The 576716-nt window shown below is 48.2% G+C and overlaps 2 protein-coding genes and 1 pseudogene across 7 annotated transcripts; all 3 read right to left on the reverse strand.

Moving 5' to 3' along the window:
- Window positions 1-1006: 1006 nt before the first annotated feature.
- auh (AU RNA binding protein/enoyl-CoA hydratase) lies at window positions 1007-449744 on the reverse strand. Of its 5 annotated transcripts, none has more exons than XM_072516831.1 (10): window positions 449609-449744; window positions 348404-348471; window positions 332180-332267; window positions 254844-254930; window positions 165209-165301; window positions 161052-161108; window positions 53257-53444; window positions 41375-41425; window positions 18749-18796; window positions 1007-1490 (listed from the first exon to the last, which is right to left on the reverse strand). In XM_072516831.1, exons 2-10 carry the CDS (start codon window positions 348404-348406, stop codon window positions 1413-1415), a joined length of 693 nt encoding a protein of 230 aa, XP_072372932.1. In that variant the 5' UTR covers window positions 348407-348471; window positions 449609-449744; the 3' UTR covers window positions 1007-1412. The 5 variants fall into 5 exon arrangements, with proteins under 5 accessions (XP_072372932.1, XP_072372926.1, XP_072372930.1 ...); XM_072516825.1 differs by lacking the exon at window positions 449609-449744 and adding an exon at window positions 399251-399519; XM_072516829.1 differs by lacking the exons at window positions 254844-254930; window positions 449609-449744 and adding an exon at window positions 399251-399520.
- On the reverse strand, window positions 439933-449767 carry nfil3 (nuclear factor, interleukin 3 regulated). Of its 2 annotated transcripts, none has more exons than XM_072516823.1 (2): window positions 449609-449767; window positions 439933-442020 (listed from the first exon to the last, which is right to left on the reverse strand). In XM_072516823.1, exon 2 carries the CDS (start codon window positions 441747-441749, stop codon window positions 440244-440246), a length of 1506 nt encoding a protein of 501 aa, XP_072372924.1. In that variant the 5' UTR covers window positions 441750-442020; window positions 449609-449767; the 3' UTR covers window positions 439933-440243. The 2 variants fall into 2 exon arrangements, with proteins under 2 accessions (XP_072372924.1, XP_072372925.1); XM_072516824.1 differs by lacking the exon at window positions 449609-449767 and adding an exon at window positions 448187-448761.
- Window positions 449768-574078: 124311 nt separating this feature from the next.
- Window positions 574079-574948, reverse strand: LOC140430130 (elongation factor 1-alpha 1 pseudogene; annotated as a pseudogene).
- Window positions 574949-576716: the final 1768 nt, after the last annotated feature.

Raw genomic sequence — 576716 nt, forward strand, 5'->3', positions numbered from 1 at the left:
CCTTTTAACATCCAGAAGACTTACAAAAAACATAACCTTTAACAGAAGCACATCAGGTTAATGTCACTACTGAAAACGTTCATAATTCTGAATTCACCAAACGATCAAGAGATAGTCTTTTAATGGCAGAGAGAACAGCAGTACAGCTGCTTTGTCTGACTTCAGCAACAACACTGAAAACAAAACTAAAACACACCTGCAGCCTGCTCAAAAACAAAAGTAAAAAGCTGACAGACAGCCCAGCTCCACCCACTCTCTGACATCACTGCAGTAGCAAACACCCATTTCTTAAAGGTACTCTCACTACAGATATTTATATACACACCCATTTATAAACATCCATTTCTTAAAGGTACTCTCACATGACACATATGACTTCGATACTACCCTTTTAGTGCTGGCAGTAATACAGAACCACATCAGATTAATTTTAAATGATAATACATTACCAAGTAAGTTAACAGTTTTATACAATGTTACACAATCACTATTAGTGTGCTTTTTCAAGGCAATGTTGGCAAGTGATAAAGTTCTCCATATTTTTGAATTTGAAAATAATTTTGTCATTCCAACTTTAAACATTCCAAATTTAAAGTTTATGCACAACATTCAAGTTCATTCCACTTAAGGGAGAGAGAGGGCCCAAATGCTTATTTCGACTGGTTTGTGATGCAGAGCAAGGCCAGCAGTGCGGGTTCAATTCCCATACTGGCTCAGGTTATTCATGAAGGCCCGCATTCTCAACCTTGTCGCTTGCCTGAGGTGCGATGATCCTCAGGTTTAATCACTACCAGTCAGCTTTCCACCTCAAAGGGGAAAGCAGCCTATGGGCATCTGCGACTGGGGACTTTACTGCTTATATCAGGGTCAAAGGATATTTAATATACAATGATTAACATTTTTACAAAGCTACAAAATAAATCGCAGCGTGGTGATGAGGTATGGTGTAAGTTTCTGAAATTAATCCTCTATGCATTTCCATTCACAATAAATATGTCCCAGGCCATTTTAGCATAAACTTGTTTCAATTTATTCTGAATCAAGAAAGAAGGGATTGATACAAAGAAAACATATGAACATTTGTGAAAATATTAAATGCAGTTTCTTGGATAATTGTGGAGAATATGTACTCCAAGGAATACAGATGAAGGTTACAAGATTTACCTTACCCATTCACTGGTATGTTTTAAGAACAGAAATATGGATGCAAAATTATATAGTAGTAAATGTTCAATGTGCAGTAAAACACCGCAATGCTTCACATTTTTCTTACAGATACGATACTCAAAATCAGATACATTATGGCTCTTAGTATTTATTAAAGTCATTTCTGAACACAGAAGAGATAGAAACTACCATGAATTAGATGTTTTTTGTCCCATTTCAGACTCATTTTTCTCCAGGCACTGATATCATTCCCCCGTGTATCGGGGAAGTCGTTTTTCTTTAAAAGCATTAAGTCCTTCAATTCTATCTTTTGTCGGAATCACCTGAAATTTAAGGGAAAAAACACGATTTTAAATCCAGGTCCATTGGATTGCTAGGTAAAATGGCATGTGGAGGCAGACTCTGGAGAGTTGAAATAATGCTATCAGTCCTGAACATTGCACAGTTCATTTTATGATTTACAAACAATTGAAAAGGATGCTTTTGCTTATAGCCTAATATAACAGTGTTACGTACAATGTGTGCAATAATTATCTTGTGAAAAAGCTTAAATTCATTACTGTACACTGCTGTTGGAAATTGTGTTTCATCCTTTTCCTGCATTTTCATCTAGAGTCCTGAGTCAATGTTTGGCTTGCTGAACACCTCTTGGTACTTTCCACTAAATAATGGCCAAGAACAATTCCATTGTGATGTGGTCACTCCTGATGCAATTTCCTGCTGTATGTGATTTTCTAGGAAGGAATGTTTCACAAACACTATTGAACTACTGAACCAAACCCCCAAAATTGATCTGAATATATGCTGCTGCTCATACTTAATGCCTTGTTTGCTGTCTGCTTTGTCACTCTGTCAACTCCATATCAATGCAGAAGGACAGGAATTAAAAACCAAGTTGAAGGGACAGCATCAATATAATTTATTCAACAATGAATAATTGTCATGCTAAAATTCTGAAAGAAGGGATATATATTGTATTTTAAAAATTGGCTATGGGTCTTTCCAATCATACCGGGCAATTTTCTGACAGGTTAGGTTGGAGGGAAAGCCAAGATTTAGTATACCCCATTTTGAAACCAACTTTAAAAAAATGGTAGAAAACAATAATAAGGTAAGGCTTTTGCTTCACTGATCATGCATTGCGGTGGGCGCAATTCAATGCAACAATGTCAAAGTCGGGCTTTAGGCACGTTTCGTGGGGTGTTTCGCTACGGCCATGTTGACGAGATCGCGGCCTGTATTCAACTGCACTTAGTGCCGAAAATGAGCCCCCACGAGATTCTCGACATTGCTGGCTCCTTTGCCATCTGATTCGCCTGACTCACGGCTCAGCAGCTCGCCGCTAACAAGGGGGAGCTGCTTTAAAAAAATTTTTTGAAAAACATTTAAAATATATACATAATCAAAGAAATACAAAACCAAGTGCGGCAACAGGTAACAAAATTCCCCTCCCTTCATTCCTCCAACAACAGCCCCCACTCATCTTGCTGCCAACCCGGTACCCGTCTCTCTTTTTCAACTTGCCCAATCCTGCCCAAACAAAAAACAAAGCCACCCACGCCCCCACTGACAGCTCAATAGTCCTTTAAGTAGTCGATAAACAGCTTCCACCTCAAGGCAAACCCCTCCTCCACCCCCCGAATTTCAAACTTAATTTTATCCAACTGCAGGAACTGTGCCAAATCGCTCACCCATACCCCCACCGTTGGCGGTTCAACACAACAAAATCCATCTCTGGGCTATCAGGGAGGCAGAAGCCAAGACGTAGGCCTCTCACCCCACCTGTACTCCCGGATCCTCCAACACTTCAAATATCGCCACCTCCGGACTCGGAACTACCCCCACCCCAGAATCTTTGACATTACATCCAAAAATCCCTTTGAAAACCCCCTCAACCTCGGACATGCCCAAAACATATACACATAGTTCACCCCCACCCCCCCCACGGACCCCACTCCCAGAAAGACCCACTCATCCTGGACACCGTCATGTGTGGTCTATGCACCACCTTAAATTGATAACACTAGCACTCATTGAGGATGCATTCATCCTCCTCAGAGCTTCATTCCACACTCCGGCCCCCAACGCCCCCCCACCCCTCCCCGAACTCCTCCTCCCACTTGCGCATGATCGCCTCTTCATCAGCTCCCCATACATGTCCACAACACTGCCCGCCCCAATTTCATCCTCAGACAGAAGCTTATCCTGCAGCACCAGGGGTGGCAGCGTCGGAAACAACGCCACCTCCTTCCTAATAAAGTCCCTAACCTGCAGATACCTGAACCTATTCTCCTTTGGTAACTGGTACATGTCCTCGAGCTTTTCCAGGTCTGCAAAGTTTCCTTTCATAAGCAAATTCCTGAAGTACTCTATCTCCGCCTCCGTCACCTTGCATCCAACCCCGCCGGTGCAAACTAATGATTGTCGCAAATCGGGACCCACAGCAACATGCTTTCCTATCCAAAATGCTGTCAACACTCGTTCCAAACCCTCAGTGCTGTTACCACCACCGAGCTCATGGAGTACCGAACCAGTGATAACGGAAGGCTGACAACAAAGCCCTCAAACTGACCCACTAACATGAGCCCGCCTTCATCTGCCGCAAACCAATCACTCCTCCATTTCGTAGTCATTGCAATGTTTGCTGCTGACTAGTAATTCAAGAAGCTCGGCAATGCTAATCTCATCCCCCTCACCAAGCCCCCCCCCCCCCCCCCCCCCACACACACACACCCCAGTCAACCCCTCACCCGAGGAACCTTCCCTGCCCACACAAACCTCAAAATCATCTCATTCGCCTTCGTAAAAAAGGACTTTTGATCACATCTGATCTTCGTGTTTGCTGCTCAGAACCTCCTGGCACCCAGCAGCACAATCTCTTCATCTCCAAGTGCGGTGCCCACCCATAACCGCTGATATAGAACGCCTCCTGACTCATCAAGCATGCGGCTCACAATGCCCTCTCTTTGTTCCCGCAGAAGACCACCCATAATAAATGGGAAAGGGCCAATTTGGGGGCGGAGTCCCAGAGATGCAAGTCCTCATCCCCTATGAGGAATGAGTGCTGAAATCAGGGAGGGTTGCCTGAGGGAAGAGCAGTCACTGACAGCAAGGTTGGCCTGCGCCAGAGAGGTGAGGATCCATTGCCCCTTCACACAGATGATGTCTTAAGTGAGTTGTTCATGTCAGACAAAATGATCCTTCCCTCTCACTGACCACGTGCCTATTGTCTCGCAGGATTTCCATCTGATGAGGTCGGGCCATTCGGAATCGTTCACTCCCCCGCCACCCGAGAGACCACCTCAGAGGAGAGGTCTGAGGAGACTATCAGCGAGGTGTCACAGCTATCACCCACACCTTCCATCAATACACCCCTCGGTAGGTGATATTAGTGGACAGGCTTCTGGGGCACAATCTGGTGATGCAGATCAGCTGGAGACCAGAACATCCAAGGGAGATAGTAGTCAGAGGTCTGCTGGTTCCCAGGACACAGCTGGGTCCCAGACAGATACCAAGCATCTGGACAAAATTCTCCCAATGCTGATGCAAATGGTCAGACACAGACGTGAGATTCAGGGGTGGGGGGTCAGCGACATTCCAGCAATGCAAGGCCGATTGGAGGAGTCCTCAAGGCTGCAAGTGCAGGAGATGGTGAGTGACTCCAAGGCCAACACTGCTAAGGTGGCAAGCGCAGTGGAAAACCTGGATCACGACGTCAGCGTCTTTAGTGGTGACATCCGAGGCATGGCTCAGTCTGTGACGACCATGGCTGTGGGCCTCGGCATCATGTCCCATTCGCTGAGGGACATATCCCATATGCAGATAGACATTGCCGAGGCACTGCAGAGCACGGCACAGTTACAGAGGAGCATCGCTGAAGGCATCAACACCATGGTGAAGACAATGGGGAGCCTCCAGGACAGGCAGTGCCAGATGATTCAGAAGTTCTGCAGCTCACTCCAGTTGCTCCTCCGTCGCATGAAGTCCCCCCAGGACCCGACGGGCACCGTCAGGGAGGGGGAAATCCTGGAGGCGCATCCCAATGGCAGCGGGCAGAACAGGGTGGCAGGGTGGCAAGGTGATGCCTGTAAGTCAGCCGGGGCCCCGCGTTCCAGGCCCTCCAGAGGATATCCACCAACGGCATCAAAGGCCACATGGCATGGAAAGCAGCAGGCTGCCGTCACCTATGTGCATCCTGGGGACACACCCTAGATGTAGCAGTAGACCACGGAAAACCAGGAAGAGTGAGGAGCAGAGTGCGCAAAGGTCAGGTTACTATCTGTAACTAGGGAGAATAGAAATCTGTCACAGTAAAATGTTTACAGCGGACCTGCCCACACCCCCGCCCCCTGTTGCCCTCCGCTCCCCCACCCCCTGACCCCTCCGGGCACAGTGGTTTAAGATCAAAAGGCCTCGATGCCGACCCCATTCAGCGAATATGTCTGAGCGCGCTGTCAGCAGAAAAACAGGAGTCAGACTTCAGCAGAAACTGAGGAACACTAGGGCTTTCCTCACAGCGAGTTATCACTCCCCTGCCTTATTGTGACCTGCTAACAGTGGCAACACAGGCCCATCACCCTGAACTGAGAGGGGGACAGGGTGGTCGGGGAGGGGGTGGCATGATGGGGGTGGGGAATGGGAGGGAAAGAGGGGATTTGGGGAGGGGAATGGGGAGGAGGGATGGAAAAGGGGGGGTGGGGGATTGGGGGGAGGGAGGGAAAAGGGGGTGGTGGGGGAATTGGTGGGGAGGGAATGAGGAGGGAGGGTAAATGGGGCAGGGCAATTGAGGCAGAAATGAGAGGGGAGGGAGGGAAATGGAGGGGAGAGGGGCTTTGGAAGGGAGGGAACTGGGGAGGATGTGGGGAGGGTGGGAAATGCAGTGGGGGGGTGGGGGGGTGGGTGTGTGTGCGTGTTGAGCTGATGGACACAGCCTCGTCCTCGAAGAATCTGGAGGAGATGAGGACCTCCCTGATCCTCCTGGCATGTGGGACCCTTGTCGCCGCATGTCTTCCATCCTCCGGCTCATCCTCGGGTTCGTCTTCCATCCCATCCTGGACCACCTCCTCTTTAGACGAGGCCGCATGTCCGTCCGCCTCTTCCTGCTCCTCCTCCAGCATGTCACCCTGCTCCTATACCAGATTGTGGAGCGCACAGCAGACCACCAAAAAGCGAGAGAGCCTGTGGGGGTGTACTGCAAGGCACCACCAGAGCGGCCAAGGCATCGGAACCGTGTTTTCAGCAGCTGGATGCACCGCTCAATGACAGCATGAGTGGCAACATGGGCCTCATTATAACGAGTCTCTGCCTCAGGCTTCCGCACAAGCGTCATCAGGCATGACCTCAGCGGGTATCCCTTGTCCCCCACAAGCCAACCCATCATCCCAGGGTGGTCCTCAAAACACACTGGGGATCGCTGAGTGCCGCAGGATGTAGCAGTATTGTACGCTCCCAAGGTAGCGGGCACATACGTGGTCACACACAATCTGAACATTTCAGGAGTGTAACATCTTCCTGCTAATATAGGGCAATGTCTGATTCCCTGGTGCTCGCAGTGCGACATGTGTGCCATCAATCACCCCTGGATCTGGGGCATCCTGGCGATGACAGCAAATCCTGCAGCTCGGGCGTCTTGGTGGGCCTGGCTCGAAGGTGACATAGTTGGATGCCCGGGCATACAGATCATCCGTCGCCTCTCAAATGCACATGTGGGCGGAAGATTGTAATATGCCACAAGAGCCCCAGTGTCATAAAGGTTGAGGGCTGCAATGACATTCATGGCCACCGGGAACAGGTGTCCTCCTCCTCCTCCACGGGGTGCCATGTCCATAAGGACGTGCCCTTGATAGCACTGTCTCCTTGCTGAGACGCAGTCTTATGTAGCGCATGATGTCCGTAAGCTCACTGAATGACCAACGGCGCCTGTACACCCTGAACCATCGCTGGCCTCACCTTCTGGGTCCCTCCTCAGCCTGAGGGGCGGCCGGGTCTTCAGGGTGTGCAGTGGCCCCCTGCACATGTGGTGTCACCTCCAGCCTGTGTTGACGTTGCTGCCATTTCCGGCTTCTGCCCGCCTAGGCTGCCACAAGCAAGGCGTGGGTAGACTTTGCAAAATCGACTCCAGCAAAGATGGTTTATCAGGAAGGAATTGGAGAAAGCGAGAGATTGACAATCAGTTAGGGCTTCCACCCTGGGACCCTGAAATCCCCCAATCCTCCCCCACCCTTACCATGGCTGCCCAGCCTTCTCTCAGAGTGCCATCCAGTGAGCCAGTTGTGCTGGTAAACCTTGCTCTGCACACTCACCCCCCGGCACATTAGGAGCCCATAGTCTTCAGACACCAGACCTCTGCCGGGAACATTAGGGAGGCCATGCTCACCTGCTCTCCGCTCCTCTACACACTTGCCCTTTGGTCATGAGAAGATACCCTGTGGTGAAGCCCTGCTCTTAAGTATTTGATTGTAGCTGCCTCCCCGAACAGGTGCCGGAAAGTGGCAACTAGGGGCTTTTCACAGTAACTTCATTGAAGCCTACTTGTGACAATAAGCGATTTTCATTTCATTTCATGGTGCTGACCCTCCTAGAGTTCAGGCACACTGTTCAGGCATCAAAGTCTGCTGGGCATTCAATGCACTAATCATTCTCTGAAGCATGGCATGTGTGCCCTCGAAGAGGCATTTGAGAGTTGAAGAGCGTGAAATGCTATCACAACTAACACGGCTAATTCCTCATTTGAAATAGCCTTCAGCTGTGAAGCTGGAGGCTGCTCACAGACAAAGGAAGTGAAATTGAATTTCAAGAAAGAAGCTGCAGTAGGGCTCTGTCCTGGAAGGCTGCATTTGTGGTTGCCCCTGTTATGGATCTCCACAATATTTAAAGATGGCTTTAAATATTTAAAGAAGGCGGTCCAGGATGGGCCTCACAGACGTAAAGCCCCTCACCCACCGGCCCAGAGGCGACACTCAACCCGGAACACTTTAGCCCCCGTCCCAAATCCAACCCCCAAGCACTGGAGCAGCAGCACGGGTGCCCTTGAGTTGCATTCCACAAAATGGAAATGGCAACTTACATCCTCACTTCCCCTCAGTAGCCACTGCACCAGGTACTCATCTTTGAAAAGGAGTACTAAATGATGCCTGCATGACTTCCCGCTGGGGAGTCGGGTAATTACCGGGAGACCGCTGCATTCGACCTATATCTTGTTAATGAGGTTGAAATGAATGCAAATGAGGGTTAATGATATTCTCGCCATTTTTGAGCATGATCTGGAACTCGTCATTGGGAGCAGGCGGGGTGAATCGTAAGATGGTCCGTGCCCAGTGCGAACCTTGCTTTTGCCATCTTCCACTATTCACCCAGCGCGCCCGGATCCGCGCTGTGCTCAATGCGGTTGCTGAATCGCACCCAAAGTCTCTAATTAAAAATCCTATAAAGCAGTGTTTCCCAAACTGGGTTCTCTCGGCCTCCAGGGTTACCGCTGAAGCTCCCGTTCAGATTGAGGAGCCTGCAGAATGAGAAGCCTGCAGAACATGACTCTAACAACATGCGGTTTTAACATAAGGGGGGAGGAAAAAAGAGCTCTCTCTTCCCCCTTCTATCGTGTCTGCGTGGGATTCCTCCAGGTGCTCCGGTTTCCTCCCACAAGTCACAAAAGGCGTGCTGTTATGTAATTTCGACATTCTGCTTGCTCCCTCCCAAACAGGTGCCGAAATGTGGCGTCTCGGGGCTTTTCACAGTAACTTCATTGCAGTGTTAATGTCAGCCTACTTGTGACAATAAAGATTATTTATTCATGAGATAATCTGATTTTGATGCCAGGATCACCATCAAGGCATCGGAGAGCATCGAAGAGAAAACTATGAAGAGGATTAGCAGTAGCATGCAACCTCATTTAACTTCATTAATGATTGAGGGTGAACGAAAAGATTCATCATCTGCCAAGAAACAAACCATTGTGATGGATTTCTCAGGGTGTCCAAATTTCTCCATTACCTTCCAAAGGCTCTCACAGCTGACTGTGTACAAGGCCTCGGTCAGGTCAATAACCACGGTGTAGAGGTTCATGTTCTGTTCTTGGCACTTCTGCTGAATCTGTCTAACTACAAACACCTTATTAAAGTGGTTTCTCGATCTTTTCTGTAACCACACTGACTCCCTTGACAGCAGATTCTCGTTGAGATGTTACACGAAGCAGTTCCAAAGAATTCTGATGACGATTCTGCCTGCAATGGAACAGTGTGAGATTCCTCTATGATTTTTGCAAGGTTGGTGAGTTCCTTTCCACTTGTGCAAGTGCACAAAGGCAGCAGCTTTGCACTCTTGAAGGATGGTTCCTTGCTCCCCAGAGTTCAGTGAACCTCTTGACCTGGCATTGACCTTGTAGACCTCAGCTAGGATAGCATCAGCTCCGGGAGACTTGCCGCTAGAAAGGAATTTGTTGCATTTGTTGTTTCGAACAATGTGGGCATCAAAACAGTAATCTGTTGAATACTTTTTCATTGAAGGATTAAGGCTGATTGACAATGTGGTTGAATTGATCGGCACATCTTTCTAGAAAAGTGGCCTTTTCTGTGATCTGTGTTTACATTTACCTCTGGAAAGGCCAGACAAGATCGATACCAGCAACCATCAGCATAACAGAACACCAGCCATCTGCATACTAATGAGCAATCCCCGGGACCAATAAGCAACATTTAGACACACAAAGCAAAACCAGACTCTTCGGCACCAGCAGAAGCCTACACAAAAGGAGGTGAACGAGCACCACAAGACCGCGCATCGATCAGGGAACCGCTCCAGCATTGGAGAAAATCGAACCAAGCGATTGGGACAAAGTCCAATCACTTGGGACCAGGTACAGGGTCCGCCCCGAAAGGCGGGAAGCCCCTGGGGACTATAAGAATTGAGCCCCAAGTTCAAGTCGTTCTCTTCTCCACCGCTTCTCCAGCTCTTCACTCTTCAGCAGCTGGTCAGAACTGTAAGTCTTACTTCAACGCTTGCTACGAGATAGGCGCTCCTAGCTATCAATCTGTACCAACTTCGAATCCCGCAGGCTCAGAACCCGAACGAAAGGCCATTCGTTTCCCTGACCTGGTAGGCCAGTTCCAAGTTAAGTATAGGCCTGTTAGTTGTAAGAAGTAGCTTATGCATGAGTAGTGATTACTGTGTATAATAAATGTGCTTTGATTTAAATCTTACTAATCGGTGTATTGGATTATTGATCATTACTCGGACTTGAACCACGTGGCAATATCATAAAGGTACCTGGCGACTCAAGAGCAAAGGTGATAAAACAGAGCAATTAAACTAAGGCAAAGTTAGCAACATTATTTGGCGACATCCAAAGTGGAAAACCACTCCGGGAGAACCCAGAATTTGAATTAGAGATCCAATTGGAAACAGAAAACCACAAGTGTTCAAGCAGTTCTGATCAATACTCATAATTCGGAAGTGTGTGTATGCATGCGTAACTAACAGGGCGATAAGGTAAAACTGATAGATTTTTTGTTGCGACAAAACTGTCGGAAGTTTGTATATCGGAAAGTAGCGAAAGCCGTACCCGTATTTACAGCACCGCCTTAATACCCCTGTCCCAAATTTCAAGAGCAGCATTCGGATAGGAAAGATGGCCATGCAGACAATGCAGCGCCTAATGAATCCAGAGGAATTTGCGGTCGCAGCGACCAGCAGCAGTAGAGTGGGACAATGTCCCATTTGGGAGGATGAGATCAGGACATATCTCAAAGGGAGAGGATGGCCCCTTTGGAATGAATTCTGTGACAACGAGGAATCAGGTCCCGGTAGTATAGGACATACTTGGTGGGAGAACCTGAGCGAGATCCACAAAAAGAGCTTAGGGAAAGCTCGCAAGTCGATGGCAATCGTGTCCTGCTTGGCACAATTGCGAGGCACAGAGGAGGTTGTTAGGACGCTCCGGAAAGAAGTTGAGGGCCTACATCGAATGAGTACGGTCGATGTAAGCGAGGTAGAAAAGGAGAATTTAGAATTGAGGAGGAAGTTGGCGGCAAAAGATGGAGAGGTGGATGACGCCAAAAGGGCTCACGAGTCTTGTCTGGCGCACTTAAGCAGCTTCCAGTCTCAATACGAAAAGGCCTATCAGGACACGCAACGTGCAGTCCTGGTACGTGAGGAAACGGAAAAACAGGTAGAAGCATTACAGAGACAGTGTAATGATCTAAAGGCAGCATTAAGAGCACTCCATGCTGCCACACAGAACAAAGACAAAGCACGCTAGATCACGCAAAGTGCCGGAAGCAGATTGCAGAGCTGCAATCGCTGCTTTCTGTTCAGACAGGTTTCCAGGAAACCTTTGGAGAAAAATTAGATCAGGAAGACGGCCCTGATTGGGAAGAATTGAACGAAACAGCGCAGAGATATGTTTAGGGAACATGTGCGCAGGGAATGTCACAAAAGAGAAAAGGGTCCCAACCCCCTACACAGCAGATAGTTCAAGCTCCAATGAACCCAGTAACGACCCACCACACAGCCACATCGGACGATGCGGAATTTCTATACTCCACCCCCTTAACAGTGACCCAATTACGGGACGGGTGCGATACAATCACACCGTTCCTCCCCACCTCAGACCCCCACTATTTCTTTGCCACAGTCAAGCATCAGGCGACCATGTACGGCCTGGATGCGCGAGAGCATGTAAAACTCACAGTTTTAAGTTTAGACCCTTCAGTAGCAGCAGCCCTTCCCGACCCACAGAATGTAGGAGGAGGCACCCTTGCAGAAATGCATACCGCGATCCTGGATGCGATCGGGTATAACCGGGGTGACCCCGTAGATGGCCTCAACAAATGTAGGCAAAAGAAATCCGAGCACCCCACAGCGTTTGCTGGATGCCTGTGGATTCACTTTGCAGCAGTCTTTGGAGACTTAGACCGTGCCCATTTGTCCCCAGACAACATGGCCAAATGGACCCGCACCCTTATCTCCCATGCGACAGAAACGGGACAGAAAGCCTGCGCGAGTTATGATCCCTCAGAGGAGGCCCATAACGAGAAGTGGGTCGTGAAAAGATTGTCCCGCGCTTGGGAGCAATCTGTTCAAAGTAAACCCGCAGTCAAGAATACCGAGGAAAAGCAGGCCGGCGCAGATATGCAGGCAGTAAAAACCCACCAGAACCCCGCATGGGTGAATGAGGGAAAGAACAGCCCCCCACCCAAGTCACAGGAGTGTTACAACTGCCGACAGTTGGTACACTTCGCAAGAGAGTGCAATGCCCCTAAAAAGCCGCAGAGAGCCCAGCAGACGGGCACTCCGAGTAAGAAAAAGACAGAGCCCATTCATAGTGTTAGCGCCTGTCCAGATCAGACGGACTTGAGCGGAACGGACTGACTGTGTACGGGATCCCCCAGTTGGGTCTGTGACACCCTTTGGGATAGGTCCGGACGACCGGCAGTTGCAGCGAAGATTTGGGGACAGCCCATCGAGTTTCTATGGGACACAGAAGGGTCCCGCACCACAATAAATTCCTCCACCATGTTTCAAAAAGACACGTGGCCCACTACAGCCACCAGCACCCTCAGCGGCTTTACAGGCCACTCACAGCAGGGACACATCACAGCCCCTGTACCAATTCAAATCGGTACCATCACCACCAAGCACCCCGTAGATTTGGTTGGCCTGCCCCACACAGCAGAACACATTCTGGGAATCGATTTCATGAATTCCCATAATCTTTCATTCGATCCAGTCAACCAGTGTGTCTGGAAGATGGCAAAATCCGCAAGAGCCCCCGCAACGTTCAACATAGGAGAGTATGCGAACAAAATTAGCGCAGTAGGCGAATTTTGGTTCAACCCGACCACGCTTAGTACCCACAAGCAGGTTAGGGCGGTTCTGCAAAAGAACAGGGCAGCATTCGCGACCTACAAGCACGACTGTGGACGGATGACTGGCTCCGTACAAGTAACAGGACCTGACCCTAGACCCCATAAACAGTATGGATTTCCCCAAGAGGCAGAGGGAGAAATCTCCAAGGTAATAGAAAGCTTATTAGAGCAGGGCGTACTTAGATCAGTAGCCTCCACTAATAATGCCCCGATTTGGCCAGTGAGAAAGCCCGATGGATCATGGCGACTGACCATCGATTACCGGGAACTCAACAAAATCACCCCCGCAGCATAGAATCATAGAAGTTTACAGCATGGAAACAGGCCCTTCGGCCCAACCAGTCCATGCCGCCCAGTTTTTACCATTAAGCTAGTCCCAGTTGCCCGCACTTGGCCCATAACCCTCTATACCCATCTTACCCATGTAACTATCTAAAATAGAATCATAGATTCCAGCTGCCCCCACAGTAACAACTCACAATACTTTACGGTTTTGAATGTCAGTAATGGATTCTGGTCCATTCCATTGGCAAAAGCGTGACAATACAAATTTGCCTTCACCTTTAAAGCACAGCAGTACACGTGGACATGCCTTCCACAAGGCTTCCACAACTCCCCCTCCATTTTCCACCGACAGCTGGCAAATGGTTTAGCCAAATTCTCTCGTCCCGAATGTCTGGTTCAGTATGTAGACGACCTACTACTGCAGACAGACACCAAGGAAGAGCACATTGAGCTTCTGTCCAAACTCCTGGAACTATTACACTCAATCGGTTGTAAAGTCAACACAAAAAAGGCCCAGATTTTGGAAGATAAAGTGATATATTTGGGAACAATTATCACACATGGTAAATGCGAGATCGAGCATAAAAGGATTGACTCGATTGCTAAATTGCCCCTTCCCCAGAACGTTTCAGCCCTCCGGTCGTTTTTAGGACTGGTTGGCTACTGCCAAAACCACATTAACGGTTTCGCCAGCAAGGCAGCGCCCCTCTCAGACCTCCTAAAGAAAGGAGCCCCCTGGGAATGGCTTCCGCAGCATACGGATGCTGTGGACTCTTTAAAACAAGCACTCATAGCAGCCCCCGCACTACAAGTTCCAGACCCACTTTCCCCTTACGCCATAGAGGTAGCGACCACAGACCGCACCCTTTCGGCCGTGCTCCTGCAGGAACGGCACGACCAGTTAAGGCCCGCAGCTTACGCCTCCAGACTTTTAGATGCTGTGGAGCAGGGATTTTCAGCCTATGAGAGGCACCTGCTCGCAGTATTTTGGACAGTGCAGTATTTTTCATATATTACCGGACTGAACCTCATTACAATTCTCACTGAACACACCCCCACCCAACTTTTACTGGACGGACGACTCAAGGACAGTACAGTAAGCCAGATTAGAGCAGCGAGATGGACCTTTCTCTTGCAGGGACAGGACATCACTGTTAAAAGGACAAAGACGCACACCTATTTAGCCGACAACTTACAATACCCCAGAACCCCTCATGAATGCGAAATTATCTCTCCACACCACGACACAGGCCCCTTTATCGCTAAGACACCCCCCAGAAAGATAGGTAGTTCAACCCAGAGCCCCCAGCACACGGACACGCGTGAGCCCATAAAGATCTATGTGGATGAATCTTCCACAGTCCTGGATGGGAAGCGCATAACAGGTTGCGGTATATATGTTGAGGACGCGCAGGGTCGCGCCCTTGAGGAAATATCATTAAAACTTCCAGGCCACTTAGGCGCGCAGGCAGCAGAGCTCACGGCCATCGCGTATATAGTGGAACACCCAGATTCCTTCCCCAGCCCAACAGACATATACTCGGACAGCCTCTATGTCTCCAACAGACTTAGGGAATTTCTGCCCCTCAGGAAAGCAAGAGGATTTGTTTCCGCAGACGGAAAACCCCTCCCCTCAGCCCCATTGCTCCGTCATATTTTAGAGAGAGCCCAGAACAGGACTTTTGGGATAATCAAAGTCCGCAGTCACCATCGTTCCCCCCCTGGAAATGTGAAAGCCAACGCACTGGCTGAAGCAGGTTCCAGGCATGGATAATTTTGGACACCCCCCGAAAGCGCACCAGTGAGTGCAGTTCAGGTCTCACAGACAAAGATCAAGGATCTAGTGGAGGCCCAGAAGCAGGACAGCAATCTCAAGGAGATTGTAAAAGGAAAATATCCAGCTCCCTATGAGAGGTTCAAAAATGCACTGACCACATCTGACGGTGTGGTGTTAAAAGACACCCTTTATGTGGTTCCTGAACAGGACAGGAATCAACTGATTTGTTTGTTCCATGACAGTCATGGACATCAGGGAATCGATCCCACTACAGCCCATCTCAAGCAGCTTTGTTGGTGGCCGAATTTAAAGGAAGATGGAAACCATTACATCGAGAATTGTCTTATCTGTGCCCAGAATAATCTGGACAGATATGCCAAAAAGGCTCAACTCCGCCACACCCGACCCGTTAACAGCCCCTGGACTAACCTCCAGATTGATTTTATAGGCCCATTACCCCCTTGCAGGAATGGCTATAAATATATACTTGTGGTAATTGACACATTTACAAAATGGGTGGAAGCATTCCCAGCCCGCACAAACACGGCAAAAACCACAGCCAAGGTTTTGACCCACCACATCTTTACAAGATGGGGACTCCCCCGCAGCATTGATTCTGACCAAGGCTCCCATTTTACGGGATGTGTCATGAAGAACGTCCTCACGATATTTGGCATCATCCAAAAATTCCACATAGCATACCACCCACAGTCGAGTGGTATCGTGGAGCGTATGAATCGGACCCTAAAATCCCCCCTCAGAAATATGGTCCAGCAGAACAACACCACTTGGGACTCAGTCCTCCCTTTTGCGCTGATGTTTTTGCGTAATACAATTTCTACTTCCACAGGTTACACCCCACACACCCTCATGACCGGACGCCCCATGAAAGGCACAGAATATTTATTAGGTTTAGACTTGAACAGCCTCGAAGTGACGGCCCTCACACACGAGAAAGCAGTGGAGCAATTAGTTGAAAATGTTAAAACGGCTCAGCTAGCAGCCGCAGTAAAATTGGGCACAAGGAAGAAACAGAGCAAGGCTTGTTTCGACAAGACAGTGCATGCGACTGAGTACAGTATAGGACAGCAAGTCATGCTCTCCATATATAACCCCAGCACATTCCTGTCACCAAAATACTTCGGTCCGTACTCCATTGCGGACAAAGTAAGCCCTTCCGTATATAAAATAAAGTACCCCAACGGTAAGACTGCGTGGTTCCATATAAACCAGCTGAAGGCATATGGAACACAGTCAAGCCACGCACACCACGTCATGCTCGACGCAGCACACCACACCCCACCCACCGCCAACGTAACCCTACCATCCCCCAACATGTCCAGCCCAGCCTGTTAGTTGTAAGAAGTAGCTTAGACGTAGAATTTATGCACGAGTAGTGATTACTGTGTATAATAAATGTGCTTTGATTTAAATCTTACTAATCGGTGTATTGGATTATTGATCATTACTCGGACTTGAACCACGTGGCGGTATCATAAAGGTACCTGGCGACTCAAGAGCAAAGGTGATAAAACAGAGCAATTAAACTAAGGCAAAGTTAGCAACACATGGCTTGGTGGTTCACCACACTGACATTTCCACAAAGAGTGAACACAGCTCAAACCCACAATATCAATACAGTATGGTAAGCAGCAATGTCAACTGTACCTATTCTGACAAAGTGCTGAGCAAAGCCAAGTGATACCCAAATGAAGAGGGGCACTTCCGAACAACTAGTTACTAAGCAGCAATATCAACGGCCAAACAGCAGGTCCATGAACTGTGCTTTTAGCCAGGAATGATACATGACAAAAGAGTAACTGAGGGAAAAAAGTAAAAACGCAAAAAACTAATCGAGATTTTTGAAGGTGGGAACAGGGTCAGGGGCACACAAAGTCGAGCACTGGCGAGCCCAAGCTATTCATCTATTACAGTGGGTTGGTAAGGCATCAGGCAGCTGCACATCTGCTGCAATACTACATGCACCTGGAGAATATGGAACATGGATACATCGAAGATGTGAGCAGGAAGAGGCCTTTTGGCCCTTCGAGCCTACTCCGCCATTTATCACAATCATAGCTGATCATCCAACTCAATAGCCTAATCCTGCTTTCTCTCCACAGCCTTTTACCCCATTCTCCCCATGTGCTATATCTAGCCGCCTCTTGAATACATTCAATGTTTTAGCATCAACTACTTCCTATGGTAATGAATTCCACAGACTCACCACTCGTTGGGTGAAGAAATGTCTCCTCATCTCTGTCCGAAATGGTTTACCCTGAATCCTCAGACTGTGACCCCTGTTCTAGACACACCCACCATTGGTAACATCTTCCCTGCATCTACCCTGTCTAGCCCTGTTAGAATTTTATAAGTCTCTATGAGATCCCCCCTCATTCTTCTGAACTCCAGCAAGAACAATCCTAACCTAGACAATCTCTCCTCATATGACAGTCCCGCTATCCCTGGAATCAGTCTGGTAAACCTTCGCTGCACTCCCTTGAGAGCAAGACATCCTTCCTCAGAAAAGGAGACCAAAACTGCACACAATACTCCAGGTGTGGCCTCACCAAGGCAGTGTATAATTGCAGCAACACATCCCTGCTTCTATACTTGAAACCTCTCACAATGAAGGCCAACATACCATTAGCCTTCTTTACCGCCTGCAGCACCTGCATGCTTACCTTCAGCGACTGGTGCACAAGCACACCTAGGTCCCACTGCACATTCCCCTCTCCCAATTTGCAACCATTCAGGTAGTAATCTACCTTCCTATTTTTGCTTCCAAAGTGAATAAGCTCACGCTTATCCAAATTATACTGCATCTGCCACTAATTTGCCCACTCGCCCAACCTGTCCAGATCATGCTGTAGGATCCCTGCTTCCTTGTCACAGTTCACCCTCCCACCTAACTTGGAACAAAGGAGGTCAGCCTGCTAGGTTTGACAGCTCAGGTAAAAGGCAGGAAGGATGGGGGATACCTCCTTTGGGGGGCTGTATCCATCGGGGGCAATCCCCAAGTTCTTACCTCCCCTTTGTGCCTCCCCATTTTGCCTCCAGAACCCAACATCCCCCCACACTTTTCCTCCCCCTGCTTCTCGATTCCTCCAGAACCAAAAAGTCGGACTTATCAGTAAGTCCGGCATTCATATTCTTTTCAGAACTCGTTGTAATCCCAGCAGTAGTCACTACTCTCTTCCGGCGCTGCTCTGGTTCAGGCTTTATTGTACAAGCCACCCGCAACACTTCTAAAATGCAGGCGGAGGGCTGTAAAATTCTTCCTTTTACCTTTAAAGTGTGCAAATCCACATAGATTTAGAACCATTGTGTTTTTCATGATTATTTTTTTCATTCTTTTACTTCTTTCCCTCAGCTGCCAGCCATTCAGATTGGCCAGCAGCTCCTGAGGGATTGACTTCCTGCGCTCGAGGGAGGGGGGATGGAGGTTGGGAAGTCCCACTCTCAGTTTACTGGGGCCATCCCCAGTGTATCATCACTGCAGGGCAGCCCATTTTAAAGTCAGCAAGCTGCCAACCAACCTTTCTACCAGGAGGAGAAGAAACATGTAAAATTTGTAAAATGCTTTGTTTTCTCTTGATGCGTACACAGCTAAAATATGAGCGACACATATATGCACAAATACAGGTTAAACATATACCTGAGCGTAACAGGCCTCTTCTATTGCCAAGCCAGTTTTCAAATCGACCTGAAAAAGAAATAGCAGTTGGCAATTTTTTGTAAACTACACCAATAATCACATTTTCTATCTTTACAGTACACATTCATGAACAAAAGTATAAACACATGTCCTTAATGCACATCATCTGAGAAAGTCATTTTTTCATCAGTGCAAATTATTTTACAAAAATGTGGCTAAAAAAGACACCTTCAAGAAATGCCGTGCCTTCATACTAACTGTCACCAGTTTTGGAGTCTGGCTTCCACAGGGAGAATGATGAGAAGGTTGGCCCTTTCAGGGACAGTGTCTGTCATTTGGTTGATACAACACCTTGGGCTACATTTCTATGTAAAGGCACGATGCAAATTAAGTTAATGATGTAGCTAGCATATGTTCCTGGGAGATTTGGAAAGATCTGGAGGCCTCTGCTTGGCTTATTGCTCTGATTCAGAGATGCTGGTATTCCCATAAGTGATTCTGACATTTTACTTCCAGGAGAGTACCTGTAATGTTTGATTTCTAATTGTACAATAATGTAATTTGTGAGTGCAACAACAGTTCCTCCGTATGATCTGAAGTTGAGTTGTGCCTTTCACACATGTCTCACATGCACTTTTCAAATACTTCAGTCAATGGACTGAAAACACTTAATGGTTGTCTGTGGGAGGGGGAGTCTGCACGTTCTCCCCATGTCTGTGTGGGTTTCCTCCGGGTACTCCAGTTTCCTCCCACAGTCCAAAGGTGTGCAGGCTAGGCAGACTGGCCCTGCTAAATTGCCCCTTGGTGTCCAAAAGGTTAGGTACGGTTACGGGGATAGGGTGGAGACATGGGCTTTAGCAGGGTGCTCTTTCCATGGGCCGTTGCAGACTTGATGGGCCAAATAGCATCCTCCTGCACTGTAAATCTGGCCTAATTTCACTTAGCTGTTTTATTTCAAAAATAAGTGAAGGACAATAGTTAAGAGTTACAATCCAATGAGGGAAAATTAACATTTAAAGAGAAATCCCAGAAATCAACCAACAGAATACTCCACAAGATTTCACATTTTAAACAAAAACAAACTTTATTCTATATAAGAATCAACACATTATTAACAACACTTTATTTTATAATTGCATGTGTTGTGAACTTTTTACTTTTTGCTTTCCGCAAGACGTCCCTTACACATTGCAACAATTTTGAAGGTTCATTCACTTCTTTAGGGACCAATGCACAAGGTATGCCACAGCTTCCCTGAATTCACTTTAACTTTCCTCAGTGTTCCAGCTTTTCTCCAAGGTATTATTTTATGGGGGTCCTTCCATTAGCTATTTGGATAAGTGATCCTCCAATTTATATTTAATACCTTATGAAGGCTGATGCCTCAGCTTCTTGGTTTGGTTGCATACACAAATGCCTTCTCAGTTTCCAAGCTAGCTCTGCTAATTGCTTTCTGCCACAAGGCTCCTGTAGGGCCATTGTAGATTTCTTCTTCCAGTTGCAAACTAGGCAAATCTCCCACTTACGTATCGCTTCACAAAATCAAAACTGAATTTGAGCCACATTCCACGTGGTGAATGATCAAGTTAGAATGTTCTATGCTTAAGAACTGCAAGCCTAACTAACAATCATTTCCCGTGGGTTCTCTCAATTCAGTGCGATGCAGTTTATACCAAAGCAAAGCTACAACTGCCTACTTTCTGAGGACCCCCCCCCCCCAGATAACTTAATTAAAAGATCATTCTACCCCCACAGCCTACCTCTATGACAACATTTCATGTTTTGGGATGGCCTCAAAAAGAAATATAAACAAATAATTGTACCTTCAGCACAACTATTTGATTCTGTAACCTATGTGAATTTTTGATATTTCCAATGGATGTAATTATTCTCTCTCTTGACTCGCTGCTTCCTCAAAGCAACTCTCATGTTCATAAAGCTGTTTTCAACTTCTTTTTTTGAGACAAGACACCACGGTTCTACCGAGAACTCCAATTGAACTGTAATTATTTAAAATCCACTGACTTCAGCATTGCTTCTGGGTTTCTCAATCAGATGTTTCTAGTTAGTGTACATTTAATACTTTAACCTCCAACCTAAAAGTTATGTTTCTAAAACTTAGAAGTTATATTCTTAAACATATGAAACATGAACTAGATATTCGCCATAAGATATATTCAAACTCAGTAGGGGCTAAGATGGAAAGCTCAAAAGATTGTGAGTAGGTCGCAATGCATGATTCCTCATGCGCAAAGTGATGTAGGGAGCACACAAAGGTTGTGATGCTTGTTAATTATAGTGATTGCGGTATGCAGTCCATCTGTTGAGTGGCTACACACTTCAGTAGAGGATTCAGGTTAGTGAGAGGATAACACCAGTTGAAACCAGACTGAGTCTAACTGCAACAAGAGCTGGAACTGGTCAAAGAAGAGTTGAAGACTAGGAAGAACCTACACAATAGAACAACAGGTCAGACAGCATGCCCTAGGTTCTCTAATGACATGTTGGAAATGCTTTCGTATTTAGGAGGATACAGATCCTCTTCCCTCAGGGGCTAGGAAAGAGACAGACGCTGAGAATGCAATGGGAGCAGGCAGCTACTGCTGTCAATGCCAGAAGACTATCTCCAAAGTCTTATGCAATGCCAAAAGACATTTACTGACCTCTCATAAGTGGCTACAGTCAATGAATACATCCTCATATGCCATTTTTACCTAAAGCGCGTTAAGCCTCACACATTTATCCATTCACCGCAACCCCTTCACTCATCTACCAATGATCAGCCAGAACTTAAACGTCACTTTCATAACCTCATCTTACCCACCTCTCACACTTATTACTGCTGCAAGTCACACAAATGTCACAACTTCCACACAACCAGATATTCAAAGGTCACATGCATACCTCCAAAACATGTTGCTCTACAATTTTGCCTCTCCCTTGCAGGACAATGTGGCCCATACTAGATGGCAGCAGCAGCTAATTATCTGGGTGAGCTGCATATGCTCACCACAAGAAGAAGACGGTGAAGAAATTAATTGAAGGGGCCATCACTGAGGCAGTGGCCAGCAGCGGGAATGAAGTTATCACAGAACATGGTATGTTCCTGACTAATCCACCTTCTCACATCTCACTTCACCTTTATCCTGCAATGCGTTATTGTTATGTTTTACAAGTAGCCTATGGCCTAATCATGCACCACTTGCTTCCCCTCACTTCCTTCACCCCAATCATACCCTTGCACCTTTATGCTTTCAGACACCCAAGAATTGCTGCTTGACCACTGCTGCAATGGCGCAGAAGGCTGAAGACCTAGAAGACGATGAGACATATGAAGAATAAACACAATCATTTTGATCTGGCACTTGCACCACCAACTGAGATACAGGCATTGAACAAACTTTGAAGGATGGCATAGAGGCAGAATCTGCAAGTAGTGAGTCATTAGACACAAGTTGACTGCAGCCAGAAAAGAGGGAAAGAGCTGAATGGGTGCCAGTTTCCTGGAGGGTGAGATCACACAAGAGTTCTGCTGCAGGGAACTCAGATGAGCACTTCAAACGGCAGCATACAGAAAACAACTGAGGGGCAAGCACACAAACACCATGCACTGGCTAGCTTGCCAGTAGGCTGGCTGTCAGTCAAGAGGAACTCAAGAGGTTGGCTCCAATTTGATGCAGCGTTTTGTGCAGAGCTTGGTGAACATCCTTTCAAGTGAGGATATTGTGGCCAACTCCATGAGAACATTTTGAGGGCCAACCATCATGCAGCACCTGATGCCCAATGTCTCAGCTTCCAAGATTCCAAAGCAGCACGAGCAGTAGTCAACATCTGAATGTTACAGTGGAAGCTCAGGCTGAGGTCATGAAACCTCAGCTTGCTGTCTGGTGGGCTCAGTCTGCTGCTATCACTGCTGCAAATATAAGTGGTCAATTTGTCTTAAACAGTACTGAGTTCCACACCAGGGAGTGACACTGAATCTGTGGAGCATGAATTGGCTCACCTCTCTCATGAGAGCAACACTCATGGTCCCAACACTCTCACCCTGTCAGTGCTCTCGTTGCCCATCAGCCAGCCAGCCAGATGCTGCTATCTGTGCTGAGATTGTGCAAACCAAAAGCTGGGCATTCTAGGTAGGACTGCCAGAGCTCTCAGGCCATCTGTAGTATCGCTCACTGAAATTCAGCAGCTTTCCATGATTGTTGCAGGCATAGTAACACTGCATAGAAGCACTGGGCCAGACAAAGGCATTAAGGGAAAAACAAAGATGATTAGTTCAGTTTTATATTACTTATTTGCTGTTCTGTGGATAAAATTGGTCTTGAATGGTTGTCTTGTGGTGAGTTTTATTTCAAGAATATGTTCAAAAGGATACCGTAATGGTCCGTAACACAATGGTGGGGGGGCCAGTTGGACAATGTGTATTGTATAGTCCCGGAAATTGGAGTAAAATTAGCCCTCTCAGACAGCCCACCTGGAATGTGAATGTGCTGGCTACCTCCTCCCCAGCTTCTCACCCTCCTCCTGAAATGGTCACCGAACCGGTGGTAGCATGATGGTTAAATTGGGAGAAAGCAGCAGACCATCACGATTGGGGCACCTGTGCCAGTGAGTACTAGAGAAGTCCTCCAGAACAGCTGAGACAACAAGCCTTTGATTCAGCACTCCAATCATCTCAGTGATATTTCTTATGGCAGTATTTCTCAAATGATATGTGTGTGATTGGTTTGTGAAGATGAGTGATGGAAGTATCACGGCATGCATAAATTCTGGGCCACGATCATCTGCAGACGCCTCCTCACCCTGCTCTGAGCTGGAGGTCTGATTTCAAGAACTAGCAGAATTCTGAATCACAGAAAACATAGACTTGACTTCTGGCTTTGGCAGAGAAAAGAAAATGCTCCTGCAAAGTTGATAAGGCCTTCCACTGAGAGAGCCCTTCTCCTCTTCCTCCTCCTCCCAGAGCAGCTTGTCTTCTTCTTTGCTGCCTCTGCACAATTTTCTTCTGATGCTATAGCCCAAGGTGGACAGTTACTATGGCACCCATGACTGAGAAAGTGGTCTGCCCAGAGAACAGCGAAAGCCTTCCCAACACCAATTTGGTGCAGACTTCACCAACTGTAATCAATTCCTCAATCCCCACTTTTACAAACTCAAGCAGAGCCAATAGAAAGTGAGCAGCAACTAGCCTGAGAGCTGGTGATAATCCATTTAAATAGGATTGTTGAGGTAGGGGTTGTGGGGGGGTGTTTTGTGCATGTTTAAGAGAGAACTAGAACAGCAATATCCAAAATAGTAGGTTTATTTAATTCACAGGATGTGAGCGCTCCTTTGGTTGGGCCAGCATTTGTTGCCCATCCATAATTTCCCTTGAACTGAGTGACTTTTAGAGGGCATTTATAAGTCAGAATGTTACTGTGCATTTGAAGTCATATGTTGGTCAGACCAGGTAAGAACAGAAAACTTACTTCCCTAAAGGACGACCAAGTTGGCGTTAGGTGCAGGTTACACTAGAACATAGAAGCGCAGTACAAGCCCTTCGGCCCTCGATGTTGCGCCGACCTGTGAAACCACTCTAAAGCCCATCTACACTATTCCCTTATCGTCCAAATGTCTATCCAATGACCATTTGAATGCCCTTAGTGTTGGCGAGTCCACTACTGCTGCAGGCAGGGCATTCCACGCCCTTTCTACTCTCTGAGTAAAGAACCTACCTCTGACATCTGTCCTTTATCTATCTCCCCTCAATTTAAAGCTATGTCCCCTCGTGCTAGACTTCACCATCCGAGGGAAAAGGCTCTCACTGTCCACCCTATCCAATCCTCTGATCATCTTGTATGCCTCAATTAAGTCACCTCTTAACCTTCTTCTCTCTAACGAAAACAGCCTCAAGTCCCTCAGCCTTTCCTCATAAGATCTTCCCTCCATACCAGATCCTAGATCCTATTATCTTGTGGAATGTCCTGCCTCACGTGTCCAAAGATTTATGGGTCAAGGATCAGCCTGTTCAGTCACATGAGGACTCATGACAGAAACCTGCGAATCTGAGTAGAAATCATCCTTGATTTGGCAGCTGTCAATTGATAGACAGCTGCCATCAATGATCAGAAGCAGTATTGAGGACTTAATTTTGTACAAAAGTGGCACTCGGAGAGCATTGAAACTTCTGGGCTGTAGAGCCAAATTTTGGAGCCATTAACCTTTACTTAATTTCAACTCCTTCCCTCATATCCTGTCTTAAAATATATTGACCTCAGTACACAACCCTGAATGAACATGAACGTGGTATTATTCACGCCTTTTGATCCTTTGGAGCATAGGAAGTGGGTGGACTGTCCTCCAACCTCTCTGTTCACTGATTAACCAACAGGCTTTTCAATAATTTTTATACACTCCCTTTCACTCCTCCACCATAAAAGTGGATTCTTAGAAGGCACCCATGTTCGGAGCAAATGAGTAGGTCATTCTAACTGCGATATTTGTGGGATGCCTGAAATAACAAATTAACTACTGTCTCCGGGCAATGACTGACTCACTCACATAGAAGCTCCTCTTTGTTTCAGTGACTGAAACATATAAAAGTGTGGAGAACTTTTAACCCATGTTATTCCACTAATTTGAAATACACTACTTAAATGTAATCCATTATCTTTTTAGTGGTGAAAATAAATCCAGAAATTTAACGCTGTGGTCAATTTCCATTTCACAGAAGTAGCCATCCTCCTCGTTTCTGGCATTGTCACATTATACTATATAATAGGATCGGACAGGGTAGATGCAAGAAGGATGTTCCCGAAGGTGGGGTGTTCAGAACCAGGGGTCACAGTCTGCGGATACAGAGGAGACCATCGAAGACTGAGATCAGGAGAAATTTCTTCACCCAGAGAGTGGTGAGCACATGGAATCCGCTACCACACAAGGTAGTTGAGGACAGAATATTGTATATTTTCAAGAAGCAGTTAGATATAGCACTTGGGGCGAAGGGGATCAAAAATGGGGGGGGAGGGAAGGCAGGATCAAGCTACTGAGTTGGACAATCAGCCGTAATCATAATGAATGGTGAAGCCGGCTCGAAAGGCCGAATGGCCTCCTCCTGCTCCTGGTTTCTATATTTCGATGCAGCAGATGGTAGAAATGTGGTTTGTAAAAAGAGATACAATGAAGAATGGCCTCTTTTCACATGTCTAGGTATAGGTGGAGGAGTTTATAATTGCAGTTCCAAGGGTTATGACGGGTTCAGGCAGAACACCTTAGGTATTGTTACATCTGCATTGGTGGTTCCTAATGACTCTTCTTTCTTGTCTGAAGCATGTGATACATTTTCGACTAGGCAAACAATCCCTTCAGCACATTGTACAGTGCTATTTTAATGCAAAAAAGCAAGTACAAATACTGAAGGAAAGCATTAGCAACAAAAGCCCACAAAAATTCATAACTACCAGTGCCCAGTAAAATGGCAAAACCTCAAACAAAACACTAATGTATGAGGCAAAACTGTGCACCATTGAACATAAAGCACAAGACAAAACATTTCCCATAAACATATAGTTAAGAGGCCTGCTTAAGCAGGTTAGACTCCACAAAGGGTTTGCAGCACACAGTGGGTGGTCCCTTGCTCACAGCTGGGAATTCTGCTCATTACTTAATTTAAATCAAAATTGAATCCAAAATGAGGCTCATGCATTCTGCTAGCATAGTTTCATTTTCCCACAGGACATCAGCTTTTGGATTTAGGGTGCAGCCAAGACTGGGTCACGTGGTTACAGGCTCCCAGCAAAGATTTTAAAGCATTGGTGCTGCATCAGAAATTGGGGTTTTGGTGTTTACTTCCTTTTATACTGGTTCACAGGCTGTTTTTCAGAAACCTGAACTTTTTCGACCTGTTACATAAATATTTAAATTGGTTCTAATAATGGATCATCGATCTAAACCATTAAACACATGCTTTTCTCTCCATAGATCATGTGTGTTTTCAGGATTTGCTGTTTTCATTTAAAATGCCGATTTTATTTTAAACTTAATGTCACAGAGATCATTTATTAGTCTTATACAACAAAAATACATTCTTCAGGCTATAATAAGGTCCATTTATTGTGTCAGGATTCAGGCGTCAACGCATTTCTTCAATTTCTAAGGTAGTCACTACTACCAAGTAGCACTCTGCTTCAGTGCAAGCCAGCCCAAATACAAATTTTAAAATATGTCGGAAACAGTAATAAAAATGACTAATATTCACTGATATTTTCATGTTTTTTTTCCCAGGATTGGATATTGAAAATATTTCTATTCCTGACCTGAACGTTACTTCCATTATCAATTTGGATATGGACTGGAAAATTCCACTCACCAGAATAAATTATACCTTCACAGAATTGAAAAACAAATTACTTGACATTATCAAGTACCATTATCTGGTATTAACACATAGGTAGGTTTCCAATCTGTGGTGTGGGGTTGAGGGGAAAATCACATGAGTGAAACGCAGTAGAAAATTTAGCGGATCAGAACGTCCAATTTCAACTTGATTGCCTAATTAAATTCTTCTGTCCAGAATTTGTGTCTCCAATTGTGACAGTGGCCACATATGATCATAATCAACTTCCTCGGCCAGAAGCACCCGTTCACGCTGGAAAATGAGGTGTTTTGGGATTGAATTTCAGAATTTGAGTTTTACCTTCCCAGCCGCAACCAACCCACCCATCCTTGAGAGTTGAAATTCCGTCTTTTAAATCTCAACTTCGGCGGCACTGTTGCTTCACAGCTCCAGGGTCCCAGGTTCGATTCCTGGCTTGGGTCACTGTCTGTGCAGAATCTGCACGTTCTACCCGGGTCTGTATGGGTTTCCTCCGGGTGCTCCATTTCCTCCCACAGTCTAAAGATATGCAGGTTAGGTGGATTGGTCATGCAAAATTGCCCCTACGTGTCCAAAAAGGTTAGGTGAGGTCACTGGGTTATGGGGATAGAATGGAGATCTGGGATTAAGTAGGGTGCTCTTTCCAAGGGCCGGTGCAGGCTCGATGGGCCGAATGGTCTCCTAGTAGCCTATGTAATGTTGCATTCTGTAAATAAATATGGTACTAAGTAAAAAGATTGGTTCTGGTTTCCTAGTTCACCATCTAGCTTATAAATGAACTAACAGTTAACAGACTGGATATTGTAGTAAAATAACAGTAAGACTAACAGCATTCTACTAACTCGGAATTCAAATAAATTGAAAAGAGAAAGTTTCTGTACTTAATTCATAGATGCAGATAAAATTTACCAGAAAAAGTAAAGGCATATTTATGCCAGTCTAATTATTCCTTTAGGGTTTGGTAGGTCTTAATTATCTCCAAACAACTTCCCTGGCACTGAAATTTAATTACTATAGAATTGTTTGGTCTCATTCCTACAGATTTTAATGCTGTGAATAAAAAATATTTTTCTCACTTTTTCTCTTTCACTACTCAATCCATTTATTTCCCTCTCTTTATATCACTTCCTGTTCTGATTTGAAATTGTATTAAATATTACCAGAATTGAGAGGGGCGGCACGGTGGCGCACTATTCAGCATTGCTGCCTCGCAGCGCCAGGGACCCGGGTTCGATTCCGACCTTGGGAGTTTGTACGTTCTCCCCGTGTCTGCGTGGGTTTCCTCTGGGTGGTCCGGTTTCCTCCCAGTCCAAAGATATGCAAGTTAGGTGGATTAGCCATGCTAAATTGCCGCTTAGGCTGGGGCTGCAGGAATAGGGAGGGGAATTGGACCTAGGTAGGGTGGTCTTTTGAAGGGTCGGTGCAGAATCGATGGGCCAAATGGCCTCCTTCTGCACTGTAACAATTCTATGATACTCCTGTGAGAGTTTATACACAGCAGAAAATATCAAACAGTCTGGAATATATTCTGTTAGATGATCTGTTTGCGGTTATTAGGGTTATGAAAGGTTTGGGGTGTTTTCACTTGTGAGGGTGAAAAACTAGGGCCATGAATACAACAGTCAATTCTTTACCTTATCATAAGACCATAAGACATAGGAGCGGAAGTAAGGCCATTCGGCCCATCGAGTCCACTCCACCATTCAATCATGGCTGATTTCAATTCCATTTACCCGCTCTCTCTCCATAGCCCTTAATTCGTCGAGAAATCAAGAATTTATCAACTTCTGTCTTAAAGACACTCAACGTCCCGGCCTCCACCGCCCTCTGTGGCAATGAATTCCACAGACCCACCACTCTCTGGCTGAAGAAATTTCTCCTCATCTCTGTTATAAAGTGACTCCCTTTTATTCTAAGGCTGTGCCCCCGGGTCCTAGTCTCCCCTGCTAATGGAAACAACTTCCCTACGTTCACCCTATCTAAGCCATTCATTATCTTGTAAGTTTCTATTAGATCTCCCCTCAACCTCCTAAACTCCAATGAATATAATCCCAGGATCCTCAGACGTTCATCGTATGTTAGGCCTACCATTCCTGGGATCATCCGTGTGAATCTCCGCTGGACCCGCTCCAGTGCCAGTATGTCCTTCCTGAGGTGTGGGGCCCAAAATTGCTCACAGTATTCTAAATGGGGCCTAACTAGTGCTTTATAAAGCTTCAAAAGTACATCCCTGCTTTTATATTCCAAGCCTCTTTAGATAAATGACAACATTGCATTTGCTTTCTTAATTACGGACTCAACCTGCAAGTTTACCTTTAGAGAATCCTGGACTAGGACTCCCAAGTCCCTTTGCACTTCAGCATTATGAATTTTGTCACCGTTTAGAAAATAGTCCATGCCTCTATTCTTTTTTCCAAAGTGCAAGACCTCGCACTTGCCCATGTTGAATTTCATCAGCCATTTCTTGGACCACTCTCCTAAACTGTCTAAACCTTTCTGCAGCCTCCCCACCTCCTCCATACTACCTGCCCCTCCACCTAACTTTGTATCATCGGCAAACTTAGCCAGAATGCCCCAAGTCCCGTCATCTAGATCGTTAACATATAAAGAGAACAGCTGTGGCCCCAACACTGAACCCTGCGGGACACCACTCGTCACCGGTTGCCATTCCGAAAAAGAACCTTTTATCCCAACTCTCTGCCTTCTGCCTGACAGCCAATCGTCAATCCATGTTAGTACCTTGCCTCGAATACCATGGGCCCTTATTTTACTCAGCAGTCTCCCGTGAGGCACCTTATCAAAGGCCTTTTGGAAGTCAAGATAGATAACATCCATTGGCTCTCCTTGGTCTAACCTATTTGTTATCTCTTCAAAGAACTCTAACAGGTTTGTCACGCACGACCTCCCCTTACTAAATCCATGCTGACTTGTCCTAATCCGACCCTGCACTTCCAAGAATTTCGAAATCTCATCCTTAATGATGGATTCTAGAATCTTGCCAACAACGGAGGTTAGGCTAATTGGCCTATAATTTTCCATCTTTTTCCTTGTTCCCTTCTTGAACAGGGGGGTTACAACAGTGATTTTTCAATCCTCTGGGACTTTCCCTGACTCCAGTGACTTTTGAAAGATCATAACTAACGCCTCCACTATTTCTTCAGCTATCTCCTTTAGAACTCTAGGATGTAGCCCATCTGGGCCCGGAGATTTATCAATTTTTAGACCTCTTAGTTTCTCTAGCACTTTCTCCTTTGTGATGGCTACAATATTCAACTCTGCCCCCTGACTCTCCTGAATTGTTGGGATATTACCCATGTCTTCTACTGTGAAGACTGACACAAAGTACTTATTTAGTTCCTCAGCTATTTCCTTGTCTCCCATCACTAGATTACTAGCGTCATTTTGGAGCAGCCCAATGTCTACTTTTGCCACCCGTTTATTTTTAATGTATTTAAAGAAACTTTTACTATCATTCCTAATGTTACTGGCTAGCCTACCGTCATAATTGATCCTCTCTTTCCTTATTTCTCTCTTTGTTATCCTCTGTTTGTTTTTGTAGCCTTCCCAATCTTCTGACTTCCCACTACTCATTGCCACATTATAGGCTTTCTCTTTTGCTTTGATGCATTCCCTAACTTCCTTTGTCAGCCATGGCTGCCTAATCCCCCCTCTGATAACCTTTCTTTTCTTTGGGATGAACCTCTGTACTGTGTCCTCAATTACTCCCAGAAACTCCTGCCATTGCTGTTCTACTGTCTTTCCCACTAGGCTCTGCTCCCAGTCGATTTTCGTCAGCTCCTCCCTCATGCCCCTGCAGTTACCTTTATTTAACTGTAACACCTTTACATCTGATTCTACATTCTTTCTTTCAAATTAGAGACTGAATTCTACCATATTATGATCACTGCCTCCTAAGTGTTCCCTTACTTTAAGATCTTTTATCACGTCTGGCTCATTACATAACACTAAGTCCAGAATGGCCTGTTCCCTCGTAGGCTCCATCACAAGCTGTTCCAAAAAGCCCTCCTGTAAACATTCAATTAATTCCCTTTCCTTGGGTTCACTGGCAGCATTACTTACCCAGTCCACCTGCATATTGAAGTCCCCCATGATCACTGTGACCTTGCCTTTCTGACATGCACTTTCTATTTTGTGGTGCGTTTTGTGCCCCAGTCCTGACCACTGTTAGGAGGCCTGTACATAACTCCCATTATGGTTTTTTTGCCTTTGTGGTTCCTCAACTCTACCCACACAGACTCCACATCATCTGACCCTATGTCTTTTAGTGCTATTGATTTAATTTCATTCCTAATTAACAAGGCAACCTCACCCCCTCTGCCCACCTCTCTGTCTTTTCGATAGGTTGTGAATCCCTGGATGTTTAAATGCCAGTCCTGAACCCCCTGCAACCACGTCTCTGTGATGCCTACCACATCATACCTGCCAGTCACAATCTGGGCCACAAGCTCATCTACCTTGTTCCATACACTGCGTGCATTCAAATATAGCACCTTTAATTCTCTATTGACCGTTCCTTTTTGTTTTCTTAGTGTGGTGGACCTTGGTTTACTGAGCCTTTCCATACACTGTGTCAAATTTTGTGGGATGGGGACTATCGTAACCTCTCCTGAGTTCTGTCTTTTCGTGCTTTTTTGTATTCCTAAGCAGCTACGCTTCCCACTGATTACTTCACCTCTTGGTTCCCTGACTTTCCCTTCCCCCCAATCTCTAGTTTAAAGTCCGATTGACCACCCTATTTACTCTTTTCACCAGAACACTGGTCCCAGCTCGGTTCAGGTAGAGACCATCCAAACGGTATAGGTCCCCCCTGTCCCAAAACTGATGCCAGTGTCCCATGAAAAGGAACCCCTCTTTCCCACACCACTCTTTCAGCCACGTGTTAACTTCCCTTATTCTTGCCTCCCTATGCCAATTTGCACGTGGCTCGGGCAGTAATCCGGAGATTATGACCCTCGAGGACCTGTTTTTTAATTTGAATCCTAGCTCTTTATAATCTCTAAACAGGTCCTCTTTTCTAGACTTGCCTATGTTGTTGGTACCGACATGGACCACAAAAACTGGATCCTCCCCCTCCCTCTCCAGTATCCTTTCAAGCCGGTCAGAGATGTCCCGCACCCTAGCACCGGGCAGGCAACATACCATGCGGGACTCTTTATCCTGCTCACAAAGGATACTATCTATCCCCCTGATAATAAAATCCCCTACAACTACAACTTGCCTATTTACTCCCTCCCCTTGAATGGCCTGCTGAACCATGGTGCCTTGGTCAGCTGACTCATCCTTCCTACAGCCCTGTTCGCCATCCACACAGGGAGCAAGTGCCTCATACCTGTTGGACAGGGTCAAGGGCTGAGGCTCCTGAGTTCCTGACTGCTGGTTCCCTTTACCTGCCTGACTTGCAGTCACACCCTGCTGGCCCTGGCCACTGGCAGGATTTAAACTACTTACTCTGACAGGTGTGACTGCCTCCTGAAACACAGTGTCCAGGTAAGTCTCCCCCTCCCGGATGTGCCTCAGTGTTTGAAGCTCAGACTCCAGCTCATCAACTCTGAGCCGGAGCTCTTCGAGCAGCCAACACTTACTGCAGATGTGGTCGCTGCAGCTCGCAATGGGCTCTGCCAGCTCCCACATCAAGCAGCTCAAGCACATCACCTGACCAGCCATCACTAATTAATTAATTAGTTTAATTTAAGTTTACGAGTTTAGCTGTTTTTTTTTTTTAATTTGGGGCAGATTTGCTATCAACCAATCAGATCACAGCTTCCCTCTGATGTCACTTTTGGAAAAAAAACAAAAAACTGGAAAACAGGAAGTTACCGTGAGGTTTTTATACTCACAGAGACTGCTCCTCCTCCTCCGAACGGCTCCCGAAATTAGGCCCGAAGAAAGAGAGAGAACAAAACAGTCGGGAAAAAGCACCTTCTCGCACTCTTCACCGAATTACCTCACTGCACCAAATTACCAAATTCTCACTCTGTCTGTGTCTCAGTCACTCAGGCTGTGTCTCCTTGACCATGTCCAGTACAGGCATGATTATAATACAAACCCTAAAGTTATATTTTTAAAACGTGGATACCAAAAACTGTTTCCAGTGGCTGTAACATATCATGTGATTTGGCAGTATCCAACTCCAAACAGTCTTGAAACGTGAGCAAATATCGAATGAAGATATGGACAATCACAGCCAATCTCCAGACGCAATTCTGCAACTCATCCGCTTCATTCTGGATCACAACGTCTTCACCTTCGACAACAAGTTCTTCATCCAGACGCACGGAACAGCCATGGGGACCAAATTCGCACCCCAATATGCCAACATCTTCATGCACAAGTTTGAACAGGACCTACTCACCGCACAGGACCTTCAACCGATGCTATACACCAGATACATCGATGACATTTTTTTCCTTTGGACCCACGGCGAAGAATCACTGAAACGACTACACGATGACATTAATAAGTTCCATCCAACCATCAGACTCACCATGGACTACTCTCCAAAATCAGTTGCATTCTTGGACACACTCGTCTCCATCAAGGACGGTCACCTCAGCACTTCGCTTTACCGCAAACCTACGGATAACCTCATGATGCTCCACTTCTCCAGCTTCCACCCTAAACACATTAAAGAAGCCATCCCCTATGGACAAGCGCTCCGTATACACAGGATCTGCTCAGACAAGGAGGAGCGTAACAGACATCTACAGACGTTGAAAGATGCCCTCGTACGAACGGGATATGGCACTCGACTCATCGATCGACAGTTCCAACGCGCCACAGCGAAAAACCGGACCGACCTCCTCAGAAGACAAACATGGGACACAACCGACAGAATACCCTTCGTCGTCCAGTACTTCCCCGGAGCGGAGAAACTACGTCATCTTCTTCACAGCCTTCAACACGTCATTGATGACGATGAACATCTTGCCAAGGTCATCCCCACACCCCCACTACTTGCCTTCAAACAACCGCGCAACCTCAAACGAACCATTGTTTGCAGCAAACTACCCAGTCTTCAGAACAGTGACCACGACACCACACAACCCTGTCATGGCAATCTCTGCAAGACGTGCCAGATCATCGACATGGATACCACTATTACACGTGAGAACACCACCCACCAGGTACGCGGTACATACTCGTGCGACTCGGCCAACGTTGTCTACCTCATACGCTGCAGGAAAGGATGCCCCGAAGCGTGGTACATTGGCGAGACCATGCAGACGCTGCGACAACGAATGAACGGACTTCGCGCAACAATCACCAGGCAGGAATGTTCCCTTCCAGTCGGGGAACACTTCAGCAGTCAAGGGCATTCAGCCTCTGATCTCCGGGTAAGCGTTCTCCAAGGCGGCCTTCAGGACCCGCGACAACGCAGAATCGCCGAGCAGAAACTTATAGCCAAGTTCCGCACACATGAGTGTGGCCTCAACTGGGACCTGGGATTCATGTCGCATTACATTCATCCCCCACCATCTGGCCTGCGAAATCCTACCAACTGTCCTGGCTTGGTACAATTCACACCTCTTTAACCTGGGGTTACCCCATCTCTGGATCTGTAAAGATTTAATCACCTGCATTCCAAGCATTGTTTGGCATCTTTGAATTTGTCTGTATATGTGTTTCTGGAACAGACCTCTTCATTCACCTGAGGAAGGAGCAGCGCTCCGAAAGCTAGTGACATCGAAACAAACCTGTTGGACTTTAACCTGGTGTTGTAAGACTTCGTACTGTGCTCACCCCTGTCCAACGCCGGCATCTCCACATCATTAAAATCTCAAGAGTGTGAAGAACCATAACAAAATCTTTACCAGTACCACAAACTTGTATACAAATTAAATTATTATAGATTCAATATTGGCACCCCCTGGGTCAACCACTCTCTTGACTCCAAGGTTAACAAAGCTAACATTCACAAGACAGCATAATAGATGGGACTTGAATTGATAATCAAGCGTCAACCTTTTGTGCCCTGCAACTTCTGTCTGAAATATAATTACTGGAATATAATTGTACCATTCTGAAGAAATGTATGAAAAGATGACAGTTAGTTAATATAAATTGAGCTTTGAATTCCGGATACCTTTTAGTCAAAGTTATTCTTCTGTAAATGGTCACAAATGCTTGTTCTAATAAATCTCTGGTATCCTGCTTGAATAAGATGGTACATTGATAATACACTGTATGTAAGTCAGGCAGGCATAGTTTGTAGGCTTGTTTCAGTGAAGTTAAAATTATGCTTTTGTGAGAGTGTAATGATTTAAATGTTAAAGTTGCCCTAAGAAGCAGTAAGTTCATTCAAAAACAATTTTCCAGCAGTTGCCCTGGAGGGTTATTTTTTTCTATTCAGGATTGTTTATGATGCAGATTCCGGACAAATATTTAACTGGTTTGTTAACTATTAGGGGCTGGTTTAGCACAGGGCTAAAGAGCTGTCTTTTAAAGCAGACCAAGACAGGCCAGCAGCACGGTTCAATTCCTGTACCAGCCTCCCCGAACAGGCGCTGGAATGTGGCGACTAGGGGCTTTTCACAGTAACTTCATTTGAAGCCTACTTGTGACAATAAGCGATTTTCATTTTCATTTCATTTCACTATTATATCGTCATGAATTCAGAAACAGCAGGCACTAATCTAATAAAGACGTAGGGTGGGATTCTCCAGTTTCCAACTCCGAAATCACAATCGGCTGGAGAATCCACGTTGGCGTCGCAATCGGGGGCGGCGCCGCTTTTGCAATGCTCCGCACCCTCCAAAACGTTACCTGAGGTCCTCCCCCTGATACCCCGCCCCCAATGGGTCAAGTTCCCGACGGCGTCGGTCACACATGCTATTTATTTCCAGGGACTCGATGTGGCTGCTGCGGACTAAGTCCAGCGGCGCCACAGTCGGGGGAGGGGGGGGGGGGGGGAGCCGATCCGCGGGCAGGGGGGGCTTTGGCGGGGGCTGGGAGCACTGGTGGGGTGTGGCGAGCCTGCCCAAAGGGGGTCACTATTTGGCAGGCCGGATTCCACGCGCGGCCGGCACAATGTCGCACTGCACAGCCGCTGCAGGCCGCCGCCGTGCGCATGCGTGGCCATGGACCCGGCAATTCTCCTGCCCTCTCCGCAGCTAGAGCCGGGTGCTCTACGCTGTGTGCCTGCTGGCCTCCCACCACGGAGGATCGGTGGCCGTTTTGCGCTATTTTTCGATAATAAAACGCCACCGGTCCCATGCCAGCATCAGCACTTCGTCTTGGAGAATCCAGCCCATGGCTAGTTATCTAGTATCAACTGTGATATGATTACTGAACTCCTGTACTTGATATGCATCGAATACAAGCGTCTGTGAAAAAGACATGCACTGTATAATTTACCAAAGAAAATCTTTGCATATTATGATGAAATGTGGGTTACCCTTTGGGCCTAAGGGTTTTGCATCTAAGAATAAGATGCTTTATCTATGTCCCATTTTGTTGTATTAAATGTAATATGAAAATATGATGTTACAAGTGGTGAAAAATCTCCATGGACCACGTTTTGACAACAGAAAAATAGGACAGTGGACTTTGTAGCTGCCCGATTTGATCATGACAATTTGCGGTCTATTTGTGGGTCCTTGCTTATAACTCATTTAATATAATTTATATTTACAGAATGGTGTCCCAACGCAGTTCATAGGCATATAATCAGACAAAATTCCTGAGCCAAAGAAGGACATATGACTAAAAAAATAGATTTAGCAGTCTGGAGCTTTAAGCAGGGTCTTAAAAAGAAAACGTTGAGAGACATTGCAGTTCGAAGTTCAGGAAGGAACTTCAATTGCTTAGGGCAATCAATGGTGGGGTGAACAGAGTGAAAAATATACAAGAGCATTAAGGTTGGAGGGGCATAGTGGTCTCAGTGGGTTATAGGGGTGAAGAAAGTAATGGAGAACAAAAAAAGGGCAAGTCTATGAAGGGATTTGAATATGGAGGATAAGAAATTTAAATTGGAAGCATTGAGAACCAGGAGTCAATGGAACTCAGTAAACACTGACTGCTGTTCCAAGCAAAGTACTCACATTACCATATAGCTCTTGGAATGTTTACCATGCATGGTGTTGATATAGCAGGTCACAAATCATGTCTGCAACCCATTACTGAAAGTGTTTGCATGGTTTTAACCTCAAAATTTGATAAAACTTTGTTGATTGTCATTGGATAACATTTCAGCGGTGCTTTATCAATTTCAGTAAAGAGTGACATATAAACAGAGGGAGTTGACCATAACTAGGGGAGGGCTCCAGAACTTCAAACCCTTCAAGGTGTCTGCAGTAGAAATCTTCAAAATTGAGAAGATGGAATGTTAAAGCTGAGGCATACCACAATTTGAGAGCTATCATCATTCCTTGTGTTCTATTTTCTCCACCACCTTATTTACACATTAAATCACCCAGAATTAGAGGGTTCCAATTTTAACACATTTATGAACCATGATGGGCTATTCCAGCCATGTTGTACTACTGAGTATATTTTCGGTATACGCAGTGGTGTGCACAGCAACAAAGGTCAACTCCCTTGCAGGTAAACTTTCCAAATATTTATTTTATTGTCTTTTGTTTTAAGAAACTACTTCCTGAATGTGGCTGACCTTTAAATGCAAATGTTATGTGAATGAGGTGAAATGAAAATCGCTTATTGTCACAAGTAGGCTTCAAATGAAGTTACTGTGAAAAGCCCCTAGTCGCCGCATTCCGGCGCCTGTTCGGGGAGGCTGGTACGGGAATTGAACTGTGCTGCTGGCCTGCCTTGGTCTGCTTTAAAAGCCAGCGATTTAGCCCTGTGCTAAACCAGCCCCGTAATGGTGCTTTGTGAACCAGATGTTAGCAGTGCAACGTTACAGGTGTTAATTTACATCAGACTGAATTTGTAAACAAAACTCTGTAGCCACTTAAAATGGCCAACTCCCGATTTAAAATGGCGAATGGCTAAGGCTGATGGGGAAGTCAGCCAACAGGACAAAAACGAGCAGCTGCAGGTTGGCTGTGTATTTACCTCTGGAAAGGCCAGACAATATCGATACCAGCAACCATCAGCATAACAAAACACCAGCCATCTGCATACTAATGAGAAATCCCCGGGAACAATAAGCAACATTTAGACACACAAAGCTAAACCAGACTCTTCGGCGCCAGCAGAAGCTGACACAATAGGAGGTGAACGACCACCTCAAGACCGCCCATCGATCAAGGAACTGCTCCAGCATTGGAGAAAATTGAACCAAGCGATTGGGACAAAGTCCAATCACTTGAGACCAGGTACAGGGTCCGCCCCGAAAGGCGGGAAGCCCCTGTGGACTATAAGAATTGAGCCCCACGTTCAAGGCGCTCTCTCTTCCAGCTCTCGTCACTCTTCAGCAGCCAATCGAACCTGTAAGTCTTACTTCAACGCTCGCTACGAGATAGGCGCTCCTAGCTATCACTCTGTACCAACTTTGAATCCCGCAGGCTCAGAACCCGAACAAAAGGCCATTTGTTTCCCTGACCTGGTGGGCCAGTTCCAAGTTAAGTATAGGCCTGTTAGCTGTAGAAGTAGCTTAGACGTAGAATTTATGCATGAGTATCATAGAATTTACAGTGCAGAAGGAGGCCATTCGTCCCATCGATTCTGCACCGGCTCTTGGAAAGAGCACCCTCCCCAAGGTCAATATCTCCACCCAATCCCCATAACCCAGTAACCCCACCCAACACTAGGGCAATTTTGGACACTAAGGGCAATTTATCATGGCCAATCCACCTAACCTGCACATCTTTGGACTGTGGGAGGAAACTGGAGCACCCGGAGGAAACCCACGCACACACGGGGAGGATGTGCAGACTCCGCACAGACAGTGACCCAAGCCGGAATCGAACCTGGGACCCTGGAGCTGTGAAGCAATTGTGCTATCCACAATGCTACCATGCTGCCCCTCTGTAGTGATTACTGTGCATAATAAATGTGCTTTGATTTAAATCTTACTAATCGGTGTATTGGATTATTGATCATTACTCGGACTTGAACCACGTGGAGGTATCATAAAGGTACCTGGCGACGGACTCCCGGTGACGGCGGGCGGGAGGCGGCCGCACAATGGAGGGCTCCCGCTCGGGAAGGGCATTTTCGGGGCTTTAAGCCCGGTCCCAGGGTCCACGGAGGCGGCAGAAGCAGGGAGAAGGCACGGAGGAGGCACAGTGAAGACACAGGAGGGAAAAAAAAAACAAAGAAAAATGTCGAGGGTGAGCAAAAAAATGCCGAAAAAAAAAAACAGCTGAAGGTCTGTCGGGGAGTGGAAAGGTCACCGCGGGGTCACCGAGGAAAATGGAGGCTAGAGCACCAGGGAAGGCCGCACTGCTTACGGCTGAAGAAATAACTAAGGTGATGGCTGCGGAGTTCAAAAAAGCAGTTGGCGCAGATCGCGAAATGCATGGAGACGGTGAGGAAGGAGATGAGGGAGGCTTTGAGTGTGCTGGTGGAGGAGGCGGTTTCCCTGGTGAGGACGGAGGTGGCGAGCGCAGTGGCGGAGGTGCGAGAGCAAGGGGAGGCGCTGAAGGAAGTGGAGGAGACGTTATTGCAGCACGGTGATCAACTTGCCTCGATGTGGAAAGAGATGCGGAAGGTGATGGATACTAACAAGGATCTGCGAGGAAAAATGGAAGACCTGGAAAACAGATCCAGGCGACAGAATTTGAGGATTGTGGGGCTGCCCGAAGGAGTTGAAGGACTGAAGCCGACTGAGTATTTTGCCGCAATGCTGGCAAAACTATTGGGGGAGGGGGAGGATCCCTCCCGATATGAACTGGATCGGGCTCATTGGTCGTGGAGGCCTGTACCAAAGGCGAGTGAGCCGCCAAGGGCAGTGACTCTGTGCTTCCGTAGGTACAGTGTGAAGGAGAAGGTCCTGAGCTGGGCCAAGCAGAAGCGGGTGGTGCAGTGGGCTGGAGCTGGTATACGTGTATACCAGGACTTTACGGTGGAGCTGGCAAGGAGGAGGGCTGCCTTCAACCGGGTGAAGAGGGCACTGTACATTAGCAAGGTGCGGTGCGGCATTGTATATCCAGCGAAGCTGAGGGTGACTTACAAGCTCAGGGACTTTTATTTTGGAACGGCAGAAGCAGCGGAGGAGTTTGCGAAAGCAGAAGGACTGTGGCAGAACTGACAAATTGAGGAACGGCCATGTGTCGATGTAACCTCATGACTGTATTTTCTTCTTTTTTGTATCACTGCGCGCGGGTGTAGAGACTAAAGGAGCCAACGTGGTATATATTTGGACAAGGGAAGGGACGGGACTTTCACTCAAAATGAGGGTTCTTTGGGGTGTAGGTGGATATGCGGGGTTTGTGTGCTAAAAGGGGATCTCTGGGCTTTCCTAGGGCCGGGCAAGTGGGAAAGGGACCCGGGCGGGGGCCTCCACGCTGGCCGGTTTAAGCCGGCCAGTGAACGGGAGTGAGGTGGGGGGAGGGGCTGCGGCCATCGGAGCCTGGTAGAACAGGGTCCGAGTGGTCTATCCGGGGTGGAAAGTTGGGGGGAAGGAACCGAGGTTGGGAGGAGGAGTTTTACAAGAGGCAGTGGACGGGAGGAGCTGGAGACCTGGGGTGGGGGGGTGGGGGGGGAGGGGAGCTGTGTAAGATTAAGGGTGACTACGGGTAATCCCGGATTCCTTTTTGTCATTTGTTTACGTAAACATGCGGGTTGAGGTTTGGGGGTTGGTGGGCGGATGGGATTGTTGTTATTATGGGGACTGACATATCTTGCTGATTATTGTTTATTGTTGATGGGTGTAAATGTGGGAGAAAATGTGAAAAAGGAGGAGAATTTAAAAAAAAATTTTAAATAAAAAAATAAAGATACCTGGTGACTCAAGAACAAAGGTGATAAAACAGAGCAATTAAACTAAGGCAAAGTTAGCAACATCTCTCACACAAGGACTGCAGTGGTTGAAGAAGGCAGCTCACCAACACCTTCTCATGGGCAACTAAGGATGAGCAATAATTACTGGCCTAGCCAGCAACGCCCACATCCCATAAATAAATATTTTTTTAAATTGTACATTACACAAGTGAAATGACAAGGAACACTCCCAAAAGTCACGGTAGTTATTAAGCGGGTTGGTAAATCTAGCTCTAAATAGCAAGAATAGCATGTGTAGAGTGATTGAGAGTCTGAGAATGATTGATTTTAAATAACACCTGCTGTTGAATCAAATTACAAGCAACAGTTTAGCATACCAGGAATAGACAAAGTAAAACAAGATTTACCTCCATTCCTCGGTTGATGGCTAGTTTTGCTAATCTCACTGCAATAGGCCCCTGGTAGGAAATCATGAGACTGGTTAAATTATTTGAAGAGACGTAGAACACAGATATAGTATATTAGCACATTGCTAGGTATCAATAAATAAATAAAGTAATATATAATGATAACATACAGAATAAAGCTCAATCTTTAGCATTCCACCCTATATAACTAATGAAATTCATAAATTAGAAAGAGAACAGCTGTTTCCGTTTTCACATATATTTGTCAGTTTAAGGAGCAAGTGAATTGCACTTACAGAAATGAGTAGCAAACAAACAAAGAACAAAGAAATGTACAGCACAGGAACAGGCCCTTCGGCCCTCCAAGCCCGTGCCGACCATGCTGCCCGACTAAACTACAATCTTCTACACTTCCTGGGTCCGTATCCCTCTATTCCCATCCTATTCATGTATTTGTCAAGATGCCCCTTAAATGTCCCTATCGTCCCTGCTTCCACCACCTCCTCCGGTAGCGAGTTCCAGGCACCCACTACCCTCTGCGTAAAAAACTTGCCTCGTACATCTACTCTAAACCTTGCACCTCTCACCTTAAACCTATGCCCCCTAGTAATTGACCCCTCTACCCTGGGGAAAAGCCTCTGACTATCCACTCTGTCTATGCCCCTCATAATTTTGTAGACCTCTATCAGGTCTCCCCTCAACCTCCTTCGTTTCAGTGAGAACAAACCGAGTTTATTCAACTGCTCCTCATAGCTAATGCCCTCCATACCAGGCAACATTCTGGTAAATCTCTTCTGCACCCTCTCTAAAGCCTCCACATCCTTCTGGTAGTGTGGCGACCAGAATTGAACACTATACTCCAAGTGTGGCCTAACTAAGGTTCTATACAGCTGCAACATGACTTGCCAATTCTTATACTCAATGCCCCGGCCAATGAAGGCAAGCATGCTGTATGCCTTCTTGACTACCTTCTCCACCTGTGTTGCCCCTTTCAATGACCTGTGGACCTGTACTCCTAGATCTCTTTGACTTTCAATACTCTTGAGGGTTCTACCATTCACTGTATATTCCCTACCTGCATTAGACCTTCCAAAATGCATTACCTCACATTTGTCCGGATTAAACTCCATCCGCCATCTCTCCGCCCAAGTCTCCAAACAATCTAAATCCTGCTGTATCCTCCGACAGTCCTCATCGCTATCCGCAATTCCACCAACCTTTGTGTCGTCTGCAAACTTACTAATCAGACCAGTTACATTTTCCTCCAAATCATTTATATATACTACAAAGAGCAACGGTCCCAGCACTGATCTCTGTGGAACACCACTGGTCACAGCCCTCCAATTAGAAAAGCATCCTTCCATTGCTACTCTCTGCCTTCTATGGCCTAGCCAGTTCTGTATCCACCTTGCCAGCTCACCCCTGATCCCGTGTGACTTCACCTTTTGTACTAGTCTACCATGAGGGACCTTGTCAAAGGCCTTACTGAAGCCCATATAGACAACATCCACTGCCCTACCTGCATCAATCATCTTAGTGACCTCCTCGAAAAACTCTTTCAAGTTAGTGAGACACGACCTTCCCTTCACAAAACCGTGCTGCCTCTCACTAATACGTCCATTTGCTTCCAAATGGGAGTAGATCCTGTCTCGAAGAATTCTCTCCAGTAATTTCCCTACCACTGAAGTAAGGCTCACCGGCCTGTAGTTCCCGGGATTATCCTTGCTACCCTTCTTAAACAGAGGAACAACATTGGCTATTCTCCAGTCCTCCGGGGCATCCCCTGAAGACAGCGAGGATCCAAAGATTTCTGTCAAGGCCTCAGCAATTTCCTCTCCAGCCTCCTTCAGTATTCTGGGGTAGATCCCATCAGGCCCTGGGGACTTATCTACCTTAATATTTTTTAAGACACCCAACACCTCGTCTTTTTGGATCTCAATGTGACCCAGGCTATCTACACACCCTTCTCCAGACTCAACATCTACCAATTTCTTCTCTTTGGTGAATACTGATGCAAAGTATTCATTTAGTGCCTCGCCCATTTCCTCTGGCTCCACACATAGATTCCCTTGCCTATCCTTCAGTGGGCCAACCCTTTCCTTGGCTACCCTCTTGCTTTTTATGTACGTGTAAAAAGCCTTGGGATTTTCCTTAACCCTATTTGCCAATGACTTTTTGTGACCCCTTCTAGCCCTCCTGACTCCTTGCTTAAGTTCCTTCCTACTTTCCTTATATTCCACGCAGGCTTCGTCTGTTCCCAGCCTTTTAGCCCTGACAAATGCCTCCTTTTTCTTTTTGACGAGGCCTACAATATCTCTCGTCATCCAAGGTTCCCGAAAATTGCCGTATTTATCCTTCTTCCTCACAGGAACATGCCGGTCCTGAATTCCTTTCAACTGCCACTTGAAAGCCTCCCACATGTCAGATGTTGATTTGCCCTCAAACATCCGCCCCCAATCTATGTTCTTCAGTTCCCGCCTAATATTGTTATAATTAGCCTTCCCCCAATTTAGCACATTCATCCTAGGACCACTCTTATCCTTGTCCACCAGTACTTTAAAACTTACTGAATTGTGGTCACTGTTACCTAAATGCTCCCCTACTGAAACATCTACCACCTGGCCGGGCTCATTCCCCAATACCAGGTCCAGTACCGCCCCTTCCCTAGTTGGACTGTCTACATATTGTTTTAAGAAGCCTTCCTGGATGCTCCTTACAAACTCCGCCCCGTCTAAGCCCCTGGCACAAGTTCCTGATATTTAAACATTTAAGCTTTCCCAAATTCTAATTAATTATCTAACAACCTGCAATTCTAGGGCCTAATAGGATGCAATATGGCCCTATCAATTTTTTTACTCTTTGCCCTGTCGTTTAATGATGACACAGAACGTAAATAAGATATATATAGCATACGATAGATAAGAAACCTCAGTCTTTATCATTCCACACAAAATAACTAATGCAATGCAGCTATTTCTATTTGTACCATCTGTTTTGAAGTAAACTTTTTTTGAAATTAAGGGGCAGTTTAGCATGGCCAATCCATCTACCCATCACATCTTTTGGGTTGTGGGGGTGAGACCCACACAAACATGGGGAGAAGTATTGAAGTAAACCAACAGCAAAAGAGAAATGCAGGTAGTGAGTTACCTAGAGGCATGCCAATAACAAGGGCTTGTGTTTATATAGCACTTTTAACTTCGGGAAATGTCCCTAGGCGCTTCACAGGACTGTAGTCAGACAAAAATTGGCACAAGGTTAACAAGGGCAATGATTAGAAGTTGGGTCCCGCCTGTCCGTTTTAAGAAGGCCCATCATGTGGTTACATGAGCATGTGCCTGTGAGCTGCGGAAAGAAAGCACCAATATTTAAGGGCAGTTCAGGACAAAGCTGGTCAAAGAAACTGGCAAGGCCAGGGATGTGGAGAACTTCACAAACTTAAATGCATGACTTCATAAACAACCTGTAGCTCTACCTCCAACCAAACAACCTAGCCAGTGGACACAAGAGATCTCCAATGGCAAGAGGATGTAATTCGGGGCCCTTTGGGGACAATCCCCAGTAATTACATAGTTGAGGAAGCTTATGATTGGGACTGGGGAGGAAGGTCATGATCAGGAGGGGAGGAAGAGCAATACCAAAGGATTCCTTGAGGAGCATTCCCATCCACCAGGAATGCTAAAAGAGACACATGATAAATGGAACTAGTAGCAGAATGAATAATAAACTTATTACAAAACAGAAAACAGCAAGTTGGGGTTAAAGGTGGGAAATGGTGTTTCACAAGGATTGATTTTGGGACCCTTGTTATTCACAACTTACATAAATGATTTGGACTCGGGAATCAGAACTACAATTTGAAAGCAACACAGGTGGAGAAGGTAGTCAAGAAGGCATACGGCATGCTTGCCTTCATTGGCTGGGGCATTGAGTATAAGAATTGGCAAGTCATGTTGCAGCTGTATAGAACCTTAGTTAGGCCACACTTGGAGAATAGTGTTCAATTCTGGTCGCCACGTTACCAGAAGGATGTGGAGGCTTTAGAGAGGGTGCAGAAGAGATTTACCAGAATGTTGCCTGGTATGGAGGGCATTAGCTATGAGGAGCGGTTGAATAAACTCGGTTTGTTCTCACTGGAACGAATGAGGTTGAGGGGAGACCTGATAGAGGTCTACAAAATTATGAGGGGCATAGACAGAGTGGATAGTCAGAGGCTTTTCCCCAGGGTAGAGGGGTCAATTACTAGGGGGCATAGGTTTAAGGTGAGAGGGGCAAGGTTTAGAGTTGATGTACGAGGCAAGTTTTTTACGCAGAGGGTAGTGGGTGCCTGGAACTCGCTACCGGAGGAGGTGGTGGAATCAGGGACGATAGGGACATTTAAGGGGCATCTTGACAAATACATGAATAGGATGGGAATAGAAGGATACGGACCCAGGAAGAGTAGAAGATTGTAGTTTAGTCGGGCAGCATGGTCGGCGCGGGCTTGGAGGGCCGAAGGGCCTGTTCCTGTGCTGTACATTTCTTTGTTCTTTGTTTGAAAGGTTTTGGTGATATTACATTAGTTGATGTTGTAAATGCATGCTAATAGATCATTACCATGAACAAAATTAACGTGTTTTCTTACTGTTCATGATCAATGTGTTATGTGTTCGAGGTAGGTGTAATTTCTTATCCAGAGAGTAAATAATTCCAACAAAAAACATTTTGAGTGTTTCAAAATAAACAAGATTATTTATTAGCCCATGCTCACCCAGAATTTGAAACATGGGGCGAGATTCTCCCACCCCCCGCCAGGTCGGAGAATCGCCGCGGGGCGGCGCGAATCCCGCCCCCGGCAAATTCTCCGGCACCGAAAATTTGGCGGGGGCGCGAATTGCACCGCGCCGGTCGGCGGGCCCGCCCGGCGATTCTCCGGCCCGCGATGGATCAAAACACCTACCTTACTGGGCACGGGGCGATCTGGCCCCAGGGGGTGCCCCCACGGTGGCCTGGCCCGCGATCGGGGCCCACCGATCCGCGGGCGGGCCTGTGCCGTGGGGGCACTCTTTTCCCTCCGCCTCGGCCACAGTCTTCACCATGGCCGACGCGGAAGAGATATGCGCAGGGATGACGACTGCAGCCGCTGACGCTCCCGCGTAGGCGTGGACTTCCGCAGCCCGGCGAAGTCCTTTTGGCCCCGGCTGGCATGGCGCCAAAGTTCTTTCACGCCGGTCAATGGCGCGCCAATCACTCCGGCGCCCGCCTAGCCCCTCACGGTGAGGGCTTGGCCCCTAAATGTGCGATAAATCTGCACCTTTGGGGCGGCCCGATGCCGGAGTGGTTCACGCCACTCCATCCCACCGGGACCCCCCCGCCCCACCGGGTAGGGGAGAATCCCGCCCATGATGTCTCGCTTAATGATCTCACACTAGCAACCAGACACAGATTCAATACAGATGAAGAAAAATTAATACAATTACAAAGTATAATTTTCTCAGTCTCTTTTGTGGCAGGCCTGTAGTTTCTTAGATCAGTTAATGATTTTAGTTGAAGTAATAATCTTATAAGTAGACGATTCTTTGTAAACTGGGAGGGTTCTTTGTAATTGAATTTCCAGGAGGTTAGTTCTCAGGTGAGCATATCGTTTGAACATGTTGGGGAGAGTCCTTCTCACACTTTCAAGGTACGGTCATTTATTACCTTGGCTGCATAGTTGACTTGCAGCTCATTCATTGCTGTCCAATGGGCTATATCTCTGCAAGCAGCTTTTGTTGTTTTTAAAAGCAGACAGAAAACATAGCCGTGCCCATCATGTGCATTGTACACGTTCAAAGTATTTTGTCCAAAGAAAGGTGGCGTGTTGATTACACATCCTGTGTTGTCGTTTGACGGTTTGAAATTCATCATGTCTAGTTTGGATGAGGAGCCATTACATTATAATGAAAGGTTAATGGGATCCATTAACATTTAACACACATTGAGTTTTGGTGTTTCATTTATCCGTGATGAAACAAAATGATCAGTCAGTTCAAATGCTACAGTTCTTTTTGTTGATGGCCCATCCTTAGACAAAGGAATGTGTGAATTTTCCAGATTGCTGTGAATGTTGATATCTAATGAGGTATTTGAGACCTAGGACTGTATGACTCAGAATGTTCAAAGTTATATGTTTGCAGTGGCCATTTTAAGAGACTGCTTATGTTCAAAAGATTTAAGTATTGTCTAAAAGTTCAAAATATTCCGTAACAGGACATGTCTCCACTGCATGGGAAAAAATGGAATCTGTGAATACTTTTTTTACGTGGCTTCATTTTGAAGCAAGAGAAAAACGTACAGATTCACTTCCTCGTGCACACTTACACTTTCACACCAAGTAACCTGATATTGCTCTAATTCGTCACTATTAAGATCCATAAGCCGAGTGATAAAGTGAACATTGGTTTAATAAAGGTCACAAAAGATTTGCCTATGGCAGCACACCATTTACACGGTGCAGTCCCATTGGGACAGCAAACATGCCACTCCCTGTCTGGGCCAACCTTTATACTGGGTACTTATGAGCCTCAGCTGGACTGGCCTCCGCCCACTAGTGGCGAAGCTCATATTCCACAGGTCCCACAGAGAGATCAATCAGGGTATCCCCGTGGGTGGGCCTCATGCCTCTCTGTGTAAGTCTGAAAGTTCCCCCTCTGCCACAAACTGAGGAGGCCTTCTGCGCCACTTTGCACACGCTATGCTTCCGCTAATGGAGGGTCTGGATCCGGTTGCATATAATGGTTCGCAGACCGCCTTTTCCAAGATGATCTCCGGAGGGCTGTTGCGGGGGGTTCGGCCCGAAACACGGCATCGGCAGTAGGTGCAGACCCTTCGGTGTCCACTCCGGGCCTTTTCATCATCATCTTGATGGTCTGCGTTTTGGGCCACAGCAGGTTGCATGCCTTGGCTAAGGAGTGGTTCCCGGGGAGGTGGACGTACCAACGTCTCTGACCAGGCATCCTCTGAGGCGGGCTCTCATCTCTTAAGGTGGTGAATGTGTTTGCGCAAGGTTCTCCCTTGGGTCTTGATCTTGTCAGGTATGGGCTCTGTTCTCTCCAACACACTCCCTGGGGGCCAAGGAGCACCATCTCCTAAGTTCCGGATGTAAACAGCGGCCCCTGGTTGATAATTCCTCCATGGCGTCCTGTGGCCCTTATACTTTCGCTGCCCTGGTCATTCCCAAGGGTGAAGAAAGACGGAAGGAGGGAGTTTCTGGTGCTCTTGACACACCGGACATCTTCTCGTGACCTGTTCAATGTCACCATTGATCCTTAGCCATCAGACATACCTTTGTGCCAACATCTTTATTTTTGAAGCCCACATCCTCATTTTTGAAGCCCCTGGGTGGCCACTGTGCAAGTCCTGAAGGATCGATTCCTGGTCTGGATGCGGGATGACCACACCAGCTCCCTGAAGGAGGGTGCCATCCTCGCTGCTCAGTTCCTGTTATTTCAGGACATAAGGTTGCATGGTTAGTGGGGGGGTGGGGGGGATCTGTAATCTGCCATGCAGGAAAATGTGGCGAAGCTTCGCCAATGTGGAATCTATGTGCGTCCATGTGCGTATCTGTGTGGCTGTTACCGGTAGAGTGTCCATGAAGTTTAAAGTCGCCACGAATTTGTCTGCCACTACTGGAGATGGGGGGGCTCATAAGCAGCAGGAGACAGCTGAGGGCGTCGGTATGGGCTATCTGGACCCCTGGTCAATGCTGAGAAGTGTATTCATACGCCGGCAGCAATAGAGCCCAGAGCGGAATCTGAATGAGGCTATGGGGGGGAATTCCATTGTCTTCCTTAAAGAGACCCAGTAGTGGCTTATGGTTGGTGGTCATAAAAAAGTGTCGCCCATAGACACATTGATGGAATTTTTTTACGGTGAATATCACAGCTAAGCCTTCTTTATCAATCTGCAGTATTTCAGGATTTAACCCTACAATCTAGGCTGACATTTCAGTATAGTACGAGGGAGAACTCTTTTGTTGAAGGCGTTGTCCTTCAAATGAGATGTTACAAGATAAAGGACAGGATTTTCCGCAGTGTGATTTGGGGCTGTGGAGACAGCCCGCCTGTTGCCGGCAGCAGGATCTTACGGTCCTGCCGCTGTAAACGGGGATTCCTGTTGTTCGTACACTCTGCTGCCAGGGAACCAGCAGTGGGGGGGAGGGTCACCATCAGCAGGACGGGAAGATCCCACTGGCCAGAACGGCCAGAAAATCCCACCCAAACTGTCTGACTCTCCTGGTGGATGCAAAATATTCCCTCATCCCCTCAAACACAACAGACTAGTCATTTACCTAAGTGCTGGCTTTTGGACGTGTTGTTCCAACATTTGCCTACAAATTAACAGTGACTACACTCCAAAAAGAATAAATTGGCTTTGGAACATCCTGCAAATGAAGGGTGCTAAATAGATGCAAAACCCTTGGTATTCAATTGCCTCTCCATCCCACATGTCCCCGTAAGGGGTAGGAGAGATTCAAACAGTTAAATACACAGAATTTGACCCCCATCATGAATGTGCCTACCAGTTCTTTTAACATTAGTGGATAGCGGGTGTTCCATTTGGACAGGTGGGGCACTTGCATAGCATTAAAACACAGAAACTGGTCAGTTGAGTCAACAATCCATGCCACTGTTTATGCTCTACATGGGTGACTCCTTAAACACTCCAGTAGCTGGTTGTCTCAGCTACGCCTTGTGGTAGCAAGTTCCATATTCTCACGTAGTTTGGATAAAAGGTTTCTCCTGGATCCCTCATTGGATTTATTAGTGACTGCATTATATTCATTTTTTAAAATAAATTTAGAATACCCAATTCATTTTTTCCAATTAAGAGGCAATTTAGCATGGCCAATCCACCTAGCCTGCACATCTTTTGGGTTGTGGGCGTGAAACCCACGGAAACATGGGGAGAATGTGCAAACTCCACACGGACAGTGACCCAGAGCCGGGATCGAATCTGGGACCTCGGCGCCGTGAGGCAGCAGGGCTAACCCACTGTGCCACCGTGCTGCCCCTGACTGCATTATATTCATGGCTCCCAGCTCTTGCATGCACGTGGAAACATCGTCTTTACCGCTATTATAACAAAATTCAAGGCTGACACTCCAGTATAGTATCAATGGAATGCGGCACTGTTGGAGATGCTGGGCTGGATTCTCCACTCGCACGCCGAAGCGGCCGCGCCGTCGTGAACGCCGTTGAGGTTCACGACGGCGCGGAACGGCCCCGGTCCCGACCGATTCAGGCCCTGACAATGGGCCAGTATCGGGGCCGCGTCATCTACAGGCGCCAGACCTTGTCGCCCGCGTAAAAGCGGCGCCGCATAGATGACGCGGCCGGCGCCACATAACGGGCGTCATCCGCGCATGCGCGGATCTTGCGGGGCCGCGGAAGGAAGGAGGTCCTCCTTCAGAGAGGACGGCCCGACGATCGGTGGGCACTGATCGCGGGCCACCCCACATTCCAGGTGAAGCCCGGTGCAGGATCCCCCCTCGCCCCCCCACAGGCCGCCCCCCCAGCGTTCACGCACCACCCACAACTGTAGCGACCAGGTGTGGATGGCGCCGGGGGGGAACCCACCGTTTTGGCCTGGCCGCTCGGCCCATCCGGGCCTCAGAATAGCGGGGGTGCCGGAGAATCGCCATTTTGGGTGTCTTCGGCGATTCTCCGGCCTGCGAAACCCGACCAGGCCGTTCCCGCCGCTTGGGAGAATCGCGGGAGGGCGTCAGACCGGCATCCCCGGAAATTCTGGCGGCCCAGGCGATTCTCCCAACCGGCGTGGGAGTGGAGAATCGCGCCCGCTGTTTTTTGATGAGGTGTGTCTTTTAGGTCCTGTGGCGCTATTTTAAAGAAGAACAGGAAGGTCATCTCCAGTGACCTGGCCAATGTTTATCACTCAACCAACATCCAAAAACACATTTTCTGGTCATGATCACATTGCTGTTTGTGGGCGTTTTCTGTGTTTAAATTGGCTACATTGCAATATTATGGTGAGAACTACTGTTCACAGTACTCAACAGGTGTGGCCTAACCAAGGTGCAATACAAGTTTAATATAACTCTGCTTTCTAATTCTATCCCTCTAGAAATTAACCCTTTGCTTTGTTTGCTTTTTTATGCTTTGTGCTCAAGTATAGTATAAACCTTCAGACAATACTTTTTAAAATTGAAACACAGTCCATTAAAATGACCAATGCAAACTATGTTACCTTTCGCATTCTGAGCTAGATAGTCCTGAGTCTCAAGTAATTCCTAATTAAATATGGACATCACAGCTATCTGGAATATTCACGCATCCCTTTGTTTATAGATGAACCAGCAACAAAAAGAACTATGGCATTCCATTCGACTTATCTTGTTGTTTCACCAGAGTTCCCGCCGGCAGCGACCAGGGATGAACGGCGCCGGCGGGACTCTGTCGTATCGGCACGGCAGAAACATCAATACTCAATATGTGTTAGTTGCATGTGAAATGGATCCCATCGACCTTTCATTGTATTACCCAAATTAGACAGGATGAATTTCAAACTGTCAGGCAAAAACACAGGATATGTAATCAACACATCATCTTTCTTTGGATAAAGGACTTTGAACTTGTACAAGTCAAATAATACACACAGCTATGTTTTTGTCTGCCTTAAAAACATTAAAATCTGCTTGCAGAGATAAAGTTCCATCCAAATTGATCAGAAGGCCAGTCAACCAGCTGCAAGTCAACTATGCAGCCAAGATAATGATCAGCCATGCCTTGAAAATGTGAGATGGACTTCAACATCAAGTTCACCTGAAACCAACCTCCTGGAAATTCAACTACAAGACATCTTACAGCCGACTGAGAATCCTCTGCTTATAAGTCCAACTTTAACTAAGAGCATCAACTCATCTAAGAAATTACAGGCCTACCACAAAAGAGAGTGAGATAATTAACTTTCTAATCGTATTGTTTCTTCCTCCATCTGCGCCTAATCTTTGTGTTACTAATAATGTTTGTGAGAAAAGAGAGGGAAACGGCATGCTTTAAACCTCCTGGACAAGTATGGGATAATAGATAACCTTCTTTATTTCAAAAGTCACAAAAATCTTGCTGCTGGAATTATTTAAATTGGGACACTCACTCTGAGGGTAAGAAAATATGTCCACCTTGCGTACAAAACACATTGATCACGAACTGCAAGAAAACACACAAATCTTGTCCAATGACAAATTGTGTACCACTGTCCGGGACTCTAACCACTGCAAATAAGCCAAATCTGACTTTAAATGAATTGGAGGCAGAGGAGACATGTAGCCAAAATTGTCAACAAAATAAACAAAGAGATTACAACAGTAAGCTTTCTGAGCACTAACAATAGAAACTAAGATGGCTACTTTAAATGTGAAATCACTTCTGCAAAAGGAGGACTAAATGCAAAAATTAGCATTCAAAAACATTGAATATTTAAAGCCATAGTTAAACAGGTAGAACTTAAGATGTGCAATGAAGCATGGATATTTAAGACACTAAAGATGCTGTGCAGGATTCTCCGTCAGCTGACGCTGGAATCAGGAAAGGCGATTGGCAGAAGAATTGGTTTTGACACCAAAATTGTGGCCGCCGCCGGGTTCATGACCGGTGCCTCGGCAGTGGCATCAATGAATTCCACTCCGCACATCCAGTAAACTGAATCAATTACCTATCATGTGTAGGGTAAGCCATGTTCCCGGAATCATCGCACAGTATATACAAACGCAAAAATGTTTTTAAGATCACAATTTTGATAAGAATTGTATATTTTTCCAATGTTATTAATACATTTATAAAATGTACAAAACTGAAAAATCTTCTAAAATTTAATTCCTGAAATCAAATACTAAAAGATAGACGTACTTGAGGTATGAATTCTTTTGCCAGGGATAATCCCCTGTGATATGCTGCATCTCCTGCTTCATTCTGTTCCACAACATGACTAACCAGACCAATTGCCTTTGCTTCAGCGCCATCAAGCACTCGTCCAGAAAAAATAAGTTCCTTTGCTTGTGATACTCCAATAATACGAGGAAGACGCTGCGTGCCACCTATTTTGAAAATAGAACAAAACTGTTTCAATTAATTTTTGTCATGAACCAAACTTCTACCTGTCAACAACCCTCTAAGATGTAGGAACATACTGCCAGACACACTTTCTCAAAAGGTGAGCCACATAACCCATGTTGCAAAGAAAATATACTTAAACAAAAGAGACAAAAAATGTAATAACTCTTTGAAGTTACAAGTAAAATATTTTGTTATGTGCAAACTTGCTTTATATCTTTTGAGGAGAAATGTTTCTGGACAAGGCCTTTTTGTTTAAAGAAAACCTCTTTTTATGGAAGAAAATAATACCCATACCAGAAACCATGCAGTGTCTCCTGGGTCAGGTTGCACTGGAATGTCTATTAGGTCAGTTTTAAGTCAAGCCCATGTATCGAGCTTCCCTAGAATGAACTGGGTTGATCCTTTTCATTGATATCACCAAAGTGGCCTTGGATAAACAGGTGTCGGAGTGATACTTTGAATTATTTCTAACCTATATTGCTTTCCTGTTTTCCAGCAATTAGCTGAAAACATGGTTAAAAACTCAACAAGACAGAAAAGCCAAATTCGTCCTCCACCTTGCTCAACAAAATTGCGATTTGTTGATTGGTCATTATGATTGGTTAGAATGGGCAGCACGGTGGCGCAGTGTATCAATAGCACTGATGCCTCACGGTGCCGAGGTCCCAGGTTCGATCCCGGTTCTGGGTCACTGTCCGTGTGGAGTTTGCACATTCTCCCCGTGTTTGCGTGGGTTTCGCCCCCATAACCCATAAGATGTGCAGGGTAGGTGGATTGGCCACGCCAAATTGTCCCTTTAATGGAAAAATGAATTGGACACTCTAAATTTATTTTAAAAATGATTGGTTAGAATATCTTGACAATGACAGCATATGGATATTTTGATTGGTTCCTTTGACTTACATTGAAAGGTGCATTTCAACAGTCAATTATTGGACTGAATATTACTAGAATATTTGCTGGTACTTCTGACTATATTAAATATAAGGTCAAAAGAAATAGGATTCATGTAAGTCGCAGACTGTATACAATCTCGCCGAATATCGTGATAGACTTAAGGGCTAAATGGCCTGCTCATGCGCGTATATTTCATGAAGAGCAGGTATCGGTCTATAACACTTGAGCCTTCTGCACCATTCACTAAATCATATGAACATACAAATTAGGAGGAGGCCACTCGGCCCCTCGAGCCTGTTCCGCCATTCAAATAGATCATGGCTGATCTGATTGTAACTTCAACCCCACATTTTTCACCCTTTGTTAATCAAGAATCTATCTAGCTGCCTTAAAAATATTCAAGGATTCTGCTTCCACTAATCTTTGAGGAAGAGAGTTCCAGAGACTCACAACCCTCTGAGAAAAAACATTTCTCTTCATCTTTTTCTTAAATGAAAGACCCCATATTTTTAAAAAGTGACCCCTAATTTTAAACTAAAACAAAGAACCTTGATTGGATTGGATTGGATTTGTTTATTGTCACGTGTACCGAGGTACAGTGAAAAGTATTTTTCTGCGAGCAGCTCAACAGATCATTAAGTACATGAGAAGAAAAGGGAATAAAAGAAAATACATAATAGGGCAACATAACATATACAATGTAACTACATAAGCACTGGCATCGGATAAAGCATACAGGGTGTAGTGTTAACGAGGTCAGTCCATAAGAGGGTCATTTAGGAGTCTGGTGACAGTGGGGAAGAAGCTGTTTTTGAGTCTGTTCGTGCGTGTTCTCAGACTTCTGTATCTCCTGCCCGATGGAAGAAGTTGGAAGAGTGAGTAAGCTGGGTGGGAGGGATCTTTGATTATACTGCCCGCTTTCCCCAGGCAGCGGGAGGTGTAGATGGAGTCAATGGATGGGAGGCAGGTTTGTGTGATGGACTGGGCGGTGTTCACGACTCTCTGAAGTTTCTTGCGGTCCTGGGCCGAGCAGTTGCCATACCAGGCTGTGATGCAGCCCGATAGGATGCTTTCTATGGTGCATCTGTAAAAGTTGGTAAGAGTCAATGTGGACATGCCAAATTTCCTTAGTTTCCTGAGGAAGTATTGGCGCTGTTGTGCTTTCTTGGTGGTAGCGTCGACGTGGGTGGACCAGGACAGATTTTTGGAGATGTGCACCCCTAGGAATTTGAAACTGCTAACCATCTCCACCTCGGCCCCGTTGATGCTGACAGGGGTGTGTACAGTACTTTGCTTCCTGATGTCAATTACCAGCTCTTTAGTTTTGCTAGCATTGAGGGAGAGATTGTTGTCACTACACCACTCCACTAGGTTCTCTATCTCCCTCCTGTATTCAAACTCATCGTTATTCGAGACCCGGCCCACTATGGTCGTATCGTCAGCAAACTTGTAGATGGAGTTGGAACCAGGTTTTGCCACGCAGTCGTGTGTGTACAGGGAGTAGAGTAGGGGGCTAGATACGCAGCCTTGCGGGGTGCCGGTGTTGAGGACGATTGTGGAGGAGATGTTGTTGTTCATTCTTACTGATTGTGGTCTGTTGGTCAGAAAATCGAGGATCCAGTTGCAGAGTGGGGAGCCAAGTCCTAGGTTTTGGAGCTTTGATATGAGCTTGGCTGGGATTGTGGTGTTGAAGGCGGAGCTGTAGTCAATAAATAGGAGTCTAATGTAGGAGTCCTTGTTTTTGAGATGCTCTAGGGATGAGTGTAGGGCCAGGGAAATGGTGTCTGATGTAGACCGGTTGCAGCGGTATGCGAATTGTAGTGGATCAAGGCATTCTGGGAGTATGGAGGTGATGCGCTTCATGATCAACCTCTCGAAGCACTTCATTACGACTGAAGTCAGGGCCACTGGTCGGTAGTCATTGAGGCACGTTGCCTGGTTCTTCTTTGGTACCGGTATGATGGTGGTCTTCTTGAAGCAGGTGGGGACCTCGGAGTGGAGTAGGGACAGGTTAAAGATGTCCGTGAATACCTCTGCCAGCTGGTCCCGCAGGCTCTGAGTGCACGACCAGGGATCCCGTTTGGGCCCGTCGCCTTCAGAGGGTTCACTTTCAGGAAGGCCAATCTGACTTCGGAAGCTGTGATGGTGGGTATGGGTGAATTATGGGCTGCTGGGGCACTCGCCAGCGGATTGTTGGTTACCTGCTCGAACCGAGCATTGAATGCATTGAGTTCATCGGGGAGGGGTGCGCTGCTGCCAGAGATACTGTTCGGCTTCGCTTTGTAGCCCGTTATGTTGTTTAGTCCTTGCCACAACCGCCGAGTCTGTCTGTGACTCTAGCTTGGTTTGATATTCTCTCTTGGCATTCCGGATGGCTTTGCGGAGGTCATACCTGGATTTCCTGTATAGGTCAGGGTCGTTTACCTTGAACGCCTCAGATCTGTCCTTCAGTAGGGAGTCAATCTCGTGATTGAGCCAAGGTTTCTGGTTGGGGAACGCACGTACTGCTTTCTTTGGCACACATTTGCCGATGAAGTCTGTGACGGTGGTGGTGTGAAAGTGTACAAACTCAGCAATAGCATGATGGGAAAAATAGCCAACTTATGTAACCAAGTGTAAGACAGCTGTGTCAGCTAAGTGCCAAGATCAGACCCTGACAAACTAGACAAAGCTAAGAATCCACATAATTATGTGAATGGCAGGGAAGGGAGTGCAATGTTCCTCCTGCAGGATGTTTGAGGTGAGGGATGCAGTTAGTGTCCCTGCTGATTTTACCTGCAGGAAGTGCTGCCATCTCCAGCTCCTCCAAGACCGAGTTAGGGAACTGGAGCTGGAGTTGGAAGAACTTCGGATCATTCGGGAGGCAGAAGGGGTCATAGATAGCAGCTTCAGGGAATTAGTTACACCAAAGATTGGAGATAGGTGGGTAACTGTAAGAGGGACTGGGAAAAAACAGTCAGTGCAGGGATCCCCTGCGGTCGTTCCCCTGAGAAACAAGTATACCGCTTTGGATACTTGTGGGGGGGACGACTTACCAGGGGTAAGCCATGGGGTACGGGCCTCTGGCACGGAGTCTGTCCCTGTTGCTCAGAAGGGAAGGGGGGAGAGGAGCAGAGCATTAGTAATTGGGGACTCTATAGTCAGGGGCACAGATAGGAGATTTTGTGGGAGCGTGAGAGACTCACGTTTGGTATGTTGCCTCCCAGGTGCAAGGGTACATGATGTCTCGGATCGTGTTTTCCGGGTCCTTAGGGGGGAGGGCGAGCAGCCCCAAGTCGTGGTCCACATTGGCACCAACGACATAGGTAGGAAAGGGGACAAGGATGTCAGGCAGGCTTTCAGGGAGCTAGGATGGAAGCTCAGAACTAGAACAAACAGAGTTGTTATCTCTGGGTTGTTGCCCGTGCCACGTGATAGTGAGATGAGGAATAGGGAGAGAGAGCATTTAAACACGTGGCTACAGGGATGGTGCAGGCGGGAGGGTTTCAGATTTTTGGATAACTGGGGCTCTTTCTGGGGAAGGTGGGACCTCTACAGACAGGATGGTCTACATCTGAACCTGAGGGGCACAAATATCCTGGGGGGGAGATTTGTTAGTGCTCTTTGGGGGGGTTTAAACTAATGCAGCAGGGGCATGGGAACCTGGATTGTAGTTTTAGGGTAAGGGAGAATGAGAGTATAGAGGTCAGGAGCACAGATTTGACGTCGCAGGAGGGGGCCAGCGTTCAGGTAGGTGGTTTGAAGTGTGTCTACTTCAATGCCAGGAGTATACGAAACAAGGTAGGGGAACTGGCAGCGTGGGTTGGTACCTGGGACTTCGATGTTGTGGCCATTTCGGAGACATGGATAGAGCAGGGACAGGAATGGATGTTGCAGGTTCCGGGGTTTAGGTGTTTTAGTAAGCTCAGAGAAGGAGGCAAAAGAGGGGGAGGTGTGGCGCTGCTAGTCAAGAGCAGTATTACGGTGGCGGAGAGGATGCTAGATGGGGACTCTTCTTCCGAGGTAGTATTGGCTGAAGTTAGAAACAGGAAAGGAGAGGTCACCCTGTTGGGAGTTTTTTATAGGCCTCCTAATAGTTCTAGGGATGTAGAGGAAAGGATGGCGAAGATGATTCTGGATATGAGCGAAAGTAACAGGGTAGTTATTATGGGAGACTTTAACTTTCCAAATATTGACTGGAAAATATATAGTTCGAGTACAATAGATGGGTCGTTTTTTGTACAGTGTGTGCAGGAGGGTTTCCTGAAACAATATGTTGACAGGCCAACAAGAGGCGAGGCCACGTTGGATTTGGTTTTGGGTAATGAACCAGGCCAGGTGTTGGATTTGGAGGTAGGAGAGCACTTTGGGGACAGTGACCACAATTCGGTGACGTTTACGTTAATGATGGAAAGGGATAAGTATACACCGCAGGGCAAGAGTTATAGCTGGGGGAAGGGCAATTATGATGCCATTAGACGTGACTTGGGGGGGATAAGGTGGAGAAGTAGGCTGCAAGTGTTGGGCACACTGGATAAGTGGGGCTTGTTCAAGGATCAGCTACTGCGTGTTCTTGATAAGTATGTACCGGTCAGACAGGGAGGAAGGCGTCGAGCGAGGGAACCGTGGTTTACCAAGGAAGTGGAATCTCTTGTTAAGAGGAAGAAGAAGGCCTATGTGAAGATGAAGTGTGAAGTTTCGGTTGGGGCGATGGATAGTTACAAGGTAGCGAGGAAGGATCTAAAGAGAGAGCTAAGACGAGCAAGGAGGGGACATGAGAAGTATTTGGCAGGAAGGATCAAGGAAAACCCAAAAGCTTTCTATAGGTATGTCAGGAATAAGCGAATGACTAGGGAAAGAGTAGGACCAGTCAAGGACAGGGATGGGAAATTGTGTGTGGAGTCTGAAGAGATAGGCGAGATACTAAATGAATATTTTTCGTCAGTATTCACTCAGGAAAAAGATAATGTTGTGGAGGAGAATGCTGAGCCCCAGGCTAATAGAATAGATGGCATTGAGGTACGTAGGGAAGAGGTGTTGGCAATTCTGGACAGGCTGAAAATAGATAAGTCCCCGGGACCTGATGGGATTTATCCTAGGATTCTATGGGAGGCCAGGGAAGAGATTGCTGGACCTTTGGCTTTGATTTTTATGTCATCATTGGCTACAGGAATAGTGCCAGAGGACTGGAGGACAGCAAATGTGGTCCCTTTGTTCAAAAAGGGGAGCAGAGACAACCCCGGCAACTATAGACCGGTGAGCCTCACGTCTGTAGTGGGTAAAGTCTTGGAGGGGATTATAAGGGACAAGATTTATAATCATCTAGATAGGAATAATATGATCAGGGATAGTCAGCATGGCTTTGTGAAGGGTAGGTCATGCCTCACAAACCTTATTGAGTTCTTTGAGAAGGTGACTGAACAGGTAGACGAGGGTAGAGCAGTTGATGTGGTGTATATGGATTTCAGCAAAGCGTTTGATAAGGTTCCCCACGGTAGGCTATTGCAAAAAATACGGAGGCTGGGGATTGAGGGTGATTTAGAGATGTGGATCAGAAATTGGCTAGCTGAAAGAAGACAGAGGGTGGTGGTTGATGGGAAATGTTCAGAATGGAGTACAGTCACAAGTGGAGTACCACAAGGATCTGTTCTGGGGCCGTTGCTGTTTGTCATTTTTATCAATGACCTAGAGGAAGGCGCAGAAGGGTGGGTGAGTAAATTTGCAGACGATACTAAAGTCGGTGGTGTTGTCGATAGTGTGGAAGGATGTAGCAGGTTACAGAGGGATATAGATAAGCTGCAGAGCTGGGCTGAGAGGTGGCAAATGGAGTTTAATGTAGAGAAGTGTGAGGTGATTCACTTTGGAAGGAATAACAGGAATGCGGAATATTTGGCTAATGGTAAAGTTCTTGAAAGTGTGGCTGAGCAGAGGGATCTAGGTGTCCATGTACATAGATCCCTGAAAGTTGCCACCCAGGTTGATAGGGTTGTGAAGAAGGCCTATGGAGTGTTGGCCTTTATTGGTAGAGGGATTGAGTTCCGGAGTCGGGAGGTCATGTTGCAGCTGTACAGAACTCTGGTCCGGCCGCATTTGGAGTATTGCGTACAGTTCTGGTCACCGCATTATAGGAAGGACGTGGAGGCTTTGGAGCGGGTGCAGAGGAGATTTACCAGGATGTTGCCTGGTATGGAGGGAAAATCTTATGAGGAAAGGCTGACGGACTTGAGGTTGTTTTCGTTGGAGAGAAGAAGGTTAAGAGGAGACTTAATAGAGGCATACAAAATGATCAGGGGGTTGGATAGGGTGGACAGTGAGAGCCTTCTCCCGCGGATGGATATGGCTGGCACGAGGGGACATAACTTTAAACTGAGGGGTAATAGATATAGGACAGAGGTCAGAGGTAGGTTCTTTACGCAAAGAGTAGTGAGGCCGTGGAATGCCCTACCTGCTACAGTAGTGAACTCGCCAACATTGAGGGCATTTAAAAGTTTATTGGATAAACATATGGATGATAATGGCATAGTGTAGGTTAGATGGCTTTTGTTTCGGTGCAACATCGTGGGCCGAAGGGCCTGTACTGCGCTGTATTGTTCTATGTTCTATGTTCTATAATTGTATCATACAAGGCCAGAAGAGGGAAAATAGTGCTTGACCTCAGTAAAACCTGATAACAAAGCCACGATCTAGGAATGTCCTAATAACACAACCTCCTCATGACCTAGGTCCATCTGCGTCAAGGCATCATGAGGGCAGAGGTGAAAAACAAAATAGGACCACGTCTTAAATCCTCTAAAGACAAAATACTGCAAATAAGCCGAGTCAGGGTCTTTCCATGACAACATGTTTGATCAGAAGTTATGACTGTATTGACATTTTTGAACAAGGTCTGTTTTTGCAAAATGATACAGCTTTTGTATAAATATTGAACGTTTTCTCCATGTCTTTGCGAGCTTGAGAAAGAATGAGCAGGTTTACCTTAACACCTCTCTCTCTCTCTAACCTGTAGCCATCTGCATGCAGACTTTGGTCAATAAAGACTAAGTTAGTTTTATCGAAACCAAGGTGTAAAGTTGTTTTTTCTCACAGTCTTGAAGTAGGAAAGATTTTAAAAGACGACAGTGGCATACTCATTTAAGTTGGTCGCTGAGTTCTTAAATATGGACCAGTCCACTGTCTCTAAGCAGTCAGGTAAGAGCTCTTCTGTCTCCTCGGACCAGCACTGCACAACCTTCTCCCGCTTGAGTTTCTGTTTGTATGCCGGGAGAAGGAGCACCGTCTTATGGTCTGATTTCCCAAAGTGCGGTCGGGGGATGGAACGGTAGGCGCCCTTGATTTTAAAAATTTTTTTAATAAATATTTTATTGAAAATTTTTGGTCAACTAACACAGTACATTGTGCATCCTTTACACAATATTATAACAACACAAATAACAATGACCTATTTTATAAACAAAAAATGAATAAATAATAAATAACAAAAATGAAAACTAACCCTAATTGGCAACTGCCTTATCACAAGTAACACTCTCCAAAAATATAATTTAACAGTCCAATATATAATGACCTGTCGCAACGACCTATACATATTATACAGTATATATTAACAACCCTGAGAGTCCTTCTGGTTCCTCCTCCATCCCCCCCCCCCCACCCTCCCCCCCCCCCCCCCCCCCCCGCCCCTCCCTCCCGATCCTGGGCTGCTGCTGCTGCCTTCTTTTTTCCATTCCATCTATCTTTCTGCGAGGTATTCGACGAACGGTTGCCACCGCCTGGTGAACCCTTGAGCCGACCCCCTTAGAACAAACTTAATCCGCTCTAGCTTTATAAACCCTGCCATGTCATTTATCCAGGTCTCCACCCCCGGGGGCTTGGCTTCTTTCCACATTAACAATATCCTGCGCCGGGCTACTAGGGACGCAAAGGCCAAAACATCGGCCTCTCTCGCCTCCTGCACTCCCGGCTCTTGTGCAACCCCAAATATAGCCAACCCCCAGCTTGGTTCGACCCGGACCCCCACTACTTTTGAAAGCACCTTTGTCACCCCCATCCAAAACCCCTGTAGTGCCGGGCATGACCAAAACATATGGGTATGATTCGCTGGGCTTCTCGAGCACCTCGCACACCTATCCTCCACCCCAAAAAATTTACTGAGCCGTGCTCCAGTCATATGCGCCCTGTGTAATACCTTAACCTGAATCAGGCTTAGCCTGGCACACGAGGACGACGAGTTTACCCTGCTTAGGGCATCTGCCCACAGCCCCTCCTCGATCTCCTCCCCCAGCTCTTCTTCCCATTTCCCTTTTAGTTCATCTACCATAGTCTCCCCTTCGTCCCTCATTTCCCTATATATATCTGGCACCTTACCATCCCCCACCCATATCTTTGAGATCACTCTGTCCTGCACCTCTTGTGTCGGGAGCTGCGGGAATTCCCTCACCTGTTGCCTCGCAAAAGCCCTCAGTTGCATATACCTGAATGCATTCCCTTGGGGCAACCCATATTTCTCGGTCAGCGCTCCCAGACTCACGAACTTCCCATCCACAAACAGATCTTTCAGTTGCGTTATTCCTGCTCTTTGCCACATTCCATATCCCCCATCCATTCCCCCCGGGGCAAACCTATGGTTGTTTCTTATCGGGGACCCCCCCAAGGCTCCAGTCTTTCCCCTATGCCGTCTCCACTGTCCCCAAATCTTCAGTGTAGCCACCACCACCGGGCTTGTGGTGTAGTTCCTCGGTGAGAACGGCAATGGGGCTGTCACCATAGCCTGTAGGCTAGTCCCCCTACAGGACGCCCTCTCTAATCTCTTCCACGCCGCTCCCTCCTCCTCTCCCATCCACTTACTCACCATTGAAATATTAGCGGCCCAATAATACTCACTTAGGCTCGGTAGTGCCAGCACCCCCCTATCCCTGCTACGCTGTAAGAATCCCTTCCTCACTCTCGGGGTCTTCCCGGCCCACACAAAACCCATGATGCTCCTTTCAATCCTTTTAAAAAAAGCCTTTGTGATCGCCACCGGGAGGCACTGAAACACAAAGAGGAATCTCGGGAGGACCACCATCTTAACCGCCTGCACCCTCCCTGCCAGTGACAGGGATACCATATCCCATCTCTTGAAATCCTCCTCCATTTGTTCCACCAACCGCGTTAAATTTAACCTATGCAATGTGCCCCAATTCTTAGCTATCTGGATCCCCAGGTAACAAAAGTCCCTTGTTACCTTCCTCAACGGTAGGTCCTCTATTTCTCTACTCTGCTCCCTGGATGCACCACAAACAACTCACTTTTCCCCAAGTTCAATTTATACCCTGAAAAATCCCCAAACTCCCCAAGTATCCGCATTATTTCTGGCATCCCCTCCGCCGGGTCTGCCACGTATAGTAGCAAATCGTCCGCATACAAAGATACCCGGTGTTCTTCTCCTCCTCTAAGTACTCCCCTCCACTTCTTGGAACCCCTCAACGCTATCGCCAGGGGCTCAATTGCCAGTGCAAACAATAATGGGGACAGAGGGCATCCCTGCCTTGTCCCTCTATGGAGCCGAAAATATGCAGATCCCCGTCCATTCGTGACCACGCTCGCCATCGGGGCCCTATACAACAGCTGCACCCATCTAACATACCCCTCTCCAAAACCAAATCTCCTCAACACCTCCCACAAATAATCCCACTCCACTCTATCAAATGCTTTCTCGGCATCCATCGCCACTACTATCTCCGTTTCCCCCTCTGGTGGGGCCATCATCATTACCCCTAACAGCCTCCGTATATTCGTGTTCAGCTATCTCCCCTTCACAAACCCAGTTTGGTCCTCGTGGACCACCCCCGGGACACATTCCTCTATTCTCATTGCCATTACCTTGGCCAGGATCTTGGCATCTACATTTAGGAGGGAAATAGGTCTATAGGACCCGCATTGTAGCGGGTCCTTTTCCTTCTTTAAGAGAAGCGATATCGTTGCTTCAGACATAGTCGGGGGCAGTTGTCCCCTTTCCTTTGCCTCATTAAAGGTCCTCGTCAATACCGGGGCGAGCAAGTCCACATATTTTCTATAGAATTCGACTGGGAATCCATCCGGTCCCGGGGCCTTTCCCGCCTGCATGCTCCTAATTCCTTTCACCACTTCTTCTACCTCGATCTGTGCTCCCAGTCCCACCCTTTCCTGCTCTTCCACCTTGGGAAATTCCAGCCGATCCAAGAAGCCCATCATTCTCTCCCTCCCATCCGGGGGTTGAGCTTCATATAATTTTTTATAAAATGTCTTGATCACTCCATTCACTCTCTCCGCTCCCCGCTCCATCTCTCCTTCCTCATCCCTCACTCCCCCTATTTCCCTCGCTGCTCCCCTTTTCCTCAATTGGTGTGCCAGCAACCTGCTCGCCTTCTCCCCATATTCGTACTGTACACCCTGTGCCTCTGCAGTGCCCGTAGTCAGCAAGTCAAATTCTACATATAGCCTTTGCCTTTCCCTGTACAGTCCCTCCTCCGGTGCTTCCGCATATTGTCTGTCCACCCTCAAAAGTTCTTGCAGCAACCGCTCCCGTTCCTTACTCTCCTGCTTCCCTTTATGTGCCCTTATTGATATCAGCTCCCCTCTAACCACCGCCTTCAACGCCTCCCAGACCACTCCCACCTGGACCTCCCCATTATCATTGAGTTCCAAGTACTTTTCAATGCACCCCCTCACCCTTAGACACACCCCCTCATCTGCCATTAGTCCCATGTCCATTCTCCAGGGTGGGCGCCCTCCTGTTTCCTCCCCTATCTCCAAGTCTACCCAGTGTGGAGCGTGATCCGAAATGGCTATAGCCGTATACTCCGTTCCCCTCACCTTCGGGATCAACGCCCTTCCCAGCACAAAAAAGTCTATTCGCGAGTAGACTTTATGGACATAGGAGAAAAACGAGAACTCCTTACTCCTAGGTCTGCTAAATCTCCACGGGTCTACACCTCCCATCTGCTCCATAAAATCTTTAAGTACCTTGGCTGCTGCCGGCCTCCATCCAGTCCTGGAGTTCGACCTATCCAGCCCTGGTTCCAACACCGTATTAAAATCTCCCCCCATTATCAGCTTTCCCATCTCTAGGTCCGGAATGCATCCTAGCATCCGCCTCATAAAATTGGCATCATCCCAGTTCGGGGCATATACGTTTACCAAAACCACCGTCTCCCCCTGTAGTTTGCCACTCACCATCACGTATCTGCCCCCGTTATCCGCCACTATAGTCTTTGCCTCGAACATTACCCGCTTCCCCACTAATATAGCCAACCCCCTGTTTTTCGCATCTCGCCCCGAATGGAATACCTGCCGCACCCATCCTTTGCGGAGCCTAACCTGGTCTATCAGTTTCAGATGCGTTTCCTGTAACATAACCACATCTGCCTTAAGTTTCTTAAGGTGTGCGAGTACCCGTGCCCTCTTTATCGGCCCGTTCAGCCCTCTCACGTTCCACGTGATCAGCCGGGTTGGGGGGCTTCCTACCCCCCCCCTTGTCGATTAGCCATCCCCTTTTTCCAGCTCCTCACCCGGTTCCCACGCAGCTGTATCTCCCCCAGGCGGTGCCCCCCCGCCCATCCCCTCCCATACCAGCTCCCCCCTCTCCCCAGCAGCAGCAACCCAGTAATTCCCCCCTCCCACCCCCCCCCCAGATCCTATGCTAGATCCCCCACTAGCATAATTACTCCCCCCATGTTGCTCCCAGAAGTCAGCAAACTCTGGCCGACCTCGGCTTCCCCCGTGACCTCGGCTCGCACCGTGCGACGCCCCCTCCTTCCTGCTTCTCTATTCCCGCCATGATTATCATAGCGCGGGAACAAAGCCCGCGCTTCTCCCTTGGCCCCGCCCCCAATGGCCAGCGCCCCATCTCCTCCACCTCCCCCCATCACCACCTGTGGAAGAGAGAAAAGTTCCCACATCGCAGGATTAGTACATAAAACTCCTCTTTCCCCCCTTTTTAACCGCCCTCTTCGCCCCCCACATTCGCCCCACCACTTTGTTCAAACGTTCTTTTTAATAACCCGCTCATTCCAGTTTTTCTTCCACAATAAAAGTCCACGCTTCATCCGCCGTCTCAAAGTAGTGGAGCCTCCCTCGATATGTGACCCACAGTCTTGCCGGTTGCAGCATTCCAAATTTTATCTTCTATTTATGAAGCAGCGCCTTGGCCCGATTAAAGCTCGCCCTCCTTCTCGCCACCTCCGCACTCCAGTCTTGATAAACGCGGATCACCGCGTTCTCCCATTTACTGCTCCGAGTTTTCTTTGCCCATCTAAGGACCATTTCTCTATCCTTAAAACGGAGGAATCTCACCACTATGGCTCTGGGAATTTCTCCTGCTCTCGGTCCTCGCGCCATCACTCGGTATGCTCCCTCCACCTCCAATGGACCCGCCGGGGCCTCCGCTCCCATTAACGAGTGCAGCATCGTGCTCACGTACGACCCGACGTCCGCTCCCTCCGCACCTTCAGGAAGACCAAGAATCCTCAGGTTGTTCCTCCTTGCGTTGTTCTCCAGTGCCTCCAACCTTTCCACACATCGTTTCTGATGTGCCTCATGCGTCTCCGTCTTCACCACCAGGCCCTGTATGTCGTCCTCATTCTCGGCTGCCTTTGCCTTCACGACCCGAAGCTCCCGCTCCTGGGTCTTTTGTTCCTCCTTTAGCCCTTCGATCGCCTGTAGTATCGGGGCCAACAGCTCTTTCTTCATTTCCTTTTTGAGCTCTTCCACACAGCATTTCAAGAGCTCTTGTTGTTCAGGGCCCCATGTTAAACTGCCACCTTCCGACGCCATCTTGGTTTTTGTTTGCCTTCCTTGCCGCTGTTCTAAAGGATCCACTGCAATCCGGCCACTTTCTCCTCCTTTTTTCATCCGTATCCAGGGGGGATTCCCTTCTGGTTTACCGCACAGTGTTTTTAGCCGTCAAAATTGCCGTTGGGGCTCCTATCAAGAGCCCAAAAGTCCGTTTCACCGGGAGCTGCCGAAACGTGCGACTCAGCTGGTCATCGCCGCACCCGGAAGTCGCGCCCTTGATTTTTGAGTAGCAATCTCTGGATTGTTGCCTAAGCCACACGCCAATTCGGTCAAAGCATTTTAGAGAATTAGGCACAGGGTTCAAAGAGTGGTGCGAGAAGAAGGGGTTTTGATTCCTGGGGCACTGGCACCCGTACTCAAAAAAGAGAGAGCTATTCTGTTGGGGTAAATCCCACTTAAACCAAAATGGGATTCACTTCTGGCAAATCGTAAAACTAGTTTCATGTCTATGCATCACCCCAGAATGTTGGGGCAGCGGAGGGTTAACTTGAAGAGAAATTAAGATATTAAAAGACAAAAGTCGAGGCAACTGAGCAGTGCTGCAATTTGGGTAAAGACAAGCAGAGTGGGATGGAAAGGGACAGAAAGTTTAACGGTAATAGTCCATCAGCAAATTAGGTCCATACAAATTATCGTAGTAACAAATAAAAGGCTTTTTATCGAAATGTGTGAAACATTCTTAACAAGACAGAGGAACTAGTGGCACAAATCGAGATAAATGGTTTAGATCTAATTGCCATTGCAAAGACATGGCCGGGATTCTCCGAAATCCCGGCCAAGTATTGATGCAGGACGGGTGTACTCCGGCGTCAATGGGCCTCCTGGTCCAGCAATTCTACAGTTTTTAGGGGGCTAGCACGGCGCCGGAGTGCTGCGTGCTGCTCCGGTGCCGAAAGGCTGCCCTGTATGGCCGGCGCGGGTCCGCGCATGCACGTGGTTGCCGTCTCCGTGCCGGCTCATGCGCGCGGTTGCCATCACCGCGTCAGCGCGGAGCAACATGTCGGGGACCTAACAGCGGGCCCGCACGGAAGGAGAAAGACCCCCCGGCCGATCGCGGTTGCCCGCCAATTGGAAGCCCCTGATCGCGGGTCTGGATCCCATGGAGGCCCCCCCGGAGTCAGATCCCCCGCCCCCCCCCCCCCCACCAGGACGTCCATAGCGGCCGCGGATCCGAGCTCCCACCGGGTGGTACCAGGTTTGAACCACGCCGGCGGGACTTGGCGGGAGTTCGGCCAGTCGCCCGCGAAGAATCGGCGCAGGGGCCTATTTCAGAGGCCCCCAAATGGCGCCGCGGGGACTGCATGGGTGTGATTGGCGCCAATTCTCCGGTCGCCAGAGAATTGCCGGCACGGCGTCGGAGCAGCGTGGCGGGAATTTCCCACACCCCTGCCAATTCCCCGACCCGTAGCGGGCTCGGAGAATCCCAGCCATGGTTACAGAGTGATCAAGATTGGGAAGTTAATATCCCAGCAAACACAATATTTCAAAAGTCCAGGCAAAATGGAAAAGAAGGTGTAGCCCTGATAGTAAAGGATGATATCAGGACAGTCGTGAGAAAGGATTCTGGCTCAGAAGATCAGGAAGTAGAATCAGCCTGGTTGCAAATTAGGAATAATACAGGCAAGGTGACACTGGTCGGAATAGTTTATAGGCCGCTAATAGTAGTTACAGCATTGGACAGAGCATTAAATAATAAATATTTGAAGCTTGTAACAAAGGCAATTATGGGACCTTAATCTTCACATAGAGTGGACCATCAAATTGGCAAAGTGATCTGGACGATGAGATTGTAGATTGATTTTGTGATAATTTCTGGAAGCAATATGCTGTGGAAGATTACCATCATGCCGGTGCCAAAGAAGAACCAGGCAACGTGCCTCAATGACTACTGTCCGGTGGCCTTGACATTGATCATTATGAAGTGCTTCGAAAGGTTGGTCATGAGACACATCAGCTCCATACTCCCAGAATGCCGAGATCCACTGCAATTTGCATACCGCCACAACTGGTCCACAGCAGACGCCATCTCCCTGACCCTACACTCATCCTGGAGCATCTCGACAACAAGGACTCCTACATTAGACTCCTATTCATTGACTACAGCTCCGTCTTCAATACCATAATCCCAGCCAAGCTCATATCAAAGCTCCAAAACCTAGGACTTGGCTCCTCCCTTTTAACATAGACATAGAACATACAGTGCAAAAGGAGGCCATTCGGCCCATCGAGTCTGCAGCGACCCACTTAAGCCCTCACTTCCACCCTATCCCCGTAACCCAATTACTCCTCCTAATCTTTTTTTGGTCACTAAGGGCAATTTATCATGGCCAATTCATCTAACCTTTGGACTGTGGGAGGAAACTGGAGCACCCAGAGGAAACCCACGCAGACACAGGGACACGTGCAGACTTTGCACAGACAGTGACCTAGCGGGGAATCGAACCTGGGACCCTGGTGCTGTGAAGCAACAGTGCTATCCACTTGTGCTACTGTGCTGCCCTTTTCAACTGGATCCTTGACTCCCTTACCCATAGCCACAATCAGTAAGGATAAACAACAACACCTTCTCCATGGTAGTCCTCAATACTGGATCCCCACAAGACTGCACACTTAGCCCTCCACTATGCCACTATGACACGACCATAGAGGGTCGGATCTCGAACAACAATGAGTCAGAATACAGGAGTGAGATAGAGAACCTAGTGGAGTGGTGTAACGACAACAATCTCTCCCTCAATGTCAGCAAAACGAAAGAGCTGGTTATTGACTTCTGTCTGCATGTCGAGGTGGAGATGGTTGACAGCTTCAAATTCCTAGGTGTGCACATCACCAATAATCTGTCCTGGTCCACCCAAGTTGATGCTGTGACCAAGAAAGCACAACAGCGCCTATACTTTCTCAGAAAACTAAGGACATTCGGCATGTCCACATTGACTCTTACCAACTTTTACAGATGCACCATAAAAAGCATCCTATCTGACAGCAAAAAACGACAAAGAGTGGGGAACATCGCCCAGTCCATCACGTGAACCCGCCTCCCATCCACTGACTCTGTCTACAACTCCCACTGCCTTGGGAAAGCGGGCAGTCTGATCAAAGACCCCTCCCACCCGGGTTATTCACTCTTCCAACTTCTTCCATCGGGCAGGAGATATAAAAGTCTGAGAACACGCACTAACAATTTCAAAAACAGCTTCTTCCCTGCTGTTACCAGACTCCTGAATGATCCCCTTGTGGACTGATCTGATCTCATCACATAACTTCTCTACTGAATAATACTACACTCCATATGCTCACCCGATGCCTGTGTCTATGTATTTACAATGTGTAGTAATGTATGCCCTATTTTTTTTTCATGTATGGAATAATCCGTCTGGACTGTACGCACCACAATACTTTTCACTGTACCTCGGTACAGGTGACAAAACAAACAAACAAATTCAAAACATCCCATTGAAAAACAAAAAAACTCAGTGAGAAAGTTGCATCAGTGGCTTACTGAGATGGTTAATAATAGCACTGGATTAGAAGAAGTGGTTTAAATATGGCAAAGAATAGTAGTAAGCTTGAAGATTGGGAGTGTTTAGACACCAGCGAAGGACCATCAAAAGGTTAATGACAAGAGAAAAAATAGAATGAGAATAAAGTAACTCGGAATATAAAATCAGATTCCAAGGGTTTTTACAAGCATATGAAAGGGAGCAAAGTAGCTAAAAGCAGTGACAGGAAAAATGATTGTGGGGTATGAGGAAATAGCAGAGACTGAGCAAATATTTTGTCTTCACAGTAGAAGATGAAATGAAATGAAATGAAATGAAAATCGCTTATTGTCACAAGTAGGCTTCAAATAAAGTTACTGTGAAAAGCCCCTAGTCGCCACATTCCGGCGCCTGTTCGGGGAGGCTGTTACGGGAATCGAGCCGTGCTGCTGGCCTGCCTTGGTCTGCTTTCAAAGCCAGCGATTTAGCCCTGTGCTAAACAGCCCCTGAAATTAGAATACATTAGAAATTACAGATAGAAATTACATTCCAGAAATAAAGGGACATCAAGGGGATAAAAAGAGTACGGAACTTAAGCAGCAGAGAAAAAGTTCTGCAGTAAATGAAGGGGCAAAAATCAGGCAAATCCCCAGTACTTGATGGCCTACATCCTACAGTTCTAAAAGAGGTAGTTTCAGTTTTAGTGGATGTGTTTTTTATGATATTCCAAAATTCCCCACATTTGAGGACTATCCCAGCAGGTTGGAGGTCAGCAAATGTAACACCGCTATTCAAGCAAGGATGGTGAGAAAAAGAGCGAACTACAGGCCAATTAGAAGTCACCAATTGCCAAAGAAATGCTGGAAACCTTTATTAAGGAAGTCTTAGAAACGCACTTAGAAATTCATAATGGCCTGATCTTCTGAGCAGCGGCAATGATCAAGAGATTCCCACTGTGCTCAGAGTCAGAGCGGCGTACAGAAGGGTGATAGATAGGGCATGCCTCATTTTTAGGTGCCATGTGATAAGCTTAAAGCTCCAGGGCTGGATCGAACAGGCACTTGTGAGATCTGCAATGCTCTAACGAGACCTCGCAAGATGTTGCTACCTGGATCTTGCCCAGCGAGAGTGAGATCCAGATTAACATATTTAGGCTCATTTAAATATGTTGGTGCCCGATTCTCCCTAGACTCAGGAACGAACGCCCATGCCTGGGAGATCTCGGCAAGGCGCCATTTAGTACTGGTCCACACAAATGTGGACTAGGGTGGCACTGCCAAGGTGGCACTTACCTCAGTAAGCCACTGATGGAACTTTCTCACTGAGTTCTTTTGTTTTTCAATGGGATATTTTGAATTAGTTTGTTTTGTTTTTTTGTCACCTGTACCGAGGTACAGTGAAAAGTATTGTTGTGCGTACAGTCCAGGCGGATCATTCAATACATGAAAAAAAACATAGGTCATGCCCATATAAGGGTGGATGAAGAGGGCATGAATGATGAAGGTTGAAAGGTGGTATGAAGGGGCCTCCTAAAGGTTGGGGGGGGGGGTGAAGAGTGAGGGGTCCTGAAAGGGGGGATTCCAAAACAGGGGTGGGGGACCTGAAATGGAGTAGAACCCCCAGCAACCCCATAATGGGGTGTCTTCACTTGGGGGGGGGGGGTCTGTGGGGTAAAGCCCATGCGTGCGTGGGGGTGGGGGGGGGTGACATTGCCCATGGGTGGGGTGTGTGGGGCTCTTCGGCTCACTTAGGGATCGGGTACCCAATCAAAATGGAGGCCCAATCAGTGAGCAGCTGGTTTTGCCAGTGGGTTCAGCTCCCCATTGCTGAAAAGATTCCTCAGTGCAAAATTTAACGGCCGTGCCCGACCTGGGACACGACTGGGCCGGTAAATCACGCGAGAGGCTTCTCGCGAGATTTACCCGGCTCGCTACGCCTCACAAGATCTAATGGATCTCACAAGACTTTGCAATCTGGATCATGCCGACGATGGGTTGGACCTGGATTAGCCGGAGTTACCAAAAGCGCGGGATCTTACCCCACACCTCGGCGATTCCGAGCAAGCCACAGTTAGTACTGGTCTCCACCAACGTGGACCAGGCTTACCGGCACGTGCGGGGGTCTCCCAGGCAATTGGGAGCCCTGGATTGTTGTGCTCTGGACAGGGTGGTACCCTGGCAGCACCAATGCCACCCAGGCTCCCTGGCAGTGCGACCCGGTTGCTTGGGTGTCAGGCTGGCACTGCCAAAATGCCAGGGTGGCATTGTTTCTGCATCAGAGATCAGGCCTGGGGGTGCCCTGCCTTCATGAGGTGGCGTGTGAGGGGGAATGATGAGCCCCCTTATAGGTGAGTTGGGATTTGTGGGGTGGGGAGTGGGAATCTTGAGATTGGGACACATTAAAAAATTTCGGCCCGCTCTCCTCCTGTACTGTTGAGTGAAGCTCATTAGTGCAGGAAATGTGACTGAGTTCTCTGCCGAGGACCCGAAATGAAGCAGAGTCCCGTTCGATAGCGAGGTGGTTCCCGGCACTGCTAGTGCCGCCAAGCACCCGGCTAAACGTGCTCAACATGGGTCTCTGTTTCATTGCCGTTAAATTGCACCCTAAGTGTGGGCTAGACCAGGGAGAAACCCCAAAGGCTCAAACAAATGACTAATTGTGGGTAAATACCGGTGAGGATCTCACCAGGAAAAGCCAGCAAGAAACACTCCAAAGAACTCGCTGAAAATGTCACTTAAAGTTTTTCTGTTAAATCTTGCCTTCAGTATCTGAATATTAGCGAATGGATGACAGAATTGGTGAATGAGTAGGTGGGTGAGGGCAGATTGATAAGGTGGATAGATGGGTAGGCTGAGTGAGGTATATCGGTGGGTAGAGTTGGTGAGTGGATAGGTAGATGCATCACAAGGTGGATGAATGATGAGATGGATGAGTGGTGAGGTGGATGAGTGGGTAGGGTGGGTGAGTTGGTAGGATGGGTGAGTCAGTAAGTTGGTTGAGCAAGTAGGATGGATACGTGGGGGTGGATCAATTGGGTAGGGTGGATGAGCTGAGTGAGGTGGGGAGGGGAGGTGAGTAGGTTGGGTGGTTGGGTGGGTGAGATAGATGGGCAAGTGGGTAGTCATGCTGGGTCAAGGGGGAAGTTAGCTAGGGTCCAGAAGGTTGTCCGTTGGTCAGGAGTTATTGGATGATCTTGGGTGATCAGGTGGGTTGAGGGTGTAGTTGGGTCGGGGGGGAAAGTCAGTTCTGGTTGGCAGGGTAGCTGGACAGATTGGGGTGTAGTCAGATAGTCAGGGTGTAGTCTGGTAGGGAGAGGGGTGTAGTTGAGTCAGAGGGGTAGTCAGGTCTGGTTCAGAGGAGTTAGTTGACTTAAATTGGGGAATAATTGCGTGGTCAGGAAATGGTTGGGCCAGATCGAGGGTTAGTCATGTGGTCAGGGGATAGTTAGGTCAGGTTGGGGGAGGGGGCAATATTTGCAATGGGTTTGGGAGTAGTTGGGTGTTCAGAAGATGGTCAGCTGGGTGGGTGGGGGGTAGTAGACCAGATTTACAGAGTAGTCAGGTTGTTGCGGGGCAGTTGAGCCAGGTCAGTGGAGTGGTCAGGTCAGGGGGTAGTTGGGGTGGGTCGGGGGGTAGCCATCAGCCCTGGGAGAGGGGGGGGTTGAAGTAGTAAGGTGATCAGGGGCAGTTGGGGAGGCAGTCAGTCAGATCACAGGGCTAGTTGAATGATTGGCAGTTAAAGTTATCTTGTTTTGGGGATTGGGAAAACTCTGCAGAAACCGGGTGGTCAGAGAGTAGTCAGGGATTCAATTGTGGAGTTACCCAAGTGTTAGAATAGATTTTAATCTGTCTAAAATTTAGTAGCCAATTATGCAGATAAGAACTGCGGAATTGTCCAAAGTCTCTGACTCAAACTCAGAGCCAAATACTTTTGCAGAGAGGGTCGCAGGAGAAGGGGAATTGTCCAATGGAAGTTTAAAGTTCTGAGCAATTCCCAGGTAGGTCAGCACATCAGCGGTGCTATCATTTTGGAACAACGCCTCCTCAAGGTGGTCAGGCAACATAAAGCTTCAAAGCCAGCTTGGAGCGCTGCCCTACCTATCCTCAATTTCCCAACGTACACTTTCAGTCGTGCTTCTAGTTTCTGACGATCCGGAGATCAGAAGATTTGCCCTAATATGATCAAAGTCAATATCAAAGAACAAAGAAAAGTACAGCACAGGAACAGGCCCTTTGGCCCTCCAAGTCTGCACCGACCATGCTGCCCATCTAAACTAAAATCTTCTACACTTTGTCCGTATCCCTCTATTCCCATCCTATTCATGTATTTGTCAAGACGCCCCTTAAACGTCACTATCGTCCCTGTTTCCACCACCTCCACCGGCAGCGAGTTCCAGGCACCCACTACCCTCTGTGTAAAAAAACTTGCCTCGTATATCTCCTCTTAACCTTGCCCCATGCACCTTAAACCTATGCCCCCTAATAATTGACCCCTCTACCCTGGGAAAAAGTCTCTGACTATCCACTCTGGCTATGCCCCGCATAATCTTGTAAACCTCTATCAGGTCGCCCCTCAACCTCCTTCGTTCCAGTGAGAACAAACTAAGTTTATTCAACCTCTCCTCATAGCTAATGCCCTCCATACCAGGCAACATCCTGGTAAATCTCTTCTGCACCCACTCTAAAGCCTCCACATCCTTCTGGTAGTGTGGCAACCAGAATTGAACACTATTCTCCAAGTGTGGCCTAACTAAGGTTCTATACAGCTGCAACATGACTTGCCAATTTTTATACTCAATGCCCCGGCCAATGAAGGCAAGCATGCCGTATGCCTTCTTGACTACCTTCTCCACCTGTGTTGCCCCTTTCAGTGACCTGTGGACCTGTACACCTAAATCTCTCTGACTAACAATACTCTTGAGCGTTCTACCATTCACTGTATATTCCCTACCTGTATTAGACCTTCCAAAATGCATTACCTCACATTTGTCCGGATTAAACTCCATCTGCCACCTCGCCGCCCAAGTCTCCAAACGATCTAAATCCTGCTGTATCCTGTGACAGTCCTCATCTCTATCCACAATTCCACCAACCTTCGTCTGCAAACTTACTAATCAGACCAGTTACATTTTCCTACAAGTCATTTATATATACTCCGAACAGCAAAGGTCCCAGCACTGATCCCTGCGGAACACCACTAGTCACAGCCCTCCAATCAGAAAAGCACCCTTCTATTGCTACTCTCTGCCTTCTATGATCGAGCCATTTCTGTATCCATCTTGCCAGCTCACCTCTGATCCCGTGTGACTTCACCTTTTGTACCAGTCTGCCATGAGGGACCTTGTCAAAGGCCTTACTGAAGTCCATATAGACAACATCCACTGCCCTACCTGCGTCAATCCTGTTTGTGACCTCCTCGAAAAAGTTAGTGAGACACAACCTCCCCTTCACAAAATCGTGCTGCCTCTCGCTAATACGACCACTTGCTTCCAAATGGGAGTAGATCCTTTCTCGAAGAATTCTCTCCAGTAATTTCCCTACCACTGACGTAAGGCTCACCGGCCTGTAGTTCCTCGATTATCCTTGCTACCCTTCTTAAACAAAGGAACAACATTGACTATTCTCCAGTCCTCCGGGACACCACCTGAAGACAGTGAGGAGCCAAAGATTTTTGTCAAGGCCTCAGCAATTTCCTCTCTTGCCTCCTTCAGTATTCTGGGGTATATCCCATCAGGCCCTGGGGACTTATCCACCTTAATATATTTGAAGACGCCCAACACAAGGGGCGCGATTCTTCGCTCCCGCGCGGGTTAGGAGAATCGCCTGGGTCGCCAAATTTTCCCGCAACGCCAGTCCGACGCCCTCCCGCGATTCTCCCAAGCAGCGAAAACGGCCCCATCGAGTTCCGCGCGGCGCAGGCCGGAGAATCGCCCGAGACACCCAAAATGGCGATTCTCAGGCACTCCTGCTATTCTCAGGCCCGGACGGGCCGAGCGGCCAGCCCAAAACGGCAGGTTCCCCCCGGCGCCGTCCACACCTGGTCGCTGCCGGCGGGAACAGCGCGGGAACGCTGGGGGAGGCGGCCTGCAGGGGGGGGGATCCTGCACCGGGGGGGGCCTGAACTGGGGTGTGGCCCACGATCAGTGCCCACCGATCATCGGGCCGTCTTCTCTGAAGGAGGACCTCCTTTCTTCCGCAGCCCCGCAAGATCTGTCTGACATCTTCTTGCGGGCGGACTCAGAGAGGACGGCAACCACGCATGTGCGGGTTGGGGCCGGCCAACCCGCACATGCGCGGGTGATGCCAGTTATGCAGCGCCGGCCGCGTCATGTATGCGGCGCAGCCTTTACACGGCGCCAAGGCCTGGCGCATGTAAATAACGCGGCGCCGCTCCTGGCCCATTATCGGGCCCTGAATCGGTCGGGATAGGGGCCGTTTCGCGCCGTCGTGGACCTCGACGGCGTTCACGACGGCGCGAACACTCTGCCTCCATTTCGGAGAATCCCGCTCCTCGTCTTTTTGGATCTCAATGTGACCCAGGCTATCTGCACACCCTTCTCCAGACTCAACATCCACCAATTTTATGATAGGGAAATTAACAAATAGATCGAGAGATTCTTGATCAGCAAGGAAATTGAGGGTTATGGAGACAGGGCAGGAAAGTGGACGTGAGGCATGTCAGATCAACCATAATCCTAATGAGTGGCACAGCTATTTATAATCTATATTAATGAGCTAACAAGCAGTCCGGCGATATTGCATTTACGTTTGCTGACAAATCAAAGCTAGGTGGGAATATGAACTGTGAGTAGGACAAAAAGAAGCTGCAAAGAGATACAGACAGGTTAGGGGAGTGGGAAATAATGTGGCAGATGGAGTATAATGTGGGGAAATTTGCTTTGACAGTAAGTATAGAAAAAACAAATTATTTAAAGGCATGAAACTTGAAAATATTGATGTCTGGAGGAGCGTGGGTGTACTCATACAAGGGACACAAAGTTAACATGCAGGCACAGCAACAATTAGGAAGGCAAATTGTATGTTGACCTTTGTTGTAAGGGGACTGGAGAACAATAATAAGGTAATCTAGCTAAAATTGTATGGGACCTCAGTGGTTGACTTCAGCCCAGTTCCGATTCCGATCCATGCAGTATAATCTGGTATTGGTTTTCATGCCTAATTATCTTGAGCATTATCCTCTGACTGTGCTGTTTGTGCAGCAATTTATAACTTTAAAAAAAAAATTTGAATCTATCCTGCTAGAGCACATTTGATATCCAGAACCAATGATGTGATATTCAGTGCAGGATTTGGGTTTTTGGGTGGGAATCTGTCATCGGGTCAAATGGGAGTCATGACCCCCATACCATGTGGGGTACAATCAGCCAGGAGTTATTTTTCTGAAATTGGCTAATTTGTGGCCAGAGGGTGGGCACGTGAGGCTGGAAGGCTAATAGGAGGCTTTCCAGCACAAGTGTGAGAGAGGAGAGACCTCCATCTCGAAGCACCCTCTCTCCAACTTTGTTAAACTTTTGAAATAAAAAATGGAATTAGCAGCCGGGCTATCATTTTGGAAGAATGCCCCTCAGGGTGATCAGGCAGATGCGAAATGCCTCAAAGCCTGCCTACCTATCCCAGTTTGCCACTGGGAGGCCATCTCGCGGAAGCAGGCCTTTTCCCCAACACCTTCCAGGAGGCAGACTAGAAAATTCAAACTGGTCTCTGACAATAGGCTTTAAAAGCTGTTTAACTGCACTTGATTGGCTAGCTGTCACTTGTGAATCAAAAAATGGCCCAGTGGGGGAGAACATCAAAGCAACATCTGCTGACGGCACGAGTTTTCATGCACACCCGTGTCTTTGTGCAGAATGAAAACCCTGCCCTGGGTTTCAATTCTCTCATACCGTCAGCAACCTCCTTTCAATATCTGAGTAATGGATAAAACAGATTGGGGTGACCTGATTGTCCTAGTATTTCTGTATGCTCATTACCTTGAAGTGGCAGATTATGTAAAGTTTTACAGTAAGTAGAGCGGCAAGTTTTGAAAGTTACTATGGTAACATTCTGTATTTCTTGCAACTAATCATCAAAATTTTATTTTGTTTCACAATTTAAAAGTTCGATATCTCTGTTTTGAAGAAAATAGTGAATGAAAATGAAGGTGATGATACTGTAATAATTTCCACCTAATTTGAATTTGGAATAATACTTTGCAATGTCGCCTTAATCACATTCAAAGTATTAAGAAAATGAAGAGAATACAAGGTAGACTTTTGCCTAATTGCCCAGGCCTTAAGCATCGTTTAGGTGGAGCAGAGAAAAAAATTAAGCAAGGAGTATCTTACAAAAGTTAGATTTTACAACGATTCTACTTGCCTTGCTTTGCACAACATGATATTGAAGTCTTATTTACTTCAAAAAATATTTTTTCTTGGAATGGCAGTGTCAGAAAGTCTTCCACATTTGGGAAACTAAGCAACGATTCACCAAATAGGTTATTTGAGGTCAACTAGTTGAAAGGTTTGGGAGAATAATGGCAAGAAACAGTATCAAGGTAAAGAGCAGAAATTACCCTACTTTAACAAGGTTGTCAAGGACATAAATAGAACATGCTTTGAAGTTATGCTTTTTAGAGCAACAAATGAAAGAGAGCGAATGCTCAGTCACATTGATGAATGTATTGCCAGGTGGCTCTTGAGGACTGTCCTAATTAGATCACACGATGTTTAAAGGCCAAAATGCATTGAACAGGGACAGAAGTGGAACAGGTGGTAGTAGCCCTTCCAATAATAGGCATGAGCAATATCTGAACAGTCTATCTGCCAATTTACCAAGGAGTAAGTTCTGGCAGGTTCTGGCCAGATGGAAATTGAATGGCTGCACTACAACCATTAAACATTCGGCTGGATTCTCCGTTCCTGAGATTCGTGGACTCTCACGACAACACACTGGTGCCGCACCTGGACCGATTCATCAACTGTTAAGGGGCTAGCACCAGTGCCATGTGGAACACAATTGATTCCAATGAAAAATGGTGCAGGTTTCGCCAGATTCGTGATTGACACTCGGGAGGCTGACAAGCTGCAGCCACATATGCACACTTCACTCCCCACACACACTCATTCCAGCCAACAAATTGGCACTGATAGCGCTGGAGCGTGGCCATCCCACTGATGTGTCGATGGGACCAGAGGGCACCTAGGGGGGGGGGAGGGGGGGGGAGTGACCTGGGGGGGGGGGTGGCCTGGGGGGCACCCATACGAAGTGTGACCCTAGATTCACAGTGGGCAATCAGCAGCGTGTGCAGCGGCATTGCAGGCCGCGGCAATGGTATTCCATGCCCGTGCACCCCGACCCCACAGCCCCCGGCCTTTCACGAAAATAAACTGGTGCCGCACCTGGACCCCCGGCCCTGGCAGAAGCCCACCGGCCAGCGATACGACCGTCAGCAAAATATGATGATGTTGGACACTTTCCGTACCCCCTCTCTCTCCCGCAGCAGCCATGGCGACTGTTTCATGATTTTAAAACACAAGTGAACCTCCCCGTCGGGAATTGGCCCCAGTGGAGGTGGAGAATCGCAGAGGCCTCGGAGAATATCGGGTCGAGCCCACTAATAATATGCCAATAGCGTTTATGGTACGCGTGTTCTGGAACCCAATGACGCCACTGTCGAGGCAACGGAGAATTGCGATTTTGCGTGAAACCGGCCCCCGCCACAATTTCAGTGTTGGAACTGATTCTCCGCCCAGTCGGATTTCCTGATTCCGCGTTGGCCGATGGAGAATCCCATTCCGTATCATAGAACTTACAGTGCAGAAGGAGGTCATTTGGCCCATCGAGTCTGCACCGGCTCTTGGAAAGGGCACCCTACCCAAGGTCAACACCTCCACCCTATCCCCATAACCCAGTAACCCCACCCAACACCAAGGACAATCTTGGACACTAAAGGCAATTTATGATGGCCAATCCACCTAACCTGCACATCTTTGGACTGTGGGAGGAAACCGGACCACCCGGAGGAAACCCACGCAGACACGGAGAGGATGTGCAGACTCCGCACAGACAGTGACCCAAGCCGGAATCGAACTTGGGACCCTGGAGCTGTGAAGCAATTGTGCTATCCACAATGCTACCATGCTGCCCCCTTTATTACATCACATAATGTGACAGGGGGAGGCAGTGGCGTAGAGGTATTGTCACTGGGCTGGTAATCCAGAGACCCAGTGTAACGCTCGGAGAACGGCAGTTATGGAATTTGAATTTAAAAAAAGATAATCTGGGATTAAAAGTCTAATGATGACCATGAATTCATTGTCGATTGTCGTAAAAACCCAACTGGATCAGTAATGTCCTTTGGGGAAGGAAATCTGTCATTCTTCCCTGGTCTGGCTTGCATGTGACTCCAGACTCACAACAATGTGATTGACTTTTAAATACCCTCTGAACAAGGGCAATTAGGGTTATAAAATAAATATTGGACTCGGCAGCGCCGCCCACCTCTCTTAACCAAATTTTTAAAAAACTTTTATGGCCTGGAGTTTCTATTGGTGTAATTCTTCTGATATCAATGTGACCTGGGCAAAAAGATCACAAAATTCTAAGCAAATTGTGCTGGCACAATGTGGATTCCTGCAATTTTCCTAGCTGCCTTCAAAAACATCGTGCTCGAGGCAGGCTCGGCCTACAATACTGTCCACAACCTCAAAATGAATTGAACATAATTGAGAGTTTCCTTTATTTATACTCATTTGCTGGCCTTTGAAGGAGGCTCCAAAAATCTAACACAATATTTTGTAAGAACACTAATAGCTACATGTTACAGTTGGCCCTAGAATCCAGTCCCCTGGGGGCCATATTCGGGGTATCAGACTTGCCGGTGCTCCAGACAGGGTCGGAGGCAAATGCCTTTGCCGTGCTGGTGGCGAGGAGGCGGATCCTATTGGGGTGGAGGTCAGTTGCTCCACCCTGTGCCTCAGTATGGCTGGAAGATTTAATGGAGGTTCTGAGCCTGTGGAAGATTAAATTTACCTTAAGAGGGAATGAGGAGGGGTTTCGCAAGAGATGGCATCCGTTCATATCTCACTTTACCAAATTAGCCTCAGTCAGCAGCTAAAAGGGGGGCGGGCGGGTAGTAAATTAGTTGATTGGGTTGAGGATGGGATTGTTAATTGTTAGTTAAATGTGTGTCATGTACATTATGTAAAAAAGTTTGAAAAAATCTTTATAGACAAAAATACGAAGGGAACTGACTGCTTACAACAATCTAACCAGAAAATAATTTTGTAGATATTTTAGAAGTCATTTTGAGCAATTTAAAATCAGGTTACTCTCAGATGGTAGGTTCACACTAATTTAACACGCTTATTTTTTGTGATAAACCTATTTTTAGGTCAAATCAAATCCTAAAAAGATATCATTCTTAAATATGTGTTTAAAGCAATTTTTCAAAAATATCATTTTAAAACACTGCTAATTTAAAACACTATGATGATTCATTGACAGATTTTTTGCTCAGCGATATGCAAATATCTTTAAGCAGAAACTCGGGCGAAAAGAAAATTCAAAAAATTAAATTTTGGGTGCAATTTATGATAGAATGACTGATTGCCCAAAGCAGAAACTCTACCCTAACGTATTTTATTTACATAACATCTCTATTCACGCTAACTATGCATAAGTACTTCATATTTTATGTAATGAAAACACAATACCCAAATAGATAAGTATGCCTACATACTAATTATGTCCCATCTGTTCTTGTTACAGGGCGTGGAGAAGGGAGTGGGGTTTCTCAATTTTCCAACAATATTTATTACAGCACTATGCTTCATGATCTGTACTTCAGGTACACGCTGTCTGACCGTACACATTCCATCAACCGTAAATTTGAGTTCATCCAAAACTCTTCTTACTCTACACAAGTCCAAGTACAGTTCATATTGACGTTTAACCACCTTGTTGCGCCCAGCGAGGATCTGGGAGCGCTGATTAAACAGCGGGAAAGGACAAAAATCAAGATTTGCGCCAGGAGCAGATCACTTTGCCATCCAATCAGCCAGATCCTGATGGCGAGTTCCGATCTTGCCCAAATATGGCAAGCATATCATTGATCCCAATTTGCATTCATTTCCATCTCATTAGTGAGATTGAAGTCGAATGTAATGGCCCCCTGGGAATCAACCAGCTCCCCCGTGAGAAATCACGTAGGCGCTGTCTAGTACTCCTTTTTAAAAACATGAAGGTGGCACACTGGCTGCTGTGGGAACTGTGCAGGTGAGTGGCCGGCCATTTCCATTTTTGTTCAAGGGCACTGGAGCTGCTGCCCCAGTGCTTGGGCAGAATGGTGGAACCATCAGGGGGGTTAGGTTGGGTCATGAGGCGGAGGCATTCCAGGTTGGGGGTCATCCTAGCTGCCTGTTGTGTTTGCTGCTTGATCCTGCATGTGGGTGCAAATGCTAGGAGGCTGCTGCTGCTGTTTCCTTCCTTTTCTGTAGCTGGAAAGAAGTTTTTTCAAAGATACCTGGGTCCTGGAACATCGGGCTTTGGGGGACGTATGAGTCCAGAAGGCAATCCGGTTTGAAGCAAGAATACGTTGCGGGACCTGGTGCCGACATTGATCCGAATCGGCCACCTGATGACTCCGTTGAAGAAATGCTTTTGCAGATTGCTGATGCTTTTGTTGTTGGTATAGTGAGTGCTGCATGTAACTGGCATGTCACCGTGGGTTAAACATGCTGGAAGTCAGGGATGTTCAATTTCACCCTGCACGCCAATGGAATATGTGGATGCCAGGATTTGGTTTCAGTGAGATTGGGCCGTGTGGGTGGGTCTGCACTTGCAGTTGCGGCTCCTGGACGGAGAATGGCACTGATAAGTCGAACAAGTGACACATTGATGGATATACCATTTCTACAACAATGTTCTGTACATGATAACACATTCTCGGGCTTATCCTATTTCTGTTGAGGAACCTACGAGGGATGATACTGTGTGTTTGTTTTTTGTGTGAAAATGAGCTGATATAGCTTTGTATTGGTACCAATATGGAACGGTAATGTTTCCTTGTATGTTATGTAGTTGATTTTCAAATCTTTGTTACTGTTGACTGTTCAAAAGCCAAATATTCTCAAGTGGCGTCTCGTGGGTACATTTGCCATGTCTCAGACGATGATTATTGGCTGGCAATTCAATCAAACTTTGATGCCTGAACAGTTTGCCTGACCTCTAGAAGTGTCAGCACCACAGAGGCAGCAGCCAACAATCAAACACTCAAGAGCTGGGCTTCAGAACTGGTGATATCCTCGCGTCCAAAGGGTGAGTCTGTGGATCAGTGGAGGGCACCTGAGCACGGTCTCCCTAATGTTCCCGGCAGAGGTCTGAGGTGAGTGTGCAGAGCAAGGTTTTCCAGCGCAATCAATTCGGTGGATGGCACTCTGAGAAAAGGCGGGACATGTAAGGGTGGGGGAGGCTCGGGGGGATTTGAGGATCCCGGGTGAAAGCCCTAACTGATTGTCGGTCTCTTTCCTCCAATTCCTTGCTTGGGCTGACAAGTGGCAAGTTACATTCATAGAATCATACAATTCCCACAGTGCAGATGAAGCCATTCAGCCCATCGAGTCTGCACCAGCCCTGGAAGGAGCACCCTACTCAAGCCCACGCCTCCACCCTATCCCCGTAACCCGACCTAACCTTTTGGACACTAAGGAGCTCAGGAGCAATTTAGCACGACCAATTCACCTAACCTGCACATCTTTGGACTGTGGGAGGAAACCGGAGCACCAGGAGGAAACCCACGCAGACACAGGGAGAAAGTGCAAACCCCATACAGTCACCTTAGGCCTGAATTGAACCTGGGTCCCTGGAGCTGTAAGGCAGCAGTGCAAACCACTGTGCCACCATGCCATCCACACAAGTGCCAGGCAATGGCCATCTCCTACAAGAGAGAATCTAACTATCGCCCCTTGACATTCAATGGCATTACCATCGCTGAATCCCCCACAATCAACATCCTGGGGGTTACAATTGATCAGAAACTGAACTGGACTAGCCACATTAATACTGTGGCTACCAGGGCAGGTCAAAGGCCAGGAATCCTACAGCGAGTAACTCACCTCCTGACCCCCCAAAGCCTGTTTACCATCTACAAAGCACAAGTCAGGAGTGTAATGGAATACTCTCCACTTGCCTGGATGAGTGCAGCTCTCACAACACTCAAGAAGCTCAACACCATCCAGGACAAAGCAGCCTGCTTGATTGCTCCTGCTTCCACAAACATTCAAACCCTCCACTGACGAACAGTGGCAGCCTTGGGTACCATCAACAAGATGCATTGCAGTGAATCACTTAGACCAGTGTTTTTCAAACTTTTTTGCCCGGGACCCAGGCCGGCCATCCTTCGGGACCCAGGCCAGCCGACCTCCGCGACCCAGCATTTTCTCTTACCTTTAATGCAAGAGGTGAGCCTGGGCTTATATTCTATAGTCTAGAGTAGCGAAGAATGAGAAATGACCTCATTGAAACGGGCATTATTCTCTCAGGACTCTACAGTGCAGATGCAGAATGAAAGCTTTCCTCAGATGGGTGGTTTACAGCATGGGGATATAGTCTGCAAATTACAATGCAACGATTTTAGACATAGATGAGGAGGAATTACTTAACTCAAAGTATTGTGAATCTTTTTTTTATTAATTTAGAATACCCAATTATTATTTTTTTCCAATTAAGGGGCAATTTAGTGTGGCCAATCCACCTAACCTGCACATCTTTGGGTCGTGGGGGTGAAACCCATGCAGACACGGGGAAAATGTTGAAACTCCACACGGACAGTGACCCAGGGCCGGGATTCGAACCCGGGTCCTCAGTGCCGTAGTCCCAGTGCTAACCACTGCACCACGCGCCGCCCTGTAAATCTTTTTAATCTCTAACATTCACCATCAAAGAGAGTTTTGCAGGCTCAGCCAGGAGCATATTCAAGACAGATGTAGGGAGACGGAATTGAATTTAAAAAAAATCTTCTCCTGGGTCAGCTCGCTAACGTCAAGAGACGGTGGTTCTCGCTAGGCTCCGGGCATGCGCACTGATGAGTGGGCATGCATGCGCAGTGCATCCGCATTTTTAAAGCCGCCCGCAGCCGGCATTTTTAAAAGCCAGCTGCTGCAGCCGTTGCACCTGAATTCCCACGATTGGGAACGCCGCAATGGATGGCTCGCGACGTCCACTTTGAAAATGCCTGCCTTCCCCGTGTTTGTGTGGGTTTAACCTTCACAACCCAAAGATGTGCAGGCTAGGTGGATTGGCCACACTAAATTGCCCGTTAATTGGAAAAATGAATTGGGTACTCTAAATTTGTTAAAAAAAAAGAATGAAAAAACAAAACAAAAAAGTGCCTGCCTTAGACAGCATCTTCCAAACCCACAATCACAACCATCTAGAAGGACAAAGGCAGCAAATACCTGGGAACCCCACCACCTGGAGGTTCCCCTCCAAGTCACTCACCAACCTGACTTTGAAATATATCGCCGTTCCTTCACTTCGCTGAGGCAAACTCCTGAAACTCCCTCCCTAACAGCACAGTGGGTGTACCTACACATCAAGGACTGCAGTGGCTCAAGAAGGAAACTCACTACCACCTTCTGAAAGGCAACTCGGGACGGGCAATAAATGATGGCCTAACCAGCGACGCCCATATCCCGTAAATCAATAAAGTTACTAGAATGGGCGGTGGTATTGGTCCCGCAAACGATGCCCTCGCAGTGCTGGTGGCAGTCCAGTCAGCCAGACGCAGGAGAAGGTAGCAGAGTCAATGCAGACTGGAGGCAACACCCCATGTGCCACACATCCTGAAGACCTGGCCGCCCATCAGGCTGAGGAGGAATCCAGATGGGGATGCCGGCGACGGCCCAAGATGTACATGCGTCATTGGTCTTGGATCTCTGGTACCCCACCGCCCCCCCCCCCCCCCCCCCCCCCCCCCCGCCCCCCAACCTATCTTGGCCCTTTCCCGCTTATTATTGCCTATCTTGTCCTGCAGGGACAAAGAAAGGGCATTGTGAGCCGCACGCTTGATGGATCAGTGGGATCTATAGTAGGTTATATGTATGAGCATCGCAACTGGACATGAAGGGTTGTGCTGGTGGGTGCCAGGGGCTGCTGAGGAACAAGCACGAAAATTGGTTGTGTGGATCATGTGAGGTGTTAGCCAGTGATTTGTGGGGAGGGGGTGGGTTGTGAATTGAGGGGTGGCAGGCGGAACTAATGCTACGAGCGAGGGTAGTAACTTACCCTAGCAGCTCGGTGGAGCTTGTTGATTTTCTTCTGACACTGGATGCTGGTCCTCCTGGTCATGTTGTCCGCACTGACAGCTTCTGCCACTGCCTCCCAGCCGGTATTGGTGGAGAACCTCGGGAGAACAGAATGCTCAGTCTCTCATCCACAGCATCGAGAAGCCTGTCCAGGTCAGCATTCCCAGAGCGAGGAGCAGGTCTGCGCGCTGTTATTCTTGTGTGTTGACTGGAGTGAGTGGTGAGGTTTAAAAGCAGTTCCCCCTTAGCAGTGAGACGCTGAGTTGCGAGTCTGACAAATCAGCCGACACGACAGCCAGTAACGGCGAGACGCACATAGTGGCTCATTTCCGGCATTCAATGCCGTTTAATATGTTTAATTCTCGCCAACGTGGCCATCGAGAAACACCCCGGCAATCGCACCCAAAATGACACTTAAGAAATGTTTCCATTAAATTGGACCCATCTTGTTTCCTTCTCAATCTGTTTATTTGTCAATCCTTAAATCTCAATGGCTAAGGAGACAGACTTTTGGTCACATAGCTCATCAAGATCCTTAGATGACCTCATTATAACATTGCAAAATATTTTCCGGTACCTAAACAGCAATGGTAAACAGCAGCAAAAAGAAATCCAGATGAAGGGTGCAGGAAAAAAGCCTACTAATGCTTTCTGTAAGGTGCCCCAGCCCAGCAAAATCTGGGCCATTATGCTACCAGGAATATGTATTTTAATTCTTGGGAAAGAAACCATTTTTTCAATCTGAACCATGGAATCAATTGTGAACCACAACTAAACAAGCAAACCAACTAACAGATCCATCGTTGCAAACATGTCTAATATACAATTAATGTGCATTTCCAAAACTATGGGCGAAGTTTCTGCCTGATGTCTTCCCTCCGAACTGCAACAGCTCGTCTTCTGAAAAGTCCTGAATATCATTCTGCACTTTCTTCTTTAATCCATCTCACTTCTCCTCTTCCGATTGTCTTGGCTTGGCCAGGGTTTTCCAGTCCATTTGTAGATGGCCTTCGGAGATGGTGTGGGGAGAAGAAACATCCTGTGGAGTGATGTTGAAACTCCAGATTTTCTCAGCAGCAGACAGCAAATCAAGTGTGATCAGGATGCTATGGCTGGATGATCAACTGAAATACTAGTAACTTGCTGTGTTTAGTTATGCTGGATTGCAGCAAAGATCAGCACAATGATTGGCTCTTGTGTTTGGATGTTTGGGATACCTGAGCTTAAAACGTGAGAGTAATGATGAAGTTGGCCTGAGTAGGTGTTTGTCTGTCTTGCATATTATTGTGGCCCAACAAGCATAGCAGCTTAAGAGCTTACTTGCTAGCCTTTAGTCTCCTTGTAGACTGGTCACCCTAAAAGGTTCAGATGGCCGAGTCTTTTGTGAAAGACTCATTGCCTGGGATGCAAAAATCTGGAAGGACATCCAGAGAGGAGACAGAGAGCACTGAGTCTCACTCTATGCTGATGGCCTGCTCCTCTATGCCTCGAAGCCGCAGAAGGGACTGAAGGCAATACTGCAGATCCTGATAGAACATGGAACCTTTTTGAGCTACAAATTTAACTTGGGTGAAAGTGAAGCATTCCCAGTGAACCCAAATCGGGGCGGGGCAGAGCTGGAGGGGCTCCCGTTTAAAACGCCCAGAACAGATTCCGTTACCTGGGGATCCAGATAGCGAGAGACTGGTCACAGATCCACAAGTGGAACCTGACCAGCCTGGTGAAAAAGACCTACAGAGGTGGGGCTCACTCCCACTCTCCCTGGTGGGGAGGTTGCAGACGATTAAGATGAACGTACTGCCGAGGTGCCTCTTCCTGTTTAAATCCATACCGATCTTCATCCCCAAGGCCTTTTTCCAAAACGTAGACAGTCTAATCATGGCGTTTGTGTGTGTGGGGGTAAGAACCTGAGAATTACCAAACTGACGCTGCAAAGAAGGAAAATCAAAGGGGGCTTTGCCTTATCGAACCTACAATACTACCACTGGGCAGCAACGGCAGAAAGAGTGAGGGGATGGGTACACGAACCCGGCACAGATTGGGTACAAATGGAGGAGACCTCCTGTAAAGGAACGACCCTCCGGGCCCTGGCTACAGCAGCACTCCCATTCCGCTCAACAAGATACACAACAAGCCCAGTGGTAGCGGCCACACTGAAAACATGGGCCCAATTGAGACAACACTTCGGGCTAACTAAGGTGTGCCCCATGGCCCCCATCTGCGGCAATCACAAATTTTAGTGATGACTTAGCGGCTCTAAACAAGCTTTCCTTCTGTGGGCTAACTCTTAGAAATATATTTTGGCATGGTAGCAATACTCAGGTGAACAAATAAAGAAAACAATGTTAATGGGAACTCAACAAGTGCTCTCTACTCAGTAATTAAGTGCACCAAATGCAAAAAGCATAATATTTACAAGCAGCTATAATTACAAAACTATAGTTTCCCATCGTGGATAAATATTGAACCCTGTTCAACAAAACAGTTCTTCTTTCACTCTCACGGGTAGAATTGAAGACTGAAAATATATTAGACTCAGCTGATCTAATTATAGGTCAGAAGCAAGCTATCACACGCAACAAGAAAAGTCAAAGCTGATTTATTTTTCAGTTTCAATTGTTTGAAAAAGTGAACAATGAATCATTGTCCTAGCAACAAACGATCCTAATGCACGGTAACCTACTTTCATCGTTGAACAAGTGACATTTTGGCAGGAAATTCAATTGAAATCAACACCCATGAAATTCCCAGTTTTGCTGCAACTTTTGGTTTTGAAATAAGCATGTCCAGAAATGTTGATGTACAAATTGACTCAGCTGATGAAGATGTTGCAATGAGTCATGAGGCAACATTATTAAGCAACTTCTGAGAAGCAGCTAATTCTCAGTCCAGAAAGTTTTGAAACTATTTCGCTGCAAAGTAATGCCGGCTCATGATTACATTTCAATTTTGCAAAACATTTATTTGTTTTTCATCAATTATCTTTCCTATGTTGACAAAAAGTCCCATAGCCAACATTCCAATCCGTCCTCAACTTCTGTCAGAATAAACACACACCCAAACTTTTCAGTAGGGTGATTACTGTTGCTTTGGGTGACATAAGTTAACTCAATACAGACCAAAGTTCAAAGTTGGAAATTTATGATTTCTATGGGACAACATTTCATAACAAGCCCACTGAACCATCAGTGGAATCCCTTACATATCTTTTATCAGAAATTTAAATTATGACCATAATTTAGGGGATTTAAAAACCTGTGGTAGGTCGGTGGGTCATTTGTTTGGAGATTCGGAGGCATACTAGAGCATACAGTGTGTGAAATTATTATCAGGGCCACTATCTATCAGCCACATTGTTCAAATGGAAGTTGGTCAAGTTGGTCTTGCTTCAGTAGCGAGTAAAGGTCATATGATGTGCCAAAAGATCAGAAAGATTTTATAACATTTTGGAAAACACAGGAATTGGAACAGGCGATTATATATTTAAATTCCATTTACACATCTTTGCTCCTTATCCCTTGACAAACTGCACCAATTTCAGTCCTGAAAATTTCAGTTGTCCAGCATCCACGCATTTTGATGGAGCAAGTGCCAGATTTCCACTAGAAAAAGTATTGCCTGATAATTGCCCTAGCTCTACTTTTAAGATAATGGGCAGGCTTTACCGGCTGTTCACACAGGCGGGAAATTCCAGTCCTACGCCGATGCACAGGTTTCCCAGCGGCGAGGGGTGCTGTCAATGGGAAATCCATTGACAACACCGGGACCTGTAGATCCAGCTGGCGGGCCACCTCCCCTGCCGAAAAACACATGGTTGGGTGACCAGCAAATCCCACCCTGTGTCCTTTTGTTGTAATTCCCCCAACTGAGGAAATAGTTTCTTAGCATCTGCCCTATCAAATCACTTTGTACACCTCAGTTAATTAGTTCTTCAATCATTTAAACTCAAGGGAATACATGAGTAGTTTATGCAATCTCTCCTCACAACTTAAACCACTACTTGGGGCTGGTTTAGCATAGTGGGCTAAACAGCTGGCCTGTAAGGCAGAACAAGGCCAGCAGCGCGGGTTCAATTCCCGTACCGGCTTCCCCCGAACAGGCGCTGGAATGTGGCGACTAGGGGCTTTTCACAGTAACTTCATTGAAGCCTACTTGTGACAATAAGCGATTATTATTATTACTTTAAATAATATGAACCTCGCAAAAAAATAATTAAAGGAAGTTATACATGTCAGAAGGTTCTAACAACTTCAGAAGCAATTGAACATTTTTTTGATCGAACAAATAATGGAAGTAAAACTAACTTGGAGCAACCAAAAAGCAAGTGCTACTTGATTGACTAATTTACAGAAATTAAAAGAGATTGCAATTTCCACTGATTTTCTGGAGTCGTTGCAGTCCCTCCTCTCATCATATCAGTGGGCAAAATTCTCCGCCTCACTATGCTGCAAACACGAACCGTGATCGGATGGAGAATCGGGCGTCTGGCCAAAATCAAGGTTGGCTCCAGTGTCGATTCAGGCACCAAGCCCGTCCCTCACGGTGGCAATAAGAAGGTTTGTGCCCCGCGCCGGCGGCAACATGCCAAACCAGCATTTGCTGCATTTGGATGCGATTAGTGGGTTTGACCTACAATGCTCTGGCCTCCGCAATACTACACCCATCTCAGGCGGAATTCACACTGGTACAATTTACTACAGGTATTTACAATCAGGGACTGGGCACCATGGCTGCTGAAGGAGAGAGAGAAGGTAAACAAAGTTTGAAAAACTGTTAAAAATTGTAGCGCTTTCTGGGGGGGTGGCTGCCAGAGTCCGGGCGAGTAGCAGGTGGTGACTTGGTGATAGCTCCATGGATTCGGAGTGACCCCTCAGGATCAGGCTGGCCTGGCTCAGGCTACCATTGCTGCAGTATTTGTTTTAAATGCATGTTACAGGGCCCTATCTACTCACTCTGCTGTCTGCTCACTGTGTCCTGTAAATGTTCACAGAGCCTCTAGTGATTTGGGAGCCTACCCCGGCCACCCATCTGGAAACCCTCAGACCCCAGCTAACCCATCAATGGGGTGGGCGTGGCCAAGCTCAAAACAGTGGCTCACCAGGTGCTGCTACTCCTCAGTGCACCCATCAGCAGCACAGCCTCACTGCAGGGGAATAGCAGAGCTCACCCCAAACAAAGGACATATGCACCGTGGCTTTTGGCACCCTCCCTGGCACACTGCCCCTCTAGCCTACTCCGCATAACCAAGTGTCTCCAAGCCCTGCCTGCCCACTGCGCCCCTGCTCCCATCCATCCTGCCACCGGACAGGTTGTCACACCTCTGTGTCACACCCAGGACCCACATCTCATTTCAGCTATGCTCCCAGCAGACACACACTTCCCCACCTCACCCCAGCTGGAGGACCTGCCGACACACAGGACTCTAAGCATGGAGATGATTGGTGGCACACAATGACCCTCTCCACCGCTCAACCAGGTGCCACCCTGCTGGCGATATAACTCATGGCCCACCCAATGAGGACATCCACAGTTTACCCCACTGGGGAGACAGGACAGGGGCCATAAAGCCTATTGCTGACACGGCTTGCAGCAGCCACTGGTACCCCTGTTGACAGGCAGGGGTGGTGAGGTCGAGGCTCCCCGGTGCCACTCACTAATGGGGACAGGGGTGCAGTATGGAAGACAACATATGGGGAGGAATGGCTGAGGGGTGAGGGTAGGTTTTGGGCAGACATGTGGAGGGTGGAGCTGACGTGCAACTCAGGGTCACCATGTAGCCTTTTGTATTTGGATGGGCAAGGAAATACTTATCTTGCTAACTCATCTTTTCCCCTCCTGCAGAGAATGAATTTCGGAGTACAGCCAACAATGCTTGCGAGCTACCTGACTGCAGCGGCCATTGCAGACGCACGGAGGCTGGAGGCCCAAGCCCTGCCTGGGGAAGATCCTGCACAAGAGGAGCCTGCCCCAGAAGAGCAGGGCCAGGTGATGAGGCTCCAGTGCTGGCCATTCAATAGGCCGAGGATGATGTGAGAAGGATTAGGCCACATGTATATTGTCAGCGCCTGTCCTTCAAGGAGATGCCGAACCACCTGTACTATCAAAGACTTTGGCTAACCAGGGAGACCGTGTGGCACTTGTGTTAAATGGTGGCTCACCTGGCACCGCGAGAGGTTGGAGGAGGATACCCGCTCCTGATGGCCATCAAGGTGACAGTTGCCCTGAACTTTTATGCCTCTGGGTCTTTCTAGGGCCGTGCGGGGACTTGTCTGGGATCTCACAGACATCTGCGCACAGGTGCATCTGTGCTGTGAAGCCATATTTATCAAAGAGTATTTAATTCTGTCAGCCTTTTTGTGGCGATCAGAAACTTGCACATTTCTGCAGCATCTCACCACAACACTTCTACCAACTTGATCTGAGCACAAATAAATCAAAATGACCTCATCTGCAGCTTGTTGAGTGGCCCTTTAAATAACCATGGAACGGCCCATTTTGTTTGCTAACACATGTTGCTTCAGGAGAAAATAAGAAAGGAGTTTCCTGTTGATTTATTAGCCAATTTTTGTATTTGTGCATTGCATCAGTCCATCAAGAATTCAGCCTTTCTAGCTCTTTGGATGGAAGCATACGACACACCTTCCTAGCAGTGCTATGCAATTGAATTTTCTCACTCATAGACCTCTACAGCACACAAGCTATTCAACCAATTTTGTGTGGGCAGCCTCTCTTCATAAAAATTAAAATGAATCATTCCTACTGTGAAATGAATTGAATTACATACTCAATGCAACTTTTTAGTCAATATAATATTGTTTTCTTTTGAAATTTGTTCTGGTGTTAAGTTATATGCTCTTACTAATTATCATTTTCCACTAGACCAAGAGCTAATTTAGTTCAACAACCACTGCAAAAATGTTATGTTACCCCTAATTTCAGTCATTCTTTTACTTTTTAATATAGCTTATTCAGCAGCTAAAGTTAAAATCAAAGTTTGGGGAACATTTTCCTGTCACTTTCAGAAGTCAAGATGAATTAGATGAGAATGTGTGTTAAACCCATTAGGTGAATTTGGTTGAAGAGCGTTTCTTGTTTATTTGCTGGCACATGACAAATTTACCTAGACTCCTGTATGAGTGAAAACTGGTACAACGATATGCAGCCTAGTTTAGTGAGTGGGCCACATGGGTGGCACTCTTTCATTTCAATAGGCCTCAAGTTTGAAATCAGGTATGTGCACTAATGATGACTGCATCAATAAGATTAAATTCATTGAATACATGCTGAGTATTTCATAACGAGTTATAGACAATGATTAATCATTCATACATTAATAAAACTGTCATCAACTACAAATGGTAAAAGCACCTGACTTACATTATATTCAGTGTGCTTTGATTGGATGCAGAGGGAGTGCATGGCTCTCACCGTCAATGTTGTGTGCCATCGGCATGCACTTCACTTCATATTGCCCTTGCTTTATGTGTGAATCACCTCAGTGGTACCAGAAGGGGGGAACAATTGCACAGACGGAAACCATCGGACTCTGGCAGTGCTGCGCAACAATCAACAAATTATCTTACGAGCTACACTCTGAAACCCTGATGTGGCCCATGCAGTCTACCTGATGAAGGAGCTGCACTCTGAAAGCTAGTGATTCCAAACAAACCTGTTGGATTTTAACCTGGTGTTGTAAGACTTCTTACTGTGCCCACCCAGTCCAACTCATCTCCACATCATGGCAGTCTCAATGAATATTGATGAGTAGGGCTGCTGCCTGGACATTGCAATACGCTGGGAAAAGACAATCACCAGGCCATCACAGGGACAACAGAACTGCACTGTCAATCACACTTGTTTACCAGACACAGCGGTGCCTAAACGCTGCGCCTAAACTCCTAGGGCGAAAATCTCCCCCAACGGCGCGATGTCCGCCGACTGGCGTGAAAAACGGCGCCAATCAGACGGGCATCGCGCCGGCCCAAAGGTGCGGAATGCTCCGCATCTTTGGGGGCCGAGGCCCCAACATTGAGGGGCTAGGCCGGCGCCGGAGGGATTTCCGCCCCGCCAGCTGGCGGAAATGGCGTTTGTTGCCCCGCCAGCTGGCGGAAATGGCGTTTGTTGCCCCGCCAGCTGGCGCGGAAATGCGGCGCATGCGCGGGAGCGTCAGCAGCCGCCGACAGTTTCCCGCGCATGCGCAGTGGGGAGAGTCACTTCCTCCTCCGCCATGGTGGAGACCGTGGCAGAGGCGGAACAGAAAGAGTGCCCCCACGGCACAGGCCCGCCCGTGGATCAGTGGGTCCCGATCGCGGGCCAGGCCACCGTGGGGGCACCCCCTGGGGTCAGATCGCCCCGCGCCCCCCCCCAGGACCCCGGAGCCCGCCCACACCGCCTGGTCCCGCCGGTAAATACCAGCTTTGATTTACGCCGGCGGGACAGGCAATTTCTCGGCGGGACTTCGGCCCATCCGGGCCGGAGAATTGAGCGGGGGGTCCCGCCAACCAGCGCGGCCCGATTCCCGCCCCCGCCCAATCTCCGGTACCGGAGACTTCGGCGGGGGCGGTATTCACGGCGGCCAACGACCATTCTCCGACCCGGCGGGGGGTCGGAGAATGACGCCCCCTATTTGGAAAAACTATGTGCCCCCCACTCACCTGCAGCCATGGCTGTCGGGTACACACTCAAAATCGATTTGGCAGTCCCTGATTAGACTTAATCGATCAGGGTGATTGAACCCTGATCAACCCAGGATGATGACCCAGGGACCGCCCAAAGTTCCCCAAGTACCTTTGTGTTGCAGCTTTCTGCAGTTTTTCTCCACTTAAATAATACTCTGTTCTTTTGTTCTCCCTTCCAAAATAAACATTTACATTTACATTTTTCCACATTATATTCCATTTGCCAAATTTTTGCCCACTCATTTGACCTATCTCTTTGCAAACTGTTTGAATCCCTCTCGCAACTTGCCTTTCCACCTATTTTTGTGTCACATGTAAATTTGGCTACAGTACATTTGCTCGCTTCCTCCAAGTCATCATTATGTATTGTAAACAGCTACAGTTCCAGCGCTGATACCTGTGGGACCCCCACAGGTTGCCAACCTGAAAAAGAACACCTCGAATGGAAAAAAAACAGAGTCCTGTTTTGGGCGCAATTAGCGGGGTATTTCTCGGCGCCTGCAATGCCAAGAACAACCATGCTATTAAACGGGATTCTGGTTTTATATTTTGGTTTGGGGCGGAACGCCCGACGAGGCCGCACTTATATTCATTTCCTGCAGGAAGAAATCGAGACGCCATTTGTAAATATTGCCCTGAAATCTCAGCCCCCCCATCACGGCCTCCTAATCCCCAATTTACCAAATAGGGGATCCTCGAGCTCCCACCCACAATCCACCTCGTAAGGGCAGGGCATCGCCGGGTCTGAACCCTGCCATGGGCAACCAGGCACTGCCTCCTGGCACGTTGGCAGTGCCACCTGGGTACGCTGGTTAGAGGGGAACCAAGGTGGCACTGCCAGGGTGCCTGGTGGCACTACCAAGATGTCAGGCTGGCAGTGCCAAGGTGCCTGGGTGGCATCAGGGGTGTCAGGGCCCAGCACCCAACCACCCGGGGCCTCCAATTGCTTGGGAGACCCTCCAAATGTCGTTACGCCTGGTCCACGTTTGTGGAAATCAGTGCTAAATGACCCGGACATTCGATATTGGGCCCTGGGACACTCCGGCATAGACATATTTAAGTGAAGCTTAAGAGACCTCTCATGAGATTTAACGTTGTGTCACCAAGTTGGACGCGATAAGGCTGTATGATCTCGCACCTTATCCCCTGTCACTGTTTCCTGCCCATTATCCAATTCTCTTTCCATGCCATTATATTACATCCAACACCATAAACTCTTATCTTATAACTTAACCTTTTGTGTGCAACCTTGTCGAATGCATTCTGGAAGTCCAAATACAACACATCTACTGATTGCCCTCTAACCACTCTGGTTGAGACTTGCTTAAAAAACTCTAATATATTAGGTTGACATGATTTCTCTTTCATGAAGTCATGCTGACTCTGCTTGATTAGATTATGATTTTCCAAATGTGCTGAGATTACTTGCTTAATAATAGATGCTAGGCTAATCAGCCTAGAATTATCTGCTTTTTGCCTTCCCCCTTTTTGAATAGGGGTGTCACATTGGCAGTTTTCCAATCCTCCCATACTAGCCCAGAATCCAAAGAATTTTGGAAAATTACAACCACTGTATTTTAATACAGTCTGGGAATCAAGAGTTAAAGAAATTATGAGCACTTTATAAAGGAGTCAAGCAAAAAAGTCCTAAAGGGGTTGGTATAAAATTCTGGATTGAATTCGCTGTTAAAGGTGGAGCAAACGTAATGTCGAAGATCTTGGGAGTTGAGGTGGCGCCAAGCCCGAGGGTGGCAATATTTGGGATATCCTTGGAGGAGGCGGAAGCGACAGAGTTCCTCCACCTAGAAAAATCAAGTTTATCATAAGAGGGGCAGAGGAGGGATTCTCCACAAGGTGGAGGCAGTTCATTGACTTTTTTAAGGGACAGTAACAAGCCAGTGGGGGGGGGGGGCGCTTTGTGTTTGTTTTGGTGGGGGCTGGCTTTAAAAGGAGGGGGTGGAATGGGGGAGTAGTGGCAATTGTTCATGGTTAACTGTTTGCTGTTGTTTGCTTGTTCTGTGCATGATAGCACAGTGGTTAGCACTGTTGCTTCACAGTTCCAGGGACCGAGGTTCGATTCCCGCCATTGTCCGTGCAGAGTCGACACATTCTCCCCGTGTCTCCATAGGTTTCCTCTGGGTGCTCCGGTTTTCTCCCATAAATCCCGAAATATGGGCTTGTTTGGTGAATAGGACATTCTGAATTCTCCCTCAGTGTAGCCGAACAGGCGCCGGTGTGTGATGACTAGGGAATTTTCACAGTAACTTTATTGCAGTGTTAATGTAAGCCTACTTGTGACACTAATAAAGATTATTAATTATTATTATGTAGATTTTTGAAAATACCTCCAATAAAATATCTTTTTAAAAAGTGAAGCGGAAGCTTGGCTTAAAAGAGTCATTTGTAAAACCTAGACTGGATTTCGGAATACAAACTGCTAAGGTAAAGCATTATTAAGAGAGAAGATTTTAAAGCATGTTTTTGGGAGAGAAGTTTGGAAACTCTCATGTGATCATCAGTTGGAGAGATTCTGATGAGAAATCCATAGACATGAACTTGGGTTCAGAGCAGCCAATCTCTGTGCTTAAAAAGGGACTTTTCTGTTAATTGGACCATTGTAGTTTAAGATATGCTTTGTCGTCCGTGTTAATTTTAAAATCGGTGTGTGTATTTGTTAGGATAAGAGGGGAGTAAAGGCATACAGTGTGTTAATCCAATTTTTTCATGTTTAATATATGTTTTTTTCTTGTTGTTAAAACGAATTAGCGGTCTTGTGACTCTGTTCCTCCGCATTTTAGTTTTAAAAAGTAAAAGTTATAGGACGGGATTCTCCCCTACCCGGCGGGGCAGGCCATACCGGTGCCGAGGAGTGGTGTGAACCACTCCGGCGTCGGGCCGCCCGGAAGGTGCGGAATCCTCCGCACCTTCAGGGACTAGGCCGACGCCGAAGTGCTTGGCGCCGCACCAACCAGCAGCGAAGTGCGTCCGCCAGCCGGTGCGAGTTGGCGCATGCGCGGGAGCGCCAGCGTGTGCTGGCGTCATCCCAGCGCATGCGCAGCGGGATTCTTCATCACGCCGGCCATGGCGGATTGTTACACAGGCCGGCGCGGAGTGAAAGAGTGCCCCCACGGCACAAGCCCGTCCACGGATTGGTGGGCCCCGATCGCGGGCCAGGCCACCAGATCCGCCCGCACGCACCCCCCCCCCCCCCCCCCCGAGGACTCCGCAGGCCGCCCGCAGAGCCAGGTCCCGCCGGTACGGACCTGATGCATTTTACGCTGGCGGGACCCGCCGAAAACGGGCGGCTGCTCAGCCCATCGCGGGCCGGAGAATCGCCGGGGGGGGGGGGGGGGCGCTGCCAACGGCCCCAGACTGGCGCAGCCCGATTCCCGCCCCGTCGAAAAGCCGGTGCCGGATAATCCGGCAGCTGGGGGCGGGGTGGGATTCACGCCGCCCCCCGCCGATTCTCCGGCCCGGCGGGGGGGTCGGAGAATCCCGCCCATAGTCTTTTGAGCCAGGGTTCCAATCTGGGATGGTAACAGTAGTTGACTCTTATCTACATCTCTGCAATGCCTCAAAAGCCACTCAGGCGGGCCAAACCACTACTTTAGGTATACCTACATCTCATGGGCTGCAGCAGCCCAAGGCGGCGACTCACTACCACCCTCTCAAAGGCACTAGAGATGAACAATAAATGTTGGCCTTGTGTTTACAATTTTACTGACCTCTGAGCAGCCAGAACAGAAGTGGGTGGGGGTGAAATTTCAGAGGGCCAGGATAAGATGGATCCTTGAAGTACTTCTGCTACTGGGGAAGTTTCCCAGCAGCAGGCTGGCTACTGGAAGAAGGAAGACAGCTGCTTTACATAACTACAGGCCCTATTAAGCACAATTTTACAGGGATGCTGGAATTTTATTAACAGCAGGGCAGCCCCTTGCCACCAGACGATCAACTTCATGAGTGTAGTCTTCCTGCAGCAGTCCATGGACCATTGGCGCTTTGATGCCTCATGGGCATGAAAGACATCACCTGGAGCCCCAACAATCTCCCTGGAGGACCTTTCCCCTCGTACACCCTCAATTTTCAAATGTACTTTTCTCTGCGAGGATTCTCCCATCTCGAACAGTCACAGAGATCTCTGATCTGCCTCAGCAGTGCCTTGGTGGTGCTGCTGAGACTTCAGGAGCTGCTAGCTCTTTGATTGGGTCAATATCATAAGGAATCCCACCATACTTAATTGGGCAGCATGCCCACAAGCAGCCTCCTGTAAAAAAAGACAAGCCAGTCCTGCTGCATGCAATTGTAGGTTTGGAACTTGGGGCGAAATTCTCCGTTATCGGCGGAAAGTCCGCCGATCAGCGCAAAAAACGGCGCAAATCCCACTTGCGTCACGTCATAAAAATGGGACGATAGTCTCTGGCCCGAAATGGGCTAGCAGCGACGTAACGGGATCCGCGCTTGCGCAGTGGTTCACGCCATGCAGCGTCATACGCGCTGCACGGCGTGACGGCTCATAAGGCCGCGCAGCTCCCCCCCAACCGACCGGAACACCCGACCGCAACACCCGACTGGATGGCTGGCCGTCGCTCAGCCCCGAGGTTCGAGTCACGCGATGTGGAGGCGCTCCTGGACGCGGTGGAGCAGAGGAGGGACGCCCTGTATCCCGGGCACGGCGGCAGAGTTGCCCCACGCCACAGCCGGCGCCTGTGGAGGGAAGTGGCAGAAGCCGTCACCGCTGTGGCCCTGACACCACGGACAGGCACCCAGTGCCACAAGAAGGTGAACGACCTCGTCAGAGCAGGCAGGGTGAGCCTCCCCCATATCCCCCCCTCCCCATATCCCCCCTCCCCCATATCCCCCCCTCCCCCCCTCCCCCATATCCCCCCCTCCCCCATATCCCCCCTCCCCCATATCCCCCCTCTCCCATATCCCCCCTCCCCCATATCCCCCTCCCCATATCCCCCCTCCCCATATCCCCAATATCCTCCCTCCCCCATATCCCCCCTCCCCCATATCCCCCCTCCCCCATATCCCCCTCCCCCATATCCCCCCTCCCCCATATCCCCCCTCCCCCATATCCCCCCTCCCCCATATCCCCCCTCCCCCATATCCCCATATCCCCCCCTCCCCCATGTCCCCCATATCCCCAAGTGAATCCAGCCCTAATCTTAACCTCTGCAATGCACGCGCAACCGATGGCGTGCATTCATATACCTGCCTAACACTGTTGCCTTTTACCCCTGCCACCCCCCCCCCCCCCCCACAGGAGAAGCGCGCACACAACAATAGGGAGCATGTGAGGACTGGAGGAGGGCCCGCTGATGAGAGGCCACTGACCGAACACGAGGAAAGGGCCCTGGAACTGGCTGGCGGACCTGAGGACCGGGAGGTTGCTGATGCAGAGGTCGGGGGCCCACCAGCAAGTGAGCCACCGACAGCCCGTCCCCATATCCCCCCTCCCCTATATCCCCCTCCCCCCGTATCACCTGATCACTGCCTGATGTCTAACCATGCATGCTTCATTGTGTATCGCAGGACCAAACGTCCAGGCACCCATCCCCGCAGATGCACACCGCCCGCAGGATGCCCCTCGGAGACCACAGGAGACGGAGAGACCCGCACCCTCCAGCATGCGACGCCCGCAGGATGCCCCTCGGAGACCACGGGAGACGGAGAGACCCGGACCCTCCAGCATGCGACGCCCGCAGGATGCCCCTCGGAGACCACGGGAGACGGAGAGTCCCGGACCCTCCAGCATGCGACGCCCGCAGGATGCCCCTCGGAGACCACGGGAGACGGAGAGACCCGGACCCTCCAGCATGCGACGCCCGCAGGATGCCCCTCGCACACCACGGGAGACGGAGAGACCCGGACCCTCCAGCATGCGACGCCCGCAGGATGCCCCTCGCACACCACGGGAGACGGAGAGACCTGGAGCAACAGGGAGACGACACCCCCGTCACGTGCGGGAGCGACCACCCAGCGATGAGGGGGGCAGCCACAGGCCCCCGTCACATCCGAGCCAGGACACCCCTACCCGGCACAGCACTACCCGGGACAGCACTTCCCAGGACACCCCTACCCGGGAAGACAAAATACCGGACAGTGACTCAGAGTGGATGGGTGGAGACGAACACCCACCCCAAAGTGCCATGGAGTCAGAGTGGGACGAAGAGCACGACACAACGCCACTGCTGTCACCAACACCCTCCACCATCGCAGAAACACTCACCACGGTTGGGCACTTTAGTGATGAGGCGTCTGGTACACTCACTGGTGCGCACAACACAGCCGTCCCGGTACAGCTGGTGGAGGTAGGAGCAGCAGAGGGACCGGGCGGTCAGAGGGCAGCCCAGGCCAAGCGAACATCTGCCGCCCAGATGGATCCCGGGTTCCTGCAGTTACCACACCCACACATAGATCCGATGCAACCACCGACCCGGAGACGAGCGAAGAGGGTGACGGGTGGCTTGCGGCGGCTGCGGTCGCAGGTGGAGGAGTCCACCCGCGTACAGGAGCTGGGAGTGGTCCCGGTCATGCGTGCCACCCAGACTGACACCGCACGGGTGGCGTCCGCGGTGGAGGCAATGGGTGCGACGGTGTCAGACATGGGGAACGGTTTGCGAGGCCTGGGGCCTTCCGTGCAGTCGGCGTCTGTGGCCCAGGAAATGGCTGCCCTCTCACAGGAGGCCATGAGCCAGTGCCAGTGCCAGATGGCAGAGGCGCTCAACGCCATAGCCCAGTCTCAGCAGGCCATGGCCCAGTCTCAGCAGGCCATAGCCCAGTCTCTGCAGGCCATAGCCCAGTCTCTGCAGGCCATGGCCCAGTCTCTGCAGGCCATGGCCCAGTCTCAGCAGGCCATCGCTGAGGGCATCGGCGCCAGTGGCCATGTGCGAGCCGGCGTCGCACTGTCACAGACAGGGTTTGACAACACCCTGGGCTCCATGGCTGCAAACCTGCAGACCCCTGTCGATACCAGCACGGGTCTCCAGGACTGGCAGCGCCGGATGGCCAGTCCGTTCGCATCCCCCACCCATGTAGAGGCCTGGGGGCCATCGGGCACCCCGAGGGAGGAGGAGGTGGTGTGGTCCGTCCCGGCTCCCTCTGTAGGGGAGGTCCCGGTACACCGCGACACCTCGGACTCCCCCCCTTCCGTCCCAGGTGCATCGGGTGGGCAACGGGCAGGACAGGCTGGCACCTCGCCATCCCAGTCGCCCGGGCCGCAGCCTGGCCCATCTAGGCCAGGACGCCCCAGGAAACGGCCGCCAAAGGGATCCAGTGTCAGAGGGCAGGAATCACAGGAGTCCACCTCCAGTTCTGCTGTACCGTCTGGGGAACCACGTAGACGTAGTCAAAGGGCCCGTAAGGCCAAACAATTAGACACTGAGTAAGTTGGCACGGGTGCAGGGCACAGATGAGTTTTCGGGGCTAGGGCACGTGCATGAACTCCTTTGGTTATTAAAGTCAATGTTACACCTACCGAAGCTGCCTTTGTGCTCTGTCCAAAGTGTGCGGGCGTGTCATGTACGTTGAGCGCAAGTGTGTGTGTGAGGGGTGGTCTTACCTCAGCCCCAGGTGAGTCTGCCCCCTTCCCCCTGGGCCGCCATCAACATCCCCCGGGCAGAGGACGGGACCGTGCGCTGCAGTGTCACAGCCGCATGCAGGGATGGTCCGGGTGGATGGTGGTACTGTGGTCATGGGTCAGACATAGTCCAACGATGTAGAGCCAGGAGCTCATCGCAGGGCGGGTTGTCATCATCCTCCATGGCCTGCGATAGACACGCGTCCACCCGCAACTGTGTGAGCCCGGCCCGTTGTGCCGCCGGTGGATCGGCAATGGGGGGGCGGGGGGGGTGGTGTGCATGCGGGTGGGATGTGTGGGTTGGGGAGGGGGGTGAGGGTGCTGGGTGGGTGGATGGGTGGGGGGGTGTGGGTGGTCGGCTGTTGCCATGGTGTGCAGTCTGTGGCCATACTACCCGATTCCCACGCCCATCTAGTCAGTGAAGCGGGCGGCTATCAGTCTGTCCCGTGCCCGCTGGGCCAGCCGGTAACGGTGGACAGCCACCCGCCTGTGTCTACCCCGTCTGCCCTGACCATTGCCCCCATCCCCCTCATCTGGGGAGGACAGTGCCTCTTCCTGCTGCTCCTCCACTCCGCCCTCCTCTGCCTGTGGCACATCGCCCCTCTGCTGGGCTATGTTGTGCAGGACGCAGCACACCACAATGATGCGGCCGACCCTATCTGACCGATACTGGAGGGCGCCCCCAGAGAGGTCCAGGCACCTGAAACGCATCTTCAGCACGCCAAAGCACCTCTCGATCACTCCCCTTGTCGCTACATGGGCATCATTGTAGCGGTTCTCCGCCTCATTGCGTGGCCTCCGTATAGGCGTCATCAGCCACGATCGCAATGGGTAGCCACTGTCGCCCAGCAACCAGCCCCTCAGCCGGGGATGGCGTCCCTCGTACATGCCGGGGATGGATGACCGCGACAACACGAATGAGTCGTGTACACTGCCTGGGTGACGGGCGCAGACGTGCAGGATCATCATGCGGTGGTCGCAGACCACCTGTACGTTCATCGAATAGGTCCCCTTCCTGTTAGTGAACATGGCCCTGTTATCTGCAGGTGGCCGCACGGCGACGTGCATCCCATCGATCGCGCCCTGGACCATGGAGAACCCGGCCACGGCAGAGAAGCCCACGGCCCGGGCACCTTGGTTGGCCCGGTCCACGGGGAAGCGGATGTAGCGGTGCGCCATGGCATAAAGGGCATCTGTCACTGCCCGGATGCACCGGTGCACCGATGTCTGCGATATGCCGGACAGGTCCCCACTCGGTGCCTGGAATGACCCCGTTGCATAAAAGTTCAGGGCCACCGTAACCTTGACGGACACGGGGAGAGGGTGTCCCCCGCCAGTGCCACGCGGTGACAGGTGTGCCAGCAGGTGGCAGATGTGTGCCACGGTTTCCCGGCTCATCCGGAGTCTCCTCCTGCATTCCCGGTCCGTAAGGTCCTGGTATGACTGGCGGGGCCGGTACACACGGGGCGCCCTCGGGTGCCTCCGTTGCCGTGGGGCCGCGACGTCCTCCTCCCCCTCCTCGTCCTGTCGGTCAGGTGTCCCTCCAGCCTGGGCGGCTGCCGCCTGCCCCTCTGCGGCAGCCTGCGCCGCCTCTCTGGCACGCTCCTCCTCCTCCTCATCCAGGGCAACATAGACATGAGCGGCTGCCACCACGGCGGCCAACATCGCTGGATGATCTGAAAACATGACGGCCTGGTGGGGGGGAGGGGAAAGACGACATGTCATCATTGCCCATATCCCCTCCTCCCCCCAGCCAGGTGGCATGGACCGCATGGGTCCAACTGTTGGAGGCTGGCACCTGGCCAGGTGGACCAACTCATTTGCCCTCCCATCACCCTCCTCGGCACGGACCCCCTCCCCAACCTCCGCCCCGGCACGGACCCCCTCCAACCCCCAACCTCCACCCCAGCACGGACCCCCTCCCCAACCTCCACCCCAGCACGGACCCCCTCCAACCCCCAACCTCCACCCCAGCACGGACCCCCTCCAACCCCCAACCTCCACCCCAGCACGGACCCCCTCCCCAACCTCCACCCCAGCACGGACCCCCCCCCCCCCAACCTCCACCCCGGCACGGACCCCCTCCAACCCCCAACCTCCACCCCAGCACGGACCCCCTCCAACCCCCAACCTCCACCCCAGCACGGACCCCCTCCCCAACCTCCACCCCAGCACGGACCCCTCCCCCAACCTCCACCCCGGCACGGACCCCCTCCAACCCCCAACCTCCACCCCAGCACGGACCCCCTCCAACCCCCAACCTCCACCCCAGCACGGACCCCCTCCCCAACCTCCACCCCAGCACGGACCCCCCCCAACCTTCACCCCGGCACGGACCCCCTCCAACCCCCAACCTCCACCCCAGCACGGACCCCCTCCCGGCACTCCCCCGGAGCCCAGCCTACTCTAACCACCCCCCCCCCGCCGCACACACACACACACACAAGCCGAGACACACCTCTCCTCACGCAATCAGTCTGCGGCCACGCCATCGCCTGCCCAGAGCCAACCCCCCAGGCCGTCACTCACCTCCACGCTGGTCGGCGTGAACCTGGAGCACCGGGTCACGCCGATGGAAAGGAGGTTTGATTCACGTCGACGTGAACGGTCATCACGTCGACGGGACTTCGGCCCATCCGGAAGGGAGAATATCGGCAGGCCGAAAATCGGCTGCCTTGCGCAGACCCGTGACATTCTCCGCGGCAGCGGCGCCATTAACGCCCCGCCGACTTTTCTCCCTTCGGAAACTTCGCCGGGGGCGGGGGTGGGATTCACGGCGGCCAACGGCCATTCTCCGACCCGGCGGGGGGTCGGAGAATGACGCCCCTGTATTTAATCCAGACTTTGGGGTTTTGATGCCCCTGGTAAAATCCAGCCTGTTCTTTTCTGTCTTTCTCTCCATTGAGTTTGCTTGACCTGCTGTGTATTTCCAGCATTATCCTGCTTTTATTTCAGTTCTGAAACAGGTCATTTAATGGAGCATTAAGCAACAGAAAGTGTTCTACTTGAGAAGGGGTGGAGAGGACAAGGAGAAAACATGATTGAAGTGCATTTATGATTGGACAATTACTGAACAGCACTGAAGGAAGCCACAAAAACATTTGCAAGCACATCTTATGGCCTCTTAGGAAATGGCCTGCAGCAGAAGTAACAAAAAGACAAATAACAGGAAACAAAAGCGTTCCAGAAATCAAATAGGTCACAAGCCCCATAACATACATACATACAAATGAGCAGAAATAGGCCATTCAGCCCCTTGAGGCTGCTCCATTATTTGATAAGATCATGGTTCATCTGATAGCGATCTCTACTTTCCTGTCTGCCCCCTATACCCTTTGACTCTCTTGCTGGTAGGGTTGCCAACTGTTATAACCATCAGGGAGGTCAGAGTATCAGAACAATTAGATTCCAGGTGACCTCCTCTGAATATGAGTTCCCCCGGTAACGAGGGGGTGGGGTCTTCCCCTGAACTGTGGGAAATCAGGCTTCCAGTATAAAAACCCCGACCTGGGAGCAGGTCGGGAAGGGAGGCCCTTTGGGAAGAGTGTAATATCGTAAATAAATATGGCAGCACGGTAGCACAGTGGTTAGCACAGTTGCTTCACAGCTCCAGGGTCCAGGTTCCGTTCCCGGCTTGTGTCACTGTCTCTGCGGAATCTGCACGCTCTCCCAGTGTGTGCGTGGGTTTCCTCCGGGTGCTCCGGTATCCTCCCACAGTCCAAAGATGTGCGGATTAGGTGGATTGGCTATGATTGGCTATGCTAAATTACCCTTAGTGTCCAAAAAGGTTAAATGGGGTTACTGGGTTGCGGGGATAGGGTGGAGGTGTGGGCTTGAGTAGGGTGCTCTTTCCAAGAGCCGGTGCAGACTCGATGGGCCGAATGGCCTCCTTCTGCACTGATGATTCTATGATATAATCTTGATTTGTCGACCGGTCTGGTCAATGCGTCCTGTTTTAGCAGATTCGACACCGACCCTCCCAGAATGGTTAGGAGTCTCTTGGAATCGGCAGCAAACTCCGCAAGGCCAAAAGAAAGCGTGTAAGGAGATTTTTAAAGAATATTTAATTGATGCCATTAAATAAATTGGGCAAGATTTTCCACAGCATCATCAACCCCACATCCTCCTCCCACCAAAGCAGGAGGAGGGTCCCCTGGCGCTGGCTGGGAAATGTAGTCTCTCTATCCCTGCATGAAGCTGAAGGCCGACTTGGAGGACACTTACCCGAAGATCAGAGGCTGAATACCCTCGACTGCTGAAGTGTTCCTCGACTGGAAGGGAACATTCCTGCCTGGCGATGGTTACGCGACAATCACCAGGCAGGAATGTTCCCTTCCAGTCAGGGAACACTTCAGCAGTCAAGGGCATTCAGCCCCTGATCTCCGGATAAGCGTTCTCCAAGGCGGCCTTCAGGACGCGCGACAACGCGGAATCGCCGAGCAGAAACTTATAGCCAAGTTCCGCACACGAGTGCGGCCTCAACCGGGACCTGGGATTCATGTCGCATTACATTCACCCCCCACCATCTGGCCTGAGCATGCAAAATCCTACCAACTGTCCTGGCTTGAGACAATTCACACCTCTTTAACTGGGGTTACCCCTCTCTATGGCTCTGTAAAGACTTAATTACTCGCATTCAAAGTATTGTCTTGCATCTTTGACTTTGTCTCTATAAATGTTTCTGGAACCTATCTCTTCATTCACCTGAGGAAGGAGCAGTGCTCTGAAAGCTAGTGATTTGAAACAAACCTGTTGGACTTTAACCTGGTGTTGTAAGACTTCTTACTGTGCTCACCCCAGTCCAACGCCGGCATCTCCACATCATGCCAGCATGAAGGAGAGCAGGGAACTGTGTGGAGAGGAATCTACAACTCCCAGAGGGCACTGCAGCCGAGGGGTGGAGGAATCGGTTTCATGACTTGTCAAGTGCGCCAGTAGCTGAGGTAAAGGATAAGCATAGCGGCTTTGACAGAGGTTAAATTGCTGCTCAGTTGAGATTCAGATTTCCTTGCTGCTGATGTTTGCAGTATCTCTCAGACACTCAAGCCTATTCTACCGCTCAATTAAATCCTGTACCTCAGCTCTATTCACCCACCTTTCATTTATATCCCGTACCGAGCAAGAGCCTATTGATCTCAATCTTGAAAATTTTAAAATCTCAACTGGCCTAATAATTCTGTGTTCTGGAGTAAGCAAGTTCCAGATTTTCTGGTTTCACTGCTAAATGGTCAAGCTCTAACATTAAGATGTCCCCTCTTGTTCTGGATTCCACCACCAGAAAAAATAATTTCTCTGCATCAATCCTATCAAATTTCTAATCATTTTTAATACATCAATTAGATCAACCTTCTGCTTTCTAAATTCAGGATAATAGAAGCTAACTTTACTTAAACAATCCAAAGAATTTAATCGTATAACCTCCAATATTATTCAGATGAATCAGCATTGTGCCCTTTCTAAGGCCATTATTGTTCCTAGGTAATGGCCGGGATTCTCTGACGCTGGGGCGCGATTCTCTGGCGACCGGAGAATTGCCACCGCCCACATGCGTGGCGCCAGTCGGGGGCCGATGAAAGAGGCAATTCTCCGCAGTCAACCGTCCAAGTTCCCATCGGCGGGAGCTCGGACCAGGGGCCGCGGTGGCCGTCCTGGTGGCGGGGCGGGGGGAATCAGACTCCAGGGAGGGGCCTCCATGATGGCCAGGCCCGCGATCGGGAGCCACCGATCGGTGGGTGCGCGCAATCTGGGGGGGGGCCTACCTTCCTCCGTGCCGGCCCGCTGTGTGGCTCCGCCATGTTGCATGGCGGTGCGGCCGCATGCGCGGACCCACGGCGAGCAGTGCAGGGCCGCGTATGGCAGCTGGAGCAGTGCATGGCACTCCAGCGCCATGCTGGCCCCTTGTGGGCAACAGAATCGCTGGGCCAAGAGGCCCGTTGACGCCGGCGTGAAACACTCCGGTGTTTACGCCGGCGTCAACACTTAGCTGCGTTTTCAGAGAATCCCGGCCAAGAGGTCCCAAAATACATGATAATTTTAACATGTCACATCACATTAAATAGAAGAAACTATGGAAATGATTCCAATAAATTACCAATGACTTAGTGGTAGCACTCTTACTCCTGAGTGGAGCGGTTGTTCCAACAGACTTCAGCGCATAATGTAGCTTACACTACTGTGCAGTACTGAGGAATGTTACACTGTTGGAGGCGTCGCATTTTGGATGAGATGTTAAACCGAAGCTCTCTCAGAAGATGTCACTGCACTATTTTGAAGAGCAGCGGGGAATTGCGAGCAATAATAATGTTGTTGGCAATGTGGCACTGAAAATCAGGCAATTACCTCCCTAAGATAGTGATGAAGCGAGGGGCAATCGTGAAGGGAGTGAGCAGCTGTGGTAGGTGAGCAGTACGCACGTCCCAAGTGAAGGATCCTTTTGAAATATGCAGATCATGACCCAATGTCATCATTAGCATCAATCTGCTTTTTCAGTTTCTGGCAGGGAGAGTGATGATGGTTTCACCATCAGGCAGACCTGTTGGGAGATGGGACTGTGGGCCATAAAGACTCAGCCAGTGCTTTCAGGGACACTTTCGAAACACAAGCAGATTAAGGTCATAGTTTGGCACCGCGACAACAGTCAATTTTGCTCTTTCTTCTGCCGCTTTTCCATCGTGGAGCTGTTGAGCGTTTCATCCCAGAAGCTGACTTCCGGTGGCAGCCATGAGCTGAGCGGTCCACAAAAGGTGGCTCTAGTTCAGAAACATTGGTTAAGGTCCTTTAATCCCAACAAACGAGCACCAAAAGAACAAATAAATCCCCCAAATCAACATCCATCACCCACAATGGCACCCAAATCACCGAAAAACCAGCAACCCAGCCGAAAGGATTGTCAGAGGATACAGCAGGACATATGGGCAGTACTGTAGCACAATGGGTAGCACTGTTGCTTCACAGCTCCAGAGTCTCAGGTTCAAATCCTGGCTTGTGTCACTGTCTGTGCGGAGTCTGCACGCTCTCCCTGTGTCTGCATGGATTTCCTCCGGGTGCTCCGGTTTCCTCCCACAAGTCCCGAAAGACATGCTGTTAGGTAATTTCGACATTCTGAATTCTCCCTCTGTGGTCCCGAACACGTGCCTGAATGTGGCGACTAGGGGCTTATCACAGTGACTTCATTGTAGTGTTAAAGTAAGCCTACTTGTGACAATAAAGATTATTATTGGGTATTTTTGATAAACAATTTTATTCAGATATTTTGGCACAATAAACAACAATATAAAACAGTGTGCAAAAAACAATCATTCTAGTGCAAGACAACCCGTTCCCCTCCTACAAGGACCAGCCTAACTGCCCCCCTAATCTACGTTACCCTAACCCCCCCTCCCAAACCCCCCCCCCCGCTGCTGATTAATTTTCCGTGAAGAAGTCGATAAACGGTTGTTACCTTCGGGCGAACCCTGACAGTGACCTTCCCAAAGCGAACTTAATTTTCTCCAGACCTAGAAAGCTCGCCAGATCCGATAGCCAGGCCTCCGACTTCGGAGGTTTTGAGTTCCTCCATGCCAACAGAATTCGTCGCTGGGCTACCAGGGAAGCAAAGGCCAAAACGTCAGCCTCTATCTCCTCCTGGACTCCCGGGTCCTCCGAAACCCCAAAAATAGCCACCTCTGGACTCATCGCCACCCGTTTTCAGTACCCGGGACATAAGATCCGCGAATCCCTGCCAGTCCCCCCTGAGTTTTGGGCATGCTCTAAACATGTGGACATGGTTCGCCGGCCCTCCCGAACATCTGGCGCACCTGTCCTCCACTCTGAAAAATTTGCTCATCCAGGCCACTGTCATGTGTGCCCGGTGGACGATCTTGAATTGAATCAGGCTGAGCCTGGCGCATTTTGCGGTCGCGTTTACCCTATTCAATGCCTCCGCCCATAAGCCCTCTTCCATCTCACCCCCGAGCTTCTCTTCCCACTTAAGCTTCAGCTCCTCGGTCTGTGTCTCCTCTGCTCCCATAAGTTCCTTACATATATCCGACACCCTCCCCTCCCCCACCCATCCACTGGACACTACCCTGTCCTGGATCCCCCTAAGTGGCAGGCGTGGGAAGGATGAAATCTGTCTGCGTAGAAAGTCTTGCACCTGCAAGTACCTGACTCATTCCCTCTCGCCAGACCAAATTTCTCCTCTAACGCCCTCATGCTCGGGAAGCTCCCTTCCAAGAACAAATCCCCCATCCTCTCAATCCCAGCCCTCCTCCATGCTCGGAACCCACTGTCCATATTCCCCGGGGCAAACCGGTGATTGTCGCAAATTGGGGACCAAACCGATGCTCCCACTCCCCCCACGTGCCTTCTCCATTGGCCCCAGATTCGCAAAGTCGCCACCACTGTAGGGCTGGTGGAGTATCGTGCTGGCGGGAGCGGCAGGGGCGCCGTGACCAGGGCTGCCAAACTGGTGCCCCTGCACGAAGCGGCCTCCATTCGCCCCCACACCGACCCTGCATCCCCCATCCACTTCCTGATCATAGCTATGTTGGCCGCCCAGTAGTAGTTACTAAAGTTTGGCAGCGCCAGCCTCCCTTCCCCTCAGTTCCTCTCAAGCATCAATCTCCGCACCCGCGGGGACTTCCCCACCCATACAAATCCCATAATCATTTTATTGACCTTCTTGAAAAAAGACCGCGGAATGAAAATGGGGAGACACTGGAAGACGAACAGGAATCTCAGGGGGATTGTCATTTTAACGGTCAGCACTCTCCCCGCTAGTGTCAGTGGGAGAACTCAGCCCTCATTTACTCCACCAACCGAGATACCAGCCTCCTTCCCTCCTTCAGAGATGCCTTCCCGTACCAGCCTCCCCGAACAGGCGCCGGAATGGGGCGACTAGGGGCTTTTCACAGTAACTTCATTTGAAGCCTACTTGTGACAATAAGCGATTTTCATTTTCATTTCATTTCATAAGTCCAACTTGTGCAGTTGGACTTATGAAATCTTACGAAGAATCTAAAGCTGTCTCCTACTAGCCTGAACGGCAGCCCCCTCAACCTGCCCTCCTGGCCCCTCGCCTGGACTACAAACAACTCACTCTTTGCCATGTTCAGTTTGTACCCCGAGAACCGGCCGAATTCCTTCAGGATCCCAACCCCTTGAAGCTCTCAGGGCAATTGCCAGCGGCTCTATTGCTAACGCAAACGGCAGTTGGGAGAGGGGACACCCCTGGCTTGTCCCACGGTACAGTCTGAACTAGTCAGATGTCATCCTATTCATGCTCACACTCGCATCCGGAGCCTGGTACAGCAGTCTGACCCAGTCGAAAATACCTCCCCGAACCCAAATCGTCCCAGCACCTCCCATAGATAGTCCCACTCGACCCAGTCGAAAGCCTTCTCGGCATCCATTGCCACAACTACCTCTACCTCCCTACTCTCCGAGGGCATCATGATCACATTTAACAGCTTTCTTAGGTTGACCACCAGTAGGGGCGGGGGGGGGGGGGGGGGGGTTCCGAGGTGTAAAGCTTACTATAGAAGTCCCTAAACACCTTGTTCAGCCCTGCCGGATCTCCTACCAAGTCTCCCCCCCCCCCCCCCCCCCCCCCCCCGTCGACTACCTTCCCTATTTCCCTGGCCGCCTCCCTCTTCCTCAGTTGCTGTGCCAGCATTCTACTGGCTTTCTCCCCATGCTCGTAAATCGCACCCCTCGCCTTCCTAGGCTTCTCCACAGTCTTACCTGTGGACAACACCCCAAACTCAGTCTGTAGCCTTTGTCATTCCCTTAGTAGCTCTGCCCTCGGGGTCTCCGCATATCTCCTGCCTGTCGTAAGATCTCCCTTACCAGTCGGTCCATTTCTGCCCCGTCCGTCCTGTCCCTATGTGCTTGAATCAAGATCAGCTCCCCTCTCACCACTACCTTCAGCGCCTCCCAGAGCACCGCAGCTGAGATTTGCCCTGTGTCATTGGCCTGCAGGTAGTTTTGCATACATTTCCTCACCCTCTCACACACCGCCTCGTCCGCCAACAAACCGACCTCCAGCCTCCATTGAGAGCGCTGAAAACTTTCCTTGCAGACCTGCAGATCAACCCAGTGCGGGGCATGGTCCGAAATAGTGATCGCCGAATATTTTATATCTGTCACCCCCGCTCGCAAATCCCTGCTCATGATGAAAAAATCAATTCAGGAATACACCTTATGGACATGTGAATAGAACGAAAACTCATCCCAATTTGGGGCATATACATTGACCAAGACTACCCTCATCCCCATAAGCTTGCCACTCACCATGACAAATCTGCCTCCCCATCCGAGATTGTGCTGCCCGCCTCAAATTGCACCTGTGTGTTGACCAAAATCGCAACCCCCCCCTGGTTTTAGCATCCAACCCTGAGTGGAAGACCTAGCTAATCTAGCCCTTCCTGAATCTGACCTGGTCCACCACTTTCAGATGGGTCTCCTGAAGCATTATTACGTCCGCCTTCAGCGCCCTCAGATGCGCAAACACACGTGCCCTCTTTACCGTCACGTTTAACCCTCTGACGTTCCAGGTGATCAGCCTGGTTGAGGGGCACCGTGCCCCCCCCCCCCCCCCCCTGCCGATCAGCCATCTCCGTTCTTGGGGCCGCCCCCAGTCCCAGTGTCGCGCTTCCCCCGGCCTGCCTTCTGGCAGCCCCACCTCCGACCTCCTCCATGATCCCGCACCTAAGTCCCTCCCTCGTCAGCAGAACAAATACCCCCCTCACCCCCCCCCCCCCCCAGCAACAACACCCTGTAACCTAACCCCTGCCATAAACAAACTAAATACACCCCCCCAACCTGGCTTCCGTAGATCAGCTCACCCAGCTAGCCTAGTGACTCTCGACTCCGGCGCCAACAAGTCTCCCACCTATTGTTCCCTCTGACCCATCCCCCCCGCCCATCAACACCACTTCCTCAAACCAGCCATCCTCGAGCAATTGCTCTGAAAAGAAACAAACAAATCAAGAAACAAAGCGAACCCCAACGCTAGTGCAAATCGAATAAAACAGAAAAAGTAATAGGCACTTCCAACCACCCCAATCCGAACACAAAAAGCCCCCAGCACCAAATACCTTAATTACCCTCTTTTTCCAACAAAAACTCAAATACAGGAGAGAAAAAGAAAAACCAGGGAAAAAAAACAGCACCAGAAAAATGTGTAAACATCACTCAGTGTCTTTTTGACACAAGTCCAAAAGGGCCTCAGTTCGGCACCAGCCCGTCTCTCTTGGCGAAGTCCATCGCATCCTCGGGCTCCTCAAAGTGATGGTGCTGTCCCTCGTGTGTGACCCACAGGCTTGCCGGGTACAGCATCCCAAACTTCCCCTGCTTCTTAAACAGAATCTCTTGGACTTGCCTGTAGCCTTCCCTTCTTCTGGCCACCTCCACGCTCAGGTCCTGGTAGATGCGCAAGACACTGTTATTCCAATGGCAGCTCCGCGTGCGCTTGGCCCACTGTAGCACCCGCTCCTTGTCCAGAAACCTGTGAAACAGGACCACCATCGCTCGGGGGGGGGGGGGGGCGCTCGCGGCTGTCTCTGTCCACCTCCACCGGGCGAGGGAGGACATCATTCCCCAACAGCTTCTGGAACATGCCCGCCACATACCCTGCGGCATCCTCTCCCTCAGCCCCCTCCGGGAGACCACTCAAATTCTGCCGACGAGACCTATTTTCCAGGTCCTCCACCTTTTCCAGGAGCCTTTTTTGTTGATCCTTCAGCCTCTCCATCTCTGCCTTCACCACCGTTTGGTGATCCTCCTGCTCCTCCAGCGCCTTTTCCAGCTTCTGGATCATCCGATCCTGGGCATCCAGCCTATGCTCCAGGCGCTCGATAGATTTCTGAATCGGGTCTAAACTGACCCGTTTCAACGCAGTAAAGCCCTCTTGGATGACCTTCAACAGATGCTCCGTTGTTGGCTGGGCTGTCTGCACCGGGGTCTGGACATCCCTTCTTTAGCTGTTTGCGATTCTTTCTGCTTCTTAATTCCATATACCTATGTCTGGAGTCAGTGCCTGAGTGCCTATGCCTTCCGATCCAGCACTCAAAAGTACAAAAAAGTCGGGGAAATAGGTCCAAAAGTCCGACCGGATCGAGGGCCACCAAATGTGCAACTTACTCCTCCATAGCCACCACCGGAAGTCCAAGATTATTATTGTTAGATAGGTTGGAGACTTGGGCAGAGAAATGGCAAATGGAGTTTAATCCAGACAAATGTGAGGTAATGCATTCTGATAGGTCTAACATAGAGAAGTATACCGCAAATGACAAAACTGTTAAGAATATAGAAAGTCAGTGAGATCTGGGCATGCAGGTTCACAGATCTTTGAAAGTGGCAACACAAGTAGTCAAGAAAGCATACGGAATGTTTGCCTTCATTGGACAGATCGAGTATAAAAACTGGCAAGTCATACTACAGTTGCATAGAACCTTGGTAAGGCTGCACTTGGAATACTGCGCACAATTCTGGTCGCGACACTTCCAGAAGGATGTGGAGGCTTTGGAGAGGGTGCAGTGGAGGGTAACCAGATGTTGCCTGGCCTGGAGGGTGTTAGCTATGCGGAGAGGCTGAATAGACTCGGACTGTTTCCATTAGAACGACGGAGGTTGAGAGGTGACCTGATAGAGGTCTACAAGATTATGAGGGGCATGGATAGAGTGAATAGGCAGGCACTCTTTCCCAGGGTGGAGGCGTTAGTCACCAGGGGTAGATGTTTAAGGTCCGTGGGGCAAAGTTTAGAGGAGAAGTGCGAGGCAGACTTTTTACACAGAGGGTGGTGAGTGCCTGGAACGCGCTGCCTGGGGAGGTTGTGGAAGCAGATACCTTAACGGCGTTGAAAAGGCATCTCGATAAATACATGGATAGGATGGGTATAGAGGGATATAGCACTAGGAAGTGCTGAGCGTATTGGCCAAGGATGATAAATCTTGGAGGGTCGAAGGGCCTGTTTCTGTCCTCCAAAGAGGAGAGGGAAACCTTAGCCTCGGAGGCATGAGTCTGGTTGCCTGTCACTTTAATTCTTCGCCCTTCTATACTGTTTCGATGAAATTCAACATAAACTTGAGGAACACCATCTCCTCTTTAGATTACAGAAGTTACAGGCTTCCGAACTCAACACGAGTTCAACAATTTCAGATTATGACTTCTGTTTTCCTTTTTTTTGAACAGCATTGTTGGCGATGATTCTGCTTTTCCCATTTACACTTCCTCTAGACCAGTGGTGGGCAACCTTTTTTATAATTCATTTTTATGAGATGTGGGCTCAGCTAGCTAGGCCAGCATGTGTTGCACATCCGTAATTGTCCTTGAGAAGGTGGTGGTGAGCTTCCTTCTTGAACCGCTGCAGTCCATGTGGTATACGTACACTGTACTAAGGGAGTTCCAGGATTTTGACCCAGCGACAGTGAAGGAACGGCTATATATTTCCAAGTCAGGATGGTCAGGACTTGGAGGGGAACTTCCAGGTGCTGGTGGTGTTCCAATGTATTTGCTTACCTTGTCCTTCTAGATAATAGTGGTTGTGTGTTTGGAAGGAGCCTTAGTGAGGTCCTGCAGTGCATCTTGTAGATGGTACACACTGCTGCTACTGTCAATCAGTGGTAGAGAGAGTGAATGTTTGTGGAAACGGTGCCAATCAAGCGGGCTGCTTTATCCTGGATGGTGTCAAGATTCTTGAGTGTTGTTGGAGCTGCACTTACCCAGGCAAGTGAGGAGTATTCCAGCACACTCCTGTCTTGTGCCTTGTAGGTGGACAGGCTTTGGGGAGTCAGGAGGTGAGTTACCTGCCACAGGATTCCTGGCCTCTGACATGCTCTTGTAGCCACAGCATTTATATGGCTAGTCCAGATCAGGTTCTGTTCAATGGTAACCCCTAGGATGTTGATAGTGGAGGATTCAGTGATGGTAATGCTGCTGAATGTCAAGGGAAGATGATTTGGTTCTCTCTTATTGGGGACAGTCATTGCCTGACACTTGTATGGCGTGAATGTTACTTGCCACTTGTCAATCCAAGCCTGGATGTTGTCCAGGTCTTGCTGCATTTGCACGTGGACAGCTTCAGTATTTGAGGAATCGCAAATGGTGCAATCAATTCAATATTCAATGGTGAATATTGTGCAATCATCAGCGAACATCTACACATCTGACCACTGTTGGAAGGGAGGCCATTGTTGGAGCAGCTGAAGATGGTTGAGCCGAGGACACTGCCCTGAGGAATTCTTGAGGGTAATGTCCTGGAGCTGAGATTATTGCCCTGGAGCTGAGATTATTGACCTGCAACCACCACAACCATCTTCCTTTGTGCCAGGTATGACTCCAACCAGCGGACAATTTTCCCCCGATTCCCATTGACTCCAGTTTAGCTAGGGCTCCTTAATGCCATAGTCAATCAAATGCTGCCTTGATGTCAAGGGCTGTCACTCTCACCCCACCTCTGACATTCAGCTCTTTTGTCCATGTTTGAACCAAGGCTGTAATGAGATCAAGAGCTGAGTGACCCCGGTGGAACACAAACCGAGCATCGGTGAACAGGTTATTGTTGAGTAAGTGCCACTTGATAGCACTGTTGATAACGCCTTCCATCACTTTACTGATGATTGAGAGCCGATCGATTGGGCATTAATTCGCCTGGTTGTATTTGTCCTGCTTTGAGTGACCCAAGCCGGGAATCGAACCTGGGACCCTGGAGCTGTGAAGCAACTGTGCTAACCACTGTGCTGTCGTGCCCCTGTGCACCACCTTGTAGCCATATGTAGCCTGTGCACCACCTTGAACTGAATCAGGTTCATCCTCGCACAGGAGGAGGTTGAATTCATGCTGTACATCGTCTTGCACCACAGTCCCCCCCCAATTCCTCCTCCCATTTGTTCTTGATCCTCACCATTTGCACCCTCCTGCTCCCCATCCACCCACATATGTCCCCAATCCTACCCTCTCCCGACTCATCCGGGAGCAGCAGTTGCTCCAATAGGGTGTACCCTGGCAACCTGGGGAACGTCCTCCATTCCTTTCGTGCAAAGTCTCTCGCCTGCATGTATCCAAATTCACTCCCGCTTGGCAACTCAAACCTCTCCCGCAAATCATCCAGACTTGCAAACTTCCGTTCCAAATGCAACTCCCTTACCCTCACTTCACTGCCCATACATCCCATCCATCTCTCTGGCTTAAACTTGTGGTTCCCGCACAGTGGTGTCAACACCGACATCGCCTCCAACTTAAAGCGTCTCCGCGCTAATTCCACACACTCTAACCATCGACTGTACCACCAGGCTCCTTGTATACTTCCCCGGAGCTAGTGGCAGTGGAGCAGCCACCAGAGTCCTCAGACTAGATCCCCTACAGAACTCCTTCTCCATCTAGGCACCCCCCCCCCCCCCCCGACAACCAACATCGCCTCACCTTCTCCACATTTGCTGGCCAATAGAAGTGCAGCAGGTTCAGGAACGCCAACCTCCCTTTCTGTCTCTGCAACAGAGCCCTCTTTACCCTCGGTACCTTCCCTGCCTGTATAAACACTAATATTACAGTCTCCAATTTCCAGAAGAAGGCCTTCGGATGAAAGATCAGGACGGTCTGGAGAACGAACAGGAATCTTGGCAGCACGTTCACCTTTACCACCTGCACCCTTCCTACCAGTGTCAGGTGTAATGTATCCCATCTCTTAAAATCTCCCCGAATCTCCTCCACCAACGTTGTCATATTCCACCTGTGCATCGTAGCCCATTCCCTCGTCACCCGAATCCCCAAGTGCCTGAACTTTTCTCTACCTACCTTAAATGGCAACATCCCCAAGTTGGCCCTCCGCTATGCCGCATTCACCGGAAATACCTCGCTCTCCCCGACATTTAACTTATACCCAGAGAAGGCCCCGATCCTCTCCAATACTACCATGATCCTGCTCATACTCTCCAACAGGTCCAATCGCCGACCTCACCTTTTCACAAAATCCCTTATCTGCCAACAGACCCGAATCTAGCCTCCATCCCGGCCTCTGGACCTGCCCCGCACTACGCCTCACCTCCAGCCACTGCGCCGCATGGTCGGACATCACCACTCCACCTCCAACACCCCCAACAACACCGTTTGGCTCACCAAAAAGAAAACAATTCTCGAGTACACCTTATAGACGTGTGAGAAGAAGGAGTACTCCCTCCCGCTCGGGCTCTTACACCTCCGCAGATCAATCATTCCCATTCGCTCCATAAACCCTCCCAACTCCTTCGCCATCCCCACCCTTCCCATTGGCTTGGGGCTCGACTTGACCCCATCACGCAGTTAAAATCTCTACCCATAATCAATTAGTGCATATCCAGGTCCGGGATCGCTCCCAGCAAACTCCTCACAAACCCCACATCGTCCCAATTCAGCACCTATACGCTGACTAGCACCACCGGCATCCCCTCCAGCACCCCCTCACTCTCACATAACTTCTCCCTTGGTCCAGCACTTCTTTGGCCCCCACAAACAACGTTCCTTTGTTCAACAAAATGGCCACCTCGTGCGACTTCGAGTCAAACCCCGAGTGAAATACCTGTCCAACCCATCCCTTCCTCAACCTAACCTGGTCCTTCACCCGGAGGTGTGATTCCTGTAAAAAGATCACCTCCACCTACAAAAACCCGAGACCTCTTAATCAGCCCATTTAACACCCAGAAGTTCCATGTTACAATTCATACCAGAGGCATATGTCTCCACTTCTCTCTTCGTCTGCCATCAACCCCTCCGGCTCTGCCTCCTCTAATATCATCCAAAATTGGGCCCATCAAGATGGTCCCCCTCTCGGTCCATGACCATGCTCCGTCTCCAACTCTGCCACATCGCAACCCCCCCGGCCCAGCCACCTCTCGAGGCCTCCTCCCCCACCTCACCTTCATTCACCAGCATTACCTGCCAGCATGGCAGCTCCCGCTCGAAGCACCGCCCCCCCCCCACCCCGCCCCCTCACCAGCCCCTTCTTTCCCTGTGCAAACAGCCCCTCTACCCACCTGAATACCCCTCAACCCCAGCGGATCCCACTACACACACCCCTTAGCCGTAAAGAAAAAACATTCAAAATCACAAATTGCCCCCTCCAAAGAGGAAAACACCACAGATGGCAGGGGGGGGGGCGGGGAAGAGGCGGGGGTTAACCCCCTTGCAAATTTACAAACTTTTAACTACCCCCCCCAACAAAAAAAACACCCTCCGGCAACACACAATAACCATAACCTCCAATCATTGCATGATACAGCTCCTCCAGCTCACACCAACTCTCAGTTCTCCCCGGTTTATGATCTCTTATAAAATTATCGGCCTCTTCTGGCATTTCAAAATAGTACTCCTGGCCTTCAAAAGTGACCCATATTTTTGACGGATACAGCATTCCTAACTATACCTTCCTTCTGTACAACACCGCTTTGGCCCGATTGAATCCTGCACACATCTTTACCAGCTCCGCACAAGTACCATGAAATATTCGGACCCGATTCGCCTCCCATTCACAGTCTCGTTTATCCCTGGACCATCGTACAATCTTCTTCTTCTCAACAGATTTATGCATCCAAGGCGGCTCCCCCATTGTCGGCATTTGCCTCAGAGACTTGTAGGACCCTGTCCACTTCTGGGGCCTTTTCCAGCACCTCCTCCTCCACCAACCCGGCCAGCATCCTTCACACATATTTTGTGGCACTACTTCCTTCCGCATCCTTTGGCAGCCCCACTATCTGCATGTTCTGTTGCCTGAACCTGTTTTCTTGCTCCTCCACCCTTAATGACTTGCATAGTACCCCAGGACCCCCACCTCCGCCTCCAAGGACATGATCCGATCGCTCTGGTCAGACAGCACCTACTCCACTTCTCGTATCTTAGCCCCTTGTGCCTCAAAGCACTTCTCTACACGGTCCATCAATCCTTGCAGAGGTGCTACTGCTCTCTCAATGACCTTCGACCAGTCACTGTGCATCTCTTCCCTCTGCTGGCGAAATTTGTTTTTGATGAAGACCATCAACTGTTCCATTGGTGTTTTCCCACTGGCAACCACCCTTCCCCCTCCGTCATTCTCGCAATTGTTGTTGCGCCACAGGTGCCCTCCAATTATTTAAGCCAAGTCTATAACTGTTTTTTGGCAGTTCTGTGTTATAACCTGCCTACTTACCATTGGCTGGGGACTAATGACAATCCCACAATCCTGTGGGAGTATGAGCTTCCCCAATGAGTGGGGGGGGGGGGAGGAACCATTAGTAAACTCCTAGTATAAATAAAGCTGGCCAGTTTAGGAACCAGCAGGAAGGAGTGTGCAGCAAGGGAAGTTGCTGCTGTTATATATATATGTTATAGTAAATAAATGTTATTACTTTGTATCCTTAAAACTCGTGCTGGATTCTTCGTGGCCCTCACAAAAGTCTGATAGCCAGTAGACATGCCAATTTTGGGGAGAACCTCCCTAAGGTGCCTCACAGGAGACTGCTGAGTAAAATAAGGGCCCATGGTATTCGAGGCAAGGTACTAACATGGATTGACGATTGGCTGTCAGGCAGAAGGCAGAGAGTTGGGATAAAAGGTTCTTTTTCGGAATGGCAACCGGTGACGAGTGGTGTCCCGCAGGGTTCAGTGTTGGGGCCACAGCTGTTCTCTTTATATATTAACGATCTAGATGACGGGACTGGGGGCATTCTGGCTAAGTTTGCCGATGATACAAAGATAGGTGGAGGGGCAGGTAGTATGGAGGAGGTGGGGAGGCTGCAGAAAGATTTAGACAGTTTAGGAGAGTGGTCCAAGAAATGGCTGATGAAATTCAATGTGGGCAAGTGCGAGGTCTTGCACTTTGGAAAAAAGAATAGAGGCATGGACTATTTTCTAAACGGTGACAAAATTCATAATGCTGAAGTGCAAAGGGACTTGGGAGTCCTAGTCCAGGATTCTCTAAAGGTAAACTTGCAGGTTGAGTCCGTAATTAAGAAAGCAAATGCAATGTTGTCATTCATCTCAAGAGGCTTGGAATATAAAAGCAGGGATGTACTTCTGAAGCTTTATAAAGCATTAGTTAGGCCCCATTTAGAATACTGTGAGCAATTTTGGGCCCCACACCTCAGGAAGGACATACTGGCACTGGAGCGGGTCCAGCGGAGATTCACACGGATGATCCCAGGAATGGTAGGCCTAACATACGATGAACGTCTGAGGATCCTGGGATTATATTCATTGGAGTTTAGGAGGTTGAGGGGAGATCTAATAGAAACTTACAAGATAATGAATGGCTTAGATAGGGTGGATGTAGGGAAGTTGTTTCCATTAGCAGGGGAGACTAGGACCCGGGGGCACAGCCTTAGAATAAAAGGGAGTCACTTTAGAACAGAGATGAGGAGAAATTTCTTCAGCCAGAGAGTGGTGGGTCTGTGGAATTCATTGCCACAGAGGGCGGTGGAGGCCGGGACGTTGAGTGTCTTTAAGACAGAAGTTGATAAATTCTTGATTTCTCGAGGAATTAAGGGCTATGGAGAGAGAGCGGGTAAATGGAGTTGAAATCAGCCATGATTGAATGGTGGAGTGGACTCGATGGGCCGAATGGCCTTACTTCCGCTCCTATGTCTTATGGTCTTATGGTCTCTACAACTTCTGCACACTTTCCTGCTGCAGCTACCCTGCTGACGGATATAAAGTGCCCAAACCGACACCTTAGAGCCAGAGCTACCCTGTGTGTGACCACTCACTCCATGGCCACCACCGGAAGTCTGCTCTCGAGGTGACGGTGGTAGAGAAGAGACTGTTCTCCACCTCCTTTGCAAAGAAAATCTGGAGAGAGGTGAGGTGGTTTTTCTCGAGGTTCATCCCAAGTAGCTTCATGATGCAGGACTCTGTACTCTACGGACTGTTCCAGGGACGCACACTGAAACAAACATCAGCTGTTGCTGGAGGATCATCAACTTGGTGAAAGACTCTTTGGTCAGCCCAAAATTTGTTGGTCTTCCAGTGCAAACAATTATCCCTGACCGAATGGGCTAAATCGCTGGCTTTGAAAGCAGGCCAACAGCACGGTTCAATTCCCGTACCAGCCTCCCCGAACAGGCGCCGGAATGTGGCGACGCGGGGCTTTTCACAGTAACTTCATTTGAAGCCTACTTGTGACAATAAGCGATTTTCATTTCATTTCATGTTGCAAACCTGCACATTCCAAAACCTAGAACTATGTGCTGAGGGATGCACTTGGGGCAGCTGCCGCACAGGTGCAATGGGGGAATGTCGCTGCATAAGACCTTTGACCAAAGTGAACTGAGGAGCTGGGAAATTTTTTGGAACCCCTTCAAGCTGAATGGCTCACATTGAATATCTTTCTCTTCCCCAGCAAAGAGAAAATAGGCGACAGTTTTAGACAGAGGATCTGGATCGGCACAGGCTTAGAGGGCCGAAGGATCGGTTCCTGTGCTGTAATTTTTCTTTGTTCTTTGTTATTTGAATGTATACAGTGAATATTACATGTGTTACAATTGTATTGAAGCACCTCAGAGTGCAGCTTGATCGATGTAGACAACTTAAATGCCTTTGCACCATTTGTAATGACCATTTTGAAATGTCTGTAATGTTTCTTTGACTGCATTGAAGCACCTCAGAGTGCAACATGATATATGTAGAAAACTTGAATATTATCGAACTTTGTGTGATGGACATTTTTAAATGTGTGTCATGTTCTTTCAGATATTTTAGGAATAAAGTATATTTTTGCAAAAGAAAAATGTAACTCTGTTTTTGTGGAATGTGTCCCTTCCCCATAGATTTGTCTGTCTCAGCAACCATACAGTAAAATATTTCCTTCTAATTTTCTTTTTCAAAGTCATTAAGTTCGTTTCTCTCCTACATGGCTGTTTTCCCATATTAAATGTGTTTTCCAGCTCGCTAACATTTAATGATTCATTAATTTTCCATGGATTCTAGCTTGAGAACTTGCGAATGATTCGAACAATACAGTAATCTTTGATTGATTATTGTTCGAATCATTCGCTAGTTCTCAAACCCTTCCAAATGGTGAAAACCACAAATTTATATAGTTGGGACCTAAATCCATGACCACAATAGCCAGCATTTGAAATGAGTAGCAGTGTAATATTCTCAACTCTGAGTGTTAAACTACCCTTTCGAAGAACTGGTTTCAAATCTCTTTAATGGATCTATTAAAAGGCAGGTCATTTTTCAAGTTAAGTTCCAACTAGAGCAAGGACTGAACTTCCTTTTAATTTTATTTTCAGTGTTCTGTATATTTCTGTTTCAGGGCACAATGTTTTTTTAACTTGCTTCCCTGCAGTAATATAGGGTCCGGAGGCAATGGATACTATGTTATGATGGCAAGGATACAAAGAAAATGAGAACATTGCCCCAATTTTTAATCAGAACTGGGAAGCAAGCTGGGGAAAAGAAAGATATTCAGTCAAGAAATCTGAAACTAGGGGCTTCCTGTGTGCCCTGCCAAATTTAATGGCAAACATTCTTTTACATTTTTGAATAGGTTTCCTGCCCAACAGCTAGCCAGACTGACATGAGAATGCAGTGTGTTGGGCCGAAAAAAGAATTGGGCTTCATGAGCCTGGTACCCTCTTTCTATCTTCCCCTTAAATGCTCTTATATTCATTAACCTCAATTAATCCATGTGGTAAAAGATTACACAGTTTCGGAATCCCCAATTGTTTTATGAGTCACTCATTGTATTTATTGTGATAGTATGTATGTTGTCTGATAAATGAAGGGTTAACAATTGAATGTGAATGTATCCAACCACCAGAGGGTGATCAAGGGCATACACATGATATCCTTGATTTGGAGAGTAGGTGATTAGGTGGGTTAGAGAGTAGTCATGCTTTCAGAAGCTCTGTAGATAGAATCATAGTTTAGTTTAGCTGTATTCTTGTAAATCTTAGTTAGCAATTCAAACCTATTTAATTGTAGTGTTAATAAATTAGCTTTGTTAAAAACATAGCCTGATGTTCTTTGTGAGACACTGCACTTCAAAGCCATCCTAATCCATAAAGCAAATAACATCACATGGTACCAGGTGTGTTTGCTAAGATAGACAGGTTCAACGAGAGAAGAAAAGTTAGAAAAAAAAGCTCCGTGCCACGAAACTTAAAATAAATTCTACCAGGCTCTGACTGCATCATTCGACGTCGAAGAACTTCCCAGTCTAAGCGAGATGGAAGGTTTGCAAACTCCACAGCAATTTCGTACATTGGGTAAAGTAAACGTTAAGTGGCGCAATTCCAAGCAGCAGTTTGAATTGTATATCTCTGCCCTAGACCTAGAAGCGGCCAGTGACCAGCGGAAAATAGCATTGTTTCTAACAGTGGCTGGGCCGCAAACCCTAGAAATTTTCAACTCATTCCGTTTTGAGGATGAGGCAGATACGAAGTAAAATAAAATAATTGAAAAGTTCGACAAGCACTGCCAGTTGCAACAAAACAAACCGTTTGAAAGGTATGTGTTCAGGCAAAGAGTGCAAAATGCTTGACTGCTTCACAACGGATTTGAGACTTAAAGCGCAGACATGTAATTTTTTTTTTGATTCTCCGAGACTCACTTCTGTGAGATAGTCTACGGAGTAAAAAGCGACAAACTGCGGGAAACATTATTGAGACAGTCTGATTTAACATTAGAAGGCAGAATCTGTATGTGTACAGCAAGCGAACTTGCCAGAAATCAGGGGCGGGATTCTCCACAATCGGCGCGATGTCCGCCGACCGGCGCCAAAAATGGCACGAATCAGTCTGGCATCGCGCCGCCCGAAAGACGCGGAATTCTCCGCATCTTGAGGGGCCGAGCCCTCACCTTGTGGGGCTAGGCCTGCGCCGCAATGATTTCCGCCCCGCCAGCTGGCGGGAAAGGCCTTTGGTGCCCCGCCAGCTGGCGGGGAAATGACTTTGCCATGCAGCGCATGCGCGGGAGCGTCAGCGGGAGCGTCAGCGGCCGCTCACGGCATCCCTGCGCATGCGCAGTGGAGGGGGTCTCTTCCGCCTCCGCCATAGTGGAGACCATAGCGAAGGCGGAAGGAAAAGAGTGCCCCCCCCCCCAGGACCCCGGAGCCCGCACGCGCCGCCTTGTCCCGCCGGTAAGAGAGGTGGTTTGATTCTCGCCGGCGGGACAGGCAGTCCAGCAGCGGGACTTCGGACCATCGCGGGCCGGAGAATCGCCCGGGGGGGCCCCGCCAACCGGTGCGGCGCGATTCCCACCCCCGCCGAATATCCGGTGCCGGATAATTCGGCAACCAGCGGGGGCGGGATTCACGCCAGCCCCCGGCGATTCTCCGACCCAGCGGGGGGGGTCAGAGAATCCCGCCCCAGTTTTCTGAAATGTTGGTCGGTGAAAGCAGTGCGAAAACTAAAAACGTGGCTGACGTCTTTAATGTTGTGGTGCATCAAAAAAAGAAACATGCACCAGACGACAGCTATTTTGCGCATGACATCACGAGCGTCATGACGTGTAAGATAAAGATAGATAGTTTTTTGAAGAATAAAGGGATTAAGGGTTATGGTGTTCGGGCCGGAAAGTGGAGCTGAGTCCACAAAGGATCAGCCATGATCTCATTGAATGGTGGAGCAGGCTTGAGGGGCCAGATGGCCTACTCCTGCTCCTAGTTCTTATGTTCTTATGTAAACGGTGTGGCAACGACCACCAGATAAAAAAATGCCCTGCGTTTGGAAAAACCAGTGCGAAGTTTCATAAATTGAACCACGATGCATTTCAGAGCAGATCGGGAACAAATTCGCAACAAAGCTTAAAAAGCTTAGTACAGTGAACAAGGGAAGAGCTGTGCAAGAAATAAGCAAAAAACATGTTAATCAAGCAATCAAACCTGACATTGTGGAAGATGTATTTGCTTTGAAGATTCTTTCTTTGTCAAAACTGTGGAAAGCATAGAGAAAGCAAAACAGAAAACTTTAGATTCGGAAATGTCAGCACAGATTTCCATCATTCAAAATGATGATGATTGGACAATTCCTTCAATAATTAGTGGAACCAATATACAGATGACATTGGATGCTGGTGCACAAGCTAATCTCAGTAATTGGACAGACATGGCCAAATTAAAAACAAAACTAATAATTGACGAGAACGACTGTCAGTTGCGGGACTATAATGGCAATGTAATTACCACAATGGGTACCTGCTACTTAACAGTTGAGGTCAAAGAGAAGGTTCCAATCAAATTTGAAATTGTAGAACCAAAACGATCTTCATTGTTGGGTGTTCAGGCATGTGAGATTCTGCAGCTTGTGAAACGCATTTACAGCTCAGATAGGATTTCATCCAATTGCAATGACCAGATTGAGGCCATTATTCAGAAATTTTCTCATGTTTTTCATGGAATGGGAACACTACTATTTGAATATAGAATCCAGCTTAAAGCAAATCCCAGGCCAGTAATTCATCCATCCAGGAGGGTTCCAGCTCATTTGAGGGAACATTTAAAAGTGGAACTTGAGCATATGCAGCAGTTGGGGATAACACCAAAGTGGAAGAGCCAACTGGCTGGGTAAGTTCTATGGTTTGTGTGAAGAAATCTAATGGTGACTTGAGAATCTGTATCGATCCCAAGGATCTGAATCAGGATATTTAGCGGGAACACTACCTGATTCCAAAGAGAGAGAAAATCATGAGTGAGATGTCAGGTACCAAGATCTTTACCAAGCTAGACGCATCCAGGGGTTTTTGACAACTAAAGCTAGATGAGGTCAGCAGGAAACTCTGCACGTTCAACACACCATATGGAAGATACTGTTTCAATAGAATGCCTAATCAATTTCTGTCATTTTTCATCGGGTGATGGAACAGATGGTCAAAGGTATTGCAGGCATATGAGTATACGTTGATAACATCATCATTTGGTCACACAATGAACGACTTCTGCAAGTCATGAAGCGAATTGAAAAGTTTGGTTTCAAACTGAACAGAGCCAAATGCCAATTTGGCATCTCCAGACTAATTTTCTTGGGTGATCAACTATCAGCTCAAGGAGACCAGCCAGACACTGAAAAAATTGCAGCTCTCGCCAGAATGTCATGACAAAAAGGCAGTCCTAAGGATGCTAGGTATTGTAACTTTTGGGGGGAAATTCATACCAAACTTGGCATCTAGCACCACAGTATGACAGCTCATCAGAAAAAATGTTACTTTCACTTGGTCTGAGGAACACAACAGAGAGTGGTCTGATCTGAAAAGAGCACTCAACACAGCACCCGTTCTGTCCTTCTTCGATCCCAAGAATACGATTTTGACAGATTCCCCGCAAAGACGGCATAGGTGCAGTGACAAGTGAAGGGCAATGGCAACCAGTTGCATATGCTTTGAGAGCGATGACACCAACCGAGCAGCGCTATAACAAATTGAAAAGGGGTATTTGGGTCTAATCACAGGTATAGACAAATTCCATAACTATGTGTCTGGGTTACCACATTCATTCAATTATAAAGAAAAACTTGAACGACATGTCTCCGAGACTACAGAGAATGGTTATAAAACTTCAAAGGTACAATGTTGAGCTAGTCTACATGCCGGGAAAAGAGATAGTTGTAGTTGGTGCACTATCGCGTGCAACTGATGATCCAGGGACGACAGCCACCGTCCAGATCATTGAAGCTCAAGCAATCCTGATTGAGAAAACCGACCTGTTTCTGACAAAAAGTCGAAGCTCATCAAAGAAGAAACATGAAAAGGTGAAACAATCCAATGCACATGCGGGCAGGTTGGCCCAAAGGAACTTGTTCCAACTACCGGAACATGCGAGCAGAGCTAAGCAGTGAAAATGGATTCCTGCTCAGGCAAAATCGTATTGTGATACCAACTTCTTTAAGACACATGATCCTCAGCAAGGTGCATGAAGGGGATCTGGGGGTAGAGAAATGTAAAATAAGAGTTCATGAATCCGTGTATTGGCCAGGAATTAACGATGATATTGGCAACCTCGTCAAACAATGCAAAACGTGTCAGAAGAACCAGTCCCATCAACAGAAGGAGGCACTTACAATGCATGAAGTCGTCAAATCTCCATGGTCGAAAGTAGGCATTGATCTTTTTTTCTACAAAAGCAAAGAATATTTGTTAGTCATCGACTACTTTTAGAACAATCCGGAGGTAATCAAGCGACCCAACTTGAGTTCAAAGGCAGTCATCAAGGCTACAAAGGAGATATTTGCTGGGCATGGCATCCCATTCACCATAATGAGTGACAATGGACCGTGTGTTGATAGCAGCGAATGGATGGAGTTCTCCAAACAGTGCAACTTTCAGCATGTCACCTCCAGCCCACTTCATCCACAAACCAATGGAAAGGCTGAGAAGGGAGTACATATAGCCAAGAAACTACTTTAAAAAGCTTTGGATTCCAACAGCGACCCAAACTTAACTTTGTTAAGCTACAGAGCAACACCATTTGCGACAGGATACTCATCAGCACAATTGCTGAATAATCAAAACATACGTACCACATTACCGCGTCTATCTATAGCAAATCCTGACAATAACGATGCAATACAAAAAAATCAAGCAGAACAAACAGAAACAGCAACGTTACTATGGCAAGACAGCGAAGAATCTAGTGCCGGTAGAGCAAGAGGATACTGTACGAGTACGGCGAATGGATGGTCGAGCGTGGCACATGTAATTAGCCAGGCAGCTCCACATTCATACATCGTCGTAATGAAAGAGGGTTCAATCTTAAGGGGGAATTGCAGAGCGCTTAAGGTGAAGACACCTCAACCCACATTTCCACACATAACGCTAGACACAAAGCTACTAAAGGCAATTCCTACAGTACAACATCAAGATGTTGTTCCAGCTGCAAATACAACGACAGTAGAATTAGAACAAACACAACTGTGAAGACCCAAACGTCTAAGAAAGAAACCGGACAGACTCAATTTGTGAACATTAAAAATGGTTACCTTTTGGACACTAACAGTGCAACCAAAAAACAAAGAACAGTACAGCACAGGAACAGACCCTTCAGCCCTCCAAGCCTGCACCAATCATGTGTCCTAACTAGACCAATCGCCTTCTATACTCCGTCTGTTCATGTGCCTATCCAGATAAGTTATAAAGGTCGCTAACGTATCTGCCTTAACCACCTCACTTGGCAGTGCATTCCAGGCCACCACTACCCTCTGTGTAAAAAAACTTACCGTGCACATCTCCACTGAACCTTTCCCCACTCACCTTGAACTTGCGCCCCTTGTAATTGTCATTTCTGCCCTGGGAAAAAACCTCCAATTGTTCACCTTATCTATACCCCTAATAATTTTATAAACTTCCATCAGGTCGCCCCCTCAGCCTCCATCTGTCTAGGGAGAACAATCCCAGTTTATTCAATCTCTCCTCATAGCTAATACCCTTCATACCAAGCAACATCCTAGTAAACCTTTTCTGTACTCTCTCCAAAGCCTCCACATCTTTCTGGTAGTGTGGTGACCAGAATTAGACACAGTATTCTAAATGTAGTCTAACCAATGTCTATATAATTGTAACATAATTTTCGAGGTTTTATACTCGATACCCCGTCCAATGAAGGCAAGCATGCCATATGCTTTCTTGACAACCATTTCCACCTGTGCTGGCACTTTTAAGGATCTGTGGACCTGCACGCCCAGATCTCTCTGTGTCTCGATGCTCCTGATGGTTCTGCCATTTATTTTATAGCTCCCACCTGAATTGGTCTACCAAAATGCTTCACCTCGCATTTGTCCGTGTTAAATTCCATCTGCCATTATATATAGCATAAACAACAATCATATAAGCTACCATGTATAGCATAAACAACAATCATGCCCTATAAATATGTTTGTACAAGTCTCCAGACAACTTCAAAGAAAGGGGATGCGATAATATGTATATTGTATTATAAATGAAGGATTAATAATTTAATGTGAATGCATCCAACTGCCAGAGGGCGATCAAGAGTATACATGTGAATCATGTGATACCCTTGATTCAGAGAGTAGGTGATTAGGCGGATTAGAGAGTAGTCGTGTTTTCAGAAGTTCTGCAGATAGAACCATAATTTAGTTTAGCTGTAGTCTTGTAAATCTTAGTTAGCAATTCAAATCTATTTAAGTATAGGGTTAATAAATTAGCTTTGTTAAAAACACAGCTCAATGTTCTTTGTGAGACACTACACTTCAAAGCCATCCTCATCCACAAAGCAAAAAACATCACGTTTATGACCTCTAGTTTTGGACTTCTTCCTAAGTAGAAATATTTTCTCTACGTCTACCCTATCAACTCCATATGTAGTTTGATGCCCAGAGACATAAACCTTTCGAAAAAAAAAAGAAATCAGCCTGATCATCCTTCCTGATAATTATGACCACTCAGTTCTGCATCATCCTTGTAAATCATTTGTCAGTGTCTATATGTGTGATCTTCTTGAATATCCTCTCCACATTGAGCCAGTAGTTTGTGGTGTCGGTGGCAGCCACGATTTGGACAACCGTGCAACCTCAGACAGACCATGGCAGCAAACTACCCTACCTTCAGGAGAACAGCAACCACGACACCACACAACCCTGCCATGGCAACATCTGCAAGACGAGGTAGATCATCAAAATAGATACCACCATTACACATGAGAACACCACCTACCAGGTATGCGGTACATACTCGTGTGACTCGGCCAACGTAGTCTACCTCTTATGCTGCAGGAAAGGATGTTTCAAGGCGTGGTACATTGGCGACACCATGCAGACGCTGTGGCAACGGATGAACGGACATCGCGCGACAATCACCAGGCAGGAATGTTCCCTTCCTGTCGGGGAACACCTCAGCAGTCAAGGGCATTCAGCCTCTGATCTTCCGGTAAGCGTTCTCCAAGGCGGCCTTCAGGATGCATGACATCGCAGAATCTCCGATGCAACTTCCATAAGCACGAGTACGGCCTCAACCGGGATCTTGGATTCATGTCTTACTACATTTCACCCCCCCTGGGCTTGTGAAATACTACCAATTGTCCGGGCTTGAGACAATTCACACCTCTTTAACCTGTGATTATCCCTCTCTCCTGTCGCACAGTCTGGACCTGTAAAGACTTAATTACCTGCAAAGATTCGCATTCAAAGTATCATCTTGCATTATTGGCTTTGTCTACATATGCTGTGTTTGTGTAACCTACCTCTTCACTCACCTGATGAAGGAGCTACACACCGAAAGCTAGTGATTCCAAATAAACCTGTTGGACTTTAACCTGGTGTTGTAAGTCTTCTTACTGGGGAAAACAATTCAGTCAAAGTTTGACTGGGGCCAGGCCAAACAAGCAATTGTTCTCAAGACAGTGAGTTAAAGATTTGCCTGTGTGTAGGACAAGTGCAGTGTCTCAGGTTGGCAGTTTAAACAGTAGTTTGAGACAGGCAAGGGTCTACAGCTGGTTTCTGAAGGATTTTTTTCTCAAAGTAGTTTATCTAAGACACCTCTTTATAGCATGTATTCTTGCGTCTGCAAGCTGTATATTAAGTGTGGATTTTCGCCTGAGATGGTGTTGTTTGAGTGGAGATAAAGATAGAAGTTTTTTGTTATAAATTTAAAGTGGCCAATTAATTTTTACAATTAAGGGGCAATTTAGCATGGCCATCCACCCACCCTGCACATCTTTGGGTTGGGGGGATGAAACCCATGCAAACACGGGGAGAATGTGCAAACTCCACACGGCACAGTGACTAAGAGTCGGGATCAAGCCTGGAACCTCAGCACCGTGAAGCTAACCACTGTGCCACTGTGCTGCCCGATAAAGATAAAAGTTAAGTGTTATTGTTTCATTGAATAAATAAGCATTGGAAACTCATTAATTATGCACAAGCACATTCCCCTCTAGTCATCTAGTTGGCAGCTGATTCACCCACCCGCCATCAGCTGGCAAGTTTGATTATCCAAGCGCCATATTTAAATACCGATTTAGCACACTAATATCACTCTCTCCAGTTCACCTGTCTCCACCACCTGACCATGCAGGATGTCAGAAACCCAGAAGGAAAAGGCTAGCACCCTCAAGAAAAATGTCTGTTCTTTGATTCAACCATCTTCACCCTCCCGCACCCCGCCCCCCCCAAAGGTCCATCAGCTGCAGGGCACCCATGCCTCACTTGGACCTCCACCCACTGCATCTATTGTCTTTGTGCACTGGCTTTCAGTAAACAATGTGGTTGAGATTTGTTTGTGAGCTTTTCATGGAGCCTTATGAGGGTCTAGTTTCCGTCCCTTCGGTCTTTCCTCTGCCTTCCATTGTTCATCATCCTAATCCACCTCTTTGTTCCTCTGCATGCCATTGTGAGCCCTCACCTTCCCTCCCGCATTGTCCTCTTTCTACATTGTCTGTGTCCCCCCCCCATCCCATCTTTATTAAGTCACACATCCCCCACTCCTCCCCTTCACCTCACACCCGACCCCTGGTCAAATTTAAAACCTTTTTTGTGGTGGCTGCATGAGTCTCACAGTCCTGTCCAGATGGACATTAGTGTGTGTGGCACCAGTGGGGGAAGGAAACCCCTGTACTCCCCAACTCCAAGCACAGTACTGATTTCACTCGGTGACACAGGAGAGTTCATGGGTCCAGCAGCACGGTGCTGTTCATGAAGAGCAGCTTAGCAGGGAGATGAAGGCAAATGGAACCAGTATTCCCTGGCAGAGTGTTGTGCATCAGGAGCAGTGCAGTACAATGGCAAAAAATTGTTGAACTTACCCTGAAGTCTCTGACGAATGGAGGACTGGCTTGTGCATGCCGCTCTTTAGCAAACGAGTTTGACACCGATGTGATTTTTCACTGGCGTGATGCAAGATTGAAAGGCCTGCTGGGATGCTGGCAGGCAGCTGAGTAAATGAGCATTCATGAGATGTAAATGAAGTTTTCATCACCTGCCAGCGGGAAGAGTAACCCACTATCAATCCGCCTTTGGGAGAATTGCAACCTGATTTTACGCCAATGGGTTTCCAACTTTTTGGCTCCAGCTAGATTCTCTGCTCCCGCCTGCCACAATACCCACCATGGGCAAGATGGGAGAATTCTGCCCCAAGAGTCCATATAAATTTGAAATAATGCCTGGAATTCTCTGGCTGTTGGGATTCTCTTTTCCCACCTGCAGCGAATCCCTGCCCGCGGGATTACTGACAGCGTGGAATGGCTTCAATGGGAAATCCCACTGATAAGCAGCAGGAAGAGAGAATTCTGCCGCCAGCAAACGTTGCGCCGCCGAGAAACACGCGCCTGGGGGACCAGAGAATCCCAACCTTCAATTCTATTCCTTTCGAAATAAATCCTAGTGCTTGCTCTTCATTTTCTTAATAGCCTTGGTAACTATTGTTACTATTAATCAAAGTAATCTGAGAAGAAGCACAGGGTGCTGAATGACTTAGAAAAGGGGAACAGGTATATGAAGGAGGCACAGTACTAAGAGAATCAGTGTGCCTGTTGTTGAAATAATCAAATCAGAGAGTTAGATGTTTTACTTTCAAACCTAAAATCTCTCAAAAATGTTCTCATTCAGCCACTGAAAGCTTCAATTTTTGTTATGGTGAGCTGTTATTCATAAAAGGACAAATTGATCTTGAGGCTGATAGTACAGGTATTAGATAACAAGATAAAATGTCCTAAATTCTATCCCTGAATTCTAGCCATCCATTAGGCATTCTGCAAGACCAGGGTCATGATTCTTAGGCCTTGCTGAGGCTGGGAACAGGAGTGGCTGGATGTTAAAAATAGTACGTAGTGGATAGCCGCTCAGAAGCATTAAGGGTAACTTTCTGCCAATTCGAGGAAGCCAATTGGGTTTGAGGACTTCCTGTGGCAGCCATGAGCTGAGCAGTCGCACAAAAGGTGGCTCCTGTCTACGAACTTCAGAGTAGCCCTTTCAACCCAACCAAAAGGGCACCAAAAAGGCGAAATATTCCCCAAACTAATCCTCCATCCACTGCTGGATTAACTAAAATGCTGAAGAACCAGCAATCCAGCCGCAAAAGCAGCTAAAGCAGGGAAAGGGAAACCTCGACCTCTGAGCGGGAGAACTAGCATGACGGCCCAGAACCAACCATGGCTGACCCCCACGGAATCACCAGCGCAGACCCAGGCAATGCTGAAAAAGCTGATGGAGCTCTTCACAACTGAGCTCAAGAGGCACAGGGAAGCGATGAAGGAGGACGTCTTGGCAGCGATGGGGTCAGCAGTAGAAGCCACGATGGCCCCCATGAAGGAGGCAATGGGCAAAGTGGAGCATAGGCTGGAGGTCCAAGAGGCAATGGTACGGGACCTAGAAAGAGCCACCACAGACCAGGCAGATCGGAGCGCCTCACTCAAGCCAAGGTGGCAAGACTGGTCAAGACCCAGAAGGTAATGAAAGAAAAGGTCGAGGATCGAGAAAACTGGTCCTGCTGGCAGAACCTGCAGATCGTGAGGCTACCTGAGGGCACAGAGGGATGGAACACCACAAATTAGGTAGCAGAAATGGTCAGAAAGCTGGTGGGGAGGAAGGCTTCACCAAGCTCCCAGAGGTTCAATGGGCACATAGGTCACTCTGGCAGATGCCCAAGGTGGGGAACCACCGTGGGCAATGATATTGAAGCTCCATATATTCCAAGATAAAGAGCAGATTCTGAGGTTGGCAAAAAATACGAGAGCGTGCAAGTGGGAAGGCACATCTGCTTGTGCCAGGACATTGGAGTGGAGCTGGCCAAATGTCGGGCAAATTTAATGGCGCCAAATCTGCACTGTCCAGGAGCAAGGTTTGGTTTGGTATGCTTTACCCCGCCAGACCTTGCGGGGAAGGAACATTACTTTGACTCCCTGGAGGAAGCCAACAAGTTCGCTTGGAAGAATGGACTCGAGAAACATCATGGAAGGACAACAGTCTAAACACGTACTTTAACAATCCTGGGGGGATAGGTCTAACTATACTTGGGGCCATGGGGGGAGGGGGTGTGGGAGAAGAGGGGGGAATCTCATGTGGTTGTAAAAATGGCAATCCAGTCTTCGGGGGGGAGCCACTACACGGGTGAACAAGCTGGTGTACTGAAGTAAAAAGAAGGGGGATGTGCCGCAGCGCACCTCCCAGGAGGAGGGGGGCGGAAGTAACAAACCATGGGGGCCAAGGGGTGATAGGTGAGGGAATGGAGGTGATAGAGAAGGAGAAGGACACCAGGTTGAACGGGGAGAGGGAGGGGCAATACACGAGTAGAAGGGCTCAGAGGGGGGCAATCGGGAGCTAAGTGAGGGGAGGAGAAATGGCGTTCATGTTCAGGAGCGAGATGGATATATATGACATGCACTCTGTCAGGTCCATGTCTTTTTTGGGGATCAGTGTGATCACGCTCTGTGCGGGGCCAGTGGAAATGAGGTGAAGAGATACCTGCACAGTTGAGACTCACTCCCACTATCCCTAGCAGGAAGGATGCAGACGATAAAAATGAACCTACTACCAAGGTTCCTTTTCTTATTCAGAATGCTCCTGATCTTCGTTCCAAAATCCTTCTTCATCAGGGTTGACAAAGAGCCACACCCGGCACCACAGTGCTTTGTGAGGGGGTAAATGGTTGACAGCATAGCCAGGCAGGGAGGGAGATTTTATTAAGTTAAAAAGGATTAACCACAAAGATGAGTCAAAATGTTTTGAAAACCAGGATGTCATGCCAATCATCAATAATTAGTCTCCCAAGTAAGAAACATCTGACAATGAGTTGAGCAATAAACTGTTAACTTTGTGGCCAAGTTTTAAATGGCCTCCTAAACTGATGGAATGGCTGCTAGATGTGTGGGAAATTAATCTAGCACACGTTAATCCAGTTCCTCGTGAGCATATGCTCACTAAACTGGTAATCTCAGAAACATGGGTACAGATTTTTGAAATTGGTAACTAGTGAGCACAAAATTTTCAATGTTGACAAATTCTAAAGAATATTAGACTTTTACTTTGCTGAGAAATCAAAGATAGACTCGAAGGGATACTAGAATATTTTTCAAATGTGGAATTGACCAAATGGACCTCAATGATTGTTTCTAGTCCTGTACCTTCCTACATTTCTATAATGTTCAGAATACAGAACATCCTGATGCACACCTTCTTTACAGAATGCTTGGTAATATTTATGTGTTTAAACAATTTTGTTGTATTCCGTTCTTCGTTTAATAATCATTCAATAGAGTAGTGCTCAACTGAAAAAGGTAATATAATAAAGGGAAACTAAAATAAGAAAAATGGTGACGTTAAAAATAATCAAAGCTCAAGAAATTAATAAAATGTTGACTGAAGGACACAAATAAGAATTAATTATACACAAATATAACAAAGCAAAAGGAAAACAAGAGAAGAGGACACTCAGTAGAGCGCATACCTCTGTCACACTGTGTTAACTCAACATTATTACCAATATAAAGTTCTTCCTTGAGGCTTTTCCCTGCCTCAAGAAGTAAGAGTTTCCACCTCAAAGAGGAGGCTTCAGGTTAACCCATATCCAAGAACCTGCTCTGAAAACTCTGCTCACATTTTGACAGCTGTGACAAATTGCACCAATGAAGTTGAGACAATCCACAACACTCTAAAACTTTCAACAACATTCTGAATAAAACAACCTACACATTCTAAAAATAATGTCTCCCGATATTAATAGATATTTTTTTTAATTCCAGGATGCAGATACCAGTCTTCAAATCCGTCCATTAGTTTTTTGTGATATATTGTTCACAAACAGACGCGGTGAAATTTTTAGCTCCACCCACCTTTAATAGTAGAGGTGAAAAACAAAAGAAAGAAGAAAACAAGCAACAAAAATAAAAAAGTAAAGAAAAATAAGGTAGACAATGAGCAAAATGAAAATTAAACAATTTTCATAACAAAGCCGAAAGTAGTTTTATTAACCAAAAAAGGAAAAAGAAAATAAAAGAGGGAAAGTTACAGAGTAAAATTTAAGCAACAGAGAGCAAATGGAACTCAACATTTTTAAATTTTACCACCTGATATCTGACCTATTTACCCAAATGGAGGCATAGACATTGTGGATGTGAATCACAAAATGTTAGTGTTTGTCAACCGCTTCTGACGTGGATTTTACTTTTCAGTTTACAATGCAGAGGTATTTATTTTCTCTTTTATTCTGTGTCTTGAGAGGTCCATTTGAACCATGTAACTGAGTGGATCCATATCTTCAATCACACAGAAATTGCACAATGATAAAGTAGTAAACTGTAGTTTTTTTTATTCGTTCATGGGCCGTGGGAATGGCAGACTGTGCCAGAATTTATTGCCGATCCCAATTGCCCTTGAGGGGGCAGTTAGTCTGGAGTCACATGTAGGCCAGACCACGTAAGGACGGCAGATTTCCTTCCCTAAAGGACGTTAGTGATCCAGTTGGGTTTTTACGACAATCGACAATGTTTTCATGGTCATCATTAGACTTTTAATTCCAGATTTTTTTTCATTGAATTCAAATTTCACCAGCTACAGTGGCGGGATTTGAACCTGGGTCCCCAGAGCATTAATCTGGGTCTCTGGTTTACTGGTCCAGTGACAATACCACTACGCCACCGCCTCCCCTATAGAAATATAGGAACATAGAAATATAGAAGAATAGAAATATCATCCGAGGTTGTTTCTGTTCAATCCATATAGAACTGTATACAACAGAATATTTACAGCACAGCGACAGGCCATTCAGCCCAACTGGTCCAGGCCAGTGCTGATGCTCCACGCAAGTCTCCTCTTATCCCTTTTCATCTAACTATCAGCATAATCATCTACTCCTTTTCCTCACCTATTTGTCTGGCATCCCATTAAGTGCATTATGCTGTTCGCCTCAGCTATTATAACAAAGAACAAAGAAAAGTACAGCACAGGAACAGGCCCTTCGGCCCTCCAAGCCCGTGCCAACCATGCTGCCCGTCGAAACTACAATCTTCCTGGGTCCGTATCCCTCTATTCCCATCCTATTCATGTATTTGTCAAGATGCCCCTTAAATGTCACTAACCTCCCTGCTTCCACCACCTCCTCCGGCAGCGAGTTCCAGGCACCCACTACTCTCTGTGTAAAAAACCTGCCTCGTACATCTCCTCTAAACCTTGCCCCTCGCACCTTAAACCTATGCCCCCTAGTAATTGCTCCCTCTACCCTGGGGAAAAGCCTCTAACTATCCACTCTATCTATGCCCCTCATAATTTTGTAGACCTCTATCAGGTCGCCCCTCAACCTCCGTCGTTCCAGTGAGAACAAACCGAGTTCATTCAACCGCTCCTCATAGCTAATGCCCTCCATACCAGGCAACATTCTGGTAAATCTCTTCTGCACCCTCTCTAAAGCCTCCACATCCTTCTGGTAGTGTGGCGACCAGAATTGAACACTGTACTCCAAGTGTGGCCTAACTAAGGTTTATACAGCTGCAACATGACTTGCCAATTCGTATACTCAATGCCCCGGCCAATGAAGGCAAGCATGCCGTATGCCTTCTTGACTACCTTCTCCACCTGTGTTGCCCCTTTCAGTGACCTGTGGACCTGCACACATAGATCTCTCTAACTTTCAATACTCTTGAGGGTTCTACCATTCACTGTATATTCCCTACCTGCATTAGACCTTCCAAAATGCATTACCTCACATTTGTCCGGATTAAACTCCATCTGCCATCTCTCCGCCCAAGTCTCCAAACGATCTAAATCCTGCTGTATTCTCTGACAGTCCTCATCGCTACCCGCAATTCTACCAACCTGTGTGTCGTCTGCAAACTTACTAATCAGACCAGTTACATTTTTCTCCAAATCATTTATTTATACTACGAACAGCAAAGGTCCCAGCACTGATCCCTGCGGAACACCACTAGTCACAGCCCTCCAATTAGAAAAGCACCCTTGCATTGCTACTCTCTGCCTTCTATGACCTAGCCAGTTCTGTTTCCACCTTGCCAGCTCACGCCTGATCCCGTGTGACTTCACCTTTTGTACCAGTCTACCATGAGGGACGTTGTCAAAGGCCTTACTGAGGTCCATATAGACAACATCCACTGCCCTACCTGCATCTATCATCTTTGTGACCTCTTCGAAAAACTCTATCAAGTTAGTGAGACACGACCTCCCCTTCACAAAACCATGCTGCCTCTCACTAATACGTCCATTTGCTTCCAAATGGGAGTAGATCCTGTCTCGAAGAATTCCCTCCAGTAATTTCCCTACCACTGACGTAAGGCACACTGTAGTTCCCTGGATTATCCTTGCTACCCTTCTTAAACAAAGGAACAACATTGGCTATTCTCCAGTCCTCCGGGACATCACCTGAAGACAGTGAGGATCCAAAGATTTCTGTCAAGGCCTCAGCAATTTCCTCTCTAGCCTCCTTCAGTATTCTGGGGTAGATCCCATCAGGCCCTGGGGACTTATCTACCTTAATATTTTTCAAGACGCCCAACACCTCGTCTTTTTGGATCTCAATGTGACCCAGGCTATCTACACACCCGTCTCCAGACTCAACATCCACCAATTCCTTCTCTTTGGTGAATACTGATGCAAAGTATTCATTTAGTACCTCGCCCATTTCCTCTGGCTCCACACATAGATTCCCTTGCCTATCCTTCAGTGAGCCAACCCTTTCCCTGGCTACCCTCTTGCTTTTTATGTACATGTAAAAAGCCTTGGGATTTTCATTAACCCTATTTGCCAATGACTTTTCGTGACCACCTCTGGCCCTCCTGACTCCTTGCTTCAGTTCCTTCCTACTTTCCTTATATTTCACACAGGCTTCGTCTGTCCCCAGCCTTCTAGCCCTGACAAATGCCTCCTTTTTCTTTTTGACGAGGCCTACAATATCTCTCGTTATCCAAGGTTCCCGAAATTTACCGTATTTATTCTTCTTCCGCACAGGAACATGCCGGTCCTGAATTCCTTTCAACTGATATTTGAAAGCCTCCCACATGTCAGATGTTGATTTACCCTCAAACATCCGCCCCCAATCTAGATTCTTCAGTTCCCGCCTAATATTGTTATAATTAGCCTTCCCCCAATTTAGCACATTCACCCTAGGACCACAGTTATCCTTGTCCACCAGCACTTTAAAACTTACTGAATTGTGGTCACTGTTCCCGAAATGCTCCCCTACTGAAACTTCTACCACCTGGCCGGGCTCATTCCCAATACCAGGTCCAGTACAGCCCCTTCCCCAGTTGGATTGTCTACATATTGTTTTAAGAAGCCCTCCTGGATGCTCCTTACAAACTCTGCCCTTTCCAGGCCCCTAGCACTAAGTGAGTCCCAGTCAATATTGGGATAGTTGAAGTCTCCCATCACAACAACCCTGTTGTTTTTACTCATTTCCAAAATCTGTCTACCTATCTGCTCCTCTATCTCCCGCTGGCTGTTGGGAGGCCTGTAGTAAACACCCAACATTGTGACTGCACCCTTCTTATTCCTGATCTCTATGCATATAGCCTCGCTGCCCTCTAAGGTATCCTAAGCTGTGATATTCTCCCTAATCCCTAGCGCAACTCCGCCACCCCTTTTACAGCCCCCTCTATCCCGCCTGAAACATCTAAATCCTGGAACGTTTAGCTGCCAATCCTGTCCTTCCCTGAACCAGGTCTCTGTAATGGCAACAACATCATAATTCCAAGTACTAATCCAAGCTCTAAGTTCATCTGCCTTACCCGTAATACTTCTTCCATTAAAACATATGCACTTCAGGCCACCAAACCCGCTGCTTTCAGCACCATCTCCCTGTCTGCTCTTCCTCAGAGCCATACTGGCCCTATTCCCTAGTTCTCTTTCAATGCTCTCACCTTCTGACCTATTGCTCCCATGCCCACCCCCCTGCCATACTAGTTTAAACCCTCCCGTGTGACACTAGCCAACCTCGCGACCAGGATCTTTATGCCTCTCCAGTTTAGATGCAACCCATCCTTCTTATACAGGTCATACCTGCCCCGGAAGAGCTCCCAGTGGTCCAGATAACGGAAACCCACCCTCCTACACCAGCTATTTAGCCACATGTTTAGCTGCTCTATTTTCCTATTCCGAGCCTCACTGGCACGTGGCACAGGGAGTAATCCTGAGATTACAACCCTAGAGGTCCCTGGTGTTATACAGAGTTTCACTTTCTTACCACTATCTGCATAATTGTTACATTGAAAAATACGATAAATTACTACTTCTCTGAAGCACAGAAAGACATGGGAAATTAAACAGTGAAGCAAATTTGTACAGCTCAATTCACAGATATGCTATTTTCAATTTTTTAATGACCAATTTATGAATCTACAACATTTAGATTTAATATTGCAATCACAATTGTCAAATTACTACAGGTCAAATCTCTATTTAAAAGTTCAAAATATATTGTACAAACATTTGACTAAGGCATCTTCCACAGGCACAGGGGAACACAGAACACAGACACGGGGGTGGCACGGTAGCACAGTGGTAAGCACAGTTGTTTCACAGCGCCAGGATCCCAGGTTCGATTCCCAGCTTGTGTCACTGGGGTCTGTGTAGAGTCTGCACATTCTCCCTGTGTCTGCGTGGGTTTCCTCCCACAAGTCCCAAAAGACGTACTTGTTAGGTGAATTGGACATTCTGAATTCCCCCTCAGTGTACCCGAACGAGCACCGGAGTGTGACGACTAGGGGATTTTCACAGTAACTTTGTTGCAGTGTTTAATGTAAACCTATTTGTGACACTAATAAAGGTTATTATTATATACTTGGGATGTTTCATTATATTAAAGATACATTATAAATATATCTTGCAGGACTTCCGGTGACGGCATGTAGGAGTTTGCATATTGGGCAGCTCCGCTCAAGTCCTGGGTTTTTGGTCCTTTCCACCCATTTTGTGTGGGAAGAATCTTCAGAAAATATGTCCCTGGGGAGACTTAGTTGGCTAAGAATGTCCAAGAGCCAGCGAACGAATGCTGGGAAGAAGGATTTGAATGCCGGCACCTGTATAACACTAGAGAGACTGACGGAGATGGTGACAGCGAATTTGAACTACAGTTCAACAAGCATTTCAAGAGGCATGGGAGTGAGATGTTGGAATCGCTCAAGCAGTCGGTAGAGGGTTTTTTGGCCCCGATCAGGGAGTCACTTGCAAAGATATCAAAGGCAGTGCGGGAGCAGGGTGAGGTGTTGAAGGGGCTGGAGTGACCAGCTCGCCTGGAAGCTGAACTGGCCATGGTGGAGGACAGAAATAAGGGCCTGAGAGCCAAGGTGGAAGACCTTAAGAATAGATCATGGCGATTTGAGGATTGTGGGGCTGCTGGAGAGAGTGGAGGCCCCGAGGCCAACAGAGTTTATTGTGATGATGCTGAGGGAGCTGATGAGGGAGGGAGAACAAGAGGTGGTAGTGGTGTTGGATGCAGAGAAAGCTTTTGATTGGTATAGTTGGGATACTTGTTTGCAGTATTGGAGCAGTTCAGGACAGGGCCTAAGATTGTGCCGTGGGTCAAACTGTTGCACAAGGAACCAAGGGTCGGTGTTCAGATGAATAATGTTAGCTCAGGTTATTTTCAGTTGTATGGGGAACAAGGCAAGTGTGCCCTTTGTTCCCCCTTATATTCCTGCTAGTGATTGAGCTGTTTGCCATTGCTTTGAGACGTTTGGATAAGTGGAGGGAGGTAACTAAGGGGGGGGGGGGGGGGGGGGGGGGGAGGTGGAGCATAGGGTGTCGCTTTATACTGATGATCTTTTGTTGTACATTATAGACCCAGTTCCCACGTTGGGTGACATAATGGGGCTTCTGAGGCGATTTGGGGCTTTCTCCAGGTATAAATTGAATTTGGTAAAAGCAAAATTTTCCGGTTATTCCACTGGGGAAGGGAGTTAACTTGGGGGTACTGCTGTTCCTTTGACAAACTCTCATTTTAGATACTTAGGGGTGCAGATGGCTTGGGATTGGGAGTGACTCCAGAAGTTACATTTTACGAGTTTAGCTAGTAAGATTAAGGTGGATTTACAGAGGTGGGACAGTCTCCCTCTGTCTCTTGCGGGGCGCGTGCAATCGGTGAAGATGAATATTTTGCCAGAGTTTTTATTCCAGTGCCTCCTGGTATTTCCACCAAAGACGTTTTTTGTGGAAGTGGAAAGTTTGGTCTTGTCGTTTATATGAGCGAGTAAGGTGGGGGAGGTGGGGGGATTTGGGAAAGGATCCTACAGAGGGACCGGCAGTCTGGGGGTTTGGCGGTGCCGAGCCTGATGTACTATTACTGGGCGGCAAACATGGAGAAGGTGTTGGGTTGATGCGGGATCAGAAAGCAGTCTGGGTGAGGAATGAGGCTCGGTTGTGTAAGGGGACAGGGCTGGGGGCGTTACTGATGGATCTGCCGCTGCTAGCTCTGGGAAAGGTTTCAGGGAATCCGGTGGTCGTGACCATATTAAAAATATGGAGACAATTACGGCAGCATTTTAAGGCGAGGGGAGGGTTGAAGATGACTCCGATTAGGGGCAATCACACGTTTGAACCAGCTAGATTGGATGCCAGGTTTAGAGGTTGGGAGAAGAAGGAGGTGCTAGTAATGGGGGATTAATTCCTGGAGGGGCGGTTTGCGAGTCTGGAGGAATTAGCGGAGAGGTACAGGTTAGCGCAGTCGGAGGGCTTCAGATACTTGCAGGTTCAAAATTTTGTTTGGAAGATTTTTCCAACCTACTAAGTGTTGCTGCTGTTGTGCCGCCGTCAGTGGAGAGGGTACTGTCGTTGGCCGGGGCGGAAGAGGGGTGTACTTCCGTAATTTATGGGAGGATTCTGGAGGAGGACACAACAAAGTGGGAGGGAATTAAGGCCAAGTGGGAGGAAGAACTGGGGGGGGCGGGGGGGGAGTGGAGGAGGGTTGTGGTGTAAAGCCCTGTGGAGGGTGAATGCCACCTCGTCGTGTTAAAGGCTTGGGCTCATACAACTAGCGGTGGTGCATCGGGCACATTTCAAAAGGGCTGGGATGAGTCGAGTGTTTGAGAGGGTAGGAGATAGGTGTGAGTGGCGTGGGAGAGGTCCAGTGAATCATGTACATATGTTCTGAGCATGTCCTAAACTAGCAAACCTTTGGGATTCTTCTTCATCACTATGTCAGTGATCTTACAAAGGTAATTGGGGCCTGGTCCCCTAGAGGCCATTTTCAGGATGTTGGACTTGTCGGAGCTGCAGACAGGTGCGGGAGCAGATGTGTTAGCCTTTGCCTCGCTGACTGCCTGCAGGCGGGTTCTGTTAGAGTGGGGGTCAGCTTCTCCACCCAGTGCCTCGGCATGGCTGGGGGATCAAATGGAGTTTCTGTAACTTGAGAAAATCAAATAAATGTTGAGAGGTTCGATTGGGAGGTTTTAAACAAGATGGCAGCCATTTGTCATGTATTTCAACGAATTGGTCACCGTCAAAAGCTGTGGGGGACGGAATGCAAGGGGTAGGGTTTTGGGGGGTTGTTTAGTTGATTTGTATTTTTGTATTTATGCTTTCAAAAAATGTTCAATAAAAATATATTTTAAAAAAATATATAAATCTTGCTGTTGTATTTCTACCGCACTCATTATGGACGCTTAATCAAATAAAGAATTTTAGCATTTTTGTTTACTTTAATGACAGCATTTCATGCCTTTCTCTTGGTTTAACAGACTTGTTACGTAAGAACATAAGAAATAGGAGCGGGTGTAGATCATATGATCCCCGACTCTGCTCCAACATTCAATATGATCATGGCTGATTATCAGTTTTGTAGGCCACAAACGAGTCCGAATTGAGCTAGCAAAAGGAAACTATGTTTATTGTAAAGCAATTATATTTACAATATACAACAGATCCCTGCCGGGTCTGCTCTGTCGGTTCCATACCTGGCCGACTTCATATAGAACTCAATCATGAATGTTCTTGGGCTCCCCACCCCCTTAGCGGGGGAGCTCGTACTCGGCGAGATTCACGGGGAGACTAATTGCTCCAACCCAGTAGGTCTTGTGCAGGTTATAAAAATCAACATGAGCTCCACTTTCCTGCCTGCTCCCCATATCCCCCAATTCCATGAGAGGGAAAAACTGTCTACAGGTCTGTTGAATGTAAAAGCTAGTGTGGTAGAAAGTGAGGACATGGAAAGCACTATTGCGATACTAGGAGGGAGGAGAAGGGGTGAGAGTAGAATTGCAAGAAATGGAATGGACATTATCAAGGGTCCTATTCACCAAGCAGGAGGGAAATCTCTACTGAGGAAAAAGTAAGACATACAAGTATTGGCATGGGAGCTGGCAATGTCAGAACAGACGCAACACAGATTGGAAAAACTAAGAGAGTGCAATACAGTCCTCATAGGAAGTGGTCGCCTGTCTTTTTATTCTGCATTGAACTCCACTCTGACTTCTATGTCAGGGGCAGCACGGTAGCATAGTGGTTAGCACAGTTGCATCACAGCTCCAGGGTCCCAGGCTCGATTCCCGGCTTGGGTCACTGTCTGTGTGGAGTCTGCACATTCTTCCCGTGTGTGCGTGGTTTCCTCCGGTTCCTCCCACAGTCCAAAGATGTGCAGGTTAGGTGGATTGGCCATGCTAAATTGCCCTTAGGTTGGGTGGGGTTACTGGGTTGCGGGGATAAAGTGATGGAGTGGGCTTGGGTAGGGTGCTTTTTCCAAGGACAGATGCAGACTTGATGGGCCAAATGGCCTCCTTCTGCACTGTAAATTCCATGATTCTATGGTTCTATGTCCCCACTTCCTACAGTGTTCTAATTATGCTAAATGGAAGTTTGAAGAACAGCACCTCGTATTTCAATTAAGCACTTTCCAGCCTCTGGACTCAACTTTGAGATCCATAATTTCAGAACATTCTAAAATGCTCCCATGTTTTTGGTCAACAGGTAGTAATGATTCTGCTGGTGACATTTACACTTTCGAAACCTATCTTTTGGTTCTTGACTTGTCCCCCATTTTGCTTTGTACCATCATTCCTTTTATCATTTAATAAATCCCGCATTTGAACAGGGTAGGAGGCCAACATCAGTGCGAGGGTCAGATACAGAATTAAAATGGAAAATGGCTGGAAGCTCCAGATCATGCTTGTGGATTGAATCAAGGATTCAGCAAAGTTATCACCCAATCGGTGTTTGGTCTCTCCAGTACAAAGGATCCCACGTGGTGAGCAGCAAATACAGCATATTAAATTGAAAGAAATACAGCTAAGTTGCTGTTTCACCTGGAAGGACCGTTTGGTGCCCTCATAATAAATGCTGCCCTAGCCAGCGATGCTCAGTTCCCTTAAAATTAATTTTTTTTAAAAATGAAGATAAGGGAGGAGATGAAAGGCAAGGTGTTGCGTCTCCTGCACTGGCATGGGAAGGTGCCATGGGAAGGAGAGTGGGTATTGGGGTGGATTTTGATATTGAAGAGTGGATCATGGCGTAGTGAAAGGACATCCCACTCTGACCTTCCTTTCCATGATCTCCTGCATTGTTCCAATGAAGCTCAACTGAAGATCAATTAGGTATTTTACAACCTTCAAAACTTAACAGGAGATCATAATTTTTAGTTTCAGATCATAATCATTGTTCTCTTATTTTCAGAAAACTCCCCTAGCTGATTTGATTTATTGTCACATGTACCGAAGTACGGTGAAAAGTATTTTTCTGTGGCCGAGGGAACGTACACAGTACGTACATAGTAGACAAAAAGAATAATCAACAGAGAACATTGACAAATGGTACATCGACAAACAGTGATTGATTACAGTGCGGAGCAAGGGGGCCAAACAAAGCAAATACATGAGCAAGAGCAGCATAGGGCGTCGTGAATAGTGTTCTTACAGGGAACAGATCAGTCCGAGGGGAAGTCGTTGAGGAGTCTTGCAGCTGCTGAGTATTTCCAGCATTCCCTGCTTTTATTTCAGATTTACATCATTTGCACTATTTTGATTTTATTTTATCAGTAATACTTGATATGACATTAAGTGGCTAAAGGGGAAGATATTGCCATTCTCTAACATTAGAACCTAGGCTTCAACGTACACAAATGTTAATATAAAAATACAAATTTAATGAACCTGCCCAAGTATAAACATTTGGCATAAGTTTGAAGCTTAATGCTCTACAGAGAAGAAGCTTAATGCTCTACAGAGATAATTCTGCAGGTTGCAGTGCATGTAACCCATTTAAAATATTCACTTGTACAATTTGTAGCACCTTTTGGAACTCCTCAGATAATGAAGCCATTGCAGTCCGTATGCAGCAAGACAGGGGCAATATTCAGGTTTGGTCTAAAAAGTTGCAAGTAACAGTCACACCACACAAGTACCAGGCAATGACGACCTCCAACAAGAGAGAATGTATCTCCCCTTGGCAACCTATGACATTACCATCGCTGAATCCCCCACTATTGGGCTGGTTTAGCTCACTGGACTAAATCGCTGGCTTTTAAAGCAGACCAAGGCAGGCCAGCAGCACGGTTCGATTCCCGTACCAGCCTCCCCGGACAGGCGACTAGGGGATTTTCACAGTAACTTCATTGAAGCCTACTCGTGACAATAAGCGATTTTCATTTTCATTTCATTTATTAATATCCTGGAGACTAACTGTTGACCAGAAACCAGCCATATAAATGCTGTGGCTACAAGAGCAGGGCAGAGGCTGGGAACTCTGCAGCAACTAGCTCACCTTCAATTGCCCCAAAGTCTCTCCACCATTTACAAGGCACAAATCAGGAATGTGATGGAATACTCTCCACTTTTTCATATTCATTTTTGGGCTCGGGGGTTCACTGGTTCGACCAGCACATATTGTCCTTCCCTAACTACCCTTGAGAAGGTGATGGTGAGCCTGGATGAGTGCAGCTCCAACAACACTCAAGCAGCTCCACACTATCCATAGAATCATAGAATTTACAGTGCAGAAAGAGGCCATCCGGCCCATCGACTCTGCACCGGCCCTTGGAAAGAGCACCCTACTTAGCCCACGCCTCCACCCTATCCCCATAATCCAGTAACACCATTTAACCTTTTTGGACACTTAGGGGCAATTTAGGATGGCAAATCCACCTAACTTGCAAGTCTTTGGACTGTGGGAGGAAACTGGAGCACCCGGAGGAAACCCACGCAGACACGGGGAGAACATGCAGCTCCGCACAGACAGTGACCCAAGCCGGGAATCGAACCTGGAACACTGGAGCTGTGAAGCAACAGTGCTAATCACTGCGCTACCGTGCCGCCCAATTAGAATTAGAGTACCCAATTCTTTCTTTTCAATTAAGGGACAATTTAGCATGGCCAATTCACCTACCCTGCATATCTTTTTGGGTTGTGGGGGTGAGACCCACGCAGACATGGGGAGATTGTGCAAACTCCACATGGGCAGTGACCCGGGGTTGTGATCGAACCGGGTCCTTGGCGCCGTGAGGCAGCAGTGCTAACTACTGTGCCACCAAGCTGCCTCCAGGACAAAGTAGACAGCTTGATTGCTACCACATCCACCACCTTAAACATTCACTTCCTGACACACAGTGGCAGCAGTATCATACACAAGATAAACTGCAGCAACTCACCAAACCCGCAACTTCTACCACCTAGGACAAGGGCAGCAGATGCAACCAACTACTGTGGAGTCATATTCCTCAAGGGACTACAAAAACTAAAAATAAACTGACCAGAATTACTCTTTGTGAAAAGCTACTTCAGTCAACTATCACTTTACCAAGCACTTAAACAAAAAGAACATCTGCTGGCCTACTTTCATTGCTTATTAAAATGAAATAGGATTTATTGGGGAAGGTGGGTGAGTAGGCGATTGTAATAGGATATAATGTTCTTGAATAGCCACAATTTAATTAGCTGAAATTAGTGTTTTATTTACTTATTATTATTTTATTTGCTTGAGTATTTTCATCCAGTGAAAGAAACTCCAAAGGGCACCATTACTCTAAAAGTCTGTACTTAGATTTAAGATAAATTGTATGCACCATTAAGGGTTTATATTTTCAGTATTGCTTTAATTTGAAGTAGTATGGTAAAAATTAATAGTTACATAAATTTGGACACATGCATTTGTAATATAGAGGTACATTAATGGTTGTTATCTAATGAGTTGGTTAACAGTTTTGGACCTCTGAAGCATTCTATGCTTGTAAACAAACTGACTAGTCATTAGACGTAATGCCTTCAAAACTATGCCTAATCATTTGATGATGCCCTAGTTTGTCTTTGTGCAAAATAATAAGTTTTATCTCCAGAGTTCCAATGATAATGCGGGCCCTGGTTTTTCTGGGTCTTTCAATCAGCTTGTGCTTTAAGCACCAGTAGGCACCATAACTGTGCTGCTAAATGCGTAAAACTTTTTAAAAATGTATTTTATTACAAACATTTATCAAAACAGGTTACAGCAAGCAATCAACTATACAGCATCTGTACAAACGTTTTCCCTTTTTCACCCTCCAACCCCACCCCCCTGTGGGCTCCTCAAACACGGTCACAAACATCCCCCACCTTTTCTCAAACCCCCCTGCAGAGCCCCTTAACTCATACTTTATCTTCTCCAACTGCAGGAAGTCATACAGGTCACCCAACAAAGCCGCTACCGCCGGTGGCAATACCAACCATCACTCCTGTAAAATTTGCCACCGTGCAATCAGAGAGGCGAAGGCCAAGACATCGGCCTTCCTCCTCTCCATGAGCTCCGGCTTCTCTGAAACCCCAAATATCGCCACCAAAGGGTCCCGGGTCCACATCCTCCTCCACTATCCTGGCTAAGACCGCGAACACTCCCGCCCAGAATCTTCCCAATTTTTCGTGACCCCAAAACATGTGCGTGTGATTCGCTGGCCCCCGCCCACATCTCTCACATTCATCTGCTACCCCCTGAAAGAAGCCACTCATTCTCTCCTGAGTCATATGCACCCTGTGCACCACCATGAACCATATCAGGCTCATCCTTGCACAAGAGGAGATCCCGTTAACCCTTCGCAGTGCCTCACTCCATACTCCCCAATTGATCTCCCCTCCCAACTCGACTTCCCATTTCTCCCACCACCCACTCGCCCCCTGCTCCCCCAGCAGCTTGCATACATCCCCAATTCTTCCTTCCCCTTCCACATCCAGAATCAACAGTCGTTCAAGCAGAGTGTATCCGGGCAACCTTGGGAACCCCTCCAGACCTTTTGCGCAAAGTCCCTAACCTGCAGATAGCTGAACTCACTCGGCAGCTCTACCCTCTCCCTTAGCTCCTCCAGACTGGCGAACCCTTCCTCCAAATACAGATCCCTCACCTTGACCAGCCCCACTTCCCTCCACCTCCTGCATACACTATCCATCCCCCGGGCTCAAACCTATGATTCTCGCACAGCGGTATTAACACAGACATCCCTTCCACCCTAAAATGCCTCCTCAACTGATTCCATGGGCGGGATTCTCTGATCGCTGATGGCAAAATCACATTCGGCGATCAGCCGGAGAACCCTCATTTATGCCGGAATCAGGGGCGGCGCCGTTTTTGCGATGCTCAGCTCCCTCAAAAGCGGCGTACTCATGGAGTACCCTGCACACCGTATGGACGGCCTCAGGATGTCACAAGACAATAGGCGGGATTCTCTGATCCTGAGGTGAAGTGTTGACGCCATCGTAAATGCCGTCGCGTTTTACGACGGCATCAACAGGCCCCTAGGAGCAGTGATTCTGCACCTCACAGAGGGCCAGCATGGCACTGGAGTGACACATGCAGCTCCAGCTGCTGATACCGGTGTCAGAACCGGCGCCATGGGTCTGCGCACGCGCGCTACGACAGGCCCCAACCCGCGCGCTAGTTAACTTCTCCGCGCCGACCCCAACGCAACATGGCGGAGAGCTACAGGGGCCCAGTGTGGAGAAACATAGGCCCCTACCAGGACAAGCGGCCCGCCGATCAATGCCACCGATTCTCCGGTCAGCGGAACGGCGTCGCGTGAATCGCGCCCCCCCGGACGATTCTCCAACCCGGCCCAGGGTCGGAGAATCCCGCTCCATCTTTCATAACTCAACTCTGTTCATTGACCAACCCTCAGCCTGCCACTGTTCCCCCCCTTCCCTGCTGTGTTCCCCCAACACACCAACACCCCTCCCCAAGTCATGCCTCCATCATCCCCCTCCCCTCCCATGTTCCACACTCCTGTCCCCAGTCCTGTCTTCGTCTCCCCCCGCACCCCGCAGCTTGTGATACAAGCACCCCAAATCATGCAGAAAAGCTACTAAAGGTAAATGAAACTGTGCCTACATACCTCACAGTCTTTGATGAACAAAAGCTTGCCAGGTGCACAGCTAGATATATCTTATATACAGTTGGGAAACAGACTATTCTTATTATCCTCTGCGAGGGCAATTCATTTGGAGGGTCTTTTAATGAGCATTCAGGTGATGCAAATGAATGCAAATGTGGTTCCCACCATTGATCAGGGGGAAACCCGACCTGCCTTTAACCTGCCAGTCGGAGAACAAAATTCCAAATGACCTTCCCGCCAGCTGGAAATTGACTTTTTCCATCACTTCAAATTCAGTGCCCCCCGCCTACCACAATTCCTGCCGATGACAGAAGCTGAAAATTCTGCCCATTTTTTCAAAACATTAACAATCTTCTAATCTGGAAGCTGCTTGCTGGAGTATAATTCCAGCCAAGTGACATACATCAGGTGTTGCCTGCAGAGTGTTGGTTCAAATTCATAAAATTCTCAGTCGGAGACTCTACTCTCCAGTTTAGTCTTGTGCAGTTGTGAAATGCACTTGTGAAAGTCCACATTAGATTCCAACAGCCTTTATTTAAAACAGCAGCATCAACTGAGATAGTCACAGGAGACAGGCACATGGAGGTTTTGAGTATCTATTTCAATGTCATTCCTCTTAGATACAAATTAGAAATTAAAAAATGCCTTTAATCTTAATTATTTAACTTTCTTACGTCCTAATAATGGCTGAATGTAACACTTAACATTCCAACCTTTTAAAAAGAGCTGAAAAAGCAATGAAGCAGGTTCCTCCAGTGGATCTGAGATAGGATTGAGCAGTTTTGAAAACATTCCACCACTTCTCTGACCTATCCAATCAATAACTAATGAGATCAGACACAAGGGAAATGCCTGTTGCTGTTCAAAAAAAACCAGAAAAAATTCTTCCTGTCTCTCGGCAGACAAGAAGCTACTTCATTATGTAGAGAGTCCACTTGTTTGAATTAAATACTACTGAAAGGCTAATGGATGTAGGCTTAATCCTACTTAAGGACCCACACAGAAATGCACACTATGATCTTTATTGTGCTACATTTACTCTTCATAAAGAATAACCATGATTATACTCATCTATGTTCTGCAGCGAGCTTAAACATAACTTTCACTGCTCTTCCCATGTATGTATTTATTTATCCTTTTCAGCTACTTATTCGATTTGTTTCTTAAACATGTTAATGTCCATGTCTCAATAGTCTCTTGTGGTAAAAAAATTCATCTTCTAAAACCCTTGTGTACATTTTAGCTTCTCCCTTTATTCAAGTTTTGATACTGAATCTATGCGACTTGATCAGAAATTGCCAACCAGTGAAAACCATCTTTCACTATTTGCCTTCTCTAAGTGTATTATTTATAAGATCCCACTTAACCTATCCTTTTTTCTGAAAAGGCCCAATTTTTCAAGCTTTCCTTCATAACATTAATCTCTCATTACTGGTGGCATTTTGTTGATTTTTGCTGTATCCTTACCACTTTTCCCTTGCCTTTATATTCATCGGGCGCGATTCTCTTGCTATATTGCATTCAAGCGAGAGCACAACACGGCTGGAGAATCTCGAGAGAGAGAACACTCCAGTGGATCCTCGACAACCTCGTCGCCTTGCGGGATCGGTCAAACTCCCACGTGATGGAGTCAGAACTCACCAAAAATGGGCAGGACCAAATGAAGCTCCCAGAAGTAGGTCGTAAACCTACTTATGACCAATCTGCCCGGGCTCCAGTGGCCTCAGTCGATTCTATGGCCTCCCCAGGGAGGCTGCAGCCGGGCACCGATCAGTGCTGGTCCACACAGACATGGACCAGGCAGAACGGCACCCGGGGAGGTTCCTGGGCCATCGGAAACCCCTGGGCAGTCAGGGTAAGTGCAGCATGGCTCACTGGCTTCTCCCTGGAGTGTGGATACCTTGACACTGCCCAGCTGGCACCTTGGCACTGCCACCCTGGCACTGCCAAGGTGCCCTGATGAGACTGCCAAGCTTGCAGGAGCACTGCCTGGGTGCCAGGGTGGCAGTGCAAGGGTGCCTAAGTGCCAGGGTGGCACTGCCAAGGGTCAGGGGCCGAGGGGGGCCACACCCTTGAAATGAAGGTGGAGGGAGGTTTGAAGAGTGGAGGAGTGCAGGGCAGGAAGTAAGGGCATCTGGAATTTTGGGGGGGTGATGGGTAGGAGTCCTGGAAGGGAGGGAGTGCTGTCAGGGGCTTGGAGGGGGGGGGGCTGAAGAGCAGGGTGTCCTCACTAGGGGAGTGTGGGGCAGTGTCCATGTGTGTGGGGGGTGACATTGGCCATGGTTGGTGTGTTGGGGCACCCTTTCAAAATGGTGGCCCGCTCTCTGAGTTCAGCTCCCCTTTGCCAACAAAAATTTTAATTTTGAGCTAAGCCAGTGAGGAACACCCCAGGGCCCAAAAAAGTGACTAAATGTCATTGAATAGCGGTGGGAAACTCACCGGCAGAGCCAGCTGGAAATTCCCTGAAAAACCCGCCACAAATTAACTTAGACATATTTCAGGAGAATCGCGCCCATTGTCTCGAGGTATTGGGCTTTACTTGCCTCTGCATGTCCTTTTCTACTTTCATTCCAATGTTTAAAGATGTGTTTGTAACTCTAAAGGTTTTTATTTCTCCACTCTGTTGAGAAACTTCGTATTTAGAATATATTTCCTTTCCCTGCACTTTTTACATTTCTTTGCACTAAATTTGTTCTGTCACCCATCTGTCCGTTGTGGTAACTTGATGTCCTGCATCTTTCTCACAATTTGCATTAACTTCTCATTTGTAACAAATTTCTAAATCATTCCCCTTGTGCCAATTGCCAAATCATTTAAACAAATATAAAACAATTGAATTCCCAGCAAAAAACTTTGAACACATTATAAACTATACTCAACCAAAAGAAAAATTGGCATTTTCCCTTTCATTTTGCTTTCTATCTCCAGTCATCTTTCTATCTTTCTATCCATTGAACAACATTCCCTTGAACACCATTCCCTTGAATACCATGGGGGAGAATTGGCAATCGCCCAAAAAAGGGGTATGGGGATCACGGTATGCGACAAACCTGCATCCATTTATTGCTTTGCAGGCAGCACATTAAATTGGTACTACCTACGTTTTTTAAACAATTGTTGTGTGCAACTAGAACCCGCTGCATATTTCATTGGTTGTGCACACAGGGCCCTGAAATTGCTAGTGGCTAAAGCACACTATTTAAAAAGGCAATGTACACCTCATAAAGGAGAGGTGGCAATGCGCCTGCAAGAAATGGTGGGAGTTTTTTTTCCCCCCAAGACTCAGTCTGGGTTGTATTACTTTGAACAAAGGCTGAACATGTGACAGGGTGAGCACCAAAGTTTTCAGATAATAAAGGTCTTGCTGAAAGAGGTAACGGAGGAGAAAATATCCTTTATTTGCGGGGTTCAGGATATAGGGTGAAAGATATGCTCCAGAGGCAGTGTGAACAAGTAGCAGCAAAGGTCAATGCCATCCAAGAACATGGATGTAGCACAGACATCAGTTTATCTATCTGACATCAGGGGCGAGATTCTCCGACCCCCCCGCCGGGTGGCTGGCGTGAATCCCGCCCCCGCCGGTTGCCGAATTCTCCGGCACTGGATATTCGGCGGGGGTGGGAATCGCGCCGCGCCGGTTGGCGGGCCCCCCCCCGGCGATTCTCCGGCCCGCGATGGGCCGACGTCCCGCTGCTGGAATGCCTGTCCCGCCGGCGAGAATCAAACCACCTCTCTTACCGGCAGGACAAGGCGGCGCGAGCGGGCTCCGTGGTCCTGGGGGGCGTGCGGGGCAATCTGGCCCCGGGGGGTGCCCCCACGGTGGCCTGGCCCGCGATCGGGACCCACCGATCCGCGGGCGGGCCTGTGCCGTGGGGGCACTCTTTTCCTTCTGCCTTCGCTATGGTCTCCACTATGGCGGAGGCGGAAGAGACCCCCTCCACTACGCATGCGCGGGGATGCCGTGAGCGGCCGCTGATGCTCCCGCGCATGCGCCGCATGGCAAAGTCATTTCCGCGCCAGCTGGCGGGGCACCAAATGCCTTTCCCGCCAGCTGGCGGGGCGTAAATCAGTCCGGCGCGGGCCTAGCCCCTCAAGGTGAGAGCTCGGCCCCTCAAGATGCGGAGGATTCCGCACATTTGGGGCGGCACGATGCCGGACTGATTCGCGCAGTTTTTGGCGTCGGTTGGCGGACATCGCGCCGGTTGCGGAGAATCCCGCCCATGCTGTCAAAGTTAGTGAATTTATCTTCAAATGGTATATCCTGCTAACTGCACCGTTAGCCTCATCCACCACTCAATTCACCACACCCTCATTAACCATCTATCAACAATCTGTATCAGGATTCAACCCTTTCATTCATGTGCATTATCTCACATACTTGGCATTGTTTTAACCCATGCATTCAAAACTCGCAAACCACTGTAGCCACCTGGGTTGGCCACATCTCGACTTAAAATGGAGATCCACAGAGGCTGCAGGGAAATTCAGCCAACACAGCCAAAAACTAGCAAGTGCAGAAATCCTGTGTATTAGAACTTGCAAAAGCCCAGACAGCACTGAAACTCACAGCCATCTGCATATTAATGAGCGATCCCCAGGAACAATCAAAACATTTAAGGTGAATAAGGCCAAGCCAGACTCCTCGGCGCCAGCAGGAGCCAAGACAAAGGAAGGCCAACGGACACTCAGCGACCGCCCAGCGATCAGGGAACAACTCCAGTATTGGAGAAATCGATCCAAATGATCAGAACGTAGTCCAATCACTTGGAACCAGGTACGGGGTCCGCCCCGAAGGGCGGGAAGCCCCTGGGGACTATAAAGTAGAGTCCCCAAGTTCAAATCGTCCTTCTTGGCAGAGTCACTCAGCAACTCGAATCAACCCTTGAGAGTGAACTGCCTAGTTGCCACAACAACCAAGTAAGTCTCCAGTCAACGCACGCTACGAGATAGGCGCTCCTAGCTACCAGTCCATACCAGCTTTTGAATCCTGCAGACTCGAGACCGAACGAAAGGCCATTTGTTCCCCTGACCTGGTGGGCCAGTTCCGAAGCTAAGCATAGGCCTTTTAGTGATAGAGAATAGTCTAGAAAGTAGAGTTTATGCATGAGTAGTGATTTACTGTGTATAATAAATGTGTTTTGATTTAAATCTTACTAATTGGTGTGTTGAGTTATTGATCAGTACTTGAACTTGAACCTCGTGGCGGTATCATAACGATACCTGGCGACTCTAGAGCAAAGGTTATAAAACAGAGCAAATTGAACCAACCAAAAGTTAGCAACACCACATACAGGCAGCTATTCAACCATGACAACTCAATCACCCAAGCATGACACTCGTTGGCACATTCACTCTTGCATCTTTTACACACTCATCACATCTGCATATTTTAACCTCCTTGCAGGAGATAGTGCTGGCTATCATGGAAAGAGAGATCACTGAAGCTGTGTCCAATGGTACGGCTGAAGGGATCAATGATGAGGTATCCAGATCTAATCCTTCATCTCATCCACTTCTCCTCCATCCCATAAGTTTATTTCTGACTCACAAGCTGCAGGTGTTGTAAGCATGCACTTATTACTTTGTTCTCTTCCCTCAGCACAACCCTACCATTATCAATTTGAAATTTCAGTTACTCAAAAATTGGAACCTTCCCCACAAGTGGAGAAAAAGGAAGGCAAGAACGAAAAGTGGGCGGGATTCTCCCGTCGGCGGCTAAGTGACGACGCCGGCGTAAAAACGGGAGTGTTTTACTCCAGCGTCGGCGCCCATTCCGGGACCCCATTCTGCGGCCCACAGGGGGCTAGCATGGTGCTGGAGCGGCCTGGACCCAGCGCTTCTTCTTCACCGCGCCCGCCCCGACGCCAAATGGCGTAGGGCTACAGGAACCGGCGCGGAGAAAAGGAGGCCGGGGAACAGAGAGGCCGGCCCGCCGATCGGTGGGCTCCGATCGCGGGCCAGGCTACTACAGGCCGCCCCCGGACCCTTCATCGCCGAGGTCCCGCCAGCTCAGAGGATGTTAGAACGGCGCCGGCGGGACTCGGCTTTTTGGTGACGGGCCGGAGAATCAGCACGCAGTCAGCGCATACCCCAACTGGCACCGCACCGACCACTCCGGCCCCAGTGGCTCCGATTCACCGCTCTGCGGAGAATCGCGTCCTGGCATCGGGGCGGCGTGGCGCAATTCGTGCGGCCCGCCGCCGATTTCAGACCCGGCGGGGGGTCGGAGAATTCCGTCCACTATCACTAAATCATTTACCACAGTCACAAGCTTAAATACTGACACTGCACATATTTCGGAGGATAAGCTAGAGAAAGGATCTGTATGCAGTGAGATGCCAGATCCAAGTGTGTGAGAGGCTAGGCAGAGGGTGCGGGAGAGGGTATGGGGCCGGAAAGTCCCTGTCAATGTTTTATGTGGCAAGGATGTTGAACACATTTGCAGGTAGCTTCTGTGCATTGTATGCTGTTGGTACGTAGCTAAATATTCGTTATTAGGCCTTTTTTGTGGTCTTTCCTCATGCCCTTAGGTCCTTCAAGTCTGTAGGGCAATTTAGGCCCTACAACTTGGGACAGGTGAGTGATTGGGAAGTATTGACCCAGAGACGGAAATTAATTTCAAACATTGATGTGAATCTAGTATTTTCTCTCAGGCATGCACTGTAGAGTGAAAAGATTGTTTTTTCTCAATGAAAAAAATGAAATAAATACAGATATATTTTAAGTCGTTAATTCCCTTGTACTTTTTTTGCAGATTACGGAGTGCACAGGATAGTTTTGAGCGCACCGGTAGCTTTGAGCACACTCAATGCGTTTTGAGGTCTTTTGCCATTTGTTGGCAAAGATGACAAAATACTGTTGATCTGTAATCAAACTTATTCCAAACAATTGATGTGAATTGATCACTGATAGGGGCCGGAATTCTCTCACCCCGGGGCCCAGCCGGAGAATCGGCGGGGCCGGCGGGAATCGCACCCCGCCGCCGATTCTCCAGAGCACAGAGAATCGGCAAGGCGCCTGCGCAGCCAGCGCGGCGCCGGTAGGGGCCACTCTACGGGGCCCCCCCCGGCGATTCTCGGCCCGGGATGGGCCAAGCGGCCACGCTGAAAAAGCTGAGTCCCGCCGGCGCCGTTCACACCTGCTCTTACCCAGCGGGATCTCGGTGTGGATGCATCAGGGGGGCGGCCTGGTGGAGGGGGGGTCCGACCCCGGGGGGGGTGCCTCCGCTGTGGCTTGGCCCACGATTGGGGCCGACCGATCGGCGGGCCGGCCACTCAGGCTGGGGGCCTCTTTTGTTCCACGCCGGCCCCTGTAGCCCTACACTATGTTGCGTCGGGGCCGGCACGGAGAAGGGAGCCACCACGCATGCGCGGCAATCGGGCCTGATCCACTTTGCATGAGCGCATTGTCGCCGGTGCCACTGCGCATGCGCGGACCCCGCGGCGCCTATCTGAAGCCAGGATCGGCAGCTGGAGCGGCGTGGGTCCCTCCAGTGCCGTGCTGGCCCCCTGTGGGGGTCAGAATTTCTGCTCCTGAGGCCATGTTGACGCCGACGAGAAACGCAACGGCGTTTACGGCGGCGTCAACACTTAGCCTCAGGATCAGAGAATCCCGCCCAGGGTTTGTCCACACTGAACAGAAAAATGTCATCATTTTCAGGTAGGGTTTATCAACAGGCAAAATTATGTAACATACAACAATAAATTTGACAATTTAATCAGGTTGCACTACAAGATTCTTCTATCAGTCAAGACATTTGAACCTTTACTTCAAGATGCTAAAATATTCTAGAAAAAGCCAGTCCAGATTACATGGTCCTGTGTTATCTATAAAGCTACTTAACTTGTCGGTTTTATATTGTTTACAAAGTTGTCATATGGTATGGATGCATACTACAAGCTCCTCACCACAGAGGGCAAGCTAACACTTTTAACCTGACTCCACCACCCACACCACTTTCCCTACAATTCTTTACTGACACTCTTCTTCTCCCCTCCCGCCTCAGTTTATGCTGGCATTCTTTTCCTGTTTGCTGTTTCCAGTTCAGAATGGTGCCTTCTTCTTATAGTCATAGAGTCCACAGCACAGAAACGGTCCTTCGGCCCATTGCGTCTGCGCCAGTCAAAAACAATACCTAACTACACTAATCCCATTTTCCAGCACTTGGCCCATGGTCTTGTATGCCCTGTGATCGCAAGTGCACATCTAAATACTTCTTAAATGTTATGAGGGTCTCTGCCCCTTCGTCCATTGCTCCAGTCTAAGATGGTTTTCTTCCCTGCCCCGAGCAAATGCTCGTACCAATTGTTCCTCGTCGGTACATTTCTCCCAACCCAACCTTTCCACTTAGTTCAACGAATCATGCTCTTCCCTCTTCTCAGGTCACACTAGCTTTATCCTGCTTTCTAAGTGATGGTCCAAACGCTTTTTTATAGATCCTGTTCTAGTGGCTTAACCACCTCTCCATGCTGCCAGGAAATTCCTGATCTCAAATTATGCAAAATGGTTAGTTCAAGCTGTTGGAGCAAGAACAGCAAGAATGAGCTGTCATCTGCCCTCGGCAGTCGTGCTAATCTTCATTCATTAAAGTAGGTGAGTAGAAATTGAACATTACAGCAACTGAAGAAACACACATATTCACTTATTGGTCAAATGCATTTATTTAGAATATAATCCTGGAAAAAAAAAATCAACTGTATGAACCATACCTGCACCTGGAATGATTGCCAACTTCGATTCCACAAGTCCCATTTTTGCAGAGGTAGCTGCAAAATAAAGCACAGAAATACACTTTGTTCAGAGACATGTTTTACACATTAATTGTTCAGTGCTACTTATAAACTTATAGGGCTTTCATTCTTCAACTTGTAGGAGACTCCAACAACCATAATATTATACCCTGAATTGATAGATTATGAGGAACCATGTGCCAAACAATAGCATAAGAAATATGCCAATGATTTATGGATGGAGGCTGCTGGATATTGTCTACTCACATGCTGCATCAGACTGTAGTAACTGCATCACTGAACCACTCTGATTTGATGTGAAGCTAAACAAGAATTAATTTCCACTCAACACAAAACCCTCTCGCCAGTGTACCACGATCATACGGCTGTATGATGAATGTGATGGTAGGTTTTGCTAAAACTTCAGTCCAGACAAATTCTACCATTCTATGAAAAATGTGTATTAGATAAAAAAGATGATTTAATATAGATTTTGTTTTACAGGTATGGCTACTCACCTCCTCGGCTCCTTGCAAAAGCCCTGCTGCCAGATTCATGTTTTTAAAAAGGAGTACTAATCGGCGCCAGCGTGACCACTTGTTGGAGAGGCCACTGGATCACGAGACTGTTGGATATGGGGTGGCTCCCATTAATTGTATCGAAATAGAGCTTAAGTGATGATTATTGGCTTCTCGCCACACTACGTTAGGATCCCGATTTTGGCGATAGTAATATTGAATCAGGCTCCACATTATGTGGATATGCGATTCGAGACAGGCTGAGCCCAGTGCCCAGCATGGAGATTGGACAGCTCATTCCTGACAAACAAGGGTTTTTGTGAAAGAGTGGCTTCGGCCACAGAGAATTACATAGATTCCAATCAGAATGGGGAGGTCTCTTCCTTCCACATTCTTGGAAGCGTTGAAGGTGGTGATCAGAGGAGAAATAATATCGTACACGACCCACAATGCTGGCAATGCTGAAAGGCAGAGGTTGGTCGACTTAATCTTGGAGGTAGATTGGCAGTACTCCACGGCACCTCCGGCAGATTTGTTGGCAGAGGGAAAGAGGCTACAAATGGTGTTTGAGTTTGAATTGACGGGGAATGCAGTGAGCCAGCTTTGCCATTTGCGAGGGACATTTTATGAGTACAGGGATAAAACAAGTCGATTATTGGCTCACCAATTAAGACGGCAGGCAGACAAATGGGAAATAACTCAGGTTAAAGATGAGGGGGGAGAGCTGGTTACTGCCCTGGATAAGATTAAGGGAGAGTTTGAGGTTTTTTATTGTAGGCTATACAAGTCTGAACCGCCGGAGGATGGCTCGGAGATGGAGCGGTTTGGGGGCAGATTGGACTTCCCAGTGGCAGAAAGTGTGAGAAGGGAGGGGCGGGAGGCACGTTTCGAGTTGGAGGAAGTTATAGACTGTATTGGTTCCATGCATCAGGGAAAGCACCAGGGCCAGATGGTTTTCCGACCGAATTTTATAAACAGTTTGCGGCCTTATTGGTGCCGCACATACTGGAAATGTTCAACGCTCTCTGCTGAGAAGGGTGCTGCATGTCACGCTGACTCAGGCCTCGATCTCTCTAATCCCGAAAAAGGACAAAGATCCCCTTGAGTGTGCGTCTCATAGGTCTATTTCACTATTAAACACTAACGCAAAATACTATCTAGGGATCTGGCAAAACTTTTGGAGGGATGCCTACAAGACCTGATCTGAGGACCAGACAGGATTTGCCTGGGGCCGTCAGCTGTCGTTCAACATCAGGAGTTTTTTGAGTGTGGTCATGTCATCCTCTGTGGAGCAGGTGCCGGTGGTAATCATCTCCATGGATGCGGAGAATGCCTTTGACTATGTTGAGTGGAGCTACCTCTTTGAGGTTTTGGGGCGATTTAGGTTTGATTCTACTTTTATTTCCTGAGTGAAACTGCTATATAATGCCCCCACAGCTGGTGTCTGGACCAATGCTGTGAGCTCAGGATATTTCCAACTATACAGGGGCACGATTCAGGGATGCCCGTTATCTCCACTATTGTTCGCACTAACGATTGAACCATTGGCCATTGCGATTAGATCATCAGGGGATGGAAAGGTACTGGGAGGGGAGGGGGGGGGGGCGGTGAGGAACATGGGGAGTGTCCATTTACACAGCTGATTTGTTGTACGTTTCTGATCCTCTCACAGGTATGGAAGAAATTATGGAATTGTTGAAACAATTTGGATACTTTTCAGGATATAAATTGAATATGAGCCAGAGCGAGATGTTCCCGGTAAATTCCCTGGGGAAGAGGACAGGTCTGGGAAGGATGCCTTTTAAGCTGGCCAAGACAAAGTTTAGGTATTTAGGGATTCAGGTGGTGCACGATTGGACACTGTTGCATAAACTGAACTTGACCAGTCTGGTGGAAGAGGTGAAGAGGGACCTGAGGAGGTGGGATGTCCTCTCACTAAACTAGGCTGGTAGAGTACACACAGTCAAAATGAACGTTTTATCAAGGTTTCTATTTGTGTTCCAAAGTCTTCCAATCTTCCTCCCATAATCTTTTCTCGCTAGAGTTGATAGGTAATTTCTGACTTTGTTTGGGCAGGAAAGACTCCAAGGATTAGAAGAACTTTCCTGCAGAGAGGGCGACAATCGGGTGGGATGGTCCTACCAAACCTGGTGCTATATTATTGGGCGACGAACATTGGGAAAGCGCGTAGATGATTTGTGGAGTCTGGTGCGGGCTGGGGTCAGCTGGAGGAGGCCTCTTGAGTAGGGTCGTGTCTAAGGGCGTTGGTTACGGCCCCTCTTCAGTTTGCCCTGGCCAGACTATCAATGAGCCCAGTGATAGTGGCATCTTTAAGAGTTTGGGACCAGTTTAGACAGCATTTTGGACTGAGGGACATGTCATTACTGTCACCAATTTGTGACAATTATAGGTTTGCACCATCAAGTTTAGAGTTCAGAGGAGATGGAGGAGAAATTTCAACTCCCGAGGGGCGTGTGCATTCAGATATTTGCAGGTGAGGAACTTAATTCGTAAAGAGTTGTCCTCGTTCCCCCAGTTGCCGACACCCACACTGATAGATCGGATGCTATCATGGGATGTGATGGGGCAAGGAAAGGTCTCTGATATATATGAGTTTTTGCTGGAGTCTGGGAAACCCTCATGAGGAGAGGTATGGGGGAAGTGGGAATTAGAGCTGGGCCTAGGGCTAGAGGGAGGGGTGTGGAGTGAGATCCTTCATAGGGTGAACTTTACCTCCTCCTGCACTGGTTGAGCCTGATACAATTTAAAGTAGTACATAGAGTGCACTTAACTAAGACGCACGAGTGGGTTCTTCCCTGGGGTGGAAGACAGGTGTGAGCGTTGACAGGGGGGGCCTGCGAATCAGGGTCCTGCCCCACGTTAGTTGGGTTCTGGATCTCATATTTTGAGATCATGTCAGAGATCGTTGGGGTCAAACTAGAGCCATGTCCGCTGGTGGCGACCTTTGAGGTGTCAGACTCCCCGAAGCTTCTTGAGAGGGGGGAAGGCTGACATCTTGGTCTATGCCTCCTCGGTGGCTCGGAGGCGGGTTCTGCTTCGATGGTGGTCGGCGGTGCGACCCAGGACCTCAGCATGGTTGAGTGACCTGGCAGATTTCCTGCGATTGGAAAAAATTAAATATACCCTGAGAGGGTCAGAAGAAAGGTTCTATCCCAGGTAGGTGCCATTCATCACTTTCTTTAAGGACCTGTTCATGGCCAGTAGTTAGGGGAATGGGGCAGGAGGCTTAGGAGGGGAGGGAGTAAGGGAGGGAGAATAGTCGGGCTGAGGGGGGGGAAAAGGGGATTTAGGGTTGTTGCTGTTACTTTGTTCAAATAAAAATGACACACTGTATGATATAGTTAAGCCTTTGTATGTAAGAATTTGATAATGTTCGGAATAAAATAGATTGCAAAAGAATTTACTTGCTTATAGCTGTATGTACATCTCAGTAGTTCTAAGCAAGGTTGAACCTCTTCCCTCCAGATTTTGTGTTACTCAGTCATGTGATATTGCACCATATGTACATCAGCATCAGGTACTTCAAATGTTAACCCTTCACTCTACATTTTCCTTCACACTTGATTTGACCAAGTATTCAATGGGATTGTTGCTTACCAGCCACACGAATGTCACAGGCCAAAGCCATTTCCAAGCCCCCTCCTAAGGCAGCTCCATCAAGTACAGCAATTGTGGGCATTGGCAGGTTACCTGTTGTATATACAAAAATAATTCTGTAACATAAAAATTAAGGTGAAAATAACATTATTTTCAGATCAGAACAGCTTTATTTTAATCTTACATTACTATTAACATGGAAGCCACTGAAACTACAATAGAGAAGCAACATTTTATTGACTGGCATATAGGGCAGCTAGCCAAAGAGTTGGCAAGCCACCCGAAGAGATGGCAAAGATCACATTCTCACAAATGCCAGCTGCCCACAGTCATTTAACATTCGGCAGGACATTAATTGGCTTAAGGAGAGACCATCTGGGAATCAAGTCGCACCTTACAGACCTGCGGGCGAATCGGATTGGCTAGCAGCTCTGTCGGCCTAGCAGCATCAAGTTCAAGCGATGGTCACTGCTGGGACAACAGGCTGCCCCAGAAAAGTGGAGATAATGGAGGCGGGACTGAAAATACGTTTGGAGTAACGGCAGGCCTGGCTAACAAGCTACAGCGAGGGTACTGAGAGGTTTGGGGGCCAGGCTTAAGGGGCTGGTGGGTGAGGGTTAAAGGGGGCCATGACCTTCAGGGGAGGGTGGCGCCTCTGATGGGTACATCCCCAAAGGAGATTCTCCCCCTCTGCCTCTGCACTAGCTGCACAGTTAAAGCGGTCTGGCTTCCCACAGGGCATAGGCCTCTCAGTGTCGCGGGTAAGATCATGGCTAAGTTGAGTTGAGGCACCAGGTGACCATTAATAGGTAACTTCAGGGCATCAATTGGCCCAAGGGCAGATGCTCATCTGCCACTTCCACCACTGGAGACAGGTCAGGGGTGAGCAGATAGGCAATGTGCAGGTCAAGTGGTGTATTTTACAAGTCCTCGCCTTCAAACCCACAAGCTAGGGGTTTGCAACCTTGCAAACTCTGCAACTTTGGACTTGACCGCTCCCTGTGCAGCTGGATCCTTGACTTCCTCACCAACAGACCGCAGTCTGTCAGGATAGGTAATAGCACCTCCTCCATAATCGTCCTCAACTTCGGGGCCCCGCAAGAATGTGTGCTCAGCCCTCTACTGTCCTCCCTATACACACACGATTGTGCGGCAAGATTCAACTCCAATTCAAAATATAAGTTTGCTATTGCTACGACTGTGGTGGGTTGTATCTCAAACAATGACGAATCATACTACAGAAGGGAGATAGATCACTTGGTTGAATGGTGTACTGAAAACAACCTCTCTCTAAATGTTGGAAAGACCAAAGAACTGATCATCGACTTCAGGAAGCGTAGTATGGCACACCCCCCCGTCTAAGTCAATGGCTCCGAAGTGGAGATGGTCAATAGTTTTAAGTTCGGAGACTTCCGGTTGCGGCGATGACCAGCGAAGCCGCACGTTTCGGCGGCTCCAGCTCGAACGGACTTTCGGGCTCTTTTAAGAGCCCCAACGGGGAATTTTTTCGGGACGAAACCCGGTGTGGGGTGAGACAACAGGGAGTCCCCCCCAACGAAAAAGAAAAATATCGGCCGCGGCGGCCAGATCGCGAAGAATCCTCGAGGAGAGGGACAGAAGAAAAAAGGAGCAAGATGGCGGCGGAGAGAGCCCAGGCGACATGGGGGCCGGACCAGGACGAATTTTTGAGACGGTGTGTGGAGCTGCTTAAGAAGGAGGTGCTGGCCCCGATGCTACAGGCAATTGAGGGGCTTAAGGAGGCACAAAAGGCCCAGAAGATGGAGCTCCGCGTGGTGGAGCAGAAGGTGACGGACAACGAAGACGCGATCCTGGGCCTGGCGGTCAAAACGCAGACGCACAAGGCGCTCCACAAAAAGTGCATTGAAAGGATTGAAGTCCTAGAAAACAGATCACGGAGAAAGAACCTTCGGATCCTGGGTCTCCCCGAGGGAGTGGAAGGAGCGGACGGCGGGGCTTACGTGAGCACGATGCTATGCTCGCTAATGGGAGCTGAGGCCCCCTCGGGCCCCTTGGAAGTGGAAGGGGCTCATCGGGTCCCTGCGAGGAGACCAAAGGCGGGAGAACCACCTAGGGCGACGATCGTGCGATTTCATCGCTTCAATGACAGAGAGGTGGTTCTGAGATGGGCCAAAAAGGTACGAAGTAGTAGATGGGAGAATGCGGTGGTACGGGTGTACCAGGATTGGAGTGCGGAGGTGGCGAGAAGGAGGGTGAGTTTTAATCGAGCCAAGGGGGTGCTACACAAGAAGAAGGTGAAGTTCGGGATGCTGCAGCCGGCGCGACTGTGGGTCACGCACCAGGAGAGGCATCACTACTTCGAAACGGCGGAAGAAGCATGGGGGTCCTTCATTAAAAACGAGAAACTGGATCAGAACTGAGGGACTGATGTTAGAGGGGAAATGACAATGCCGATGTATATAGAGATGTAAATTGGGGAGGGGGGGACACTAAGAAATGTGGGCGCCGGTGGGGGGGAAGAAGAGACATAGGCGGGGGATGGGGAATGAGAGTGGGGCGGCAGAGGGAGCTGCGCCACAAGGGGCGGGACAACTATAGAGAACACGGGGCTTACTGTTCTTGTTCCCGAGCCAGAAAGATGATGGCGGGAAGATAGGCGCAAGGTAGATGGGAGTTCCCCACACGGGGGGGTCAAGGAGAGAGCGGGAGAAGCCGGGGTCAGTTGAAGTCAGCTGACTTTCGGAAGCAATATGGGGGAGCAATCATGCTAGATGGGGATCTAGCGGGGGGGGGGGGGGGGGGGGGGGAGGATAACTGGGTTGCTGCTGCAGAAATCAAAGAGGAACTGGTAAAAGAAAGGGTGGTCGGGGCTGGAATGCGCCGCCTGGGGAACGGGTGGGTGCGCGGAACCGGGACGTGGGACTGGCCTAGAGAGGGTGATGGCTAGTCGACACGGGAAGGGGGCAGGTAGCCCCCCAGTTTAGCTGATCACGTGGAACGTGAGAGGCCTAAATGGGCCGATTAAAAGGGCCCGAGTGTTTGCGCACTTGAAAGGACTGAGGGCAGACGTGGCTATGCTTCAGGAGATGCACCTGAAGGTGGCGGACCAAGTTAGCTTAAGGAAAGGATGGGTGGGACAGGTGTTCCACTCAGGGCTGGATGCAAAGAACAGAGGGGTGGCCATACTGGTGGGGAAACGGGTGTCATTCGAAGCTAGGAACATTGTAGCAGGTAGCAGAGGCAGATATGTGATGGTGAGTGGCAGTCTGGAGGGAATGGAGGTCGTGTTGGTTAACGTATATGCCCCGAATTGGGATGATGCGGGATTTATGAAGCGGATGCTGGGACGTATCCCGGACCTGGAGGTAGGAAACCTGATAATGCGGGGGGGACTTCAACACCGTGTTGGACCCAGGGTTAGATAGATCTAGATCTAGGACCGGAAGAAGGCCGGCAGCGGCCAAGGTGCTTAGGGGGTTTATGGACCAAATGGGGGGAGTGGATCCGTGGCGATTTGTTGGGCCGAAGGCCAAAGAGTTCTCCTTCTTCTCCCATGTTCACAAGGTGTATTCTCGGATAGATTTCTTTGTTTTGGGAAGGTCGCTGATCTCGAGGGTGGAAGAAACTGAGTATTCAGCCATAGCTGTTTCAGATCATGCCCCACACTGGGTGGACCTGGAACTAGGAGAGGAGAGGGAGCAGCGTTCACTCTGGCGACTGGATGTGGGATTACTGGCGGATGAGGGAGTCTGCGGAAGGGTGCGGGGATGTATCGAAAGATACCTGGAGGCCAATGACGACGGGGAGGTCCTTGTGGGAGTAGTATGGGAAGCACTAAAGGCGGTGGTCAGAGGAGAGCTGATCTCCATCATGGCCCACAAGGGGAAAATAGAGGCCAAGGAAAGGGAAAGACTACTGGGGGAGATTTTGAGGGTAGATAAAGAATACGCGGAGGCCCCGGAGGAAGGACTATACAGGGAGAGACGACGACTCCAGACGGAGTTCGACCTATTGACCACAAGGAGGGCGGAGGCACAGTGGAGGAAGGCACAGGGGATGAGATATGAATATGGGGAAAAGGCGAGTCGCCTGTTGGCCCATCAGTTGCGAAAGAGGACAGCGGCGAGGGAGATAGGGGGAATTAGGGATGAAAAGGGAGCTACGGTGCGGAGAGCAGGGAAGATAAACGAGGTGTTTAAGACCTTTTACGAGAGACTTTATAGGTCCCAACCCCCGGAGGGAAAAGAGGAGATGCGGCAGTTTTTGGACCAATTAAGGTTCCCGAGGGTGGAGGAGCAGGAGGTGGAAGACCTGGGGGCGCCAATTGGGGTGGACGAGGTTACCAAGGGGCTGGGGAACATGCAGGCAGGGAAGGCCCCGGGATCAGATGGGTTCCCGGTGGAATTTTATAGAAAATATGTGGACTTGTTGGCCCCGCTGTTGGTAAGGACTTTTAACGAGGCCAGAGAAGGGGGGGACCCTACCCCCGACAATGTCGGAGGAGACGATATCGCTAATCTTGAAGCGGGATAAAGATCCGCTGCAGTGCGGGTCCTATAGGCCTATCTCACTGCTAAATGTGGACGCCAAGTTGCTAGCAAAGGTGCTGGCAACGAGGATAGAGGATTGTGTCCCGGGGGTGGTGCACAAAGACCAGACAGGGTTCGTAAAGGGGAGACAACTAAATGTCAACGTGCGACGGCTATTAGGGGTGATAATGATGCCCCCAGTAGAGGGGGAGGTAGAGATAGTGGCGGCAATGGATGCAGAGAAGGCATTTGATAGGGTGGAGTGGGAGTATCTATGGGAGGTGCTGAGGAGGTTCGGGTTCGGGGACGGATTTGTCAGCTGGGTTAAACTCCTTTATGGGGCCCCAACGGCAAGTATGGTCACAGGTCGGCAAAGGTCGGAGTATTTTCGACTATACAGGGGAACAAGACAGGGATGCCCGCTGTCCCCATTACTGTTCGCGTTGGCTAGTGAACCACTGGCCATAGTGCTGAGAGACTCCAGAAAATGGAGAGGGGTGATTAGAGGGGGAGAGGAACACCGAGTGTCACTCTACGCGGATGACCTACTGCTGTATGTGACGGACCCAGTGGGGGGGGTGACAGAGGTCATGCAGATATTGAGGGAGTTTGGAGATTTCTCGGGATATAGGCTTAACATGGAAAGAGTGAGCTTTTTGTGATACACCCGGGGGACCAGAGTAGAGGGATAGATGGCCTACCGCTAAGGAGAGTGAAAAGAAACGTTCGATACCTGGGGATTCAGATAGCCAGGAGCTGGGGAACCTTACACAGACTCAATCTGACACGACTGGTGGAACAAATGGAAGAGGATTTCAAAAGGTGGGACATGCAGCCGCTGTCACTGGCGGGCAGAGTGCAGGCAATTAAGATGATGGTCCTCCCGAGGTTCCTATTTGTGTTCCAATGTCTCCCTATACTGATCACTAAGGCCTTTTTTTAAAAAATAGATAGGAGCATCACGAGCTTCGTGTGGGCAGGGAAGGTCCCGAGGGTAAGGAGGGGGTTCCTACAACGTAGTAGGGACAGAGGGGGACTGGCGTTGCCAAATTTGGGCGACTACTACTGGGCCGCCAATGTGGTGATGATTCGTAAATGGATGATAGAGGGAGAGGGAGCGGCGTGGAAAAGATTGGAGATGAAGTCCTGTAAAGGGACGAGTTTAAAAGCGCTGGTGATGGCGCCATTACCGCTCTCACCAAAAACATTTACCACGAACCCAGTGGTGGCGGCAACATTAAGTATCTGGGGGCAATGGAGGCGACAGAGGGGTGTGCTGGGAGCCTCGGTGGGGTCCCCGATCAGGAACAACCATAGGTTTGCCCCAGGGAGGCTGGATGGAGGATTCCAGAGCTGGCACCAGGTAGGAATCAGGAGAGTGGGAGATTTATTTATAGACGGGACGTTGGTGAGCTTGGGAGCGTTTGAGGAAAAGTATAAGCTGCCCCGGGGAAATTTCTTTAGGTATATGCAGGTGAGGGCGTTCACAAGACAACAGGTGAGGGAATTTCCGCTGCTCCCGACACAGGGGATCCAGGACAGGGTGCTTTCGGGGGTGTGGGTCGGGGAGGGCAAAGTGTCAGAGATATACCCGGAGACGAGAGAAGAGGGGGAGGAGTTGGTGGGCGAACTGAAGGGAAAATGGGAAGAAGAGCTCGGGGAGGAGATTGAGGAGGGTTTGTGGGCTGATGCCCTAAGCAGGGTAAATTCCTCTTCCTCGTGTGCCAGGCTTAGCCTGATCCAATTTAAGGTGCTGCATAGAGCACACATAATGGGAGCAAGGTTGAGCAGGTTCTTCGGAGTGGAGGACAAGTGTGGGAGGTGCGGGGGAAGCCCGGCGAACCACACATATGTTTTGGTTGTGTCCGGCACTGGAGGGATATTGGAGGGGAGTGACGGGAGTGATCTCGAAGGTGGTGAAGGTCCGGGTCAAACGAGGCTGGGGGTTAGCTTTATTTGGAGTTGCGGATGAGCCGGGAGTGCAGGAGGCGAAAGAGGCCGATGTCGTGGCCTTTGCGTCCCTAGTAGCCCAGCGTAGGATTTTACTCATGTGGAAGGAAGCGAAACCCCCCGGACTGGAGGCCTGGATAAACGATATGGCGGGGTTCATAAAACTGGAGCAGATGAAGTTTGCGCTGAGAGGATCGGCTCAAGGGTTCACCAGGCGGTGGCAACCATTCCTCGACTACCTAGCGGAACGTTAGAGGGAAGATAGATGACCAGCAGCAGCAACCCAGGGGGAGGGGGGGCGGGAGGGAGGGGGGGGTAAATTGTTTGGGTTTTTGGAGGGGGAGAGGGGACGGGGGGGGGGGGGGACTATTACTTCGTGTTATTTGGTTAGTTTACCATGTTAGTTACACAACGTTATATTGTAGTTATCATGTTACTTGTATTTTTATTTTTCATTTGTAAGGGAAAAAATTGTGTTTGAAAACTTTAATAAAATATATATATATTTTTTTAAATAGTTTTAAGTTCCTGGGGTCAGCATCACCAACAGTCTGTCCTCGTCCACTCACGTTGATGCAACAGTCAAGGAAGCCCAACAACGTCTCTACTTCCTACATCAGCTAAAGAAATTTGGCATATCTGTATCGACTCTCACAAATTTCTCACAAAAAATTCTCATGCCATAGAGAGCATCCTATCCGGCTGCATCACAGCTTGGTATGGCAACTGCTCGGCCCAAGATTGCAAGAAACTGCAGTGTGGTGAACTCAGCCCAACGCATCACACAAGCTTGCCACCCTCACATTGATTCTGTCTACACCTCCCGCTGCCTCAGGAAGGCAGACAGCATTGTCAGAGACCCCTCACACCCAGGCTTTGCCTTCTTCCAGACCCTTCCATCAGGCAGAAGATACAGAAGTCTGAAGACCCATGCATCCAGACATAGGAACAGCTTCTTTCCCACAGCTACTAGACTCCTCAACGACTCTCCCTTGGACTGATCTGTTCACTGTAAGAACACTATTCACGACGCCCTATGCTGCTCTTGTTCGGCACTGTGACCAATCATTGTGTACCATTTGGCAATGTACTCTGTCGATTATTTTTTTTGTCTACTATGTATTGTGTATGCTCCCTTGGCCGCAGAAAAATACTTTTCACTGTACTTTGGTACATGTTACAATAAATATCAATCAATCAATAAATATCAATCAATCAACCTGCCCAATGGCTGTGACAGGCTTCTAAAACGCCGGCCACGACTGACTTTGAAGATTGCCGGCCATCCCGCGCATGCGTGGTGGATCAATCAGTGCTCAGGCCCGGAGTCCAGTGGGGTGAATCGACTCCCCCTGACGTCAGCGCGCTGTCCAGGGACAGTTTTTTCAGCAAATGACAGAGCCCTCCCACCAGAAGCAGCGGTCGAGTACAGGTTACGTGTCCTGTACATAACATCACGTGTTCTAGGCTCGAGAGATTCGTCCATTTTGCAGCTGCCAGTAGTGCTGGTGTGAACTTCTGGGCTCTGGTGAACAACCCATGAAGAAGAAACTGAAAACAGGAACAAAGCAGCATGAAGATGATTATTTGTGGTATGGGTTATTAATTCTTCCATTGCAAATCAGGATTCAAAGTTCACGTGTATTATATGCAGGAAAGCATTGGCAAAAGAAAGTTTCAAACCCTCAAAACCTCAAAGATATTTGAAGACTAAACCTTGCGAGTTCGAGGATAACACTGAACAAAAAAACGAGTGACATCGTGAGGACCAAGCAGGCTCATCTGGCAGATTAAAGGCAAGTGAAAATTGCTGGTCCGTAGGGTGGCTGGCATGGGTCACAAAGGTCGGCCAGTGTGGGTCGCGAAGGCCGGCCGGCATGGGTCATGAAGGTCGGTTGGTATGGGTCCCGAAGGATGGCCATTTGGTAAAAATGGGTCCCGGGCAACAAAGTTTGAAAAACAATGATCTAATAGATAATCTAACAAGGACGAAAATACTTAATTAATGACCTGACAATTTTGAGTGAACTTCATAAATTTTTAATACAGGAAAATAGCTATCAAATGAGTCATTTTACTGTTAAAAAGCATTTAGGATTCTGAGCTTTAATTAGCTGAATTTTAGTTCTAGCATGCAAATAGCAGCACCAGGGTGAATTTTGGGTTCGGAAGCCGGAACAGCCAGTGGTAGGACATCAAGTATAATCTTCCCAGAGGCGGCCAATTAAGAAGCTGCCTCCAGGAGTGCTGTTCAATTAGGGATGATGGGTGGAACAGGGCTGCTAATGGGAAGGGTGGCCAACAGCACCACAAAAATGGTGTGCATTGCTCAGGTGGAGGGAGAGGTAGGGGCACCACAAGGTGGCGATGCCCCACTAATATTGGAATCAGCAGACAAATCTTACCAAGGTTCCTCAAGCAGCACCTTCCAAACCCACGACGACTACCATCGAGAAGGACAAGGGCAGCAGATATCTGGGAACACCACCACCTGGACGTTCCCCTCCGAGCCACTTACCATTTTAACTTGGAAAAATGTTGCACGTTCCTTCATTGTCGCTGGGGTAACATCCTGGAACTCCCTCCCTAATAGCACAGCGGGTGTACCTACACCACATGGGCTGCAGTGGTTCAAGAAGGCAGCTCACCACCAACCTCTCACCACCACCCTCTCAAGGGCAATTTGTAGCCACCTGGGTTGGCCAATTCCCGACATAAAATGGAGAACAGCAAAGGCTGAAGGGAAATTCAGCCAACACAGGCAGAAACTAGCAGATGCAGGTTTACTGTGTATTAAACTCTGCAAAAGCCCAGGCAGCATCGATACAAGCAGCCATCTGCATAATAATGTAGCGGCCATCTACATACTAATGAGCGATCCCCGGGAACAATCGAAACATTTGAGATAAACAAGGCCAAGCCAGACTCCTCGGCACCAGCAGGAGCCAACACAAAAGAGGTTAACGGACACCTAAAGACCGCCCATCGATCAGGGAACCGCTCCAGTATTGGAGAAATCGAACCAAGCGATTGGAACGAAGTCCAATCACTTGAAACCAGGTACGGGGTCCGCCCCGAAAGGCGGGAACCCCCAGGGGACTATAAAGTAAAGACCCCAAGTTCAAATCGTCCTTCTTGACAGTGTCACTCAGCAACGACAACCAACCATTGACAGTGACCTGTCCAGCTTCCGCCAAAGAACGTAAGTCTCAAGTCAACGCTCGCTACGAGATAGGAGCTCCTTGCTACCAGTCCATACCAGCTTTCGAATCCCGCAGACTCAGAACCTGAACGAAAGGCCATTTGTTCCCCATACCTGGTGGACCAGTCTGAAGCTAAGTATTGGCCTGTTAGTGATAGAAATAGCTTAGAAAGTAGAGTTTATGCATGAGTAGATTTGACTGTGTGTAAATAAAAGTGCTTTGATTTGAATCTTAGTAATTGGTGTACTGAGTTATTGATCATTACTTGAACTTGAACCTCGTGGCGCTATCATAAAGATACCTGGCGACTCTAGAACAAAGGTTATAAAATAGAGCCAATTGAACCAACCAAAAGTTAGCAACATATTACTGGCGACATCTGACGGGGCCCGATCTAGAAGTGGCTTAACCACTCCGGGAGAACCCAAAAATTTGAATTAGAGATCCAATTGGGAACAGAAAACCACAAGTGTTCAAGCAGTTCTGATTAATCTTCATAATTCGGAAGTGTGTTAAAGGCATGCGTAACTAACAGGGCGATAAGGTAATACTGATAGATTTTTGTTGCGACAAAACTGTCGGGAGTTTGTATTCCGGAAAATAGCGAAAGCCGTACCCGTATTTACAGCACCGCCTTAATACCCCTTGTTCCAAATTTTAAAAGCATTCAGAGAGGAAAGATGGCAATGCAGGCAATGCAACGCCTCATAAACCCAGAAGAATTCACGGTCGTAGCGACCAGCAGCAGTAGAGTAGGACAGTGTCTCGTTTGGGAAGAGGAATCAGAAAGCACCTCAAAGGGAAAGGCTGGCCCCTATGGAGCGAATTCTGTAACAATGAGGAAACAGGTCCCGGGAGTATAGGACATACTTGGTGGGAGAACCTGAGCGAGATTCGCAAGAAAAGCTTGCGGGCCGATGGCAATCGTGTCCTGTTTGGCTCAATTGCGAGGCACAGAGTAGGTCGTTAGAAAGCTCCGGAAAGAGATAGAAGGCATACATCGAATGACCAAGGTCGATGTCAGTGAGGTAGAAAAAGAGAACGTAGAGTTAAGGAGGAAGTTGGCAGCAAAAGACGGAGAGGTGGATGATGCCAAGTGGGCACACCAGTCTTGTCTGGCGCACTTAAGCAGCTTCCAATCCCAGTACGAAAAGGCCTATCAGGACATGCAACGTGCAGTCCTGGTACGAGAGGAAACCGAGAAGCAGGTAGAGGCATTGCGGAGGCAGTGTAGTGACCTGAAGGCAGCGTTAAGAGCACTCCATGCTGGCTCCACAGAGCAAAGACAAAGCTCATTAGACCACGCAAAGTGCCGGAAGCAGATTGCAGAGCTGCAATCTCTGCTTTCAGTTCAAAAAGGATTCCAGGAAACCTTTGGATCACAGCTAGATGAGGAAGCCGGCCCTGATTGGGAAGAATTAAATGAGACAGCGCAGAGATATGTTAGGGAACATGTTCACAGGGAAAGGCCCAGAAGAAAAAAGCGCCCCAACCCCCAACAGAGCAGATAGTTCAGGCTCCAATGAACCCAGTCACCACCCACCGCACAGCCACATCGGACGACATGGAATTTCTGTACACCACCCCCTTAACAGTGACCCAATTACGGGACGCTTGCGATAAAATCAAACCGTTCCTCCCCACCTCAGACCCCCGTCACTTCTTTGCCAGAGTAAAACAGCAGGCTACCATGTACGGCCTGGATGAGCGTGAGCACGTAAAGCTCACAGTTTTGAGTTTAGACCCTTCGGTCGTAGCAGCCCTTCCTGACCCACAGAATGTAGGTGGAGGCACCCTTGCAGAAATGCATACCGCGATCCTAGACGCGATCGGGTATAACAGGGGTGACCCCGTAGATGGCCTCAATAAGTACAGGCAGAAGAAAACCGAGCACCCCACTGCGTTTGCTGGACGCCTGTGGATCCATTTCGCAGCAGTTTTCGGAGACTTAGACCGCGTCCATTTGTCCCCAGACAACATGGCCAAATGGACCCGCACCCTTATCTCCAATGCCACAGAAACAGGACAAAAAGCTTGTGCCAATTATGATCCCTCAGAGGAGGCTCATAATGAGAAATGGGTTGTAAAAAGATTGTCCAGCGCCTGAGAGCAATCTGTTCAAAACAAACCCACGATTAAAAATCCCGACGAACAGCAGGCAGAAGCAGACATACACGCAGTTAAGGCACACCAGAACCCCGCATGGGTAAATGAAGGCAAGAATAGCCCCCCACCAAAGTCACAGGAGTGTAGTGGGTGCCTGGAACTCGCTACCGGAGGAGGTGGTGGAAGCAGGGACGATTGTGACATTTAAGGGGCATCTTGACAAATACATGAATAGGATGGGAATAGAGGGATACGGACCCAGGAAGTGTAGAAGATTGTAGTTTAGTCGGACAGCATGGTCGGCACGGGCTTGGAGGGCCGAAGGGCCTGTTCCTGTGCTGTACATTTCTTTGATCTTTGTTCTTCGTTACAACTGTGGACAATTTGGACACTTTGCAAGAGAATGCAATGCCCCACAAAAGCAACAGAGAGCCCAGCAGACAGGCACTCTAAATAAGAACAGGACAAAGCCAATACATAGCGTTGCACCCATTCAGATCAGACGGACCTGACCGGAACGGACTGACGGTGTTCGGGCTCCCCCAGTTGGGTCTGCGACACCCTTTGGGATAGGTCCGGATGACCGGTAGTTGCAGCAAAGATACAGGGACAGCCCATCGAGTTTCTCTGGGACACAGGAGGGTCCCGCACCACAATCAATTCCTCCACCATGTTTCAAAAGGACACGTGGCCCACTACAGCCTCTATCACCCTCAGCGGCTTTACAGGCCACTCACAGCAGGGACACATCACAACCCCTGTACCCATTCAAATCGGCAACATCACCACCAAGCACCCCATAGTTTTAGTCGATCTACCCCACACAGCAGAACACATTTTGGGAATTGACTTTATGAATTCCCACAACCTATCCTTTGATCCAGTCAACCAATGTGTCTGGAAAATGGCAAAATCCACAAGAGCCCCTGCAACGCTCCCCATAGGAGAATATGCAAACAAAACTAGCGCAGTAGGCAAATTTTGGTTTGACCCGACGACAATTAGCACGGACAAGCAGGTTAGGGCAGTGTTACAAAAGAACAGGACAGCATTCGCGACCCACAAACACGACTGTGGCTGGATGACTGGTTCAGTACAAATCACAGGACCTGACCCTAGACCCCAAAAGCAATATGGATTTCCCCAAGAGGCAGACGGTGAAATCGCAAAAGTTATCGACAGCTTATTAGAGCAGGGCGTACTTAGATCAGTAGCCTCCACTAATAATGCCCCGATTTGGCCAGTGAGAAAGCCCGATGGATCATGGCGACTGACCATCGATTACCGGGAACTCAACAAATTCACACCTGCAGCAGCCCCCACGGTAGCCACAAGTCCCGAGACCATGCATGCTCAAGCAGGGACTCAATTCCCGATACTTTACGGTTTTGGATATCAGTAAAGGATTCTGGGTCCATTCCATTGGCAAAGGCGTGCCAGTACAAATTTGCCTTCACCTTTAAAAATCAGCAGGCCACGTGGACATGCCTTCCACAAGGATTCCACAACTCCCCCTCCATTTTCCACCGACAGCTGGCAAATAGAACATAATAGAACATAGAACGATACAGCGCAGTACAGGCCCTTCGGCCCATGGATTATCAAAATTTTCTCACCCTGAATGTCTGGTCCAGTATGTGGACGACCTATTACTGCAGACAGACACCAAGGAAGAGCACATCGAGCTTCTGTCCGAACTCCTGGAACTCCTACAGAAAATTGGTTGTAAAGTAAACCCAAAAAATGCCCAGATTTTGGACAACAAAGTGAGATATTTGGGTATAATTATCACACATGGTAAACGCGAGATCGAGCATAAAAGGATTGACTCGATTGCTAAATTGCTCCTTCCCCAGAATGTTTCAGCCCTCTGGTCGTTTTTAGGACTGGTTGGCTACTGCCGAAACTACATTGACGGTTTCGCCAGCAAGGCAGCAACCCTCTCAGACCTCCTAAAGAAAGGAGCCCCCTGGGAATGGCTTCCGCAGCATATGGATGCTGTGGGCTCGTTGAAAAGAGCACTCATAGCAGCCCCCGCACTACAAATTCCAGAACCGCTTTCCCCTTACTCTATAGAGGTAGCAAGCACAGACCGCACCCTTTCGGCCGTGCTCCTCCAGGAACGGCACGAACAGTTAAGGCCCGTGGCTTACGCCCCCAGAGTTTTAGATGCTGTGGAGCAGGGATTTTCAGCCTGTGAAAGGCACCTGCTCGCTCGCAGTTTTCTGGGCAGTTCAGTATTTTTCTTACATAACCGGACTAAACCCCATCACAATCCTCACAGAACACCCCCCACCCAACTCTTACTGGACGGACGACTCAAGGACGGTACAGTTAGTCAGATAAGAGCAGGCAGATGGACCCTTCTTTTGCAGGAACGGGACATCACTGTTAAAAGGACAAAGACCCACACTTTTTTAGCCGATAACCTACAGTACCCCGGAACCCCCCATGAATGTGAAATTATCTCTCCACACCACAACACAGGCCCCCAGCACACAGACACGTGCAAACCCATGAGGATATATGTGGATGGATCTTCCACAATATTAGAAGGGAAGCGCATAACAGGATGCGGCATTTACGTCGAGTACGCGCAGGAACGCGCCCTAGAAGAAATAGCAATAAAACTTCCAGGACACTTAGGCACGCAGGCAGCAGAACTTGTGGCCATCGCATACATAGTGGAACACCCAGATTCCTTCCCCAGCCCAGCAGACATATATTCGGACAGCCTCTATGTCTGCAGCAGCCTTACGGAATTCCTACCCCTGTGGAAAGCAAGAGGATTTGTTTCCACAGACGGAAAACACCTTCCCTCAGCCCCATTACTCTGCCACATTTTAGAAAGAGCACAGAACAGGACCTTGGGAATCATTAAAGTTCGAAGTCACCACTGTTCCTCCCCCCCGGAAATGTGAAAGCCGACGCGCTGGCAAAAGCAGGTTCCAGGCATGGATATTTTTGGACACCCCCCGAAAGCGCACCAGTGAATGCAGTTCAGGTCTCGCAGACTAATATTGAGGATTTAGTGCAGGCCCAGAAGCAGGATAGCAATCTCAGGGAGATTTTAAAAGGAAAATTTACGGTACCTTACGATGGGTTTAAGAATACACTGACCACACATGACGGTGTGGTGTTAAAAGACACCCTTTATGTGGTTCCTGAACAGGACAGGAATCAACTGATTTGTTTATTCCAGGACAGTCATGGACATCAGGGAATCGATCCCACTACAGCCCACCTCAGGCAGCTCTGTTGGTGGCCGAGTTTAAAAGAAGATGTAACTCACTACGTTGAGAATTGCCTTTTCTGTGCCCAGAACAATCCGGACAGATATGCCAAGAAAGCTCAACTCAGTCACACCCGACCCGTTAATGGCCCCTGGACTAACCTCCAGATCGATTATATTGGACCATTGCCCCCTTGCAGGAATGGTTATAAATATGTACTCGTGGTGATAGACACGTTTACAAAATGGGTGGAAGCATTCCCATCCAGAACGAACACGGCAAAGACCACAGCCAAGATCCTAACCCACCACATCTTTACGAGATGGGGACTCCCCCGCAGCATTGAATCCGACCAAGGTTCCCATTTTACGGGACGTGTCATAAAGAACGTCCTCATGATATTTGGCATTATCCAAAAATTCCACATCGCATACCACCCCCAGTCAAGTAGTATCGTGGAGCGCATGAATCGGACCCTAAAATCCACCCTCAGAAAAATGGTCCAGCAAAACAACACCACTTGGGATTCAGTCCTCCCTTTTGCGCTGATGTTTTTGCGAAATACGGTTTCAACATCTCATGACCAGACGCCCCATGAAAGGCACAGAATTTTTATTAGGATTAGATTTGACCAGCCCCGAAGTGACGGCCCTCACACACGAGAAAGCAGTAGAACAATTAGTGGAGAATGTTAAAACGGCTCAGCTAGCAGCCACAGTGAAGTTGGGCACAAGAAAGAAACAGAGCAAGGCCTGTTTCGATAAGACAGTACATGCGACTGAGTACAGTGTAGGACAGCAAGTCATGCTCTCCGTATACAACCCCAGCACATTCCTGTCACCTAAGTATTCGGGTTCGTGCTCCATTGCGGACAAAGTAAGCCCTTCCGTCTACAAAATAAAGTACCCCAATGGAAAGACTGCTTGGTTCCATATCAACCAGCTGAAGGCATATGGAACACAGTCTAACCACGCACACCACGTCATGCTCGACGCAGCAGACCACGCCCCGCCCACAGCCACGTAACCCTACCCTCCCCCAACACGTGAGACGGCTCGCACTGGTTCAGTATTTGTAAGTGTGTCTTGTCCTGAAATTCGGTTTTTGGAGAAAAAAAAATTAGGGAGTCACACATAGTGACCAATTATAAAGGGAGTAATTGGCACTAAAGGACAGACATGCTATCATACGAGATATTAAAACAAGGTAGTGACAGACACTATGCTTGATCCCACAGAACTCCAAGAAGCTCCAGGAACAGAAGAGAAGAGAAGAGAAGAGAAAAGAGAGACGAAGAACCATGAGGACATCCTCCGTGTTGCTCATCACCATAATGGACATTTGGTTGCGCGGGAACGCGAACCGCCTGACCTCAACCCCCCCCCAGCCGTTAATGATTCACTTCCCCCCAGTACCCAGAGCCCAGTCACAAGCGACACCACACCATCTTGGTGTGACAGGTTTATAACCTGGTACTCCCTGTCCTACTTGATAGAATCCCTATTAGTATTGGCGATACTCTGCTGCATCGTGCAGGCTATTCGTCTGAGGAAATAGCGAAGGAGAGCCGACCGCGCTCGCAACCCGATATATAGGATAAGATCCCCTATTTTCAGATATGACTCGACCCCCGACCCACGCGATCTATAATAAAGAACATTTGTTTGCGTTCCTTTTTTTGAATAAAGAAATGTTTCATGAGCGACTGTACAATCCTGAGCTTGACTGCCAAGCCAGGTCAAATGTGAATAATGATGCCATGATTTTGTTTGTATTGTTTAGGGAGTTAGCATGATTGAATGTTTGAGTGAGTATACTTTATTAAGGACAGTTAGAGGTACCGTTTTTCTTATTTTGTAATACATGTCCCTGTTTTGACATAGCGTCACTCAGAATTGTCACTTAATAAGTTCTTGCATAGTTATGGTCAGTGTAGAGGCCATAAAAGAGTGCTCGCCGGGTCAGGGAATGAAGAACAATGCAGTTATGTGATCCTTCACGCTTCGCGTTAGGATCACAAGGATCCTAACCCCTGGGTTGGCCAATTCCCGAAGTAAAATGGAGACCAGCAAAGACTGAAGGGAAATTCAGCCAACACAGGCAGAAACTAACAGGTGCAGGTTTACTGTGTATTAAACTCTGCAAAAGCCCAGGCAGCATTGATACAAGCAGCCATCTGCATAATAATGTAGCGGCCATCTACATACTAATGAGCGATCCCCGGGAACAATCGTAACATTTGAGATAAACAAGGCCAAGCCAGACTCCTCGGCGCCAGCAGGAGCCAACACAAAAGAGGTTAACGGACACCTAAAGACCGCCCATCGATCAGGGAACCGCTCCAGTATTGGAGAAATCGAACCAAGCGATTGGAACGAAGTCCAATCACTTGAAACCAGGTACGGGGACCGCCCCGAAAGGCGGGAAGCCCCTGGGGACTATAAAGTAAAGCCCCCAAGTTCAAATCGTTCTTCTTGACAGGGTCACTCAGCAACGTGAACCAACCCTTGACAATGACCTGTCCAGCTGCCGCCAAAGAACATAAGTCTCAAGTCAACGCTCGCTACGAGATAGGCGCTCCTAGCTACCAGTCCATACCAGTTTTCGAATCTCGCAGACTCAGAACCTGAACGAAAGGCCATTTGTTCCCCTGACCTGGTGGACCAGTCCAAAGCTAAGTATTGGCCTGTTAGTGATAGAAATAGCTTAGAAAGTAGAGTTTATGTATGAGTAGATTTGACTGTGTGTAAATAAATGTGCTTTGATTTGAATCTTACTAATTGGTGTACTGAGTTATTGATCATTACTTGAACTTGAACCTCGTGGCGGTATCATAAAGATACCTGGCGACTCTAGAGCAAAGGTTATAAAATAGAGCCAATTGAACCAACCAAAAGTTAGCAACAAATTAGAGACGGGCAAGAAACTCTGGCCTAGCCAGCGAAGCCCACATCCTGTAAAAATGAATGAAAAAAAAAATACCAAGAATATCAGGGGAACACTTTCACTTGAAAGCATTTGACTGCAGATATTGCTGAATGAAACTTGTAGATTCCTTTTATTTAAAGATAACTGCACATTCATTCAATGACACTCCAACTTCCCGCTGTATCCTCGCCTCCAGTGAGGATGAAAGCTGTAGATTTAGCAGCAGTCCCGTACATCTCTGCCAAACCTCCGCTGCTCTAGGGAAATGCTGGTCAATTGGTGTTATAATGGCTTAATACCCGAATGCCTTCTATACCCAACACGAGAAGAAATTCGCCCCAAATCACATGCATCTGTCTTTCAAAATCTCAACCATCTAGCCTTTGGCAGTCCACTTGCCATGCTAAAGCTATTGATGAGACCAAGCACTCTCTCACCTCATGCTGTGATATCTTTGCCCCAAGCAGAATGTTCACTCCATTCATTTCCACTCTCTTGACTCTGAGGGCACATTTTTAAGAATACTAAGGCAATGCATCACAGCCATCCACCATCAGATGTCACTAAATGAGCTCAAGCTTGAAGAGAGATAACTAATTTCTGCCACAACCACCCAATATTCAAAGATCATACTGTACAGGAAAGATGAGGTATTCAAAAGTGAATTAGGCTGTTATATGAAAAGTCACAACGTGCAGGGTTACAGGGAGAAGGCAGGAAAATGACACTAAGTGAAATACTCATTTGGAGAGCCGGTGCAGACACAATAAGGGTAAACGGGCTCCTTCTGCGACATAACAACGCTTTGATTCAGTGATAACTCTCTTATTTCTTTTCCACTTTCAACCATCCCCTTAATAATAATAATCTATAATATTAGTGTCACAAGTCGCCTTATATTAACATTGCAATGAAGTTACTGTGAAAAGCCCCCAGTCTCCACACTCAAGGGAGAATTCAGAATGTCCAATTCACTTAACAAGCACGTCTTTCGGGACTTGTGGGAGGAAACCGGAGCACCTGGAAGAAACTCACACAGACACAGGGAGGGTGTGCAGACCCCACACAGACAGTCATCCAAGCTGGGAATCGAACCTGGGACCCTGCCGCTGTGAAGCAACAGTGCTAACCACTGTGCTGCCGTGTCGTCACCGATCATCCAAATTTACTTCCTGATCCTCATAATAGCCAATTCTATTAATGGGTACAATCTCCCTCCCTTTCAAATCTGTCATCAGCACCACTACCTCCGATTCTCAAGTCATTCAGTGTGTTGTTGCCTCATAAATCTATGCTCTTCCCCATCTTCCCGTTTCAACCATGTTTCCAGTCCTCACACAACATCTAAGTGCCTTAAACAAGATCGTAAATGACATTCTTTATGATTGTGACAGCATTTTTGGGCTTTAATTTCTCTACAGCTTCTAACCTGGTTGAGCACATTGGTGAGACTGCCCTTGTGTGGTTTCATTCTTACTGGGCCAATTGTGGCAAGAGTAGCTCTCGCAATTGTTAAGCTCCATCCCCACACTGTCACCTTGAGAATTCAAGGATTCACCATCATCTTCCCTCATTTGCTGACCAGGATAAAGTGCAATGAAAAATTGTTACACCTGAAACATCTGGTCCGTCAATGTTGTAATACATGTTACTATGTTTAAAAGCAAAATAAAGAAAGAGGCCGTGTGCCTAAATAGTACTCAGAAACTATGGTGCAGATGTTTATCTTCATTGGTTATATTTGAAAGAAAGCCATTATCATCAGAATATATATCAGTTAGTGAAACTGTTAGTTTGTTTAGGATATCTGCCTATTATATGGACATTCAACATTTTGTGCCTTGGAGTTTGGGACAGTTGGAATTACATCCCCTCATCTGTCCCCTGGACATACGAGACTAGACCTACATGAGCTCACATCTGTCATAATTGCAGTGGAACATTAAACATGGCTTCTAGCAGGCGGCCTTGGAATAAAACAAGATCTAAGTTTGTTGTATCCACAGTGTAATATATAATTAATATTGAATTTGATTTAACTATTATATTAAAATACAAAATTAAGGTGAAATTGTGTTTAGCGATTTTTCGGTGTAGTCATTTGGTGACCTTGATTCTTTTGTTTTGTTACGATAAAAAGAGATAATTCCCTGCTCTTCAATTAGGTATCTTGCTTGTCTGTTTACCAGAAGAGGCAGAGAAGATCTACGTTTTGCATCTCATCGTAGGATGATGTTTGGATAAATATACCATTCTGCACTGGGGCTTGCCATACTCATGTGGCATTTGATGTCATGGAATCTAAATAAAGGCTTTAGAGCTGACCTGATTTAACCACCACATGGAACATGGGCCTGGATTTTCACTCCCAAGGTGAGTTCGCAGAGTCAGGAAATTTCCCCGACTGCAGAAACCCACCTTGGGAGGAACTCAGCGAACTGCTGAATTTTCGTTCTGAAAGGAGTGGGTGCAGGATGGAGTCGGTTCCACCAACCCTTGAAGCAGTACAGATGTGGAGCGGGTCCTGTGTGGGTAGCACATCATGGGCACTCTTTAAAAGGCCCGTAAGACATTTCTGCTGTGAAACAGGAAGTGGATTGCTGGGAGGTGACATCAATCAAGAGTCAGATGAGCACTAACTGTAATAGTTGTCAGGTAAATATAGAATTACTGTTCTATTTTCACCTTGCAATGAAGGAGCACACTCGACAAAGTTAACACTTAAAAAGCTTCACGAGGCAGCCATGGGTGGCAGCATCTTGGGACTATCAGCTGCTCATGATATTGTGTACTGACTCAGTTTACCATAATGTCTCAGGGGATGATTGATAGACATCTTATGCAGAGTCTTTGCCCTTCCACCCATCTCTCAGGGTTAGGCCATGCAATTGGGGGTTGGGTCGTACAAAAAGAGCGTGACTCAGAGGGAGCAGGCCAGCAGGGTAGTTTGTGAACAGGAGCAAAATATGCCATCTTGTAGCAAAAGGAACAAGTTGCAGGCCACCCTGCAATTGTCCAGTTCCATTGCTCACCCATCAGCTTCCCACCCCACAACATTGATGAGATAGAGAAAGTGGTTCATGTACGTAAGCAGGCAAGACCATTTGAAGCTGGAAGCCTTACATGTCCATGTTTTGTTCATTTGTCATGTCAGAATGTCAAAAAGCCAGTCAAGTGGGGAAAGAGCAGAATGGGCTGAGCCCTGCTTCAGTGACCATGACCTTGGTCAAGATGGTCCAAGGATGCCAAAGCACTTTACATCCAAGTGGCTGGCAGAATCCATCCATAAGGAGCAAGGCACACAGTAGTTTCTGCTGTGAGCACAGCAAGGGATCATGCCCCATTTTGGGTTCAATGCAGTAACAGTTCCATGACTTGCTGTGCTCCAGCAAGGTGAGTTCTTTGGCAGAAGCAAACAGAGGTTCAAGTGATGGTTCACATCATAATGGGAGACTTGTGGGCATATATGTCTCATATAGAATGAAGGTTTGTAACTCCAGGCCGCTCCTGGTGTGCACAGTAGAAATGTGCATATACACTGTGATGCACTACCAGATTCAAGAGATTTGTCCCCAATGGCACCATATATTAGGCAACATTACCTGCAGGACAAGAGTGTCCATACTGCCAGGAAGATAGTTTGGACTGGGAATGGGTCTATGAGGCTATGGCTGATCAGAAACATGGAGGAGACTGCCACAGAGTTAATCAGGTGCCCTCCTGGCTTATTGTCGTGGATGGAGAATCGCCCTTTGCAGGTGCTAAAGGTGGTGTTAGAGGAGGCACTTTTGAACATGGTGATAATGATGGAGATGATCCTGTTAGTTCAATAAGCAGAAGACATTGGTATGAGACGATATGCAAAGGTAGGGTTTCATGATAAGGGCACCACAATTATGATTAGAGGCTAAAGAAAATGGCATTTAACAGAGAGTGCTCTCACAATGTAAGGGGCTACAAGTCCTTTTGTGTTTTACACAGGTCCCAGCACTCATCCGCAGGCCATCTTATCCCTTGGGAATCAACAGGAAGAAATGTCCGAGGAGGCAGTCCGCACTCTGCCAACACAGAGACGAGTGCATCAGAGGGCCATAGTGTGTGTCTAGAATCAGTGGTACATGGTGAAGGATGCGGGATGAGCTGGCTAAGTCAGAGACATCCATGCACAGTCCCTCTCTGGAGGAAGGACGTCAGACATGATGATGCACCAGTGGACATGGGGGTAGGCCTTAGAAGTGACCTTATGGGACACAGTTTTGGTGCGTCAGCAGACATGTGGACATCTGGCGGAGTTCCCTGAGGCAATGTGAGCTCACATATTGGGACTGGAGAGATCCATGGCAGTAATGAGCTCTACCTTGTGGATCTTAACCACATGAGCTCCAATCATGAGAGATTTGCCAATCCCATGGATAGACACTGTCTGTGCAGAGTCTGCACATCCTCCACGTGTCTGCATGAGTTTCCTCCGGGTGCTCCAATTTCCTCCCACAAGTCCCGAAAGACGTGCTTGTATGGTGAATTGGAAATTCTGAATCCTCCCTCTTTGTACCCGAACAGGCGCCAGAGTGTGGTGACTCGGGGATATTCACAGTAACTTCATTGCAGTGTTAATATAAGCCTACTTGTGACAATAATAAAGATTATTATTATGATTATTAAGGCGAAGAGCAGCGGGGAGAGCGGGCGCACCTGCCTCGATCCCCGATGCAGCCCAAAATACCCCGAATTCACTTGGTTCATCCACTCACTTGCGATCAAGGTCTTGTACAGCAACCGAACCCAGTCCACAAACCACTGTCCGAACACGAACCGCCCCAACACCTCCAGCAGTTACTCCCACTCCACCCAGTCAAATGCCTTCTCCAAGTACATCGGCACCACCGCCTCCACATACTGCCCCTCCAGAGGCATCATGATTACATTGAACAGCCTCCTCATGTTCGCCTTCACAAAACCCGTTTGATCCTCACCTATCACCCCGGAAGGCAGTCCTCGATTCGCGAGACCAACACCTTCGCCAACAGCTTGGCGTTTACATTCAGTAACGATATTGGGCGGTACGACCCGCACTGCTCTGGATCCTTATCCTTTCTTAATTTCAGGGAGATGGAAGCCTGCGACAATGTAGGGGATGTTTCCCCCTCTCCCTGTCTTCATTATACGTCCTCACCAGCAATGGTCCCAGGTCCCCCCCAAACCTTTTATAAAACTCCACTGGGAACCTGTCCGCCCCTGGGGCCTTCCCTGCCTGCATCACCTCCATACTGTCCATCACATCTCTGAACCCAATTGGGGCCTCCAGTCCCTCAACCAGCTCTTCCTCTACCTTGGCAAACTCCAACTTGTCAAAAAACCGCCGCATCCCCTCGCCCCGGCCGGGGGCTCTGACTTGTAAAGCCTTCTGTAGAACGCCTCAAACATGCCATTCACACCCCTCTGTCCATCACCACGTTACCCTTATCATCCCTCACTCTGCCAATCTTCCTCGGTGCCTCTTGCCTCCTCAACTGATGGGCCAACATCCTGCTCGCCACCTTCCCATACTAATACACTGCCCCTCTGGCCCAGGAAGACAAGACTGTTAATTACTTATTTCTCATTGCACAGGACCCAGTCTAGAGCCTGTTCTCCGGTTGGTTCCTCAACGCATTGGTCTAAAAAGCCATCGTGTACAGATGCCAGAAACGCCTCCTCCACTATGCCACTTTGTCCAATCTTTTTGTAAATTCAAGTCACCCATGATTAGTTGTACCCTTATTGCATGCATCTCTGATTTCTTGAAAATACCTCCCTTATATCTCCACTACTGTTTGGGGGTCGATAGACCCCAAAATGTTTTCTACCCCTTGTTTCCACCCATACAGATTCCACATCATGATTTTCCGAGCCAATATCCTTCCTCACTATTGCATTGATTTCTTCTTTACTAACAATGCTACCCCACCTCCTTTCCTTTTTTGCCTGCCCTTCCTAAATAACGAATACCCCTGGATGTTCAGTTCCCATCCTTGGTAACCCTGCATGTCCCTGCAATTGCAACTATATCATAACTGTTTATACCTTATTGCGACTGCTTCTGCATTAAGACACAAAGGACACGATCTAAAGTTTTGAAGTGTAATTTCAGGCGGGTTTGGCTGGGAGTTTCTCACTGGCTCTGTCGGCGAGTTCCCCACCGCTATCTATCCACACTTGGCCATTTTTTCAAGACCTGGGGAGCTTCTAGCCGATCTAGCCCACACATGGAATTTATTTCATTACTGGAGAGCTGGACTCACTGGCCAGACTGGCTCCTCAGAGATCAGGCCCCCTTTCCAGGTGTTCCCACGCCCTCTTTCACCTCCCCAATCCAGGAGCCCCAACCCTTCACCCCCCAAACCTCCTTACGTCCCTTCATGCCCGCGCTCCACCCCACACCCTTCATACACTCATCCCTCCTTTCATGGGCATAGCCCCTCTCGGGGCCTGACCACTGGCAGTGCCACCCTGGCACCTGGGTACCCTGGCACTGCCACCCTGGTTCCAGTCCTGCCATCCTGGCAGTGCCACCCCATCACCTTGGCACTGTCAGGTGGCAATGCCAAGATGCCAACCTGGCAGTGACAAGGCACTGGGGAGAGCCAGGGCTCCATCCTGCCCTGTCCCTGACCACCCACTAAACTGGGGTCTCCTTGGCGAGGCCAATAGATTCCGAGAGCTGGTTAGATCTGGCATCAGCACGGTTAAGTGGGCTCTTAGCCATGCCCAAGATAGCGTTAGATCTCGCAAGGTGTAACGTTTGTTGGGAAGCCCGGGGGAGCCCTCTCCCAGCATCTACCGGCCACGTTCCACTCCGATTCCGGCAGTCAAAGTCTTCAGACTGGTTTTTTTAACCTTGTTAGTCACATTAGCTTCATTTTGCATCATGGCCCCTTGTTTCTCACCATTGTTTTTTATGCCTTTCACTTTTGCTTCTTATCTTTCTATCTTTTGTTTCTCCCTCATCTGTCTCCCTGCTCAGGCAGTAGCCATTTTATCCGTCACATGAACAGATGGCATCTCTAAAAGAATGCACTGGAATTTCAGCCTAGATGGTATGTACAGGGCTTGGGCAGGTCCAAGATGTAAAGGTGTCATCATGCATTAAGTAAGATCATGGATGGAAAATGTATTTAAAAATAGTGGGTAACCACAAATGGGAACTTTCCAATTGTAAACAAATTTTCTGTAGAATGTTGTCATTACTGGGACCGTTCCTATTATAAAATACATATTGATGATACGAACATGGAAAATTAAATGTTTAACACCGAGCTTGCAAAGGAGACACAGCATCGAATGAAGAATGCAATCAGATTCATAAGAACTTGAATTTTTTATCCAACTGCATTAACAGGTGGCAGATGCATTTCAAAGCAGTTAAATGAAAAGATACTCAGTATGCAAACAAAATAAAATGAGATTCAATTAAATAGAATATTCATTTAGTCTATTCATCAAGGAAGAGATCCAATTTATTCTGCATAATGCATGCAACATGAATAGAGTTTTTGGCTGAATTGAAAAGGTTAAATAGGTACATGGTTACATTAATGTAAAGACAAAATATATCAGAGATGAAATTACTGCATAAGGCATTAATATGATCTCACCTAGTTTCAGGAATTAATTAATGATGAACAAAAGTTGGGTTTCTTTTCTTCGAAATAATAGGCGCGATTTAACAGAAACATTTCTAAGTGTGATTTTGGCAAGATCGCGTCCCATATTTAACAGCACTTAGTGCTGGAAATGAGCCCCCATGAGTTTCTCACCATTACTAGCTGTTCTCACCACCTAATTCGCCAGACTTGGGCCTCAGCCTTTTGCCGCTAACAAGAGGATCCTGCTTTCAAACGCTTCCTCACCGCTCACTCAGTCAACATACAAGCATGGCAGTGTGCAGACTTGCTCCAAGCTTTGGGGATGCAAACTTGGCCAGGCTTCCCGACGCCATGGATGCGAGTCCCGCGAGGGGATCGGAGAATCAACAGCGGCGGCGGGCGGAGTGCCAGAGATCTGAGTCCTCACCCCCCTGGAAATGGCAGGGTTGACCGGGAGAGAGCAGTCATCGACAGCGAGGTTGACCTGTGCTGCAGTGGTGAGGATCCACTGCCCCTTCAGCTTGATGACCTGTCTCAAGTGAGTTGTTCATGTCAGATAAAATGATCCTCCCATCTCACTGACCACATGTCCATCGTCTCGCAGGATCTCCATCTGATAACACGGTGCTGGATCCAGCACTGGATCGCTCCAGGTCTAGGACGGGTAGGAAGCCGGTGGCGGCTAGAGTGCTGAGGGGGTTTATGGACCAGATGGGAGGGGTGGACCCTTGGAGATTTGCAAGGCCGGGGGCTAGGGAATTTTCATTCTTCTCACATGTCCATAAGGCTTATTCCCGAATCAACTTTTTCATTTTGAGTAGGGCACTGATAGCGAGAGTAGAGGATACTGAGTATTCGGCAATAGCCATTTCGGACCACGCCCCGCATTGGGTGGACTTGGAGATGGGGGAGGAGAGGGACTGGTGGTGGGATTGGGGGCCCCAATTGGGCTGGAGGAGCTGACCAAAGGGATAGGAAGCATGCAGGCGGGGAAGGCACCAGGGCCGTACGGTTTCCCGGTCGAATTCTATAAAACATATATGGACCAGTTGGACCCGTTGCTAGTCAGGACTTTCAATGAGGCAAGGGAGGGGGGGGGGTGGGAGGGCTTTGCCCCCGACAATGTCCCGGGCACTGATCTCCTTGATGCTGAAGTGGGACAAGGATCCCCTGCAGTGTGGGTCTTACAGACCGATTTCCTTGCTAAATGTAGATGCCAAGGTGCTGGCGAAGGTCTTAGCCACGAGGATTGAAGATTGTGTGCCGCAGATCATCCATGAAGACCAGACGGGGTTTGTGAAGGGGAGGCAGTTGAACGCGAATGTGCGGAGGCTTTTGAACATCATCATGATGCCGGCGAGGGAGGGGTTGGCAGAGATAGTGATGGCGATGGATGCTGAGAAAACCTTCGATAGGGTAGAGTGGGGGTACCTGTGGGAGGTGCTGAAGAGGTTCGGGTTTGGGGAGGGGTTTGTCAGGTGGGTTAGGCTGTTGTATGAGGTCCCGATGGCGAGTGTGGCCTCAAACAGGAGGAGGTCCGAATACTTTTGGTTGCACCGAGGGACGAGGCAGGGGTGTCCCCTGTCCCCCCTGCTCTTCGCACTGGCGATTGAACCCCTGGCTATGGCACTGAGGGAGTCAAGGAACTGGAAGGGGTTGGTGCGGGGTGGGGAGGAGCATAGGGTGTCGCTCTATGCGGACGACCTGCTGCTGTATATGGCGGACCCGGTGGGGAGAATGCCGGAGGTAATGAGGATTCTTAGGGAATTCGGGGACTTTTCGGGGTACAAGCTCAACATGGGGAAGAGCGAGCTGTTCGTGGTTCACCCAGGGGACCAGGAGAGGGAGATTGGCGAGCTCCCACTAAAAAGGGCGGAGAGGAGCTTCAGGTATTTGGGGGTCCAGGTGGCCAGGAGCTGGGGGGCCCTGCATAGGCTTAATCTTACAAGGCTGGTGGAGCAAATGGAGGAGGAGTTCAAGAGGTGGGACGCATTGCCGCTGTCCTTGGTGGGTAGGGTGCAGTCAATCAAAATGACGGTGCTGCCAAGATTTTTGTTCCTGTTCCAGTGCCTCCCCGTGTTTATCCCGAAGGTTTTTTTTAGGCGGGTTAACAGGAGTATAATGGGGTTTGTGTGGGCGCGAGGGACTCCGAGGGTGAGGAGGGTGTTCCTGGAGCGGAGTAGAGATAGGGGGGGACTGCCGCTGCCCAACCTCTATGGGTATTACTGGGCCGCCAATGCGGCGATGGTGCGCAAGTGGGTGATGGAGGGGGAGGGGGCTGCATGGAAGAGGCTGGAGACGGCGTCCTGTGTGGGTACGAGTCTGGGGGCGCTGGCAACGGCGCCGGCGCCGCTCCCTCCAAGGAGGTATACCACGAGCCCGGTGGTGGTGGCTGCCCTCAAAATTTGGGGGCAGTGGAGGCGGCATAGGGGGGAAGTTGGGGCCTCGGTGTGGATCCCAATACGGGGGAACCACCGGTTCGCCCCAGGGAGAACAGGTGGAGGGTTTTCGGGGTGGCACAGGGCAGGGATACGAAAGTTGGGGGACCTGTTTGTGGACGGGAAGTTTGCAAGCCTGGGTGAGCTGGAGGAGAAGTATGGGCTCCCCCCCGGGGAACACCTTCAGGTACTTACAGGTAAGGGCGTTTGCCAGACAGCAGGTGGTGGAATTCCCACGGCTACTGCCACACACAGCACAGGACAGGATGCTCTCGGGGGGGGGGGGGGGGGTGGGAGTGGGGAAGATCTCGGAAACTTACCAGGTGATGCAGGAGGAGAAGGAGGCCTCGGTGGTGGAGGTGAAAGGTAAGTGGGAGGAGGAGTTGGGAGAGAAGATTGAGGAAGAGACGTGGGCAAATGCCCTCGGGAGGGTAAACTCATCCTCATCGTGCGCGAGGCTCAGCCTCATACAGTTTAAGGTGCTGCACAGGGCACACATGACCGGGACAAGGATGAGCTGGTTTTTGGGGGTGAGGACAGGTGTGTTAGGTGCTCAGGGAGCCCAGCAAATCACACCCATATGTTCTGGGCATGCCCAGCGCTGGAGGAATTTTGGAAGGGCGTAGCGAGGACGGTGTCGAGGGTGGTAGGATCCAGGGTCATACCGGGCTGGGGTCTCGCAATATTTGGGGTTACAGGAGAGCCGGGAGTGCAGGAGGTGAAAGAGGCCGGTATTCTGGCCTTTGCGTCCCTGGTAGCCCGGCGAAGGATTCTTCTTCAGTGGAAGGATGCGAGGCCCCCAAGCGTGGAATCCTGCATCAGCGATATGGCGGGGTTCATTAAATTGGACAGGGTGAAATTCGCCTTGAGAGGGTCGGCACAAGGGTTGTTTAGACGGTGGCAACCGTTCTTAGACTTCCTGGCCGAACGGTAGACAATGGTCAATGGCAGCAGCTTATCTCCCACAGTCCAAAGATGTGCAGGTTAGGTGGATTGGTCATGCTAAATTGCCCTTACTGTCCAAAATTGCCCTTAGTGTTGGGTGGGCCTATTGTGTTATGGGGATAGGATGGAGGTGTTGACCTTGGGTGGGGTGCTCTTTCCAAGAGCCGGTGCAGACTCGATGAGCCGAATGGCCTCCTTCTGCACTGTAATTTCTATGATTAACCCCGCTGGGTTCTTTTTTCATTTTGTTATTGATATTTTCTGAAAACCTTAATAAAAATTATTTTTAAAAATAAAGGATCTCCATCTGATGGGGCTGGGCCATCTGGAGCCGTTCCCCTCCCGCCACCCAAGAGGCTACCTCAGGTGAGAGCTCCAAGGAGACCACCATCGAGGCATCACAGCTATCACCCCCCACTTTTCACCAGCGCAGAAACATAAACGTCCATGGGCAACACCAGTGAACAGGCTTCTGGGGCAAAAATCAGTGAGCACCACACAGATGCTGATGCACATCAGGTGGAGGCAGCAACGTCGCACGACTCAGCTGGGTCCCAGTAAAATGCCGAGCCTCTGGACAAGGTTCTCCCAGAGCTGATGCAGATGATAGGACACAGCGTGACATTCAGGATGGGATATCAGCTACATTCCAGCCTGTGCATAGCTATTGGAGGAGTCCCAAAGGCTATGAGCGCAGGGGTGATGGCGGCAATGCGTGGCACCCAGGCAAACACTGTTAGAGTGGCGACCGCAGTGGAAAGCCTTGAGCATGACTTCCGCATCTTGAGTGGTGGTGCCAAAGGGATGGCAACATCACGTCTCAATCGCTGAATGCCCCAGACGCAGGCGGACATTGCCGAGGCAGGGTTGAGCATGACCCGGTCACTGAGGACCATTGCTGAGGGCATCGGCACCATGGTCCAGACAATGGAGAGCCATCAGGACTGGCAGAGGCAAATGATTCAAAGACCTCTGGAGCTCACTCCAGCTGCCCCATGGAGACCCCCAGGTCTCTTCCAGCACCATCAGGGAGAAGAAAGCAGTGGAGGCAACCGGGGCCTGCCATCAAGGAGACGACAGCGGTCTCTAGTTCTTCCAAATCCCCCTGCCCCCCTCCCCCCGCCTCCTGATAGTCGCGCTTCTCAAGAGCAGCAGGCAGAACAGGGTGGTATGGGTACGGCAATGCCAGTGACACTGGTAAGTGAGCCAGGGCCCCCCAGCTCCAGCCACCCCTGCCGCACAGTGGTCCAAGGTGAAACACCCCCAATACAGACCCCGTTCAGAGGCTGGGTGTGAGCGCGCTATCACAGAAAGACAGGAGCCAGACTTCGGCATAAATTAAGGAGCACCAGAGTTTCCTCACAGCGAGTTATCATCACTTTCCTGCCTTGTATATTGACCCGCTGATAGTACTGGTGCAGACCCATCATCCTGGGGTGATGTTATACAGGGTCGGGAAGGAATGGGGGGGGTGGGGGAAGAGAGTCAGGGAATGACGTTGGGGGGGGGGGTGGAAAGGAGGGAAATGGGCGGGAAGGAGGGGATCAGAGGAAGGGGTTATTGGGGGGGGGAAGGAGGAGTTGGGGGCGTAGAGGGAATGAGAGGAAGGACGAAAAAACCCGCACAGAGGTGGAGGCCATTTGGCCCTTCGAGCCTGCTCCGCCATTCATTACGATCATGGCTGATCATCCAACTCAATAGCCTAATCCTGCTTTCTCCCCATAGCCTTTGATCCCATTATCCCCAAGTGCTATATCCAGCCGCCTCTTGAATATATTCAAAGTTTTAGCATCAACTAGTTCCTGTGGTAATGAATTCCACAGGCTCACCACTCTTTGTGTGAAGAAATGTCTCCTTATCTCTGTCCGAAATGGTTTACCCTGAATCCTCAGGCTGTGACTCCTGGTTCTAGAAACACCCATCATTGGTAACATCTTCCCTGCATCTACCCTGTCTAGTCCTGTTAGAATTTTATAAGTCTCTATGAGATCCCCCCTCATTCTTCTGAACTCCAGCGAGAACAATCCTAACCTAGTCAATCTCTCCTCATATGACAGTCCCGCCATCCCTGGAATCAGTCTGGTAAACCTTCGCTGCACTCCCTCGAGAGCAAGAACATCCTTACTCAGAAGAGACCAAAACTGCACACAATACTCCAAGTGTGGCCTCACCAAGGCCCTGTACAATTGCAGCAACACATCCCTGCTTCTATACTCGAAACGTCTTTCAATGAAGGCCAACATACCATTAGCCTTCTTTACCGCCTGCTGCACCTGCATGCTTACCTTCAGCGGACGGTGCACAAGGACACCCAGGTCCCGCTGCACACTCCCCTCTCCCAATTTACAACCATTCAGGTAGTAATCTGCCTTCCTGTTTTTGCTTCCAAAATGAACAACCTCACACTTATCCAAATTATACTGCATCTGCCATTGGTTTGCCCACTCACCCAACCTGTCCAGATCTTGCTGTAGGATCCCTACATCCTCGTCACAATTCACCCTCCCACCTAATTTGGTATCATCTGCAAACTTTGAGATGTTATGTTTTGTTCCCTAATCCAAATCATTAATATATATTGTGAATAGCTGGGGTCCCAGCACCGAACCCTGCGGTACCCCACTGGTTACTGCCTGCCAAATTGAAAAGGACCCATTAATCCCTACTCTTTGTTTCCTCTCTGCCAACCAGTTTTCTATCCTCCTTAATACATTTCCCCCAATCCCATGCGCTTTAATTTTGCACAATAATATCTTATGCGGGACTTTGTCACATGCCTTCTGAAAGTCCAAATGTGGGTGTACCTATACTGCAGGGACTGCAGCAGTTCAAAAGGCACCACCACCTTCAAGGGCAATTAGGGATAGGCATTAAATGCTGGCCTGGCCACATCCCTTGAGTGAATGTTTTTAAAGTTTTCCGCCCACTCCCCATATCCCTCAATTTCCTGAGACACTATAAACCTGTCGATCCGAACCTCAAATATATTCAACAATGGAGCATCCACAACCCTCTGGGTTAGAGAATTGCAAAGATTCACAACTCTTTGAGAGAAGTAATTCATATGCTTCTTGACAGTGGTGATGTATCAGAGGATAATGGCGTGATCAATTGTGTCAAAAGGGTGCAGACAGGTTGACAGCCTTTGGCACGGTGACAGAGGATGTAATTTATTACTTTCATAAGAGCCATTTCAGTACTGTCGTGGAGCAATGGACAATTGTAATGGACAATACCTACCTACAGTAACTGCTGCTGAAACTGGAGAGAGAGAAAATGATTCCACAAGAAAATCTAAAATTGTAGCGTTAACATACTATACAAGGTTAATGGCACAAATAAATGTCGTTTAAAAAAGGTTATCTAGCGCACTATTTCAACCAATTAGCAAACAGGGGATTTCCTGATGTAAACTATCAATAGAAACTCAGTTTTAGATCAAGTCAGATTAATATTTCAGGGAAATTCTCAAAGAACCTTAAAAGTACAGGTAATAGATACGTGAATTCAGAAGCCAACTGACATTCTGTAAGTGGGCTATTCCACAGTTTTGCACTGCAGCCTTTGACACAATCAAAAGCACCATGCTCCTCCAACATCCCAGTTAGTTGTATTCTGGGATAGGACTGTCATAACTTGATTCCTCTCATACTTATGTAAGCATAGTCGGAGTTTCCCTACCAATAACCCCTGAACATTACCTCAGGACTTCTCCAAGAATTGATCTTTGCTCCCTCCTCTGCTTCATCTACAATCTGATATCATCCAGATAAGCAGGAAAAAAAACAGTAAAACATGGGAAAAGACTGGTACTGGCCTTAACTGGGGCAGCACAGTAGCATTGTGGATAGCACAATTGCTTCACAGCTCCAGGGTCCCAGGTTCGATTCCGGCTTGGGTCACTGTCTGCGCGGAGTCGGCACATCCTCCCCGTGTGTGCGTGGGTTTCCTCCGGGTGCTCCGGTTTCCTCCCACAGTCCAAAGATGCGCAGGTTAGGTGGATTGGCCATGATAAATTGCCCTTCGTGTCCAAAATTGCCCTTAGTGTTGGGTGGGGTTACTGGGTTATGGGGATAGGGTGCTCTTTCCAAGAGCCGGTACAGATTCGATGGGCCAAATGGCCTCCTTCTGCACTGTAAATTCTATGAACTGGTCTTGTATACTTTAAAATGGAATTCAAACTCCAATTCGGACCATTACCTGTAATTTCTAAGTTTTATTGGTTTTCATTGTGTGAAGGTCAGCTTCCATCTGCTCGTGTGCGCCAAACAGCATTAGCAGCAAGTAATAGACTGAGCTAAGCGATTCCACAACGAAAGCATCAGATCTAAGCTCTGTAGTCCTGCCACATCCAGCTGTGAATGGTAGTGGATAATTAAACAACTCGCTGGAGGAGGAGGCTCCACAAATATCCCCATCATCAATGATGGAGGGGCCCAGCACATCTGTGCAAATGGCAAGGCTGAAGCATTCGCTATAATCTTCATTCAGAAGTGCCAAGTGGATGATCCATCTCTGTCTCCTCCGGAGGCCCCCAGCATCACAGCGGCACAGATGTCAGTCTTCAGCCAATACGATTCACTCCACATGATATCAAGAATCGGCTGAAGGCACTAGATACTGCAAAAGCTGACAATATTTTAGCAATAGTATTGAAGACTTGTGCTCCAGAATTTGCCGCACTCCTTTTTAAAAAAAATTTTTTTATTGAAGTATTTGCAAAATTTTAATAACAACAACAAACACAATAATAACATAAACATCAATATGGTAAAAAAGACATTTCCCACCCAACCACTTCTGTACATCCCTCAACCATATTGCACCTACCCGCCAACCCCCCCCCCCCCCCCCCCCCCCCACTTCGGAATGCTACTTCTGCCGACATTTTGATTTTCTTTGCCACTAGCCATGCTGTTTCAGTACAGCTACAACACTGGCATCTACCCAGCCATGTGGAAAATTGCCCAGGTGTGCCCTGTACACAAAAAACAGGACACATCCAACCCAGCCAATTACCGCCCTATCAGTCTAATCTCCATCTTCAGTAAAGTGTTGGAGGGAGTCATCAACAGTGCTACCAAGTGGCACTTACTCAGCAATAACCTGCTCACGGACGCTCAGTATGGGTTCTGCCAGGGGCATTCAGCTCCTGACCTCATTACAGCCTTGGTTCAAAGATGGACAAAAGATCTGAATGGCAGAGGTGAGAGTGACTGCCCTTGGCACCAAGGCAGCATTTGACAGATTGTGGAATCAAGTTCCCTCGCAAAATTGGAGTCAATGGAAATCAGGGGGAAACTCCCCACTGGTTAGAGTCATATGTGGCACAAAGGATGATTTGTGATAGTTGGAGGTCAATCATCTCAACTCCAGGATTTCACTGCAGGAGTTCCTCGGCGTAGTGTCCAAGGCCCAATCATCTTCAACTGCTTCGACAATGACCTCTCTTCTATCATAAACTCAGACGTGGGGATGTTTGCAGATGACTACACAATGTTCAGCACCATTTGCAACTCCTCAGATAATGATGCAGTCCTTGTCCAAATTCAGAAGACCTGGACAATATCCAAGCTTGAACTGACAGTGGCAAGTTACATTCGTGCCATACAAGTGCCAGGCAATGACCGTCTCCTACAAGAGGAGATCTAAGCATTGCCCCTTGACTTTCAATGACATTTCCATCACTGAATCCCCAACAATCAACATCCTGGGGGTTACCATTGATCAGAAACTGATCTGTACTAGCCATATTAATACTGTGGCTACAAGAGCAGGTCAAAGGCTAGGATACTATGGCGAGTAATTCATCTCCTGATCTCTAAAAGCCTGTCCGCCATCTACAAGGCACAAGTCAGGAGTATAATAGAATACTCTTGCTTGCATGAGTGTAGCTCCAACAACACACAAGAAACTCAACACCATCCAGGACAAAGCAGCCCACTTGATTGCTCCTCCTTCCACAAACATTCAATCCCTCCACCACCGATGAACAGTGGCAGCTACAAGGTGCACTGCAGTAACTTGTCAAGGTTCCTTAGGCAGCACCTTCCAAACCCAGGACCACCACCATCTAGAAGGACAAGAGCAGTAGATATCTGGGAATCCCACTACCTGGAGGTTCTCCTCCAAGTCACTCACCACCCTGATTTGGAAATATACCGCCGTTCCTTCACTGGCGCTGGATCAAAATCCTGGAATTCCCTCCCTAACAGCACAAAGGTGTACCTACACCTCAGGGTCTGCAGTGGTTCAAGAAGGCAGCTCATCAACGCCTTCTGAAGGGCAATTAGGGCTGGACGACAAACGCTGGCATAGCCAGAGATACCCACATCCCGTAAATTAAATTTGTAAAAATGACACCCAGCTGTAACTTAATCAATCTCTCCACTGCTGCTGTGCTATCTGATTGTCCAACATCCAATCTTGGTTAAGCCATAAATACCTCCAGCTAAAAATGGACATTGATTCCATTCGTCCTCCCCAGCCAGGCTGAACACGCCTATTCATAACTTTAGCATTTTATTTCAATGTCAATCTGAGTTTCTGACTCCAAATGCTCACCACCCCAAACCAGCTAGTGTCCTTAAAAGACCCTGGTGAAAAATGGAAACCCCAGGAATGGGTTCTTGAATCCTGGAATCGGATCCTGATTGTCATTTACATCCACCCACCAGCCCCCGGAATGTCCCCAGCTCCATAAAAATCCAGGCCTTTAGCTCTGTTCCTCTCCAGAGATGCTGCCTGACCTGCTGAGTATTTTTAGAATTTTCTATTTTTATTTCAGATTTCTGCACCTGTAATATTTTGCTTTTGTGCCAAAAAAAACTATAAATGATTATTTCATTTGAAGACTAAATGGGGACGTTGCAGTGGTATATTGAAAAGGTGAGAGATTGGGATCAGAAGTGATCGATGATAATCAAAGTAAATAATTGGAAATAATGTGTTTTGGTTGAAAAAAACAGCAGTTTTGTTCTTTGAACTAAAGAGGCAAGGTGAGGGATTTGGAGGCAAGGAACAGCTGAGGGATTTGGAAATGCAGGTTCACACAACATTCAATGCAGCACTTCAAGTTAATAAGCCTGTAAAAAGAACACAAATGGAATTCCTGATTTTATAAGAGGTACAGAATATTACAACTTGTATTTTATTGTGCTTGTAATGCAATAAAACATCCCAAATTGCTTCAAATCAGCGTTGTAAAGCAACATTTGACATCAGGCCACATAAGGAGATAAAATCCTCGTCAAAGAGGAAGGTTTTTATGAAGTGTTTTAAATGAAAAGAGACAGAGATAGTAAGGCAGAGAGATTTATGGAGGGAATTCCCGGGTCAGAATTTTACCTGTCTCTTGGGGGGAGGTGGGGGGGGGGGAGGCTTCCGAGGGCAGGTGGAAGCATGAAATTGCACGGATGGGATTCCATCTGGGTTCCCGCCTGCCCTGACCTCACGGCAGTTTTACACTCGGGTGGGTAAGGCCTCGGACGGGAAGCTTGGCTTGCCCCAATTGAGGCCCCTAAGTAGCCAATTTATGGTCACTTAAGGGCCGTTTCCCACCAAACCTCAATTTTAAGGCTAACTGGCAGATAATAGCTCGGATTGGAAACCTGGAAATGAAGAAAGGTAGATCTTGGGAGGAGCAGTGGTGGGGAAGTAGAGGGCCTAAGCTGCTTTCTGACTGGGTGCACCCTGCTCTTAAGACCCGTGGCCTCCAGATCTCCCTTGCCCCCAGGCCTATCCCTCACGATACCATACTACACCACCCTACCCAACGCCCACTCAAATCCCCAACCAGACTTCCGTTCTCGCCCTGCGAACCCTGATACTTAGCTGGGCCGCCAGTTCCTCGGACTTAAGCTCTGGCAGCTCCATGCAGTACCTCTTCTGGCCACTGCATGCCACTCTTCAGGCCACTGCAAGCAGCACCATTCCAGCCACTGTTGACATGTATGCCGCCGATAATACCAAGTGACACAATCATGGAAATTTCACTGTGGAATTTCACTGGCACTGTAGCACATTGAAAAACAGAATTTTCCAACAACAATTCATCCCAGATCCCAATGGCATCGCGACCTCAGTGGGATTTTGTGCGAGTGTTGCCTCTTTAGGCTAGATCCGGTATGTTAAAGTTTTGTGCAGGGAGTTTCGATACAGCCATGTACCTCAATTGGCAGATAATGGGACTCTTAATCTCACAGTCATTATTTTGACTCCCACTTTGGATAATTTATTTTTCTTACATATTTCGTCAAAATATCCTTTTATTGATTTTTTTAACTCAACTATGTCCTTAAACTAAATTTATGGTCACTTAAGGGCTGTTGCTGGAGGAATTGGAGAGTTTACAGCTAATCTGATTGACTGGCAGCTCTCCGAGGTGGAACCTCCTCCCAACTGAGGGGCAGAAGTCCCACCTTATGCCAATCAATGCTCATTAGAGTGTAAAATGAGTGGGGCTCTCTCAGTCAGCAGAGATATGTTCCCCGTCAACCCTCTGGATGCCCAGATTTTCTGACCCAGAGCTTAGAACCGATTGGTATTGATGAATCTATATAAAACCTTAATGAGACCTCCAAGTACTGTTTGCAGCATCTAGTTCGATTCTATATGAAAGATAGTGAGGCTTTTAAGAAGGTACAATGGCTTTTCACCATGATATGGTGAAACATTCAGGTCTTTCTCAGCTGAATAACACTGTAACTCATGCCTCTAGCCAGAAAGATGTCAGGAACAGTTCCACATGTGCACTCAGTCCACAACTTGGCCATTGGTACATACTCAACTGCTAACTGATAAGGTGAACTAATGCAAGAGCTTGCAATTGGTTAAGGGCTGTACATAGCTAAAGATCGGTAACTTGAACTTTATTGTTAGACTCTGTCAAGTCAACTTTTTTGTTTTAATGCTGCCAGTTGACACTCTGACACTGCAACTTCACTTGTGCAGCAAGTGCTCCCCTGGTGTTGTGTCACAAATAAACACAGCTTTGGCAAAATACAGATTGTAGAGTGAAATGATTAAAAAATTACAATTATACAAGGAAGGGCAGCACGGTGGCGCAGTGGTTAGCACTGTTGTCTCACGGCGCCGAGGTCCCAAGTTCGATCCTGGCTCTGGGTCACGGTCCATGTGGAGTTTGCACATTCTCCTCGTATTTGCGTGGGTTTCGCCCCCACAACCCAAAAGATGTGCAGGATAGGTGGATTGGCCAAGCTAAATTGCCCCTTAATTGGAAAAAAATGAATTGGGTACTCTAAATTTATAATTTTTAAAAAATTATGCAAGGATGAATCAGAGAACAGAATCTGATTCTAGTAGTGGAAGAATCAAGATCAAGGGGCCATAAAAATAAGATTCAGGACAAGGATCGGGGAAATCTCTGTACAAAAAGAGTTGTGAGGCTGTAAATTTCACTTACAGGTTTAGTGGCTGAGACAGAAACCATAGCAGCATTCATTCCTAAATGGATGAAGGAAAAGGATTTGGAGGAATATGGGAACAGGATTGAAAATGTTATTCAAAGTGTTTGCCTGTCTGGAGGGTAAACAATAATACAGTCAAGTTTTACCAAATGGCCTGGTTTCATGCTGCAACTTCTATGTATTAATGTAGCATTTTGCCCCTGTTTTTGCCCAGCCCTTCTTACATCTCCCGCAGCTTTTTGTTCTTCCTTCCCCTATTTTCTGAAATGCCTTGGGACATTCCCTACATTAAGGGTAAAAAATACCACGAAAGAATTATAAATAATTCTATTCTAGAATGAGCAGTATTAGTCTTATTGGTAAAATAAGTTCCATTAAACTCACAAATTGACATCTAGTGAAGATGTTAGCTGCTTCAGTATTAGTGTAAATGAATGTTCTTCTTCATAGAAGCATTGAAGTGTCCACTTGGAAACTGAAATACTGACTGTGCTCAGTAAATTTCAATTTTCTCATGTATCCATGCTTACTCACGCTATCCTTTCATAGGATGTGGGTATCACTAGCGATGCCAGCATTTGTAGGCCATCCCCAATTGCCCTTGAACTGAATGGCCTGGAGTCACATGTAGGCCATACTGGGTAAGGATGACAGATTTCCTTCCCTAAAGGACATTAGTGAACCAGATAGGTTTTTACAACAATCAATGCTGGTTGCCATGGTCACCATTTCTGAGACTAGGTTTATATTCCGATTTACTAATTGAATTTAAATGCCACCAGCTGCCATGGCGTGATAGTCCAATGTTTGCACTTGATAGTTGACAAATATTTTTTTAAGTAATTATCATTTGGCTCGATCCCCAATCTGAACAGCTAAAGTGAAATGAAAGTTGTCCCTTGAGACAGCAGGTTCCTGCCCCTCCTCGGTTTCTAGCACCATCTGCTTCTGGTTTCTCGTATGTGTCTCACTCAGTACACATCCTCTAGATCCCTCAGGAGTAACGTATCTGAGCTGGTGCTCAGCAGAGTGAGGGAGTGATGGAGTGGGCTGCTGTGAAGGGTTTGTAGGTAGCTATGAGAGCTACTGTTGTTTACAGTGTTATATGATAGTTTTTCAGTGTTTTGTTAGCCTCCCACTCCCCCTCTACACCATGGTGCCCAGTCCCCATTTGTAAATATTTGTAGTAATTCGTGTCCTTGACACTTCAGCCTGAGATGGGTGGAGCATCGTGGAAGGCGGAGCATGAAGTGTCCAACTCGCTAATTACATTTAAATGCACGCAAATGCTGGTTTGCATGCCCTCGTCGGGGTGGGACGCAAACCTCGTTTTCGCTACCGGGGAGGGGCCGCAGCATGCTGCCCGATTCGGTGCTGGGGGCAAGAACATTGATTTTTGCCGGACGCCCAATTCTCTATCTGATCACGATTCCTGTTTACAGTGTCGCGAGCCAGAGAATTCAGCCATTCTCTCAATTGTTACGGTGGCAGCCACTAAGATTTACACAAGGCCTATCCAAACTTTCATTTGAAGTTTGCACATAGTAATGTAAATGCTAGCATCAACAGCTTTAGATTAAACAGTGGAAATCCCCACATCATTGGAAGATCTATCTAATTGGTGTAATCCATTTGACAATGCAAAAATATACATAGGGAACTTCTGACAGAAAATTATTTTTCCTTTTGAAGTGGAACTTTTATTGTGTAGGAGTTAAGACTTCCAGTGGCATCTTCAACATATGAAAAACTACCATTTGTCCTCTGCTGTTTTCCATTCCCTACTTGGTCCAGATATTACTGAAAAAACTAACAGCATCTGAATGACGCACATCATTAGTAGTGTACAAATCAATCCTCAACTTGTGACGAAGGAAGAGATCGCCTGTGAATTCCAAAGCGGCAAAGTTGTTGGACAATTTGTATCGCTCCATGGTTGGCTTCATGAAAATGATATTTGGAATTAATTGTTCCATGACTTTCATAAAATTGTTGCATTTGCACAGTAATTGCACATTAAACTTGACATACAATGGCAGATTTTTTAAATAGTTTGTCTCTTGGTTTATGAGACATGGGGTTGGCTTGTTATCCCTGTAGATGCCCGGTTGCCCTTGGTACACCATTATCCGCTAATACTTCCAGTACTTAATGGGAAAAATATCTTCTAGAATCTAAACATGTGCAAACAAGGCTGATTAATAATCTGAATATCCTGTTTCACCAAAACCTGGGCTAATATTTTTCATTTTGGGCCAAATCTTAACTTTCAAAATGTGTGGGTTGTTGTTTACATCAGAGATTAAACGACAAAAGATCTGAAACAGGAATCCAACACACCTACTTCCAGTTTTAGAGAAGGGATGAGGTGTGGATGTGGAAAGAAACAATGACAAAATCAATGAATAAAGGCACTCAAAAAGAAAGATAAGCCCACCTTTATGATAACATTTGCAGGTAATATGTGATCATTCATCACATGATCAGGGCTACATCAACTGACCTTCAGAAACACTAGGTCTAGATTTATGTAGATTTATGCTTTTAGCATTCATGCAACAAAACCCCAAACTTTGCATGTGACTTAGTGGCACCTGACATGTGGAGGATTCTGTGATATGTAGCTCAATTTCCGTTCCCAAACTCGACAAAGAGAGGGGCAGCTAAGGCTCCTTTACAATACATAGAGTCAGAAATGAGGGAGTTGGTGAGGGTGTGAATGACTATCTTGTTCTCCTTCTGCCAAAGCACTGTGTAACCAATAAGTAACTGTGCTGCTGGCACATTTACTTTGTTTATTGGCAGCACAGTTGTGTTGTGGAAAAGAAGGAAAGAAAACAGGTCAATGATGCTAGTTTTATCTCACAGCAGAAGAAAAATCCTGGGTTCCACAGCTCCCTCAAGAGATTGAGAGTGAGGCAAAGTTAGGCTGAGAAATCTCTTCTAATCAATTAATGAGAGTTAGCAAATCCGTTCCAGGTTTCAATTGTTCAATATAAATCACTTAAGTTTTCCCCTTCTAGTTGATGGCAATATTTCAATGCATAATTAATAGTTACCTAAAAAGATTTTTTTCTAACATATAAAACAATTTCTCAACAGAATAAAGTTAGTTTACTTGCATCTTTTTAATGTTCACGTTTTCTTGCATCATGCTCAAAAGTTCCTCAGGTATATCTCAAGTCACAAGTGCTGCTAATCACATGAAACATCTAGCACCACTGTGTTTGGAAATATCATGAGAATATTTTCTACCTACTTTCTTTTTTTTAATAATCTTTATTGTCACAAGTAGGCTTGTATTAACACTGCAATAAAGTTACTGTGAAAAGCCACTAGTCGCCACATTCCAAAAGCGGCTGTTTGATTACACAGAGAGAGAATTCAGAATGTCCAATTCACCTAACAGCACATCCTTCGGGACTTGTGGGAGGAAACCGGAGCACCCGGAGGAAAGCCACATAGACACGGGGAGAAGGTGCAGACTCTGCACAGACAGTGACCAAGTTGGGAATCGAACCTGGGACCCTGGCGCTGTGAAGCAACAGTGTTAACCACTGTGCTACTGTGCCGCCACTCACTGAAGAATGTTGTGTGGCTTGTGGAGACCTGCAAGAAATTACTTATAAAGGGATGGTAGGGAAGAAAGTATTCTAAATAATCCAATCACCATATAAAATTGAGCTAGTGTACATTACAAGCACGATTTTCTGTGGTTCCAAGATGTGCACAAAGTATTCGTATTCCATTCTGGAGATTTAAAAGGTTATTTAAATCTTTTACATATGCTACAACCCTCCTGTTATTTTACGTATTCAATCACTAAATGTATTTCATTACAGGCGCTGTAGAAGCATTACATAGGCATCCATTACTCAACATTTCCAGGAAAACTAGGCTTTCCTAGTTCACAAATAATACACAGCAGCATCTAAAATTCATATAATAAGACACAGCATCACATTTAGACAGTACTGATTAACAGCTCCAATTTCACTCTTCTAAAATTATGAAGCAAAAACAAAAGTAATTCACAAGGAATCCGTACAAACTTTATAAATATAATTCCTGTTTTGTCAATTATGCCTTCCTACTAGATGCCAGCTGTCAAAACTAAATCATATTAATTCAACATGGGCATCCACAATAAACTGTGCATGCAGACACGGGCAGCAGAAATTAGTGATGTTCTTGTATTCATTGGATAACAGAGAAAATGCTAATTTTGGATCAGAAAAAGATGAACGTTCCATTGACTGCTGAAGACCAATGGTGTCGCCAGTTATGCAACATAATCAGATAAATAAACTTAAACAATCTTTCAAAGTAGCACTGTACAAAGCTGGATCTCTACAAAATGGTGCTAAAGCAACGAGTTTTATTGAATGCACAGCATACAAGATGGATAATAGATTAGGATCTTGATATGACCAATCCAGGCAGTCAACTATGTCAACATCAAAAGCCATCACTATTAGGTCAATTCAAGCTCACACATTACTGCTAGTATATTGTAATTTTAAAACATTTTAGTAAACCATTTCTTTATACATGATCGTGCAACATTTCCTGTAATCAGACCACCAATTCTTCCATGAATCAGAAACTGGAGTCGCATAGGCATGGAAGCCAATACCAACCACCCTCCACGCACACCCACTTGGCTGGTACAGTTGCATTAATAAGACACGATTGCGAGTTAATGATCAACTATACCCAAACATTGAACCACCTGGTTGAAATGTTGAAAGCAATATCTGGAACAGTGGATCAACTCAATCACGATCACCATGTCTGTTGCCCATAGAATCATGGAATCTCTACAGTGCAGAAGGAGCCTATTCGGCCCATCGAGTCTGCACCAACCCCTGGAAAGACCACCCTAGCTAGGCCCAGTCCCACATCCTATTCCTGCAATCCCACCCTTAGGGGCAATTTAGCATAGCCAATCCACCTAATCTGCATGTCTTTGGACTGTGGGAGGAAACCGGAGGCACCCAGAGAAAACCATGCAGACATGGGGGAGAATGTACAAACCCCACACAGTCACCCTAGGACGGAATCAAACCTGGGTCCTTGGTGCTGTGAGCCAGCAATCTGCCCGGTAAATCTAAGCTTACAAGAAGTCCGCAGGACCCCTTCCAAGTAAGCAGCAAAACTAACCATAAAATTTGATAATGCCGGGTGACTTGTGACTACAGCATGAGCACACGTCATTCTTACCTAGTTGCAGTTGCACATGTTGGGAGTTATGGAGCTGCAGCAGTCAGTGTTTGAGATTTCTTCGCCAATGCTATTTTCAAGTTTCTTCATCACCACCTAAACAGTTTCCTCGGGGTTGATTCTCCAGCTGCGTTGCGCATGGCGCAAATCCCACTATGTCAGAAGAGGCCCAAAACGTGATCTGTGCCAGACACCCAAACAGTGCAAGATGCTCCCGGTCCACTCCAGCTGATGTAATCTGGTTTGCGTCCTCGCTGGCTGGAACCAGGTTGGCACTACCAGGGTGTGCCAAAAAAGGGGCTGGGCATGAGGGGGGAAGGGCATTTGGCAGCCTCATTGCATGGTATCATTCACCGGGCGGGTCCATGCTGGTGGAGGGGGTGGGGGGGCTGCTGATGCCCCAATGCCGGCAATGGTGGGGGTGGGCACTGAAGCCCCAAAGCCAGCGATGGGGAAGGGCGTGTCTTTACTGTCAATTTGAGATCAAGGCGCCCATGACACCCGTGATAAGCAGACTGTAACAGCTCTGAAGCCCAAGACTGGTGACTGTCCCTTTCCTGCGATGCGTAGCGGTTTCAGCAAACATTACATGTGAGAGGCAGGGGTCAGTGGGCAGCACACATCAATCAGATCGAAAGATAGGAAAGAGGGGAAGCTGTGATCAGACGAACTGTGAATCGGAGGGTTGAGGTGTTGAGGTGTTGAGGTGAGGAAGAAAGATCCACATAGAAAGTTCCATTATGATTCACCTTGTACTCCTCTACTCTGCAGCTCAACAGTCTAACTGAGAGTTATTCTGATAACTAAGAGTGACTTATTTCCAACAACATGGACACATTTTTTGAACAGCTTCCACCTCAAGCAGCAAGCTTTCTGGCTCCATTGCATATGAAAAACAAGGAGGTAAGAGCTGATAAATGGTTATTGATCTGAAATATTGGCCTCGTCACGCCTCACTTGGTGTCAGGACGAGGCCATTGAATTTTGCAAGAGTCCTCCGGATAGATTTGCGATGCTTGAAATGCCTCGCCAGATTTAATGGAGTCTCACAAGACGTCACGATCTGGACCTTGCCCTCAGGCACTGCAGCGGTTCAAGAAGGCAACTTACCACCACCTTCTGAAGGGCAACTAGGGATGGGCAATAAATGCTGACCTGAGCAGCGAGGCCCACATCCCGGGGCCTTGATCCAGATCAGCATAGTTAAATGAGTCATAACGGCACCTGAGGGGATGTCTCTCAGGACATTAGAGACTGCGGGTAGTCGGGGACAGGGCAGGGTAGTATCCTGGCACCTTGGCACTGCCAGAGTGCCAGGGTAGCACTGCCAAGGTGCCAGGGGCACTGCGAGGGTTCCAGGGTGACAGTGCCAGGGTGTTCAGGTGCCAGTTTGGCACTGCTAGGGATTGGGCCCGGGGGGCCTTACCAGGTGGAGGAGGGGGGGGGGGGGGGGTGAGAGGGTGCTCCGGGAGGGTCTCAGCAAGGTTGGGGGAGGAGGAGGGGACAAAAGCGCGGGGGGGGTGGTTGAAGGTGGGGGTGTAAGTTGGGGGCCAAATGATGGCGCCCCGATCTGTGAGGAACCTTTCCCCTAAGTGTGGCTTCGGCGGAGAGAAACTCCCCAAAGCCAAAAATAAATGGCAAAGTGCCGTTAAATAGCAAGATGTTTCTCGGTGCTTCAGTCGCACCCAAAATCGGACAATGATTTTCTTTTCCAGTTAAATCGCGCCCATTAACTCTGTTTTTCTCCATAGATTGTGCCTGATCTGCTGAGTTTTTAAAGCTTTTTTGTTCTTATTTAATATTAGGTGACACTTGGAGACCATTCATGAAGAACACGTCAGGAAACCACGATCATTTTCCAATGTCAGAAAGAGGAGCTTTCACAGCAACAGGTTACGCTAAAGACAGCCTTAACCATCTCCAAACAAGCTCAAAGTACATCTTTGTTAGGCGAGTTATCAGATTACACAAAGAAATCTCACATGATTACAGAAACTTTGATTTGCCTAATATGGTTAAAATAATGTGTAGAGAGGTGAAGGCAAATAAACTTACAGCAGTAGCCCTCATACAATGCAATGAAGCAAAGAATTGAGGCAATAGCAGCTGGTCAGGAAATCATGCTGGTGCAGCATCTGAAATGTGTGCCTCTTTTGCTCTTCAAACCGGCATGAGCACTGAGAGAAGCAATACCCACATGCTAGCTTTTAAATGCACTACATGTGAAATATTAATGGGCTGGATTCTCCCAAAACAAGGCTCTGTCCCACGCTAGCATAAAAAAGCTGTGTTGCACCCCCGAGTTTCCTGAAAAAAATACACTTGCCTTCAGGGGGCGAGCAGGGACCTGGAGTGCTCACGCAGCATTGGCTGCAGATACGGGCCCCCCCACTTCCAGTTTCGAGTCTGTGCATGCACACGTTGGTGGACTCCAGCGGCTGCGCCGAGCGCCATGGCGGACTCAGACCGCGGAGGCATCTCCGTAATGTCGGCCCCCCCCGATCGGCCGTGCGCCCTTGCATCAGACAGGCCCGATCTGTGCCCCGGCCGCCCATAAGGCTCCATCTCCGGTGCCCGATCCACCCGCCCCCCACCAAGGCGACCGCGGGCTGAGTCCGCAGCCGCCACGCGAGAGTCCCGACCGCCCGTACCATGTTAGTTCCCCCCGTCGGGAACTCGACCAGTCGGGAGTGGAGTGTCGCTGGGCGGGCTTCTGGCAACGGCCCTCCAGCTGCGCGGAGTAGTTAGCGAACACGCGGATATTTGGGGCCCGGAGAATCGCCGGACCAGCACCGCGCCCAATTCCGTCGGGAAAGCTGATTCTCCGACCCCTCGCCAAACGTGATTTCGGCGCGAGGCTGCGGAGAATCCAGCCCAATGTTCTTGACATTTTGATTTGTCTCCCGCTTCCTGGTCATGCAATGGCACATGGAATATTCTATGTGTTACAGGGGTACAGAGGACAAAAAGATTCCCTCGGATCACCTGGTTGAATTTTGCATTGATGGTGCTCCATCTATGGCAGGCCACAAGTCAGGCCTGTGTGCCCTGGTGAAAAGATTTGCTCAGTCTTATAAATAAAGACAAAATACTGCGGATACAGCAAATCGGAAATAGAAACAGAAAATGCTGGTTAGCCCAGCAGGTCTGGCAGCTTCTATGGCGATAAAGAGAGTGAATGCTTTGAGTCCAAATGGTCCATTTACAGAACTGAAGAAAAGTAGAAATGCAATGAATTACATAGTAGGAGAGGCGGGGCAGAACAGGCGAACAGGAATCCGTCCCAGATCGTGTATACCCAAAACATCGGCAGCTCCAGCTGCTGCCAGTCCATCCCACCAAACACACCCAGGACAAAGTCCCATCCATGGTATTATGGTGATGGTCACTTTAACTCCCCGTGATGGTCTCTGGCTGCACAGCTGAAGGCTTTTGCTAATGGAGAATTGGTAATCTAGTAATGCGAGCACCTCACAACTCCCAAATTAATCCCCGTGGGTACACATGCCATGTCGCAGGCGGTTGTTAGCAACCCACTCAGACTGAGAGGCCTGGACACCTTGCCTGAACTCCAGAAGCATCAACACCACAGCCAACATTAGAACACCAAGAGCTGGGCATCAGCACTGGAGACATCCCTGCAACCAGAGGATGGGTGTGTGGATGTGGGAGGGAACCAGTGCCCGATCAAGGGAATGTTCCTAGTGTGTGTCTGGGGTCCGGTGCCCAGGGGACCCTGCTGCGGCTGGGATTGTGTCTGCAGAGTGGGTTGGATGGCACCCTGAGGGTTGGCAGGAGGTGTGAGGGTGAGGGACACCTGGGGGATCAAAGGGTGTCAACAGAGGCTCGCGATGGTAACCCATGTGCAGGGGGCCGCCCCATACCCTGAGGACCCAGCCGCCCATCAGGGGAGGGACCAAGAGCCCAGAGGGGGAGGCCTGCGAGAGCCCAAGGTGTACAGACGCCACTGGTCATTCGAACACATGACAGACAGCATGTGCCGCAGGAGGCTCTGCCTCAACAAGGAGACAGTGTAACACCTGTGCCATGTCTTTGCAGACTTGGCACCACATGGAGGAGCAGGAGGATTCCCGCTTCCGGGTCATTCCAGGGCTCGAGTGGGGACTTGTGTGGCATATCCCAACGTACAGCCCACAAAATATCCGTGAAGTCACGGATGCCCTGTTTGCCCAGGCAGCTGACTGCAAAAACATTGACCTGAACCAATCACAACAAGATGCCTGGACAGCAGGATTCCCCGCCATCACCAGGACGCCTCAGCTCCAGAGGGGTAATAAATGGCACGCATGTCACCTTGTGCGCACAGGACAGTCCGGGAGCGCCCTTCATTAACAGGAAGGGGTTCCACTCCCTAAACGTCAAACTTGTGTTCGGCCGCCACAGGAAGATCATGCACATGTGTGCACACATCCCAGGACAGTTACATCCTGGGGCAGTCAGAGATCCCCAGCGTCTTCAATGGACACCCCAGGGTGACCGGATGGCGCTTGGGGGATAAGGGGTACCCGCTTAGAACCTGGCTCATGATGCCAGGACGGAAGTTGGCGATTGATGTGAAGATCCGATACAACAAGGCCCATGTGGCCACCTGGGCTGTCATCGAGCGGTGCATCAGGCTGCTGAAAATGCGGTTCTATTGCCTGGACCGCTCCGGTGATGCACAACAGTACACCTCCCAGAGGGTAACCTGCTTTGCGGTAGTTTGCTAAGCCCTCCACAATCTGGCACAGCAGCAAGGTGACAAGTTGGAAATGGAGCAGGAGGAACACGTGGAAGGAGGAGGACGAGAAAGAGCCGGACCAGGAACGACTGGAGGACGAGCCGGGGAGGACTTGCAGGACCAGCCGGGGGATGGAGGACAGGACGCGGTGGAAAGTGTTTGACATACCTGTAGGACCTTGAAGACCCGCATCCTCGCCTACTTCACATAGGATGTGGCTTCGTCCGTCACCTCGCCCCTTCCCACACACCCACAGTCCCCCTACCCATGCCCCCCACCCCCTCACTGAACCGGTCCACCTCACCCGGCAATTGCCCCATTCAGCCACCCATCACTCCCCCCAGGGTCTGTGTTACATTACTCCAGAGTCATGGGACTGTGTCAGCACTGTCAACGAGTCAATGCACAAAGCAGGAGGGTGATGATAACCTGCTGTGAGCTGAGCTCTGGTGTTCCTCAATCTATGCCATAGTCTGACTCCTGTCTTGTTTTTTGAGTGCGGGCTCACACCCATCGCCTGCATGTGGTATGCCATGCGGGGAAGGGGGGAGGGCAGGAGGACAAATGGAGGAGAGGGGTGCACCTTGGTGTCGATGCCCTCAGTGATGCTTCTCTGTAAGTGGCTCATGCTCCGCAATGCCTCAGCAATGTCCACCTGCGTCTGATACATAGTCCTCAGCGACCGGGACAGGCGCAGGAGCGCCTTAGCGGTGCCCAACTGAGACGGGGGCATGCAGCGCAGCACCTCAGCAATTCCCACCTGGGACTGGGACATGCTCCACAGCAACTTGGATAAGTTATACCTGCATCTGGGATGCAGCATTGGTGGGTTGCGCTGGTGAATGCCAGGGCGTTCTGGGGCATGTGGCAGTATTGTGCTTGGGGGGGGGGGGGGGGGGGGGGGGGCAGTGAGTATTTAAAATAATAACATTGTGTTTGGTTTTTGTTGTTTTCAAAATTTAAAATGGGGTCACATTGGAAAATAGTTGTGAAGGCACTGTGTTAGAATCCATAATCCTGTATTAGTAAATTAAAATGCTGGTCTGATTAGTAAGTTCGCGGATGACACCAAGGTTGGTGGAGTGGCAGATAGTGTTGAGGATTGTCAGAAGATACAGCAGGACATAGATAGGTTGGAGATTTGGGCAGAAAAATGGCAAATGGAGTTCAATCCATTTGCATTTTGGTCGGTCTGACATAGAGGGGAAATATACCATAAATGGTAAAACTCTTAGCGATATTGGAGTACAGAGAGATCTGAGCGTGCAGGTCCACAGATCTTTGAAAGTGGCTGCACAAGTGGACAAGGTAGTCAAGAAAGCATACGGAATGCTTGCCTTCATTGGACGGGGCATCGAGTATAAAAACTGGCAAGTCGTGCTGCAGTTGCATAGAATCTTGGTAAGGCCGCACTTGGAATATTGCGCACAATTCTGGTCACCACACTACCAGAAGGATGTGGAGGCTTTGGAGAGGTGCAGAGGAGGTTTACCAGAATGTTGCCTGGTCTGCAGCATGTTAGCTATGTGGAGAGGCTGAATAGACTCGGACTGTTTTCATTAGAACGACGGAGGTTGAGGGGTGACCTGATAGAGGTCTACAAGATTATGAGGGGCATGGATAGAGTGGATGGGCAGGCACTCTTTCCCAGGATGGAGGGGTCAGTCACCAGGGGGCATAGGTGTCAGATGTGCGAGGCAAGTCTTTTGCACAGAGGGTGGTGAGTGCCTGGAACGCGTTGCCAGGGGAGGTTGTAGAAGCAGATACATTAACGGCGTTCAAAAGGGATCTCGACAAATACATGGATAGGATGGGTATGGAGGGATACGGCACTAGGAAGTGCTGAGGGTTTCGGCCAAAGGTGGTATCATGACCGGTACAGGCTTGGAGGGCTGAAGGGCCTGTTCCTGTGCTGTATTGTTCTTTGTTCTTGTTCCTTGCAGAGGAGCCACGCTGATTCTTACATAAAGTTAGAAATGTGCCACAATTGTCAGTAAAAATAAATTCCTGTTTATTCCAATTCAAAAACAGACCTAACAATTGGACTGTATCAGTTATTATAGGATGCAATTAAGGTTCACCACTCCTTTAAAGGAAACAAGTAATAAATGCCCATAAAGATGCCACATCTACTCTTTAAACTTCGTTATTTCTACTTCATTATGTAACATTTTATTTGCAGAGTGGTAGAAAAACAATATAAAAGTAGCAAACATCTGCTCATAATCTGGAACAAGATCACTGAAAAAAAAACTTAAACTGCGCATTCCGAAACAGTTGTAATTATAGGTAAGATTTAATAAGCGGATTGCTCAAAATTCAAAATTAAATGCACTAGTTTTCTTTGAAGTATTGAAAGATTACATAAAGGAAACTTTGTTGCTATGGTTTTTATATTGCTTTTGACATTCCTAATCCTACAAAACTTGACTATTAACATTCACATATTTGAGGAACAGTTAATAAAGCTGCATAAAGCTTGCTATTTGTTTGGCCATTTTCTTTTTCTTTTAACTAAAAGCACAGGTCAATTACATTCTTTGTGGTTATAGTGGTTGAAGAAAAATGAAAAGCATCCATATTGCATGCCTGTGTTACAGAAGTGCTTCATTGAACAGACATTTCTGAAATGACTGAATGAAATTTTAGAGGCTAATTTGTCTGAGTAACATACGCTTATAGAAGATTCCCTTCGTGGTCCGTGCTTTTATCAAATGTGATCGTATACTGCACCGTATGAGATAAAGTCTTTCTCTAGACCTGTCTTCAGCTTCTCAATTTGGATAAATTGGAAGAATTCTGATTCTAAAACAACGAATGTATTCCTTACTAAACAGTCATTAAAGAGTAAAAACACAAATTATGAATACTTACTCAACAGTTGCTGCAACATACATTATTTAACTTTTACTTTGGAGGATTGAGACTTTAATCTTTAATCATGTAGGACGGCATGGTGGTGCAATGGTTAGCACCGCTGCCTCACGGCGCCAAGGACCCAGGTTCAATCCCAGCCCCGGGTCACTGTGCGTGTGGACTTTGCACATTCTCCCCGTGTCTGCGTGGGTCTCACCCCCACAAACCAAAGATGTGCAGGGATTGGCCACGCGAAATTGGCCCATAATTTTTAAAAATGAATCAGTGGGAGGAGGGGGGGAAGAGGGGACGGTGAAAAAGGGGAAAACATTTGTCCTGACTGATTGTTGGAAAGTATGTTCCCAGGGTGCTTATTTGTTGTAACCTGTTTTGATACCTGTTTGTAATAAAAAACCTGTTTTGTCTCCAAAATGGAGACCAAGTGCTCGCGCCGTCGTGAACGGCGTCGCGTTTCACGACGGCACGAAACGGGCACGGGGATGACCGATTCTGGCCCCCACAGGGGGCCAGCACAGCGCTGGAGCGGTTCACGCCGCTCCAGCCTCCCTTCCCGGCGCCAAACGGGCGCCGTGCCAACCCGCGTATGCGCAGTTGGGCCGCGCCAACCTGCGCATGCACAGGGGACTTCTTCAGCGCGTCGGCCCGGACTCAACATGCCGTTGGGGTTCAGGGGCCGGCCGCGCAACAAAGTAGGCCCGGGGGGGGAGGGGGGGACCAGACCCCATCGCAGCACCCCCCGGTGAAGGAGTGCTTTTCCCCGCTCCACAGGCCGCCCCCCGACCCTTCGCGCAGAGTTCCCGCCGGCAGCAATCAGAGGTGAACGGCGCCGACAGGACTTTGCCGTATCCACGCAGCCACTCCGGCCAGAGAATCTGCGGCCCCGCCGATTCCAGGGGCCCGCAGCCGGCGCCGTGTCAAATGCGCCGGCGCAAATGGCGCCGATTCATGCACCTCGGAGAATCGCGCGCTGGCGTCGGGACGCGGTTGTGCCGATTCTCCGGCCCGGCGCGGGGCTCGGAGAATCGCGCCCGAAGAACCTCAGCTGGTACGGGAATTGAACCCGTGCTGTTGACCTTGCTCTGCATCACAAACCAGCCGTCGTGCCAACGGAGATAAACAAGAATGATCCTGGGTCTGTACTCAATGGTGTTTTGAAGGATGAGCGGGGATTTCATTGAAACATACAGAATACTGAGAGGCCTCGATAGAGTGAACTTGGAGAAGATGTTTACACTAGTAGGAGAGACTAAAACCAGAGGCAGCCTCAGACTGAAGGGGTGTTTAAAACTGAGATGAGGAGGATTTTCTTTAGCCAGAGGGAGGTGAATCTGTGGAACTCATTGCCACAGGAGAATGTGGAGGCCAAGTCACTGAGTGTCTTTAAGACAGAGATAGGTAGGTTCTTGATTAATAAGGGGATTAAGGGTTATGTGGAGAACGCAGGAAAAGGCGGTGAGAAACATATCAGCCATGATCAAATGGTGGAGCAGACTCGATGGATTGAATGGCCTAATTCTGCTCCTTTTTCTTATAGATTTATAGAGTTTAGAGGGACATAGACAGGTTAAGTGAGTGGGCTAAACTTGGAAGATGGAATATAATGTAGGAAAATGTGAAGTTATGCACTTTGGTCGGAAGAATAAAGGAGTTGAATATTATTTAAATGGAGAAAGACTGCAGAAAGCTGCAACACAGAGGGATTAGGAGGTCATTGTGCATAAACTGCAAAAACCTAGCATGCAAGTTTAGCAGGTCATAGGAAAGGCAAATGGAGTGTTTGCATTTATTTCAACGGGAATGAGGTATAAAAATAGGGAAGTCTTGCTAAAACTATACAAAGCACTAGTTAGACTACAGCTGGAATACTGTGAACAATTTGGTTCCCTTATCTAAGGAAGGATACCAGCATTGTAGGCAGTCCAGAGAAGGTTCACTAGATTAATCCCGGGTATGGAAGGATTTTCTTAAGAGGAGAGGTCAATTAGGTTGGGCCTCTACCCATTTGAGTTTAGAAGAGTGAGAGGCAGCCTCATTGAAACAGATTTTTAATCAGTAAGGGAATCAAGGGTAATGGGGATACGGTGGGAAAAGTGAGTTGAGGATTATCATAAGAGATCAGCATGATCTAACTGAATGGCAGAGAAAATGTGACGAGCCAAATGGCCTACTTATGCACCTACAATTTATAGTCTTATGGTGATGTAGCTATATAGTGCTCAATTTGTTTCTACATATCGACTGTGTTGTCTAGCTGTGGATACATCACTGAAAAGAGGAGCAGACAAAGACATTCATCAGCAGGTCATTTGGAAGTATATGGAATCACCACTGAGTGCCCCTTCTGTAATGTTTTTTGTTTATCAAATCTAACTTTTATTTAATTAAATGTGCTTCTACAATAGTTTCACACAGCATACAAATAAATTATGATGTTGTGATGTTGACCCACAAAGATGACTGGAGGCAATGGTTGCAAGGCACAGATTTAAGTGAATGCTCAATTTTGCAGCAGATAAAAAAATCTAAAGATGTGAGTTAAACATGAGGACAGATAAGTGTACAACATAAAGCAAGATTCCACTTGGATTTGGGACATGGCATTAGCTGGTGGAACCGAGGAGATGTGATAAACAGTTCCTCCTCATCGATATTCATGATTTAAAACAATCTCTACCACCAACAATTCTTCAATCATGATCCCGATTGAGTGCTTAAGAGTTCAGCACTTATAGGGCTATTCAAATGTTGTTAATCAGTAATATACTTATCTTGCACTTTTACTATATTTGCTATGTACCTAGATTATGCTGCTGAGGCTTTATTTGGTAACCCAAAAATAATTCTTCCCACATTCATACTTCAGAGATACTTCCTTAAACAAATTCATAGCCATGGCCAACTACATATTTTCATACTTTTCCACACAGTCCTTAAATAGGAGAACCACACCAGATGAAATAGTTTATTCTGTTCGTGCCCATGGGGAAGAAAGTGGGATAAATCTTCAGGAGGAAGAAAATGGGTGGGAAAAGAGCGCGCGGGGATGGAAGACCATGGAGGATATCATTTAAATTTAGTCTTGGTGGGGATCTTGCAGTTTATGATGTTTCCATGTGTTTGTTGTCCTCGTCTTTCTAGATAGTAGAACAGGAGTTTGAAAGATACAAAGTAGCATTGCTGTGTTGCTGCATTGCATCTTGAATAAAGTACACACTGCTGCCACTGTATGTCAGTGATGAAGGGAATAACTGCTTATGTAAGTTGGGAGATGGGGTGTCAATTAAGTGGACTACTTTGCCTGGATTATGTTGAGCATCTTGAATGTTGTTGGATCTGCATTCATCTGGACAAATGGAGGGTATTCCATCATATATCTGACTTGTGCTTTGTAGATGAAGGCTTTAGGGAGTCAGGAGGTGAGTTACTCACCTCAGAATTCCCAGTCTCAGACCTACTTTGGCAGCCACAGTATTTATAGAGTGGGTCCAATTCAGGTTTTGGTCAACGGTAATCCCAGGATGTTGATAGTGAAGAGATTCAGCAAAGGATGGTTAGATTCTCGCTTATGGATATGATCATTGTCTGATATTTGTGTAACATACATGTTGATGGCCATTTCAATCCAGGTCTGAATTATGTTCAGGTCTTGCTGAAGTAGCCATTAGTGCAAATGGAATGAACACTGTGTAATCATCAACAAACCTCCACACTTCTCACCTTATGATAGAGGGAAGGTCATTGATGAAGCGGCTGAAGATGCTTGGGCCAGTGACGTTAGCCTGAAGAACCTCTATAGTGACGTCCTGGGACTGAGATGAATTCATTAGTCGATGATTAGGAAAGTGGCTGCACAATTTTCAAATTGCAAATTTTCAGCTGATCAAAGACAGCTAGCATGGTTTTGTATAGAATCAGTCATGCCAGATGAACCTGGCTGAATTCTTCGAAAAGATTATTGAAGTACTGGACAGGTATACAGATGTTATTCATGTGGAACTTCAGAAAGCATTTGATAAAACCCCTCATAAGAGGCTGTTGGCTAATGTTGAAGCTCATGGAATTAAAAGCAAACTTGTGACCTGGTCATGACATTGGCTGAGCAGCAATAGACATCTGCCCAGCTCCATCCCACCTTGGGCCAACATCGTGAGAAGGCAGCCCCAACTCCTTGGGGTGAAATTATGATGTGCATGCACGTTCAATCAGGGTTTAAAAACATGACATAGAGAAATGGCCTGACTCAAGATTCCCAAGCCAATTATGAAAATCCAACTTTCTGATTTTTCCAGCATGTTCCTCCTGTAGTGCACTATTCAGGACTCGTCTTGCATAGCCACTCATTTCTCTCTCTCCAGGCATCTCACATCTTCACCAAAGCAATCAGCAATCATAATAATGCTCATCCTTCTCACGCCCATATTTCATAGTCACCATTCGCAAATGTTGCCTGCCCCGCCCTTTCCACACAACTCAATACAACCACTGAACCCTCTCCTGATTCTCTTGCAAGAGGAAATACCACAACTCTTGGTGAAAGACAGAGAGCTGGTTGGGATGGTGGAGGTCGAACCTAATCAGTAACTGGCAATGGAAGCCCAACTGCTCCACTGGAAAGGTAATTTTGTTCCAAGGGACTTCAAGTGTCAGCAGCGACCTGCTATGAGAGACTAAGCCTCCTGAGGCACCGTTGTTCAGACATATCAGGAGAGCTGATCCTCTGCCTGTTGGGCTAGTACAGAAATCTTGCCTTCACTCCAGCTCGATCTGCCCTGTGGATGGACATGCAGCTGAGGAAAAGGCAGTTCGTGCTGCTGCTGCTTTTCCTCTTGTCCCTCATTACCAGGCTGGTGCCTGGGTGGCACTAGCAGTGCCAGGGTGCCGCTCTGCCCTGAGGACAACCACCTTGGAATTCCTTAGGAGAATCCACCCCAACTGCCATCCTGCCTGGTTCCCGTTTGTGGGAGCCAGTACTGAACATCGTGTGCAATTGCTCTCCAAAGCGAAGGGGTGAGATCACAAAGCCTCAAGCAGATTAGTTGAGCGCATATTGGAGTGGGATTAGCTGTCCACACTAATATGCAGATTTGCCAAATACTGACCCCGCCCACAATAGGCAGGTTCCAGATCGCAGCGACTTGCGAGATCCCATTAGATCTCGTGAAGTATAGCGAGCCAGGTAAATCCCAGAAGAGGCCTCTCCCAGCATCTACTGGCTGCGCCGTGTCATGCCTCAGTTCAGCCGGATGTGGCCGTTAGATCATGCCTGGAGTCTTCCAGATGAAACTGACAAACTGAGTTCCTAGCTATTTATTCAGGTGGATGTTCAGGGTGGCACGGTAGCACAGTGATTAGTATTGTTGCTTCACAGCGTCAGGGTCCCAGGTTCGATTCACGGCTTGGGTCACTGTCTATGTGGATTCTGCACTTTGTATTTGTGGGTTTTCTCAGGGCGCTCCTTTTCCTTCCACAAGTCCCGAAAAACGTGCTTATTAGGTGAATTCAACATTCTGAATTCTCCCTGTGTACCTGAACAGGTGCCGGAGTGTGGCGACTAGGGGCTTTTCACAGTAACTTCATTGCTGTGTTAATGTAAGCCTACTTGTGACACTAATTAAGATTATTATTATAAAAGATCTCATGGCATTTGAAGGACAGACTTCACCAGTATCCTAACCTGTATAATCCCTCAAACATCACTACTAAACAAGACACTAGGGGCTTTTCACAGTAACTTCATTGAAGCCTCCTCGTGACAATAAGCGATTTTCATTTTCATTTCACAAAGGGGGACAGCTCCATAGACATTCTCATCTTCATGGATGTGGAACAGTACGTATCAGAAAGAAGACTGAAGAGCTTATAAGTGTCTTCAGCCAGAAATGCTCAAGTGGATTATCCTACCCGGCCACCTCCCGCATTCCCACCACCAAATGTCCAACTAATCAGATTAATTCCATGTCAGATTATGAAGCAGTTGGAAGCACTATACAGGAATAGTTATAGGCCCTGACATTACCAAAGCTGAAGACCGAAGATAACTGTTTCCTTAGTCAAGCTGCTTCAGTACAACTTTGACACTGGCATCTATCCAGCAATCTGGAAGATTACTCAGTTATGCGCTATCCCTTCCCCCCATATACCTTGAACCCTTTAATCCCAAGAGCTATATTTAATTCCTTCTTGAAATTACACAACGTTTTGGCCTCAACCACTTTCTGTGGTCGCAAAATCCACAGATTCACCACTCTCTGGGTGAAGAAATTTCTCCTCACTTCAGTCTTAAGAGGTTTACCCCTTATCCTAAAACTATAACCACTTGTTCTGGACTTCCCCACCATTGGGAACGTTCTTTCTGAATCTACTCTCTCTAATCCTGCTATAATTTTGTGAGTTTCTATGAGATCTGCCTCTCACTCTTCTAAACTCCAAAGAATATAATCCTAACCGACTTAGTCCCTCCTCATACCACAGTCCCGCCATCCCAGGAATCAGCCTGGTAAACCTTTACTGCACTCCCACCATAGCAAGAGCATCCTTCCTCAGATAAGGACACCAAAACGGCACACAATTCTCCAGGTGTGGCCTCACCAATGCCCTATATAATTGGAGTAAAACAACTCTATTCCTGTACTCAAATCCTCTCGCTATGAAGGCCAACATGCCATTTGCCTGCTGTACCTGCGCGCTTACTTTCAGCAACTGATACACGAGGACACCAAGGTCTCGCTGAATATCCACCTCTCTCAATTTACATCTACTCAAATAATAATATGCCTTCCTATTTTTGCTACCAAAGTGGATAACCTCATATTTATCCACATTATACTGCATCTGCCGTACAGATGCCCACTCACTCAACCTGTCCAAATCCCGCTGAAGCATCTCTGTATTCTCCTCACAGCTCACCATCCCACCCAACTTTGTATTATCTGCATATTTGGAGATAATGCATTTAGTTCCCTCGTCCAAATCATTAATATAACATGTGAACAGTTGGGGTCCTAGCACAGACCCTTGCGATACCCCACGAGTCACTGCCAGCCAATCAGAAAAAGACATATTTATTCCAACGTTTTGCTTCCTGTTCACTAACCAACTATCCATCTCATTTCCAAGAGCCGATGAGCCAGATGGCCTCCTTCTACACTGTAAATTCTATGATTCTATCACACTACCCGTAATCCCATGCGCTTTAACTTTACATAGTAATCTTGTGTGAGACCTTGTCGAAAGTCTTCTGAAAACATGGCGGCAGATGAGGAAAAAGATTAATAGCTTCCCGAAGACTGCCAAGGTAAAGCTAGCCAACAGTGCAATATATTGAGTAATGCATGCAGGAAATCAAAACATTCTCTTACTCTGTTACACCCTGACTGGTGCTGCAATTTAAGCCGAATAAAAATGCTCTATCCAAGTGTCATTTACATGCTCATACTGAAACAAATGACACTTCACTGCTTCCACTTCATATTGCCGCTGTTTCACTTGACCATTTGATGAAAGTACCCACGATAACAACTTATATTTGAGTTATTTACTGAACAACTAACCTATACATTGAATGGCCATTTATACATACACTAGCTGCTCAGCAGATTGACAACTTGGCTTTATCCATTTTTTTCACTCCTTAAGCATCCGACAATTCTGCTTTTTGGCAATGGAAGATTTAACAGGATGGGACAGACCCAAAACAGAGAAGTCTTCCCTCAGTTCAGGCTCTGAAGTTAGTATAAGCAGACCAGGATGGGTATAGCAGCAGAGATCAAGCAGAAGGTGGCCATGGTGAAGCTGAAGAATTTTGAGAAAATCAGTGCTTGAAGAAAATCTTGCAGGAGAGAGCGGAAGTGAGGCAGTTACTAAAGCACCCAAACTAGAGCCCATACAAGAACTCACTTCCATTTGTCCCCATACGGAACTCGGGTCACTTAGCCACCCCAGCACTTTGTCAATATTGACAGCCCAATAACAAAATAACAAATTGTGTAAAGCTAAACCACCTAACTGTCTATCTCTCTGGAGGAACGCCCTACGGATCCTTGGGGTCTTGCTCGCCCAAATAAAAGAGGATACCAATTTATTAACTCTGATAAAGAAGGATTTGGGGAAAAAAAAAGTGGGGAGACACTGAAAAAGAAATAAAATCTCAGAAGGACATTCATTTTAATAGTCTGAACCCAGCCCGCCAAGGACAGTGAGAGCTTATCCCATGTCTGCAAGTCAGATTTGACCCCATTAACCAGACTACCATAATTTAATTTACGAAGCGAGGCCCAATCATGGGCCATCCGGATTCCTAGATAACAAAAGCTAGATCTGGCAAGGCGAAAAGGCAACATTCCCAGATCGGCTCCCAACCCCAGATGGTTAACCGGAAAGTATTTGCTCTTGTCCAAATTCAACTTATACCCAGAGAAGGAGCCAAAACTCATGATCTCATCCATAGTGGAAACTGGGTCCGTAATATAAAGAATCAGATCATCTGCGTCGATGTTCCTTCCCTCCCCAGTTTATCCCCTTCCACTTACCAGAAGATCTTAATGCTATGGCCAGCGGTTCAATTGCTAAAGCAAATAGAAGTGGAGACAATGGACATTCCTGCCCGGATGGGTTCCCAGTGGAGTGTTATAAAAAGTTTGGGGGGGGACCTGTGGCCGTTAATGCCCCTGGAGGGGCAGCAAGAGGCAGTGGCGATGGACGCGGAGAAGGCTTTCGGCCAGGTGGAGTGGTAATATCTGTGGGAGGTGCTGGGCCGTTTTGGGTTTCGGCAGGGGTTTGTGGAGTGGGTCTGGTTGCTGTACAAGGCACTGGTCACAAACGTGTGGACGAACTGCGTGAGTTCAGGATATTTTGGGTTACACCTTGGGACAAGGTAGGGATGCCCGCTCCCCCCGCTGCTTTTTGCCGTGGCTATTGAGCCATAGTTATGGTGCTTCGAGCATCGAGGGACTGGAGAGGGATTGTGCAGGGGGAGGGGCGTCGAGCTCAGGGTTTCATTGTACGCGGGCGACCTGTTGTTGTATATTTCGGACCCATTGGGGGCATTGGCAGCATTATGGGGATTTTGGTCGGTTTTCCGAGTACAAGTTGAACTTGAGAATGAGTGAGGTGTTCCCAATTGAGACCAGAGGCCAGGAGAGGAAGTTGGGGGAGCTGCCGTTTAAGGTGGTGGGGGCGAGCTTCAGATAATTGGGCATCCAAGTGGTGCAGGGTTAGGCGCAGTTACATAAGTTAAACTTGATTCGGCTAGTGGAGCCGATGAAGGGGGATTTTAAGAGGTGGGACGTGCTGCTACTGTCGTTGGCAGGATATGTGCAGACGGTAAAGATGACGGTGCTGCCAAGGTTCCCGTTTATATTTCAGAACATTCCGATCTTTGTCCCAAAATAATTCTTTAAGAAGGTTTACGCGTTGCTCTCGGGGTTTGTCTGAGTGGGGAAGAACCCCTAGGCCAAGAGGGCTTTTTTGGGGTGGGGTGTTGGCGCTGCCAAATATAATGAATTACTACTGGGCAGCTAATATCGCTATTGTCAGGGAATGGATAGTGGGGGAGGGATCAGTCTGGATGGAGGCAGCTTCTTGTAGTGGAACAAGCTTAAGGGCATTGTTGACAACGCCTCTGCCGTTCTTGCCGGCCAGGTACTCCGTGAGCCCAATGATGGTGCTGGTCTTGAGGGTATGGGGCAGCGGAGGCAGCATTTGTGACTGGGGGGTGCCTCGGTGTGGGCACCGACGTGATAATCATAGGTTAGCACTGGGGGTGTTGGATACAAGGTTTTGGGGTGGTGGCAGGCACGGATCAAGCGATTCGGGGACCTGATCGCAGGGGGCAGCTTTACGAAATTAGAGGACCTGTAAGAGGAATACAAGCTGCCCAGGGGGAATGGCTTTAGGTAGCTGCAGGTCCGAGATTTTGTGAGGAGGGAGGTGCCTTCCTTTCCCAGGTTGCCAAGGGAGGGTGTCCGAGGTCTACAAGCAGCTGATAGTCTGGAAGGGTGCCCCGATGGGAGACATTAAACGGAAGTGGGATGATGAGCTGGGGGGGGGGTGGAGACCGGGAAGTGGGAGGAGGTCTTGCGTCCTCGTCGTGTGTACGGCTCAGTCTTATTCAGTTTAAGGTAGCCCACAGGGCACGTATGACGGTGGCATGGATGAGTAGGTTCTTTGAGGGAGTAGAGGACAGGTGTGGATGGTGCGCAGGAAGCCTGCAAATCAAGTCCACATGTTTTGGGTACTTTTGAAACTGCAGGGGTTTGCAGACATAATGTCCGAGGTATTGAGAGTGGTGACTCCGAGTCCAGGGGTACCGATATTTGAAGTGTCGGAAGACCAGGAGGCGAGAGAGGCCGATGTCCTGGCCTATGCCTCCCTAATAGCCCGGAGACAGATTTTGCTTGGGTGGAGGCACTCGGAGCCGCCAAAAACGGTGGTGTGAGTGAGTGTCCTGGCGGTCAAGTTCATCTTGAGGGGGTCGGTCGGTGGGTTCGCTCAGAAGTGGAAGCCATTCACTGACTTCATTAAGGAGGATTGAGGTGTCAGCCGAGGGCGTGGGGACGGTTAAGGGGGTTAAAAAGGGGGAAGGAAGGATGTGGGTAGGGGTTAAGACAGGGGGGGAATATGCGTTGGTTATTTATTGTGCTGTACAATTTTATTTCTGCTCTTATCTGTTCTGTTTGTTGTTTATAATCCAGAATGGCGGAGGATATGCGTTCGCAAAATCTTTTATCCGCCAACAATGCTGTATCCAATCTCCATGGCGGGCGCTAGAAGGAACCTGAGTCTAGCATCAAATGTACAAAATGTGGAGCATGATCGAAAATCACATTCACCAATAGCCCGTCTTCTTCACCCAACGGAGGAGAGACCCACCACAAAAAAGTCAATATGTGAGTAAACCTGATGGACATGAGAAAAGAAAGAAGAAAAATCTTTATCCCTCAGGTGCAAAAATATGCCACAGATCCTACCCCCACAATCTGCTCCATGAAAGTCAGCAACATTTTTGCCATACCTGATGGAATCAGAGATTTGGGCCTGGATCGATCCAACCTCGGAAATAGAACACAGTTTAAGTGACCACCCCGCCCCTCAAATTAACTGATGCAAATCCAAATCAGGAATGGAGATTAGCAAATTGCTCATAAAACCTGTATAATCCCAATTCAGCGCATAGGCATTTACCAGGGCTACTGAGGTGCCCACCATTGACCCACTGACAATCACATGTCTGCCATTAGGATCCACCAAGATTTTAGCGGCTGAAAATGTAACTCTTATATTAATCATAATTGCCACCCTCCAGCCTTACCGTCAAAGCCCAAAATACTTGACCCATCTACCCCTTCTGCAAAGTTGCCTGGTCCCTTACCCGCAAATGAGTCTCTTACAGAAACACCACATCAGCATTCATACTTTCAAGGTGAGGAAATACCTTCAACCTTTTCACTGGGCCATTCAACCCCCTTACATTTCAGGTGACCAACCTAATTGGGGGCCTCCCTGTCCCTCTCGTTCTGGAGTCAGCCATTTCCACCAAGAGGGGTCATCCAACACTTATATAGAGAGTACAGGCACTAGGTCCACCCGAGGTGGCCGCCAAACCCAACAGCAAGACAAAACAAAAAAAGATCTGTAGTCACCGTCAGCAAACTATCCCTTCCTCACCTCCTCACCCTCAAGCAATACCACACTCAAATGAACATATAAATAACAGTGAGGCAAACAGAAACCATTAATCCCTACTTCTACCAATCCTAACCCCAAACAAAACTAAAACATTAAGCTCATTATATAAAAAGAAACTGATATAACGAGCTGCAACTACCCCCACCAAGCATTTCCTGTTAGCCAACTCTTCGGCAAGCAGTGTGGCCCCGCCCAGAGTGAAGAAACATACCAACAGAAAAAAGACACAGTATAAAAAAAATTTAAAACATCGTACTCCAACTGGGAGCTATATAGATCACATGACAGTTATAGCACAAAGAACAAAAAACCTCCATAACAATAAGCCTCCCTCCCAAATCCAACTTGCGAAACACTCATCCCACACAAGAACAAAGAAATGCGAACATGTCCAAGAAATGCCAACTACTCCCCATTTCTACATGCCCAACCCCAACATCCAAAAACTTCACAGAAACATCCATCAACTCTCACTCAGCCCTTGTTTTTTAACAAAAGATTCCGCCTCCCTCCAGAGTATTGAAAAAAGTATTTAGCCTCAAAAGTCCTTCTGAGCCATGCTGGGTACAGCACTCCAAATCGAACTCCACTCTTATGCAAGGCGGCTTTAGCCTTATTAAATGCCACCCACTTCCGTGCCAGCTCTGCACCATCATCTTTATAAAGCCAGAAGGCGTGGCCTTCCCATATAGTCATCCCATATGTTCCTTAGCCCATCTTAAGACTTGTTTCTTTTCCTGGAAGCTGTGGAACCTCACAATAACAGCCCATGGTGGTCCGTTGGCTCAGGACTTCAGTCAGAGTGTCCAGTGGGCGCGATCCAACTTGGGATCTTCCCACACATTTTCAAAAAGTATTTCAGTGGGAGTTGGGCCTTCCATTCCCTCCGACAACCCCACGATCCAAATATTCTGTCTCATGGAACGATTCTCCAAATCATCCGCTTTGGCCCTTGGTGCTTTATTCACATCAATCAACTGAGACATCTCAGCTTCCAGAGAGGTAATCTGGCTGCTTTGCCTCGAGAGGGCACCTCCATGCCCTTTATCGCAGCTCCATGTGCTTCTACCGACTTGTTGGTTTCTCCAACACCGACCGAATGGAAGCCAGGGTATCTTCCACTGACCTACGAAGGTCCTCGGCCACAATCTGCCTTAGTTTCTAGAATTCCACCGGCAAGATGCCGGTAAGCATCTCGGCCATTAGTGGACTGGCCGGAGTCCCAGTAGAACTTCCACCGAAGAGCCCTGAGAAGCCTCCAATTCCGCCGATGAACTTCTGCCTTCAGGTTTCTTTGTCCTGGTCCTTCTGGGCATTTCCCGTACGTGGACACATCACTCAAATGGGATTTTAAGCAAAAATACCTCCAGCAACCAGGTATCTATTAAAACACCTTCGGGTGTCTGCCTCCAACACCCACTCGGACAGCGAATTCCAGACTCCGACTACCCTCTGCGTAAAAAGTTATTCCTCATGTCCCCTCTACACCTTCTGCAACTTATCTTGAATCTATGTCCCCTGATTCTAGAATTCTCCATCAAGGGAAACAATTTCATTCTGTCCACTCTATATCTTCCCGTCATAATTTTATACACCTCAATTAAGTCCCCCCTCAGCCTTCTTTATTCCAAGGAAAATAACCCAAACCGATCCAATCTCTACTCATAGATACATATCATTAAAAATCTTCACCTCGGCTTATCCTTTTCAAGTCAATTCCTATTCTACAGTTATCTCTAACAATTTATTCCAAATCTTCCTCTTGCATGTCTACTTCCCCACTTCCTCACTTGTTTGAAAAAATAATCAATATTAGGAGCTTATTTTAAAAATTATAGCTGCACAACTAAAACCTTGGCAGAACAAAATCTTGGTCAGCCAAGAATATCGGAACATGAGGGCTGAAGTCCGCATCCTGTATATTCTTTTATAAAATATATAGAGATATGCTTAGTGCTACCTCTAAAACTTTCAAACTGGATGAAGATCTAAAATAGTTGAAGCTAAGTCTATCTGTGACCCCGAACAAAAGAAGCTTCCTGGCAGTACTAGAGAACCCTGCACCTCATTACCCCATAAGTTGAAATCGACCTCCCCTGTAGGCTGCAATGGCCAAATTCAAAGACAGCTATACAAAGGCCGTCTACATTCCATAGCCCAGGCTGGCCAACAGGAGTCTGCTCAGTTGCTAAAACAAAGAGCCTCACAATCTTCTTTTGAACACTTAATGGTTGAGACCAGTATAATGATCTCAGGGATTCAGACGAGTGATACGCATCCCTTGTCAAAGACAATGTGGAGGGGTGGTAGTTATGTGACATGGACATCAGGAATGTGGAACCAGCAATGCTGCCTTGCTAAACTGTAAAGTCTAAGTCTGCTTTTTACCATCTAACCAGCAGCCTCACAGACAAGGAGCTCTCTCGCAGGTTAGACATCTACCCCCCATCTGCACTGTTTCTATTGGAAATTCTGCATCATTGCCTCCAAGACTGATTCATCTCTGCATGCCTATCTCATCGTGTAAAGTCAACATCACTCGGAAAGTGAACCATAAAGCATCGGTTTCCAGCCCACCGACCTTGAAGGAATATCTCATTCAGCTTTGATTCTGGATCTCCGGAAAACAACATTTCTTTTCCCGATGGTCTCTGTGCAATAAATATTATTTTATCTCTCTATTACTGTATAAATGCAAAGGAACAAAGAACAAAGAACAAATAAAATTACAGCACAGGAACAGGCCCTTCGGCCCTCCCAGCCTGCGCCGATCGAGATCCTTTATCTAAACCTGTCGCCTATTTTCCAAGAATCTACTTCCCTCTGTTCCCTGCCCATTCATATATCTGTCTAGATGCATCTTAAATGATGCTATTGTGCCCGCCACTACCACCTCCGCTGGCAAAGCGTTCCAGGCACCCACCACCCACTGCGTAAAAAACTTTCCATGCAGATATCCCTTAAACTTTCCCCCTCACCTTAAAATGGGGACCCCTTGTAATTGACACCCCCACTCTTGTAAAAAGCTTGTTGCTATCCATCCTGTCCATACCTCTCATAATTTTATAGACCTCAATCAGGTCCCCCCTCAACCTCTGTCTTTTCAACGAAAACAATCCTAATCTACTCAACCTTTCTTCATCCTGGTGAACCTCCTTTGCACCCTCTCTAAAGCATCCACATTCTTCTGGTAATGGCGACCAGAACTGCACACAGTATTCCAAATGTGGCCTAACCAAAGTCCTATACAACTGTAACATGACCTGCCGACTATTGTACTCAATACCCCATCCGATGAAGGCAAGCATGCTGTATGCCTTCTTGACCACTCTATCGACCTGCGTTGCCGCCTTCAGGGTAAAATGGACCTGAGCTCCCAGATCTCTCTGTACATCAATTTTCCCCAGGACTTTTCCATTGACTGTATAGTCCGCTCTTGAATTAGATCTTCCAAAAAGCATCACCTCGCATTTGCCTGGATTGAACTCCATCTGCCATTTCTCTGCCCAACTCTCCAATCTATCTATATTTTGCTGTATTCTCTGACAGTCCTCCTCTCTATCTGCAACTCCACTAATCTTAGTATCATCTGCAAACTTGCTAATCAGACCATCTATACCTTTGTCCAGATCATTTATGTATATCACAAACAACAGCGGTCCGAGCACGGATCCCTGTGAAATGAAAATGAAATGAAAATCGCTTATTGTCACAAGTAGACTTCAAATGAAGTTACTGTGAAAAGCCCCTAGTTGCCACATTCCGGCGCCTGTTCGGGGAGGCTGTTACGGGAATTGAACCGTGCTGCTGGCCTGCCTTGGTCTGCTTTCAAAGCCAGCGATTTAGCCCTGTGCTAAACAGCCCCTAAACACCACTAGTCACCTTTCTCCATTTTGAGACACGCCCTTCCACCTCTACTCTCTGTCTCTTGTTGCCCAGCCAGTTCTTTATCCATCTAGCTAGTGCACCCTGAACCCCATACGACTTCACTTTTTTCATCAACCTGCCATGGGAAACTTTATCAAATGCAAGGAGGTAGCATTGTGACCCACCTCCCCCATTTTGAGTGTGTACAAATAAACTAGCCCTTTGAGTCCATCCCATCTCAGATTTACTGTGGGGTTATTACTAAAAAACTGGATCACACCAAAACAGAGGGGATGGAAATCCACTACCACTTATAAAAGGGGGACGCAAATCAAAAACACCTTTCTGTTTGCAGACGGTGGTGAGAAAAAAATCAGTGCTGATTAAATTAACCCTCCCTCACCCCCTTCTGCGCATAACATGAAAAAAAGTATAAAACAACACCATAAACTACCAGCAAAATAAATTTTCCGAGATTGTTCTTCAAAGCCAGTGTGTCTCCCCGAAAATGCTGACTTTCTGACAGCTTCTACTTTAAACCATAAAACTGAAGTTGTTGCATGTTCTAGATGAAAATCATGAGAAATTACATCTCAGCTAATTTTGAATATTTTGAAAATATATCAGAAAATGTTTTCAATAAATACTCATGAAATCCAAGTTTGCAGAGAGTGCAGGATGGCAAGCCTCACACCTACAACTAACACACACTGGCAGCTATTCAACCATGACAGCCATGCCACCCAAACATATTACAGGGCAGTCACTGACATACATCCCTCTTTCCTCAAGCAGAAGGTGGTGCATATCAGCAGGCAGCAGAAAAGCACTGGAGGAAGGCAACCATATTTAAATCCTCATGGAGAAGAATTTGCCGAGTCTGTGGCCACTTGTGGGACTAGAGGGATCAATGTTGAAGGTCTCTGGTCGACCTCTTTAGACCCAGCTTTTCCCTCATCCCACAGTCTCTTCTGACCCACAAGCTATAGATCACATAAGCATGCATTTCTTACATTGTCCTCTTCCCCCTTCCATAACCCAAACATTGGCCCTTTTCTCATTTCAAATACCCAGGAATAGGCACCATCCCAGTCAGAGGAAGAAAAGAAAGATGACATTGAGAAGAGTCACAATCACTTGATCTTACACTACTAGTTCAGAGCCTGACACCTCATATGCTTTGGCGAATAGGATAGAGAGGGGAACTGCACGCGACAGGCTCCGAGCCAGGGCAGAGAGAAAGAATAGCACAAGAGTTAACTTATCAGAGGGTGATGTCTCATACTAGTTCTGCAGCAGAAGACTCAAATGAGAGATTTAATGGCCTTGGAAGGCAGTTGATGCCTCTCAGATACAATTATTTAACTTTTCAGAGTATAACTTAGTGATTCATCAAAGTTTTGCATCTCCAATTTCAATACGTCAAGCACTTGTACCGAACTGCCCTCAGTGTAATTTTTTCAGAAGCTTAGTAGCACCAAGAGATTGCACTCAAACTAAGACACCAGCAAATCAAATATTGTAGCCTGTATGAAATGTGTAAATACCAGTCATAGTCAATTGTACAGCATGTGATGTGGCGCAGATTAAAGTGAGTACAGCAATTACAAAGGTACAATTTGAAATCTTTTAGATCACATAGGCAGAATGCCCATGGTCAGGTTCTCAGGAAGGATGGCAGATGTATTTGTGAAATTTACAGTTAAGTGGAAAAAATTCTTTTCATATGGGGGTCGGAGAATCGCCGGGGGCTGGCATGAATCCCGCCCCCGCCGGATGCCGAATTCTCCGGCACCGGATATTCGGCGGGGGCGGGAATCGCGCCGCGCCAGCGTGGATTGAACCACCTTTAGGACGGCGGGACACGGTGATGAGGGCGGGCTCCGGGGTCCTCGGGGGGGCGCGGGGCGATCTGGCCCTGGGGGGTGCCCCCATGGTGGCCTGGCCCACGATCGGGGCCCACCGATCCGCGGGCGGGCCTGTGCCGTGCGGGCACTCTTTTCCTTCCGCCTTCGCCATGGTCTTCACTATGGCGGAGGCGGAAGAGACCCCCTCCACTGCGCATGAGCGGGGATGCCGTGAGCGGCCGCTGACGCTCCCGCGCATGCGCCGCCCGGCAAAGTCAGTTTCGCGTCAGCTGGCGGGGCACCAAAGGCCTTTCCCGCCAGCTGGCGGGGCGGATATCAGTCCGGCGCGGGCCTAGCCCCTCAAGGTGAGGGCTCGGCCGCTCAAGATGCGGAGACGTCCGCACCTTTGGGGCGGCGCGATGCCAGACTGATTCGCGCCGTTTTTGGCGCCGGTCGGCGGACATCGTGCCGATATCGGAGAATCCCGCCCCAGGTCACCAAAAATGATTATTCTTTCTAAGTTTGCATCCTTCTGCAATAAAATGATTTAGAAAAGAATCTAAATAAAAAACAAAGGGCGGGATTCACCCAACGGGCGGCTAAGTGCCGATGCTGGTGTAAAAACGGAGTGTTTTACTCTGGCGTTGGCGCCTGTTCCGGGACCCCATTCTGCGGCCCACAGGGGGCGAGGAGGCCGCTCCAGCTGCCGATCCCGGCCTGAACCCGGCGCCGCAGAGTCCGCGCATGCGCAGTTGGGCCGGCGCCAACTAACGCACGCGCAGTTGAGCCGGCGGTAACTAGCGCATGCGCAGTGGCCTTCTTCCCCGCGGCGGCCCCGATGCCAAATGACGCAGGGCTACAGGAGCCGGCGCGGAGGAAAGGAGACCGGGGGGGGCAGAGAGGCCGGCCCACCAATTGGTGGGCTCCGATCGCGGGCCAGGCCACTACGGAGGACCCCCCTTGGGGTCAGACCACCCCCCCCCCTCACAGGCCGACCCCAGACCCTTCAACACCGAGGTCCCGCCACCCCAGAGCAGGTTAGAACGGCACCGCCCGGACTCGGCTTTTTGTTGACGGCCGCTCGGCCCATCTGGCCCGGAGAATCGTCGCGCTGGCCCGGGCCGGAGAGTCAGCGCATACACCGACCGGCGGCACGCCAACCACGTCGGCGCCAATGGCGCCGATTCTCCGCATTGTGACCCGGCGGGGGTCAGAGAATTCCGCCCAAAGTTCTTCAAATAATTACAGGTAGATTATCCATTATATTTGTTTCACATGCCCAGAAAGTCGTGGGGTTGGAATGATGTCTCGTATTTTCTTTAAACGAAGGAAAGAACAGAGACATTGCCTAGTTTGAAGTAGCATAAGGCAGTGTTCCTTGATTTACTACATAATATTGTAATCATTCCAATAAGCACAAGGACATTAAACAACTAATCAGTTATAATAATACAAATTGATTGCCGTGATATGGGGCGTGATTAAATGGCCACGCTACACATGAAAAGCAGCTCGCCACGGCACAGCGTGGTCGTTGAAGCCAGGAGACCTCGCTTCCGGGATCTACCTGGCTCGCAATGCCTCACATGATCTAACATGGTCTTGCAAGATGCCGTAATGTAAATCCTGGCCATTATGGGAGGCTCCCAGGGGATTGGAGGCTCCCAGGTGCATGCCCTTTGGACTGGTGGTACCCTGGCACTGCTGGTGCCACATGGGCGGTGCCTATGTACCCAAGTGGACTGCAAGGTGCCAAGCGGTGCCCTGTGCGGGTGTTGGGGAGGGTGCAGGGGGCCCTGCGACCCTCCCATAGTGTGTTGGGGTTTGTGAGAGTCATGGGTCACTTCGGGGGCTCTGGAGATCAGGAAGTCAATTTCGCTGCGCTGAGTTCTGGCGAGTGGAGCTCCTCAGTGCACAAACCAGGGCTAAGTGCGGCCACGGCTGGCGACAAATAGAAAATTAAAGGCAGTGATGGACAGCCTCCACCTCGAGTGAAACCCTTCTTCCAACCCCCTGAGGGCATCCTGGATTTTCTCTAGTTGCAGGAACTCTACCATGTCCCCCAACCACACCAAAGCCCTGGGTGGCACCACTCACCTCCAACCAAGTAGGATTATTTGCCGGATAATCAGAGAGACAAAGGCCAAGACATCAGCTCCCTTTCTCTCTAGAAGCTCCAGCAAATCGGTAACCCCAAAAATCCCCACCAATGGACAGGGCTCCAGTCTCACCCCCACAATCACCGACATGGTGTCAAAGGGCCCGAGGCGCAGAACCCGACCAATTTTGGGCAGTACCAGAACATATGTGAGTGGTTTGCCGGCCCCGTTAAACAGCTCTCGCACCTATCCTCCACATCAGGGACGAACCCACTCATGCACACTCTAGTCATGTGAGCCCAATGGACAACTGTAAATTGTATCAGGCACAGCGTGGCACAACAGGAAGTCAATTTCATCTGATACAATGTCTCACTCCAGGCCCCTCCTTCCAATACCAAGCTCAGTTCATCCTCCCACCTCCCCTTTATCGCTGCTAACGGAGCCTTCCCAGTCACCAGCAACTACCCATGTATATCCAAGATTCCCTCCCACAGCTCATCACACGATACTTGTGTTATGCTCCTCTTGCTCAATGTGGGAGTTCAGGAACACGGCCGATACCCCTGACTCCTTCATGTGCAGGAAGTGTGTCCAGTTGCAGCTCCTGTTAGACCGCATGACGGCTCTGGAGCTGCGGATGGACTCACTTTGGAGCATCCGCGATGCTGAGGAGGTCGTGGATAGCACGTTCAGTGAGTTGGTCACACCGCATATTAGGATTGGTAAGGGAGACAGGGAATGGGTGACCAAAAGGCAGAGAAAGAGCAGGAAAGCAATGCAGGTGTCCCCTGCGATCATCTCCCTCCAAAGCAGGTATACCGTTTTGGATACTGTTGGGGGAGATGACTCACCAGGAAAAGGCCAGGCTCATGGCACCATGGCTGGCTCTGCTGCACAGAAGGGCGGGAAAAAGACTGGCAGGGCTATAGTCATAGGGGATTCAATCATAAGGGGAGTAGACAGGCGTTTCTGTGGTCGAAGACGAGACTCCCGAATGATATGTTGCCTCCCGGGTGAACGGGTCAGGGATGTCTCAGATCAGCTGCAGGACATACTAAAGGGGGAGGGTGAACAGCCAGTTGTTGTGGTGCATATAGGTACCAACGATATAGGTAAAAAACGATATCGGGATGAGGTCCTACAATCTGAATTTAGGGAGTTAGGAGATAAGTTAAAAAGTAGGACCTCAAAGGTAATAATCTCAGGATTGCTACCAGTGCCACAAGACAGTCAGAGTAGAAATTCAAGAATAGTCAGAATAAATACGTGGCTTGAGAGATGGTACAGGAGGGAGGGGTTCAGATTTTTGGGACATTGGAACTGGTTCTGGGGGCAGTGGGACCATTACAAATCGGATGGTCTACACTTGGGCAGGACTGGAACCAATGTCCTAGGGTGTGCTTTTGCTAACACTGTTGGGGAGGTTTTAAACTAATGTGGCAGGGGGATGGGAACGAGATTAGGAAGTTAAAGGTCAGTAAAGAGGCAGCAACTAAAGCCAGTAAGGTACTAGATAATAAACTCAATGTGACTAAGGGGAAGAGTAGACAAACGCAAAGGGACAGGTGGTCTGAGGTGCCTTTGTTTCAATGCGAGAAGTGTAGCAGGAAAGGCAGATGAACTTAGGGCTTGGATTAGTACCTGGGAATATGATGTTATTGGTATTACTGAGACTTGGTTGAGGGAAGGGCAAGACTGGCAACTAAATATCCCAGGGTATAGATGCTTCAGGAGGGATAGAGAGGGAGGTAAAAGGGGTGGAGGAGTTGGATTACTGGTCAGAGATGATATCACAGCTATGATTTAGGAGGGCATGATGGAGGATTCGAGCACTGAGGCAATATGGGTAGAGCTAAGAAATAGGAAGGGTGCAGTGACATTGTTGGCACTTTACTACAGGCCTCCCAAAAGCGAGCGTGAAGTAGAGGTACAAATATGTAGACAGATTATAGAAAAATGTAGGAGCAATAGGGTGGTCGTGATGGGAGATTTTAACTTCCCCAACATTGAATGGGACTCATGGGGCGAAATTCTTCCCCCAACGGCGCGATGTCCGCCGACTGGCACCCAAATCGGCGCTAATCAGACGGGCATCGCGCCGCCCCAAAGGTGCGGAATGCTCCGCATCTTTGGGGGCCGAGCCCCAACATTGAGGGGCTAGGCCGACGCCGGAGGGATTTCCGCCCCGCCAGCTGGCGGAAATGGCGTTTGTTGCCCCGCCAGCTGGCGCGGAAATGCGGTGCATGCGCGGGAGCGTCAGCGGCCGCAGACAGTTTCCCGGCGCATGCGCGGGAGCGTCAGCGGTCGCTGACAGTTTCCCGCGCATGCGCAGTGGGGAGAGTCACTTCCGCCTCCGCCACGGTGGAGACCGTGGCAGAGGCGGAAGGGAAAGAGTGCCCCCACGGCACAGGCCCGCCCGCGGATCGGTGGGCCCCGATCGCGGGCCAGGCCACCGTGGGGGCACCCCCCGGGGTCAGATCGCCCCGCGACCCCCCCCCAGGACCCCGGAGCCTGCCCACGCCGCCTGGTCCCGCTGGTAAATACCAGGTTTAATTTACGCCGGCGGGACAGGCTATTTCTGGGCGGGACTTCGGCCCATCCGGGCCGGAGAATTGAGCGGGGGGTCCCGCCAACCGGTGCGGCCCGATTCCCGCCCCCGCCCAATCTCCGGTACCGGAGACTTCGGCGGGGGGGGGGGCGGGATTCACGGCGGCCAACGGCCATTCTCCGACCCGGCGGGGGGGGTCGGAGAATGACGCCCATGTAGTGTTGGAGGCGTAGATGGAGCAGAATTTGTAAGGAGCATCCAGGAGAGTTTTTTAGAGCAGTGTGTAAATAGTCCAACTCGGGAAGGGGCCATACTGGACCTGGTATTGGGGAATGATCCCGGCCAGGTGGTTGAAGTTTCAGTCGGTGATTACTTTGGGAATAGCGATCACAATTCAGCAAGTTTTAGAATACTCATGGACAAAGACGAGAGTGGTCCTAAAGGAAGAGTGCTAAATTGGGGAAAGGCCAAGTATAACAAAATTTGACAGGAGCTAGGGAATGTGGATTGGGAGCAGCTGTTTTCAGGGTAAATCCACATTTGAAATCTGGGAGTCTTTTAAGGAAAGGTTGATTTGAGTGCAGGACAGACATGTCCCTGTGAAAATGAGGGATAGAAATGGCAAGATTAGGGAACCATGGATGACGGGTGGAACTGTGAGACTAGCTACAATAAAAAAGGAAGCATACATAAGATCTAGGCGACTTAAAACTGATGAAGCTTTGGAGGAATATCGGGACAGTGGGACAAATCTCAAACGCGCAATAAAGAGGGCTAAAACGGGTCATGAAATATCTTTGGCTAACAGGATTAAGGAAAATCCCAAAGTCTTTTATTCGTATATAAGGAGCAAGATGGTAACTAGAGAAAGGATTGGCCACTAAAAGACAAAAGAGGGAATTTATGCGTGGAGTCAGAGGAAATGGGTACTTAATGAGTACTTTGCATTGGTATTCACCAAGGAGAGGGACATGACGGATGTTGAGGCTAGGGATGGATGTTTAAATACTCAAGGTCAAGTCGGCATTAGAAAGGGGGAAGTTTTGGGTATTCTAAAAGGCATTAAGGTGGACAAATCCCCAGGTCCGGATGAGATCTATCCCAGGTTACTTAGGGAAGCGAGGGACGAAATAGCTGGGGCCTTAACAGATATCTTTGCAGCATCCTTGAGCACGGGTGAGGTCCCGGAGGACTGGAGAATTGCTAATGTTGTCCCTTTGTTTAAGAAGGGTAGCAGGGATAATCCAGGGAATTATAGGCCTGTGAGCTTGACGTCAGTGGTAGGCAAACTGTTGGAAAAGATACTGAGGGATAGGATCTATTCACATTTGGAAGAAAATAGACTTATCAGTGATAGGCAGCATGGTTTTGTGCAGGGAAGGTCATGTCTTACAAACCGAATAGAATTATTTGAGGAAGTGACAAAGTTAATTGATGAGGGAAGGGCTGTAGATGTCATAAAAAATGGACTTCAGTAAGGCGTTTGACAAAGTTTCCCATGGCAGGTTGATAGAAAAAATGAAGTCATATGGGGTTCAGGGTGTACTAGCAAGATGGATAAAGAACTGGCTGGGCAACAGGAGACAGAGAGTAGTGGTGGAAGGGAGAGTCTCAAAATGGAGAAAGGTGACTAGTGGTGTTCCACAGGGATCCGTGCTCGGACCACTGTTGTTTGTGATATACATAAATGATCTGGACAAAGGTATAGGTGGTCTGATTAGCAAGTTTGCAGATGATACTAAGATTAGTGGAGTTGCAGATAGAGAGGAGGACTGTCAGAGAATACAGCAAAATATAGATAGATTGGAGAGTTGGGCAGAGAAATGGCAGATGGAGTTCAATCCAGGCAAATGCGAGGTGATGCATTTTGGAAGATCTAATTCAAGAGCGGACTATACGATCAATGGAAGAGTCCTGGGGAAAATTGATGTACAGAGAGATATGGGAGTTCAGGTCCATTGTACCCTGAAGGTGGCAACGCAGGTCGATAGAGTGGTCAAGAAGGCATACAGCATGCTTGCCTTCATCGGACGGGGTATTGAGTACAAGAGTCGGCAGGTCATGTTACAGTTGTTTAGGACTTTGGTTAGGCCACATTTGGAATACTGCGTGCAGTTCAGGTCGCCACATTACCAGAAGAATGTGGATGCTTTAGAGAGGGTGCAGAGGAGGTTCACCAGGATATTGCCTGGTATGGAGGGTGCTAGTTATGAAGGAAGGTTGAGTAGATTAGGATTGTTTTTGTTGGAAAGACGGAGGTTGAGGGGGGACCTGATTGTGGTCTACAAAATTATGAGAGGTATGGACAGGGTGGATAGCAACAAGCTTTTTCCAAGAGTGGGGGTGTCAATTACAAGCAGTCACGATTTCAAGGTGAGAGGGGGGAAATTCAAGGGAGATGTGCGTGGAACGTTTTTTACGCAGAGTGTGGTGGGTGCATGGAACGCTTTACCAGCGGAGGTGGTAGAGGCGGGCACGATAGCATCATTTAAGATGCATCTCGACAGATATATGAATGGGCGGGGAGCAGAGGGAAATAGTTCCTTGGAAAATAGGCGACAGGTTAAGATAAAGGATCTGGATCGGCGCAGGCTGGGAGGGCGGAAGGGCCTGTTCCTGTGCTGTAATTGTCTTTGTTCTTTAACAACTTATATCAATGTATAACACGGTAACTGAGGGAACGAAGGAAGTTCTTTGTGAGCAAAGTACCGCCCCTGCATATACCTAAAGTCACTCCCAAAGAACAACAAAGAACAAAGAAATGTACAGCACAGGAACAGGCCCTTCGGCCCTCCAAGCCCGTGCCGACCATACTGCCCGACTAAACTACAATCTTCTACACTTCCTGGGTCCGTATCCTTCTATTCCCATCCTATTCATATATTTGTCAAGATGCCCCTTAAATGTCCCTATCGTCCCTGCCTCCACTACCTCCTCCGGTAGTGAGTTCCAGGCACCCACTACCCTCTGCGTAAAAAACTTGCCTCGTACATCTACTCTAAACTTTGCCCCTCTCACCTTAAACCTATGCCCCCTAGTAATTGACCCCTCTACCCTGGGGAAAAGCCTCTGACTATCCACTCTGTCTATGCCCCTCATAATTTTGTATACCTCTATCAGGTCGCCCCTCAACCTCCTTCGTTCCAGTGAGAACAAACCGAGTTTATTCAATCGCTCCTCATAGCTTATGCCCTCCATACCAGGCAACATTCTGGTAAATCTCTTCTGCACCCTCTCTAAAGCCTCCACATCCTTCTGGTAGTGTGGCGACCAGAATTGAACACTATACTCCAAGTGTGGCCTAACTAAGGTTCTATACAGCTGCAACATGACTTGCCAATTCTTATACTCAATGCCCCGGCCAATGAAGGCAAGCATGCCGTATGCCTTCTTGACTACCTTCTCCACCTGTGTAGCCCCTTTCAGTGATCTGTGGACCTGTACTCCTAGATCTCTTTGACTTTCAATACTCTTGAGGGTTCTACCATTCACTGTATATTCCCTACCTGCATTAGCCCTTCCAAAATGCATTACCTCACATTTGTCCAGGTTAAACTCCATCTGCCATCTCTCCGCCCAAGTCTCCAGACAATCTAAATCCTGCTGTATCCTCAGACAGCCCTCATCGCTATCCGCAATTCCACCAACCTTTGTGTCGTCTGCAAACTTACTAATCAGACCAGTTACATTTTCCTCCAAATCATTTATATATACTACAAAGAGCAAAGGTCCCAGCACTGATCCCTGTGGAACACCACTGGTCACAGCCCTCCAATTAGAAAAGCATCCCTCCATTGCTACCCTCTGCCTTCTATGGCCTAGCCAGTTCTGTATCCACCTTGCCAGTTCACCCCTGATCCCGTGTGACTTCACCTTTTGTACTAGTCTACCATGAGGGACCTTGTCAAAGGCCTTACTGAAGTCCATATAGACAACATCTACTGCCCTACCTGCATCAATCATCTTAGTGACCTCCTCGAAAAACTCTATCAAGTTAGTGAGACACGACCTCCCCTTCACAAAACCGTGCTGCCTCTCACTAATACGTCCATTTGCTTCCAAATGGGAGTAGATCCTGTCTCGAAGAATTCTCTCCAGTAATTTCCCTACCACTGAAGTAAGGCTCACCGGCCTGTAGTTCCCGGGATTATCCCTGCCACCCTTCTTAAACAGAGGAACAACATTGGCTATTCTCCAGTCCTCCGGGACATCCCCTGAAGACAGCGAGGATCCAAAGATTTCTGTCAAGGCCTCAGCAATTTCCTCTCCAGCCTCCTTCAGTATTCTGGGGTAGATCCCATCCGGCCCTGGGGACTTATCTACCTTAATATTTTTTAAGACACCCAACGCCTCGTCTTTTTGGATCACAATGTGACCCAGGCTATCTACACCCCCTTCTCCAGACTCAACATCTACCAATTCCTTCTCTTTGGTGAATACTGATGCAAAGTATTCATTTAGTACCTCGCCCATTTCCTCTGGCTCCACACATAGATTCCCTTGCCTATCCTTCAGTGGGCCAACCCTTTCCCTGGCTACCCTCTTACTTTTTATGTAAGTGTAAAAAGCCTTGGGATTTTCCTTAACCCTATTTGCCAATGCCTTTTCATGACCCCTTCTAGCCCTCCTGACTCCTTGCTTAAGTTCCTTCCTACTTTCCTTATATGCCACACAGGCTTCGTCTGTTCCCAGCCTTTTAGCCCTGACAAATGCCTCCTTTTTCTTTTTGACGAGGCCTACAATATCACTCGTCATCCAAGGTTCCCGAAAATTGCCGTATTTATCTTTCTTCCTCACAGGAACATGCCTGTCCTGTATTCCTTTCAACTGACACTTGAAAGCCTCCCACATGTCAGATGTTGATTTGCCCTCAAACATCCGCCCCCAATCTATGTTCTTCAGTTCCCGCCTAATATTGTTATAATTAGCCTTCCCCCAATTTAGCACATTCATCCTCGGACCACTCTTATCCTTGTCCACCAGTACTTTAAAACTTACTGAATTGTGGTCACTGTTACCGAAATGCTCCCCTACTGAAACATCTACCACCTGGCCGGGCTCATTCCCCAATACCAGGTCCAGTACCGCCCCTTCCCTAGTTGGACTGTTTACATATTGTTTTAAGAAGCCCTCCTGGATGCTCCTTACAAACTCTGCCCCGTCTAAGCCCCTGGCACTAAGTGAGTCCCAGTCAATATTGGGGAAGTTGAAGTCTCCCATCACCACAACCCTGTTGTTTTTACTCTTTTCCAAAATCTGTCTACCTATCTGCTCCTCTATCTCCCGCTGGCTGTTGGGAGGCCTGTAGTATACCCCCAACATTGTGACTGCACCCTTCTTATTCCTGATCTCTACCCATATAGCCTCACTGCCCTCTGAGGTGTCCTCTCGCTGTATAGCTGTGATACTCTCCTGAACAAGTAGCGCAACTCCGCCTCCCCTTTTACATCCCCCTCTATCCCGCCTGAAACATCTAAATCCTGGAACGTTTAGCTGCCAATCCTGCCCTTCCCTCAACCAGGTCTCTGTAATGGCAACAACATCATAGTTCCAAGTAGTAATCCAAGCTCTAAGTTCATCTGCCTTACCCGTAATGCTCCTTGCATTAAAACATATGCACTTCAGGCCACCAGACCCGCTGTGTTCAGCAACTTCTCCCCGTCTGCGCTGCCTCAGAGCCACACTGTCCCTATTCCCTAGTTCTCCCTCAATGCTCTCACCTTCTGACCTATTGCTCCCGTGCCCACCCCCCTGCCATACTAGTTTAAACCCTCCCGTGTGACACTAGCAAACCTCGCGGCCAGGATATTTATGCCTCTCCGGTTTAGATGCAACCCGTCCATCTTATACAGGTCACACCTGCCCCGGAAGAGCTCCCAGTGGTCCAGATAACAGAAACCCTCCCTCCTACACCAGCTGTTTAGCCACGTGTTTGTCTGCTCTATCTTCCTATTTCTAGCCTCACTGGCACGTGGCACAGGGAGTAATCCCGAGATTACAACCCTCGAGGTCCTGTCTTTTAACTTTCTGCCTAGCTCCCTGAACTCCTGCTGCAGGACCTCATGCCCCTTCCTGCCTATGTCGTTAGTACCAATATGTACAACGACCTCTGCCTGTTTGCCCTCCCCCTTCAGGATTCCCTCTACCCGTTCGGAGACATCCTGGACCCTGGCACCAGGGAGGCAACATACCATCCTGGAGTCTCTTTCACGTCCACAGAAGCGCCTATCTGTGCCCCTGACTATAGAGTCCCCTATAACTATTACTCTTCTGCGCTTTGACCCTCCCTTCTGAACATCAGAGCCAGCCGTGGTGCCACTGCTCTGGCTGCTGCTGTTTTCCCCTGATAGGCTATCCCCCCCGACAGTATCCAAAGGGGTATATCTGTTCGAGAGGGGGACAACCACAGGGGATTCCTGCACTGACTGCCTGCCCTTTCTGGTGGTCACCCATTTCTCTGCCTGCACCTTGGGTGTGACCACACTTACATAACTGCGATCTATGACGCTTTCCGCCACCTGCATGCTCCTAAGTGCATCCAATTGCTGCTCCAACCGAACCATGCGGTCTGTGAGGAGCTGCAGTTGGGTGCACTTTCTGCAGATGAAGCCATCCGGGACACTGGAAGCCTCCCGGACCTGCCACATCTCACAGTCAGAGCACAGCACCCCTCTAACTGACATTGCGTCAATTAATTAAAATTAAAATTTGTCTTTTTTTTTTTTTTTAATACTTTTTTTAAATTTCAAAGTTACTGTCAACTTCGGGAGTTGGTATTTGTCCTTCAACTCCTCCAGTCCTATGAACCTACCATCTACAGAGAGATACCTAATCTTCTTGAACCCTTCCCTCTTCCAAATGCTATAAGTGTGTCGAACCACAACGGTACAAATCTATGGTTCTGCAGATTGGCGACAAAACCGACATGTAGCCTAAACTGATTCCAAATTGTAAGGGATGCCACCACAATTGGCTAGTTGTATGGCAGGGAAGAATGGGAGAGGGGCAGTGACCAATGCCTTTAACACGACCCAACAGAGGAAGCCTCGTCCATTTGCCCCCACCCCGACCCCTACTTCCCCACCAACCCCGCACCTTCTCTACATTCGCCACTCAGTAGTATAACAATAAATTTGGTAACCCCCCCTCCTCGAACAGCATCCCCTCTGTAGAAAAGCTATCTGAATCCTGGGTGTCCTACCTGCCCACACAAAGGCTGAGATTAGCTTATCCACCCTAATGAAAAAAGCTTTGGAGAGGAAGATCAGAAGAGATTGAAACACGTTTCGGAATCTCGGCAGAGCGTTCATTTTGATCGTTTGTACTCTTTCCAGCAAGGAAAGCATCCCACCTCTTCAACTAACCTTTCACCCCCTCCACTAGACTGGCCAAGTTCAATTTGTGCATCAAGGTTCACTTGAGTCACCTGAATATCAAGATATCTCGATTTTGCCTTGATCAGGTTGCTTCACAGCTCCAGGGTCCCAGGTTCGATTCCCAGCTTGGGTCACTGTCTGTGCGGAGTCTGCACGTTCTCCCCGTGTGTGCGTGGGTTTCCTCTGAGTGCTCCGGTTTCCTCCCACAGTCCAAATATGTGCGGGTTAGATGGACTTGCCATGTTAAATTGCCCTTAGTGTCCAAAACTGTTGGGTGGGATTGCTGGGTTACGGGAATAGGGTGGAGGTGTGGTCTTGGGTAGGATGCTGTTTCCAAGGACCAGTGCAGACTCGATGGGCCGAATGGCCTCCTTCAGAATTGTAAATTCTATGAAGTCTGCTCTCCAACCAGGGAATTTACCGGAAATACTTCGCACTTCGTCACGTCAAGTTTGTACCCTGAAAAGGATCCAAACTTTTTAACAGTCCCATTACCTTCCCCATGCATGACAGAAGGTCCGAGACGTACAGCAACAGGCCGTTCACATAAAGGGACACCATATGCTCCTTACTCCCCTCTCAATACCTCGCCATTCATTCAACGACCCAAGTGCAATGACCAGGGTTTCAATATCAAGCGCAAACAACAATGGGGACAACAGACATCCCTGTCAAAATTTTGTGCGCCTCCTCCAGCATTGACACGATCCAATCGCTCCTATCTGAGACTGCCCTCTCTAACGCTCGAATCGTCGTGCCCTGCGACTCCGGTCGCTGCTCCACCCTATATAACGGCCCACGAAGAGGAGCTACTGCTACCTCAATCACCCTGGACAGGTCCTCTCCCTGTATCTCCTGCCGGTGCTTCTTGAATTCACCAGCAATGAACTCCATTAACTGCTCCATTGGCAATGGGGAGGGCGACGGCAACACAGTGAGGTCCGCCATATTTTTCTTTGCTGCGTCACGAGGGGCCTCCAAATTTTGAGCAGGGCTTTGGTTCAATTTAAGCCTTGTATTATAACCCAACGACACCCCACACCAGAGGAGAACCCAACAAGCTTCACTTGCTTTGTTCTATTTCCCAACAAAACATCCGATAACTGGTAGAAAGGGCCAAAAATGAAGTCTCCAAGTGGGAGCCACCTTGTGTGCAAACGATCATCTCATGGCCACCACCGGAAGTCCTTTCATTTCTTCGTAATACTATACAACAATTTATAAATAAAATTATATCATCTTGCCTAAAACATAGAACAGGACACACAGTGTACAAGTTGAAGTAGCATAAGGCAGCACAATGGTTAGCACTGCTACCGCACAGTGCCAGGGACCCAGGTTCGATTACACCTTGGCTGACTGTGTGGAGTCTGCACGTACACCCAGTGTCTGCGTGGGTTGCCTCCGGGTGATCCTGTTTCCTCCCACAATCCAAAGATGTGCAGGTTAGGTAGGGTTACGGGATTACAGAAATAGTGAGGCGGGATGGGCCTAAGATGCTCTTTTGGAGGATCGGTGCAGACTTGAAAAGCCAAATGGCCTCCTTCTACACTGTACGGATTCTATGGATAAGGGAGTGGTAAGATGGCCACTTCAGGAAACAGCTTTTTCTCACTCTGCGCAAACTGGTCCGTTGTCTCCAAGGCTGGTGTTTGGTTGTGGATTGGTCTGTGGCAAGATCTGTATGGGGGTTTAGGGTTGGGAATTGATTTGAGAAAAGGGTACATTTGCAACCAATTACATGTTATAAGACAGAACGGTGAATAAACAAAGAATAATTAAAATGTGTAATCTCTTGGGGATTTCACACATTTCGCAGATTTAGTAAAGCTGCTGGTAAATGTTTCTGATCCAAACTCCCTTTCTATTTATTCATATTAAGTTTTTGTTTTCTATTTGGTTCACTTTAGCTGAATTAATCAATACTTTCAGAATTTAATCCACTCGATAAAGTTTATTTTTCAAGGGGCGGTAAGGTGGTGCATTGGTTAACGCTGCTGCCTCACGGCGCCGAGGACCCGGGTTAGATCCTGGCCCCGGGTCACTGTCCGTATGGAATTTGCACATTCTCCCCGTGTCTGCGTTGGTTCCACCCCCATAACCCAAAGATGTGCTGCGTAGGTGGATTGGCCATGCTAAATTGTCCCTTAATTGGAAAGTAAAGAATTGGGTTCTCTAAATTTAAAATAAGATTATTTTTCAAATAAAACATCATACAAATGACTTATTTTCCACAAATTTAAAGCATAGACATTCACGAACTGTCAATTGTTATATCAGCCTCCCCAAACAGGCGCCGGAATGTGGCGACTAGGGGCTTTTCACAGTAACTTCATTTGAAGCCTACTCGTGACAATAAGCGATTTTCATTTCATTTGTATTTAATCTATTGGCGGCTGTGCCTTTAGCTACCAAGACCCAAGGTCTGGAAATCCCTCCCGAAACACCTCTGCTATCCGCCCCTGTTTCTTTCTTGAAAACCTTACTCAAAAACCACCTCTTCTGATCAGCTCCCCCCGATATTTCCTTCTTTTGCTCAACAACCATTTTTTCCTGATATATGTCCGAGAAGCACTTTGTGTAATATTTCTACATTAATAATTGCAAGTTATTGTTATGCTAATGCGGGTATTGAAGCATAGGCACAAGGGGCATTTTTTAAGAAGAAAGTATTTAAAACAGCTTCAATTTGCCAAATGAAACTTGGATTCTGAAATACAGAATTCGACTGCAAAGTTTCCAAGGGACCAAGAACAAAAAGTAGTACAACATCTGGGGCGCGATCTTTCCAAAAGGGAACAAAGTCCCTGAGCGAGCGCGTTTAGCTGCGTGTTTCCCAGCACTTGCCGTGCCGATAAACACATGGCTATCCAACGCGACTCGCTTTGAATAACGGGCCTAAACAGGGAATGCCTCGGCATCCCGATCTCCGAGGCCCTCAAAAAGATCCCCGACCTTCCCCCCCAGCCAAAACATAGGAGGGTCCTCCAGCTTGTTTTTGCTAAGATTTAGAAGGTGAAGTGGTAATTTGATCGAAGTCTTTAAGATATTAACAGGAATAGACAGGGTAGATGAACTATTTCCACTGGTTGGAGATTCTAAAACTAGGGAGCATAATCTAAAAATTAGGGCCAGACTGTTCAGGGGAGATGTTAGGAAGCACATCTTCACTCAAAAGGTGGTAGAGGTTTGGAACTCTTTCCCACAAACAGCAGGTGAAGTTAGAACAGTTGTTAATTTTAAATCTGAGATAGATAGATCATAGAATTTGCTGTGCAGAAGGAGGCCATTCAGCCCATGGGGTCTGCACCGGCCCTTAGCACCCGACTTAAGCCCATGACTCCACCCTATCCCGTAACCCAGTAACCCCAGCTAACCTATTTGGCAGGAAGGGCAATTTAGCATGGCCAATCCACCTAACCTGCACATCTTTGGACAGTGGGAGGAAACCGGAGCACCCGGAGGAAACCCATGTAGACACGGGGAGAAAGCAAACAGTCACCCAAGGGGGAATTGAATCAGGTTCCCAGGAGCTGTGAGGCAGCAGCGCTAACCATTGTGCCACCATGCCACCCATTTTTGTTAAGCAAAAACATTAAGGGATATAGGCCAAATGCAGGTATATAGACTTAGGCCACAGATCAGCCATGATCTCATTAAATGGCGAGACAGGCTTGAAGGGCTGAATGGCCTACTCCTATTCCTATGTTCTATGATCCTATACTCCAGAACTAGCTGTACTCTTAGCCAATTTGTTCCAGTCAAACTACAATACTGGCATCTATCCAACAATGTAGAAAATCCAATCCATCCAATTGCTGCCCATCAGTCTCCTCCCACTATCAGCAAAGCGATGGAAGGCATTACCGACAGTGCTATCAAATCTGTTCACTAATGCTGTGTTCGGGTTCTGCCACAAAGCTCATTACAGCTTTGGTCTAAACATAGACAAAAGAGCCAAATTCCAAGGTGATTACCCTCAAGGTAAAGCAGCATTTGATCAAATGTGGCACCAAGGAACAGTAATGGAATCCGTGATTTCAAAGCTTGTGTTTTCGGAGACGGACACCAATTGAAAAGAGAAACTCAAAAAGGAAATCTAAAAAGCAACCAGAGAAGGCAAACTGACCTTCCAGTTTCTAAAGAAATGAGAACTATAACTGAGATTGAAAACCAAAACTTCTGAAAAGACTGAGATTAGTTGAGGCTTTATAAAGTTGTGCAGCGCCATCAAAGCTCAGTAGTAGAACTTGATGAGGCAAGTGGTACAGGCAAGCTGAAGAAGAAAGGTTGGAAGCTAAGAATAAGCAAATGCATGACTCCAGCAGCTGTTTCTATTACTAAAGGACATTAGTGAAGCAGAGGGGTTTTACAACAATCGATGATAGTTTCATGATGGTAGCTTTCAATTCTAGATTTTACTAAGTGAATTTAAATTCCATCTGTTGTGATGGGATTTGAACCCATGTCCCCAAAGCATTAGCCTGGACACCTAAAAATTAAGGCTGGATAATAGGTATTTGCTAACCTTGCCAGAGATGCTCACATCCCATGAATGAATTCAAAAATAGGGGAGGCGATTCTCCGAGTCCCATGTCGGGCCGGAGAATCGGAGCAACTGCGCCGGCGCGTTTGGCGCTGTGCCGGCCGCGGGCCGCTGGAATCGGCGGGGAGAGGGGCTCCCTCACCGGGGAGGCCTCTGATGGTGTCTGGCCCACGATCAGGGCCCACCGATTGGCGGGCCGGACTCTCTGTGGGCGGGCCTCCTTTCTTCCGCTGGCAATGTTATATCCCTGTGCCATTTTTGTGCGGGGTGGCCTGGGGGAGGATGGCCACTGCACATGCGCTAGTTGGTGCCTGCCCAACTGCGCATGCGCGGGACCCAAGACGCCGTGCCGAGGCCCCGCCTCCGCAAATTGCGCCATGCCCCTGCCAGCCCTACGGAGGCCCCAGAATGTGGTCTGGGAACGGGCGCCGACGCCGGGGTAACCGGGGTTTCTACTCCGGCGTCGGCACTTAGACTCCTGTTGGGAGAATCCCGCCCAGGATAGTTGTGCACTGAGCACTGGCTATATGGCAAAAGTGCAGATCTCACAATGTAGCACAAGATCAGCTAATTTAGGTGAATTACATAAACTCCCTTTATCTAACATCTGGTGTGATGGAAGTGCCTCTTTGAGGAAACCAGCGTTTTGGTAGCCCTTCAGAACTACTGGGAAAAACTAAGGATTGCAGCCATTTGAAGATAAAGGGAGCATGTGGAGAGAAAAATCTGTTAACAAGATGTATTTTCCCTTTTCTAACTCTTTTTGATTATATTTGTCAGCCTTTCTAAAGGCTGCATAGCGTACCCAAAAAAGCAGAAATGGCTGTAATCCTTCGTATTCCAGATACCCATACTTCAAGCTCAGCTCAAATTCAAGCAACTGCCAAAGGAGGTCCTTGTCACACACTAGTGCTTCAAGGATTCCATGCTGCTAAGAAAAGTCACTTACGAACACCCAGAATATGTTTCAGATGGGCTTAAGAAAATCTGTTGTACTTTGGGAAAAATAACAATGCAAACGAGTCCTGCTATTCCATCGAAAAAGGTAAAAGTCAAGGGCATGCTAACAGATGCATTATGTTGAACTGTGAGAAATACATGAGCTGAATTCAATTTAAAATTATATGCAGAATTGTTCTCTCCCACCAGTGGCAGGCAGGATTCATGGCAGTGTAAGTTTTGAAGGAAAATGTGAAAATGGAGAATAAAAACATTTTTAAAAAAAGATCTGGGGCGAAATTCTCTGACCCCCTGCCGGGTCGGAGAATTGCCGGGGGCTGGCGTGAATCCCGCCCCCGCCGGTTGCCGAAGTCTCCGGCACCGGATATTCGTCGGGGGCGGGAATCGCGCCGCGCCGGTTGGCGGGTCCCCCCGCTCGATTTTCCGGCCCGGAGGTCCTGCCGATAAATTGCCCGTCCTGCCGGCGTAAATTAAATCACCTACCTTACCGGCGGGACAAGGCGGCGCGGGCGGGCTCCGGGGTCCTGGGGGGGGCGTGGGGCGATCTGACCCGGGGGGCGCCCCCACGGTGGCCTGGCCCACGATCGGGGCCCACCGATCCGCGGGCGGGCCTGTGCCGTGGGGGCACTCTTTCCCTTCCGCCTCCGCCACGGTCTCCACCATGGCGGAGGTGGAAGAGACTCCCTCCACTGCGCATGCGTGGGAAACTGTCAGCGGCCTCTGACGCTCCCGCGCATGCGCCGCCCGGAGATGTCATTTCCGCGCCAGCTGGCGGGGCACCAAAGGCCGTTTCCGCCAGCTGGCGGGGCAGAAATTCCTCCGGCGTCGGCCTAGCCCCTCAATGTTGGGGCTCGGCCCCCAAAGATGCGGAGCATTCCGCACCTTTGGGGCGGCGTGATGCCCGTCTGATTGGCGCCGCTTTGGGCGCCAGTCGGCGGACATCGTACCGTTTCCGGAGAATTTCGCCCCTGGAATCAGTTGAGGAGACACTTTAAATTAGGGCATATGTCGTTATTAACACCATTATGTGGATACCATAGATTTGCACCTTGGAGGGATGAATGGGATGTGAAGGAGATGGTGGGAGGGAGGGATAGAGAGGGTAAGGGACCTCTATGTTGAGCGTAAATTTGCAAAACTGGAGGAAGTGGGAGATAGGTTTGAGTTGCCGAGGGGGAGCGAGTTTAGATATTGGCAGGCAAGGAATGTTGCGCGGAAGGAGCTGCTTTTGTTTCCTCGACTGCCGGACTACACCCCAGTGGAGAAGTTGTTGGTCCCGGATAAGTGGGGGTGATGGGAGGGTTGGGGATATCTATGGATGGTTGGGAGAGAAGGGGTCGGCCCGAGTGGCAGGGATTAAGCAGAAATGGGAGGAAGAGTTGGGGATTGGAATTAGATAGGAAATTTTCCAGTGAGATAATGCATTGAATCAATTCAACCTCCTCCTGGGCGAGGATGAGCCTTATACAGTTTAAGGTGGTACATAGGGTTCACATCAGGCTCAGATGGGTGGGGTGTGTGCAAGAGGTGTGGGAGTGGTTCGACGAACCATGTTCACATGCTCTGGGGGTGTTCAAAGTTGAGTAGCGACTGGGATGCGGTGTTTGAGAGTCTGTCAGGGATTGTGGGGACGAGAGTGATGCCAGACCCTATGACGGCGATCTTGGGATGTCGGAGGCGCCGGGGCTGCAGGAAGGGAAGGGGGCCGGAGTGGTGGCCTTCACCTCCCTGATTGCCCAGCGGAGGATACCATTGAGTTAGATTTATAAACAGAGACCCAAGGTCAGAATCGAACCCTGGTCCCTGGCGTTATGAGGCAGCAGTTACAGGGATCGGGCTGGGGATTGGGCCCAGATAGAGTGCTCTTTCTGAGGGTCAGTGCAGACTCAATGGGCCGAATGGCCTCCTTCTGCACTGTAGGAATTCAATGTTTCTGTGAACTTGATCTGTAGCGTGGTAGGCAATCGTATTTGAAGGATTTATCTAAATGCTTCTTAAATGTTGTGAGGTTTCCCACCTCTACCACCCTTTCAGGCAGTGAGTCCCAGATTTCCAACACCACCTGGGTGAAAAAGATTTTCCTCAAATCTCCTATAAATCCCCTGCCCCTTACCTTAAATTTGTCCTCTTAGGTTGCAGAGGTTGCAGGCTTGGGAGTGATTATCGAGGAAGATTTGGTGAGGTGCTGCAGTGCATCTTGTAGATGATTCACACTGCAGTTATGTTATATTGGTGGTGGAAAGAGTGAAAGATTAAGGTGGTAATGAGAGAAGAGGGGCGGGATTCTCCGACCCCCCGCCGAGTCGGAGAACCGCCGGGGCGCGGAGTGAATCCCGCCCCCTCCAGCTGCCGAATTCTCCGGCGCCGGGGATTTGGTGGGGGCAGGAATCGGGCCACCCCGGCGATTCTCCGGCCCGCGATGGGCCGAGTGGCTGCCCGTTTTCGGCCGGTCCCGTCGGCATAAATTAGAGTAGGTATTTACCAGCGGGACCTGCGCAGGCGGCCTCCGGGGTCCTCGGGGGGGGGATTTGGCCCCGGGAGGTGCCCCCACGGTGGCCTGGCCCGCGATCGGGGCCCACCGATCCGCGGGAGGGCCTATGCCGTGGGGGCACACTATTCTTCCGCGTCAGCCGCTGTGGTCCTCCGCCATGGACGACGCGGAGATGAACCCCCCCTTCGCATGTGCTTGGGATGCGCCAGCACACATTGCCGCTCCCGTGCATGCGCCAACTTGCGCCGGAGGCGGAGGCCTTTCGGCGCTGGTTGGCGTGGCGCCAAGCCCCTTCCCCGCCGGCCAGCGCGGCGCAAACCACACCGGCGCCGGCCTAGCCCCTGAAGGTGCGGCCCATCGCCGGAGTGGTTCACGCCACTCCTCGGCGCCGGAGTTGCCCGCCCTGCCGATTCCCGCAGAATCCCGCCCAAGATGTTGATCAATTTAGCCTGGCCAATCCATCTAAATTGCACATCTTTGGACTGTGGGAGGAAACCAGAGCACCCGGAGGAAACCCAGGCAGACACAGGAGAATGTGCAACTCCACAGAGACAGACACCTGAGGTCGGAATGGAACTCGGGTCCCTGGCGCTGTGAGGCAGAAGTGCTAACCACTATGCCACCCACTTTTGCATATGTTTTTCTGATGGCATCTTCACTAAACATTTTGTTCTAACCAGTTTTTCAATCCCTCACAAATGAAGTTTATTAAGACAAGAAAGGTTATCATTCATTCCAAACTCATTCTTTACAATACAAAACAAAAATATACTTTTTTTAGCCTTAATTTAACTTGAGAGTCATTCTATGTTGACTGCATTTGTTTCAGCAAATGAATCCAATTTATTAATTGAACAAAAGCATTAGAATTATAAAATACATAAAGACTGCAAAAGCTGGCCACTGTTTTAGCTAGTTGCATAATCAGTACAAGTTTAATATGTGTACAGTATATTTCCAAATATTTTGTGTTCACTATATTATTATTAATCTGAGATCATTACTTACCCAGCTCATTAATTAAACTTCTTGCTTTGGAAACAAATGGACCAACTTCACTGGCTTGCATTTTTGCTCGTTCTTTCAAATCAGCACCTGAAATAAATGAATCTTCTCAATACTCTTAATTTGAACAGCATGTCCTTAGCTTCACAAAATGACCACAAAAATGTTTGCAAAGCTACAATATCACAGCTGATTCACTGTAAATATGACAGTTTAGTATCTGTATCTAGAAGCATAATGTAAGTAAAACATGATCCATACATCGATAAGAAACAATATTTTAAATTTCTGAGCCACATTCTGCAATTTGGCATCCATTAAGATGAAAATTGTGGAAGAATGTCAGGAGAAAATCCAAGCCAGAATCTGCAATCAAAAACAAAATATTTGATGGTCCCAATTAGAGAATAGAGCAAGCAAAATACAAATTTGTGCAAAGGATAGCTCATTAAACTGGAAGTGTCAATTACCAAATGTATTTAAAATAGTCTAAACAGTGACAAAAGCTAGAATATCTCTAACCATAGAAACATAGAATCATGGAAATTTACAACACAGAAGGAGGTCATACAGCCCATTGTGTAAGTGCTGGCTGAAAAAGTGTTATCCAATTAAATCCCACTTACAAGCTCTTGGGCCATAGCCATATATTTTCGGGCACTTGAAATGCATAGTCAAGTAAATGGGATGAGGGTTTCTGCCTCTCCCACCCTTTCAGGCAACAAGTTCCAGAACCCTACCACTCTCAGGATAAAAATATTTCTCAACTGCCCTCTAATCCATCTACCAATTACTCTAATTCCATGCTTCCTGGTTATTAATCTCTGTTAAGGAAAATGTGTACTTCACACAACTCCATCTAGACTATTCAATTTTATACACCTCAATTAAATTTCCTCTCAGCGTCCTCTGTTCTAAACAACCGCAGCCTATCCAAAGTTTCCTCATAGCTCCAATTCTCCAGTCCTGACAGACTCCTCGTAAATGTCCTCTGGACATTGTTTCGTGCAATCATATCCTCCCTGTAGAATGGTGACCAGAACTGCTGCAGTGCTCTCACTGTGGCCTAACTAATGTTTTATACAAGCCACACTCCAAAAATGCTTGACTAGTTGTAAGCACTTTGGAGATTTCCAGTGGTTGCGAAAAGCACTATATGAATGCAAGTTTGTTTTTCCCCTTTTTTAGCATAACCTCCCTCCTCTTGTATGCGAAGCCTCCACCAACAGAAGAAAATATCACTAATAACTTCTTAACCATCTTATGGCTGGGATTTTCCAGCCATTCATGCCGGTGAAAACTTCTGGTCGCGCCGCCGGTATGATCTTCCAGTCTGGCTGACGGTGAACCCCCCACCACAGGTTACCCGGCGGTGGGGGGTACATGCAACGGAAAACCCTGCTGACAGTGGCGGGACCAGAAGATCTCACCATCAGCCAATGACGGGCCGCCTCCGCCATTGCTAAACATGCCTCAGGGGGATGCAGAAAATCCCACCCTATCTGGAAGCAGGGACGATAGTGACGTTTAAGGGGCATCTTGACAAATACATGAATAGGATGGGAATAGAGGGATACGGAGCCCGGAAGTGTAGAAGATTTTAGTTTAGACGGGCAGCATGGTCGGCGCAGGCTTGGAGGGCCGAAGGGCCTGTTCCTGTGCTGTACGTTTCTTTGTTCTTTGTCTGTTCTGCTATCTTCAGGAATCTGTGGATAGGAACACCAAGTCCCCTCTGTTCCTGCTGGCTTCTCACTATCCTGTTCATTCCTTATTCCCTTGCCTTGTTTTCCCTCACAAATGCATTACGTCAGACTTCTCTGGATGAGTTCTGTTTGCCACTTTTCTTCCCACCTGAGAAGTCCCACAGACTAAATCTTCCTTTTTCACTGTCAACCACACGGCCAATATTTGTATCATCTGCAAACTTCTTAATCAGCCCCACAGCAAACCCCCCTCTCCTCCCCCTGCCACATTTAATTCTAAATCATTGCTCTGTACTATGAAAGGCAAAGGACCGAGTACTGAACCCTGCAGAATTCCACAGGAACCCGCCTTCCAATCACATACGCTCCCCTCAGCCATTGTTCTTTGTTTTCTGCCACCTAGTTAATTTTGGATCCACCTTTCCACTTTCCCTTGGATCCCATCAGATTTTACTTGTGGTGGCAATGGCATTGGACTAGTAATCCAGAGATCGAGACTAGTGTCCTGGGGCATGGATTCAAATCCCACCACTGCACTGGTGGAATTCAAATTAAATTCAATTAATTAAAATAAAAAATCTCAGGTGAATGAAACTACAAACCCAATAATGGCATTTAAGGAAGGGAATCTGCCATTCTTACCTACATGTGACTCCAGGGGCGTCATTCTCCGCCGGCGGGAGTCTCCGTTTTGCCGGCGCCCGGGGGTTTCCCGACGGCGTGGGGCTGCCCCACAATGAGAAACCCCATTGACCGGCCGGTGTTATGGAGACTCCCGCCGGCGGGTCGGGGCAGAAATGTGGCGGGGCGGGTAGGAGAATTTCGCCCCAGATCCAAGAAACATGGTTGACTCCTAATGACCTTTTGAAATGGCGGGAAACAAATGCTGGCCTTGCCAGCGACACCTGGATCCCATGAAAGATTTTTTTTTTAAATAAGGGTCCTTATCGAAAGCCTTGCCAAAATAGATAAAGAGTAATCAGATGCACAACCTTCATTAAATATTTTGAGGCAGGAACAAGGAGGTCAATCAAGTTCGTCAGACATGAACCTTCCACAACAAATCCCTTCAGATTGTCCTTGATTAATCTGTGCTATTCTAAATGACAACAAATAGTGTCCCCCCAGAACAGCTTTCAATAATTTTTCAACCACCTACGCTAGACTGACTGCTTATTATTATTCGGACTATCTTTTTCTTCCATTTTAAACAATTGTCTTATGTCAGCAGTTCTCTAATCCTTTGGCAAAATGCCTGTAGTCAGACAGGAGCTGGGAAATGATGTCAGGGCTTCTGCTATTTTCTCTCATGCTTCTCTTAACAGTCAGGCATTTCACCCAGACGTGGCAATTTACCTACATTTAATGATTTTAATTCCTTTAAGATTTATAGCCATTTGATACTACAGAACTTGAGTATTGCTGAAAAAAGAGACATTTCAGAGCTTTTCATCTTGCCCTCAGCAGGAAACTTCAAAAGAATACCAATATAAGGAAGGAACGACAATTTATGCCGGAGGAGAAGAAAGTGCTGATTGGTTGGCAAGTGGACTCTGATTGGTAGGGGCATTGCCTTAGAGGATGCACCAAACATTAATTTATGTTTAAATCAGGCAGTTTGACCCTGAATGGTCACGGCATAACCCTGAGGAATGAGTCAACAAATGACTACCATTTATTTTGTTTAGCTGAAATAGGCACAAATGTGCATACATGTTCTTTCTGTTTGCAAAGAACAAGGCCACGTGTATTAATATATGTCAGCTGCCAGTACACAAATGCAGCACACTGACGATCTGAAATTGGTTGTCAGCGTAATTCTTAGCACACCGAGAATTATTTACTAATAATTTAGAATGACCAATCAGGGCACCGAAAAGCTGTCTCGTTGACGAACAATTTGGAAAACATTTCACACCCCACCCAGAGTTACCAGAGCTGCTTCTGAGCTCACAACCCCAAATGATCAGGTAGCAACCCCAACAGAGGTTGCCACCCACAGTTTGGGAAACCCTGCTTTGAGGCACTTATGGACAAGTAGAACACTGTTTATTTGGCTCCAAAAATAAGTTTTTACTGCATTGGCAAAACATAATTGCCAAATACATTCAGCTGAATTCTCCGCCCCCCGACGCTGAAATCACGTTCGGCGACGGGGCGGAGAATCCGTGTCCGCAGACAAAATCAGGACCGGCGCCGGTTTCGCTGTTCTCCCCCCCACTAAAATCGGCGTACTCGGGAAGTACGCCACGTCACAGGTATCCACCACCTCAGGCCATTGCCCGAGGCCCCCTCCCCCCCCCCCCCCCCCCCCCCCGCCCCGTGCTATTCACAGTCCCCGACCGGCCAAATTCCCGACGGCGTGGATCTAACATGGTCCTGTTGTTCGGGAACCTTGCGTGGTGGCTGCGGACTCAGTCCAGGACCGCCACAGCCGGGGGAGGGCCGATCGGAGGGCAGGGGGCCTCATTCGGGGTGGAAGGCAAAGTGTGCGGGCGGTCCAGGCGGGTGAGCGGCCGATGCGGGGCATTATTTCTGCGGTCCTCGTCCGCGGGCTGAGTCCGCCATGGAGCAGGGTGCGGTCTCTGGGGGCTGCCGCCGTGCACATGCGTGGCATATGACCCGGAGGTGCCTTATCGGCAGCTAGAGCTACGGGCTTCAGGACAGCTGCCTGCTAGCCCCCTACAAGACAGTGCATCTGTGGCCTTTTGACGGCAGTTTTTCTGGCGTAAAAGACCACAGTTTTCACGACGGCGTGGGGACATAGTCCCAAAAACAGAGAAAAACAGTGCTCCCTTCAAACTTTTAGATTCCATAAACTAATGTGTAACATAAAAAGAAAGTAACCAATATATACAGTAAGGAATTTTTAGAGGAACGCACACATATACATAACACTCTCTCATCCCTCTAACACACACTCTTACCTCTCTCATGCACCCGCTCACCTCTCTCTCACACACACTCTCATCTCTCACACACTCATCTCTCTCACACACACGCATCATCTCTCTCACACACACTCATCTTTCTCACATTCACTCTCTCATCTCTCACACACTCATCTGTCTCTCACACACACACTCATCTCTCACACACACACTCTCATCCCTCTCACACACTCATCTCTCTTATCTCTCACACACATTCTCATCTCTCACACACACTCTCATCCCTCTCACACACACTCTCATCTCTCACACACACACTCTCATCTCTCACACACTCATCTCTCTTATCTCTCACACACTCATCTCTCTCACACACACTCATCTCTCACATACACTCTCTCATCTCTCACACACACACACGCATCTATCTCTCACACACACTCTCATCCCTCTTACACACACTCTTATCTCTCACAACTCATCTCTCTCGCACACACTCATCTCTCTCACATACACTCTCTCATCTCTTACACACACTCATCCTCATCTCTCTCACATACTCTCTCATCCCTGACACACATTCATCTCACACACACTTCTCCTCTCTCACACTCTCACACACTCTCATCTCTCTCTCACACATACACTCATCTCTCTCTCACGCACACAGACTCATCTCTCTCACACATACATTCTCACACATACCTCTCTCACATACACGCAGACTCACAGCTCTCTCACTGATGTACTCCCAGCTCTCTCTCACACATGCACACACTCTCTCGCACATGCACACTCTCTCTCACACGCACTCTCTCTGCCTTCTCTCACACACGCACATTTGCATTTCTCTCACATATACATTCTCATCTCTCTCTCACGCACACGCAGACTCTCAGCTCTCTCACACATACGCACATTTTCAGCTCTGTCTCACACATGCACACTCTCAATTCTCTCCCACAAACGCATTCATTCTCATCTCTGCCACACACGCACTCATTCACTCTCTCCCACACACAGACACTCACTCACTCACACTCTCATTTCTCTCTCACACATGCACACTCATTCTCATCTCTTCTACACACACACACTCATTGGGCGAAATTCTCCTACCCGCCCCGCCACATTTCTGCGCCGACCGGCCGGCGGGAGTCTCCGTAACTCCGGCCGGTCAATGGGGTTTCCCATTGTGGGGCACCCCCACGCCGTCGGGAAACCCCCGAGTGCCGGCAGAACGGAGACTCCCGCCGGCGGAGAATGACGCCCATTATCTCTCATTTCTCCCAAATACACGCTAACTCTCATCTCTCCCACACACACACACTCATTCACTCTCATCTCATTCACACACTCATTTACTCTGACCTCTCTCACACCAAATGCTGTAAATTAACAGCTTCTTCTCACTGAAAATATGTACTACATACATATATACTCAGTTATGGTGTTTCTCAATAAAGTGCAGAAGGAATGGTTCAATCAATCACTGCTTCCTTCCTTTCACATTAGTGCTTGAAACTGTCGTAGTTATGTCTAGAATTGATAATACTGTACCAAGCTATTTTAAAATATATAATACCATACTGCATCATCAGTTCCACTCATAGTCATAAGCCTAAAATTTTCATCTAAAAGAGAGCTCCCAAACTATTTATTTATTTTTGTTAAAAAAATTTAGAGTACCCAATTCATTTTTTTTTCCAATTAAGGGACAATTTTGCGTGGTCAATTCACCTAGCCTGCACATCTTTAGGTTGTGGGGGTGAAACCCACGCAAACACGGAGAGAATGTGCAAACTCCACACGGACAGTGACCCAGAGCCGGGATCGAACCTGGGACCTCGGCGCCGTGAGGCAACAATGCTAACCACTGCACCACCATGCTGCATTCAAATTATTTATTTTACTTAATTTACTTATTTTCCCAATTTAACTTAAAGCCCCTTATAATTTTGAGCAACAATCAGATCTCTTAATCTTTTCTGCTCCGATGAAAAGTATTTCCTCATAACTAACACCTATTGTGCAATTATATTAAGCTTGTGCAAATGTTTGGAATCATAGGATCACTACAGTGCAGAAGGAGACGATTCGGCCCATCAGGTCTGCACCGACCAAGGGTACCCTACCTAAGGTCAGGGCCCCACCCAATCAAAATTTAACCCAGTAACCCCACCTAACTTTTTGGACACAAAAGGCAATTGATCATGGCCAATCCACCTAACCTGCGCATCTTTGGACTGTAGCGGGAAACCGGAGCACACGGTGGAAACCCACGCAGACACGGGGAGAAAGTTCAAAGTCCACTCAGTCACCTTAAGCCGGATTTGAACTCGGGTCCCTGGAGCTGTGAGGGAGCAGTGCTAACCACCCATTAATATTTTTAGTGAATAGAAGTTCCATTTAGTTTGCAAAGCAATATAGGTGTAGCTGAATTTTCTTTTTACCATGTCATAACAAAATACGTTATTCTGGTATTTATAATTATAATGAGAAGACAATAATTAATTTTGTTGATAATTACACTGCATGTTATAAATTCATCTCTGATTAAGTATGCTAGTTTCATGCGGAGGCAGATGCCAAAGCCTTCGCCTCGTTGATCGCCCGAAGGTGGATCCTGTTAGGTTGGAGATCAACCTCTCCACCCTGTGCCCTCGCGTGGCGGGGGAACCTGCTGGAATTCTTGACGCTTGAAAAGGTCAAATTTGAACTGAGGGGTAGGGTGGAGAGATTCTACAATTCATGGACGTTATTTATTTTGCACTTTCGAGAATTGGATCACATCGAACATTAGGGGGGTTGGGAGCTGGGAGGATTGGGGGGAGGGGGGACTGTATGTGTTAATGGTGACTATGGGGGATTCCTGATTCCTTTTTGTCATTTGTTTATGTTAACATGCGGGCTAATGTTTGGGCATTTGCGGGGAGGATGGGATCGTTGTTATTGATATGAGGATTGACATTACATTCATTACTGATTATTGTTTATTGTTGGGTGTAAATTTGGGAGAAAATGTGAAAAAGGAGAATAAAAAAATATATTTTTTAAAAGTATGCTAGTTTCATCACCCTAATTACATAAGGTAATAGATGACTTGGAGTGAATTTTGGGAAGCTTTGATGAACTCATAAACCACAAGAGTGAAACTTCAGTAGGTTATGAACATCAGTAAATTCTCACAAATGAATCACAGCCTTGCAAACAAAGTCAACTATGTGTTTTTTTTGTCTTTCTCTTAGTTATAATAAAGAAAGTGTGGTGGTATGTATTAAGGGTAATACGGTACACCATGAATGCCGAGGAGCCATTGGAGGACAGATGCTGGATCCCGATTGGATCCGCCGCCTACTGGGCTCCACCCAGATAGGCGGGGTATAAGAACCTGGGTTTAATCCCCGCAGCTGCATTCTGTGACTGAGCTGCTGGGGAACGAGTCTGAACAAGTCTGCTCAATAAAGCCTCGATTGAAGTTCTTTACGTCTCGCCTCGTGTGTGATCGATGGTGCTACAGAAAGTATTTAGCTTATCTTACTGTGTGATACAAAGAGATCACCAAGAAATATTAATATATCCATAGAAGGAATGGGACTAGAATAGGAGCAAAAATTCAAATATTTAAGAAGCAGAATATCTGCAGAGGGACGATGAAACAAAGAAATAGGAACAAGAATAGCAATAGGAAAGGATGTATTTGGTAACAAGAGGCAGTTGCTCAGCGGAAAGTTGAATAAATAACTCTAAAAACAAGTTATAAAGACCTTGATTTGGAGTTTTGTTTTGTGCAGATGTGAGACCCGGACCTTACGGCAAGAAGAGACCAACTTGCCAAACCAAATAGCTTTAAAATGTGAGCTTGGAAGAAAATAAAAAGGATCAGCTGCACAGAAAAGGCAACAAATGATGAAGAACTGAGGAGAGTGAAAGTAATTAGAAAAAGGCAGAGAGACTGGGCAGAACAGAATAGAACTTCAGAACCGTTTCAAAGAAGAGTCATATTGGATTGCAACATTAACTCTGTTTGACTCTCCACACATGCTGCCAGGCCTACTGAGTTTTTCCAGCACTTTGCTTTCATTTCACATGTCCAGTATCCACATTATTTTGCTTTGATCAAAATTTAAATGCAATTCGAGCCACGTGCGAAATGGCATAGGGATGAGAAAATTAGGGAGGGGGGCGGAAAACGATGGGTTAATGGGAAGCAAAGCAACAGGTTAGCACGTGGGGAGGTGGGTTCAACTACATGGAAAATTATGAAAAAAGTTAAAGGGAAGTAGAATTCAGGAGATGTTATTAATGGACGTATTAGGATTCAAAAAGAAGGTACAAAAACTAGCATAAGGGCACTTTACCTGAACGCTCGTAGCATTCGAAACAAGGTACATGAATTGATGGCACAAATCATCACAAATGAGTATGATTTAGTGACCATTACAGAGACAGGGGCCGGGATTCTCCAAAAATGGGGCTCTGTCCCCACACCCGACGGAAAACGGGCTCAAATCACTCCAGACTTTTTTCAAAAAATCCAAGGTGATTCTAGGGTTTTAAGAAGAATAGCAGGGCCCCGGCGTGCGCCCCGCAGCTCCTTCTGTCGATACAGGGCCCTGCACTTCCGACCGCGGGCCCGCGCATGCAGTGGCCGTTTTCATGCTGGCCCCCACACATGGCGGAGCCACAGAGCGCAGCCACGGGGCCGAGCTCCCGCCGGGTGGAACCAGGTTGGAACCACGCCGGCGGAACTCAGCGGGAACTCGGCCGGTCCATGGAGAATCGTGTCCCAGCACCGCAGGTCTGAGACCACATTCTCCGCCCCCGCGACGAGCGCGATTTCGGAGAATCCTGGCCATGGTTGCAAGGTGGTCAAGACTGGGAGGTAAATATCCTGGGGTATCAGAATATTCGGAAGGACAGACAGGAAGGTAAGGGAGAACTGTACCGTTGGAGAACTGTAAGGGTGTAGCTCTGATATTTAAGGATGACATCAGGGCGGTAGTGAGAGATGATATAGGTTCTGTGGAGAAAAAGGTTGAATCCATTTGGGTGGAATTAGAAATAGTGAGAAGGGGTCACTGATAGGCATAGTCTATCGGCCACCAAATAATAATCATGGTTGGGGGGGGGGGGCAATAAACAAAGAAATAACTGATGGATGTAAAAATGGTATGGCAATTATCATGGGGGATTTTAATGTACATGTCGATTGGTCAAACCAGGTCAGTCAAGGCAGCCTTCAGAAGGAGTTCATAGAATGTATCCGTGATAGTTTCCTCGAACAGCATGTAATGGAATCTAAGAGGGAGCAAGCTATCCTAGATCTGGTCCTGTGTAATGAGACAGGAATAATTAGTGATCTCACAGTTAGGGATCCTCTCAGAAGGAGTGATCACAGCATGGTTGAATTTAAAATACAGATGGAGGGTGAGAAGGTAAAATCCAATACCAGTGTTTTGTGCTTAAACAAAGGAGACTAAAATGGGATGAGGGAGGAGTTGGCTAAGGTAGACTGGGAGCAAACCTTTATGGTGAGACAATTGAGGAACAGTGGAGGACTTTCAAAGTGATTTTTCACAGTGCTCTGTAAAGGTATTTACCAGTGAAACGGTAGGACTGTAGGAAAAGGGATAATCAGCCATGGATATCTAAGGAAATAAAGGAGGGTATCAAATTGAAATAAAATGCATACAATGTGGCAAAGATTAGTGGGAAACTAGAGGATTGGGAAATCTTTAAAAGTCAACAGAAAGCAATGAAAAAAGCTATAAAGAAAAGTAAAATGGATTATGAGACTAAATTAGCTCATAATATAAAAACAGATAGCAAAAGTTTCTACAAATATATAAAATGAAAAAGAGTGGCTACGTTCAACATTGGTCCTTTAGGGGATGAGAAGAAGGATCTAATAATGGGATATGAGGAAATGGCCGAGACATTGCACAGGTATTTTGTGTTGGTCATCACAGTGGCAGACACAAATAACATGTCAATAATTGATGACAAGGAGGCTATGGCAGGTGAGGACCTAGAAACAATTGTTATCATTAAGGAGATAGTGTTGGGCAAGCTAAAGTTAGCCAAGTCTCCTGACCCTGATGGAATGCATCCCAGGGTACTAAAACGATGGCAGGAGAAATAGCAAATGCACTCGTGGTAATTTACCAAAATTCGCTGGACTCTGGGGCAGTTCCGGCAGATTGGAAAACAGCAAACGTGACGCCACTGTTTCAAAAAGGAGGTAGACAAAAGGCGGGTAACTATAGGCCAGTTAGCTTAACTTCTATAGTGGGGAAAATGCTTGAATCTATCATCAAGGAAGAAATAGCGAGACATCTGGATAGAAATTGTCCCATTGGGCAGACGCAGCATGGGTGCATGAAGGGCAGATCATGTTAACTAATTTACTGAAATTCCTTGAGGACATTATGAGCACGGTGGACAACGGGGAACCGGTGGATGTGGTGTATCTGGATTTCCAAAAGGCATTTGACAAGGTACCACACAAAAGACTGCTGCATAAGATAAACGTGCACGGCGTAAAGGGTAATGTATAGCATGGATAATGATAATCTTTTATTAGTGTCACAAGTAGGCTTACATTAACACTGCAATGAAGTTACTGTGAAAATCTCATAGTCACCACACTCTGGAGCCTGTTCGGGTACACAGAGGTAGAATTCGCCTAGCAAGCACGTCTTTCAGGACTTGTGGGAGGAAACCAGAGCACCCGGAGGAAACCCACGCAGACACGGGGAGAACGTGCAGACTCTGCACAGACAGTGACCCAAGTCGGGAATCAAACCCAGGTCCCTGGCGCTGTGAAGCATCAGTGCTAACCACTGTGCTACCGTGCTGCACTTGAGGATTGGTTAACTAACAGAAAGCAAAGAGTGGGGATAAATGGGTGTTTTTCTGGTTGACGATCGATGGCAACTGGTGTGCCTCAGGGATTAGTGTTGGGACCGCAATTGTTTACAATTTACATAGATGATTTGGAGTTGGGGACCAATTGTAATGTGTCAAAGTTCGCAGATGACACTAAGATAAGTGGTAGAGCAAAGTATGCAGAGGATACTGAAAGTCTGCAGAGAGATATAGATTGTTTTATTGAGTGGGCAAAGCTCTGGCAGATGAGGTACAATGTTAATAAATGTGAGGTCATCTATTTTGGTAGGGTTAACAGCAAAATGGACTATTATTTAAATAGTTAAAAATTGCAGCACGTTGCTGTGCAGAGGGACCTGGGTGACCTTGTGCATGAACCACAAAAGGCTGTTGCAGGTGCCGCAGGCAATTAAGAAGGCAAATGGAATTTTGTCCTTCATTGCTAGAGGGATGGAGTTTAAAAACAGGGAGGTTATGTTGCAGCTGTATGGGGTGCTGGTTTGGCCACATTTGGAGTGCTGTGCACAGTTTTGGTCTCCTTACTTGAAAAAGGATGTACTGGCACTGCAGGGGGTGCAGAGGAGGTTCACCAGGCTGATTACGGAATTGAGAGGAGAGGCTTATTTGGAGACACTGAGTAGACTGCGATTATGCTCATTGGAATTTAGAAGAATGAGGGGGGATCTTATAGAAACATATAAAATTATGAAGGGAATAGATAAGATAGGAGTATGAAGGGAATAGATAAGGGGCGGGATTCTCCACTCCCGCGCCGAAATGGCCGCGCCGTCGTGAACGCCGTCGTGATCCCGACCGATTCAGGTCCTGACAATGGGCTAGGATCGGGGCCACGTCATCTACACGCGCCCGGCCTTGTTGCCCGTGTAAAAGCGACGCCGCATAGATGACGTGGCCGGCGCCGCATAACGGGCGTCATCCGCGCATGCGCGGGTTGGCCGGCGCCAACCCGCGCATGCGTGCTTGCCGTCCTCTCTAAGTCCGCCCCGCAAGAAGATGTCTGACGGATCTTGCGGGGCTGCGGAAGGAAGGAGGTCCTCCTTCAGAGAGGACGGCCCGACGAACGGTGGCCACCGATCGCGGGCCACCCCACATTTGAGATACCCCCCCGGTGCAGGATCCCCCCTCGCCCCACCCGCAGACCGTCCCCCCAGCGTTCACGCACCGTTCACGACGGCAGCGACCAGGTGTGGACGGCGCCGGGGGGAACCCGTCGTTTTGGCCTGGCCGCTCGGCCCATCCGGGCCTGAGAATACTGGGGGTGCCGGAGAATCGCCATTTTGGGTGTCTCCGGCCGTTCCCGCTCGACCGTTCCCGCCGCTTGGGAGAATCGCGGGAGGGCGTCGGACCGGCGTCCCGGTAAATTTTGGCGGCCCAGGCGATTCTCCCAACCGGCGCGGGAGTGGAGAATCGCGCCCAAGGAGTTTGTTTCCACTGTGAAACTGGAACTGGGGGCATAGCCTCGAAATAAGGGGGAGCAGATTTAGGACTGAGTTGAGGAGGAACTTCTTCACCCAAAGGGTTATGAATCTGCGGAATTCCCTGCCCAATGAAGCAGTTGGAGCTATCTCGTCGAATGTTTTTAAGGCAAAGGTAGATAGTTTATTTAACAGTAAAGGAATTAAAGGGTGGGTAAGTATAGCTGAGTCCACAAAAAGATCAGCCATGATCTTATTGAATGGCGGAGCAGGATCGAGGGGCCAGATGGCTCCTAGTTCTTATGCTCTTACTTGTTGGACTGTCATGTGGATAAAATTTCAGTAAAATAGATTTGTTCCAAGAGTACATCCAGGTGAAGATAGCAACTTCTTCTAACAATTGGAACACACAAAGGACTGTTCAGGTACAAGCACCTGCTGTTCAGAACAACATCAGCACCGGCCCTATTCCAAAAGTCCATGGGCCAAATCGCAAGTGGCCTCAACGGTGTTCAATGTTATTTGGACAACATTTTAATTACCAGCAGTACTGAACAGGAGCACCTAAAGAATTTAGAAGTGTTACTTACGCGAGGGAGATATTAGGAAATTAGGTCCAGAAATGAGATTGCATGTGTAGCAGGCAATTTACACATTTGCAATGTGTAGCAGACTGAGGGAAAATATTGCTGGCATGGGGTCAGATGGATACGATCGCACCTGGTCGGGTTACATTGTTCCAGTCATACTTAAACTCGTTGTGGGAATACACAGAATGCCCCAGATCCATTGTCTTTAGGCACACTCCTATCTGACCAGCCATTATCCCATTACAGAGTCTGTGGCCTCTTTGTCCGTCAATTGGAGGTTAGTTGCATATCAATAGTATGGCTCTTGTTCTTTTGTATAAACAGGAGTGAGCAATCAAACAGCAAAGTTAACGATGATGGGTTCAAATCTGGAAACCCCAACAGAGAACCTTTGTTTGAGGAGCTGGGCAGAGCTTAGAGAGAGAAAAGAATCCTGTTTTGAACAGACATGGGAGAATGCTTTGGAAATCAAACGAGAGTGGTCATGAAGGTTGCTACCAAGGCAGCCTTTGGAAAAGGGTTCTGAACGAATGTCCCTAACAGAAGAAAAATTGCTTTGTAAATGCAAGTATTGCCTTTGTCTGTCTGTGTAAGTGGCATTGAACTGCATGTCCTGTTAAAGTGCTGTTTAATGGGAACTAGTGTGTTAAAGTTAAGAAAGTACATGTAATCTGTTAATGTTAGGGTTGAAGTTTAAAAGTTTAAAGTTTGTTTATTAAATAACCAAGCCCCATTTCTTGTATTATCATTCGTGGAACGAATCGGTCTCTCCACACCACCTTAAAACTTTAAAAAGCTTTGCATCAAAAGAGAGAAATGCAAATTCTTCCAGTCGTCAATAAACTACCTAGGCCATGTAATCGATAAGGACGGGCTCCACAAGGAACCTCAGAAAATGACTGCAATTTTAGATGTGCCTGGACTGCAAAACGTACTACACCTGAGATCTTTTTTAGGACTCATCAATTACTGTGGAAAATTTATTTCAAATCTCACTACCATATCAAAACCACTTCATACATTATTATGTGCAAACCAACAATGGACTTGGACAAAAGACTGCAAAGGGACATACAATGAAGTCAAAAATGTGCTGAAGAAATTGGATATTTTAGTTCATTTTGATCCTAATTTAAAAATACAACTCGCATGTGACGCATCATCCTATGGGATGGCCGCAGTTGTCTCTCATATAATTCCAAATGGAGACAAAAGACCAATAGCTTTCGCTTTGAGAACATTGACAAGTGTCGAACAGAATTATGCTCAATTGGAAAAGGAAGTCTTGAACATAATTTTTTGATAAAACAATTTCATCGCTACTTGCATGGAAGACATTTTACCTTGTTAACAGACCACAAGCCTTTAACAAAGATCTTTGGTCCATAAAAGGATTACTCTCTCTAGCTGTGAGTCATTTTCAGAAATGATCCCTCGTCTTATCAGCATATAATTGCGAGATTAAATACAGAAATCCTGAGCAACCTGTGAATGCTAATGCTCTATCATGTTTACCAATGCAGGACTAAACTGAATCACTGGAGAACTATGTGAACTATGTGCACTTTTCCCAGGTTGACCATGTACCTATTACAGCCTCTCAAGTGCATCGACACACAAGGTCAAATCCAGTGATGGGAAGGTCATGGACGTGATCTTGAGAGTTATACCACTAGATAAACAGAGGAGGAATTCAGAATTCAAGTGTACTGAACAAGGGAACTTGAATTAATGGTACAAAATGGTGTACTTCAGTGGGGGATCAGGGTTATCATTCCTCCATGCTTGTGGAGCTATATACTGGATCAGCTCCATGAAGGATACCCAGGGTGAAAGAACTCGCAAGGAGTTACTTTTGGCAGGCCGGACTAGACTCCCAGATTGATGAAAGAATAATTCAGTATCAATCTTAGTGTCAGTGTTCGGATACGAAATACCCCACCTCTTCAACCACTTCATCCTTGGGATTGGCCAAAACAGCAAATGCAGAGTGTACATATTAATTCCACGGGAGCAATTGAAGGAAATATGCTTCACTTCCTGGTGGACGCACATTCCAAGTGGCCCAAAATAATGACAATGAAGTTGACAACTACTGAAAAAACAATCAAACGACTGGACAAAATATTTGCAGGGTTGGCAAACCAGAACAATGAGGTAGTGATAACGGGACTCAGTTCACATCAAAGGAATTTGTGGCCTACCTTAGAAACAATGGCATACAGCATATAAAAACTGCGCCTCAGCATTCTTCTACGAATGGATTGGCAGAGAGGTTGGTACAATCATTGAGGAATGCCTTCAAAGCATCAAAGGATGAAAGACCATTAACTAAAAGACTAAATAAATTTCTCATATCCTACAGACACATTGCCCATGCGACAACTCAAAATTCGCCAGCAATATTGTTTTTAAAAGAGTTGAGAACCAAATTTGATTTGGTCTTACCACCTGACACTTCTAACATTATAAAGCAACAACAACAAAACCAAGTTACCCGCCGTAAACAAACATTGAAACCAAGAAGTTTCGGTCAAAGAGTTTGAGCAAGAAACTATTCATCAAGGTGAGAAGTGGGTGTCTGCCACAATATTCGCAAAGGGTGAAAACTGATGATAAGAGCATTTGGAGGAGACACACAGATCGAACATTCACTTAAAAAAGAGAATTTGAGGCAGCACGGTGGCGCAATGGGTTAGCCCTGCTGTCTCACGGCGCCGAGGCCCCAGGTACGATCGCGGCTCTGGGTCACTGTCCATGTGGAGTTTGCACATTCTCCCCGTGTTTGCGTGGGTTTCGCCCCCACAACCCAAAGATGTGCAGGGTAGGTAGATTGGCCATGCTAAATTGCCCCTTAATTGGAAAAAAATGAATTGGGTACTCTCAATTTATTTTAAAAAAGAGAATTTGAAGAGTTGGTATCTGAAAGGCCAACATCTGACACTCAAGGTTTGGAAATCCCTGAACCTATGATTACCACTGCGTCAAATCAGATTCCACACCAGTTGAACTGACAGCACCCGGGGAAGCTGAAGAAGAACCAACTTTATCAGATTATGTGCCAGATCCAGGTGGTGAACAGACTATCGAGAGTGTGAAAGCAAAGACTCCTGAATGACGGATTCTGTCTGAGCGGAACCTACTCTTGTAAAAGACTCTTGTACTGATTGTATATCCTGTGTATGAAGATACTTGGTAAAATAAGTATTAATAGAGTAAGAGTTAAAGTTAATATTGATCATCGTCCTACCAAAGTAAAGGGGGAAGGATGTTATGTTTTGAAAACCAATGCATTGGTGTAATTTGTCACATGATTAACATCATCAGGGCACATCGGGAAATTTTCCCTTTCTTTCACCTTGGACCATGAGCAAGCAACATCTCTCTAACCAAGTCTGACTACCTTGTTAAGTAACCTATGATATAACAACGTAGCAACCTTTTCATCCTTTGTTTCTCCTGTAAAGAAGAGAAAAACAACAAGGAGTTTAGTCCCCACCACAAAAGGAATTAGCTGACACCAGCTCCGTAAAATCCATGAAAACTTTGGTAACAAGCTGCGGGGAATGATTTGGAGGACTGTACACACGTTCATTATAGAAACAGATTCTCCATAAACAAGTCCCTGAACAATCATCGATCTACACCTACCCCACCTCCCCCCCACCCCCTGTACAACTCTCTACCTTGAAGGGAGTCTTTTTATTGAACAAAATTGCTACTGCCCCCCCCCCCCCCACAACTACTGGTCAAGAATGAGGCGAAGAAAACCTGCCACACATTGTCCTGCTTTAGCTTTAAGAGCCCCTTCTGATCTAAATCAGCCTCCTGTAATAAGGCTATGTCCACTTTCTCGCTTTTAAGGAAGGACAGGATATTTTTCCTTTCAATAGGGCAATGTACTCCCTGCACATTCCAGGATCATAGGTTTAAATTAGCTACCACCTGTCGTGTTGGGTGTTCGGATGCACAAATGATCCAATAGATGGTACAACTCTGTTTTATTGTCTAACCAACGGTAACAACTAACTACTGGCTTGGGTACGTGCTTCAGCAGCTAACCTGTGGACCGAGCACTATCACTATCTTAGTGAGGCACTCAGCACATTGTCTATGTCTGAGTGGCACGCTGTGAGCTCTGTGCTCTGAGCTATCTCCTGGTAGAATGAGCGGGAACTGTGGTGTTCACTGTTTTATAGTTTGTGCGCTCTCACTGGTGATTGGCTGCGATGTTATGTGTGTGCTGGTTGGTCCAACTGCCTGTCCATCAGTGTGTGTATGATTGCACTATGATATGCTGATGTGGATATCATGACATCCCCCCCTTTCACAAAGGATATGTGCCGACATGATAATAAATAGAAATGTGTACTGAGTGCATCTGAGTATGTGTGTGCAATATTTACAACATGCACATGAGGCTAAACTATATATATAGGAAGGTGTCAGGTACAACAGAACAACAACGTTGTACCAATAACAGAACAAATGCAATCAACAAACGACGAGAGAAAATTTCTGGAACAATGAACGACAAGAAAAAAAAACTCGTTAATAGTACTGTAAAACAATTCAGTGAGTACAATGTGCTACAGGTTCATAAATCAAGTCTCTCAGGTGGGCGACGAATTCGGGTTGACCGCCTCAAGGTTGGGTCAGGATCCACCGGCTGAGGAATGGGCCTAGCCACGGGCGAGAGAGGAAGAGGCAGAGTGGCAGGAAGCTCAACAAAGTCAACATCAGGGACAACAGGAGGGCGTGGCACCGGTGCATGATCTCGTAGCGAGCGCAGAACCAGACAAAGGGCCCGCCGATTACGGCGGCAAATGGAGCCATCAGGCATACGAACCAGGAATGAGTGGGGAGACACGTAGCGGAGAACCTCGGCGATTGCACCATGATATGCTGATGTGGATATCATGACACCACCATGATTCAGTCAACCAGAAGAAATACAAAATAGGACTTTCATGCCACTTTCAGCATGCACCAAAACACACCACACTATCTCCAATGACATCAGAGACACCATAGACTCTAATTCTTTTTCTCGATACGAACCTGTCTGTACCATTGCTGGATCCAGTCAACAATTTCCAAACCCCAACACAAACCTAATACAAAAAAACATGTCGACAATAGTTCTAAGGGGACATCCATCAACAAAAGTGAGGACCCGGAAGGCTAACCCGACAGCCATATCATCACTACGATCAGGAGCTGGTTTAGCTCACTGGGCTAAATCGCTGGCTTTTAAAGCAGACCGAGGCAGGCCAGCAGCACGGTTTAATTCCCGTACCAGCCTCCCTGAGCAGGCGCCGGAATGTGGCGACTAGGGGCTTTTCACAGTAACTTCATTGAAGCCTACTCGTGACAATAAGCGATTTTCATTTCATTCAGGAGTCATGCTCCTCAGAAAAGAGGAGAAAGAAAAGTCAAAAAGAGAATGGGAGCCAAATGTCCCTCCTGCATTTTGGGCCCACCCATGAAGAGCTAAATCTTGTACCCACCTTCCAGCAATTGCATCACTCAATTCTCCATGATTAATGTAAGGATACTAAACAAGGTTACTTTATGATTACCATCATAAAGATACGGATAAGAAGAAAGGACAGATAACGTGCACACAGCACAGTCACCATAAATGGAAGTCCCTTAGATTCTTAAGAATATAATATTCAGTATGGTTATCAACACCTCCCAATAAACATGATAAATAATAACAAAATCAGACAAGAGAAATTATAAAAGATGGAGAGTCCAAATATTTCAATGAGTTGCAGACTGTAACTCCAATCCCTCGCCGTCTCCGGACTTCACAAAGGCCAAGGCGCTAGCGGGATTATCGAATGTCTTTACGGAATTGTCGGTTATCACCCTCAGAGTCACAGGACAAAGAAAGGCATGATTCACACCAGAAGTCTTAAGCTGTTTTCTGACTTCATTGAAGCCATTACGCTTCTGCTGTGTCACTGCCGAAAAATCCTAAAAAAATTAGATCCTCGCCCCTCATGGAAGCCAGGTCTCACCACTCTCGCTGCCTCCAGAACGTTATGGTGATCCATGAAGTTGTGAAAGAGGGGGAGTTGATTGTCCCTCGGCCTCAAAGACAGGTGCCCTTTCCAGCTCGACATACCCAGCCTACACATCACCTTAAGGAAACGTGGTAGCCAAGTCTCAAAATACTTACCTTCCACTCCTTCTGGCAGACCGACAACCTGGACGGTCTTCCTCCGGCCTCGCTTCTCTCGATCCTCCAGGATTTCTGACAAACCACATAGCTGGTTTTCCAAGGACTGAATGTGAGCTCTGGCTGAGGAAGCAACATTTTTGACCTTCAGGGTTCCTTCCTCCATTTCACCCAGCCTTTTATTAGTATTCTGCAGTTCGGTCTCATGAGCACTAATGTTCTGTGTTAGAAAGCCGAGGTTGTCGTCTATCATGTTGTTGTCTAATGATGTTCCCAGTCATCCGCAGAGCCATCAAAAGCGCCGGATTGAGAGTATGTTTCAGGGTTAGGTTGGAATATTGAGAAGAAGGCTCCATCCCGTTGCATCCGACTGTTCCTTTTTACTTCCAGCTTTCTAAAGCTTCCTCGGTAATTTTTCTCCAACACTCAACCAAAAATCTCCAAGGAACGTACTATGGAGTATTAACTCCCGGAATTGGCAAGCATGTGCCGAGTAAACAGGATAAAAGAATTAAAGATTGAGTAGCGCCAGAGCCCATGGAAATGTTGCTGTTCCCGCTCCCGCTTCATGTGATCCCCCTCACAATTGCAGTCTTTGAACCCACTCCCTGCTGTCTCAAATAGTATTTTATATGTATCACATGCCATTGAACCATTATTTTATCTGTGAGGTCAAGTGCAGTTAGGCAGAGTCAACAGAGAAAGCTGTGATATACTGCACCAAAATGTGCTGGCCAGCTTTGCCGTAGCATATTTTTATATCTGTAAGCAGATGTAGGATCATTCATACTAAATCACCAAAAGTGGAAAATCACATTTCCCGATTTGGGTGTCAACCAACGGAGAATCCCTCCCAAAGTGTTCCAGTCATACTGGCTCAGTACCTGCAGATCCTAGCAATGACAGAGTCGGAACAAGTATCACTTCAGCAATTTTAATTTTTTTGTGCTGCCAATGAAGTCAAGTACCAACAATCACAGACATAGCGCAGGCAATGCACTGCACCACACAGCTTGGACTGATTAATTCCTATCACCTCAAGAACTACCATTAATAACACATGAGGTGATCGTCTCCCTGGATGCAGAAAAGGCCATCGACAGAGTCGAATGGAAGTACTGGAACGGTTAGACGAGGAGCAGGATTCGCCGCCTGGGTGAGACTCCTGTACAACACTCCCAAAGCGTGCGTTCAAACTAATACCACCAGCTCTGAATACTTACAGCTACAGAGGCACAAGGCAGAGATGTCCATTGTCCCCGCTCCTGTTTGCATTAGCAATCAAACCCCTGGCGATAGCCTTGCGGGACGCAAAAACGCTGGAAGGGCATCCAAAGAGGAGACAGAGAGCACAGAGTTTCACTCTATGCGGATGAGCTGCTCCTATACCTCTCAAAGCCACAGAAAGGGCTGAAAGCAATCATGCAGATCCTGAAAGAGTTCGGAACCTTCTCAGGTTACTCAGTTTACGAACTCAACCTGGGCAAAAGTGAGGCATTCCCAGTGAACCCAAACGGGTGAGGGACTGAGATGGAGGGGCTCCCGTTCAAAATAGCCCAAAATAGATTGTGATACCTGGGGATCCAAATAGCCAGAGACTGGAACAGATCCACAAGTGGAACCTGACTAGTCTGGCGGAGGAAGTCAAAGAGGACCTACAGAGGTGGGATGTACTCCCACTCTCCCTGGCGGGGAGAGTGCAGACGATTAAAATGAACGTGCTGCTGAGGTCCTTTTAGGTCCATACATTTCTTCAACCCGAAGGCCTTCTTCCAAAATATAGATAGCATAATTATGGCATTTGTGTGGGGTGGGGCAAGAATCCAAGAGTCCCCAAATCAACACTGCAAAGGAGGAAAATTAAGGGAGACCTGGCACTGCCAAATTTGCAATATTACCACTGGGCAACAGCGGAAAGAGTGAGGGGATGGGTGCACAAACCCAACTCGGAGTGGGTGTGGATGGAGGAGGCCTCCTGCAAGGGAACGACCCTGCGGGTCCAAGTCACTCCCATCCCCCTCGACGAAATACACATCTAGCCCAGTGGTAGACGCCACACTGAAAACGTGGGGCCAACTAAGACAGCACTTCGGGCTGACCAAGATGTTCCCCATGGCCCCATTTGCGGCAAACACAGATTCCCACCAGCAATGCTAGAAGTAACCTTTAAAAACCGGAGATAGGATGTGGGAACGCTGACAGTTAGGGACTTCTACACAGGACACAGACTAGCAATGCTGAACAAACTGATGGTGGAATGGGAACTAACCACAGGACAAGGAATGAGGCACTTGCAAATAAAACACTTCTTCCGCAAGGATACCCCTAGGCCCCGGAGACCATGCTATTAGAGGACCTGATGAACACAGACAGTAAGGAAGGGGGACTCTGTGGGAGAATATATGGACAGCTACTGGACAGAGCCCTATCACCACTGAACGAGACCAGATGGAAATGAGAGGACGAACTGGGGACAGAAGTGGTGTGGGGACTCTGGAGCGAAGCACTGAGTAGGGCCAACTCCACATCCTCCTGCGCAAGGCTCCGCCTCATGCAGTTCAAAGTGGTGCACAGAGCACACCTGACCAGAACCTGAATGAACAGGTTCGTGCTGGAGGAAGAGGACAAATGTGAACGGTGCCAGAGGAGCCCTCCCAACCACACACACCATGTTCTGGCCAGTCCCAAACTTGTTCGGTTCTGGACAGCCTTTTCTGAGGCAATGTCCAAGGTTGAGGGGGTGAGGGTGAAGCCATGTCGAAATGTGGCAATCTTCAGGGTATCAGAGCAGCCAGAGCTACACATGGGGAAGAAGGCTGATGCCCTAGCTTTCGATTCCCCAATCACACACTGGAGTATTCTGCTCGGCTGGCGATCAGCAGCACCACCCCAGCTGCAGACTGGCTAGCTGACCTTTTGGAATTTCTCCAGTTGGAGAAGATCAAATACGCCATCCGAGGGTCGGAGGAAGGCTTCCTTATTACATGAGAGAAATTTGTTGGCCTGTTCCAAAACCTGTTCGAGGCCAACAAAAGCCAGTAGAGAGGGAAACTAGAAGGATTAGAAAGGGGAAAGAAAAAAAGACAAGGAGGAACGTCAGGGGGCAATGGGGGGGGAAGAAGACAGAGAGCCTGAGAGGGACAAAGAGAAATAATGCAGAGGGAGGGGAGAGGGGGGCAACATCCCCATCCACAAAAAAGGTCACGGCTGAAGCCGATGGTGGGAGAAAAGAAAGGTGGGGAAAGGGGGGGGAACAATGAGAAGGGGGAACACACACCTGGACCGACCAGGGAGGGCACCAGGTGGGAGGGAGGGGGAGAGGTTAGGGAAAGGGAGGTTTGGGGGGGGGGAATGACATGCCAAATTAGACGGCAATAATTTGTAAATATAGAAATGTAAGAAAAAGCCTTTTTGTGCTGTATAATAAATAAAAACGAATTGCAATGTACATATTTTTGAAAATGCCAATAAAAAGATTTTTTTTAAAAGAACTACCATTACTTTGAAAAGTTTATAGATGAAGCATGATGTATTTACAATGTTAGTTTTGCCATTCCAAATGTTGTATCAATCTTTACATGCAAATCTAGATTATAATAGAACAATTTGCTTAGAAAGTACATAATCAGTTTCATAATGCTTGAGTAGAAAGCACACCATTAATAATAAAAACAGGAGTCCCAGGGAGGAGGTTAGGTGTAAGTGGGAGGAGGAGCTGGATGGGGCATTGAGGGCCGGAATATGGAGTGAAGCTCTGCGGAGGGTGAATGCACCTCGTCATGCGCAAGATTAGGCTTTATCCAATTTAAGGTGGTACCCAGAGCACACATGACGGTGTCCAGGATGAGTCAGTTCTTTCCAGAAGTGGAGGATAGGTGTGGGCGGTGTGCAGGGAGGCTGGCGAATCATTTGCAAATTTCTGGGCATGTCCAACGTTGGCGGGGTTCTGGAAGGGATTTTCAGTCATAATGTCAAAGACTTTGGGGGTTGAGGTAGCTCCGAGACCAGTGATGCCGATATTTGGAGTAATAGAGGATCCGGGAGTGCAGGTGGGGAGAGATGCCAATGTGTTGGCCTTTGCCTTCCAGATAGCCCAGAGATGGATTAAAAAAAAAAAAAAAATTTAGAGTACCCAATTCATCACAGGAACCCGCCTCCCATCCATTGACTCCATTTACACCTCCCGCTGGCTGGGGAAAGCGGGCAGCATAATCAAAGACCCCTCCCACCCGGCTTACTCACTCTTCCAACTTCTTCCATCGGGCAGGAGATACAGAAGTCTGAGAACACGCACGAACAGACTTAAAAACAGCTTCTTCCCCGCTGTTACCAAACTCCTAAATGACCCTCTTATGGATTGACCTCATTAACACTACACCCTGTATGCTTCAGCCGGTGCTTATGTAGTTACATTGTATACCTTTTGTTGCCCTATTATGTATTCTCTTTTATTCCCTTTTCTTCCCATGTACTTAATGATCTGTTGAGCTGCTCGCATAAAAATACTTTTCACTGTACCTCGGTACACGTGACAATAAACAAATCCAATCCAATCCAATCCAAATCCTTTTTTTTCCAATAAAGGGGAAATTTAGCTTGGCCAATCAACCTAGCTTGCACATCTTTGGGTGTGGAGGTGAGATTCCCGCAGACACAGGGAGAATGTGCAAACTGCACACGTACGGTGACCCGGGGCCTGGATCGAACCCTGGTCCTCAGCGCCCTGAGACAGCAGTGCTAACCACTGCACCACTGTGCCACCCCAGGGACACGCATTTTGTTGTGCTGGCAGGACACAGAGCTGCCGAGGGCAGGGATAAATTTGTTGAGCAATTTGGCAGAGTTCTTGCATTTGGAAAAGATCAAGTACACCATTTGAGGTTCGGAGGAGGGGTTAACCTTGAGGTGGAAGTTGTTCATTAACATCTAAGGAGTACTGAGTCATCGAGGGGGGGGTTCATTTTTTTTTGTCTGGGTGGGTGAAAATTGGAAAACGAAAGCGGGCGCCGGGGTGGCAGCTAGGTGAGCGGGGAGTGTTTATTGTGGGGTGGGGCAGGGAGGGTGGGGTTTGTCTCCTGTTGCCGCACTTGGCTTGGGTATTTCTTGGTTATGTATGTACTGAAAATTCCTTCACTAAAATGTTTTTCAAAAACAAAGAATAAAAACAGGATTATTATGGTACAAACTGGCATGGATGGCAACAATTGAAGTTGAACAATTCAACCTGTTAGCAAGACTGTTTGTTCAATCTGAAATCATTTCCTTTTTTGAGAGAGAGTTGGACACAACATTATTAGGATTAGTAGTTATTTTCAACTTTCACAAGTTTGCCTCCTTCCCCTACGGACATTGTTTTTGCAGCTGATTGCATATAAATTAATTTAGGTTTTTTTTTACAACCTGCGACCCTATATGATAAAGTGCAGTTCTAAATTCCACTATATTTTGTCACACAATGCTTTGTCCAATTCATTAAGCGACTTCCCATATAATAGTGCACCCTCAGCTCATACATTTGATCCTTGCAGATTTAAATGATGATGAATCTTAGGTACTCTAATATTTAACTACTAACCTTTTATCGAGCTTTGCCAGAATCATTTGTTACTATTTTGACAGCTATGAACGAACAACTCATATTTCTGTACCATAGTATGGTACAACACGAAGAGAAATTGTCGACCACAATTTGTAACAGGTAATTGGAGTATAATGGAATGAGGAACAGTCTAATACGCCCTGCACAGTAAAACATTTCCAACAGTAAAATTAAGAAAAATTCCAACTTTTAATTTTGACTCTTGGCAGTAGATGTTTGAGTAAAATCGGTATTATACTTTATGTCTTACGCCAAGAGATGTAATGACTGTGATAGAAGTTCTATAATGTGGAATGCATTGTAGTCTCAGACAACCATGTCTGCATTTGCAGCTTGAGCAACTTCAGCTCAGAGTTGTTAAGCTGAAGATTTAGCCTTAAACATTGCACGGACGGCCGAGGGGAGGGGAAGAATTGCTTGGGCACTTTGGCCCAGGAGGCAGTTTCACTCCTTAGGTTAGGTAGAACTTTAGAGTTAATCGAGGGTCAGGGACAGGGGACTGTGACTGTGAATTAGGCAGGTAACGGGATCTAGCATGTAGTGACAGAGGAGCCTCAGCCCCTGACTCTGACCAACAAGTATGAGGAGCTTGCTACCTGGATAGATGGGAACAAGAACTGCAGGACAGATGAGAAAGCTGGCCATGGCACCAAGGTACAGGAAGGCGTTCAAGTGGGTGGAGCAAAACATAATGCAGTGATGATAGTGGACAGTATAGTAACAGGAATAGATACCATTCTCTGCAGCTGTGATCGGGAGCTCTAAAGTTTGTGTTGCCTATCGGTGTCAGAGTGAAGGACATCTTCGAATGGTTAGAGACAAACTTGCTGTGGGAGCAGGAGGATCCAGTTGTTGTGGTCCACTCAGGAGCCAACAACATGGGTAGGACCAGTAATGATGTTAGGCTGAGAGAGATTGAGGAATTAGGGTCCAAATTAAATGCAGATTCCCAAAGGTGAAAATCTCTGGATTGTTACCTGAGCCATGAATCAATTAGCATAGGGTCAAGCAGATTCGAGAATTAAATGCATGGCTCAAAATGTGATGTGGGAAGAAGGGGTTTTGATTCATGGGGCACTAACACCACTCGGGATAGAGAGCTATTCCCTTGGGATGGGCTCCATTTAAACCGCGTTGGGCCCAGCAGCCTGGTGAACTGTAAGGCTGTGGATAGAGCATTAAAGTAACAGGGGGAGAAGAGTTTGAGCAAAGGGAGAATTAGAACTCCAAAGAAAAAAGTCAAGGCTGTAGGATAGTGTAGCAATATGGATAAAGACAAGCAGCGTGAGACAGGAAGGACAGATAGTTTGATGGTAACAGTGAGAAAGGTCCATGCAGGAAATAGTAGTTTAAAAAAATTAAATTAAAGGCTCTTTGCCTGAAAGCATGTAGCATTTGCAATAAGCCAGATGAACTAGTGGCACAAATAGAGATAAGTGGTTTAGATCTAATCACCATGACAGAGACATGGTCACAACAGGACCAAGTTTAGAAAATTAATATTCCAGGTTGCACAACATTTTGAAAAGTTTGGCAGAATGGAAAAATAGGAGGGTAGCCATGGTAGTAAAAGACGTACAACAAAAGTTGTGAGGAAGAATCTTGGTTCAGAAGATCAGGAAGCAAAATCACTATTGGTGGAGATTAGGAATAGCACAAGTCAAAAACACTTGTGGCAGAGGTTTCCAGGTCCCATAACACCAATTATATAATTGGACAGAGCATTAGCCACGATTTTGTTTTTAAATTCAATTTTGCAGGATGTGAGTTTCACGGGTGAGGCCGCTATTTTGCTGCCCATCCCTAATTGCTGAGAAGGTGATTGAGAGCTGCCTTCTTGAACCGCTGAAGTCCATGTGGTGTAGGTACACCCACTGTGCTGTTAGGGTGAATTTCTTGGATTTTGACCCAGCGACAGTGAAGGAATAGCGATATGTTTCGAAGTCAGGGTGCTGAGTGACTTGCAGGGGAACTTCCAAGTGGTGGTATTCCCATATATCTGATGCCCTTGTCCTTCTAGATGGTAGTGGTCATGAGTTTGGAAGGTGCTGCTTAAGGAGCCTTGGTGAGTTCCTGCAGTGCATCTTGTAGATGGTAGACACGGCTGCCACTGTTCGGTGGTGGTGGTGGGAATGAATGTTTGTGGAAGGGGTACCAATCAAGTGGCTGCTTTGTCTTGAGGGAGTCCCAGAAATGGAGGGGGTTGGTCCGGGGGGGGGGGGAATACCGGGTGTCGTTGTATGCCGATGACCTGTTGTTGTATGTTGCGGTTCCGTGGAGGGGATGGCGGAGGTGCTTCTTGAGTATTGTTGGAGCTGCAGTCATCCAAGCATGTGGGGACTATTCCATCACACTTCTGACTTGTGCCTTGGTGGTGGCGGACAAGCTTTAGGGGGTCAGGAGGTGGGTTATTCGCCGTAGGACTCCTAGCCTTTTACCTGCTCTTCTAGCCACATTATTTATATGGCTGGTCCAGTCCAGTTTCTGGTCAATGGTAACCCAAGGATGTTGATCTTCTTGGAGATGGTCATTGCCTGGCACCTTTGTGGCACAAATGTTACTTGCCAACTGTCAGCCCAAGCCTGGATATTGTCCAGGTGTTGCTGTATTTGCATGTGGACTGTTTCTTATTAGAGCTTATGTAATGTATACAGAAAGGAATAGTATTGTTAAAGTAAATGTTGGTCTCTTAGAAGTAGAGACTGGACAAATCATAAGGAATAAGAAATGGCAGAGACATTGAATAAATATTTTTATCTGTCTTCACTGTAGAGCACACAAGTTACATACTGTGAACTGTGATGTTATTCACTTTCGTCATAAGAATAGAAAAGCAGAACTTCTTTTTTTTTTAAAGGTGTGAAACTTGTAAACGTTGATGTTCAGAGGGGCTTGGGGGTGCTCGTACAAGGAATACAGAAAGTTAGCAATCAGGTACAGAAAGCAATTAGGAAGGCAAATGGTGTAGACCTTGATTGTATTTTTGTCCTTCATTTTGAAGAAAACATACACTTGCATTGGAGGCAGTACAGCCAGGGTCCCTGGGATGAGAGGATTGTCCTATGACAGGATGAGTAAATTGGGCCTATACTCTCTGGAGTTTAGAAAAATGAGAGGTGATCTCATTGAAACATAGAAGGTTCTGACGGGTATTGGCCAGGTATGCAGTGAGAGGTCATTTCCCCTGGCTGGAGAATCTCGAACATGGGGGTCTCAAAATAAGGGGACAAACATTTAAGACTGAGATGAGAAGAAATGTTTTCACTCTATCAGGTGGATGTACCTTTAAGAAATGGGTATTTATCAAATAGCTGCAGTGATGTCAGAGTGTGGGTGGAGGTGGGCTGGCCGTCTGTCTTTCATTTTCGTTTTTGAGCTGGCAGCTGCAGTGTGTTTTTGGTTTTGTTTTCAGAGGTGGATAGCTGCTTTCAAAGCAAGCAGCTGTATAATGATCTCTCGCTCTACAAGCTAAGGAATGTCTCCAGATCATTAATGATTTCAAAGTAATATCTGTTTCTGTAGAGCATTTAAACCTGCTGTCTTTATTTTAAAAAGGATTTAACTTGTGGATGTTGTTCGGAAAGTTAACAAGGGTTATCTATAGAGTACTGTATTGTTTGGGGGGTGGTCAGGATTGGTAGTTGATAAACTGTTTACTGCCCCTTCTCCCCCTTGTTTGCACTGGCAATTGAGCCACTGGCCATGGCACTGAGGGAGTCCCGGAAATGGAGGGGGTTGGTCCGGCGGGGGGGGGGGGGGGGGGGGGGGGGGGGGGAGGAATACCGGGTGTCGTTGTATGCCGATGACCTGTTGTTGTATGTTGCGGATCCGTGGAGGGGATGGCGGAGGTCATGCCGATCCTTAGGGAGTTTGGGGTCTTTTTGGGGTATAAACTCAACGTAGGGAAGAGTGAGCTCTTTGTGGTGCATTCAGGGGACCAGGGAAGGAGGATAGACAAACTACCGCTGAAGAGGGCGGAAAGGAGCTTTCGGTACCTAGGGATCCAAGTAGCTAGGAGTTGGGGGGCCCTGCACAAGCTCAGTTTGACGCGGTTGGTGGAGCAGATGGAGGAGCATTTAAAAGATGGGATATGCTGCCACTCTCACTAGCGGTAGGGTGCAGTCGGTCAAAATGACGGTCCTCCCGAGGTTTCTCTTTGTGTTCCAGTGCCTTCACATTTTGATCCCCAAGGCCTTTTTCAAATGGGTAAGCAGGAGCATCATGGGATTTGTGTGGGCGAATAAGACCCCGAGGGTGAAGAGAGTGTTTCTGGAGCGTAGCAGGGACAGGGGGGGGCTGGCGCTGCTGAATTTGTGTGGCTATTATTGGGCAGCCAATGTGGCAATGATCCGTAAGTGGGTAATGGAGGGTGAGGGGGCGGCGTGGAAAAGACTAGAGATGGCGTCCTGTGTGGGCACGAACCTGAGGGCGCAGGTGACGGCACCGCTGCCGCTCTCGCCGACAAGGTACACCACGAGTCTGGTGATGGCGGCGACGCTGAAGATCTGGGGGCAGTGGAGGCGACACAGGGGCGAAGTGGGAGCCTCGGTTTGGTCCCCGATTCGGGAGAACCATCGGTTCGTCCCGGGAAGGATGGATGGGGGGTTTCGGAGCTGGCATCGGGCAGGGATTAGAAGAATGGGGGACCTGTTCATCGATGGAACGTTTGCGAGCCTAGGGGCGCTGGAGGAAAAGTTTGGGCTACCCCCGGGAAACGCTTTCAGGTACATGCAAGTGAGGGCATTTGTGAGGCGGCAGGTGAGGGAATTCCCGCTGCTTCCGGCACGTGGGATTCAGGACAGGGTGATTTCGGGTGTATGGGTTGGAAATGGCAAGGTTTCGGCGATTTACCAGGAACTGAAGGAAGAGGAGGAGGCCTCGGTGGAGGAATTAAAGGGCAAGTGGGAGGAGGAGCTGGGGGAGGAGATAGATGAGGGTCTGTGGGCTGATGCCCTGAGTAGGGAATTCTTCCTCCTCTTGTGCCAGGCTCAGCCTAATACAGTTCAAAGATACTCACAGAGCGCATATGACAGGGGCGAGGTTGAGTAGGTTCTTTGGGGTGGAGGACAGATGTGGGAGGTGCTCGGGGAGCCCGGCAAATCACGTCCATATGTTCTGGTCATGCCCGGCGCTGGATGGGTTTTGGAGGGGTTTTGCGAGGACTATGTCCAAGGTGGTGAACGCCCGGGTCAAGCCGAGCTGGGGATTAGCATTATTTGGGGTATCGGACGACCCGGGAGTGCAGGAGGCGAAAGAGGCTGGTATTCTGGCCTTTGCGTCCCTGGTAGCCCGGCGGAGGATTTTGCTACTATGGAAAGATGCAAAGCCCCCCAGTGTGGAAGCTTGGATCAATGACATGACAGGGTTCATCAAGCTGGAGAGGATAAAGTTTGCCTTGCGAGGGTCTGTGCAAGGGTTCCTCAGGCAGTGGCAACCGTTCCTAGACTATCTCGCGGAGCGTTAGGAGGAGGTCAGCAGCAGCAGCAGCCCAAGGGTGGGGGGGGGGGGGTTCTTTTGGGGTGGCGTTTGGGTGAAGGTGGAAGGTGGGGGGTTTTCCCTACTTGTGTTTTTAAATGTTATATGAGGGGTTATTGTATATGGGGGAAATCCAATGTATAATTTCTGCTTGTTGTGTTCTTGTTTCTTTCTTCTTGTTGGGGGGTTTGTTGAAAATTTGTTGAAAAATTTGGATAAACGTTTACTGTGCGTTTATAAAATGTTAACTGGATTCATAGAATAAACATTGTTTTGTTGAAAACATACTTTAGCTCTCCATTGCACCACACCTTGTGGGCCCTTGTGCTCCCCATAACCAAAATCTATTTAACGTTGTGGGTCAGGTGAACTCCATGATATACTTTGGGGTTCTCTAAAAACTCTGGTCCATAATAACTCAAAAGTGTTGGGAACCTTTGGAATTCTCTGCCCCAGGAGGGCTCTGAATGCTCTGTCATTGAATAAAATGGGCTGGATTCTCTGGTCCCACAGCTGCGTGTTTCTTGATGGCGCATCCTTCATTGGCAGCGGGATTCTTTGTTCTTGCCAATGTCAATGGGATTTCCCATTGAAGACATCCTATGCTGCTGGGAAACAGCAGGGTGGTGTGCTGCTGGTGGCAACAGAGAATCCCAATGGCCAGAGAATTTTAAAAACTGAAATAGGCAGATGTTTCATCGCTCAATTTACACACAGCAAACTTTCACCCACAAACAGCAAGGTGATAATACTTTTGCAAAGATGATTAATGTATAAATATTGGTGAAGGTGCCTCAGATAATTCCCCATGCACTTCTTCAAACTATTGCCTTGTGATCTTCTATGGCCCCCCCAAGAGTGCTGACAAGGCCTCGTTTTAAGGCCTCATCCAAAAGACAGCATGCCCAACATTGTAGTTCTCTCTCAGGACTACACTGGAGTGTCAGCCTTGGTTTTCGTGTTCAAGTCCTTGAATCGGACTTGAACCTGGAAGCTAGTGGCTGAGAGACACGAGTGCTACCAATTGAACCTCAGCTGATACAGCAGTAATGATCTTTAAAGACAGAATTGGGGGGAAAAACGTTCAACTGTTGTACTGTCCGCATTATTGATAAATATGGCAACATACAGCTTTGATCTTTGGGAGCATCTGCTGTTTTTCCCTGACAGGAAGCTGGACTACATTGAGGAAAGAAATGACTGCTGAATTGTTAAGGAAAGAAATAAAGACTTAAAAAGGGCTGGGTTAGTCAGGTGTTTCACTCTGGATTTGACGGAAGGGCTCGAGGGGTAGCGGTAATGGTCAGCAAAAGAGTACGCTTCCAGGTGGAGATGGTGGTGGCAGATCAGGAGGGTAGATATGTGATTGTGACAGGGGCGTTGGAGGGGAGGTAGTGGTGCTGTTAAGTGTATACGGCCCCAATTGGGACGATGTGGGACAAAGAAGGTGTTTGGGGCCATCCCCGACACACACAAACTGATAGTGGGGGGGGGGGTACTGGAACCTGGTACAGGAGCCAAGGATGGACAGGTCACCGCTGCGCTTGCTGATCCCATCAGGGGGGGCGAAGGCGTTGGCTGGGCTAATGGTGGAAATGGGAGGGGTGGATCCTTGGAGGTTTCTGCACCAGAGGGAATGGGAGTACTCGTTTTTCTCAGCAATCCATAAGGTATACTCGCGGATCGACGTTTTCGTGGTGGGGAAGGCTTTGCTGGCTGGGGTTAAGGGGTCAGAATACTCAGCAATTGCAGTGTCAGATCATGCTCCGCATTGGGTGGATATGGTGCTGGAGAAGGGGGTAGCACAGAGACCGGGGTGGAAATTAGATGTGGGACTTTTGGGGGGGACCAAGTGTTCTATGAAAAAATTGAAAAGGTAATTAAGGAATATGTAGGTTTCAACTGTATGGGTGAGGTGTCGAAGGCAGTTGTCTGGGAGGCTCTAAAGGCGTTGGTGAGGAGGGAGGTGATTTTGTTTCAGGCCAGGGTAGACAAAGAGGAAAGGTTGGAGCGGCAGAGGGTAATAGATGAGATGTTGGAGGTAGATAGGAGTTATGCAGAAGATGGGGACCCAGCAAAGCTGGAAACGAGGAAGGAACTACAGGTGAGCTTTGACCAATTATCTACCAGGAAGGCAGTGCGCCAACTGAAACGAACAAGGGGTGCAGTTTACGAACATGGAGATAAAGCAGGTCAGCTCCGGAGGGAAGCAGCGGCAAGGGAAATTGTGCAGGTGAGGGATAGGGTAGGGAAGTTGGTGGTGGCTCCAGATCTGATTAACAAGGTTTTTGAGGAATTTTATGAGAGGTTGTACAGGTCAGAGCCACCCGTGGGAGATCGTGAGATGCAGGAATTTCTAGATGGGTTGGAGTACCCGAGATTAGGGTGAAGATCAGACGGGGTTCGTGAGAGGGGGAGGCAGTTTTTTCAAACGTTAAAAGGGTATTGAATGGTGTTATGGCACCGGCAGAGGGAAAGGAAACAGATGTGGTTGTGGCACTGGATACTGAGAAGGCATTTGACCGGGTAGAATGGGGGTACGTGGGGCGAAATCTCCAGAAACGGCGCGATGTCCGCCGACTGGCGCCCAAAACGGCGCAAATCAGCCGGGCATCGCGCCGCCCCAAAGGTGCGGAATGCTTCACATCTTTGGGGGCCGAGCCCCAACCTTAAGGGGCTAGGCCTGCGCCGGACAAATTTCCGCCCCGCCAGCTGGCGGAAAAGGCCTTTGGTGCCCCACCAGCTGGCGCGGAAATGACATCTCCGGGCGGCGCATGCACGGGAGCGTCAGCGGCCGCTGACGGCATTTCCGCGCATGCGCAGTGGAGGGAGTCTCTTCCGCCTCCGCCATGGTGGAGACCGTGGCGAAGGCGGAAGGAAAAGAGTGCCCCCACGGCACAGGCCCGCCCGCGGATCGGTGGGCCCCGATCTCGGGCCAGGCCACCGTGGGGGCACCCCCCGGGGCCAGATCGCCCCGCGCACCCACCCAGTACCCCGGAGCCCGTCCGCGCCGCCTTGTCCCGCCGGTAAGGTAGGTGGTTTAATCTACGCCGGAGGGACAGGCATTTTAGCGGCGGGACTTCGGCCCATCCGGGCCGGAGAATCGCGGGGGGGGGGGGGGGGCCGCAAACCGGCGCGGCGCGATTCCCGCCCCCGCCGAATCTCCGGTGGTGGAGAATTCGGCAACCGGCGGGGGCGGGATTCACGCCAGCCCCCGGCGATTCAACGACCCGGCGGGGTTCGGAGAATCTCGCCCGTGATGGCAGTCCTGGAGCGGTTTGGGATTGGACCAAGATTTGTGAACTGGGTAAAGCTACTATATAAGGAGCCGAAGGCAAGTGTCCGGTAATAATAGCTTCACTAAGAATTTGGAGGCAGTTTCGCCAACACTTCGGGTTGGGGGCAAGGTCAAGGGAAATGCCGATTCGGGGGAACCACAGATTTGAGCCAGGGAGGTGGGATGGAAATTTTTGGAAATGGGAGGAGAAGGGGATTAAGACACTGAAAGATTTGTTTCTTAGGGGTTGGTTTGCAGGACTGAAGGAGCTGGAAGTGAAGTATGTGCTGGAGCAGGGGGAAATGTTTAGATACATGCAGGTTTCAGATTTTGCCAGAAAGGAGATACAGAGCTTCCCGGTGCAGCCGGCCTCCACATTGCTGGAGGAGGTGCTGACGACAGGGGGACTGGGGAAGGGGGTAGTGTCAGCGGTTTACGAGGCTATTTTGGAAGAGGAGAAGGCACCTCTGGAAGGGATCAAAGCAAAGTGGGAGGAAGAGTTGGGAGAGGATATGGAGGAGGGGTTCTGGTGTGAGGTGCTCCAGAGAGTGAATGCCTCCACCTTGTGCGTGAGGTTGGGGCTGATACAGCTGAAGGTGGTATACAGAGCACACCTCATGAGGGCGATGATGAGCCGATTCTTTGAAGGAGTAGAAGATGTGTGTGAACGTTGCGCGGGGGGCTAATCACATTCATATGTTTTGGTCCTGTCCAAAGCTAGAGGATTACTGGAAGGAGGGTTTTAGGCTAATTTCCAAAGTGGTGCACGTGAAACTGGACCAGGGCTCCCGGGAGGCCATATTTGGGGTGTCGGACCAGCTAGGGTTGGAAACAGGTGCGGAGGCAGATGTTGTAGCCTTCGCCTCGTTGATCGCCCGAAGGCGGATCCTGATGGGTTGGAGAGCAACCTCTCCACCCTGTGCCCTGGCGTGGCGGGGGGACCTGTTGGAATTCTTGACTCTTGAGAAGGTTAAGTTTGAACTGAGGGGAAGGATGGAGGGGTTCTACAATTCATGGGCATTATTCATTATGCACTTTCAAGAAATGGATAACATCGAACATTAGTTGGGTGGGAGGGCTGGGGGGGGGGGGGGGGGGATGTGGGTGTTAATGGTGACTGTGGGTGATTCCTGATTCATTTTTGACATTTGTTTGTGTGAACATGTGGGCTAATGTTTGGGGTTTGGTGGGAGGATGGGATCGTTGTTATTGACATGGGGATTGACATATTGTTACTCATTATTGTTTATTGTTGGTTGGTGTAAATTTGGGAGAAAATGTGAAAAAGGAGGAGAATAAAAAAATATTTTATTAAAAAAAGGAAGGAAGCAAGTTGCAAACAGCTTTTTCCAACTAGCTTGTTAATTTCCTATTTAATGGTTCCTTAGACCCGCCTTAAGAGCTTCTCTGGAACAAAAATTACTATGTTTCATTTTTTGAGAAGCAAATTAGCTAACTACTTTGGGTATTGACCATCACTGGGGTTTATTCCTCAGATGTATTTTAGGTTTTACTCACATTTCAGCCTTTCACAATCAGGCTCTGTAACAAAGATTAGCAGGATCTTCCACCATCACAAAAGTTTAAACATATGGAGCAGCTCATCAGATAAAGAAGCTAATGTCATGTTAATTAAAATCCAAAATGAACTCGATAAAAACTAGATAGGAGCATGATTGAGAAGTTTAACAATTATTGGTACAACAAAAAAGATAACTGAATGCTATGTACAGCTTCTCATAGAATGATATAGCACAGGAGACTATTAAGTCCATCATGCCTGCACCAGCCCTTTGATGGAGCTGTTCAATTAAACCTATTCCCTGATCTATCCCCATGACCTTATAATTTTTTTACCTTCAAGTATTTATTCAATTCCCTTTTTAATGATAGTGTAGAATCTGCTTTTGCAATCTTTTCAGGCAGTGCATTTGAGTTCATAAAAGAAATACATTTCCTCATCTTGTCTCTGGTTCGTTTGCCAATCACTTTAAATGTGTCTATTGGTCACTGACTATACTGCCACTGAAAACTCTATCAAAACCATTCATGACTTTGAACACCTCAATCAAACCTCCTTTTAACCTTCTCTGCTCTTAGGAGAACAATTCCAGCTTTTTCAGTCTCTCATCCCTAATACTATTACAGTAAATCTCTTCTGAACCCTTTCTAATGCCTTGACATCCTAAAGTGTACAGAGCTGAACACATTACTCCAGCAGAGGCCAAACCAGTGTTTTATAAAGGTTTAGCAGTTTCCTCGTTTTTGAACTCTCTTCCTCTCTTACAAAAGCCAAAGCTCCCACATTGATTTATGGGCCGGGATTCTCCAAGAATCGCACCCTGCCTCCCCGACGAGGCTTCCCCATTCTCCGGCACCGATTCTCAGGAGCCCGTGGAATCTCCGCCGCGCCGGTCGGGGGCCGTTGACAGCGCCCCCCCCCCGGCGATTCTGCGGGCCCCGACCGGCCAAGTGGCCGCCGAGTCCCACCGGCATGGGTTACTCAGGTCCTACACGGCGGGACCTGGAAGGTGAGTCTGCGGGGTCTGTCCTTGGGGGGGGGGGGGGGGGGGGGGCATGGTGGCCTGGCCCATGATCGGAGCCTACTGATCGGCAGACGGGCTGGTTCCGTGGGGGCCTATTTTACTCGTGCCAGGCCCCTGTAGGGCTCCGCCATACTGCCCAGGGGCTGCGCGCAGGCGGGAACCCCTGCGCATGCGCGGAAATATGCTGGCTGTAGCGGCATGCGCGGAACAATGCCGGCCGTTCCGCGCATGCACAAACTCGCGTGGGCCGTTCCACGCCGGCTGGAGCTGCGGGGACCACTCCGGCGCCAACCTAGCCCCCTAGGAAGGGGAACAATCCCCATTATTGGGGACTGTTGACGCCGGAGTGGTTGGTGCCGCTTTTCACGCCGGCATGGGGACATAGTCCCATTATTGGAGAATCCCGCCCATGGTGTTTTCAACTTGCCCAACCACCTTCAAGATATGTTTTGATAGTTCATGAGCTGACAAAAAAGTGTAAATGATTCATTATCTCCAAAGGTCTGATCAATGGGCAATATTTTCAAAGTCAATAGACTTGTGGCTGCCGTCAATATTTTCGAGTCAGGCCTACGTCAATTCCCGCCACGGGCGATACTGGAAAATACCAACCAATGTCTTTTTAAAAGGAGCTTGTCAAAAGAGTATAGAATTTACAGTTTAGGATTATTCTCCTGTTACATGCCTTGCCAGATTTTCATTTACACTGGAATGTATAATGAGCAATCAATCTAATATCCCTACTGTCACACCCACACTAAGTTTAAATGATCACCCACTGTTTCAAATGTAACTTCACCAGTGCAAAGTTATAATAATCTGGTTTAATTAATCATCAAATGTGATCAATATGCTTTGCTGTGGATTGGTGGTCTTGTTGATACCAGTTTCACGTTGACTAGAAAAGTTTGAATGAAAGATTGATAAAACTCAAATCTTTTTTCAGATTGCAATTGTCGCTATTTTTCCATTGTTGCATATTCCCTGTTTAAATATGCAGAACATTGCATTTATCTACATTAATTAAAGTACTACTGTCCCTTAGTCCATGGTGATAAGAATCCCACTGATGTTAAAATGTGAGCGTATCCCAAAGCCCAGAAGGATAACTTGGAATAACTTGTTTTCAATTTGGTATACTGTGAGAAAAATATGTGAACCAGGGAAGAATAGTTCAGCTATCATGTGAACAATTAATAAAGAATATTTATCAACTTAAAAAAAAAACACAACATGAAGGACTACAATACATTACAACATTTAATTAAACTGATAGCTATACACACAATATTATTTGAAATTACCCCTTTGTTCCCAACTACCTACGCTTCCTGAACTTTGAGATGCCCCTTTGTTCCCAAACAACATCCAATATTATATAACTCTTCGAGCTAAATTTGGCAATAATTACCATACACAGGTTATGTGGCCATGTTTGTGAAAACCGTCTACTTCTTTCCTGGAAACTGTTTCTGCAGCTGGGTGTGACTGTGAAGATAGCTGTGTCTGTGTCTCTCTCCCTAGTCATTGTCCTATGGATATATCATTCTTCCCCTTTGATGTTATCCACCCTGTGCCTTTTCCTTATCTCTCCACTTTGAAGTTACCTCTTCTATATCTCTTTGTTTTCCTCTAGTTACATAGGGAAACTCTTGGTTTTCTCACTGATATGCTCAGTCAGATCTCAAAATCTCTTCAGACAGTTGCCCTTATCAGTTCCCTGTTTTATTTTATTTCATTTCTTAATCTTAATTTTCCCCAATTCTTAACTATGGTTCAAATTCCCTGAATCGTTAACATTCTCTTACTCATTTTCTGGTTACATACCATACTGTTAGCCTACCCTGTTCTAGCTCAAACAAGATAGACAATAAATATTAGCCTTTAACTTCAGAAGCGTATCAAATTATGGCTACAGGGCAAAAATGTTAATAACTACAAAAAGACCAAAAATTGAAAGGGAAGTCTGCAATTCAGCAACAATTTCTGCCAATTTACTCTCGACTCATCAACTTTATCACTTATTCAAATAACTCCCCAGAAATGTATTACTATACATGAAACAGTACTTTCTTTAAAAAAAGGAAATGTTAAAATGTTAAAATATGAAAGGAGAACAGAAAGTGCAATACTAACAAATATAGCGACCCGATAAGAATACTCTTACCTTTTGTACTTATGTACTTATGTACAAACAACAGGGGACATAAAGGCATTTGGGAAATCAGAAGGTCTATACTTTGGCTGCACTGCAATTACTGGAATGTTAGAACCACAAAATTGACACTGATAAGCAATGGTTATGATTAAAGTTTTGTAAAACATATTTTTACATTTGTTTCCACAAATTAAACAAGTAGCGAGTATGCAGCCCATAGAGTGAACAATTCAAATCAGAGTACCTAATATTGCTAAATTATTTTCTGATTAGAAGGAAAATTACTATTATTTCAAGAAGTAGAAACAAGTATCGTTTTATGAGCACTTTTGCTTTGAAAACATTCTTTCATTCTCTGGATGTAGCATTGCTAACAAGTAGTCTTCTTCATCAAATGATGCAAATTGTTTGAAGGTGTTCTCACTATGTTATTACCTAGGGAGCTCCACAACAATTGAACAACTATATATGCTCACCCGAGGTGTGACTTGGAAAAGAACTTGGAGGTGATGGTTTTTCCATCCACCTGTTACCCTCATCCTCCTTGGTGGTGGAGGCCAAGAGTTCAGGTAATGCTGCTGAAGAGGCCTTGGTGATTTGCTGCAAGCATCCTGCAGATTACTTTACCGATGGATGTAAACCGGTGGTACAGGCGGTGAATGTTTAGGCAGTGGATAAAGTGCTGATGGAGCGTATTACTTTCTCCTGATTGGTGTTAACATTTTGTGGATACTATTACATCAGTCTAGGAAAATTGAGAATTAAAACACTTCAAAACTAAATCATGCATTTGTAAATTAATATTACAGTCAATTCAAGCACACAAAAATCAGAAACCACTGATCTTCACTGTTCATGAACATAATCTAATGTGTATTAAGTAATCTATAGTTTTAACTGTCACAGGCTTCACGGAGTTTGATGTTTAAACAGATTTTATCTGTAAGGAGAACACAGATACAATGTAATTCACGATACTCAGTCCTCCCTTTAAAAATGCTCCTTGACGTTTCAAACAAGAGGCTCGATTCAACTAATTGGGAACAAAGTCCCATAGTGAGGGCGTTTAGCCACATCTTTCCCAGCGCTCGCAGGCCAAGATCGCACATAGCCCCGTTTTGTACAACGGGGAGCTCCGCTCGCTGGAACTCCAAAGTGCAGCGAGAGATCGGGACACCACCTTGGCAGTGCCAGGCTGGCACCCAGGTGCCACTGCCAAGGTGCCAGGCTGACACTGCCAAGGTGTCCAGGTGGCACGAGCAGTGCCAGGGCACCACCCTACCCAAAGGCCATGCAGTTGGGGCCCTCCGTTCCCTTGGAGACCCCCACAAGTGCCGTTCTGTCTGGTCCCCCTTTGTGGGGGGGGGGCAAGATCTCCAAGGAGAAGCAAATGAATCCCAAAGTCTCAGGGATCCACACTGCCAAAATTAGTAGAGCAGTGTCTTGATAGAAAGCCCAAGGAAATTCAGGGCTGTATTCTGTTACTCAAGTATCTCGTGTGCATGGCTATTTATGTTATTTCAGCTACATTATAATCAACAAGTTGAGTAACTGCTAAATTAGGAAGTCCTTGATGAGGCAATTGGCACATTTAAGGAAAAATATTCAGTGAAGAAAAATTAAAAGAAGATATTATAATTATTTTTTCTGTTTCTTATTAAAAAAACAATGGGTTTTGATGAGTACAATTATTCTTTGATTAAACACAAATTACAGGACTATATTAGAACCCTGCAACAACAGACCATGCCAGCTGTGAAGAAAGCAATGCATGGATACCAGCAGCATCAGCAGAAAAATAATAGTGGTTATAAATATATATTTCAAAAGTTAGTTTATTTTTAAACATACTCAGAAAACACCCAAGTGAAACAAAATTCAAAGAAATAAAATTAACATTAATTATTTCAACCACAAACACGCGCACATAGTACTTCTTAAAGTTCACAATTTGATCCCTCCTTGACAAACTCTGGGTCAAGATATTTTGACAGATAATATAATCATACATATGGAACATTTAATTACTGTATTTTGTTTTTACATTCTCAGTATTATTTACAATAAACTATGATCAAGAAACAGATATCTGTCAGTGGGCTTTACTTTATGAACAGTAAAAACAGATATGTTTATTACAGAGCTCAACAAGGGACTAAAGGAATGTCTAATTCATTCCCTTACGAATCATTTTTTCCTCCGATCGAAGGTACTCTAAAAGGTATTATTTCCACTTCTGAAAGGAAGCTAGTTTCAAATTCAAATAAGTTGACTGCATGGGTGAAAAAACTGTTTGTCATGAAGAAAGGGAGGCAAACATCAAAATTGTATCTACACAAAAATATATCATGCTCCCCAATACAAGGGAGGGAGAAATAATCTGCATCTGATTAAATTTGTTAAGTTTTGCAAGTTAATATTTCAAATGGGTGAGCAGATTTGCACTGAATATTTTGAGAAAATCAACAGGTCCAATAGTTTCTACAGCCACATTTGCATTACCAAATTATAAACTCTATAGCTGAACTGTTAGCATTAAGGATTTTAATCAGTTATCTGACACTGGTCACCTCACCAATAAAATTAACATTAATGTTTTTTAATGTGCTGCTGACAATAAGATAAATTATTCCATGGGAATCTTTTTTTTAAGTAGAGGAAACAAGGCAGACATGCTCAAAAAAGCATATTTTTTGCTCTCACGTAAAACACATAGGGCGGGATTCTGTGATCCTGAGGCTCAGTGTTGACACAGTCGGAAACGCCATTGCGTTTCTCGTCGGCATCAACACAGCCTCAGGATCAGCAATTCTGGCCCCTACAGGGGGCCAGCACGGCACTGGAGCGGACCAAGCCACTCCAGCTGATGATCCTGGCGTGAACTGAGCGCCGCGGGGTCCGCGCATGCGCAGTGGCACCGGCGCGAACGCGCGCATGCGCAGTGGCTCCCTTCAACGCGCCAGCCCCAACGCAACATGGCGCAGGGTTACAGCGGCCGGCGTGGAAGAAAGGAGGCCCCCAGCCAGAGAGGCTAGCCTGCCGATCGGTGGACCCCCCCCCTCCCCCTCACAGGCCGACCCCCAACTCTTCCAAGTTCCCGCCGGCTGAGAGCAGGTGAGAACGGCGGCGGCGGCACTCGGGTTTTTTACGATGGCCGCTCGGCCCATCCCGGGCCGAGAATCGGCGGGGGGCCGCGTAGAGCGGCCCCTGACCGGCGCAGCACCAACCACGCCGGAGAATCGCATCCCGGCGTCGGGGCGGCATGGCGTGATTCGTGCCGGTCACGGGAATTCTCCGGCCCAACCCCGGGCTGAGAGAATCCCGCCCCTTAAATCTAGAAGAAAATGGTGATTAAACCTAAGGCACAATATGTGTAACTAGTACTTCAGTTACATAATATCCTGGCACTGATGCAGCACAATGTCCAAATAAGGCTGCATCTCATATATTAATCAGTAACTAGGTGATATCAATGGGTGGACAAAGTAAAGATCCTACGCAAAGCCGCCTGATATACATCGCACATTAGGGAGATGGTGGCGGAGTGTAATATCACTAGATTCTCAATCCGGAGGTCCAGGCTAATGCTCTAGCGATATGTGTGCAAATCCCACCACAGTAGCCAGGGGAATTTAAATGCAATGAATAAATCTGGAATATAAAGCTATTCTCAGTAATGGTATCCATGACATCGATTGTTGTAAAAGTTCACCTGGTTCACTAATGTCCTTTAGGGAAGGAAATCTGACGTCCTTACCTGCTCTGGCCGAAAGGTGTCTTCAGAAGATCTTGCTGCCGGCCAATGGCGGACTGCCTCCGCTGCTACAAAACACGCGGTGAGTGTGGAACATCCTGCCATCAGGGTATTTTGCTTCCCAACTGAGTATATTTCTAAGTGATTGCCTGCCAGACCTCTGGAGATCCCTTGACTTGGCACAGGATTTAAACTAATAGTGGAAAAGTAAAATTTTCACCAGAAATCAGCTTTCTTCTGTGAAAGCAGTGATCTCTATAACTTCAGCACTGACCACAAAATGCATGTCAATAATTTCCTTTAGTGCAGCAAAGCAGAAAGCATGATCTCGACGGACCTGCTTTCTTGACTCAGCTGAAGTACCTGGGATCAGGGAAGGTTATATAATGTCATGTGAGAGTACCTTTAAGAAATGGGTGTTCTCAGTGATGTCAGAGTGTGGGTGGCGCTGGGCTGTCTGTCAGCTTTTTACTTTTGTTTTAGGCTGTTTGCTGCAGGGTGTGTTTTAGTTTCGTTTTCAGCGTTGGAGCCGAAGCCAGGCAGAGCAGGTGCACTGTTGATCGCTTTGCCATGAAAAGACTATCTCTTGATCATTTGGTGAATTCAGAATTATAAATGTTCTCAGTAGTGAATGTATACCTAATGTGCTTCTGTTAAAAGGTGTTTCTTTTGTCTTCTGGATGTTGTTTGGGAAGTTATTAAGGATTACTTAAAGTTTTATTCTTTGGGGGTTGTATTTGAATTAATGGTTGCTAAGATGTTCACGGTATGTTTTAAAAGGTTAACTTGAGTTCATAGAATAAACATCGTTTTGCTTTAAAAAATACTTTTCCATTTCTGCTGCACCACACCTGTAGAGTGGGCCGTGTGCTCCCCGTACCACAATATATTAAACGTTGTGGGTCAGGTGAATTCCATGATACACTTTGGGATTCTCTAAACCCTGGCCCATAACAATAATTTAAATGAATCAAACAGATACCTCTTTGATTCCATCTTGAGCATTGCTAGGGAAGTGGTGGTGGCACATGGTAGTAGCAAAGTAAAAGATGCAGCACTGCATTCATCCTTGGGGCAGAACTGACAGAGGAATTTTCCGCTCCCGCTGGAATCATTGGATGGATCTGTTTAATGTCACGCGTACCGAGGTACAGTGAAAAGTATTTTTCTGCGAGCAGCTCAAACAGATCATTTAGTACATAAAAAGAAAAGAAATTACATAATAGGGCAACACACGTAACACAATGTAAATAGACACAAGCATCGAGTGAAGCATACAGGAGTGTAATATTAATCAGGTCAGTCTAGAAGAGGGTCGTTTAGGAGTCTGGTAACAGCGGGGAAGAAGCTGTTTGTGAATCCGTTCCTGCGTGTCTCAGACTTTTGAATCTCGAAGGAAGAAGTTGGGAGAGTGAATAAGTCGGGTGGGAGGGGTCTTTAATTATGCTACCTGCTTTCCCAAGGCAGCGGGAGGTGTAGATAGAGTAAATGGATGGGAGGCGGGTTTGTGTGATCGGCTGGGCTGTGTTCAAGATTCTCTGAAGTTTCTTGAGGTCTTGGGCCGAGCAGTTGCCATACTAGGCTGTGATGCAGCCAGATAGGATGCTTTCTGCATCTGTAAAATTTGGTAAGAGTCAGTGTGGACATGCTGAATTTCCTTAGTTTCTTGAGGAAGTGGCAGGCAGTGGCACTAAATCTGGCGTGGTGGGAAATGTCAGTTTCCCACCGGTGGGAATCGATTTTGGAACATTGCTCTCTCGACTTTGATGGCAAGTTAAAGGTGAGTCCCGCTAACCTATGTCAGGAACCACGGGCAGAATTCTCTGATAATGGGGCTATGTCCCCATGCTCGCGAGAAAACGGGCGTGAATCACTCTGGACTTTCCTGGAGGAAGTCCAGAATGAATCTCCATTTTAAAGGGGGCTAGCAGGCCCCGGAGTAGTCCTCGCAGCTCCAGCTGCCGATACGGGGTCCTGCAACATGGCGGCCCTGCAACATGGCGGACCCACATAGCGGGCCGGCCCCATAAATATAGCCCCCCCCCACATCGCGCACGCCCGTTGATCGGTGGCCCCCGATCGCGAGCCTCGCTATCCTGGAGGCCCCCCAGGTGACGGAACACCCGCCCCCACCACAGCGGACGTGGACTGGGTCAGCAGCCGCCAATGCAAGCTCCCGCTGGGTGGAACCATGAGTGAACCACGCCGGCGGGAACTCGGCCAGTTGCCGGTGGAGAATCGCCGCGGAGCCTCTTTCAAGGGCCCCCGACCGGCACCGCGTCGACTGCGCGCGACTGCCGGCGATTCTCCGGTCCACGGATAATTGCAGGAAGACGCCGGACCGGATCGCGGGTCTGACGCCCCATTCTCCGCCCCCGCGCCAAGCGCGATTTCGGCGCAGAGGCACAGAGAATCCCGCCCCACATTTGCATTCATTTCCATCTTATGAATGCTCACTAAAAGGCCAACTCACCAAACTGATTTTCTCCCTCCAAATGAAATGTCCTGCCAGCGGATAATTAGAACTTTCCATTTCACAACTGTATTTAAGTGGCATGTATCTGGCAATCTTCACTTCATCAATGACCTCAGGGTACATAATTGCTGTTTTCACCTACCTTTATCTGCTACGAGATTTAGGTGCTTGTCAGAAGCTGCGCCAAGGCTGGTACACAATGGGGCAACACTACTGGGGAGGGGGGGGAGGCAGAGGTAGGACTTGGGGATGTGGTGTTGCTGTTGGAACACGAGAGGGAAAGTGGAAGACAGAAGCAGGATTAGTGAAGTGGGGGCTGGTGTAACAATGGGGGGGGGGGGGGGGGAAGGGGGAAGATGGAATAATGATATACTGTCCTGGGGCATACTGTCCAAGCAGAAGTCAGAGATTGTCCTGGGCTGGGACTGAGGCCACATTGCCGGGGTCATATTGAAAAGATAGTCCTGGGGCTGTGCGGGCCATGTTAGAGGGCTCGGCATGCCATGCACGTCTCGGTCCTGATCTTGGGCAGTGGAAGACCTGTCTGGGCAGTGACATATGCATTGGGCCACTCAGCTTTTTAAGTCTACTCGGCCATTCAACAAGATCACAGCTGATCTGATTGTAACCTCAACTCCACATTTTCCCCTACTTCCAATAGCCTTTCATCCCCTTTCTTGTCAAGAATCTATCTACCTCTGCCTTAAAAATATTCCAGACACTACTTCCACTGCATTTTGAGGAAGAGAGTTCCAAAGACTGTAACCCTCTTAAGAGAAAAAAATTCTCCTAATCCTTGTCCTAAATGGGGGACCTTTTACTTTAACAATGACCCCCTAAGCTCTAGACTCTCCCACAAGAGGAAACACCCTCTCCACATCCGCCCTGTCAGGACTCCTCAGGATCTTTTATGTTTCAATCAAGTCGCCTCTTACTGTTTTCAACTCCAGCCTGTCCAACCTTTCCTCAAAGGTGCCCAGTCCAGGTATTATTTTAGTAAACCTTCTCCGAACTGCTTCTAACACATTCACTTCCTTCCTTAAATAAGGAGGCCGATATTGTATACAATATCCCAGATGTGAAATCACTAATGTCCTGTGTAACAAAAGCCAACCTCCCTATTTTTGCTTTCAACTCCCCTCACAATAAATGATAACATTCTATGTGCTTTCCTAATTACCTGCTGTACCTGCATACAAATCCTTTGCGATTCATTCATGCACAGCATTGTGTTCAGGACATGGTCAATCATCCAATGATTTGGTCTTCGCAGTCAGAGGCATGATATTGTGAAGCAGATGGCGTAGTCACAATTAGGGGAGGTATTTGTAGCCTGTAAGTCGGGAGTTGAAAAATCATGGTGGAGGGTATTGAATGGTCTCATGGGGGAGTGGGCCCAGAAGGTCAGAGTACATATGGCCTCATGCAGCCATAATTTAGCTCTGAAAAGTGTCATTGTTCATGCCGTTGAAGTGGAACTAAAGACAAATCGCTCTGATGAGATTGAGTGAGACTTCATGAAACTGAGCGACAAGAGGGGACACATCTGAGGGGTGGTGGGGAAATCATTTTGGACACTTAAGTGAACACGAGACCTTGTATTATCGATTAGCCATTCACTACCCGAGACCTGAGGATGAATAAATGTGAAATATATTTACAATCATAAAGAATATGCACAGGATGAATGTCCGTACCTCCATTGTGCATTCAGAACTTCTTAATTTTCCTTACTCTACCACTGCATCTAGGTGCTGTCCTGATATCCACCGCAGAGGTAGAGGCAGACTGCTGATTGTTATACCCTGTTATCTGAGCTGCTCAAATTATTGTTGACACAGGCAGAGAGGAGGAGGAGTGACAGGACACCCTTGGGGTCTGCTATGTGGGTTCCCCTGGAGTGTCCAGCAGGCTTACCTCCTCCCTCTGAGTGCCCAAAAGTTCCCTGTAGCTATTTGAGGAGATAGGACAACTGGAGGGAGGTTGAGGTGCTCCATCCCCCTCTAGTTTAGCCACTGCTGGAACACATCCAATGCTAGAGCAATGGTGGACAGGTCGAAGCATAAATCCAGCAGAAACTGGTGGACCTGGATCTCCAAGGCAGCCACCACCTTTTCCACAGAGCATTTGATGTGCATGGATGTAGAAATCAACCCAGGCCGAATGTAGGCAGACTCTATCCTTCGTTCCAGTCTGGTGACGGCTTCTGACAACCCTGCCTGATGTTCCCCTGTCTTTGCATCTCCAACATGTCACAGAGCCAATTGCAGAGACATGTCATCAGACCCAGTTTCAACTGGGCCTGGTCTCCAGCAGTCCTCTGAATGTCAAGAGACCTCAGCAGTCACTGCCTCCACCAGCTGTGGACCCTCGTCTGTGAGGTGCTCACCAGATAGTGAAACTGAATCTTCTTTAGAGGTGCGTGTATCTGCATTGTTGGAGGCTGCACGTGATTGCAAATGGATCTTCAGTATCATTATTGGAGATAGTCTAGGGGCTTGGGCTGAGACACTTGTTGGAGGTCATCCCCTGCCTTTTCTTGCTGGTGGCTGGAATAGAGAGAATCAGTGATCAACTACAATATAGATAACTTACAGTCAGTGCATGCTGCCGATCAATACAGGATGCATCGTCACTGGCTTGTTGGAGGGAGGCCAATCTCGCCTTCCATGCAAAAAAGATCTCTGTCCTCACCAGCCAGCTCAGCAGCCTCCACTTTGACAGAGGAGAGGTTCCACAACTCAGCAACCCCTTCTACAGTTTTGGATCTCTCATTTTTGTTTTGGGCGAGCTTCCCCTGCATACAGACAGATGGATTGACAGTGAGCACTATGGATGAAAGAGCAGTTCAAAAGCATGCATGCCTGCTGCATTACGAAAGCAGGGGTTGCACATGTTCTTTGTGCAGGATATTACATAAGATTGTGATCTTAAAATGGCTGGCAGAAATGCAGTCATGTCCCATTTGTGACATCGCTGTGGACTCTAATCATTAAACTTCTGGATGCCCTTGAGAGTGAGAGTTTGGAGTAGAAGGTTCACTTATCTCGGCAGAGAAGAGCAGAGCTTTCATTCGCTTCCTGTACTGCAGGCTGAGCCTTTTTACCTCCCTGGCGGCCTCCTCCCATACCACTGAAGTCAGGTAGGAGGGTTTACTGCTCCAATCCAGAGTAAAGAGGACATCCAGCCGTTCCTGGATGGTCTGGAGGAGAATCTCCAGGAAGCCTGACTGAACCTGGAGCCGACAGTTTGAACATTTGGTCACCATGGGAATTTAGAACTTCAGCATACATCTGGCCAGCAGTGAGTGAATGGGAGTACAGCTGCTATTTAAGTATGGCGGCAGGACCTTTGACCCCAAGAAGTAACAGCGAGGCAGACAAATCACTGTGCGCCCGACCACAAGGTTCAACAAGCTCCTCGCTGATGCATAATTAATAAGCTGAAAAGTAGAAGATTGGGTGCGCAAACCCTCCCAACGTCCAGTGGAATCACACCGATTTTCCAGCCCGCTACCACACTTGGTCTCCAAAACAGAAAATTCCACCCTTTGAAGTCGCAACACCTTTATCAAATGATTTATACTGTACAATGTTGCTTTTCTTGTGCTATTCTAAGCCAATACCCAGACATGGAAACACTCGAGAGCCCCTCTCAGTTAAAATGACCTAGATGCTGGTATTTTCCTGGCATCCGGGTTGCACAGAATAAATGATACAAGAGCAACAGATGTTCCTGCATCTGATGCTATCCGCAAGGCCTTGTCTCCTCCATGACATCAGGCTATTAATGGGTGAATGTATTCTCTGGGTGAATGTCCAGCATTTCAGTCGTCTGATTTGCCACTCCAGTCAGTTCTCTCACACCTTGAACCCTGTTCTAGGCACCAGGAAAACTCAGGGCCACAATCTTCTAGGATTGGAAAGCAATTTCCAGTCACAAGACGACTAACTTCAGAAATGTAATATTCAGACCAGTGGACGGGCCTTCGTAAGCACATACTTAAATCACACGCAGAGCTTTACTTTCTGTGTTTTGAGATGGTTTCAATCACTATGTCTCACTGCTTGCAATACTCAGAAAGGCTCTAGATACTTGGAATAATAGACTGCATTTTTGTGTCAGCGAGGGTTGGGGGGACTGAAAGGGGGTGGCCTGGGGTGTCCAGGGGGACACTAACTGGCAGGTGGGGTCCACGCGCTGCAGGCGCCATGTTGTACGGCACGACCGCTGCAGATCGTCGCCGTGCGCATGCACGGTCACGGTCTCGGCAATTCTCCAAGCGTTTATAACGGGAAGGCCGTGCGTTTTACGTCGCACGGCTGCTAGCCCCTCATCGGTCGGAGGATCGGTGCTGGGGCGACGCCAACTTTTTTGCTGTAAAACCAGACAGATCCTCCGGACGAACCTCAAAATGAGACAATTCAGCCCTAAGTGTTCCCACCGGAACTCAATCGCAAGAAATTTGCATTACCATTAGGGCGCTATTAGAACACATTTCAGGACATGCAAATGGACCAGCACATGCCGACATGAATGGCAAGCAATTCTCATCTCTGCTGGGATCGGATTTCCTGGGGCCGGAATTCGCGATAAAGAGCCTGACAAGCTGGAGCTGCTTTTTAGCACTCCACTACCATTCCAGCCAAAGGTTCAGAGAGGACCTGCCCCCGATTACGGGAATCTGAAGTGGACCAGCTGCACAATGCTATTGAGAAGAGGAGGGACACTCTCTTCCGCAGGGTGGGTCACAGATTCAAGCCCACCCATCTGAACAGCGCCTGGCAAGAAATGGCAGAGACGATCAGCATTGCCAGCATCACCAGGAGGCAATGCCGGAAGATGAATGACCTTCTTAGGCCAGGCATGCTGGTGGGCCTGATCCAGGTTGAAGGTGATATAGTCCGATGCCTAGGTGCATAGGGCATCCATTGCAGCGCAGGTGCACCTGTGAACAGACATTTGCGAGATCCCACACAGGTCCCCGCTTGAGTCCTGGAGGTTCACAATGATCATTACCTTGACGGCCACCAGGAGCGGGCTTCCTCCTCTAAACCCCTGCGATGCGAGGTACGCCACCATCTGGCACAGGTAGCACACGGTTTCTCTGGTGAGCCGGAGTCAGCGTCGGCACAGGCGGTCCAGCAGCTGCTTGAAGGACAGGTGCCGATGGTATGCACAGTGGGGGCAGAGAATTCAGCAAGATGAGGATTCCCTTGACCATCCAAAGCCACCAGGTTACATGATAACCCTGAGTTGTACTGCTGTGCCACCCTTAATACATCCACCCCACTCCCACCATATCACCCGGCCTCTTCGATATGTTGTCATTCGCACTGTGCCTCTGTCCCCATCAATGAGTGGCACCTGGTCTCAGATGTGGGGAACCTCTATCTTCACCACTCGTCCCCGTCAACGGGGTACCGGTGGCTTCCGCAAACACTGTTAGCGAAAGGTTCTGTGGTCCCTGTCCCGATTCCCCCAGTGGGATCTACTGTGGGTCTCCTATCTGGGTAGGCCATATGTTATCCTGCCAGCCAGATAGCAACTGGTTGCGTGGTGGAGACGGTCAACGTGTACTTCCAATCACCTCTATGCTAAGAGGCTTCTCTGCATGCAGGTTCTACAGATGGGGGTGAGCGAGGGAAATGTGTATTTGCTGGGACCTTAGCTGTAATGCGATGTGGGGCCTGGGTGCAACACACAAGTTGTGACAACGAGCCGGTCAGGTTTCCTGGCCGGGGGCAGGATGGATGGGAGCAGGGGCTGGGTGGACATGCAGCACTTGGGAGGCATCTCATGATCCTGAGGGGTGGACTAGCTGATTGTGTCATTGGTGAGGCTTCTACTCTGAGAGGGTCTGTGCACCAGGGAGGGGGCCAAAGGCCACTGTGCATGTGCCCATTGTTTGGGATGAGCTCTGCTATTTTTCTGCTTCCTGTGCTGTGGGGCTGCACTTCTAAGGAATGCGCTGAGGAGTGCCAACACCTAGTGGGCTGGTGATTGAGCATGGCCATGCCCATCCCGTTGATAATGCTGCTGGGGTCTGAGGGGTTCCAGTGGGGTGGCCAGGGTGGACTGCCACAGGGTCAGAGGCTCTCTCGCATTTACCGGGAACAGCGAGCAGTCAGCAGTGTGAACAGCCAGGCGCCTGTGAGTTGCACCAAGTAGGTGGGTTTAAATAACATATGGCGGTCTGAGCCAGGCCATCTGATCTCAAGGGGGACACCCAAGTGCACTGACTTGGCATCAAGTCATTCCCCTCTACTCCCTTTGGTCTAGGCAGCCACCCCCCAGCCAAGCCCTGCCTGGTTTGAGAGTTTTCTTACCTTCTCGCTCCCCCTCAGCAGTCACGGTGCCCGGGCCCCGCTTGTAAGTACTTGCACCAATTCACACTCGCGTGACTCCTGCCTGAGAGGTGTGGAGTATCGCGGAGGGGTAAGGCATGCGGTGTCCAATCTACTAATAACATTCAAATCCATACAAATGATGGTTTTGCATTGGCCCGCCAGTACGGGGCATGACCCTCACTAATGCTGCCAAAGGGGGGCCCAGATAATTGCAACGGAATAAGCACACATTCCCATTTTTGCTTTACCTGGTATTCTTCGCCTGATCGTGATTCTCACTGCCGGCGGTGGGAGGCAGAGAATCCAGCCCCATATCTTTTCCATCATAAACACCATCTACTTCCAGGGCTGCACAGTGGCTAGCACTGCTGCCAACTGCGCTGAGGACCCGGGTTCGATCCCGGCCCTGGGTCACTGTCCGTGCGGAGTTTACACATTCTCCCCCTGTCTGCATAGGTTTCACCCCACAACCCAAAGATGTGCAGGTTAGGTGGGTTGGCAACGCTAAATTGTCCTTTAATTGGAAAAAAATAATTGGGTACTCCAATTTTATATTAAAAAAAACACCTTCTGCGTCCACCTCTGTAACATCATCCACATCGCTCCCTACCTCAGCCCAGATGCCACTGAAGCCTTCAGCCTTGGTTTTGTCACTTTCAAACATAACTATTCACATGCTCTCTGAGACACCTCCCATCCATCCTCTTCCTCAGTCTCCAGTTCATCCAAAATTCTGCTGCCCATGTCTTATTCCACACCAGGCCTCACTTTCCTATCCCCACCTGGTCCTTGCTGACCTGATACAAAAGCAAAATACTCCAAATGTGGAAGTCTGAAATAAAAACATAAAATACTGGAACTGTTCTGAAGAAGGATTATCAATCTGAAAAGCAAACTGGTTCTCCCTACAAATGCTGCATGACCTGCTGAGTATTGCCAGAATTTAAGATTTTTATTTGCTAACCTGGGGCGAGATTCGCCGGGGGCTGGCACCGGAAATTCGGCGGGGGCGGGAATCGCACAGCGCCGGTTGGAGGGCCCCCCCACGCGATTCTCCGGCCCGGATGGGCCGAAGTCCCGCCGCTAAAATGCCTGTCCCGCCGGCGTAAATTAAACCACCTACCTTACCGGCGGGACAAGGCGGCGCGGGCGGGCTCCGGGGTCCTGGGGGGGGCGCGGGGCGATCTGGCCCTGGGGGGTGCCCCCACGGTGGCCTGGCCCGCGATCGGAGCCCACCGATCCGCGGTGGGCCTGTGCCGTGGGGGCACTCTTTCCCTTCCGCCTCCGCCACGGTCTCCACCATGGCGGAGGCAGAAGAGACTCCCTCCACTGCGCATGCGTGGGAAGCTGTCAGCAGCCGCTGACGCTCCCGCGCATGCGCCGCCCGGAGATGTCATTTCCGCGCCAGCTGGCGGGGCAACAAAGGCCTTTTCCGCCAGCTGGCGGGGCAGAAATTTGTCCGGTGCCGGCCTAGCCCCTCAAGGTTGGGGCTCGACCCCCAAAGATGCGCAGCATTCTGCACCTTTGGGGCGGTGCGATTCCCGTCTGATTTGCGCCGTTTTGGGCGCCGGTCGGCGGACATCGCGCCGTTTCCGGAGAATTTCGCCCGATTCCTATTTCTCTCATACTTTCACCTTAAAATTCTAATTTATTTGTTTAAATACCTTCATGGCCTTGCCCCTCTGCTACCCTATAACTTCCTCCAAACTTACAACCTTTGCCACTGCCCCTTTCCCCCAGCCCTCATAATTCTAGTTCTACCAATTTGGGCCCTTGCACATAAACACTCTCCTTTGGCTCTATCATCGGCCACTCCTTCCTGAGGTCTCCCATCATGATGGTCTGGTTTCTCCTTAAAACTCTTCAACTCCTTCATGACTACCTCTTTGACCATGTTTTTCACCACCATGTCCAAAATACATTTTGTTTTATTTGGGTTGATTTTCATTTTTGTCAGAGTAGGCCACAGAGACTTCTTTCTCCATTAAAGGTACTCTATAAATCCAGGATGTTGTAGGTGAGGAAGCCAACGTGTCTTTCGACTTTTCAGACTGTAGTTAAATAAGGTATACAATGGCCAGAATCCAAAGTAATAAGTTATGCTTTCACCGTTTAAGCTCCACCCACTCACAAACCATCTACCTAAATTGTATAACATTGCAGCAGCATCATACCTTGTGCAAACACCAAAAATTAAGCCTCAGCTGCAACTGCACAAAACTGTTTCTAATAATTTATCAACTGCAGTTCTTTTAGCAGTTACCAGAAATAGTAATGTTCACCTAAATTAAGTTTGTTTTTTCAACCATGACCCTTTTCATTTGATGTTTTTTAATGATAGTATCTTACATCTGATGTAAACGAACCAGACTACAGAGCTCAAAATGACAAATATAACTTCCGGCAGTTTGCTGCAGCTTTCTGATAACAAAATCTTTGCTAATGCTTATGATATTTCACAGTTTTTAGTACTCTACCCCCAGAATAATCTTATTTTTAAATAAAGCACTGTAAGAGCCCAACTTATTAAACTATGACAGCGAGCTTAAAATGTATTTCTGTCTAGGTCACTGGTCCCAACATAGACGACAAACATGGGCTGCTGTGAGAGCAACAACACATGGTGATATGGCACCAGAGGAAGCAAATTAAATTCTTTGTAGAATTACTCATCTTAGCTTCACAGTTATGGGGAGGCCAAAGTCCGCTCAGAGGGAGGAGGAAGCTTTGATGCAGTCATCTGAAGTTGTAACTTAGTAACTAGCAACACTTATGGAAGTCTCGAATCAGGTGACCTGTCTAGTGTCTCAGTACAAATGATGAGTAGCCCAGCAAATCAGGGCTGTATGATGAAAAAAAAGACATACGTACCTAAAAAAATATTTGAAACACTGGTGATACTCATGGCAAATCAGTCAACATTCTTTATTTTAAAGAACAGAAGCATTATAATATATAATGCACAATGTATTAGCATGCTGGTAAGTGGGCAATAATAGTTGTTACATTACTTAAAATGATTTTTAAAAATCTAACATAGGATTAAGGATACTGTTGGTTGTTCAATTGCTTTTGAGGTTTCTAAACTTGGCTATTGAGATGCACTGGTTGTTCTGCAGAAATGGAAGACACATATTCAATTCTCAGTGCATATTTATCTACAGCTCCAAAGTAGATGACATGCTTTACCCATTCAGCAATTTCCATTCATCAGAACAGGGGGCGGAATTCTCCCCAAACGGCGCGATGTCCGCCGACTGGCACCCAAAACGGCGCCAATCAGACGGGCATCGCGCCGCCCCAAAGGTGCGGAATGCTCCGCATCTTTGGGGGCCGAGCCCCAACATTGAGGGGCTAGGCCGGCACCGGAGGGCTTTCCGCCCCGCCAGCTGGCAGAAACGGCCTTTGTTGCCCCGCCAGCTGGCCCGGAAATGACATGTCGGGGCGGCGCATGCGCGGGAGCGTCAGCGGCCGCTGACAGTTTCCCGCGCATACGCAGTGGAGAGAGTCTTTTCCGCCTCCGCCATGGTGGAGACTGTTGCGGAGGCAGAAGGGAAAGAGTGCCCCCACGGCACAGGCCCTGCCCGCGGATCGGTGGTCCCCGATCACGGGCCAGGCCACCGTGGGGGCACCCCCAGGGTCAGATCGGCCCGCGCCCCCCCAAGGACCCCGGAGCCCGCCCACGCCGCCTTGTCCCGCCGGTGAGAAAGGTACTTTAATTTACGCCAGCGGGACGGGCAATTTATCGGCGGGCCTTCGGCCCATCCGGGCCGGAGAATCGAGCGGGGGGGCCCGCCAACCGGCGCGGCGCGATTCCCGCCCCCGCCGAATCTCTGGTGCCGGAGACTTCGGCAACCGGCGGGGGCGGGATTCACGGCAGCCCCAGGCGATTCTCCGACCCGGCGGGGGGTCGGAGAATGACGCCCAGGGTCTTTCAAACCGCGGGCCATGGCCTGTGGGTGGGTCGCGGGTGGGTGTCGGGAGGGTATGGAGTGATCGGTCATAGCGTTCCCAATCGCGATTGAAGCACCCAATGGCCGCGACTGGCTTTTAAAAATGCCAGCCACGACTGACTTTTAGGTTGGGAATGCCAGCCACGACTGTTTTTTAAATGCGAACGATGCAGTTTTCCTGCTAGAAGCAGCAGCAGAGAGCAAGTGACACGCCCAGCACATACACGGACGTCACAAAGGAGAGATTCCTCCATTTTTTAGCTGCGAGCAAGCAAGGCAACGGGACTGTGAAGAACTGAAGATGGAAGAGACGCCAGAGACACAAACAGGGCAGGATCTCACAACTGAAACGGAGAGAGCTGCACAGGAGAGTCAACGAACAAGGCAATATAAAAATTATTTCTTGAGGTATGGCTTTGTTAATTGTGCCAATGCAAATCAAGGTACAAAGCCCATGTGTATTATATGCAGGGAAGTAATGACAAATGAGAGTTTGATGCTAACTATACCGTACCTTGCAAACATCTTTTCATTTCTAAACAAATTGAACCTCAAATTGCAAGGGAAGGATGATGATCGCTTTCGGCACTGTGAAGAAATAGATGCTTTCCAAAAGTAATTGGAAGTTTGGCAATTGCGAGTACAAAGACAAAACTACTACATGTTATACACACTGCTATGACACATCGAAGTAAAGGACTGGCAACAGACTGGCAAGCCTTATCCAGTCGCATCTGGCTGCGCTGATCAACAGTTTCTGTCCCTCCTTTCCAGAACAGAAGTTTGAGATTTTGAAAGAGAAGGGCTGAACCTTCGAGGGTGTCCAGCGAAGGTTCACCAGACTAATTCTGGGATGGCAGGACTGACATATGAAGCAAGACTGGATCGACATGGCTTGTACTCACTGGAGTTCAGAAGAATGAGATGGGATCTCATAGAAACATATAAAATCCTGATGGCACTGGACAGGGTTGTTGCGGGAAAAATGTTCCCAATGTTGGGGACGTCCAAAACTAGGGGCCGCAGTCTAAGAATAAGGGGTAAGCCATTCAATACTGAGATGAGGAAGAACTTTGTCTCTCAAGAGAGTTGTGAGCTTGTGGAATTCTCTATCACAGAAAGCTGTCGGGGCAAGTTTGTTGGATATATTCAAAAGGGAGCTGGATATGGCCCTTGCGGCTAAAGCGATCAAGGGGTATGAAGAGAAATCAGGAGTGGGATACTGAATTTGCATGAAAGCCATGATCATATTGAATGGTGGTGCAGGCTCGAAGGGCCGAATGGCCTCTTCCTGCACCTTTTTTCTATGTTTCCAAGTGTGAAAAATCATTAGTGTTAGCTAGAAGAGGCTCACAGAGCAATTTTACCACAGCTGAGAGCACAAATAAGCCAGAAATTCCCACTGCCTTGGAAAGGCAGCCAGCATAATTAAGGACCCCACGCACCCCGGACATACTCTCTTCCACCTTCTTCCGTCAGGAAAAAGATACAAAAGTTTGAGGCCATGTACCAACCAACGCAAGAACAGCTTCTTCCCAGCTGCCATCAGACTTCTGAATGGACCTACCTCGTATTAAGTTGATCTTTTCTTTACACCCTAGCTATGACTGTATCATTACATTCTGCAGTCTCTCCTTCCTTCCCTATGGACGGTATGCGTTGTCTGTATAGCATGCAAGAAACAATACTTTTCACTGTATAGTAATACATGTGACAATAATAAATCAAATCAAATCAAAGAAATAAGATTCCGTGGAAACTAAACATAAGCAAAAAGCTTTATAATCTTCAAATGACTTGTGTTAACTGTTGTTCACAGAGAACCATTCAGCATGACCAACTATTTTGCATCTAAAATACCTCCATGAGCCTCCTTGCTCAATGCAATGGCTGTCGTACTGGTCACAGGCAAGCCCTCTTGAGCTCTTCACGACCAGAGTATAAATCTATTGCTCCAGCACTAAATGTTTACAATGCTAGACTCAACAATCTTTCATCACCCTGAACAATTCAGCAATTTTGTTTTAGCATGTGCAGTAAGCAACAAGCCAAGCAATAGCTTCTTTGGTGACTAAATGGAGCTTGGAGCCTTGCTGAATTTTGACAAGGCACAAAGGGGTGCACCACAGCTCCAGCCCGGATTCCCTTCAAGGCCCCATTCATACCAATTTTCTGCACAAAGACCTTGACCAGTGCAGAAATGGTCTTGGAGTTCCCAATGTTGGCATGGTAAGTTGAAGCCGAGTGGGCGGGCTGTGGGATCTGTGATGAGCAAGTGTTTTTAAGGTGGCATGTTGGTTCCATATCTGCTGCCACAGGGCTTCTGCAGTGATCTCTTGGCAGAGTGGTCTTACCCATACAGGCTAATGTGATGGGAGGTGAACAGCAGGTGGATTGGTAAGGTCCTTGTGTAGCAGCAGACTTAGGTTAATGTAGACCTTCTCCAAGATCTTTCTTGTTGCAATCTCTCTCCTGATGTGAGGGGGTGGGATGTTGCTAAGGACTAGGAAGAGAGGAATTGCATTGATTGGAGGGTACCCAAGATGATACACATGTTGTGTTGAACTGGGTATCTACAGGAATGGTGTGAGATGAGCTGTACATACTGGTGGACAGTACCCTGCAGTCGCGTAGACAATGGCAAGAGCTGAAGTCCTGAAGGTTTGAGCATCAGTACCACATGAGAGCCACCAAGTTTACTGAGGAGGTTACTTCGCATTTTGTTCTTTGCTGCTATCTTGCTCAGCAATACAGCAATGCAACAATGGAAAGAAAGCAGAGCCATGGGAGATTTTACAGCTAGGTTTACAAACAGCCCATAGTACAACCGTGTCTGGGGTCCCAACTGGTACATTGCCTCCCTGATGCTGGTAGAAAAACATCAAGGAACTGGTGGAAAATCTTCTCAATGGTATACTTCCACAAGCACCAATAGTGATCTAGTACTTTGTCATGGTGGGTATTCTTAAGCTATGCAGGGTATGTCAGCAGGTTACTAGACAATGCATAGAAGGTGGCTCAATGTATAGCAATCAGGTACAGGAACTGCTGTCAATTGTTCCCTCCCATAGGATACTCCGGCCACTTGCAACGTTCTACTGCTGCTTCAACTAATTTCAATTAAGTTTACTGTGGCGCTCAAAACTGAAACCTTTCTGATTTATATGGCTCAGTACCACCGTCAAGTTTACTGATTGAACCTCTGGGGCCTCAATGTTAATGTTTCTTTAAAAAATGTTTCACTAATCTGAATAAAACCCATTTTTGTACTTCAAGTTGATCAAACTGCACAGAACAATACAAGGTTTGTGCCATAATTGTTGTAATACTGTTTTCAGGAAAATGCTACTTAACTAGTGTTGTCACATTGTTATAAATATCAATTCATTGAATCAGGAAACAGCTTGGCTGTCACATTACTGCAGGTTTCCTAGGAAAGGTTTGATTACAATGAGTACACCATAAAAACAATTAACCAACACAATCAGCAGGATCACACGTGAAAGAAACATAATCAAATTATCCAAAAGATGAAGTTTTGTCCATCAGCAACAAACTGGACTGAGTTTTGATTTTCCTTTGCTACTTTCAAAGTGCATACAATTACCAAAATATTTCCAGATAAATCCTGCAATCTTTCCTTAAATATTGTTTTTGTTGAGACTCCTCCAAGCTGTCTTTCGATAACAAATGGTGGCACAGTGTCAAAATGTTTCAATCTTAACAGTTTGAATTGAAAAACCAAGTGTTGATTTTAAATCTAGAAACAAATTTCATTTATTAATAATGTCATGTCTTCTCTCTAGTCTAGTAAGTTAATGGGGCTCATGATATCACCTACAAAGAAGCTTACTCATGTTCATTTGGAAATGGTAATTTGATCATACTTATAATGCTCATGTTAACTTGCTGCACAGCAAAAGTACGAATAGAACTATACAAAAAAAATCAAGCGCCATAAACATATTAAGGTCAATATACTTGTCAAAGAAGAATACGATATAATCACTCTAGTGATTATATTCTTATGAATAAAAAACAAAAAGAGTGGGATGTACATCTTGTTCAAAGTAGTCTGATCATTTACAAAAGAAAGCTGGGCAGTTTATATCATTGCTCATTGCATAATCAAACAATACGTTATTTTGTAATAAGTGTTGCCAACAGAATATGGCAGGGCAAGTGAGATACAGAAAGAGCACATAAACACAAAACGTTTAACTTGAACTCCAGTGCTGCTGGTGACAGCAAGTCAGCTTTAGCATGACAGCAAAAACTTATAACATACAAAGCATAGACGTAAAAATTTAAAATAATTTAGTCAAATTATAGGTATTTTCTTTTAAAACTAACTACAATGTGCAAGATTGGATTGTTTACTCAATAGACAGTAGCTGCAGCGTCAAAAAACAAGTGGTTAGGACACAAGATGACATAAAAAGCAGTTTTTCCTAATTCCTTCGAGGCCAGCATTTGTGACCGATCGCTAATTTCACTTGAGAAGATGGTGGTGAGCCTCCTTTTGAACTGCTACAGTCCTCTGGTGCAGGTACACCCGCAGTGCAGCTAGGATTCCCGGTGTCTTAGAGGACTACCCTAGGGATACCCGCTGAGGTCTTGGCTGATCATGCTGGTGTGGAGGCTTGAGACCGAGGCGTAGACCCAAAACAATAAGGTCCACGGCGCCACCCATGCTGTCGTTGAGCGGTGCATCGGGTTGCTCAAGATGCGGTTCCGATGCTTTGACCACTTTGGCAGTGCCCCCAGAGGGGCATCAGATCTGAGAGAACCTAGTCCAGAGGCTCAGCATCTGCCTGGTATACAGCTGTGTCCTGGAATCAAAAAGACCTCCGACTACTGTCTCTCTTGGATGTTCCTGCCTCCACTTGATGTGCATCAGCAACTGTGTGGTGCTCACTAGATTGTGCCCCAGACGCCTGTCCACTAATGTCGCCCTAAGAGGTAGATGCAGGGTGACAGCTGTGATGCCTCACCGGTGGTCTCCTCTGAGCTCGCCTCTGAGGTGTTCACTTGGGTGGAGGGAGAAGTACGACTCCGGATGGCCCAACTCATCGGATGGTGATCCTGCAAGCAAATGGACTTGTGGTCAGTCAGAGGAAAGGATCACTTTGTCTGACATGAATAACTTACGTGAGACAGGTTATCTGGGTGAAGGGACAGTGAATCCTCACCTCTCTGGCGCAGGCTGACCTCGTTGTCAGTGACTGCTCTCTCCTGGGACAACCCCGCGATTTCCAGGTTCTGCTCCTCATAGGGAGTGAAGGCTCGAATCTCTGCGATTTCTCACCCATCTTGGCCCTTTCCCGATTATTATGGGCTATCTTCTCCTGTGGGGACAAAGAGAAGGCATTGTGAGCGCATGCTTGATGGGTCAGGGGGTGTCTAAAGCAGTGGTATATGGGGGCACCGCACCCAGGCATGAAGGGGTTGTGCTTATGGATGCCAGGTAGTTCAGAGGAACAAGCAGGAATATCAGATGTGGCGAGGGTGCTAGGTACCAGCCAGTCGATTGGTGATGGTGGTGGGGGCAGGGGGGGGGGGGGGGGGGGGGGTGAGCAGGTGGAACTGATGTCAGGAGAGGTGGTAACTTACCCTTGCAGCTTGTTGGAGGATGTTGGTCTTCTTCAGACACTCAATGGCAGCCCTCCTGGTCATGCTTCCCGCACTGACAGCCGCTGCCACTGCTTCCCAGGTGGCATTGTTGACCCTCTGCTGGCCCGCTATGCCCCTCAGGGAAGAGGATGCTCCACCTCTCATCTTAAGGATCTCATCTCGTGAGATCCGCATCCCAAAGCACTTAACAACAGCTCCCCCTTGTTAGCTGCGAGCTGCTAAGGTGCGAGTTGGGCAAATCAGACAGAGAAGGAGCAGGAATGTCGAGAATCTAGTGGGGGTTCATTTTTGCCACTAAGTGCCGTTGAACTCAGGCCGCGATCGCACCAACGCGGCCATTGCAAAACTCCCCACCAAACGCGCCCAAAACCAGACTTTAACTCGAGTCCACTGAATCGCGTCCATAGTATTTCAGTCCAGGGAGCATTACAGGACAGAAGGTCATGACTAAAGATCATCGACCTAAAATGTTAACTCTCCCTCTCCACAGATGCTGACTACCCTGCTGAGTGTTTCTACCATTTTTTGTTTTCATAACAGATTTCCAATATTTTGCTTTATCATTACAAGACAGTTTTATATTAATTTTCTCCCAACATTTACTGTCAGCATTTAGTCACCCTATGAAATGTTGGTGGAACTTGAACCAGGTGGGAATTCTATCATAATGGCCCAACCACTAAACACAGATGCGTGTCCAAGTCAGGATGCATGACTTAGAGAAGAACTCAAATGTAATGTTCCTCTCACAACATTGAAGAGAGGAGTGGAGTGCTGGACAGATGACAGTAAGAGAAACAGGAAAGGAAAAGTATAGAAAGAGAGAGAGAGAAAAGGATGGGAATAAGGGAGGGATAAGATGAAATGGGAAGAGTGAGGGAGACAGGACAATGAGGATAGCAAAGGAAGAAGAGGGTGGAAATGCTGAGCGGAAAGATGTTAGATTATGCTCCCATGACTATCTCTGGTAGATCATGCCATGTCTTAACAAGCATCCATATTAAAAATACAAAACCAAGAGTAAGGTCAATTTTATTTTTGTTGTCACGCCGCTTACTGAATAGAAGTTAATTGGCAAAGTCATAACTTGAAACTGGTACTTTATTTTTCATTAATGGTGACACAAAACAAGTTATATCCCGGGAGAAAGTTAAACTCACAGTTTGCAAAGTTGATGGAACTACATGATAACCAACCTGTGATGTTATTAAAATCACATTTCTGCTTTTGGACTACTTTAGTCTATTGAGGGACAACCTCATGCAAATTTTTGCAGAAAAAATAAACAGCTAGCACAGATGACTGCACAGAAAAACACATGCTTTCAAAGAAACAGTCAAGGAAGACAGAGTTTTAATCCTCGGTGGAAACAGTGATTGATATGCGAGAGAAAAAAATCTGCCATTTATTTTATGGGAGGAGAGTTGCTCACCAATTAGTTTTGAACTTGTTTCATCGAACATTAAAGTCACAGGAATAAAATTAAACAGTGAATAAAATAAAACATTGAAAAATATTGAAAGGAGCCGGGCAAAAGGGCCATCCTTTGGGGGAGAAAAAGGATAGTGGCCAGAGAGGTTGGATGAGTGTAGAGAAAGGATAGATAAGGGGATGGTTTATAAAAAAGAGCAGCATGATCTTGGCTTTTTGTGCATATAGGGGGCGGGATTCTCCCATCCTGCGGCAGAGTGTTCACGCTGTCGTAAACGCCGCCGCGTTTTACGACGGCATGAACGGGCTGCTCCCACGTCTAATTCTGGTCCCTCCAGGGGGCCAGCATGGCGCTGGAGCGGTTCGCGCCGCTCCAGCTGCAGATCCCGGCGCGAACTGTGCGCCACGGGATCCACACATGCGCAGTTGCGCCGGCGCCAACGAGGACCTGCGCAATGGTGTCGGCACCAACATTCGCATGCGCAGTGGCCTCCTTCAACGTGCCAGCCCCGACGCAACATGGCGCAGGGCTACAGGAGCCGGCGAGTTGGAAAAGAGGCCCCCAGCCACACAGGTCGGCCCGCCGATTGGTGGGCTCCGATCACGGGCCAGGCCCCATCGGAGGGAACCCCCCCGGGGTCGGGTCGGAGTCCCCCCCCACCCCTCTCCCCCTCCACCCCCCCTCCCCCTCCAACCCCCCCCCCCCCCCCCCCCCCCCCCCCCCCCCGCACTGGCCACCCCCCTGCATGCAGAGTTCCCACCGGCTGCGACCAGGTCTGGATGGCGTCGGCGGGACTCTGCCTTTTTAGAGCGGCCGCTCGGCCCATCCGGGCCAGAGAATCGGCGGCCCGGCTGCGTAGAGCGGCCCGCGACCGGCGCCGCGCCAAATGCGCCGGTGCCAATGGCGCCGATTCTCTGCTCCGCGGAAAATCCCATGCCAGCATCGGGGCAGCGTGGCGTGGTTGCGGGGATTCTCCGGCCAGCCACGGGGCTGGGAAAATCGGGCCGGGGGTCTTTTTTCTGCATGAGGGTACAATTTTTTTTAATGGTGTCTGAATATTTATTCTTAATATGAAGGCGGGTATATTAACCAAAAACTAGTTTTGAAATGGTGTTACACAGAGGAAAAGTAAACGTAATTAGCCTTTCTGCTGCTCCTATAAAAAGGATGAAATCTCTACCAAATTATAAGTTCTGAAAACAGGGGTTTTTAAGGAATGGCACTTGAGCCCCTCACCTTTTGCCCAGTCCTCCTCAGAAATCTGGAGCACATCTGTTCTTTTGGGGAGGGGGGGGGGGGTGGTCACGGCATGTAATCGGGATGGGAGGAGTGTGCAACAGAGATGTCAGAGGCATAGTCAGGTGGTCAAGGGGTAATTGGGTCAGAGGTAGTTGAAGGATCAGGAAGGTAGTCAGGGGTCGGGGTCACCACCAACGCACAGTGGCAACAGTGTGTACAATCCACAAGATGCACTGCAGCAACTCACAAAGGCTTCGTTAACAGCACCTTCCAACAGAAGACCTCTGCCATTAGAAAGACAAGGACAGCAGATGCACTGAAACGCCACCACTCGCAAGTTCCCTTCAAGCGACACAGCAAACTGACATGGAACTATATTGCCTTTCATTCACAGTCACTCAGTCAAAATCCTGGGACTCCATTCCCAACAGCCTTGAGGGTATACTTACACCAAATGAACCACAGTGGTTTAAAAAGATGACTCACCACCACGTTCTTGAGGGCAATCCCACAACCAACGGATCAGATCTAAGCTCTGCAGTCCTGCCATATCCAGTCGTGAAGGTGGTGGACAATTAAACAACTCACTGGAGGACGAGGCTCCACAAATATCCCCATCCTCAATGATGGAGGAGCCCAGCACATACATCAGTGCAACAATTTTCAGTCTGAAGTTCCGAGTGAATGAACCATCTTGGCCTCCTCTGAAGGTCCCCAGCATTACAGATGTCAATCTTCAGCCAATTCAATTCACTCCAAGTGACATCAAGAAACAGCTGAACGCACTGGATGCTGCAAGGGCTATGGGCGCTGACAAAATTCCGACAATAATGCTGAAGACTTGTACTTCAGAACTGGCTGCATTCCTCGCCAAGCTGTTCCAGTACAACTACAACACTGGCATCTACACGGAAATGCAGAACATTGGCCAGGTATGTCCCGTACCTAAGAAACAGGACAAATCAGTCTATTCTCAAACATCAGGAAAGTGATGAAAGGAGTCATCACCAGCACTATCAAATGGCACTAACTCAACAATAACCTGCTCATGGACACTTAGTTTGGATTCGGCCAGGGTCACTCAATTCCAGATCACATTGCAACCTTGTTTCAAATATGGTCAAAAGAGCTGAATGCCAGGGGTGAGGTGAGAGTCAGCGCACTTGACATAAAGGCACCATTTGGCTGAGTGTGGCATCAAGGGGCCCTAGCAAAACTGGTGTCAATAGGAACCAGGGGGACAACTCTCCACTGGTTGGAGTCATACCTGGCACAAAGGAAGATGGTTATGGTGATTGCAGGTCAATCATCTCAGCTCCAGGACATTACAGCAGCAGTTCCACAGGGTAGTGTCCTAGGCACAACCACGTTCAGCTGCTTGATCGATGACTTTCCTCCCATCATAAGGTCAGAGGTGGGGATGTTCGCTGATGACTGCACAACGTTCAGTCTCATTCGCCTCTCCTCAGATACTGAAGCAGCCCATGTCCAAATGCAGCAAGACCTGGGCAATATCCAGGCTTGGGTTAAGAAGTGGCATGTAACATTCATGCCACACCAGTGCCAGGTAATGATCATTACCAACAGGACAGTCAATGGCATTACCATCGCTGTATCCCCCACTATCAACAACCTGGGAGGTTACCACTGACCAGAAACTGAACTGGACTAGCCATATAAATACTGTGGCTACCAGGGCAGGCAAGGGGCTAGGAATCCTGCAGCGAGTAACTCACCTCCTGACTCCCAAAGCCTGTCCATAATTTACAAAGCACAAGTCAGGATGTGATGGTATACTCTCCACTGGCCTAGATGAGTGCAGTTCCAACAATACTCAAGAAGCTTGACACAATCCAGGACAAAGCAGTCTACTTGACTGCGATCACATCCACAAGAATTCAATCCCGCCACCATTGATGAACAGTGGCAGCCGTGTGTACCATCTACAAGATGCACAGCAGGAACTCATCAAAGTTCCTGAGGCAGCACTTTCCAAACACACGACCGCTACCATCTAGAAGGACAAGAGATTCAGATACCAGGGAACACCACCACCTGGAAATTCCCCTCCAAGTCGCTCAGCATCGTGACTTGGAAATATATCGTCTAGCTAGCGATGCCCACATTCCATAAAATACATTTTAAAAATAGAAAGTCAACTAAGATCAGGTGGCATAGAAACTCAATTACACTTTGGTGCATAAATGTATTAAGCTGATAAAAGTGGGCAAAGTGGAGGTGTTTCAGGAAGCAAATACATTCAAAGGGTGAGTCCCAACATCCTGAATTTAATTATTTTACCTTGTGCCCACAGCTCTTTGCAATAGAACACACCCTTCAAACTGAAAGTCCACCAGTTATTGGAAACGAGGAAGTACACAACTAAATTGTTCATGCAGTATTTTAAGCAGAAACCTGGCTTAATTCCCAGGCACTTAAGGAAAATCATGGTGCCAAAGTTGCAATGCTACTTAGATTCCCAATTATGTCAGTATCCTTGTTTCCAGCAAAAATGTCAAAAGGAAACAGTAACAATGTAGAAGTCTAACAATTTAAACAACAGCATTGTTAAAAATTATTAACATAGATGGTGACAGATCCAGTCTGCCCCAATAACGAAAAGCATTTATTTACATACTCACTACTGCACTTAATTGTTGCAATTGCCTTTTTAAAATTTGCTTTGCTTACTTCCAGCACAGTGATAATTTTTAAACAATAATAATAATCTTTATTGTCACAAGTAGGCTTACATTAACACTGCAATGAAGTTACTATGAAAAGCCCCTAGTCGCCACATTCGGTACACAGAGGGAGAATTCAGAATGTCCAAATTACTCAACAGCACGCCTTCCGGGATTTGTGGGAGGAACCCGGAACACCCGGAGAAAACCACACTGTGAACGACAGTTCTAAGATTGCAATTTACTACGATAAAAAAGGAACACGAATAATCTCTTGGAAGCTCTTTTTGAATTGAATCTGGGAAAATTGAATGCCTATGTAAAGGACAGCACAAAGTACACCTGTGACATGTTTTTTCAGCTGGGCTAAGATTAAAGGTGTATTTCCTTCTTTGGTTTTAGTAAAAGTTGCGTACAAATAGTGAATAGTGTTTGGCCTCATTTATTACAGTAAACATCTTAACATAGAAACATAGAAAATAGGAGCAGGGGAGGCCGTTCGGCCCTTCGAGCCTGCTCCGCCATTCATTATGATCATGGCTGATCATCCGACTCAATAGCCTAATCCCGCTTTCCCCCCATATCCTTTGATCCCCTTTGCCCCAAGTGCTATATCTAACTGCTTCTTGAAAGCATACAATGTATTGGCCTCACCTACTTTCTGGTAATGAATCCCACAGGCTCACCACTCTCTGGGTGAAGAAATTTCTCCTCATCTCTGTCCTAAATCGTTTTCCCCGTATCCTCAGATTGTGACCCTTGGTTCTGGGAACCACCAACATCGGGAACATCCTTCCTGCATCTACCCTGTCTAGTCCTGTTAGAATTTTATAGGTTTCTATGAGAACCCCCTCATGCTTCTGAACTCCAGCGAATATAATCCTGAGCTACTAAATCTCTGCTCATACGTCAGTCCTGCCATCCCAGGAATCAGTCAGGTAAACCTTCGCTTCAGTCCATCTAGAGCAAGAACGTCCTTTCTCAAATAAGGAGACCAAAACAGCACACAATATTCCAGGTATGGCCTCACAACGGCCCTGAATAATTGCAGCAAGACAAGCCTGCTCCTGTACTCGAATCCTCTCGCTATGAAGCCCAACAAACCGTTTGCCATCTTTACCGCCTGCTGCACCTGCATACCTACTTTCAGCGACTGGTGTACAAGGACACCCAGGTCTCGTTGCACATTCCCCTCCCTTTATTTATGGCCATTCAGATAATAGTCTGCCTTCCCATTTTTGCTACCCAAAGTGGATAACCTCACATTCATCCAAATTATACTGCATCCACCATTCATTTGCCCTCTCACTAAACCCTACGTTCCCCAACATTTTGGGTATCTTATTTGTGTCCTCATTTGTGAAGACAGAACTAAAGTATGTATTTAGTTGCTCAGCCATTTCTTTGCCCCCCATTATAAATTCCTCTGTTAAAAACATATGAGGGGCTGGATTCTCCGGCCGTGCCCACCAGCGACTGGAAATTCCCGCCCGAGGCGATCTTACGGCGGGAGCGGCTGAGGAATCCAACCCAAAATTTTGATGTGTCATTCTTTCAGTTATTAAATGGTAGCGTAAATTTATTTAAAAAGTCATCAGTCTTGACAGGGGTCGTAACAGTTCACTAAAGTGAGTGATGACAGTGCTGTGACTGGAAAAAGTGACCATTAAATGATGTGGTTGCCAGGTTATCACTTCTGACAACTGGCAAGCTGTCAAGTAAATAAACAGCAAGGGCAGCACAGTGGAGCAATGGTTAGCACTGCTGCCTCATGTGCCGAGGTCACAGGTTCAATCCCAGCTCTGTGTCACTGTCCGTGTGGAGTTTGCACATTCTCCCCGTGTTTGCGTGGGTTTCGCCCCCACAACCCAAAAGATGTGCAGGGTAGGTGGATTAGCCATGCTAAATTGCCCCTTAATTGGAAAAAAATCAATTGGGCACTCTAAATTTATTTTTAAAACGTAAACAAACAGCATTGTAAAAGTGGAAAGAATTTGAAATGCATTAGAATAGATCATCCATTGAATGAAGTGTTATTTGTATTGCGCAATATTGAGAGGTTAAACCAATGTAAGATCCAGAGCAAATTGTTCAAACTCTCCCCATGGATTTCCTTCATTTTTTTTCGAAGAGCTCAGTCATTTAGCTGTTTGAAAGCTTTAACAGATGTCTGAGCTTTCATTCATTCTTTGCAGCACAACTCAGTCATCTATTTGGCAGTTTGAAAGCTTTACAAAGTTTTTTGCTTCCTTCAAAGGCACTAATGGCTGCTGTGCTGCAGAATTTGTTTACACAGCTGTATTGAGGAATGTGTCAGGTGGCTTTGGGTAGCACGGTGGCACAGTAGTTAGTTAGCATTGCTGCTTCACGGTTCCAGGGACCCGGGTTCGATTCCATCCTTGGGTGACTGTGTGGAGTTTGCACTTTCTCCCCGTGTCTGCGTGGGTTTCCTCTGGATGCTCCGGTTTCCTCCCACAGTCCAAACATATGCAGGTTAGGTGGATTGGCCATGATAAAAAAAATTGCCCCTTAGTCTCCAAGGATGTGCAGGTTAGGTGGGGTTACAAGAATAGGACAGGGGAGTAGGTCTAGGTAGTGAGTTCTTTAAGAGGATCAGTGCAGACTCGCTGGGCTGAATAACGTTCTTCTGCACTGTGATTGATTTCTGAGCTTTTAAATAGAGTAATAGTTTTTTAAGTGCTTATTCAAATTATATTTGTCATTCCAGGAAGCGTAGAAAATGTGCAGGCCTGGGGTGAGAGTGAAACAACACGGCCCCAAAGCCCCTCTGCCTAGCTTACTCCTAGCAAATGTCCAATCACTGGAAAACAAGCCAGACAAACTTAATGCCAGACTCACTTTTGAAAGAGAACTAAGGGACTGCTGTGTGCTCTGTTTCACGGAGACATGGCTCACTCCTGCTTCACCGGACTCTGCCTTTCAACCAGAGGGCTTCTCAATCCACCGAAAGGACCGTACAGCAGCCTCAGGTAAGGCTAGGGGAGGTGGGGTCTGCCTCCTAATCAACACCTCCTGGTGCCTAGAGGTCGCAACACTGGCGGATTTCTGCTCCCCGGACCTAGGATATCTGACGCTAAAACGCCACCCCTACTACCTTCCGCGGGAGTTCAGCTCCGTTATCCTGACGGGAGTTTACATCCCACCCCATGCGGAGGTGAAAATCGCGCTGCACGAAATGTACACCACCACAAATAGCCTTGAAACAAAACATCCCGAGGCCTTGTTCATCGTGGCCGGGGACTTCAATCTGGCCAAGCTCAAGAGCGTACGACCAAGTTGCCACCAACACGTCACCTATTCCACCAGAAGCCCAAATATCCTGGACGACTGCTACACAGGTATCAAACATGCCTACCGCTCTATCGCCCGCCCACACTTTGGCAAATCTGACCACAAGGCTGTGCTCCTGCTCCCGGCTTATAAGCAAAAACTGAAGCGGGAGAATCCATCAAAGAAAGTTGTGTAATGTTGGTCTGAGGAATCGGATGATCTCCTACAGGACTGGTTAGAGTCAGTGGACTGGTCAGTATTTAAAGCTCTGCGACTAGCCTGAACGAGTACGCCACTACAGTAACTGACTTCATTAGTAAGTGTGTAGAAGACTGTGTGCCAAAGAAGCAAATCCGCGCGTTTCCCAACCGGAAACCCTGGATGAACAGGGATATCCATTGCTTTCTGAAGTCTAGATCTGAGGCGTTTAAGTCAGGTGACCCTGACCTATACAAGAAAGCCAGATATTACCTAAGGAAATCCATCAAAGATGCCACAAGACAGTACCGGAACAAGCTCGAGTCCCAGGCTAGCCACAGGGATCCCCACCGACTATGGCAAGGTCTGCAAATCATAAAGGGCTGCACGATGAAGGCATAAAATCGCAAGCTCCAACGCACCCCTCCCTGATGAGCTCAACGCATTCTATGCCTGCTTTGAGCAAGAGGTCAGCGGGAGCGCGCCCTCCACCCTGGAAGCCTCAGATGAACTTGTATCCAAGGTCACCATTTCAGATGTCAGAGCAGCCTTCTCGAAGGTCAACCCACGGAAAGCCACTGGCCCGGATGGGGTACCCGGACAAGCACTCAGGTCTTGCGCGGATCAGCTGGCGGGGGTATTCGCAGACATCTTCAACCTCTCTTTACAACAATCTGAGGTCCCTAACTGCTTCAAGAAGACGACCACCATCCCTGTACCAAAGAAAAGCCAAGCAGCGGGCCTTAATGAGTATCGTCCAGTGGCTCTGACATCCATCATTATGAAGTGCTTCAAAAGGTTAGTCATGACACAAATCAACTCCAGCCTCCCGGATTGCCTTGATCCACTACAGTTCGCCTCCCGCTGCAACAGGTCCACAGCAGACAGCATCTCCATGGTCCTGCACTCAACACTGGAACACTTAGATAACAAAGACACCTATGTCAGACTCCTATTTATTGACTACTGCTCAGCCTTCAACACTATTACTCCGACGAAACTCATCTCCAAACTCCGTGGCCTGGGCCTTGGCTCCTCCCTCTGTGACTGGATCCTGAACTTCCTAACCGACAGACCACAATCAGTAAGAATAGGCAACAAGACTCCCTCCACGATCATCCTCAATGTCGGTGCCCCACAAGGCTGTGTCCTCAGCCCCCTACTATACTCCTTATATACCTATGACTGTGTGGCTAAATTCCCCTCCAACTCGATTCTCAAATTTGCTGATGACACCACCGTAGTGGGTCGGATCTCAAACAATGACGAGACAGAGTACAGGAATCAGATAGAGAATCTGGTGAACTGGTGCGACAACAATAATCTCTCCCTCAATATCAACAAAACAAAGGAGATTGTCATCGACTTCAGGAAGCGTCGAGGAGAACATGCCCCTGTCTACATCAACGGGAACGAAGTAGAAAGGGCCGAGAGCTTCAAGTTGTTTGGTGTCCAAATTACCAACAACCAGTCCTGGTCTCCCCATGCCGACAATATAGTTAAGAAAGCCCACCAACGACTCTACTTTCTCAGAAGACTAAGGAAATTTGGCATATCAGCTACGACTCTCACCAACTTTTACAGATGCACCATAGAAAGCATTCTTTCTGGTTGTATCACAGCTTGGGTATGGATTCTGCTCTGCCCAAGACCGCAAGAAACTACAAAAGGTTGTGAAAGTAGCCCAGTCCATCACGCAAACCAGCCTCCCATCCATTGACTCTATCTATAATTCCCGCTGCCTCGGAAAGGCCACCAGTATAATTAAGGACCCCACGCACCCTGGACATACTCTCTTCCACCTTCTTCCATCAGCAAAAAGATACAAAAGTTTGAGGTCACGTACCAACCGACTCAGGAACAGCTTCTTCCCAGCTGCCATCAGACTTTTGAATGGACCTACCTCGTATTAAGTTGATCTTTTCCCGACATCCCAGTTATGACTCTAACATTACATTCTGTAGTCTCTCCTTCCTTCCCTATGTACGGTATGCATTGTCTGTATAGCATGCAAGAAACAACACTTTTCACTGTATACTAATACATGTGACAATAATAAATCAAATCAAATTGTATGTATTTTGGCATATTTATGAGTTTTTCAATGACTTACAAATGTGATTATAGGACTTGAGGATTCGGTTTATAAAATGGATACTGGGTCAGTAGGTTGTTAAAACTCTGGTAGCCTGGGCAGCACGGTGGTGCAGTGGTTAGCATTGCTGCCTCACGGCACCAAAATCCCAGTTTCGATCCCGGCTCTGGGTCACTGTTCGTGTGGAGTTTGCATATTCTCCCTGTGTTTGCGTGGGTTTCGCCCCAACAATCTAAAAATGTGCAGGGTAGGTGGATTGGCCATGCTAAATTGCCCCTTAATTGGATAAAATTAATTGGGTACTCTAAAAAATTTTTTAAAACTCTGGCAGCCAAATGACTAGTAAGGAGACCAGAGGTCCATATCTAATCGATTTTCGATTTATTCGCAAAGTTAAACATTACAATTTTTTAAAAATTCATCCATGTCGCTGGTGTCGCTGGGTGGGCCAGCAGTTATTGCGCATCCCTGAGGGCAACAATTAAGAGTGAACTGCATTGCTGTGGGTCTGGAGTCACATGTAGGCCAGGCCAGACAAGGACGACAGATTTCCTTCCCGAAGCCCAGATGGGCTTTAACGACAATCGACCATGGTCTCATGGTCACCTTTACATTTTTAATTCCAGATTTATATTGAATTCAAATTTCACCATCTGCCATGACAAGGTTCAAACCCAGGTCCCCAGAGCATGACTCTAGGTCTCTTGATTACTCACCCAGGACAATACCACTACGCCATTGCCTCCTAACTCTAAATCCCACCACTGCACATGTAATTATCCAAGCGCCCTACCGGTACCCACTTAAACGTAATTTATATAATTAATTTGAGCTGGTTGAATGGGAGTGGGGCGCTGAGGGACAATATTCCCTCTAAGCTGCACACCTGTGCGGCTGCACAAGGGTCTACCAAGTGTCACACCTGTAATTATTAGCCACGTACATCTTCAATGGTGTAAGCTGCTGAAATAATAAAGGCACTCATAACAGTGAGCTCGAATCTGGTAAGGGGAGATGTGGAGACGCTGAACATGAAATCCCAGCAGCAAGATTGTGAGCATTTGGTGAGATGGGGAGAGAGGGGGGGGAGAGGGAGAGAGAGAGAGAGAGAGAGAGAGAGATCTGGAAAAAATGCAGCTGTGACTAGAGGAACAGCAAGTTTAAGAAACAGAAAATCTATAATTGGAGGAGCAAAATGTACATGAGATAAGGAACATATGATTGGAGTAGCAGTGAGCTTGAGAAGAGAGAAGGGTGCTGCGGTTGGAGGGAGAAAACGTTCCAGGAGTGAATAGTGCGCAGCAAGAAGCCCAGGAGTTAAGGAGCTGGTAAAGGCATTGGAGCCTCGGCAGAGACTGAGCACTTCAGACGGTGAGAGCACTCAATTCATCTGTAAAGGTTTGTAGCAGGAGGGGAGAGGCTCAGGTATATTTCCCAGAGGCAGGTCAGCATGTGAGAGGTGGGAAGGGACTGTGACAGATAAAAGTGGAGCATCTGGTTGCTACCCCGGGGTTAAGGGCAGCACGGTAGCCTTGTGGATAGCACAATTGCTTCACAGCTCCAGGGTCCCAGGTTCGATTCCGGCTTGGGTCACTGTCTGTGCGGAGTCTGCACATCCTCCCCGTGTGTGCGTGGGTTTCCTCCGGGTGCTCCGGTTTCCTCCCACAGTCCAAAGATGCGCAGGTTAGGTGGATTGGCCATGATAAATTGCCCTTAGTGTCCAAAAATTGCCCTTAGTGTTGGGTGGAGTTACTGGGTTATGGGGATAGGGTGGAGGTGTTGACCTTGGGTAGGGTGCTCTTTCCAGGAGCCGATGCAGACTCGATGGGCCGAATGGCCTCCTTCTGCACTGTAAATTCTATGAAGTACTATTTGTGCTTAAACAAAGGAGATTACAATGGGATGAGAGAAGAACTAGCTAAGGTAGACTGGGAGCAAAGACTTTATGGTGAAACAGTTGAGGAAGGATGGTAGAAAGAGGGAAAATCGACCGTGGATATCTAAGGAAATAAGGGAGAGTATCAAATTGAAGGAAAATTTAAATGATAAAATAATAAAACATGCTGCTGTGCAGAGAGACCTGGGTGTGCTAGCGCACGAGTCGCAAAACATTGGTTTACAGGTGCAACAGGTGATTAAGGAGGCAAATGGAATTTTGTCCTTCATTGCTAGAGGGATGGAGTTTAAGACTAGGGAGGTTATGCTGCAATTGTATAAGGTGTTAGTGAGGCCACACCTGGAGTATTGTGTTCAGTTTTGGTCTCCTTACTTGAGAAAGGACGTACTGGCACTGGAGGGTGTGCAGAGGAGATCCACTAGGTTAATCCCAGAGCTGAAGGGGTTGGATTACGAGGAGAAGTTGAGTAGACTGGGACTGTACTCGTTGGAATTTAGAAGGGTGAGGGGGGATCTTATAGAAACATATAAAATTATGAAGGGAATAGATAGGATAGATGCGGGCAGGTTGTTTCCACTGGCGGGTGAAAGCAGAACTAGGGGGCATAGCCTCATAATAAGGGGAAGTAGATTTAGGACTGAGTTTAGGAGGAACTTCTTCACCCAAAGGGTTGTGAATCTATGGAATTCCTTGCCCAGTGAAGCAATAGAGGCTCCTTCATTAAATGTTTTTTGAAGAATAAAGGGATTAAGGGTTATGGTGTTCGGGCCGGAAAGTGGAGCTGAGTCCACAAAAGATCAGCTATGATCTCATTAAATGGTGGAGCAGGCTCGAGGGGCCAGATGGCCTACTCCTGCTTCTAGTTCTTATGTTCTTAAAGCAAGGTAGCTTCCCAATGAGCAGCTCTTAATGGCCCAGGAGTCGAAAGGCCTAAAAAGGCATAAGAAATAGGAGCACAATTAGGCCATTCGGCCCATCTGGTCTGCTCCACCATTCAATCATGGCTGATATGTTCCTCATCCCCATTCTCCTGCCTTCTTCCCATAACCCCTGATCCCCCTATTAGTCAAGAACCTATCTATCTATGTCTTAAAGACACTCAGTGATTTGTCCTCCACAGCCTTCTGCGGCAGAAGAGTTCCACGGATTCACCACCCTCTTGCTGAACAAATACCTCCTTATCTCACTTTTCAAGGATTGTCCCTTCAGTTTGAGGCTGTGCCCTCGGGTTCTATTTTTTCCTACTCGTGGAAATATCCTCTCCATGTCCACTCTATTAGGCCTCTCAGTATCCTGTTCAATAAGATCCCTCATCATCCTTATCAACTCCAACGAGTACAGACCCAGAGTCCTCAACCACTCCTCATACGAGATGGCGGGCAAACCAGCTCCCAGGATCGACCCGGTTCGCAACGCCTCACGAGATCCAACGCGATCTTGTAAGACGTTGTGAAGTAAATTCCACCTTTTGTGGGCAGGATCACTTTTTGGCAAATCTGCATATTGGAGCGAGACAGCTAGTCTTACTCTAATGTGCAGATTCCCGAGGTACCTGAGGCTTTGGGATTCACCCCCTTCGGAGACCTCAGGCAAGTGCCATTCAGCCCTGGTCTCCACAAATGGGAACCAGACGGAACGGCACCTCATGGGGGTCTCCCAGGGGATCCGATGCCCTCTGCTGCATGCCCTTTGGGCAACGTGGTGACATGATCACTGGGTGACTATGTTCTATGATGCTGCTGGTGCCACCTGAGCACCCTGGCAGTGCCACCTGGGTGCCAGCCTGGCTGTGCCAAGCTGGCATATTTTGCACACGGGTGATCAGGTCAGGTGTGGCCTGCTTGGATGGTGGGGACAGGACCGGGGACCCTCCCATAGTACGTTCGGGCTTTGAGGGTCCCTTCAGGGGCCTCAGAGATCGGGACGCCATTTTCAAATGGGGTCCTGATCTCTCGCTATACTGTGGAATTCTGGTGAGCGGAGCTCCTCAGTGTACAAAGTGGGGCTATGTGCGGCTTCGGCTGAGGCCCCTTATCATGTTGTATAGCCATGTGTTTCTCGGCTCTGGGAGCACCGGGAAACATGCAGCTGAACACTATGGGATTCTGTTCCCAATTAGTTGAATCACGGCACTAGTTCTTGTGGTGATATGCCTATGGGTTATGTCATAGGGTGACCTCCAACCAGCAGGTGGCAGTAGACACACCATGCGGTCTCTAGATCAAAGTCATGTGACCTGTGACTGGACTATAAAGGGAGACACACCCAACCATCTTGAGAAGAAGATTGAGAGGGTAGTAAGACGTACATGTGAATGGTCAGTGTGAGGGGCAAGTTCCAGAGGAGTAGTTAGTAGGCTCCATGATAACGTGCTCTGTATCAGATTGCTATCTTACCACATGAGACTCAATAAAAGATTCTCAGAGGAGTTTTAGCCCACCCAGTACAAAGAAAGATTACAAGGGGGCAGCACGGTGGCACAGTGGTTAGCACTGCTGCCTCACAGCACCGAGGTCCCAGGTTCGATCCCGGCCCTGGGTCACTGTCCGTGTGGAGTTTGCACATTTTCCCCGTTTTTGCATGGGTTTCGCCCCCACAACCCAAAGATGTGCAGGGTAAGTGGATCGGCCATGCTAAATCAGCCCTTAATTGGAAAAGATTAATTGGGTACACTAAAAAAAAATTTTTAAGATTACAGGGAACATTGGGGACGGGGTTGGGGGCAAGTGAGGGGGAGTGGAGGGGTGAACGTGAGGGGCACATTACACAGATCTTAGTACTATGCCAGTGTCTCTAGGAATGGAGATATGCCTTTTGCCTCATGCTTTGTCATCAACCCACTTCCATCTCAGATGAACCCCCAGGCCTCCAGGAGATAAAAATCCCACCTGCCAGCACCAGTGGAATGGAGGCAGGATTGCAGCACTGGGTCCCAATGTTTACCTCTCTGGCCCTGCTCCTTGTCCAGCATGCTTAAAACAACTTCATGCATCATGTTTTACCAAATTACTATCTGTGTATATCCTGAAATCTTGTTTAGAATTTTACTTGTGTTTTGATTTTGATCCCATTGATGAAATTTACAACAATCAGATGGAACAAGGCTTTGGCTTTGATTGAAAGTTTTGACAGTTGGTAATACCTCATTGATAATGAAGTCATTTAATTATTAGTTTTGCTGCATACTTTTCAGTAAATCTAAGCGACTCTTCTGCGCTGTAAATTCTATGATTCTATGATTCTCCACATCATAATCGCAAGAACAAGTGCACCAATAGCTAAATTGATTTTGAATGTGTTATGACAAACACTCGTGCTTTTAAAATTATACTTTCAAGATTAAATTAAGTATTCCAAGGTAGAAAAATTACATTAATGCTGTCTTACTTGTGCATTGTATACAAAACTGATGGCACTTTTGAATAATAACGAATACAACTGCTTGGCTATTTCAGCAAGACAATTCGTTTTTCATGTCAAAAAGACTAAATCTGACTTAGTTTTTGATTAGAACAAAGATTAGCTCTAATCTGGAAACATTTTGTTCAAACATATATGTCAGTCAATGTTGATCACAAACCTGCACAAAATATTCCTGGTACCTCACTGCGCAGTATAACTGTTCGGACATTTTTATCACATTTAATTTCTTCTATAGCTTCCGTCATCTAAACAAAAGTAAATATTAAAATAAAAGTTGAAACATTTCTTGCAACAATATCAAATCAATAGAATTTATAACATCGAAATGAGCTGTTCAGCCCAACTTGTCTGTTCAGGCACTTATTACTACACACAAATATCCTCGCACTTTGTTGGCATATCTTCTGGAAGCGATTTTCCCACCGCGTTGCGCCCGGCGTGATCTCGTTGTGCCGGAAGCATTGTAGGATAGGCCCAAATAGGACTTCATGCCAGGCCCCAAACCGCACGCGAGTCACCCGATTGGCAGTTCCTGGCACGATCTGGATCACACCCTCACTGGGCATGATCCAGAAGATCATATTTAAATGAGTTAATATGTGTGGCCTGTTTGAGGCCACATTCTCTCGGCACCCGGGAATCATCGGTTACACAGGCGAAGCCTTAACTGGGCAGTGATTAATACTGGTCTCCACAAGCTGAGAGGGTCTCGGAGGCCATTGGAGCCCTCTGGGGGATCGGGGACAAGACAGGGCAATACAAGGCAGGGTGCCAAGCTGGAAGTGCCGGGGCACTGTCCTGGTGCCAGGATGGCAGTGCCAGGTTGACACTGCCAAGGATCAGGGCCTGGGAGGGCCCAGCCCATGAAAGGGGCTATGAAGGGAGAGTATGAAGGGTGGGGGGTGAATGGGGGAATGAAGGAGCATCTTAAAGGAAGGTCCTGAAAGTGGGGGAGAGGCTGAAAGGGGTGGTGTCCTTGGCATGGGGGGGGGGGGGGTTGTTATAATGCCCATGTCTGTTGGGAGTGGCATTTTCCATGAGTGGGAGATGTGGGGACTTTCAAGCTCACTTTTCAACCTTTCAAAATGGTGCCCCAATTTCTGAGGAGCCAGTCTCGCCGGTGTGTTCAGCTTCCCACTGCCGAAAACAATTCCAAGTGTGGTCTAGACCGGTGAGAAACGCCCCATGCCCAAAAAAGACTAAGTGTGGTTGAACACCAGTCTGGATTTCACTCAAAAAGCCGGCGGGAAACATCCCACCAAACCTGCCCAAAATGACACTTTGTCATTTTTGGGTGACTGTTTCTTACACCCTCATTTACTTATCTTACTTCCCCTTAAAATTATTGGTTACTTCCGGTGGCGGCCATGGAGGAGTAGGTCGCACATTCGATAGCTCCTGCCTGTAATGGACTTTCGGACCTTTGTCCCTGATTTTTCTTGGATTTTGGGGGGATAAATTGGCGAACTGTGCAACAGTAAGGAGGATTCCCTCCCTGGTGTATGGAGAATTGGACCAGAAGTGTGAAACGACTCAGTCCTGGTAGCGAGAAGCAAGCGGAGCTGGTACCGCGGGACAGCATGGCGGAGGGCAAGGGCAGAGGAGAGACGGCACAGTGGTCAACGGAGCAGCTGGTGAAGATTTTTGAGGATTGCTTCGCCAAGCTGAAAAAGGATACACTGGACCCGATCAAGGCTTCGATTGATCGCGTAGTCTTGAATCAGGAGACCCAGGGGAAAGCGATACGGGAGATCGAACAAAAGCTATCCGACCAGGAGGACTATATAACCGTGCTGGAGAACCAGGTTGAGGTGCTGGATGATCGCCAGAAGAGGATGCAGGAGAAGCTGGGGGACCTGGAGAATAGGTCCAGGAGGCAGAACGTCAGAATCGTTGGCCTCCCTGAAGGCAGTGAAGGATCGGATGCGAGGGCAAATGTGACGGACAAGTTGATGGGAGCTGGGGCGTTCCCTCGGCCTCTGGAGGTGGATAGAGCGCATAGAGCCCTCGCGAGGAAGCCCAGGGCAAATGACCCGCCAAGGGCCATGGTGGTACGTTTTCACCGGTTTACAGATAAGGAGCACACCTGCGGTGGGCCAAGAAAGAACGGAGCAGCAAATGGGAGAACTGTGAGTTGCCTATTTATCAGGACCTGGAGCAGAGCTGGCCAAGAGACGGGCTGGGTTCAATCGGGCAAAGGCGATCCTCTTCAAGGGGGTGAAGTTCGGGATGCTGTACCCAGCGCGGCTGTGGGTTACGCACGAGGAGCGAGACTTTTATTTTGAGACGCCGGACGATGTATGGGCATTCATTAAAGAAAAGAAGCTGGAGGCGATTTAAAGGACACTTAAGTTGCGGAGAAGTTTTGTAGCGGTGGCTCGTGTTAAGTAATGGGTTAAGAGACATTGCAATTAGTTGTCTCATTTATGTTAAGTATCCATTAATTGACACTGATATGGAAAGGGGCTTCAGGTGGCCTCTGTCAGGTGATGTATAGTGAGAGATTTGTGCAAAGGCTGTTGGAAGGAAATAAATGTGTGTTTGTGAAAAAGGAACAGAACTTTAGACTCTTCATATCACAGCAACTAAAACGTCTATCAATTGGTAGCAGAGGATGGTTGTTGTGTAAATGTGAAGGGTTGAAAGATACAACTTTTCCAGATCAAACCAAGGAGTGAGTGAGATATGAAAAAAAAAAAGGGATATATGGCTGAACCAAGGATAAATATGGCTGGATATGACTATCCTCCCTTATTTTCTGAAAGGGAATCGTACGACCAATGGAGAAGTGCAGTAGTTATGTGGACTAAGGTAACTGCTTTGGGAAAGAGAAAACAAGGTATGGCTTTGGCTCTTTCTTTACCATATGGCAGTAAAATCCGAAACAAAGTGCTTTCTGAGCTGGAATTGGAAGAGTTAGACTCAGAAGAAGGTCTGGAGACTTTATTACATTATATGGATAAGATTTATGAGAAATATGACTTGTTAAGTGCGTATGAAGCATGGTCGGATTTTGATAAGTTCCGGAAAATGGAGGATATCTCCATGGAAGACTATATAATGGAATTTGGCAGACTATATAAAAGACTGCAGAAACACAACCTGGAATTTCCACAGTCCGTGTTGGCCTTTAAATTACTTGACTGTGCTAGAGTGAGCAACATGGATAGGCTCCTGGTTTTGACAGGAGTTCAGTTTACTAATAAGGATACCTCATTCGAAAAGATGACAAAAGCTTTACAAAGGTTTCTGGGGAAACATTCGATTCCGATGGCTCTGATGACCCAAACAGATCAGCCTGCAATAAGGCAGAATATGGAAGATACACTACTAACAGGATGGCAAAATCGTATGGCTATGAACAGGGCTCAAGACTATAGACGGAGACCGAGACAAGGAAATTATGAAGACAGAAACCCAGTTAGAACCTACAATAGGAAGATGAACCCCAGAAATGCACGGGGCATGATAAATCGATGGTTTCGATGTGACTTAATACCATTATGCTTTCAACTGTCCAACTCGTTATGATAGAGTGTTTGAAGCGACACATGATACGGAAGAGTCAGAAGAGGAAAAAGAGAGTGACCAGAAAGAAGGCATTGTCCTATTGACAAGCAGTTTTACGCCGGTAATGAGGGTATTGGTTGCAGAATCCTTCAACTGTGCTGTATTGGATAGTGGCTGCACATCTACTGTGTGTGGAATTGACTGGTTAAAATGTTACCTGGACTCTTTGAAGGCTGAAAATCGTAACAAGGTTAAGGAATTTTAAAGTTCCACACGTTTCAGGTTTGGGGATGATAATACTCTGAAGTCGCTGAAAAGAGTGGTGATCCCTTGCAATATTGCCGGTGTGAATCATTTCATTAGCACGGATGTTGTATCAAGTGAGATACCTTTGCTTCTGAGCAGACCGTCGATGAAGAAAGCACACATGAAACTGGATATGGAACAGGATAAGGCAACAGTTTTTGGAAAGACGGTGAACTTACAATTTACACAGTCGGGACACTATTGTATTCCATTACTGACAAATAATATTTCAAGTAGAGTGGTTAAGGATGTGTTAATGGGAGCTGAAAATGGGACTTTAGCTGATAAAAAGCTTGTGGTATTAAAACTGCATAGGCAATTTGCACATCCGTCTCCTCGGAGGCTGAAAATTTATTAAAGGATGCAGGGGTAAGGGATGACGACTATACTGAACTGATAGAACAGGTTAGTCACCGCTGTGAAGTTTGTAGGAAGTACAGAAGGACACCAGCACGACCGATAGTAACCCTACCTTTGGCCAGGGACTTTAACAACATTGTGGCCATGGACCTTAAGATCTGGGATAAAGCAAATAATATATTTATTTTGCATTTTGTCGATTTAGCAACCAGATTTAGTCAATCAACGATTGTACAAAGTAAAGAAAAGAGAGTAATTCTGGATCAAATCGTGGAAAAATGGATAGGGATAGGAATGGGTCCACCGGCAAAATTCCTTACGGACAATGGGGGAGAATTTGCTAATGATGAGTTTAGGGATATGTGTGAAAAACATGAATATCAGAGTTATGATACGGCTGCAGAAAGCCCATTTCGTAATGGTGTCTGTGAAAAGAAATCATGCTGTCATCGGTGACATGCTTCGGAAAATTTGGCAGATCGACCAAATTGCGGGCTAAATTCAGCTTTAGCATGGGCAGTACATGCAAAGAATTCATTGCAGATGGTCGGGGGGCTATAGTCCTTATCAATAGTGTTTGGTAGAAATCCTAAACTTCCATCCATTTTGGATGACCAGCCTCCAGCTTGGGAGGGGACTACAATTAGCTCTGGTTTTGCTGAACATTTAAATGCATTACATAGCAGTAGAAAAGCTTTTTTGGAAGCAGAAATCTCTGAAAGAATTCGCAGAGCTTTAAGACATAATGTACGGCCATCAGATGCCATTTTTTCAGCAAGGAGGCATGGTATACTATAAGAGAGACAATTCTAATGAATGGAAAGGCCCAGGGAAGATCATAGGCATAGATGGCAAACAATTATTTTGCAACATGGTAATCAAACTGTTGGGGTACATTCATCAAGGATATGGGTACAGATTACAAATTTTCAAATTTAGACAGAGTAGACAGACATGACGAGGAACCAGAGTCATCTGGTACGCATGTGTTACAGAACTATGAGGACCAATTAACTGATATAGACAGGATTTCTGTGGAGGAACACAACACTTCTGATGAATTAGAACAGGCCATTTTTCCGAAAGGGCAACTGCAAAAGTTGGTACAAAAGTGACATACTTGCCTGAAGGGTCCAGTCAATGGAAGGATGCAACTGTTATTAGTAGAGTAGGAAAGGCCACTGGAAAGTATGAACATGGTTGAATGTACAGCATTCAGGGGAAGGAATCAAGACAATGGATTGGGAAAACGACATTCAAAAATGGAGGGCACAGAACCGCAGTGCCAGTTCAAATAGTACATCGGATAGTGAACAGGTCCGCATGAAAAGGTCGAGAACTATTGAAAGGACATCCCACAGCAGAAGGGAAAGATCAAGCAGTAGCAGTACAGAACGAGATACCAGACGGGAGAGGGGACGTAGTTTATCAAGATCTCGGAACATGAGTAGACTACGAATACTAATAGGAGTAGAAGCCCACATGCACGTGAGATTTTGGTGGCTTCAAATAAATTAGATGAAAAAGTTATCAAAGAAGCTAAACAGCAAGAATTGCATAGTTGGAATTAATTTGGGGTATACACGGAAGTACCGGATAGGGGACAAAGAGCTCTATCGCACAGATGGATTTGCACGAAAAGGTTCCGGATGGAACTTATAAGGCAAAGGCCACGCTTGTGGCAAGGGGATTTGAAGAAAACTTAGAAGATCAGGATTTAAGGGTAGATTCACATACAGCAGGAAAGGTTATTTTAAAGATGTTCTTGGTTCTATTAGCCACAAAGGCATGGGAATGCAAATCTATAGATATAAAAGCTGCCTTTTTGCAGGGGCATCAGCTCCAGAGAGACATTTTTCTCCGTCCTTCTAAAGAAGCAGCTAACACAGAAGGGGTACTCTGGAAGGTTGAACAAATGTATATATGGATTAAATGATGCATCTGGAGTCTGGTATTTTTCGGTAAGGTCAGTTTTGTTAAAGTTAGGCTGTTGCCAGTGAAAGCAGATCCTGCAATGTTTTACAGGCACTATAAAGGAAATCTTTCTGGCATTTTTATGATGCATGTCCATGACTTTTTGTGGGGTGGGTCTAGTGATTTTGAGCTATTGTAATCTCTGGTTTGAGGAACAAATTCAGGGTTGGAAGTCAGGCTTCCGGTGCATTTAAATATATTGGACTGGAAATTGGACAGACTAAGTTAGGGGCAACTTTACGTCAGCAATCTTATTTGGAAAGCATCAGCCCAAATAGCAATTAGTCGTGGCCGAGTTTCACAAAAAGACGCAATGGTTTCAAAGAGAAAAAAAAGAGCAACTGCGAAGTTTAATTGGGCAACTGAACTGGTTAGGTAGACAGGACTGGACCCGGACGCGAGTTTTGATGTCTTAGAGTTGAGTACAAAAATGAATGATCAAAAGTGGAAGACATAATAAGAGCAAATAAAGCGTTGGCCAAACTAAAAATGCAGGAGTGTGTTTTGAAGTTCCCGGTTTTAGGTGACCTAGGCACTTGAAACTCATAGTTTATAGTGATGCGTCCTACGCAAATTTATGTGATAAGGTTTCAAGCGCAGGTGGTTTTATAATTTTCCTTTTGGGGAACAATGGTAAATGTTGCCCGCTTGTGTGGGAAACAAAGAAAATAAGGAGAGTGTAAAAAGCACTTTGGCTGCTGAGATGTTAAACCTTGTAGAGGCGGTGGATATGGCTTTTTATATAAGTATGATATTGACAGAAATTTTGGGATTAGGGGATTTGGTTAATATACCTATTGGACTGTCACATTGACAATAAATCCCTGTGGGAAAATGTGCACTCTACAAAAAGTGTAAATGAAAAGAGGGTTACGGATAGACATCGCAAGTTTGAAGCAGATGTTGGACAGAGGGGAAATAACAAAATTAAATGGGTCGACAGGAGCTATCAACTGTCAGACTGTTTTACGAAAAGAGGGGCGAGTTCACAGAAAGTTTTGGATATTGTTAATGAAGGGGGGAGGGAGAGGGGAGGGGGGTGGAGGGGGAGGGGGGAGGGGAGGGGGGGGAGGGGGTGGAGGGGGAAGAGGGGGAGGGGAGGGGGGAGGGGGAGGGGGAGGGGGAGGGGGGAGGGGGAGAGGGGGAGGGAGGGGAGGGGGGAGGGGGGGGGAGAGGGGGAGGGGGGAGAGGGGGAGGGGGGAGGGGGGAGAGGGGGAGGGGGGGAGAGGGAGGGGGAGGGAGGAGGGGGAGGGGGAGGGGAGGGGAGGGAGGAGGGGGGAGGGGAGGGGAGGAGGGGGGAGGGGGGAGGGGAGGGAGGAGGGGGGGGGGAGGGGAGGGAGGACGGGGGAGGGGAAGGAGGAGGGGAAGGGAGGGAGGAGGGGGGGAGGGGAGGGAGGGGGGAGGGGAGGGAGGGGGAGGGGAGGGAGGGGGGGAGGGGAGGGGGGAGGAGGGAGGGAGGGGGGAGGGGAGGGAGGGGAGGAGGGGGGGAGGGGAGGGAGGGGAGGGGGGAGAGAGGGAGGGGGGAGAGGGGGGGGGGAGGGAGAGGGGGGAGGGGGGAGAGGGGGAGGGGGGAGAGGGGGAGGGGGAGGGGGGGAGAGAGGGGGAGGGGGGGAGAGAGGGGGGAGGGGGTAGGAGAGGGGAGGGGAGGGGGAGAGGGGAGGGGGCGGGGGGAGGGGGAGGGGGAGGGGGGAGGGGGGGAGGGGGAGGGGGGAGGGGGAGGGGGAGGGGGGAGGGGGGAGGGGGAGGGGGGAGGGGGAGGGGGAGGGGGGAGGGGAGGGGGAGGGGGGGAGGGAGGGGAGGGAGGGGGGAGGTAGGGGGGGAGGGAGGGGAGGGAGGGGAGGGAGGGGAGGGGAGGGAGGGAGGGGAGGGAGGGGGGGGGGAGGGAGGGGGGGAGGAGGGGGGAGGGAGGAGGGGGGAGGGAGGGGGGGAGGGGGGGAGGGAGGGGGGAGGGAGGGGGGGAGGAGGGGGAGGGGGTGGAGGGAGGGGAGGGAGGGGGGAGGGGGAGGGAGGGGGGGAGGGGAGGGAGGGGGAGGGGAGGGGGGAGGGGGAGGGGGAGGGGTAGGGGGAGGGGGGAGGGGAGGGAGGGGGGAGGGGAGGGAGGGGGAGGGGAGAGGGAGGGAGGGGGGAGGGAGGGAGGGAGGGAGGGGGGAGGGGGGAGGGAGGGGGGAGGGAGGGAGGAGGGGGGGGGAGGGAGGGGGGGAGGAGGGAGGGGGGGAGGGAGGGGGGGAGGGGGGGAGGGAGGGGGGGAGGGGGGAGGAGGGGGGAGGGGGGAGTGAGGAGGGAGGGGGAGGGGGGAGGAGGGGGAGGGAGGAGGGGGGAGGGGGGGAGGGGGGGAGAGGGAGGGGGAGGGGGGGAGGGGGAGGGGGGGGAGGGGGAGGGGGAGGGGGGAGGGGGAGGGAGGGGGAGGGCGGTAGGGGGAGGGGGGAGGGGAGGGGGGGGGAGGGGGAGGGGAGGGGGAGGGGAGGGGAGGGGAGGGGGGGAGGGGGGAGGGGAGGGGGAGGGGGGAGGGGGAGGGGAGGGGGAGGGGAGGGGAGGGGGGAGGGGAGGGAGGGAGGGGAGGGGGAGGGGAGGGGAGAGGGGAGGGGGGAGGGGGGAGGGGGGAGGGGGGAGGGGAGGGGGAGGGGGGGAGGGGGAGGGGGAGGGGGAGGGGGGAGGGGGGAGGGGGGAGGGGGGAGGGGAGGGGAGGAGGGGGGAGAGGGGGAGGGGGGGATGGAGGGGGTAGGGGGGGAGGAGGGGGGAGAGGGGGAGGGGGGGTGGAGGGGGGTAGGGGGGAGGGGAGGGAGGGGGTGAGGGGGGAGGGGGAGGGAGGGGGTGAGGGGGGAGAGGGGGAGGGAGGGGGGAGGGGGAGGGGGAGGGGGAGGGGAGGGGGAGGGAGAGGGGGTGGGGAGGGGGAGGGGAGGGGGAGGGAGCAGGGGGAGGGGAGGGGGGAGGGGGGAGGGAGGGGGGGGGAGGGGGAGGGAGGGGGGGGAGGAGAGGGGGGAGGGGGGAGAGGGGGGAGGGAGGGGGGAGGGTGGGGGGAGAGGGGGGGAGAGGGGGGGAGAGGGGGGGAGAGGGGGAGAGGGGGAGAGGGGGGGAGAGGGGGGAGGGGGAGAAGGGGGAGAGGGGGTAGGGAGGGAGGGAGGGGGGAGGGGGGGAGGGAGGGAGGGAGGGGGAGGGGGGGAGGGAGGTGGGGGGAGGGGGGAGGGAGGGAGGGGGTGAGGGAGGGAGGGGTGAGGGAGGGAGGGGGGTGAGGGAGGGAGGGGGGTGAGGGAGGGGGAGGGAGGGGAGGGGGGGGGGAGGGAGGGGGGAGGAGGGGGAGGGAGGGGGGAGGAGGGGGAGGGAGGGGGGAGGAGGGGGAGGGAGGAGGGAGGGGGGAGGGGGAGGAGGGGGGGAGGGAGGGAGGGGGTGAGGGAGGGAGGGGGTGAGGAGGGAGGGGGAGGGAGGGGGGAGGGAGGGAGGGGGAGGGAGGGGGAGGGGGTGGGGGGGAGGAGGGGAGGGAGGGAGGGGGGGAGGGAGGGGGAGGAGGGGGGGAGGGGGGGGGGGGAGGGGGAGGGGAGGGGGGAGGGAGGGGGGGGGAGGGGGAGGGAAGGGGATGGGGAGGGGGAGGGGAGGGGGAGGGGAGGGGGGAGGGGGAGGGGGAGGGGGAGGGGGGAGGGGGAGGGGGGAGGGGGGAGGGGAGGGGGAGGGGGAGGGGGGGAGGGGAGGGGGAGGGGGGAGGGGGGGAGGGGGAGGGGAGGGGGAGGGGGGGAGGGGGTAGGGGGAGGGGGAGGGGGGGGGAGGGGGTAGGGGGAGGGGGAGGGAGGGGGTGAGGGGGGAGAGGGGGGAGGGAGGGGGTGAGGGGGGAGGGGGGGAGGGGGAGAGGGGGGAGGGGGGGGAGGGGGGGGAGGGGGGGAGAGGGGGGAGGGGGGAGAGGGGGAGGGAGGGGGGGAGAGGGGGGAGGAGGGGGGGAGAGGGGGGAGGGGGGAAGAGGGGGGAGGGGGGAGGGGGAGAGGGGGGAGGGGGAGGGGGAGGGAGGGGGGAGGGAGGGGGGAGGGGGAGGGGGGAGGGGGGAGGGGGGAGGGGGAGGGGGAGGGGGAGGGGGGAGGGGGAGGGGGGGAGGGGAGGGAGGGGGGAGGGGGAGGGGGAGGGGGAGGGGGGAGGGGAGGGAGGGGGGAGGGGAGGGGAGGGAGGGGGAGGGGAGGGAGGGTGGAGGGGAGGGAGGGGGGGAGGGGGAGGGGGAGGGGGAGGGGAGGGGGAGGGGGAGGGGGAGGGGAGGGGGGAGGGGGAGGGGGAGGGGAGACTGCTTTGCTGACAGGGGAGGAACTATTGTCGGGGAATACATGGGAGATCGGGAGCGGCTTCTGCTCATGGGGGTACTCAGGGAAGCGGGGGGCGCGGGCCCGGGGCTGGCCTAAAAAGGGTGATGGCTAGTCGGCGGGGGGAGCGGGGGGGGGAAGTCCCCAGTCCAGGCTGATTATGTGGATCGTGAGAGGACTGAATGGGCCGATTAAGAGGGCTCACGTGTTTGCGCATCGAAGGGAACTGAAGGCAGACGTGGCTATGCTGCAGGAGACACATCTTCAGGTCATAGATCAGACGAGATTGAGGAAGGGTTGGGTAATCCAGGTGTTCCACTCAGGGCTGGACTCAAAGACCAGGGGGGGTGGCAATTTTGATTAGTAAGCGAGTGGCATTCGAGGCTGGGAGAATCGTGTCAGATAAGGGGGGTAGGTACATAATGGTGAGCTGGAGGTGGGTAGGTACATAATGGTGAGCTGGAGGGGGGTAGGTACATAATGGTGAGTTGGAGGGTGTATGAGTGGTGCTCGTGAACATATATGTTCCGAATGGACGACGTGGAGTTTATGAGGCGGGTGTTAGATAAGATCCCGGACTAAGAGTCGCATAGCCTGATCATGGGGGGGGGGGGACTTTAACACGGCCATTGATCCGGAATTTGATCGGTTAATATCTAGGTCAGGGAGGAGGCCAGCTATGACAAAGGAATTGAAGGACTTTATGGCAAAGATGGGGGGGTATAGACCCATGGAGGTTTATATGGCCGAGGGCGAAGGGATTTTCTTTTTTTTCTCACGTCCATAAGGTTTACTCTCGTATTGACTTTTTTGTTCCGAGCAGGGCGCTAATACCGAGGGTGGTGGGGACGGAATACTCAGCAATTGTAGTCTTGGATCATGGGCGGGATTCTCCCCCTACCCGGCGGGGCGGGGGGTTCCGGCGTAATGGAGTGGTGGGAACCACTCCGGCGTCGGGCCGCCCCAGAGGTGCGGTTGTCTCTGCACCTTTAGGGGCCAAGCCTTCACCTTGAGGGGCTAGGCCCGTGCCGGAGTGGTTTCCGCTCCACCGGCTGGTGGGAAAGGCCTTTGGCGCCACGCCAGCCGGCGCCGAAAGGTCTTCGCCTGGCGACGCAGGTCGGCGCATGCGCGGGAGCGTAAGCCGCTGCTGACGTCATCCCTGCGCATGCACAGGGGAGGGGGTTACTTCCGCCTCTGCAGAGTGAAGACCATGGCAAAGGCGGAAGAAAAAGAGTGCCCTCACGGCACAGGCCCACCCGCGGATCGGTGGGGCCCCGATCGCGGGCCAGGCCACCGTGGGGTCACCCCCCCGGGGCCAGATCGCCCCCCCCACCCAGGACCAGGAGCCTGCCCGCACCGCTTTGACCCACTGTTCAAAAGGTGGTTTAATCCACGCTGGCGGGACAGGCATTCCAGCAGCGGGACTTCGGCCCATTGCGGGGGGTGGGCCCGCCGGCCGGCGAGGTGCGATTCCCGCCCCTGCCGAATCTCTGGTGGCGGAGACTTCGGGACACGGCGGGGGCGGGATTCATACCTGGCGGGGGTCGGAGAATCCCGCCCCATGTCCCGCATTGGGTGGATTTGCGGGTTGGCGAGGAGAGAGGGCAACGTCCATTATGGAGATTGGATCTGGGGTTGCTAACGGATGAAGCGGTCTGCGGGCGGGTGAATAAGTCCATTCAGAACTATCTGGAAACGAATGACACGGGAGGCGTATCTGCGGCGACGGTGTGGGAAGCTCTGAAGGCGGTTGTTAGAGGGGAGCTAATTTTGATTCGGTCCACAGGGTAAAGGGGGAACGGGCGGAGAGGGAGAGATTGGTGGAGGAGATACTCCGGGTGGACAGGAGATATGCGGAGGTCCCGGACGCGGGGCTCCTGAGGGAGCGGCGGACGTTGCAAGCGGAGTTTGAGTTGTTGACCACAGGGAAAGCAGTGGAACATTTGAGGAAGGTAAAAGGGGCGGTTTATGAGTACGGGGAAAAGGCGAATAGGCTGTTGGCGCAACAGCTTAGGAAGAGAGAGGCAGGCAGGGAGCTTGGTAGAGTGAAGAATAGGGACGGCAACATGGTCTTGGACCCCGGGGGGGGGGGGGGGGGGTGAACGAAGTGTTTAAAGAATTTTACAGTAAATTATATGAATCGGAACCCCCGGTGGTTTGGAGAAGATGAGGCAATTTTTGGATCGGTTGGAGTTTCCGAGGGTGGAGGAGAACCTGGTGGAGGGGCTGGGAGCCCCAATTAAGATGGAGGAAGTTATCAAGGTGCTGGAGGGCATGCAGTCAAGCAAAGCTCCGGAGCCGGACGGCTACCTGGTGGAATTTTATAAGACGTTCTCAGGGATATTGAGCCCACTGCTGGTGAGGACATTTAACGAGGCTGGAGAGAAGGGAATCCTTCTCCCGACAATGTCGCAGGCCTCGATTTCACTTATTCTTAAACGGGAGAAGGACCCTGAGCCGTGTGGGTCATATAGGCCGATCTCGCTTCTGAATGTAGATGCCAAGTTGTTGGCTAAGATATTGGCCATAAGGATAGAAGATTGCGTTCCGGGGGTGATAGGGGAAGACCAGACGGGATTCGTTAAGGGCAGGCAACTCAAGGTCAACGTGCGGAGGCTTCTAAATGTTATTATGGTGCCCTCAGAGAGGGGAGAGGCGGAGGTGGTAGCGATGGATGCGGAGGAGGCCTTTGATCGGGTGGAGTGGGAGTACCTGTGAGAAGCGCTGGGGAGATTTGGGTTTGGAGAGGGATTTATTGGCTGGGTGCGGTTGCTCTACCAGGCGCCTGTAGCAAGCGTACGTACGAACTGGCTGGGGTCAGGGGATTTCAAATTACACCGAGAGACGAGGCAAGGGTGCCTCCTCTCCCTATTACTGTTTGCTCTAGCTATAGAGCCACTGGCCATGGCGCTGAGAGCTTCGAGGAACTGGCAGGGGCTGGTTCGGGATTGAGCAGTTTATCAGGGTATAAATTGAACATGGGGAAGAGCGAAATGTTTGTGATTCAGGCTGGAGGGCAGGAGGAGTGACTGGGGGAGCTGCCGCTTAGATGGTAGGTAAGAGCTTTCGCTATCTGGGAATTCAGGTGGCTCAGAAATGGGAGGTACTGCATAAGCTTAATCTATCCCGGTTGGTAGAGCTAATGGAAGAGAACTTTAAGAGATGGGACATGCCCCCGTTATCACTGGCGGGGAGGGTTCAGACCGTGAAAATGACGGTCCTCCCCAGATTTCTGTTTGTCTTTCAGTGCCTCACCAACTTCATCCCCAAGGCCTTTTTCAAGCTGGTGAACAGGATCATCTCGGGCTTTGTGTGGGTGAATAAACCCCGCGGGTGAAGAGAATGTGGTTGGAGTGTAGTTGGGGGAGGGTGGGTTGGCGCTACCGAACTTCTGCAACTACTACTGGGCGGCTAGCATCGCCATGATTCGGAAGTGGGTAATGGGGAAGGGGTCGGCATGGGAGAGGCTGGAGGCGGCATCTTGTAAAGGCACCAGTCTGGGGGCATTGGTAACGGCACCTCTGCCCTTCTCGCCAACCCGGTACTCCACCAGTCCGGTGATAGTGGCGGCTCTGAGGATCTGGGGGCAATGGAGGAGGCACAAGAATGTGGAAGGTGCGATTTGCAACAACCACAGGGTTACACCGGGCAGGCTGGACGGCAGGGTTCCAGAGCTGGCAGAGGGCAGGGATTAGAAGGATGGGGGATCTACTCATAGACGGGAGCTTTCCCAGCTTGAAGGCGCTGGAGCTTAAATTTAAACTGGGAATGGTTTTAGATATTTGCAAGTGCGAGACTTCCTGAAGAAACAGGTGCCGGCCTTTCCGCTGCTGCTGCCACGGGGGATACAGGATAGAGTAGTGTCCGGTATCTGGGTTGGGAGGGGAAATCTACCAGGATCTGTTGGAGATGGAGGAAACCCGGTGGAGGAGCTTAAGGGCAAGTGGGAGGACGAGCTAGGTGGAGATTTAGAGGCAGGTCTATGGGCGGACGCCCTAAGCAGGGTCAATTCCTCCTCTTCATGTGCCAGGCTTAGCCTAATACAATTTAAGGTGGTCAACCGTGCATATGGCGGCAGCGAGGATGAGCAAGTTTTCGAGGTAGAAGATAGATGTGTGAAGTGTGCGGGAACCCCAGCAAACCATGACCACATGTTCTAGGCATGCCCGAAGCTCAAGAGGGTTTTGGCAGGGGTTTGCGAAGGCAATGTCCACGGTGCTAGGAACCCGGGTGGCGCCGAGTCCAGAGGTAGCGATCTTTGGAGTGTCAGAAGATCCGGGAGTTCAGGGAGTGAAAGAGGCTGATGTCCTCGCCTATGCCTCCCTGGGAGCCCGGAGACGGATCCTTTTAATGTGGAGGGACTGAAGCCCCCGAGTGTCAAGACCTGGGTTAGTGACATGGCTGGGTTTCTCAGGTTTGAGAAAATAAAGTTTGCCTTAAGAGGATCAATGTTGGGGTTCTCCCGGAGGTGGCAGCCGATCGTCGATTTTCTCGGGGAAAATTAAAATGTCAGCAGAAGCAGTATTCCAAAGTTGGGGGGGGGGGGGGGGGTGCGGCTAGGTGATAGATGGTTGCGGTGTGTGAAGATTGGGTCGGGTGGGGAAATGTTTATTTTACCATGTCAATGTCATTGTTATTGTTTTTGTTATTGTTATTAAAATTTGCAAATACTTTAATAAAAATATTTTAAAGAATAAAACAAAAATTATTTGTTCTTTCCGTCAACCACTCGATGTGGCAGCAGGTTCCACATTCTAACCACTCTCTGGGTAAAGACGTTTCTTTTGAATTTTTCACCAAATTTATTAGACATTATAATTATGGCCTCTAGTTTTGGATACATCTACAAGTGGAAAACACCTTCTCCATTCTAGCCTATCAAAGCACTTCAGAATTTTAATGACCTCCATGATCTTTCAATCTTAATGTTTCCTGGCGAATGGGGCACAGGAACGTTCAATCTTTCCTGATGGGTATAATCTCTCAATTCTGGAATCATCCTTATAATTCCTATGTTCATCTTCACCAGTAACTCTATATCCTTTTTGCAGTGCTTAATATAACTTCTCTGCTTTTCATTTCTATTTCTCTAGAAATCCCAGTGCTTTGTTTGTATTTATAATGTCCTTGTTGTTAACTTGCAGTGCTACTTTTAATGATTTCTGCATGTGTACCGAGATCCCGTTACTCTTCTACCCCATTCAATTTTTTGTTTTCCAAGGATTGTGTGACCACCTTTTCCTCCTACCAAAATGCACCACCTCACAATTATCTACATCATAAAAATAATTTGTCATTGACCAGGCCATTTTGCAAGTTTATTAATGTTATCTTTCTCAGTATCACCCATTAAACCCAGAAATGTTTGACTTTTTCTTTTGGTTCCTGAGTCCACATTGTAAATGGTGAACAGCAGTGGTCACAACATAGATTTGTGGAATACCACTTCCCAGTTTCCATCAGTCTCAATAACTACTTTTAATCAAAAACACTCGACTTTGTTTTGCAGCCAGCTTGCTATTCGTTCTGCAATTTTTCTCCTTACTTCACATGCTCTGATTTTAGTCAAGAGTCTACTATGCAGTACCTTATAAAGATTTTTTTAACATCAAAATATATTATGTTTACTCCATTACCCTTGTCTTCTCAGGATTCTATAAAGTTGATTATGCATGACTTCCCCTTTGAAATCCATGTGAATTATTATATTTTCAACTTCCAGCTGACTCATCTTAGAGTAAAGATTTAATTATCTTTCCACCACCAATTTTAAGCTAACTGGTCTATAGTTGCCTGGACTTGCTCTATCGATGTCCCTTTTTCGATACAGAAATAACATTAGGTTATTAATGCTCTAGCATTATACAGTTTTCTACTTAATTTGTATAAACATATAATCATGCCTCTACAATATAATCAACTGTAAGTTACAAATTTGCATGCATGGTTGTGCTTACCATTTTCACAAGGTTTTTGCTGATTGCATTTTTGAACTGTGGTCTGTTTATTCCAAATACAACAATTCCTGTTAAAATAAACAGAGTTGAAAAACCTGTCAACAAATTTCTAATGAAAGTTGTAGAAGTTTGAACCAAAAAAATATACAATAGAATAGATCCTGAGGAAAAATCAAAGGCATGTTCAGGCGATCATGGACAAAAAAGGAAATCTTGTCAAGCAATCTGAGGTATTGAATGAATACCTTGCATCTGTTTTAACTAAAGGTAAGGGTGAGGTTAATGTCACAAGAAGAGGGGGGGGTAGACATATTGGATCAGACCACGGTGGCACAGTGGTTAGCACTGCTGCCTCACAGCGCCAGGGACCCGGGTTCGAATCCAACCTTGGGTGACTGTGTGGAGTTTGCACAATCTCCCCGTGTCTGCATGGTTTTCCTCCAGGTGCTCTGGTTTCTTCCCAGAGTCCAAAGATGTGCAGGTTAGCTGGATTGGCCATGCTAAATTGCCTCTTAGTGTCCAAAGGGTTAGGTGGGGTTAGGGGGGTAGGGCAGGGAGGGGGTTCTTTTGGAATGTTGGTGCAGACTCAATGGGTCGAATGGCCTCCTTCTCCACTGTAGGGATTCTATGATTCTATGAAGGTGCTAAACAGGTTTCTACAATTTAAAATTAATGAATCACTCAGTCCAGATGAGATGTATCTTAATAAAAGCCCAGTACGAAGTCTTACAACACCAGGTTAATGTCCAACAGGTTTGTTTCGAATCACTAGCTTTTTGGAGCACAGCTCCTTCCTCCGGTGAGACCACATCATTAATAAAAGCAAATTACAGATGCTGGAATCAGAAACCAAAAGAAAAAGGCTGGAAAATCTCAGCAGGTCTGGTAGCATCTGTAAGGAGAGAAAAGGGCTATTGTTTCGAGTCCAGGTGACCCTTTGTCAAAGCTAAAAGGCATAGAAAGTGGGAATTATTTACACTGTAGGGTGAGGGAATGAAAGATGAGTCATAGCCACCGAAACCAAGGGAAAAGAGTGCTAATAGCCACAGGAACCAAGGGAAAATAGTGCTAATAGCCACAGAAACAAAGGCAAGCATACGCTAATAGCAGTCCCCAGAGGGAATAAAATGTGTTGAAAAGCCAAACAGCAGAGAAACTAAGATCAGGGGGTAAGCTGTGGCAGATGTAGATGTGGGGGGAGGGAAAGTAAAGGGGAGAAAAGGTAAGGAAAGGGAGGATAAGATAGGGGGAAAGAGTGGGCGAAAATATATATATATATATATATATATATATATATAAAGACAGACAAAAACAAAGGGGTCGAGGTGGGGTAGAGCTAATCATCTGAAGTTGTTGAATTCAATGTTGAGACCGAAAGGCTGCAGCGTGCCGAACCGGAAGATGAGATACTGTTCCTCCAGTTTGCGTTGAGCTTCACTGGAACATTGCTGCAGGCCAAGTGTGAAAGTGTACAAAGCAATAGCATGATGGGAAAAATAGCCAACTTATGTAACCATGTATAAGAAAGCTGTGTCAGCTATTACCAAGGCCAGACCTTGGCTAACTAGATAAAGCTAAGACTCCACATAATCATATCATATCATACAAAGCCAGACGAGGGAAAAGAATGCCTGACCGTAAAACCTGATAACAAAGTCACGACCTAGGAATGTCCTAATAACACAACCTCCTCATGACCTAGGACCAGATACGTCAAAGCATCATGAGGGCAGAGAGGAAAGCAAAATAGGACCACGTCTTAATCCCTCAAAAGACAAGATACTGCGAATAAGCCAGGTCAGGGTCTTTCCATGACAACATGTTTGTTCAGAAGTTATGACTGTATTGATGTCCTGACTACTGATTACATTTTTGAACAATGTCTGTTTTTGTAAACTGATACAGCTTTTGTATAAATATTGAACGGTTTCTCCATGTCTTTGCGAGCTTGAGGAAGAACCAGCAGTTTTGCATGAACTGCTCTCTGACCTCAAACTGTAGCCGTACTGCATGCAGACTTTGGTCAATAAAGACTAAGTTATTTTATCGAAAAAGAGTTGTAAAGTTGTTTTCTCCACAGTCTCGAAACAGGAAAGATTTCCAATTCAACACAAGGGCAGACATGTGGGCATGAGAGCAGGGTAATGTGTTAAAATGGCAAGCAATGGAAAGGTCAGGGTCCTGAATACGCACAGGCGTAAGGTGCTCAGCAAAGCGATCACCTAGTCTACGTTCGATCTCTCCGATGTAGAGCAAGACCACATTGGGAGCAGTGACTGCAATAGACCAAATTAAAAGAGGTGTAAGTGAAAAGTTGCTTGACTTGGAATGAATGTTTTGGGCCTGGAAAATTAAGCATGGAAGAGGTAAGGGGACAGGTGTCATTACACCTTTGCGATTGCATGGGAAGGTGCCATGGGTGATGGGAGAGGTGTTGGGTGTCATGATATTCAGGTAAACATCATAGTACAAACATACATACATACTGATGATCAACGGACCAATCAACACACACAACGCGACAGCCAATCACAGGCAAGAGCATATACAGTACAAAACAGGGAACACGACACTTCCTGGGCAATCGAGCAGGAGACGGCTCAGGGCACAGAGCTCATCACAAGCCACTCAGACATCCACCATGCGCTGAGTGCCACTACAAGATAGAATTAGAAATAGGTCCACAGAATCAAGGGTCATGATCGAACCTCAGTAAACAGTTTACCAGTGTAAATAGATGTTTGAAATAAAACTGCGTTGTACCATTCGCAACCGTGTTGGTTCGTCTGTGTAGCAGAGTACCCAACACTTAATTGGGTATGGTGGAAGAGTGGACTAGATTATCCCAGAGGGAATGGTCTCTGCAGAATTCTGATAGAGGGAGTGAAGGGAAGATGTGTTTGATAGTGGCATCACACTGGAGTTGGCGAAAACGGCGGAGGATTATGCTTTGCATACGGAGGCTGGTGGGGTGAAATGTGAGAACTAGGGGGACTCTATCCTTGTTCTGGGAGGGAGGGTGGGGAGGGGGGGGGGGGGGGCGAGGATAGTGGCGCGGGAGATGGACCGCACACTGTTGAGGGCCCTGTCAACAACTGTGGGTGGGAAACCATGGTTGAGGAAGAAGGAATACATTTTTGAAGCACCATTTTGGAAAGTGGCATTATCAGAACAAATGCGATTGAGGCGAAGGAGCTGAGTGAGAGAAAGGGATGGAGTCCTTACAGGATGTAGGATGCAAAGAGCTGTGGCCCAGATAGTTGTGGGAGTCAGTGGGCTTGTAATGGATATTATTAGATAGTCTATTGCCGGAAATGGAGACAGAAAGGTCAAGGAAGGGAAGTGTCTGAGATGGACCAGGTGAAAGTGATGGAGGGGTGGAAACTGGAAGCGAAGTTGATGAATTTTTCCAGGTCCGGACGAGAGAATGAAGCGGCACCAAAACAGTCATCGATGTACCAGTAAAGGAGAGTGGGAGGGGACCCAGGTAGGCCTGGAGCAAGGAATGTTCCACATACCCGATAAAAATGCAAGTGTAACTGGGACCCATGCGGGTACCCATTGGAGAAAGTGGGATGAGTTCAAGGAGAAGTTGTTGAGAGATAGAACGAGTTCAGCCTTGGAGGGGCGTGATGGTGGACAGGAATTGTTCAGGCCTCTTTTTGAGAATCAAGCGAAGAGCTCTCAGGCCAACCTGGTGTGGGATGGAGGTGTAGAGTGATTGCACATCCTTGGTGAATAGGAGACAGTTTGGGCCTGTGAACTGGAAGCTGTATCGTATGATGTGATGTGTTATATGAGTTGGTTTAACACTGACTGCAACTGGATGCAGTAAGACGAGAAACAGGCTTCCGACACAGGAGATGGTTCAACACTGTTTTATTGAACCTGCTGATTGCTGTACATAAGCCACTGGAACACTGTGGACTTTTTTACGAGATGCGGGAGGGCTGTGGTGTGGGATGCCATGTTAGGAATTAATTTTCTTAGAAAATTTACCATCCCAAGGAAACGTCGGACCGCCTTCTTGTCCTCTGGGGTCTTCTTGGCATTGATTGCCAGCACCTTGTCAGCATCAGGTTGCACACCCGGCTGGGAAATGTGGTCACCCAGAAACTTGATCGCGGACCGACCAAATGAGCGTTTGGCCCCATTTACCTGGAGGCCATTCTCGTCGACCCTCTGAAAAACCTGTCTGAGGCGAGCTACGTGATCCTCGGGCGTCGCGGACCAGATGATCACGTCATCCACATAGACTCACACCCCCTCGATGCCCCCCATCATTTGCTCCATTATTCGATGAAAGACTTCGGAAGCTGAAATGATACCGAAAGGCATGCGGTTGTAACAATACCTGCCGAACAAAGTGTTAATGTGCATAGCTTCCTATTGGACTCGTCCAGTTGTATCTGCCAGAAGCCATGTGAGGCGTCCAGCTTGGTGAAGAATTTAGCATGAGCCATCTCACAGGTTAATTCTTCCCGCTGCGGGATCCGGTAGTGCTCTCGCATTATGTTGCGATTCAGGTCTTTGGGATCGATGCAAATTCGTAGTTCACCAGAGGGTTTCTTGACGCAGACCATGGAGCTGACCCAGTCTGTTGGTTCCGTGACCTTTGAAATGATGCCCTGGTCTTGGAGTTCTCGCAGCTGCGTTTTTAGACTATCCTCGAGAGGAGCCGGCACCCGGCGTGGTGCATGGATGACTGGGGTGGCATTCGGTTTGAGTAGTATCTTGTAGCGATATGGGAGCTTGCCCATCCCATCAAACACATTGTGATATTGCGTGAGGACGTCATCTATCTCAGCCTTTAGATTTGCATTGGGCAAGGCAGTCACAGGTACAGAGGACATGGCATGGACTCGCTAGACCAGATTTAGGAGTTTGCATGCGCGAGCGCCGAGCAGGGATGCCTTGTCAGGCTGGACGATCTCGAACCTTAACGTCGCCTTGATTGCCTTGTGAGAGACGCTTAGCTGACACGATCCACTAGCAGCTATGGCATTGGCATTGTAGTCAAGGAGCTGGCAGGCTGGTCCCTGCAGTGTCCTGTCTGGTGATTGGTTGTTCTGTGTCCTGTGTGTTTATTGGTTATTGTGTGTGTTAGTCACTGCCTGTCTGTATCTCATTATGTACATGAGTGGATATTATGACATGATGTATCTTAAGATGTGTCTTAAGTTGCTGAGGGAAGTTAAGGTGGAGATAGCAGAAACTCTAACCACAATATTTGAATCCTCCTTGGATATGAGAATGATGCCAGAAGTCTGGAGGATTTCAAATGTTACACTCCTGTTCAAAAAAGAAGAGAGGGAGGAACCAGGAAAATGCAGGCTAGACAGTTTAATATCAGTGGTGGTAAAACTACAAGTAACCATTGGCAAATGCAAATTTAATTCTCACTTGAAGAAGCATAGATTAATAAACGTGCAGCAGGGCGGGCGAGTCATACAAAACGCCATAAACCTCAGAGGGACCGAAATATCTCACCGTTGGCCAATCGTGAGCTGCCTCCCCCGACAGAAAACACAACTCTTTATCTCTGAAGAGGCCCATTTATCTCCTGTAGGCAGCAAATACCAAATTCAATGGGAACTATACAAAGGCATCTACATCTCATTAAGCCAGGCCTGGCCAGCTTATCCGTTAGGATAAAGGACCCCATAACCTCCCATTCAAGACGTAATAGATGGAACATTAAACATCTCAGGGTCGCAGACAAAGGGAGACGCATGGTCAAGGTTTAGGAGAGTTGGGAGTCAAGTGACATGAACCTGTAGCTGGGAGAACCAGTTATTCTGTCTTGCTGTATTGCAAACCTCATGTCTAACATTTTTCCATCTACCAAGCATAACGCAGAAAAGGCCCTTCGCCCTGGTTTGAATGCCTGCCCCCACTTCTCCCCCATCTACACTGTCTCGACAGGACACTTTATACCATCACCTAGAAGACTGATTCTTGGAACTTCCAGTGGGGGCTCTGGAGTGAGTGGTCGCACACAGAGAAGCTCCAGCTCAAAAGGCGTTGGTTTGGGCATTTTATATCTGTTAACGCGGTAACTCCAGCAGGAAAGTGGTGCGGAAGGTGTAGAATGAGAGGTTCTCCCCAAGACTGGCATGTCTACTGGCTACCAAACACGACAAAAAGGTTAAAGACCTGGCTAATGAATTTTGGAGGTGACCTGTGGCACAGCAACAGTTGCGAGAATGGCGGAGGGAGAAGGGTCGTCGCCAGTGGGAAAGCCAGTGGAGCAGTTGATGGCTTTCATCAAAGAAGAATTTTGCCAGCAAAGGAAGGCGATGCGTGGCAACTGGTCAAAGGTCATTTAGGGAGCAAAAGCACCTCTGCAAGGTTCAATGGACCGGGTAGAGAAGTGCCTCGAGGCGCAAGGTGCGCGAAACACAAAGTGGAGGTGGTATTTGACCACTGCAATCGGATCGTGTCCTTGGAGGAGAAGGGCAGGATCCTGGGGGAATCTATGCAAGACATTGCGAGTGAAGGCGGAGGAGCAGAAAAAGAGGTCCAGCAACAGAATCTGAGAATTGTGGGTCTGCCAGAGGGTGTGGAAGAAACAAGTGCCACAAAGCATGTGTCGAGGATGCTGGCCGAGGTTAGTGGAGGAGAGGGTGTTGGACAAGGCCCCAGAGCTGGACCGGGCCCAAAGGTCCTTAAGGCAGAGGCCAAGGTTGGGGGAGCCACCATGGGCGGTGATTATGCTGTTGAACAAGTTTGTGGAGAAGGGGAAGATTCTAAGGTGGGCCAGGCATAAATGAGGCTGCGAATGGGAGGGGAACCAAACCATGTCTAAATATATCCGACACTGGCGCGGAGCTGGCAAAGAAGTGTGCGGAATTCAACAAGGCCAAGGTGGTGCTGTACCAAAGGAAGATTCGGTTTGGGATGTTGTACCCGGCTAAACTTCAGGACATGTTTGAAGGCCGGGTGTACTACTTTGAATCGCAAGATGTGGCCAATTACTTTACAAAGGACCATAAACTGGGGGAGAACTGAGGGTTTGTGTGAGATGGAGGAGCTAATGTTGGACATTATGGCTGTTTTGTGTTGCCAGAGGGTGGGAAATTTTTTTGTGAAGTTGTAATTTAGTAAGGGGGTGATCACACACCCGCTCCCCCCACCACCACCACCACCATGTGATGTTTTTTGTTTGGGAGAAGTTGATTTGTGATTTAGAGTTATTTTCTTTACAGGTAAGAGGTGTATATGACGGGGCCCTTTGGGTGGAGTTGCCGATTGAGGGTTATTCAGGCGGGTAAGGGCTACAGGCTAAGGGGAGACCGTGGAGGGAGGGGCGGATGGATGTGCGGGAGGATCCTTCGAGCAGGAGTTACCACGCTAGCAGATAGTGCTGGTGAACGGAGCTGAGGTGGGGGAGCAGGTCACGAGAGGTGGCCAGGTGGGACGGGGGAAAAGAGGAGGGAGGGGGAGCAGTGGGAAAGGGGGAGGGGAGGAGGGATGGATGGGGAGGGGGATTATGATGAGCCAAAATTGGAGACTGAGCGTGGTCATGGGTGGAGAGGGGCGCCATCTTGAATGGGCCCGGTTCAGGGCGGTAATAAAGGAGGTAGAATCTGTGGGGGATAATGGCAGATGGTAGGGGGGAATGGAGGGGTAAACTCCCGCTAAGTGTTGTGACATGGAACTTCTGAGGGGTAAATGGATTGATTAAGAGGTCACGGGTTTTTGCGCACCTGCGGAGTTTGAAAGCGGAGGTGATCTTTCTACAGGAGGCGCACCTCCAGGTGAAGGATCAAGTTATTTTTGTAAGGGCCACGAAGAATCCAGCACGAGTTTTAAGGATACAAAGTAATAACATTTATTTACTATAACATATATACATAACAGTAGCAGTAACTTCCCTTGCTACTTTCTCCTTCCTGCTGGTTCCTGAACTGGCCAGCTTATTTATACTAGGAGTTTCTCCGCCCCCCTCATTGGGGAAGCTCATACTCCCACAGGATTGTGGGATAGTCATTAGTCCCCAGCCAATCGTAAGTAGGCAGGTTATAACATCCCTCCCCCCCAAAGTCCAAGGAATCCACCGAAGACCCTGGCGAAGGAAGGCGTCGGACTCGTTTGGCCGCAGGCCGGACGCCATTTGCACGTGGCGCTGGATCAGGCGGCGTGTAACGAGACGGAGACCGGCGCTTCCGTGATGAACGGCGCGGTTGTACATCCACGGCCCGTGGACCCGAGGATTCCCCCTCTGATGCATCCTGTGTCTCCATCTCGGAGTCAGAGTCTGCTGCCTCCGTCATGTCAGCGTCTCTATCTCCATTCGGTCCCGTAACGACCTGCGCAGGCTTCGAGTGAGGCACCAGTGGAAGATTTTGAGGACTACCTTCCCTTGTCTCTGGTCTTTGCGGCTGTTGAAATGAGCTCCGGGGGCGGGGAATCTTTTGAGGGGATGATCTTCTGGACCGGACGTGGTCTACATGTTTTCGCTGGAGATGACCCTGGGCTTGCACTTGGTAAGATATAGGGCCCGTTTGGCGAAAGATTACACCAGGAACCCATTGGGCACCACCAGCAAAATTCCGCACGAATACTGGGTCACCGGGCACAAACTGCCGAATCGGACGATGCCGAGACAATCCCTGTCCCTGCCGTTCTTGAGTGCGGCGTACTTTTGCGCCAATGTCGGGGAAAACCATACTAAGGCGGGTGCGAAGTCTCCGGCCCATTAGGAGTTCTGCGGGAGCTACCCCAGTCACTGCATGGGGGGTGGTCCTGTACGTAAACAAAAAGCGAGCCAGTCTCGTGTCCATTGATCCGGAAGACTGCTTCTTTAGGCCTCTTTTGAATGTCTGCACTGCACACTCTGCCAACCCATTTGAAGCCGGGTGGTAAGGGGCAGTGCGGATATGGCGGATGCCGTTCATCTTTGTAAACCTAGCAAACTCCTCACTCGTGAATGGAGTGCCATTATCCGTGACCAGCACCTCGGGGAGGCCATGCGTACTAAACGATAAACGCATCTTTTCAATTGTTGCGCAGGACGTTGTCCCCTGCATCTTATGCACCTCCAGCCATTTGGACTGGGCGTCAATTAGTAGAAGGAACATGGATCCTTGAAAAGGGCCTGCGAAATCTGCATGCAAGCGTGCCCAAGGCCGCCCTGGCCATTCCCAGTGATGTAGGGGCGCGGCCGGCGGAAGCTTCTGATGCTCCTGGCAAATGGAGCAGTTTTGGGCCACCTTCTCAATGTCGGTGTCGAGGCCTGGCCACCAGACATAACTCCGGGCCAACATTTTCATCTTGGTCACGCCTGGATGCCCATTGTGCAAGTCTGATAATATCAGCTCCTGGCCTTTTTCCGGGACAATCACACACGTCCCCCACAAGAGGATGCCGTCTTCCACGCTGAACTCTGACAGCTTGGAGGAAAATGCCCACAACTCGCCTGGGAGCTGTCTATGCTGCCCACCATACAGGACCATGTGCCGAACCTTTGACAAGACTGGCTCCGTCTGGGTCCACTCACGGATCTGTGATGCCGTGACAGGCAAGGTGTCCATAAAATTTAGGGTTGCAACCACCTCACTGGTCGTGGGGGTCGACATGGGGCCGGTCGATAAAGGCAATCGGCTCAGTGCGTCGGCATTTGCTATCTGCGTACCTGGTTTGTGCTCCAGAGAATACTCGAATGCAGCAAGCAACAAAGCCCAGCGCTGGATCCGTGTAGAAGCAATGGGCGGTATTGGCTTATCCTCTCTGAAAAGTCCCAGCAGGGGCTTATGATCAGTCACGATGGTGAAATGGCGGCCGTACACATACTGGTGGAAGCGTTTCACCGCAAAAACCACTGCCAGGCCCTCCTTCTCAATCTGCGCGTACTTTTTCTCCGCTGCAGTCAATGTGCGGGAGGCGAAAGCTATCGGTCGCTCGGCCCCCTTCTCCATCTTGTGGGACAGGACGGCCCCAATACCATACGGGGATGCATCACATGTGACGAGCAAAGGCTTTCCCGGATCGTAGTGGGTTAGTAACCCAGACGACGACAATTGTTGCTTTACCCGCCGGAAAGCGGTTTCTTGCGGCTGACTCCAAACCCAGGTGTGATTTTTCTTTAGCAGAAGGTGCAAAGGGGCCAGCGTAGTTGCCAGATTGGGGAGGAACTTCCCGTAATAGTTTACGAGACCGGGAAAAGAACGAAGATGCGAAGTGTCAGTCGGGGTGGGGGCATGTTGAATTGCACGCACCTTCTCTGCGACGGGGTGCAGACCCTCGCGGTCCACCCGATAACCTAGGTAGACTACTTCCTTCGCCTGAAATACGCACTTTGTGCGACGTAAACGGACTCCAGCCTCCGAAAGGCGTCTAAGGACAGCCTCCAGATTTTCCAAATGTTCTTGCTCCGACGTCCCTGTAATCAAAACGTCATCTAGGTAGACAGCTACACATGGTAAACCTCTCAAAATGCCCTCCATAACATGTTGAAAAATTGCGCAGGCAGAGGATACTCCAAAAGGCAACCGTGTATATTCATACAGGCCCCGGTGTGTATTAATTGTTACATATGGTCGGGAGGCAGGGTCCAGCTCCAACTGCAGGTAGGCGTGACTCATATCTAATTTTGTGAATGAGAGTCCACCTGCAAGTTTCGCGTAGAGATCCTCTATGCGAGGCATTGGATATCGGTCGAGTCGGGAAACTGTATTCACTGTAAGTTTATAGTCGCCACACAAGCGAACTGTGGCATCTGGCTTCATTACAGGTACAATTGGTGCTGCCCAGTCAGCAAAACGGACGGGCCTGATAATACCCAAACTCTCCAAACGAGTGAGCTCCCCTTCTACCTTCTCGAGCAAGGCGTAAGGCACTGGTGTGCGCGCCCGGAAATAGTGCGGCGTGGCTCCTGGTTCAACTTGGATACGGGCTACGGCCCCTTTTATTTTCCCCAAACCAGGCTGGAATACATCTGGGTATCGTCCTAGCACCTCAGTCAACCCTTCAGAAACTGTTTGGAGGATGTGCTGCCATTGCAACCGCAAATGGCGCAACCAGTTCCGACCCAACAGGCTGGGCCCATGGCCACGCACCACGATAAGTGGGAAACGCCCCTCCTGGCGTCCATAGACAACAGGGGTCATTGTAGTTCCTGCAATGTCCAGTGGTTCCCCCGTGTAGGTGGCCAACCTGGCCTGTGAATCAGTTCATGTAAGGGTCTGTATACCCTGCTTGATGCGGTCGAATGTCCTCTGGGTGATCACGGAGACCGCTGCGCCAGTATCCAACTCCATCTCAAGCGGGTGGCCATTGACCCGTACTGTCACCTTAATGGGGGCCACACGGGGAGCTGCCACACAATGCAGCTGCAGGCAGTCGTCCTCCGTCTCCACATCCTCAGGAGTAGTCGCCGCAGGTTCATCCACATGGAAGGTACGGCCTCTGGGCTGGTCCCAGTTACGGCCCCTGGGCTGGTCCCAGTTTCAGTCGGAACGACGGCGCCTCTGGCGTCCCCAGGACCGCCGTCTGCGACGGGGTCGGCGCCTACAAGTCTGACACGGACATGGCTCCTCATCCATTGGCTCTGGAGAAGGCTCCCTTCGGGGAGGAATGTCCGATGGCCACTGGCGTCGGTCCGGACGTTACCTCGCCCAAGGTACCGCAGGAGTGCGGGGGGACGTTTTTGGGCGGAAAGGGTTGCGCCCCAAGGCATGCACTTCCATTCCCTGTAGCTCCTGTACTCCTCGCTCTGCGCTCTCTCGGGACAAGACTATTTGAATGGCCTGTTGAAAAGTCAATGTCGGCTCCGCTAACAACTTTTTCTGGGTTGCTGCATTGTTAATACCGCAAACCAAACTGTCGCGTAACATTTCTGACAAGGTCTCACCATAGTCACAGTATTCCGCAATCCCGCGTAGCCTGGATAAAAAATCGGCAAGGGATTCTCCAGGGGTCCTCTCAGCGGTATTAAACCGGTAACGCTGGACTATCGTGGACGGGGTTGGGTTAAAGTGTTGCCCCACTATATTCACAAGTTCATCAAACGTTTTGGTGTCCGGCGCAGCTGGGTACGTAAGGCTCCTAATCACCCCAAATGTATGCGGGCCGCAGGCGGTGAGCAATAAGACCACCTGGCGCTCGTTTTCAGTGATATTGTTTGCCCGGAAATAGTAACGCATCCGTTGTGTGTACTGGTTCCAGCTTTCCAGCGCAGCATCAAAAACATCCAAACGTCCGTACAGAGGCATGGTATAATAGAAAACAACTTCCAACCTGTATCCAACAAAAATCCAGGGAGGTGGCTTCAGCAGTGTAGACAGCTATTCACTTTTACCTTCGTCGCCAGTTTTGTAAGGGCCACGAAGAATCCAGCACGAGTTTTAAGGATACAAAGTAATAACATTTATTTACTATAGCATATATACATAACAGTAGCAGTAACTTCCCTTGCTACTTTCTCCTTCCTGCTGGTTCCTGAACTGGCCAGCTTATTTATACTAGGAGTTTCTCCGCCCCCCTCATTGGGGAAGCTCATACTCCCACAGGATTGTGGGATAGTCATTAGTCCCCAGCCAATCGTAAGTAGGCAGGTTATAACAGTTATGTTGAGGAAGGGATGGGTGGGACAAGTGTTTCACTCGGGGTTTGACTCAAAGTCGCGGGGATGCCCATTTTGTTGAACAAAAGGACGGGATTTGTGGGGACAGACAGAAGAAGTGCAGGACCCAGGTGGGGAAAGATATGTGATAGGATGTTGGAGGGGATGCCGGTGGTGCTAGTCCATGTATATGTGCCGAATTGGGATGATGTGGGGTTTATAAAGAGTTTATTGGGAGCGATCCCGGACTTAGACATTCACAAACTGATTATGGGTGAAGATTTTAATTGTGTGATGGAACCGAAGGTGGACAGGTCGAGCCCCAAGTCAATGGGAAGGTCGAGGATGGCGAAGGAGTTGGGAGGGTTTATGGAGCATATGGGAATGATTGACCGGTGGAGATTCAGGAACCCGAGGAAATTCAGGAACCCAGAAAGAAGGAGTATTCCTTCTTCTCACATGTGTACAAGGTGTACTCGAGGATTGATTTCTTTGTTAGTTGAGTGGTGTTGATGAGAATGGCGGGGGCAGAATATGCAGGAATTGTGTTTTCAGATCACGTGCTGCATTGGCTGGAGGTGAGGCTTAGCTTGGGGCAGGTGCAGAGGCCGGGATTGAGGCTAGACTCGGGTCTTTTGGCAGATAAGGGGTTTTGCGAAAAGGCAAGGTCGGCAATTGGAGATTACGTGGAGAAGAATCAGAACGGGGAGGTGTCAGCAGCCATGTTCTGGGAGGCATTGAAGGGAGTGGTCCGAGGGGAGATTATCTCATTCAAGGCGCACAGGGATAGGAGGAGGAGGGAGGAGCATAGACGGCTGCTGGATGAGATAGTCGAGGTGGACAGGAGATAGTCGGGGCTTCCCACTGAGGATTTGTTAGCGGAGAGGAAGAGGTTGTAGGGGCAGTTTGATGAGGTTGATGACGGAAGGGTGTAGGCAGTTACGGAGGGCAGGGGGTGCAATGTGAATATGGAGAGAAGGTGAGCCATATTCTGGCCCTCAAACTGCAGAGGCAGGCAATGTCTAGGGAAATCCGAAGGGTGCAGACGGAGAAGGATGACAAGGTGTCAGAGTGGGGGAGGATAAACGAGGTGTTCAGGGGGTATTATGAGTAGCTGTACAGGGCCTAGCCAGGTGGAGAGGATGGGGAAATGGGACTGCTTTTGGATGGGTTGAAGTTTCCAAGGTTAGAAGAAGAGAGGGGCCAGGCACTGGAGGAGGCGCTGGGGCAGAGGAAAGTGATTGACAGTATTAGGGGGATGAAGTCGGGGAAGGCCCCTGGACCGGATGGCTTCCCGACGGAGTTTTAAGTGTTTGTGGCAGAGTTGGCACCACATTTGCTGGGAATGTTTAGTGAGGCGCTGGAGGAGAGGGAGTTGCTGGAGACATTAACACAGGCGTCTATCACACTAATCCCGAAGAAGGGGAAGGATCCGTTGGAGTATGGGTCAGATACGGACGTGAAAGTGTTGGTGAAGTTGTTGGCGGGGACAATGGAAGAATGTGTGCCCGGGCTGGTCGCTGAGGATCAAATGGGGTTTGTTAACAGTCAGCTGCTCTCTAGCAACATTAGAAGGCTGTTAAATGTCATTATGAATCCGTCGGGGGGGGGGGGGGGGGGGGGGGGGCCGGAGCATAATTGTTTCTATAGATGCGGAGAAGGCCTCTGATTGGGTGGAGTGGAGGTATTTATTTGAGATCTTGAGTAGATTTGGGTTTGGCCTGAAGTTTGTGGCGTGGGAGCGTCTGTTATATGTAGCCCCGATGGCAAGTGTACATACAAATGGGATGGGTTTACCGAGTTTTGGACTGCATAGGGGAACGAGACAGGGATGTCCGTTGTCGCCCTTGCTGGTCATGCGGGCGATAGAGCCCTTGGCGATGACCCTCGGGGGTTCTGTGGAGTGGCAGGAAATTGTGAGGGGGAGCACCAGGTGTCGCTGTATGTGGACGATCTGTTGTTGTTTGTTTCGGGCCCGCTGGAGAGTATGGGTAGGATCATGGGAGTATTGGAGCGGTTTGGGGCCTTCTCCGGGTGCAAGTTAAATGTCGGGAAGAGGGAGGTGTTTCCGGTGAACACGGAGGGGCGTGTGGGCCAACTAGGAGGTGTTGCCGTTCCAGGTGGCATGGGAATAGTTTAGGTATTTGGAGATAAAGGTGACGACGAGGGAATAGGCTACTATACAGAGGTGGAATTTGACAACATTGGTGGAGGAGATTAGGGGGGATTTTAAGAGATGGGATCCATTACACCTGACATTGGCAGGGAGGGTGCAAGTGGTAAAGATGAATGTGCTGCCAAGATTCCTGTTTGTTTTCCCAATCTTTCTCCCAAAGGCGTTCTTCCAGAAGTTGGAGACAATGATTTTTGTGTTTATATGGACAGGGAAGGTGCCAAGGGTAAAGAAGGCTCTGTTACACAGGCAGGGACAGAAAGGGGGGTTGACGTTCAGGGTGTGGACGGTCAGGGTGTGGAATCGGCTGAGGAGACATTTTAAGTTGGAGGGGATGTCAGTGTTGACACCACTGTGTAGGAATCACTGGTTTAAGCCGGGGGGAAATAAATGGGATATATGGAAAATCATAGAGTTTACAGTACAGGAGGCCATTCGGCCCATCGGGTCTGCACCGGCTCTTGGAAAGAGCACCCTACCCAGGCCCACATCTACACCCTATCCCCACAACCCAGTAACCCCACCCAACACTCAGGGCAATTTTGGACACTAAGGGCAATTTAGCATGATCAATCCACCTAACCTGCACATCTTTAGACTGTGGGAGGAAACCGGAGCACCCAGAGGCAACCCACGCACACACGGGGAGAACGTGCAGACTCTGCACAGTGACCCAAGCTGGGAATCGAACCTGGGACCCCGGAGCTGTGAAGCAATTGTGCTAACCACTGTGCTACCATGCTGCCCGTGCCCGGTAGCATAGTGGATGGAGGTGGGGCTGGAGAGGGTGAGGTACTTGTACTCGGGAAGGGAAGTTTGCAAGTCTGGATGAGTTGCGGGAGAGGTTTGAGTTACGAAGGGAGAGTGAATTTAGATATATGCAGGTGAGGGACTTTGCGTAAAAAGAGTGGAGGATGTTTCCCAGGTTACTGGAATACGCTTTATTGGAGCAACTGCTGCTCCCGGATGAGTTGGGGAACGGTACGATTGGGGATATATATGGGTGGTTGGGGGAGTAAGGGGGGCGCAGATGGTGAGGATTAAGTACAAATGGGAGGAAAAGCTAGGGGTCAAATAGGTTGCAGACTGTGGTGTTAGGCCATGAGGAGGTTGCGAGAATCATCATAGATCATAGAATTTGCACTGCAGAAGGAGGCCATTCGGCCCATCGGTTCTGCACCGGCCTTTGGAAACAGCACCCCACTTAAGCCCACTCCTCCACCCTATCCCCGTAACCCCACCTAAACTTTTTTGGACACTAAGAGCAATTTATCATGGCCAATCCACCTAACCCGCACATCTTTGGACTGTGGAAGGAAAATGGAGCACCGGGAGGGAACCCACGCAAACACGGGGAGAAAGTGCAGACTCTGCACAGACAGTTACCCAAGCCGGGAATCAAGCCTGGGACCCTGGAGCTGTGAAGCAACTGGGCTAACTACTGTGCTACCATGCTGCCCACTAAGCTGGAGAGAAACTTAGGAACAATGTTTGGGACACATTCCAAGATTGTGGTGGTGGAGGTCAGGTTGGGCCCAATGGTGGCAATCTTTGGGGTATCAGAAGTGCCAGAGTTTCTGGAGGGGAAGGTGACCTTCGTCTCTTTGATTGCCCGGAGAAGGATCCTGCTAAATTAGAGATTGTTTACGCAACCAGGGATGGGGGCCTGGCTGGGGGACCTGTTTGATTTTCTCCGGCTGGAGAAGATGAAGTTTGAGATGAGGAGTTTGCGGAGGGTTTCAAGATCCGGTGGGGTTGTTCATGATGATGTTTGAGGAACTGTTCACCGCGGGGGAGTGGAAAGGGGGAGGTGGAGAGGAGGGGTAAAGAGGGGAAAAATTGAACAAACTGTAAACTGTGGTTTTGTGGAGCGTGTATTTTATGTATTGCTGTTTTTTTTTACATATGTTTGGAAAAAAGTATTTAAAAATAAAGAAGACTGATTCATCTCTGCATGCTTATCTCATTGTGAAAGTCATCCCTACTGGAAAAGTGAATTATCTAGCATCAGTTTTCAACCTGCTGACCTCTGTGAATGAATACACCATTGCACTTTGATTCTGGACACACATGAAACAATAATTATTTTCTCTGTGGTCTTTACCCTGTAAATCCTTCTTTCCCTTTCCCTCTCTACTGCATTAGTGCACAAGGGACTATATATGGACCTCCCCTTTCGTGTTTTGAGTGTGTGCAAATAAACTAACCCTCTGGGGGTTGGGAAACATGCCACCAGTGATAAATGGGAAGCAAATCAAAGCACTTTTTTGTTTATGAACGGGTGATAAGAGTAGAAATCAGGGCTGTTCAAATTAATCCCCCTCTTGTCCGTAACAGAAGTCATGTTAAACGTTTACAAGTCACTGGTTAAGTTTCAGCTGGAGTGTTGTGTATAATTTTGGACTCCACATTTTAGGAACGATGTCAAAGTCTTGGAGAAGGTAGTAAGAAGAGGATGAAGAAGCTCAAGTGTATGGAGGGTTTGGAGAAGCTCGGATTGTTCTCCTTAGATTAGAGATGATTAAGGGGGACCTAATGTGGGCAACACGGTGGCACAGTGGTTAGCACAGCTGCCTCACAGCACTCGGGACCCAGGTTCAATTCCAGCCTTGGGTCACTGTCTGTGTGGGGTTTACACTTTCTTCCCGGGTCTGCGTGGGTTTCCTCAGGATGCTCCAGTTTCCTCCCACAGTCCAAAGATGTGCAGGTTAGGTGGATTGGCCATGCTAAATTGCCCTTAGTGTCCAAACGGTTAGGTGGGGTTACTGGGTTACGGGGATAGGGTGGAGGCATGGTCTTAAATAGAGTGCTATTTCCAACGGCCGGTGCAGACTCGATGGGCCGAATGGCCTTCTCCTGCACTGTAAATGCTATGATTCTATCATTCTATGATTCTAATAGATGCATTCAAAATAATAAGGGGTTTTATAGAGCTAGTGGTGAGAAATTGTGGGCCAGTAAACAATGGGTCATTTAGCAGATTTAAATTGGCAGAAGAGTTACAGAAGACATGAGGAGGCATATTTTCCCTCCAAACAGGGTTGTTAAGGTATAAAATATTCTACCTAATAGGGTGAGGAAATCAGAATTCAACGGTACTTTCAAAAAGGGAAATGGGCATATTCTTTAAGAGGACCATTTTGCAGGGTTAAGGGGAAATATTTGGAGTGCAAATTGGACAATTCTTTCAAAGAGCTGGCACAGGCACAATGCCAAATGGTCTCCTGTGCTGTAAGATTCTATGATTAGACATTATTACTATTGCATCTGCCGTATTAGACGGGTGAACTCTGCACTCAGTCCTTGTCAGTTTGCACTCTGAGCATTAAAAACAACCTGCAACTGATATTCTGCATAAAGTTCATTATTCAGCTCACAAGAAATTAGCTGTCAACAATGCGTTAGACTGAAAAAATGTGGGCATTGGAGAATTTGTATTATTAGTCATCCTTCAAAAATGTTTCAATAAAATTAAAAATTGTTTTGATCTTGACATGGTAAAATATAAATCCAGTAAACCGATTATAATGGAATGCTGTACTGAGTATCATAGACATACAATGTGGTCTATTTTCCCTTTAAGTCACAGCTGGCACATCTCAACTAGATTAGTATTTTTGTTTAAAACAAATTAATGAGTCATGACCAGTGGTTTACCAGGAAATAGCCATTGCATGACATCAACATTCCACAAATCATTTACTCGAGGTTCATGGGGTGTGCAGTCCTGGTATCACTCTTCTTTATTTTTCAGTAAGTTACTTTGTGCTCATCATTTATACCTGCGGCGCGATTCCACCAAAAGGGAACAAACCCCATAGCAAGCGCATTTAGCCTCGTGTTTCCCGGCGCTCAGAGTGCCGAGCTGCACTCTGCTTTTCAACACGACTCACGTAGTACAAAGTGCCTCAACAGGGAAACGTGCGGCTGAGGCAGCGCAGGGCCCCGTTTTGTACACTGGGGAGCTCCACTCGCCAGAACACCCCAGTAAAGCGAGAGATCAGGACACCATTTTTAAATGGCATCCCGTTCTCCAAGGCCCCCGAACCAATCCCCGACTTTCCCCCCCCCCAGCCCGAACGACTATGGGAGCCCGCCTGAACGACTATGCGCCCCCCCCCCCAACACCCATGCACCGCACCCCCAGCCCGATCGGGCATGCAAAAAATGCCAGCTTAACAGCTTGGCAATGCCAACCTGGCAATGTCCATGCCAACTGGCAACGTCAAGTGGGGACCTGGGAAGTGACAGGCTGCCACACAGGTGGCACTGAGACGGTGCCAAGGTGGCACTGCCAGAGAGTCTGGGTGGCACTGCCACGGTAATGGGGCGGCACCAGCAGTGCCAGGGCACTACCATGTCCAAAGGCCATGCAGCTGGGGGCCTCCGATCCCCTCAGAGACGCGCAGGAGTGCCATTTTGTCCGGTCCCCGTTTGTGAGGATCAGTGCTGACCGGCGCTCACCCGGGGTCTCCGAGGCAAAGGGGATGAATCCCAAAGCCTTCGGGTACATTGTTAATCCTAACATTAGAGTGAGATTAGCTGTCTCACTCTAATATGCAGATTTCCCACCCACAATGAGCAAGATTTACATTGCAACATCTTGCGCGATCACATTGGGACACGCGAGGCGTTGCGAGCTGGGTAAATCCCAGGAGCCTCCTGGCTTTTATCGGCCAAGCTGTGCCATGGCGAGCTGTTTTTCCGGCACAGTGGATCGTGTTCCTGGTCTACTAATTATTAAGCCAATCATAATATGGTTAACTATTGCTGTTAACAACACTGAAATTATAATTATTACATTTTGAAAGGTGGCATGTGTAATTTTATGCAGAGGCTCTTAAGATATAAGTGGTAAAATCTAGATTGTTTTTAAAGTCTTGCAGATATGGATTTTAGTGAGATGAAACAATGATTGTGATATTATCACTTCTTCACTATGTTTCAAGTAATGGGGATCATAATTTAGATCATATAGAAAGCTGCCAACAGTCTACAAATATATGGTGATTTTGCCACAATAATAAAGAGAAAACAGACTGCAGGGTATTAGAATTCTTTGCAATATCTTCGGATTCGCAAAGAACAGATCCATATATTTTAGTTCAACTATTTCAAGCTGAAACATACATAATCTCTGTTGTTCTAGTATCAACAGAAATCTATAGAAGCAAAAGTATTGTTTCTACTTATTGCATCTGACATGTACTTCAGTGAATTAACTTTTTTTGGAAATTTCAAAGAAAATAAACTATTTTAATACACTCCCATGTTTTAGAATAAAGAACAAGAACAAAGACCAGTACAGCACAGGAACAGGCCCTTCGGCCCTCCAGGCCTGTGCCGATCACGTGTCCTATCTCGACCAATCGCCTGTACCCTTCTATACCCCATCTGTTCAGTGTCTATCTAGATAAGGCTTAAAGGTCTCTAACGTATCTGCCTCAACCACCTCACTTGGCCACCACTACCCTCTGTGTAAAAAACGTCTCACGCACATCTCCACTGAACCTACCCCGCCCCCCCCCCCCCCCCTCACCTTGAACTTGTGCCCCCTTGTAATTGTCATTTCCACCCTGGGAAAACTAGGGGCTGGTTTAGCACACTGGGCTAAATCGCTGGCTTTTAAAGCAGACCAAGGTAGGCCAGCAACACGGTTCAATTCCCATACCAGCCTCCCCGAACAGGCTCGGAATGTGGCGACGAGGGGCTTTTCTCAGTAAATTCATTTGAAGCCTACTTGTGACAATACGCGATTTTCATTTCATTTTCATTTCAAAAAGACTCCAACTGTTCACCCTATCGATACCCCTCATAATTTTATAAACCTCATCCTCCGCCTTTCTAGGGAAATCAATCCCAGTTTATTCAATCTCTCCTCATAACTAATACCCTCCACACCAGGCAACATCCTGGTAAACCTTTTCTGTACTCTCTCCAAAGCCTCCACGTCCTTCTGGTAGTATGGCGAAGAATTGGACACAGTATTCCAAATGTGGCCTAACCAACGTTCTATATAATTGTAACATAATTTGTGAACTTTTATACTCGGTGCCCCATCCGGTGAAGGCAAACATGCCATATGTTTTCTTTACCATCATTTCCACCTGTGCTGCCACTTTTAAGGACCTGCACGCCCAGATCTCTCTGGGTGTCTATGCTCCTGATAGTTCTGCCATTTATTTTATAGCTCCCACCTGAATTGGATCTACCAAAATGCATCACCTTGCATTTATCCGGGTTAAATTCCATCTGCCATTTCTCCGCCCAATTTTGCTGCCCATCTATATCCTGCTGTATTCTCTGACAATATTCATCACTATCCGCAACTCTTGCGACATCCGCAAACTTGCTAATCAGACAAGCTACGTTTTCTTCCAGGTCATTTATATATTGCAAACAGCAGAGGTCCCAGTACTGATCCCTGCAGAACACCACTGTCATGATATTCAGGTAAACATCATAGCACAAACATACATACATACTGATGGACAGATCAACGGACCAATCAACACACACACAACACCACAGCCAATCACAGGCAAGAGCATACACAGTACAAAACAGGGAACACAACACTTCCTGAGCATTCCAGCAGGAGACAGATCAGGCACAGAGCTGATAGCAAGCCACTCAGACATGCACCATGTGCTGAGTGCCACTACAAGATAGAATTAGGAATAGGTCCACAGATTCTAGGGTTATGATCGAACCTCAGTAACCAGTTTACCACTGTAAATAAATGATCGTAATAAAACTGAGTTGTACCATTCGCAACCGTGTTGGTTCGTCTGTGTAGCAGAGCACCCAACACATCAACCACTAGTTACAGACCCCCATTCAGAAAAACACCTTTCCATTGCTACCTTCTGTCTTCTATGGCCAAGCCAGTTCTGAATTCATCTAGCCAGTTCACCCCTGATCCAATATGATTCAATCTTTGGCACCACCCTGCCATGAGGAAACTTGTCAAATGCTTTACTAAAGTCCATTTGGACAACATCCACAGCCCTTCCTCATCATCTCCTCAAAAAACTCAATTAAATTAGTGAGACCTGACCTCTCTCATACAAAACCATGCTGCCTGATAAAGGAATCGGGAATCGCCTATGGTCACCGTTGACCTATAGAGTCCACCCCCTCCTCCCCCTAACATTCAATGCCATCCAATCCCGAAAGAGTACCGTAAATGACACCCATGAATTGTAAACCCCCCCCTCCCCGACTCCTCCCCTCCACTTCCTCTTATAAAACTCCTCCCCCCAACCTCTGTTCCTTCCCCCCAACTTTCCACCCCGGCTAGACTCATCGGAACCTGTTCTGCCAGGCTCCGATGGCCGCAGCCCCTCCCCCCACCTCACTCTCGCTCACTGGCCGGCTTAAACCGGCCAGCGTGGAGGCCCCTGCCGGGGTCTCTTACCCCCTTGCCCGGTCCCAGGAAAACCAAGAAATCCCCTTCAGCACACAAACCCCGCATACACACCCAAGCCCCAAAGAACCATTATTGCAAGTGAAAGTCCCATCTCTTCCCTTGTCCAAAAAATATTCAACATTGGCTCATTTAGCACATACACCAGCACGCAGTGAAAAAATAGTTACATGAGGCTACATCGGTACATGACCATTTTTCAATTCAGTCACAGTCCTTCTGCCTTCGCAAACTCCTCCGCTGCTTCCGCCGTCCCAAAATAAAAGTCCTTGGATTTGTAGATCACCCTCAACTTAGCTGGGTATACTATGCCGCACCACACCGTACAGCACCTTCTTCACCCGGCTGAAGGCAGCCCGCCTCCTCGCCAGCTCCACCGTAAAGTCTTGATATATGCGTATACCAGCTCCAGCCTACTGCACCACCCGCTTCTGCTTTGCCCAGCACAGGACCTTCTCCTTCACACTGTACCTACGAAAGCAGAGTCACTACTCTTGGCGGCTCACTCTCCTTTGGTACAGGCCTCCACGACCGATGTGCCCGATCCAGTTCATATCGGGAGGGATCATCCCCCCCCACCCAATAGCTTTGCCAACATCGTGGCAAAATACTCAGTCGGCCTCGGGCCTTCCACTCCTTCGGGCAGACCCACAATCCTCAGATTCTGTCGCCTGGATCTGTTTTCCAAGTCGTCCATTTTGGCTCGCAGACCCTTGTTGATCTCTATCACCTTCCGCATCTCCTTCCCCATCGAGGTAAGTTGATCACTGTGCTGCAATAATGTCTCTTCCACTTCATTCAGCGCCTCACCTTGCTCCCGCACCTCCGCCACTGCGCTCAATACCGCCGCCCTCACCGGGGCAATCGCCTCCTCCACCAGCACTTTCAATACCACCCCCATCTCCTTCCTCATCGCCTTCATGTGTTTTGTGAACTGCCTTTCGAGTTCGACGGCCATCACCTTTGTCATTTCTTCAGCCATGGGCAATGCGGCCTCCCATGGTGCACCAGCCTCCACTTTTAATGCCGTCCCCACGGTGACCTTTCCACTCCCCGACGGACATTCAGCTGCTTTTTTCACGGCCGTTTTTTTACTTATTTTCGACATTTCCCTTCACTGTGCCTTCTCCCTGCTTTTGCCGCCTCCGTTGCCCCTGGGACCGGGCGTTAAACCCCGAAAATGCCATTCCCGAACGGGAGCGCTCCAATGTGAGGCTGCCTCCCGCCTGCCGTCACTGGAAGTCGGCAGTTGTATCTTGGCGTTGAATTTTAAAACTGTTTAAACACAGAAATAACTTTTTTTGAATAATTTATGAATGCCAGATTGACTGACACGCTCAACTTTCTCAAATCCTTAATAGCAGCCAAGTTCAAATCAGAAAACATTGTTGCATTAAATCCAACAACTTGCAGGATTCATGCACTCTGAATCAGCTTCAAGTACACAGAAAACCTCCAATGATGAAAATGCAAGTCTGCACTCTGGGGCAATCCTTAGATTTTCCAACCGTGAGGGGCTGTTTTACCTGAAAGGGCAGAAAAACAGTCGCAAATAGTGTGCAATTTCTGCTGCCACATGGTAACTTTGGTTCTCTCAAAGGGATTAGAACTTAGGGGAAGTGTTCCTATGGCTTCTCCAAGCCATTTGACCAGTTAGTTCTGATCTGATAATATGAAAAACTCACTAGATTTACATCTGTGCAAGACAAGGACCACTTAGTAAAGTGCTAATCAACTCACGATTGCAGTGCACACTCATTAAGGAAATCAAGGCTGTGTCACTGGTGAATGGGAAGATAACTGCATGTTTAAGGCACGTCCGATAAAGCCACTGCTAGTATTGCTAAGAGCTGCATCAAATCAACACACAGAAATATCAAATCAAAGTTACAGCTCCTTCTGGTCAAAGGTGGAAGTTGCCAAAATAGGGTGGATATGTCAGTGAAGACACTTGGAACTGCTGTTCTTACAGGGGTAACTGGAAATATTTTCAAAGTTCAGATAAGACATGTTCAGCAGTTAGCAGAAGGCTGGTGTGGAAAGCAGTGGTAACATTCACTTCACTAGGCACACAACATCTGGTTCATCAGAGAGGCACCTGATTCTGGATATGTTTAAGAGTCAATTTGAGGAGGAATTTGGAACAAACTCCATCTTATGATCAACACCTAAAGATACACAGTATTAAGCTTATTACTCCTAACCAGAAGTAACCAGGTCGTCACTACTCAAATACAAAGATATCTCACAAAATCTTGGCCTCTCTGATCCCACCTGTAATAGCAACACTTGGATGGCAAGAAGGGTGAAATTCTTATTTTCCTTTCCTCGGAAGTATTAAAAATCCTTGCATTTTTATAGCGCTTTTCACAACCACCAAATGTCTCAAAGCACTTTATAATCAATGAAATACTTTTGAGGTGTAAGCACTGTTGTAGGAAATGCAAACTCCCACAAAAAGCAATGAGATAATGACCAGAAAATTTGTGATGTTGATTGAGGGATAAATATTGGCCAGAACAATGGAGATAACTCAAATAAAAACAAAATACTACAGGTGGTGGAAATCTGAAATAAAAACAGAAAATGCTGGATAAACTCAGTAGGTCCAGCAGCAACTATGGAGAGAGAAATATAGTTAACTCTCCTGCTCTTGACTTCCGGTGGCGGCCAAGGGGTAAGTGGTTGCACATTTGGTGGATTTTATTTTTTTTAATGTTTATAGAATTTACAGTGCATTAGGAGGCCATTCGGCCCATCGAGTCTGCATCGGCTCTTGGAAAGAGCACCCTACCCAAGATCCACACCTCCACCCTATCCCCATAACCCAGTAACCCCACCCAACACTAAGGGCAATTTTGGACACTAAGGGCAATTTATCATGGCCAATCCACCTAACCTGCACATCTTTGGACTGTGGGAGGAAACCGGAGCACCCGGAGAAAACCCACGCACACACGGGGATGATGTGCAGACTCCGTACAGACAGTGGCCCAAGCTGGAATCGAACCTGGGACCCTGGAGCTGTGAAGCAATTGTGCTATCCACAATGCTACCGTGCTGCCCTACATTTGAAATGTATTTGAGGGCAAAAGGCACAGGACTGCCTGGGGAAGGTAATACTCCTCTGGTGTGGCTCATGCATGGGTCAGCAGATGAGGAATGCCACGATAAAGAAAGTACAGTTGGAGCAGGAGAGATTTTGTGGTGCGCCACGGGGTAAGATGGTATGCTGCCCGCCCAGTGGTCGACAGACCAGCTGGTGGAATTCTTGAATAACAAGTTTCAGCAGCAGATGAAAGAGGCCCTGGCTAAGTTGATGGAGCCGCTGAGATCTGGGATTGAGTAGGTTGAGCAGAGGTTGGAGTCCCAGGACCTGGCGATCCAGAAAGTGGAGGGGGCAGTGGGGGAGCATGAGGAATAGTTGGCCTCGGTGGTGGCTGAGATGCAAGTGATGGGGGAGAGCCAGAAAAAACTGAGGTAGAAGGTGGAGGATTTGTCGGGATGCCTGAAGGGATTGAAGGTGCGGAGGCCGTGGTGTATGTGGCAAAGATGCTGGAGAAATTAATGAGGGAGGGGGCTTTTGATCGGCCCCTGGAGGTGGACCGAGTGCATAGGGTGCTGATGAGGAGGCCGCAAGCAGGCAAGCCACCGAGGGGAATGGTTGTGCAGTTGCACCGCTTCCTGGACAAGGTGAGGATCCTTCGATGGTCGAGGCAGACCAGGAAATGTATCAGGGAAGGGAATGAGCTTCAGGTGTACCAGGACCTGGGTGCGAAGCTGGCGAAGAGGAGGGCTGGTTTTAAGCGGATTAAGGCTGCCCTCTTCAAGAAGGGAATGAAGTTTGGGGTAGTCTACCCAGCTCGCCTGTGGGTGGCTTTCCAGAAGTGAGCGTATTATTTCTACACGCCAGAGGCGATGGAATTTATGAGAGACAATGGACTGAGAGGAGTGTTTGGACATTGAACTTTGGAAGAGTTTTGTGCGCTCTTTAAAGGGTTTGGTGGGGGGTATGTTTTGACAGGGGAGCAACGATGGTAAGTGTACCTTTTGTTACTCTTGAGGTGGGGGGGGGAATTGGAGGGAGGGAGGAAGGATGGTTGGAGTGTCTTGAGAATGTCGCTTTAAGAAATGTTTGGCTGCTCATATTACTGCAGTGATGTCAGAGTGTGGGTGGAGTTGGGATGTCTGTCAGCTTATTACTTTTGTTTTAGGCTGTTTGCTGCAGGATGTGTTTTAGTTTTGTTTTCAGTGTTGGAGCTGAAGCCAGGCAGAGCAGATGTACTGCTGTTCTCTCTGCCATCAAAAGATCATGTCTTGATCATTTAGTGAATTCAGAATTATAAATGTTCTCAGTAGTGAATGTAAACCTAATGTGCTTTTGTTAAAAGGTGTTTCTTTTGACTTCTGGATGTTGTTTAGGAAGTTATTAAGGATTACTTAGTGTTGTATTCTTTGGGGGTTGTATTTGAATTGATGGTTGCTAAGGTGTTCACTGTATGTTTAAAAAGGTTAACTTGAGTTCATTGAATAAACATTGTTTTGCTTTAAAAAATACTTTTCCATTTCTGCTGTAACACACCTGTAGAGTGGGCCGTGTGCTCCCCACACCACAATCTATTAAAAGTTGTGGGTCAGGTGAACTCCTGATACACTTTGGGGTTCTCTAAACCCTGGCCCATAACAGGAGGCCTTGGGCCGGGGCTACAATGCTAGCTGGGCGGGCCAATTAAAGGGAGTAAAATGGTGAGTTGCCAGGAGGAAGACTTGGAGGAGGGGGGAGTTGCTTTTTGTTTGAGGGGGGGGGGGGGTTGCTGACATGGGTGTGGTCGGTGTGGCACAGTTGGGAAGAGAGTTTATTGCAGTCCGAGCGCCTAGGGAGAAAAATGAGCGGGAGGAGAGGGCAAGACTGTGGACGAGATTTTGAGGGTGCACAGGAGGCAGTGTTGTTGAAGGAGAGGCAGAGGCTCTAGATGGAGTTTGAGCTGGTTTCTAAAGGGAAGGCGGTGAGGCAGCTATGGCGGGCCAGAAGGGCTGTAAATGAGTATGGGGAGAAGGCAAGTAGGATGCTGACCCATCAGTTCAGAAAGCAAGAGGCGGCAAGGGAGATTGACAGAGTTAGGGATGATAAGGGCAAAGTGGTGATGCACCCAGAGGGGGTGAATGGGGTGTTCGAGGCATTTTAAAAGGGCTCTATGAATCAAAGCCCATAGACAGGGAGGAGGAGATGTGACGGTTCCTGGATGGGTTAGAGTTTCCCAAAGTAGAGGAGGGGTTGGTCCAAGGACTGGGGCCCCAATTAGACTGAAGGAGATGATGGAGAATATGGTGAATCTGAGGAAGTATGGGGAAGGCCCTGGGACCAGACGGGTTCCCAGTAGAATTCTATACAAAGTTTGAGGCGGACCAGCGAACACTGCCGGCGAAGGCGCATAACGAAGTGAGAGAGGTGGGAACTCCCTCCCACACGGTCTCAGGCTTCTATCTCCCTGATTTTAAAGAAGGAGAAGGTCATACCACCCGATATCATTATTAAATGTGGACGTCAAGTTATTGGCGAAGGTGATGGCCTCGCAAATTGAGAACTGAGTCCGGGGGTGATAGACGAAGATCAAACGGATTTTGTGAAGGGGAGGCAGTTGTCGTCGAATGTGATGGGGCTACTCAATGTAATCATGATGCTTCAGAAGGGCAGGAGGGAGGTAATGGTGGTGATGAACGCAGAGAAGGAATTTGATTGGGTGGAGTGGGCGTACTTGTTGGAAGTGCTGGGCCGTTCGGTTTCGGGCAGGGGTTTGTAGATTGGGTTCAGCTGTTGTATAAAGCGCTGGTTGTGAGAGTGCAAATGAACCAAATGAGTTCAGGATACTTCGGGCTGCATCGTGAGATAATGTGGAGATGCCGGCGTTGGACTGGGGTGAGCACAGTAAGAAGTCTTACAACACCAGGTTAAAGTCCAACAGGTTTGTTTCAAATCACTAGCTTTCGGAGCACTGCTCCTTCCTCAGGTGAATCTGAGGAAGTGAATCATTCACCTGAAGAAGGAGCAGTGCTCCGAAAGCTAGTGATTTGAAACAAATCTGTTGGACTTTAAGCTGGTGTTGTAAGACTTTGTGGGATGAGGTAGGGGTGCCCGCTCTCCCTGTTGCTCTTTGCCATGGCGATAGAGCACCTGGCAATAGCGCTTGGGGCATAGAGGGACTGGAGAGGGATTGAGCAGGGGCAGCAAGCACAGGGTCCCATTGCATGCGGACGACCTGCTACTGTATATTTTTCACTCGGTGGGCAGTATCGGAGGTATTCATGGGGATCCAGGGTGTTTGGCCGGTTCTTGGGATACACATTGAACATGGGAAAAGTGAGGTGTTCCCGATTGAGACTAGAGGACAGGAAAGGAGACGAGGGGAGTTGCCATGTAGAGTGGCGGGGGCGAGCTTTCGATATTTGGGTAGATGTGGTATTTTTGCAGGAGATTCATTTGCGGGTTAGAGACCAGACAAGGCTGCGGAAAGGGTGGGTGGAATAAGTCTTTCATTCGGGCTTCGCTGGTAGGGTCCGGGATGCGGTAATATTTAATAAAAGGGGTCAGTTCTCTGCCGCTAAGATCTTGGCCGATCCAAATGGCAAACATGTTATTGTCTGGGGCTCTGTGGTAGGCACTCCGGTGGTTCTGGTAAGTACCCCTGCTTCAATCTGGGACGATACGAATTTCATTAATAATCTGCTGGCCTCCCTCCCTGATTTGGATTTGCATCAGCTTATTTTGGGTGGGGACTTAAAAACTGTGTTCTGCATCGGTCTAAACTGAAATCTCTGACTCCATCACGGGTGGCCAGAGTTTTATTGTTTTTCATGGAACGGATTGGGGGGGGGGGGTAGATCCTTGGGGCCTTTTCCCCCCAGGTGATAAATTTAATTTTTCTCACATGTGCATCAGATATGCTCGCGGATTGATTTTTTTGGTAGTGGATAGGTGCATCCTCCCTTTTATGGTAGTGGCTGCTTACTCAGCAGTTATGATTTCAGACTATGCCCCGCACTTTGTTGATTTGGCACGAGAGTCAGGTCCCTCCCAGTGTCTGCCATGGAGATTGGATGGCATTATTAGCACACAAGAGAACGCATGTCCACCACCATTAGGGAATATATAAAATTTAATAAGAGTGAGTCAATTCACCTGCTAAGCTGTGGGAAGCTCTAAAGGTGGTCCTCAGGGGGAGGTTATCTCCAACAAAGTGCACATGGTGCAGACATCTAGGGCGGAGCAGCAGAGGCTGGTGGACTCCATTCTTGAGATGGACCATCAGTACTCACTTGCCCAAACCCCGGAGTTGTTGGCAAGTTGGAAAAAGCTGCAGACACAATTTGTGCTACTGACAGAGCAGTAGGTCAGCTGCACCACTTGAGGTGTATGTTTTATCACCTCTTAGCTCACCATCTAAGCAACAGGCAGCTTCCCGGGAGATTGTACAGGTACGTAACTCGAGCGGCAGCCTGATTTCCGCCCCTCCTCAGGTCAATGCAACGTTTGAATCATTCTATCGGGCTCTCTACAGATCGGAGACTCCAGCTGAGGAATGGGTCATGACTGATTTTATGGTCATCTTATCTATCCCAGCTGTGGTGGTGAGGAAGGAGAGGAGTGAGGGGGGGGGGGGGGGGGGGGATTGGAATCCTCATTGGGGCCCAGAGGAAATTATGAAATACATTGGGTTGATGCGGACTGGTAAAGCCCCTGGCCCGGATGGCTTCCCCATTAAATTTTATAAGAGGTTTGCGGAGCAGTTGGTACCTTTAATTCTCGATCTGTGTCATGATTCCTTATCCCCGGGTTCGTTGCCCTCTACCATCGCACAGGCCTCCATCTCCTTGATTTTCAGGAAAGACAAAGACCCAACAAAGTGTGGGTTGTATTGACCTATTTCACTTTTAAATGTCAATTTTAAGTTACTTGCCAAAGTGCTAGCGCTGCGGCTGGATCCCTGCCTCCCAGAGGTGATCTTGGATGATCAGGTAGGCTTCATTAAGAGGTTCAGCAACTGTCGGCAAATATACATTGCCTGCCTAACATTGTCCCTTTCCCTTCTTCGGTGCCTGAACCAGAGGTGATGGTTTCCCTAGATGCCAAAAAGGCATTTATAGGGTGGAGCGGGAACACCTGCTTGAGATTCTTGTGAGATTTGGATTTGGACATTAGTTTACCTCTTGGATTCAGTAACTCTATAGGGCCCCCACTGCTAGTGTTCGTACGAATGCTCTGAACTCAGCTATTTCCCATTGAATAGGGGCTGTTCGCCTTGACAATAGAATCACTTGTTATAGCGCTGAGGTCCTCTGCTAAGTAGAGGGGGATAAATCGGGGAGGGGTGGAACATCAGGTTTCCTATTACACAGAAGACCTACTTCTCTATATTATGGACCCAGTACCCTCTATGGACGAGATAATGAAGCTGCTTAGGAGTTTTGGCTCCTTCTCTGGGTACAAGTTGAACTTGGACAAGAATGAAATGTTTCCCAGTCAATCCCCCGGGGAGAAGAGCCCAACTGGGGACACTACCTTTTCACCTTGCCAAGACTAGCTTTCGTTATCCGGGAGGTCCGGGTGGCCTTCTTAATTGGGCCCCGCTTCACAAATGAAATTATACTTGTCTGGTTGATAGTGTCAAGTCAGACTTACAGAAGTGGGATAACCTCCCCTGTCTTTGGCGGGCAGGGTTCAGACTATTAAAATGAACGTACTCCTGAGATTATTGTTTCTTTTTCAATGTCCCCCCGTTACACCCCCACCCCAAGTCTTTTATTGTCAAAGTCAATAAATGAATGTCCTTTATTTGGGCGGGTAAGACTCCAAGGATCCGTGGGGCTTTGCTCTAAAGAGATAGTCAGTCAGGGGATTGGCTCTACCCAATTTATTGTTTTACTATTGGGCAGCCAATATTCAGAAGAAATTGTTGTGGTTCAGTGATCCTGGTTCCATATGGGGACAAATGGAGGCAATTGTATAAGGTGTTAGTGAGGCCACACCTGGAGTATTGTGTTCAGTTTTGGTCTCCTTACTTAAGAAAGGATGTACTGGCACTGGAGGGTGTGAAGAGGAGATTCACTAGGTTAATCCCAGAGCTGAAGGGGTTGGATTACGAGAGGTTGAGTAGACTGGGACTGTACTCGTTGAAAGTTAGAAGGATGAGGGGGGATCTTATAGAAACATATAAAATTATGAGGGGAATAGATAGGATAGATGCGGGTAGGTTGTTTCCACTGGCGGGTGAAAGCAGAACTAGGGGGCATAGCTTCAAAATAAGGGGAAGTAGATTTAGGACTGAGTTTAGGAGGAACTTCTTCACCCAAAGGGTTGTGAATCTATGGAATTCCTTGCCCAGTGAAGCAGTAGAGGCTCCTTCATTAAATGTTTTTAAGATAAAGATAGATAGTTTTTTGAAGAATAAAGGGATTAAGGGTTATGGTGTTCGGGCCGGAAAGTGGAGCTGAGTCCACAAAAGATCAGCCATGATCTCATTGAATGGTGGAGCAGGCTCGAGGGGCCAGATGGCCTGCTCCTGGTTATGTTCTTAAGCTCCTGCATGGTTTCTAGCCTTGGTGCAATAGTACTGCATTGTTGCTTTCTCTCCGGTAAGATTTTCCCAGAATCCAGTGGTGGTGTCCACCCTGAGAATCTGGAGACAGTTCAGGCAGCATTTTATGCTCTGTTCCATGTCTGCACTAGTCCCCATCTACAGTAACTATTTTTTCTGCCAGCTGGTATGGACTCGACATTTAAATCATGGGTGGGGAAGGTTTTGGAGAGGTTCAGAGGCCTGTTTGTGGAGGAGAGGTTTGCCAGTTTTAAGGTGCTGACAGAGAAATTCCTTCTGCCTGGTTCCAGTCTTTTCGGATACTTTCAAATTGGAGATTTTTCGCACAAATCTTTTAACATAAGAACATAAGAACTAGGAGCAGGAGTAAGCCATCTGGCCCCTCGAGCCTGCTCCACCATTCAATAAGATCATGGCTGATCTTTTTGTGAACTCCCTCCTTTCCTTTGGCACCACCCTCTTCCCTGTTGAAGACAGGTGGGGGGACTATTTTGGGCATATACGGCCATATCTTCTCAGCAAGTCAGCTCCATTGAGTGAGACGAGGGTGAAACGGAGGGGTGAGTTGGGTCCCATTGCAGATGATGAGGTATGGAGTGAGGCCCTTCATAGGGTCAACTCCATGTCTTCAAGTGCTCGGCTAAGTCTGTTCCAATTCAAGGTGGTACACAGGACGCATCTGACTAAAGTGAGGACAAGCAGATTTTTCTCTGGGGTGGAGGACTGGTTTTCTGGGGGCCATCTAACCACACTCATATGTCCTGGTCTTGTCTCAAGCTGGTAAGCTTTTGGACCTCTTTCTTCAACACAATGTCCAGGATACTCAATGTTGATTTGGATCCATGTCCGCTGGTGGCCATTTTTGAGGGATCAGACTCGCCGGGGTGAAGGCAGATGTCCTAGTCTTCGCCTCGTTAATAGCCCGGAGACGAGGTCTGCTTGAGTGGAGGTCTCCTACTCCGCCAGTTGCCTAGGCTTGGTTGGGTGACCTTGTGTCTTTCTTACATTTGGAGAAGGTTAAGTACACTATTAGAGAGTCAGTGGAAGGGTTCTACCTAAAATGGCAGCCATTCATTTCCTTTTATACGGAGCTAATCAGTGTTAGCTGTTAGGAGGTTTAGTTTAGCTTTTGGGGTTTAAATTAATATGTTCTTTTGCCTATTAGTCTTGCTCTTTTATAGAGTAACTTTGGTGAATTGTTTTGTATGATTCTGTTTATCATGATTTTTTTTAATGAACATAGTTTTTAAAAAACAGATTTAAAAAGAAAGACTTTCTCATGGTAAATCAGATTAGCTTAATAAAGACAGGATTATCTGACCATGTAATGTGAAATGTTTTATTCTGCTGTTAAATTAGAGATCTGTCCCTTTCAGGCCACAAACACAGCTTCTGCCAATCAAACCTTACTTGGTGTTTGGTCAGTAAACTATGCAGATTTCAAAGTGCTGATCAATGTTTAAGGATCCAGCTGACAGGTTTTCTCCTTTGTCTAAAAAACACATTGCATTTCATCCATAATCATTTATAATATCTGGTTTCTGAGGTTCGAGCCATGACAGACGCACATTTTTAATATACAAGCAGATAGTCTGGTGCATTCCTTTTTTGTTTAATACGACAGGAACTTTATACCATGTGAAATGTCCTTTTAAGACAACAAAGTATAATTGCTGTTAAATAAAAGTGAGTTCTCAAAACCGTAAATTAAAAGACAGCAGAAACTTTGGTACCAACATTCTGCATTCCCAGAGAGACCTTTGTGCTTTTCTTTGATACGCAAGGCATAAATTTGAATGGCACAAGGTGTGACATAAGTCTGATGGTCAGAAAATGTCTACCAGAAGTATTGTTTTTTTACATTATTGGTTGATCTCCAATCGTATTGTTCAGAGGACACATGTTTTATAAAGAAATGAAACCATTATGGCTCTATTTACAACAGAGGAGCCAATATGTTATTTGGGAGCAAGGTGCTAATTTCTAAAAATGTAGAAGGAAGTGTGAGAGCACTAAAGGTAGCTGAGAAAGTGGGCATTTGTTAGGCAGTTTCTGAAACTAAGAAAAGTAACTCGAGTTTGATGTTTGGGTTAGTAAGTATACAAAAATGTAATGAGTTACAAAGGTTTGGGAAAAGCAGTATGTTGGCAATGAGGTAGAGAATTTGCAATTATTGGAGTACAGAGTATTTGGTAAAGAGACATAGGATTCAGAGTGGTGACCAGGACCAATGAATACTTGAAGTTGGAGTAATTGGTATTGGAGGAAAATAGTGGGCATGAAAGTACTGAGGGGAATCAGTATTGGGAAATTGAGCAAAGTATGTGGAAGATTAGTAGCACACAGTGGGAATGTGAATAATTAGGAGCTAATCAGTGGGATTTGGGTCAGAAAACAATGGCAGGATAGTAAATAAACAATGGCAGACCTGAGCACTGCGCCGCATTCATAACTATGGTGTTTCAACATCAAAATTGTCACTCTAAGTGAGACATGATGTGCAGAAGGCCAACTGAAGAAACAAGGCAGTGGGTACACCTTGTTCACCTTCTGAAACATCCTTTCAGAAAAGTCTCCACAGGGTGGGTTGCACCATCAAAATGAGCTTGGCTGACATTCCAGTGACTCCCCCATTGGGATAAGTAAGTGCCTCATGACTGCCTGGCTCACCCTAATGAGGAATCAACATGCCACTGTCATCAGTTCGTATGCTCCTACACATGATGTAACAGGTGAAAACAAGAAGGGAATCTACACCAACCTTGAGCAATTTCTAGTCCGAGTCCCAGCAGGTGAGAAACTGATTCTCCTCGGAGATTCTAACACCAGAATCAGGAAGGACACAAATCTCTGGAAGGATAGATAGATAGATAGGCAAGGAGAAGTAGGGAAGCAAATTACTTCAGAGTCCTGCTCCTGTTTAAATAACTAGAACATGACCGTACCATAACCAACACCCTGTTCCACCTGTGAGACAAGCACAAGACCTCATGGCAATGTCCACTGTCCAAACGCTGGAACCTGCAAAACTACATCATAATTTGAGCAAGTGGTCATAGTGATGTGCATATTATCTGGACTATGACAGGTATTGACAACCGCTGGATCGATCACTACCTTGTCCGATCTACCATCACCATCATCCTGATCCACAAAACATCAGAGGTAGCATAAGCAACGCCATGAGAAAATTAATATCAAAGACCTCAAAGATCTCACTGTGGTGGCCCTTTCTCAGTCAGCACCTCACTGCCAACCTCTCAACCTGTACCCACCAGGAGCTACAGTGTGCCCATAGTGCCTGAAAAAACAAAAAGTCCATAATAAGGTCCACCATCTGCGGAGAAGTCTTTGGTCTCACAACCAGGAAACATTGCAACTGGTTTGACTAAAGTACAAAAGAAGTACAGGACCTGATAAGAGTGTAAATGCACAGCTTGAATTGACTGGAAATTTCATCACTGCTCAAGAAAAAAGCAGCAGTCCTTATAGATGGCTGATGGCAGCAATACAGCATAAAATCTGCAACATATAAATGGTGGGTAGAAAGAGCACTCGAGATCTGAACAGCTTGCAGATACCAACGACATGTGCAATTTCTTCAGCAAGGTCCAGAACATCTAGTTGAGCACCAGGACTGGAAAGGGACTCATCAAGGACAGGGGGCCCATTCAGTGCTTACTGGAGAGAACATTTTGAAGAACTCCTTCACTGAGACATGTCATTAACTTGAATGTCCTCAACTGCATCTCACAATACCCCACTCTACCCAGTCTTGGCACTACCCTTGAACTGAGCAAGACTTAAAAGCCATTCAAGGTTGAAAACAACAAGGCCTCTGGAGCAGGTAGAACTCCTGCTGAAATTCGCAAACTCCGAGGTGAGACACTCTTGGCACGGCAGCAAACCTCATTTCCCTCATCTCAGGAAAGGCATACATGCAAAGGGCTCCCAGGGGACACTCAGGAAGAAAGACAAGCCCAATTACGGTAACTACAAAGGAATCCCCCTGCTGTCTGCCACAATGAAGATCATTGCACGGTCCTCCTCAACAGCCTCCTCCCAGTGTTCAAGAAACTCCTGCTCTGCAGTGCCGTTTTTGCCCACTGAAAGGAACCATAGATACGAAGCGGGATTCTCCGACCCATCGCCGAGTTGGAGAATCCTCGTGGGACGGCGTGAATCCCGCCCCACGGCTACGGTGGGACCTGGCCGGTGCAGTCCTCGGGGGGGGGGGGGGGGTGGGGGGGGAGAGATCCGGCCCGGGGGGGGGGGGGGGGGCACGGTGGCCTGGCCCGCAATCGGGGCCCACCGATCTGCGGGCGGGCCTGTGCCGTGGAGGCACTCCTTCCTTTCGTGCCGGCTTCTGTCGGGCTCCGCCATGGCCGGCGAGGAGAAGACACCTCCACAACCTCCGGAGAGGATTCCGCAACTTACGGTTGGCCCGATGCCGGAGTGGTTTGCCCCAGTTTTTTACGCCGGCGTCGGGCCATCGGGGAATTCGGGAGAATCCCGCCCATGATCTTCAAATGCAAGAATCAGCCACCGATCACTGTTCTTGGCCTGTTTCAACCTCACATGTGCCTTTGACTGTCAAGCATGAAAATGTATGGAGTATCCTACTCAAATTTGGCTGCCCTCAGAAATTTGTCATCATTCTCTGTCTACATGGAATCCATGATCCTCACATTGCCCCCAATGTGCCAACATCATTGCCCCAATGTGCCAACTCAGCCTTCAGCTGACTGAGAAAAAGTGGATTTGAGGACCAGGATCTCAAACAAGAGATGAAGATCACGGTTTACTGGGCAGGAGTTATCCCCGTGCTCCGATATGCGTCAGAGACTTGAACAATCTCCAGCAAGCACCTCAAAGTACTGGAAAAGTATTACCAGCAATGCCTTTGTAAGATCCTCCAAATCTGGTGGCAAAAAGATGGTCTAAAAGCAACATCCTCTCCCAAGCCAACTTGTTCACCATCAAGGCACTAATCACTCAAAACCAGTTTTGCTGGGCAAGACATGTGGTATGCCTGACAACAGGTCCCAAAGCAACAACTCTACTCAGAACTTGGTCACACCAGGAGACTCCCAGGACAGTGGAAATGCTTTAATGGTAACCTCAAAGCACCCCTGGAGAGGTCAAACTTCCCTTCCTATTCACTGAAATCCCTGGCTTGTGACCCACTAAAATAGAGAAAGCTCATCCAGGAAGGCACCAAACACATCAAGAAACTTGTCGGGAATGTGTAGAGATTAAATTGAGCATCGGGGAGAGTGCACAAACCTCCAAACAACCCATCTACCCAATCATTCAAGCACCATCTCTCCCACATGCGCAGAGTCTGCAGATATTTCACGTTGTACTTATCAGTCATCTCAGAATCCACTGAACGAGTGGAAGCAAGTCATCCTCAATCCCAAGGGACTGCCTGAGAAGCAAGTAAAGTGTATTTAAGCAAAACCTATTTATAGATCATTTGGGGTACTTATTTAGAATAGGTTTCTGAATAGTATACTCTTCCAAAAACCTGTTTTTGTGAGCAACCATTGTTGGGAAATTTCTTGACAGAAACAAATAAATGTTTTGAGGAAGTGACCAGATGTGTAGATGAGGGTAGTGCAGTTGATGTCATTTTTATGGATTTCAGCAAAGCCTTTGACAAAGTCCCACAAGGGAGTCTTTTTGCCTAGAAGAAGGTAAAAGCACATGGGATCCAGGGTAACATGGCAAGTTGAATCCAAAATTGGTTTAGTGAAAGGAGACAGCGGGTGGTAGTAGAAGACGGTTTGTGTGACTAGAAGCCAGTGGCATATTACTGGGATCATTGCTGGGTCCCTGATTGTTTCTGATATATAGAAGTGATATCAAAAAAAATGTGAGGGCGGGGGGGGGGGGGGGGGGGGAGTGATAAGTAAGTTTGCAAATGACACAAAGATTGGCTGGGTGGTTTACAGTGAAGAAGATCTGAGGTGATAAGAGGATAGAGAAGGATTGATCAGATGGACAGATGGAATTTAACCCTGAAAAGTGTGAGGTGATGCACTTTGGAAGCAGTATCACGACAAGGGTGTACGTAATGAATGCCAGAACACTAGGAAGCTCGGGAACAGATGACCTTGGGGTGCACAGATCCCTAGGCAGTAGGATAGGTTAATGGGCTAGTTAAGAAAGCATACGGCAGTGTTTTTTAAACTTTTTTTCCCAGGACCCACTTGATGGCCGGCGCAGACATAATGGGCCGAAGGGCCTCTTTCTGTGCTGTAAAACTCTATGGTTCTATGAAAGTAAACAGATATTCAAAGTTCAGAGGGGAGCCATGATGTTGATGTCGGTGTTTGAATCATGGATTAAAAACAAGATTTGCATTTTGCTAGCACCATCACAACTACATGATTACAAAGTCATTTGCAGCCAATGAAGTACAGTCACTGCTGTAATGCCAATTTATGCACAGCAAACTCCCACAACCAGCAATGTGATAAAGATCAGATAATTAACTTTGTGATGTTGATTGAGGGATAAATCTTAGTTAGGATAGCAGGGATAACTCCCTGCTCATTCACAGTAACTTCATTGCAGTGTTAATGCAGGCTTACTTGTGATAATATGATTATTGTTATTATTATTATTCAATGTAGCCCCATGGAATCATTTGCATCCACATGAGAGGCTGAGCCTCCACTTAATATGGTATCTGGAAAACATTTCCAGCAAGGTAGCACCACTGCAGTACTGCACTGGGGTGTTAGCCTAGATATAGAGATGAACCCACAACCGTCTGTCTAATGTAGATACAAACCTAGTATCCACTGAGCCACGACTAACACAGGAAAGTCTACAGAAATTTAGGCTTAATAGCCCTTGGTCTTAAACATAATCTTGCAAGAGAAGATGAAGTATGCTAATAAATAGTTTGGAAAGATGAATCCAGAACATTACTATAAATTAAGCTGATAATGAGACAAAGTGATACAGGTTTGAACTCGAAAGGGCTGCTTTTAGGATTGATATCAATTTTTTCACTTACGATGCAAGATCGGGCAGCATGGTAGCACAAGTGATTAGCACTGTGGCTTCACAGCGCCAGGGTCCCAGGTTCGATTCCCTGCTGGGTCACTGTCTGTGCGGAGTCTGCACGTTCTCCCCGTGTGTGCGTGTGTTTCCTCCGGGTGCTCCGGTTTCCTCCCACAGTCCAAAGATGTGCAGGTTAGGTGGATTGGCCATGATAAATTGTCCTTAGTGACCGAAAAAGGTAAGGAGGGGTTATTGGGTTATGGGGATAGGGTGGTAGTGAGGGCTTAAATGGGTGGGTGCAGACTCGATGGGCCGAATGGCCTCCTTCTGCACTGTATATTCTATGATCTATTGTTTTTATTTGGGGGGTAGGGGGGAGCGCAGACAAACGTAGCGAGTTTCCGTAAAGGTCTGAGGGTTTTCTTTCGGTAGCCGTTGTGAAAGAGTTTGAGTGTAATTGCTCTGTGCCAGTTTTGCTGCTGGTGAGGGTTAACACCCAGACCCAGAAAGAAAGAAGATAGTTTTCTCCAAATCATATTGTTCCTCACACATTTTGAAAATATGTGTAATCTCCCCAATCTGGTGTTTGGCTTCCCAAAATCTCCTTCCACCGAGAGAGAGAGTGTGTATATGTGGAGGACTTGCAGGGTCTGTGCTGGCTTCTCGACAGAAATGGGAACGGAGTCTCTTGGTGGGTGATCCTGAAAAGCTACTCAATTTAAACGTTGTTGTTTGAAAGACTTCAGTTCAGTCCAGTGAAGAAATGGATTGTTTGGTGATAATCAGTTGTCCCCTTATTCGGCTTCAGTCTTGTCCGTGTGATGCTTCCAAATTATAGTAAACTGTCTGGCTTGCTGTTGGGATGTCTGTCAGCTGGGCCAGTCCACTTTGCTTCTCACCCCTGGGTCATGCATTCTCTTGTATTTCCCTCACAAAAGCCATTTTGGTGACACTCTTTCTGTTTGCCATCCTGCTGATCTTACCCAGTAGTTGGAATATTTATGTTAATTCCAGGGTGCACCGCAACCCTTTTCACACCTACTCATGACCCACCCAAGGGTCACGACCCCTACTTTGAAAAAGCCTGGCATACAGGACACTCGCTTTTATCTGTTGTGGCATATATTATAAGAGCAGGGAGGTTATGTTGGAGCTGTACAGAACTTTTGTTAGGATACAGCTGGAGTACTGTGTTCAGTTCTGGTCACCGCACTATAGGAAGGATAATAATAATCTTTATTAGTGTCACAAGTAGGCTTGTTAAGTAATGGGTTAAGAGACATGCAATTAGTTGTCTCATTTATGTTAAGTATCCATTAATTGACACTGATATGGAAAGGGGCTTCAGGTGGCCTCTGTCAGGTGATGTATAGTTAAGAGTTTTGTGCAAAGGCTGTTGGAATGAAATAAATGTGTGTTTGTGAAAAAGGAACCGAACTTTAGACTCTTCCTATCACAGCAACTAAAACGTCTAACAATTGGTAGCAGAGGATGGTTGCTGTGTAAATGTGAAGGGTTCAAAGATACAACTTTTCCAGATCAAACCAAGGAGTGAGTGAGAAAAGAAAAAAAAGGGATGTATGGCTGAACCGAGGATAAAGATGGCTGGATATGACTATCCTCCCTTATTTTCTGAAAGGGAATCGTACGACCAATGGAGAAATGCAGTAGTTATGTGGATTAAGGTAACTGCTTTGGGAAAGAGAAAACAAGGTATGACATTGCCTCTTTCTCTACCATATGGCAGTAAAATCCGAAACAAAGTGCTTTCTGAGCTGGAATTGGAAGAGTTAGACTCAGAAGACGGTCTGGAGACTTTATTACATTATATGGATAAGATTTATAAGAAAGATGACTTGTTAAGTGTGTATGATGCATGGTCGGATTTTGATAAGTTCCAGAAAATGGAGGATATCTCCAAGGAAAACTATGTAATGGAATTTGGCAGACTATATAAAAGGCTGCAGAAACACAACCTGGAATTTCCACAGTCTGTGTTGGCCTTTAAATTACTTGACTGTGCTAGAGTGAACAACATGGATAGGCTCATGGTTTTGACAGGAGTTCAGTTTACTGATAAGGATACCTTATTCGAACAGATGACAAAAGCTTTACAAAAGTTTCTGGGGAAACATTCGATTCCGATGGCTCTCATGACCCAAATAGGTCAGCCTGCAATAAGGCAGAATATGGAAGATACACTACTAACAGGATGGCAAAATTGTATGGCTACGAACAGGGCTTAAGACAATAGAAGGAGACCGAGACAAGGAAATTATGAAGATAGAAACCCAGTTAGAACCTACAATAGGAAGATGAACCCCAGAAATGCACGGGGCATGATAAATCGATGGTTTCGATGTGACTCTTAATTCCATTATGCTTTCAACTGTCCAACTCGTTATGATAGAGTGTTTGAAGCGACACATGACACGGAAGAGTCAGAAGAGGAAAAAGATAGTGACCAGAAAGAAGGCATTGTTCTATTGACAAGCAGTTTTAAGCCGGTAATGAGGGTGTTGGTTGCAGAATCCTTCAACTGTGCTGTATTGGATAGTGGCTGCACATCTACTGTGTGTGGAACTGACTGGTTAAAATTTTACCTGGACTCTTTGAATGCTGAAAATCGTAACAAGGTTAAGGAATTTGAAAGTACCACAAGTTTCAGGTTTGGGGATGATAATACTCTGAAGTCGCTGAAAAGAGTGGTGATCCCTTGCAACATTGCCGGAGTGAATCATTTCATTAGCACGGATGTTGTATCGAGTGAGATACCTTTGCTTCTGAGCAGACCGTCGATGAAGAAAGCACACATGAAACTGGATATGGAACAGGATAAGGCAACAGTTTTTGAAAAGACGGTGGACTTACAATTTACACAGTCGGGACACTATTGTATTCCATTACTGACAAATAATATTTCAAGTAGAGTGGTTAAGGATGTGTTAATGGCAGTTGAAAATGGGACTTTAGCTGATAAAAAGCTTGTGGTATTAAAGCTGCGTAGGCAATTTGCACATCCGTCTCCTCGGAGGCTGAAAATTTTATTAAAGGATGCAGGAGTGAGGGATGACGACTATACTAAACTGATAGAACAGGTTAGTGACCGCTGTGAAGTTTGTAGGAAGTACAGAAGGACACCAGCACGACCGATAGTAACCCTACCTTTGGCCAGGGACTTTAACAACATTGTGGCCATGGACCTTAAGATCTGGGAGAAAGCAAATAATATATTTATTTTGCATTTTGTAGATTTAGCAACCAGATTTAGTCAATCAACGATTGTACGAAGTAAAGAAAAGAGAGTAATTCTGGATCAAATCATGGAAAAATAGATAGGGATAGGAATGGGTCCACCGGCAAAATTCCTTACGGACAATGGGGGAGAATTTGCTAATGATGAGCTTTGGGATATGTGTGAAAACATGAATATCAGAGTTATGAATACGGCTGCAGAAAGCCCATTTAGTAATGGTGTCTGTGAAAGAAATCATGCTGTCATCGATGACATGCTTCGGAAAATTTTGGCAGATCGACCAAATTGCAGGCTAAATTCAGCTTTAGCATGGGCAGTACATGCAAAGAATTCATTGCAGATGATTGGAGGCTATAGTCCTTATCAATTAGTGTTTGGTAGAAATCCTAAACTTCCATCCATTTTGGATGACCAGCCTCCAGCTTGGGAGGGGACTACAATTATCTCTGGTTTTGCTGAACATTTAAATGCATTACATAGCAGTAGAAAAGCTTTTTTGGAAGCAGAAATCTCTGAAAGAATTCGCAGAGCTTTAAGACATAATGTACGGCCATCAGATGCCATTTTTCAGCAAGGAGGCATGGTATACTCTAAGAGAGACAATTCTAATGAATGGAAAGGCCCAGGGAAGATCATAGGCATAGATGGCAAAACGATTATTTTGCAACATGGTAATCAAACTGTTGGGGTGCATTCATCAAGGATAATGGGTACAGATTACAAATTTTCAAATTTAGACAGAGCAGACAGACATGACGAGGAACCAGAGTCATCTGGTACGCATGTGTTACAGAACTATGAGGACCAATTCACTGATATTGACCGGGTTTCTGTGGAGGAACACAACACTTCTGATGAATTAGAACAGGCCATTTTTCCAAAAGGGCAACTGCCAAAAGTTGGTACAAAAGTGACATACTTGTCTGAAGGGTCTAGTCAATGGAAGGATGCAACTGTTATTAGTAGAGTAGGGAAGGCCACTGGAAACTATAAACATTGGTTGAAAGTCAGCATTCAGGGGAAGGAGTCAAGATAATGGATTGGGAAACTAAGTTCAAAAAAGGAGGGCACAGAAACGCAGTGCCAGTTCAGATAGTACATCGGATAGTGAACAGCTCCGCAGGAAAAGGTCGAGAACTATTGAAAGGACATCCCACAGCAGAAGGGAAAAATCAAGCAGTAGCAGTACAGAACGAGATACCAGGCAGGAGAGGGGACGTAGTTTATCAAGATCTCGGAACATGAATAAGACTACGAATACTAATAGGAGTAGAAGCCCACATGCACGTGAGATTTTGGTGGCTTCAAATAAATTAGATGAAAAAGCTATCAAAGAAGCTAAACGGCAAGAATTGCATAGTTAGAGTGAATTTGGGGTATACACGGAAGTACCGGATAGGGGACAAAGAGCTCTAATCCACAGATGGATTTGCACGGAAAAGGTTTTTCCGGATGGAAATTATGAGGCAAAGGCCAGGCTTGTGGCAAGGGGATTTGAAGAAAACTTAGAAGATCAGGATTTAAGGGTAGATTCACCTACAGCAGGAAAGGTTATTTTAAAGATCTTCTTGGCTCTATTAGCCACAAAGGCATGGGAATGCAAATCTATAGATATAAAAGCTGCCTTTTTGCAGGGGCATCAGCTCCAGAGAGACATTTTTCTCTGTCCTCCTAAATAAATAGCTAACATAGAAGGGGTACTCTGGAAGTTGAACAAATGTGTATATGGATTAAATGATAAGACCATAAGACATAGGAGCGGAAGGCCATTCGGCCCATCGAGTCCACTCCACCATTCAATCATGGCTGATTTCAACTCCATTTACCCGCTCTCTCTCCATAGCCCTTAATTCCTCGAGAAATCAAGAATTTATCAACTTCTGTCTTAAAGACACTCAACGTCCCGGCCTCCACCGCCCTCTGTGGCAATGAATTCCACAGACCCACCACTCTCTGGCTGAAGAAATTTCGCCTCATCTCTGTTATAAAGTGACTCCCTTTTATTCTAAGGCTGTGCCCCCGGGTCCTAGTCTTCCCTGCTAATGGAAACAACTTCCCTACGTCCACCCTATCTAAGCCATTCATTATCTTGTAAGTTTCTATTAGATCTCCCCTCAACCTCCTAAACTCCAATGAATATAATCCCAGGATCCTCAGACGTTCATCGTATGTTAGGCCTACCATTCCTGGGATCATCCGTGTGAATCTCCGCTGGACACGCTCCAGTGCCAGTATGTCCTTCCTGAGGTGTGGGGCCTAAGATTGCTCACAGTGTTCTAAATGAGGCCTAACTAATGCTTTATAAAGCTTCAGAAGTCCCTGCTTTTATATTCCAAGCCTCTTGAGATAAATGACAACATTGCATTTGCTTTCTTAATTACGGACTCAACCTGCAACTTTACCTTTAGAGAATCCTGGACTAGGACTCCCAAGTCCCTTTGCACTTCAGCATTATGAATTTTGTCACCGTTTAGAAAATAGTCCATGCTTCTATTCTTTTTTCCAAAGTGCAAGACCTCGCACTTGCCCACGTTGAATTTCATCAGCCATTTCTTGGACCACTCTCCTAAACTGTCTAAATCTTTCTGCAGCCTCCCCACCTCCTCAATACTACCTGCCCCTCCACCTATCTTCGTATCATCGGCAAACTTAGCCAGAATGCCCCCAGTCCTGTCATCTAGATCGTTAATATATAAAGAGAACAGCTGTGGCCCCAACACTGAACTCTGCGGGACACCACTCGTCACCGGTTGCCATTCCGAAAAAGAACCTTTTATCCCAACTCTCTGCCTTCTGCCTGTCAGCCAATCGTCAAACCATGTTAGTACCTTGCCTCGAATACCAAGGGCCCTTATTTTACTCAGCAGTCTCCCGTGAGGCACCTTATCAAAGGCCTTTTGGAAGTCAAGATAGATAACATCCATTGGCTCTCCTTGGTCTAACCTATTTGTTATCTCTTCAAAGAACTCTAACAGGTTTGTCAGGCACGACCTCCCCTTACTTGTCCTAATCCGACCCTGCACTTCCAAGAATTTAGAAATCTCATCCTTAATGATGGATTCTAGAATCTTGCCAACAACCGAGGTTAGGCTAATTGGCCTATAATTTTCCATCTTTTTCCTTGTTCCCTTCTTGAACAGGAGGGTTACAACAGCGATTTTCCAATCCTTTGGGACCTTCCCTGACTCCAGTGACTTTTGAAAGATCATAACTAACGCTTCCACTATTTCTTCAGCTATCTCCTTTAGAACTCTAGGATGTAGCCCATCTGGGCCCGGAGATTTATCAATTTTTAGACCTCGTCGTTTCTCTAGCACTTTCTCCTTTGTGATGGCTACCATATTCAACTCTGCCCCCTGACTCTCCGGAATTGTTGGGATATTACTCATGTCTTCTACTGTGAAGACTGACGCAAAGTACTTATTTAGTTCCTCAGCTATTTCCTTGTCTCCCATCACTAGATTACCAGCGTCATTTTGGAGCGGCCGAATGTCTGCTTTTGCCTCCCGTTTGTTTTTAATGTATTCAAAGAAACTTTTACTATCATTCCTAATGTTGCTGGCTAGCCTACCTTCATATTTGATCCTCTCTTTCCTTATTTCTCTCTTTGTTTTCCTCTGTTTGTTTTTGTAGCCTTCCCAATCTTCTGACTTCCCACTACTCTTTGCCACATTATAGGCTTTCTCTTTTGCTTTGATGCATTCCCTAACTTCCTTTGTCAGCCATGGCTGCCTAATCCCTCCTCTGATAACCTTTCTTTTCTTTGGGATGAACCTCTATACTGTGTCCTCAATTACTCCCAGAAACTCCTGCCATTGCTGTTCTGTCTTTCCCACTAGGCTCTGCTTCCAGTCGATTTTCGTCAGTTCCTCCCTCATGCCCCTGTAGTTACCTTTATTTAACTGTAACACCTTTACATCTGGTTCTACCTTATTTCTTTCAAATTGCAGATTGAATTCTACCATTGTGGACAGTGCGGAAGGATGTTATAAGTTACAGAGGGACATAGATAAGCTGCAGCGCTGGGCTGAGAAGTGGCAAATGGAGTTTACTACAGAAAAGTGTGAGGTGATTTATTTTGGAAGGAATAACAGGAAGACAGAGTACTGGGCTAATGATAAGATTCTTGGCAGTGTGGATGAGCAGAGAGATCTCGGTGTCCATGTACATAGATCCCTGAAAGTTGCCACTCAGGTTGAGAGGGTTGTTAAGAAGGCGTACGGTGTGTTAGCTTTTACTGGTAGAGGGATTGAGTTTCGGAGCCATGAGGTCATGTTGCAGCTGTACAAAACTCTGGTGCAGCCGCATTTGGAGTATTGCGTGCAATTCCGGTCGCCGCATTATAGGAAAGATGTGGAAGCATTGGAAAGGGTGCAGAGGAGATTTACCAGAATGTTGCCTGGTATGGAGGGAAGATCTTATGAGGAAAGGCTGAGGGACTTGAGGCTGTTTTCGTTAGAGAGAAGAAGGTTAAGAGGTGACTTAATTGAGGCATACAAGATGATCAGATGATTGGATAGGGTGGACAGTGAGAGCCTTTTTCCTCGGATGGTGATGTCTAGCACGAGGGGACATAGCTTTAAATTGAGGGGAGATAGATATAAGACAGATGTCAGAGGTAGGTTCTTTACTCAGAGAGTAGTAAGGGCGTGGAATGCCCTGCCTGCAACAGTAGTGGACTCGCCAACACTAAGGGCATTCAAATGGTCATTGGATAGACATATGGACGATAAGGGAATAGTGTAGATGGGCTTTAGAGTGGTTTCACAGGTCGGTGCAACATTAAGGGCCGAAGTTCATCAAGTTTGGCTCATTACATAACACTAAGTCCAGAATGGCCTGTTTCCTCGTGGGCTCCATCACAAGCTGTTCCAAAAAGCCCTCCTGTAAACATTCAATTAATTCCCTTTCCTTGGGTCCACTGGCAGCATTATTTACCCAGTCCAACTGCATATTGAAGTCCCCCATGATCACTGTGACCTTGCCTTTCTGACATGCACTTGCTATTTCGTGGTGCATTTTGTGCCCCTGGTCCTGACCACTGTTAGGAGGCCTGTACATATCTCCCATTATGTTTTATTTGCCTTTGTGGTTCCTCAACTCTACCCACACAGACTCCACATCATCTGACCCTATGTCGTTTAGTGCTATTGATTTAATTTCATTCCTGATTAACAAGGCAACCCCACCCCCTCTGCCCACCTCTCTGTCTTTTCGATAGGTTGTGAATCCCTGGATGTTTAAATGCCAGTCCTGAACCCCCTGCAACCACGTCTCTGTGATGCCTACCACATCATACCTGCCAGTCACATTCTGGGCCACAAGCTCATCTACCTTGTTCCGTACACTGCACGCATTTAAATATAGCACCTTTAATTCTCTATTGACCGTCCCTTTTTGTTTTCTTAGTGTGGAGGGCCTTGGTTTACTGAGCCTTTCCATACACTGTGTCATATTTTGTGAGATGGGGACTATCGTAACCACTCCTGAGTTCTATCTTTTCGTGCTTTTTTGTATTCCTCAGCAGCTACGCTTCCCACTGATTACTTCACCTCTTGGTTCCCTGACTTTCCCTTCCCCCCCCAATCTCTAGTTTAAAGTCCTATTGACCACCCTATTTACTCTTTTCGCCAGAACACTGGTCCCAGCTCGGTTCAGGTGGAGACCATCCCAACGGTATAGGTCCCCCCTGGCCCAAAACTGATGCCAGTGTCCCATGAAAAGGAACCCCTCTTTCAGCCACATGTTAACTTCCCTTATTCTTGCCTCCCTATGCCAATTTGCACGTGGCTCGGGCAGTAATCTGGAGATTATGATCCTTGAGGACCTGTTTTGTAATTTGAATCCTAGCTCTTTATATCTAAACAGGTCCTCTTTCCTAGACTTGCCTATGTTGTTGGTACCGACATGGACCACATGATGCATCTGGAGTCTGGTATTTTTCGGTAAGGTCAGTTTTGTTAAAGTTAGGCTGTTGCCAGTTGAAAGCAGATCCTGCAATGTTTTACTGGCACTATAAAGGAAATCTTTCTGGCATTTTTATGATGCATGTCGATGATTTTTTGTGGAGTGGGACTAGTGATTTTGAAGCTATTGTAATCTCTGGTTTGAGGAAAGAATTCAGGGTTGGAAATCAGGCTTCCGGTGCATTTAAATACATTGGACTGGAAATTGGACAGACTAAGTTAGGGGCAACTTTACGTCAGCAATCTTATTTGGAAAGCATCAGCCCAATAGCAATTAGTCGTGGCCGAGTTTCACAAAAAGACGCAATGGTTTCAAAGATAGAAAAAGAGCAACTGCGAAGTTTAATTGGGCAACTGAACTGGTTAGGTAAACAGACTAGACCGGACGTGAGTTTTGATGTCTTAGAGTTGAGTACAAAAATGAATGATCCCAAAGTGGAAGACATCATCAGAGCAAATAAAGCATTGGCCAAACTAAAAATGCAAGAGTGTGTTTTGAAGTTCCCGGTTTTAGGTGACCGTAGGCACTTGAAACTCATAGTTTATAGTGATGCGTCCTACGCAAATTTATGTGATGGGGTTTCAAGCGCAGGAGGTTTTATAATTTTCCTTTTGGGGATCAATGGTAAATGTTGCCCGCTTGTGTGGGAAACAAAGAAAATAAGGAGAGTGGTAAAAAGCACTTTGGCTGCTGAGACGTTAAGCCTTGTAGAGGCGGTGGATATGGCCTTTTATATAAGTCCGATATTGACATACATTTTGGGATTAGGGGATTTGGGTAATGTACCTATTGACTGTCACATTGACAATAAATCCCTGTGGGAAAATGTGCACTCTACAAAAAGTGTCAATGAAAAGAGGTTACGGATAGACATCGCAAGTTTGAAGCAGATGTTGGACAGAGGGGAAATAACAAAAATTAAATGGGTCGACAGGAGCTATCAACTGTCAGACTGTTTTACGAAAAGAGGGGCGAGTTCACAGAAACTTTTGGATACTGTTAATGAAGGGCGCTTGTTTCTGTGACTGGTTTTTTTTTCTTTCTCGTCCAAACAGAAAAAAAGGGGGGGGAAATCATGTGTGTTTTTGAGTTTCTTGAAATTTTGTTTTCACCTAATTATTTTTTTTCTCCAAGGAAGGGGAGACTGTTAGGTAATGGGTTAAGAGACATGCAATTAGTTGTCTCATTTATGTTAAGTATCCATTAATTGACACCGATATGTAAAGGGGCTTCAGGCGGCCTCTGTCAGGTGATGTATAGTTAAGAGTTTTGTGCAAAGGCTGTTGGAATGAAATAAATGTGTGTTTGTGAAAAAGGAACAGAACTTTAGACTCTTCATATCACAGCAACTAAAACGTCTATCAAGGATTGCAGTAACAATGCAATAAAGTACTGTGAAATTCCACTAGTCGCCACACTATGGCGCCTCTTTGGATACACTGAGGGAGAATTCAGAATGTCCAATTCACCGAACAAGCACGTCTTTCAGGACGGAGGAAACCGACGCAGACATGGGGAGAACCTGCAGACGCCGCACAGACAGTGACCCACGCCGGGAAACGAACCCGGGTCCCTGGAACTAGGAAGCAACTGTGCGATGTGATTGCACCAGGGAGGGTGCAGAGGTGATTCACCAGGACATTTCCTGGGATGGAACATTTTTGCTGTGAAGAGAGCTCAGTTGTTTTCTTTGGAGCAGAGAAGACTGAGAGGGGACCTGATTGAGGTGTATAAGATTATGAGGGACCTGATTGAGGTGTATAAGATTGAGGGATAAGGACAGGGTGGATAGAAAGCAGCTGTTCCCCTTAGTTGAAGGGTCAATAACAAGAGGGCATAATTTTACGGCGAAGGAAGGTTAAGAGATTTGAGGAAAGTTAATTTCACCCAGAGGACGGTGGGACTCTGGAATACACTACCTAATGGTAGTTGAGGCAGGAAATCTCACAATCTCTAAAAAGTACTTGGATGAGCACTTGAAATGTCACCACATTCAAAGCTATGGGCCAAGTGCTGGGAAGTGGGATTAGTGTCGATTAGAGTAAGTTTATTTGGTCGCTGCAGGCTTAATGGGCTGAAGGGTCTCTTCTTGGAATGTATGATTCTATGAAAAATACATGTTAGTCATGTGTCGGTGCATGGGCCAAGTACTATAAAATATAACTTTCCTCTTTGATTTGATCATGTTTTATATTTATTGAATCAAACAGGCAACATTCAAGAAACAATCCTTTCACTATAGCAACTGGATTATCGCCAGAAGCTGTGTTTACTTTAAACCTTCCTGGGTGGCAATAAAAATTGTTATCCCTATGATTTCCTCCAATAAAGGAACTGAATGTAATAGTTGAACACCTGCTAAAAACAAAAAGTTGGAGAATTCCTCATTGTGTTTGATTTTTTTAAATGGTCCAAAAAACATTCTGATTACTTCCACGGCCCTATTTTCAAAATCTTACTTTAAGGCCAGATACTGTTGGGTGATTTTGTTCCACTGCGATCGAGCATCATTTTTGAGTTGAATGCAGGTGGGAAGAAAATATAGAATTGGGAGAAAGAATTTGCCCAATTGAGATCAGTGAATAATTAGAGAATTGCAAACTGAACCAAGGTAGAAACGGCGGCAAATTTTCCCCGCAGATATAAACGTTTTTTGGGAAGTTTGCGCCCAGGTCCTGACCTCTAATTGAAAATAGCGCCCAGGCCCTTTCTCAATAGATCGGACCTAACCCCTGCCCCGCCCCCTCTGTCCCGCGCCCCGCCCCCTCTGTCCAACGCCCCGCCCATTCTGCCCCATGCCCCGCCCCCGCTGCCCCTGCCCAGGACCAAGGTGACCCCGTCTGTTACCTGTCGACTCCGCCTCCAAATACCGGACCCGCAGCTCCGCCCCAGCTCCAGCTGCCGACCCCGAAGCGCTTTCACTGAAGCCTTTCGCTCCAGGCGGCGAGCCAGCCTTCAGAGTGCAGCTCCTAAATGCAGAGCGCGGGTGCCCGGCTCCAAACGAGCGGATCACCGAACAGGGAGTCAGCAGGGCTCCGACCCCCGGGTACAAGAGGCACGGCCTGGAGAAAACTGTCAACGCCGCCATAGTAACCGTGAACTCTGACCTGGGTGCGTCATGGGGAACCCTGCCCCGCCTCCCGGGGTCCCGCCTCGCGCTGAGGGAAGGGCGGCTGCAGCGTGGTGCTGGTCACACTGCAGCAATGTCCGGGAAATGAGTGTTGACACACATCATTGCAACTGCTTTTAGCTGTTTCCGAATTGCTATGGGACACATTAAGATGGTTTCATAATTCACTGGTCCATTGTTACATTAAAGTTAGCCGTCGCATACTTCAATGATGTATTGTTACATCAATACATTTTTGGAATTGTAAAGAACCCCCTCGGGCTGTATGATTCGCATTGAATGGAGACAGTGAATATTACATGTCTCACAATTGTATGGAAACATCTCAGAATGCAGCTTGATCCAAGTAGACAACGTAAATGCCTTTGCACCATTTGTAATGGCCATTTTGAAATGTCTATTGTTTCTTTGAGTGTATTGAAACACCTGGGGCGTCATTCTCCGACCCCCCACCGGGTTGGAGAATGGCCGTTGGCGGCCGTGAATCCCGCCCCCGCCCCCGCCGAAGTCTCCGCTCCCGGAGATTGGGCGGGGCGGGAATCCGGCCGCGCCGGTTGGCGGGACTCCCCGCTGGATTCTCCGGCCCGGATGGGCCGAAGTCCCGCCCAGGAATTGCCTGTCCTGCCGGCGTAAATCAAACCTGGTATTTACCGGCGGGACCAGGCGGCGTGGGCGGGGTCCTGGGGGGGAGCGCGGGGCGATCTGACCCCGGGGGGTGCCCCCGCGGTGGCCTGGCCCGCGATCGGGGCCCACCGATCCACGGGCGGGCCTGTGCCGTGGGGGCACTCTTTCCCTTCCGCCTCCGCCACGGTCTCCACCATGGCGGAGGCGGAAGTGACTCTCCCCACTGCGCATGCGCGGGAAACTGACAGCGGCCGCTGACGCTCCCGCGCATGCGCTGGGAAACTGACAGCGGCCGCTGACGCTCCTGCGCATGCGCCGCATTTCCGCGCCAGCTGGCGGGGCAACAAACGCCATTTCCGCCAGCCGGCGGGGCGCAAATCCCTCCGGCGTCCCTCCGTGCGGAGACTTCCACACCTTTTTGCCGGCGCGATGCCCGTCTGATTTGCGCCGGCTTTGGCGCCAGTCGGCGGGCATCCCGCCGTTGGGGGAGAATTTCGCCCCTGGAGTGCAACATGATGTTTGGAGAAAACCTGAATATTATATGTTCATAAGATAAAGGAGCAGAATTAGGCAATTTGGCCCATCGAATCTGTGTCATTCGATCATGGCTCATCTCATCCTGGCCTTAACTCCACCATCCTGACTTCTCCATAACCCTTCAACCCATCAACAATTACAAATATGCAGCTGGGCGATGTGGCTCAGCTGGTTAAAGCGCTGCTCTGGTGAGCACAGATGCTGAGTTTGAATCTCAGCACTGCCCTTTCGCTCAAAAAAAGCAATTCAAGGCTGCACAAGCAATTAAAAATATGTCTTAGCTCCTTAAATTTACTCACTGTCCCAGCACCCCCGCACTCTGGGGTAGCGAATTCCAGAGATTCACAACACTTTGGGAGAACTCCGTTTTAAATTTGCTACTCTTATCCTAAGACTATGACATCTCATTACAGATGCGCCAAAAGAGGAAGCATCCGCTCCACATCTACTTTATCCATACCTTTAATCATCTTGTATACCTCAATTTGATCTCCCCTCATTCTTCTAAACTCTAGAGACCGACCCCCATCTGGCTGCACACCCCACTGACCGCCCACCCTGACCCCTGGTTCTGCAGAGTGACACCAAACATATGGGTACCCCCGCCACACCCCACCCAGTCGCCATCTGTCAGCGGCTAATCCAGGGCAACACACACAGTAGCCCCTACAGTGCCTCCCACTGGCAGTGCCAGCCAACAGTACCCTGGCATCAGGGACAGGCACCAGGGCAAGGGGCCTCAACGGAGCCAGCTACCAAAGGGGCCAGGGGTGCAGGGATGGGGGGACGGGACACATGCAGGGGCGGAGCCCGCAGTGCCAACGTGTCCACATGTACTCGGTGGGAATGGGAATGTCCCTTTAAGAAATGTGTGTTTATCAAATAGCTTCAGTGATGTCATTGTGTGGTTGGAGCTGAGCTGAGGTTCTGGCTTTTACTTTCGTTTAGAGCTAGTAGCTGTTTGTGGCTCTGTGTTTTACTTGCAGCTTTAGGCAGTTGGGAGCTGCATTCAGACAAAGAAGGTTTATTTTGGTCTCTCTCTATATGTGTTAAACGGTGTCCAGATCACTTGGTAATGTAAAAGTGATATTTGTGTTCTGGAAGGAATTCAAACCTACTGTTTTGTGGAAAAAGGGATCATCTGATTTATGGATGTTGTTACTTGAGTGAATGAGTAAAAGGGAAGTTGTGAGTCAAAAAGGCTGAATAGCTTTTCCCTGTATTTATGTGCTAAATATAGAGTACTGTACCTGTGTGGGGGATGTATGTTTGCAGTTGATAAAAATGCTTATTGTGTGTGTTTATAAAATATTAACTGAATTTGGAGAATAAACTTTGTTTTTGATTTAAAGTGCTTAAGGCCTCTGTTGCATAACACCTGAAGAGTAGGCCCTTGTGCTCCTCATAACCAAAACCTATAAACAGTTATAGCTCAGGTGAACTCCATGATATACTTTGGTGTTCTCTAAACTCTGGCCCATGACAAATTGGGGGCTCGTCCGGGATAAAAGTCTATCTTTCGTGATTGGGTTGGCTTAGTGAACTTAAAGGCAGTGAGGGGTGAGCATATTTGTGTTTGCTTTTCAGGTGTAGTATTCCGGTTTAAGTAGGGAGTGTGCTGTGGACAGTGGCTCTTTCAGAGGCTCAGAAGTTTTTGGGGGTGGACAAGGTCACACGCAGTACATTACAAACAGAGACTAAAGAAAGGCTTTCAGATTTGGCAAAAACATTTCAGTTAACATTAACTGACAATATACAAAAAGAAGAGGTAATTGTGGCGGTAGCTGAGCATTTAAAATTGTTTGAGACACAGTCAGACTCATTGTAAATGGCAAAAATTCAGTTACAGATCAAACAACTTGAACATGAAAAAGAATTAAAGCAGCTTGAATACGAAATGAGGGGCAAAGGAAGAATAGCCCTAGCAGAACAAAAAGAGAGCAAAAGGGAGATACAGATCAGGGAAAAAGAAAAAGAGAGAAAAGGATAGAGAAGAAAGGGAAATAGAGAGAGATTTTGAACTTCAGAAAATGGCCATGAAACATGACAGTCAGTTAAAATTGGCGAATGTAAAGAGAAACATTCAGTTTGAGGATAGTGATGAGGATAAAGAGAAAGAACAGCATTGTCAAAGGCGTGGTGGGGATCTATTTAATTATATGCCCAAGCATTGCCAAGATTTGATGAGAAGGATGTAGAAGCCTTTTTCATTTCATTTGAGAAAGTAGCTAAACAAATTAATTGGCCACAGGGCATGTAGGTATTACTGATTGAAACAAAGTTGACAGGTAGAGCCAGTGAGGTGTTTGCATCACTATCAGAGGAGGTATCTGGGACGTATGAGGAGGTGAAAAAAATCCATCTTAGGTGCATATGAACTAGTGCCTGAAGCCTACAGACAAAGGTTTAGAAATTTAAGGAAAAAACATAGTCAGACATACCTGGAGTTTGAAAGGATCAAACAGAGTAATTTTGATCGGTGGATAAGAGGTTTGAAAATAGACAAAACGTATGAAGCTCTCAGAGAAATTATACTTTAGGATGAGTTTAAAAATTCAATTCCTGATGTAGTGAGAACTCATGTGGAAGAACAGAGGGTTTAAACTGTCAGGTTAGCAGCAGAAATGGCAGATGTTTATGAATTGGTACATAAATCAGAGTTTGATTTCCGACATCAGTTTCAGCCTGTGAGGGATAGAAAATGGGGAAAAGTGAAATACTCAAGTGGTAAAGGTAAAGGGGATCTCATGGGAGATAATAAGGAGAGTGTACCTCGGATTAAAAAAGAAATCCAGGAGGGTGGAAGAGAAATGAAAAGTTTCAAATGTTTTCACTGTAATAAACTAGGCCATGTAAAGTCACAGTGTTGGTGATTGAAGAATAGCACTGGGAAAGCTGATGTGGTAAAACAGGATAAGCCAGTGGGGTTTGTTAAAGTGGTAAAGGAAAGCCCAAGTGAAGCGAGGGAGGTGCAAAAGATTGTACAGCCTGATCAGGAGGTGATTGATAAGAAGGTGCCAGATGTCTTTGAAGAATTTACTTGTGTGGGGGAAGTTTATTCATGTGTAGCAGGAGGAGGAGGTAAATAAGTCACAATTTTAAGCGATACGGGAGCTAGTCAATCTTTGATGGTAAGAGATGAGGAGTTATGTAGTTTGGGAGGAATATTGCCAGAAAAGGTGGTAATATGTGGAATTCAGGGTGAGAAGAGTAGTATTCCATTATGTAAGGTAAGGTTGGAAAGTCCAGTGAAGAGTGGTGAAGTGATAGTAGGAGTAATAGAGAAACTATCTTGTCCAGGAATACAGTTTATCTTGGGTAATGATATAGCTGGATCGCAGGTGGGAATGATGCCCACTGTGGTTGATAAGCCAGTGCAAAATCAGACAACTGAAGTGTTGAAGGACGAATATCTTGGGATTTTTCCGGATTGTGTAGTAACAAGATCGCAAAGTCACAGGTTAAGACAAGAGGAGAAATCAAAGAGTGAAGATAAAGTTGAAGTTCAATTATCAGAAACCATTTTTGATCAGATGGTTGGAAAAGAACAAGAACAGGTGGAGGATGAGGCGGATATTTTTAGTTCAGGAAAATTGGCGGAGTTACAACAGAAAGATGTAGAATTAAAATGGATATATCAGAAAGCATATACGGAAGAGGAATCTGAATGTATACCAGAGTGTTATTACCGTAAAAATTATGTCTTGATGAGAAAATGGAGACCTGTACACATGCAGGCGGATGAAAAGTGGGCAGAAAGATATAGAAATAAAACGGATGTATCAGAAAGCATACATGGAAGAAGAATCTGAGTGTATACCAGATGGGCAGCACGGTAGCACAAGTGGATAGCATGTGGCTTCACAGCGCCAGGGTCCCAGGTTTGATTCCCCGCTGGGTCACTGTCTGTGCGGAGTCTGCACGGTCTCCCCGTGTCTGCGTGGGTTTCCACCGGGTGCTCCGGTTTCCTCCCACAGTCCAAAGACGTGCAGATTAGGTGAATTGGCCATGGTAAATTGCCCTTAGTGTCCAAAAAGGTTAGGAGGGGTTATTGGGCTACGGGGATAGGGTGGAAGTGAGGGCTTAAGTGGGTCAGTGCAGACTCGATGGGTCGAATGGCCTCCTTCTGCACTGTATGTTTTATGTTATTACCGTAAAAATGATGTCTTGATGAGAAAATGGAGACCTTCACATATGCAGGCGGATGAAAAGTGGGCAGAAGTTCATCAAGTGGTATTGCTGGTAGGGTATAGAAAGGAGGGATGCGAGTAGCACATGAGGTACCAGTAGGAGGTCATTTGGGAGTAAGGAGAACTCCAGGTAAAATACAAAAACATTTTTATTGGCCTGGACAACATAAAGATGTAGTTAAATTTTGTCGGTCATGTCATACATGTCAAGTGATGGGGGAACCTCAAGCGGTGATAAAACCAGCGCCCTTAATACCCATTCCAGCTTCCTAAAATGGGAATCAATATCTTCTGACTATCATGGATATGTCTACTAGGTTTCCAGGGGCCATTCCAGTTTGCAATATTACAGCTAAAAAGATTGTGGAGGAGTTACTTAAATTCTTTACTAGATGTGGACTACACACAGAAATACAATTGGATCAAGGAACAAATTTTACCTCAAGGTTATTCAAGGAAGTTCTGGATAGCTTGGGGATAAAACAATTTAAATCACCTGCGTACCATCCAGAATCGCGGGAAGAGTTAGGAAGGTGGCATCAGACAGTAAAGAAAATGTTGAGGGCTTATTGTCAAGATTATCCAGAGGATTGGGATAAAGGAATTCCATTCGTACTGTTTTCAATTAGGGATGCACCTATTGAGTCAACCAAATTCATTCCTTTTGAACTAATTTTTGGTCATGAGGTAAGAGGCCCACTTAAATTGATTAAGGAGAAATTGGTGAGTGAGCAGTCTGAAATTACATTCTTGGATTACATGTCAAATTATAGGGAACGATTAAATAGAGCAGGTGAATTGACTAGACCACATTTAAAAGTTGCACAACATGTGATGAAACGGGTAGTGGACAAGAAAGCAAAGGTTTGTAGTTTTGCCAGTGGAGATAAAGTTTTAGTATTGTTACCAGTGGTAGGTGAACCTTTAAAAGCAAGGTTTTGAAAGGCAATTAAATGAGGTGGATTATATGGTAAGAACGCCAGATAGTAGGAAAACTCACTGAGTGTGTCGTGTGAATATGCTTAAAAGGTACTTTGAAAGGGAAGGAGAGCAAAAGGAGGAGATTTTAGTGAGTCTAACTCAGAGTGAAGAACCAAATCCAGATGACTCTGAATTTGGCATTCCTCAAATTAAATTGGATAATGAGGATGTTCTTTAAAATTGGGATAAATTGTTGAGTTACCTTCCAGAGGAAAAACAAACTGACCTGAAAGAGGTATTGATATCACATGGGCCAGTTTGTGGAGATACGTTGAGAAGTCTAAAATGGCTATACATGATGTAGATGTGGGAAATGCTGTTCCAATTAAACAACATCCATATAGACTTAACCTTTTAGAATTGGCACAGATGAACAAAGAAATTGAAAGTATGCTTAAAAATGGCATAATTGAAGTGGGGTGCAGCCAATGGAGCTCACCCATTGCGATGGTACCGAAACCAGACGGTACCCAACGGTTGTGTGTGGACTATAGAAAGGTTAATGCAGTTATAAGGACAGACTCTTATCCTTTCCCACGCTTGAAGGATTGCATTGAGAACATGGGACAATCAGCTTTTATTTCCAAACTGGATTTACTTAAAGGTTACTGGCAGGTACCTTTATCCGAAAGGGCGAAAGAGATTTCAGCTTTTGTGACTCTAGATGGTATATACCAATTCAAAGTTATGCCATTTGGCATGAAAAACATCCCAACCACATATCAACGGTCAACTAACAAAATTGTTTTCGGATTACCCAATTGTGCGGTGTACATCGACGATCTGGTGATTTTTAGTCAGACATGGAAAGAACATTTGAAGCATCTGATGGAGTTATTTGATCGACTTCAGGAGGCAAGTTTGGTGGTAAACCTAGCCAAAAGTGAATTTGGAAAAGCCCAAGTCACTTTCCTTGGCCATACAATTGGACGGTGTCGATTGGTCCCACGGGATGTGAAAACAAAAGTTATTGGGGTGTTTCCAATACCCTCGACACAAAGGGAAATAATGCGATATCTTGGCATGAGTGGATTTTAACAAAAATTTGTACCGAATTTTAGCAGCGTGGTTGCTCCACTGACGGACTTGCTGAAGAAGCATAGCAAATTTAAGTGGACGGTGGAGTGTCAACAGGCATTTGACTGCCTGAAGGCTGTGTTAACCGCTGTTCCTGTGTTGGTCACCCCAAATTGCACAAAACCATTCAAAGTCGCTGTCGATGTAAGTGATGTGGGCGTAGGTGCGGTGCTCTTACAAGAAGATGACGAAGGAATAGAGCAGCCTATTGGTTATTTTTCAAAGAAATTGAATAATCACCAGAGGAAGTATTCAACAATTAAGAAGGAGATTTTGACCTTGGTGCTGGCTTTGCAACATTTTCGCATATATGTGACCAGCAATTTGTCTGAAACTATTATATATACTGATCATAATCCATTGACGTTTTTGGAGCCATTCCGGAATAACAATGCCAGACTGTTTCAATGGAGTTTATTGTTACAGCCATTTCATTTAAAAATAGTACATGTGGCAGGACGGAACAACGTGATTGCCGATGCTTTGTCACAAATGTGATGAAGAGAAGCAGGTTCGCCGGTGGAAGAAATAACATGGACTGTACTATTATTATTGATTGCCTGTTTTGTTTTTGTTTAACAAAGAAGTATATTTGTTGTCAAATTTTCTTAAAGGAAAGTGAAGAGATGAAAAATAAAACCATCTTGAAGTTGATGGTTTATTTTTTTTTTCTTGGCGGGAGGTGTCATGGGAATGCCCCTTTCAGAAATGTGTGTTTATCAAATAGCTTCAGTGGTGTCATTGTGTGGTTGGAGCGGAGCTGAGGTTCTGGCTTTTACTTTCATTTTGAGCTGGGAGCTGTTTGTGGCTCTGTGTTTTACTTTCAGTTTTAGGCAGTTTGGAGCTGCATTCAGACAAAGAAGGTTTATTTTGGTCTCTCTATGCTAAAAGGTGTCCAGACCACTTGATAATTTAAAAGTGATACCTGTGTTCTGGAAGGAATTCAAACCTACTGTTTTGTGGAAAAAGGGATTGTCTGATTTATGGATGTTGTTACTTGAGTGAATCAGCAAAAGGGAAGTAATTAAGTGTTAAATATAGAGTACTGTAGCTGTGTGGGGGATGTAGCTGATAAAAATGCTTATTGTGTGTGTTTATAAAATGTTAACTGAATTTGTGGAGTAGGTCCTTGTGATCCTCATAACCAAAATCTATAAACAGTTGTAGGTCAGGTGAACTCCATGATATACTTTGGTGTTCTCATGGCCCATAACACCATGCTAATATATTGGCCTTTCACCCACTGCAGACAATGGATATTGGAATTCAACCAGCAACGGTGGCCTTCCTGCTAGTCGCCGCAGCCCTGGGGAATACCCTATGGCTGTACCAGCTGGAGCTGCTCGAGGAGGAGGAGGAAGCTGCAACAGCGGAGCATGCATCAGTGGAACAGGAGGCAGCCGCCCAGGATGGAGAGCTGACCCCCCAACAGGCTGAGGAGGAAGAGGTGCCAAGGAGGCGCCGCATGAGGCCTCGTATGTACCGGCACCGCTTGTCATTCGAGGACCTGCTGGACCCGGCATGCCGTCGAAGACTACGGCTGAACAGAGAGACAGTGTGACATATCTGCCGCACCTAGAACCACGGGGGAGACATCCTCACCCAGTGGCCGTCAAGGTAACGGTCGCCCGGAACCTCAACCACACAGGCTCCTTCCAGGCGCCGAGTGGGTATCACAGACCTCGGTGCACAGGTGCATCCCCACAATCACGGAGGCCCTATATGCCCAGGCAGATCATTACATCCATCTCGGTGTGGACCGAGCCCACCAGGATGCCCGGGCAGCGGGGTTCGCCCCCACCGACGGGATTCCCCGGATCCAGGGGGTGATCGATGGGATGCATGTCCCCCTAAGAGCACCTGCAGATGACAGGCTGCTCTACACAAACTGAAAGGGGTACGACTCGATGAACGTGCTGATAATTTGTGACCATCAGCTGCGCATCCTACACATCTGTGCCCGATACCAGGGCTGGGTGGTTGGCTCCTGGGTGACAGGGGTTATCCACTGCGGTCATGGCTATTGACACTTATCCAGAGGCCATCGACTGATATGGAGATCGGCTACAACGACGCCCATACAGCAACCAGAAGCGTAATCGAGTGGTGCGTCGGCCTCTTGAAGATGCGGTTCAGGAGGCTGGACCACTGTGGAGCGGCCCTCCAGTATGGTGCTGAGAGGGTCGCCGACATTGTGGCGGCCTGCTGCGTCTTCCGTAACATCGCACAGCAGAAGGGCAATGTGCTGGAGGAGGAGGTGCGCCAGGCCTCGTCCAACTTCAGGAAGCAAAGTACTGTACACACCCCTGTCAGCATCAATGGGGCTGAGGTGGAGATGGTTCACAGTTTCAAATTTCCTAGGGGTGCTCATCTCCAAAAATCTGCCCTGGTCCACCTACATCAAAGCTACCACCAAGAAAGCACAACAGCGCCTATACTTCCTCAGGAAACTAAGGAAATTCGGCATGTCCACATTGACTTTTAGCAACTTTTATAGATGCACCATAGAAAGCATCCTATCTGGCTGCATCACAGCCTGGTATAGCAACTGCTCGGCCCAGGACCACAAGAAACTTCAGAGAGTCGTGAACACAGCCCAGTCCATCACACGATCCTGCCTTCCATCCATTGACTCCATCTACACCTCCCGCTGCCTGGGGAAAGCAGGCAGCATAATCAAAGACCCCTCCCACCCGCTTACTCGCTCTTCCAAATTCTTCCATCGGGTAGGAGATACATAAGTCTGAGAACACGCACAAACAGATTCAAAAACAGCTTCTTTCCCACTGTTACCAGACTCCTAAACGATCCTCTTATGGACTGACCTCATTAACACTACACCTCTGTATGCTTCATCTGATGCCGGTACTTATGTAGTTACATTGTGTACCTTGTGTTGCCCTATTATGTGTTTTCCTTTATTTCCTTTTCTTTTCATGTACTTAATAATCTGTTTGAGCTGCTCGCAGAAAAATACTTTTCACTGTACCTCGGTACACGTGACAATAAACAAATCCAATCCAAAGAAGGATGCGGGAGAGGGTGAGAAGAACAGAAGAGGACAGTGTTAGACAATCCGCGCAGGCAGCCCAGGGGGTGGGCTGCTGAAGGCCTCAGTGGGCAGGGCACTTGGCAATGGCGGCCGGTATGCGTGCCGGTATGTGGGCAGAGTGGGGGTTCAGCCATCCTCCTGGTGGGGGGGGTCAGGTTCCGGGTATGTGGGGGGCCGTCCTCGTGGTGGGGGTGGTCAGGTTACGGGTGTGTGGGATGCAGATTACTGCCAAGGGCACAGTGTTGCCTACTCAACCTGGCCGCCCTGAGGAGATTGTGCAGTTTTTTCCGGCACGGTGTTGCCCACAGCACTCATGGCCTATGCCACCTGCGCCTAGGCACAGTGAGTGGCAGCAGCTGGCAGCCTCCTTCGAGGGCCAGGGTACAGGGTCATCCTCCACTCCTCCATCATGTCTAAGAGGGTCTCCAACTCGGGGCTGCTCTCCTCGCTGCAATCTTGTTGGCTGGGATGGTGTGTGTGGCGAGTGAAGTGTGTATATGCAGCTGCAGCATGCCAGCCTCTTGAGTGCCAATCACAAAACCGGCGAATCCGGCACCATTTCTCATTAGAATCGATTGTGTTTCACATAGCACCAGTGCTAGCCCCTTAGCAGTAGCGGAATCTGTTGAGGTGTGGCGCCAGTTTTTCTGTCATGAAAGTCCATGAATTCTGCGTTGACGTCAATACTTAGTCTCAGAGACGGAGAATCCCGCCCATTATCTTTGGCCTCCACTGGAAACATTGATCCCGAGCCACTGTCTCCAACCCTGTCCCTGGCAACTATCTGAAGCTGAAACAGATGGTTCACAACCTTAGTGTCATTTTGACCTTGAAATAAGTTTCTTACGTGTCCCACCTTCTCTCAGAGTGCCATCCAGCAAGCCAGTTGTGCTGGCAAACCTTGCTCTGCACACTCACCCACAGCCACATCAGGAGCCCCGAGACGCAGATTCTTCCAGGAACATTAGGGAGGCCGTACTCAGGTGCCCTCCCCTGATCCACACATTTACCCTTTGGTAGCGAGAAGATCCACAGTGCTGAAGTCTTGCTCTTTAGCATTTGACTGTTGACAACTGCCTCTATGGTGCTGTCGCTCCTAGAGTTCAGGCACATTGTTCATCGTGCAGGCATCAAAGTTTGCTTAACATGCTTTGCACTAACCATCCTCTGAGATATGGCGTGCGTGTCCTCAAGGAGGCATTTGAGAGTTGAGGAGTGTGAAGTGCTATCACAATTAACAAGGCTAATTCCTCATTTGAAATAGCACAGTCAAATAGGATGAAATTGACTTTGAGAATAGAAGATCTGTCCTGGAAGTATTTGTTAGAACAGAAAGGCTGCAGTTGTGGTTACCCCTGATATCGGTCTCCACAATATTTAAAGATGGCTTGAAGGCCTCATAGACGCAAAGCCCCTCATCCCCGCTGGCCAGGTGCGTTTCCTGACTTGGAACGATCCAGCTCCCTTCCCAAGCCCAACCCCCCGAGTGGTCCCCCCACCCAAACCCTCATGGCATGGCAAAAAATGGAAATGGCTACTCACCTCCTCACTTCCCCTCAGAACCCAGCGCACCAGCTTGACGTTTTTAAAGGTACTAAACGACGCTCTCATGATTTCTCACTGGGGAGTCGGTTAATCCCAGGAGGCCGCTGCATTCGACTTCAGTCACGCAGATGAGATTGAAATGAATGCAAATGAGAGTTAATGATATTCTCGCCATCTTTGGGGATATCTGGAACTCGTCAGCAAGCAACGTGAATTGCAAAGTGGTTCAAGGCTGGCGCAAATCTTTGGTTTGGCCTTTCCTGGCACCCAGCATGCCCTGATCTGCGCCGGGCGCAATGCAGTGGTTAAATCACGCCTTATATCTTAATTTGCACCAAACCGCTGTGCATGCTGACCTACATTGGTGCTTAGTTGAGTAATGCTTCAATTTTAGAATTATCATCCTTGTTTTCAAATCCTTCCATGGTCTTACCCCTTTCTGGCCTGTAATTTGCGCATGTGGTGTGCACACAATCGGCAAGCCTGGAAGCGACCGTGATTTTCCCTTCCAGCCACGGCTGCAATTAATACACAATTGCACGGTGGCTGGCCAATCAAGCATAGGCTCAGCAGTGCCATAGGGGGCCTTGTCAGACACCGAGTCCAATGGGGACCTGATGGGAGATTTAAATGGAAAAGAGGCAGGTCTTTAAATGCTGACAGAGGTGGCAGTTGAGGTCAGCGGGCACAATAAGCTGCACTGTAAATTCCTTCTGAACTGTAAATTCTATGATTCTATGATCCTAACTGAACTGAAGTCTTTCAATCAACAAACTTTAAATTGAGTAGCTTTTCAGGATCTCCCACCAGGAGACTCAGTCCCCATTGCTGTAGAGAAGCCAGCACAGACTCTGCAAGTCCTCCACATATACACACTCTCTCTCTTGGTCCCCTTGTTAGGAGATTTTGGGAAGCCAAACACCAGGGGCGAGATTCTCCGTTAGCCGAAGCCAAATTTGGGAAATGCGATTTGGCGGAGAATAGCTTCTGACGCCAAAATCATGGCACGCGCCGATTTGACGCCAAAATCGCAATTCTCCGACACCTCAAAAACGGCACCAATGCGTTTCACTCTACACGGACAGACGTCACTGCATATCATTAGCGGGACTGACCCAGTACTCTCCAGGGTCTCCATGATTCTCCACTTCCGAAGGGCTGAGTTCCCAATGACGCGGTTCACTTGTGCTTTTAAAAATCGTGAAACCAGCATCGCGGCTGCTGAGGGAGAGAGAGGGGGTACGGAAAGTGTCCAAAATCACCATAGGTTGCTGACAGTTGTGCGCTGGTCGGGAGGCTTCTGCCAGGGCCGGGAGGAGTAGTGGGGGGTGGCCAGGAGGTGGGCTGTGGGGTCGGGGTTGATGGGCACGGAGCATCATTTCTGCAGCTGGCAAGGCAGCCATGCAGCTGCGCACACCGCTAACAGCCCACTTTGAACCTGGTGCCACGGGTCGTATAGGTGTCCCCCAAGCCCCAGACGACCCATCAGCTGTATGGGTGAACTCCAGCACAGCCAGTGGCATCTTTTTGGCTGGGATAAGTGTGTGTGTGGGGAGTGTAATGTGTAGGTGCGGCTGCAGCTTGTCAGCCTCCTGAGTGTCAATCATGGACCCGGCGAATCCTGCACCGTTTTTAATCTCAACCGATTGTGTTCCATGCGGCACCGGTGCTAGTCCCTTAATAGGAGCAGAATTGGTGCGTGTGCAGCGCTGATTTTTCTGTTGTGAAAGTCCACGGATTCTCCGTTGGCGTCAACACGTAGGGCTGGGTTCTCCGATTGCCGACGCCAAAATCACATTCTGCAATTGGCCGGAGAGTCCGTTTTGATTCCACCTGAGGCCCTCTCCCGATGCTCCGCCCACAATGGATCGACTTCCCGATGGTGTGGTACGTGTGTGCTCACAGTTTTCGGGGACCTCACGTGGCGGCTGCAGACTGTGTCCAGCGCCGCCACAGTCGGGGGGGAGGGGGGCCGGAGCCGTTCTGCTGGCAGGGGCTGGTCCGGGTGTGGCGAGGGGGGTTACAGGGGGACACTATCTGGCAGGTCGGGTCCGCGCGCGGCTGGCGCCATGTTGTATGCCGCAACCACTGCAGGTCGCTGCTGTGCGCATGCGTGGCCACGGATCCGGCAATTCTCCGTCCATATCTGCAGGTAAAGCCGAGTGGCGCATATCTGCTAGCCCCTCACTCGGCGGAGCATCGGTGCAGGGCCGGCGCCGACTTTTTGGTCGTAAGACTAGAAAAATGCTCCGGACATAGCCTCAAAATCGGAGAATCCAGCCCTTACTCTCAGAAACGGAAAATCCTGCCCCAGGTTGGAGAGTTTACATATCCATTCAAAACGTGTGAGGAACAATAGGGTTTGGATAAAACTGTTTTGTTTCTTTCTGGGTCTGGGTGTCGATCCTCATCTGCAACAAAACTGGCACAGAACAATTACGCCAGGGGTAATCCAGGTTAAAACATTCTTTAAAACATGCAATGACCCTGCCTCCACCACACCCTTGGGAATAGAGTTCCAGAGACCCTGAGAGAAACAAATTCTCTCAATCTCCATCTTAAATGGAAGGCCCCTTATTTTTAATTTATGTTGCCTAGTTCTCGTCTTTCTCAAGGGGAAATATTTTTTCAGCATCCACTCTGTCAAGTCCATTCAGGCTCTTATATGTTTCAATAATGTGGAGATGCCGGCGTTGGACTGGGGTGAGCACAGTACGAAGTCTTACAACACCAGGTTAAAGTCCAACAGGTTTGTTTCGATGTCACTAGCTTTCGGAGCGCTGCTCCTTCCTCAGGTGAATGAAGAGGTCTGTTCCAGAAACACATATATAGGCAAATTCAAAGATGCCAAACAATGCTTGGAATACGAGCATTAGCAGGTGATTAAATCTTTACAGATCCAGAGATAGGGTAACCCCAGGTTAAAGAGGTGTGAATTGTATCAAGCCAGGACAGTTGGTAGGATTTTGCAGGCCAGATAGTGGGGGATGAATGTAATGCGACATGAATCCCAGGTCCCGGTTGAGGCCGCACTCATGTGTGCGGAACTTGGCTATAAGTTTCTGCTCGGCGATTCTGCGTTGTCGCGGGTCCTGAAGGCCGCCTTGGAGAACGCTTACCCGGAGATCAGAGGCTGAATGTCCTTGACTGCTGAAGTGTTCCCCGACTGGAAGGGAACATTCCTGCCTGGTGATTGTTGCACGATGTCCGTTCATTCGTTGTCGCAGCGTCTGCATGGTCTCTCCAATGTACCACGCTTCGGGACATCCTTTCCTGCAGCGTATGAGGTAGACAACGTTGGCCAAGTCGCACGAGTATGTACCGCGTACCTGGTGGATGGTGTTCTCACGTGTAACTATTATGTCTACCACTATTATGAATGAACTACTAAAGGCAAGTATAATGTGCGGCACCCACCCAGGCCCACTCCCCCACCCAATCCCTGTAACCCCACCTAACCTTACAGGCGGGCAGCATGGTAGCATAGTGGTTAGCACAGTTGCTTCACCGCTCCATGGTCCCAGGTTCGATTCCTGGCTTGGGTCACTGTCTGTGTGGAGTCTGTACATTCTCCCGTGCGTACATGGGTTTCCTCCGGGTGCTCCGGTTTCCTCCCACAGTCCAAATATGTGCAGGTTAGGTGCATTGGCCATGCAAAATTGCCTTTAGTGTCCAAAAAGTTTAGGTAGGGTTACTGGATTACGGGATAAAGGGAGTCGGGTGGAGGCGTGGAGCTTAAGTGGGGTGCTCTTTCCAAGGGCCGGTGCAGACTCGATGGGCTGAATGGCCTCCTTCTGCACTGTCAATTCTATGATCCTATGACTCTAAGGGGCAATTCATTAACAAAGCAAACTTTTATTTGCACTACTTATTAAAGCTTGACCACTTACTCCTGTAGTAAACAACAATCTAGCAATCTACAATTTACACTCTACTAACACTAGTCTCTGCACTCTGTCTATAACTGCACTCTACCCTCTCTCACTGCTCCTCTCCAGCTCTCTCAGATGTCTGTGAGTCAGTGCTTTATGCAGTTCTGCATCTAGCTCCATCTAGTTTGCCTAGGTTTCATCTTTCATTCTCACTCCACAGTATAAATATTTCCCACTTTCTGTCTTATAGCTTTGACAAAGGGTCACCTGGACTTGAAACATTAGGGGCGTCATTCTCCGACCCCCCGCCACGTTGGAGAATCGCCGGGGGCTGCCGTGAATCCCGCCCCCGCCGGTTGCCGAAGTCTCCGGTACCGGATATTCGGCGGGGGCAGGAATCGGGCCGCGCCGGTTGGCGGGCCCCCCCGCTCGATTCTCCGGCCCGGATGGGCCGAAGTCCCGCCGATAAATTGCCCGTCCCGCCGGCGTGGATTAAACCACCTTTTGAACGGCAGGACAAGGCGGCGTGGGCGGGCTCCGGGGTCCTGGTGGGGGCGCGGGGTGATCTGGCCCCGGGGGGTGCCCCCACGGTGGCCTGGCCCGCGATCGGGGCCCACCGATCTGCGGGCGGGCCTGTGCCGTGGGGGCACTCTTTCCCTTCCGCCTCCGCTACGGTCTCCACCATGGCGGTCCAGGAAGACGACCCGCGGATCGGGTGCCATTTTTAAAGCCAGCCCCGATCTTTTGACCACCCTCAGCATCCCCACCGTGGCGTCCGGACCCCTCGTCCCCCACATCCAACTTGCATCTTCTGGGGTCCTTGAGCCCCCCCCTCACCCCACCTCTTATGGGCAAGACACCCCGGGCCAGATCTCTAGCACAGGCAACTTGGCACCCAGGCACCCTGCACTGCCACCCTGGCAGTGTCCCTGCCAACCTAGCAATGCTACCTGGGCACGGCCAAGGTGCCTGGGTGGCAGTGTCAAGGTGCTCAGTTGGTCGTGGCAAGGTGCTAGGCTGACAGTGCCAAGGTGCCAACAGGTGTGCCAGGGTTCCACCAGCCCAATGCCCAACCACCCAGAGTTCTCTAATGGCCTGGGAGAACCCCTGCCCCCAGTCAAAGTCTCCCAGGTGCAGCCGTTGGGTCCCGGGCACCGGGTGAATACAGCGCAGACACATTTAAATGAGCTTTAATGAATCTCAACAGACCTCTCCAACGTTGCAAATCTTGCAAGAGGCTTCTTGCGAGATTCAACGGCCTCATCGCATCACCAGGTGAGGTGCGACGAGACCAGTAAACCGCGCCCCTTATATCCTCTTCACAACTTACCTTCTTATATTTATGTCATCAGCAAATTTAGCAACCATACATTTGATCCCATCATTCCAGTCACTAATATAGATTGTAAATAGTTGAAATCCAGGAATGAGCAACTGCGTCACATCTCTCATTACATTTTCCCAACCTGAAAATGACACATAGGCCGACTACCTTAACCAATCCTCTATCCATGCTAATGTTACCCCCGATACCATGATAGGGGAGGACCAGACCAGCTTCGTGAATGGGCGGCTTCGTAGATTTGGTGAAGCTGTTGTATAAAGCCTCGAAGGTGAGTGTCCGGATGAATAGCGTCAGTTCAGAGTACTTTGGATTACAGCAGGGGATGAGGCAGGGGTGTCCGCTCTCCCCAGTGCTTATTGCCCTAGTGATTGAGCCATTGGTTATGGCACTCGGGGAGGGGGGGAGGGTATTGTCTCTTTGTACGCGGACGATCTCCTATTGTATATTTCGAATCTGGTGGTGATTTAGATAGGATTATGGGGATTTTGGGGGAGTTTAGTCTGTTCTCGGTTTATAAGCTCAACATGGGGAAGAGCGACGTGCGGGGGCAGGGGAGGAGTCTGGGGAAGCAGCCATTTCGGCTGGTAGGGGTAAGATTTTGGTATCTGGGGATACAAGTGGCGTAGAGCTGGACATAGCTGCACAAGTTGAATTTGGTTGAAGGAATGAAGGAGGATTTTAAGGGGTGGGATGTTTTGCCGTTATCATTAGCTGGGACGGTCCAGACGGTAAAGATGACGGTGTTGCCAAAGCTTTTCTTCGTCTTCCTTCCGATCTTTGTGCCCAAGTCATTTTTTTAGGAGGAACAATTAAATGGTCTTGGGGTTTCTATGGGCGGGCAAGGTTCCCCAGATTAGCAGGGTGTTCTTAGAGCAGGGCAGGCAGAGAGGGGGGCTGGCATTCCCAAATCTGCAGAATTACTTTTGGGCAACAAATATCGCAAAGGTTAGGACGTGGGAGGTGGAGGAGCGGTCGGTGTGGGGGCGGATGGAGGAGACCTCATGTAGGGGGCCTGTTTGAGGCCATTATTACCGGCCAGGTATTCCATGGGCTCTGTGGTGGTGACTGCGCTGATGATGTGGAACAGGAGGTATGGGGGGGTGTTCCTTTATTTTGGTTGGGATCTGTGCTGATATGGGAAAAGGGGGGCGTGGGCTGGAGGAGGAGAGGGGGCCAAGTCTGGATATGATTATTGCATATTGTGTGTTGATGTTGTTGCTTTTTCTCTTTGGTTTGTGTATAATGAAAATGCCTTTAATAAAAGTATTTTAAAAAACAATCTGGAACTTATTGTGCAAGAAAGAAGTAGTTTAGGCCTTTAGAAGTCCCTTTAGTCCCGAAAACAAAGGCTGTTACGTGAATTGGATATTCTGAATTCTTCCTCTGTGTTCCCGAACAGGCACCGGAGTGTGGCGACTAGGGGATTTTCACAGGAACTTCATTGCAGTGTTAATGTAAGCCTACTTGTGACAATAATAAAGATTATTATTATTAAGATACGGGCATGCACAATCCTGCAGCAATTTTAAAGGGACTGCACAGTGCAACAAACATGCTGTGCACAGGCAAGAGATATAAGAGGGAATATTGGCCTGAAGTCTATAGGAATTGAAAATTAATCTCTAGGACACGGTATTAAACAATCAGCAGAGAAAGAAAATCAGACGACAATTAAGGTTTTTTTTCATTTTCTTTGAACGTTTTCACATTTTAGTTGCAAAAAAGGCTGTTTCACTAACAGTCAAGATTAATCAAATTGGATAAAGAAGAGTCTTTTTCCTCTCCAATTTCCATAGGAAGGAAGTGCAACTGGAGGATGGGCCAATGATGGGAATGAGTGGGATGGGACAGTTTGAGGTGGGAAGGTGAGTGTGATGAAGCCTCCAAAAATATGCCATCCATCTATCATAAGGTCAAGAATGAGGCTGTTGCACACACATCACTCATGTTGAAGCAATCTATGCCATTCTTCTGTCAGACCAGGCAGCATAGTGGCACAGTGGGTTAGCCCTGTTGCCTCATGATTCCGAGGTCCCTGGTTCGACTCCGGCTCTGGGTCACTGTCTGTGGAGTTTGCACATTCTCCCTGTGTCTGCGTGGGTTTCGCCCCCACAACCCAAAGATGTGCGGGGTAGCTGGATTGGCCACGCTAAATTGCCCCTTAATTGGAAAAAATTAATTGAGCATGCTAAATTTATATATTTTTTTTAAATTCTTCTGTCAGACCTGGATAATATTCAAACTTGGATTGGCATGCATCAGATAACGTTCATGACACATAGATGTCAAGCTTTCACCATCTCCAACAAGAACCAGCCTAATTATCTTCCTATTGCCTTCAATGGCACCAAGATCCACAATAAAAACAATTTGTATTTATATTGTACGTTTAACATAGTAAAACGTCCCAATGCATTTCATAAGTTTATTATCGTACAAAATTTGACACTGAACCACATAAGGTGATATTAGGGCAGGTGGCCAAAAGCTTGATTAAAGAAATAGATTTTTAAGGTTGACTTAAAAATATAGAGAGGTATGAAAGGAGTTTTCCAGAGCTCAGGACCTTAGTATCTGAAGGCATGGCTGTCAATGGTGGAGCAATTAATATTGGGGATACTGCAGAAGCCCGATTTGAACGAGCACAGATATCTTGGAGGGTTATAATCCTGGAGGAGGTTAGGGAGGGGTATGACCATGTGGGATTTGAAGACGAGGAAGCAATGTTTCAAGCAGTCATCATCAGAGGTTTAACTGGGCCAGCCATGTACATCAAGGCCACAAGAGCAAGGCAGAATAATTTCAAAAATACTGAACTATCTGGAATACTGACCAATCTGGAAGTGTGTAGCCACAATTACACTCAAGAAACTTAAAACCATAGGGCCCATCCACTTGATTGTTTCTCCTGCCACTAAATTGAATTTTGATTCCTTGAGCAGCATCTATTCCCTAAAAGATGTACTGGGACAACTCAACAGCACTGATACCCCTGCAAGCTGTAACACAGAAGCAGGACATGAGCAACAACATCCTACGAGCACCATTACTTACAAGTCACACAGAATCCTGACTTTAACATATTGCAGTTCCTTCATTGTCGTTGAATCAATGCCCTAGAATTCCCTATCTAAGAACATTGTGAAAGCACCATCAGCACACAAACTGCAGCTGTTCAAGCAGAAAGCCTTGTACTGCCTTCTCAACACTTCCAGGGATATGCCTTGTCAGTATCTTCTATATAGTGGTGAAACTATTTAAAAGAATAAACTTACTATCAGAAAATCAAGGCTTTCTGTGGTGGCCTGAAACATACACTGGAGGCTTCCAGTAGTAAACAAAAGAGTTTACTGATGAAAGGCAAAAGCAGTCAGATAACAGGCACAGAACTCCATACAACAGGGGCGGAATTCTCTGAAAATGTGGCTATGTCCTCACCCTCGTGGGAAAACGGGCACGAATCCCTGTGGGCTTTCCTGGAGAAAGTCCAGAGTGATTCTCCGTTTTGAAGGGGGCTAGCGGGCCCCGGAGTACTCCACGCATATCTGGCTGTCGATACGGGACACTGCACTTCCAGCCGCGGTCCGCGCAACATGGCGGACCCACACAACAAACCAGCCCCAACAATATAGCCCTCACCCCCCTCCAGATCACATGCACCTGCCGATCGGTGGCCCCCGATCGGAACCCTGGGTCCGAAGCCGCCACTCCGAGTGCCCGCTGGGTGGAACCATGAGGGAACTACACCGGCGGGAACTCGGCCAGCTGCCGGCTGAGAATCGCCGCGGGGACCGGCGCCGCGTCGACCGCCCATGCGCGACTGGTGGTGTTACTCCGGCCCCATTCTCCACCCCCGCGCCGAGCGCGATTTCAGCATGGAGGCTCGGCGAATCCCGCCCCAGATCTTTACACTTCAGATCCCTGGTCCATATTGCCCAGGGTCCTGCTCCCAGGGTCCTGCACTAGCTCCCCATTGGCCGGGCTTCACGCGCATTTGGCCCTGAGCTAGTCACATGAAATCACGTTACCACACTTGCCTTTTGTCAATCTCTCTCTCACGAGTACAGTTGTAATTTTGTTTTTATTTATGGGAAGTGAGTGTCATTGACAAGGTCAACATATATAGTTCATCTCTAATTGCCCTTGAGAAGATGTGAGTGAGCTACTACATGAAAATAACTAAGGTTTGCTGGGCCATTTCAGAGGAAAGTTAATAGCCAACCATATTATTTTGAATCTAGAGTTACATATATATCAGACCAGGGAAAGGACAGGAGACTTCCTTTCCTAAAGGGCGTCCATGAGTTTTTATGTCTATCTGGTAGTTTTGTGGTCATTGTTACTGGTGGTAGCAATTTTTTTCAGGTTTATTTAATTCATTGAATTTAAATGCCCCAGCTGATGGGATGGGATTTGAATTCAAGAGGGAATTTTCCCAGAAATTTGGAAGCGGGGTTTAGAGGAGGGAGGGCTGGGATAATGGCAAATCATGCTCCCTGACGTGCTGTTGTCTCCTTACACTTTTACGAGAGGCAGGTTCAGGGTGGCAGCAGTGGGAAGCCAGTTGACATAGTTGAGGAGATAATCAATAGGGATATCGTCAGACTTTCCAATCTTCCTAGGAGTGACCAGGACCCCAAAGTGTGCATATCTCAACCAGTCACAGGAGGTGGGTGCACAGCGGGAGATCGCAGTTGCTTCATCTGATCTTTACTTGCTGTAAATGGAACACCAATGGTCTTCTGCTGGTACAGGCCTGTCTTTGCAGCAGTCCCACATGGTTACACAAGAGTACTTGAATTAAAGTAAAGCCTTCCAGCACCTTCAGCCTCATCTCCCCTCCCTCTTATTGGCCTCAGTGTATATCCCAGTCACTGTAGCTGTACTTCCTTTCAGTTAAAGGATGAAGGCTGCCGGACACCCAAACAATGCCAGTGTTGATTATCCGCCAGCCTCTTCTGCCTATCTATCATCCCTACTTGGACAACAATCCCAGAGGTAGTTCTTAATTGGCTGGATTCCATTGGAATACGTCTGAAGTTCCAATATTATGACAAACAGGGATCTGGATCCAAAAATGATCCTGATGCTGAAAATGTCCAAAGTCCAAAAATCTCCAAGCCTGCTGGATTACTTATTCAGTAACATAATCACTCTACCACCATAGCCATATCTAAAATTGGCTAGACAGCTGGTTTGTGATGCAGAGCGAGGCCAACAGCGCGGGTTCAATTCTCGTACCAGCTGAGGTTATTCATGAAGGCCTCACCTTCTCAACCTTGCCTCTCCCCTGAGGTGTGGTGATCCTCAGGTCAAATCACCACCAGTCAGTTCTCTCTGTCAAAGGAGAAACCAGCGTAAGGTCATCTGGATCGATGGCGACTTTTCCTAATATTTGAAAGATAATGGCGGTATTTCCCACCCCCCATGCCGGGTGGGAGAATCGCCAGGGCGCCTCGTGAGTCGTGCCACGCCGCCCCGACACCCTCACGCGATTCTCCCACCCCCACCCCTCGCCAAAACCAGCGGCACGAGAATTGCGCCGGGCCACTCGGAGAATCGCCGCAAACGGCGAGCGGCGATTCTCCGGCCCGGATGGGCTAAGTGGTCAGCGAAAAAAGTGTCATTCCCACCGGCGCCGTTCACCCCTGGACGCTGCCGACGGGAACTCTGCGGGAACGCTGGGGGGTGGGGGGGCAGCCTATGGGGGGGGGTAGGAGGGCTCCTTCTCTGGGGGGGGCCTCTGATGGGGTCTGACCCACGATCGGGGCCCACCGATCGGCGGGCCGGCCTCTCCCCCCTCCGGGCCTACTTCCTTGCGCGGCTGGCCCTGAACACCAACCCCATGTTGGGTTGGGGCCGGCGCGTGTAAGAAGTTCCCCGCGCATGCGCATGATGGCGCGGCCCAACTGCGCATGCGCAGGATTGAACTGCGCCAACTGCGCATGCGCGGGTTGGCACAGCGCCCATTTGGCAGCGCGTAAGGAGGCTGGAGTGGCATGAACCGCTCCAGCGCCGTGCTGGCCCCCTTTGGGGGCCAGAATAGGTCGTGCCCGGGCCCTGTTCGCGCCATCGTGAAACGCGACGCCGTTCACGCCGGCGTGAACACTTGGCCTCAATATTGGAGAATCACGCCCGATGGTTCCCAAAGTTTTTGTGTTCATAGATTATCATAGATTATCATAGAATTTACAGTGCAGAAGGAGGCCATTCGGCCCATCGAGTCTGCACCGGCTCTTGGAAAGAGCACCCCACCCAGGGTCAACACCTCCACCCTATCCCCATAACCCAGTAATCCCACCCAACACTAAGGGCAATTTTGGATACTAAGGGTAATTTATCATGGCCAATCCACCTAACCTGCACATCTTTGGACTGTGGGAGGAAACCGGAGCACCCGGAGGAAACCCACGCACACACGGGGAGGATGTGCAGACTCCGCACAGACAGTGACCCAAGCTGGGAATCGAACCTGGGACCCTGGAGCTGTGAAGCAATTGTGCTATCCACAATGCTACCGTGCTGCCCTACTTGAAATACTTTCAAAATTCATTTCATTTTTTTTGTTTAGAAAAGGTGCAGAAATAAATTGTTTGATAGTGTGAAACCAACCACTTTTTCTCAAAGATCTAGTACATTTTTACCGTTATTAAAGATTATTAAAGATTAATTCAATGGAATTTTGATGATTCAGTGAAGAGAGGTTTTGGTGACCTAGTGTAAAGGAATTGTTTTATCAGATCCCTAGTGATACTACAGTCATGGTAATATTTCAGTTTGATTGTTGGCAATGTGGGGTTACATTTTCATCTAACGATGGATTGGATATCAAGTTAGACAAACAAGAAACAGTGCAGGTTTTGCTCATCTGCATAATACTCATTTTATGTTCTGATGTGAAGGGTCCAAATTGTAAATCCTCTAGATACATAATCCAAATTAACTCAAACAGTTACTCCTCCTCATTAACTAATGTGTCATCTTAAAATAAAAGAGCTTTGTTTGGTAAATAGCATTCAACTCTGAGTTCATTGTCAAGTGGAAGTCTTATTAATAATAATAATGAATTCAGTTAACAATATGCATTTTTTGGCAAACTCGTACTAACAAACAAGACGTTCAGCATTTCCAACTTTATAAATCTATGGTGGTCCCACTCATTATCCATTGTGTTTTGTGTGCAATCACATGGATAATACTGGACTAACAATGACAGCAGTCTTAGTGTATGGAATATTTTAGAGTGGTTATTTTATAGTTTTCCGCATTCATAATAAATTGATGCAGAAATAACTGTAAGAAACAAGGCCTGGCTATAATCTTGCACAATTATTGTAAAAAAACATGATTATCACAAAAGTAAAACAGTTGTCTCACTGGGGCAAGTGGTGGTGGTGTTGGGGGGTGGGGGGGCAGACCCATAGCTGGGAGCCTGAACAAGAGCAGCCATTCAGAAAAATACTGTGAAATTATCTGAAATGTTAAGGCTGAGTATATTAATTTCCTTAGAGACAACTTATCCATGCTGTTTTAGTTGAAGTGGTGCACAACCATTTGCAATTAACATAGCAATTCTTTAACACAATTCAGCAGTGTCACTTGAACAGTAGCAAATGCAGCACTTGGAGCTTAATTTTGATTTTTAAATCAGAGTTGTTGACCTTACCTCTACTTCAAGTACAGCAAAGAAAAATGACTCATGTGATATCACAGCCAAGACAATGACATACCAAGCAGCCTCTAATTTAAGATTAATATTTTTATCCTCTACTTTATCTATATCGAACAGAGATACTGGGAATTATTTTTTAGCAGAGTCAGGAAAGGTTTTCCTTTTCACAATTGTAGATCTAAGTGCCAATTAGCCATGAAACTCAAATAATCATAGTAAACATGAAGAATGATCAAATTTGAAGTTTTAAGTTACCCTCTATGTTTGAGGTTAATTTATATTACAACCTAAATGAAAAACAATCAAATGAGTTTGATAATGACAATCACCATTACTACTTTTACAGAACATTTGGGCTGAGATTCTTGCAAACATAATTTTTGTTGTATCTCTATTTAGGGGAATTTCAAGAAGGTGGCCAATAACATCTGGAGAACTGTAAATGTTGACTCACATGCATGGGGATATGAGTATCTTTCAAGGTATTGCACCTCATTAAAATGAATTATGAATTAAATTAATTTTAAAAATGTTTCACCCTCAAGAGTATTGACAGTCAGAGAGATCTAGGTGTACAGGTCGAGGCGGTCACGGAAAGGGGCAACACAGGTGGAGAAGGTAGTAAAGACAGCATACGGCATGCTTGCCTTCATTGGCTGGGGCAATGAGTATAAAAATTGGCAAGTCATGTTGCAGCTGGATAGAACCTTAGTTAGGCCACACTTGGAGTATAGTGTTCAATTCTGGTCACCACACTACCAAAAGGATGTGGAGGCTTTAGAGAGGATGCAGAAGAGATTTACCAGGATGTTGCCTGGTATGGAGGGCATTAACTGTGATGAGAGGTTGAATAAACTCGGTTTGTTCTCACTGGAACGACGGAGGTTGAGGGGTGACCTGATAGAGGTCTACAAAATTATGAGGGGCAGAGGCAGAATGAATAGTCAAAGACTTTTTCCCAGGGTAGAGGGGTCAATTACTAGGGGGCATAGGTTTAAGGTGCAAGGGACAAAGTTTAGAGGAGATGTACGAGGATACACAGAGGGTAGTGGGTGCCTGGAACTCGCTGCCGGAGGAGGTGGTGGAAGCAGGGACGATAGTGACGTTTAAGGGGCATCTGGACAAATACATGAATAGGATGGAAATAGAGGTAGAAGGACCCCGGAAGCGTAGAAGTTTTTAGTTTAGCAGCATGGTCGGCGCAGGCTTGGAGGGCCGAAGGGCCTGTTCCTGTGCTATACTTTTCTTTGTTCTTTTTTTGTTCTTTGTATTCAGTATGGTCAACTGCCAGTGTCCTTCACTTGCCTTACCCAGCATTACAATCTTGATTCGAAGAATTAACAATTATAAAATAATTCCTGCAGTTGATTACAGAGACGTTCCAAGTTTTATTTTGTGTTGTAGCTCATTTTCTCTGCAGATCTAATATACAGCACTTATTATCTAAACCAATCCACAGTCCCAGTAGTAAATAGTGTTTTTTTATTTACAAGCATAATGGAACTTCTCATTGATATCTCAGATTACATTTCACGGTAGCACAGTGGTTAGCACTGTTGCTTCACAGCGTCAGGGTCCCGGCTTGGGTCACTGTCTGTGCGGACTCTGCACATTCTCCCTGTGTCTGCGTGGGTTTCCTCCAGGTGTTCCGGTTTCCTCCCACTTCCCAAAAGACGTGCTTCTTACGTGAATTGGACATTCAAAATTCTCCCTCCGTGTACCCAAACAGGCGCCGGAATGTGGCGACTAGAGGATTTTCACAGTAACTTCATTGCTGTGTTAATGTAAGCCTACTTGTGACAATAAAGGTTATTAAATTAAAATGTTGTCATATGCAGCATAAGATAAGAAATAATCCTAATCGAAACTACTAAATAAAAAACATCAGAGGCGAAATTCTCCGGAAACGGCGCGATGTCCACCGACTGGCGCCCAAAACGGCGCAAATCAGATGGGCATCGCGCTGCCCCAAAGGTGCGGAATGCTCCGCATCTTTGGGGGCCGGGCCCCAACATTGAGGGGCTAGGTCGGCGCCGGACGGATTTCCGCCCCGCCAGCTGGCGGAAAAGGCTTTTGGTGCCCCGCCAGCTGGCGCGGAAATTACATCTCCGGACGGCGCATGCGCTGGAGTGTCAGCGGCCGCTGACGGCATTCCCGCGCATGCGCAGTGGAGGGAGCCTCTTCTGCCTCCGCCATGGTGGAGACCGTGACGGAGGCGGAAGGGAAAGAGTGCCCCCACGGCACAGGCCCGCCCGCGGATCGGTGGGCCCCGATTGTGGGCCAGGCCACCGGGGGGGCACCCCCCGGGGCCAGATCGCCCGGCGCCCCCCCCAGGACCCCGGAGCCCGCCCACGCCGCCTTGTCCCGCCGGTAAGGTAGCTGGTTTAATTTACGCCAGCGGGACAGGCATTTTAGCGGCGGGACTTCGGCCCATCCGGGCCGGAGAATCGAGCAGGGGGGCCCGCCAACCGGCGCGGCGCGATTCCCGCCCCCGCCGAATCTCTGGTGCCGGAGACTTTGGCAACCGGCGGGGGCGGGATTCACGCCAGCCCCCCGGCGATTCTCCGACCCGGTGGGGGGTCGGAGAATCTCGCCCCAGGATTTTCATGCATATTGTTGTTTTGTTTTTTTTAAATTTAATTTAGTGCACCCAATTCATTTTTTTCAATTAAGGGGCAATTTAGCGTGGCCAATCCGCCTAGCCTGCACATCTTTGGGTTGTGGGGACAAAACCCACGCAAACACGGGGAGAATGTGCAAACTCCACAGGGACAGTGACCCAGAGCCGGGATCGAACCTGGGACCTTGGCGCCATGAGGCTGCAGTGCTAACCCACTGAGCCACCGTGCTGCCCATGCATATTGTTTTAATCTGTTTACAAATAACTTGAGTGATCAGCTTGTGATCAAATTGCTTCTTTGTTTCAATGTTGTTTGACTTCTAATTTAATCAAAGTACATTCTTCAGATAATTAATCCCTATTTCTGCTGTTAAACATATCTTAACTCCAACAAAGCATTTGATTGATCTAAATGTATATTAAAAATAAGTTGCTGAAATGTGTCAGTGTTTATTTAGAACTCTTATATTTATTTAAACATTTGTAGTCAGAATTCCACATATTTAAGTTCTAATTTTAGGATTATATGTACTCATAATATCAAAACATTTAATGGAATTTTGTCGGAGGCCACGTATCATGGCCAGAATACATACTTTTCAACAAGAGCAGAGAATGCTGGAAAAGCTCAGCAGGTCTGTCAGCATCAGTAGGGAGCGAAAACAGAGTTAATGTTTGGTGTCCATCTGACTTATCAGAACTAAAAAGAGCAGAGTCAGGCAGACTCTGTTTTCACTTCCGACAGATGCTACCAGACCTGCTGAGTTTTTCCAACATTCTCTGTTTTTGTTTGAAATTCTGTGTGTTAGATCTGCATTATTTTGCTTATTTTAATATCTAATTTTCATTTTGTGTTCTGCATTTTATACTGAGAATACACAGAAATAAAGCTCATGTATATATAATTTAAAAAGCTATGCAGTAAACCATGGATAATTTCTTATCAAGCTGGAGCAGTTTATGAACATGGGAGAAGGTCATGTTGGCAGGCCAGCTTCGGAGGCGGCAGCGAGAGAGATAGTCCAGGTGCGGGATTGAACAGGGAAATTGGTGGTGGCTCCAGAGCAGATTAATAGGGTGTTTGGGATGTTTTATGAAAAGCTGTATAGGTCGGAGCCACTGGGAGAGGAACGAGGGATGAGGGAGTTCCTGGATGGGTATTCTAGGCTATGGAGGAAGATAGGGCTAGGCTGGAGGGACTGGTGGGAGAACAAGAGGTAAAGGAGGCAATTGGCAAGATGCAATTGAGGAAGGCGGCAGAGCCAGATGGGTTCCCAGTGGAGTATTATAGGAAATTCAAAGACAAGTTGGCACCGTTGATGGTGGGGATGGTTGAGGAGGCGTTAAGGAGGGGAGGCTACTACAAATTTTGGGACAGGCCTCAATCTCCCTGTTGTTAAGAATGACAAGGACCCGACAGAGTGTGGGTCATAGAGACCCATATCATTACTGAATATAGACGCCAAGATCCTGGCGAAGGTACTGGCGGCTAGGCTGGAGGGGTGCCTCCCGAAGGTGATGGGGGAAGACTAGACAGGGTTTGTGAAAGGAAGACAGCTATTCTCAAATGTTAGAACGTTATTAAATGTGGTCATGACGCCAGCCTCGAACAGAGATGGAGTTGGTGGTGGCACTAGGTACAGAAAAGGCATTTGATCGGGTAGATGGCGGCCCTAGAAAGATTTGGGATTTATGGAGGTTTATGGAGTGGGTACGGCTATTATATAGGGAACCGATGGCGAGTGTTCACACAAATTATATGAGCTTGGGGTATTTTCCTCTGCTCCTGTGTACCAGGCAGGGGTATGGTATGTGCCCCCTGCTATTTGCATTAGCGATAGAGCCATTGGCCATTGCTCCCAGGAGTTTGGAACTGTGGAAAGGTGCTAGTGCTGGGGCGATGGGGGGGGGGGGGGGGGGGGGGTGATGGAACAGAGGGTATCCATGTGTGCGGATGATCTATTGTTTTATATTTCAGAGCCGAGTACGTCGATGGGGAGCATAAAGGGGCTTCTTCAAAGATTTGGGAATTTTTCAGGATAGAAACTAAATTTAGAGAAAAGTTAGTATTTTATGGTGCCCCAGCCAGGAGACGAGGCGGCAGTGGGAGGGCTGCCATTTCGCAGAGTGGCAACCTACTTCAGGTATCTGGGGCTGCAGGTGGCGGGACTGGGGGGGGGGGTGCTCTGTAGGTACAATTTCACTAGCTTGGTGGGGAGGGTGAAGGCTGATTCAGCAAGGTGGGACAACCTTCCTTTGTCATTGGCGGGTCAGGTGCAGGCGATTAAAATGAATGTTGCCGCGATTTTTGTTTTTGTTCCAGTGCCTGCTGGTCTTTTTACCCAAGTCATTTTTTAGTGAAGTGGACAAAGTGGTCACCTCGTTCATCTGGGGGGGGGAAAGGTAGCTAAGGTTAGAAAGGTGGTCCTACAGAGAGGGGGACAGGTGGGGGGGGGGGGGGGGCTAGGCCTCCCAAGCCTACTATATTATTATTGGGCAGCAAACACGGAGAAGGAGGCGGGTTGGGTCATGGGGTGGGGGTGTTGGGGGTGGCGGTGAGGGGGGGAGGACTCACAATGGGTTAGGATGGAGGAAGGATTTTTTAAGGGGTCTGGGTTGAGGGCGTTGGCAACGGCACCGCTTCCGTTGGCGCCGGGCAAGTACTCTGTGAGTCCGGTGGGGGTGGCATTGCTGAAGATTTGGAGGCAGCACTTTACGTTGGGGGTTGGGTTAAGGGAGATGCCAATTAGGGGGAAGTATAGGTTTGAGCCGGGGATGGGAGATTCCGGAGATGGGAGGAGAGGGGGATCAAGGGAATAAAAGATCTGTTCCTGACGGGATGTTTGGCAAGGTTGGAGGAATTGTGGAGAAGTACAGACTGGCGCAAGGGGAAGGGTGTAGATACCTGCAGCTCCGAGACTTTGCAAAGAAGGAGGTTCCAAGCTTCCGAATAATGCCAGCTGATGGAGACGTTAGGGAGCGGCCGGGACATTCAGAGGGAGATGTCAACATCGCTCCAGCAGATCCATAGTTTCTTGGAGGAGTCCCAGAGGCTACAGGCACAGGAGATGGTGCCGGCAATGAGTGGCACTGAGGCCAACACTGCTAGGGGGGCGACCGCAGTGGAGAGCCTGGTGCACAATGTCAGCACAATGAATGAAGATGCCCAAGGCATTGCACAGATGGTGACAGACAAGGCTGAGGGTCTCAGCAGTAGGTCTGCCTCATTGGGGGATATCTCCCAACATCAGACCGACCTTGATGAGATGCTGTGGGACATGTCCCGGTCTCAGATGGGAATGGCCGAGGCACTGCGGAGCTTGTCCCAGTTGCAGGTGGGCATTGCCGAGGTGCTGCAGAGCATGGCCCAATCACTGAGGAGAATCGCTGAGGGTGTCGACACGATGGTGCAGACCATGGGGAACCGCCAGGACTGGCAGAGCCAGTTGATTCAGGGCAACCAGGGCTCAATCCAGCTGCCCCTCCACCCCAAGGTGAACCCCAGGAGCCTATGGCCACCGACCGGGAAGAGGGGGCACTGAGTGTCAACCCGAACCCGTCCCATGGGGCAGTGGCCACCAGCTCTCCCGAGTTCCACCCCTCTGATGAGGCAGGGTCTCGGTGTCAGCACATGGGACAGGGCAGCACGGCTGTGCTTGTGCCGTCGACAAGTGAACTGGGGTCCTCCACCTCCAGAGCCCCCAGAGATGCCCTCCAGAGGCATCGAGGGCCATGGGATGAGGTAAGCAGCTGGCTGCCTCCACCTCAGATGTGCGTCCTGGGGAATCATCAAGATGTAATGGTAGAGCTAGGCACGTTGAGGGGCACTGATGGCAACGGGTAGGGGGTGGGGAGGGTTGGGGTTGGAGGCTGTGGGGGGTTGGGGGGTGGCACTACTAGGAATGGGGTATTGTACAGCACATTAAACAACTTTTTGCACAACCATTATGATGCCTCTGTCACTTTGTTCCGCAATGCGGGCTGACCTCCGGACCCTTTGCCCATCTCTCCTGGCAAACCTCCCCCCACCCTGAGGTGCTCGCCCAGCCTCCGGCCATGGACATGTCCCCGGAGCTGTGTCCCGCTTCCTGGCTGTTTGGATGTTGGCTGCTGCATGTGTGGTATTGCATTCCGCAATGTTCAAGCACAGTGTCCAGGCATCAAGGTGTGATTGGCATGCCAGGCAATGACTCCCATATGCCACATGGCCCCATCACACAAGGGAATCCACTTGGCATGTGTCAAACGCTCACTTACCCACAATTGCCAATTCCCTATTAGCGATAGACTTCAGCCACGTAGCCAGAGTCCTCAGCAGTCAGTGGGGTTTATGGGTGATCAGTGGGGCTGACGGGCAGGGACAAGGCTTGGCCCCAGAATGGGGTTGGAATACAGAGGTTGGAACGGTGGTGCCGTAAGCGATTGCCCCCCCCCCCCCCAGTTGCCCCCTCCAGCACCTCCCCCCCAGACTCCCATGGTGGCCTACCCCTGTGGAGGGTCTCCCACTCCGGCCGAGGGTCCCCCCCCCTCGCCCCGCCAAGCCCTGGGGTGGTAATCCCAGCGCTCCCGGGCACTTTGCCTGTGAGCAAAGATGGCTACTCACCTCCTCGACTCCCCACAGTAGCCCTTCCGTCAGGTTCATGTTTTTCAAAAGGAGTACTAATCGGCTCCAGCATGACCACTTGCTGAGGAGGCCGCTGAATCACAGGAGACCTTTGGATAAGGGGTGGCTCTCTTAATTATATGGAAATGTGGCTTAAGTGGTGATAATTGGTTTCTCACCATGCTACGGCGAGATCCCAATTTTGTCACGGGAGTGGGCCGGTTCATCGCAAACTGTTTGCTGCCCGGCGAGGTTCCCATTTTTGTCCTCTCCCGCTATTCACCGACCTCGTTACACTTGAGTGTCAGTGTAACGTGGCCAGAAGATCGCGCCCAATTGATGCATTGCTTGTAATCTTCCAAATTCCCTAGACTTTGGAAAGGTGCCAGAGAACTGAAAACTGCAAAAGTGCCATCTCTATTGAAGAATAGGAAAACAGAAAGCAGTAAGCTATAAGCCAGTTAACCTAACATCTGCCATTGGAAAAATGTTGGAATTCATAATTAAGGAAACAGTAGAAGGATATTTAGAAAATTATAATACAATCAAACAGAAAGAACATGGTTTTGTGTCGCCAGATTTAGTAGAGTTGCGGAGATAACAAATAAGGTTGATAAAGGGGACCCAGTAGATGTAGAGGTTACTGTATGAGGTAAAAACTCAAGATATTGGGGCTAATATATTAGATTGCATACAGGACAGGCTAATGAATTGGAAACAGAGAGTCGGGATAGATGGCTCATTTTCAGGTTGATAACTACATACGAATTAGGAATGGGAGCAGGCCATTCATGCCTGCTCCGCCACTCAACAAGATCATGGCTGATCTGATTTTGACCAAAACTCCACATTCCACCTATCCTCTATAACCTTTGACTCCCTTGTTAGTCAAGAAGCTATCTACCTCTGCCTTAAAAATATTCATTAACCTCACCTCCACTGCTCTCTAGAGAAGAGTTCCAAAAAATCACAATCCTCTGAGAGAAAAATATAATTTCCATCTCCATCTTAAACAGGAGACCCCTTATTTTGACAATGTCTACCTTCTTTTAGTGAACAAGTGGAATGTCACAGGGATCTGTTGGGGCATCAACTATTTATAATCTACATTAATGACCTTGATGAAGAGATTATAGAAGAGACGGATTGCAGATACATTTTCTGACAATGCAAAGATAGGAAAGGAAGATGTGAGGAAGACACAATGGCCAGATTTTCATGAGACAGGAAGCTTGAGTCAGCAAAGTTGCCGACTCTGTCTTCTTTAAGGAGGTCCAGTCTGACATATTTTCATTCCAGGATTGCAGGGATGAGATGGAGTTGGGCCTGCCAAACATGAAGGCAGACGTGAGGCGGCAACGGAGGTGGACAGATGGCGAGGTTGCTAGGCTAGAGGCCCATCTCTATTTATTGGAACATGGATCCAATTATGTTGACGGTCAGGCCCTCAAACCCTTACCACCATCCCCATGCCTCCTTCACACTCCCATGCTCCCTCAGATCTTCCATGCCTCCTCTATGCCTCTCATTTCTCTCATGCCCCTGAACTCCAGGAATGCATTCAGCTCAGCAGGAAATGTTGACGCAGCATGCAGTGAGGTGATTGTTTTGTTTGATTGATATCCTTATTACCTCATAATAACCTGATCTTTCTTTGAAGAGCTTTTTCAGTGTCAGTGTGTTTTACTTACACAAATTTAAGAGTTGTGAAGCGGCTAAACGCTTTCTGTCATTAATACAATAAATGCCTGTGACCGATTGATGGGATTATGAGAAGGTAAAGGGCCAATGTATTTCAAAGGGAATGTTGAATGGCTTTCCTTTGGTTCCCAATTTGAGGGTAGGAATCCCAGATGGTTCATGCCACTTCTGAGGTGCTGTGAACTATGTCTACTAACAAAATAGTCTTTGCTCCAACAGATTAAGGGGTGGTTTGAAATGTCCACCCTCACAATGGACCCTGCAAGGGTGGGAGTGCTGCTCATAGGCTGGGTACACGCACTCTTACCCTATGCCAACAAAAGTAGCCAGTAATGGGAATGGGGCGGAATCCCGCAAATGGAATGTTAGCATTTATTGTAAGGGGATGGAGTATAAAAGTAGAGAACTCTTGCTATAACTGAAGAGGGCATTGGTGAGACCATGCCTGAAGTGTTGTGTAGAGTTTTGGTTTCCTTACTTAAATTTACATTGGACACATTTTAGCCAAGGTTCACTAGATTGATTCTTGGGATCAAGAGGCTGTCTTATGAGGAAAAATTGAACAGGCCAGGCCTGTACTCACTGGAGTTTAGCATAAGAGCTGGTCTTATTGAAACATTAGATTCTGAGGAAACTTGACAGGGTAGATGTTGAGAAAATGTTTACCATTGTGGAAGGATCTAGAACTAGGGGGCATGGTTTCAAAATAAGGGATCTCCCATTTAATATTGAGATGAGAAATTTCTTCTCATGGAGGATTTTAGCACAGGGCTAAATCGCTGGCTTTTAAAGCAGACCAAGGCAGTCCAACAGCACGGTTCAATTCCCGTACCAGCCTCCCCGAACAGGCGCCGGAATGTGGCAACTAGGGGCTTTTCACAGTAACTTCATTTGAAGCCTACCTGTGACAATAAGCAATTTTCATTAATAATCTGTGGAATTCTCTACCTCAGAGAACAATGGAAGCTGGGTCTTGAATAAATTCAAGACTGAGCTCGACAGATTTTTGATCCACATGGGCTATAGGGGAGGCAGGAAAGTGGAGTGAAGATCACAAACAGATCAGCCATGATCTTATTGAATGGCGGAGCACGCTCAATGAGCCAAACGGTCTACTCGTATTTTTTATGATGTGGAGATGCTGGCGTTGGACTGGGGTGAGCACAGTATGAAGTCTTACAACACCAGGTTAAAGTCCAACAGGTTTGTTTCGATGTCACTAGCTATCGGAGCGCTGCTCCTTCCTCAGGTGAATGAAGAGGTCTGTTCCAGAAACACATATATAGACAAATTCAAAGATGCCAAACAATGCTAGGAATGCGACCATTAGCAGGTGATTAAATCTTTACAAATCCAGAGATGGGATAACCCCAGGTTAAAGAGGTGTGAATTGTATCAAGCCAGGACAGTTGGTAGGATTTCGCAGGCCAGATGGTGGGGGATGAATGTAATGCGACATGAATCCCAGGTCCCGGTTGAGGCCGCAAACATGTGTGCGGAACTTGGCTATAAGTTTCTGCTCGGCGATTCTGCGTTGTCGCGGGTCCTGAAGGCCGCCTTGGAGAACGCTTACCCGGAGATCAGAGGCTGAATGCCCTTGACTGCTGAAGTGTTCCCCGACTGGAAGGGAACATTCCTGCCTGGTGATTGTTGCGCGATGTCCGTTCATTCGTTGTCGTAGCGTCTGCATGGTCAGAGATGGGTTACCCCATCTCTGGATCTGTAAAGATTTAATCACCTGCTAATGGTCGCATTCCTAGCATTGTTTGGTATCTTTGAATTTGTCTATATATGTGTTTCTGGAACAGACCTCTTCATTCACCTGAGGAAGGAGCAGCGCTCCGAAAGCTAGTGACATCGAAACAAACCTGTTGGACTTTAACCTGGTGTTGTAAGACTTTGTACCGTATGTAGCGCACAAAGACTCCATGAGACGGATAGAGTGAAGTTGATGAGGCTTTATTAAGCGTGTCTGTTCCCCCGCAGCTCGATAGTAAACTGGCCTGCGGGGGAAGACTCCGGCTTCTTATACTCCGCCTTCAGGGCGGAGCTTGAGGTCAACGGCCAACCAGGACCCGGGATCTGTCAGCCAATGACATTAGGGCTTCCAGTCCCACATGACCCCCAATACATACTACCACATTCACCCCTTGTCAAAAATGAACCCGGCGGGGTGATGCTTCGTATGGTGGTAAGGGTTTACAGGGTTGGTCCTGGGAGGACAAAACATTCACATGGCAATACAGTATTGGACAATTTTGTCCTGTTGCAACTATTTACAGAGGGTATAGGAAGAAAAGCAAAATGTTCTTGTGAACAGTCCATATTTGTTTTACATTGACGCCACGAGTCGGTCGGGCGGTCTGGTCGTCCGTGTCGATCGCCTCGGCCCCGGCGGTGGTGGTGGTGCTTGTACCAGTGTTGTCGCCTCCAGGAGCCGTACGGTTTCAGCTTGGGCTTGATTCTTGGTCGGAGCTGAGGGGAGGGGGACCGATCCTCCTGGGAAGGGGGCGGTCGCGGGGTGCGGCGGTGGGGGATAGGGTGGCGTTAGGGACGCGGAAAACTCCCTCCTCTCCGTGGAGAGTGTTGGCCGGGACCCAAAGCGGTAGCGCCGGCGGCGGGTCATACATGGGCTGCGGGGAGGGGGGTTGGGGGGCGTAGGCGGCGTGCAGGGCTCCCAGTTCTCCCGGGACCGCGGTGGTCGGGACCCAGAGCGGCTGCGCCTGCGGGTCGCACATGGCGTGCCGGGGGGGTTGGGGCGCGTAGACTGCTTGCAGGGCTCCCTGTGCTCCCGGGACAGCGGCGACCTCGCGGGACCGGCACACAACCGCATAATGGCCCTTTTTCCCGCAGCTTTTGCAGATTGCTGCGCGGGCCGGGCAGCGCTGCCGGGGGTGTTTCGCCTGGCCGCAGAAATAACAGCGGGCGCCCCCGGTGCGACTCGGCGTTTGGACCGCGCAAGCCTGTGGGGGGGGTAGGGGGTTTGCCGCAACGGGTACGTACGGGGCCCAATGGGTTGCCGCGCGGTCGGGGCCATAGGCGCGGGTATTACGCGCGGCCACGTCTAGGGAGGCTGCTAGGGCCCGTGCCTCTGAGAGTCCTAGCGACTCTTTTTCTAGAAGTCTTTGGCGGATTTGGGAGGATTGTATAGCTGCCACAAAAGCATCGCGCATTAACATGTCCGTGTGTTCGTTTGCGTTCACCGACGGGCAGCTGCAGGCTCGTCCCAAAATCAGCAGCGCGGCGTAGAACTCGCCCAACGATTCTCCGGGAGCTTGCCGTCTCGTCGCGAGCTGGTAGCGAGCGTAGATTTGGTTAACTGGGCGAACGTAGAGACTTTTCAGTGCTGCGAACGCCGTCTGGAAATCGTCCGAGTCTTCGATGAGGGAGAAAATCTCCGTGCTCACCCTCGAGTGCAGGACCTGCAGTTTTTGGTCTTCTGAGACTCGGCCGGTGGTCGTTCTGAGGTAGGCCTCGAAGCAAGTCTGCCAGTGCTTGAAGGCTGCTGCCGCGTTCACTGCGTGGGGGCTGATCCTCAGGCATTCCAGAATGATCCTGAGCTCCATAGTCCTTTTTTTTTCAGGCACGCTTAATAAATTGTAGTGCACAAAGACTCCATGAGACGAATAAGAGTGAAGTCGATGAGGCTTTATTAAGCGTGTCTGTTCCCCCGCAGCTTGATAGTAAACTGGCCTGCGGGGGAAGACTCCGGCTTCTTATACTCCGCCTTCAGGGCGGAGCTTGAGGTCAACGGCCAACCAGGACCCGGGATCTGTCAGCCAATGACATTAGGGCTTCCAGTCCCACATGACCCCCAATACATACTACCACACCGTATTTTCTATGTTCTTATATATTAAAGTAAATAATTTTGTACCTTTCTGGGCTTTGTTACACTTGTCCAAACAATCAGCTTTCATGATTAATATAACATTTTATTATTGCGATTTCACTAGGAGAAAACAATTATGATATCAAAATTCACACCCAAGGCAATATATTTACATTATAATAATCAATCGCCCATGAAATTATGCCAGGGGAGTTGAAACCATCTGCAGTCTTTCGAGAAAAAAAAGGGCTAAAAGGTGGTGATAGTAATGTAAGTGTGCGCTAGACCAATTAAATCCCCAAATTAAAGTCACAAAGAGGGGATTTTCACAGTAACTTCATTGCAGTGTTAATGTAAGCCTACTTGTGACACTAATAAAGATATTATTATTGTTCATTTTTTAATTTTATAGTATTTATAGTTAAATATTTAAACTTTCAGTAATTTGGGAAATATAGAAGTAGGGGCTTCGGAAGTGAACACTAGGGTATTACAGTGATACCACTGATGACAGGATGTAATAATGATATAATTACACCATGACAAGTTTACGTAGGGAATTTCCATTATTAATATGAATAAGAAGTTAGAATTAAAAAATGGACAATAACATTTGAGTAAGGTTTTGTAGAAAAAACATCTACAAGTTTTGTACTGCAAACATCTACAAGTTTCACACCTCAGTGAAGACATTGGTCAGATTTCCATTCAGTTGAAGAGGGCGGAGAGCCAGCAACTTTCCATTTCCAGCCGATTTGTTAGTTTGCTGGCATGTTCCTACCTCTGGCTATGATGCTGGAGGTCATTTTGGAGACGGGGGTTGATGTCTAATCCCTGAAAGCAGCAGCAGCTAGCCATTTAAGTGGCCTATTAAGGCCACTCTCCTGACACCAACTCCAGTTGACATGCGATCCCCGCCACCCCAATCTCCCACGGAGAACAAGACACAGCCAATCAATGGAGATGACCTCCTGGTGATACGCTGGGAACCACCGCTTTATCATTAATTATAACGTCAGTTATAATTATCAGTCACGATAACCATGGGGAACCAGGTCACCTTGAGGAGTTTCCCCATCTTGAGGAATGCCTTCTCCTACCTCAACATCAAAGGTGCATGCTGCCTATGTAGGTAGTGCTGGAGGGCCACTTATAGTCCTTAATTGGATGTCAAACATACTATCTGTTCATTAATTGGCCACGATCATGAAAATTGTGTCCGACACCAAGGCAGTGCCGGGTCAGGACACGAAAAAGGATCTGTGCGTCCCTGTACAACTGTCATTGAAAGCAAGGTTTACAATGCAGGTTCAGCACAGTTACTAAGGCAATTGGTATGCTGGCCTTTATTGCAGGAGGATATGAGTGCAGGAGCAAGGATGTCTTACTGCAGTTGTACATGACCTTGGTGAGACTACACCTGGAGTATTGTGTACAGCTTTGATCCCCTTACCCAAGAAAAGATATACCTGCCAGGAGGGAGTACAGCGAAGGTTCATCAGACTGATTCTTGGGATGGCAGGATTGTCTTGAGAGATTGAATCAACTGGCCTATATTTACTGTTATTTAGAAGAATGAGAGGGCGTGTCATTGAAACACATAGGATTCTGACAGAACTGGACAGAATGGGTGCAGGGATGTTTCCTCTGGCTGGGGCAGGATGGTGGTCTAAAACAAGGGGTCACAGTCTGAGGGCGCGGGATAGGCCGTTAAGGACTATTAGGAGAAAGGTCTTCACTCGGAGGGTAATAGACTGACTAGTGGGCTAGAGAGCCGAGGATTGGGAAGCCAAAGAATGGGGTCAGGGTGCCAAGCATCAGGACCAGGGCCAAGGAGGCAGAGATGCTGGGGAGCGGGATACACAGCAGGACTCAGGCATGGCGGAGTAGAGCATAAAGCAGAAGGAGCCACTGGTGTCTGAGTGAGTGACTGGAGAGTGTGTGAGAGAGTGTAGGGAGGGGGGTTGGGAAGTGAGTGCAGAGGGGTCAGAGAGCGGGAGTGGAGAGTGTCAGGGGAGGGGCGTGTATGGTGCAGTGAGAGCATCAGTGGCTTGGGTCGTACGCTGGACAAGCCTGATGTCGACCAAACTGATGGGATGGGTCAAATATATCTCTCTGTTACTTAGAAATAAAAATAACTTACATGTAGCCTCAATCAAGTTTTGGAAAATATACTCAGATGCCTGCTGTAAAAAATAGAAAGTCTCATTTTGGGGCAAAGTGGGCTGTTATTAATTGCTTGGTGCTGAGGCACATTTTTAGAGTTGGCGTCAAGGAAGCTTTACTTTGTGACCAACCTGTACCATACACATAACTAACCCAAGAGTGTTTTATTCTGACACTGGATGGTCAGTGTTCTATCCTTAAGCACTGAAGTGAGACGAAACCCAGTATAAACTGTAAAACTATAAGATAAATAGAAAAATGTTTTCTTTTCACATTAGATTTGTAATAAAACAGCCAAGTTCTTTTTAAATGTGTGCATTTATAAAAAGATTTTGTAATAAAGAGTTTAATTCATGTCTTTGACTTTAACTTCACAAGTATGCTGACTAAAGTATAATCTATACCAAAGAGAATTTGTTTTTATTTAATTTAGGGTGTTTCTGCTCAAGCACAGGCACTGTACTTATATTGAAGTCATTAGTTTTCATGAAGTTATACATTTTAAACCAAAATACCTAAAATACCAGGCATAATACAGTTTCTTGATAATCCCTGAAACGTTAAACAAACATCAGGCAAGACTTATTATTCATCAACTATTTAATTTGTGGTACCTGATATTTCATTTTTGATGTCCAATAAAACAAAAGGATGAAAGCTTCATCCATAACTTTGCATCAGGTGTTTGAATGTACAGAAGTGAATGTTCTCATCATACAGTACAACCTACGTGTATCACAAGGTCCACAAAAGACAATTTTCATAATGTACACTTGAGACAATACATGAGCATTTGCAAGAAATAACAATGTAACTACAGTGAAATGACAAAACAGGTCCAGTGAAAATTTAGCATAATATAAAATTTACTACTTTTACTTCAGTTTGCAATCTTAGTTGGCATATCTTTTTTCAGTAGTGCTTTTACCAGAGTCTGAGGCAGCAGCGTGCTGCGTTTCTATGAGTTTTTTCAATGAGGCAACTTCTGCACTTAAATTTGCAATGCCTTGTTTTAAGTACAAGTTTTCTGATTCCAAGTGTACTCCTTGATGAATGTAGGCAGAGTCTTTCCCAGCAGCAAGCGATTGGTTTGTTAGTGCAACAGGGGAACAGGAGCGGTGAACATTTTTATAAGCCCCTTCCAATTTCTCTTCACTTTCTTTCTGGCGCCAAATATCTGGTTTGTGAGACCAATCATTGATGCTTGCTACCTGAATTGACAAAGGAGCTAGGGAGGGATGCACTGGATTTGAAGCATTGCATTTAAACATTGCTGCATTGTTCAATGGATAAGTTACTTTAGCGGGAATATTACTGGTTGATGAAGGCTGTTTCTCTGGTGTTTCATAATATGCCTCCACATTCTCTACTTTAATCTGGATTGCTCTAGCTTTGATACGAAGCTTGTGAGGCAATGCGGAAGAGTTTGATTCAGGAACCTTAACTGTGACACTGTTTATAATTTTGGGTTCCACAGGAGAAGAGATTGGGCCTTTAGGCACTTGCTGTTCATCTTCTCCATCCTCTTCAGATGTATGTTTTCCTAATGTGCCTTCATCAGCTTCTGATGTTCTTGGTGAGTTACTTGATGACCTAGCAATCTGTATAGAAGGTGGTGAATAGTTCCTGTTGAAGTTACTCCCAATACAGTTCCTATACACAGTGGAGACATATGAACTGGTATCCTCTCTAGGTTCTCTCAAACAGGTCTCAGAACCTGCTTTGAACTCTAGAGGTTCTTGCTTTATAACCTTGAAAGTTAAGTTGGGGCTTTTACATGCAACCTGGAGAAGCGGACTTTCCCGGGCATTTGATGATATTTCTGAAACATCCGACAATGAACTTGGTGGTGAGTGTTTAATGACTGAAATACATCCATTTCCAAGAAAACTACGCTCATGATCAGGAGAAAAAGAAGGCAAATTTATATTGGAAGGTTTATATTCTTGAAAATTTGTCCCAGAAGCATTTCCAAGATTCTGTACCTCCTGGGCATAAAACGCTGCAGTGATTAATCCAAACTTTAGTTTCAAAGCAAGAAGTTCAGATTTCAGTCGTGCATTCTCTTCACCTAATGCCATCAGCTTGTTCTCCAAAACCATATCATTCAAACGTCGTTTCTCACGAGACCTTTTGGCTGCTTCATTATTTTTTCTTCTCTTTTCCCAGTATAATGCATCTTTTTTCTCATCGGGTATGAATTCCCGTTTTCTGCGGCAGCTTGAAGATTTCTGTTTGAGAGAGCCACTGCTTGGGTCATCACTCAGCAAACTGTCATCTGCAGAAAAAGATTCTGCCATATTTTCTAAAGCAGGAGCTAACACTACCATTTGTTCCTCAGAAATGCAAGATCCAACCAATGCTGGTTCGTTCTGAAGTGCCGGTCTTTGGGCTTCCATTATGTGGACTTGGTTCTTTGTGTGTCTGTGACAGGTTAGAAACGTTCTTAACTATTTTCTGTTTTGTGTCTCGGTGAAAGTTTTGCTTCCATGGGCAGGTTTCTATTTCTACACTTTCACTGCTTGTGAAACAATGGAATTGGAGACCCTAATCTTACGCAGATCTTCAATATCAGTCTTGTTTTCAGCAAAGCTGCACAAATTATTTTTTCACTTTGGAGATTGAAAGGATGAACATTTCCACCAATCAGACTATCATCTCCTTGATAACCTGAAAGAAATTAAGCAGATATTAATCATTCTGAAACATAACACCATTAAACAGTTTGCTGGGCCATCTTTCCCCGAGGTGTGTTTCTCGGCTCCCGCCATTTGCCGGATCCTCTGGTCCTGCCGCTATCAATGGAATCTCCCACCGAATCCACCCCACGCATCTGGGAAACCCGCGGCGGGGGTGCGCCGTCAGCAGGACCGGAAGATCCCATCGGCGTAAACAGCCAGAAGATCTCAGCCAATATCTTCCATGCTTATTTACTTACTTCATTCAATATTTTGCTGTTTTCAAAACAGCAGGTTGAATGAAAAGGGTATTCAGGGAAATGCAGACTTGTAATAAGCCAGGTTTTATTCAGGGTTGGTGTCTGTCTGATTTCAGACATGGGAAAGGCACTTAACTCCTGGATCTAGGAGACTTCTTCTCTCTTTCGCTGCTGGGTTTCCCCAACACCCGAACAGCTCGACCAGCCAAGGTTACATTTAAAATGATGGCTAAAAATTAGATACACAGCCTTTAGGCACTCCTCCATTATGTACAGGTCTGATTAGAACTGACATTTCTGACTGTCCTAACTAAATACAGACACTGTTCCTTCTCAGGAGCAATTATCCCTGAAAGATCTTGAAATCTAAAGACACCAAGGAATTGGTGAAGCCCTGTTGTGTAACAAATTGTTCCTGATAACCTACAATTGAAGGTGCAGCCTTTCCCTCTGCTATCTCTCCAATTCAATACAAGGTATAGTGATCTGGAGTTCATATCAACAAGGTCTTGGACCAGAAAACTGATAGCTTAGAAAATAAAGATATATTGCAAAGGAAAGGTGTAAAGGACTGATGATTAGAAAACAGACTAAAATGATTGCTCAAGTAATATATCTCAACCAATCTGTCTAAAGGACAAATCTGTATTTTATAAAGTTTTGTTTCTTGAAAGTTCTAAATGCTGAAAATAACCATATAGTAAAAAATATTATTTTTGTTAGTCACAACTTGGAAAGTTATTCACAGGGCCTGGATCCCACCCATCAAGTTAACTCCCCAGACGGATTACAAGTGGAAATTATTACCAAAATGTTTTAAAGTGACTAACAGTCACATAAAATAGTCAGTACAATATCTGATGGAAAATTTTCAAACATAATTTGTTTGAACTTTTCATTCATCAACAGTGTAAATACAAAACTAACTGCATTACAGTAGAGAAAATATTGCACAGATTTACTGGCCCAAGTATAAAGGCTGGTGACTTCATACGTTTTTCAAAGAAATAACCGATAAAAACTGCATTTCACATTTTTAAAGAATCTACACTGACTCATCACCCATTCTTAATGCTTGAGAAAATAAATATACATATGGATTAATATCATTGATGAAACAAAAATTACAAGTCTGGATGTAACTGCCTTTACGAAAGCTAGTACTGTGTAGTAAAAAGGCATTCTGTAAGCAATGTGAATGATAAATAGCATCCTCCAAACAAATGTAACTTTGGATTTGGATTTGTTTGTTGTCACGTGTACTGAGGTACAGTGAAAAGTATTGTTCTGCGTACAGTCCAGACAGACCATTCCATACATGAAAAATAAACATAGGGCAAACATAAATACACAGACACAGGCATACATATGTATTTAAAAAGTCTCAATAAGTTATACTTAAATTATTCTTTTTGCACTTAATTGATTGAAGGCTAACTTAAAAAACAGTAAAAGACTTGCTGTTATGCTAAATCAGGTGGATTCTTCTCAACAGTGAGCTATTACCACTGCTGCTGACGAAACAGTAATGATGAAACTGGGTCAAGTAAAGACATGAAGCAACAGAAAATCTCCTTACCCCATCTCCAACCAAACAGCAGATTAAAACATGGATGCCTATCATTTGAAAGCGATTTCACCTTCTTTTAATCCTCACTTTGCTTTTTGAAATTTAAATAAATTTCACAAAATAGATAACCAACTTTAAGAATTGAAGTACAATAGTTGTGTAACTATTTTTTACTCATTCATTCACAGGCTATGAGTGTCACTGGCTAGGCCAGCATTTATTTCCTATCCCTTATTGTCCTTGAGAAGGTTCTTAAACCATTGCAGTCGATGGCTGTAGGTGCACCCACACTGCTGTTAGTGAGGGAGTGCCAGGATTTTAACCCAGCGACAGCGAAGGAACGGCAGTATAGTTCCAAGACAGGATGGTGAATGGTTTGGAGGGGAAGATGCAGGTGGTGGTGTCCCCATGCATCTGTTGTTCTTGTCCTTCGAGGTGATAAAGAGGTCATGGGTTTGGAAGATGCTATCAAAAACGTTTTGGTGTGTCACTGCAGGGCATCTTGTAGATGGTACACACTGCTGCCACTGTTCATCAATAGTGGAGGATGGGGTTTCAATCAAGCAGGCTTTGCCCTGGTGCTGAGCTGCACTCATCCAAGCAAATGGAGTGTTCCATTACATGCCTGCATTGTGCGTTGTAGCTGGTTGGTGTGCTTTGGGGAATCAGGAGGAGTTACTCATTGCATAATTCCCATTCTCTGACCTGCTCTTGTAGCCACAGTATTTATATGGCTCATCCAGTTAAGTTTCTGCTCAATGGGATTCAGCAATGGTAATGCGATTGTCATGGGAAAATAGTTAAGATTCTCTTGTTTGGGGATGGTCATTGCCGAGCACTTGTGTGGTGTGAATGGTACTTGTCATTCGTCAGCCCAAGCCTGAATGTTTTCCAGGTCTTGCTGCATTTAGATACAGAGGGCTGGATTCGCCAGTGTCGGGATTCCGTTGAGCCGGCATTGCACCCACGCCCAAGGATTTCCTGATGGCGCAGGGCTGCCCACAATGGGAAAACCCATTGGCCGGCTGGCGGGATGGAGAATCCCAGTGCCGGCAGGGGCGAGCCGGTACGGTGGGAGAAGAATCCCACCTAGAATATTTCAGTATCAGAGGAGTTGCTAATGGCACTGAACGTTGTGCAGTCATCAGTAAACATCCCCCCTTCTGACATCATGATGGAGGGAAGGTCATTGATGAAACAGCTGAAGATTGTTGGGTCTAGGATACCAACCTGAGAAGCCCCTCAAAAATGTCCTTGGACTGAGATAATTAAATTCAATTTCAGAATTAAACGCATTTAAGGCAGAATGGAACAATTGTAAAGTCTTAGTCATTAACCTTCTTTTTCTTTGATCAGGAGAGCATGAGAGGCGGCCAGTTCCAGACAACTGTAAAATATTAACTGGCAAGTATTTCAATGACTATGTTATCTTGCACAAAATACTTCAGAACTTTTCAGAAAACTAATAAAAATCATATCATTGAAGTAAAAAAAACACAAATGACTGATTTTATTCAATTTTCAGAAATGAATTTGAAAGCATTGCTGATGATTAATTGGTTACTGAGTGATAGTTAATTGGTCACTGAATAAGCCTCCATTCACTTTCCTAACAATGTAACTGCTCTCCTGCTATGCAGATTTATTTTTAAAAAATAACTGCGTTGACTGGCTCAAAAGACATTAATCACTGATACCTACATTGATTTTGAAATGGGTATACAATGTAATTCTATAATATTATCAGCAGTTCATCAGTTACCTTTGACCCTCGAGGAATAGTTCTCCAAATAACCCTTTTTAGTGTCATTTTCAATCTTGATTACTCGCAAACTGCTGCAGTCGTCATAAGGGGGAAGTGCAAAATTTAGCAGAGCTGGGTCAAAGTTTTATTTTGCTACATTATTGAACGTTTATGAATGAACAATGGATAATGTGACTGAGTTGATGACTGCAGCTCAAATGAACAAACTGAAATGAATTTAACAATAATTTAATAATAAATAGATGGAACATCTGTCTTTTTCTGTTTAATATTTGCATTTCCTAGGATCAATGTAAATGGTATGATGAATCTTACTAAGATTTTGCAGCAATGTTTTTAAATGTTGAAAGATATGTAAAGTTCTGGGACATATTGAACACTAATACATCATTGAAAATTAAATTTACTTGTGTTAACCTATTTTTGAGCCTCATTTCCTAGCTATAAAATGTTATCTTGAAAGCAGTTGAAATCTGATCATTTTATTTCTGTATTCACAGAGAGAAACTAAACAGATACATAATTTGTTTCATAAAGGATCACAATATTTACCAAACTGTTCATTGCTTTTTACTAACTGTTAATTTCTTAGCATTGATCATATAGATCACATTTATCAACCTATTAATCGATGATTGAAAATCTTCATAACGATTCAATTGACCCTGACATGTTCTTTTAAAATCATGACAAATGGCTGGTGATGCTTAATAAAGGCTACATGTTTCATTAATTATGTCACAAAAATAAGACCATTCTCAAAAACAAAATGTGTACTAGTCAGGCGGATGGTCAGTTAACCTTTTCATTTTTAGGTCTATTCAAAAACTATAGCCATGTAAGCAGCATAATTATTTTGTTTATCTGCATTCTGCAAAACCATTTGTAGAAAACAAAAAACTAACCACAGGATCCAAAATGAAATCTTCCAAGTTTGGTGTAATGCACAACTGTTACAATGACTTTGGTTGTTTTTTCTATTATTCAAATAGGTAAAGTGTGATTGATTATTGGGTTGAAAATGTTGCAATTTCAATTGATTTTTAAAAAATAATAGTTACGGTCATAATATTTATTAGATTAATACATTAGGTTTTGACCTTGTTCTAAGTAAATACAGGAACCAATATTGTTTTGTCAATTTTCATGAAAACTGTTTAATATCTAAAAATTGCAAGTAATGACTTTCAGTAATAATTTCTTGTTACCTAAAAAGATAAATGTATTGTAAGTTCATTCATTGTATCTAATATGCTGTACATTGTATTGAACATTGTAGGATCATTGGGTGAATGATGTGTGTAGTTTGGCAGGGTGCCATGATAACAAACCAAAATATCATAAGCCTGTGTTGTTAGCCCATCTTAGCCAATGTACTAGGCAGAAATGTTACAACTGACTTCTGACCATTACTAATGGGGGCCAATGAGGAGACCTATATCAAGCTGGCCAAAAGCCTGCCAGCATGATTCAGGAAAGAAGGGGCTAAGGAGAGGAAATGTCAGTCAAGTGGCACAGGAGAAAACAACGTAAACGATATTGCAATTCCACAGCGGAATAAAGTGGCTATCCCTGGCCATAATGCTTCGTAAAGCTAATTCGAATTTCAAACAAAATTTGAATTCATTTGGCCCAGAAAACATGGCAGTAATTTCTACGGCATCAATGTCAGTACTTTTTAGTGACTAATTCGCTTCCCCCCTGACTTTGTCACAATGTAAAATGCATAATGATAGGCGTGAGGGCAGAGGAAGAAGTTTCTGATTTGCCCTGAATATCCAAGTACATAAGCGAAGATGACGGTGGCGCCACCTGAAGAACTTTGCTGGTATTGCTAATCAGTGACCGAATCCAGTGCTGTTGATAACAACATTACGAAGCACCGGGAAAATAAAGCTATTGTACCAAATGACCTATTTAACCAGCCGCACACAATTCAGGCCGGCTGTCAGGTCAACAATAATAGTGACACACATTTTAAACACAACAATGTACTTTTTTTTTTTAAAAGCAAAACAAGTACAACTAAGGCAGCTTGACCACGAAAACTCCTCTCGGCAATGAGGGGAGAAAATATCTTTCGTAAATCGATGGTAAGAGGCTGAATTAGCCGGAACGCATTAATGAATGCGTGAGTAGAAATTAGCTGGATTTTTAAAAACGACATTAAAGTCCGGGGCTTTCTCTCCATCCATCAACTGGTTATCAAATCACCATTTATATATATTTTTAACACATTCATTTGTGTGTGTGTGGGGGGGGGGGGGGGGGGGGTTGTACTGATTTGGCCACATTAAAATGCTCACTATCACAACGAGAGGGTATGGGGGGGAATGGGGAACTTCAACTTAGAGTAATGGGTCTCCATGAAAGATTGTTTTTGAGAAAGCCTGTTCTCCGGTTTCTGGTGGGTGGGTGAGTGGCAGCACCCCCCCCCCCCCCCCCGCTCCTCCCCATGTCAGTGAATGTGTTGATAATGCTAAGCGTGATTGTGACTGCACTGATTAAATGTTCTGGAAAGACATGCCAATCCTGAAGCGATTGCTTCATAACAATAATGTACCTGTGTGTATGTTGTGTGTGTTTTATCTCCGTCTCATTGGATTGCGACAGTAAAGAGTCGGGATACGTGACGAAAGCAGCATCCGTGCTGATCCTGCGGCTGATTCATCCTCATTCAGCTCTTCGTCTTGCTCTTCATTTCGATCCGCCCTGAACAAAGGAATGTAACCGCTGCCCTTCACGTGTTCCCAACACCAACGCCTACAACATACTCCTTTGTACTGGGAGGGGGACGGGGGGGGAGAGCCGGGCCATCTGGCAAAAAAAACTTTAAAATACACACAAAAGCTTTTCTCAGTTTTTTGGAAGATAGGAGCCAGGAGACATCTAGGTCCGCTTAAATTCCAGTAGACGGTTCTAATTTAAAATTATTTCATGGATTCCTGGACATCGACACACACACAAAAAACCCCGATCCTTTCCTAAAACATATCTGCTTTGTGTTAGTTTTATGGTTAAGATTGCACAATCTCTCAATCCTGACTTTCGATTTCCCGATTTCCACCTTTTCCTGCTCCCCATTACGTTATGCAATCTTTTCAAACTGGCGTGCTCTGCTCCAAAGGGACAGGACAGCCAGTTGCCACAATGAATGATACATTTGAGCGGATCAATTAACCGAAGTGAGTAAAGCAAGGTCCTCGTCATAGTCGAATCTGCTTTTTTTTTTGGGGGGGGGGGGGGGGGGAGCTTTGGGCTGTGACCGATTTCAAAACAATGTTGCATCAATTGACTTAACTATTTAAAAATACTTTTATTTTTTTTTAGAAAGGGACAAGACAGCACTGCCCCCCGTGTCCTAATTTCCTAATACCAGGATTACAAAAGCGCCCATTCAGCCTCTTTATGCTGCCAGCGTTTTATAATAGCTATATTATGCAATGTTTACAAGAACAAGCCCTACAGTACAAGGCACAGGATGTGCTCTGCAGGCGAACAACCTATTAATAATAACGCAATAATGCCATAAAAATATACACCAAAATGGGGAATTCGTCACATAAATAAATAGTTAGCCCATTACACACACAGCCCAGCACCAACCTGTTTGTTCAGTATTACATACACGTACGTGAAATCTGCGACACAAGCATCCTAACTCCTCGTTATAAAATTAAGACTACCTTGTTCTTTTGTGTGTGTTTTGGGGTTTTTCCTCCCTTCTCTTTAATTTTGTGCCAAGACGCAGAACACCTCGTTACGAGGGTTAGCTGCACTCCAGTGGTTACATAATAGGATGTCTATGGTCAGTGTCTGACTCTATGGATAGATATAAATATAGAATTTATATATAGAAGCTGTTCATCACAGTGAGACGCGCAACGCTGCCGCTCTGGAGCTTCGCGCCTTTAGGCGGAGATTAAATCCATTATATTATATTCACTACCCCAGAAAGCAACACATCAAACAAACTAGCACTTACCTCGCGTAAAACAGCATCAACTCCCGCCGATAAGTGCCCGAGCAGAAGCTGGCCGTGGGCGTTGAAAGTCCACCTGTGTTTACTTTTCAGCCCTCTTTCCGTCCTTTTCCACTTCCCATTGAAAGCTTGCCGTGCCTCTCCCTCTCCTCACAGAGCCGCCTGTCTGATGCTGATGGTGCCCGAGATCTGTGTTAGTAGGTCAGCCGCCGAACAACCTACCCTGAGCAAAAAAAAGGGAACCGCCTGATTGGCAGCGCGCTCGACCGCACAGCGAAGAGGAGCAGCTGGCGAGGAGCAGGGGGGCGGCCAATGCGGCCGCAGCCAGGGCAGAAAGGAGGCGGGTGCTGAGATTGCACTGGGTTAGGTTGAAAAGCGGCACAGTGCAACACGCTGTTGCATAACTGGAGAGAAATAGAGTTACGGACGCAGACGGAGGGGGTGCTGATCTCACTAAACTGCTATTTAGGTAACGTCCAGCAGGGACACTGCCAGATCTCGGCTTAAGGTGGTCCGGGACAAGGGAAGGAAGTTACAAAAGACAAGAGCGGGGGAATTCAAGTTTCGTGATTATGGCGTGAACTTGTATTTTTTTTTTAAAAAGGAAAACATAAATTAATCAGAACTCAACCAAAACAATAATCATATGTTTTCAACTGAAGGCTTTAGAATACCCGAACCTTTTACCAATGTAACAAGCGACATCCTATGTGTTTGTAACAAAGGTAAAGGGCGCGATTCTCCGACCTCGTTACGCACTCGCTCGCTCGAGATGAGGCCAGTAAATAGCGGGAGAGGCGGAAAACGTGAACTGCGCCGGGCACCAAACCACTTGCAATGCAAACGGCCCGCTCCCGTAGGCGAAATCAGGATCCCGCCGTAGCGTGGTGAGAAAACAATTATCAGCACTTTAGCCCTATTTCCATACAATTAACGAGAGCCACCCCATGAGGCACGATCAATTTGACTTAAAGACGAAAGTTGGATCCAAACTGAGGCTTTATTGGTATCAGATGTGTGGCCTCCCACAGTAGCTCGTGAAATGGCTGCGAGCTGGAGGACATGCATATTTATACCCCGCCTCCAGGGCGGAGCCAGCAGGCAGGGGCCACAGGCAAATCTGTAGTGCAGGTTCTACTGTACAACCTATAATATAAGTACAACAGTGGTTTACCACATTCACCCCCTGTTAAAATTGAGTCCGGTGGGGGTGGTGGATAACTATATACAATCATGATTTTAATATTTACAGAGCAAAACAAATGTCTCTTGGCATCCGGTGGACCGGTCAGAGGTTCAGCCGATCCGGAGCCTTGATGGTCCTTTGAGAGCGACGAAGTGGTGACGGCGATGTTGGTGCTGACCTGGTCGAGGGTGACTCCGGGAGCATGCCGAAATCCTCTTCATCGACGGGCGTGGGCAGAGGGAGGACGGACGGTCCTGGGGGGGGGGGGGGGTGTTGTGAGCGACGGGGGAGGGGAGGGTGGCGCCGGGGGCGGTGTGGGGGTAGAACCTGCTGGTGTCAGGTGCCTGAGGGAGACAGTATCCTGGCGGCCATCGGGGAACGCCACGTAGGCGTACTGGGGGTTTGCGTGGAGCAAGTGTACCCTCTCCACCAACGGGTCCGCCTTGTGGAGTCGCACATGTTTACGGAGATGCATGGTTCCCGGAGCTGTGAGCCAAGTTGGGAGTGATACCCCGGATGTGGACTTCCTGGGGAAGGCAAGAAGACATTCATGCGGTGTATTGTTAGTGGTAGTGCAGAGTAACGAGCGAATGGAATGTAGTGCATCAGGGAGGACCTCTTGCCAACAGGCGGCCAAGAGATTTCTGGACCGTAAGGCCAGCTGGACGGCCCTCCATACCGTCCCATTCTCCCTTTCTACCTGTCCGTTTCCCCGGGGTTGTAGCTTGTCGTTCTGCTGGAGGCGATACCCCTGCTGAGCAGGAACCTACGCAGCTCATCACTCATGAATGAGGATCCCCTGTCACTGTGGATGTAGGCGGGGAAACCAAACAGAGTGAAGATCGAATTGAGGGCTTTAATGACGGTGGCAAGACGTCATGTCGGGGCATGGGATGGCGAAGGGGAACCGGGAGTATTCATCGATCACACTGAGGAAATATGTGTGACGATCGGTGGAGGGGAGGGGGCCTTTGAAGTCCATGCTAAGGCGTTCAAAGGGGCGGGAGGCCTTCACCAGACGCGCGCGGTCCAGCCGGTAGAAGTGAGGCTTGCACTCTGCACAGACCTGGCAGTCTCTGGTGATTGTCCTTACTTCCTCGACAGAGTAGGGCAAATTTTGTGCCTTAATGAAGTGGTACAACCGTGTGATCCCTGGGTGACAAAGGCTGTCGTACAGGGTCCGGAGTCGGTCTACCTGTGCGCTGGCACATGTACCTCGGATAGGGCGTCTGTGGGCTCATTGAGTTTGCCAGGGTGATACGTAATCTCGTAATTATAGGTGGAGAGCTCGATTCTCCACCACAAGATTTCATCATTTTTGATCTTGCCCCGCTGTGTGTTGTTGAACATGAAGGCTATCGACCGTTGGTCAGTGAGGAGAGTGAATCTCCTGCTGGCCAGGTAATGCCTCCAATGCCACACAGCTTCAACAATAGCTTGGGCCTCTTTTTTGACGGATGAGTGCCGAATTTCAGAGACATGAAGGGTGCGGGAAAAGAATGCCACGGGCCTGCCTGCCTGATTGAGGGTGGCGGCAAGGGAGACGTCTGATGCGTCGCTTTCTACTTGGAAGGGCAGTGTTTTATCTACAGCGTGCATTGTGGCCTTGGCAATATCAGCTCCGATCCGGGCGAAGGCCTGTTGGGCCTCGGCCATCAGGGGAAACTGTATGGACTGTATGAGTGGACGGGCCTTGTCCGCATAGTTTGGGACCCACTGTGCGTAATTTGAAAAGAACCCCAGGCAGCATTTGAGGGCCTTGGGGGAGGGGGAGTTCCATGAGGGGGCGCATGCGGTCGGGATCGGGCCCCAGAACTCCGTTCTGGACCACATAGCCGAGGATGGCTAAGCGGTTTGTGCTGAACACACACTTCTCCTTGTTGTAAGTGAGGTTTAGGAGAGTAGCGGTGCGGAGAAATTTAGCAAGGTTGGCGTCGTGGTCCTGCTGATCATGGCCGCAGATGGTGACATTGTCCAGGTACGGAAACATGGACCGCAAACCGTACCGGTCGACCATTCGGTCCATCTCCCTTTGGAAGACCGAGACCCCGTTAGTGACGCCAAAGGGGACCCTAAGGAAGTGATGTAGACGGCCGTCTGGCTCGAAGGCGGTGTATGGACGGTCCGAGTTACGGATGGGGAGCTGGTGGTAGGCGGATTTCAGGTCCACCGTTGAGAAGACCCGGTACTGTGCAATCTGGTTAACCATGTCAGATATGCGTGGGAGGGGGGTACACATCGAGCTGCGTGTACCTGTTAATGGTCTGGCTGTAGTCCACGACCATTCGGTGTTTCTCCCCAGATTTAACCACTACCACTTGAGCTCTCCAGGGGCTGTTGCTGGCCTTGATGATGCCTTCCCGAAGCAACCGCTGGACTTCGGACCTGATGAAGGTCTTATCTTGGGTGCTATACTGTCTGCTCCTGGTAACGACAGGTTTGCAATCTGGAGTTAGATTAGCAAAGAGGGAAGGTGGGTCGACCTTTAGGGTCGCGAGACCGCACACAGTAAGGGGTGGTAAGGGTCCGCCGAATTTAAAGATTAGGCTCTAGAGGTTGCACTGGAAATCCAGGCCGAGGATAAGTGCAGCGCAGAGGTTAGGGAGAATGTAGAGGCGGAAGCCGTGTAATTCTACGCTCTGGACCGTGAGCGTGACCGTACAGTACCCCCGGATCGCTATGCAATGGGATCTGGAGGCCAGGGAGATTTTTTGATTGGCGGGGTGTATCGTGAGGGAGCAGTGCCTTACCGTATCAGGGAGTATAAAGCTCTTGGTGCTCCCGGAGTCCAGCAGGCAAGAGGTCACATGGCCGTCGACTTTCACGCTGGTGGCTGCATTGGTCAGGTTATGCGGGCGAGACTGGTCGAGTGACATGGAGACGAGCCTTGGTTGGTCGTCGGGTATTGGGGCGGCCATTGAGTTCCGTTCTTGGAACGCTGGTGGTGTCCCATGTGCTGAGGGGTAGACAAGACAAGCCCGGAGATCTTGGGGGTTACAAAATGGCGGCGCCCATGGAACGCACGTTGCGGGGGTGGAGCAAGATGGCGGCGCCCATGAAACGCACGTGTTGCATGGAGGGGAAGGTGGCGGCGCCCACTGATCGCTCATGGTCTGGCGGTGGGAGGAGAAGATGGTGGTGCCCATTGTCCATGACTGGGGGGGTGGGGGCGATCGCGGCCACTAAGCGGGCCTGGCATACCGCGGCAAAGTGGCCCTTCTTCCCACTGGCTTTACAAAGGGCAGCGTGGGCCGGGCAGTGTTGGCGGGGGTGCTTTTGCCGGCCGCAAAAGTAGCATCGGGGCCCCCCCGGGGTTTGTTGGCTGGTGTGGAGCGCAGGCGTATTGGGTGGGCAGTGCCCCCGCTGGGGCGGCTGCCTGTGAGGTCTATGAAGCGTAGGAGGGGTGGGCTGCGCGGCTGGGGGCGTAGGTCTGGACGTTGGGCAGGGCGACCGTCATGGAGAGCGCTAGCGTTTTAGTCTCTGCGAGGTCGCGCGTGTCCCCTTCTAGGAGCCAATGACGTATGATGTCTGACCCAATTCCGGTCACAAAGGCGTCCCTCATAAGGAGGTCTGAGTGTTCTCAGCTGTAACGTCCTGGCAGTCACAGACCCGGACTAGTGGGGTTAGGGCCCTCCAGAAGTCTTCTATGGACTCACCCGGTAGTTGAGAACGAGTTGCGAGCGCGTGCCTGGCGAAGAGCGTGTTTGTCTTCTGCTCGTAATTGTCCTTGAGTTGAGTCATGGCTTCGGCGTAGTTTAGCGCATCCTGGATCAGCGGGAAGACTTTGGAGCTGAGCCTTCAATATAAGATCTGGATCTTCTCAGCCTCCGGAACAGGGGTTGGTGCCGTGTTGATATATGCTTCAAAGCAAGCTAGCCAGTGCTGGAAGTCCTTTCTGGCGTCGCTTGAGTGCGGATCCAGCTGCAGTCGATCTGGTTTAATACGGAGGTCCATCTTCTGAATCTGATACTAATAAATTGAGGCACGATCAATTTGACTTAAAGACAAAAGTTGAATCCAAACTGAGGCTTTATTGGTATCAGATGTGTGGCCTCCCACAGCAGCTGGCGAAATGGCTGCGAGCTGGAGGACACGCATATTTATACCCCGCCTCCTGGGCGGAGCCAGCAGGCAGGGACCACAGGCGAATCTGTAGTGCAGGTTCTACCGTACAACCTCTAATATAAGTACAACAGTGGTTTACCACATCCCATATCCAATATCTCCTGTGATTCAGCGGCCTCCCCAGCAAGTGGTCATGTTGGTGCCGATTAGTCCTCCTTTTGAAATACGTGAACCTGGTGGAAAGGCTGCTGTGGGGAGCTGAGGAGGTGAGTAGCCATCTTTGCTCACAGGCAATGTGCTCGTTGGCACTGGGCTTGCTTCCCCTGTGCTCGGGGGGATACCAGGGCAGGGGGGGCAGGTGCAGCCCCGGCTGGGCTGGGCTGCAAAGGGGGGATGGGTTTATCAGGGCTGGGATGGCCCTGTGGGGCGGTGGGGGCGGACGTGCGCGGCACCGTCATGGCAACCCCTGTACCGTGTGTTTCCGTACCGGGGGACAACCCCAGCCCTTGCCTGTCTGCGCACCAACTACCCACAACTCCCACTGACTGCAGAGGCCTCTGGCCGTGCGGCTGAAGGCTATAGATAATAATAATAATCTTTACTGTCACAAGTAGGCTCACATTAACACTGCAATGAAGTTACAGTGAAAATCCCCGATTCACCACACTGTGGCACCTGTTTGTGTACACAGATGGAAAATTCAGAATGTCCAAAGTATCTAACAACACGTTTTTCAGGACTTGTGGGAGGAAACCAGAGCACCCGGAGGAAACCCAGGCAGACATGGGGAGAACGTGCCGACTCCGCACAGACAGTGACCCAAGCCAGGAATCGAACCTGGGACCCTGGCGCTGTGAAGCAACAGTGCGAACCACTGTGCTACCGTGCTGCCCTATTGCTAATAGGGAATTGGCAATCGTAGTTATGTGAGCACTTCACACATGCCAAGTGGATCCCTGTGGGTGGGCGTGTCATGTAGCATGTGCGGCTCATTGCCCAGCATCCCAATCACACGTTAATGCATGGACACTGTGCTTGAACACTGTGGGAGGCAGCAGCACACGCGCAGCAGACAACCTCCATATACCCAGAGGATGGGCCCCAGCTTGGACACATGTCCGTGGCCCGGTGTGCGTGGCATGGCCTTGGGTGGGGGAGGGGGGGGCATGTCTGGTGGGGGTGGGGCATGGCATTTGTGGGTCGGCCACATCATGGAACAAAGAGCCAGAGGTGTCATACTGGTTGTGTTGAGGGGATTTTAATGTTCCTCATCCAAGTGTACACCACCGCCCCGTTATCCTGATGGTGCCGTCCCACTATCCCCACCCTCCCTCCCTTCCCCCCAAATCCCCCACTCCTTACCCCCACCCACCCTCCCTCACCCCCTGTGTCCTCAGTGCTCCTCCCCCCAAAGCACACTCCACTCCTTACCCCCACCCACTCTGAAGCCCCCACCCCTCGTGTCCTCAGTGATACTCAAGGTGCTTTGCATTCCTAGCTCTACCGTTATATCTAGGTGTGTCCCCAGGATACACATCAAAGGTGGCGGCAGCCAGCTGCTTACCACGTCCTGTAGCCTTCGATGCCTCTCGTGGGCATCCTCGGTGGGCTCTGGGACCCAAGAGCCCCGGTGCAGTTGATGGCAGCACATACACAGACGTGCCACCCTGTTCCGGGTGCTGGCTGCAAGACATGGCCTCATCAGAGGGGTGGAACCCAGGGAGTTGGTGGCCACCATCACAACTCCATAGGATGGGTCCGGGTTGCCACCCTGCACCCGCTATTCTGGTCGGTGACCATTGGGCCCTGGGGTTCACCTCGGGATAGAGGAACAGCTGGATTGAGCCCTGGCTGCCCCTGCATCATCTGGTTCTGTCAGCCCTGGTGGTTTCCCATTGTCTGCACCATGGTGTCAATGACCTTAGCGGTGCTTCTCAGTAATTGGGCCATGCTCTGCAGTGACTCGGCAATGCCCAACTGCGACTGATACAATCTCCGTAGCACCTCGGCCATTCCCATCTGAGAGCAGGACATGTCCCGTAGCACCTCATCAAGATCGGCCTGGTACTGGGTCACGTTCCCCCAGTGAGTTGTACAGTCTGCCCAGGCCCTCAGCCATGGGCGTCACCGACTGCGCTATGCCTTGGACACCTTCACTTATGCTGCTGATGTCATGCACCAGGCTCTCCACTGCGGTTGCCACCCTAGCAGTGTTGACCTGTGCCTGTAGCCTCTGGGACTCCACCAATTGGCTATGGACCTGCTGGAGTGTTGCTGACATCTCCCTCCGAATGTTTCAGTCACTTGCTCATGTCTCCATCAGCTCCTAAACCTATTCCAGAGGCTCAGCATCTGACTGGGATCCAGCTGGGTCCTGGAATCCAGCAGCCCTCCAACTGCTGTCTCGCCTCGGGGTTCCTGCCTCCACCTGATGTGCATCAGCAGTAGGGTGGTGCTCACCAGATTGTGCCCCAGAAGCCTGATCACTAACGTTTCCCACCGAAGTGCGTGTAGCTGTGCTGGTGGAAGATATGTATGACATGCGGTGATGCATCAACTGTGGCATCCTCGGAGCTCTCCTCCCAGCCTGGATGGGCTGGCACTGTCGGCTGGAGGACCTGCGGGAGAATGAACGTGTGGACAGTGGGAGGGATGCGTAGGTCTGTATGGCAATAACAACTCCTGTGTGACAGTTCCTCACGGAGGGGCTCGGTGGATTCTCATGTCTGCAGCATTCGCCACCACCACATTGGTGACCCCTCTGTCGTTGGTCACTCCGGTCATCTCCAGGGCCCGTTCCCTGAATGTCCTGAGAATTCTTATTTCTGGCACCCCTCCGCCAGTCTTGGCCCTCTCTCGGTAATTGTAGGCTAGCTTCTCCTCCGGAGACACAGAGAGGGCATCATTAGCCACACGCATGGGTCACAGTGCTGGGGGTAGTTGTGTGAAGGTAGGGTTGGGATAATGGGAGGGTTGGAGTGAAGGGAGGGGGGTTTAAAGGGTGGGTTGGGGGGGGCAGATGGAGGATTCGGGGGGGCTAGAGGGAACTGATCGCGTTGGGGGGGTACAAAGGTTCCGGGGGAGTGCGGTGGGGGGTGGGGGGGGGGGGGGGGTGGGGGTCAACTCGCCCGTGCTTCCCGGTGTAGGTAGTTGGTCTTTTTGCAACACTGGAGGCCAGTCTTCCTGATCATGCTGCCCGAGCCTGCGGATGCTGCCACTTCGTCCCAGGTGGCACTGGCTGCCCTGTGGCTCACCCTCCAGTACCATCAGGGGAACAGGACATCCCTCCTGGCCTCCACGGCATCTAGGAACCTCCTCAAGTCTGTGTCTCTAAACTTGCAGCTGGTCCTCTCAGCACCATGGCTGCGAGCTGAGTGGGGTGCTGGTTAGTACAGTTGCTTCACAACACCAGGGATCCGAGTTCGATTCCCGGCTTGGGTCACTGTCTGTGTGGAGCCTGCACGTTCTCCTCGTGTCTGCGTGGGTGTCCTCTGGGGACTCCGGTTTCCTTCCACAAGTCCCGAAAGACGTGCTTGTTAGATGAGTTGGACATTGTAGCCACCTAAATTGGCCAACTCCCGATTTAAAATGGGAAACGGCAAAGGCTGATGGGAAAGTCAGACAACACAGGCAGAAACCAGCAGGTGCAGGTTTGCTGTGTATTTAACTCTGCAAAAGCCCAGACAGCATCGATACCAGCGACCATCAGCATAACAATGTAGCAGCCATCTACAAACTGATGAGCAATCCCCGGGAACAATAAGTAACATTTGGGACACTCAAAACTAAGCCAGACTCCCCGGCACCAGCAGGAGCCAACACAAAAGAGGTGAACGAACACCTCAAGACTGCCCATCGATCAGGGAACCGCTCCAGTATTGGAGAAATCGAACCAAGCGATTGGAACGAAGTCCAATCACCTAGAACCAGGTACAGGGTCCGCCCCGAAAGGCGGGAAGCCCCTGGGGACTATAAGAGTTAAGCCCCAAGTTCAAATCGCTCTCTTCGTCCTGCCCGGGTCACCCAGCAATGCAAACCAACCTTGACCGTGACCGGTGCAGTGACCACCGAAAGAAGTAAGTCTTAATTCAACGCTCGCTACGAGATAGGCGCTCCTAGCTACCAATCCGTACCAACTTCGAATCCCGCAGACTCAGAACCCAAACGAAAGGCCATTTGTTCCCGTGACCTGGTGGGCCAGTCCGAAGTTAAGTATAGGTCTGTTAGTTGCAGAAGTAGCTTAGACGTAGAATTTGTGCATGATTAGCGATTACTGTGTATAATAAATGTGCTTTGATTTGAATCTTACTAATCGGTGTATTGAGTTAATGGGCGAAATTCTCCGGTATCGGCGCGATGTCCGCCGACCGGCGCCAAAAACGGCGCAAATCAGTCGGGCATCGCGCCGCCCCAAAGGTGCGGAATCCTCCGCATCTTGGGAGCCCAGCCCCAACCTTGCAGGGCTAGGCCCGCGCCGGACTAATTTCCGCCCCGCCAGCTGGCGGAAAAGGCCTTTGGTGCCCCGACAGCTGGCGCGGAAATGACATCTCCAGGCGGCGCATGCGCGGGAGCGTTAGCGGCCGCTCACGGCATTCCCGTGCATGCGCAGTGGAGGGAGTCTCTTCCGCCTCCGCCATGGTGGAGACCGTGACAAAGGGGGAAGGAAAAGAGTGCCCCCACGGCACAGGCCCGCCCGCGGATCAGTGGGCCCCGATCGTGGGCCAGGCCACCGTGGGGGCACCCCCCGGGGCCAAATCGCCCCGCGCCCCCCCCAGGACACCGGAGCCCGCCCGCGCTGCCTTGTCCCACCGGTAAGAGAGGTGGTATAATCCACGCCGGCAGGACAGGCATCCTAGCAGCGGGACTTTGGCCCATCTGGGCCGGAGAATCGCGAGGGGGGCCCGCCAACTGGCGCGGCGCGATTCTCGCCCACGCCGAATCTCCGGTGCCGGAGAATTCGGCAACCGGCGGGGGCGGGATTCACGCCAGCCCCCGGCGATTATCCGACCCGGCGGGGGATCGGAGAATCTCGCCCATTGATCATTACTTGGACTTGAACCTCATGGCGGTATCATAAAGATAACTGGCGACTCGAGAGCAAAGGTAATAAAACAGAGCAATTGAACCAACCGGAAAGTTAGCAACAACATTCTGAATTCTCCCTGAGTGTACCTGAACAGGTGCCGGAATGTGCCGACTAGGGGATTTTCACAGTAACTTCATTGCAGTGTTAATGTAAGTGACAATAATAAAGATTATTATAATATTATTATTATAAGTGCTGTTTAAGTGCTCCTCTACCTTGGTAGTGGGGGGAGGGGGGGGGGGGTGCTGGCGAGCGCGGATCTGCCGAATTGGCTGGCGAGCCTTCATTTGCTGTGTGAAGCCCATGGGGCTTCGTTAAATGGACCAATTAATGTTTAATAGCATTCCTGGCCTCACGGAGCCAAATGCCGGGAAAGTTGCACCAGTTCCTGCTCACTACCACACTTAGAAATCTTTCTGGAAAATCGCGCCCAAACTACCGGTATATGAGGGGGACGGTTAACTCGGTTGGCTGTACCGGCTGAGGTTTATACGTGCCTTCTCAACTCTGCCACTCGCCTGAGATGTGGTGGCCCTCAGGTTAAATCACCACTAGACAGTTCTCAAAGGGGAGGACAACGTGTGGTCCTCTGGGATTCAAAACGTTAACTCTGTTTTTCTCTCCACAGATGCTGCCAGACCTGCTGTGTTTTTCCAGCATTTTTTGTTTTTATTTCAGATTTCTAGCATTTTTCTTTTATTTCGTAAACTACCTCTCTCCTTGTCCTCCTGGAGCCTTTGACATCGTTGACCAGGCTAATCTCCACTGTTACCCAACTGGGTGGGATTGCTCTCATCTGGTTCCATTCTCATCAATGCAGAGTAACACTTGCAATGGCTTCTCTTTCCATTCTCACATCATCAGCATTGGTATCTCCCAAGGATCTATCCTTGGCCCCCTCCTATTTCTCATCTACATGATCCCCCTCCAACATCATCTGAAAGTACAGCGTTAGTTTTCACATGTACAATGATGACACTGCGTTCTACTTCACGACTTCTTCTCTTGACTCCTCCACACTGTTGCTAAATTATCAGATTGCTTTTCCAATATCCAGTACTGGATGAGCAAACATTTCCTGCAATTAAATATTGGGAAGATTGAAGCCATTGGTTAAGATCTGTTCCCTAGCTACCAATTCCACTCCTCTTAGGCGACAGTCTGAGACTAAACCAATCTTTTTGCAACCTTGGAATTGTATTTGACTCAGAGATAAACTTCCAAACAAATACCTGTGTTATCACTATTTCCACCTCTGTACCGTTGCCAGACATCACCCAGTTCAGCTCATCTGCTGCTGAAACTCTGATTCATGTCGTTGTTACATCTAGACTTGACTATTGGGCAGCACAGTAGCACAAGTGGATAGCACTGTGGCTTCACAGCGCCAGGGTCCCAGGTTCGATTCCCCGCTGGGTCACTGTCTGTGCGGAGTCTGCACGTTCTCCCCGTGTGTGCGTGGGTTTCCTCCGGGTGCTCCAGTTTCCTCCCACAGTCCAAAGATGTGTAGGTTAGGTGGATTGGCCATGATAAATTGCCCTTAGTGACCAAAAAGGTTAGGAGGGGTTATTGGGTTATGGGGATAGGGTGGAAGTGAGGGCTTAAGTGGGTCGGTGCAGACTCAATAGGCCAAATGGCCTCCTTCTGCACTGTATGTTCTATGTTCTATTCCGACACTCTACTGGCTGACCTCCTACATTCTACGATCTGTAAACTTGATGTCATCCAATAACTCACATCAAGTCTTGTTCTTTCATCACCTGTGTGCTTGCTGATCGACATTGTTGCTTACCGGGAGCCATTTTGAATTTAAGATTCTCATCTTTATGGGAGTATCTTCATCACAGAGAGTCAGCGGTTCAAGAAGGTAGCTCACCACGACCTTCTCAAAGGAAAATAAGGGATTAGGGATGGGCAATAAATGCTGGCCTTGTCAGTAATGCCCACAGCCGATGAAGAAATAAAAATATATTTCTCCTCACTGAGACCAGCATTGTGCTTTCTTTTTCTTTGAGTGCATTTTTATGGCATCAGAATGAGTTATATTAAGAATTAAGTTTCCACAATTACCTTTTCTTAAACAAGTTGTGCTAAATGTGTGTAAATGTTAGTTAGATAGCTTCAAATGTTACTTTATACTTAAAGGTGCATTTGATGGGAGTTCTGTGCTTTGATAAGATCCTGATGTTGCATAAAAGTTTGGCATACAATTCTAGGCCATATTTTATACCATCGGTATCAATCCTATTCTGAAAATGTTTTAAAATTTCCAAGTTTTAAATTGGAGATCAATTTTTATTTATACTCTACGGTCAGTCTCAATAAGTGGTCAAATTTTTCAGAATTCCATTATTGGTGACAATTATTAAAATCAATGCTATTTGCAATCAAAAGTACTCATCTCCCATAATCACTTCCAGTGATAAGTGAACAAGGCACTCAGTAGAAGACAAACGTCCGCTATTGCTTTGTTAACTCAACATGAGTACAATTACGCAATAATTTTAAAAGATTTTTCCCTGCCTCATCGATGCTCTGTAACTACAAAGTTCAAAAAAAAATCAAGAGTTTCTATCTCACTGAGGAGGCTTCTGGCCAAACCATAACCAACAACCGGCTCTGAAAACTCGGTTCACATTTTGGCAGCTGTGACAAATTCCACCACAGCGACTGAGACAATATACAACATTCTAAAATAATTAACAGCATTCTAAATAAAACTTATAACATTCAAAAAAAGTTATTTTGCTATATCTACCAAAGTTAATGGATCCTTTAAAATATTCCAGGATCCGGATTTTCATCTTCACCAAAGAGTGGGAGAAACTCTTGGTCAGCCATACTTGATGCGGAGTGGCACCACTCAAGCTATAATCCTCTGGTGACAGCCTAGCAACCTGTCCCAGGAATAACTAACTGTGGAAACAGCTTAGTTCACCACTAGGTGCCGGAAGAGAATTGGAATTGGAACAGAAAAAAGCCCAACAAGCATTAGCTCCACCCACATTCAGTGGCAGAGGGAACAAAAATTGGTATAAAAAGCAATAATCCTTTTTGCTTTTGTTAATAAAATGACATAATGACATAAAATCACAGTAATTATTGAGAAAGACAAGTCCAACAAAGTGATCTCTGTTTTGCTTGTTACACTGAAATAATTTCAAAGTAGGAATATTTTAAGGTGACCATTACAAGTAAATAGAGACCAAAATAATGTAAGCTACATTATTTTTATTTAACAAAATTAAGCTGCCAAAAATGGTATTTCCGAAATTCATGCTGCAGTAAACACAGCCGACAAGCAAAATGTAGTCAATTATAAACAGGTTTATAGAACAGAAGTGTATCCTACTCTACTGAAGTAGGATTGTATCATTACAATTAAATTTTCAGAGATATCCCTCTTTGCGTTTGCAATGGTAACCTATATTACAATTACCAAAACTCCAAGGATGTGCCTGATGCCACCATCAGGGAACAAGAAGATTCTGAGTGAAGGTGAAGGAGCAAAATGGATGGTGCAAGGCACAATAATAAAATAGTCAAAATAAATTAAGGAAGAATGATAAGATAATGTTGAATTCAATTTTTAAACCCAAAACATATTTGTGAAAGGAATAACAAGCAAGTAGGGAATGATAGTTTTTGAGTTTCTGTAGATTACTGTGACCTGAGTTATGGGCTGCAATTTTACCAATCCTCTGGAGGCAGGCTGCAAGGCAGGAGGGATTGTAAATTGGCGGCAGAAGGCATCAGGAGGGAAGCCCAAAGTCTTTCCACCACCTCGGGATATTCCCAGAAGTGGGAATGAAGTGTCTCAGCTGCCGAACAACTGGAGGCAGGTGGCCAATTAATTCAATTATCTGTACAATTAAGGACCAGTTTACATTTCTGCTGGCATTTTACTGATGTTGGTACAGGCCTCGCTGCCTGGGGGGAACACCAGGAATATCAAGGAGATTCCTGGTGAGGAAGAGGGGCCTTCCTTCTTGTCACTCCAAGACCCATGACAGGGTCCGCCCAGAGACAATGGTCACCTTCACAGCTCCGCTGCTGTCACTTGAGACCCTTTGAGGCCACGTGAGCATGCAGGCACTCTCTCCTTCTACTTGCAGCCTTAGCAGCAGCTGCTGATTGTGCCAGCAGCCCTCAGAAACAGACCACCTCCCTTAATTGAACAGGAGCCCTGGCGGTAGCCTCTTAATTAACCAATACCAGTAAAATCACCCCCAAGGTCCCACCGTCTTTCCATGCAGGCTAGGACCTGTTTTGGTCCTGGCAGCAGGTCTTTCTTGCAGCAGGTAAAAATCAGCCCTTGATTTTTCATAATAGGTAGGGAAAAGTCTGAGTGTGTAGAGCAACCTATTTGAGTTTGACTGCACAAATCTCTTTCTGGTCCAATGCTAACCAGCATCGTCAATAACTTAATTTGTTTCTCCTGCATCACTTATCAACCATTTCTCAAAAAGCTGTTTTTCATTCTGTCTCAGCCATATCCCATCTGTGACTCTCTTCCCTCTCTAAGTATATATTCTTGCCATCAGCTCTGCAGTTAGATTAGTCTTTAGTGGATGTGCAAATCCCTTTAGATTTCACCCCACTCGCAGTACAGAACAGCATTGATCAGAGTTCCAACAACATTGTCTATCTGCAAATTTAAGAAAAGTTAATTTAAGTGGTGAAAACATAACCGGTTGGTGTTCATTTTAAATGGGACAATGCCATTGTTAAAATGTAGCAGTGCAATTTCACCCTATCATAGTTATTGTTGAGCCAGTGGACTCCACCTAAGTACAAAATGCTTCCTTATTACTTTAGGTGCCTATAATTGCTTGCGATCAAAGTATTAACCAGATCTAGGCATTGGCAGTGCTTGTTGTGTCATCAAAATTTAACTTGAGATATTCACTAGAGGGATACAATTACACACTTAAAAGGGTTTCCTAATAAATGCAATCATGGCAGGCGTGGTTTGATAAACTTTCAGAGATAGCATCAGAAGATAGTAGCGCTTAACATCTGGAAGACATTTGAAAGGAAGGCTCTTAAATATTAGTGAAATTAAAATTTTCTTTTGTTCATGTGCGAGAAGACTATGTTCATGAAATCAGCAAACCAGTTATTGCAACAATGTATTAAATGAATGTAATATACAAGAATGTCACATGATTGCACATTGTGTTTAAAGCACAATGGCCATATTGTCATATACATCATTTTACTAAAATCAGCAAAAACAAAGTTAAACTCATTTCAATTAGAAAGGAGGAAAAGATTGCACTCCAGAATCTCCAGAGTCAGCTGATCAGAATGCTGGCACAAACTGTTCCTAGCTATTTCAGGAACTGAGCACAGTTATAAAACTCCCACCATTACAACATAACTCCTTTACGAATCACAATTCAAATAAGGATGTTCCAGAAGGTTGTGTTTCTGATGGGTAAAATTGTAAATACCAAAGCTCTGGAAATAGCATTAAGGTGGTCTAACTATAGCGACAAAGAGTAATGATAACATTCATTCTATTTTAGTTGCAACACTGGTGTAATAAATAACATGTTTTTATGACAAGCAGTGGTGGCAATTCATTTTGCCAGAGGATATGTGATTGGAGCCTACATATCCAATTACAGGATAGGTGGATTGGCCACAATAAATTGTCCCTTATATGGAAACACATTTTTTTAAATAGTCAAAGAAAGAACAAAGAACAAAGAATAATTACAGCACAGGAACAGGCCCTTCGGCCCTCCAAGCCTGCGCCAATCCAGATCCTCTATCTAAAACTGTCGCCTATTTTCTAAGGATCTGTATCCCTCTGCTCCCTGCCCATTCATGTATCTGTCTAGATACATCTTAAATGCCGCTATCGTGACCGCCTCTACCACCTTTGCCGGCAATGCGTTCCAGGCACCCACCACCCTCTGCGTAAAGAACTTTCCACGTATATCTCCCTGAAACTTTTCCCCTCTCACCTTGAACTCGTGACCCTGAGTAATTGAGTCCCCCACTCTGGGAAAAAGCTTCTTGCTATCCACCCTGTCTATACCTCTCATGATTTTGTCGACCTCAATGAGGTCCCCCCTCAACCTCCATCTTTCTAATGAAAATAATCCTAATTTACTCAACCTCTCTTCATAGTTAGCGCCCTCCATACCAGGCAACATCCTGGTGAACCTCCTCTGCACCTTCTCCAAAGCATCCACATCCTTTTGGTAATATGGCGACCAGAACTGTACGCAGTATTCCAAATGTGGCCGAACCAAAGTCTTATACAACTGTAACATGACCTGCCAACTCTTGTACTCAATACCCCTTCCGATGAAGGAAAGCATGCCATATGCCTTCTTGACCACTCTATCGACCTGCGCAGCCACCTTCAGGGTACAATGGACCTGAACACCCAGATCTCTTGTACATCAATTTTCCCCAGGGCTTTTTCATTCACCGTATAGTTCACTCTTGAATTGGACCTTCCAAAATGCATCACCTCGCATTTGCCCTGATTGAACTCCATCTGCCATTTCTCTGCCCAACTCTCCAATCTATCTATATTCTGCTGTATTCTCTTTTTTTTAAAAATAATTTTTATTCAAAGTTTTCCACAGATTATCACAACAGAAAAATAGAACCCCCCCCCTTTACACAAATAATAAAACAACAAGAACAATAGTGCATAAATAAACAAATAAACGTTAAACAGTAAACAATAGTGCATCCCCTACTAGACATGAACTTACCCCCCCCCCCCCCCCCCCCCGCCACCCCCCCCCCCCCCCCCCCCCATCTCCTAACGCTGACCATCTCCTAACGCTCCGCCAGGAAGTCTAGGAATGGCTGCCACCGCCTGAAGAACCCTTGCACAGATCCCCTTAAGGCAAATTTCACCTTCTCCAATTTAATAAACCCTGCTATGTCGTTAATCCAGGATTCCACGCTTGGGGGCCTCGCATCCTTCCACTGAAGCAGAATCCTTCGCCGGGCTACCAGGGACGCAAAGGCCAGAATACCGGCCTCTTTCGCCTCCTGCATTCCCGGCTCGTCCGACACCTCAAATATTGCGAGCCCCCAGCTAGGCCTAACCCCGGAATTCACTACCCTTGACACCATCCTCACTACGCCCCTCCAGAACTCCTCCAATGCTGGACATGCCCAGAACATGTGGGTGTGGTTTGCTGGGCTCCCCGAACACCTCGCACATCTGTCCTAACTCCCAAAAAAATGGCTTAGCCCTGCCCCGGTCATGTGCGCCCTGTGCAGCACCTTAAATTGTATCAGGCTGAGTCTCACGCAAGAGGAGGAAGAGTTTACCCTTCCCAGGACATCCACCCACATACTCTCGTCGATCTCCTCCCCCAGCTCTTCCTCCCACTTACCTTTTAACTCCTTCGCCGAGGCCTCCTCCTCCTCCTATATCACCTGATACGTTAATGAGATCCTACCCTCTCCAACCCACACCCCCGAAACCACCCTGTCCTGGACCCTGCGCGCCGGCAGCAGCGGAAACCCCACCACCTGTTGCCTAATGAACGCCCTTACCTGCATATATCTGAAAGCATTCCCAGGGGGAGCCCAAATTCCTCCTGCAGCTCCCCAAGGCTCGCAAACTTCACGTCTATGAACAGGTCCCCCATCCTCCTAATACCTGCCCTGTGCCAACTCAGGAACCCGCCATCCATTTCCCCGGGACAAATCAATGGTTCTCCTGAGTTGGGGACCACACTGAAGCCCCCACCTCCCCCCTGTGACGTCTCCATTGCCCCCAGATTTTGAGGGTCGCTGCTACCACCGGGCTCGTGGTGTACCTCATCGGAGGAAGTGGCAGCGGTGTCGTCACCAGTGCCCCCACACAGGATGCCATCTCCAGCCTCTTCCACACCGCCCCCTCCCCCTCCATTACCCACTTATGTATCATCACCACGTTGGCAGCCCAACAGTACCCACATAAGTTTGGCAACGTTAACCCCCCCCATCCCTGCTCCGCTCCAAGAACACCCTTCTCAACCTCGGGGTCTTCTTCGCCCATACGAACCCCATAATACTCCTGTTAACCTGCTTAAAGAAGGCCTTAGGGATCAGGATGGGGAGGCACTGAAACAAAAACAAAAACCTCGGGAGCACCGTCATTTTAATCGACTGCACCCTACCCGCCAGGGAGAGCCGCAGCATATCCCACCTTTTGAACTCCTCCATTTGCTCCACCAGCCTCGTTAAATTGAGCTTATGCAGGGCCCCCCAGCTCCTAGCCACCTGAACCCCCAGGTATCTAAAACTTATTTCTACCCTTTTTAGCGGAAGCTCACCAATCCCCCTTTCCTGGTCTCCCGGGTGCACCGCGAACAGCTTGCTCTTCCCCATGTTGAGCTTATACCCGGAGAAATCCCCAAACTCCTTAAGGGTCCGCATTATCTCCGGCATTCCCCCCTCTGCTGTATTCTCTGACAGTCCCCTTCACTATCTGCTACTCCACCAATCTTAGTGTCATCTGCAAACTTGCTAATCAGATCAACTATACCTTCCTCCAGATCATTTATGTATATCACAAACAACAGTGGGCCCAGCACGGATCCCTGTGGAACACCACTGGTCACAGTTCTCCATTTTGAGAAACTCCCTTCCACTACTACTCTCTGTCTCCTGTTGCCCAGCCAGTTCTTTATCATCTAGCTAGTACACCCTGGACCCCGTGAGACTTCACTTTCTCCATCAGCCTACCATGGGGAACCTTGCATAATTTGTGAGTTTGGAGTCTTACTAAACAGTATACGTTTCCTCACAATGGGGATAAGAATCAGGTGAATAAAAGTAAATCCGGACAGACCACCCAGAAGGGTCACCAGGGAGGTGGTGGTGCAGTGGTATTGTCACTGGACTAGTAATCTAGAGACCCAGGGAAATGCTCTGGGGATCTGGGTTCAAATCCCACTAGGCAGATGGTGGAATTTCAATTCAATAAAAATCTGGAATTAAAAGTCTAAAAAAGGTGACCATGAAACCGTTGTCAATTGTCGTAAAAACCCATCTGGTTCACAAATGTCCTTTAGGGAAGGAAATCTCCCGTACTTATCTGGTCTGGCCTACATGTAACTCCAGGCCCACGGCTGGTTGAGTCTTGCATGCTCTCAGGGATGGGTCCAGCCAGTGATGCCCACATCCTATGAAGAATAAAGAAAAAAAAATTGTCCTCGGCACCAGAAACAACCAACTCCAATTGACCCTGTAAAGTCCATCCCACTAACAGCAGCAACCTGATATAGTTATAATCTGCAACCTTACAGACTATAAAGACCCAGGAGCCCTGAGAAGGTAAGTTAACTGGAGTTTATTTAAGGTCAAAGAAACGACTGATACAGCGACGTACAACACAATAGGTCCCAGTCGGGACTATGGAAGTGCCAGTCCCAGGTCAGGCTGGCTTTTACAGAGCAAGGTAACGAGCCCCAGCTGGGCCGGTTTCCGCGCACTAATGGAAAGTTCGTATACTTTGAGTCCCACAGGGAGATTAGTTAGTGTATCACTGTCGGCCTCATATGGGTTATTATACCCTCCCCTTCAAGTCCAAAGGTTCCCCTCCAGAGGTCAGCTAAGGGGATCTTCTTCGCCGCGTAGCATGTGGCTGTACCTCTGCCAGTGGTGGGGCTGGGTTGGCATGTTTATTGAGTCATCGTTTGTCTTTTCTGTGAAGAATGACGGAGGGTCATTGCCAGGGGCTTGGTCCGATTGTAGTGTTGTCTCAAAGGTCTGATGCTTCCATGTCCATTTCTGAGGCTGAATCGTTGTTGACTGCTGGCCTGGATATTAGTCCATGGTGGGTTGTGCCTCCTGACTGTACAGCAGTATGAGGGGCAGTGGAGGCACTGATATGTCCAGCGTGGTTTCCTCCGAGGTGGGTTCCTGCCCTTGAGGGCGTCACGTGCTTCCATACAGTCTTCTCCCTGGTTCTGACTCTCTATGAAAAAAGACCTGATTTTTCCATCAGAGCCCCAGGGACACACTGGAAACTGTCCCCGAAACTGCGGACAAGCATGGCGTCCCCTGGTATGAAACCTCTATCAGGTGTGTGGCGGTTGTGGTATTTTGTTTGGAGGTCTCGCTTTGCCTCTACTTTCCTGTCAAGGCAGGGGAATGTTAGGCTGAGGCAGGTTCGGAGATGTCAGTTGATCAGTAGTTCCACCGATGCTACCCCAGCTGTGATATGTGGCATAGTTGGATAGTGGAACAGGAACTGCTTCAGCTTTGTTTCGAGGGAGACCATACTCTGTTTCCTCAAGCCTTGCTTGAATGTTTGAACCACCTTCTCTGCCAAACCATTCAAGGACGGATGGTACGGAGCCGTCCGGATGCCCTTTACCCCAGTGACATGCATGAATGATTGGACTCTTTGCTGGTGAAAGGGTTCCCTTTGTCTATGACAAATACCTCTGGTATCCTGTGGGTGCTAAATGATTGGCGCAGTTTCTCCATGGTAGCCCTTGATGGGCATCCGGTGTACATTTTGACTGGGCATCCACAAGGACCAAATACATCGATCCCATGAACAAACCAACAAAGTCAGCGTACAAGTACACCTAAGGTGCCCTGGCCATTCCCAGGGGTGGAGCAAGGCTGATGGAGTGAGCTGCTGGTGTTCCTGGCACCTTTACGTTCCCGATGTTCGTGTCAATTCCAGGCTATTACACATAGCTCCTTGTGAGCATCTTTATCTTTGAGATCCCAGGATGTCCACTCTGTAGGCCCTGCACGATTGTGTGCCAACCTGGCTGCAGGATGATCATGAGCTCTCCACTGGAGGATACTCTCCTTCACACTAAGCTCCTGCTGCTTTGTGAGGTAGGGCTGCAACTCCTCCAGGGGACTTCCTTGCACCCTGCTGTGCAGGATGATATGGCATAGTTTTTCCAGTATGGGTTCCCTTTGATTCCACCTGGCTATCACGGGCAGGGTGTCCAGAACGTTCAGAGGCCCCACGACTTTGTCCTTTACTGGTGGAGAGGGGGCAGGCTCACATGCAGTGGGAGTTGACTGAGGATGTCTGCGTTTGTTATCTGTACACTCGACTGATGTTCAAATGTATATTTGTAAGCCGCTAATAGCAACATCCAGCATTGGATCAGAGGAAACCCCTTAACCTCTTTGAAGAGGCCCAGTAGGTGCTTATGGTCTGTGATGATAAAAAAAATGGCTCCCGTAGATGTACTGGTGAAACCTTTTCACCATGTATATCATGGGCACTCCTTTCTCTATTTGGGTGTAGCAGCACTTGGCATCAGCAAGGGTCCTGGATTCATATGCTATTCAACATTCCGTGCCATTGTCCCACCGGTGGGACAACGCTGCTCCAATGCCATACGGGGAGGACAAGCAGCCTTGAAGGGTCGTAGTGTTAACAGCTGGGAGGATAGTAACTGCCTCTTTACCCTGGCAAATGTCTCCTTTTGTGGTAGTCCCCATGCCCATTTTTGGTTCTTTTTCAGCAGAACATGTGGAGCTGCCAATAGAATGGCCAAGTTTGGGATAAGCTTCCCATAGTCGTTCCCGAACCCCAAATACAGATTCAGTTTAGTCATGTTGTCAGGTGTTGGGACGATATTTATGGCCTGTTTTCCACTAACAGGCGTAACACCATCCTTATCCATGCGGTTACTCAGGTACGTGACCGCTTTTGCCTGGAACAACATTTACTTCTCTTCAGGTGGATGTCTGCTTTGGAGAACTGCCTGAGGGCCTCTTCCAGGTTATCCAGATGTTCCTTCTCAGTGACTCCTGTAACGAGCACATCATCCTGCTATACAGCTACTTCGGACAGTCCCTGGAGGATGCCTTCCATTAATCCTTGAAAGATCGCACATGCGGATGAAACCCCAAAAGCGAGTTGATTATATTCGTACAAACCCATGTGGGTATTGATGGTAGTGAACTTCCGTGATGCTGTGTCCAGCTCCAATTGAAGATACTCATGGCTCATGTCCAGCTTTGTGAATGAGTAGTTCTGGCTAGCTTCATCCACATGTGGCACGGGATACCAGTCCATGCAAGAGGCCCTCTTCGCTGTCAACTTGTGGACTGACTTATCCAGTTTCAACACTGGGACCACTGTGAACCGGACCAGGCGTATGATATCCAAGTTTTCCAAGCGTCGCAAAGGATCAGAGGGCAATGCGCATATCAGGTTGTTGCTCTTTTTAGCCTTAGTTTTATTACCTCTGATTATGTCACCTTTGCTCACGAGTCGCCAGGTATCTTTCTGATACCGCCACGTGGTTCAAGCTCGAGTTATGATTAATAAGTCAGCACACCGCTGAGTAAGATTGAAATCAACGGTCATTTATTATATACAACAATTAATGCTTACACAATAATCCTACTATCTATATAGAAACCTACCACTACTGGCCAATACTTAACTTTAGGAAGGGCCCACCAGGTCAGGGAAATGAATGGCTTATCGAATTGGATCTGGCCTGCGGGATTCAAAAGGCTGATACGGGTTGATGGCTAGGAATCTCTATCGGGTAGCGATCGCTGGAGTCAAACTTACAGTTTCTGGTCGATGTTCTTGCGAAGGCTGCGAGCAGGCGACGAAGGGACAGAGAGAGAGATCTGAACTTGGCCCCTCACTTTATAGGGCCCAGGGGCTTCCCGCCTCTCGGGGCGGCCCTTGACCCTGAGTCCCAAGTGATTGGACTTGTTCCCAATCACTGGGTTCGATATGTCCAATAACGGGGTGATTCCTCGATCGGGGGGTGGTCGTTCACCTGTCTTTGTTTCGGCCACTGCAGGCGCCGACAGGTCTGGCCCAGCATTCAATTGCTAATATGTTGCAATTGTTCCCGGGGATAGCCGATTAAACTGCAGATGTCTGGGTTGATGTGCTGCTAATAGTCTTGAGTATCGATCTGGGCCGACTTCCCCAGAGCCGAATACGCTATTCTGTCTACAGCTGTCCGTTTGTGTCCTGTTGGCTGCTTTTCCCATCAGCCTTTTCGGTTAGCCATTTTAAATCGGGTTTTGGCCAAATTAATAGGGAATCACCATTTTAGGTAGCTACAAGGTGCAGACTTCAGCCAGTTCCTTTGTGCTGTCTTCATCTTTATGAAAACAGAAAATTCAACCTCACATATATAGGTCGTCGTGAAGGGCAACAACAACAAAATGCGTGTTTTACTCAGCACTGGTTACTCCTGGGAGATGCCACTCCAGAATGATGACAGCCTCATTGGCTTTTGGCTTGTTTTTAAAGTGGTATCACAGGTCAGCTACAGCAGTGTAATCTTTCATTTGGAGTCAGCTCTAAGTTAATAACTGGCTCAAGCGTCTCAACCTCAGAATTAATTTTTCATCCACCACTTCTCTTTCAAAATCTGATACGTCTCTCATTTGCCAGTACTTGCCTGCATATAACACACATGGGCTTTGCATCCTTTTTTTCACTGAAACAATTGACAAAACGATACCTCAAGACATCATCTTTATGCTGCTTTGTTCCCAAGTTAAGTTTCTTCTTTCTAGGTTGTTAACCAAAGGCCCTGGAGCTCTGTACAGAGCTAACACTAGCACTGCTCTATTCTGCCCTGGACTCTCCTGTGCAGCTCTCTCTTGCAGATTCTGTTGTGAGATCTTGTCCAATAGGTAACTGCCTATTTGAGTCTCTGGCCTTCTCTTTCATTTCAGAAAATGATTCATTTTCACAGTCTTCTTGCCAGAGAATGGAAAATGGAAGTGTCATGATATTCAAACACACACATCATGATGGACACACTAACAGGCAAATCAGAGTACACAACACCACAACCAATCACAGACAAGAACACCAACCACATAAAAAGCACGAGCACGACACCTGGTGGTCAGTAGGTCTGGGGAGAAGGGAACAAGAAAGAGCTGTTAAAACATCACAAGCAGGGAACCCCCCACGTGCAGAGTGCGAAGACCAAACTGTAAATAGTAAGTTTAAATAAAGTAGCGTTGTACCATATGCAACCGTGTTGGCTCATCTGTGTGTCAGAACACCCAACACCACATGGTACAGGAGTGGATCGATACCTGCCTACTAACCTGCCATTCTGGACATGGACCACACCGGCAAACCGCAGCCGATGCAAGTCGCGGGGAACCTAGGTACCAACTGGAAGCTCTACAGGCAGCGATTTGACCTGTACATCCGTGCCACCGAAAAACAGAATGTCTCGGATGACACGAAGATTGCAATGCTCCTCTTCTACGCAGGTCCGCACGCCACCGACGTCTTCAACTCACTGGTGTTCGAAGAAGGCGAAAACCAAGCCAAATATGACACGGTCATCCTCAAACTGGACCAGCACTTTCAAGTTGAAGTAAATGAAAGTTTTGAAAGATACCTCTTTCAGCAACGCCTGCAAGGTAAGGAGGAGCTTTTTCAACCCTTTTTGACGCACCTCCGGATTCTAGCGCAGTCCTGCGGTTACGGCACCACCACAGAGTCCATGATCAGGGACCAGATTGTTTTTGGCGTTGCCTCTAGTGGCCTACGCCAGCAGCTTCTTAAAATGAAAAGCCTCACCTTAGCGTCTGCTGTGGAAGCCTGTGTCCTCCACGAAAATGCTACCTGCCGTTTTGCCCGATTTCAGGCGTCCGAGTTGGCACGGAGGGGGTCCCCAGCCGTCGAATCGGCAAGCCAGGCCGCCCACGACGTCGAACGCATCCAGGCCGTCGATTACTTCCCGACCCACGGCCCGGACGACAGCGGCCGCTTCCCGCGCTTTTCGCGGTCTCCCGCGCAGGTGCGCGCCAAAAATAATGGCCACAACGAGGGACGCACTGCGCAGGCGCGCCCACCGCAAGATCGCACTGCGCATGCGCAGTGGCGCAACGAACGCCGTGACGTCATGGCGTGCGGCAATTGTGGAGCTCTACATTTAAAAGGGCAATGTCCTGCAAAAAACCGACAGTGCCACAGATGTGGCACGATGGGCCACTACGCAGCCCACTGTCGTTCGGCTCAACCCATGGATCCGGCGCATCCTCGACAACCTCGCAGACAAGTCAGGACCGTCCAGCCCACGCATCAAGACTTCCAGTTAAGTGATGCAGATGACCAGGATGCCTTCCGAGTTTCCGTCATTGATGTCAACAAGGTCAATGCCATCAATCCAGCCGATGAGTGGTGTGCCACCCTGACGGTCAACCGATCGCGCGTCGCCTTCCGTCTGGACACCGGCGCATCCGCCAACCTGATTGCTTACTCTGCAGTCCAGGCCATGAAGGTCAAACCACCCATCACGCCATCCCGGCTCAAGATGGTTGACTATAACGGGAACGTCATCCCGTCCATAGGATCTTGCCAGCTACAGGTGACTCACAAGAGGTACACGGCCACACTCCCCTTCGAAGTTGTCGGCTCATCAAAGGACTCGTTACTGGGCGCACAGGCGTGTAAGGTCCTTCACCTGGTACAGCGCATTATGTCTCTCTCTCCAGATGAGATATCCGACTTCCCGGATGCTGAGTTCCACGCAAATCTCCATTCCCTCCTTGCTCACAACCAGGAGGTTTTTGAAGGCATGGGGACATTGCCATACACGTACAAGATTCGACTCAGACCGGACGCCATCCCTGTCGTTCACGCACCTCGCAGGGTTCCTGCGCCACTCAAAGACCGCCTCAAGGCACAACTGCAGATTCTTCAGGACCAAGGGGTCCTATCCAGGGTCACGGAGCCCACGCCATGGGTCAGCTCCATGGTCTGTGTAAAGAAGCCCTCTGGCGAGCTCCGTATATGTATAGATCCAAAAGATCTGAATAACAACATCATGCGGGAACACTATCCCATCCCGAAACGAGAAGACCTCACCAGCGAGATGGCGCGAGCCAAAATATTCACTAAATTGGATGCGTCCAAAGGATTCTGGCAGATCCAACTGGACCCAGCCAGCCGAAGACTATGCACATTCAACACCCCTTTTGGCAGATTCTGCTACAACCGGATGCCATTCGGCATCATTTCGGCATCTGAAGTTTTCCACCGCATTATGGAGCAGATGATGGAAGGCATCGAAGGGGTACGTGTATATGTGGACGATATCATCATTTGGTCCACCACTCCGCAGGAACACATGCATCGTCTACGACGTGTCTTTACCCGCATACGACAAAATGGCCTGCGTCTCAACCGTGCGAAGTGTGCCTTCGGCCAGACGGAGCTGAAATTCCTCGGGGACCACATCTCAAGGTCAGGGGTCCGTCCCGATGCAGACAAGGTTAGCGCCATCACAACCATGCCACGACCGGCTGACAAGAAGGCTGTCTTAAGATTCCTGGGCATGGTCAACTTCCTTGGGAAGTTCATTCCCAACCTGGCTTCTCATACAACAAATATGCGCCATCTCGTAAAAAAATCGACAGAATTCAACTGGCACCAATCGCATCAGCGGGAATGGGAGGAGCTCAAGCACAAACTGGTCACGGCACCAGTGCTGGCCTTCTTTGACACGACTCGCCCTACAAAGATCTCAACAGACGCCAGCCAATCTGGTATTGGAGCGGTACTCCTGCAAAAAGACAGCACGTCGTCATGGGCCCCGGTTGCATATGCCTCACGAGCCATGACCCCTACCGAACAGCGCTACGCGCAAATCGAAAAAGAATGCCTGGGCTTGTTAACTGGACTGGACAAGTTCCACGACTATGTGTATGGCCTGCCACGATTTACGGTCGAAACTGACCACCGCCCCCTGGTCAACATCATTAACAAAGACCTGAACGACATGACTCCTCGCCTCCAGCGCATCTTACTTAAACTCAGGAGGTACGATTTTGAACTGATCTACACTCCGGGGAAGGAGCTCATCGTGGCGGACACTCTTTCTCGAGCAGTGAGCACACCACCAGATGCGGAGGGGTTCGTGCGTCAAATTGAGGCACACGTAACTCTGACAGCAGCAAATCTGCCAGCTGATGATCCTAGTCTGGCCCACATACGCGCAGAGACGGCGACTGACCCCCTTCTGCAGCGAGTGATGCGCCACATGACGGAAGGGTGGCTAAAAGGGCAGTGCCCCCAGTTTTATAATGTGCGAGATGATCTCACCAACATAGACGGGGTCCTGATGAAATCACACAGGATCGTTATTCCGCACAGCGTGCGCCAGATGATTCTTCATCAACTACACGAAGGCCACTTGGGCGTCGAAAAATGCAGACGAAGGGCCCGGGAGGCGGTATATTGGCCGGGTATTAATGAAGACATAGCCAACATGGTGCTCAACTGCACAACCTGTCAGAGGTTTCAGCCGGCGCAACCTCCGGAAACACTTCTACCACACGAGATGGTGACGTCCCCCTGGGCGAAGGTGGGTGTTGACCTATTTCACGCGCTCGGCAGAGATTACATTGTTATTATAGACTACTTCTCAAACTACCCGGAAGTCATGCCTCTCCATGATCTGACGTCGTCCGCAGTCATTGGGGCCTGCAAGGAAACATTTGCTCGCTATGGCATTCCAAGGACTGTCATGTCAGACAATGGACCTTGTTTTGCCAGCCGTGAATGGTCGTCCTTTGCCGCAGCATATGGTTTCACTCATGTGACATCCAGCCCTCTGCATCCACAATCGAACGGGAAGGCTGAAAAGGGTGTCCACATCGCCAAGTGGCTCCTGTGCAAGGCGGCTGCTGCCGGATCGGACTTTAACCTTGCCTTGCTGGCCTATCGATCGGCCCCGCTATCCATGGGTCTCTCGCCAGCGCAGCTACTAATGGGTCGCTCCCTCAGGACGACGGTACCTTCCATCCTGGCACCAACAACAGACCATGAGGCGGTTCTTCGGAACATGCAACTGCAGCGTGATCGCCAGAAAAGTCGGTACGACACACGAGCGACGGACCTGCCCCCCCTGTCCTCCGGAGACAAAGTACGCGTCCATCAACCGTATGGTGGCTGGTCAGCACCGGCCGAAGTCCTCCGACAAGTGGCTCCCCGCTCGTTCCTGGTTCGCATGCCGGATGGTTCCGTGCGTCGCCGCAATCGGCGCGCCATTCGCCGACTTCCACGCTCACAGCCACACAGCACGCACACGCCAGATCCTCAACAGGCTTCCGAGGATGCCTTTGTGGAGCTGCCGCACATCACGCCCTTTCCATCGCCACCCATGGCCATGCCTGCACAGCAGCCGGTGGTTCTTGATCCACCCTTGAGGCGGTCAACCCGAACTCGTCGCAAGCCCATTAGACTGGACTTATAATACCGTTCATATGTTTAACAAGTTGCACAATTTTACATGATAACCTGTTGTTGTTTATCGTTCCAGATGTCGTCTGACTGGACAACTGTTCAAGTTTTTTTTTCTTCTTCTCTCGTTCGCATTTATGTTATGTTATGGTACAACTTGGTTCATGTGACGCACCCGACATCGCCCCATGTACATAGTTCCGTCATATGCACATGCTGCACACGACACACACACACTCTTAGATGCACTCACGACACGATCATATTTATTACCACGTAGGCACATATCTTTGTAAAAAGGGGGGATGTCATGATATTCAAACACACACATCATGATGGACACACTAACAGGCAAATCAGAGTACACAACACCACAACCAATCACAGACAAGAACACCAACCACATAAAAAGCACGAGCACGACACCTGGTGGTCAGTAGGTCTGGGGAGAAGGGAACAAGAAAGAGCTGTTAAAACATCACAAGCAGGGAACCCCCCACGTGCAGAGTGCGAAGACCAAACTGTAAATAGTAAGTTTAAATAAAGTAGCGTTGTACCATATGCAACCGTGTTGGCTCATCTGTGTGTCAGAACACCCAACACCACAGGAAGCAACTCTGCTCGTGATTTGGCGGCAAAAGCACATACATGGAGGGTGCTTAACATGCGATGTACGTGCTGGGTGTGTGACATGCTCTCTGCTGCTGCTTCTGGCCGGAAGACTCCACACAGCCTAATTTATTTTCATTTATTAGGCGACAGCGGCTGCCATTCTCAATGTAAAAGCTGGTCGCAGCCATAGGGTGCTTCTCCCGTGACTGGGACCATCATGGGAACCGCGCTACTGATTGCTTCCTCCCGACACCCACCTGCAACCCACCAGTGGGTTGCAACCCACAATTTGAAAATCCATGGTATAGACTATTTATATATTTACTATTAATCCTTTATATTACATGCCCTTCAATTTCTGACCCTATTACTTATATTATTTATATCACCTTACATCTCCCCTGGAAGTCTCTGGCTTCATCCCTAGTTCACTAGTTTCAACAATCTTCATGATCTTGCTCTCAGCCCTTTCAGAGGTTGCATAGGATTCAAGTTCTCCCTGTTCTTTCTCAAACTCATAGTCTATGTAGAATCTTCAGGGACCAATGGCTCTCTGTTCAGGTTATCTTCCTGATCATCTGAACACTTGGTCCATTCCATTAATGGTCTTCTGCCTATAGCTATAAGTGTGCTTCTGTTTCTTCTCACTATTCCATTTCAGTCTCTACAAAGTAAAATTGCAGATTTATTAATTTTTCCAAAACTTGGTCTTTGTAATTCTGGTTATGAATCCAGACAAATTTACCTGGTTGCAGTTTGATAAATCCTGTGCTCTATGACGTTGATTATAGTTTCCGATTTGATTTGCAGAGTACTCATCCTCCTTCTACCTTGCTCTCTCTGGAGTGCTGTGGAAGTTCAACAGCGCTAAGTTGATATTGCTATTTTATTCAACAACATCTTTAGCATTCTTACCCATCTTCTGGCTTCTCCATTTAGGTGTGGCTACCTGAGTGAATTAGCCATGTGGATAAAGCCATAGGCTTCTGTGAACTGCTAAAAACATTTGTTTGCAAACTGAGGACCATTGTTTGAAATGACTAGATCTGAATGCTATGTGTGGCAAAAAATTATTTTAGTGATTTAACAACTGCTTCCAAGGTGGTACCTTATTCCATCTGGAGCAATAGTCAACAACTATGAGGGATGCCTACCCCTTAATCTCACAAAGGTCCATTTTGAGACGTTCCCTTGGTCTGGTTGGAAATGAAGACATCAACAATTGTTCCCTGTGCTCCTGGTGTTGGATTGCACAGGTAATGCAGCTTGAAAGCTTTTTCTCTAATGATTTTGAGATCCCTGCCACCAGATGGAATTTCATACTCTAGCCCAACACTTTGGAAAGCTTAGGTGTCCCTGATGTAATCTCTGAAGGATCTCAACTCTGAGGATTCTAGGTAAGACCTGCCTCTCATCATAAATCATCAGCTCATCCACGGAAATGTCTTTCTTGCTCAAAGTATTGCTTTAGGCTGTGATTATTAGGAACATATTCTGTCCATCCATTTTTGCAGTATTCCCTCATTTTCACACATTCTTCATTTGGTTTTGCTCCTTATAATTTCATTCAGCTTCTGTGTTATTGCCGGTACAAATGTTGTGGTCAATGACATATAGGACTCATATCGTTACAAAATGAATGTCCTCTTGGTCAGGCTTTCAACAGGAATGTGTGACAATGTTTTGTTTATTATTTTCCTTGGACATATTTAGTTGTGGCATTGAATCTCATGAGTCTCAGCCAAAATCTCTGAAGTCTTGGTGGTTCTTTAGTATGTAATAAGGTAACCAATTACTTATGGTTTACTTCATTCGTAAACCTTTGGCCTAAGACATAGTTAGAAAAATTCTCACAGATCCATGTGGCTGCTAATACCTCTTTTTCAATCAGAGCACATCTTCATTCTGATTCAGTCAGTGAACAAGATGCACAATATATTGGTCTGCATGTTCCATCTTTCTGGATTTGAAAGAATACTGCTCATATACCAGTGGCTGGTGCATCTGCAGCAGCTATCGTAGGAAGTTGCAGGTCATAGTATGCCAATATGTTCAATGAAATGAGCACCTCTTTTCATTTCTGGTGCAAGATTTGTTGATGTTCTCCCCATCACCAAGCTTGCTCCTGCTTAAGCAATCCTTACATTCACATGTGCCAGGTTAGATCGGACCTCTCCTATTTGATTGGCCATTCCCAAGAAACGTTAAAGCTCCAAAATCTTTGATTGCCTGGGTCTTTTGGGGATCAACCTTAACTTTTTGTTTTATTCGTTCACGGGATGTGGGCGTTGCTGGCTGGGCCAGCATTTGTTGCCCATCCCTGAGGGCATTTAAGAGTCAACCACATTGCTGTGGGTCTGGAGTCACACATTGGCCAGACCAGGTAAGGACAACAGATTTCCTCCCCTGGTTGCTCTTTTTAGCCTTAGTCTATTTGCTCTGATTACGTCTCCTTTGCTCACGAATCGCCAGGTATCTTTATGATACCGCCACGTGGTTCAAGTTCAAGTTATGATTAAGAATACAGCACACCGCTTAGTAAGGATTAAAACAACGGTCATTTATTATATACAACAAGCAATATTAATACACTAATACTACTATCTATATAATAAACCTATCACTGCTGGCCAATACTTAACTTAGGACGAGCCCACCTGGTAATGGAAACGAATGGCTTGTCCAATCAGATCTGGCCCGCGGGATTCAAAAGGCTGCTACAGGTCGGTGGCTAGGTGTCTCTACCGGATAGCGATCGCTGGATTCAAACTTACAGTTGCCGGTTGCTGGTCTTGCGAAGGTCTCGAGCAGGCGAAGAGGAGAGAGAGAGAGATCTGAACTTGGCCCCTCACTTTTATAGGGCCCAGGGGCTTCCCGCCTCCCGGGGCGGCCCTTGACCCTGAGTCCCAAGTGATTGGATTTGTCCCCAATCCCTGGGGTCGATGTATCCAATGGTGAGGCGATTCCTCGATCGGGGGGTGGTCGTTCACCTGTCTTTGTTTCGGCCACTGCAGGCGCCGACAGGTCTGGCCCGGTATTCAATTGCTAATATGTTGCAATTATTCCCGGGGATAGCCGATTTAACTATGGATGTCTGAATAGATGGGCTGCAAACAGTCCTGAATGCAACTGCAAATATCTGGGTTGATGGGCTGGTGATAGCCCTGAGTATCGATCTGGGCCAACTTCCCCAGAGCCGAATATGCAATACTGTCTGCAGCTGCCTGCTTGTGTCTTGTTAGCTGTTTTTCCCAGCAGCCTTTCGGGTTAGCCATTTCAAACTGGGTTTTGGCCAGATTAATCGGGACGCAGCCATTTTACGTGGCTACACCCTGAAGGACATAAGTGAACAGATAGGCTTTTATGACAATCGATTCATGGTCATCATTAGACTTTTAATTCCAGCTTTTTATTGAATTCAAATTTCACCATCTGCCATGGAGGGATTCGAACCCGGGTCCCCAAAGCAATGATTTTGGGTCTCTGGATTACTAGACCAGCGACAATACCACTACATTACTGCCTCCCCCGATGCATTAATAAGTTTGATGGCTGGAGGAAGTCTTGCATGATTCATTGTTCTGTGTCTGAAAGAACTGAAACTCCTGCTCCAGTGTCAACCATAATATTTGCACTCCAAGAGTTCCCATTATACGCTGTAATTTCTTTCAAGAAAGGCACTTTATTGTCTTTTCCACCTTTAAACCCTTGAATGCTCTACGTTTTAAGTGATTTCTCCTTTAATTTTTGTGTTCGAAGACTTTTCCTGCAACATACATTTTTAAATTGGCTTCTCCACTTACAGGAATTGCACTCTTTTTTGTTGGGGCTTTCTTTATGTCACTGCATCCTCTTCCCATCACAGCAAGAATGTTGAGTAATGACGGTTACCACACCCTTTTCACTCTTTTGCTGTTTTTGAGTAGGTATGCTGATCTTTCTGTGTCCTACAAACTGCAGTGTGAGCCACTTTCTACACAAAGACTTCTTGCCGCCTTGAATAGTTACACTATTTTGCTTTCTAACATCTGTCTGCCTTGTTTACTGCACAGCTTTCTATAGCGTCAAATCTCCCTCTGACAGCAGAAAATCTAATAAAGTTTCCTCTAAGACTCTTCCAACAATGAGATCCCAAATTAATTCATCTTTTAGGTTTCCATATTCGCATCTCTTAACTAATCGATGTAAATCATTACTGAAGGTCCTCGAATACATTTATTGAACTTTACTCTTTCTATAATGCTGTTTCTTCTAAGGCTGAAATATGTATCAACGGCTTTTAGAACCACTTTGCATGTCACCATCTCTTCATTTATCCATGTCTGACCATTACGTTGTCTTCACTACTGTCTATGGAGTAGTAAAGGGTAATACGTGTTCTTTGTATCTCTTCTCTGCTAGTCCTGAAGTGGTTCTGTAGCTGGTAAACCTACGACACCAGCTCTGCTACTTCTCACATTAATCCAGGCTTTGTACATGGTCGAAGCACTCTACTAAAGGTAAGTGGCAGAATTCTCCGTTCCTGAGTCTAAGTGTTGACGACGGAGCAGAATTTGCGGAGTTGTATGACAGCAAAACTGGCGCCGCGCCTGGACCGATCAACGACTGTTAAGGGGCTAGCACTGCGCCACGAGGAACACAATCGATTCCAATGAGAAATGGTGTCGGATTCGGCACTCAGGAGGCTGTCAAGCTGCAGCTGCATATACACACAACATTCCCTACACATACATCCCAGCCAACAAGATGGCAACAAGACGTGCGGCCCAGAGGTTCACCGATGCGGAACTGGAGACTCTGCTAGATGCCGTGGAGGAGGGGCGGGTGATCCTGTACACTGGGGTGGGTGGAAGGCTGCCATTCACCAGGCCTGGACCCAGGTAGCAGTGGTGGTCCAGACTGCACAACCTCCTCAGGGCGGCCAGGGTGAGTAGGCAGCACTGTGTCCCAAGCACCAACCCCCATCCGACACACCCGTAATCACCCCCCTCCCCCACTGAAGGCAGGCAAACCCCCACCCTGCACCACATGCCGGCACCCATTCAGCCGCCATGGCCGGGAGCCCTGGCCACTGAAGCCAAGAGTTACCCACCCCCTGGGCTGCATGCATCAGGCTGTCTAACATTGTGTTTTCTATTTCCCCCACACAGGAGAAGGCCGCTCATAACCGGCAAAAGTGGGAGAAGACTGGAGGGGAACTGTCAGACTGCAGCCCCTCACCGAAGCAGAACAAAGGGCACTGAACATGGTCGGTGGGCCCAAGAAAGGGCTGTCACTGAGGTGGAGGTCGGCATTGGGCGAGGAAGTGAAACCTCGCTGAGTTGAAGTTCTCCATGGCACGTGTGTCGCACCCCCACCCTGACACCACCCTCACCCTCACACCACCCTCACCACAGTTACACCAACCACACATCCACCACCAGCCCCACATCACCCCACCCCCCCGCTCCAACACCAACACCACCCTTATGCCCCCCTCCCTAACACATCCCTTCCACCCCAAACACCCCCCTCCCCCTGGCCCGCGATACAATCATGCGTCTTGTCTTGCAGGAGCTGCTGGTGATGGGGTGAGCCCTTCTGTTTTCTCCCCCTCCCAACCCCAGCCACAATCCCAGGTATTGAGCAGTGACGAGGACGATACTGACACGGAAGGGAGCCCTCGAGCCACATCACAGGGCACCCCGGAGGCTCGAGTCCGGGGATGACACTGATTTCCCATCACAGCTGTCTCCAACACCCTCCACAATTCCAGAGACACTCACCTCAATTGGGCATGTTAGTGAAGAGACTCCTGGGCACTCTCTGGTACGCACCACACATACTTCGGTAGAGCAGGTGAAGGTAGGAACCCCTGAGGGGACGAACGGTCGGAGAGCGGACCAACCCCAGGGACTAGCTGCCGTCCAGACAGGTTTTGGGCTTCTGGAACGGACGATCCCATCGATTGTGGAGATGCAGTCGCAGAGCCAGGGACCTTGATTCGAGGAATTGGATACCTATCAACCTGAGCAGCCAGGTTATGTTAGTTTATAATTAGTTTATAGTTAGTTTATAACCAACCCAGTTCGTCCAAGTTCTGCTTCAATCTTCTGATGCAATGTGTATGGCACTAGTCTAGCTCTGAAGAACTTGGGCCTTGAATCTGGATTGACATAGATTGTGGCTTTGATGCCTTTAATCCAGCCTAGTTCCTTGTGAAAAATGTCTTCATACCTCTTTGGGACATCTTGGAGAACACCATTGGATATTTTGAAGATTTCCTGCCAATTGAGCCTATTCTTCTGAAACCAGTCCCTTCTTATCAGACTGGGTCTATGTCCTTCCATGAACACCAAAGGCAGATTATTCTCCTGCCCTCTGCAGGCTACTGGGTTATTGCTTTTTTCTCCAATGTATGTGGAAAGCTTGGCTATAGCACACTTCAAGCTTAAAGACTGAGTTCCTGCAGAAAGATATTGGAAAGTCACTCCCCCCACTACCCCCACTATGGTCACTCAAGCCCCAGTGTCGACTTCCATTTTAAGGTGTTTGCTATTTATCCTCAAGACAACTTCAATCTGAGCTATCTTATTGAATTGGATTGCATTCAACCGATATATTGCATTCTCTTTTATGTGACCATCAATTCACAGGAGACTAAGAGTTGAAGTGAACAGTGGTTTTAATCAGCTAGAACTGTGCCTGCCTGCGACTGCTCTGTACTGAGTGCCACCTACAGGCTGCAGCTCTATCTACCTCCCCCGAGGGGGCAGAGCCACAGGCGGAGCCCACAAGGGCATCAACATAATACAATACAATGTAATGCAATTACAATGGTGAATGGTAGCAGTAATACATTCACCACATTCACCCCCTGTTAAAAACTGAAATCCAGCGGGGGTGAAGTGGGCTCACAGATCTAGTCTGTCCGGCGCCTTGATCGTTCGCTGCGATGGCCTGAGCTCTGGTTTCGCTGCGGGCACGGGTGTTGAACTCGTCGTTGTGCGCATGGGTGTTGGGCTCGATGACTCCGGGAGCGTCTCTTCTGGAGCTTCATCACTGTAGGTTGGTGATGGGGTGAGGGGGGGGGGTGTAGGCCATGTAGGGGTGGGTGGGGGGAAAGGGGGGGTAGATGATGGTCGCATGGGAAACCGACCATGGGAAAACTGTATCTTGTCGGCCATCGTGGTGCGCCACGTAGGCATACTGAGGGTTGGCGTGGAGGAGCTGGACCCTCTCGACCAGAGAGTTGGACTTATGGCTTCTCACATGCTTTCGGAGGAGGACAGGCCCCGGTGTTGTCAGCCAGGACGGAAGCGAGACCCCGGAGGTGGATTTTCTGGGGAAAACAAATAGGCGGTCATGAGGGGTCTTGTTTGTGGCTGTGCAGAGGAGTGACCTAATGGAGTGGGACACGTCGGGAAGGACCTCCTGCCAGCGGGAAATTGGGAGACTCCTAGACCATAGGGCCAGAAGGATGGCCTTCCATACCGTCGCGTTCTCCCTCTCCACCTGTCTGTTTCCCCGGGGGTTGTAGCTGGTAGTCCTGCTCGAGGCAATGCCCTTACCGAGCAGGTACTGACGCAGCTCATCGCTCATAAACGAGGAGCCCCGGTCACTGTGGACGTAAGTGGGGAAATCGAACAGGGTGAAGATACTACGCAGGGCCTTAATGACGGTGGCCGCGGTCATGTCGGGGCTGGGGATTGCAAAGGGGAAACGGGAATACTCGTCAACGACGTTAAGAAAATGCGCGTTGCGGTCAGTGGAGGGGAGGGGCCCTTTGAAATCGATGCTGAGGCGCTCAAAGGGCCAGGATGCCTTCACCAGGTGGGCCTTGTCTGGACGATAGAAGTGCGCCTTACACTCCGCGCAGACTTGGCAGTCCCTGGTCATGGCCCTGACCTCGGTGGAGTAGGGCAGGTTGCGGGCCTTGATGAAGTGGAGAAACCAGGTGACCCCTGGGTGACAGAGGTCATGTGGATGGCCCGGAGTCGGTCATCTTGCGCGCTGGCACATGTGCCGTGGGGATAGGGCATCTGGGGGCTCGTTGAGCTTCCCGGGCTGATGCACAATATTGTAATTATAGGTGGAGAGATCGATCCTCCACCTCAAGATTTTATCATTCTTGATCTTGCCCCGCTGTGTATTGTTGAACATAAAGGCTACCAACCTTTGGTCGGTGACGAGGGTGAACCTCCTACCAGCCAGGTAGTGCCTCCAATGCCGCACAGCTTCCACAATGGCTTGAGCTTCTTTTTCGACTGAGGAGTGTTGAATCTCGGAGGCGTTGAGGGTAGGGAGAAAAAAGGCTACGGGCCTGCCTGCCTGGTTAAGGGTAGCAGCCAGGGCGACATCTGACGCGTCGCTCTTCACCTGGAAGGGGATGGACTCGTCCACCGCGTGCATCGCGGCTTTGGTAATATCTGCCTTGATGCGGCTGAAGGCCAGGCGCGCCTCAGTCGTCAGGGGGAAGATGGTGGCTTTGATAAGTGGGCAGGCTTTGTCCACATAGTTGGGGACCCACTGGGCATAATGTGGAAAGGACCCGAGGCATCTTTTCAGGGCCTTGGGGCAGTGGGGGAGGGGGAGTTGCAGGAGGGGGATGCATGCGGTTGGGGTCGGGCCCTAGGACTCTGTTTCCACGACATAGCCGAGGATGGCCAGTCGGGTTGTGCGGAAAATGCATTTCTCCTTGTTATTGGTGGGATTGAGGGCTTGGAGGGTTTTGAGAAACTTCTGAAGGTTGGTGTCGTGGTCCTGCTGATCATGGCCGCAGATGGTGACGTTGTCCAAGTACGGAAATGTGGCCCGCAGCCCGTATTGGTCCACCATTCGGTCCATCGTTCTTTGGAAGACCGAGACCCCGTTGGTGACGCCGAACCCCCAGTATGCCAACGCCCCTGTTTAAGAAGGGTAGCAGGGATAACCCAGGGAATTATAGACCTGTGAGCTTGACGTCAGTGGTAGGCAAACTGTTGGAGAAGATACTGAGGGATAGGATCTATTCACATTTGGAAGGAAATAGACTTATCAGTGATAGGCAGCATGGTTTTGTGCAGGGAAGGTCAAGTCTTACAAACCTAATAGAATTCTTTGAGGAAGTGACAAAGCTAATGGATGAGGGAAGGGCTGTAGATGTCAAAAACATGAACTTCAGTAAGGCGTTTGATAAAGTTTCCCATGGCAGGTTGATGGAAAAAATGAAGTCTATGGGGTTCCGGGTGTACTAGCTAGATGGATAAAGAACTGGCTGGGCAACAGGAGACCGAGAGTAGTGGTGGAAGGGAGTGTCTCAAAATGGAGAAAGGTGACTAGTGGTGTTCCACAGGGATCCGTGCTCGGACCACTGTTGTTTGTGATATACATAAATGATCTGGACGAAGGTATTGGTGGTATGATTAGCAAGTTTGCCGATGATACTAAGATTGGTGGAGTTGCAGATAGCGAGGAGGACTGTCAGCGAATACAGCAAAATATAGATAGATTGGAGAGTTGGGCAGAGAAATGGGCAGATGGAGTTCAATCCAGGCAAATGCGAGGTGATGCATTTTGGAAGATCTAATTCAAGAGCGTACTATACGGTCAATGGAAGAGTCCTGGGGAAAATTGATGTACAGAGAGATCTGGGAGTTCAGGTCCATTGTACCCTGAAGGTGGCAACGCAGGTCGATAGAGTGGTCAAGAAGGCATACAGCATGCTTGCCTTCATCGGACGGGGTATTGAGGACAAGAGCCAGCAGGTCATGTTACAGTTGTATAGGACTTTGGTTACGCCACATTTGGAATACTGCGAGCAGTTCTGGTTGCCACATTACAAGAAGGATGTGGATGCTTTAGAGAGGGTGCAGAGGAGGTTCACCAGGATGTTGCCTGGTATGGAGGGTGCTAGCTATGAAGAAAGGGTGAGTAGATTAGGATTGTTTTCGTTGGAAAGACGGAGGTTGAGGGGGGACCTGATTGAGGTCTATAAAATTATGAGAGGTATGGACAGGGTGGATAGCAACAAGCTTTTTCCAAGAGTGGGGATGTCAATTACAAGGGGTCACAATTTCAAGGTGAGAGGGGGAAAGTTTAAGGGAGATGTGTGTGGAAAGTTTTTTACGCAGAGGGTGGTGGGTGCCTGGAAAGCCTTGCCCGCGGAGGTGGCAGAGGTGGGCACGATAGCATCATTTAAGATGCATCTAGACAGATATATGAACGGGCGGGGAACAGAGGGAGGTAGATCCTTGGAAAATAGGCGACAGGTTTAGATAAAGGATCTGGATCGGCGCAGGCTGGGAGGGCCGAAGGGCCTGTTCCTGTGCTGTAATTTTCTTTGTTCTTTTGTTCTTTGAAGGGGACCCGGAGAAAGTGGAAGAGGCGGGTGTCTGCCTCAAAGGCCGTGTAGTGGCGATCTTCCAGGCGGATTGGAAGCTGGTGGTATGCGGACTTCAGATCTACCGTGGAGAACACCCAGTAGTGTGCAATCTGATTCACCATGTCCGCTATCCGGGCAAGGGGGTACGCATCGAGTTGCGTGTATCGGTTTATGGTTTGGCTGTAGTCTACAACCATCCGGTTCTTTTCCCCAGTCCTGCGACCACCACGTGGGCTCTCCAGGGGCTATTACTGGCCTCAATGACCCCCTCCCTCAAGAGCCGCTGGACCTCCGAGTTGATAAAAGTCCTGTCCTGGGCACTGTACCGCCTGCTCCTGGTGGCGACGGGTTTACAGTCGGCAGTGAGGTTCGCGAAGAGCAGGAGAGGGGCGACCTTAAGGGTCACGAGGCTACATACGGTGAGAGGAGGTAGGGGCCTGCCGAACTTCAGGGTCAGGCTCCTGAGATTGCACTGGATGTCCAGTCCTAATAGGAGAGGAGCGCAGAGGTCGGGGAGGACATATAGTTTAAAATTGGCGTACTCGGCGCCCTGTATCGCGAGGTTCGCGGCACAGTACCCCCGGATCTGCACTGAATGCGATCCGGAAGTGAGGGAGATTGTTTGGAATGCGGGGGAAATTTGGAGAGAACATCGCCTTACCGTGTCTGGATGTATGAAGCTCTCCGTGCTCCCAGAGTCAAACAGGCAGGGCGTTTTGTGCCCATTGACCCGGACGGTCATCATCGAGTTCCTGAGGTGCTTGGGCCGTGACTGGTCGAGGGTGACAGCGCCGAGCTGCGGATAGCAGGCGTGGTCGGAGGTGGTGGGGCGGTCCCAAGATGGCGGCCCCCGTTGGTCGCATGTGTCGGGTGGCGTTGGAGATGGCAGCTGTTATAACCTGTCTGCTTACCATTGGCTGGGGACTAATGATAATCCCACAATCCTGTGGGAGTATGAGCTTCCCCAAAGAGGGGGGGCGGAGAAATCATTAGCAGACTCCCTGTATAAATAAAGCTTGCCAGTTTGGAACCAGCAGGAAGGAATGAGCAGCAAGCGAAGTTGCTGCTGCTGATGTATATATATGTTATTGTAAATAAATGTTATTTTTTTGTATCCTTAAAACTCGTGCTGGATTCTTTGTGGCCCTCACAAAAGCAGCCAAGATGGCGGCCCCCATGAATCGCATGTGTCGGGTAGGGTTAAAGATGGCTGCCCCCACGGATGGCACGAGGCTGATGACGCGTCCGAAGGGAGCGTTACCGGCAGGCACGCAGCCACACTGCAGGGTCTACGGGCCTGTGAGTCTGAAAGTTCAGCCTGTGATTTAGGAGCTTTGGATCTGGCCAGGCAGACTTTGGCAAAGTGTCCTTTCTTGTCCGCAGTCGCTACAGGTCGCGTTCCGAGCCGGGCAACGCTGCCTAAGGTGTCGGGTCTGACCACAGAAATAGCAGGGCAGCCCCCCCCGGGTTGGGTGGGCAGCCGTGCGGCACAGGCCTGGGACACCCTGTGGTCGGGTGTCCACGAGGGGACCGCGTGTTCGGAGGGGAAAGCATTGAGGCTCTGAATCGCTACTTCTAAGGAGGTGGATAGTTTTACCGTTTCTTTTAGGTCAAAGGTGCCCTTTTCGAGCAAGCGCTATCTGACGTAGTTGGACCAGACTCCAGCCACATAGGTGTCCCGGATGGCGAGTTCCATATGCTGTGAGGCCGTGACGTCCTTGTAGCTGCAGTTTCGAGTGAGCACTTTCAAGTCGTGTAGGTATTTCTCCAGCGATTCTCCGGGGTGTTGACAACAAGTGGTGAGGAGATGCCGCGCGAACACTTTGTTCACCGGCCTCACATATTGCCTTTTCAGGATCTCAACCGCGTCTGCGTACGTGGTCGCTTCCTTGATCTGCATGGAGATTCTGTGGCTCACCTGGGCGTGGAGGAGACTCAGTTTCTGTTCCTCGGTGACGGTGGGTGAGGAGGAGGCGGCGAGGTAGGCCTCAAAACAGCAGAGCCAGTGCTAAAAAATCCCTTTAGTTTCAGCTGCCTGTGGATCGAGTTCCAGTTGATCAGGTTTGAGGGCTGCTTCCATAGCAATATTGTAGCTGATTAAATTGATGCGACCATCAATTCACACGAGACGAAGAGTTGAAGTGAACAGTGGTTTTAATCAGCTAGAACTGTGCCTGCCTGCGAACGCTCTGTACTGCACCTACAGGCTGCAGCTCTGTATACCTCCCCTGAGGGGGCGGAGCCATAGGCAGAGCCCACAAGGGCATCAACATAATACAATACAATGTAATGCAATTACAATGGTGAATGGTAGCAGTAATACATTCACCACATTCTTCTTCTGAGCTCTTCTCCACTGTGTTCAGTGGTGCTGTGGACTGCTACTGCTGTTTATTTTGCATTGGCGTGCTTTGTCTAGTATGACAATATGCTTGAATGTGCCCAATTTGGTTGCATTGAAAGCACACAAACGCGCAAACAACACAGGTCTCCTTAGGATGATCTCCCCCACAATGATAGCAGTCCACTTCTGACTTGGGTTGCTGCCCTGTCTTTTTCCCGATCCTTTGACTCCGGTCCTGAGGACCATGTCTGGTTCTCCACACTGCCTCTTGATCCTGCCGTGGACATTATGTCCATACCATCCCATACTTGTTTAACCTCCCCTTCTCCCATGATTTGGAGCTCAGTGATGGCTTTTTCGACACACTGTATCCCATAGAACATACAGTGCAGAAGGAGGCCATTTGGCCCATCGAGTCTGCACTGACCCACTTAAGGCCTCACTTCCACCCTATGCCCATAACCCAATAACCCCTCCAAACCATTTTGGACACTAAGGGTAATTTAGCATGGCCAATCCACGTAACCTGCACGTCTTTGGACTGCGGGAGGAAACCGGAGCACCCGGAGGAAACCCACGCAGACACGGGGAGAACGTGCAGACTCCGCACAGACAGTGACCCAGCGGGGAATCGAACCTGGGACCTTGGAAAGACAACAAAAACTTCCACTGAGCTGCAAGGGTAAGTTACCACCTCTTTCTTGGCATCAGTTCCAACTGCCGCTCCTCAAATTCCCAAACCCCCACCGCCCCCCCCCCCCCCCCCCGCCCCCCCCCCCCCCCAACCCCCGACAGATGACAAGCTGACACCTTGCACCCTCTCCACATCCGATCTTAGTGCTTGTTCCTCAGAATCCCCTGGCACCCACCAGCACAACAACCCCTTCATGTCCAGGTGCGGTGCCCACACATGCCACCTGCTAGAGACCACCCTGACCCAACAAGCATGCGGCTCACACTGACCTCTCTTTGTCCCAACAGGGGAAGATAGCCCATAAAAAGCTGAAAAGGGCCAATACAGGGGGTAGAGTCCCAGAGATCCTGGTCCTCACCTCCTGTGAGGAACGATTCCTGAAGATCGCAGTGTTGACCCGGGAGAGAGCAGTCACCGACAGTGAGGTTGGCCTGCGCCACAGAGGTGAGTGTTCACTATCCCTTCACCCAGATGACCTGTCTTAAGTGAATAGTTCATGTCAAACAAAATGACCCTTCCCTCTTACTGACCACATGTCCATTGTCTCGCAGGATTTCCATTCTGGAGTTATTTCCTCGCCACCCAAGAGACCACCTCAGAGGAGAGCTCACAGTAGACCACCGTCAAAGTGTCACAGCTATCACCCATGCCTTCCACCAGCTCAGAGACACACACCTCGGAGGGTGAAATGAGTGTACAGGTTTCTGGGGTACAGCCTGGTGAGCAACACACAGTTGCTGGTGCACATCTGGTGGAGGCAGGAACATCTAAGGGAGGCAGCAGTTGGAGGTCTGCTGGATCCCAGGTCTTAGCTGGGTCCCATCCAGATGACGAGCCTCTGGACAAGGTACTCCTAGAGTTTATGCAGAAGATAGGCCTGAACACTGACATTCAGGAGCGGGTGTCAGTGACATTCCAGCAACTGCAAAGCCGATTGGAGAAGTCCAGGATGGTGCCGGCAATGTGTGGCACCGAAGCCAACACTGCTAGAGTGGTGACCACAGTGGAAAGACTGGAGCACGATGCCACATCTAGCGTGGTCGTGCCTAAGCCATGGCTCAGTCTGTGACGACCATGTCAACACCCCATGTCCCAGTCGCTGAGGCATGCGTCCCAGATGCAGCTGGTTATTGCCAAGGCGCTGCAGAGCATTGTCCAGCCACTGAGGAGCATCGCTGAGGGCGTCAACACAATGGTGCAGACAATGGGGAGCCGTCATTGCCAGAGCCAGATGCCTGAGAGGTATCTGAAGCTCACTCCAGTCCCATTGATGAGGGCGTCGCTGGCTGAGCCAGCATTTATTGACCATTCCTGAGTGCATTTAAGAGTCAACCACATTGCTATGGACCTGGAGTCACCTGTAGGCCAGACAGGTAAGGATGACAGATTTCCTTCATAAAGGACATTAGTGAACCAGATGGGTTTTTACGACAATCAACAATGGGTCATCATTAGACTTTTAATTCCAGATTTTTTATTGAATTCACCCTGATTCGAACTCAGGTCCAGAGCATTACCCTGGGTCACTGATTACTAGTTCAGCGACACTACCACTACGCCACTGCCTTCCCCTACGGACACCATCAGGAAGCAGGAAGTGCTGGAGACCGACCCGGGACTTTCCAAATTCCCCCCCCCCCTCCTGACACTGGTGCATCTCAAGGGCAGCAAGCAGAACAGGGTTGCATGGCAACGCTTGAGGCTACGGCAAGCTAGCCAGGACTCTTCGACTCCAGGTCTTCCAGAGGAAATCCACCATTAAAGGCCACAGGGTGGCTACTAGACTAGAAGGGCTTGAGGTTCATAAGGAGGAGGTGTTAGCAATTATGGAAAGTGTGAAAATAGATAAGTGCCCTGGGCCGGATGGGATTTATCCTAGGATTCTCTGGGAAGCTAGGGAGGAGATTGCTGAGCCTTTGGCATTGATCTTTAAGTCATCTTTGTCTACAGGAATAGTGCCAGAAGACTGGAGGATAGCAAATGTTGTCCCCTTGTTCAAGAAGGCGAGTAGAGACAACCCAGGTAAGTATAGACCAGTGAGCCTTACTTCTGTTGTGGGCAAAATCTTGGAAAAGTTTATAAGAGATAGGATGTATAATCATCTGCAAAGGGATAATTTGATTAGAGATAGTCAACACGGTTTTGTGAAGGGTAGGTCGTGCCTCACAAACCTTATTGAGTTCTTTGAGAAGGTGACCAACAGGTGGATGAGGGTAAAGCAGTTGTTGTGGTGTATATGGATTTCAGTAAAGCGTTTGATAAGGTTCCCCACAGTAGTCTACTACAGAAAATACGGAGGCATGGGATTCAGGGTGATTTAGCAGTTTGGATCAGAAATTGGCTAGCTGGAAGAAGACAAAGTGTGGTGGTTGATGGAAAATGTTCAGACTGGAATCCAGTTACTAGTGGTGTACCACAAGGATCTGTTTTGGGGCCACTGCTGTTTGTCATTTTTATAAATGACCTGGAGGAGGGCGTAGAAGGATGGGTGAGTAAATTTGCAGACGACACTAAAGTCGGTAGAGTTGTGGACAGTGCGCACGGACGTTACAGAGGGACATAGATAAGCTGCAGCGCTGGCTGAGAGGTGACAAATGGAGTTTAATGCGGAAGAGTGTGAGGTGATTCATTTTGGAAGGAATAACAGGAAGACAGAGTACTGGGCTAATGGTAAGATTCTTGGCAGTGTGGATGAGCAGAGAGATCTCGGTGTCCATGTACATAGATCCCTGAAAGTTGCCACCCAGGTTGAGAAGGTTGTTAAGAAGGCGTACGGTGTGTTAGCTTTTATTGGTAGAGGAATTGAGCTTCGGAGCCATGAGGTCATGTTGCAGCTGTACAAAACTCTGGTGCGGCTGCATTTGGAGTATTGCGTGCAATTCTGGTCGCCGCATTATAGGAAGGATGTGGAAGCATGGAAAGGGTGCAGAGGAGATTTACCAGAATGTTGCCTGGTATGGAGGGAAGATCTTATGAGGAAAGGCTGAGGGACTTGAGGCTGTTTTCGTTAGAGAGAAGGTTAAGAGGTGACTTAATTGAGGCATACAAGATGATCAGAGGATTGGATAGGATGGACAGTGAGAGCCTTTTTCCTCGAATGGTGACGTCCAGCATGAGGAGACATAACTTTAAATTGAGGGGAGATAGATATAAGACAGATGTCAGAGGTAGGTTCTTTACTCAGAGAGTAGTAAGGGTGTGGAATGCCCTGCCTGCAACAGTAGTGGACTCGCCAACACTAAGGGCATTCAAATGGTCATTGGATAGACATATGGACGATAAGGGAATAGTGTACATGGGCTTTAGAGTGGTTTCACAGGTCGGCGCAACATCGAGGGCTGAAGGGCCTGTACTGCGCTGTAATGTTCTATGTTCTATGTTCTAGGGTAAGGAAAGCAGCTGACTGCCTCCACCTCTGATGTGCATCCTGGAGACACACCTCGACATAGCAGTAGACCACGAATGATCAAGACGATTGAGGAACACTGATGGGAACTGGGGGGGGTTATTATCCGTAGCTAGGGGGAATGGAAGTGTCAAATATTCACTATTAAATAATTTTCCACCTGAGACATGTGAAGTCTTTGTCATGTTAATCTTCACAGCGGGCCTGCCTGCACCCCTGCCCCCTGTTGCCCTCCACTCCCCACCTCCTCCGGGCACAGTGGTCCAAAATAAAATGCCCCTGATGCAGACCCATTCAGAGGATGGGTGAGAGTCCATTGTAACAATAGAGAGGAGTCTGGTTGTTGCAGAAACTGAGGAGCATCAGATCTTTCCTCACAACAAGTTATCATCACTCTACTTCCTTTATATTGATCCGCTGACAGTGCCAACACAGGCCCATTACCCTGGGGTGATGTTACACAGACCTGTGGAGGGTGGAACAGGGTGCATGGGTAGGGGCCTGTGTGATTGGGGGGACGCGGGGAATGAGGGCAAATAGGGAAATTGGTTGGGAGAAGGGGATTGGGAGATGGGAAAGAAGGAAATGGGCAGGAAGGGGGGTGAGGGAGGGGGCAATTGGGGTAAGGAAGGAAATGGGGGAAGAGGGGGATGAGGGGAAATGGGGGAAGGAGGAAAATGGGGGGAGGGAGGATGGGGAAGGAGGGAAATGGGGGGAGGAGGGATTCAGGGGCAATGGGGGGAGTAGTGAAATGGGGGAACGATGGAAATGGCGGGGAAAGAAGAAAATGGGGGAAATGTGGGGTGGATTCAGGAAAGGGGACTTTGGGACAGAAGGTGGGAAATGGGGGGAGGGGAATTGAGCTGATAGACATTACCTCGTCCTATGCAAATCTGACGAGGATGAGGGCCACCCTGGTCCTTCAGGTGTGTCAGACCTATGCTGCGGCCTGAGCTCCAGCCCCTGACCACACGCTGGCTCTTCCCGGAGCTCATCCTCCAGCCCCTCCTGGTTCGCCGGCTTCTCCTCCTGAGACAAGGCTGCATATCCGTCCTCCTCCAGTATGTTGCTTCGCTGCTGTGCCATGTTGTGGAGGGCACAGCAGACCACCACAAAGTGGGAGACCCTCTGGGAGGTGTACTGCAAGGCACCACCAGAGCGGTCCAGACATCGGAACTGCATTTTCAGAAACCGATGCAACATGGGCCTCATTATATTGGGTCTCCACCTCGGTCTCAGGCCTCTACATCAGCATCATCAGTCAGGACCTTAGCGGGTATCGTTGTCCCCCAAGAACCAACCTGTCACCCTGAGTGTTCCTCAAAGATGCCGGGGATCTCCAAGAATCCCAGGACGTGGCTGTCATGCACACCCTGGGTAGCAGGCACAACCGTGCATGATATGGAGGCGGTCGTCGCACACAATCTGAACATTCAGGGAGTGGAATAGCTGCCTGGGCATACAGGCCATCCATTATCTCCTGGATGCACCTGTGGGCTGGAGATTGTGAAATGCCACACTGGTGCCCGCTCCAGCCCTGGAATGAACCAGTGACATAAAGGTTGAGGGCTGCAGTGACCTTCACGTCCATTGGGAGCCACGTCTATGAGGACGTGGCACAGATGCCGCACTGTCGCACTCCTTTGCCGGCCGGCCAGAGTTTCCCAACGGCGTGGGGCTGCCCCACAATGGTAACCCTACTGACCGGCCGGCATAATGAAGCATCCCGCCGGCGGGGTGAAGCAGAAATGTGGCGGGGCGGAACGGAGCATCCCACTAATTAATACCAGGATGAAACTGCTATCGGTGGGTTCGATCCTGGCCCTGGGTCACTGTCCGTGTGGAGTTTGCACATTCTCCCCTTGTCTGCGTGGGTTTCACCCCCACAACCCAAAGATGTGCAGGGTAGGTGGATTGATCATGTTAAATTGCCCCTTTATTGGAAAAATTAAGAATTAGGTACTCTAAATTTATTTCTTTTGAAAGAAACTGCTATCGGTTTACAAAAAAAATGTAAATGAGTAACAAACAGTCCAATGGGATTTCCATTAGCAGCCCCAAAACACTGAAGTGAAATGGGGTTAGGGTTTGAATTGATTGTAAAACCTATGGTAGTAGTGTTCTGTTTTAAAATCATTAATTGAATTTTAAAGCAGGTCTTTAAAATGATACATATCAATTCCACTCCATCACTGCCAAAGAGCATAAACGATTTGATAAATCAGGCTCAGTACTCTTATAACTGATTATTAATTGAGATCTGAGGTTCCACCAACCAGATTCTTTTTCATTCTTCCAGACTTTCTAAAGTTTCACCTGGGATACCTACAACCCAGATTGATTTATTCCCATTTATTGAAGAGTGAAGGAAAGACCGGTATGAGTACAAAGCTTTGAAAGGGAGAATAATTGGTCTATATATCTGTTTAAAATTCGCAAGAAAGACATAGAAATGAAAGTGAATAAAAATGTGAATAAAACAAAGAAAGATCTGCTGTGTTAAAATAGGTAAGGTATAGTGCTGAGAAGCAAACATTAGAAAACAGGAATGACGGGAAGAGAGCTTATACAATAACAAATCAAGGTTGTTTGAATAACATTTAGCTGTTTAAGGTTAGAGAAAATGTTATGCAATTAACTCAGGTCAAGGAATTCAATCTAGGCAGAGTATAATATTGTCCACATCAATTGTCAGGTTGGTTGAATTTCTCTAAGCTAGGAAAGAGTGCCATAAAACAAATCTATTATGACGTACAAGAAAATGGACTGGAGTAATAGTTATATAATTAATGGTTTAACGTATTGACTTGCTTGCTAATAATAAATGCATTGTGACATAAATTGCAAATATAATGAGTAGGCTTTACTAAATGTGTTACAAAATTTTGAGGGCTTTACAACAAACAACTTGGGACTGGATTGTATAAATCATAATACGCCTTGGAAAAGGATCAGATTGAGCATTCACTCAATTATAGCTATGTAGCTTAGTGCAAATATTTATTGCAAACTGACCAGGCTTTCTATTATCTGTGTGCAGTGGGGAAATGTACAATATTACTAACCTCTGACTGCAGTCTGACGTACTGTCACTATTAATGCTTGGTTTCTTCAAGGATTTCCCATCATCCAAATGTGAAAATGTCACAGCCTGCCTACAGCATTGAGATACTAATGATATATGCATAAATAATTACAGGAGGTTGCAAAAATGTCACACATTTATGTCCTGATTTATAATCACCACTTCATACACTGTTAACATTAAGATCTGTATTGGGTAGACAAGCAACTAATTAAAATGTTGCTGTTCTACATTATGATTTCGTATTCAGTTATTATTATTGACGTGTCAGTCAACTTAGTTGGTAGCATTCTTGCCTCATTACAATCAGATTTGGAATTCTTCTTTAGGTGAAATGCTGACATAAGCTCATCATTCTTAATGGCTCATTGCACTTCAGCCCAAAATATGTACTTTTAAACATTCTTGTATTATCAATGGCCTGTAGGCTGCAAACATTATCCACCATAATTGCTACCACTCCAAATTATCTGTAATTATCAGTACAAAATGATGTGGGCCACTATGGTTATGGTTATCATTTTGGGCACGGGGTGGAAAATGTCTGCTCCACTCTCCAAATGACCTTGGTGATATGTTTGATTACGTTTGGTGATCAAGCCTTATTTAAATTTGAGCATGGTGAGTTGTCAGTGCTAATTGTGATGCTTAGAGACAGCTCACCTTTCTGGAAGGCAGGCACCTCAAAGGTATGTTACTTCTTAAAGCCAGCCTCCATCTCTAAAGGAGAGTTGTAGCTTTCATTGCTGGTATGTAGAAAGCATGTTGTGGGGCAGGAGACATAGGAACAGAGGAATTGGGAGAAAAGTAGGCAATTCACTCCTTTGAGCTTGCACCGCCATTCAATGACATCATGGCTCATCTCTTCCTGGTCTCAAATCCACCTGCCCAAATGTTCCCATATCCCTTTAACCTGTTTTTAAAAAAATCAAAAATATATCTATCTCCTGCTTGAAACCATTTAATGACTCAGATTCCACTGCACTATGGGGCAGCGAGTTCCAAAATTCACCACCCTCTGCGAGACGTAGTTCCTCCTCATCTCAGATATCATGTTGGCAGCCCAAATTTGGCAAGTGTTTATTGAAGAAGTCAAGGCCAGAAAAAAAATAAGTTTTAGTTTCCCTCAAGCAGCAGGTGAGTATCACAATATATAAGGAGGCAGATGGACTTCCGGTGGCGGTGATAGATTATCATAGAATTTACAGTGCAGAAGGAGGCCATTCGGCCCATCGAGTCTGCACCGGCTCTTGGAAAGAGCACCCTACCCAAACCACACCACCCTATCCCCATAACCCAGTGATGTGCTGAGCGGTTGCACACCAGGTGGCTCTCCTCCCAACTAGAACCAAATGTTATGGGCCAGGGTTTAGAAAACTCCAAAGTATATCATGGAGCTCACCTGACCTAGAATGGTTTATTGATTTTGGTTATGATGAGCACAAGGGCACTTTTAATCAAAAACAAAGTTTATTCCATGAATTTAGTTAACATTTTTATAAACATACACAGTAAGCATTTTTAATAAACTACCAACATAAATACCCCACACAGCTACAGTACTCTATATATAACCCTTAATGAATTCCCCCTTTAGCTGTTCCAATTTAATAACAAGATCCCATAAACCAGAAAACCCTTTTCAAAGGTGTGGCCCAGCACATAGCACTCAAGACCTGGTTTGGATGCTCTTGTGTCTTTCAAAACCAGCAGGTTTGAATTTCTTCCAGAAAACAGCAATTTCTTTCCAAGTTATCAAGTAATCTGGAAACCGCTTTTAAACTGAAGGTAGAGAGAGAGACACTCCAAGATATTTGTTTGGCTGAATCCAGCAGCCAAATGTGAAAACGAAAGCAATAAAACTCAGAGCCACCAAAACAAACCCAAACCAAAATGAAAGTAAAACCCAAAGCCACAGCCCAGCTCCACCCACACAATGACATCACTGAAGCCATGTGATAAGACAAAAATATTTCATAAAGGGATACTCCCATGACACAAAAGAGTGAATTTCCAGAGATTTCTGGCTCAAAAAGCCACCCAAAACTTTCCCAAACTTATATGGAACAAAGACCAACAGTGGTGAAGAGGATGCTGGCGAATTGTAGCTCGCAGATCCGACGAGAAGGCATGAGTGGCGGAAAGGGGCACGAGCAATGGACGGACGGACCAGTGGACCCACGAGGCGAGGTAGAAGCCCCGACTACCCAAGAGCGGCGGAACCAACGCGAGTGACGGCCTCTCCCTCCCAACCAGGATGGAAAAGCTTTTTTAAAAAAAGGAACAGACTGTCATGAGGGAGGTGATAAAAACAGAATTCCAGGTGGTTGTGAAGGAGGTAGTGACAGAGATAATGGCCTCCCTCCGGCACACAATAGATGGCCTGGGGAAGAAGGTGGAGGCACATGAAAGAACAATCCTGGATCTCGAAAAGGTGTCGTCAGATCAGAGTGACAGGATCGTGGCTCTGGAGGCAGAGGTGAAGAGGTTGGTGGCGGCCCAGGGGAACTTGAGGGGAAAGGTCGAGGACCAGGAGAACAGGTGTCAGTGTCAAAATGTCCGGATTGTGGGTTTGCCAGAGGGCATCGAGGACAGGTACCCAACAGATTATATCGGCCAAATGCTGGGCAACTTAGCCGGGAAGGACAGCTTCCCCAACTGCCCAGAACCCGACAGGGCACACAGGTTGCTCCGGTTGAAACCCAAAGCAGGGGAGCAGCCAAGAGTGATCATCGCTAAGTTGCATCGATACCAGAACCGGGAAAAGATTCTGAGGTGGTCGTGCTCATGGGAAGGACACAGAATAAGGGTCTATCAGGACATCGGGGCTAACCTTGCAAAAGAAAGGCCGAATGTAATAGAGCAAAATCGGCGCTCTATAAAAATGGGGTGAAGTTTGGCATGTTGATCCCGACCAGTATTTGGGTCACATACCAGGGGAAGGAACATTACTTTGGCACCCCAGCAGAAGCCAACGAGTTAGTGAGAGCGAACGACCTGAGAGGGGCCCGGCAGCGGTGAGGACACTCCGAAAAAGGACCGTAATAGGAAAGAAGGGCGGAGACCAGAGACTACCGTGTGGACTTTCTGTTTGCGCAGGACTGTACGGCCTAATTTTCAGTTAAGTGTTGGAAGACAGAGAGAAGGGAGCGGTAACAGGGAAAGCAGGTGAGGGGGGGGGCGATGAAGGGAACAGAGGCAGGCAGAAAAAATGGATACAGGGCTGAAACAGCCCGGGGAGGGGAGTCACCGTACTAGCAGGGAAGGATTGCACGCGGTAGCAGGTAGTAAGGGGGGGCCGCGGCGCACCTCTTGGGGGAGAGGGAATGCCTGGCCAAGGGGGAGGGCAACAAAGCAGAAGGGTGGGGGAATACAGGAGGGAGAGAAGGAGGGGGAGAGGGGACGGAGTGGGACAGGGGGGATTCACTGAACAGACAGGGACAAAACTATAGGAATGGGTTGGCAGCAAGATAGGCACAGGCTTCGATGGGCATGGAACAAGGCTGAGAAATCCAGATGGCGCCGCAAGCAGCCACTTTGGAGAGTCCCTAAATAAAGGGGAAACCCCAGAGTGCAAGGGCTTGTTTTGTTACCTGTGTGGTAGGTAACATGTGCTACTCAATCCTTGGTTAGTGATGAGGTATTCTGAATCCCGATGAAGAAGATTCAAACTCGTCCAGTAGTAACAAAAGGTTTATTGAGTAACTACAACAATAATTGCATGAGTTCTTTACTTTAACTTTGATACTAGTGATAAGGTTAACAAGATCTAACTACGGTAACTATACTTAACTCCACTAGCCATCTGAACTAGTCTGCTATTGCCCTGATCACAGTGCACTCAAGAGAGAGAGAGAGAGAGACCCAATGTGGTTGCCGTTTATACCCCTGTTGGTCCGGCCCTCTAGTGATCATGATTACACATTAACCCCTTGTGTACATGCACATATAGAGATCACTACAGGGCTCATCCACGTCACTTACACACGGTTGGTGGCCATGTTGGGTGCCTCCTGGTCAAAGGGAAATCCCGGAGCGCAGGGGCCTGACCTCATGGTGAGAACAGGGACCGTGACCATTTTGGATGGCCCCTAACAAAGGGAAACCCCAGAGTGCAGGGGCGCATCCAATAGGTAAGTATGGATGATCCCGCAGCAACGGGGGGCAACCCCCCCCACCAGGATAGCCACCTGGAATGTAAAGGGACTTAAAGGCCCGGTGAAAAGACCCAGAGTCTTTGCCCACCTGAGAAGCCTGAAAGTTGACATAATCTACCTACAAGGAGACACACCTGAGGGAGAAGGACAGCAGGTAAGGAAGGGCTGAGTGGGACAGATGTACCATGAATGCTACCGGGATGAAGGCTAAGGGAGTAGCCATACTGACCAGCAAGAGGACATGATTTACTGAGACCAGGACGGTTATGGACCCAGGGGACCCAAGGTCAGCAGTGTCCTAGATGGAGCATCGGTAGTTCTGCTGAATGTGTACGCTCCCAACTGGGATGACATACAATTTATAAAAAAGAACAATGCGGAAATCCCTGACATTGACACACACCGACTGATTATGGGAGACACTTTAACTGTGTACAGGACCTACTGATCGACCGATCGAACCCCCAAACGGGGAAAAAAGCAGGCATGGCTAAGGAACTGGGAGCATTTATGGAGAAGATGGGGACAGTGGATCCATGGAGGTTCCTACACCTGGGAGAAAAGGAATTCTCGTTCTTTTCACCAGTACACAAAGTATACACCCGTATCAACTTCTTTGCAGTGGGGAAATCGGTGCTTCCAGGAATAGTAGGAGCGGAATACTCCGCGATCGTCATCTCCATCCACGCTCCACATTACGTGGATGTGAGGTTGGAGACAGGCCATGCCCAGCGCCCCACATGAAAGCTGGACACGGACCTCCTGGCCGACAAGGCCTTCTGCCAGAAAACATCACAGGCCATAGGCGACTACGTGAGTAACAACCCGAACGGGGAAGTCTCACCTTCCATGTTCTGGGAGGCACTAAAGGCTGTGGTCAGAGGGGGAATTATTGCCTACATGGCGCATAGAGACAGGGAAGAGAGAGTGGCCAGGCAACAGCTGATCGACTGCATCTTGGAGGTCAACAGAAAGTACTCCGAGGCCCCGATCGTACAGCTGCTGGCGGAGAGGAAAAAGCTACAAATGGACTTTAACCTGCTATCCACCAGGAAAGCAGTACATCAACTCCGCCAGACACGGGGGACCTCCTACGAACACAGGGACAAGGCTGACCGTCTACTGGCTCACCAGCTGAGAAAGCAGGCAGCCATGAGGGAAATAGCACAGGTAAAGGATAGCAGTGGCAGACTGTAATGAAAAACTGAAATGAAATGTAAATCGCCTATTGTCACAAGTCGGCTTCAAATGAAGTTACTGCGAAAAGCCCCTAGTCGCCACATTCCGGCGCACGTTCAGGGAGGCTGGTACGGGAATTGAATCGTGCTGCTGGCCTGCCTTGGTCTGCTTTAAAAGCCAGCGATTAAGCCCTGGTAGCGGAACCAAAAGAGGTCAATCAAGCATTCGAGACCTTCTACCGAGGAATATGCACCTCCAAGCCCCCGATGGGGACTGGGGGATGAAGTAGTTTCTTGACGGACTGGATATGCCAGTTGTGGGGAGGACAGGTGGGGGGAAATGGAAGCAACAATATTTCTGGGAGAAATCCTGGAGAGCATCTGCAGGCAGGGAAGGCACCAGGACCAGAAGGGTTCCCTGTGGACTTCTATAAAAAATTTGCGCTGGCCCTGGCCCCACATTTTAAAATATATATATATATTTCATTCAAATTTTTTCCGGTCAAACAAAACAATACAAAGGTTTACCTTTTTGCAACAATAAAACAATATAAATAACAGTGACCGTTTTAACAAATAAATAAATAATATATAAACTAAATGGCAACTGCCAAAACAAAAATAATAACTCTCCAGAGGTAAAATCAAACAATCGAATATACATAACCAAGTACAAATATCTATACAAAAATACCCCTGAGTACCTGCCCTCCTCCTCCCCCCCCCCTCCCCCACCCCCCTGGGTTGCTGCTGTTGCCTTCCCATTTCCTTTATCGTTCTGCGAGGTAGTCAATGAACGGTTGCCACCGCCTGGTGAACCCTTGAGCCGAACCCCTTAGTGCGAACTTTATCCGTTCCAGCTTTATAAACCCTGCCATGTCATTTATCCAGGTCTCCACGCCCGGGGGTTTGGCTTCCTTCCACATAAGCAATATCCTTCGCCGGGCTACTAGGGACGCAAAGGCCAAGACATCAGCCTCTTTCGCCTCCTGCACTCCCGGCTCTTCTGCAACCCCAAATATAGCCAACCCCCAGCCTGGCTCGACCCGGACCCCCACCACCTTCGAAAGCACCTTTGCCACCCCCACCCAGAACCCCTGCAGTGCCGGGCATGACCAAAACATGTGGGTGTGGTTTGCTGTGCTTCTCGAGCATCTCCCACACCTATCCTCTATCCCGGAAAATTTACTGAGCCTTGCTCCGGTCATATGCGCCCTGTGCAAAACCTTGAACTGTATCAGGCTTAGCCTGGCGCACGAGGACGACGAGTTTACCCTACGTAGGGCATCAGCCCACCGCCCCTCCTCAATCTCTTCCCCCAGCTCTTCTTCCCATTTCCCCTTCAGCTCATCCACCATGATCTCCCCCTCGTCCCTCATTTCCCTGTATATATCCGACACCCTACCATACCCCACCCATGTCCCTGAGATCACTCTATCTTGAATCTCCTGCGTCGGGAGCTGCGGGAATTCCCTCACCTGCTGCCTCGCAAATGCCCTCAGTTGCATGTACCGAAATGCATTCCCTTGGGGCAACCCATATTTTTCCGTCAGCGCTCCCAGACTCGCAAACGTCCTGTCTACGAACAGATCTCTCAGTTGCACAACCCCAGCTCTCTGCCATGCTCCAAATCCCCCATCTATTCTCCCCGGGACAAACCTATGATTATTTCTTATCGGGGACCGCACCGAGGCTCCCGTCCTTCCCCTATGTTGTCTCCACTGCCCCCAAATGTTTAGCGTTGCCACCACCACTGGACTTGTGGTGTATTTCTTCGGGGAGAACGGCAACGGCGCCGTCACCAGTGCTTGTAAGCTGGTTCCTTTGCAGGACGCCATCTCCAATCTCTTCCACGCCGCTCCCTCCCCTTCTCCCATCCACTTACACACCATTGAGATATTGGTGGCCCAATAGTATTCACTTAGGCTCGGTAGTGCCAGCCCCCCCCTATCCCTGCTACGCTGCAAGAACCCCTTTCTCACTCTCGGAGTCTTCCCAGCCCACACAAAACTCATGACACTTTTCTCAATTTTCTTGAAAAAAGCCTTCATGACTGTAGCGCACAAAGACTCACGAGAGACGAATAGTGATGAAGTCGATGAGGCTTTATTAAGCGTGACTTGTTCCCCGCAGTTCAGTAGCAGACTGGCCTGCGGGGGAGAACTCCTGGTTCTTATACTCCGCCTTCAGGGCGGAGCTAGAGGTCAACAGCCAACCAGGACCCGGGATCTGTCAGCCAATGACATCAGGGCTTCACAGTCCCACATGACCCCTAATGCATACTACCACATTCACCCCTTGTTAAAAATGAACCCGGCGGGGTGGTGCTTCATATGGTGGTAAGGGTTTACAAGGCTGGTCCTGGGAGGAAAACCTTTGCATGTCATCACAGCATGTACAGAGGTTTTTTTTTGTTTTGAACTATTTACAGTAAAAGGGGGAAAAGGAAAGAGTTCTCATTAAAGTCCACAACATTGTAGTGTTACATCGATGCCACAAGTCGGTCGGGCGGTCTGGTCGTCCTCGTCGATCGCCTCGGCCCCGGTGGTGGTGCTTGTTCCCGTGTTGTCGTCTCCGGGAGCCTTACGGTTTCTGCTTCAGCTTCAATTCTGGTCGGACCTGGGAGGAGGACCGATCCTCCCGGGAAGGGGGCGCTCGCGGGGTGCGCCGGTGGCAGGGAGGGGGTGATTGGTGTCGGGGGGGTGTGCGTGTTGCCGGCGGGCGCCAGATCTCGCAGGGAGACCGTGTCCTGTCGGCCGTCGGGGTACTCCACGTAAGCGTACTGCGGGTTCGCGTGGAGGAGACAAACCCTCTCGACCAACGGGTCCGACTGGTGCACCCGCACATGTTTTCGGAGCAAGATGGGTCCTGGGACCGCCAGCCAGGTCGGCAGCGATGTTCCAGAGGAGGACTTCCTGGGGAAGACAAGGAGGCGCTCATGAGGCGTTTGGTTAGTGCTAGTACACAGTAGCGACCGGATGGAGTGGAGAGCGTCCGGGAGGACCTCCTGCCACCGTGAAACTGGGAGGTCCCTGGACCGTAGGGCCAGTAGGATGGTCTTCCAGACCGTGCCGTTCTGCCTCTCTACTTGCCCGTTCCCCCGGGGGTTGTAGCTGGTCGTCCTGCTCGAGGCTATACCGTTGCTGAGCAGGAACTGGCGCAGCTCGTTACTCATGAAGGAGGACCCCCTGTCGCTGTGGACGTATGCGGGGCAACCGAACAGTGTGAAAATGGTGTTAAGGGCTTTAATGACTGTGGCCGCTGTCATGTCAGGGCAGGGGATGGCGAAGGGGAAACGGGAGTACTCGTCCACCACGTTCAGGAAGTATATGTTGCGGTCGGTGGAGGGGAGGGGCCCTTTGAAATCCAGACTAAGGCGTTCAAAGGGACGGGAAGCCTTGATCAGGTGCGCACCATCCGGCCTGAAAAAGTGCGGTTTGCACTCTGCGCAGATGTGGCAGTTCCTTGTGACTGTACGAACCTCCTCCACAGAGTAGGGGAGGTTGCGGGACTTTATAAAGTGGTAGAACCGAGTGATCCCCGGGTGGCAGAGGTCCTCGTGGAGGGTTTGGAGGCGGTTAATTTGTGCGTTGGCACATGTGCCGCGGGATAGGGCACCGGACGGCTCGTTCAGCTTTCCGGGATGGTACATGATCTCATAGTTGAAGGTGGAGAGCTCGATCCTCCACCTTAAGATCTTGTCGTTCTTAATTTTGCCCAGCTGTGCATTATCGAACATGAAGGCTACCGACCGTTGGTCCGTGAGGAGAGTGAATCTCCTGCCGGCCAGGTAATGCCTCCAATGTCGCACAGTTTCCACTATGGCTTGGGCTTCCTTTTCCACTGAGGAGTGGCGGATTTCTGAAACGTGGAGGGTTCGGGAGAAAAAGGCCACGGGCCTGCCCGCTTGGTTAAGGGTGGCCGCTAGAGCTATATCGGAGGCGTCGCTCTCGACCTGGAAGGGGAGGGACTCGTCGATGGCGCGCATCGTGGCCTTTGCGATATCCGCTTTGATGCGGCTGAAGGCCTGGCAAGCCTCTGTCGACAGAGGGAAGGTCGTGGTCTGTATTAGGGGGCGGGCCTTGTCTGCGTACTGGGGGACCCACTGGGCGTAATATGAAAAGAACCCCAGGCAGCGTTTTAGGACTTTTGAGCAGTGCGGGAGGGGAAATTCCATGAGGGGGCGCATGCGTTCGGGGTCGGGGCCTATTATCCCATTGCGCACTACAGATCCCAAGATGGCGAGCCGGTTTGTGCTAAACACGCACTTGTCCTCGTTGTATGTGAGGTTCAAGGCTTTAGCGGTCTGGAGGAATTTTTGGAGGTTGGCGTCGTGGTCCTGCTGATCGTGGCCGCAGGTGGTTACGTTGTCGAGATACGGGAACGTGGCCTGCAACCCGTGTTGATCAAGCATTCGGTCCATCTCTCGTTGGAAGACCGAGACCCCGTTTGTGACGCCAAATGGGACCCTTAGGAAGTGGTATAATCGCCCGTCTGCCTCGAAGGCTGTGTACTTGCGGTCACGTGGGCGGATGGGGAGCTGATGGTAGGCGAACTTGAGGTCCACGGTGGAGAAGACCTTATATTGGGCAATCCGATTGACCATGTCGGATATGCGGGGGAGAGGGTACGCATCTAGTTGTGTGCACCTGTTGATGGTCTGGCTATAGTCTATGACCATCCTTTGCTTCTCCCCTGTCTTTACTACTACCACCTGTGCTCTCCAGGGACTGTTGCTGGCCTGGATTATGCCTTCCTTCAGTAGCCGCTGGACTTCGGACCGAATGAATGTCCAGTCCTGGGCGCTGTACCGTCTGCTCCTAGTGGCGACGGGTTTGCAATCCGGGGTGAGGTTTGCAAACAAGGATGGGGGCTCAACCTTGAGGGTTGCGAGGCCGCAGATAGTGAGTGGGGGTATTGGGCCGTCGAATTGAAACGTTAGGCTCTGCAGGTTGCACTGGAAATCTAATCCCAGTAATGTGGGCGCGCAGAGTTGGGGAAGGACGTAGAGCCTGTAGTTTTTAAACTCCCTCCCTTGCACCGTTAGGGTCACTATGCAGAAGCCTTTAATCTGTACGGAGTGGGATCCTGCAGCTAGGGAAATCTTTTGCGCACTGGGACGGATGGTCAAAAAACAGCGTCTTACCGTGTCGGGGTGGATGAAGCTTTCCGTGCTCCCGGAGTCGACCAGGCATGGTGTCTCGTGCCCGTTTATCAGCACCGTTGTTGTCGTCGTCTGGAGCGTCCGGGGCCGTGCTTGGTCCAGCGTCATTGGGGCCAGACGTGATCGTAGTGCTTGAGCGTCTTCCTCGAACCCCGTGGAGCCGTCGACACTGGGGTCCGTTGTTGCCGTCCAAGATGGCGGCGGGGGTGAACAAAATGGCCGCCCCCATGCATCGCACATGGCTGGGGGGTCACAAGATGGCGGCGGGGGTGGACAAAATGGCCGTCCCCATGCGTCGCACAGGTCTGGGGGGTCCCAAGATGGCGGCGCCCCTCCTCCCCTCGTGGTGGCCGGGACTCAAAATGGCGGCGCCTGCGGGTCGCACATGGGGCGCTGGGGGGGTTGGGGAGCGTCAGAAAAGCGCAGATCGCCTTGTTCTCCGGGGACAGCGGTAGCCGGGACCCAAACTGGTTGCGCCTGCGGGTCGTACATGGGGCGCTGGACAGCGGTGGCCGGGACCCAAACTGGTTGCGCCTGCGGGTCGTACATGGGGCGCTGGGTGGGTTGGGGAGCGTTAGAAGCGCGCAGGAATCCTTGTTCGCCGGGGACAGCGGCGACCTCCCGGGACCGGCACACAGCCGCGAAATGACCCTTTTTCCCGCAGCTCTTACAAATCGCTGCGTGGGCCGGGCAGCGCTGCCGGGGGTGTTCCGCCTGGCCGCAGAAATAGCAGCGGGCTCCCCCGGGACGACTTGGCGTCTGAACCGCGCAAGCCTATGGGGTGGGGGGGAGGGGGGGTGGTTTGTCGCGACGGGGGTCCACGGAGCCCAAGGGGCTGCCGCGCGGTCGGGGCCGTAGGCACGGGCGTTTCGCGCGGCCACATTAGTGAGGCTGCAAGGGCCCGTGCCTCTGAGAGTCCTAGCGACTCTTTTTCTACAAGTCTTTGGCGGATTTGGGGAGAGTTCATACCAGCCACAAAAGCATCACGCATCAACATGTCCGTGTGTTCCATCGCCTTTAACCGGCGGGCAGCTGCAGGCCCGTCCCAAAATTAGTAGCGCGGCGTAGAATTCATCTATCGATTCTCCGGGACTTTGCCGTCTCGTTGCGAGTTGGTAGCGTGCGTAGATCTGGTTCACTGGGCGAACATAGATGCTTTTTAGTGCTGCGAACGCCGTCTGGAAATCCTCTGCGTCTTCGATGAGAGGGAAAATTTCCGGGCTTACCCTCGAGTGCAGGACCTGTAGTTTCTGGTCTTCTGTGACCCGGCCGGGGGCCGTTCTGAGGTAGGCCTCGAAACAAGTCTGCCAGTGTTTGAAAACTGCTGCTGAGTTCACTGCATTGGGGCTGATCCTCAGGCATTCCGGGATGATCCTGAGCTCCATAGTTCTTTTAAGCACGCTTAATAAATTGTAGCGCACAAAGACTCACGAGAGACGATTAGTGATGAAGTCGATGAGGCTTTATTAAGCGTGACTTGTTCCCCGCAGTTCAGTAGCAGACTGGCCTGCGGGGGAGAACTCCTGGTTCTTATACTCCGCCTTCAGGGCGGAGCTAGAGGTCAACAGCCAACCAGGACCCGGGATCTGTCAGCCAATGACATCACGGCTTCACAGTCCCACATGACCCCTAATGCATACTACCACAGTGACCATCACTGGAAGGCACTGAAACACAAAAAGGAATCTCGGGAGGACTACCATTTTGACCGCCTGCACCCTACCCACCAGTGACAGGGGCACCATGTCCCATCTCTTAAAATCCTCCTCCATCTGTTCCACCAATCTTGTTAAATTAAGCCTATGTAAGGTTCCCCAACTCCTGGCTATCTGAATCCCTAAGTACCTGAAATCTCTTATTACCTTCCTCAGCGGTAAATCATCTATTCCCCTGCTCTGCTCCCCCGGATGCACCACAAACAACTCACTCTTCCCCATATTCAATTTGTACCCCGAAAATTCCCCAAACTCCCTGAGTGTCTGCATTATCTCAGGCATCCCCTCCACTGGGTCCGCAACATACAACAATAAATCATCTGCATACAAAGATACCCGGTGTTCTTCTCCTCCCCTGAGTACTCCCCTCCACTTCCTGGAGCCCCTCAGTGCTATGGCCAGGGGCTCAATCGCCAATGCAAACAGTAACGGAGACAGGGGACACCCCTGCCTCGTCCCTCTATGAAGACGGAAGTAGTCGGACCTCTGCCTGTTCGTGATCATACTCGCCACCGGGGCCCTGTACAGCAGCTGTACCCATCCAATAAACCCTTCTCCAAAACCAAATCTCCTCAGCACCTCCCACAGATAATCCCACTCCACTCTGTCGAATGCTTTCTCGGCATCCATCGCCACCACTATCTCCGCCTCCCCCTCTGGTGGGGGCATCATCATTACCCCTAACAACCTCCGTATGTTCGTGTTCAGCTGTCTCCCCTTAATGAACCCAGTTTGATCCTCGTGGACCACCCCCGGGACACAGTCCTCTATCCTCGTCGCCATCACCTTGGCCAGGAGCTTAGCATCTACATTTAAAAGGGAAATGGGCCTGTAGGACCCACACTGCAGCGGATCTTTATCCTTCTTCAAAAGGAGCAATATCGTCGCCTCCGACATAGTCGGGGGCAACTGCCCCCTTTCCCTGGCCTCATTAAAGGTTCTCGTCAAAAGCGGGGCCAGTAGGTCCATATATTTCCTATAAAATTCCACCGGGAATCCGTCCGGTCCCGGGGCCTTCCCCGCTTGCATGCTCCCAATCCCTTTTTTTTAAATTAAATATTTTATTGAAAATTTTTGGTCAACCAACACAGTACATTGTGCATCCTTTACACAATATTATAACAACACAAATAACAATGACCTATTTTATAAACAAAAAATGAATAAATAATAAATAACAAAAATGAAAACTAGCCCTAATTGGCAACTGCCTTGTCACAAGTAACACTCTCCAAAAATATAATTTAACAGTCCAATATATAATTATCTGTAGCAACGACCTATACATACTATACAGTATATATTAACAACCCTGAGAGTCCTTCTGGTTCCTCCCCCCCCCCCACCCACTCCCCCCCCCGCCCCCCCCCCCCCCCCCCCGATCCTGGGCTGCTGCTGCTGTCTTATTTTTCCCATTCCGTCTATCTTTCTGTGAGGTATTCGACGAACGGTTGCCACCGCCTGGTGAACCCTAGAGCCGACCCCCTTAGGACGAACTTATTCCGCTCTAGCTTTATAAACCCCGCCATGTCATTTATCCAGGTCTCCACCCCCGGGGGCTTGGCTTCTTTCCACATTAGCAATATCCTGCGCCGGGCTACTAGGGACGCAAAGGCCAAAACATCGGCCTCTCTCGCCTCCTGCACTCCCGGCTCTTGTGCAACCCCAAATATAGCCAACCCCCAGCTTGGTTCGACCCGGACTCCTACTACTTTTGAAAGCACCTTTGTCACCCCCATCCAAAACCCCTGTAGTGCCGGGCATGACCAAAACATATGGGTATGATTCGCTGGGCTTCTCGAGCACCTCGCACACCTATCCTCCACCCCAAAAAATTTACTGAGCCGTGCTCCAGTCATATGTGCCCTGTGTAATACCTTAAACTGAATCAGGCTTAGTCTGGCACACGAGGACGACGAGTTTACCCTGCTTAGGGCATCTGCCCACAGCCCCTCCTCGATCTCCTCCCCCAGCTCTTCTTCCCATTTCCCTTTTAGTTCATCTACCATAGTCTCCCCTTCGTCCCTCATTTCCCTATATATATCTGACACCTTACCATCCCCCACCCATGTCTTTGAGATCACTCTGTCCTGCACCTCTTGTGTCGGGAGCTGCGGGAATTCCCTCACCTGTTGCCTCGCAAAAGCCCTCAGTTGCATATACCTGAATGCATTCCCTTGGGGCAACCCATATTTCTCGGTCAGCGCTCCCAGACTCGCGAACTTCCCATCCACAAACAGATCTTTCAGTTGCGTTATTCCTGCTCTTTGCCACATTCCATATCCCCCATCCATTCCCCCCGGGGCAAACCTATGGTTGTTTCTTATCGGGGACCCCCCCAAGGCTCCAGTCTTTCCCCTATGCCGTCTCCACTGTCCCCAAATCTTCAGTGTAGCCACCACCACCGGGCTTGTGGTGTAGTTCCTCGGTGAGAACGGCAATGGGGCTGTCACCATAGCCTGTAGGCTAGTCCCCCTACAGGACGCCCTCTCTAATCTCTTCCACGCCGCTCCCTCCTCCTCTCCCATCCACTTACTCACCATTGAAATATTAGCGGCCCAATAATACTCACTTAGGCTCGGTAGTGCCAGCCGCCCCCCCTATCCCTGCTACGCTGTAAGAATCCCTTCCTCACTCTCGGGGTCTTCCCGGCCCACACAAAACCCATGACGCTCTTTTCAATCCTTTTAAAAAAAGCCTTCGTGATCACCACCGGGAGGCACTGAAACACAAAGAGGAATCTCGGGAGGACCACCATCTTAACCGCCTGCACCCTCCCTGCCATTGACAGGGATACCATATCCCATCTCTTGAAATCCTCCTCCATCTGTTCCACCAACCGCGTTAAATTTAACCTATGCAATGTGCCCCAATTCTTAGCTATCTGGATCCCCAGGTAACGAAAGTCCCTTGTTACCTTCCTCAACGGTAGGTCCTCTATTTCTCTACTCTGCTCCCCTGGATGCACCACAAACAACTCACTTTTCCCCATGTTCAATTTATACCCTGAAAAATCCCCAAACTCCCCAAGTATCCGCATTATTTCTGGCATCCCCTCCGCCGGGTCCGCCACGTATAGTAGCAAATCGTCCGCATACAAAGATACCCGGTGCTCTTCTCCTCATCTAAGTACTCCCCTCCACTTCTTGGAACCCCTCAACGCTATCGCCAGGGGCTCAATCGCCAGTGCAAACAATAATGGGGACAGAGGGCATCCCTGCCTTGTCCCTCTATGGAGCCGAAAATATGCAGATCCCCGTCCATTCGTGACCACGCTCGCCACTGGGGCCCTATACAACAGCTGCACACATCTAACATACCCCTCTCCAAAACCAAATCTCCTCAACACCTCCCACAAATAATCCCACTCCACTCTATCAAATGCTTTCTCGGCATCCATCGCCACTACTATCTCCGTTTCTCCCTCTGGTGGGGCCATCATCATTACCCCTAACAACCTCCGTATATTTGTGTTCAGCTGTCTCCCCTTCACAAACCCAGTTTGGTCCTCGTGGACCACCCCGGGACACATTCCTCTATTCTCATTGCCATTACCTTGGCCAGGACCTTGGCATCTACATTTAGGAGGGAAATAGGTCTATAGGACCCGCATTGTAGCAGGTCCTTTTCCTTCTTTAAGAGAAGCGATATCGTTGCTTCAGACATAGTCGGGGGCAGTTGTCCCCTTTCCTTTGCCTCATTAAAGGTCCTCGTCAATACCGGGGCGAGCAAGTCCACATATTTTCTATAGAATTCGACTGGGAATCCATCCGGTCCCGGGGCCTTTCCCGCCTGCATGCTCCTAATTCCTTTCACCACTTCTTCTACCTCGATCTGTGCTCCCAGTCCCACCCTTTCCTGCTCTTCCACCCTGGGAAATTCCAGCCGATCCAAGAAGCCCATCATTCTCTCCCTCCCATCCGGGGGTTGAGCTTCATATAATTTTTTTATAAAATGTCTTGAACACTCCATTCACTCTCTCCGCTCCCCGCTCCATCTCTCCTTCCTCATCCCTCACTCCCCCTATTTCCCTCGCTGCTCCCCTTTTCCTCAATTGGTGTGCCAGCAACCTGCTCGCCTTCTCCCCATATTCGTACTGTACACCCTGTGCCTTCCTCCATTGTGCCTCTGCAGTGCCTGTAGTCAGCAAGTCAAATTCTACATGTAGCCTTTGCCTTTCCCTGTACAGTCCCTCCTCCGGTGCTTCCGCATATTGTCTGTCCACCCTCAAAAGTTCTTGCAGCAACCGCTCCCGTTCCTTACTCTCCTGCTTCCCTTTATGTGCCCTTATTGATATCAGCTCCCCTCTAACCACCGCCTTCAACGCCTCCCAGACCACTCCCACCTGGACCTCCCCATTAACATTGAGTTCCAAGTACTTTTCAATGCACCCCCTCACCCTTAGACACACCCCCTCATCTGCCATTAGTCCCATGTCCATTCTCCAGGGTGGGCGCCCTCCTGTTTCCTCCCCTATGTCCAAGTCCACCCAGTGTGGAGCGTGATCCGAAATGGCTATAGCCGTATACTCCGTTCCCCTCACCTTCGGGATCAATGCCCTACCCAGCACAAAAAAGTCTATTCGCGAGTCGACTTTATGGGCATAGGAGAAAAACGAGAACTCCTTACTCCTAGGTCTGCTAAATCTCCACGGGTCTACACCTCCCATCTGCTCCATAAAATCTTTAAGTACCTTGGCTGCTGCCGGCCTCCTTCCAGTCCTGGACTTCAACCTATCCAGCCCTGGTTCCAACACCGTATTAAAATCTCCCCCCATTATCAGCTTTCCCATCTCTAGGTCCGGAATGCGTCCTAGCATCCGCCTCATAAAATTGGCATCATCCCAGTTCGGGGCATATACGTTTACCAAAACCACCGTCTCCCCCTGTAGTTTGCCACTCACCATCACGTATCTGCCCCCGTTATCCGCCCCTATAGTCTTTGCCTCGAACATTACCCGCTTCCCCACTAATATAGCCACCCCCCTGTTTTTCGCATCTAGCCCCGAATGGAACACCTGCCCCACCCATCCTTTGCGTAGCCTAACCTGGTCTATCAGTTTCAGGTGCGTTTCCTGTAACATAACCACATCTGCCTTAAGTTTCTTAAGGTGTGCGAGTACCCGTGCCCTCTTTATCGGCCCGTTCAGCCCTCTCACGTTCCACGTGATCAGCCGAGTTGGGGGGGCTTCCTACCCCCCCCCCTTGTCGATTAGCCATCACCTTTTTCCAGCTCCTCACCCGGTTCCCACGCAGCTGTATCTCTCCCAGGCGGTGCCCCCCCGCCCATCCTCTCCCATACCAGCTCCCCCCTCTCCCCAGCAGCAGCAACCCAGTAATTCCCCCCTCCCACCCCCCCCCCCCCCGCTAGATCCCCCGCTAGCGTAATTACTCCCCCCATGTTGCTCCCAGAAGTCAGCAAACTCTGGCTGACCTCGGCTTCCCCCCGTGACCTCGGCTCGCACCGTGCGACGCCCCCTCCTTCCTGCTTCTCTATTCCCGCCATGATTATCATAGCGCGGGAACCAAGCCCGCGCTTCTCCCTTGGCCCCGCCCCCAATGGCCAACGCCCCATCTCCTCCACCTCCCCTCCTCCCCCCATCACCACCTGTGGGAGAGAGAAAAGTTACCACATCGCAGGATTAGTACATAAAACCCCTCTTTGCCCCCCACATTCGCCCCACCACTTTGTTCGAACGTTCTTTTTAATAACCCGCTCATTCCAGTTTTTCTTCCACAATAAAAGTCCACGCTTCATCCGCCATCTCAAAGTAGTGGTGCCTTCCCTCGATATGTGACCCACAGTCTTGCCGGTTGCAGCATTCCAAATGTTATCTTCTTTTTATGAAGCACCGCCTTGGCCCGATTAAAGCTCGCCCTCCTTCTCGCCACCTCCGCACTCCAGTCTTGATAAACGCGGATCACCGCGTTCTCCCATTTACTGCTCCGAGTTTTCTTCGCCCATCTAAGGACCATTTCTCTATCCTTAAAACGGAGGAATCTCACCACTATGGCTCTGGGAATTTCTCCTGCTCTCGGTCCTCGCGCCATCACTCGGTATGCTCCCTCCACCTCCAACGGACCCGCCGGGGCCTCCGCTCCCATTAACGAGTGCAGCATCGTGCTCACATATGCCCCGACGTCCGCTCCCTCCACACCTTCAGGAAGACCAAGAATCCTCAGGTTGTTCCTCCTTGCGTTGTTTTCCAGTGCCTCCAACCTTTCCACACATCGTTTCTGATGTGCCTCCTGCGTCTCCGTCTTCACCACCAGGCCCTGTATATCGTCCTCATTCTCGGCTGCCTTTGCCTTCACGACACGAAGCTCCCGCTCCTGGGTCTTTTGTTCCTCCTTTAGCCCTTCGATCGCCTGTAGTATCGGGGCCAACAGCTCTTTCTTCATTTCCTTTTTGATCTCTTCCACACAGCATTTCAAGAACTCTTGTTGTTCAGGGCCCCATGTTAAACTGCCACCTTCCGACGCCATCTTGGTTTTTGCTTGCCTTCCTTGCCGCTGTTCTAAAGGATCCACTGCAATCTGGCCACTCTCTCCTCCTTTTTCCATCCGTATCCAGGGGGGATTCCCTTCTGGTTTACCGCAGTGTTTTTAGCCGTCAAAATTGCCGTTGGGGCTCCTATCAAGAGCCCAAAAGTCCGTTTCACAGGGAGCTGCCGAAACGTGCGACTCAGCTGGTCATCGCCGCACCCGGAAGTCCCTCCCAATCCCTTTTACCACCTCCTCCATCTCAATCTGTGCTCCCAGTCCCGCCCTCTCCTGCTCCTCCACCTTCGGGAATTCCAGCTGCTCCAGGAAACACCTCATTCCCTCCTTCCCTTCCGGGGGCTGAGCCTTATATAACCTCTCATAGAATACCTTGAACACCCCGTTCACTCTCTCCGCTCCCCGTTCCATCTCTCCCTCCTCATCTCTCACCCCACCTATCTCCCTCGCTGCTCCCCTCTTCCTCAATTGGTGGGCCAGTAGCCGACTCGCCTTCTCTCCATATTCATATTGTACATCCTGTGCCCTCCTCCACTGTGCCTCTGCCTTACCCGTGGTCAGCAGGTCAAACTCCACATGTAACCTTTGTCTTTCCCTGTACAGTCCCTCCTCCGGTGCCTCTGCATATTGCCTGTCCACCCTCAAAAGTTCTTTCAACAATCGCTCCCTTTCTTTACCCTCTTGTTTCCCTTTATGTGCCCTTATGGATATCAGTTCCCCTCTGACCACCATCTTCAACGCCTCCCAGACCACTCCCACCTGAACCTCCCCATTGTCATTAAGCTCCAAGTACCTTTCAATACACCCCCTCACCCTTAAACATACCCCCTCATCCGCCAATAAGCCCATATCCATTCTTCAGAGTGGGTGCTGTTCTTTTTCCTCTCCTACCTCCAGGTCTACCCAATGTGGCGCGTGGTCCGAAATGGCTATGGCCGTATATTCCGTCCCTGTCACCTTCGGAATCAGTGCCCTTCCCAAGACAAAAAAATCTATCCGTGAGTATACTTTGTGAACATGGGAGAAAAATGAAAACTCCTTACTTGTAGGCCTACTAAATCTCCAGGGGTCTACCCCTCCCATCTGCTCCATGAAGTCCTTGAGCACCCTGGCCGCTGCCGGCCTCCTCCCGGTCCTGGACCTCGACCGGTCCAGCCCTGGATCAAGCACCGTATTGAAGTCTCCCCCCATTACCAACTTTCCCGCCTCCAGGTCCGGGATACGTCCCAACATACGCCTCATAAAATTTGCATCATCCCAGTTCGGGGCGTATACGTTCACCAGAACCACCGCCTCCCCTTGCAATCTGCCACTCACCATCACATATCTACCCCCACTGTCCGCCACTATGGTCTTTGCCTCAAACAGTACCCGTTTCCCCACTAAGATAGCCACCCCCCTATTCTTCGCATCTAAACCCGAATGAAACACCTGTCCCACCCATTCCTTACGTAGTCTGACCTGGTCTATCAGTTTCAGATGCGTCTCCTGCAACATAACCACATCTGCCTTTAATTTCTTTAGGTGTGCGAGTACCCGTGCCCTTTTAATCGGCCCATTCAGCCCTCTCACGTTCCACGTGATCAACCGGGTTGGGGGGCACTTTACCCCCCCCCCCTTGTCGATTAGCCATCCCCTTTTTTAACCCAGCTCCTCACCCGGTTCCCACGTACCCGTATGTCCCCCCGACAGTGCCCTCCCGCCTCGACCACCCCATCCCATAACAGCTCCCCCTTCTCCTTAGCAGCAGCAACCCAGTTAACCCCCCCCCCCCCCCCCCCGTCCGCTAGATCCCCCTCTAGCGTAGTTGCACCCCCCATGTTGCTCCCAGAAGTCAGCAAACTCTGGCTGACCTCGGCTTCCCCCCTAGTCCTCGGCTCCCACTGTGCGAGGCCCCCTCCTTCCTGCGTCCCTGTTCCCGCCATAATTACCATAACGTGGGAACAAAGCCCGCGTTTCCCACTCGGCCCCGCCCCTAATGGCCGGCGCCCACAGTTCCTCATGCTCCCCCCCCCCCCAACATGGGGAAAAGAGAAAAGTTACAGGATCACAAAATTAACAAATTGAAAAATCATCACCCCCCCACCCGTCCCCTATAATCACACCACCACTTTGTCCCAAAAGCTCTTTCTCTCGCCAGACTATTCCAGCTTCTCGTCCACAATGAATGTCCACGCCTCTTCTGCCGTCTCAAAGTAGTGGTGTTTCCCTTGGTGTGTGACCCACAATCTCGCCGGTTGCAACATTCCAAACTGGACCTTCTTTTTGTGAAGCACCGCCTTAGCCCGATTGAAACTTCCCTCCTTCTCGCCACCTCCGCACTCCAATCTTGGTATACGCGGATCACCGCGTTCTCCCACCTACAGCTCCGAGTTTTCTTCGCCCATCTGAGAACCGTCTCTCTGTCATTGTAGCGGAGAGACCTCACCACTATAGCTCGAGCTATTTCTCCAGCCTTTGGTCTTCGTGCCAGAACTCGATAAGCTCCCTCCACCTCCAAAGGGCCCGTCGGGGCCTCCGATCCCATTAGCGAGTGAAGCATCGTGCTCTCATATGTCCCGATGTCCGCCCCTTCTGCGCCTTCGGGAAGACCCAGGACTCTTAAATTCTTCCTCCTTGAGTTATTCTCCAGCGCTTCCAACCTCTCCACACACCCTTTATGCTGTGCCTCGTGCGTTTCTGCCTTCACCACCAGGCCCTGTATTTCATCTTCGTTTTCAGCAGTCTTTGCCTTCACGACCCGAAGCTCCAGCTCTTGGGTCCTCTGCTCCTCTTTTAGTCCTTCAATCGCCTGCAATATCGGGGCCAACAGCTCCTCCTTCAACTCCTTCTTCAGCTCTTCCACACAGCGCCGCAGGAACTCTTGCTGCTCCGGGCCCCATAGCAAACGGCCACCTTCCAACGCCATCTTGCTTTGAGCTTCCCTTCCTTGCTGCTGCTCCAGAGGATCCTCCGCAATCCGGCCGCTATCCTCTCCCTTTTCCACGCGTGTCCGGGAGAATTCCCTTCTGGTTTACCGCACAGTGTTTTTGCCGTTTAAATTGCCGTTGGGGCTCCTATTAAGAGCCCAAAAGTCCGTTCCAACAGGAGCTGCCGAAACGTGCGACTCAGCTGGTCATTGCCGCACCCGGAAGTCCTGGCCCCACATCTAAGGGACATGTTCGCAGACTCACTAGCAAGGGCCACCCTGCCTCCTGCACTAGCACAGGTCATGATCTCATTGATACCAAAAAAGACAAAGACCCGATGGGATGTGGCTCATTCAGACCCATTTCACTGCTAAATATAGATGTGAAAATACTCGCAAAAGTCCTGGTCAAAAGGCTGGAGGGCTGCGTACCAGAGGTGGTCGCAGAGGACCAAACCGGCTTTGTCAAGGGTAGGCAACCCACTGTGAACATCAGGCAGCTGATGAATATGATAATAACCCACCCTGGGGAGCGAATACTGGAGGTGATTGCCTTCCTGGACGCAGAAAAGGCCTTCGACAGAGTCAAATGGAGGTACCTCCGAGGTACTGGAAAGGTTTGGGCTAGGAGCAGGATTTACCCCCTGGGTGAAACCAGTGTACAAGGCCCCCAAGGCGAACGTTCAAACCAATATCACCAGCTCTGAATACTTCCAGCTGCACAGAGGCACAAGGCAGGGATGCCCGCTGACCCCGCTCTTGTTTGCACCAGCAATCGAACCCCTGCTGATAGCTTTGCGGGATGTGAAAAACTGGACGGGCATCCAAAGGGGAGACAGAGAGCACAGAGTTTCACTCTGTATGGATGATCTGATCCTGTACCTCTCAAAGCTGCAGGAAGGACTGAAAGCAATTATGCAGATCCTGGAACCTTCTCGGGTTACAAGCTCAACCTGGGCATTCCCAATGAACCCAAATGGGGGAGGGACAAAGCTGGAGGGTCTCCCTTTTAAAATAGCCCAAAATAGTGTATAGGGCGTACCTCACAAGGGTGCGGATGAGCCGACCTTTTGAGGGGGTGGAGGATGCTTGTGAATGGTGTGGGGAGGCCCCCACTAATCACATTCATACATTTTGGTGCTGTCCAAAACCGGAGGGGTTTTGGAGGATGGTCTTTAAGGTAATCTCAAAGGTGGTGTACATGAGACTTGAATCGGGTCCCCTAGAAGCCATATTCGGGGTGTCGGATCTCCCGGGTTTGGAAGCGGGTGCGGAGGCAGATGTCTTGGCCTTTATCTCGCTAATGGCCTGAAGGCAGATTCTGTTGTGGTGGAGGTCAGCTTCTCCACCCTGTCCCTCGGCGTGGCGGGGAGATCTGCTGGAGTTCTTAACGCTCGAGATAGCAAAGTTGGAGTTGAGGGGGAGGATGGAAGGGTTCTACAACTCGTGGGCCTTGTTCATCATGCATTTTCATGAATTGGATGACATTGACTATTAGGGGGTGGGGGTCGGGGGGATTTTTTGGAATGTATAAGTTATTGATGATTCTTTTTCATTGGTGTTTTGTATTCAAAACGTTGGGAGCTGTTTGAGGGTGGGTGGGGTAAGGGGATTGTTGGCTCGGGGATTGCCATTGCAGTTCTAGTTATTGGTGGTTATCTGTTGTTGTAAATTTTGATGAAAATGTGAAAAAGGAGGAGAATAAAAATATTTATTAAAAATAATAGCCCAAGATAGAATCCGATATCTGGGGATCCAAATAGCCAGAGACTGGTCACAGATCCACAAGTGGAACCTGACCAGCCTGGTGGAGGAAGTCAAAAAGGACCTACAGAGGTGGGACGCACTCCCACTCTCCCTGGCGGGGAGAGTGCAGACGATTAAAATGAACGTGCTGCCGAGATTTCCCTTCCTGTTTAGATCCATATCCATCTTCATCCCAAAGGCCTTCTTCCAAAGCGTGGACAGCTTAATCATGGCATTTGTGTGTGTGTGTGTGGGAGGGGGGGGGGGGGTTGGAGGGGAGGTGGGCGGGGGGGGGAATCCAAGAGTACCCAAACCAACACTGCAAAGGAGGAAGTTAAGGGTGGCCTGGCACTACCAAACCTGCAGTACTACCACTGGGCAGCAACGGCGGAGAGAGTGAGGGGATGGGTACACAAACCCAACTCAGAGTGGGTGCGGATGGAGGAGGCCTTCTGCAGGGGCACGACCCTCTTGGCCCTAGCCATGGCAGCACTCCTATCCCCCCCCCCCCCGACAAAATGCACACCCAGCCCAGTGGTAGTTGCCACATTGAAACGTATCATATCAAAGATTACTCAACCTACTGACTGGGTTAGCTCCCTAGTCTGCATAAAAAAACCTACAGGTGAGATAAGAATCTGTATGGATCCGAAGGATCTCAATCGCAACATCAAAAGAGAGCATTATCCAATACCAAAGAAGGAAGACATTATTTGCAGAGATGACCAATGCCAGAATTTTTACCAAACTTGATGCATCTCAAGGTTTTTGGCAGATGCAACCAGAAGACTCTAGCAAACTTCTCTGTACTCTTAATACACCTTTTGGAGGGTACTGTTTTAACAGGATGCCCTTTGGAATTAAATCAACTTTGGAAATGTTTCATCGTACAATGGAACAAATGACCGAGAACATAGAAGGCGTTCGGGTTTATGTTGACAACATCATCGTCTGGTCAACAACACCTGAAGAGCATATGAAAGATCTTCGGGAAGTATTCAAATGGATTCATGAATATGGTTTGAAGCTAAACAAAGCCAAATGCATGTTTGCTGCCTCCTCTTTGAAATTGTTAGGTGACAACATCACAGCTGAAGGAATAAAGCCAGATCAAGAAAAAGTGCAAGCTATCAAGGCAATGGAAATTCCTAAAGACAAGAAGGCAGTCTTACGCTTTCTCGGATTTGTCAACTTTCTTGGAAAGTTCATTTCAAATCTAGCTAACAGAACAACTGCACTACGTCAATTGATTAGAAAGGACACAGATTTCATCTGGACTGAATGGACAGATTTAAAACAACAATTGATACAAGCTGCATGCTTAGCATTTTTTGATCCTACAAGACCTACTAAAATCTCAACGGATGCTAGTAAAAATGGCATAGGTGCTGTTTTACTTCAACAAGATCATTTCAATAATTGGGTTCCTATTGCCTACGCGTCAAGATCCATGACTGAGACTGAGTGTAGGTACACCCAAATTGAAAAGGAGTGTCTTGGGCTAGTTACAGGGATTTCCAAATTCCACGACTATGTTTATGGTCTACCCAAGTTCACAGTAGAAACTGACCATCGCCCATTTGTAGACATCATTGAACAAAACTTGAATGATATGACTCCCAGACTTCAACGTCTGTTGATGAAATTATGAAGATACAATTTCACACTAAAATACACACCAAGTAAAGAGTTAGTAATTCCTGATACTTTATCTAGATCAGTCAACACTGAAATTCTTCAAGAAGAATCAATAAATGATGTTGATTCTCAACTGCAATTATTCAGAGAGTTACTTCCTGCCTCTGATGTAAAATTTCAACAAATTCGCATTGAAACACTGAAAGATGCTATTTCGATGAAAGCCATGCATCATCTTCAACAAGGATGGCCTAATGGTAACTGTCCGCAATACCAAAGCATTCAGTCAGAACTGACTATTGTGGATGGTATTTTGCTGAGACAAGATCGTATTGTGATTCCATACAGCATGAGGTCTGAAATGCTTTCTAGACTTCATGAGGGTCATTTAGGCATTGAAAAATGTAAACGCCGTGCCAGTCAATCGATCTACTGGCCAGGTATCAACAATGATATCTCGGACATGATATCATCATGTTCAACATGTCAGTCACATCAAAAGCATCAATGCAAAGAACCACTGCAACCACATGATCTTGTAACATCACCATGGATCAAGGTTGGTGCTGATCTCTTTCACTTATTTGGCAAGGACTATCTCGTAGTCATTGACTCTTTTTCCAATTTTCCTGAACTAGTGACATTGAACGACATCACATCCAGTACTGTCATAAAGGCATGCAAGGAAATATTTGCCAGACATGGTATTCCTCTTATTGTCATGTCTGACAATGGTTCTTGTTTCTCAAGTCATGAATGGCAAGAATTCTCATTGAAGTACAGTTTTGAACATGCAACTTCAAGCCCTCATTTTCCACAGTCCAATGGAAAAGCAGAGAAAGGTGTCCACATTATGAAACAGCTACTTAGCAAATCAAAAGATTCACAATCTGATTTTTATCTAGCATCCTCCTGAGTGGGAAGACAAAGCCTTGGTTCAACATCTCATCCAAAGGACAGCACTTCCAACAATGTAGCATTATCTCAGTACTACACTGGGGAGGTCAACCTTGATTTCTTATGATCAAATCCAAGAGTGGAATATTCTGACTTGTAGGAGAAAGGGCCTTGGGATCTTTGCCTGTCTTGGAGGCTCTGTTGTCAATGTCTCTGGTGTTGCAACATGCTCCCTACTATACTGCAAATCTACCCTTACAAATGGAACCTTACAGCCACTCCTCCTCCTTTGTTGCAGGTAAGTTGTTACAGATCAGTGTTCAGAATGTTATATGTTTTTTAAAACACTCTGCCCATGACTTTGCACTCATCTATTGAGGATGGATAAGAATTGGTCATCGAGGTACCATATTTCGTTTGCCTTTATCGTCATCTTCCTGAAGTAATTTTCTAAGCTTGGGTCATTTTAAAGGACTGCAGGTATAGGAGCTACAACCCGCCCTCCACACCCTTTCAAATATTGGAGATTGTGATGTATATATTTTCTTATTATTCCACAGTCCAATGCTTTACTCATGTTGGCAGTTTTCCAAGGTATTGCTATTAACTACCCAGAAGGTAAATTCAGATTGTCGTTAAAACTAGGTCAAGCAAAGAAAAACCCAGAAAAATAACTCAAGCAGTGCTACAAGTCAGAGCAGTGAATTACAGTTGGCACGTTGGCTGGATTGCTTGCCAAAAGGAGGCAATATCATCCAATTTTTCAAACAATAATTATAAAAAATGAAGACAGAGGGGTGCTTTGTTTGAAACAATACTTGCACACTATCAATTCTGTGGCTGATTCCAGACCCAAAACACCACCTGGTATATCTCCCTTAGTCACCCACATAAAAATGATTACTCTGAGACAATTGCCCAAGGCATACTAGACTATACAAAGGCCAGGGATCTGCTGTTACTGTACATTCTTGTGGAAACAGATAAGAATGCTGATTTAAAGTTAGGACTGCCAAGAGCCTAAACACAGTAAATGGCATACCTGTGTCACAAGTGAACAATGTAGCTCTGAAAGAAACATTGTCTCAACTTGTGGAAACTTAAAATTTGGCTAAATTACCAATTGTTATTCTCGGTTAGAGTGCATAATCTGGAAAGACCCTGGACGCTGCACATTTTGGCAGATAGTAGAGTACGAATCCACCTGAATACACGCCCAGTAGAATCTCTTTCCACAACGCAAGATTTGGGAGCAATACCGAAAGCAAATGAGAAAAGGAGAATTATTTTTTGTGTCAGGGATAAACATGATCAACTGCCCCACTTTGCAACAACTCTTCTGCACAGTCGATGCTATCTCCCAAAGTCTGACTTCTGTAGAAATTAGATGGGGGAGTATTTTGACTGTTGCTGCTGAAGTGTTTCAAGTTGTGCCAACAAAATCAGTGATTGTTCATTTGTGTTGTAACAACAGCAACATACTGTTCATTGTGTGATATAAGAAATTATATTTCCTTAGGCTGTGTTACAGTGAATGATTACATTATTCAGCATTTATTTTGATTTCCTTGAATGGAGAAGTTTAACTAAATATTCTGTCTCTCATATCAAAACAGAAAATGCCGGAAGCATTCAGCAGGTTAGGTAGCATGTGTGGACAGAGAAACAGAGTTAACTGATAAAGTGAGGGTGAAATATTTTTCTTTCCACAGATGCTGCGTGACTGGTTGAATATTTCCAACACTATCTGTTTTTATTTCAAATTTCTCACATCTGCAATATTTTGCTTTTGTGTTCTCTGTCTCTTACTTGCTTCAAACAAAGTGAATGAGAGACATCTTCACAAGGTATACAAAATACTAACTATAACAAAAAAATCAATCCCAGAGCTCCATTTTGAAGTCAAACTACATCTATAGATCAAGAAAATATAGGTACAAATTGGTAGGAGCAATGACAAGCCAGAATTTGTCTCATGTCTTTAATGTAATAAAATGTCCCACGATGCTTCATGGGAGCGTTATAAAGGAAAATGTAACATCGAACCAAATAAGATGATATTCGGGAAGATGGGCAGCCAAAGGGGTTTGTTTTAAGAGTGTTTAAAAGGAGGTAGTGACGCAGAGGCTTTTGGGGGTTGGGGTGATATGGGAGGATTCCAGAGCTGAGGGTCTTAGCAGCTGAAAGCATCACCACCAATTCTGGAGCAATTAAAAAAGACGCTCAAGAGCCCAGACCTGGAGGAGATTGTTATCTCAGAGGTTTTTGAGGCTGGGGGAGGTTACAGTGATAAGGATAGGCAAGGTCATGGAGGAATGTGAAAACAAAGAAGAGAATTTTAAAATCAGGGCATTGCTTAACCAGGAGCTAGTATAGGTTAATGGGCACAGGCATGATGGTTGAAACGGACTTAGGGTCATAGAATGGTTCTGGCATGAAAGGAGAACATTTGGCCCATCTTATTCATGCTAGCTCTCTGCGCGAGCAACTCAACTAGTGCCACTTCTGATCACCATCCAATGACACCTGCCAGAATCAATTAGATGTTAATGAGCACAGGATTAGACTTAACTATACTTCCCCAACACATAAGAGTAGTTTGCCAACACACCGTTACTGTTCACAAGTGAACCATGGTCATTTGACTGAACTATTGGAAGTCAATGGAAAGTAACATCGAGCAAGATGTTTAATGAAATGAAATGAAAATCGCTTATTGTCACAAGTAGGCTTCAAATTACTGTGAAAAGCCCCTAGTCGCCACATTCCGGCACCTGTTCGGTGAGGCTGGTACAGGAATTGAACCGTGCTGCTGGCCTGCCTCGGTCTGCTTTCAAAGCCAGCAAATTAGCCCTGTGCTAAACCAGCCCCTGAGAGACCAATCCGCAACCTATGAAATCTGGGTACTTTCAGCACATACTCGTAACATCCATGCCAATGGCCACAACCTCCGATGCGTTAAGTGAAATTACCATCAATGTTGTGTTTTTTTTTCTTCTTCCCTGAAGACAAAGAACAGCTGGTGAGACAAAGAAAAAAACATCAGGCACAATCTTTGACTTTCAGAAACCCATGTTGATTTGAATTTCTTGTTTTTACTCCAGCTAAATTACTTAAGAAATTCTCCATTAATAATGACCTCTATAAATGTCAAACTAAGGCTCATAATTTGTATATTTCTAGAGCTGCAATCATAGAATCTCTACAGTGCAGAAAGAGGCCATCCGGCTCTTTGAGCCTGCGCCGATCCTCCGAAAGGGCCCTCTACCGAGGCCCACTCCCCTGCCCCATCCTTGCAACCCCGTAACCTAAAGTGCACATCTTGGGACACTAATGGGCAATTTAGCATGGCCAATCCATCTAATCTACACATCTTTGGCTTGTGGGAGGAAACCGGAGCACCTGGAGGAAACCCGCTCAGACACAGAGAGAACGTGCAAACTCCAGACAGTCACCCAAGGTCAGAATTGAACTCGCATCCCTGTTGCTGTGAGGCAGCAGTGCTAACCACACAGCCTCCGTGCCGCCCATGTTAAGCACGTTACCAGGTTCCTGTTAACAATAACAATAATGTTTACAAACAGGGTTCAGTGCAATTGTCTTGCAACTACACAATAATGTGTAACTTATCACCTTTTACAATTCCTTTTAAAGTAGAACTACATGATCTTCCTCAGAACCACACCTCCCACATACCTTCTGACTCTTTTTAGCATTTTACAGTTCAAAATGTTTTGTAAACTATAGGTGAAGTTCAGTAAGCTCTTTCATGATATAAATAATGGTACATAACTCCTGCCTTGTGATGAGAATGGTCCCGCTAATTATGCACCATCAATAGCATAATATACGTCACTTGTTGGCTATGTGACTGGATCTACTCATGGTCTAAATTGCTGTCTAGAGTCATGTACCTTTTACTTGGTATGTAGCTCCTGATGAAACTTTAAACAGATAATCTGACGAACTGTGGGACACATTATTAAGTACAAATTCTCAAAAATAGATTTCTGCAGCTGTATGAGCAGATGACTTTTCAATTAATCCTCCTTCTGCACTGTAAATTCTATGATTCTATGATAACCCCAAAAAAGTAATTGTAAGTTATTTTCTGATAAACTACAAAGGTATCTAGAAAAACCGATGATGCAAATAGAGATTATTTTAAATTGAATCAAAAATATCATGTTTCATTTTATATGAAATTAGAAATGAACATGCATTATTATATAATGATATACTTTAACGGGGATAAATTCATTCAACTAAATCAGTTTTTTTGTCTAAGTTCTAACGGTCAAAGAAGACCTAGGGCGGGATTCTCTGTAGTCCGATGCCAAAATTGGGAATGGCAATCGGGCGGAGAATGACTCCCGATGCCGGAATCGGGGCAGGTACCGGTTTGATGCCGGTACGCGATGCTCTGCGCTTCCAAATCGGTGTCATTGTGACATGCACCGCATGCAGTCACAACGCCATTGGTACGTCATCAGCCAGCCCACCCGGGATGCTCCACCTCCGATGGGCCGAGTTCCCAATGGCACGGGCTTCGTGTGGTCTCAGCAGTCGGGAGCCTGGCGTGTCGGCTGTGGGGAGACCGAGAGGGCATGCAGACAGTGTCCAGCACCGCCACACTCGGCCGAGATCCATGCTGCTGGCTGGGGATGTAGGGGGAGTGGTGGGGGGGGGGGGGGCAGGAGGTGGGCTGTGGGGTCAGGGTGGGCGGGTACGCGGTCCAGCATGGCCGGCGGCATTTGTTCTGGTGTGACCGGTGCGTGTATGGGGGGGTGTAGGCATGCGCGTTGCAGCTTGTCAATCCTGCGCATGTGCAGCATGGGACCCGACGATTCTCTGACCATTTTCCGCAGGTGTTTCGCATGGCGCCGGTGCTAGCCCCTCACCGGTACCGGAATCAGTGAGGGTTTTGCTCTGATCTTCCCATTGTGAAACTCCACGGATCCTCCATTGGCGTCGGCACTCAACCTCAGGGACGGAGAATCCAGCCCCTATTTAAGCTTCACCTGCTAAAGAACTATGAAGATTGTTTCAAACCTACTGAGATGTAACCAAAACATGGAGGCAGCATTTGGGGGGAAAAAAACCAAGAAGTCACTAAATGCACAGTCTAACGGGATAACTGAGGGAAATTTCAAAATAGCATCCTGACCTGAAAAGAAGCTACAGAAGGAGAGTAAAACCATCAAGAAAAATCTCCAAAGAAAGGCTTGGAAGCTTAAGGCAGAAATTTGAATTTCCTTATTGCAGCAGAAGTATTCGTTGCAACTTCTTTGGAAGTGCAGAGTCAGCAGGGTGAGGTAAATATTTTAAAACTCCAGGCTACAGCAAGTCCTGAGAAATATTGAAATTAATTTTGTGCCCGAAGTGCAATTCGAAAGAAACTAGTCGCTAAAACCTGATTGCTGCGTTGGAGCGTGAACCTAATCACCAAGTTGAAGTCTGAGTTTGTCACAGAAAAAAAAAGAAATAGTTAAGTTTGGGAACACCAGGGCCGTTCAACTCGATAAATGGCAAGAAGCAGCTAGAATTACAAGTAAAAAAGTAAGACACTGAGCAAGAGAAGTCTGCAGACGATGGACCTATGCTGCCATTGTTAAAAATAATTTTCAAACTGAGGGCAATGACCATTTTAGCGGAGTTAAGGCTACAAATCAGATCAGCAATGGATTTACTGAATGGTGGAACAAGCTGAATGAGATGAATAGTCAATTCCTGCTCCTATTTCGTATGATCTTGTGTTCTTAAATGTCCCATTGGGAAGTTGATTTTTTCTGATGATTGTATGAGCTTAGAAGAATTAGAGGCGACCTCATTTAAAACATACAAGAATTGGGCTTGACCGGATAGACACAAGAGGTTGTTTCTCCTGGCTCCGGAGTCTAGGACATGGGGGCATATTCTCAGGATAAAGGTAATTTAGGATTGAGATAAGGAGAAATTTCTTTACTCAAAGGAATGCAAGTCTTTGGAGTTCTCCACCCCAGCGTATTGCGGATGCTCCTTCATTGAATATACAGGTGAGAGATGAATGTATCATGACTGCTGGCAGATAACAGGCACTCACCAGCAAGCTGTGCTGAGCGTGGTCCCACACTTAACTGCATATTGTGCATTCATGATAACCTTTGTGGTTCTGGTATATCTCATCATTGAAATGTTATGTCCACAAAAGCATGCGTGTGCAACCAATGGCACCCTGCATCATGAGCAAAACCCGCACTCCTGGCAAAGCCATTTGTTTGCTCCAGCCACTTCTCATTTTTCAGAGAAAACATAATGATGTCCCTCTCCTGGCATACAGAGCCTCTGTCACTTCGCTGATGCAGCAGTACGGGTGGCAAACTGTGAGATGTTCATTATATCATCTGTTCCAGCTTGGAAGAAGATGTATAAAAATTAAGGACAGCAGTGCCCTTCGCCATCACTGGAATTATGGTCTACATACATCTCTGAGTTACAGGTCGGGTGCCAAGAGATGGCAGGGTTCTGTAAATACTTCCTTCATGATTTATAGACACTGAACGCTTACCTCTATTTAAGCCATATGCAAGCATGCTCTCAGAAGAACCAGGGTGGATAAGTTTTCTTGTTGAAAGCCCTTCTCTTCTTTCCTTTGCAAACAGTTCATCTTTTTCTTTGCTGCCTTTGCACCATCTGCTTCTCCTGCTACAGCCCAAGATGGACAGCTACTATGGAACCCATGACTAGTGATTAGTAAAATCTGGTGTGCCCAGGCACCAGAGCCCTTGCAGTCACAGCCAATAATGTCCTCCGGTGAAGCAGCACTACCTACGGTCTTCATCAGCAACTCCTCAAATCACCTAGCATGTCCACGAACTCAGAGCCAGCAGAAAGTCATGAGAAATTAAACTGCTAACTATTAATGATAAAATAATTATCAACCAACTTGCAAGACATTAATGATTACTTTACATAAGTGATGGTGGGGGTGCTGGGGGAGGTATTTTGTGTTACTGAATGCGTGCTTGGCAGTGGGTGTTTGAAAGAGGAAGTTATTGAGAGAAGCTTGGTCAAAAATGGCAGTGCTAGTGTCAAATCAGTATTAGTCACTTATTTAAGTCACAACCTATGAAATCTGGGTACTTCCAGCACACACTCGTAACGTCCACACCGATGGCCTGACTAAGACAGCGTTCAATGCAGGCTGCAGCAAAGGCGGAATGAACATCGTTTTGCTATTACACTGGCATCCACAGCATCACACCCACAGAGCTGAAATTTATGGCCAAAATGCTCACAGCTTAAATAATTATTTTTCTGCTAGACTCTTGAGCACCACATGTCGTAATATTACTCAGAACTTGTAAAAAACGATTGAAAAATAAATATGAAGATGTTTCGTCTCCAGCGGCATGAAAATGTACTGAAATGGTTTCAATAATCAGTAAGTTAAATAAACAGCACCTCTTTCCATTATTATAATGCGCTGGCCATATCATTTTCCAGTAATAAAGATGATTATCGCTCAGTATATAGTATTTGCAGTAATTAACTCACTGTGATTGCATTTTCAGTGTGGATTTTATCAAGCATTAATGGCATGGAGTGCAATGACCCTTGTTCATGAATACTATGAAGCTCACCATTTACATAAAAGGACCAAAGAATGAATATACCTTCCAGAGCCTCATTGCATATGTATTTTAAATAATAATGAGCAACATGGAGCGGTTCCCGGCTTTATTTCAAGTTTCTCATGGCTTGTGACAGCATGTTGGAATCTTCTTTGAGATTACTGCCTCAGTTCCAGACATCATTATTCTCTGTACAAATGTATAGCAGTTAGGAGACAGGGCTTCAATACAATTGCACAATAAATTCAAATAATACTGTTGTTTGAATACAGAATTTAATTTGACATTTTAGAACAATAGGTTGCTATGCTGTAAACCTGTTAAACAGGAAGGAAAATCTCTTATTATGGGTGATAAAATATACCAAGTGCTACATATTTGTGATTAACGGCTCATGTATCAATGAGTACTGGTGCATGCAAATAATCAGCTTCAATCTAAAACCCAGCAGGGCTTGAATTTGGTGCAATAGAAATATGACTATTTGATTGATTTCAAGCATTCTTTACTGAAATCATGACCTTGAGCTAGTTGTATCAGCTAAAGAACAAAAGCTCATCTTAAAGGGACCAGCACCTAGCATTTGTCAACATTTCTTATGCATTGCTCCATATAGCAAATTTGTTGAAAGCTACTTTTAATTATTCAGGATTTATTAGATCTGAAAGACTGGAACAATGAAACTTTTGTCAGTTAGAGGTCATTCTTGATGCTAAATAAGTGCCATAGCAGGAAATGACAATCAACTCTACTTTTCTTCACTTGTACATTCATTATCCGATTGAAGATAATTAGCATAGAAGGAAGCAAAATTAACCACCCAACAGTAAATCTAGCCCAAGGAGAGGAGTCTAGAGAAGCAGAAAGACAAGGCCAACAGACACAAATTCACAGCACATAACTGTCATGAACATGGCATTTAATATCAGATTTGAGAGTCAAGAATAGAGTGTGAGAATTTGGAAATGTCACAGTAGTTCAAAACGGGATGCAAGAGTCCAGTGCTGCATTGTCTCATGCTGTGCACTGACAGCTATGTGTGTTAATTTGAGCAGTACTTATTACGATCATTATTAGAGTCTTCGATAGTATATTGTTTGATCCTCAATTCAAGCAGTGTTAATGTTTTACTTACTATATTTGTAGAACATAATTATCTGCAATTCTGTTGACAGCACCACCAATAATTTCGCTTTGGAAATGGAACTGCAACACAGTCTTCCAAATATAACACTATTATTAATGCTGTCAACCGAGGTATAACCCAGGCTGGTTTCTGAATGTTCCATTGCACTGTTTCTTACATCAGGAATATCCATAAAAAGCTTTAAGATATTAATGCTTTTTCAATCATGAAAATATTTCATGTGAAGAATATTTCCATTGGCTAACAACTTGATTATTGCTCCCACGCATGTCAGTTAGGTTAATGTGTCTATTAAAACAGTAGACAGAGGAGGAACATACAAATTTGTTGATCATTCATCCACTAATGTTGTCAACGGAAACTGCTCGGCATAGTAACTATAACCGGCATGATAATTTGTATCGCAATAGGGCTTTAAAGTGAAATAGCAAAATAAGTGCAGTAAGCAACTATAAATTCTCTGAGTGTTGCAATGACTATTTTGTATATTTAGTTATCCATCATAACCAAGACAAAGAGTGGTTTACCACTTTGAGACTAAGTGCGGTGGCGGATGGCTTCGGTGGCACTCACCCTGCCAGCCAGAATGGCGGGAACTCGTGCCCGATTCCACAATTGTAATTATTTTTGCACAGGCAGGTATCAGGCCGAGTCAACTGGCATGTCAGGAGCTGGATTCGTCCACCTGCCATCAGCGGGGGGGACCGAAGCTCCGGGCACCGGTCCAACACTCTTTCCAGCCACCTGTCTTCTGGAGACTGCCACAGGTGTCTGGCAACCAGAAGAACAAGATTTGAATCCTCAAAAAGGTGGCAGCACCCTGCTTCACCCACCATTAGCTCTCGGGGACTTGATCAGAGGAGTGTGGGAGAACAGACATGTCCTGTATCCCAAGGATGGCTCCAGGAAGGGAACTAACCCCACATCTCTGGACTGGGAGGCTGTAGCAGAGCAAATCAACACCACTGGCAACTGCGCCTGAAACGCCATCCAGTGCAGGAAGAGGATTAATGATCTTCGCTGCTACACCAGTGTTGCTATATTTACTCGCTATAAATATGGCAGTCAATAAGGTTGCCCTTTTGTCTAGATATTGATATTATATTGCTTTCAGAGTCGCTTCAAATGATACCACCACAAGGTTCAACCGGATATCGATCAAAGACCCAACAACCAGTTAGTTAGTTCAAGTTCAATAATATTTTATTTAGACACAAGATTAACTTATACATGCAACATAAACACTACGAGCTAAACTACACCTAACACTATGACAACCTGCACTTAACTTCAGGCACACGGCTTAGGTTAGAGGAACAGTGGCCTTTGTTCGAATCTGGATCTGCTGGGTCTGTAGAAATAACTGTGGTTCAGCTGGGCTCACCCGTCTGGTAGCGAGCGTTGAACTTGAACTTGCTTCTGGTCGGGGTGCTGCAATTGGAGGTGGACGTTGCCGGAGCACCAGGTCCAAAAGAGATCGAACACATGGCAGTGTCTCTCTTTATCCTTGGGGGGTTTCACGCTCTTTTGGGCAGTCCTGAGGTTTGGACCCAATTAATTGGGCAGTTCTCAATCACTGCCTTTGATCTGGGCCAATAAAGGGGCGGGTGCCTTGATGGCTGGGCGTGTCCTAAGTGGTCATTGACCTTTCTGTTTATGCTTCTTTACTCAGGGGAGTGGCGCGGAATGTCTGGAATCGTCTTGGATACCTGAGTATCAGTCCTTTGTCTTACGGAGATGGGTCATTAAAATGTTAATCAGCTGGGGGTTTTGATGCTGTCTGGATTCCTTGCTCACAAATATGCATTCAGGCTCTGTACCTGCCTGAATCTTACATTGTCCATATTTCCCTTTAGGCTTTGCGAACGTCCATGTTTCTTGTTGTAAGTGGCCATCCCAGATGGCTGCACCAGGGTACGTCATCCTTGAACTCCCTCCAGTATCAAACTCCCATCATGGCATCATGTACTCAAACGACTACTCTCTTCACGCTTCTCACACATATATTTGCAGGGGACACATATCAACATTCATTCTCTCACGGAGACTTTCACATCACCACCATCCCATCTATCAGGTTTCTCATACTCTATCCTCTAGCCCTTTTGGGCTGGGCTCACAACACAAGGGACATGCATCTCACCTAAAGTCTGCTCCATCCTTTCTCATCACATGCTGTTCATTTGCCTTCATACAGGCCAAGCTGACACACAACAAGCACAAGAGATCACAGTCCAGGGGAGGGACAGCCAACATTGCACTCACTGAGTTTGAGGAGGTTGCAGGTGAGCTGGCTGATGGCAGGGATCACCAGTTAGCTAGTACAGATCACAGCTCCATCACTTCATCAAATCCTGACAGTAATCACAGTAAGTCACATGCAATCTTATATAGCTTATACTCAATAACTGAAACCCTATTCCCTATTTTCTAGATACCAGCAGATCAAGACCCACAAGGCAGCTGAGCACCAAGCCCCAAGATCACGTCTGAAGAGGAAGCTCTGGGAGAACCATCACGGTGCCAAATTGCACCCTCTACCAGTGCAGAGACCACACCTCGGTGAGGCACAGCTCTGGATTAGGCTTGGGTTCACTTTCTGGCGAACACCTCACTGACACGGCTCAGCAACAATCGGAGACAGGAATAACTCAGGTCTCCGGCACTCGGAAGGCTGCTGGAGACCAGCTAGCTGTTCAGTCTCAGTCAGATAATGAGCTGCTGGGGGCAGCACGGTGGTGCAGTGTTTACCACTGCTTCCCCATGGCGGCGAGGACCCAGGTTCGATACCGGCCCTGGGTCACTGTCCATGTGGAGTTTGCACATTCTCCTGTCTGTGTGAGCCTCACCCCCACAACCCAAAAATATGTGCAGGGTAGGTGAATTGGCCATGCTGAATTGCCCCTTAATTGGAAAAACAAAGAATTGGGTAGTCTAAATGTATTTTTAAAAAGATAATGAGCTGCTGGAAGTGACCGTCAACTAAATACTGGAGATGCCATGAAAGGTGGCGGAACATCAGGCAGAGGTTCAATAGTTACTCATCAGACTAGAGCGAATAATGGAGTCTGCATTCTGTCTGATGCCATGGCTATGACTGCAGAATATCCACCAAGGCCATCGCAGACATCTGGACAGAGCAGTCAGCAGGCTGCCTCCACACGGATGCTGGGGCTGCACTCAGGCGGATCAGTAGCATTAGGAAAGTAAACACATTTTGATGTCACTTTTGGGTCACAGGTGTGCTACAGCTGTAAAGAAATTGCACTCTTGTGAATACATTTGATGATTACATGAATGTTTTTGTCAACTGAAGGCATTGGAAATTTGTACATTGTAATCCTCTTATGTCGAGGTTTAGTCATCCTCCCACTCAGTGATAGTGTCCCACTGTGAGATTAACCTTCATGTGAAGTCAACCTGTATTGAACTAGTCTCCACAGCCTTGTGTGATGTCAGAGAGATGTATTTAATTCTTCCTCAAGGAACCATTAAGTGAGCGCAGCTCATCAGCATTGATATTCTCGCGACAATTGTGTCTCCTCAGTGGTAGTGGCAGAAGACAAGACGTGCATTGGAGGGGGAGATCCCGAGATATGTCTTCATCTCAGTCCCAGCATGATTAGATGGTGGTGAAAGCTTCAGGTCTTCAGTCGCACCGCTCTTGTTCCTCAACAGACTCTCAGTTCCCAGAGTGAGCGCATTCACAGGGCACTGCGGACCAATGCAGAGATCATGGCCTGGTAATTCATGAGGCTAGAATGCACAAGTGTGAATGCCGGACTCATTCTGGCTGCGAGTGGTTGGACATCCCCTCAGATAAAAGGGAAGGGCACTGAGGGCTCGGAGAGATGTAGCCATAGGCCATCAATTAACTTTACTCTTCCTGGAACCTGTCAGCAATTAAAGTATCATGGGCATGTCTCCCATGTCTTCTTTCCTCCGTGGCGTCATCGCGCTCATACTGACACTTAGCAGCCTCCTGAGCTTGCTGGGCCTCTGATCTTCATCATCCGATGAGTTCTTATCCTCCTTCAGTTCACCCTCTGGCAAGGGATCATCTCTTTGCATTGCCGGGTTATGAAGAGCGCAACACAATGCAATGACGTGGAAATCACGTGGTGGCATGGTGGCACAGTGGTTAGCACTGCTAGCTCACAACAGCAGGGACCCGGGTTCAATTCCGGCCTCTGGTAACTGGCCTTGTGGAGCTTGCACTTTCTCTTTGTGTCTGCATGGGTTTCCTACGGGTGCTCCGGTCTCCTCTCAAAGTCCAAAGATGTGGAGATTAGGTGGAGTTACGGAGTTACAGAAACAGGGCGAAGAGGTAGGTAGGACCTAGGTAGTGTGCTTTTGGTAGGATCAGTGCAGGTTCGATGGACTGAATGGCCTCCTGCACATAAGGGTTTCTATGGATTCCGTGGGAGTGTATTCTCATAAGCCACCTGAGTTGTCCAAGCATCTGAAGTGTATCTTCAGAAAGCCGATGGTCTGCTTCATAAGGGAACGTATGGAGCTGTGAGCAGCATTATATCTCTCCTCGGAACAACTCTGAGGGTGATGGACCAGAGTCATCAGCCATTGTTTCAGTGGGTACCCTTTATCCCAGCAGACGTACTGACGAACACATCAGATCTACTGACCCCTCGAATATCTCACCTGGGAGTGACTCAGACTGCTGGAGTCATAGCAACTCCAAGGGTACGGTGCACACTAGTGAAGCATATGCTTCTGATGATCGTACACTGGTTGTAAATTGATGGAATGGTAGCCCTTGTGGTCTATAAACATTAGGGGGCATAGGTTTAAGGTGCGAGGGGCAAGGCTTAGAGGTGATGTTCAAGGCAAGTTTTTTACACAGAGGGTAGTGGGTGCCTGGAACGTGCTGCCGGAGGAGGTGGTGGAAGCAGGGACGATAGTGATGTTTAAGGGGCATCTTGACAAATACATGAATAGGATGGGAATAGAGGGATACGGACCCAGAAAGTGTAGAAGATTTTAGTTTAGACAGGCAGCATGGTCAGCATGGGCTTGGAGGGCCAAAGGGCCTGTTCCTGTGCTGTACAGAAGCAGGCGGTATAGCATGCAGGACAGGACGTTCATTAGGTCCAAGGTCCAGCGTCTCTTGCGGGAGGGAGTCATCAAGGCCAGCAATAGCCCCTGGAGAACTCAGGTGGTGGTCGTCAAGACCGGGAGAAAGTTCCAGATGGTGGTTAATTACAGCCAAACCATTAACCGGTATACGCAACTCGATGCATACCCCCTTCCCTGGATTGCAAACATGGTAAACCAGATCGCACATTACCGGGTGTTCTCCACGGTGGATCTGAAGTCTGCATACCACCAGCTCCCAATCCGCCCGGAGGACCGCCACTACACGGCTTTTGAGGCAGACAGCCGCCTTTTCCATTTCCTCCGGGTCACCTTTGGCATCACGAATAGGATTTTGGTGTTCCAAAGAGCAATGGACTGAATGGTGGACCAGTACGGGCTGCGGGCCACATTTCCGTACTTGGACAATGTCACCATCTGCGGCCATGATCAGCAGGACCACGACCCAACCTCCACCAATTTCTCCAAACCGCCCAAACCCTCAATCTCACCTACAACAAGGAGAAATGCGTTTTCCGCACAACCAGACTAGCAATCCTCGGCTACATCGTGGAGAACGGGGTCCTAGGGCCTGATCCTGACCGTATGCGCCCCCTCCTGCAACTCCCTCTCTCTCACTGTCCCAAGACCCTGAAGAGGTGCCTTGGGTTCTTTACATATTACGCCTAGTGGGTCCCCAATTATGCGGACAAAGCCCGCCCACTAATCAAGGCCACCATCTTGCCACTGGCAACTGAGGCCCGCCAGGCCTTCAGCTGCATCAAGGCGTGCATCGCCAAAGCCGCGATGCACGCGGTGGACGAGTCCGTCCCCTTCCAGGTGGAGAGCGACGCATCAGAGGTCGCTGTCGCTGCCACCCTCGACCAAGCAGGCAGACCGGTAGCGTTCTTTTCGCGCACCCTCACCTCCTCTGAAATTCGACACTCCTCGGTTGAAAAAGAAGCCCAAGCCATCGTGGAAGCCGTGCGGCACTAGAGGCACTACCTCGCTGGTAGGAGGTTTACTCTTGTCACCGACCAACGATCGGTAGCCTTCATGTTCGACAATATGCAGCGGGCTTAACCCTAATCCCGCCCGTAGACTTTGATATAGTATATCCTCCTGGGAAGCTCAACAAGCCCCCAGATGCCCCGTCCCGCGGCACATGCACCAGCGCGCAAGATGCCCAACTACGGGCTATCCACGATGACCTCTGCCACCCAGGGGTCACCCGGCTCGTCCATTATATCAAGGCCCGCAACCTGCCCTACTCCACCGAGGAGGTCAGAGCTATGACCAGGGACTGCCAGATCTGTGCGGAGTGTAAACCGCACTTCTATCGACCAGACAAGGCCCACCTGGTAAAGGCATCCCGGCACTTTGAATGCCACAGTATCGATTTCAAACTGCCCCTCCCCTCCAATAACCGCAATACATATTTCCTCAGCATCATAGATGAGTTCTCCCGCTTCCCATTTGCAATCCCCTGCCCCGATATGACCATGTCCACTGTCATTAGAGCCCGGCATAGTGTCGTCACCCTGTTTGGTTTCCCCAGTTATGTCCACAGCGATCAGGGCTAGTCATTCATGAGCGACGAACTGCGTCAGTACCTGCTCAGTAAGGGCATTGCCTCGAGCAGGACTACCAGTTATAACCCCAGGGGAAACGGGCAGGTGGAGAGGGAGAACGCGACGGTCTGGAAGGCCACCCTCCTGACCCTGCGGTCCAGGAATCTCCCAGTTTCTCACTGGCAGGAGGTCCTCCCCGATGCGCTCCACTCTATCAGGTCCCTCCTTTGCACGGCCACAAACGAGAATCCTCATGACCGCTTGATTGTTTTCCCTAGGGGAGCTACCTCAGGGGCCTCGCTTCCGTCCTGGCTGAAGACACCGGGCCCAGTTCTCCTCAGAAAACACGCCAGGAGCCATAAGACCGACCCTCTGGTAGAGAGGGTCCAGCTCCTACACTCCAAACCCCAGTATGCTTATGTCGAAAACCCCGATGGCCGACAAAATACCGTCTCCCTCCGGGACCTGGCGCCTGCAGGCTCCACCACCACCACCACCACCGCAGCCCCTCCACTATATCCCACCCAACCTACCATGTCCAGCGCCCCAGCCCCTATATGGCTCCCGCGCTCCCTCCCGCCCGCCACACTGGTCCACAGGAAGGAAGCTCCAGAAGAGACGCTCCCGGAGTCCACGCCTGTGCCCGCACCGGCCTCACTTCCGCTGCCAGCACGGATGAGCCCGACACCCGGACCAGCAGCAACACCAGTGCTTCGGCGATCGCAGCGCACAATCTGTGCACCGGACCGGCTGAACCTATGAGCCCGTCATCCCCGCAGGACTTCATTTTTTTTAACAGGGGGTGAATGTGGTGAATGTATAGTACTAGTAATTCACCAGTGTATTAGTATCATGTTCTGCCATTGTGTTACAGCTATGTTATGTTGTTGACCTTGTGGGCTCCACCTATGGGCCATTATGTGGCTTCACCCACAGGGGGATATGTTGGGGCATGTACGGGCTCTGCCCATGGCTCCTCCCCTTGAAAGGAAGTATAAAGAGCAGTTGACCTATAGGCGGTTCACAGTATTGCACCAGTCGCAGGCAGGCACTGTTCTAAGCTGATTAAAACCATGGTTTTCTTCTACTCGTGTCTTTGAGTGAATTGATGGTCGCATCACCAAGGTCTGGCGATTCACCTCCGTTTTCTGGGTCTCTCCTCCTGCACCTCATGCTCATGCTCTGGCTCCCTTGACCATGTCCCTCAGGTGGAGCTTCTTGCTGGAGTTGTGCTTGGGTCTCCTCTCTTTCCTTTGCCTCCTCCATTGCATTAAGACTCTGACAAAGGCAGCATTGAGCCCTTGATCCATTTATCCCTTGCCTTTTCTCTGCTTAAAGACACAATTAAAGGGTTGAGAGAGTGAAGCTCTGAATATGAAACCTATGGGAGATGCAAGGGTCCACATTTTTTCCTGCCTTACTTGCACGATGGCAGATGCAGCCTTGTATCCGAGACGATAGCACACACATTGAGGTGACCAAACATTCCAGAAATGTGACATCTGGAGCCTTGCATGGAATGTTGAGGTGTAAATGAAATGAGTGACCCAAACTAGCTCTGTGCTCCAGTCTCTGATGTGGCATAGTAATGACCTCAGTTGCAGATGATCAATGAGTGGATGCCCTTTAGTCTATCATCAATGTCAATTCAGAGGAACACTTGACTGACCTTCATTGATGGAATGCCATGTATGATGCGACTGTACTTTCCTCATTGTCTGCATTAACCAAGTCTACGGGCGGGATTCTCCATCGGCCGACGCCGAAATCGGGAAAGGCGATTGGACAGAGGATCAGTTTTGACGCCAAAATCGTGCTGGAGCCAGGTTCATGTCAAATCGCAATTCTCCAGTGCCTCAACAGCGGCATCAATGTGTTCCACTCCGCACATACAGTAAACGTTATTTGCATATCATTAGTGGGCGTGTGGGGAGTGAAGTGTATATATGTGGCTGCAGCTTGTCAGCCTCCTGAGTGTCAATCACGGACCCGGCGAATCAGAAACCGATTTTCACTGGAATCAGTCGTGTTCCACGTGACTCCGGTGCTAGCCCCTCAACGGTTGCTGAATCGGTCCAGGTGCGGTGCCAGCTTTGCTGTCGTAGAAGTCCACGAATGCTGCCCCGGCATCAACATCTCAAGAACAGGGAATCTGGCCCTAAATTCCTACATGTTACTCTTGAGATACAGCGCCTGTGATGTGAAGCACCTGAATCCCTTTAACAGCACTAATGAAGGCTTTCTGAATAACTTTCAGTGGCTTTCTTCCCAAAGAGGTCTTCCTCCTTTCTAACTAAGCTGATTCGTGATCACTCTTGTGGCACCAACATGTTAGAGGGTCACCCCAGAAGGTGTCCCTTAGCCCAGCAATGTGCCCCTCCCACACCGGACACTATTTAGCGGCCTCATCACGCCCACCTTGGTGTCAGGGCAAACTGTCGAACCTCGCAAGAAGCCTCTCATGAGGTTTGTGCCGCTTGAAACGCCTCTCGAGATTGAACAAAATCTCGCGATACGTCACAATCCGGATCTTGCCCTCACTGAGCGTGATCCAGATCTGCATATTTAAATAATCTTTTCGTGGAATTCTCCCAGCACCCGGGACCTAATAGGCGTGCCTGGGAGACCTCGCCAGGGCACCGTTTAGTGCTGGTTTCTACAAACGTGGACCTGTCGTAATGGCATCAGGGAAGGGGAGCCCCAGGCCATTAGAGACCCCCAGGTGATCAGGGTGGCACTTCCCCTGGTATCCGGGCACCATGGCACTGCCAACCTGGCACCCTGACAGCCACTGGGCATCCTGACAATGCCACCTTGGCACTGCCAGGGTGCCCAGCTGCCAGGTTGTCCCTGCCAGAAATAGGCCCTGGGAGGCCTTAATGGGTGGAGGAGAGTGAGGGGGTATCCCCTGGGGCCTCCCCAAGGTTGCGGGGAGAGAGGGGGTGGGGGAGGTCAGAAATGAGGGGAGTGGGGAAATGAAAGAGGGGAGGGAAAGATCGTGACAGCCAGTCAAAATGTCCCGTTCTGCCAGAATCCTTACAGGAAATTACTTAAGTGCAGCCTAGGTGGTGTTATATTAACTTTGGTGGTAATATGTTGTTGTTCTTTGCCTTTTGATCCAGAATGGGCCGTTGAGTTGATGACAAAGAAACCACCAATCTTTAGATTGAATCAAAACTAATTTATTGAATAATGATTAATTAAATGAAGTTCGCACACACGACTGAGCTATAACTAGTAATAAAGTAATGCTGAATCTGTGTTACAGTAAACTATAACCTAGTAGTCACTAATGATATCCTCATGTTAACTCTCTAATCTAAATACTCCTCGTCTGTTCTCAGTCTTTCTCCCGTGCTAGTTCTACCCAGCATTTCCTGAGGTCTGATATTTATACTCAGAACTGGTGGTGCCCTCTAGTGTTTGAATTACACTGTGATGTAATAATTAACTCTTCACTAGCTTGCCTATATACACATCATTACAGATGGAGAGAAACTCATTGAGGCCCAAAAAAACGCTACGTGTTATTGAATAGCCATCTGTTTCTCAATGCTGCAACCCGTCGAGAAACGCCCCATTAAATGCGCCCAAAACCAGACATAGATTTTTTCCATTGAAACTGTCTCAGACCTCTCCCGATCAGATTCACTGTAACTTTAGTTCTGAGCCAGTGCCATTATTGTTGTTCAGCCAAATAGTGGTTCTTCACTTTTATTCCCAAACAGAATCTGACACTCTCTCTCACCATATATATGCTAGATATACAGTACGAATTTTACAATGTGAAGGTAAAGATTCTCCTGTTGTTCTCCAGCATCCCCCAATAATATTGGATCACATGGTTGTTGTGGTGGACATTTCTACCTTCCCCCCCAAACTATCTCCTTTGAAGTGCCCATGATCCATGTGGACCTCCATCCACCCAATCTCGAGGCTGTGTGCATGGACACCAACCAAGGTGAACCGTGGGCAGCACGGTAGCACAAGTGGCTAGCACTGTGGCTTCACAGCACCAGGTTCGATTCCCCACTGGGACACAGTCTGTGCGGCGTCTGCACGTTCTCCCCGTGTCTGCATGGGTTTCCTCCGGGTGCTCTGGTTTCCTTCCACGGTCCAAAGATGTGCAGGTTAGGTGGATTGGCCATGCTAAATTGCCCTTAGTGTCCAAAAAGGTTGTCGTGTTGGGTGTTCCGATACACAAATGAACCAACACGGTTGTAGATGGTACAGCTCTGTTTTATTGTCTTGTACAATTATAACTAATAACTGCTGGCTGAGGTTCGTGCTTCACCAGCTAACCTGTGGACCCAGCCCTTTCACAATCTTGGTGAGGCACTCAGCACATGGTGTATGTCTGAGTGGCACGCTGTGAGCTCTGTGCTCTGAGCTATCTCCTGGTAGAATGAGCGGGAACTGTGGTGTTCCCTGTTTTATAGTGTGTGTGCTCTCACTGGTGATTGGCTGCGATGTGTGTGTGTTGGTTGGTCCAACTACCTGTCCATCAGTGTGTGTGTGTGATTGCACCATGGTATGTTAATGTGGATATCATGAGATCCCCCCTTTTCACAAGGATATGTGCCTACATGGTAATAAATATTGGTGTGTACTGAGTGCATCTGAGTATGTGTGTGCAATATTTACAACATGTACATGAGGCTAAACTATATACAGAGGAAGGTGTCAGGTGCAACACAGCAACGAGGTTGTACCACAAACAAAACAAGTGCAATCAGTAAACGAGAGAGAACTCCTGGAACGACAAGAAAGAAACACGTTAACATTGTTGCAAAACAATTCAGTGAGGCCAATGTGCAAACAGGCTCATAAGTCCAGTCTATGAGGTGGGCGACGAATTCGGGTTGACCGCCTCAAGGGTGGGTCAGGATCCACCGGCTAAGGAATGGGCCTGGCCACGGGCGAGAGAGGAATAGGCAGAGTGGCAGGAAGCTCAACAAAGTCGACATCAGGGACAACAGGAGGGCGTGGCACCGGAGCATGATCTCGTAGCGAGCGCGGAAGCAGCCGAAGGGCCCGTCGATTACATCGCCGAATGGAGCCATCAGGCATGCGAACCAGGAACGAGCAGGGAGCCACGCGGCGGAGAACCTCGGCGGTTGCCGACCAGCCAACCTACGGTAGGTGTATGCGGGCGTTATCTCCAGGCGCCAGGGCAGGAAGATCAGTTGCCCGAGCGTCATGTACCACCTTCTGCTGAGCACGCTGTTGTTGCATCCTCTGCAGTACTGGAGCATGGTCGGGTTCAGGAACATGAATGGACGGCACAGTGGTCCTGAGGGTGCGACCCGTGAACAGCTGGGCTGGCGAGAGGCCCATGGACAGTGGGGCCGAGCGATAGGCCAGCAGGGCTAAACAGAAGTCAGATCCGGCATCAGCAGTCTTGCAGAGGAGCCGCTTCACGATGTGGACCCCCTTTTTATGCCTTGCCATTTGACTGGGGATGTAAAGGACTGGACGTCACGTGTGTGAAGTTGTATGAAGTGGCAAAAGAAGACCATTCTTGACTCGCAAAACAAGGCCCGTTGTCAGACATGACGGTGAGCGGAATTCCATGGCGAGCGAAGGTTCCTTTGCATGCCCGGGTGACAGCTGATGATGTCATGTCGTGCAGGCGTATGACCTCTGGATAATTTGAAAAATAGCCAATCAGAATGACGTAGTCCCTGCCGAGCGCATGAAAGAGGTCCACACCCACCTTCGCCCAGGGGGACGTGACCAACTCATGGGGCTGAAGTGTCTCAGGGGGTTGTGCCGGTTGAAACCTTTGGCAGGTGGGGCAGTTGAGCACCATGTTGGCGATGTCGTCGCTGATGCCCGGCCAGTACACAGCTTCTCGGGCCCTCCGCCTGCACTTTTCAACCCCGAGATGGCCTTCGTGCAGTTGTTCAAGGACAAGCACCGTGCATGCTGTGTGGGATCACAATCCGGTCCAAGTTCAGGAGGACACCATCAATGACGGCCAAGTCGTCCCGGACATTATAGAACTGTGGGCACTGCCCCTTGAGCCACCCTTCCGTCATGTGGCGCATCACACGCTGTAGAAGGGGGTCAGCCGCAGTCTCACGGCGAATGTGAGCCAGACGTGTATCAGTAGCTGGCAGATTGGCCGATGTGAAGGCTACTTGTGCGTCGACCTGACAAACGAACCCCTCCGATTCGGGCGGTGTGTTCACCGCCCTGGACAGAGCATCCGCGATGATGAGGTCCTTTCCCGGGGTGTAGACAAGTTGGAAGTCGTACCTCCGGAGCTTGTGCAGAATGCGCTGGAGGCGAGGGGTCATATCGTTGAGGTCCTTCTGAATGATGCCTACCAGGGGGCGGGCGATGGTCGGTCTCCACAGTAAACTGCGGTAGACCATACACATAGTCGTGGAATTTGTCGATGCCGGTCAACAAGCCTAGGCATTCCTTTTCAATCTGCGCATAGCGCTGTTCTGTGGGGGTCATGGCCCGCGAGGCATAGGCGACCGGGGCCCATGATGCGGTGTCGTCCCGTTGCAGGAGTACCGCCCCAATGCCGGACTGGCTGGCGTCAGTCGAGATCTTGGTGTCCCGAGTGGTATCGAAAAATGCCAGTACCGGGGCGGTGGTGAGCTTGACCTTGAGCTCCACCCATTCACTCTGGTGTACGGGCAGTCACTGGAATTCCGTCGTCTTCTTAACCAGGTGGCGAAGAACCGTTGTGTGGGAGGCAAGGTTGGGAATAAACTTCCCCAGGAAGTTGACCATCCCGAGAAAGCGCAGTACTGCCTTCTTGTCTGATGTCTGCTGCATGGCTACGATGGCTGCCACTTTGTCGGCATCCAGCCGCACCCCTGACCGGGATATGTGGTCCCCCAAAAGCTTTAGCTCAGTCTGGCCAAAAGAGCGCTTGGCTCGGTTGAGGCGCAGGCCCTGATCTCGTATCCTTGCAAAGACACGCTGGAGATGACTGATGTGCTCCTGTGGTGTGGTGGACCAGATGATGACGTTGTCTACGTAGACGCGTACCCCTTCGATGCCCTCCATCATCTGTTCCATGATGCGATGGGACACCTCGGAGGCTGAGATGATGCCAAACGGCATCCTGTTGTAGCAGTATCTGCCAAATGGAGTGTTGGAAGTGCACAGCTTCCTGCTGGACTGATCCAGTTGAATCTGCCAAAAACCCTTTGAGGCATCAAGCTTGGTGAATATTTTTGCCCGAGCCATTTCGCTCGTGATTTCTTCTCATTTGGGTATGGGGTAGTGTTCCCTCATAATGTTGTTGTTCAGGTCTTTTGGGTCAATGCAGATCCGGAGCTCACCGGAGTGCTTCTTGACGCACACCATGGAGCTGACCCATGGCGTAAGCTCCGTGACCCGGGAAAGCACTCCTTGGTCCTGCAGCTGCTGCTTGAGGCAGTCCTTGTGTGGTGCTGGGGCTCTATGAGGTGCGTGAATGACCGGGGTGGTGTCCGGTTTGAGCCGTATTCTGTATGTGTAGGGCAGTGTGCCCATGCCCTCGAAAACCTCCTGGTTGTGCGCGATGAGTGAGTGGAGCTGCGCCCTAAAGTCTGCATCCGGGAAGTCGGATGTGCCGCCTGGAGACAGAGTGTGTACCCGCTGAACGAGGTGGAGGATCTTGCACGCCTGTACGCCTAACAGAGAGTCCTTCGAGGATCCAACTATTTCAAAAGACAATGTGGCTTTATGTGAGTTGTGTGTAACCTCGAGCTGGCAGGACCCCGTGGCCGGGATAACGTTTCCGTTATAGTCAACCAGCTGACAGTGGGATGGCAGAATCGGTGATTTAACCTTCAAGGTCTGGAAGGCTGACCATGCAAGGAGATTGGCGGAGGCACTAGTGTCCAAGCGAAATGTGATGGATGATCGGTTGACCGTTAGGGTGGCACACCACTCATCGCCCGGATCAATGCTGTGCACTGGCATCAGCTAGTGGTTCCGACTTGGGGACATCCGGTTCTTGTTTATTACCGCGATGCGGAAGGGTTCCCGGTTGTCGGTATCACAGGTCTGCATGTTGTCAGGATATGGGCTGAATGGCCCACACGTCTCTGCGAGGCTGGCGGAATTGCGGAGAGTTGGCAGGTTGAGCTGCTCGACAGCAGGCAGCGTAGTGGCCCATCCTGCCACAGCGGAGGCATTGTCGCGCTTTGGCCGGACATTGCCGCTTTAAGTGTGCGGATCCGCAGTTGCCGCACGTCGTGACGTCATGGCATCCGTTGCGCCACCACGCATGCATGGTGCGGTCCTGCGTAGAGCACGCCTGTTCATCCTGTCTCTCTGCATCGATGTCCCCCCTTTTGGTGCATACAAGCGCGGGAGGCCTCGGAAAGCGTGCAAAATGGCCGCCCTCGTCCGGGCCGCGGGCCGGGAGGAACTCGATCGACTGGAACCGCTCGGCCTCGTAGGACCCCTGCCGTGCCGATTCGGCCGCCTGGATTTGGGAGTACCGGCTGGTCGCGCTTTCGTGGAGGGCGCAGGTCTCGATGGCAGTCGCTAGGGTGAGGCGCTTTATTTTGAGGAGCTGCTGGCATAGGGTGTCCGAGGTGACCCCAAAAACTATCTGATCCCGAATCATGGAGTCGGAGGTGGCCTCATAGCTGCAGGACTGCGCGAGGATACGTAGGTGAGTCAAATAAGATTGAAAAGGCTCATCCTTACCCTGCAGGCACTGCTGGAAGAGGTACCTCTCGAAGCTCTCATTAACTTCCACGCTGAAGTATTCCTCAAACTTTAGAAGGACCGTCTAGTATTTTGTCTTGTCCTCGCTTTCCGCGAATGCCAGGGAGTTGTAGATGTGGATGGCTTGTTGCCCCACGTGGAGAGGAGGAGGGCGATCTTTCTGGTGTCCGATGCGTCAGTGGCTTCTAAGAAGAGCTGGAAGCGCTGTTTAAACAGCTTCCAGTTGACGCCGAGATTTCCAGCGATTCGGAGCGGCTGCGGCGGGCTGATGTTTTCCATGGAGCAGGATGGCGGATTTATGGAGAGGTGCAGGTAGGTCTCACAGTCGCTAGCTAGTTTCCAGTCCTGGTATCATGTCGTGTTGGGTGTTCCGATACACAAATGAACCAACACGGTTGTAGATGGTACAACTCTGTTTTATTGTCTTGTACAATTATAACAAATAACTGCTGGCTGAGGTTTGTGCTTCACCAGCTAACCTATGGACCCAGCCCTTTCACAATCTTGGTGAGGCACTCAGCACATGGTGTATGTCTGAGTGGCACGCTGTGAGCTCTGTGCTCTGAGCTATCTCCTGGTAGAATGAGCGGGAACTGTGGTGTTCCCTGTTTTATAGTGTGTGTGCTCTCACTGGTGATTGGCTGCGATGTTGTGTGTGTGTTGGTTGGTCCAGCTACCTGTCCATCAGTGTGTGTGTGTGATTGCACTATGATATGCTAATGTGGATATCATGACAAAGGTTCGGAGGGGTTATTCGGTTACGGGGATAGGGTGGAAGTGAGGGCTTAAATGGGTCGGTGCAGACTCGATGGGCCGATTGGCCTCTTTCTACACTGTATGTTCTATGTTCCATGTTCCCAGGAGAGCTTTACATACCTCCCTTTACTTTCTGCTTCAAATCTACATGCTGCAGAGGCATACAGTTACTGTCATCATTCCATCTGTAGCCCAGTACAGAGTCAGCCAGGTCCGGAGACAATGGATGTGAGACAGCCCCGCAAACTAAGCTGTGCTTTTTTTCCTGTGGAGCACACTGCCCTTACCCATTCCTGAGCTGGGGAACACCATGCTCCTAATGATTGATCCTGCTGCATGCCCACTGCACTCTCTAACTCTCTCCTATCTCTGACTTCTGTCTACGAGATAGCTCCTGGGCTGCCTGTACTCTCTCAGTCCTTTCCACATCACCACAGCAGGGTTTGTACTCTGTGACTTCTAACTCCATGCCCCAGACCAAGTATTTTGACCTCACAAGAGTTCTCCATTGCCATGAAGACTAAGGGCTACAGAGGCCCTCCCAAATCACCCCTCCCCATGTGACCATGTTCTCATGTGCCACAATAACAACCCCCACCCCCACTCACTGCCTCTATTCCAGAGCCTGTGTGCACCCCCCCCCCCCCCCCCCCCCAGTCAAAAATGAGGCATCCCTTTAACCTCCCTATTTGTCAGGGTTTCATGTATACTTGTTGGGCTCACAGCCCTTGCACAGCCTTCTTTCCCTATTGCTCTCCTTGTGTTCGTCATCCACAACCTCCGCTCTCATGAAATGCTCGTTTCTAAATGTATGGTACTGCCTGAGTACGACTGTACAGTGGTGTCCTTGTGGACATTAGTGTCAACTACCAGGAGCAGAAGACCCCTGCCCACTGCAACCCTAGCTGCAGTACCGGCAAAGTGGTGTCCTTCTGGACAACATCGGCAAAGAGCAGGAGCAAACCAACCCTACGGCACCAACTATATGGCATTTGTCACAAGAGCAATGCAGCGCCATGGCAGGTAGGCTCTGTATGTTGTACTCACCTCAAAGTCATGAGCAAACAGAGGTCTTGCTTGTACATGCCCTTCATTTTCAAACGGGTTTGAGGCCGATGTAATTTCATGCTGACATGAGGAAAGATTGGTCGGCGTGAGGAGATTCCGACGAGCATCTATTTTAATGAGCATTCATAGATACATACATAGATACATAGAAGATAGGAGCAGGAGGAGGCCTTTTGGCCCTTTGAGCCTGCTCTGCCATTTATCACGATCATGGCTGATAATCCAACTCAATAGCCTAATCCTGCTTTCTCCCCATAGCCTTTGATCCCATTCTCCCCAAGTGCTATATCTAGTCGCCCCTTGAATATATTCAATATTTTAGCAACAACTACTTCCTGTGGTAATGAATTGCACAGGCTCACCACTCTTTGTGTGAAGAAATGTCTCCTATCTCTGTCCGAAATGGTTTACCCTGAATCCTCAGACTGTGACCCCTGGTCCTGGACACACCCACCATTGGGAACATCTTCCCTGTATCTACCCTTTCTAGTCCCGTTAGAATTTTATAAGTCTCTATGAGATCCCTGCTCATTCTTCTGAACTCCAGCGAGAGCAATCCTAAACTAGTCAATCTCTCCTCATATGACAGTCCCGCCATCCCTGGAATCAGTCTGGTAAACCTTCGCTGCAGTCCCTCGAGAGCAAAAACATCCTTCCTCAGAAAAGGAGACCAAAACTGCACACAATACTCCAGGTGTGGCCTCACCAAGGCCCTGTACAACTGCAGCAACACATCCCTGCTTCTATACTCGATATCTCTTGCAATAAAGGCCAACATACAATAAAGACCTTCTTTACTGCCTGCTGCACCTGCATTCTGACCTTCAGCGACTGATGCACAAGGACACCCAGGCCCCGCTGCACACTCCCCTCTCCCAATTTATAACCATTCAGGTAGTAATCTGCCTTCCTGTTTTTGCCTCCAAAGTGAATAACCTCACACTTATCCAAATTATACTGCATCTGTCATTGATTTGCGCACTCGCCCAACATGTCCAGATCTTGCTGCAGGATCCCTGCATCCTCATCACAGTTCACCCTCCCACCCAACTTGGTATCTTCTGCAAACTTTGAGATGTTATGTTTTGTTCCCTCATCCAAATCATTAATATATATTGTGAATAGCTGGGGTCCCAGCACTGATCCCTGCACTAACCCCACTAGTTACTGCCTGCCAATTTGAAAAGGACGCATTAATTCCAACTCTCTGCCAACCAGTTTTCTATCCACCTCAATACACGTCCACCAATCCCATGCGCTTTAATTTTGCACAATAATCTCTTATGCGGGACTTTGTCAAACGCCTTCTTTAAGTCCATATATACCACATCGACTGGCTCCCCTTGTCAACTGTACTGGTTACATCTTCAAAGAATTCCAACAGAATTGTCAAGCATGATTTCCACTTCATAACTCTATGCTGACTCTGATTAATCCTGCCACTGCTTTTTAAATGTTCCGCTATAAAGTCCTTAATAATGGATTCAAGAATTTTCTCCACTACCAATGTTAGGCTTACTGGTCTATAATTCCCTGCTTTTTCTCTACCTCCATTTTGAATATTGGAGAGACGTGAGCTACCCTCCAATCTGCGGGGACTGTTCCAGAGTCTATAGAATCCCAAAAGATGACCACCAATGCATCCACTATTTCCAGAGCCACCTCCTTAGGCCCTCTGGGATGCAGATTCTCACACACTGGGGATTTATCCGCCTTCAATCCCATCAATTTTCCCAGCACCATTTCTCTACTAATGTTGATCGCCCTCAGTTCTTCCCTCCGACTAAACCTTTAATTCTCCAACATTTCTGGTATTTGATTTGTGTTCACTTTTGTGGAGACAAAACCAAAGTATATATTCAATTGCTCAGCCATTTCTTTGTCCCTTATTATTGTCATGTGAGAGTACCTTTAAGACCTGGATGTTTAAGCAATGTACCTTTAAGAAAACAGTGATGTCAGAGAGTGGGGGGAGCTGGGCTTTAAGTCAGCCATTTTGCAGGTTTTTAGTTTCAGTTTAAAAAGCAGTTTTTGGTGTGTCTGTGTGTTTCCAGAGAGTTGCAAGTTTTGAAAAGAGCTGGGTGTGTGTCTGTGTTTTGCAGTGACCTGGATCTCTCCCATCAAAGACTATCTCTGGATCATTTGGGTGATATAAAGTAAAGCCTTTAACCTAATGTGATTTTGTTTAAAGGTGTTACGTCTCTTGGAAGTTTGAAGGAACATTTTAAGGAGTTATTTACTGTTGCAATATTTTCTGAGTTAGCTAACTAGTCTTAGTTCTGAAATTGGCAGACGTAAAGGGAAACGTACAGTTGGATGATAGTGATGAGGATAGTGAGAAAGAGCATCATAGTCGAAGGCTTGGTGGGAATCTATTTAAATATGTCCAAGCATTGCCAAGGTTTGAAGAGAAGGAAGTGGAAGCCTTTTTCATTTCATTTGAGAAGGTAGCTAAACAAATGAAATGGCCACAGGACATGTGGGTGTTGCTGATTCAAACAAAGCTGGCTAGTGAAGTGTTTGCATCACTACCGGAGGAGGTATCTGGAACGTATGAGGAGGTGAAGAAATCCATCTTAACTACATATGAGCTAGTGCCTGAAGCTTACAGACAAAGGTTAAAAAATTTAAGGAAAGAATTTGGTCAAACATACATGGAGTTTGAAAGGATCAAACAGAGTAATTTTGATAGGTGGATAAGGGCTTTGAAAATAGACCAAACATATGAAGCTCTCAGAGAAATTATACTTTTGGAGGAGTTTAAAAATTCAATTCCTGATGTAGTGAGAACTCATGTGGAAGAACAGAGGGTTAAAAATGCGAGATTAGCAGCGGAAATGGCAGATGATTATGAATTAGTTCGTAAATCAAAGATTGGTTACCGACATCAGTTTCAGCCGGTGAGGGATAGAAACTGGGGACATGAGAAATACTCAAGTGGTAAAGGTAAAGGTGATCTGATGGGAGACAATAAAGAGAGTGTACCTCAGATTAAAAAAGAAATCCAGGAGGGTGGAAAAGAAATGAAAAGTTTCAAATGTTTTCACTGTAATAAACTAGGCCATGTAAAGTCACAGTGTTGGTGGTTGAAGAAAAGCACTGGGAAGGCTGATGTGGTAAAACAGGATAAGACAGTGGGGTTTGTTAGAGTAGTAAAAGAAAGCCCAAGGGAGGGTGAAGGAGGTGCAAACGATTGTACAGCCTGTTCAAGAAGTAATTGTTAAGAAGGTGCCGCTGTCTTTAACAAATTTACTTGTGTAGGTAAAGTTTACTCATGTGTATTAGGAGGAGCAGATAAAGAAGTCACAATTTTAAGAGATACAGGGGCTTTAATGGTAAGAGATGAAGAATTATGTAGTTTGGGAAGAATGTTGCCAGAAAAGGTGGTGATATGTGGAATTCAGGGTGAGAGGAGTAGCATTCCATTATATAAGGTAAGATTGGTAAGTCAAGTGAAGAGTGGTGAAGTAGTAGTAGGAGTAATAGATAAACTATCTTGTCCAGGAATACAGTTTATCTTGGGTAATGATATAGCTGGATCGCAAGTGGGAGTGGTGCCTACTGTGGTTGATAAGCCAGTGGAAAATCAGACAACTGAAGTGTTGAAGGACAGATATCCTGGGATTTTTCTGGATTGTGTAGTAACAAGATCGCAAAGTCACAAGTTAAGACAAGAGGAGAAATCAAAGAGTGAAGGTGAAGTTGAAGTGCAATTACCAGAAACGATTTTTGATCAGATGGTTGAAAAAGAACAAGAACAGGTGGAGGATGAGGCGGATATTTTTAGTTCAGGAAAATTGGCGGAGTTACAACAGAAAGATGTAGAAATAAAACGGATATATCAGAAAGCATATACGGAAGAGGAATCTGAATGTATACCAGAGTGTTATTACCGTAAAAATGATGTCTTGATGAGAAGATGGAGACCTGTACATATGCAGGCGGATGAAAAGTGGGCAGAAGCTCATCAAGTAGTATTGCCGGTAGGTTATAGAAAGGAGGTGTTGCGAGTTGCACATGAGGTACCAGTGGGAGGTCATTTGGGAATATGGAAAACTCAAGCTAAAATCCAGAAACATTTTTATTGGCCTGGACTACATAAAGATGTAGTTAAATTTTGTCAATCATGTCACACATGTCAAGTGATAGGGAAACCTCAAGCAGTGATAAAACCAGCACCCTTAATACCCATTCCAGCATTTGAGGAACCTTTTACAAGGGTCCTAATCGATTGTGTAGGACCGCTTCCTAAAACAAAAAGTGGGAATCAATATCTTTTGACTGTAATGGATGTGTCTACTAGGTTTCCAGAGGCCATTCCAGTACGTAATATTACAGGTAAAAGGATTGTGGAGGAGTTACTTAAATTCTCTACTAGATATGGACTATCCACAGAAATTCAGTCGGATCAAGGAATGAATTTTACTTCAAAGTTATTCAAAGAAGTTATGGATAACTTAGGAATAAAACAATTTAAATCAACTGCGTACCATCCAGAAGCGCATGGAGCGTTAGAAAGGTGGCATCAGACATTAAAGACAATGTTGAGGGCGTATTGTCAAGATTATCCAGAGGAGTGGGATAAAGGAGTCCCATTCATATTGTTTGCAATTAGGGATGCACCTAATGAGTCTACCAAATTTAGTCCTTTTGAACTAATTTTTGGTCATGAGGTAAGAGGACCACTTAAATTGATTAAGGAAAAATTGGTGGGTGAGAAATTGGAAATTACACTATTGGATTACGTGTCAAATTTTAGGGAACGATTAAATAGAGCAGGTGAATTGGCTAGACAACATTTGAAAGTTGCACAAAATGTGATGAAACGGGTAGCGGACAAGAAATCCAAAGTTCGTAATTTTGCCAGTGGGGATAAAGTTTTAGTGTTGTTACCAGTGGTAGGTGAGCCTTTAAAAGCTAGGTTTTGTGGACCCGTATCAGATTGAAAGGAAATGAAATGAGGTGAATTATGTAGTAAAAACACCAGATAGAAGGAAGACTCACCGAGTGTGTCATGTGAATATGCTTAAAAGGTACTTTGAAAGGGAAGGAGAGAAAAAGAAGGTTTTAATGATTCTAACTCAAAGTGACGAACCAAATCCAGATGACTGTGAATTTGACATACCTCAAATTAAATTGGAAAATTAGGATGTTCTTAAAAATTGGGATGAATTGTTATGTTATCTTCCAGAGGAAAAACGAACTGACCTGAAAGAGTTATTGATATCACATGGGCAAGTTTGTAGAGATAAATTGGGAAGTGTTAAGATGGCTATACATGATGTAGATGTGGGAAATGCTGTTCCTATCAAACAACATCCGTATAGACTGAAAATTTTCATTTTCATTTCATTTTGATTAATCCTTTAAAATTGGCACAGGTTAACAGAGAGATTGAGAGTATGCTGAAGAATGGCATAATTGGAGTGGGTTGCAGCCAATGGAGCTCACCCATAGTGATGGTACCTAAACCAGATGGTACTCAATGCTTGTGTGTGCCCCAGACATCGTGGCGCCAGCTCCCCAAACCGAAAGGAGAAAACGAAGCAGGCCAACGGCCACCTAAGACACGCTCAACCATCAGGGCACCCACCCCTTTATTGGGCAAGATCAATACGAGTGATCAAGATACGGCCCAATTGATTGGGGCCAAGTTCAAGGCCCACCCAAAAGCGCGCGAATCCCCTTCGGGTATAAGAAGAAGGCCCCAAGAGAGAGTCGCTCTCTTGGACTCGGCTCTCACAGTGGAGAGACCCGTCCACCAGCTGCACCAGAAGTAAGTAAGTCCAAGGTCAACGCTCCCTACCAGACGGATTACCTTAGCTGTTTCCCCTCTACCACTTCGACCCCAGCAGCCTCAGAACCGAACAACGGCCATTCTTCCTCTGACTGAGTGGGCGCCCGAAGCTAAGTATAGGCTTTAGCAGTAGTGATAGTTTAGTCTGTAGTATTTCGTGCATGAGTAGATATTACTGTGTGTGTAAATAAATAGTATTGACTTTGAACTAACTTACTGGTGTATCAGCTCTTTGATCAGTATTCGGTATCGAAAGATACCTGGCGACTCTAGAGCAAACATAATTAGGATTAAGGAAGGCGACCATATTGACCGCCATATTCAGAGCCAACCAAAGAGAGCAACAACACAGATAGTGACCCAAGCCGGGAATTGAACCTGATACCCTGGCGCTGTGAAGCAACAGTGCTAACCACTGTGCTACCTTATGTGTAGGCCCACCCACATGCGACTGGTTCGCAGCAGTTCAAGAACACAACTACTCAACCTAAGTTCAATGTCCTCCATCACCAGCTCGTCTCCTGGCCTTAACAAAGTTAACCACCTCATCTGGCGTTCCGAAGTAAAGTTCCTGGGCCCTCATTAGTGACCCATGTGGTGCTGGGTACAGCATACCAAACTTCACCCCCTTCTTAAAGAGGGCCAATTTCACCTTGTTAAAACTCGCCCTTCTTTTGGCCAGTTCTGCACCCAAGTCCTGGTAGATACGCAGTTCGTTGCCTTCCCATAAACAGCTCCTCGTATGCCTAGCTCACCTCAAGATCTGTTCCTTGTCCAGGAACCGGTGCATTCATACCACCATCGCTCTCGGCGGCTCATTCCTCAGCGGCTTCCTCATCAGCGCTCTGTGCGCCCTGTCCACCTCCAAGGGTCGAGCAAACGCACCTTCCCCCAGCAGCTTCTCAAACATATGCGCCACATATGCACCTGCGTCCGATTCCTCTCTGCCCTCCGGCAGGCCAATGATCCTTAGGTTCTGCCTGCGCGATCTGTTCTCCAGATCCTCCACTTTATCTTGCAGCCTCTTCTGATGGTCCCTCATCAGCCCCATCTCCACCGCCATCGCGACTATCATCGTGCTCAGCCACCGCCTCTTCCATCTTCTGGATCGCCTGGCCCTGGGTTTCCAGTCTCTGCTCCACACGATTAATCCCCGTCTTAATCGGATCCAGGTATTCCATTCTTTGCTGAGCAAATTTCTCCTGGAGAAAGTCCACCAGCTGCTCCGTTGACCACTGGGCCGGCAGTTTCGGTCCCTGACCCTCCGCCATATTCTCCTATGCTGCAGACTCCACTCCTGTCTTCGACCAACGTTCTCTCCTTTTCAGACCACTTGTGGTCCACTAATCCATATACTGGTGGGGAATCCTTCGTCTCTACTTCACCAGTCTCCTGTTTTGTCAAATCCAGGGTAAATCTGGGGAAAAGGTCCAAATGGTCCACCATGAGTGGGAGCTAACAAATATTCGACCACTCACTCCATGGCCAACACCAGAAGTCCCTCGCATGGCAATACCAAACCCATGGCCAGTTCCAATACCAAACCTTCTTCCCGCAGCAACCTCTCACATAGTTTATCATTTGATATACCAAACACAATTTGGTCACAGATCATAGATGATTTCAGGCTACTGAAATTGCAGGACTGGGCCTTCAGCCTCAAGTCAGTGATAAAACTGTTGAAATATTCGCCAGGGTTCAGGGTACGCGTACGGAACATATATCTCTCGAATGTTTCATTCTTTTAGGGGGAGCAATGTCGATCAAAGTACCCAGTGACTTAATTGTGTCTCTTGCTGTCCTCCTCATTGTCAAAAGTAAAAGTATTATATATTTAATTGCTTGTGGACCTGCCACCGTGATCAGCAAAGCAATTCGCCTTTCATCAGGCCGTGCCTGGCGGCCAAGGGCTGATACATAGAGCTTAAATTGCTGTTTGAAGACACACCAGTTTCCATCTACATCACGCGATACTTGAAGCTGGTGGGGTGCCTTAAAACCTTCCATCTTGAGTTTGTGTTTTTTACTGCATTGAGTCGCCAATGGTCGCAGTTCACCAAGTTGGTTCTTCAGCCGAATTTAACTTTGTCTCGCCGACGTTACCCTCAAATCTTCAGCACTCTGGTACCATGTTGTGTTCTATGACCTTGTCTAGTAATGAATCTACATAACTGATGGTGACTTAGCCAGAACTGAGATTTATTAATGCACACCTGGTAAGATAACGATCAGGTACAGACCAAGTTATCATAGAGTTACATTAGACTCTCCTGGAACTACCCTTGTGCACGACTGTCCTCATGAAAGCCTTACAACCTTCTGGCGGTAGCTGGATGTCATCTAACTTATATCTGACGTCACCTGCTAGTGGCAGGTCACACTGCTGAGTACAGGTAATGTTATCTACAGGCACCACAGACACCATCAGAGAGAAGGGTGATATCTTTGCCACCCTGAACATGGTTTGCAACAATGCAAAACTGAAAAGTAAAGATTTACACTGGAGCAAAGTACAATATATTGCCCAAGCAAAAGCTGCGGGAACCAGAACCATTGCAGCACCAGACCCTAACACCCAGGTGGACTTTGTGGCCTATGGCAGATAGACCATCCGCACAGAAGTTGTGGCCACTCTCCATTACTGTGCAGCATAAAGTTTCATATTGTCGACCAGGTGTAAAGCCACTGTTGGTTCTTCGGGACATCATCACACTCATCCACCTTGGTCCAGAGATACACGTTCTGCAATACCAGGGCCCAAAAATGATAGAGCACAAAGACCTCTTCAACTGCAACGTCATTGTAAACTACCTGTAACATACCACAAGAGGCTAGATGACTCGGTACCACCAACAGTTTGGGCTCCGAGAAGAGTACCATTAGCTATGAAGCAGAAAGTAGTCAATGAGCTTCATTGGATGATGACACTGGGTGTCATAACTCCTATAGACAAGGCCACCAAATTGGTTTCAGTAATGGTGACTGCAGTAAAGAAAGATAGCATGGTCAGGATTTGCATTGACCCAGTTCACTTAAGCAAGGTGCTGCTCAGAAGTCATCACCCTATGAAGACAGAGGAACAAAGTGATAGCTAATATGGCCTATGCTAGGTTTTCAGCATCCTGGATACAAAATGTGGGTTCTGGCAGATCCCCCTAGATGAACAATTCTCAAAACTAAACCACACTCATGTCTCCAACAGGCAGTTACCGTTTTCTTTGTCTGCTCTATGGGGTCTCCGCTGGTAGTGAGGCCTCCAGCAGTGCATGGAGCAACTCTTTGCAGGACAACCTTGCGAAATCATCATCAGTTACATCCTGGTTTGGGGTCATTCTGTGCAATAATGACACACGTCTTTGTCTTGTCCTTGACAGAATCAGTACCATACAGCTAAAGCTTAATGATGCTAAAAGCAGATTCAGGGTCAATCAGGTTTCCCACATGGGTCATTTACTCACAGTCAATGGTGTGAAGCCGGAACCAGACAAGACAACTACTGTACAACAGATGGCCAACCTTGTGGGCAAACATGCTTTACAACACTTTCTTGCTGTGACAAATTATCTTTCTAAGTTCATCCCGTGTTATAGTGAGGTCATTGGGCCTCTTTGTCAACTTCTCCACCAGGATGCCAAATGGTGCTGGCAAGAGCACCACAAAGTGGTCTTCAACAGATTCAAAAAGACACTGACAGACCTACCGGCGCTACAACATTTTTGACGTTTGTGCACCCATGCGCATATCAGCAGACACCTCCCCACTCCGACTTGGCGCCGTCTTCATCCAGAATGATAGACCAATAGCCTTTGCATAAAAGGCCCTTACCAACACAGATGTGTTATGCTCAGATTGAAAAGGAACTCCTCGCTCTAGTCTTCACCTGTCAGAAATTTCATGAATTCATATATGGTCATCCTATCCTGCAAGTGTTGAAATAGATCATCAATCTCTAATAACTATTCGAAAAAAAGCCTCTTCACGCTGCGCCTATATGGCTGCAGTACGTGATGCTAAAGCTACACAGCGGGATTCTCCCTTCCGGGGACTAAGTCCCCGCACCGGCTGGAAAACCGGCGCCAACGACTCCGACGTCAACGGGCCCCCAAGGTGAGGAATTCTCAACTGCCTCGGGGGCTAGGTGGACGCCGGAAGGGTTGGCGCCGCTCCAGTTGGCGCCTAAGGGACGGCGCGTGTTCGCGCATGCGCAAACTGGCCGGCATATTTTGGCGCAAGTCCGACAGGGGCCAGCGTGGAAGAAAGAAATGCCCCCATGAAACAGGCCCGCCCGCAGATCTGTGGGCCCCGATCGCGGGCCAGGCCACTGTGGGGGCCCACCCCAGTGTCGGATCTCCCGGGTTTCCCTGAGGACCGCCGCCGCCGACCTACCTGCCTGGTCCCGCCGTGTGGGACCATACGTAACTCACGCTGGCGGGACTGGCCAAAAATGGACGGCTGCTCGGCCCATCGGGGCCCGGAGAATTGCCGGGGGGCCCGCTGCCAACAGCCTCCAACTGGTGTGGCGTGAATCCCGCCCGAAAAACGGCACCGGAGAATACGGCAGCCAGCGTTGGGGCGGTGGGGTGGGATTCGCGCCGCCCCCCGGGGATTCTCCGATGGCGGGGGGGTCAGAGAATCCCGCCCACAATATGTCAACCTCGCTATCATATATAAAGGTGGTAAGGGTTCCTACCCACTATAGACCAGGTAATCAAGAGGAAGACATAGACATCATGATCACAGAGACGTTCTCATCTCGTAGAATCCAGGAACTCAAAGATACCCTACAGGCAGACATAACACGCAGGCAACTTCACAACATCATCAAGAGGACATGGCCTGAGTCCTCAAGGGAGCTTCCCCGTGAGCTGTACACATTCCTTGCCAAAGATGAACTAACTGTACTAGATGGACTGATATTGTGTGGCCAGCGATTCATCACCCCTATCACCCTCCAGCGGTACTACAGCCAGCAACTGCACCTTGGCTACCCAGGATTGGAAGCAACCACATACAGGGCACAGGAATCACTGTACTGGCCCTTCCTGTATGCTGACATGGAAAGGGAAATATCCAGATGTGCACCATGCAATGCACTCAAGTCGCATCAAGCTAACGAGTCACTACATGAGGTTCTGGACCTCCCTTCCTCACTCGCAGCAGCTGACATTTTCGAGAAGAATGGTAAACAAAATTTGGTCTTAGTCAATTTATATTCCGGGTGGCTTGAACTTGCCTCCCTGTCAGAAATGAAGAGTATCAGTCATTGTCAAGCTCAGAAGACACTTTGCCACACATGGCAGCTCAGAGGCTGATGACGGACAACGTTCACCAATTCATCTCCACTGAGTTTAGGAACTTTGCACATGTGGCAGTCTGTGTAGAGGTATTATGGTACCTGGTAATGCTGGAACACCATTGGTAGATATTGTATGTTTCCTGTTGGTCAAGCTGTATGGCAGCTCCGCCCTGCAAGGCGGGGTATAAGGGCCCGAGCCGCCCCAGCAGCCTTCTTTCTGTACCTGAGCTGCTGGGGGAAACATCTAGCTTATTAGCCTTCAGTTGGACTACAACCTCACTTTAGTGGTCATTGATTGTGCATCAATTTAATAAGCTAGATTTAAAAGGATGGAGCTCCGAATCAAGCCGGAGTGTCTGCAACTCAGCCCCCACGCGGCAAACTCAGCGGCAACCTTCAAGCACTGGCTGGCGTGTTTTAACGGATATCTCGGAACGGTCGAAAACACACCCACGGGAGAACAGAAATTGCAAGTCCTGCACTCAAGGGTGAGCCCGGAAATGTACACCCTCATCGAGGACGCGGACGACTTCGATGCAGCAATGGAACTGCTAAAAGGACATTATATTCGCCCGGTAAACCAGGTCTACGCCCGACATCTGCTAGCAACGAGGCGACAAATCCCCGGGGAATCGTTCGAAGAATTCTACCATGCGCTCCTGGTGTTGGGGAGAAACTGCAGCTGCCCGCAAGTTTCGACTAGCAACCACACAGAACATTTGATCCGGGACGCTTTTGTGGTGGGTATGCTGTCCTCCCAGATCCGCCAGCGATTGCTAGAGAAAGACACCCTAGGCCTCAAGGAGGCACGGGCCCTTACAGGCTCCCTGGATGTGGCCTCCTGAAACGCCCGCGCTTATGTCCCCGACCGCGCGGCAGCCCCCTGGGCAGCATGGAACCCCTCCGCAGCCGACCCCGAGACACCTCCCATCCCCCCACAAGCTTGTGCTGCAAGGCAGCCTGGCAACCCTGGGGGGCCCCGCTGCTACTTTTACGGGCAGGCCAAGCACCCCCGGCAGCGCTGTCCAGCCCGCGCATCCACCTGCAAGGGATGCGGTAAAAAGGGCCACTTCGTGGTGGTATGCCAGGCCCGTGCAGTCGCTGCGGTCTCCGGTGGCAAATGCGGACCGCCACCACAACCCTCTCCACGGTCCCTGTGCGGCAAGCGGACGCCGCCATCTTCCTCCTCCAGGGCCACGTGCAACCCCCGGGCGCCGCCATCTTGTCCCGCGGACGCCACGTGCGATGGATGGGCGCCACCATTTTGTGCACCCCTCGCCATATGCGACCAATGGGCGCCGCCATCTTGGAAGGACTCCCAGGACCCTAGCTCGGCACACCGCCCGATGAGAACACTCAACTTCTGCCGCGATTAGCCTCGGTGACACTGGACCAATCCCGGCCTCGACCACTCTCAACTACTACAACAACAGTACTAATCAACGGGCACGAGTCGACCTGCTTAATCGACTCTGGGAGCACGGAGAGCTTCATACACCCCGACACGATAAGGCGCTGTTCTCTCCCCGTCCACCCCGTTAATCAGAAAAATCTCCCTGGCCTCCGGTTCCCACTCAGTAGAGATAAAGGGGTTTTGGGTAGCAAACCTCACGGTCCAGGGAAGGAAGTTTAAAAATTACCGACTCTACGTCCTTCCCCACCTCTGCGCGGCCACACTCCTCGGGTTAGACTTCCAGTGCAATCTCCAAAGTCTAACTTTCAAATTCAGCGGCCCTATACCCCCTCTCACTGTCTGCAGCCTCGCGACCCTCAAGGTCAATCCGCCTTCCCTGTTTGCGAACTTCACCCCGGATTGCAAACCGTCGCCACCAGGACCAGACGGTACAGTGCCCAGGATCGGATCTTTATTAGGTCAGAGGTCCAAAGGCTACTGAGGGAAAGAGCTATTGAAGCTAGCAACAGTACCTGGAGAGCTCAAGTAGTGGAGATAAAGACCGGGGAGAAGCATAGGATGGTCATCGACTACAGTCAGACCGTCAACAGGTTTACGCAGCTGGACGCGCATATCTCCCCCGCATATCCAACCTGGTAAACAGGATCGCGCATTACAAGGTCTTCTCCACGGTGGATCTTAAGTCCGCACTAGTGACCGCAGGTACACTGCCTTTGAGGCAGATGGGCGGCTCTACCACTTCTTAAGGGTTCCCTTCGGTGTCACTAACGGGGTCTCGGTCTTCCAGCGCGAGATGGACCGAATAGTTGACCGGTGCAGTTTACGGGCAACATTCCCGTATCTCGATAATGTCACCATCTGCGGCCACGACCAGCAGGACCACACCAACCTCCGAAAATTTCTCCAGACCGCAAAGATCCTTAACCTTACGTATAACAAGGATAAATGTGTGTTTAGCACCGACCGCCTAGCCATCCTCGGCTATGTAGTGCAAAATAGAGTTATAGGCCCCGACCCTGAGCGAATGCTCCCCCTTATGGAGTTCCCCCTCCCTCACTGCTCCAAGGCCCTGAAGCGCTGCCTAGGGTTTTTCTCTTACTATGCCCAGTGGGTCCCCAACTATGCAGCCAAGGCACGTCCCGTGATCCAATCCACAGCTTTCCACCTGTCGATAGAGGCCCGCCAGGCCTTCAGCGCATCAAAGCAGACATTGTAAAGGCCACGATGCACACCATCGATGAGTCCCTCCCCTTCCAGATCGAGAGCGACGCGTCTGACGTAGTTCTGGTGGCCACCCTCAACCAAGCGTGCAGACCCGTGGCCTTCTTCTCACGTACCCTCCATGCTTCCGAAATCCGCCACTCCTCAGTCGAAAAGGAGGCCCAGGCCATAGTAGAAGCTGTGCGACATTGGAGGCATTACCTGGCCGGCAGGAGATTCACTCTCCTCACTGACCAACGGTCGGTTGCTTTCATGTTCGATAATGCACAGCGGGGCAAGATAAAAAATGATAAGATCTTGCGGTGGAGGATCGAACTCTCCACCTATAACTACGAGATCTTGTATCGTTCCGGGAAGCTAAACGAGCCTCCTGATGCCCTGTCACGCGGCACATGTGCCAACGCAGAAGTAGACCACCTCCGAGCCCTCCACAAGGATCTCTGCCACCCGGGGGTCACTCGCTTCTACAACTTTATCAAGACCCGCAACCTGCCCTACTCCATCGAGGAGGTCAGGACAGCCACCAGGAATTGTCAAATCTGCGCGGAGTGCAAACCGCACTTCTGCAGGCCAGAGAAAGCGCACCTGATAAAAGCTTCCCGTCCCTTTGAACGCCTCAGTATGGACTTCAAAGGCCTCCTCCCCTCCACCGACCGCAACACGTACTTCCTGAACGTGATTGACGAGTACTCTCGGTTCCCATTCGCCATCCCCTGCCCCGACATGACCGCAACCACCATCATCAAGGCCCTCCATAGCATCTTTAGGCTGTTCGGGTTCCCCGCTTACATACATAGTATGAGCGACGAACTGCATCAATTCCTGCTCAGCAAGGGCATCGCCTCGAGCAGGAAGACCAGCTACAAACCCCGGATAATGGACAGGTAGCGAGGGAAAACGGAATGGTCTGTAAGACCGTCCTACTGGCCCTACGGTCCAGGAATCTCCCAGTCTGCCGCTGGCAGGAAGTCCTCCTGGATGCTCTCCACTCCATCCGGTCACTGCTTTGTACCACAACCAACCAGACACCTCACGAACGTCTCCTTGTGTTCCCCAGGAAGTCCTCCTCTGGGACCTCGCTCCCGACCTGGCTGCCTGCTCCCGGACCCATCCTGCTCTGAAAACACATGCGGGCGCACAAGTTGGACCCGTTGGTCGAGAGGGTCCATCTTCTCCACGCTAACCCCCAGTACGCCAGTAAGATACGGTCTCCCTACGAGACCTGGCGCCTGCCGGATCCCCACGCACACCCCAGCCACCAGTCCCACCCTCCCTCCCACCGGTGCACCTTACAGGAGGATCGGTCCTTCCGCTGGCCCCGTCTAGGCCCCCCCACCCACCGACGCACCCCGCAGACGCTCCCTTCCCAGGTCAACCGTTTTCCCCACCAGCGCTGTCTAGGGGTGTTGAAGCTGCCACAGAGATCGAGGCCACGCTCCCGGAGTCACAGATGCCCGAGCCTTCACCGGCGTCACCACCAGAGCTTCGACGATCACAGAGGACGACCAGAGTCCCCGATCGACTGATTGCTTAATTTTAAAGTGTATATAGTTAATTGGGAATCTGTAAATAGTTACGACAATAAGACAAAACGCTGTACAGAGGTATTAGGTACCTCCATAACTATAATTTCTACCACGTTACCATGTTGTAATATCTAGCCACCCCCGCCGGACTCTTTTTTAACAGGGGGTGAATGTGGTAGTCTGTGTAGAGGTATTATGATACCTGGTAATGCTGGAACACCATTGGTAGATATTGTATGTTTCCTATTGGTCAAGCTGTATGGTAGCTCTGCCCTGCAAGGTGGGGTATAAGAGCCCGTGCCGCCCTAGCAGCCTTCATTCTGTACCTGAGCTGCTGGGGGAAACATCTAGCTTATTAGCCTTCAGTTGGACTACAACCTCGCTTTAGTGGTCATTGATCGTGCATCAGCACATACATGAGACTTTGAGCATATCACGAGCAGTCCCATTTACCCACAGTGCAACAGCTTGGCGGAATGGGCTGTGCACTCAGCCAAGGATTTACTAGAGAAATGTAGCCGATACTGCACTCCTTAGTTTGCAAAATATGCCAAGACAGGGCCTGCCCTCATCAGCACAGTGACTGTTCTCCATGCGCACCAGCATCTCAATTTCTTTTGCCAAGGCTCTTGCAGCCCAATATGAAACTAATGTGAGTAGTGCCCTCATGGAACGCCGATTAAGAGAGAAAAGGTACGATGATAGTAAATGTCCACAAACTAGGCCCTCAAACTCCTGATCAAACTGTCAGGATCCAGACCAGAAATGGCAATGACAAGTAGGCAGAGGTACACAGCCATGCCCCACAACCAAACAGTTATGTGGTAGTTTCAGACAGTGACCAGTACATATGAAACCAGCGTCACTTACTACAGGTACAACACCAGTAAATATCACACACAGTACCTCAGTCATCCAGCCTACAATACAGGCCTCCTACACCATTGGAAATGGAGACTCCTCCAGAGGCCTATCCAGCAAGACCTGCACTCACTGGGTTCATTGAATGAATGCCCAAGAGCATCTCCAGCACAACCAATTGAACTGCAATCAAACGGTCAAGGCAAATGACAAAGCCAAACACTGGGCGATTTTCCGATATTGAGGCCAAGTGTTCGCGCCGTCGTGAGCGCCGTCGCATTTCACGACGGCGCAAACAGGGCCCGGACACGACCTATTCTGGCCCCCACAGGGAGCCAGCACGGCGCTGGAGCAGTTCACGCCGCTCCAGCATCCTTACGCGGCGCCAAATGGGCGCCGCATCAACCCACACATGCGCAGTTGGGCCGCGCCATCCTGCGCATGCGCGGGGAACGTCTTAAGCACGCCAGCCCCTCACCAACATGGAGCCGGTGTTCTTGGGTCGCGCGCGGAAGGAGATAGGCCCAGGGGGGGAGAGGCCGGCCCGCCGATCGGTGGGCCCCGATCGGGGGCCAGACCCCATCGGAGGCCACCCCGGTGAAGGAGCGCCCCCCCCAAACAGGCCGCCCCCGGCTGCGTTCCCGCAGAGTTCCCGTCGGCAGCGACCAGGGTTGGACGGCGCCGGCGGGAATCTTTTGTGTTGCAGCGGCCGCTCGGCCCATCCATCCAGAGAATCGCCGCTCGCCGGTTCTCCGAGTGGCCCGGTGCGAATCGCGCGCCGCTGGTTTCCGGGGGATGGGAGAATCGTGTGCGGGGGTCAGGGCAGCGTGGCCCGATTCCCGCGGCGCCCCGACGATTCTCCCATCCGCCGTGGGGCGGGAAAATAGGTTCCAGGTTCCAGAAATAGATAACAAACTAATCAACAACTGGCCTTCATCTTTGTTAAACAACTAAATGGGGGGCATGAAAGTAACTGCAATGAGCACCACCGCATCAGCTTAATCCGTGTTTTACCCGAGACGAATGGTCATATGCTGTTAGTCTGTTGAAGCTGTATGTTGCAAAATGCTTTGCACACAGTTATTATTGCATCTCAGTACCACAGGTTCTCCCAACTTTAAGGGGAAGATGTAGACAGAGTGGTCAAGTGATGATGTGGCTACTTAAAGGGTCATGTGTCAGAAGTTCTCCCCAAAGCATGGGCAGAATAGAAGCATGTAAGAGCTGCTCAGAGCACTGAATACAGTAAAGGTAAAGTTGCCATGGGCATGATGACCCCTTTGAGGGGGAGAGCTGACTGGTGGTGATTTAACCTGAGGATCACCACATCTCAGGTGAGGGGCAAGGTTGAGAAGGGGGGGCCTTCATAACCTATTGTTGTTATAAGTCCTTGGTCGCCAGTCATTGGAACCCAGCCCTTCTACAGACATTATCACAAACAATGTCAGAAATAAAATGACATGGAAAGGATATTCACAGAAAGGTTCTGCTGTGTCTTGTTTTTAGTGAAGAGAAATATATGGGAAATCCCACACATGCATTAATAGCATCGTTTGAAGATTATCAACTTTAGAATTTTAGCAGGTGCTTGCATAGAAAATAACATAGAAAATACAGCACAGAACAGGCCCTTCGGCCCACGATGTTGTGCCGAACCTTTGTCCTAGATTAATCATAGATTATCATTGAATTTACAGTGCAGAAGGAGGCCATTCGGCCCTTTGAGTCTGCACCGGCTCTTGGAAAGAGCACCCTACCCAAACTCAACACCTCCACCCAACACCAAGGGCATTTTGGACATTAAGGGCAATTTATCATTGGCCAATTCACCTAACCCGCACATCTTTGGACTGTGGGAGGAAACCGGAGCACCCGGAGGAAACCCACGCAGACACGGGGAGGACGTGCAGACTCCGCACAGACAGTGACCCAAGCCGGAATTGAACCTGGGACCCTGGAGCTGTGAAGCAATTGTGCTATCCACAATGCTACCGTGCTGCCCTTGAGAACAAATAAATCTACACTATATCATTTTACCGTAATCCATGTACCTATCCAATAGCTGCTTGAAGGTCCCTAATGTTTCCTACTCAACTACTTCCACAGGCAGTGCATTCCATGCCCCCACTACTCTCTGGGTAAAGAACCTACCTCTGATATCCCTCCTATATCTTCCACCTTTCACCTTAAATTTATGTCCCCTTGTAATGGTTTGTTCCACCTGGGGAAAAAGTCTCTGACTGTCTACTCTATCTATTCCCCTGATCATCTTATAAACCTCTATCAAGTCGCCCCTCATCCTTCTCCGTTCTAATGAGAAAAGGCCTAGCACCCTCAACCTTTCCTCGTAAGACCTACTCTCCATTCCAGGCAACATCCTGGTAAATCTTCTTTGCACCTTTTCCAAAGCTTCCACATCCTTCCTAAAATGAGGCGACCAGAACTGTACACAGTACTCCAAATGTGGCCTTACCAAAGTTTTGTACAGCTGCATCATCACCTCACGGCTCTTGAATTCAATCCCTCCGTTAATGAACGCGAGCACACCATAGGCCTTCTTCACAGCTCTATCCACTTGAGTGGCAACTTTCAAAGATGTATGAACATAGACCCCAAGATCTCTCTGCTCCTCCACATTGCCAAGAACTCTACCGTTAACCCTGTATTCCGCATTCATATTTGTCCTTCCAAAATGGACAACCTCACACTTTTCAGGGTTAAACTCCATCTGCCACTTCTCATGTCTCTTTGCAGCCGACAACAGCCCTCCTTACTATCCACAACTCCACCAATCTTCGTATCGTCTGCAAATTTACTGACCCACCCTTCAACTCCCTCATCCAAGTCATTAATGAAAATCACAAACAGCAGAGGACCCAGAACTGATCCCTGCGGTACGCCACTGGTAACTGGGATTCAGGCTGAATATTTGCCATCCACCACCACTCTCTGACTTCTATCGGTTAGCCAGTTCGTTATCCAACTGGCCAAATTTCCCACTATCCCATGCCTCCTTACTTTCTGCATAAGCCTACCATGGGGAACTTTATCAAATGCCTTACTAAAATCCATGTACACTACATCCACTGCTTTACCTTCATCCACATGCTTGGTCACCTCCTCAAAGAATTCAATAAGATTTGTAAGGCAAGACCTACCCCTCACAAATCCGTGCTGACTATCCCTAATCAAGCAGTGTCTTTCCAGATGCTCAGAAATCCTATCCTTCAGTACCCTTTCCATTACTTTGCCTACCACCAAAGTAAGACTAACTGGCCTGTAATTCCCAGGGTTATCCCTAGTCCCTTTTTTGAACAGGGGCACGACATTCGCCACTCTCCAATCCCCTGGTACCACCCCTGTTGACAGTGAGGATGAAAAGATCATTGCCAACGGCTCTGCAATTTCATCTCTTGCTTCCCATAGAATCCTTGGATATATCCCGTCAGGCCCGGGGGACTTGTCTATCCTCAAGTTTTTCAAAATGCCCAACACATCTTCCTTCCTAACAAGTATTTCCTCAAGCTTACCAATCTGATTCACACTGTCCTCTCCAACAATATCGCCCCTCTCATTTGTCAATACTGAAGAAAAGTACTCGTTCAAGACCTCTCCTATCTCTTCAGACTCAATACACAATCTCCCGCTACTGTCCTTGATCGGACCTACCCTCGCTCTAGTCCTTCTCATATTTCTCACATATGTGTAAAAGGCCTTGGGGTTTTCCTTGATCCTACCCACCAAAGATTGTTCATGCCCTCTCTTAGCTCTCCTAATCCCTTTCTTCAGTTCCCTCCTGGCTATCTTGTATCCCTCCAATGCCCTGTCTGAACCTAGTTTCCTCAGCCTTACATAAGTCACCTTTTTCCTCTTAACAAGACATTCAACCTCTCTTGTCAACCATGGTTCCCTCACTCGACCATCTCTTCCCTGCCTGACAGGGACATACATATCAAGGACACGTAGCACCTGTTCCTTGAACAAGTTCCACATTTCACTTGTGTCCTTCCCTGCCAGCCTATGTTCCCAAATTATGCACTTCAATTCTTGTCTGACAACATCGTATTTACCCTTCCCCCAATTGTAAACCTTGCCCTGTTGCACGTACCTATCCCTCTCCATTACTAAAGTGAAAGTCACAGAATTGTGGTCACTATCTCCAAAATGCTCCCCCACTAACAAATCTATCACTTGCCCTGGCTCATTACCCAGTACTAAATCCAATATTGCCCCTCCTCTGGTCGGACAATCTACATACTGTGTTAGAAAAGCTTCCTGGACACACTGCACAAACACCACCCCATCCAAACTATTTGATCTAAAGAGTTTCCACTCAATATTTGGGAAGTTAAAGTCGCCCATGACTACTACCCGATGACTTCTGCACCTTTCCAAAATCTGTTTCCCAATCTGTTCCTCCACATCTCTGCTACTATTGGGAGGCCTATAGAAAACTCCTAACAAGGTGACTGCTCCTTTCCTATTTCTGACTTCAACCCATACTACCTCAGTCGGCTGATACTCCTCGAACTGCCTTTCTGCAGCTGTTATACTATCTCTAATTAATAATGCCACCCCCCCCCCACCTCTTTTACCACCCTCCCTAATCTTATTGAAACATCTATAACCAGGGACCTCCAACAATCATTTCTGCCCCTCTTCTATCCAAGTTTCCGTGATGGCCACCACATCGTAGTCCCAAGTACCGATCCATGCCTTAAGTTCACCCACCTTATTCCTGATGCTTCTTGCATTGAAGTACACACACGTCAACCCATCTCCGTGCCTGCAAGTACTCTCCTTTGTCAGTGTTCCCTTCCCCACTGCCTCATTACACGCTTTGGCGTCCTGAATATCGGTTACCTTAGTTGCTGGACTACAAATCCGGTTCCCATTCCCCTGCCAAATTAGTTTAAACCCTCCCGAAGAGTACTAAAAAACCTCCCTCCCAGGATATTGGTGCCCCTCTGGTTCAGATGCAACCCGTCCTGCTTGTACAGGTCCCACCTTCCCCAGAATGCGCTCCAATTATCCAAATACCTGAAGCCCTCCCTCCTACACCATTCCTGCAGCCACGTGTTCAACTGCACTCTCTCCCTATTCCTAGCCTCGCTATCATGTGGCACCGGCAACAAACCAGAGATGACAACTCTGTCTGTCCTGGCTTTTAACTTCCAGCCTAACTCCCGAAACTTGTTTATTACCTCCACACCCCTTTTTCGACCTATGTCGTTGGTACCAATGTGCACCACGACTTCTAGCTGCTCCCCCTCCCCCTTAAGGATCCTGAAGACACGATCCGAGACATCCCTGGCCCTGGCACCCGGGAGGCAACATACCTTCCGGGAGTCTCGCTCGCGACCACAGAATCCCCTATCTATTCCCCTAACCATTGAATCTCCTGCAACTATTGCTTTTCTATTCTCCCCCCTTCTCTTCTGAGCCCCAGAGCCAGACTCAGTGCCAGAGACCTGGCCGCTAGGGCCTTCCCCCGGTAGGTCATCCCCCCCAACAGCATCCAAAACGGTATACTTGTTTTGAAGGGGAACGGCCACGAGGGATCCCTGCACTTTCTGCCTGTTTGTTTTTTTCCCCCTGACTGTAACCCAGCTATTCTTGTCCTGTACCTTGGGTGTGGTTACCTCCTTGTAACTCTTCTCAATCACCCCCTCTGCCTCCCGGATGATCCGAAGTTCATCCAGCTTCAGCTCCAGTTCCCTAACACGGTCTTTGAGGAGCTGAAGTTGGGTGCACTTCCCGCAGGTATAGTCAGTGGGGACACCGGTGGTATCCCTCACCACCCACATCCTACAGGAGGAGCATGTAACTGGCCTAGCCTCCATCCCCTCTTACCTGACAGAATATAGCTGCCCTGTGGACTAACTAGATCTCCGCCCTCCGACCCTGCTCCCAGTCAGCTACAGTTTCTGTAAACTCCTGGCTCTCTTCGCACTCTTTGCAGAAATGTCGGAAACAAAATGAAAGCAGCACCTTACTCCCTCCTCACCTAACTCCCTCGGTCACCAAACTCTTACTATAGCACTCAAAGTGCACCAAATTCAGCACTCCCTCGGTCACCAAACTCTTACTATAGCACTCAAAATGCACCAAATTCAGCACTCCCTCGGTCACCAAACTCTTACTATAAGCACTCAAAATGCACCAAATTCAGCACTCCCTCGGTCACCAAACTCTTACTATAAGCACTCAAAATGCACCAAATTCAGCACTCCCTCGGTCACCAAACTCTTACTATAGCACTCAAAATGCACCAAATTCAGCACTCAGTGCAAACAAAGTCTGCACTGTAGGGGATCACTTTTATACTGTGAATCTAGCCTCTGAAAACTGGCCTAATCCAATTAACTAATTAACAAGCTCCAGCTGCAAGTGCCTACAAGTAGAAGCCTGTTTAAAGCTGATTGAAAATTCACCTTCTTCTAAACCAAACAGCAACTTTTAAGTTAATTAACTAAATAAAAGAAAGACTAAACTTTAGATAAAAATGAAGCCTTATACTCCCTCGGTCACCAAACTCTTACTATAGCACTCAAAATGCACCAAATTCAGCACTCAGTGCAAAACAGTTGCATATGTAATAAATTTTGTTAAACAAATATAAGGACTTACCTCTCTCCTGGGCAGCATGGTAGCCTTGTGGATAGCACAATTGCTTCACAGCTCCAGGGTCCCAGGTTCGATTCTGGCTTGGGTCACTGTCTGTGCGGAGTCTGCACATCCTCCCTGTGTGTGTGTGGGTTTCCTCCGGGTGCTCTGGTTTCCTCCCACAGTCCAAAGATGTGTGGGTTAGGTGGATTGGCCATGATAAATTGCCCTTAGTGTCCAAAATTGCCCTTAGTGTTGGGTGGGGTTACTGGGTTATGGGGATAGGGTGGCGTTGTTGACCTTGATGGGCTGAATGGCCTCCTTCTGCACTGTAAATTCGTATACCACATTAATAGAAATACTATTCAGCTGCTTACTGGGATTTGTTTTCATTTTGATTAATGCTGTTTTATTTGTTATTAGTATATGACGATAGTGCTGTCACCAAATAATTCACATTTACTTGTCAAAACATAACAAATCCTCATAACGTTTCAGTTCAGATTAAGGAAAAGAAGACATTGGGCGCGATTTAACAGAAAATTTTCAAAGTGCCATTTTGGGATGTTTCTCGAGGGCTGCACTGGCCTATATTCAACGGCATTTAATGGCAAAAATGAGCCGCAGGAGGAGACACGGACCACCCTGTTCCCCCAATGAGGTAGGTGGACCAACAGCAGGGTCAGCAATGCCACCTGGGAGGCAGTGGCAGCAGCTGTCACTGCAGGCAGCATAACCAGGGGGACTGCCATCCAGTGTCGGAAGAGGACCAATGACCTCCACCGAGCTGCAAGGGTAAGTTACTACCGCTCTCCTGGCATCATTCTGCCTGCCACCCCTCAAATTTCGAACTCCCCCTCAAATCAGTGGCTGAGCCTTTAGTCTCCGAGTCAACCGAAGGGAGGTTTGCAGCTCCACCGCTGAACGAATTCACGTCGACTTGAAAATGGGCAAGGAAAAGGTTTCACTTCAGTGACAAGATTGGCAGGAGAAAAGTGCACCAACATACCAGGTTTCATAATACCCGTCTCAACACGACCCACTGGTACTGTACCAATACCACCAATCTTGTAGACACCCTGCAAGGGGAGACAAAGTGGTTTGTTTACAGGGTGTTCTGGAGGTAGAATGAGGTTGATGGCCTCCAAAAGAGTGTGTCCAGTGGCCTTGCCCTCTTTCCTAGTAATCTCCCAAACTTTGAACCAGGACATATTTGCACAGGTTTCCAGCATATTGTCACCATTCCAACCAGAGATGGGAACAAAAGCTACAGTATTTGGATTGTAGCCTATCTTCTTGATGTATGTGGTGACTTCCTTTGTGATTTCCTCATATCATTTTGCGCTGTATGGTGGCTCAGTAGAGTCCATCTTGTTGATACCAATAATGAGCTGCTTCACACCCAGGGTGTAGGCTAGCAGAGCATGCTCCCTAGTTTGTCCATTCTTCGATATACCAGCTTCAAACTCACCCACACCAGCAGCAACAATCATCACAGTCAGCCTGTGATGTCCCAGTAATCATATTCTTGATAAAGTCCCTGTGTCCAGGGCATCAATGATGGTGATGTAGTACTTTGAAGTTTAAAATTTCCAGCGGGAGATGTCTATGGTAATACCACGTTCACGTGCAGCCTTCAGCTTATCCAAGGCCCAGGCATATTTGAAGGATCCTTTGCCCATCTCTGCTGCTTCCTTTCCAAATTTCTCAATGGTTCTCTTCTCAATTCCACCTCATTTGTAAATGAGATGGCCAGTGGTTGTAGATTTACCAGAGTCGACATGTCCAATGACAACAGAGGGTCCTCACTCTCTGTGAGGAACGGGCCCTGGAATCACAGGGTTGTCCCAGGAGCGAGTAGTCACCGATAGCGAGATTGGCCTGCACCATTGAGAGGATGATCCACTATCCCTTCACACAGATGACCTAAGTCAAATGAGCTGTTCATGTCAGAAAAAATGATCCTTCCCTCTCTTTGACCACATGTCTATTGTCTTGCAGGATCTCCATCTGATGAGGCCACGCCATCCAGAGTCATTTCACCCCCCCCCCCCCCCCCCCCCCCACCACCCAAGGGACCACCTCGGAGAGCTCCGAGGAGACCACCATCGAGGCGTCACCGCTATCACCCCACACCTTTCACCAGCGCAGAGACGCATACCTCAGTGGGTGACATTAGTGGACAGGCTTCTAGGTCAAAACCTGGTGAGCACCACACAGTTGCTGATGCACATCAGGTGGAGGCAGGAACATCCAAGTGAGTCAGCAGTTGGAGGTCTGCTGGATCCCAGGACTCAGCTGGGACCCAGTCAGATGTCAAGCCTCTGGACAAGGTTCTTCCAGAGTTGATGCAAATGATAGGCCAGAGCCGTGAGATTCTGGAGGGGGTGTCAGTGACATACCAACAACTGCAGAGCCTATTGGAAGAGTCCTAAAGTCTTCAGGTGCAGGAGATGGTGCCGACAATGCATGACACCCAGGCCTTCACTGTTAGGGTGGTGACCGCAGTGGAAAACCTGGAGCACGATATCTGCGTCTTGCGTGGTGGTGCCTAAGGCATGGCTCAGTCTGTGAGGACTGTGGCTGCGGTCCTCGATATCATATCCGAGTTGATGAGGGACATGTCCCAGATGCAGGTGGAAATTGCCCAGTCACTGAGGGGCATCGCTGTGGGCATCGACACTAGGGTGGAGACAATGGGGAGCTTCCAGGACTGGCAGAGCCAGATGACTCAGAGGCCTCTTGAGGTCACTCCAGTTACTCCTCCACCCCATGTAGTCCTCCAGGGCCCTACAGGCACCATCAGGGAAGAGGAAGTGCTGAAGGCCTGTCACCAAGGAGACAACAGCAGTCTCCCAGTTCTTCCAAAGCCTCCTCCTGACACCAGCGCATCTCAAGGACAAGGGCAGAATGGGGTAGCATGGCGACGCTTGTGACACCGGTAAGCTGGCTGGGGCGCTCCGGCTCCAGGCCTTCCAGAGGACGCCTGCTAAGGCATCAATGGCTAAAGGGCATGGGGGGCAGCAGGCTGCCTCCACCTCTGATGTGCATCCTGCTCCCTCACCCCCCTGCGACGAACAGCTCCTTAAACACGGTCACAGACATCCCCCACCTTTTCTCAAACTCCCCCGCTGAGCCCCTTAACTCATACTTTATCCTCTATAACCGCAGGAAGTCGTACAGGTCACCCAACCAAGCCGCTACCCCTGGTGGCAATGCTAACCGCCACTCCAGCAAAATTCACTGCCGTGCAATCAGAGAGGCAAAGGCCATGACATCGGCCTTCCTCCTCTCCGTGAGCTCCGGCTTCTCTGAAACCCCAAATATCGCCACCAAAGGGTCCGGGTCCACTCCCTCCTCCACTATCCTGGCTAAGACCGTGAACACTCCCGCCCAGAATCTTCCCAATTTTTCGCAACCCCAAAGCATGTGCGCGTGATTCGCTGGCCCTTGCCCACACCTCTCACACTCATCTGCTACCCCCTGAAAGAACCCACTCATTCTCGCCGGAGTCATACGCACCCTGTG

This window comes from Scyliorhinus torazame, chromosome 9, assembly GCF_047496885.1.
Source record: "Scyliorhinus torazame isolate Kashiwa2021f chromosome 9, sScyTor2.1, whole genome shotgun sequence".
In the NCBI taxonomy this organism is placed as follows: domain Eukaryota; kingdom Metazoa; phylum Chordata; class Chondrichthyes; order Carcharhiniformes; family Scyliorhinidae; genus Scyliorhinus; species Scyliorhinus torazame.

Coding starts and splice junctions, on each gene's coding strand:
- auh (XM_072516825.1), bottom strand. CDS start 399,491: ATGGCGGCGTTGACAGTTTTCTCCAGGCCGTGCCTCTTGTACCCGGGG. Junction 348,472..399,250: donor TTTGGAGGCGGAGTCGACAG/GTAACAGACGGG, acceptor TTATTTTAACAG/GAATTGTTGTATTTGGAATA. Junction 161,109..165,208: donor CTGTGACATTCGTGTGGCTG/GTAAGCAACAAT, acceptor TTTATTTTGCAG/CTACCTCTGCAAAAATGGGA.
- nfil3 (XM_072516823.1), bottom strand. CDS start 441,749: ATGGAAGCCCAAAGACCGGCACTTCAGAACGAACCAGCATTGGTTGGA.